At 41.7% G+C, this 445,211-nt stretch overlaps 1 protein-coding gene across 1 annotated transcript; it reads left to right on the top strand.

Annotated features, from left to right (window-relative positions):
* Positions 1-4,327: 4,327 nt before the first annotated feature.
* Positions 4,328-439,142, top strand: FMN2 (formin 2). Its single transcript, XM_030196386.1, has 19 exons — positions 4,328-4,407; positions 36,444-38,348; positions 70,827-70,993; positions 86,087-86,237; positions 116,956-117,017; positions 150,467-151,917; positions 160,255-160,399; positions 218,437-218,524; positions 242,697-242,758; positions 256,880-256,971; positions 265,508-265,637; positions 273,301-273,447; positions 276,871-276,930; positions 281,996-282,116; positions 299,248-299,340; positions 363,477-363,528; positions 399,496-399,645; positions 432,013-432,094; positions 436,807-439,142. The coding sequence occupies exons 2-19, from the start codon at positions 36,485-36,487 to the stop codon at positions 436,831-436,833; spliced, it is 4,944 nt and encodes a 1,647-aa protein (XP_030052246.1). The 5' UTR covers positions 4,328-4,407; positions 36,444-36,484; the 3' UTR covers positions 436,834-439,142.
* Positions 439,143-445,211: the final 6,069 nt, after the last annotated feature.

Raw genomic sequence — 445,211 nt, 5'->3', positions numbered from 1 at the left:
AGTGTGACAAGGCGGTGACCGTAGCTAGAAGGTTACTAAGCTGTAAAGAGAAAGGTGTGGCCAGCAGAAGAAAGGAGGTGTTGATGCCCCTGTATAAGTTGTTGGTGAGGCCCCACCTGAAGTATTGTGTCCAGTTTTTGGAGGCCGTATCTTGCTAAGGGTGTAAAAAGAATTGAAGCGGTGCAAAGAAAAGCTACAAAAATGGTATGGGATTTGCGTTACAAGACGTATGAGGAGAGACTTGCTGACCTCAACATGTATACCCTGGAGAAAAGGAGACACAGGGGTGATATGATACAGACGTTCAAATATTTGAAAGGTATTAATCCGCAAACGAACCTTTTCCGGAGATGGGAAGGCGGTAGAACTAGAGGACATGAAATGAGATTGAAGGGGGGCAGACTCAAGAAAAATGTCAGGAAGTATTTTTCATGGAGAGAGTGGTGGATACTTGGAATGCCCTCCCATGGGAGGTAGTGGAGATGAAAATGGTAACAGAATTCAAAAATGCATGGGATAAACATAAAGGAATCCTGTTCAGAAGGAATGGATCCTCAGAAGCTTAGCAGAGATTGGGTGGCAGAGCGGAAATTGGGTGGCAGAGCCGGTGGTGGGAGGCGGGGCTAGTGGTTGGGAGGCGGAGCTAGTGCTGCACAGACTTCTACAGTCTGTGCCCTGAAAATGGCAGATACAAGTCAAGGTCAGATATACACATAAAGTAGCACATATGAGTTTATCTGGATGGACCATACAGGTCTTTCTCTGCCATCATCTACTTTATTACTATCCTGCTTATTTTCGAATGAGAAGGCCGGCCATCTTACAACACAAATCGGGAGATGGCCGGCCATCTCCTAAACCCAGCCAAATCGGTATAATCGAAAGCCGATTTTGGCTGGCTACAACTGCTTTCCGTCACAGAGCCAGCAAAAGTTCAAGGGGCGTGTCGGCAGTGTACCGAAGGTGGGATGGGGGTGTGGTTAAGAGATGGCCGGCTTTGACCGATAATGGAAAAAAAAAAAGCCAGCCCTGACGAGCATTTGGCCAACTTTACTTGGTCCCTTTTTATTCACGACCAAGCCTCAAAAAGGTGCCCCAACTGACCAGATGACCACCGGAGGGAATGGGGGATGACCTCCCCTTACTCCCCCAGTGGTCACCAACCCCCTCCCACCCAAAAAAATAATAAAAAAACATTTTTTTGCCAGCCTCTATGTCAGCCCCAAATGTCATACCCAGCTCCATCACAGCAGTATGCAGGTCCCTGGAGCAGTTTTTAGTGGGTGCAGTGCACTTCAGGCAGGCAGACCCAGGCCCATCCCCCCCTACCTGTTACACTTGTGGTGGTAAATGGGAGCCCTCCAAAACCCACCCGAAACCCACTGTACCCACATGTAGGTGCACCCCCTTCATCCCTTAGGGCTATGGTAGTGGTGTACAGTTGTGGGGAGTGGGTTTTGGAGGGCTTTTGGGGGGGCTCAGCACCCAAGGTAAGGGAGCTATGCACCTGCGATCAATTTGTGAAGTCCAATGCAGTGCCCCCTAAGGTGCCCGGTTGGTGTCCTAGCATGTGAGGGGGACCAGTGCACTACAAATGCTGGTTCCTCCCACGACCAAGTGCCTTGGATTTGGCCGGGTTTGAGATGGCCGCCATGAGTTTCCATTATCGGGGAAAACCAATGGTGGCCATCTCTAACGCCAGCGATCTCTAAGGCTGGCCCAAATGTTGCAATTTGGCCGGCCCGGACCGTATTATCGAAACGAAAGATGGACAGCCATCTTTTCGATAATACGATCGGAGACGCCACTTTACGGGGCCATCCCCGGAGATGGCCATCCTTAGAGATGACCGGCCCCGTTCAATTATGACCCTCCATGTTACATACTACCGCCCACTTCACTATAGAAACAAGAAATTTTACACAAATTTATCATGGGGAAGCACTTGTGGGGGAAAATGTGTACCCTTTTTAAGGAAACCAGGAAATGGAGTACAATGCATGCTTGGTGTGGGGAAAGTTAGTTAAGGGTGTTAGAACACAGACTGTGATGGTGTTTTTATTTTTTTCCTGCATCCTTGTTACTCCTACGAAGATAAACAGTGCATTCTTTAAGCAATGTTGACTCAAGATCAATCTAATGAAAGAACTTCAGTATATAAGATGCTTAGAGATTTACATTGTATCTTCTAAGTTGAGACAGCAGCAGCATGTGCGACTCAGGGGGGGGGGGGGGCGAATGGAACTGCCAGTGGGCAGGTGGGGTAGTCTGCCACCTGCAAATCTGTGGAAGTTGATACACAGAGGCACAGAGGCATATTTTCAAAGCACTTTGGGAGGCTAAGTTCCATAGGTTTCTATGGAACTTTGGGAGGCTAAGTGCTTTGAAAATAAGCCTCTTACAGTGTCATAAGCATCACTGATCATTGGTTCAGTGATGGCAGGCAGAAGGGGAAGCCTGTAATGGTGGTGGTAGACTTAACTCTAACAGTCCTATTACATGTGGCTCTACAGTGTGGCTGCCTGTAGGGTTGTCCAGCTGCTTTGGGGCAACCAGGACCAATGCCATGAGATTGTGGTGAGGCTCCTGCATCATGATGGCAAATATGTAGGGCTGGCCTGCTCAGCAAGAGTCCTGGCTTCCTTAATGGGAGTACAAGAGATGTCCTGCCAAAATGGGAGGTGCCAGCTGAATGTGGGAGATTTTGCAAGTCTACATAAGTTGAAAACCAAGACTGACCAAAATGTCTCCCTTGTGGACCTAGGTAACGTGGAGGAGTAGCCTAGTGGTGGACTTTGGTCCTGGGGAACTGGGTTCAATTCCCACCACAGGCACAGGCAGCTCCTTGTAACTCTGGGCAAGTCACTTAACCCTCCATTGCCCCAGGTACAAAGAAGTATCTTTATCTTTCCAACATTTTTATTGATAGTAAATAAAAACACATTTCCAATTAACAGGCAAATATATAATACAAAATGCAGAGGTGTGATCTTCTTAAACAGAAAGAAACTGTCTACCATCAAACGTTTCTTCCATTTTCTCCCACCTCCCAATCTTCCCTCTTACATATCTCAACTTCTTGTATATATATAACTCGATTTATGAATTGCAGAAACCAAAACTGTAATTACAGTGCTACATCATGAAAACATATATAGTATAACCATTAACTAGCACTGCAATATCTAACCATTAAATACATTCCTCCTATGATTACCCCTCCCCCTCCCGATATATAATATGTAAGCTGCATTGAACCTGCTATGAGTGGGAAAGCGTGGGGTACAAATAACATATGTAAGAAAAAAAAACCTGAGATATAGACCTTTAACTGAACAAAGACTGGATGAGGATCTTTGGGATGACATGGCTGAGGTGACAACCCTGGCAGCAGATATAATGTACAAAACCTGCTGAACTGCATACTGTTGTTTCTGTCTGCTTTTCTCTGTCCTGCTGCAACAGTATAAATTTTTGCTTTGACAGAGACAGTTTAATCCTCCTGACTGTAATAGGTATACAAGGTTGCCAAATTACCCATTTCCAGGAGAGACATTTCAAGCCAGCCTTGGATTTCTGACAATTCTACCCTGATGAATGATGGTCTCTTCAGCTCTGATGTCAATGGACAGAATGAGGGACTAGAAATACCAGACTGCATTGGGATGAAAGTTCAAAACCAGGACTGGCTAACCTGTCTCCCTCCTGGAACTGGGTCACTTGGCAGCTCTGGATTTATATTGTCATCCCTTTGTTGACGCATTTGGGTACCTCACATACTTAGTTCATCTAGAAGGAAGGTGACTACAACTCCCACAATGCATTGGTATGCAAGTTCAAATCCTAGGGCACTGGTTCCCAAACCCGGTCCTGGAGGCACCCCAGCCAGTCAGGTTTTCAGGATACCCGCAATGAATATTCGTAAGAGAGATTTTAATGCACTGCCTCTACTGCATGCAAATCTCTCATGAACATTCATTGTGGATATCCTGAAAACCTGACTGGCTGGGGTGCCTCTAGGACCAGGTTTGGGAACCACTGTCCTAGGGGGGGAAACCTACCTCTATAAAGTAAGTCACAGTTCCGTTAGTTGAAATGGCCCCTTTTCTCAGCAAAATTAATGGGGGTAATTCATAAATATTTTTCCTACAGGACAGAACAAATAATTCATTCCAAAATTTAATATAAAAGTTGCATTTAGTTAGAGCTTCCTAATCCTGTGCTGGTGACTGCACAGCCAGTCAGGTTTTCATGATGCCCTCATTGAATAAGCAGAACAATTGTGACCATTAGAGATAAAAACCCACCGGGCTGTGGGATCACCAGGGCAAGTCTGAGGTGTCCTGCATCAAGTCTCACAGTGTTTGTCAAATTTCAAAGCCCCTACATCTCTTGACAACAGCCTTGGTAATACTTCTGATATTTAAAAGTACAAAAAGCAGAAGTCACAGGTGTTATTTCCAACTTGCAAGGAGTCCTTTAAATAATGGTTAATTTTGAAAAGCTGGGCTTTTCTTTTTTGGGGGGGGAGAGGGGAAGGGGTAAAATGAGCACAAAAGAACAATAGTGCTCTTGCTCAGGGTTTTTGCTTTTAAATTCTGTTTTATAATTAACAAAATTGAATACTTGGCTTGCTGCTTCAACCTTGTGAATAAAGCTTGTTGATGAGAGCACCACACCCTATAATAAGATTTGGTAGATGTTTTTATTCTTTCCTTTGGATGGTCTGTGTAAGTGATTTTCACATTTTAAATTATTTTTCTATATCTTTTATTCTTGGAAGTTATTTTTTAACAGTCAGCCAGTAACTGTAGTTTGTCAAGGCTCTGTGATCTAAATATGACAAAGCTCAAAACCTTTAGCTCATGTTTCTGGCATTTATAAGTGATAAAATTAAGTTGCCTTCACTGCAGGAACCGAGCGGAAGGGGAGAGACTACATGCATTTTGCACAGTTATAATTTTAGAATGCATATAGATGCCAGGAGACTTTTTTTTTTTGGGGGGGGGGGGGCGGCAAAGATAACAGTAAAGACGGTAAGAAATATATCTTTTTTTTTTTTTTTTTCAAAATGTGATTTAAAATATTTGAAATGTAGTATACAATTATTAGATTAGACTTGATTTTCTCAGCAGAGACATTACATACTTGGCTATAAATGTGCTATACTTTCATCTAAAGTGTTCTGATTTATTATTGATCACATAGAAATCTCTTTCCTTCTTTCTTGTTTTAGATTATCTCAGGATGTTTGTCTGTCTGCTGCAGATTTTCAGTACCGACCCTAAGTTAATCAAACAACTTCATATAAATTACTATCTTTTTCTGGTGATGGAGGGTACTGCAAATCTTTATTAAGATTTGCTTACTCATTTTTGGGGTATAGTTTTCCAAAGGCATGGTACAATACAACAAAAAAAAACTGTTATGACATCAACTGTCTCGGAAACCTCTGTATGGAGGTGTAGTCAGACTCTTGGTTGGTATTTTTCTTATACTGCTGTAATCAATGTTAGGTATTTATTAGGAAAGGAATGGAAAACAAAAATGAGGATGTTATAATGCCTTTGTATCGCTCCATGGTGCGACCGTACCTCAAATATTGTGTTCAATTCTGGTTGCTACATCTCAAAGATATAGTGGAATTAGAAAAGGTGTAGAGAAGGGCGAAGAAAATGATAAAGGGTATGGGATGACTTCCCCATGAGGAAAGGCTAAAGCGGCTGGGGCTCTTCAGCTTGGAACAAAGACAGCTGAGGAAAGATATGATAGAGGTCTATAAAATGAGTGGCGTGTAACCGGTGGACGTTGAAGCGTCTGTTTACGCTTTCCAAAAATACTAGGACTAGGGGCATACAATGAAGCTACAAAGTAGTAAATTTAAAACGAATTGGAGAAAATTTCTTCACTCAACGTGTAATTCAACTCTGGAATTAGTTGGCAGAAAATGTGGTAAAGGCGGTTAGCTTAGCAGAGTTTTAAAAAGGTTTGGACGGCTTCCTAAAGGAAAAGACCATAGACCATTATTAAATTGGACTTGGGGAAAATATTTCTGGGATAAGCAGCATAAAATGGTTTGTACTTTTTTTGGATCTTGCCAGGTATTTGTGACCTGGATTGGCCACTGTTGGAAACAGGATGCTGGGCTTGATGGACCTTTGGTCTGTCCCAGTATGGCAGTACTTATGATGTGGTTAGATCCGAGCAGAGACAGGATTAAAAATGGGGTTCAAAAGGGGTTCTTTCTTGACCATTCTGAGAATTTTGGTTCCCTCCAACACCCTGTCATGGTGACTGGGGGGAGGAACTTATCAACATGAGCTACTGTTAACCCCAGTTATTAGTAACTAGGTCTCATTATATAACATAGGAGCTGTGCTAAAATAGTATAAATAGTAAAATAACATGTCTTAACAAGTTAAACAACTTTTTTAAGGGGGGAAGGGCAGTTAGGAACTAGGATGTCCACTGGAAAACACGAAGGAGATAATTAAAACCCTGTAGTTGACTATGCTGCTGTATATAATATTCACCAAGAAAGACAGATATTATGGGGCCCTCCTACAAGGTTGTGCATCTTACATTTCTTCTATTAATGGTCGCACGCTAAATTCCCAATTAGCATGGGAGCCCTTATGAAGCCTATGTATTAGGCAGTAAGGGCTTCCACACTACCCACTCACTAATTGGCATGCAGTGATGCATGCCTACTCTTCACCCTTGGTGTCAAAACAGTCTCTCTTTTTTAGTAGGTGGGTAGTATGCTTCAAACGCAAAACTACTGTGGGCCGCCTAAGCGCACCCTGCGATAGTGGATCTTACTCTGTGGTAAGCACATGTTGGTGCTTTCTGCAGCTTAGTAAAAGAGCTCCTATATTCCCTCTTCTCTGTATGGGCCTGAAGTAGTTTTCTGTTAACTTTATACTTTCAGTCGGTTTGTGTTTCAAAATGTGTGTTGAAGCTTGGTGTATATTTCCTGTCGTTAAACAGTTATGAACTTTTTGGTAATGAAGCCATACTTAGAGCCAGCAGGGGCTCTATTAGTGAAATATACCACCATGCTATTACAATAAAGATTACTAATGAATACACTTGAAGGGTCCTTTCACCAAGCTGTGGTAAAAGAGGCCCTGCACTAGCTGTGGGGGCTGTTTTTGCTGTGTGCTGAGGCCCTTTTTACCACAATGGGTAAAAAGATCGAAAAAAGAAATGGCTATGCAGGAAGATTTCACTTACTGCGTGGCCATGCTAGGGAGGGGGGGGGGGGACTTGCCGCCACCCACGCTAACCTGATGGTAACCGGGTAGCGATTACATCCCAGTTAGTTAGTGCCTGTGGAAATAATTTTCAAATATTTTCGCTGGTGCCAGAAATGCTGTGCACTGGTGGAGGAACTAGCACTGGTGCCCGCGATGGGCCAGTGGTAGCTCCAGATTGGCACATGGGAAGGCCACAATGGGTTTACCGCTGCTTTATAAAAGGGCCCCTTAGGCCTGTATGACAGTCCTGCCCTTCTAGTCCTTGGGTTACACTTTTTCCCGCTTTTCTCTTTTAAGATTACAGCTTCCCCTTTTGACACTTTTGGGAGTGGCAGGCAGGGAGGGGGGGATAGCTAATCAGAGATCCAAGTTGAATGATTTTGGTATTATACCAGTTTTCCTTGCGTCAGCCAACAGAGAGTGCATGTTAATACTTGGAAGCACCCAAGAGCCAGAATGTCATTAGAATGCTTTATATTGCCTTTCATAGCTCAGGAGATGATGAAGAGAAATCTGGCTTGAGTTAGGCACTGGGTGGCACTGTGAAAGGAGTCTAGGACGAGTGAGCATGTGACCCAGTGACATTGCTGCTTATTTTTGACAGGTCCTTTCAGCCAGCTTAACATACTGTATAGATCAAAACCTTTTGATTGTTTGTTAGATCAAAACATATGTAGCTCATGATAAAGATTTTATCTACTGGGCTTTTGCTCTAGAAGTTCGGGGTTGTAAGTTAAATATGTGTTCTATTTAGGTTTGTAAAAAGATTTGTATTCTGTTGAACCAGAAATATAATATCCATAGTTGATTAGATCTTTAACTTAGTGTTTCCCACTGTCACATTAGAGAGAGTTGTCCAAGACAGTTGAATATGTTTTGCTATTGGTCCTACTTTCTGTAAAATTCATTTGTGATTTTTTTATTTTTATTCTGGGGTAAAGTGACATGCATGATGCCATTTTAGGGGAAGTTTGATGATACAAATCCGTTGGTGGTGTTCAAACCTTTTGTGCATGCAAAATCAATTTGATGCATGTAACCTATGAATTTACATCTGCTAAGCTGATTTAGCAATTTAAAAAAAAAACCCCACAAACACTAAATATTCATTTGAAGTTCAATATTCAAGTTTGGTGTCGGCTTGGTAACAGCAACACAACTTTAATTTCAGTGCCAACTGTCAGGTACATTGTGAAGTAATACAAAACCTTGTAAGAAAGACCATTTGTAGCTTATACCAAACCTGTCATACTGTAACAGTAATGACAGGTGCATATGGGTACCAACCTTGCCTACTAAAAGACAGCATTGCAAAACTACGTTGGAATATTGTACACAAAAAATATTTCCTACTAGGAAAATGGAAGAAGCTAGGCTGTTCAGAGTACTACACAGAAGCTATTCTAGCAGAACGTCTCATCTGTTGCAAATACAAAACACAGACCCCTTACCAAATACTAGAGAATGACACGGGGACAAAGTCTGTCCTCGTCCCCGCTCCATTCCTATGGGCTCTGTCCTCATCTGCAGAAGCCTCAAACAATTATGATTTTATATATAAATCTTTTTATTACCCCTTTATTGTCCAATGTTCCCATCAATCTGTTCCCATATGGCTTATTATGGGAACATTGGATACTAAAGTGTTAAAGTATAAAAGGAACAATATGCTATGCAACTATTGTGCATAAATTACAAATGGGAAAACAATAACAGTGAGTAGCTATAATAACCCTCCCCACCACCACAATCTACCCTTCCCCAACCCCAGCAATAACTCATTTCTGCTACCCCAAGGAGTCCTAATCCACCCTGTTAAAATGTCCAGGGCTACAAAATACAACCTATTTTGTATTTATTTGTACTCAGTACAAAACTACAATAGTAATGGGGAAAAGCCTCAAAGAGCTCCCAGATCAAATATCCATCTGTCGGAGCTAAAGCAGACCAACTAGTCTTCTCTTCATCATAGGCAAAAACCCCGTATATGCAGCCCCAGAAATTCTTAGTGGACCGCAATTGTCTGATAAATTCTGTTAATATAGATTTTTTGAAATAAAGCACCCCCCCCCCCATGCAAATTTTTGCTAGTTGTGGCCAGCATGATTGCTTGTTTTTCCAAAACATCAAAATATCGTTGTTTGCATCACTCAAACATAAACATAAACAGTCCAGTTCATTAACAGGCTTCAAAGTAGAAAATGACAGGGACAAGTTTGTCCCCGTCGCAGTGTAATTCTCTACCAAATACAGAACAAGGTAGCAAAAATTAGAAATAGTTCAATTGTTTTCATATTTCTATGGAGCCAGACTCTGCAGTACAACACTAGACAAATGCATCTCTCCTCATACTGACCAAAACTACTACTACTACTACTATTTAGCATTTCTATAGCGCTACAAGGCATACGCAGCGCTGTACAAACATAGAAGAAAGACAGTCCCTGCTCAAAGAGCTTACAATCTAATAGACAAAAAATAAATAAAGTAAGCAAATCAAATCAATTAATGTGAACGGGAAGGAAGAGAGGAGGGTAGGTGGAGGCGAGTGGTTACAAGTGGTTACGAGTCAAAAGCAATGTTAAAGAGGTGGGTTTTCAGTCTAGATTTAAAGGTGGCCAAGGATGGGGCAAGACGTAGGGGCTCAGGAAGTTTATTCCAGGCGTAGGGTGCAGCGAGACAGAAGGCGCGAAGTCTGGAGTTGGCAGTAGTGGAGAAGGGAACAGATAAGAAGGATTTATCCATGGAGCGGAGTGCACGGGAAGGGGTGTAGGGAAGGACGAGTGTGGAGATACTGGGGAGCAGCAGAGTGAGTACATTTATAGGTTAGTAGAAGAAGTTTGAACAGGATGCGAAAACGGATAGGGAGCCAGTGAAGGGTCTTGAGGAGAGGGGTAGTATGAGTAAAGCGACCCTGGCGGAAGATGAGACGGGCAGCAGAGTTTTGAACTGACTGGAGAGGGGAGAGGTGACTAAGTGGGAGGCCAGCAAGAAGCAGATTGCAGTAGTCTAAACGAGAGGTGACAAGGGTGTGGATGAGGGTTTGGTAGAGTGCTCGGAAAGAAAGGGGCGGATTTTACGGATGTTGTAAAGAAAGAAACGACAGGTCTTGGCGGTCTGCTGGATATGAGCAGAGAAGGAGAGAGAAGAGTCAAAGATGACCCCAAGGTTTCGAGCTGAGGAGACAGGGAGAATGAGAGAGCCATCAACAGAAATAGAAAACGGGGGGAGCGGGGAGGTGGGTTTGGGGGGGAAAATAAGAAGCTCGGTTTTGGTCATATTTAATTTCAGGTGGCGTTGAGACATCCAGGCAGCAATGTCAGACAAGCACGCTGAAACTTTGGTTTGGATGCAAGGTGAAATATCAGGGGTAGAAAGGTAGATTTGGGAGTCATCAGCATAGAGGTGGTAGGAAAAGCCATGGGATGAGATTAATGAACCAAGGGAAGAAGTGTAGATAGAAAAGAGGAGGGGACCAAGAACAGAACCCTGAGGTACGCCGACAGGCAGAGGGATAGAAGTAGAAGAGGATCCACCAGAGTGAACACTAAAGGTGCGGAGGGAGAGGTAGGAAGAGAACCAGGAAAGGACAGAGCCCTGGAATCCAAGTGAGGACAGGGTATCGAGAAGTATGCTGTGATCGACAGTGTCAAAAGCAGCGGAAAGATCAAGAAGAATGAGGATGGAATATTGACCTCTGGATTTAGCCAGTAATAGGTCATTGGAGACTTTAGTAAGCGCAGTTTCGGTTGAGTGGAGAGGGCGAAAACCAGATTGTAATGGGTCAAGAATAGCATGTGAGGAGAGAAAATCAAGGCAGCGGCGGTGAACAGCACGCTCAAGTAATTTGGAGAGAAAAGGAAGGAGGGAGATGGGTCGGTAATTAGAGGGACAAGTAGGGTCAAGTGAAGGCTTCTTAAGGAGAGGTGTGACCACAGCATGTTTAAAGGCAGCAGGGACAGTCACAGTGGAAAGTGAGAGGTTGAGAATGTGACAGATAAAAGGAATAAGAGTAGGAGAGATGGCATTAAGAAGGTGGGTGGGAATGGGATCAGAGGAACAGGTGGTACATTTTGAGGAAGAAAGGAGAAGTGTAGTTTCCTCAATAGTAACTTCAGGAAAGGAGGAAAGGGAATGGGGGGAAGGAGAGAGAGGGGAACGGACTAGTGGAGGGAGAGCTGGTGAGGTAGAGAAAGCAAGGTTTATCTTTTGAACCTTGTTGTGAAAGAATTCAGCAAGGGTCTGAGGAGATAATGAAGGGGGAGTTGGGGGAGGGGGCACCTTGAGGAGAGAGTTCAATGTGGTGAAGAGAAGTCGAGGATTAGAGCCAAGAGAGTTGGTCAGTTGGATATAATAATCCTGTTTGGCACGTAAAAGAGCAGATTGGAAGGAGGTCAGCATGAACTTAAAGTGTAAGAAATCAGCAAGGGCCCGAGATTTCCGCCAGAGGCGTTCGGCGGAGCGGGTACAGGAACGTAGGTAGCGGATATTAGAAGTCAGCCAAGGTTGGGGTTTTGTACGCCTTACAGGGCGGGTCATCAAAGGTGCAAGAGTGTCTAAGGCAGAGGATAGAGTATTGTTGTAATAAGAAACAAAGACAGCTGAGATGCACCTTTCCCAAAGCTGTTGTATTACAATAACATGATCAATATTCAGTCCATGGTGTTCAGTGTTTTTTAATGCTGATCACTGCGGGCAGAACTATCCCTGGATATTCTGTGCAAGGCTATATCCAGGTACTGGCACTAAATATCCAGGCCTAATTCAAAGCGTGTTAGCTGCCAGGGCTTATGTGGGCCCCAGCGGAACACCAGCCAGGACCTGTATAAGGAGAATCAAGTGGGGCCTCCTCCCCAGAACAAATTATCACGAGACTAGGGGTTGTGGCAGCCATCTTAAGTGGACATCACTGCTGCCCATAGGATCCCCAGACTACCCAGGGTGTTCTAGGTAGGCCTGGAGGGGGGCCATGGGGGTGGGGCTCTCCAGGCTTGCTTCCGGGCTGAGGGCTGGGGAAGAAGGTAGAACTGGGATTGGGGGGGGGGGGCAGATTCTCCTTATGCCTCAACCTAGAAGTTAACTAGACACCAGTCAATATGCAGACCTGTACCTGGTTGGCTCTGCAGCAAAAATTACGACAGTCTTTTTTTTTTTTTTTTTTTTTTTTTTTTTTGTCCAACCTTAGCTGTGTATTTAACGAGTTAATGGTCTGAATTTTGCTGCAAACTGATTCCAGCTTTGCCCGCAGACCGCCCAGCACTAACCAAACAGTAACAGTGTGGAGGCAGTTAGTATTAATGTTAAGCAGCACTGTCTAGTTAAGTGCCACTGAATATCAGCAATTAGATGGTGACAAGTGACTTTACCAGGTGGTTTACATTTTTGTTTTTAACCTTAATGGGCCTTTTTAAGTTTTTTTTTTTTTTTGTTTTCTAATTTGTGTTTGATTTTCAGACTGTCAGCCCAGCTACCACATCCCTGCTTTCAGTCCCTTTTTATACAGTCTTATATCCCCACTTGGTCTCTGGTTACCAGGTCTCTAGTTCTGCTTGTGTTCTCTCCTTCCCAACCTGCCCTCTTATAGCTTCTCCCACATGGTTCCAGCATGCTTCTCCCACATGGTTCCAGCACATCCCCCCTTCCCCCCCCCCCTTTCTTCCTGTTGTCCAGCATCACTTGTCTTCTTTGCCACTACATCAGACACTTAAGGGGGACATTCTCGATATGACGTCTAAGTTAGACTTTGGACATTTTGGAAAAAATGTCCAAAATCTAAAAAGGAAAGAAGGTCATTTTCAAAAAAGAAAAAAAAGATACTGTTTTGAACGAGGTTTTGTGATTTGGACGTTTTATTTTTTGATCTATTTTCGGGGGGGGGGGGGGGGGGGAAGTTCCAAGTGCAAAACGCATAAAATCAAGCCATTGAGATGTAGGAGGAGCCAGCATTTTTAGTACACTGGTCACCCTGACATCCCAAGAAAGCAATAGGGCACCCTAGGGGGCACAAGTGAACTTTATAAAATGTTCCCAGATACACATCTTACCATTGCTCCCTTACCTTGTCTGCCCCCCCAAACCCACTACCCTCAACTGTACACCACTACCATAGCCCTTATGGGTGAAGGGAGCACCAATAAGTGGGTATAGTGGGTTTCTGGTGAGTTTTGGAGGACTCAAGTTTCCTCCCCATCATGTAACAGGTAGGGGGAGGTAGGAGCCTGGTTCCCCCTGTCTGCAGTGCACTGCACCCACCACTAGACTACTCCAGCGACCTGCATGCTGTTCTAATGGACCTGAGTATAACATCTGAGGCTGGCAAGTAATGTTTTTCATCACATTTTTTGGGGGTGGGAGGGAGTTAGTGACCACTGGGGGAATAAGGGGAGGTCATCCCTGATTCCCTCAAGTGGTCATCTGGATATTAGGGCACCTTTTGTGCCTTATTCATTAGAAAAACAGGTCCAGCTCAAAATGTCTTAGTTTTAGTCCTGGACGGTTTTGTTTTGTTCCATTATGGTTGAAAAACATCTAAGTCTTAGGAACGCCCAAGTCCCGGCCTGAACACGACCCTGATACGCCCCCTTGAGATTTGGATGCACTTCTGATGGACTTCATAGAAAAACATCTAAAAATAGGTTTTGAAAATACTGATTTGGACGTTTTTGTGAGAAAAACGTCCAAATGCTGCTTTATGCCACTTTTGTTACATGTTTTGAAAATGAGCCCATAAATCTCCTGGCTTCTTACAGATTGCCATACCTGGCAACACTTGCTTTATATTGCTTTTCATAGTGCACTGGAGGGCTCTGAGCCACTTGCTTGCTCAAGATCCTGCCCCCTCTAACATAAGCTTCCTCTTTTCAAAGGATAAGGACATGGCAAGACCTTAAGCATGTGAATGGTTCGAATTCCCCTGCTTACCTTCTTTTTTTTCTTCAGTGATGTCAAGTATTCCTTGGGACCATGGTGTCCTGTTTCCAAAATCCCTCTCACTGAATCTGTGTATAGATGTTAACATTATAAAACACCTGGCTACCTCCCACTGGAGATCTATATTTTCTTTTTCTTCAGTAGACCCATGTTTACAGAGATGTAGGAATGGGGAAAGTGCAAAAGCTTGTAGAAAGGAAGGACAGCATTGTGGCAGAGCTGTAGAAGTCCATGGGCTAAGATGAAGCATGACTTAAGTGTGGAAACAAACTAGATGTGCAGGTGGCTGCTTCTTACTATTCCTTATAGTGGAAGGTGTGGCAGCAGGGGAGCCACGGGGCAGCAGCCCAAATTGGTGCATTGTTGCCTGTTTCTGATCAGTGTCTAGAGTATTTTTTAGAAATAGATTGACTTAAACATAGAAAATGACAGAAGTTATTTGATCTCTCTCTGTCCCGTCCCCCCCCCCTCCTCCCCTTGGATTGAGAAACTCATCCCATTTTTATGCACAAAGGAAGGGAAGCTTTGGTCCACTTATATTTTGGAGTGGAGGAATAACCTAATGGTTAATGCAGTCACCTGAGAACCAGGAGAATTGGGTTCAGTTCCCACTGTAGCTCCTTGTGACTCTGGGCAAGTCACCTTAACCCTCCATGGCTTCAGGTACAAAATAATTCTGTATATAATATGTAAACTGTTTTGACTGTAACCACAGGTGGTATATCAAATCCCCCCCTCTCCCCCCCCCCCCTTTCATGATTGAGGATTTGTCACATTTGTGAGAAATGCTCAGTATTGTACTATATCAGATTTTTTTTTTTTTGTGAACCAGGATAACCTGGCTGTGGGTATAAGCCTTCAGAAGACTGAGCTATTAGTGAAGGATGCATAACCTTAAGGAAAATCCTAAATTAACAGCAACGTAACCTGCATATATTCTGGAAATGTTGGGAAGCCAGACAGGACAACTAGAATGTATTTTATCTACTCCTTTTGAATGTATTTTTTTTCTTGTCTGGTCTATATTTTGTAGATATTCTGTCTAGAATAGATTTTCATGTTTTATGCAACTTGATTGTTTTGCAAACATTTTTTGGTTTTGGAAAGATCTGATTTCTCTATGGGGTGTGTGTGTCTGTGTGTGAGATCTCCTTGAGCCTTGCAGCTTTTGTCTCTTTACAGTGGAAGAAACTAGGTCCCAGAACAGTTGTCCATATTCAGCAGTGTCTGAAGGTGGCTCCTTTCCCTGAAACAGGGGGTGCCCTGGAGAAGGGAGCTGGCATGTATGAAATACCCAAGTTCAGCACAAAGTGGCAAAGTACTTTTAGCATGTGGCTTAGAAATTGGACTCCTGCTATTAGCTTTAATTTAGCCCTCTGCTTTCCCTCCCAGCCTCTGGGGAGCTATACTGAGAGTTTAACAGACCCTATCACTTTGTGAACTCAAAGACATCTAGGGTGGACTGAGCTATATTTGCCATTTATACTATAGAAACACCATATCTTTCACTTGCTGATAGCATGGAAGGTCTTGGCCAAGGGGGCAGTAAAGAGAAACGGTTAAGAGCTCCACAGCTTGTAACCTTGTATTTTAAAATGGATTTGCAGATTTTTTTTAATTTTTATTTTTAAGCAGCCACTGATAACTGTGACCCCCCCCCCCCCCCTCTCCCAGCTGTACCTTGCTGCTTTTGCTTCTTCTCTTGACTGTTCTGTAGCACCAGCTGATATGCTCTCCTGCCTTCCCTGGAGCCAGCACAGGCTGACATGTGGGGGAGGGGGGGTCTCCATCCAGCCTGATTGTGACCCCATTTGGGTTCACAACACAGTTACACAGTTTGGGAAGTGCTGTTGTAACTTTTTTTTCTTCAAGGGTTTTAACTCCTCCCCCTCCTTGCTGGTCTTGTGGAACAGGATTCCCCAAAGTTTAAACTTCAACAAAATTCATGGTACCATCAGGAATTGCTACTTCGTGATGTGGTCTATATTTCATACTTCTCAGTTAAAGCAAATGCAGATCCAAACTGCATACAGATATTTAGCATTTTTTTTAATCTGGGAAGAAGCACTGAATTTTTTATATTTAGTGGTGGTGGGCAAACCAAAAAAAAACAAAACAGTAACTTTCAACGTTTCATTTTTCTCTGACAGCAGGTATCTTATGTCCTTTGTCAGCTATTTTCATCAGCTCTTTTTTGCTTGGTCATGAAACTGTTAGATATGGATCTAATTTACACATGCAGATTTTGCCCCACAAGAAAAATGTGCACTTGAAGGTTGATTTGGGAAATTAACTGCCATACCTGTATCTTTCCCATTGTGGCAGAACTTGTACATGCAATTCTGAAAAAGGACAATGTGATATTATATTTAAGTACATTTATGAAATTATAAAGAACAATATTCAGTACAAATGTTTATAAATTACAAATAACAATGAGCAACTGAAATACCCCCCCCGCCCCCGCTACTCTCTACCCTTCCAACCCCAACATCATCTGACTTCTACTACGCCAAATAACATTAATCTACCCTGTTAAATGTCCAGGGGGACAAAATACAACTTGCTCTGTATGCCCTATAAGGGGAGAAATATGCCCTATGAAGCATTGTTATGACTTTTAATCTGTGGATGAAAATTTGTGTTAGCAGTATAGTCTTTCCCACAATAGAAAATGAATGCACAGGATCCCCCATGTAAGTTTTGCCAGTTTTGGCCAGCACTTTTGATTAAAAAAAAAAAAACATTGCATCACTCAAATATAAATAACTGTCCAATTCATTAACAATAACCATCAAAGGAGGCATGTTCCATAAATGTCAATTGGGAGTGGGGGGGGGGGGGAGGTGAGAGAACTGCTAATATCCATTTTCATTCTTTTGGAGGGGGGGGGGCTCTTCCATATACATGGTGTTTTTCTGGGAATTGGATTGCGGAGGATCCTGAGTTGTTGATGCTGATGGACTCGAGCCTTCCGAAGTTTGTCCCCATACCCATGGTCTCTGTCTGCACATTTCTCCCCCCCCCCCCCCCCCAATGTCATTCTGTAGTACAGACCTGAACTTCTGCATGTTCTGGTCAGAAACGGCTGTAGTAGTAATTCTTTTTTTTTTTGCACCTCTTTCCAGCCCCCCACCCCCCCCCCCCCCCACATCCCTGAACACACATCCTTGATTTAAATATTTTAAAAATAAAGTTCAACCTTTTCAGTAGACCACAAAATCAGCACTTAAAGATAAGAGCTGGGCTCACTAACTGCAGTAGTTCTTGTAAATATCTCTTTAGTTATCATGTAGAATGCTGAACAGTTCACTTTAGATACCTTGTGGTTTTGACTTATTTGCTGAAAATTTTCATCTCCTTGCTGGAGAGGCTGACTAGATTTGGCCTGAAGCTTTCCAAGCTATGAAGTAACCTCTCCTCCAGCATTATGCTTATTTACATTTAATAGACTGCTATTTGGTAAATACCATCCAAGCCATTTACATCAATTCAAATTTAGCAATTTCATAGAAGAACTGTGAGTGGTGTAGCCACAGAGGGCACAGATTGGGCTGGGAGCAAGATTTGTACCCCTCCCGTTCTCCTCTGATTAGCTCCATAGAATTTATCCACAGTCTCTCTCACCACCACACTAAAGTATAGCTCAATATAGTTCTATCTGTTATCCAACAAATATGGAAGAATTTTTGTGCACGATTACTTTTTTGTAAATATTCTTTTCACTCCAACCTGATGGAAAGAAATTATAGTTAATAGCTGAATGTCTGTCAAAGAGGGATGCAAAATAATGCATTGAAGCTTCTAGAATATGATTAAATTTGGTATAGGGGGGAGAAACGTGACAAGATGTTTAGTTGAATGGCCTAGACTAGGGAATCCCAGAGAGAAGCACCCCAAAATGGTCCAGTTCAGTTTGATAAATGTGTGTGGTGTTCGTTTATTTATAGCTAAAATGTTTGTATTGGAAACGTACACAATGAAATTTAGCAGGGAATTACTTTCTGCTTCTCCCTCTCCCCAAACAATTACCATCTAGGTAATATAATTGGCTAAATTCTCTTAAATGGTTCTAATACTGCCTCCACTCTATCCTTTTTAGCAGCACTATAGAGACTCCAAGAACCCTGCTAGAGACTTATTTCAAACAGCTGCTCATCTCGGTGAGCATCGTTTCTCCTGCTTTTCCAACCCATCCTCATTTCCTTCTGTTGATGCACTTGGCAATTACTTCTTAGACAAAATCACCCTGCTTTGGTCCACCTTTATTAGTCAGATTCCTTGGGTCTTTCTGCTTCTTTGTTACCACCAAATGCATCTACTCTGAGTGCTTCCTAGAACTCGTTCAAGCTATCTTCTCGTAGTTCCTTTTCAACTTTGTTAGGGCATACTTTACAACCTGCCTTTTAGACCCTATCTCCTTTACTACAACTGGTTTTGACTAGTTTGTCTACTGGTTTTGTTCTCTCCTCTTGGGGAAAAAAGCCACCACTCCAATGATCCTCTCATTCCTTCTCATTAAAGACCTATCTCCAATCTCAGTATGGTCTCCAAGATTACTGAGAAACTGGTATTCAAGCAGCTTTTTTTTTTTTTTTTTTGTCAATGACCTTTCAGTTCTTCATCCTAGGCAAACTGGATTCCGATCCAATCATAGAACCAAAACAGTGGTCACATGTCTTGTTAGCGAACTTCATTCTATTCTAGATGAAGGAAATCTGGCATATATGATCTTTTGACCTCTCAGCAGCTTTTGACTTGGTTTCACTCTCTTCTACTTATGCAACTTCAAGCCATTGGTATTGAAGGCACAGTACTTGAATGGTTTTCTTTACTGTCTGGATGGGCCTTCTCGGTATCTGTCCACTCATCTATTTCTAAGGATTTTCCACTTCAGTGTGGGGTCTTACAGGGCTCCATTCTTTCTCCTCTGCTTTTTAATATTTTCCTTAACTCATTAGCTACTCTCCTCCATAATTTTAACATCTGCTTCTTTTTTATGCAGATATACTAATAATCTTTACAACTTTTTCCTCTCCTGATCAAGGTCCTCTGCATTCAACCTTACAGGTACTATCTAATTGGCTGTCCTATCATAGACTAATACTTCTAAGACTACTGTTCGTTGGGTAACTGGGTTTCATCCTCAACCCAGTATTCCCCTTACACTCTTCAATCTCTGTCTTTGGTCCCATATTTTCATTATATGGGGTTATCATTGACTCTCAACTTGTCATAGCTGGATGCCTGTCCCTTATTTAATTGGAATTCCTTTGTTTTTCATATTGAAAACTGCTTTGAGCTTATTCAAGTAAAGGTGGTATTTCAAGCTGTGGAACAAACGTACATATGTTTTGTTCTGTGAAAATGTTTTTGACATTTTTAAGTCATTCTAGATTTATACCTCAGTTGCATAGCCTGCAAATGTCACTCATTGGGACAATCAACTACTACTACTACTATATAGCATTTCTATAGCGCTACAAGGCATACGCAGCGCTGCACAAACATAGAAGAAAGACAGTCCCTGCTCAAAGAGCTTACAATCTAATAGACAAAAAATAAATAAAGTAAGCAAATCAAATCAATTAATGTGAACGGGAAGGAAGAGAGGAGGGTAGGTGGAGGCGAGTGGTTACAAGTTGTTACGAGTCAAAAGCAATGTTAAAGAGGTGAGCTTTCAGTCTAGATTTAAAGGTGGCCAAGGATGGGGCAAGACGTAGGGGCTCAGGAAGTTTATTCCAGGCGTAGGGTGCAGCGAGGCAGAAGGCGCGAAGTCTGGAGTTGGCAGTAGTGGAGAAGGGAACAGATAACTACTACTACTACTACTATTTAGCATTTCTATAGCGCTACAAGAGATAAGAAGGATTTATCCATGGAGCGGAGTGCACGGGAAGGGGTGTAGGGAAGGACGAGTGTGGAGAGATACTGGGGAGCAGCAGAGTGAATACATTTATAGGTTAGTAGAAGAAGTTTGAACAGGATGCGAAAACGGATAGGGAGCCAGTGAAGGGTCTTGAGGAGAGGGGTAGTATGAGTAAAGCGACCCTGGCGGAAGATGAGACGGGCAGCAGAGTTTTGAACTGACTGGAGAGGGGAGAGGTGACTAAGTGGGAGGCCAGCAAGAAGCAGATTGCAGTAGTCTAAACGAGAGGTGACAAGGGTGTGGATGAGGGTTTTGGTAGAGTGCTCGGAAAGGAAGGGGCGGATTTTACGGATGTTGTAAAGAAAGAAACGACAGGTCTTGGTGGTCTGCTGGATATGAGCAGAGAAGGAGAGAGAAGAGTCAAAGATGAGCCCAAGGTTTCGAGCTGAGGAGACAGGGAGAATGAGAGAGCCATCAACAGAAATAGAAAACGGGGGGAGCGGGGAGGTGGGTTTGGGGGGGGAAAATGAGAAGCTCGGTTTTGGTCATATTTAATTTCAGGTGGCGTTGAGACATCCAGGCAGCAATGTCAGACAAGCACACTGAAACTTTGGTTTGGATGCAAGGTGAGATATCAGGGGTAGATTTGGGAGTCATCAGCATAAAGATGGTAGGAAAAGCCATGGGATGAGATTAATGAACCAAGGGAAGAAGTGTAGATAGAAAAGAGGAGGGGACCAAGAACAGAACTCTGAGGTACGCCGATAGGCAGAGGGATAGAAGTAGAAGAGGATCCACCAGAGTGAACACTAAAGGTGCGGAGGGAGAGGTAGGAAGAGAACCAGGAAACAACAGAGCCCTGGAATCCAAGTGAGGACAGGGTATCGAGAAGTATGCTGTGATCGACAGTGTCAAAAGCAGCGGAAAGATCAAGAAGAATGAGGATAGAATATTGACCTCTGGATTTAGCCAGTAATAGGTCATTGGAGACTTTAGTAAGCGCAGTTTCGGTTGAGTGGAGAGGGCGAAAACCAGATTGTAATGGGTCAAGAATGGTATGTGAGGAGAGGAAATCAAGGCAGCGGCGGTGAACAGCACGCTCAAGTAATTTGGAGAGAAAAGGAAGGAGGGAGATGGGTCGGTAATTAGAGGGACAAGTAGGGTCAAGTGAAGGCTTCTTAAGGAGAGGTGTGACCACAGCATGTTTAAAGGCAGCAGGGACAGTCGCAGTGGAAAGTGAGAGGTTGAGAATGTGACAGATAAAAGGAATAAGAGTAGGAGAGATGGCATTAAGAAGGTGGGTGGGAATGGGATCAGAGGAACAGGTGGTACATTTTGAGGAAGAAAGGAGAAGTGTAGTTTCCTCAATAGTAACTTGAGGAAAGGAGGAAAGGGAATGAGGGGAAGGAGAGAGAGGGGAACGGACTAGTGGAGGGAGAGGTGGTGAGGTAGAGAAAGCAAGGTTTATCTTGTGAACCTTGTTGTGAAAGAATTCAGCAAGGGTCTGAGGAGATAAGCCAATAGAAGATGAGTGACTTCTCCAGGCCGCTGTTCTAACCACTAGGCCACTACATGCAAAGTACATACTTGCACAGTTTATTTATTTATTGCATTGTATCCCACATTTTCCCACCTATTTGCAGGCTCAATGTGGCTTACTTAGTTTTAATAACATTGTCATTCTAGGGTATCGGATACAGTTAGTATTGTGCCGAGATAAAGTAGGGAAGAGAGTGATTAGGGTAGTTATAGAAGGTGGGTTTTCATAACTGAGTAGGTTGGCGAGGTGGATTAGTTGCTTTACTCACTCAAGATGCTTTTGCCATTTTAAGATATTTACTCCATTCTGCAACAAATATGACCACACCACCCTTTGCTCATCTCTAAGCATTGGCTCTCCTTTTTTTTTGAGGTGGATCCATTGAGGTGGTGAATAAGGGCTCCTGCGCTAACCTGGTGGTAACTGGGCAGTATGTGGCAATGCTCATTTACCACCAGGTTATCGTATTTACCCCCATTTTGGGGGTTTTCTTTTGCCCCAGGAAATGGTGCGTGCTTGAGGCAGGACTACTGCCAGGGCTGCCAAGAGGGGGGGACAAAAGTCCCCAGGCCCGGGCCTCCAGGGGGGCCCGGCGCCGAGTCTGTGGGTGCTCGCCCCTCCGTCCGACTCCTAGGTCCCTCCCTCCCTCCGTCCCTCCTTCTGAATTGCAAAAGCAATCTTGTTCTTACTACTTCGCCGGGGGTTACGGCGAGAGCAGCACGCAGACGCAGTGAAAAGCGTGCAGGCTCCTGCTTCAGCCTTCCCTTGTTGTCTGTCTCTCAGCTCTGGTCCCGCCTATTGGAGAAGCTGATTAGGATTGTATGATAAATTTTTAGGTAAAGACAAAACCTCTGGTGTCTTTCTCAAGTGAGAATTATTATTTGGGTAAATCTAATAGATCTACTATTAGAAATATAAAATTCTCATCATTCTGTGCTGTCTTGGAGGATGGAAGCCTCCTAAAAGTAGAGCATCACCCTGGTGAGGCTAGAAGTTCCTGTAGACAGGACCAGCATACCAGGGAATGCAATATCCTCTTGCACAGAGGATTTATCTCCAGGAGCTACTGCCCAGGTGGGAAGGGTTAAGACAGCTGCTGTAGAGGATGATTTGATTATTAGGCATGTAGATAGCTGGGTGGCTGGTGGATGTGAGGATCGCCTGGTGACTTATCTGCCTGGTGCGAAGGTGGCGGACCCCACGCGTCACCTAGATAGGATTTTAGTGCTGGGGAGGAGCCGGCTGTCTTGGTACATATGGGTACCAGTGACATAGGAAAATGTGGGAGAGAGGTTCTGGAAGCCAAATTTAGGCTCTTAAGTAGAAAGCTCAAATCCAGAGCCACTAGGGTAGCATTTTCAGAAGTGCTACAGAGCCCAAGAGACAGGCAGAGCTCCGCCGTCTCAATGCGTGGATGAGACGATGGTACAGGGAGGAGAGTTTTAGATTTGTTAGGAACTGGGCAACATTCTGGGGAAGGGGGGAGCCTATTCTGAAAGGATGGGCTCCACTTTAACCAGGGTGGGATCAGACTGCTGGCATCAGCATTTAAAAAATAGAGAGAGCAGTAGAGACTGGGGGAAGACTGACAGTCACTCAAAAGCGCATGGTTCAGAATAAGGTATCTTTTTAAAGGGCACCCAGTCATAATAGCCCTGACAATACAGCCTTGTAACAAAATAACCCTTGACATTTCACACCCTAACAAAACAACCCTTGACAAATAGCCTCTACACAAAACAGCCCCTTAACAAGCATCCCCTAAGAAAAATCAATAAACTACAACTGAAATATTCACTGATAAAGACTCATACCAGCATTCAATTGCATAAAGCATATATAAATAAAATTCTATAGCTACAAACTGGTATTCATGATCTGTTCTGCTATTTAAAGAAACTATTCTTCCATCAACATGCTAATAAAGCAAAAACAATATTGTCATTTTATAGTCTTACCAACCTTATCCTGTTTTGCAAGGTAAGATTATTAGGAAAAAAAATGCAGTCCCATATTCTGGGCAGCCTGATCGGGCCCTGTTGTCGGGGGGGGGGGGGGGGGGGGGCTAACTTGTCAAGGGTTATATTGTGGGCAGGCCATTTTCACAGTGGCTGTTATGTTGGGAGCTATTTTGTCGGGGCTATTTTGAATAGGTACCCTTTTAAAGATATCACCAAACAGGGCAGATAGGGTATCCTGATTGTGAGGTTGCAAAAGAGACTGCAGTAGATCAGATGTCCTTAAATAAAAAAATAAAAATCGGACAAATGATTGCAAATTAATTCTGTGAAGTACTGAGCATGGTGTAAATAGGAACAACAAACATAGTTTGAAATGTCTCTATGCGAATGCCAGAAGCCTAAGAAATAAGATGGGAGAGTTAGAATATATTGCACTAAATGAAAAATTAGCTATAATACGCATCACTAAGACTTGGTGGAAGGAGGATAACTAGTGGGACACTGTCATACTGGGGTACAAATTATATCATAGTGATAGGGTGGATCGAATTCATGGAGGGGTAACGTATGTTAAGGAGGGCCTTGAATCAAATAGATTGAAAATTCTGCAGGAAACAAAACACATCTTGGTATCCCTATGGATTGAAATTCCATGTGTAAAGGGGAAAAGGATAGTGATAGGAGTGTAGTACTGTCCGCCTGGCCAGGAAGAACAGATGTAGAAATGTTATCGGAAATTAGGGAGACTAGCAAACTGGGCAGCACAACAATGGATGATTTCAATTACCCTGATATTGACTGGGTAACATCAAGGCATGCTAGGGAGGTAAAATTCCTTGACGAAATCAAGGATTTCTTTATGGAGCAGCTGGTACAGGAGCTGAGAAGAGAAGGAGAAATTCTAGACCTAGTCCTTAGTAGCGTGCATGATCTGGTGTGGGAGGTAATGGTGATGGGGCCACTTGATAAGTGATCATAATATGATCAGATTTCATATTAGCTTTGGAGTAAGTATAATCAGGAAATCCAATACGCTAGCGTTTAACTTGCAAAAAGGAGACTATGATAAAATGAGAAGATTGGTGGAAAAACTTAAGAGGAGCAGCTGTGAGGGTCAAAAATTTACATCAGGCATGGATGCTGTTCAAAAATACCATCCTGGAAGCCCAGGCCAAATATATTCCATGTATTAAAAAAAGAGGTAGGAAGACCAAACGACAGCCGGCATGGTTAAAAAGTGAGGTGAAGGAAGCTATTAGAGCTAAAAGAAAATCCTTCAGAAAATGGAAGAAGGAACCCAACTGAAAATAATAAGAAACGGCATAAGGACTGTCAAGTCAAATGCAAAGCGCTGATAAGGAAGATAAAGAGGGACTTTGAAAAAAAGATTGTGTTGGAGGCAAAAACACATAGTATTTTTTTTTTAGGTCTATTAAAAGCAAGAAGCCGGCAATAGAATTGGTTGGACAGCTAGATGACCAAGGGGCAGTGGAGTAGCAAGGGGGGGCGGTCTGCCCCAGGTGTCAGCTCAGAGGGGGTGCTCCCTGCCAGCTGCCCCCCCCCAGGCGAATCGACACCCCCCAGCTCCCGCACCCTACCTTTAAAAAGAATATCGGGAGGCGAGGCGCAACGCCTCGCGCCTGCCCTGCACGTAAAAGAAATGTGGACCGTCTGGTCTTCCCTCGCTCTATCTGTCCTGCCCTCTGCTGACGCAACTTCCTATTCCGCAAGGGCGGGACAGACAGAGCGAGAGAAGGCCCGACGGTTCACATTTCTTTTATGTGCAGGCGCGAGGCGCTGTGCCTCGCCTCCCAATATTCTTTCTAAAGGTAGGGTGCAAGAGCTGGTTGGGGGGGAGGGGGTGTCATTGTGCTGCACCTGGGGGGGGGGTGCAACGGCGAACCGCCCCGCCCCGGGTGGCAGCCCCACTGCTACGCTACTGCCGAGGGGTAAAAGGGGCGATCAGGGAAGACAAAGCCATAGCAGAGAGGTTCAATGAATTCTTTGTTTGCCCTCACCAAGGAAGATTTAGGAGAGATAACTGGTGCCAGAAATGATATTCAAAGCTGATGAATCAGGGAAACTGAAATCTCTGTAAACTTAGAGGATGTAATGGGGCAATTTGACAAATTGAGTAGCAAATCTCCTGGACCAGATGGTATTCATCTCAGAGTCCTAATAGAATTGAAAAATGAACTGGCGGAACTATTGTTAGTAATATGTAATTTATCTTTAAAATAGAGAGTAGTACTGGAAGATTGGAGGGTAGCCCATGTAAAGCCAATATTTTAAAAAGGTTTCAGAGGGGATCCGGGAAATTATAGACCAGTGAGCTTAATGTTGGTGCCGGGCAAAATGGTACAGACTATTATAAAGTACAAGATTACAGAGCATATTCAAAAGCATGGATTAGTGAGAAAAAGCAACCATGGATTTAGTGAAGGAAAATCTTGCATCAATCTATTACATTTCTTTGAAGGGGTGAACAAACGTGGATAAAGGCGAGCCGATTGATATTGTGTACCTGGATTTTCAAAGGGCATTTGACAAAGTACCTCATGAAAGATTCCAGAAGAAATTGGAAGAGTCATGGGATAGGAGGTAGTGTCCTATTGTGGATTAAAAACTGGTTAAAAGATAGAAAACAGAGAGTAGGGTTAAATGGTCAGTATTCTCAATAGAGAAGGGTAGATAGTGGGGTTCCTCAGGGGTCTGTGCTGAGACCACTGTTTTTTTAACATATTTATAAATGATCTAGAGATGGGAGTAACTAGTGAGATAATTAAATCTGATAACACAAAATTATTCAAAGTTGTTAAATGGTGAGAAGATTGTGAAAAATTACAAGAGAACCTTATGAGACTGGGCGTCTAAATGGCAGATGATGTTTAATGTGAGCAAGTGCAAAGTGATGCATGTGGGAAAGAGGAACCCGAACTATAGCTACGTCATGCAAGGTTCCATGTTAGGGGTCACTGAACAAGAAAGGGATCTCAGTGTCATCGTTTGATATGTTTAAATCCTCTGCTCAGTGTGCTGCGGCAGCTAAGAAAGCAAATAGAATGTTGGGTATTAGAAAAGGAATGGAAAACAAAAGTGAGGAAGTTATAATTCCTTTGTATCAGTCCATGGTGCGACCACACCTCGAATATTGTATTCAATTCTGGTCGCCACATCTCAAAAAATAAGTTGGAATTAGAAAAGGTATAGAGAAGGGTGACAAAAATGTCTATATGTCAATGCTAGGAGTCTAAGAAATAAGATGGCAGAGTTGGAATATATTGCAGTAAATGAAAAATTGGATATAATAGGCATTACTGAGACCTGGTGGAAGGAGGATAGCCAGTGGGACACTGTCATACCGGGGTACAAAAATATATCGTAGTGATAGGGTGGACCGGACTGGTGGAGGGGTAGCATTGTATATTAACGAGAGCCTTGACTCAGATAATTACAAATTCAGCAGGACACAAATCACACCTTTGAATCATTGTGGGTTAAAATTCCATGTATAAAAGGGAAAAGAACGGTGATAGGAGTGTACTACCGTCCGCCTCGCCAGGATGAGCAGGTAGACACAGAAATGATAAAAGAAATCAGAGACGCAAATAAAATGGGCAATGTGATAATAATGGGTGACTTCAATTATCCAAATATAGACTGGGTAAATGTAACATCGGGACAAGCTAGAGAGGTACAATTCCTTGATGAAATCAAGGACAGCTTTATGGAGCAGCTGGTGCAGGAGCCAACGAGAGAAGGAAAAATTCTGGACTTGGTCATTAGTGGAGCGCATGATCTGGTGAGGGACGTTATGGTACTGGGGCCGCTTGATAACTGATCATAATATGATCAGTTTTAATATCGACCTTGAAGTAACTATACACAGGAAGTAAAATACATTGGCGTTTAACTTTAAAAAAAGGAGACTATGATAAAATGAGGAGAACGGTGGGAAAAAAAAACTTAGGGGGACAACTGAGAGGGTAAAAACTGTACAACAGGCATGGACGCTGTTCAAAAATACCATCCTGGAGGCCCAGGCCAAACATATTCCACTAATTAGAAAAGAAAGACAGAACTCCAAAAGACAGCCAGCCTGGTTGAAAAGTGAGGTGAAGGAAGCTATTAGGGCTAAAAGAAATGCCTTCAGAAAATGGAAGAAGGAACCGTCTGAAAATAACAAGAAGCAGCATAAGGAGTGTCAAAGCAAATGCAAGGCACAGATAAAGAAGGCCAAGAGGGATTACGAAAAAACGATAGCATTTAGAGGCAAAAAAAACATAGTAAAAAAATTTTTTTCGGTATATTAAAAGCAGGAAACCGTTAAAAAAATCGGTTGGGCCGCTGAATGACCGAGGGGTAAAAGGGGCGATCAAGGAAGACAAAGACATAGCGGAGAGATTGAATGAATTCTTTGCTTCGGTCTTCACCGAGGAAGATTTGGGTGGGATACCGGTGTCAGAAATGATATTTCAAGCGGACGAGTCGGAGAAACTTACTGACTTCACGGTAAACCTGGAGGACGTAATGGGGCAGTTCAGCAAACTGAAGAGTAGCAAATCTCCTGGACCGGATGGTGTTCATCCTAGAGTACTGATAGAACTGAAAAATGAGCTTGCGGAGCTACTGCTAGTGATATGCAATTTATCCTTAAAATCGAGCGTGGTACCGGAAGATTGGAGGGTGGCCAATGTAACGCCCATTTTTAAAAAAGGTTCCAGGGGAGATCCGGGAAATTATAGACCGGTGAGTCTGACGTAGTTGCCAGGGAAATTGGTAGAGGCTAGTATTAAAAACAAAATTACAGATTACATCCGAGGACATGGATTACTGAGACCGAGTCAGCACGGCTTTTGTGTGGGGAAATCTTGCCTGACCAATTTACTTCAATTCTTTGAAGGAGTAAACAAACGTGGACAAAGGGGAGCCGGTTGATATTGTGTATCTGAATTTTCAAAAGGCGTTTGACAAGGTACCTCATGAAAGGCTACAGAGGAAATTGGAGGGTCATGGGATAGGAGGAAATGTCCTATTGTGGATTAAAAACTGGTTGAAGGATAGGAAACAGAGAGTGGGGTTAAATGGGCAGTATTCACATTGGAGAAGGGTAGTTAGTGAGGTTCCTCAGGGGTCTGTGCTAGGACCGCTGCTTTTTAATATATTTATAAATGATTTAGAGATGGGAATAACTAGCGAGGTAATTAAATTTGCTGATGACACAAAGTTATTCAAAGTCATTAACTTGCGACAGGATTGTGAAAAATTACAGAAGGACCTTACGAGACTGGGCGGCTAGATGGCAGACGACGTTTAATGTGAGAGTGCAAGGTGATGCATGTGGGAAAAAAGAACCAGAATTATAGCTACGTCATGCAAGGTTCCACGTTAGGAGTTACAGACCAAGAAAGGGATTTGGGTGTAGTCGTCGATAAAACACTGAAACCTTCTGCTCAGTGTGCTGCTGCGGCTCGGAAAGCGAATAGAATGTTGGGTATTATTAGGAAAGGTATGGAAAACAGGTGTGAGGATGTTTATAATGCTGTTATATCGCTCCATGGTGCGACCGCACCTTGAGTATTTAATTCTGGTCGCCGCATCTCAAGAAAGATATAGTGGAATTGGAAAAGGTGCAGCGAAGGGCGACTAAAATGATAGCGGGGATGGGACGACTTCTCTATGAAGAAAGATTAAGGAGGCTAGGGCTTTTCAGCTTGGGAGAAGAGACGGCTGAGGAGAGACATGATAGAGGTATATAAAATAATGAGTGGAGTGGAACAGGTGGATGTGAAGCGTCTGTTCATGCTTTCCAAAAATACTAGTACTAGGGGGCATGTGATGAAACTACAGTGTAGTAAATTTAAAACAGATTGGAGAACATTTTTCTTCACCCAACGCGTAATTAAACTCTGGAATTTGTTGCCGGAGAACGTGGTGAAGGCGGTTAGCTTGGCAGAGTTTAAAAAGGGGTTAGATGGTTTCCTAAAGGACAAGTTCATAAACCGCTACTAAATAGACTTGGGGAAAAATCCATAATTCTAGGAATAACATGTATAGAATGTTTGTATGTTTGGGAAGCTTGCCAGGTGCCCTTGGCCTGGATTGGCCGCTGTCGTGGACAGGATGCTGGGCTCGATGGACCCTTGGTCTGTTCCCAGTGTGGCATTACTTATGTACTTATGTAAAAAAGATAAAGGGACGGGATGACTTCCCTATGAGGAAAGGCTAGTGTCTAGGGCTCTTCAGCTTGGAGAAGAGACGGCTGAGGGGAGATATGATAGAGGTCTATAAAATGAGTGAAGAGGAAAGGGCAGACGTGAATCGTTTGCCCCCTAGTCCTAATATTTTTAGAAAGTGTATTCGATGAAGCTACAAAGTAGTAAATTTAATACGAATTGGAGAAAATATTTCTTCACTCAATGTGTAATTAGACTCTGGAATTTGTTGCCGGAGAATGTGGTAAAGGCGGTTAGCTTAGCAGGGTTTTAAAAGGGTCTGGACGGTTTCTTAAAGGAAAAGTCCATAGGCCATTATTAAATTGACTTGGGGAAAATCCACAGCTTATTTCTGGGATAAGCAGCATAAAATGTATCGAGCTTTTTTGGGATCTTGCCAGGTATTTGTGACCTGGATTGGCCACTGTTGGAAACAGGATGCTGGGCTTGATGGACCTTTGGTCTGTCCCAGTGTGGCAATACTTATGTACTTATGCGCTCGCAAACTTGCAAAACGTATGCCAGGTTATTGGCTATGAGTTTGTTAAAGGCAACCACATACTGTAAGTAACATACATAATAAATGATGATGGAATTGGGGAAACGTTCAGCAGAGAATACCTGATATACTAAAATAAAACTCACCCTCAACGTTCTGAGGACACTGACGTCAGTGAAGCCAAGCCCTGACTTCCTTCAAAAAGGTTCAAAGGTTCATGGTGGTGAAGCCACCAAAATCGCTCCGGGCCCCGCCCTCGAGGGCGGAGCAATGGCAGAACAATGAAGGGGTTGGCAGGGAGGAGGCAATCGCTCCGGGCCCCGCCCTCGCATCAAACGTCATGACGGGGGCGGAGCAATGGCAGAACAACGAAGGGGTTGGCCAGGGAGGGAGAGAGGGGGTGTTGGCGACGAAAACCTTGCTAGCGCCCGTTTCATTTGCTCTGAAACGGGCCTCTTTTACTAGTTTTGTCATATTTGTGACTCCTTTTTCTGACAGACAAGGATATCCCTCTCTGGCTAAGTGTTTTGCTGTATGCTTTGGTGACAAAGATTGGGACAGAAGAGAATTTCTAGGTTTATTGATTATAAAGAGTTTGAATTTCTTTAAAAAAACTAACTTAACTCATTTAAACTGCATGAAACTTTTTTTTTTACCCATAGTTCAGATTACAGCTTACAGTATTTAGATAGCCAGTGGATAGCAGAGCAGTGCCTAGTTCAGTCTTTTCCCATCAACCCATGGCACTTATCTTCATAGTAAATTGTTTCAATTAAGAGAACAAGAGGGAGGTTTGTTATTGCAGGATATTTCCATGTACAAGTGATTGCCCTTAACCATTTTTTTGCATTTGCTGAGAAGCAAATACTAAATAAAAGTATATGATACATTATCCAGCTTATTTTCGAAAGAGAAAGACGCCCATATTTTGACCAAAATCGGCAGATGGGTGCCTTTTCTCTCATGGGCGCCCAAATCAGTATAATTGAAAACCGATTTTGGGCGCCTCCAACTGCAGTCTGTCGCAGGAACGGACAAAGTTGATGGGGGGTGTGTCGGAGGCATGGTGAAGGCGGGACTGGGGCGTGTTTATCAGCCGAGGAGAGATGGGCACGCTCGGCCGATAATGGAAAAAAGAAGGGCGCCAGAAGCGAGAATTTGGGTCACTTTTTTTGGATCCTTTTTTTACAAGTCCCCAAAAAGTGCCCCAACTGCCCAGATGACCACCGGAGGGAATCGGGGATGACCTCCCCTGACTCCCCCAGTGGTCACTAACCCCCTCCCACCAAAAAAAAAGAACTTTAAAAACTTTTTTCCAGCCTGTATGCCAGCCTCAAATGTCATACCCAGCTCCATCACAGCAGTATGCAGGTCCCTGGAGCAGTTGTTAGTGGGTGCAGGGGACTTCAGGCAGGTGGACCCAGACCCATCCCCCTCCTACCTGTTACACTTGTGCTGCTAAATGGGAGCCTTTGACGGTACTATGTAAGCCACATTGAACCTGCAAATAGGTGGGAACATGTGGGGTACAAATGCAATAAATAAAGATGATTTTAAACATAAACTTATTAGTCACCAACAAGGAATACAAGCGAAAAAAACAAAGCATTAACAATCACTCACAACAAGAACAAATTCTAGATCTCCCTTCCCTCCCAGACTCTTTGAAAATGAAGCCCTTGGAGTGGTAAGTGTGTGTAATGGTATCAGTTTATTATTGAAATATGTAGCATGATATTTTGCTGGATCGTATATAACAATATAAAAATGCAGCTTTTAAAAGAAGGTATTGAAATGCAGTTTCAATACATCTTTTAAAAGCTGCATTTTTTTCTTATAACAGTGCGTTGTGGCACAACACTCCATAAACAACAAAGATATCATTTGAATACGCCAGGAGGTAAACGTGGGGGCGGAAGATTCTCTCCAAAGCCAGTAAAATCATTGTTCCCCCATTAATGGCTTGTCAGAGAAAGCCCTGTATCCCGGGCAGAGAGTGGGCAAGGAAAGGCAAAATGATCAAACAATATCAAAGGTGAGAACAATATCTCTGGACCATAAAGTAGACTCATTGTACGGCACCTGTCTCTAAAAAGACCGAATCCGCTGTCAAAACAAGTTTTAATGAGTGCAATCTCTTGAGACTAGAATAGCAGACTTGGAGGATCTGAGGCAGACAGGTATATAGAGGAGAATTAGAGGGACATAGTAGAGAAGTCCCACCTCCAGTCAGGCAGCACCTGCTCTTCCTTGGAGGACAGGTCACCTAGGAAAGCATCATTCTGGTGCACCCCCTCGAGGGCAAACTTTATTCTCTCATACTGAAGATGTGTCTCCAGGAGCTTCTGCCCAGGAGGAAAGGTTTAAAAGAGCCATTTTAAATTGATTTGATCATTGGGCAGAACATGAGGATGGCTTGGTCACTTGCCTGCTTGGTGGAAAGGTGGCAGATCATATTCATCAAACAAGGGTTGCCAGCAGTTGAAGCCGGTTGGCTCAGGACTTTTGACTGATACAGTACCATATTGGTTGCTATGCCGAATATCTAAAAAGATAGTCATCAAGGACAGTCATTTGAGCCTGTTGGTTATAGAACTTGGTATAGGCAACAGAAAATGTTTATAAAAATTGTATCTGCTTGTCTTTTGTTGTGTATATTCCACATCTGTTGGGAGATGGTTTATGTATGAGTGTGAATGACCGGGATTGGTTGGGGGGGAAAATCTTTAGGAATACTGGAGGTACTGTGGGGTTATACGTTTTATATTGTCTATGTTGATATTTATATTTATATATTAAAGTAATTGAAATATTTTGGCAATGTAGGATTGATTGAATAACAGGGAGTACATGGGATATTTGCTTAAAAAGTGTACTTTGTTTTAAAAATAATTTTTCCCAATATTTGTTATTATAGATCTTATTCATCACCTAGATGAGAATTTACAGTACTGGGTAGAATCTGGCTGTCTTGGTTCATGTGGGTACCAACAAGAAAATGTAGGAAGGCAGTTCTGGAAGCCAAGCTTACTCTTGGGTAGAAAATTGAAATCCAGATCCTCTAGTGTAGCATTTTCAGAAATTCTTCCCATTCCACATGCAGGACCCAAGAGGTGGGCAGAGCTCCAGAGTCTTAATGCATTGTTGAGAAGGTGGTGCAAGGATACACAATTGGAAAGAGCTGAAAACGTACTTATTTAGAATGAACCAAAAATCTTTTTAAAGTGGACTGTTGGATATTGAGATTGCATTGTCACGTGGAGGAGTGGCCTAGTGGTTAAGGTGGTGGACTTTGGTCCTGGGGAACTGAGGAACTGAGTTCGATTCCTGGGGAACTGAGGAACTGAGTTCGATTCCTGGCACAGGTAGCTCCTTGTGACTCTGGGCAAGTCACTTAACCCTCCATTGCCCGCCGCATTGAGCCTGCCATGAGTGGGAAAGCGTGGGGTAAAAATGTAACAAAAAAAAAATGGTTAAGGTATGCCTTGTTCAAGGTGCTTAACTCACATTTATAATAATTTGCCAATGTGATTTGTTGTCTGTTCATTTTATTTTTAATTATAAATAGTACAGAATGCAGTTGCTGGCATCTCCAAACATATAATACCAGTGCTTGAAACAACTTCACTGCTTGCCTATGAAACAGAGTGCGGTATAAAGTTTTTGCTCTTATTTTACCAAGTGGTTTATGATAAAATTCCATGGTATTTTGGTAAGGTTTGCACTTTCATCTGGAAGGTCTTCAAGATCTGATTTCACTAAATGTTTGCATTTGCATTTGGTGCCTTCTGTGCATTATGCTATTACCCGAGCATCAGCCTTTTCAATTGCAGGAACGCTTACGTGGAATACCTTGCCTGGCCAGTTGCATATAAGTACTAGCATTCAGCGAGTCAAGAAAATGTTAAAACACGGCTTTTTTTTTCTGATGGGCAATGTAGGGTTGGAGAGTTTGTGATGGCAGCACTTTTCTTAAGATGTATTTTAATATGTATGTTTTTATGGAAACCATTTAGTGTATAGGTGGGTTAGAAGTGTTTTAAATAAACTGTAACACTTGCTTGCCTGTTGAGCAACAGGGTGGATTACTTTTAATTTCAGAGTTGGTTTGTTGGCTCAGGGCTGGGACCAGTAAGAACTGGGAGGCCAAAAGCACAATCCACTCTCTCATCCAGTAAGTCTGTCTAGGCCAGAAGATGCAGTCCTGGAACAAGTACTTTAAACTGGCATGATGTAAACAAAAAAATCTTATGACAATTTTAGCATAAAGCAAATAAGAAATAGTAGAACAAAATAACCCCCATTAATCATTTACAGTTAGTTGCTTTTCTTAAGAAAAACTGTCTTGGTAGAGTTTCTTGGTAAAAGTTCCTTATAACTTGTCTGTCTGGACCTCTCTTGCCTGCGGAGAGCTGTATGTTGTAGCACTTTTGAGAGCCTTCAAACACAAGTGTCCATATTGGCATGAGCTCTCAGATGGAATTCTGGTGCTGGTTCTTTTTATCCTTGTTTCATGAGGCTCTTCTCTAGTCTCGGCTTGTTCTTGTGTTACGCCTATGTAAGAATGTGCTTTGCTATAGTTCTTGCTAGTTGCATATTCAGCAGCTGTGGTACTTTTCCTCCTACTCTCTCCAGCTGAAGTTGCTTGGCTAGCCAGAAGCATACTTTCTTACTGGATGAATTTAATTAGTTATGATGTAGAAATCAATCTCCTAAAATCACAGAACTTGGCAAAAAGATTAAGTTTTTTCAGTTTTCTCTGAAACAGATAAAAGGAAGAATGAACATCCTGTGGAAGAAAGTTCCAAATTCTAATGGCTTTGTCAACTAAAGATTGACCCTATAGTGATCTGTATTTTACACCCTTCAAAGATGGTAGCTGCAAAATAAGACAATCCATACTTTGACCCTTTTAAAAGGAATACCTGATAAAGAAAATCATCCAGAGCATCGCCATATAGAACTAGATTCTATTTAAGGCACTTAAAAAATTGACACCATAAAACCTCACAAGTATTCTGTAAAGCTCACCTAAAGTTAGGCGTGATTTATGGAATACATATAGTGCTTGTTCCTGTGACTCTAAAACCTTGTGTAAAAGCACATGACTTGTTTAGGTGTGGATTGGGCATATTCTAGAACACATTTTGTAAATTTTAGGAATTCCCATGCCCCTCCCATGGCTACGCTGCCTTTTGAGATTTGTGCAGCCCAATTTAGGGGCATCACTTTATAGAATACACTTAGCAAGCTATGTGTGTAAATTCTAATTAGTGCAGATAGTTTATTAACAATCATCAATGCTGATGCAGAGAACTCAAGTTCCGTGCACAAAGTGGCTACACATGCTGATTTGCATGTGGAACTCTAGTTGCTTTTACAGAATCTGGGGGATAATGTGTTAAGTTTGAAATACTATCTGTGCTTCTATGCGGAGCCAGTGAAGACCAGCAAATAATGTGGAGGAGGGGGGGTCACATGATCAAATCTACTTTTCCTACAAATCAGCCTAGCAGCTGTGTTCGGAATCAACCTTAGCTTCTTTGGTAATTTTCTGTAAAATACCTAAATATAGTGAATTACAATAGTCCAGAAATGACAAAATTAACAGACTGAACCAGTACTCTAAAATGTTGAGGAAAAAAATAAACATCAAATTAAACATAATTGTTTTGATTTTAACATAGATTTTTAAAACTATAATATTAATCTGAGGTTCCATCATTAAAGATGAGTCTAAAAGCATCCCCCCGACCCTGGACTTCTTATTCACTAAAAGCCATGACCCATCCAACATTATAATCTGCACGAAGGGAGTAAATTGTACAGCGCTGTGTAACCCTGGTAGCGCTTTATAAATGTTTAGTAGTAGTAAAGTGGAATATATACTTTCAGTTCATCTATTATATACATAATCTACGCTATAAGGCTAGGTGTGGTTATATTGACACTTGCTGGTTGTGAACATGTCTGTGTGGGGTGATATATAGATATATTATGATATAGATATTATATTAAGATATAGGTATTATAGATATAGATATATGCTTTCCTTTAGCATTAGAACATTTTTTGTAACTTTTTTTCTTTTGGGGGGGGGGGGGGGCAGGAGAAGATTTGATTTTTATCTATCCATAATAAAGTACTAACTTTTATTTTTTTTTTCTCCCCAGCTGTATTAATGTGAGGGTGAATCCTGTGCCTTCCCTGCAAAATGCAGGCAATTCAGACAATAGAAAAACAAATACCTTTTGTGAGGGAAACGATTATTACAACACCTTTTAAAGAAAAACGTGACAAGAGGCAGCTGTGCCAAGATCGACCATGGGAAGGAGCTGTCTGCAGCTTGCAGTTCTGCACTGAGCATGTCCCTTCGGAGCAGAGTGCAAGCAGCAGGATATGCAAAAAGACAGCCCCAGCACCAGCAGATGGGAGGGAGGCCGAACGAGCATTTGTCCCTCTCGCATCAGTGTATGAAAACAAACCTGGATCATTGGCTGCAGAATCGCCTAACAGCCGACGAAAACGAATCCAGCAGCATGGCTTGATACAGAAAGAAACAGAATTGCTAACGGACATGGGGAACCAAGATGGGAAGCAAAAGAAACCCACAGGTGATGTGCAGGAAGGGAGAGAGGCGGCTTCGGGGCCCAGGGATCCGGACACCACCAAAAGGACAGGAGGCAAAAGGACACTGGGAAAACGTGCCGAGGGAGCTGGCAGAAAGAAAGGTAAATCGGACTCAAAAGCATCATCAGTCTTCTCTAATCTGAGGATAAGAAAATCCCTCTCCAAGGCTAAGGATGGGACCAACAGCTCAAAAGAGGATGTTTTGGAGAGCCAGGCCCTGCAGACCGAGGAGCTGGATAGCGTGAATTCAGTTACCACCAAAACTCCGGATATAAGCATATCTGCAGACGAAGGGGGTCTCTCGGATACTGATGCTGAGCCTTTTGAGATCACACACGAAACTCGCACAGATGCTGGGGAAAGGCAAGGACAAAGGACCAGCTCTGGCTCTGAAACGGATATATATAGTTTCCATTCAGCCACAGAGCAAGAGGATTTGCTCTCGGATATCCAGCATGCGATTAGGCTGCAGCACCAGCAAGAGGCAATTAACATGAGGGTCGAGCAGCAGCATGTCACAAAACCCGGCGACAAACACATGGCTAATTCCGTAGAGCCCCCCCTGCACACTGAGCAGCTCATTGTTTCCGAGCCCAGCAGTGACAAAGAAAGTAGTCCGGACACAGAGCAGGCGTATTCTCTCTGCGTCTCTGAAATCAGAGCAAATGCTTCAACAGAGGACATCAAAAGTGAGCTGGGAGACGTGGATCTCGCTTTACACCTTGCACAAGAGCCCAGGCTGTCAGCTGAGAAACTAAAAGATCTTGCCACAGAGTTAAATATTGAAGGGAACGAGAACTGCCCAGAACGAAGGAATGATGTGCTAACAGACTCCCCTTTGCACGTCTGTACCACAGATTCAGGGGCTAAATCTAGCCAAAGCCAATGTGCAGGTACTGATGGTGCTATTAAAAATGAAGGCAGTGATTCTGCCGCTGGAACACAAGGGGTGGATTATAACGAGCAGAACCACCAAGACGTATTTTCGTATGAATTTAAAAATGGCACACCGACCCCCGGATGGATAGAAAGCCCCAAATTGTTTAAATACCCCTGTTCATCCTCACCCATTGCTGTTAAGCCCTACCCACTGATTAACCCTTGCTACATCAAAACGACGACTAGGCAGCTGAGTTCGCCCAACCACTCGCCATCTGGCTCGCCGTCTCAAAGCCCTCGTTGCCCGAGGCGGCAGGGCACAGAGCAGAGGCTAGACAAAGTGGTGAAGAAACAAAATACCAGCAATTTGGTCGGCTCCCTCAGCCGATCCGCAGACTGGACAGCCGAGCTAGAAAGTTTGAAAAGCAAAAGCCTGAAAAAGGGAGGCTCTGCAGACTTGGAGGAATACAGTGGCCCCAAGGAGAAAGTGGAATCCGAAAGCTTGCCCAGTCTGTCGAGGAAGTCATCGGGAGTACAAGTGTCTGGCAGTTTTCCTAATGTGTTCACAGGTGAGTGTCACATTGCCTTGGCTTTCTGGATTGGGCTTTGCAAAAGTAAATGCAGTGAACTGAAGCGCAAAACCAGACTGCTTATGCAAATTCTACATTTTAGATTTACATGCAGTTTGTATTATTTTACTGAGATTATCCTTTTAAGTCATCTGAGAGATTTTCTAATATATTTATGTTGGTCTAGATATTGAAACATGATTTTTTTTTAATAGCAGGCTTTTGCTTTTCAAAAGGGATGGAGTGATTAGGAATGAATGATTAATTTTGGAAATTAATTCTCCTCAATTTGTCCATATAAGCTAGTGCTGGTCAGTTACTAGAGGCTGAATGGCAGCTGTCATCTTTCCTGTCACTCACAGGGGGATGATCAAAAGCAAACTCCAGTGCTAGAGGTTGTTAGCGCCATACTAGCGCTGGCGTTTGCTAAATGATCACAGTCCCCGAGCGCATGAAACAATGCACTCGAGGGCTCTGAACGCAACTAGCACGCAAAACAGGGCTAAACATATCCTCAATGATCAGCGACCAGTGCGCCAAAGATTGGGTCGCTGGCCACGGCAAACCCTACACCAGCTCCGAGCTGGCGTTAAGGTTTGCAGATCATTGGGGAGGAACGGCGAGCCCTGTCCAGCATGCATTTGCATGCTAGCAGGCCCCCATTCCCCCCAACAAAGCAAACTTGAAGACCCTCCACCCCCCAGCGATGGGGCTGGAGGTCTCTGGTCCCCCCCCCCCCCAGGTTCAGGGAGGGCTGGAGATCGGTTGGGTCTCCAGCCCGCCCTAACTCCCCTCAACATTTCCAAAACAGTCCCTGGTGGCCCAGTGGGCGACAACCTCCCCCCCCCCCCCCCGAGCGACAGGGGGCTGGAGGTCCGCTGGACCTCCGTTACCCCCCTGACGAACCCCCCTCCCCAGGTTCAGGGAGGGCTGGAGATCTGGTGGGTCTCCAGTCCCCCTAACCCTCCCCCCAGCAAAGGGTCCCTGGTGGTCCAGCGATCAACGCACCCCCCCTACCTTGTGGGTTGGAGGAGGGAGGTAGCCTGCCTGCCTCCCTCCTCTTCGATGCCGCAAAATGACAGCGCTCAGCCCTGCCCAGTGTATCCTGGGATGCGCTTGGCGGGGCTTCACACCATATAATATGGAGACCCATTGGATCTGTCACTTGGGGGGGGGGGGGGGTTGGTCGCCCACTGGGCCACCAGGAACTGTTTTGGAAATGGGGGGGGGGGCTGGAGACCCACCGGATATCCAGCCCTCCCTGAACCTTGGGGGGGGGGGGGTCATCAGGGGGGACCGGAGGTTCGCTGGACTTCCAGCCCCTGTTGCTCAGGCACGGGTAGTTGGGGCCTGGTGGTCCTATGGACCTCCAGCCCCCTGTGTTTTGACAGGTTTGGGCTTTTGACAGCCCAGACCTATCAAACAGGTGTGGGAGGATTGTGCTGAGTGTATGCTCAGGCACTATTCTCCCGCACTTCTACACCATGATCAGACATAATTGCGTGCTTAAATTTTGCATGCAAATATCTCTGATCATAGATCTAATAACGCCCCATGCTTTTCCAGCGCTATTTTTGGAGCGCTGTTTGGAACAGCGCAGAGTTTTGATCGTCTCACTAAGCTTGTAATCTCTGCATCTAGGTCCAGCCAGTTCTGTCTGGGAACACCCACCTTTCACCACCTGTATTAGTATTCTCAAGCCAGTCTAGTTCCCCCTAGCTCAGGTGTTCTTAAACTTGTTGGGGGGAGGAGGAGGTTCTCAAACCCCTTTAACTGATCAATGAACCATCGCACCCCCTTCCTAAACCTTGTGTCCACTACGGACAGCTACATAGCACTGTTAGTAGCTAACAGTGACTTTGGCACTAAAATTCAGTAGTATACAGTTATACTACCAATAACTGTCTAGAAAGTTTCAATAAATTGCTTTGCATTTCTAGACCTTCTCCACACCCGTTTGACCTCTCTCCTCATCTGTTAAGAACCCCTGCCCTAGCTAGAGATAGTTGCATGCAGATCTAACTCATGAATATTCATTGTGGATATCCTGAAGACCCAATGGGACTAGGTGTGGCTGAAGGACTGGGTTGGGAATAGCTGCGATAGAGGGATATCAACTGCATAATCCTGCAAAATTTCAGCCTTGTGTATAGAGTAATTTTTTTTATCAATAAAAAAAAAAAGTAATTAACCCCAGAAATCACATACCCCACTTTAGGTACCTGCAATATGTAGGCTGTAGAACATGAAAAACATCAAACTTAAAAAAAAAATTGCATAGTCCCATTCTACTAACTTTCTTATTATACACAAAACTTTCAAAAATGGAAGTTGCCCCTCCCAATTTTTATAATCATTATCTTTTATCTTTATTTGTAGCCCCACTTTTGGTATCTTTTTGCTCAGCAGGGCACAAATATACTGGTTCAAGTCCCTAGGGTAGTGTTCTTCATTGAAAGGACTGGGGCCCAGTGGCGGCCCCCATTGACCATGTGTGGTTCCCTAACCCCCTCCCCCCCCCCCCCCCCCCCCAGTTCTCAGTCTTGATACTTGGCACTACATCCATTTCAGGTCTGTCTTCTACCTACAGTATCATGCAGCTCAGATTTACAAATGCCTTTACTAATCTCATAAGGGTGAAAGCGGTTTTTCCTAGCCACATAGTTCTGGAATGACTTGCCCCCTGTGCTTCATGATAGGTCTTTTTCAAGGGATTTTTTTTTTTTTGTTGTTAAATCTCTCTTAAAAACTAATGTTTCTGTTCTATTGAAATTTTTGGCATTACTTTAATCTATCCTATGACTTTCAAAAATGTGGTAAACTTCCTCAGCCCACCAGTTGGATTAGGTGGTACCCTGTTTCCCCGAAAGTAAGACATCCCCCGAAAATAAGACCTGGTAGAGGTTTTCCTGAATTGGTAGATATAAGGCCTCCCCCGAAAGTAAGACCTAGCAAATTTTTGTTTGAAAGCAGGGCTGCCGAGAGCTGGACAAGGCTGCCCCCGGGCCCCCCCCCTCCAACCACCCTCCGTCGCTCCCGGAACTAACCTTAAACGCCTCCTTTCACCTTCGCAGCAAGCAGCAGCAGGGCAGACCTCTCCTTCCTTCCGTGCCCCGCCCTCGCGGACGTTACATCAGGCGAGGGCGGGACACGGAAGGAAGGAGTGGCGTTTAAGGTTAGTTCCGGGAGCGACGGAGGGTGGGCGGGCCAACCCCGATCCAACCCCGATGTTTCTCCGAAAAATAAGACAGCCCCTGAAAATAAGACCTAGCGCATTTTTGGGGGCAAAAATTAATATAAGACAGTGTCTTATTTTTGGGGAAACACGGTATATCAAGTTGACATAATGAAAATAAGCACATTGGACATTGAGCAGCTCAAACTTGCTGAGTCATGTACTGCCAGAACCCCCCCCCCCCTGCACGCACACACACCACACACAAAAAAAAGCCGGTGGTACTGCCAACAACCTTTGGAGCAAAAATAAGAAGATTTAATTTGTCCTCGATGTGTAAAGACTGTGGCAGCCATTCCTCTAGAAAGGTAGGCAGATCTTTATCCAACAGCGATTCTGGAAGTCCAACCAGACGCAGGTTATTTCGCCTGCTCCTGTTCTCCAAATCATCGATCTTTGTCTCCAAATTCTGAACCCGCCGCTCTAATTTCTTATTAATCTCCTTCTGCGCCTCCACAGTCTCCTCCATTTCTGAAATCCGCTGTAAACCTTCATCTAACTCCAGAGTCATACTATCAATACGCTCATGAGCCTCCTCCGTCCGATCAAACAATTGCTGAAGTTTCTTGTCCAGCGCCGCCTCGACCGCTGCTGTTACCTCGGCTGTGATCTCCGTCAGCCATGCGGATCCCAACGCTAGCTCCCCAGGATCGCGCTGGTCGACCATCTTGTTGTCGGCCGGTTTAGATTTGTCTCGCTCTCTCCTCACCGTTTTTGCTGCCATTCTGTTGCTCTCCGCCAGATCTTTTAATCACTAATCATTTCTCCCACCTTATGTGAGCAAGGCTGTAGCGTATCGCACCTTGGGCACGCCAAATTAGCAGATTTTCGGGTGAATGTGCACGGAGCCTAGCTTTCCAGCGTCAGCCCTGCACCATGGCGTCACGTGACCTCAAATAAGAGGATTTAAAAAAAAACACAAAAAAAAGAACCTGGAGGAGGGGAGAGCAAGTCTGAAAGGACTGGAGAAAGGATGATGAAGACTGGTATTGGGGATTGGGATGAGCTGGGATGGAATTGGAGTAGACTGTTAGAAGAGCTGAGGAACATAGGCTTAGGGCAGTGGTTCCCAAATTGTGTGTGGGGGGAGTGGAGACAGAGGAGGCAGATGCTGGATTAGGGGGAGAAACAGAGGGGGCTTAGGCTGGATGGAAGGGGAGTGTGAAGGAAGTGGAGTGGAGGAGTGGCCTAGTGGTTAGGGTGGTGGACTCTGGTCCTGAGGAACTGAGTTCGATTCCCACTTCAGGCACAGGCAGCTCCTTGTGACTCTGGGCAAGTCACTTAACCCTCCATTGCCCCATGTAAGCCGCATTGAGCCTGGCATGAGTGGGAAAGCGCGGGGTACAAATGTAACAAAAAAGGAAGGCAGAGGGTGGATGAAACTAGGGAGAGGGAGGGATGGAAGGGGGAGAGGAGGGCAGATGCTGGATGAAAAGGGGAGAGAGGATTTTGGGAGAAACATGAGGATTAGGCTGTAAGGAAGGGGAGCGCAAGGGAGGGCAGAGGCTGGACGAAAGTGGCAAGAGGAAGGGCATGCATAGGAATTCAGGTGTTGGTGGCTGTAGCATGCTACCGATTTGTTTGTGCAAGCAGCCTGGAGCTTGAACCTCAGGCAGTGGACCTCTTCAGCTAGTGGGGCTTGGGCATCCCCACCAGCAAAGGTAGTACTCAGTGCTGTTGGGGGTGGGGGGGGGGGGGAGAGAGATTTGAGAAGAAATGTGTAGCCTAGGGGTGCTGTGACCCACAAACGTTTGGGAACCACTGGCTTAGTGAAAAGAGAAAGTATGTGGAGATGTAAACTTTATTTTGATTACACAAATTACTCTGAAAGCAATTGAACAGCCAGGCTGTCTGGGAGAGGGGACACCTCAGAACAGCTGTATCGTTGGAGGACTTCCCTTGCATAGTGTGCCAAAGATCATGACTCTCACAGTGGAGCCGCTGCTCTATTGTAAAATTATTACTGCAAAACTATATAAAAGCTATAAGGAATGAGCGCACACATTCTGCCACATTAAAAAAAAAATGGCAGTAATACACCGGGGCAAAATGTCACCCTTCCTGTTGGTGCCTGAGCAGTGATTTGACTCAAGCACTGACAAGAAGGGTAGCTTTAGTTTTTGATTTAAAAAAAAAAAAAAAAAAGTTCCCAGCTGCCAGTATCTGCATCTGCCCTCCCTCCCCTCATTGTACTGTAAGAGGTAGGAGTGATGTCCCTTGTTACTGCTTTTGCTGCTGCTACCTTGAAAAATGGTTGCCAAGTATCTGGATATTTTCAGTGTTGGTATCCTCCAGCCTTCTCCACCTTCCAGCGCAGAGACTGTGGTTGGATCCAGCCAATGGGAAGGCTGGATTAGTCAGAGGAAGGAGCGGTTGAGCTGCAGGTGCTGTGAAAGAGACTGAACTCTGCACAGGACCTTGGAAAGAGCCAGTGGAAATGAGGAGTGGAAAACTGTAGAGGAGGTGTTTGGGAAGAGGTAAGAGGAATGGGGGGGGGGGGGGGGGGGGGAGGGGCTGCTGCACATAGAGAAAATCCTGCATGAAATGGAAAAATTTTACATGATTAGGCAGAGCTTTGGGGGGGAGGGGGTGGTAGTGGGGCATTGACTGAATAAGCATATGAACTGTCTGTCTGAATTAAAAAGAGAACGGGGGAAAAATTATGGGGAGGGAAGGATTGTAGTAGTTGGTATGAACAGGAAGACTAGAGCCATATCTTGTTTACCATCTTCTATATTTGTCAGTGACGTGACCAAGAATGCATAAATTTATATCAGAAGAGCAAGTGTGTGTACTGTATATGATTGAATGAAAAGTGAGAGTGAATGTTTCTCTGGTGGGGACAGTATCTCATAAGTAGCTTCTGCAGAAAAATCCACTGGTACCAAATGTGTTATGTACCAGTGTGTGTATGTGTATATACTAAGTGGAGGGAAACTTTTTGAAAGGAATTCACCCAAGTAAATTATATTATACTGTCTCTACTCTCGAGCTATATTCTCTTGCTATTTCTATGTGAAACTTTTTTTTTTTTTTCTTATGTTCTAAAACATTTTCTGAATTTATATCTCAGACACATCGTTGGTAAATATCACTTGTTGATGTACATAAGAACAGCCATACTGGGTCCGGCCAGTGGTCCAAATATCCCAGTATTACATTTCCAACAGTGGCCAATCCAGGTCACAAGTACCTGGCAGAAACCCAAATAGTAGCAGCATTCCATGTTATTAATCCCAGGGCAAGCAGTGACTTTCCTACGTGTGTCCTAATAGCAGACTATGGACTTTTCCTCCAGGAACTTGTCCAAACATTTTCTAAACCCAGATACGTTAATTGCTGTTACTATGTCCTCTGGCAAAGAGTTCCAGAGCTTAATTATTTGTTGAGTGAAAAATATTTCCTCCTATTTGTTTTAAAAGTATTTCCATGTCATTTCTTTGAGTGTCCCCAAGTCCTTGTACTTTTGGAACAAGTAAAAAAGTGATTCACTACTACTCGTTCTACACTACTCAGGATTTTGTAGACCTCAAACATATTCTCCCTCAGCTGTCTCTTTTCCAAGCTGAAAAGCCCTAACCTCTTTAGCCTTTCCTTATCCCACTTAATCATTGTGTTTGCTCTTCTTTGAACCTTTTCTAATTCTGCTTTATATTTTTTGAGATACAGAGACCAGAACTGAATGCAATACTCAAGGTGAGGTTGCACCATGGAGCAATACAGAGGCACTATAGTATAGTATTTTTAGTCTTATTTTTAATTCCTACCATCCTGTTTGTAAATAATACGCTGAAATCTTCTGTCTAGTGTGTGGAGGCAGTGGCCAGAAAAGCAATGACACCTAGATCTTTCTTGGGTGCTGACCCCTCAAGTTGAACCCTAGCATCAAGTAACTATGATTTGGATTATTCTTTCCAATGTGCATCACTTTGCATTTGTCCACATTAAATTTCATCTGCCATTTGGCTGTCCGGTCTTCCTGCAATTTTTCAGTCTGCATATGTTTTAACAACCTTGAATAGTTTTGTCATCTGCAAGTTTAATCTCCTCACACGTTCTGATTTCCTTACTGTGAGCCGTAATTTTATTCTTTATTATGGTTTCCACTATTTTACCAGGCACTGACGTCGGGCTTACTGGTCTGTAATTTCCTGGATCATCCCTAGAACCCTTTTAAAAAAATTGGCATTACATTGGCCACCCTCCAGTCTTCAGTACAGACCATTTTAATGACAGGTTACTTATTACTAACTAAAAAAGGAAGCCACACGAAGTGTGGAGGTGCACTTAATCCCCACGAAACAATATAGAGAGAAAAGGAGAAGAGTGGGGGAAAATAGGCTCTTTCCAATCAATAGGGGAGACGTATATTGAAAAAAGTATAATATTTATTGTAACAGGTTGACTCAACCTGTTACAATAAATATTATACTTTTTTCAAATATACATCTCCCCTATTGATTGGAAAGAGCCTATTTTTCCCCAACTCTTCTCCTTTTCTCTCTACATATTACTGACAGCAGATCAGCAATTTGATGCTTAGGTTCTTTTAGTACCTTGGCAATAGTGGGTGAAACTTTGTCCAGCTTTCTCGATTCACTGCTGTAACCACTGCCTACTCTGTTCAAAGCATGTGCCTTACAGCCTTCCTGTAAACTACATATCAGTTGCATGCTATTTTAAGCATTTATTTCCTTGGAGTTGTACATATAAGCACCGTATGAATTTATAGTGCATAGATGCCAAAATTCTGACTGAGCTTTTTTTGTAAATCTGTGCATCAGTGGTCAGGTAGGCATATGCAGGGACAGAGTCAGGGGAGAGCATGGTAGAGCATCACTTACATGAATAACATATAGAATACTATGTTACACATGCATCTCCAGCATGTAGATGCAAGCACTTGTATCAGCTCTGTGGCAGGCATAAGTATTCACACTGTATTTTAATAGTTACATTAGTATACTCTAAAGGAAAGGAGGTGCCCAGGTTGCTCTATAGAACAGATTCCTACCAGATGCCCAATTACAGAATTCCTTCTATGCTCCTTGACAACCTGCTTCTAAATGCCACACCCAGAACTGGGAACTGTAGTTTTCTATATGCAAGGTCTGGAAAGTTTGTGTGTTGTGTATGTGTTGGAGGAGGGGGGAGGGAGGCCATGAATGAAGATCCGGGGAGGGGTTAGGCCAAGCAGTCACACTCTGGGGGAGGTCCATAATAGAGGCACCACAGACATGTTTGTCTACAGACCTTATAGCATTAATCTGTTCCTGATTGAACTGCTCAATAAGTAGTCTGAAGTGCCATAGGTTTAATTAAGGACCACATGGCTCGAGTTGATTTAGCATTGAATCACGGAGTTGCAGGAAGAGCATTGGTTATAGCAGCAAGAGGATTCACTATGTTTTAAGTATTGGAACCACAGATAAAGGCGGTATGAGGCCATGTGAGTTCAAATCAGAAATGGAAAATGGAGGAGGACGAGGGGCCACACAGCTGCACACACAAGTATTTTTGGGAGGGGTCGGCTGCAGGTACAGGCAGCATAACCAAGACAGATGGATGCACCTTCCTCTTACCCCTATTGCCCAGGCTAAACCCACAAAGCATTTGGCATACAGAGGTGCAGCTTTATAGGAATAAATCTGTTTTGAGCCATCTTTGTTTTATTGTGGAGCTTGATACACAGCAATTCAAACAATAATCAGGGTGGTTTACAATGAGTAATCACAAAATAGAAGGTAACACAAAAGAAAGCAAGAGGTGCTGTGCCGATCACATCACCAACACCAAAAACCTACAGCTAATCGGCAAACACCAGCTCAAAAAAGTTTCTTCAAACCAGTCTTGAATCTAGTCAAGGAAGATTCCAGCATAAGGTAGTTGGGGAGAGAATTCCCTAATAAAGGAATCAAAATATAAAATGCAGGATCCCGAGTCACGGATGGATAAACCTGCAGGGGAGAGAAAAATCAAAAGCCTAGCAACTGTAGAGCACAAATACCTAGAGAAGTCTGGGGGAAATAAGGGACAAGGAGGACCTGTTTTCAAAACCTGAAATGTTTAATAGCATATTGAGTTCCTTGCCCTCAGCCCACTGTCCAAAGCCAGCCAAGCAAGGCTGGTCCAGCCCACACATAATCCAATCATCTCCACCGCCCCTGACCGCCTGGTGGTACCGTGCCTCTCGCTATATTGGGAACCTACCTTTCCTGAGCTGCAGCAGCCAAATGTTCCACACATTTTTCCCCAGCGAGTGGGTGGACTTGGAGGCCCCTGGCGTAGCCTACCTGCAGACCTGGCTGGTCTTATCCCATGGTTTTCCCTTCTGCTTAATGGCTCAGTAGCCACTGGCTACCATGCCACTCCCCTGGGGAGAAGACAAAGGGGGAACATTTCACCCTTTCTCCCCATTTCTCTTCATAGAGGGATAAGATTGCCTGGTTACTGTCACCTTCCTGATCGACGGAGCTCATAGTCTCCCTCTTGTGTAGTCTAGGGCTCCTCTGCTTGTGCAAAAATGACTGAAGGGGAGAAAAATACAACTAAAAATGTATAATAGTGGGACTTGATTTTAAAGAAAATATCACAAGCCACTCTAAGTCCAAAGTTGTAGACATTGGAGGTGGAAAAGGGGAGTGTAAAAGTGTGGTGGAGATTACATGCTAGCAGAGGGGTAGGTAAGTTGTTTTTATTGTATGAGCCTGGAGTTTGCAGGGAGCTTGAGAGAGCTGCTGTTCAGCAATGCAGGAGGTGGCAGTGAGGCTGTGGTGATATAATAAGGTAATGGTCTGCTTGGAATGGCGATAGGCAAAGATGCATATGCTGACAGGGAAATCTATAAGAATAGTGAAGCTAGGATTGCCAGCTGGCTAGAGTGCTTTTTCAGTGGGCAGATTTTTGTATTAATCTCTAGAAGTCAGAAGGAAGGCAAAAATGTCTGCCTGAAAAATAAGAATTTAGACCTGTATCTGCAGCTCTTCTGTCCTTTTCTCCTCACAGCGATTTGAGCCTGTCCTATCTGCTTCCAGTCTTAATAGGAGTACCCATAAATCAATCTGCTCCCTGATGGTCCCATATTGGAAGGACTCGGGATACGAAAGGGATCCTTTAGTTTAGGATCCAGTGAATGGACATGCACTGGGTATGGGGGCACTGGGAAGTAGTTCTAGTTCCTGGAAAAAAAAAAAGAGATGAGCTGAGTGGAAGTTTCTGTGCTGTGCAGGTGAGGTTGGTTTGTGAGGTGGGAAGATTGAGCCCAGTGCTGCTTCTGAAATTTACTTTGGTGAGAGTGGGTGGTATGAAGCGTGTCCTGTACTTGAAGTGAGTGTTGAGAGGGGTAGGAATTCTTAGAGGGATTGGGTGGTGGGATCTGTGAAGGTTCTGCTACAGGTTGAGGGAAAGCTGGTAGCAACTCCAAGATCGTTACTTGAAGGGCCAAGATGGGGGGGGAGGGGGTGGCGGCGGCGGCGGTGATTCACTGAGTTAGCAGCAGGCAGCACCAGCACAACACAAGGTGTAGATGTGCAGTGTTCTGTCTCCCTCTTTGTGGGAACAGTGTTGCATAAATAGTTTCACTTTTGATAGTAGTGTATTTCAAATTTGGGGTGGGTGTTTTTTCTTTGCCTCTTCTTCTCGCAGCTCCATAAAATTTAAATACATTAGCTGGAGGGGTTCCCCACTAGCTACACAAAATGTCACTAGGTGAACGTGGGCAAAAAGTGGATGGATCCTGGCCTTCTGCTTTGAAAAGTTGTGCTGGCATAGAGAAATCCACTGGTACAAACGTTCCCGATTACATATTATGCAGAGGGAAGATTTGAGCTCAAATAATTTACTCAGAAAGCTAGTTATCTGAGTAAATTTCCTTTTAAAATTGTCCTAATACTGTCTCTACTCTGTCTATATCCTTTCAGAGGCACCAGAGAGTTAAATATTTAAGGTTGCTGCTTTTTGAGAAGCATTATGTTTTTTTTTTTTTTTTAATACTTATGTTCCACAGATACATCTAGATATCACTCTTATCTATGCTTAGCACCTCTGCCTTGTACCAAAGACAATGGAGAGTAAAAATGACTTGCCCTTGTTCTCAGCCCATGCTGCTCCATTCAATGCTTGTTTGTTTAGTCACTATGCTCACTTACAAGCTGCTAGTGCTATCACACCCTATATTAGGCCCTAAAGTCTTTCCCCAAACTATTTCGGAGGAGCTGACGTGTTGGGAAGGCCATCAACAGAGATTCTGAGAGAGGGGTTAGGGAAAGATTTGGGATTCAGGAAAGAAGTAAATGAAGGTCTATGGTAAGGGCGCACAAACGTTTGCCAAAGTCAAAAGAGAGTATGACAGCTAGGATGAGTATTTCCAGTTTTTAAAACTTGATTAAGACTTGTTTAAAAAAAAATTGCCTAATTGACGTGAAAACAGCTATACGTATTTCTAGTACCCTTCTAAAGGACTAATTTTAGCTCAGAAATGTAAATATGTATACTTTTTTTTTTTTCTTTCATAAAATCAGAAGACCTAGTTGTGTAAAAGTGAAGTATATAAACTAATGTGTGATGAAATCTTAACAATCTAAAGGATATGGAATTCTCTGCCTAATCCATTAAGACATGTTACCAATTACCTCTTATTTTGTAAGCTGTTGAAAGCATTTTTATTTATCAAATCCCTTACTCACACTTTGTAATTTTTAGCTCTCGGGCATGCTTGGAACCCTGCTCTTGTTCAGTAGTAGTGAAGTTTGTGTATTGTTTTATTACTACCTATGCTAATACTAATTGTATTGAACTTTTTGCAAATGTTTGTTGGCCACATTGAACTCGATGGGATAATGCAGGATATCAATGTCATAAATAAAATTTTGTTCCTTCTAAAATAAACACCTTTGTACTTCTAAGTGGCAATTGTCTTTTGACCTAGTAGAGAACTCTAGTCATTTGAATGGCCAACATGTGGCATGAAATCTTTGGTGCTGATTTTCTTCTAATCAATTTCTGAAAAGGCTGTAAGCAAAAACAAAAAAACTAGTGTCTTTCCACAAATTATGGGCCCGATATTCAAAGGAGATGCTCCTGACGGCTTAAACTGTTTTCCACGTTTAGCCAGCCGTTTTGAAAGTGGGTAGGAGAAGGACAGAGTTATGTGGGTTCCAGCAGTATTCTGTGCCAGTGCCTGCATAGCTAACTGGGCAAGTAGGACAGCATAAATAGCTGTCTTAACTTTGCCTAGTTAGCTGTGTGGGTGCCGGCCCTGAAGAGTGGCCAGAGTCCACATAACTAGTAAGTAGATGACCTCCCCTTCCAAGTTGCAGTAGGCCCCCTTCTAACTGAAAAGGCCTGGTGGTCTAGTGTTCATTGGAGCAGGAACAAACCCCGCTCACTCCTTCCCCTTGTGGCTTCTGCTAGAAAATGTTCGTTCATTCAATTTACCATATCGCATAAGACATATGATGGATCTAGGCGGTGAAAAAGTCTTGTCTGTAATAAGGCGATGAGGACATAAAACCCACTTGATTGGGATGAATAATATTCCCAATACTTTTAATAAATCTATTGGATAATATTTTTGCATAAATTTTATAATCTACATTAAGCAAAGAAATTGGTCTATAATTGGAGATTAGAGTGGAATCTTTATTTGGTTATGGGAGTACTGTAATACTAGCTTCCACAAAATGGTTATTAATAGCGGGATTCAGTTCAAGCAAATGGAAATAGGAGAGTAAATGAGATGAGATCTTTTTGAAAGAAGTGATAAAATTCACTAGGGAGGCCGTCTGGCCCTGGTGCCTTTTTAGTATTTTAATTGAGAAACTGTTTTCTGAAATTCTTGTGGTGTAATAGGAGATTGCATATGTTTGATATCATAAGCATTCCATTCTGGGCAAGGAAGAGACTGCAAAAAAGATTCCAATTCCGTAGAGTCATAAAAGGATTCTGATTTATATCATTTGGGATAAAAGGAGTGAAATGCTCCAAGAATGTCCTTTGTGGAAGACAATATACTTTTATTATGATAACTGGAATTTGAGTTTTGAGTCTTTTACGTTTCAAGTAATTAGCAAGTAATGTTCCCTTTTGATTCATCTCTGAAGAAGTAGATCTTTTTTTGTATAAAGAGTTCCTCATCAGCTCTCTTGACTTCAAATCCTGTTGTATTCATATTTGTGTTTAATAAGAGACTTGGATACAGCTGGATTTTGATCCATTTGATATTTGTGTTCTAGGTCTTTAATAAGGGATTCCAATTCAGTTAAGCATTTATTTTTTTTCTTTGGTTTGATGTGCTGTTATGGAAATTCTCCTCGTAAGGAGGCTTTCTATGTGACTTGCATTAGTATCAGATGGATCATTTTCACAAAAAAATTAATAAATTCAGTGACTCCGTTATAAATAAGTATCTACTGTGAGGAGTTGACAATTGAGTCTCCATTGTGGAGATCTAAGGGGATTAATTAAATTCAGTTGGGGAGAAAAAGATGTTGCCGCATGGTCTGAGATGGATATCGGTTCTATATGAACCTTAAAAACACTCTGGATAAGATTATTTAAAATAAGAAAAAAATCAATATGGGAGAAACTTGATGCAGGGTGGAGAAAAAGTTATATACCATTGCAGTAGGTGAAAATTGTCTCCAAGGATCTGTAAGATGGTATGAGTCAATGACTTTAGAGTTATGAGTCTTGGGGACATAAAGGGCTCTAGATTGCCTGCCTATCTAACCAAAGAGTCTAGGGGCATAGTGAAGTCTCCAGCAATTATTAAAGGTAATGGTTCACATTCTGCAATCTTATCTGCCAATTCAGTAAAGAAAAGGACAGTCTTAGCAGCGTACCCATTAAGCAATAAAAAATCTTAATATAACAGACTTTCGTCAGAACCAATTTTTCCTCAGTATCGGAAAATTTGTGTTTAATTTGTCCATGTAAATTTTTATGGAAGAGAATTGCCACACCATTTTTCTTCCCCTATGCTAGGGAGGAGACTGTAATGTTGATCCAATTGGTGTTTTTAATGAGAGAATTTTCTTCAGAAAGATGGATTTCTTGTAGAAATACAACATGGGCATTCATTTTTTTTTTTTTTTTAAAGGCAAGTATGACCTTCTTCCTTTTAATAGAATGTTGAAGACCATGTATGTTCCAAGAGACGAATTTACATGGCATTATTACCATTTAATGGAACTATTTCTATCCAGAATACAAGCAGTAAATATATGGCATTTAGTATGTGTCAAAAGAAAAATGAAATAATTAGATTCCAGTGGAAAGAAAAAAATACTCGGTATATGCAGTAGGTATTCCACAAAAATCAAATATAGCCAGGCAATAAACAGAAAGGTGGAACTTGTGTTAGAAAACATAGCAGCCAAAAGAGCCATCGGCTCAAGCTACTTGAAGCTTAGATGAGTGTAGAGGTGCGTATGAGAGAGAAGCATGGCGGGAGGAAAGATGGAATACACTCCCGCTCAAAGATATTAATAGCCATGGTAGCAAAAGAAAATGACAGATTAATCATTAAATATAGTACAAATTATCTGACAAGAATAACAACTATCGGGTAGTATTTGTCCAACCGGAAGTAGATCCAGAAGTTGGAAGTAAAAGAAGGTTTAGAGTTTTTCTAGATGAGCAGTTTTGTTGGTCACATCACTGAATTGCTGGAAGTCATTAGCTGTTTGATCAAGTTTCTCTTCGGCTTTCAAGAGCCTGTTTTGACAATCAGTTACCGCTGTAGAGAGGGATGCTAGATCGGCTTTCAGTGTGCAAATTGTGTCATAGTGCCTCATGGTGAGATCTGTAAGTGCTCTGAGTTCTTCCATAATTGTTTCTGATGAAGCCATGTGAGAGGCTTTGGCCGGTGCCATTTTCTCTGGCGTAGGTGGATCAATTTTGGATCTCTTTGAGGCCAAACATGAAGTAGAAGGATTATCTTGTTTTTGTGGTTTGGAGTTGGACGTCTTCTGCTAGTAAGACGATTAGAAGGAGATGGCCAAAATATGAGCAGTTATAACGATTTTTCTGCAGTGAAGGGAGAGAGCTCCTTGCTCATGCGTCCATCTTTGTTGCGTGTCTCTAGCGCCCCCATTGATTTAGAAATTCTGTCGCAATGCTAACATTTGAATCGCTACAGTTATTTTCTAACTCTTAAGGCCCGATACACAAAGCTTACTGTGTTTGTAACGTTTGCTTTAGACTGGTTGGAACCAGTTTAAAGCAAATGTTGTTTAGCATCTAATGCACAAAGGGAATCTGCGTGGCTTTTAACTGTTTGCCATAGCTGCTAGCGATAATCCAATGCAAACGTCTCATAATGAGCTCATTAATATTAAAATGAGCATTCTGTGCAATGCACTATCTTTTAATGTGCAGTATTTTCTGGCAGGTCTGTCGTTGTGTGAGGAGCTCTCTGCTTGATTTATTCAATTGCAAAACTTGTCCGAGAGCAGAGAACAGCTTAGAAGAATGGAAAAACAAGCGGACGCCAACTGGCTGGAGAAAAGCCCCTATGATCTGGGGGGCTTTCAACAAGGAGGAGATTCATAAGGGAAATCATCAGGGCCAGCCTGAGGGAAGGCAAGCAAGCTGCAGGAGGAAGGTGGAGCTAGCAATCAGAGCAGTGCAGGAGAAGGGAGACCTGGGGGGGGGGGGGGGCAGCAGTGGAGCCAGCAATGGAAAGGAGACCTGGGGGGGGGGGGGGGGGGGGCAGCAGTGGAGCCAGCAATGGAAAGGAGAGCTTATAGCAGTGGGATTCCTGGGCTTGTGCAGACATAGACACCGAGAGACTGCGCATGTGCTAGTTGCTTTTCCTATTGAGCTGTTTGCTGAATTTACATGAATCTCATTTGCATATGATTTTTGTTTTTTAGTATCAGCCCCTTACTCTGCTGAGCTATTAAGAATTATATTCACTTGTATGACAAGCTGAAAACAGCTGAAGTAATTTAGAAAGCTGAGAATTTTTGAGCAACTGGAGACTAAAGCTGAAGATTGTTTCCTTAAGACTCTGAACTTTTAAAAAAACAAACTCAGTTGTACTGAGGTGCTACTGTCAGTGATGGTACTCTAATATTGATTACAGTGAAATTCTGACCCGATGCAATAGAGTAATTTTGTGAACAGCTTTCTAACAACTAAATCACAATACTGGAATATAAAATCAAGGCTGAGATTGCATAGTTTACTGTGAGTGTATTTGGAATTCTGTGAGCTGGTTTCATACCAGAAACCATTTACCTTTAAGTGGGAGGGCTAGCTTAGAGATCCATAATAATAAAAATATTTATTACTAATTATTGATAGGACAGTAGCAGGTATCTGGATCTTCAGAGAAGTTGATGGTTCTAGACAAAAGGCAGGCCAGCATCTCAGTGGTACCCAACACAAGAAAGCATCGATGCTGGTGAAGAACAGATTTTTGTGTGCACAAGAAACATCTAATATAATAAAACGCACCGTGAACGTTCTAATGAGGACAACGTTCTGAAGTCACTAAAACACTCTCTGAAGGGTTCGTGGCGTTCGTGGTGTGAAGCCACCCAGCCGTCTCTGCCCCGCCCTCGCGTCAAACGTCATGACGTCGAGGGCGGGGAAAACACACGGATCTCGAGGGCAGAAAAAAAAACAAACGGATCGCACCCACGCACGGTGCGTTTTACTATATTAGATTTACCTCTGTGGTGGCGGTTCCGGCAGCGCAGCGTCAGGGAAGGAGGTGGCGCTCCCGACGTCTAGCCTTCCCTTCGCTGTGTTCCGCCTTCTTCTGACGTCAATGATGACGTCAGAAGAAGGCAGAACACAGCGAAGGGAAGGCTAGACGTCGGAAACGCCGCCTCCTTCCCTGACGCTGCGCTGCCGGAACAGCCACCACGGAGGTAAATAAAAAAAAAGAAAAGGGATGTTGGGGGGATAGAAGAGGGTGGGCAGCAAAGTTGAACACTGGGAGCAGGAGGGCAGGGGAAAAACGACAGCATGGATGCGAAGGGGGGGGGGAAGAAGAGGGCGGGCCAGGCTGGGACATGGGACAGAGAGGAGCATGGATGCGAGGGGGGGTCATGGAAGGAAGAGAGGGGAATTACAGGAAAAGGAAGAATGGAGGGGGCAGGGGACAGAGGAGCATGGATGGACATGGATTGGAAGGGCAGGACTCAGGGAGAGGGGAATTGCTGGATAGGGATGAATGGAGGGGACAGATGGGCATGGATGGATATAGATTGCAGGGCAGGCCTCAGGCAGAGAGGGGAAATGCTGGATAGGGAAAAATGGAGGGGCCAGGTGACAGAGGAGCATGGATGGGCATGGATTGGAAGGGCAGGACTCAGGGAGAGGGGAATTGCTGGATAGGGATGAATGGAGGGGACAGATGGGCATGGATGGATATGGATTGCAGGGCAGGCCTCAGGCAGAGAGGGGAAATGCTGGATAGGGATGAATGGAGGGGGCAGGTGACAGAGAAACATGGATGGCCATGGATTGGGAGGGCAGGGCTCAGGGAGATAGGGGAATTGCTGGAAAAGGATGAATGGAGGGGGCAGGGGACAGATGGCCATGGATTGGGAGGGCACGGCTCACACTCTCTCTCTCATATACAATGTCTTTCTGACTCTCACTCTCACACACTCTGTCTCACACTGTATCACATTCACTCTCTATGTGCCACACAGTCACTCACACACTCGCTTGGTCTCATACACTCACTCTCACAGAGAATCTGTGTCTTACACACTCTCTCTCGCCCACACACACACACTCTCTCTCACACTGTGTCTCACATACACACTTGCACACACTCTCATTCTCACACACACACTCTCTCACAAACACACTCACACCCAGACTCACTCTCTCTCTCACACACTCACACTTTCACTCTGACTCTCAAACAGTCACTCTCACATACACTGTCCCAAACATACACACTCCAAGGAAAACCTTGCTAGCGCCCGTTTCATTTGTGTCAGAAACGGGCCTTTTTTTACTAGTTTTGATTAAAGTGACACATTCCACATTTAGGTTGGCTTAGTGGGCAGATTAAGGGTTAAGTCAGTGTAAGGGAGGGGGGAAGTATTGAGAGAGCTTAGAAAGGTGTGAGGTAATTTGGTAATTGGAATCACTCAAAGTATTCCACCAATCAGAGGAGCCAAGCAGAGGAAAATTTAGCAGGGTTTTTGGGTGGGATTCAATTTTTTTTGGTGAGAGAAGTCAGGAGGTGGCAAGGTTTTTTTTTTTTTTTTTTTAAGGGGGTCTCACGTGACACTTGTCTTACCAGGGCTGGAACTAGGTGTTTGGTGCTGACCAGGTGTAGCTTCAGAGGCAGTTCTGGTGCTTGGGGCTTCGTGGCTTCTTCTTGGATTCTCCTTCTTAGCATTCCCTCCCTCCTCTGCTGGCGCCTTCTCAAAATGGTGGTGCCCTGCCCATTGCATCCTGGTACTCGTGGAGGAGGGAGGGCCTGCTAGTTTCTCCCTTCTCCAACTTTGAGGTAGGCCGTGGGGGTGGGGGGGGGAGGGGAGGATAATTTGCATGCTATTGATGATAGCAGTCTTAATGCTCTGCACTGTTCTGTGCTGTGTGGAGCTTCTGATCATCTGTATCCTTGTGACTCTGAGCAAGTAACTGAATACTTTGTTGCCCCAGGTACAAAATAAGTATCTATAGTTAATATATAAACAGCTTTGATAAACAGGCGGTATATCAAATCCTATCCCCTTTACCTTACTCATCTAAAGACATCTTCAGAAGACAATTCTGTGGAGCGTTTATGTGTAGTGCTCTGGTCACTGATCACAGGGGCTGGAGAACAGGTTTAGTAATCACAGGAAAAAAAAAAAGGATCAGTACAGAAGTGATGCTGTAACCCCTAGTGAGCTACATCTACTCATTCAATCTACTTATCTCCTGCTGACCAGCCTTGCTGGAATACTTGCTGTGAGATCCCTGCAGAGAGACAGCAGGCCTGATTAAGCAGAGACACAGATTACACTTTTTTGCTTTTCTTTCTCTTGGTAGGCAGATGCTCAAAACTCTGGTGCTATTCTGAACAGCGCTAGAAAAATACCGCCAGATCAGCGCAGCGAAGGAGTTCTCAAATGCTCAACACTAATTATATGCAGATTTAGGCACACTGTTAGCATTGAGCATTAGGGAGTTGAGGGGGAGGATTGTGCGTGGTACATGAGCTCAAGAGTTGTGTGTCGAGTGCAGCTCTTGAGCACGTACAGTGGGGGAAATAAGTATTTGATCCCTTGCTGATTTTGTAAGTTTGCCCACTGACAAAGACATGAGCAGCCCATAATTGAAGGGTAGGTTATTGGTAACAGTGAGAGATAGCACATCACAAATTAAATCCGGAAAATCACATTGTGGAAAGTATATGAATTTATTTGCATTCTGCAGAGGGAAATAAGTATTTGATCCCCCACCAACCAGTAAGAGATCTGGCCCCTACAGACCAGGTAGATGCTCCAAATCAACTCGTTACCTGCATGACAGACAGCTGTCGGCAATGGTCACCTGTATGAAAGACACCTGTCCACAGACTCAGTGAATCAGTCAGACTCTAACCTCTACAAAATGGCCAAGAGCAAGGAGCTGTCTAAGGATGTCAGGGACAAGATCATACACCTGCACAAGGCTGGAATGGGCTACAAAACCATCAGTAAGACGCTGGGCGAGAAGGAGACAACTGTTGGTGCCATAGTAAGAAAATGGAAGAAGTACAAAATGACTGTCAATCGACAAAGATCTGGGGCTCCACGCAAAATCTCACCTCGTGGGGTATCCTTGATCATGAGGAAGGTTAGAAATCAGCCTACAACTACAAGGGGGGAACTTGTCAATGATCTCAAGGCAGCTGGGACCACTGTCACCACGAAAACCATTGGTAACACATTACGACATAACGGATTGCAATCCTGCAGTGCCCGCAAGGTCCCCCTGCTCCGGAAGGCACATGTGACGGCCCGTCTGAAGTTTGCCAGTGAACACCTGGATGATGCCGAGAGTGATTGGGAGAAGGTGCTGTGGTCAGATGAGGCAAAAATTGAGCTCTTTGGCATGAACTCAACTCGCCGTGTTTGGAGGAAGAGAAATGCTGCCTATGACCCAAAGAACACCGTCCCCACTGTCAAGCATGGAGGTGGAAATGTTATGTTTTGGGGGTGTTTCTCTGCTAAGGGCACAGGACTACTTCACCGCATCAATGGGAGAATGGATGGGGCCATGTACCGTACAATTCTGAGTGACAACCTCCTTCCCTCCGCCAGGGCCTTAAAAATGGGTCGTGGCTGGGTCTTCCAGCACGACAATGACCCAAAACATACAGCCAAGGCAACAAAGGAGTGGCTCAGGAAGAAGCACATTAGGGTCATGGAGTGGCCTAGCCAGTCACCAGACCTTAATCCCATTGAAAACTTATGGAGGGAGCTGAAGCTGCGAGTTGCCAAGCGACAGCCCAGAACTCTTAATGATTTAGAGATGATCTGCAAAGAGGAGTGGACCAAAATTCCTCCTGACATGTGTGCAAACCTCATCATCAACTACAGAAGACGTCTGACCGCTGTGCTTGCCAACAAGGGTTTTGCCACCAAGTATTAGGTCTTGTTTGCCAGAGGGATTAAATACTTATTTCCCTCTGCAGAATGCAAATAAATTCATATACTTTCCACAATGTGATTTTCCGGATTTAATTTGTGATGTGCTATCTCTCACTGTTACCAATAACCTACCCTTCAATTATGGGCTGCTCATGTCTTTGTCAGTGGGCAAACTTACAAAATCAGCAAGGGATCAAATACTTATTTCCCCCACTGTACCTAGAACGCTGGAGGGGGAGGAGGGAAGGAAGAGGAAGAGCTGCCGGCTGCTGGTTGAAGGGCAATAAATCCGGCCTTTAAGTTAGCTGGCTTCTCGGTTTCTTTTTGACAGTGCTTTCCTGTAAGATCTCAGCAGTGCTTATGTAAATGACCCTAATGCAGCAGTGAGGTGTGACAGAGAGAAATGGGATGACAAAAATACCTTTTTAAGATGTAGCTGCAGGATTTTTCTTTTAGAGAGAGGATTGCGTTTTCTATGATAGTGTCTTGGTCAGCTATTAAGAAGACTTTTATGCAGTATTCTGGAGTCTCTTCAGGCAAGCTTTGAGTTGGGGTTAGGTTCCCGGCATTAAGGGCACCCTTGTATAATGTGCTTTTTGTTGAGCATGAGAGGCAGTACCAAATCGCCTAATTTAAATGGTATTTGCATGCTATTTGCTGTATCCTTCAGCGCGCTTGTTGCCTTTTTCGCACCAGTCATCTGTACGTTCTGTTGTAGCTGGTCTGGCGCTAATGGCTTCTGAGCATCGGGGCCTCAGTCTCCAACAGAACTGAAAACCTGGCATATTTCAAATCTTTGTACTCCTCAGCTTCTGAGTTCCCTCCACTTTCTTAGTCATGTGGTCAAGGGTACAGAAAATGACAAGCTGAGGCCGTCATGTGGAGAAGGGCAGCAAGTGTCTAGAACCTGCAGTTTGTATCCTTCCTGGCTGCGTATGGGGTGACTGGAGAAAGCAAGGTATGAGGGCCCTACACTGTGTTCCAGAGAAAACAAAGGAATGTGATATAAAGGGAGGGAGAAGTATAAAGATAGGTGAGTTGCTAGACTAAATATGTACAAAGACTGTGAGAAGGCAAGGTAAAGAGACTGAAAGTGAACAGGGCCACCTAGAGATTGAGCCGGGGCAGGGCTGCCGCTGGTGGGCCCTCCCCCAGACCGTTGCGTAGCCAGGCCACAAAAATGGGGGGGGGGGGGGGGGGAGAGGGTACATTTTGCCGCACCTCCATGACCCCCACTGCAACTCCACATACCTTGACTGGCGGGGGTCCTCAAGCCTCACCAGCCGAAGTCTCTGTCTGGCACTGTTTGCCGCAGGACAGCAATGTGGCGGAGAATAGCACTGGAGGAAGGCTTCGGCTGGCGGAGCTTGAGGACCCCCACCAGCCAAACCAGAGGCCCCAAAGCCCTGTGTCTGCTCCTCCCCAGCTTCTTAAGGGGGGGGGCCCGGTGCTGGAGTTTTCTCTCATCCTCTCGGGACGTGATCACCCGGGTTCCATCAGGAGCAGGAGACAGACCCCAGTGCCGGGGCCCCCTTGGAAATCTTGTGCCGCCCACGTCTCTCCTCTCTACGGCCCTGAAAGTGAAATCTGGTTGGGAGAAGTGAGAAGGAGATGATTGAAGGTGTAGCTTTAAGAGGATCAGAAAGGTGCAACTCTAGTGGGGAGAGATGTTAGGCAAGTGAAGGAAGAACTGGAGAGCACATGAAGGGGAGAATGAGGGGCAAGATCTAACTATGAAGAGAAAAAGAAAATGAGGGGAATCAATGCTGGTATCATACATGGGAAGAAAATGAAGGCAGGATAAGACATAACAAAGTATGAGGAAAGAAAAACCTGAACAAATGAAATAAAAGTTCAGGCAAATGTAGAATCTAGGCTTGATTTTTGTGAAGTAGGCTGTGAAAACTTTGAGGCTGTTTATAGCTATTCTGTATGCTGTTTAAGATTCTTTACTTTGTAAATTTGTTTCTATTTGTATTTATCTTTTCATAACTTTTTATATTCTTTAATTTTTTAGGGTTGCATTTCAATGAAAATTTTAATTCCAGTTAAAGGTATGTTCCCCCCCCCCCCCCCCCAACTGCAGCTCCTTGTGACTCTGGGCAATGGATGGTTGTGACTTGCCTAGTCATAAGGAACTGCAGCTTTTTTGAGGGGGAGGGGAGCACAAATTTTAAAAGCGTTTAAAGGTTTCATCAACATACAGCCCTAGAAACACATTTTCTTATGAGCTTAGTGTTTGGCTTTGGGAGTATGCATCTCTCATACTTTTATACTTCAGAAACAGAACAGCACATGAGGAAATATATTGCAGACAGCCTGACTGCTTGGGTTTTCTAGTTTATGAAGACCCATGCAGACAAATACATGATTTGTAGTCACTTATTCAGGATAAAGGGTGGTGTATTATGAGCATTGTATTCTATGTGTAGAGATCTCTAGCAATGGGATTTGTTGTTCTCCCAATAATATTAATGTTCTATGGCTTGGTGTAATATTTTGCAGTGCTGCTTTATCATAGGTAACTTGGCTGCTGTTTAAATCCTGGAAACTTAATCTGAGACTAACCAATTTCCAAAGGTCTCCATTGAATACACCTGTGGATATGGTTAAAAAAATATTCGGTTGAGGTTCTGGGGATGTCGAGTGACTCGCTGCCTCCTATAGTCCATGTGTGATATCTACAGAATATTATAAAATCTGGTAATAGAACCTTTCAACCACACATGGGAGATGGTATGAACTTAACATCCTTTTTGGAATCATCATTGGAAGTTGTTACCCAAAGAACTACTGCCGTGGTGTGTGTTGCTCTGGAAATGGATCGAGATGCTGTTTTGAGACTTTTCTTCAGGCATTTGGACTCTCTGTTTTTAGGATCTAAAATAAGCAGTGCTTTTTTTGCTTAAAAAAAAAAGGAGCCGGTACTCGTGGGCGGAGTCACCACATATGACTCCACCCCTATTATAGCCACACCCACTTTTACCACACCCCTTATACCAGCCATAGCGCATATAAACGGACATCATTGAAAATATTATACTAGTATAGGAGAAAAAAATAACAGGATTTTTTTTCATTATAAATAATTTCTGTAAGCTGTTACAGCTCCAGTATACCCAGTGCAAAATAAGACAGCAGATGTAAATTGGACATATTCCAGACACTAAAATGAAAATAAAATGATTTTTTCCTACCTTTGTTTTTCTGATCATGCTGGCTCAGTATCTGATTCTGTTGCTATCTGTCCTCTTAACTCAGTTTCCAGGGCTTCCTTTCCATTTATTTCTTTACTTTCCTCCTTTCTTTTTCATTTCTTGCCCTACATCTGTAAGTAAAAGCTGGGTCCTCCGCAGACTTGACTGTCCAGTGGATCCAGCTTCTGCCTATTTTCTACTTCCATGTGCAGTTTTTCTCCTCTCTTCCTTTTCCCTCATCTCATCTCCTTCCTCACTCTTTCCTCGCCTCCATCCATGTCCAACATTTCTTCTCTCTCCCTTCCCGCAGCCCTCCTCTCCCCTGCCCTCCATCCACCCATGTCCAGCGTCCCCTCTGCCGTCCCCCCTGCCCTCCACCCATATCCAGCGACTATCCTCATTTCCCTGCCCCCCCTTCCCGACCAGTCTCTCCCGCATCCACAATCTTTCCCAGACCCCACTGCCCCTCCAGTTATCCCACCTCTTTCTGACCCTTTCATCCACCCACCTTGCAGCATAATATCCCTCCCGTTCCACTTTGCTTGCTGTGCGCTAATAAACAAGCATGGCAGAAGCGCAGGACCGTGGCTCTCTGCCTGCCGCTACTGCTTCTTGTGCAAGGTTAACTTCTGGGTCGGCACAGGAAGCAGTAGTGGCAGGCAGAGAGCCACGGTTCTGTGCTTCTGCCATGCTTGTTTAATAGCGCACAGCAAGCAAAGTGGAACAGGAGGGATATTATGCTGCAAGATGGGTGGATGAAAGGGGCAGAAAGAGATGGGATAACTGGAGGGGCAGTGGGGTCCGGGAAAGATTGTGGTTGCGGGACAGAGGAAGTGCAGGACTCGCCGGGAGGGAGGGGTCCCCAGGAGGGGGGGGGGGGGGGTAAAAAAAAAGGTGCCGATACGCCGTACCGTTGCATACCGGCACAAAAAAAGCACTGAAAATAAGAATCCATATTTATCTAGAGAAAAGCAGAAGAGGCGCAAGGCCTTTTTGGTTATGTGTTGGAGGACTTTGGCTTTAGGAGCCAATTTTGTACTTAAATTTCCTTGTATATGTCGAATATTATTTCAGTCAAATTTTCAATTCTTTGATCCTAAGCAGTTAGATTTTTTTTTTTTTTTTTTGGTTTCTAAGGAAGATGTGAATATTAACTAACAGAAGCACACTGTGTGATAGTTTGGGAAAAGAAAATAGGTCAGCAGTACCTCCTGTGTTGATTTATGTTAAAGTATGTATTAATAATATTTTATTTCCTTTTCTTGGATCTGTATTTCTAGTATTTCCTAATTGATAAGGTGAAGGAGTTAAGTTAATTTCAGCTTAATGTTAATAGAGATAATTAGTTGAAGACTGTATTACAAATTGCTATATCATCTCTGAGCTGTATAATATATATAATTAAAAAAATATAAATAAATTCTGAATGAATGCTGTTTTTATATGGCATATTGCTACACTGATTCTGAATTTTTATTTTTTATTTCTTTTTCTTTTTTTGGGCACCACAGCAGTGAATGTAAAAAGTGAGATTTATTTCACAAGGCTGTCTCGATGTGTGCTTTTTTTTTTTAATGTAAAATGTTAGTATAAGGATAGTCAAATAGGACTATGTTCTATATATGGTACCTGAAAAATCTACGCCAAAAATATTTCCGCCTAGGTGTATTCTGTAAACCACGCCTAGATTTAGTCCCTCTATTTCATCATAGCCATGGCCATGCTCCCTTTCTGGCAGCATGCATTAGAATTTACATGCACCACTTTATACAATACGCTTAGAATGTTGTGCGTGTAAATTCTAATGAATACCAATTAATATCAGTAATGGCCTAAGTGGCAATTGGTGCAGATTGGCTTAAGTAATTAAATTGCATGCTGAAATCCAGAATTATGACTGGATTTGCGTACACAATTTTGGTCATGCTATATAGAATCTGTGGGGTTTAATGCATCATTGGAATTATTCATACTAATTTATGGGCCGATCAGAATCAAACACAAGTGCTAGAGGCTGTTAGTGCCATACTAGCACCTGCGTTTGCTACCGCGCCATGATCAGAGCCCCAAACTGTGTGTGACAACGTGCTCGCGGGCTCTGAACACAACTAGCATGCAAAGCCGGGTTCTTAGCACAAGTAGCATGCAAATGCATGCTAAACCTATTCATCCCCAATGATCAGTGACCAGTGCACCAAAGATTGGTTCGCTGGCCGCGGGAAACCCTATGCCAGCGCAGAACTGGCGTTAGGGTTTGCAGACCATTGGGGAGGAATGGTGAGCCCTGTCCAGGACCCCCCCCCCCCCGGATACAGGTTCGGGGGGGGGGGGGGTTGGAGATCCAGTGGGTCTCCAGCCCCTCCTAACCCCCCCAGCATCCTTCAGATGGCCCTCCCTCCTCTTCCATCGGCACCACCTTGAAAATGGCGGTGCGTAGCCCTGACCAGTGCAACTTGGGTCAGGGACGTCGGAGGGATGGGAGGTTCACCGGATCTCCAGCCCCCGTTTCGCTTGGCTCGGGGCAGGGGTAGTTGGGGGTCTGGTGGTCCCATGCAAATCCTCCTTCACTTCTTCCCTATGATAGAGAGAATTGCGTGCTTAAATTTGCATGCAATTATCTCTGATCATAGGAGCGGTAAAGCCGCATGTTGTTCCAGTGCTATCTAGCGCTGTTTGGAACAGCGTGGGGCTTTTGATCATCTGCCCATGAATATCTCTTTCTTGTTGTATTACAATGATAGCATAGGAGGCAATATATTAAGGCTAGGGAAGAAGATGGAAGGTAAGATAGAAAATTATTTAGGGGCCCTTTTACAAATGCACATAGACGCCTACGTGCATCTAACACATGTCAGATTGGCATTACCGCCTGGCTACCATGTGCCCTGGGCTGTAATTTTATTTTTGGTGCGCTCTCAAAACACGTGGTAGAAATTATTTTCTATTTTCTACTGTGTGGTGCTTACCTGGTGGTAGTCAGAAGTTGACGCACATTGAACGCTTACCACCTGGCTAGTGCGTGAGACCTTACCGCTAAGTCAGTGGGTGGTGGTAATGTCTCAGGCCAAAATGGATGCACACTGGTTGAAAGTTGGCCACACATCCATTTTTATGACGCCAAAAAAAGGCTTTTTTCCAGGTGCACTGAGGAAATGGATCAGTATGCTTCCAAAACACGCGCCTACACCAGCGCAGGCCACTTTTAGTTGTGCCTTAATAAAAGGGCACTCTAGTCAGGTAACTAAAAATGAAATTGTCCATAATACATTCCTGTTGGCAAAAAATGGAATTGAAGAGGATAGTGAGAACTGCGGGTTGCTTAGTCTGACCTAGGTAGTAAGTAAACTTAAAGTAATAGAACGAATAATCTGGTTTTCAGAACCACTCTTGCACATTACTACACAGTGTATGGCCCTCAAAGTTGATGACTGGACCACCGGGTTCATATGCAGATGCACTAACTTGGTGTATGGTAAGCAACACGGCTGGTCTTTGCTAAGAGCATTTTCTTTTTTTTTTTTTTTTTTCCCTGTATTTATTGAAAAAAAAATTTGGAACATACACAACATGGCCTAGTGGTTAGGGTGGTGGACTTTGGTCCTGAGGAACTGAGTTTGATTCCCACCTCAGGCACAGGCAGCTCCTTGTGACTCTGGGCAAATCACTTGCCCTCCATTGCCCCATGTAAGCCGCATTGAGCCTGCCATGAGTGGGAAAGAGCGGGGTACAAATGTAATTAAAAAAACAAACAAACCAGAATCCTAACTTTTAAGCACAAGAGACTTTTCATTAAAAGAGAACTAATACAGAAAGCTAAATCTGACTCAACACAAACCACCATTAACTTGCAAGAGTAGAGAGGATTACTTGCACAGCATCACTGTCCTTGTTATTGGGCTGCAAGGAGGGAGAAGAGGGAAAACAGCCCGCACCAGGGAGAGCAGGCCCAAAAGGGAGAACCCCACTGGACTGAGATCACCCGCTCACCTATGACAGACCTGACTGGATTTTCAGAAGGCATTTGACAAAATTCCTCATGAAAGACTCCAGAGGAAATTGGAGAGTCATGGGATAGGAGGTAGTGTTCTATTGTGGATTAAAAACTGGTTAAAAGAGAGAAAACAGAGAGTAGGGTTAAATGGTCAGTATTCTCAATGGAGAAGGGTAGTTAGTGGGGTTCCCCAGGACTCTGTGCTGGGACCGCTGCTTTTTAACATATTTATAAATGACCTAGAGATGGGAGTAACTAGTGAGGTAATTGAATTTGCTGATGACACAAAGTTATTCAAAGTCGTTAAATCGCAGGAGGATTGTGAAACATTACAAGAGGACCTTACGAGACTGGGAGACTGGGCGTCTAAATGGCTGATGACGTTTATTGTGAACAAGTGCCAAGTGATGCAAGTGGGAAAGAATAACCCGAATTATAGATATGTCATGCAAGGTTCCACTTTAGGAGTCACGAACCAAGAAAGTGATCTAGGTGGTGGTGATAAAACCTTCTGCTCAGTGTGCTGCTGTGGCTAAGAAAGCAAATAGAATGTTAGGAATTATTAGGAAAGGAATGGAAAACAAAAATGAGGATGTTATAATGCCTTTGTATCGCTCCATGGTGCGACCGCAGCTCAAATATTGTGTTCAATTATGGTCGCCGCATCTCAAAAAAGATATAGTGGAATTAGAAAAGGTGCAGAGAAGGGCGACGAAAATGATAAAGGGGATGGGGCGACTTCCCTATGAGGAAAGGCTAAAGCGGCTAGGGCTCTTCAGCTTGGAGGAAAGGTGGCTGAGGGGGAGATATGATAGAGGTCTATAAAATGAGTGGAGTTGAACGAGTAGATGTGAAGCGTCTGTTCACGCTTTCCAAAAATACTAGGACTAGGGGTATGCGATGAAGCTACAATGTAGTAAATTTAAAATGAATCTGAGAGAGTTTTTTTCTTCACTCAATGTGTAATTAAACTCTGGAATTCGTTGCCAGAGAATGTGGTAAAGGCGGTTAGCTTAGCAGAGTTTAAAAAAAGGTTTGAATGGCTTCCTAAAGGAAAAGTCCATGGACCGTTATTAAATGGTCTTGGGGAAAATCCACTATTTCTGGGATAAGCAGTATAAAATGTTTTGTACGTTTATGGGATCTTGCCAGGTATTTGTGACCTGGATTGGCCACTGTTGGAAACAGGATGCTGGGCTCCATGGACCTTTGGTCTTTCCCAGTATGGCAATGCTTGCGTACTAATGTGGTGCACGTAAATTGTAAGTTGTGTAGTTGACAAGTAGGTGGGTCATGGGCTTTTCTAAAATCTGTGAGTTATAGAATACACCCAGACTGTGCATAATTTATGCATCAGGATTTACATCACGTTTTACTTGGTGTAGCTGCCTATGACTAAATTTAGTCTCCCACACTAGAAGGCTTCCTGGCAAGATTGGGCTATGTGTTAGTAGCCTGATACTCCCAGGGAGCAAAATAGCACAACTTGCATGTTGAATAGTGAGTTGCATTATTTACCTTGATTAGTTACTGCAGGTTAGTGACTCCCATGGTAAAATAGCTGTGGTAAAATGGTAACTTGTACCACCACAGCTTAGTAACTCTTCCCCCTCCCCCTCCTTAGTGACTTTAGAGAATGAACTCTCCTAGTGTCAGCTTACTTTCTATTGCACTATTTGTTATGTTCAATCCCTGTTGATAGAAACAGCAATATTTAAAGGGATTTAACCTGGAAGGAGAGGCTCCTTTTCAGTTAAATCACTTCGTGCCCTGCTATCTGCTGATATTTAGCAGCAGTGCCCAGTTGATTATCAACACTGACCTCTTCCTCATCTGGGTAGTGCTGGGGCAGTCTGGGTAGAGCGGACCCTTATCCAGACACTGGTGATATTCAGTGATAACTTCTTTTTTTTTTTTTTTTTTAATTTTATTTATAAGAATTTAATTTTACAAGCACTAACATAACTTGCCAGAAATTCAGACAAAATAATACAAGAATTATTTCAATCAGATAATTATAAACTCTTCCTTAGACCACAAAATAAGGAGAGTGAAACAAGACAAGGAGATCAATTAAACAACAGTAAACAAAGAAAACGTGGTATTAACCTGATTATTCCCAGTTATTTATTATCGGAATCATTATTCCACATTGATCATCTGGTTGGCTTCGTCAAACTCAAAACGGTGTATAGTCAATTTATTTCGCTGGAAACATACTTATTGTCCAATATTAGTGGAAATAATACAACTGATTTCATTTTTTCTCTTTTAAAACCAGAAATTATTTTACAATACAAACAGATGATTAATATCAAGATTGTTGTTTTCCCAGAGTTCCGGGTATGACTCCTAAAGTTTTTTTCCTCTGAAATGATTCTTCTTAGTATATTTATTCAAAAGGAGTGAAGCCTGTGAAACTGGGATTACCTTAATCAGTGGGAATTGGATTAGAGACTCAAGTGTTTGTATTGTAAAATAATTTCTGGTTTTAAAAGAGAAAAAATGAAATCAGTGATAACTTCTGGGTGGCAGCCTGAGGAGTTCTGTTAGCCCTTCCCATTTCAATCTCCCCCCCCCCCCCCTCCCTGCAAGAGCAAGGATTCCCTGTCTCCTAGAGCATTATTCTACCCAACATTGACCACCTGAGCCTACTTTTAAAGTCCATGGTGGTCTAGGGTACAAACGACAGGCGCGATCGCCATTCGCTCTTGCGTATCAGGGCTCCAGGTTCGAAATGGCTGCCACGATCTTTTAAAAACAAGAGTAAAAGAAGACGACAAGATTCTGAAATAAAATACTACATACTAAATAAAACTAGAAAGTACTAAAGTACACACATTAAAACTTTTTGTTGAAATGAAAACATAAATTATAAGCAAGACATTTGTTCTGTGGGGAGGGAAGGGAAAGGAAAATGGTGGAGAAGGGTAAAAAGGGTGGTGAGGAAGGGAGAGAAGAGAAGAATATATAGATTAGTTTCGACACAAATTATATCACCTTAATTGTATATATAGCACTCAAAATTATGCATGCAAATTTGGGCATGGACCCAATTTGCACACAATTTAATAATCTGGTTAATATTAATTGGACACTAATAATCAGTACTCATTGGCATTAATTAAAACTTGCAGACACATCTATAAGCACCTTATTGTGTGCATAAGTTTTATGGGAGGCTCCGAATAGGGGCCGTGGCCATGGGAGGGACATAGGTGAATTAGGGGTGTTCCTGGAATTTTTACACAATTTCATTGAATAGCAGAGATCTGCACCTAATTTAGGCATGAGAATTTAAACCAGGTTTTACTTGGTGTAAATCCTCGCACCCAAAATTGGACACAGATTCTGGCACCAAATGCTATTCTATAAATGGCACCCAACTCTGAGCACAGTATATAGACTAGCACTTAGTGTTAATTTTTATCAACACCCAAATTTGGTGCCATGTAAGAACATAAGAATAGCCAAACTGGGTCAGACCAATGGTCCATCTAGCCCAGTATTCTGCTTCCAGGGCAAGCAGTGGCTTTCCCCATGTCCATGTCTATAACAGATTATGGACGTTTCCTCCAGGAACTTGTCCAAACCTTTTTTTAAACCCATATACACTAACCACCGTTACCACATCCTCCGGTAAATAGTTCCAAAGCTTAAATATTCTTTCAGTGAAACATATTTCCTCCTATTTTTGTTTTTTAAAAGCATTTCCATGCAATAGCAGTAAGTCCACATAGTTGACAGCTAGCAGTCAGAAATCCATCTTGCACATAAAAAAAAAAAAAAGTTGAGGGTCAGGTTATGCCCCACAGGTGCCCACTCAATGAACTTAATCCAAAGCAGTTTAAAGTATCAATAAGCCTGATTTCTTCAGCTGAGCTTATGTAGCTACTAGAGGTTTCTACCTAAGTCCCATTCACTGGATCATACCTGAATTTTCAGAAGTACTTACCCAGATGGTGCCACTGAAAATCAGACTGCCTCTGCCCCAGCACTGTCCAGATAGAGTGGTCAAGAACCAGGAGTTACTTGGTTAGTGGCAATATTCAGCCACTATCTGGTTAAAGGTAGGGCAACAAAGATATTGGCCTGAAAATTCTTGGTACCTTGAGTGCTGGGGACCATGTAAGAACCTGTATATTTATTGTGGATATTTGGATACAACCTGGCACTGAATATTCAGGTATAAAAAGCCTGGGACAGCCAGCAGTTAAACACAGACTTGCCATGGATTGGACATTGATCCTGTTGCCAATTATAAGTACAAAATCTAAAATATTTATACTAAGTGTGAGCAAAATCTAAATAAAAGAAAAAAATGAGTATGTACTAAATTATTACATAACAATTTTGTTTGAAAAACGTATACATTTTTTCTGTTAAATAATAGCTGGTTCACATAGAAAAGCTGAAAACTTCTATACTTGAAGATCAATAAATTTTGTTTCTTGGTAGGTCGAACTTTGTTGGAGAAGCTCTTCAATCAGGAGGAGAGTGCACCGGCAGAGGAGGCCGAGAAGCTTTGTTCACGGATCATTGCAATGGGCCTCTTGCTTCCCTTCAGTGACTGCTTCAGAGAGCAGTGTAGCCAGAGTGCACCACAAATTACATCCACATTTAATGTAAGTTGTGGAAACCTTTTAAATATATTGAGCAGTTGGCCTGTTAAGAGACTCTTGTCCTCATATGTGTAGACTGCAACATTACAAGTCAGAGGTACCTATTTCATGCAATTTGGTTCGATTTCTTAACTAGGAGTAACACTACTTACTCAAAAGTGACATAAATGTATTTATTATTTATTTTTTTTATTTATACATTTGTACCCCACATTTTCCCACCTATTTGCAGGCTCAATGTGGTGCCAAGTCGGTTGATAACAAATACAAGATTATATTGTGGTCTGAGGTAGGTGTGTATCAGGCACCATGAAGGTCGAAGGGAATGAAGATTGTATATTGTCCAGTACGATCATTGGTTATGCTGGGTGTGGGGGTTTACAGTGGATCGGTGGGGTAAGCCTTTTTGAAGAGGTTGCTGGGTTTTCATAATTTGTTATAAGTCTTTATCATGTGCATTGTACTTATCAGAACTTGGTTTTATTTGAGGTATGTCCAATAAAATCAGCACTAAAACCTAATAATCCACAGATAGAATAACTCTGAAAAGGGAACCACTTGACCGTCCCCACTCAAGCCAACCAAGTTTTAAGGCAGCGAGCACAGCATACCATCACAGGTCAGAAAAAAACTCCACTTAATACAGTGCATAAAAATCTCTTCAATTCCCAAACAAAGTAAAAAAAAAAACAAAACTAACACATGTATGTCCACAGGTAAAATTAGTCAGTCACTGTAACCACAAACACATGAATAATTATAATCCACTTATCTCACACTGTCTTTATTTATTTATTGCATTTGTATCCCACATTTTTCCCACCTATTTGCGGGTTCAGTGTGGCTTACAATACATTGTATTGATGGAAGTACAATTTGTTACAACTCGATTATGGTTACATTGTGAAGAGTAAAGTGAAAACAAAGTCTACGTATCGCATGGGGAACAGAACAATGGAATGATGGAAGAACAATGGATACTGATAGGATTACAGAACAATAGCTAGAGAATGTTTGTTACATTTTTACCTGTAGATTAAGGTTTGAGTGTGTTAGAATTTCGGGGGATAAGAGTATAAATGAGTATGTATTGATGCAGTATTAACAGTATGCGTGGGCTTCATGTGTTTTAATCCTTTTGATAGATTTCTTCGAAGAGATAAGTCTTCAACAATTTGCGGAAGTCGGTCAGCTCGTAAGTCGTCTTCAGGTTGCTTGGTAGTTTATTCCAGAATTGCGTGCTCATATAAGAGAAGGTTGATGCGTGTAGCACTTTGTATTTTATGCCTTTGCAATTTGGGAAGTGGAGTTTAAGAAAAGTTCGGGATGATCTTTTAGCGTTTCTGGGTGGTAAGTCTATTAAGTCAGACATGTAGGCTGGGGCTTCACCGTGAATAATTTTATGAACTAGTGTGCATACTTTAAAAGTGATTCGTTCCTTGAGTGAGAGCCAGTGTAGCTTCTTTCGTAAGGGTTTTGCATATCTTCATATCTGCAACCAGTGGGTCCCCAATACCCGACAATCTGCTGGATCTTGGCAAGTAGTGGTCATGATATAGGACATTTACCCCTGGTGCAGCTTTAGCAAAACAGGGATTCCCTGTCGGGTATTGGGGACCCACTGGTTGCAGATATGAAGATATGCAGTGTGAAGACAGTGTGAGATAAATGGATTATAATCATAGGCGCCGACTCCGTTGGTGCTGTGGGTGCTTGAGCACCCCCAATATTCACCCACCGGAAGTTTGTTCCCTCCCTCCCTCCCTCTGAGTTCCAGGGTCGTCGTCCATCCCCCCTCCCAGTTCCAGGGTCGTCGTCCCTCCCTCCCCCTTCCAGTACCAGGCCCCCTCCCTCTGAATTTTAAGTCATCCTGACTTACCTCGTCGGGAGGTTACGGCGGCCGGCAGCAGCGGTAAAAAGCGTGCAGGCTCGGCACTTAAGTTTTCCCTTCTCTGTCTCTCAGCTCTAGTCCCGCCCTCATTTCCTGTTTACTGTTAAACTTCTCTAATATATTTAGGTTTAGCTCACAATGTTTCAGTAGTAACTCAAGGTGAATTAGGTTTAGGTACAGCAGTAATCTTCTTGACAATAGAAGGTTTACAATCTACCCCCCCCCCCCCCCCCCCGGTTTATAAAGCTGCACAGCAATGCTGACACAGCCCATTCAAAGTGAATGGGCTGTGTCTGCATTACTACACCAGCAGCTGCTAGCTTGGCTTTGTAAAGGGGGGGGGGGGGTAAGTTTGTACCAGAGCAACAGTGAGGTTAACTGGTCCAAGATCAGAGTAGCAGCAGGATGTGAACCTGGCTATGCTAGTTGGTATTTGTAAATATCAATTATGGTGGATATGTAGGAAATACAGGTATCTTAATTCAATTATCTAAAAATAAGGAGGAAAAGACCTCAAGACCTTATTGACAATATTGAGGCTCAACGCCACATATGAATGTGATTGCACAGCAGCAGTTGTCCATATGATTGGCAGGGTCTCTTGAAGAAACCTTTGCGAAACGGGTCCCCGTAGGGACCTTTGCCTAGAAAAAGCAATTATTTAAATTGAATTTCCAAGAACAGTAAAGTTTATTTTGCTGTGCAGCTTAAAGCTAAGTACCAATTCTACTGATCTTTATTTGCCGATTTAAGTTTTTCATTTGAATTAATGATTAAAGGTTTTCCTACCACACCACCATTAAGGAGGTTTTTTCAGACCTATGATGACTTTATTGACCAATCACATTGATATGTGGCGTTGAGCCTCAATATTGTTAAGGTATTGATGAGGTCTTTTCTTCCTTATTTTTAGATGATTGAATTGTTACCTGCATTTCCTACATATCTACCATACTTGATATTTACAAGTATCTTGTGCTTTTTTGGTACATGGTGTGTTGATCCTTCTTTTTTTGGTTATGCTAGTTGGTAGCCTGTTTTAATCACCAGGCTACTCCTTCACTGAAAAATCCAGCAGGTTGGCTGTGTCCAGTACTGGAAAATGACTCCCCCAGGGCCGCCAATGGGGGGGGGGGGGGGGCAGGGAAGACAAAATTCCTCAGGCCTGGGCCTCCAAGGGGGGCCCGGTGCCGCAGTCCCCGGTCTTACCCGCCCACCCTCGGCTCCGTCAACCGTCCGACACCGGGCGGGGCCCCCTGCATTCAAATCACAACGCCTCATCTTCGTGTGAAAGCGCAGCAGCGGCAGATCGCCTCCTTTCGGGCCTTCCCTCCCTTTGTCCCACCTTCATCTGATGTAACTTCTGTGAGGGTGGGACACAGGAGGGGAAGGCCCGAAGGGAGGCGATCCGCTGCTGCGCTTTCACACGGAGGCAAGGCTCTGTGATTTGAATGCAGGGGGCCCGGCCCAGTGGCAGATGGAGGGGGGCTGTCAGGGCCGGGGGTGGGCGGGTGGAGACTGGGGGATGTGGTGCTGCGGCCTTGGCCCGGGCCTGACCCAGTCTCTTGGCGGCCCTAGACTCCCCAAGTTTCATCGGGTAGTTTGAAGAAACAGATTTTTAAAAGCCCATTCCTTGATAACCACCAGTGCATCCTGCATCAAAGGCGGTTCTAACCATGAAGCCTGTGAAGAATATAAGCAAAGTGGGGAAAATGCCAGCTTAGCTTGTCAGAGAAATATACTGCATTCACTCTTCTCACAACCTTAAACATTTCACAGAGTCTTGAAATGAATCTTGTTGCAGATGAGCACATCGTGTAACAATGTCTAAACCTGAATTATCTTTGGATACTTACTGGCTGAGATAATAGGCAGTTTTCATTTTGTATTGCTTGCAAGCCATGCATGTTTTTGGAAGACTGGTCTATCTTGTAGCTGCCAAGGCATGTACTACTTTTGAGGTCTCATCTAGGAATACTCTGAAATGACATAACTTGAGAGCATGTATAGTAAGGTCTAACTTGCACAAATCTGAGGTATTTTATTTATTTGTTACATTTGTACCCCACGTTTTCCCACCTATTTGCATGCTCAATGTGGCTTTCATAGTACTGTAATGGTGTTCGCCAAGTCGGTTGATAACAAATACAAGGTTATATTGAGGGGCATAATTGAACGAAAACGTCTATCTCCATGGGCGTTTATCTCTGAGAACGGGTCTGTGAAGGGGCGGTCCGAACCGTATTTTCGAAAAAAATAGACGTCCATGTTTTATTCGACAATTTGTGAGCTGGGCGTTTTTTTCAGTGATAATGGAAAATGAAAGCGCCTAGCTCAAAAACGAATAAATCCAAGGCATTTGTTCGTGGGAGGGGCCAGGATTCGTAGTGCACTGGTCCCCTCACATGCCAGGACACCAACCGGGCACCCTAGGGGGCACTTTTACAAAAACAAAAAAAAAAAGGTAAAAGAGCGCCCAGGTGCATAGCACCCTTCCCTTGTGTGTTGAGCCCCCCAAATCCCCCTCAAAACCCACTGCCCACAAGTCTACACCATTACTATAGCCCTAAGGGGTGAAGGGGGGCACCTACATGTGGGTACAGTGGGTTTGGGGGGGTTGGACGACTAAGCATTAAGCAGCACAATTGAAACAGGTAGGGGGGGATGGGCCTGGATCCACCTGCCTGAAGTCCACTGCACCCCCTAACAACTGCTCCAGGGACCTGCATAATGCTGCCAGGGAGGTGGGTATGACATTTGAGGGTGAAAATAAAAAGTTGTGAAACATCATTTTTTGTGGTGGGAGGGGGTTAGTGACCACTGGGGGAGTCAGGGGAGGTCATCCCCGATTCCCTCTGGGGGTAATCTGGTCATTTAGGGCACTTTTTGGGGCCTTATTCGTGAAAAAACAGGGTCCAGGAAAAGTGCCCTAAATTCTAGCTACAAACGCATACTTTTCCATTATCGGCGAAAGGTGCCCATCTCTCCTCGGCCGATAACCACGCCCCAGTTCCACCTTCGCCACGCCTCCGACACGCCCCCCGTCAACTTTGTACGCTTCCGCGATGGAGTGCAGTTGAAAACGTCCAAAATTGGCTTTCCATTATACCGATTTATTCGTTTTTGTGAGATAAACGTCTATCTCCCGATTTGGGTCAAAATCTAGGCGTTTTTCTCTTTCAATTATAAGGTGGATAGTGGTCAAAAGAGGTAGGTGTGTATCAGGCACCATGAGGGTCGAAGGGAATGAAGATTGTATATTGTCCAGTACTATCATTGGTTATGCTGTGTTGCTGGGTGTGAGGATTTATGGTGGATTGGTGGGGTAGGCCTTTTTGAAGAGGTTGTTTTTTTAGTGATTTCCTGAAGTTTTAGATGGTCATGGATTGTTTTCACAGCTTTTGGGAGTCCATTCCATAGTTGTGCGCTTATGTAGGAGAAGCAGGATGCGTAAGTTGTTTTGTATTTTAAGTCCTTTGCAATTTGGGTAATGTAGGTTTAGGTATGATCGTAATGATACGATTTTGTTTCTGGTTGGTAGATCTATGAGGTCTATTATGTATCCTGGGACTATGCCGTTGATAATTTTGTGGACCAAACTGCAGATTTTGAAGATGAACCTTTCTTTTGGTTGGGAGCCAGTGCAGCTTTTTCTCGTAGGGGTTTAGCACTTTTGAAATGTTTTACCAAATATCAGGTATTAAGCTTAGATCTGAATTGTGTTCCTTTTTTATTTGCTGACTTGCTTTCGATATTCATGAGAAGTTTGCCTCTTTCCTTGGGTGTTATTTTAAGTCCAAATCTCTCTATTGTATTTGAACACAGTACAGCAGCCCCTTCTTCTAAAACACAAAAACACGATGTGCTGGCTTGAAGCTTCTTAAACATTTAGGGACCTTTATACTGTGCTAGTAAGTGGCCTTAGCGTGTCCTAATGCAAGACTTTCCTGTGTGCTAATCCCATTTCTAGCACGGCCACAAATTTAGCACATGGCCAGAATTGAAAAAGGCCAAAGTTACTATTAGCATGTAGCCACTGAAATTTTTTTAAAATGTGGGAGCCCTTACTACTACTACCTCCTGCATTAAGTTGTTGCTATTCAGTTAGCATGAGATAATGTCAGTACGATAGCTAAATAGCACTTCCATGCCCTTTCTTTGCACCTGGCATGTCCCCTCCTCAAAAATACTGCTCAGTTAAGCATTTTGCATTACTGCGCACAAATGGCAAAACAAACTGCTTTGCAACATTTTTACTATGTTAAGCTTTTAATACGATTTAGGAAAAGAACCCCTTGGGTATAGAATGATGTAGTAGACAATGGCAAAATAAACCTATATATAAAAAACCCCCAAAAAACCAAAAACCTCAAAATCACAAAAACTAGAACATTAAAAATAAACAAAACTTCAAAAATAAAGGGATTGCCCCACAATGTAATACACATTCCCCCCAGATTCTACATAATGCAACTTGTTCACGTAAATCCAGTCATCTGGATTTGCATGTGCAACTTAATTAAGCTAATCAGTGCTAAGTGCCTCTTCACAAGAAATTGACACTAATTTACATTAATTAGAATGTACATTCATAACTGTCTAAGCGTATTCTGTAACATGTGCGTGAATTCTAAATCGCATAGTTGAAAAGGGTGTGTGGCCATGGGCATGGAATGGGCTGGTTGTGGGAATTTCTAAAACCTACGTGCTTTGTAATACATATGGTCCGCATGTAATTTAGTCATGGGCATTTACACCATTTTACTTGGTTTAACTGCCTATGACTGTAGTCACAGAGATGGACGTTCGGCGTATTCTATTAACCACGCAGAAATTTAGGTGGACCTTATAGAATACGCCTAGGTGTGTTTCGTTTTGGTGCTGATTTTTTATTTTTTTTTTTTGCATGATATAAATCTGATGGTAATGGACTAGATTCTATATGCCAGGATAACTCTACTAACACATAAGAGCACAATTTCTGAAAGCCATAAGACAGGGGTGCTCAATACCGGTCCATGAGGTTTGTAACCCAGTTGGGTTTTCAGAACTTCCATAATGAATATACATGATATCTATTTGCATACAGTGGAGGCACTGCATGCAAATCTCATACATATTCAATGAATAAATTCTGAAAACCCAACTGGGTTCTGGACCTCAAGGACTAACATTGGGCACCCCTGCCATAAGATGTAGAAAATCCTTAGGTTATATATGGGCATAATTATCTTGACAAGTTCTAGGTTAAATTACTCTGGCTACATATTGTTCAGGCTAACTGGGGGTTATACAACATGTATATGTGCAAACAAACTCTATAAAATTGTCCATTAAAAAAAACCCCAAAAAACTCCCAAACTATTTTTAACGCACAATAAAACAAAGGGTCACCACTTAAACATGGAAGCATATTCTAAATAATACTCCCAGGCATCATTTTTGCTCTAAAGAACCCAAAGACATAAACTAAAAGTAAAATGTGCCTAATTCCTTGGTTCTTAAAAAAAAAAAAAAAAAATCAGTGCCCAAGTAGCCACTAAAATAGAAAGTACCTGCTTTGAAAATTGCACATGTGGGGATAAAAGGTCATGGATTTTATAGACTAACTTTCTAAGGTGCAACCCATACTATTTACCTGGATAAATGACTTTTTAAAAATTGTTCTCACAGAGCTCTCTTCAGTTTGTTTTCTATTTTTTGAAATACAGTTTGAAAAGAATAGGGGCATTTGAGTAGTAATATTTATAACAGCAAATTATGAAGTGTGTGATGCACAAGTCTGCCTAGAGACATAGGTAGGTATTTTTGAAGGATTCAGGGTGGGGCCATGGGGGGGTGGGGGGGTGAAGTAGAGGAGCTGGCCTCACAGGGACTGGTAAGGTTGGGATTTACAGCTGCCCCCACAGCATGTACTTAAACATGCCTTGAAGCAGGTATAAATTCCAGGGTCCAGGTTGCTCCATGCAGAAGTCCATCCCCTTTGTGAACGGCATGTCTCTATTGGTCCACCCAGACCACTCCCTCTCTTCGCCCTCTCCATATCCCCTTGACATTTTAGATGTAGTGAGCTTCCACAAATCCGAATGGCAAGGCTGCTACTTAGACATGTGGATGCTTCTAAAATAACCACCATAATGACTTAGAATGAGTAGCACAATATAAATAACAGTACAACTGGTATTTTCAGTTAGCAAATTTTGTATTAATGTATTACAGGTTTGCAGGGCAAAACGTTTTTCATCTTCTGTCATTGGATGTTTTTTTTCTTTCTCCATTTCAGGGTAACTTTGTAAATAGTTTGGGTGTTATATATTTTGGGTTAAAATGATAAAAACAACAAATGCACACCAATTCATGAAGTAGAAAATGGATCATGATACAAACTTCAGAACCTGAGATAAATAGAACCTGTAATTATTGGCAAATTTTACTTTACAGGGCATGAGAAATAAAATGGCTGTGTAATAGGTGCATATCAATATAAACTATTCAAATACAAGTGTATTGCATTAGGTTTTAATTAATTTATTAGTAATCCTCTACTTATTCACTCCATTCTCTGCAATATATCACGTTTAATGAAAACTGATGTTCTGCATATTGAAGCTTCTTAGAAAGTTACCTGGCAGGGATTGCACTTGCACAAACCTTTTTGGTTAGATTTTGGACATTTAGGTATTTTTTTTCCAACTTTTTAAACATCTTTTTTCCTGTTTAAATGTTTTTTTTTGAGCATTTTAATGTTTTTTTTGCATATTAATCTACAAATTAAAGTATATAAAATATTTTTTTTGTGTACTTTTGTATGTGCATAAAATTAATGAACGGAATATATACTAATAAATACACATCCCTTTTTACAAGTGATGGATTTCAAGGGGGATATGCAAGAGTTGTTGCTACTGAATTCTGTATTACATTTAATTTCAGTTATCTCAAAACTAATCAGTTTTCGTAAGTAATTGTAGCATGTAGAGAATTTGACAGACAGTTCTGTGACCCCTGTCCTGGTGTATCTCTCTCTCAAAACAAGCAGATCAGAGGGAAATAACACAAATATACATGGAACAGTAAAATGATCAGATAGTAAAGATATAAAAAAGTATCTCAACTTTGAAACTCCACTTTGTAATTGTTTTCTTTGGTACTGGAGGAAATACATTTGCTTCTGTGTTCCACTGCTCATCACCTTACCCTCATCACCTCACCTTCTCTCCTTTCCCCTTCCTTCTCCTTAGCCCTCAACCTTCAACATTTCCTTCCTGCTGTTGACCCATCTCCATTCCTCCTATGCACATCCCGCCTTCATCGCCCTACCTCCCCTACCCTTCCTCTCCAAAATACTTGAGCGTGCTGTTCACAGCTGCTGCCTTGATTTTTCTCTCCTCTCATGCCATCCTCGATCCGCTTCAATCCGGTTTTCGCCCTCTACACTCGACAGAAACAGCACTCTCTAAAGTCTGTAATGACCTGTTACTTGCCAAATCCAGAGGCCACTACTCCATCCTCATCCTTCTTGATATATCCGCCGCTTTTGACACTGCCAGTCATGATTTACTTCTTGCCACACTGTCCTCATTTGGGTTCCAGGGTTTTGTCCTCTCCTGGTTCTCCTCCTATCTCTCCCACCGCACCTTCAGAGTACACTCTCATGGATCTTCCTCCACCCCCATCCCGCTCTCTGTTGGAGTTCCTCAGGGATCTGTCCTTGGACCCCTTCTTTTTTCAATCTACACCTCTTCCCTAGGCTCGCTGATCTCATCTCATGGTTTCCAGTATCATCTTTATGCTGATGATACCCAGCTGTATCTCTCCACACCAGACATCACCGCGGAGACCCAGGCCAAGGTATTGGCCTGCTTATCCGACATTGCTGCATGGTTGTCCAACCGCCACCTGAAACTGAACATGTCCAAGACTGAGCTTATCGTCTTTCCACCAAAACCCACTTCTCCTCTTCCTCCACTCTCTATCTCAGTTGATGGCACCCTCATCCTCCCCATCTCATCTGCCCGCAACCTCGGAGTCATCTTCGACTCCTCCCTCTCCTTCTCTGCGCATATCCAGCAGATAGCCAAGACCTGTCGCTTCTTTCTCTTTAACATCAGCAAAATTCGCCCTTTCCTCTCTGAGCACACCACCCGTACTCTCGTCCATGCTCTCATTACCTCTCGCCTTTTCTACTGCAACCTACTCCTCACTGGCCTCCCACTTAGCCATCTATCCCCCCTTCAATCCGTTCAGAACTCTGCTGCACGTCTTATATTCCGCCTGAACCGATATACTCATATCACCCCTCTCCTCAGGTCACTTCACTGGCTTCCGATCAGATACCGCATACAGTTCAAGCTTCTCCTTCTTACCTACAAATGCACTCAGTCTGCAGCCATTACCTCTCTACCCTCATTTCCCCTTACGTTCCCGCCCGTAACCTCCGCTCACAGGACAAATCCCTCCTCTCAGTACCCTTCTCCACCACCGCCAACTCCAGGCTCCGCTCATACTGCCTCGCCTCACCCTATGCTTGGAATAAACTTCCTGAGCCCTTACGCCAAGCCCCCTCCCTACCCATCTTCAAATCTTTGCTCAAAGCCCACCTCTTCAATGTTGCTTTCGGCACCTAACCTTTATACATTTCAGGAAATCTAGACTGCCCCAATTTGACTGTCCCTATTTGACTGACTGTACATTTGTCCTTTAGATTGTAAGCTCCTTGAGCAGGGACTGTCCTTCTATGTTAAATTGTACAGCGCTGCGTAACCCTAGTAGCGCTTTAGAAATGTCAAGTAGTAGTAGTATGAAGTCTGTTTTTCCTTTTGGTTTTCCATTTCATTTCTTGCCAGCATAGTTGTCTCTTGTTCTTTATTAGGTGGTGATCTGTGTGTTTTGCTTGTGCAAGCTAGGTTAGGGTTTCTATCAACATGTAGGTTCTGTGTTAGAATCTATAGCGTTCCACTTTATTCTTTCTTCCCAACTAGCTTTGTACTAGTGTTCTGGATTATTAGTAGTGCTAAACCGTCATTAGTATAGGGCTGATGTAGTTCTCATTCTTGGACTTGGTGCTGGTATGGTATGACACCTAGATCTTTCTTGGGTGCTGACCCTCAAGATGGACCCTAGCATCAGGTAGCTATGATAAAGATGATTCTTCCCAATGTGCATCACTTTGCATTTATCTACATTAAATTTCATCTGCCATTTGGATGCCCAGTCTTCCAATTTCCTAATTTTTTCCTGAAGGTTTTCCTGAAACTTTTCACAGTCCGCATGTATTTTAACAACCTTGAATAGTTTTCTTATCTGTAAATTTAATCACCTCACTTGTTCTGAATTTCCACTCCACTATTCACCCTCCTCCATTGAGAAAAATGGCCATTTAACCCTACCCTCTGTTTTCTGTCCAGTAACCAGTTCCTAATCCACAACAGAACATTGCCTCCTATCCCATGACTCTTTACTTTTCTCAGGAGTCTCTCATAAAGAACTTTGTCAAAAGCTTTCTGAAAAGCTAGATATACTACATCAACTGGCTCAGTTTTATCCGCATTTTCAAAGACATGAAGTAAATTGGTGAGGCAAAACTTCTTTTGGCTGAATCCATGCTGACTTTGTCCCGTTAAACCATGTTTATCTATACATTCTGTAATGTTCTTTATAATAGTTTCCACTATTTTGCCCCACACCAATGGCAGGATTACCAGTCTATAATTTTCCTGATCACTCTGGAATCCTTTATAAAATTGGAGTTACATTGGCCACCCTCCAATCTTCAGGTACTATGGTTGATTTTAATGAGAGGTTACAGATTACAATCAAAGTTTGGTGATCTTACTACTCTTTAATTTGATATGGCTCTCTGAAATTTCCAGGTTCACCAAAATTTCTTTCTAGTCCTTCATATCATCACCCTTGAAAAACATTCCTGGTACATGTAGGTCTTCATTTTCTTCTGTAAAGATTGAAGCAAAGAACTAATTCAGTCTCTTTGCTATGGCCTTGTTCTCCCTGAGTGCCCCTTTTGCTCCTTCATGATTTAACTGTCCCACAGATTTCCTCGCAGGCTTTCTGCTTCTGATGTACCTGAAAAAGATGTTAGTGTGTGTGCTCCTGTGTGGCAAGTTTGTCTTCATATTCTGTTTTAGCCTTCATCATCAATATTTTACATCTAACTTGCCAGTGCTTATGTTACTTCTTAATTTCTTCATTTTGGTCCTTTTGTCATTCTTTGAAAGACGTTCTTTGGAGCTAATAGCCTGTTCTGCTTTACCTTTTAATCATGCTGGCTGTCGTTTCTCTTCTTTCATCTTTGTAAATAAATGGAATGCATCTGTTGCATGCGAATTCTGAAAAATTGTTCACTTCAAAGCCTGTGTCAGTGGAGAAGGTGTATGCTACAGTGTGGTACGTACCATTTTGTTCTGTTTCCAGCTATGCTAGCCACAAAAAGATTTGCCTTCACTATTGCTGACTGTAGTTCCGTTTGTTGCATGTACATTTCTATTGGACTGACGTATTTTCTGAAAGTGATTTCACTGTCCATGTTGTCCCCTTATTTCCGTAAGCAGGGTACTGCGTCTGGGCATGGGACTATCTGTAACACTGACCATGTTTTTCCTTTGCATGCCGTTTGGTTTGTTCTCTTACATTGAGGAGTTGCTCCTATATGTAGCTCTTACTGCTTTTAGATTTGCTGTTTTGTCCTGCTGCAAAAGCCATTATAGAGTTGTTGCTGAGTGATCAAGTTGCTTCATTTAAGCTTGTGCACCCTCAGCCTCTTGCATACCTGTATCAGGGCCGCTGAGAGAGGGGGTGAGATTTCCTGGGCCTAGTGTTGGCAAGATTTCCGGTGGTACTGGCAGGTAGAAGAAGGCTCAGGCAGGCTGCCGCTGCATTGGTCTCCTCCTGCTCTTGTGTGTGCCGGCCGGGATCTGGATTAGCGTGTTAACACATTGTCTTCTCTTACACCGCAGGTCCTTCTTCCTGCCTTGTCCCATCACCTCCTGATGTCACATACTGCCCGTTTCTGCCATGGGAGGGGATGTGTCAGGAAAGAAGGATCTGCAGTGATGGAAGAGTTAACGCGCTAACCCTTACCCATGTCCCGGACGGCTGGTGGTGCACAGGCAGAGAGAAGACAGACGAGACGATCGACCAAGGGAGCTGTGCAGACGCTGAGGATTAAGCAGAATTGCAAGTAGCCAGGATTGGATTTGAGGTGCCAATGGGGACCAGTTAGGAGACAATCCAACTCCAAATCTCCTCACAGCAAACAGTATAATGTTTCCTTTTTTTGTTGGGCAACAACAGAACACAGGCAGGCAGCTGCCAGTGCCGTCATTGAGTTTTCCCCCCAGTGCAAGACAAGACTACAAGTTACGGTCTTCATTCATTGCACGCAAGTTAGTAAGTAGCAGATCTATTTTCTGAATTTAAAGGCAACTGAAAGCAGCTACGTCTGACTACTGATGGGGAGGGAGGTGGGGGCCCCTTAAGATTGTTTGCCCCAGGCCCGGCTTTGTGTATCAGCAGCCATGACCTGTATTGCACACTAAGGTATGTTGTCTTACACAGCAATGTCTTTCACTCTGTCATTGTTTGTTCCCATTATAAGCTGTCTTGAACCAGTGAAATAGTCATGGTTGTAAAATCCTGACTGACTTGAGTTTGAGCTCAGAGGTGTTCTCTTTACCAGATTTCATGTTCTTTTCTGCATCTGGGAAGCAGAAACATGACTCTTGTTGTTTTCTTGCAATGCAAGAGCTCTCAGTATTCGGTACTGCATCCAAGTTTTCTCTGATTCTGTAAATTGCATTGTTTCATATACATGGCTTCATGGCCAGCCTTTACTAGAATTTGTGGATAATCTTTAGCATTTTATCTTTTTGAGGGGTGAGCAAGGGGTAAGCAAGGAGGTAGGAGAGCTCAATTTGGGAATGGGGTGAGGGGTTAGAAGTAGGTGAAGAGAGGGATGGCAGGAGATGGAGGGGGAGAGGACCCTGGACTAGGCGGAAGAAAGAATTCGGGTTGATAATATAGGATGGAAATGGAGGAGGATGGTGAAAGAGCACAGATGAAATAACAAAAGAAGTATTAAACTACCTATTGCCGAAGAAAAGAGAAACCAAGGAAATAGAAAAGAAAAGATGTCAGAAGATAGAACGGGAATAGATTTAAAAGACCAGGGAATATGAAGAAAAGAGAGCCAGAAAATCAAGCCACAGACTCCCCAACATTGGAAGCTATTTTATTATTTGATATTAATTTGAAAGTGATTTGCTGGTTGGGGAGGGAGAAGAAAGTCTTTGCAGAACAATGCTCCTTCTCCCTTCCCTTCCCTCCTTATGTTCCTCTAAGACCTCACCAAATGAGTGGTTCAGTTGTAAGAGTTTTCATACTTTCTGACTTTTGGGCATGTTGGAGTTGATATGCGAAGTGATAAGTTGGCAGGAGAGGTTGCTGCATACTTAAATAAACCTCAGTGGGTCTGCTACCAATATTCGGTGGTACTTAACTGGACACTGTGCTGCCAAAATATCAACATTAAACTGCATGTGTGGTATCCAGGAAGCAGAAGGGCAGTCTGGGGCAGGGTCAGGCAGGAGCCAGCAGTTATGTTGGTACTACTGATATTCAGTGCCAGTTCCCCATATACAATGCAGTCCTAACTTTTGCCTGCTTGGCTATGCAGGTGCTGGCACTGAGTATCTGCTGTCGCATTCGCATAACTTCTGGGTTGCTGCCACTCTAATTCCTGCCGTGATTCCCCAACAATCCCCTCTGATCAATCCTCCTGACTTCCTCCCACTGAGGTCCTCATAGGCCCACATCAAAACTTGTCTGTGGTCTATGGGCTAGTCTGGATAGGAGCAATGCCAGATTTAAAAATGGCAACTTCTAGCAGTAGTTTCCTGGTACTACCACTAGGGTTCTGACCCCTAGCAGTAGGTTTCTCATGATTTTTGTTTTCCCTGATTTCTTACTGATACTGCTCTGTGCTTCCAAACTAACTAGAACTAGGGTCAGATTACTACTATGAGCTTTTATTTAGAAGCTATTTGTGTGAATAAGTTAAGGTTGCTAATACCGTATCTGCCTTTTCATATGTGAAAAAAGGCAATTTTCTATAGAAGGATCCTACTGTATCCCCTCAAAAAAAATATCTCAGGAATAGGTGTTGTAGTAAATTCAATTTTCTTTTTCAGCAAGATCAGCTTTATACTTGGGCTGCTGTTAATCAACCAACACATTCACTGGATTACCTAGAAGGACGATTCCCAGGAAGAATACAGACCATATGGCCACCTTCAAAACCACTTGGACAAGAGCAACTGGATCCGGCATATACAGAAGCAGGTATGCAATTAATCCTGGGGTTTAGTTAAAATCCTTGTCTGCTCTGATAAGAATAGCCATACTGGGTCATACCAATGGTCCATCTAGCGCAGTATCCTGCTTCCAGCAGTGGCCAATCATAAATAGCAGCAACATTCCATGCTACCAAACCCAGGGCAAGCAGTGGCTTCCCCCAGGTCTCTCAATAGCAGACTCTGGACTTTTCCTCCAGGAACTTGTCAAAACTTTTTTTTAAACCCAGATACATTAACTGCCGTTACCACATCCTCTGGCAGCAAGTTCAGGAGCTTAACTATTCTTTGCTTGAAAAAAATATTTCCTCCTATTTGTTTTTAATAGTATTTCCATACATTTTCATCATGTCCCCTAGTCTTTTTACCTTTTTGAAAGAGTGAAAAATCAATTCACTTTTAACCATTATACACCACTCAGAATTATATAGACCTCAATCATATCCCTCCTCAGCCACGTCTTTTCCAAGCTAAAGAGCTTTACCCTCTTTAGCCTTTCCTCATACGGGAGGAATTCCGTCCCCTTTATCATTTTGGTCGCTTTTTAAAAAAAATCTTTTCTAATTCCACTATATCTTTTTTTGATATACGATGACCAGAATTGAATGCAGTACTCAAGGTGAGGTTGCACCATGGAGCAATACAGAAACATTATAGTATTCTTATTTTGCTTTATTATGCATCCCTTTCCTAATAATTCCTAGCATCCTGTTTGCTTTTTTTGACTGCCGCCGCACACTGCACAAAAGATTTCAGCGTATTATCTACAATGACACCTAGATCTTTTTCTTGAGTGCTGACTCCTAAAGTGGACCCTAGCATCAGGCAACTATGATTCGGATTATTCTTCCTAATGTGAATCACATTAAATTTCATCTGCCATTTGTATGCCCAGTCTTCCAGTTTCTTAAGGTCTTTCTGAACTTTCACAATCTGTGTGCGTGTTTTATTTATTTATTTTTTTTTTGTCATCTGCAAATTTAATCACCTTACTCATTCCATTTTCCAGATCATATATAAATATATTTAATAACACTGGTCCCAGTACAGATTCCTGTGGCACTCCACTATTTATCCCCCTTCATTGAGAAAAATGGCCGTTTAACCTTACCCTCTGTTTTCTGCCCAGTAACCAATTCCTAATCTAGAGAAGGACATTGCCTCCTATCCCATGACTTTTTAATTTTTTTTAGGAATCTCTCATGAGAAACTTTGTCAAAAGTTTTCTGAAAATCTAGATACACTACATCAATCGGCTCAACTTTATCCACATGTTCATTTACGCCTTTAAAGAAATTAAGCAAATTGGTGAGGCAAGACATCCCTTGGCTGAACCTATGCTGACTCTGTCCCATTAAACCATGTTTGTCCTTATGATCCGTAATTTTATTCCTTATAATAGTTTCCACTATTTTCCCTGGCACTGAAGTCAGGTTTACTGATCTGTAATTTCCAGGATCACTCCTGTTTTTAAAAATCGACGTTACATTGGTCACCCTCCAATCTTTAGGTACTACGGATGATTTTAATGACAGATCACCAACAACTAATAAGCAATTTTATGGAGTTCTTTCAGTACCCTGGTATGTATATCATCTGGTCCAGGTGATTTATCACTCTTTAATTTGTCTATTTGGCTCAGTGCATATTCCAAGTTCACAGAGACTTGTTTTAGAGCCTCCGCATTGTGACCCTTGAAAACCATTTCCTGTTCAGGTATATCTCTTGCTTCTTCTTCCGTAAAGACCAAAGCAAAGAATTAATTCAGTCTGTCCGCTATGGCGTTGTCCTCCCTGAGTGCCCCTTTTACTCCTTCATGATTTAACATTCCCACACATACTTCTGATGTGTCTGAAAACGGTATTACGAGTTTTTGACTCAGTGTCAAGTTTTTCTTCATATTCTGTTTTAGCTTTCATGATTAATGCTTTGCATCTAGCTTGACAGTGCTTGTGTTGCTTCTTATTTTCTTCATTTGGATCCTTTTTCTATTCTTTGAAGGATACTCTTTTGGCTATAAGATCCTCTTTTATTTCACCTTTTAACTATGCAGGCTGTCGTTTGCCCTTCTTTCAACCTTTGTTAATACGTGGAATACATCTGGTCTGGGCTTCCATGATGGTATTTTTAAACAACGTTCACGCCTGATTTAAAGTCCTAACCTTTGCAGATGACTCTTCTTTTTTTATTTATTTTTTAGCTTCTTTTTAACCATCTCCTCATTTTTGATAGTTGCCCTTTTGAAAATGAAATGCTGCTACAGTAGATTACTTTAGTGACTTCATGCCAGATATCAGCTCAAATTTGATCCCAGTTATGATCACGGTTTCCCAGCAGATCCAACACTGTTACCTCTTGTACCATTCCATGAGTTCCACTAGGGACTAGATCTAAAATAGTTTGCCCTCTTGTCAGTTTTTGGACCAGTTGCTCCAAAAACATGTCATTCATTACATCTAAGAATTTTACCTCCATAGCGCTCCCTGATATTGCATTTATCCAGTCAATATTGGGGTCATTGAAATCACCCATTATTATAATGTTTGCCCAAGTTTCTAGCTTTCCTAATTTCTGTAAACATTTGTTCATCTGTCTATTCTGTCCTAGCGGACAGTAGTACAGCCTGACTAGTTTACTCTTTCCCTTCACACACAGAATTTCTGTCCACAAGGATTCCATGCTGCTATCCATTTCATGTAGAATATTTATTTATTTTTTACTCTATTTCCTCTTTAACATATAGCGCAATCCCTCCTCCAATTTGGTCCTGTATCAATGCGATATAATTTGTACCCTGTTAAGTGTCCCATTGATTATTTTCCTTCCACATAGTCTCTGAGATGTCTATTATATCTAATTCTCCATTTAGTGCTATATAGTCAAACTCGTTCATCTTATTTCTTAGGCTTCTAGCATTTGTATATAAACATGTCAGATTGTGTCTTTTTCCTTGCATCTTCAAGCTGCTCTGAAGTTGATGTTGATCATTTGCATCCTTTATTCTGTTCTCCCATTAGAGATTCTGTTTCAATAGTATCCTTTTGAGGATACTCCACACTGAACCAAGTGATCCTGAGCAATTGTGGGTTCCTTCCCCCAGTTTTAGTTTAAAAGCTGCTGTCTCCTTTTTGAAAAGTTAGCACCAGCAGCCTGTTTCCATTCATATTAAGATGGAGCCCATCCTTTCGGAATAGGCTCCCGCTTTCCCAGAATGTTGCTTCGATCCTAACAAATCTAAATCCCTCATCACTGCTCCATTGTCTCAACCACGCATTGAGACTGCGGAGCTCTGCCTGTCTCTTAGGTCCTGTGCGTGGAACATGGAAATTTTCCAAAAATGCTACCTTGAAGGATCTGGATTTCAGCTTTCTACCTAAGAGACTAAATTTGGTTTCCAGACCCTCCCGCCCATATTTTCCTAGGTCATTGGTACCCACATGTACCGAGACAGCAGGCTCCTCCCCAGCACTAAAATCTTATCTAGGTGATGCGGGAGGACCACCACCTTCGCACCAGGCAGGCAAGTGACCAGGTGATCCTCATGCCCACCAGCTACCCAGCTATCTACATGCCTAATGATTGAATCACCAACTACAACAGCTGTCCAAACCCTTCCCTCCTAGGCAGAAGCTGTGTCCCTTCTACACGGCAGAACATTTGGAAGGAGAGGTAGAAAACTTTGGGGGTGCCAGAGCATTCATGCCCCCCCCCCCAATTCTGTTTGCTAGGCTTTTTAGTCTCTGTCCTGTGGAAGATGGTATTTATATTTTTACCACTGCGTAAATTAGTGAGCCCACACTTAACATGTTCTCCTTTGCTTATTTGAAAAAGGATGATCTTATATTTTTGCTTTCACTCTTGATCTTGTGATTAATCACACGATTAAAAAAGTTTCATTGTAATCGAACAGCTCTAATTATATATATCTATATCTGTGTGCGTGTATTCACTCCAACTGTATTCCAACTGACTTAGTAGTTTATTCATAACAAATTTTTATTTCTATTTCTTCAATGTACAATTTCATCGCTTCCATGTGCAAATTCACAATATTTCTTTAAAAGCTTTAAAACGCTTAAAATTCAATTATACTTTTACTTAGTCTTTCTCTCCAATTCGCACTACACGGATGCCTCCACCTGCGTGCGGCATGTTTCGCAAATTGCTGCCTCAGGGTGCGGTCCGGTCAACTGAAAATTTGAGACTCAGTCAGCATACTATGGAATACTAAATGCCAAATATACAGTAAAACATTACATACCTTAAGTATGAACCAAGTTCACCCACATAGCTTCGGTGTCTGCCATCTTAATTCTTGTCACACCCATGCGCAGTACTCTTTTAAACAATTCACATGACTCAGAGCGCCAATGGAATGCAGATATACCTAATGATGTCATTCATTTACATTGCTGCAGACCAATCTATTTCTAAACTCAAACCTCCTGGAGTAACTGTTGATGTGAATATCCACCATTGTTCCTTATAATTAAGAAGGGTGTCTGCATCTCCCCCCCTTTACTAATTTGAATATGAGCAATAACTCGCCATCTTATGTCTGTCCACTCATGCTGCTCCTGTAACAAATGGGTTACAATGGGTGTTGTTAAGGTAGCTGTATGAATCCTGGATTTATGCTTATTTAACCCTTGTTTTACTGGTCTCCTGGATTTCCCTATATAAATTAACCGACAGGGGCACTGGATCATGTAAACCACATATCTGCTGTTACAGTTAGTAGTATGTCTTGTAGCAATATTACGTGCATTTGTTTTAGCCTGCTAATAAACACCTTCAATGATCAAAGCACGCCATTGACAATTACCACATTGAACATAGCCAATCAAATCATCCTGATCGCGCAGTCTACATTTAAGAAGTGATCAGTGTGGCTGCGAGGGGGGAGGGAGTTAGACCGATCTTTTACCAGTAAAGTTGGGGTGCTTTCGTGGGTGGTACTTAAAAGAGGAAAAGATGGGATAGGGGAGGGGTCAGGGTGGAAAAGAAAATATGTAAAGGTGGATAAGTATTAGCCTGCACATATTTGAACAAAGTGGGCCTACACTTGGAACTGTGCAGAAATTGCTGAAATATTGTTTTATTCACTGTGTGTTTAATATATAACCAATGAAAACCGTTGAAACATAAAAAAGAAGTGATTATCAGCTGGGTTCACGTTTGCTTTGATTCTATAAAGGGGCGCATCTGTGAACGCTTGCTTTTTGGTGATTTGGATCCATCAGCATACTTTTCTGTGACATAAACTAGATGTGGAAGTAGTGCCTAATGTTCAGCACCATATTTAGAATTCTGTTAGTAGTGTCTGTTTAAATGAAATATGTGGAAGGAGGCTATAGCATCTAAAGATGGCAGCCATAGATCAGACATATCCACCACATGTAAGTCAATGATACTGTGTAATTTAGGCATCCAGAGTGCTTTTAAGTTGTCTAATGAATATCTCTCCTTAATCATTTGAGGCTGAGTCTAATCTCAGTCAATTCCAAACTAAAAAAAAATGATCTGTCCAGGGAATTGGGGTGCATCGGATCAAGGACTTCAACTTATTATGAAATACTTTATAAGGAAAACTAAATCCAACATGTGAAGAGACCTGAGTCACATCTAAAACAGTTCGATAGAACCTGAAGGGTTGGATTATGTGTAAAATTCCTTGCATCTATTCACCAGTTTTTACCTAACAGTCAAAATCCCCTTATACAGTCAAATATGTAAATGACAACCCTGTGTAGTAATGGCCTCAATTATGGGTGAGCAATCTCAATGTAAAAGTCCAGGAGGACCATAGATGCTGAACATTAGCAGTTACAATTATACTGTATTCAGTTTTATATTTTTGAATGAATTTGTATTTATTAAAACTTCTTCCACTTATTACATCTCCCCTTCCAATTGTTGCCCCTACTTAATTATTTTCCTGTATTAGAGTATTCTGATGCCCCCAAAATAAGCTCTGATCTAGAGACAAATAAGGTAACTTAATACCAGTGCTTTTTTTGTGCTGCTATGACGTACTGACACCTTTTTTTAAAATCTCCCATTTGCTGTCCCCATTTCTTCTTGCTGCCTGCTCGAGAGTCTGGGCCTGCAATCACTCAGTACAAGCGAGGCCTGGCACCAGCACACTCAGCCTTAGTTCAGCCTATCCGCTTGTGGCAGGCCCTGTTGGTACTGCCCCTATGATGCATATGTATCAGAGAGGGTGGAACTAACAGGGCCTTCCCGGGTGCATGGTGTTGGGCATAAAGGCTCCTCAGTGCTGGTGCTGAGCCTTCTGTTTGGCTGATTACTGCCAGCCTAGACTATCAACAGGCAGGCAGTGGGAAAAGGAGGAAGGGCAGGGAGGAGAGGAGAATTGCTGGACATGAATGGGAGGGGAGGATAGGGGTAGAGGAGAAAATCTGGACATGGAGGGGAGGGCAGGGGGAGAGGAGAATTGCTGGGCATGGATGGGAGGGGGAGGGCAAGGGAGAAATGAGAATCACTGGGCATAGATGGGAGGGGAGGATGGAGATGAGAATCACTGGGAATGGATGGGAAGGGAGGATAGGGGGAGGAGAATTGCTGGATATGGATGGGAAAGGAGGACAGGAGAGAGAGAGGAGAATCACTGGACATGGATGAAGGGGAGAGGTGGGCAGGGGAGAGGAAAATTTGTTGGATATGGATGAGACGGGAGGACGGGCAGAGGAGAATCGCTGAACATGGATGGTAAAGAACAGCAGGGGAGAGGCGAATTAATGGACATATATGGAGGGGAGAGCAGAATTGCTGGACATGGATGAAAGGAGAGGAGGGCAAGGTAGAGAGGAGAATTTCTGCACATGGATGGACAGGAGAGCAGGGGAGAAAGGAGAATTGCTGGATATGGATGGATGGAGGAGAGGGCTGGGGAGAGGAGAAATGCTGGGCATGGATGGATGGAGGGGAGGACAGGGGAGAGGAGAATTGCTGGACATGGATGGAGAGGAGGGAAGAGAAAAGAAGATGCACATGGATAGAGATGAGGGAAAGAGAAGAGAGGAGAAACACTGCACATGGATGGAGAAAATAGGCAAAAGCTGGATCAACTGTATACCTCATCCAATCCAGTCTGTGGAGGACCCAGCTTTTACTTATGGATGTAGGGCAAGAAATGAAGAAGAAAGGAGGAAAGTAAAGAAATAAATGGAAAGGAAGCCCTGGAAACTGAGTTAAGAGAACAGATAGAGAGCAGCAGAATCATAGACTGGGACCAATATGATAAAAAAAAAAGTCACCAGACAAAAAGGTAGAAAAAAAAATCATTTTATTTTCATTTTAGTGTTTGGAATATGTCCAGTTTGAGAATTTACATCTGTTTCATTTTACACTGTTTCATGTTTTTTTTTTCTTTTCCTGGTATTGTACTGCATGCAGAGTCTAGCTTCTTTGGATTTCAGGTTAATGTTTGAAGAATTTTGAGAGGTTATCTCTGTTCTGCATGTGTGACTGCAGGACAGTGTCTGAATAGGGATCTATTTGTGGTTCTGAGATTTTTATAACATATGTTTCAGATTTGACAAGACTGTTCTCCTAATTCCTGGTCTGTGTGCTAATTTGGTTTGTGTCATTTTGGGCATACTGGAGCTGTAATGGTTTACAGGAATTATAATAAAAAATCACAAGTTTTTTTCTTCTCCTATACTGGTGTAATATTTTCAATGATGCCTGTTTATATGTGTCATGGCTGGTAAAAGGGGTGTGATTATCATAGGGGTGGGGTCATAATGACCCCCCCCCCCCATGTTACCCATAATGAGTACTGGTACCTTTTTTTCCTAAAAAAAAAAAAAAAAAAAAAAGCACTGCTTAATACAAAAGACTCCAGAAAGCATTGACAAAATAGCGCAAAAAATATTTCTTGCTGTTAGGGAACGCCATTATCAGACATTAATTTAGGGATTCAGTCCATAGGGCCAGACAAAGTTTAAATGCTTTCAGGGTTATCAGCCAGCAGAAGTACCTACCAAATGCTGACAGTAATCAGAGAAGAGAGTAAAGATTCTCAGTGACATTGTGATCCACTTGGAAACAAATGACTTGGGCCAAAATAGCGAATTTTCCAGAAGCTGGGGGAAGGGCTGAAGTCTTTACTACCAACTTGGGAAAGGAAAGACAATGTAATACAGAAGTTCAATAAGTAAAATACTGGTGTCAACAAGTATGCTATGAATGCAGATGCTGTATATCTCAGTGGGGGAGGGGAAGACATCTTAAAGTGAAACTTAGTGAGTAAAGTGTTAGTAATTCTATTATATTGTTGCTTTAATCTTGAATTTATAATGAATGTAACTGTTGGGCAAACTAGATGGACTATGCAGGTCTTTATCTGTCATTTAATGTGTTACTGTGTTGCTATGAGGTGTATTTTCAAAGCACTTAGACTTACAAAGTTCCATAGGTTAGTATGGAACTTTGTAAGTCTAAGTGCTTTGAAAATGAGCCCCTATGTAACTATGTAAGTCTGCTTTGAAAATACACCTCTCATTTACAAAAAGAATGTTAAAGGGGTTATGTTTTGTAAGTCTCCAAAAATTGTGTGCGTGAATTTTGCATGCATTATGTAATTAAATAATGAGCCAATTACTGCCAATAATTGGTTTTAACAAGCAATTATTGGTGCTAATTGGAATCAAAGCTGTACGCTTGTAAATTTAGACATGTAATCTGTGCCTAAATTTACATGTGACCCCTGGTACTCAAAGTGCTATTCTATAAACCGTGCTTAACTTTAGGCATGGCTTATAGAATGAAGCTTAAGCGTTTTTTTTCTTTTTACAGCAACAATTTTTTTGTAGGTGTAATTTATAGAAGTCACCCTAAAGTATATAAAACAGACTTTCAGAACTTTAAACATAATAGAACAGCAAGGAAACACACACAAAAACATATTTAAAATTTCTTAAATTATAATGAGAATAGCCTGAGGGGGCCAATTCTATCACTTGGCGCCTTGATTTAGGCACCAAAATGGGCATGCTTAGTACCAATTCTATCGAAGTACTTAAGCACGTCTAAGCTATTATACTAATTTAAAACCACTTTAGTATGTCAAAATGTAGGCATTCCCAATTAAAACAGGTCAAAAGTTGGCGTAAGTTGAACACTTAAGTATGCTAATGCAATGCACACAACAGTATTCTAGAAGTTGTGTACATCACTTAGCAATATGCCCAGGCTCCACTTATTTGTATGCTTTAATGCAATTATGCACTGTAGCACTTAAGTGCTACCTTGTAGAGTTGCATCTTGTGTCAATTAAGGCCCCACTTATGCTCTCAAAACATGTGTAAGTGCATGTACCTGACTCCTGAGCACACCTGATAGGGGCGTTTAGCATTTGGACACATGTGCAAAGTTTTTATCAATGGCTTAATTTGTCTTTGCCCATAACATGTTGGGATAGTTTGTAGGTGGCTAGTTTTAGGGGTAAGATAACTTGTGGGATAGTGGGTCAGTTGCAGGAGGGTTGTTTGGGGGTTGGGGTAGTTTCCAGGATGATGGGACAGTTGAAGGGATCTAGGTTTTGGAGTTGAAGTAGTTTGGTGTGGCAGTTGCAGGAGATTAATTTGGGTGTGAGGGTATTAACATAAGATGGTGTGGCAGTTGGAGGGGACAGTTGGCGGGATGGTGAAGCAGTTGGTAGGGGTAATGTCTGGGCTGGTGGGGTAGTTGGAAGGGGGACAGTTTGGGGGGGATGGGGCAGCTTAAGTGAAGTGTGTGAAATTCTGCAGTTTAAACTGCCTTGCCCTGTTCTCTAGCCACTTCATTTCATGCAGTTTCTGTGCTTCTGAAGTGAGAATTAGTATTTATATAGAAATGCATAGGGCCACTTTTACTTTTTCTTTGGGTGGGAGGGAGGTAGGCTTATTTTTCTGGAACCTCTAGTGTGACTTGGCCCTCTTTCAAACCTTTTTTTTTTCTTCACTCTTTCATGCCAAGCTTTCAGTTTATTTTGATCCCACGCAGACTGACACAGACGGTCAGCAGTGTTTTACTACCCCTTTGTATAATTCTTTTCTGTTGGGTTGGAAAGAATAAAATACATTGATAATTGGGCTGTCATGTGGCACTCTGCATTCCAATGGTTCCAGTTGGAGACACCGTTTGCCATACTAACTTATTGTGATCACTGAGCTAAATACAAATGAAAACAATCCAAAACAGAATACTCAATGTCCAATTGAGCCAGAGTAGCTATCAGAGTAGAACATTAGTAGAGGAAAAGTGGCAAAAGATATCTAAAAATACCATCAAATACAATTTACAAATGCACTGAGTGTCCTTGATATGACCTTAAAAGTGGGTTAGTAACTGATTGAGTGGAAGGCAACAAAGGGTAAGTGGTAAATGAAACTCTGAGGAAAGTATAGTCTTATTTGTTTATTTTGACTTTTTATTTATTTATTTATTAATTTCAAATTAAATTGACACGTAAATTTTACATTGTCATGAAATACAGCATCATAATGTTATATAAAGTATATGGATACAGCTCAAATATAAAGGGAAGAAAATAAAAGTTAAAAAAAAAAAAAAAAAAACGAAAGAAACATTTTTTTCCCCCCCATCAGTATCCACTAAACTATTAATCTGTAACATTCAGTTATATTGCTTCCTTAGACCACATATTGAGGGGGACGGGCAAACATATTAGAGAAGTTACTTATTATATTCAATTTCAAGAAGAACTGATGCAATCCCAAACTCGTATCATAACAGGCTTTTTAGAATCTAAGAAGACTCTCAATTGGTCAGGCGAAAAAAAGACATACTTTGTTGAACCTAACCGAACTATACATTTACATGGATAGGCCAGTAGGAAAGATCCTCCCAAGTCCAAAGTTTTTTGTTTTAATTCCAGAAAAAGTTTTCTTCTCTGTTGAGTAGATTTAGTAACATCTTGAAACATCCAAACCTTGGCACCCGCAAATAGAGTGACTGAATTCTGAAAATAAAGACGTAAGATTGCATTAAGATCTTGCTCGAAAGTAAATGAAATTAATAAAGTCCTTCGCTCCGTATTAGCGTCCAAAGTTTGTTCTAATATTTCGGATATATTCGCCAAATCCAAGCTTTTCTCTACTTTTATACCCCACATTATCCTGAACATACTCAAGTTCAATGTAGTTAAAAAAAAAAAATATATATATATAAAGTAAGAACAGAGTAATACAAATAAGAACTAAATAATAAACTATCAATAGCCAGTTACAATCTAATACACTTCACCAATGGGTAGAAACCTCTCAAAGTGGAAAGTTTTCAGTCTCTTTTGTGAAATACCAAGTAATCAGGCTGATCCTTGATTACTATTGATAGTGAGTTTTTCCATTTAGCACCTTGGTCTCTAAAGTCTGCGGAGTGAACTGACTTATAGCAAACTCTCTTGCAATCTGGAAAATGAAGTCTAAAGTAGTCCCTAGAACCAGAGATTATATTGTGTAGGGGAATAGTTCATAATAACATAAGAATAGCCATACTGGGTCAGACCAGTGGTCCATCTAGCCCAGAATCCTTCTTCCAGCAGTAGCCAATCCAGGTCACAAGTACCTGGTAGAATCCCAATTAGTAGCAACATTCCATGTTACAAATCCCAGGGCAAGCAGGGGCTTCTCCCATGTCCATCTTGGACCTCCTCCAGGAACTTGTCCAAACTTTTTTTTTTTTTTAAACAAACTCTTTCTCAAAATAATAGCTTAGCAAAGTTTAATACGCTAATTACTTCACTGAAGTACAGAGAGTATATATTTCTTAAAACCAGTGAAAAATCAGCTTTCATGGATCCTATCAAGTGACGTGAAAAATCACAAATTTCAAAACTTCTCGAACAATCGGAAGCTTTCTCTTGCACCCACTTTGGCCAAAGTTTTGTCAAACAGGGCTGTATTAAGTTTCGAACAGTGTTTAAGCTTGATATTGCATTTCTTGCTTAGAATGTCAATCATATCCTCCCCTCAGCCATCAATTTTCCAAGCTGAAGAGCCCTAACCTCTTTAGCCTTTCCTCATATGGGAGCAGTTCCATCCCTTCTATCATTTTGATTGCTCTTCTTTGAACCTTTTCTAATTCTGCTATATCTTTTTTTGAGATAGGTGACCAGAATAGAAAATAATACTCAAGGTAAGGTCATACCATGGAGCTATAAGTACATAAGTGTTGCCATACTGGGAAAGACCAAAGGTCCATCAAGCCCAGCATCCTGTTTCCAACAGTGGCCAATCCAGGTCACAAATACCTGGCAAGATCCCCAAAAAGTACAAAACATTTTATACTGCTTATCCCAGAAATAAGCCGTGGATTTTCCCCAAGTCCATTTTAATAATGGTCTATGGACTTTTCCTTTAGGAAGCCGTCCAAACCTTTTTTTAAACCCCACTAAACTAACCGCCTTTACTACATTTTCTGGCAACGAATTCCAGGGTATAATTACACGTTGAGTGAAGAAACATTTTCTCAGATTCGTTTTAAATTTACTACTTTGTAGCTTCATCAAATGCCCCCTAGACCTAGTATTTTTGGAAAGAGTAAACAGACGCTTCACGCCTACCCTTAACACTCCACTCATTATTTTATAGACCTCTTTCATATCTCCCCTCAGCTGTCTTTTCTCCAAGCTGAAGAGCCATAGCTGCTTTAGCCTTTCCTCATAGAGAAGTCGTTCATCCCCTTTATCATTTTTGTCGCCCTTCTGTGTGCCTTTTCTAATTCCACTATATCTTTTTTGAGATGCGGTGACCAGAAATGAACACAGTATTCGAGGTGCAGCCGCACCATGGAGCGATACAAACACATTATATCGTCATTTTTGTTTTCCATTCCTTTCCTAATACCTAATGTTCTATTTGCTTTCTTAGCAGCCACAGCACACTGAGCAGGAGGTTTCAACGTATCCACGACGACACCTAGATCCCTTTCTTAGTCTGACTCCTAACGTGGAACCTTGCATTATGTAGCTATAATTCGGGTTCCTCTTTCCCACATGCATCATTTTGCACTTGGTCACATTAAACGTCATCTGCCATTTAGACACCCAGTCTCGTAAGATCCTCTTGTAATTTTTCACAATCCTCTTGCGATTTAACAACTTTGAATAACTTTGTGTCGTCAGCAAATTCAATTACCTCACTAGTTACTCCCATCTCTAGGTCATTTATAAATATATATTAAAAAGCAACGGTCCCAGCACAGACCTCTGTGGAACTCCACTTACTACTCTTCTCCATTGAGAATACTGACCATTTAACCTTACTCTCTGTTTTCTGTCTTTTAACCAGTTTTAAATCCACAATAGGACACTACCTCCTATCCCATGACTTTCCAATTTCCTCTGGAGTCTTTCATTATAATATTTTTGGTCTTATTTTACATCCCTCTCCTAATAATTCCTATCATCCCGTATGCTTTGTTGGCCACTGCCACGTAAGCTGGTGTCATGCCATGTAATATTTGAAAGACAAACTCACATAATTTAAAAATAATCCTGGCTTTAATGGGCGGTCAATAATGGAGTGGCTCTATCAAAACAAGATACCTTTAGGACAAGCTAGTTGCTGTATATTGGGCCATTTGCATCTGTTTTAGGACACCCTCCTTACATCCAGCATAGATAGAATTGCAGTAATCGAACGAAAACGAAGGGTTGAACTAGCAATCTAGTCAGGTGAGAAATATGATCTGATTCTCCTTGGCTTCTAAAGAGACTTGAAGGATTTTTACTTGAGGAACGCGAGGTGACTGCCAATACACCCAGTACCTTAAGCGTAATTTTGCATTGTCAATGGTAAAATTATTATATATGGTATGGTCAAAGGGGTTGGTTACCACAAGAAATTTAGTCTTATCTCTGTGTAACTAAGTCAGAAGCCCAGGATTCCAACAAATCAAGACAAAGCCTAATCTTAGGGACAATTTCTGGAAGATCAGTCTTGAAAGGGATATAGATGGTGACATGATCTTACCCGCTGAAGGTAGCCTTCTCTCCACTCTATGTATCTTGCAAGCTATTACTTTTGCAGGAGACAAGTAGAACAACATTTCTATTCCTTCGCACATTCTTTATGGAGCAAAAAAAGTCTTCTCGGGCCCACGTTTTTGTAAGTGATATTGCGGAAGAGCTATCTGGTAAGGTTTGTCTTTGTGGATGATACCAATAGAGTAGACACCCCTCGTGCTATGGATAACACAAGGAGAGACCTAGTGAAGCTTGAAGAATGGTTCACACTTTGGCAGCTAAAATTTAATGTTCACAAATTGGTCATGCATCAGGGCTACAACACCCAGAGTTAGTGGTACAGTTGAGGGGGGGGGGGGTGGTGAAGTACTTGTGCACAACAGAATGGGACTTGGGTGCGTTTATAAGTGATAATCTTAAGGTAGCCAAACATGTAGAAAAGGCTATGGCAAAAGCCAGAAGGGTGCTTGGGAGAGAAATGACCAGCAGGTATAAGGTGATATTGCCTCTGTATAATTCTATTATGAGAACTCTTTTTAGTTCGGGAGACTGTACCTTCAAAAAGATATAAACAGGGTGGAGTCAGTTCAGAAGGCGGCTACTAAAATGGTCAATGGTCTTTGTCATAAAGCGTATGGCGATGGACTTAAAAATCTCTATGTATACTGTGGAAGAAAGGCGGGAGGGGGAGATATGATAGAGATGTTTAAATATCTCCGTGGTATAAATACAGTTTAACTGGTGATTTATAGTAATGCTGGTCTGATACATCTTTTAGGGAGTGTTCATTTGGTTTATTAGCATATCTTAAATTAACACAAACACATTTTTAACATGAATTTGATAAGCTGTAATTAATGTTTTTAGTTCTTTGATTGTATTTCTTTAACCTGTTGTAGGCATTGTTGAAAGGACAGATTAATATATAAATATATGGCATGAAATCAACCAGAAAAAAACATCAAAAATAGGGGGTGGGGACGGGGCATCAAAATCTCAAATGAACTTTAAAAGGAACCAAAATCTTTGCCCTGTATATATCTTTGCAGAAATATCTGTTCTAACTTGCTTAGGGGCGCTTTTACTAAGCCGCGTAATCATGACCAACGCGTGCCAAAATGGAGTTACCGCACGGCTACCGTGTGGCTCTTGTGGTAGTTTCATTTTTGCCGTGCGTCCGAAAAATAATTTTTATTTTATGCAGCGCGTATCTGAGGTGCACCAAGTGGTATTTGGCGTGCGTAGGTCATTACCACCTGGTTACCCCATGAGACTTTACCGCTAGGTCAGTGGCTGGCGGTAAGGTCTCTGACCCAAAATGAACATGCAGCAATTTTCATTTTGACGCATGTCCATTTTCGGCAAAAATGTTTTAAAAGGCCATTTTTCAACGTATCTTAGTAAAAGGACCCTTTAGTTTCTGGATACTGGTGCTTAATATAATCTGGCACCAGATATTCAGTCAGTGCCTGGTATTAAATATCTGGGTCAAATTCCACCTGCTGTAGTTGGTTCCTTAAAAATCATTGACTGCCATGAGCTAGATATTGGCCCCATAAATTTAAGACAGATTAATGTAATGCAACAACTTTTATCATTAAATATAATTACATTTTTTAATGCCTGCTTGTAGTGGAAAGTAAAGGTGAGTAAGCATGTGTAGCATGTATTATAAAACATCTTGAATTTCTTTATCATGGACATTGTGTTTTATCCCCCCATTTCAAATCAAGAATACCTTTTACAGTGTATTATGAATTTATTGTAAAGAAAGTTAAAAAAAATAGTCAAAACAATAATGGGCCGATGCTCAAAATCAAACATGGGCGCTAGAGGTGATTAGCGCCGGACTAGCACCCACATTAGTGAGCACAGAATGCTCAGAGGCTCTAGTGCAGGTGGCGATGTGTGCGCCAAAGATTAGTGCAGGTAGCATGCTAATGTAATCAAACCGATGTTAATGAGGTCATTTCCTATTCTCTCTCAATGATCCTCGAACAGTGCACAAAACAAACCTGCCTTACTGCTGAAAAATTAACGCTAGCTCAGAGAAGGCATTAGAGTGTTTGAAGAGAGGATTTCTTTTTTTTTTTTTTTTTTTTAAATCTGCTGTTTTTTTTATATAATTTGGAAGCAGACGGAAGCCTGCGCAAGCCCCTAAGTGCTGGTAGTTAGAGACCAATGTGTACGAGTCAGAGCAAACCGAAAAGTGAAAGCACACATTGGCACCTGTTTCCTGTGTTTAAATATAAGCCTTCCACGTTAAAAAATAAATAAATAAAAATTGAAATGCTTATGTTTGAAGGTGCAGAAAAGACGCCAGTTTGTGCTTCACTTTCGGGTTTGCCAGGCGCATACGCATAGGAGCTGAGCTTACTTCGAAACTGTAATGTGCATACGCCAAGCACGTGCCCCCCATGCTTTCACTTTTACAGCATGCATATATTTGAATATCATTTCCTTTGAGCATTGGCGAGCTATGTTTCTGCGCAGTTCCAGTGGTACTGTTTCTGCGCTGTTGGCTTATCACATGAGTTCTAAGCATCGGCCCATAAGAGTTTAACTGGTGTAAAGATTAACACCAATTTAAAAAAATCATCATGCACAATAACCCATGTTGTCTTTTTGTGTACTATTTGAGTATACAGGATATAATCATTGACCTCAAATATTTTGGTAGATTGTATCACTGTAGTTCTTATGTAAGCACTATACCCTGTGCAGCAGTGGCCAAAGAAAGCAAGTAGTTTTAAGAATGATTAGGACAGGAATGGAGAATGAAGCAAGGAATATTATCTCTGTATTCTATGGTGAGATTGCACCTTGAGTATTGTGTGTAATTCTGGTTACTGCATTTCAAAAATGTTGTAGTTGAATTAGAAAACATACAAAGAAGGACAGCTAAAATGATTTCAGGGGATGAAACAACTCTGATATAAGGAAAGGCTGAAGAGTTTGGGGCTCTTCAGCTTGGAGAAGAGATGGCTGAGGGGAGACATGATAGAATGGAATGAACAAATGTTAGTCAATTTACTCTTTCAAAAAAATAGTACATTAAAACAAGAGAGTATTTTTTTTCCACTCTGCGTATAGTTAAGCTCTGGATCTCATTGCTAGGGTAAGTGGTAAAACTAGTTAATGTGCAGTAGCTGGGTTAATAAAGTTTTTTGGACATATTCCTGGAGGTAAAATCCATAAACCATTATTAAGGTAGACATGGGGAAAGCCACTGCTTATCCCCTAAGTAGCATGGAATCTTGCCAGTTTGGACCAATGTGACAAGCCTTGCCTTCTTAATGTATGGAGAGACAACATAGTTGTTGCAGAGGATAGAGGCAGCTCCTGAAGGTTACTTAGATTTGGGGGATCAGTGTAAGTTTTTAGCCTGTGACTTAATGGGGAAATCATACTGTCATAGGGACCCACTGGAGCTCAGTTGTACTTGGGTCAGGCTAAGCTTTGTTTTGTTTTTAGGCTAGCCTATTCTGGAATTGCTGTTACAGATGGTCAGTTTATTCAGTCAGGGCTATAGGTAAATTGGGTTCAACAGGTAGATAATAGGACTGAGTATCCATGAACTGAATCAGCTCAGCTAGAGGCTTGATCTAGATATTAAATAAAGTAGGCAACAGTATTGATCCTTGTCATGTCCTGCAGGTCAGTGTCTACAGTAGTGATGAGATGCTGGAAAATTGTATCAACTGCTGCCTATCTGATGTGAACCAGGCTAGTATTGTCACTGATAACTGTTTCTGCTAGTCGTGCTAGCATGATATTGTGGGCCATACTGTAAAATGCTACTGATAAATCTAGCAGTACTAGTGCGGCAAATCCTCTTTCTGTGAAAATTGGCTAGTACGGACACAAGAAATATAGAAAATGATGGTAGGTAGACAACCTAAGCACAGACTTACGAAGTTCCGTAGGTTACTATCCAGCTTATTTTCGAAAGAGAAAAACGTCTATAGTGCGACCTAAATCGGGAGATAGATGTTTGTCTCGCAAAGGCGCCCAAATCGGTATAATCGAAAGCCGATTTTGGGCGTTTCCAACTGCACTCTGTTGCGGAAATGAATAAAGTTGACGGGGGCGTGTCGGAGGCGGAACTGGGGCGTGGTTATCAGCCGAGGAGAGATGGGCGTCTTTAGCTGATGATCGAAAAAAAAAAAGGCGTTTTTACCACGATTTTGGATCACTTTTTTTGGACCCTTTTTTTCACAAACAAGTCCCAAAAAAGTGCTCCACCTGCCCAGATGACCACTGGAGGGAATCGGGGATGACCTCCCCGGACTCCCCCAGTAGTCACTAACCCCCCTCCCACCAAAAAATACCCCACTTTACAAACTTTTTTCCAGCCTCTATGCCAGCCTCAAATGCCGTACCCACCTCCATGACAACAGAATGTGTTTGATCCTGTCACAGCCTTTCCCTGGGTCAGATGTGGCTCTCGGGTGCAGTACAGGTGTTACATCCCTCACCTGTTCGCTCCTCCCGGCTAAGTCATTCTGCAGCTCTATCCAAAAGGGACAAGGTTCAGTCTTAAGGGTCTGTTTCAGTTTCCTAAGTCTGGCAGCCGTCATCCGGCTTGGAGCAAGAGCAGCAGCCATCTTGGCTAGCTCAGGAGGGGGCAGCCATCTTGTCTAAACGAGAACAGGAAGGAACTCCATATCTGGTCTTGGGAGGCTGCCATGTTGGATTCACATGAGTTTGGTTTGCTCTGATTGCTTCACTATTTAAAGCACTGCCTCCAGGCCTTCTTTGCTTTGGCCTCAGTTGTTCTGAGGAGTTGCTGCCGGAATGCTGTTTGCCAGCTATCTTCTGTTCCTGATTTCCTGTGTACCGGACTTTGGCTAGTTTCTTGGATTTCGCTTGTTTGCTGCCTGCCTTGACCCTGGACTGATTTTTGACTATTCTTGCCTATTCGGCGTTCTGGTGCTGGACTGTGTCTGTTTCCTGCCATCCTGGTCAGCGGCTGTGCAACCCCGCCGGTTCCAGAAGTCCTGGTGGCCACCTGCAGCTGAGAGCTCAACTCTCGGTGAACGGTGGTCGTTTCCCTGGTGAAGCTAGGGATTGTCTGGCTGCCTGACCGAGTACGGCTTCACTCTATCTCAGCCATGCTCAGTCGGGACACAGGGGCTCACTACTACCGGGTCATAACAACAGGGTCACATCAGCATTGCATTGTGGTGGGTGTAGGGTTTTGGGCTCTGTGATTTCATTAGCTTGTGTTACAGTCTCACGATGTTGGTAGTTGGTAGGCTCTTCTCACATGGTGCTTTTCCCCCTGCCTACTGGGTCAGAGTGTGCCCTGTTGTGTTTCCTGTTGTAGTCCATGCGGTAGTGGCCATTTTTTAAAGCCAGTTTTAGTTCCCTTTCCTGTGTTAGCCACGTTAGACAACTTAGTTCTTCCCTTGAATGTGGCTGAAAGAGGGCATTGTACAGCATTCTGCCAGCTCTGACCTACTGCTAATCTCAGTACCAGGGAGACTCGTTGCCAGTGGGGCACAACCTCTGATCTGCAGTTAACTGTGAGTAAAGGCGGTTATTCCAATAAAGGACGTTTTCGGAGAGATTAGTCTTCAGGTGTCAACTGGTGTGCCAATGTTATATAGCAGCAACCAGTCCTAGAGGGCCTGCGTGTATGCAGGTCCCTGGAGCACTTTTAGTGGGTACAGCATTGCACTTCAGCCAGGTGGAACCAGGCCCATCCCCCCCCCCCCCAACCTGTAACACTTGTGCTGGTAAATGGGAGGCCTCCAAAACCCACTGTACCCACATGTAGGTGCCCCCTTCACCCCTAAGAGCTATGGTAGTGTTGTACATTTGTGGGTAGTGGGTTTTGGGGGAGGGGGGTTGGGAGCTCAGCACCCGTGGTATGGGAGCTATGCATGTGGGAGCTTTTTCTGAAGTCCACCGCACTGACCTAGGGTGCCCAGTTGGTGTCCTGGCATATCAGGGGCGCCAGTGTACTATGAATCCTGGCCCCTCCCAAGACCAAATGGCTCAGATTAGGATGTTTTTGAGCTGGGTGTTTTTAGTTTCCATTATCGCTAAAAAAAACCAAACGCCCAGCTCAAAAACGTCCATTTTTTCGAAAACTCGGTTCGGCCCGCCCCTTCACGGACCCGTTCTCGGAGATAAACGCCCATGGAGATAGGCGTTTCCGTTCGATTATGCCCCTCCACGTAACTTTGTAAGTCTAAGTGCTTTGAAAATATGACTCCAAATGGCCTATCCAGTCGGTTCATCACACCATCTACTATCCCTTCTTTTTCCCTTTGAAATCCTATGTGTTAGTCCTATACCATACCACACATCCACCAGCCTTTCTATAAAGAAGTACAGTGCACTCCCATTTAAGTGCACGTCGGATAAGTGCATGCTGTTTAACTGCATGGCGTACTTCGGTCCCATTTTTGGCGCCACCAATTTGTATGGGGACAAACGTTTTGGTTTAGCGCACCACTGATAAGTGCAAGATTTGCTTATATGCATGGTTTAAGACCGCTCCTCTGCAGGAAAGACTCTGCATAAGTGCACGCACGAAATATGGAAGCTGATTGGCATGTGACAAAGGGGCGGTAAATTTGAAATCTCGTTGGTTAACTGCCACAGGCAGAAGAAGCAAAAGAATGTTGTTAGAGTGTACACTGGAGTCGTCGTCGCGCAACTGTAAGACTTTAACACTGGCTGAACGAATAAAAGTTCTTTAAAAAATTAGAAAACAAACATAGTCAAGCATCTATTGCTAAAGAATATGGTGTCAATCCCAGTCAAATTTCACGTATCTTGAAGCAGAAAGATCAGCTTCTGGAAGACTGGCAAAACAATACATATCCACACAGGAAACGAAAACGGGTGGGAAAAGCTGAGGATGGTGGTTTTCTCAAGTCAGGAGCAGACAGTTTCCTGTCAGTGGTCCACTGCTTATGGAGAAAGCTAATCAGCTAGCTGAAAGTCTTGGGACTAACTGAATTCAAAGCCACTGTTGGATGGTTGGAATGATAGAGAGAGAGAGGAACAAAAATTCAAGAAAGAGAGGAACAACATAAAATTCAAGAAACAGCATGGTGAAAAACAAGACGCTGATGACTTTGGTGCTGAAAATTGGGTTGTTTCAGTTCTTCCTACCATCTTGAACAAGTTTGCAGTTTGCACCTCATGATGTTTTCAGTGTTGACAAACGGTCTCTACTGGCGAGCGATTGCTGATGGAACACTTGCATTCAAACAAGCCGAAACTACAGGAAGTAAAACATCGAAGGACAGACTGATGATCCTCCTTTGCTGCAATATGGATGGGAGTGAGAAATTGGAACCACTCGTCATTGGAAAGAGCAAGCAGCCCCGTTGCTTCAAGAATGTTAAGCGACTTCCTGTGTCATACGAGGCTAATGCAAATTCATGGATGACTGGGGAAATTTGGAAGCAGTGGCTAAAGAAGTTAGACACTAGAATGTGGGCACAAAAGCGTCAGATTTTGTTGCTTTGTGCTAATTGTGCTGTACACAGTGATGATGTCAGGCTGTCTAACGTCAAGGTGGTTTTCCTGCCACCAAACACTACCTCTCTGATCCAACCTATGAATCATGGCATAATAGCCAATTTCAAACATTATCGGGCTTTTGTGCTACGTCATCTGATGAGCGTTATGGATGATCAGACTGGGAAGGATAAACGTGCTGTTGAACTGGCTCGTAATCTATCACTGTTGAATTCCCTACATATGCAGAAAGAAGCCTGGAATCATGTTACACAGGCAGCCATTGTGAACTGCTACAAGCGGGCAAGCTTTAAGGATGTGGAGAGGGATGAAACAGATGCAGCTTTTGCAAATGCATCAGATGAACAGGCTATTGACATCCCAGCCGGTGTTACTGAAGAGGAGTTTCATCACTACGTAGCTGTTGATTACTATCTGCAAACAGCTGACGATAGCACTGATGTCGAGATATGCGCCTACATGCAGGCAACAATGGCTGATGATGAAACAGATGATGAAATGAGCAGCGAGGCACATGCTGACGAAATTCAACAACCTCATGTCACTTTTGCAAGAGCGCTGGGGAGTCTCAACACCATGCAGGCCTATCTGAAGGCCACTTGATGTCAGTGCTATGACATTTTTTACCGCCTGGCAGACATAGTCTATGGAACTCACAGATACTAGTGTACAGAGGACTAGGACTGATTACTTCAAGTAAGCCTAATGTCAGTTAACAGAGACTGTGTAACATCAGTTAATGGAGACTGTATACTGTACGTATAATAAACAGTACTGTACATATGTTTATCAGATATCAAGCTTCTTTGGGTCACAACGGCTAAGTGCACGCTTCGGTTAACTGCATGTATTTCTTTGGTCCCAGATCTCTATCTCCATATGCTTTATGACAAACGCTGAGCATTTTAGTAGGTATCCTTTGAACAGGTGCCATTGTGTCTATATCTTGCAAAGGTTTTATTTGGTCTAGAATTTGGTAGTTAAGATTTAATACTTAAAGTGTAAGGTCAATGCATTTGTGCTAAAAAAAATTGTGAGCGAACAGTATGGTTTGGGGGTGAAGTACTTTTGTGCACAAGAGATGAGTGGGGCTCAAGGGTGATCATATGTGATAATCTTAAGGTGGCCAAACTGGTAGAAAAAAGGGTGTCAAAAGCCAGAAGGATGCCTTGGTGCATAGGGAGATGAATGGCCAGCAGGGAAAAAAAAGGAAGTGATAAGGTCCCACAAGACCCTTTTATATAGAGGCATTATTTTAGAGTTCTGTGTACAGTGTTGGAGACTACAACTTCAAAAAATATACAAACAGGATGGAATCAGTCCAGAGGGCAGCCACTAAAATGGTCAGTGGTCTTTGTCATAAAGTATATGGAGTCAGGTATTCTCATATCTTACTGGAAGCATTAAAATAGGTGTTGTCTGATTTGACATTGTACTTTCAAAAATTCATAATTATAAAAAAAAGGGTAAAATGGCTTCCAAATTCTATAAAATTAGTTACTCCAGGGCAGTGGCGTAGCTATATGGGGGCCTGGGCCCCTCAAATTAGCTCAGGGTCCCTGGTTTGGCTGAGAGGGGGTCCTCAACTCCCTCCAGCTGAAGCGTTTGTCTGTCCCGTGCTGTCTTATTTTGCCTTTCCTGTTTTCAGTGTCACCGTGCATGCTCAGTTTCATTAAAATGATCATGCAGGGCGTGCTGAAAACCGGAAAGGCAGTACGAAACCAGCGCAGGACAGACCAATGCTTCAGCTGTGGGGACACCTGCCAGCAAGGCACTTTTGTGGCAGTCGGTGGGGGGGGGGGGGGGGGGGGTCGGAAGCAGGGGAGGCAGACTAAAATGTGCCGCCTCTCATCGAAGTCTGACTGCGTTCCTGCTCCAGGGCTGTCAAGAGATACAGCTGGGCCCGAGTCAGGGCCACTGCAGCACTGGCCTCCCTTTCTCAGGCCGCCTCCACTGCTGCCCCACCCCCTTACTTTCCTGCATCTGCTCCTCCCTCGGACAGTCACTCTCCTGCTCCTGTGAGCCAGGTCCAAGGTTATTGCATTAACGCAATCATCCGGGTCCCAACACAGAGAGATGGACCGAGGGAGCAGAGCCTTCTGGCACTGGGCCCCCCTTGGAGGCTGGGCCTGGGGGGTTCTTGGCAGCCATGAGTTACTCCACACCGCATCTCAAGAAAGATATAGTGGAATTGGAAAAGGTGCAGCGAAGTGCGACGAAAATGATAGCGGGGTCTTTTCCCAGTGTGGCATTACTTATGTACTTAATATGAGCACAGGAAACTATTATGCCTGTAACGGATAAGCAATATTCTTTTGTCTAAAAATAGGCTTTTACCACTTGATTTTATATTACAATCCTTGCTGTTTATTTATCTATTTATTTTATTTATTTATTTAGATTTTGCTCGCACCTTTTTCAGTAGTAGCTCAAGGCGAGTTACATTCAGGTACTCTGGATATTTCTCTGTCCCAGGAGGGCTCACAATCTAAATTTGTACCTGAGGCAATGGAGGGTTAAGTGACTTGCCCAAGGTCACAAAGGGCAGCAGTGGGATTTGAACCGGCCACCTCTGGATTGCACGACTGGTGCTCTAACTACTAGGCCACTCCTCCACATGATGTATATGATTATATGTATCAAGGATAAACTGAATATTTTATAGATATTTGTAAGGATTTGAGCACCGCATAAACATTTCTGTGAAATGGCAAGAGGATAGGTGGCTTTCTGATTCATATATTTTTAATCTTTATTCAATATATTATTCAGAATACCGGGATTAGACTCTTAGAGGGAGCTCATGGGAGAGATCATGCCATTCCACTCTTTGTTCGATGTCACTGGTTGCCTATGAGTACAGGGTTATGTTTAAAATATTGTCTCTGACCCACAAAGCTCTCTATGGTAGGACCCCCCCCCCCCTTCTTATCTGACAGATATGATTCACTTGTACATTCCTGGTAGGGCCATGCACTCTGTCGACACCAATAAGTTATCTGATTCCTACTTATCTCTAGAGCTTGCCTGGCGGCAGCCTGGAAAGCTACCTTTTTTGTACTTCCCAACTTTGTGAAATCAGATACCCACTGATGTGTGGACTGAAGTCATTTAAATTCAAAAATTATTTTTTTTTTCAGAAGGCGTTTGTGACTTCAGCCCTTGCTCCTGCTTGTTGAGCGATTTTTCCTGATAAGATATTTTGTTTGTTCCTTGTGTGGTTTACTGCTTACACGTTCGCCAACTACAAAGGAAATTTATTATCAAGAAGTTGTTACAAATTTATTCTATGACCCAATATATTTAAAACATTTTGAAATTTAACCAAACACTTGACTGGAAATCACAGAAAAAATTTGCTACCATTTTGTTGAACTCGCAGGAGATCAAAAGAGACTTGCGTCTTCTGGGTTTTTCTGCCCACTTCAGGAAATCATCACAGTTTCTGGCCCATATACAAAGTGATTCTATTCTTGAAAAACAGTTGCAAAATTACACTTTTATTGGACTCTTAACACAAAGGACACTAGTAGTAGTGTTGCATGGGTCTCTACTAAATCCCGAGAGGTCTCTAAAAATTCAGACTATCATGGGAAATGGCTTCCAATCCAGCATTTAAATGCACTCTAAATGTTCCCAATAATTGTCTTTTCTTATATAGGACATAATAGACCTTATTTATAGGAGGAAGTGACTCCACGGGCAGTTTCAAAATCTCCAACATATACTACTTAAACAATTCTCTGGCTGATATCTGAATTTTAGGAAAATTCAGAAACCAAAGATTATGGTTCTCATGATTTCCAATTGTGAACATTTAACCAACTTTGCCCCTTGGATCTTTAACACCTTCCTCCAAACCCTTCATTTTCCCATGATAATCTTAATATGATGTTTCAACTTTAACAGTTCTTGATGTTACACTTTCCATCGCATGCTCCACTTGGCCCAACCTGCTACTCAGTTTTAATTGGTGAAGTTATTGCCCTCCATATAGAAGTAAGGGTAATCTCAGTTGGCTCTTTCACCACCTCAGATAATCTAAGCTCCCTTGTGCTTCCTGCAATGGACCTAAGTTAACCAGGTGCTTCCAGCAGGAGCAAATCCTCTGGGAGTGGGGAGTCATAGCCAAGCCTTGTCAGGGGTCTGGATGCTTCAAGGACGCCCCCCAACATCCACAGATGCTGCCGCACCTTGTTCTCCAATCGCCCCCAGTGGAGTCAGCAAACTGCTTGCTAGGGGATGAGGTGGAACTTGGGGGTGGGCTGAGTGTTATGCCTTCAAGTAACGCTGGCTCTCCCTGTGCCGGCGAAACAGCAAGGATGCCTCCAATATCTGACAGAGGAATAACACAAAATTGAAGTCTGCACAAGAGCGGGAGCATCAGGTAAGGTTTTGCTTACTCTACCCCTCCTTTTAATATTCTCTAATGAAAAGTTCAAGGAAATAGTAGAAGAAGATGAGGAGCAGTCCGCACCACTTTAAATCGTGTCAGCCGTCTGGAGCTGATCTTTTCAAGACATATCTCGGAAGTTATCAAAACTGGTTTCCCTTTGCACATTGCATTCCATTTGTTCTGTTTAGACTTTCCATCTTTCCATACAGCCATACATGCTTTCATTGCATCTAGGTTGGACTATTGTAACATGATGTATTCTGGGCTTCCAGTTGCTCAACTTAAATGACTCCAGACTCTAAAACTGTATGGTTCACTTCCTTTGTAAAGCTAAGAGGTTTGTCCATACCTCTCCACTTATCTCTCTCATTTACACTAGTTACCCATCAAGTTCCATATTTCCTTCACGATTCTTTTGTTGGTTCACAAGATATTATGTTCTTGAGCCTGCTTATCTTTCTTTCAGTACTGATCAACCCCTACACACTGACATTCAATCTCTGGTGTCTAGATGCCAATCAGCACTTACTTCCTAATACAAAATTGATACATTTTGAATCTACACGCCAATCTGCTTTTTCCTATCTAGCCTAAGAACATAAGCATTGCTATACTGGGACAGACCGAAGGCCCATCAATTCTAGTATCCTGTTTCCAACAGTAGCCAATCCAGGTCACAAGTACCTGGCAAGATCCCAAAACAGTACAATATACTTGTTACTGCTTATCCTAGAAATAAGCAGTGGGTTTTCCCAAGCCCATCTTAATAATGGCTTATGGACTTTTCTTTTTGGAAGATATCCAGACCTTTTTTAAAACCCTGCTAAGCTGTGCTTTTACCACATTCTCTGGCAGTGAATTCCAGAGTTTAATTACGCATTGAGTGAAGAAATATTTTCCTGATTTGTTTTAAATTTACTACTTTGTAGCATCATTGTGTGCCTACTAGTCCTAGTATTTTTGGAAAGAGTAAACAAGCGATTCATGTCTACCTGTTCCACTCCACTTATCATTTTATATATCTCTATCATATCTCCCCTCAGTCATCTTTTCTGCAAGTTGAAGAGCCCTAGCTGCTTCAGCCTTTCCTCAAAGAGAGGAAGTCCCATCCCCTTTATCATTTTCATCACACTTCTCTGTACCTTTTCTAATTCCACTATATCTTTTTTGAGATGTGGTGAACAGAATTGCACACTGTATTCAAGGTGCAGTATTACCATGGAGCGATACAAAGGCATTACAACATCTTCAATTTTGTTTTCCTTTCCTAATAATACCTAACATTCGATTTGCTTTCTTTGCCATTGCTGCACACTGAGTAGAGGATTTCAATGTATCATCAACGATAACACCTAGATCCTTTTCCTGATCGGTGACTCCTAATGTGGAATCTTGCATCACATAGCTATAGTTTGGGTTCCTCTTTCCCACATGCATTACTTTGCAGTTGCTCACATTAAACGTCATCTGCCATTTGGATGCCCCCCATCTCCCAATCTCAAAAGGTCCAAAGCTTTGGAATGATCTCCCAAGCAATATTTGTAGTGAAGAATCTTTTTCCAAATTTAAAACTCTTCTGAAAACACAATTCTTTGTCAGCATTTCATTAAGTCCATTACAGTTGTGAGTCGGGATCTGGTATGCAGGGTTTGTTTTTACTATTGATCTTCTGAATTACTGATTTGTCCTTTCTTTTGTTTAACCCATTAGTGCCCGATGTTCCCGTATGGGAATACATCAATTTGTTCCCATATGGCTTATTATGGGAACATTGGGCGCTAATGGGTTAATGACATTCTTTTCTATTTTTATTTATGTTTAATATTTTTTATGTACACCAATGAGATCCTGCTGTGCTTGGAATTTGTGGTATATCAAGCCACATAAACATTTACCACTACCCTTTGTCACTTTCCACTCAATCAGTTTCTAACCCAGTCACTTACTTTAGGGTCTATTCCAAGTACATTGCTATCCCTTGATCAAACTGTCTGGTCACCCAGTCAATGAAATTAATCATATTCATCTGAAAATACCTGTCTTTAGTAAAATCATGCTGCTTCAGGTCCTGCAAATTACTGAATTTCAGGACGTTTGCTATTGTCACATGTTTCCAATAATTTACTCACCACAGAGGTCAGACTAACTGGCCCACAGTTCCCAGCCTCCTTATGATTATGTGGCGCGAGACCACATCTGCCTTTCTCATGTCCTCTGTAGCTTCTTAGTTGAATTGGTAGTCTGTTTTCTTCAAATACATTGAAGAAAACAGTTTTCTTAGCTGCATTAAGGTTTAGCAGTACTTTTGTGTTTCCTACAGTTTACTTTCCTCATCCAGGAGAAATTTATACTATATCATAGTGGTTCCTGATCCTGGAGGCACCCCAGCTAGTCAGGTTTTCAGGATATCCACAACGAATATTCATGAGAGATTTTCATGCAGTGGAAGCAGTACATGTAAATATCTCACATGAATATTCATTGTGGATATCCTGAAAACCTGACTGACTGGGGTGCCTCTAGGATCAGGTTTGGGAACCATCGCTATATCCTTTTCTGTTTCCATCCTTCACACTTAAGAGTCCAAATTTCTGGAGAGAACCAAGGTGAATGTGTTTTGAGTGGACGTAAAACTTTAGTGGTGCAGTTTTCTGTAGGGCCTTATCTAAATGTGTTTTCCAAATATCAACCTACTCTTGACACTAGTCTCACCATTCACATGGGGGATAATCCAAAGCCCCTAAGCTTGTTCAGCAGTAGAGAATGACACGGGGATTCACAGTAACCAGAGGACGGGGACAAACTTTGTCCCTATGTTACTTTCTACTTTGAAACCTGTTAATGAACTGGACTGTTTAGGTTTGATGCAGACAACAGTGTTTTTATTTTTGGAAACACACAAGCAAACATGCTGGCCACAGCTAGCAAAATTTGCATGGGGGGGGGGGGGGGGCGGTTCTGTACATCCTGCTACCAGCACAAATTCTAAGAAGACCTCTTCTATTGCAGAGGGACTCTGGAAGACAGGAGAGCTAGACTGAATCCTGAGATTGTTGATGACCTATTCATCCACAGATTAAAAAATCATAACCGTTCTTCATAGGGCATATTTCTCCCCTCTAGGGCATACAGAACAGGTTGTATTTTGTATCCCTGAACATTTTAACAGGGTGGATTAGGATTCCTTGGGGTAGTAGAAGTCAGCTATTGGGTTTGGAAGGGTAGAGGGTGGTGGCGGTGGGAGGGTTTATTATAACTGCTCATTGTTATTTTCTATTTGTAGTTTATACAAAAGTTGCACAGCATATTCCTTTTATACTTTAATAAAAATATTTAAATATAAAATCATAAGTGTTCAAGGCTTCTGCAGATGAGAACAGAGTCCACGGGGCAGGGATGGAAATGGGGGCTTGCAGGGATGGTATGAAGATGGGGCCTGCAGGAATGGGGTGGGGATGGAGACAGAACCAATGGGGACAAATTTTATCCCCGTGTCATTCTCTATTCAGCGGTCAGATTTTTCTGGTCTCTGATATTCTGAGCTCTGGAAGGCACCATCTGCTTCATGTGGTCACTTAAGCAAAATTTGATTAGAAAATGGTTTGTCCATGAGAGATTTTATTTCAGTACCACTATCCTGATATTCTGGGGTGCTAACCCCCTTGTACTACAGAGTCTAGTAAATGACCCTTTTTGTGAATTGGAGAATTGATTGTGTGAATCCTAGTGCTGTTCCCACTTCAGCTGTCTTCCTGGCAAGTTATCTTGGGTTTTGATATGTAGGTTTAAAGTCTTCCGTGATCACCAACCTAGAGAAACTCTGGACCATCTCTGTAATCAGACTGAGGAGTTTTGCACAGATGTGTTACAAGGTGGTTGATTTCTCTTCTAGCTGGATTAAAAGGGATTCTGACTCAGTTGGGCGATGATGGTTCTGCGCACTTAGTGTCCTGAGTCAGGACTGCTACTGCTCCACCCCATCTTCCTCATTGTGGTTGTTGGGCATTATTCAGATGGTGGTAAAACCTTGCTTTTATCTATCCAAGTTTGTTATTCCCAAGATGTGTAAATACTGTTCTCAGATGACACCATGAATTAATAAGATTGCTTAGTAGTTGATCCATCATTCACCAGGCCTGTGATTCTAAAGGGTGACATTTGGCTACAGTAGATTGCATAGGTATGACAGTACTATGATTGGGTAGTATTAGACCAGTGTTTTGACCTCTTGTACTTCACAAGAGAAGTTTTCTGTTTCTGATCACTGTTGAGATCCTTGAAGTCTCTTGGTCTGTTGGGCCAAGGTATATTTGTTGTTCCTTGATACTACTTATATTAATTATGCTCTTAGAAGCTTCCTCCAGGTTCTTGTACAAACTCTGCACACACATTAATTTTTCTGTAGCTAATACTGATGCAATCAACTTTACACATAGTTGTATGGCTATCAATGTACTTCTGTGTTTGTACTTTTTTTTTGCATACACATTGTATGTATTTTATTTACTGTATCTGATTGTAACTTTTAAATGCATGCGTTGGGGAACTCCATTGAAGCTCAGTATAAGGTTCCAACACTTGGCTTTTACATTGGCCTCCGAGTCTTATTTGTTTAGATTGTAGAGCAAATGAGGGAGGGAGTATGTGTGTGTGCAAAATTTCTTAGCGGTACTGTTCTTTAAAATACCCAAATATATATATGCAAAATTCTAATTTGAAAATAAAGTAAAATAGCTTTTGGAACTTTTTCATTGATGGATTTGTAATATGCTGTTCTTATGAAGGATTTTCTGAATTTCTTTTTCAATCTAGAACATCAAGTAGTAATCCAGGAACTAGAGAAGCAACATAAGGAGGACATCCCACAAATGCAGGTAAGATGTTAATAGGAGGTAAAATTTACATGTTTTATTGGTGATGAGGATTGTTTCCTGGATGTGTTAAGTATAGATATCTATATTTTCTTGGAAACAAAATGGGAAATTTTAGTGAGTGACCTGTTTTTATAAAATAACATCTTGTTTTTCATTGTGTTTAAAATGTCTTGTCAAGGCCCATGCTTTTAACCCCTGGATACTCTTAGGGCTTCTTTTACAAAGTTGCGCTAGCAATTCCTGTGCAGAATCACTAGTGTGGCTTAGTAAAAGAAGCCCTTAATGAGGATTGAAGTCTTCACGGTTCAGAAATTACTTTTCACTTCTGCCCTGTTGGTGCCATTATTGTAGATGGTATTGGCAGGCTGAAATCAGCACTGTTATGTATTAAAAAAAACTTGCTATAGTGCTGGCCTCTCTGCCCTTCCGGTTTTTTATTTTTCCTATTGCCATTTACAGTTGTGGTACAAGGGGACAGAGGCCAAGAAGACTTCCAAAAACTGGTGGAATATTGATCAGAAGTTTGTGTATATCCCTACTGAGGAGGTACAGCCTCCATGAAAAAATGGGAGCATGGATTATTTTGTTTTCCATACTACAGTGCGTTATCTAAGCATGGGTTATCAATAAACTAAAAAAGACACGGGGATCATTGATATCCTGATCTCTCCTTTGAACCACCTGCAATGATGAAAATGAAGGATGTGGATTTGATAGAGCTTTGGTGTCTATTTGGCCAAAATTGACTACTACCAGGGCTACCGAGAGACTGAGCCGGGCCCAGGGCAGGACCACTGCTGCCCACCACCAGGACACCACATAGCCAGACTTCAAAAATTGGGGGAACCGGAGACCAAAGTGGTGAGGTGGGCACATTTTGACCCACTTCCCTGCCCCCCCACCGCAACTCCACATACCTTGGCTAGCAGGGTTCCCCAAGCCCTGTCAGCAGAAGTCTCCAGTGCTGTTCTCTGTCACATTGCCTGTCCTGCGGTTGCTTCCCTTCACATTGCGCATTCTCAATTTCATCAAAGCCGAGCACGCATGAGCGTTAATGTGATCACTCAGGTCCCGTGAGGAGCAGGAGAGAGACAGACACTGGCGCTGAGCCCAGGGGAATCTTGCCCCCCCCCCCCCCCCTGCCGTGGCCCTGACTACTACCACCACTGTTTATCTATATTAGTTTTTCCCAAGTTGGTCCTGGAGTACCCCCTTGACACTCAGGTTTTCGGGATATCCACAGTGAATATGCATGAAAGTGATTTGCTTATAATAGAGGCAGTATATTCAAATCAATTTCATGCATATTAATTGTGGATATCCTGGAAAACTGACTAGCAAGGGGGTACTCCAGGACTGACTTGTGAAACACTGATCTGTAGTGCTACTTCATGAACACAACACGGTACAAAAACACACAAACTGAAGAATACAACCTGTTCAGACACCAAGAAGGCCAATTAACAGCAACCAGCATGGCACAAGGTGAATTGTTTTATTGAAAAAAAATCAGTCCTGACATGACCATGTTTCAGCATATACCTGCATTGGGTGCAATATCTTAAAAAATAAAATATATACCCCCTAATTCTATAAAAGTTGCCAAAAATTGCACACACAAATTTGGATGTATGCCCAATTTGCACATGTAATATAATGAGCCAATTAGTTCCAATAATTAGCTTAAGCAATTAAGGTGCAGAAATGGGAGAGTCATGGGCGAAATGGGGTCATACCTAGCATTTACATGCATCATTATAGAATAGCAGGGATATTCATCTAATTTAGGCACATAGATTTGCACAAAGTTCATGTGGTGCAAATAGCTGCACCTAAAGTTAGGCAAGAGTCCTGGCGCAAGTGCTATTTTATAAACTGTGCTTAACTTTAAGTGCATCTTATAGAATAGCACTTTTTTTGTCACCGTCTATTTATTTATTACATTTGTATCCCACATTTTCCCGCATAGCAGTAGGCTCAATGTGGCTTACAGGTTCCAGAGAGGAGAGTACCAACTCCGGGAATATATACAGAGTAGAAAATAGAGTAACAGTAGGTGCAAGGAAGCTGATAAGGTTCCAGAAGAGAGAATACAACTCTGGGACGAATGTAGCCCATAATGCAGACATTAGGTCTGATTTTTGTCAAATTAATAAATTGTTGAATGTTGTAATACATTTAGAAGTGGTCTGTAAACTTGTAGATGCATATTTATTGTGGATATCTGGAAAACCCGATAGTACTTGGTATGCCTCAAGGACTGGGTTGAGAAGGTCTGCTGTAGGGATAGGTCTTGTCAAATGAATCTGATCAATTTCTTTGACTGTTGAATTAGAGAGCAGAGATGTGGTATACTTAGATTTTAGCAAAGCCTTTGACACAGTTACATAGAGTATTTTCAAAGCATTTAGACTTACAAAGTTCCGTACATTACTATGGAACTTTGAAAATGAGTCCCATAGTAACATAGATGACAGATAGAGAGACCTGTATGGTCCATCCAGTCTTCCCAATAAGATAAACTCATTACATATGGTTTGAAGTGGTACATCGTATGAATACCTGATCTTGATTTAACCTTGCCATTTTTAGGACATAGACCGTAGAAGTCAGCCCTGCACCGGCTTTCCTACCTAATCTCCGCTAAGCTTCTTTGGATCCTATCCTTCTAAACAGGACTCCTTTTCATGCATTAATGACTTATAAATAACGGAAAATCTTTGATACAGGCTATAAAGTGGCTAACTGGGTTAGAGACTGGTTAAATAGGAGGCAACAGAGGGTTGACTCGGGGCCATTAGTGTGGTATGGTACAGGGTCTGTGCTTGATCTTGTTTCATTTAACATTTTTGTAAGCAATATTTTAGCATGGCTGTTGGATAAAGTTTGCTTCTTTGTGGGTGATACCAAAATGTGCAGCAGAATAGACAACCAGGATGGCGTAGATAACAGTGAGGCTTGAAGAAGGATTTATAATTTGACAGGATTTAATGCTAAAAGAATTCAGATTCATGCATTTAGTTTGCAAAAACCTAAGGGATCAGTACAGTGTACAGAGCGAAGTACCAGTGATCTTAAGGTGGCCAAACAGGTAGAAAAGGTGATAGCAAAAGCCAAAAAGATACTTGAGTGCATAGAGAGAGGAAAGGCTGACAAGAAAAAAGTGACGGTGGCTCTCTACACGTCTCTTCTGAGACCTTATTTGATATACTGTGGAAAATTCTGGATACTACACCTTCAAACTGATATAAATATGATGGAGTTGGTCACGAGGGTGGCTACAAAAATGGTTAGTGGTCTTAATCTAAAGCATATGAGGGACAGATTACATAGTAACATTGTAGGTGACAGCATAGTACAGTCCATCCAGTCTGCCCCCCCCCCCCCAAAAAAAAACAAAAAACAAAAACAAAACAACTCATAGCATGAGATATGATGTGATACTAGATATGTATACTTTATCTTGATTTGTCTTTGCCATTTTCAGTGCCCAGCACTGTTTATTCTCCTACTTCTGAAGTTATTGAAGCCCCACTCCAGCCGATCCAAATCTGACTAGCCATCAGAGCACAGACTGTAGAAGTCTGCCTGGCACTGGCTTTGCTTCCCAATTACTGGTGTTGCCATCTAATCACCACTAAGCTTTAGTTCTATTCCTTCTATGCAGGGTTCTTTTGTGCTTAATCCAATGAATTTTTGAATTCCGTTACCATTTTCATCTGCACGACCTCATGCGGGAGGGCATTCCAGGTATCTACCACCCTTTCCCTGAAAAAGCATTTCCTGTTGTTATTCCTGAGTCAGGCCCCCTGCAACCTCAGTTCATGTCCTGTAATTCTACCACCTTCTCATCTCTGGAAAAGGTTTGTTTTTAGACTAGTACCTTTCAAATATTTGAATGTCTGTATTATATCACCACTGTCTCCTTTTCTCCAGAGTGTACATGTTCAGGTCCTCAAGTCCCTCCTCATACGTCTTGTGATGCAAACTTGATACCATTTCTGCACTTTTCTCTGAACCGCTTCGGGGTTTTTTTTTATTTTTTTTTTTTACATCCTTACCAAGATATATCCTCAAATGGAACACAATTCTCCAAGTGGGGCCTCACCAACAACTTGCACAGGGGCATCAACGCCTCCTTTATTCTGCTGGTTATACTTGTTTATTTGCAGGCTTCAGCCTAGCATCCCTCTGGCTGTGACCACCACCTTGTCACACTTTTGTCACCTTGAGATCCTCAAACACCATCACCCCAAGGTCTCTCTCCTGCTTATCAACTCTCTCCTCCTGTCTGTTAGAGGATTTTTGCACCCCAAGTGCATCATTCTGCACTTCTTGGCATTAAATATCATTCATTTATTAGAAACTAGTACAAAAGACCCGTTTCTGACACAAATGAAATGGGCACTAGCAAGGTTTTCCTCAGCTCCCCTGCAGCTACCCGTGTCCAGCCACCCATGTACAGCGACCCTCCTCTGGACATGGATCAGCTGTGAGGCATGTTTTTTTTTCTTTTTCCCCCGGGTTCTGAAGTTGACATCATAATGGCTACGGTGATGTCAGCCTGATCTACGGAGCCGTCCTGACCAACTCGGAATGAGCCACGGTCCCAGGCAGCAAGTCAGAACGTTGGAGGTGAGAATTATTATATAGGACTAGTAAAAAAGGCCTGTTTCCGAAACCAATGAAACGGGTGCTAGCATGTGTTTTTTTGTTTTTTTTTTTGTGTGTATGTGTCAGTTATTTTGTGTGTGTGTGTGAGTGAGGGTGGGGGGGTGTGTGCAGGTTGTTAATGTGTGTCTTTTTTTTTTTTTTTGTTTTATTTTTTTGCTTGGGGGGTTGGGGGATGTGCTGTGCTATGCTGGCAAAGTGGGATGGATTGGTGTGTGGCTTTGAGGGTGTGTGTCTTTGAGGGTGTGTGTGTGTGGTTTTGTCTGTCAAGGAGGTTTGTGGAGGGGGGGTCTTTCTGTTGGTGAAATGTAAATGTAGTTGTAGGGGGGTCAGTCTTTGCTGAGTGGTGGATTGTTTTTTCCGGGTTTTTTTTTTTTTTTGTGTTGTGCTGAGGCAGCAGTGTTGTTTTAGATGGACGGAAGGTAGAGGAGCATGTTCTTGGTCTGTCGGTATTTTTTGTCCGTTTCAGGGCTGCTGTAGGAGAACACTGGAAGAGAAATGTGCTGTGGGAAGCAGCGCCATCTTTTTCCGTTGGGCTGGGGTTCTGGGCATCCTGGAGGTGGGAGACGGCTTGCCTGAGGACGGGGATGGTTGTTTTAAGATGGCGGAAGGCAGAGGAGCACGGATTCGGGCCATCGGGTGTTGATCCGGTATGTTCGGTCCATTTCAGGCCGGCTGCAGGGGAATGTTGGAACATGCGCTGCGGAAAGCTGCGCCGTCTTTTTCCGGGTGCTCGGGGAATCCCCGAGGTGGGAGATGGCTTGCCTGAGGCTGGGGATGGTCGGGCAAGGCTGCTTTGGCAAAAGGGGAAGAGGAAGGGGGTGGGGAGTTACCTGTAGCTGCATGAGAAAATGGGTATTCTTTGTTTTGTATTATTAGTTTGCATTTCTGTTGAAGAAAGAGTGGATGCCTTTTGAATGATGGAGGTGGTGAGTCGGTGTGCGGTTGTTTCGTTAGTTTGGCAGCCAGTTTCCAGCGATTCCTAGGCAGGGAAGGAGTAGGGAAACACGCTCCGCGTGTTTCCCTACTCCTCCCCCTTCCTTGGTCGCTGTTTGCTGCTGGCTGGGTCGCGGGTAATCCTTCCAGCTGGGCCGCAGCTTGTCCTGTTCGCCCACGTCCCAGATGGTGACGGGCACTTTGTTTTCCGGCTCCTCTGACTCCATGTCAAGCGATCCCAAATATAGTCTTTGCTATGGGCCCTCTGGCACTCTTCAGTACTGGCATTAGGCATTTAAAAATTTCTCCCCCCCCCCCCCGCCCCCCCCCGGTCTATTTTTGCACATACCCACAGCAGGAATATTCTTCTCTCGTTCCAGCGGTGGCTCTGTGCTCTCCGTGCTACACAGATAATGAGCCGTTCTGCTGGGGAATGCTCCTCCCTTATTGTCAGTTTCCTCTGTTTGGTCCGTCTTACGTTGCCTAGTGTTGCCTGGGAACGGTGTTGTGATGGTCCTTTGTGTTTCAGAATGTTGAGGGTGTTTTTTCTGATTGGTCTGTCATGCGAGGGTGGGGCAGAGAGACATGGTCTGTGTTGTGGCTTCACCACCATGAATCCATGAACCCTTCAGGGAGTGACTGAGTGACTTCAGAACGTTGTCTTCAGAACGTTGAGGGTGAGTTTTATTATAGTAGATATTTGATGGTGATTTGCTAGATTTGTTTTTTAGTCACTTTGCACATAGAAAACCTCTATACCACAATTGAAAGCTTTGCCCATCATTGAGAAGACTTTGAGAGATCGGAACAAGTGGCACGGTCCTATCTTTTCATTATGTCTTTGGCTACCTTAGCATTGATGCAGAATTATTTTTGTTTTCAGAAAAGATTTTACCAACAGATTAAAGGAACAGCAATGGAGTCATCTATGGCCCTTGACATTGCCAATCCTTGTCGCTGACTTTGAGCATAAATTTCTTAGTGATCATCCGTTTAAAACACAAGTGGTTTTCTACAAATGATACATTTTGATGATGATTTTCTATTGTGGAGGGGCAGTGAAGATGATTTGCTATGGTTCTATAGATGGTTGAATACTTGACTGAATACATGTGACAAAAACTTAGTTTAAACTCCATTGTGATTTTGGTGAGATTTCCTTTTTGGATGTTTTGATCAAGAAGACTACTTATAGGTTTGTCACCACAGTGTATCGAAAACCAACTGAGATTGACCAACTGATAAGAATACATTTTTTACATTTTGAAAGCTTCCATAATAGAAGTTTAAAAGAAAATCTGCCCTTTTCTCAGTTTTCGAGGTTCAGGCTTTGCGCAGATTTTGAAGAGTTCAATACACAGGCTGATATTATGATGGAATGTCTTAGACAAAGAGGTTGTCCTCAACAGTACATTCAGAAGAACAGTAGAGTAAGAGTACAATGTAGAGATGATCTTTTAAAATCTAAATAAATAAATAGACCTAAACCACACCTAGTTTGTACCCTCAGATTTTCACTATCAGATAGAAAACTTTGAAGAATAATTGGTATATTTTGAATACCTGTGAATCTTTCTGTGGAAAGGAGTTCATAGTAGCTCACTCAAAGAATAAAAATCTCAGAGAAAAGTTAGTTCCATCAGCACTTCCTGAGAATGAACAAGGACACCAGTCTAACACAGGACACTCACCATGTGGAAAGCGCTCAGTTTGCAAACACTGTAAAACACTTAGGGATTCTTTTACTAAGCCACATAGGCACATACATGCGTCTCATGCCCGGCGATAATTTCATTTTCTGTGTGTGTCCGTTATGCGCCTCGGAAAATAATTTTTATTTTCTGACACACGGCACTAACCGGCGGTAATCAGCATTGTATGCACATTGACCATTACGCCTGGTTAGTGCGTGAGACCTTACCGCTAAGTGAATAGGTGGAAGTAAGGTCTCGGACCCAAAATTGGATGTGTGTCAACTTTTATTTTGCCAGATGTCCATTTTTGGACAGAAAAATGGATCTGTGCGCTCCAAAACACGCACCTACACTAGCGCAGGCCACATTTTCCAGCACACCTTTGTAAAAGGACCCCTTATTAGTTGTGCATATCCAGTTACAAAACATCCTTTTTTTCTTAAAACATTTCACTAATTGCTGATCTATGAATGTAATATATGTCCATATGGTTTGTTCTATATTGGAAAAATAAAAAGAATGATTAGAACAAGGATTATTGAGCACAGGGGTTGCATAAGTAGGAATGTACAGTTGGTTCCATTGGTCATGCATTGGTATCAGATGAATTATAAATAGTGATTAAGGAGATTTGTCGAATGTGGAGAAGAGAGGGTAGTTCTCTTTGTCACCGCAGTGACTAGGGTAGCTTATGTTTTTGGCCATGTCATTTTTGACGAGGTAAGATTTAAAGAGGTTGGAATTCGATAGCTTATGTAGTTAGCTATAGAATGTTTTGAAGAGGTAGGTTTTCAGTTCTTTTCTGAATTGGCGATGCTTCTTGTTGCTTTTGGTATTGAGTTCCACCATTTGGAGCCCAGGTAGCTGATTTTGTAGATGGTTTTGTAGGTTGAATTTCTGCACTTGGGTAGGTGAAGGAGTAGAGGTATCCTCAGGTTTTTGGGCTTGCATTTCTTGGGAACAGATCAATCATGTCTGTCATATATTCAGGTGCCATGCCAAATAGTATCTTGAAAATGAGGGTGCTGACTTGAAAAATAGGCTTGCCTTGATTGGCAGCCAGTGTAGTGTTTTCAGTAGTGGAATTACCCTTTCATAATTCGACTTCTTGAGTATCAGTCTTGCTGCCATATTGTGAAGAGCTTTGCAATTATTTTAATGTGTTTTCCTTAAACTCTATATATTCTGCATTACAGTAGTTTAGTTGTGATAGTACTGTTGATTGCACCATTATCTGCAATGCTTGTCTAGAAAAGTAGTCTCTTATTCTTTTCAGCTTCTATAGTTTTCTGAAGCATTTTGCAGTTACGGCTGATATTTGGTTGTCCAGTGTTAGATGTTTATCAAGAATAATATTTTTTTGTTGTGTTTTGATATGTTTGCCAATTTATTGTGAAATTTTGGTGGGGTGTGGGCTGGATAGAACCAGGAATTTGGTTTTGTCTCTGTTTAGTTTGAATTTGAAGGTTGTTGCCCAGTTTTTCATGAGGTCTATGTGAACTTTGTCCTGTATTTCTGTGATAGTTTTGTTGACCGGTATGTAGATGACATCGTCTGTGTATATGAATGGGTTGAAGCCCATTAGTTCCAGCTTTTGTCCGAGTGGTGCCATCATTACAATGAACAGTATTGGTGATATTAGTGATCCCTGTGGTACTCCACACTCAGAGATCCAAGAGGCTGACATTTGGTAGTTCATCTTTACAATGTAGGATCTGGTTGTCAGGAAACCTTTGAACCATGCTGCCATTGCCATTGCTCCGCTGATTCCCATATTGTCTAGCAGGGCCATCGGTGTTGTGTGATCTAGGTCGAATGCACTTGCCATATTGAATTGTAGTAGTAATATGCTTTGTTCTTGGCAGATTAAGGGCCTCTTTTACTAAGCTGTGTAGGTGCCTACGCGCACCAAAATGGACTTACCGCCCGACTATTGCATGGCTCTTGGGGTAATTTCATTTTTGGCACACGTCCGCTACACACATCTGAAAAATAATTTTTATTTTCGGACACGCTCCAAGTGGTATCTGACGTGTGCAGGTCCTTACTGCCCAAATTCCTTACTTATAGTTTTATGGCTGGCGGTAAGGTCAGAGACCCAAAATGTACGTGCAGCAATTTTGATTTTGCCGCATGTCCATTTTCGGGGAAAATAGAAAAGGGGGCCTCTTTTACAGGTGCACTGAAAAATAATTCTGCAAATTCCCAAAACCTGCGTCTATACTACCACAGGCCACTTTTTACTGCGGCTTTGTAAAAGGACCCCTAATCTTCTAAACTTTATCAGGGTGATTATGATCACTCTTCTGCCAGTATCGATGTTGATACCAGCATTGCATGATTGGTAAGTATCAGATTCAACTTGTTTTCAACCATGGTTTTATCTTATAGCTTTTTCTTCTGAACGAGTTTTTTTTTGTAAAGTCTGTGCACTTCTTTTAGACTTTGGGTGCTGTTTTTCTCTTTAGAAGGTTTTATAAAGGTTTTTTTTTTGTTTGTTTACTGGCAACTATTTTCAAATCTTGTTTGGTTGTTTTTCACACTTGATGTTATGTGGAACAAATCTTTTGTTCCTTGTCATCAAGCAGATGAAGCCATTACGTATGGGTTATGTCCATCAACCAGCAGGGGAGATAGAGAGCACTCAAACTTTCACAGTGCCCTCTTGGCCAGCTAGCTCCACTGCCTCTTCAGTATTCTCTATCTCCCTTAGCAGGTTGGCTGCAGCTTGTTTGAGCTCCAGAAAAATCTGCCGGGAGGTGGTTCCTGGCTTGCCAGTTGTTAACCGGGGTGTTGGAGGCTATAGCAGCTTCACTTTAAAGGCACATAGGTTAGCCCTTTCCCTGCCTTACCCATACCTCTGTGGATGTGGACATATTGCCTTGCTTTCCCTGTCCTTACCCACCAACAGTGGATGCAGGCATATAGGTTCGCCCTTTCCCTGCCTTTCCCACTCATCTGAGCCTCCGCAGTCTTCAATACCTCTGCTTTCCTCACAGCTTAAAAAAAAAAAAAAAAAAAAGTTGCGTCGCGTTTTTAAACGCAGAGACGCTGGAACAGAGGTTTTTGACCTGATTTTCAGCAGGATCGTAGTTGTACACTAGATCCTTTGAGGTAAGAGTGTTTTCCAACTCCTCCGGGGTGGGCCCGCGATCGGGGCGATTTTGGTGCGAACCGCCATTTTGGATTTTACCGCCGTTTTTCGGCGATGGCTGCGGACAATGTAAAGCGCTGTTCCACTTGTGGCAAGCGCAAATCAGCAGCAGGGCTCTGTAAATCGTGCTGTATTGGCGTAGAAGCCAGCCCGAGCATGGCAAGCGATGTTTCTTCCCGCTCTGAGCTGGCAGCGGGCACCATTTTGCTTACACCGCATGGTGCGGCCTCCGTGGACATGGAGAGACCTGAGCCGGGTGGGGCACCTCGAGATGAGGTTATTTCAGGAGTGGCTAGCACCGGACAGGATTTGGGTGCCCAGGGTGAGATTTTCTCCCCGGATTTTGTGCTTTTGCTGCATAAAGCATACATGATGAAAAGAGCCCTTCCTCAAGGGTCGCTTGAGGCTCCTCTGATTGCCCCCCCGATGGATTCTGGCCTGGGACTGCCCAGTAAGGGTTTTTTTCCCGGATGCTTGGCCTAAAGATAAGCGCAGAAGGGTAAATTCCCCTTCAGATTCTGGTGCACCTTTTTCCCCCCCGTGGTCAGGGTGTGAGGATTCGGAGAACTCTGACAGACGTTCTTGGTCTGAGGAACCAGAGTCAGGTGCGGATTTACCACAGGATCTGGATGATCCCTCCGTGGTGAGGATTTTCCACCGTGATGAGCTGCCAGCGCTTATTTCAGATACCCTGCAGGCCCTCTCGATTGAAGATCCTGACAGTGGCATGGCCTCCTCGGGTAATCCCAGGATGGCTAGTACCAAGAAAGCTGCTCGGGCCTTCCCTTTGCATGACTCCATCCTAGAGCTTGTTTCAGCTCAGTGGGCTGACCCCGAGGGACCTTTGAGAGTTTCCAGGGCTATGGGGCAGTTATACCCTCTGTGTGAGGGACATATGGCTCGTTTTCAAATGCCTACAGTGGATGCCCTAGTCACTGCGGTGACAAAGAGAACTACCCTCCCTGTTGAAGGAGGTGTTGCCCTGAAGGACGTTCAAGACAGTAGGCTGGAAACAGCGTTGAAACGGTCCTTTGAAATTGCAGGTCTCACTGTTCGGGCGTCTGCATGCAGCTGTTATGCTGTGAGAGCCTGCCTAGCTTGGCTGCAACAGGCAGTGGCTCAGCCTGGAGATGGAGCAGAGCCCTTCTTGGATGTGGCTCCGCGGATGGAGGTGGCCTTGTCCTTTCTGGCTGATGCCCTTTATGACCTTGTCAGAGCTTCGGCTAAACAAATGGCAGTAGCAGTGGCGGCTCGCCGTCGTCTGTGGCTACGACACTGGGCAGCGGACATGGCCTCTAAGCAAAGGTTGGTGAAGTTGCCTTTTCAAGGACTTCTCCTATTTGGTGAGGAGTTAGAGAAAATTGTGAAAGGCCTGGGTGATCCAAAACCCCAGCGCTTGCCCGAAGATAGGCAGAGGCCTTCCTCTAAGGGCCAGGCGGTCCATTCCTCGTACAGACCTCGCTTCCGTGAAGCTAGAAGGTACCGCCCGGGGCGTTCTGCTGGGTTCACTTCACGTGCCCGTGGTCAGCAGAGGAACTCCTTTCGCTCGGACAAGCGTTCCGCAGCCGGTGGCTCAAGACCAGGAGTTCAGGGGCGACCCTCTCAATGATGGTGCGCCGGCCCTCTCCTCGATGCCTGTCATCGGAGGACGGCTTTCCCTCTTTGTCGAGGAGTGGGCCAAGATTTCCTCAGATCAGTGGGTTCTGGACCTGATCAGAGATGGATACAGAATAGAATTCAACGCCCCAGTAAGAGACGTGTTTGTGGAGTCCCGATGCGGTTCTGCCGTCAAACGGGCGGCAGTGGAGGAGATTTTACAAGGTCTGATTCAGTTAGGGGCAGTGACCCCGGTGCCTCCCGCCGAGCAAGGCTGCGGCCGATACTCCATCTACTTTGTGGTGCTGCGAAAAGGTGGGTCCTTTCGCCCTATTCTGGACTTAAAAGAAGTGAACAAGTCCCTGAGAGTGCGGCATTTTCACATGGAATCCCTGCGCTCCGTCATTGCGGCGGTTCAGCCAGGAGAGTTTTTCACGTCTCTAGACCTGAAAGAAGCTTACTTGCACATACCAATTTGGCCCCCGCACCAGAAGTTTCTGAGGTTTGCGGTGTTGGGAAAACATTTCCAGTTCCGGGCCTTGCCTTTTGGCCTCGCCACAGCTCCCCGAACCTTTTCGAAGGTAATGGTGGTAGTAGCTGCTTTTCTCAGGCGACAAGGTATCAGGGTTCACCCGTACCTAGACGACGGGCTCATCAGAGCAGACTCTGCAACAGAGAGCTTACAAGCTACAGCCAGAGTGGTCTCGGTACTGCAATCTCTAGCTGGGTCGTCAATATGGCCAAAAGTCACCTGTCCCCTTCACAATCTCTAGAGTTTTTGGGGGCCAGGTTCGACACAGTCTCGGGCTATGTGTTCCTACCCGAGCTAAGGCGGTGCAAGCTTCAGAATCAGGTCCGTCTGCTCCTGAGGATGCTTCACCCGCGAGCTTGGGACATTGTCCAGCTGCTGGGATCGATGACAGCCACGATGGAAGTGGTACCCTGGGCGAGAGCGCACCTGAGACCTCTACAGTATTCCCTTCTCCGGAGATGGTCTCCTATTTCTCAGGATTACCAATGCAGACTTACTTGGCTCCCTGCGGCCCGTCTCAGCATGGAGTGGTGGCTCTCGGACAGCATGCTGCGGTGAGGAATGCCGCTGACGCTCCCCGTTTGGTGCCTAGTGGTAACAGATGCCAGCCTGAAGGGCTGGGGTGCACACTGCAAGGGGAAGCATGCCCAGGGTCTATGGACACCCGAGGAGTCGGAATGGTCCATCAACCGCCTAGAGTTGAAAGCGGTGTTTCAGGCGCTTCTGGCCTTTCAAGTGACCCTGGAAGGATTGGTTGTCAAAGTGATGTCGGACAACACGACAACGGTGGCCTATATAAATCAACAAGGCAGAACAAGGTGCAGAGCACTAGCCGCGCAGGCCGAGCTGATTTGCCACTGGGCCGAGCTGCATCTTCAGTGTCTGTCGGCAGCTCATATTGCAGGTCAGAGCAATGTGCAGGCCGATTATCTGAGCAGGCATCAGATCGATCCAGCAGAATGGAATCTGGCAGACGAAGTATTCCTGCAGATCTGTGCCAAATGGGGCAAGCCCGTGATGGATCTAATGGCGACAAGTGCCAATACCAAAGTCCCGTGCTTCTTCAGCAGACGGAGAGATCCTCGCTCGGCGGGGTTGGATGCCTTGGCTCAACCCTGGCCTCCGGGTTTACTTTATGTGTTTCCCCCATGGCCCTTGATAGGGCGCCTGCTCTTGCGGATTCGGCTGCACCCAGGAGAAGTGGTCCTCATCGCCCCGGGTTGGCCAAGGAGACCTTAGTATGCAGACCTCCGACAGATGCTCCTGGAGGCTCCTCTGCCGTTACCTCTGGTACCGAACCTGTTGACTCAGGGACCGGTAGCCATGGAGGACGCCGGCCGCTTTGGTCTTACAGCATGGCTATTGAGAGGGCGCAATTGAGGGATAAAGGTTATTCCAATAAAGTTATTTCCACTCTCCTGCAAGCCCGCAAGCGGTCCACTTCCGTGGCTTATGCCAGGATTTGGTGCCTGTTTGAGTCTTGGTGTGCTTCCAGAGCCATTGTTCCAATGCGGGCTCCTGTCTCGCCGATTCTGGACTTTTTGCAGGAAGGTGTACAAAAAGGCTTGGCCTATAATTCCCTGCGGGTGCAGGTGGCAGCGTTGGCCTCCCTTCGTGGTAAGGTGGAAGGCGTGTCTTTGGCTGCTCACCCAGATGTGGCACGGTTTCTTAGAGGGGTGCTTCGGCTCCGACCTCCAGTGCGAGCATCCTGTCCAGCTTGGAACCTGGGGCTAGTTTTGAAAACCCTGCAGACATCTCCTTTTGAGCCGCTTCGGCGAGCATCGGAGAAAGACTTGACACTGAAGGCCGTTTTTCTGGTGGCCATTACCTCGGCGAGACGGGTGTCAGAGCTCCAGGCGCTGTCCTGTAGAGACCCATTTCTGCAATTTTCAGAGTCCGAAGTCACGGTTCGGACCGTGCCTTCCTTTATGCCTAAGGTGGTTTCAGCCTTTCACTTAAACCAGCCTATTTTCTTGCCCTCTTTTTCAGAGGAAGAGTTTCCAGAATCTTTTGGGCAGCTGCACCTTTTGGATGTGCGCAGGACTCTGCTGCAGTATCTGCGAGTTACTAACTCTTTCAGGACTTCTGATCATCTGTTTGTTTTGCTATCCGGTTCTCGCAGAGGGTCTCCAGCGTCTAAAGCCACTATTGCCCGCTGGCTCAAAGAAACTATCTTTTCAGCTTATCTGCTGGCCGGCAGGGTTCCGCCTGTAGCCTTTAAGGCACATTCTACTAGAGCGATTTCTTCCTCTTGGGCTGGAACTGGAGCATTCTCTCTTCAAGAGATATGCAGTGCAGCAACATGGGCTTCTAAGCTCTCCTTTGCCCGACATTACAGGCTGGATGTGGCTGCCAGGAGGGATGCGCATTTTGGTGCACAAGTGCTAGCGCTTGGTGTGGCTTGTTCCCACCCTATCTAGGGATTGCTTTGTTACATCCCATACGTAATGGCTTCATCTGCTTGATGACAAGGAAGGGAAAATTAGGTTCTTACCTTGGTAATTTTCTTTCCTTTAGTCATAGCAGATGAAGCCATGAGCCCTCCCTGTATGATTGTCTGTATGCTGTGAATCTGTTTTTCAGGTTCTTTTCTAATTTCCTGAAGTTCCTTCCTTGGGAGAAAGTTGGAAAACAATCTTCAGGATTCATGTTCAGTTTAAATTTAGGAGGATGTGTTCATTCCCTCCAGCATGTTTTTTTTGGAGGATGTGTTGATTCTCTCCAGGAGGCGCGTGTGTTCCCCTCCAGTTCTATGAATAGGAGGATGAGTTTATTCCCTCCAGGAGGATGTGCATTCCCTCCTTTATGAGTTCATGCCCTTGTGATGGGCCATCGTTCGCTGTGAGGAAAGCTCTTGTGATTCCCATTGCGGTTTGCCATACTGCTTTGGAAGCTTCAAATACTGAAGAGGCAGTGGAGCTAGCTGGCCAAGAGGGCACTGTGAAAGTTTGAGTGCTCTCTATCTCCCCTGCTGGTTGATGGACATAACCCATACGTAATGGCTTCATCTGGTATGACTAAAGGAAAGAAAATTACCAAGGTAAGAACCTAATTTTCCCTTCTTCCACACACATTTTTTATGTAGTTGATATTCAGGGTATTTTTTAATGCTATTCTGATATTTTCTGGTATTTCCTTATTCACTAGTTACAATTTCCTTTACACCATTAGCCTTGTCATACACATTACTTCCTCGTGTGATTTTTTTTTTTTTTTGTTCGTATTTTCAAGTGCTTTTATGCTTTTCTTCATAATGTACAGTTTCTTCATGAAGGTGTATGCGTATTTTACAATAGTGTACTCCACTATATGATGAAGTTGTGAGATCAGGTATGCATTTCAATGTTTTTGCTCCTATTCTTGGATGTTCACTTACATTTATATTTTGGATATGGTTTTTATTATATTATTGATAATATATTTTTATTTATGCTATGCATTTTTATATTTTTATATGTATTTTTACCGTTTCAATTTTTAAAATTTTTTATTTCTATTTATGTATATTTATCTTTGGTATTAGACTTCTGATGAAGGCGTTTGGGCCAAATCATGAATTTGTGTAGTCTTTCAACATAAAGCATTATTCATGGCGACAGTCAATTTTTGGGACTCCTTTTTGACACGTTTGCTTTTGTGTTGTTTTGATTAAATTTTAACTGCCAGATCTTAAACCATTCTTTTAATTTTTAGAGATGTCTTCTCATGGTTTCTATTCCCTCCAGGATGTCCACTCTATTGGCTAGCTTTGTGTCATCTGCAAAAAGGCAAACTTTTCCTTCTAATCCTTCAGCAATGTCTTTCACAAATATATTAAACATAATTCCAGTACTGACCCTTGAGGCACTCCACTACTCACTTCCTTTCCTCTGAGCGGATTCCATTTACCACCACCCTCTGTTGCCTATCCTGCTTATAATCGAACGAGAAAAACGCCCAAGTTCCGACCTAAATCAGAAGATGGACGTTTATCTCACAAAAACGAATAACGCGGTATAATCGAAAGCCGAACTTGGACGTTTTCAACTGCACTCCATCGCGGAAGCGTACAAAGTTGACCGGGGCATGTCGGAGGCATGGTGAAGGCGGGACTGGGGCATGGTTATCACCCGAACAGAGATGTGCGCCTTTCGCCGATAATGGAAAAAAAGTATGCGTTTGTAGCTAGACTTTTTAGGGCACTTTTTCTGGACCCTGTTTTTTCACGAATAAGGCCCCAAAAAGTGCCCTAAATGACCAGATTACCCCCAGAGGGAATCGGGGATGACCTCCCCTGACTCCCTCAGTGGTCACTAACCACCTCCCACCACAAAAAAATGTTTCACAACTTTTTATTTTCACCCTCAAATGTCATACCCACCTCCCTGGCAGCAGTATGCAGGTTCCTGGAGCAGTTGTTAGGGGGTGCAGTGGACTGCAGGCAGGTGGGCCCAGGCCCATCCCCCCCCCAACCTGTTACAATTGTGCTGCTTAATGCTTAGTCGTCCAACCCCCCCCCCCCAAACCCACTGTACCCACATGTAGGTGCCCCCCTTCACCCCTTAGAGCTATAGTAATGGTGTAGACTTGTGGGCAGTGGGTTTTGAGGGGGATTTGGGGGTGCTCAACACACAAGGGAAGGGTGCTATGCACCTGGGAGCTCTTTTACCTTTTTTTTTTGTTTTTGTAAAAGTGCCCCCTAGGGTGCCCGGTTGGTGTCCTGGCATGTGAGGGGGACCAGTGGACTACGAATCCTGGCCCCTCCCACGAACAAATGCCTTGGATTTATTCGTTTTTGAGCTGGGCGCTTTCATTTTCCATTATCGCAGAAAAACAAAAACGCCCAGCTCACACACTGTCGAATAAAACATGGACGTCTTTTTTTTTTTTGAAAATACGGTTCGGTCCGCCCCTTCACGGACCTGTTCTCGGAGATAAACGCCCATGGAGATAGAAGTTTTCGTTCGATTATGCCCCTCCACTTTTCCTACCATCAACATGAGGCTTATTGGCCTGTAGTCTCCCACTTATTCCCTGTCCCTATTTTTGTGAAGAGGGACCACATCAGCTCGTCTCAATCCCTTAGAACCTCTCCTGTTTCTAAAGACCTATTAAATAAATTCTTTAGATTTAAAGATCTCAGTATGTATACTTTGGGGGTCTGCAAGTTAGGTTGAGTGGTATAATAAATTCTAATAAACTAAAAGGAGATGGGAGACATTTACATATTTCCATGGCATAGGAGACAGGCCTCTTTCAACTGAAAGGAAGCTCTGGAATGAAGGGTCATAGATTGCTCCCAAATCTGTCCCCTTTCGCCTTCAGTCTAAGAAAATTTCTTTACAGAAGAGTTGTATTTGTGTGTGAAAGTAGCTTAGATATGAGAACTGTTTCTGAATTCCAGAAATCATGGGGCAAGCAGAGGATCTCTGAGGGAGAGGAACAGCTTGTAGAGCTTGATATGGATGGGTACACAGAGGCCATGTGGTCTTGATCTGCTATAGTTTTCAATGTTTCTGTTTTGTTACATTCCTGTTCTCTGGCTTCACAGAAAAACTTGAAATTTGTCCCTTGAGTTGGATATGGCACTACGTTTTGTTCTTGTCTGTTTTATAACAATATTGAGATGTAAAATCTGTAGCTAAAGCTTGATGTGATATGGCATGGACCCCATTGTAATGTTATCCCATATGACTCCTGTGGGAAATAGTCTGATGTCACAGAGCTAATCAAGCAGCATATGATTATCCCTGCATATGGCATTATGAAGCAGCTATTTATGAATTGGGCCAATTTTCAGCCACTTGCAGCAAATAAGTGCCAGGATCCTACAGTGGCAGGTACAAAATATCTGGAAAGAGTGGTGACCAATGTCACTATCGAGAGAGTAGCAGTATTGAACACTGCCCTGTTCTAACTTTATCTGGTTAGCAGACTATATAGTGGGCTCAGAACTAGGAAAGCCTAGGTAAAAATCCCACTGGGACTCCTTATGACCTTGGGCAAACCAATTAATCCTCCATTGCCTCAGCAGCAAACTTAAATTGTAAGCCCTCTGGGGACACAAGTACATAAGTGTTGCCATACTGGGAAAGACCAAAGGTCCATCAAGCCCAGCATCCTGTTCCAATAGTGGCCAATCCAGGTCACAAATACCCGGCAAGATCCCAAAAAAGTACAAAACATTCTATAATGCTTATCCCTGAAATAGTGGATTTTCCCCAAGTCCATTTAATAATAGTCTATGGACTTTTTCTTTAGGAAGTCGTCCAAACCTTTTTAAAACTCTAAGCTAACCGCCTTTACCACATTCTCTGGCAATGAATTCCAGAGCTGAATTACACATTGAGTGAAGAAAATGTTTCTCCGATTCGTTTTAAATTTACTACGTTTTAGCTTCATTGCATGCCCCCTAGGCCTAGTATTTTTGGAAAGCGTAAATAGACGCTTCACGTCTACCCGTTCCACTCCACTCATTATTTTATAGACCTCTATCATAACTCCCCTCAGCTGCCTTTTCTCCAAGCTGAACAGCCCTAGCCACTTTAGCCTTTCCTCATACGGAAGTCGTCCCATCCCCTTTATCATTTTTGTTGCCCTTCTCTTCACCTTTTCTAATTCCACTATATCTTTTTTGAGATTTGGCTACCAGAATTGAACACAATATTCGAGGTGCGGTCGCACCATGGTGCGATACAAAGGCATTATAACATCCTCATTTTTGTTTTCCTTTCCTAAAAATACCTACCATTCTATTTACTTTCTTAGCCATAGCAGCACACTGAACAGAAGGTTTCAACATATCATCAATGATGACACCCAGATTCCTTTCTTGGTCTGTGACTAACGTGGAACCTTGCATGATGTAGCTATAATTCAGGTTCCTCTATCCCACATGCATCACTTTGCACTTGCTCACATTAAACGTCATCTGCCATTTAGATGCCCAGTCTCCCAGTCTCGTAAGGTCCGCTTGTAATTTTTCACAATCCTCCAGCGATTTAATGACTTTGAATAACTTTGTGTCATCAGCAAATTTAATTACTTCAGAGATCCCAGCACAGAACCCTGGGGAACCCCACTAACTACCCTTCTCCATTGAGAATACTGACCATTTAACCCTACTCTCTGGTTTGTTTTCTATCTTTTAACCAGTTTTTAATCCACAATAGAACACTACCTCCTATCGCACGACTCGCCAATTTCCTATGGAGTCTTTCATGAGGCACTTTGCCCAACGCCTTCTGAAAATCCAGATATACAATATCAACCGGCTCACCTTTATCCACATGTTTGTTCACCCCTTCAAAGAAATGTAGTAGATTGGTGAGGCAAGATTTCCCTTCACTAAATCCATGTTGGCTTTGTCTTCCCTGATTGCCCCTTTTACTCCTCGGTCATCTAGCGGTCCAACCGATTCTTTTGCCACTGTCCTGCTTTTAATATACCTAAAAAAAATTTTTACTATGTGTTTTTGCCTCCAACGTAATCTATTTTTTTTTTCGAAGTCCCTCTTAGCCTTCCTTATCAGCGCTTTGCATTTGACATGACATTCCGTTTGCTGTTTCTTATTATTTTGTCGGTTCCTTCTTCCATTTTCTGAAGGATTTTCTTTTAGCTCTAATAGCTTCCTTCACCTCACTTTTTAACCATGCTGGCTGTCGTTTGGTCTTCCATCCTCTTTTTTTTTTTTTTTTTAATACACGGAATATATTTGGCCTGGGCTTCCAGGATGGTGGTTTTGAACAGCATCCACGTCTGATGTAAATTTTTGACCCTCACAACTGCTCCTCTAGTTTTTTTTTTTTTTTTTTTTTTCACCATTCTCATTTTATCATAGTCTCCTTTTTTAAAGTTAAATGCTAACGTATTTGATTTCCTATGTATACTTCAAAGCTAATATCAAATCCGATCAGATTATGAACACTGTTATCAAGCGACCCCAGCACCATTACCTCCCGCACCAGATCATGCACTCCACTAAGGACTAGGTCTAGAATTTTCCTTCTCTCATCGGCTCCTGTACCAGCTTCTCCATAAAGCAGTCCTTGACTTCTTCAAGGAATTTTACCTCCCTAGCGTGCCCCCGCTGTTACATTTACCCAGTCAATATCGGGGTAATTGAAATCACCCATTAGTATTGTGTTGCCCAGCTTGTTTGCATCCCTAATTTCCTTTTAACATCTCTGCATCAGTCTGTTCATCCTGGCCTGGCGGACAGTAGTACACTCCTATCACTATCCTTTTCCCCTTTACACATGGAATTTCAATCCACAGTGATTCCAAGAAGTGTTTTGTTTCCTGCAGAATTTTCAATCTATTTGATTCAAGGCTCTCGTTAATATACAATGCTACCCCTCCACCAATTCGATCCACCCTATCACTACGATATAATTTGTACCCCGGTATGACAGTGTCCCACTGGTTATCCTCCTCCCACCAGGTCTCAGGTGGGATCACCAGGTCTGTACCTGAATGTAACTCCACATGAACTAACACTATAACTTCTGACTCCTCCTTTTGCTCTGCTTCTGTATCACCCCGGTTCTATCTGGATAGCACTGGAGTACTCTGTTTTTAAGCAGAGCTATATGGAAAAGCAATTGATTGATAGCCCCTAATGTGCAGCACTTGTCTGGCTAGCAGGTTCTGTTAGCTGGGTAAGTGTAATGAGCCCTATGATTTTTAGCCACATATGGTTTCCTTGTTTCTTTAAAATGTGAATGGTGCTTTTTGGTGAGAATAAAGCTTCAAATAGATTTAGATTAGACGGTTTAAATCTGGTTTTAATCAAATTGTTTTGGGTATTGCACCAGTTCATATACAGTGGAGCATAATTAGATAATCAACAGCCCAGGCATGCACTTGAAGAGCTTAAGAACAGAGGGGAAGGTCCATAATAGAGTATAATGATTTTACTCAAAAGGTATGGTGTAATATATATAATACCCCATGGAATAGTTAGTACTAAAGTGATATTTTCCAGAGCCCTGGGGGGAGGGAAGTCCCTCCCAGAGGGTGGAGTGGTGGGATCCCTGGATGGGAGGAGGCCTAGCCTTTGGGGAGTAGTTTCAAATAGAATGCAGGGAGAGAACAATGATGAGGGGAGTAGTTTGGGAGGAGATGAAGATCGTTATGCCCTTTAGGGTCATATTTGATTGGCTGCAGGTCTGGAGTTGCCTAACACCCTCTGCCATTGTGGCTGAAAGAGGCAGGGGTGTTAGGCAGGTGTTCAACCGGGAGATGTGTGCTATGGGTGGGTAGAAGAGGGCCCAGCCTGGGAACGGAACTGGAGCCAGGGAGAGCTGCTCGTCTCAGAACCAGGGTGGATCAAAGGTAGGATCACTGCTGGTGGAGGGTCAGATTGAGGGAGGTCTGAGCCTGCTATCAGTGTTAATAAGAATGAAAATTCTCTGTAGATACACCTGAGGAAGATGTTGGCAAAGGTATTTCCTCTTGAATAACAGAAGCTGGAAGTTGTTTGCTTTGGAGTTCAGCAAATGACTGTACTGGAGAAGAGGTTAAAGTTAAAGCCTGCTTATTGCAGCAGTTTGTCAAATAAAAATTGAGTTCCATTATTAAATGTTCTATGTGCCATGTGGTTCCTGGACTGAACAGCTGAGTGGAACCCAGAATTGGTGAGAGAATCTGACCTCTCAAACCTCTGGATCACTATTCCGAACCATTGACCCAATCTCAAGCTCAACTGCAGGTGACCTGGGATGGATGAGTGAGGTGAGATTGGCCCTGAATGTGAAACTGAACTGAGATCTGTTTTGTGGCTTGGGGCCGGAGCTAGCACACAGGTAAGACCCAGGTTACATATATGTCAGAATCTGAAATAAGACTAAGCATGGAAGCCATACTTTGAAGATAGGGGAAACTGAAATATTAAAACCAGTCACACTAGTTACATTCCTTATAGTGTGTTTACAAATATAGCTGTGTGGCCACTAGATGGCAGTGTGAGCATGCATCTTCAAATCTATCCTATACAAGGATATGAATTTCATCTGCTGTTTGCTCAGTTGTCAATAGCAAGACAAAGTTTCCCAAATCTAAAGGAACTCAAGAGTTTAATATTAAACTTATTCCACATGTTTAAATCATACTGCAATCAAAGCATATTTAAATAGAGGAATTTCAGAATGCCAGTGGCATCAAAGGAAATTGCCCAGTGACCACAGTCCCCCCCCCCCCCCCCCCCATTTTCTTAAGATATTTACAGAATTCCCAAGCATGGAAAGCTGTGTTAGAACTGAGCCCTAAAGTGCTTGTCCCTCATGCACTGAGGACTGTAAACTTTATTTTACAGTTCATAGTATTTTCTCTCAATACCTTCCCTTTTTGGAAGAGTATAATCAGGTTGTCTCTTTATTTTTTTATGTAACTTTCACATGAAAGGTATAAATTTTAGTTGAACTGAGTTTCTGCCGCTGCTCCTTGTCGCTTTGGGCAAGTCACTTAACCCTCCTTTGCCCCAGGAAAACCTTAGATTGTATGCTTTTTGGGATCAGAGACATGCATACTGTACCTTAATATAATTTGCAATGCCCTACTACTTACTGTAAAGAGTTGAATCCAAAAGAGATTTTGAATCCAAAAGAAAGAGAGGAATATGAGCAATTAGTGTAGGGATAACACCTGTTGGTACGCTGTAGTAGAGTTCAGTTTTGAGGAAGTTGCCTTCCAACGCTCAGTGAGTGTGGCAATAGAAGTTCGACTTGTTTGTTGAATATGGGATGCAATAAGGGAAGCTGGTTAAATCAGGAAAGCAAAGATGCACTGGAATAAAAATAGCCAATGTATTTAACATGGGTGGATAAGAAATGTTTGAGATACTTTAGTGATAGGAAGTAGTGCAAAAGTTGCATTCTCAGACTCAGTGGTGAAGGGGATGGATGCATATAGAGAAGCTGAAGCTTAAGTGGAATTGCTCATCAAATATTGCTGTTCTGTATTCACAGATAAAGGGCTGGGAGTAGGATCACAAAATACAAATAGGAATTGAAGTAAGGTAGACCTTGAGTGATTTTCAGAAGACTGTTAGTAAGGAGCTAGCTTAACTGAAATTAGACAAGTAGGACCGGATGAGATACATCCAAGGGTAATAAAGAAACTTAGAGAAGTTCTGGAGGTTTCACAGTGACCTTCTCAACCTTTTGTGGTCTGAGGACTGGAGAAGGGTGAATTTGGTTCCTCTCCAGAAAAGCAGAATGGAGGAGGAGATTGGGAACTACACGCTGGTTAGTCTTGACCTCTTTGTAAGTAAATGGAAACTTCCAAAACAAATGATAGTGTTGTTTCTGGAATCCAATGGATTGCAAGATCTGAGGCAGTGTGGATTTTAGTTGTCTTGTCAGATGAATCTGATAAATTTCTTGGGTGACCAGAGACTTGATGACCTGAAGATGTATACCCTGGAGGAAAGAAGGGATAGGAGTGACCTGATACAGGCATTTAAATATATGAAATGCATTTAATGTACAAACAGATATTTTCTAGAGATGAGGAAATAATAGAACTAGAGGACATGAATTCAAGTTGCAGAGTGTCAACTTAGGAGTAATGTTATAAAGTACTTTTTCACAGAAAGAGTGGTAGATACCTAGAATTCAGGTGGTGGAGATGAAAATGGGCAGACTTCTGGAGTTTGAGCCCTGATAGTAGATGGACAGATCTGGATGGGCTGGAGTGAGGCTTCAACATTTGATCTGCCCAGCACTCTCTATTTCCCACCTACCAGAGCTAAAGTATACAAAATAAACTCATAGCATATGGTATGAGACAATATCTTGGGCAGACAGGATGGACTGTACAGGTCATTGCCATCATTTACTATATTACTGTGTTATCAGGCTTATTTTTGAAAAAGAAGGGTGCCCATCTTGCGACACAAATCAGGAGATGGGCGTCCTTCTCTCAGGGTCGCCCAAATCGGCATAATCAAAAGCCAATTTTGGGCATCCCCAACTGCTTTCCGTCGCAGGGATGACCAACGTTCCTGGGGGCATGTCAGAAACATAGCAAAGGAGGGACTGGGGCGTGCTTAACAGATGGGCATCCTCGAGCGATAATGGAAAAAAGGGCGTCCCTGATGAGCACTTGGGCAACTTGGTCCATTTTTTCTTACGACCAAGCCTCAAAAAGGTACCTGAACTGACCAGATGACCACCTGAGGGAATTGGGGATGACATCCCCTGACCCCCCCAGTGGTCACTAACCACCTCCCTCTCCGAAAAAAAACTTTAAAAACTTTTTTTGCCAGCCTGAAATGTCATACTCGGGTCCATCGCAGCAGTATGCAGGTCCCTGGGAGGGGGAGGTATGTGTGTGTCAGCGGAAGCATAGCGAAGGCGTGGACATCCTTCTTTCAAACATTTTGGACGTCCTGAACTGCTCCCCCCCCCCACAGGGATGGCCAAATTTTAAGGGAGTGGAGGAGTGGCCTAGTGGTTAGAGCACTGGTCTTGCAGTCCAGAGCTGCTCGGTTCAAATCCCACTGCTGCTACTTGTGATCCAAAAGCCAAATAAATAAAGGAGAAGTCGGAGGCATAGCAAAGGCATGGATGTACTTCTCACAAACATCCAGCCATGGACGTCCTTCTCACAAAAACATCCACATTTTGGACATCTTCAACTGCCGTTGCAGGGACGGAGGCATAGCCAAGGACATTCTTCACCCATACTGTTAAAAAAAAAAAAAAAGACGTCCCTGACGAGCACTTGGACGTTTTCACCTAGACTTGTATTTTTCTAAGGTTGTAGACGGCAATTTATTTAAGGTTGTAGATGGCTATTATACACGTAGCTTGTCTGCATCTATGAAGCCGTCTTTGGCATGCGCAGAGCAACTACGCATAATGCTTGGCTGCTCTGCACTGGCTTCCCTTCCTTAGGAAGGAAATAGTGTGCAAATGAGCTAACAGCGAGCAGCTTATTTGCATGCGATTTCCTTCATGCATGCCTGTTCCTTTCCGAATCGGTACATAAGTACATAAGTACATAAGTAGTGCCATACTGGGAAAGACCAAAGGTCCATCTAGCCCAGCATCCTGTCACCGACCGTGGCCAATCCAGGTCAAGGGCACCTGGCACGCTCCCCAAACGTAAAAACATTCCAGACAAGTTATACCTAAAAATGCGGAATTTTTCCAAGTCCATTTAATAGCGGTCTATGGACTTGTCCTTTAGGAATCTATCTAACCCCTTTTTAAACTCCGTCAAGCTAACCGCCCGTACCACGTTCTCCGGCAACGAATTCCAGAGTCTAATTACACGTTGGGTGAAGAAAAATTTTCTCCGATTCGTTTTAAATTTACCACACTGTAGCTTCAACTCATGCCCTCTAGTCCTAGTATTTTTGGATAGCGTGAACAGTCGCTTCACATCCACCCGATCCATTCCACTCATTATTTTATACACTTCTATCATATCTCCCCTCAGCCGTCTCTTCTCCAAGCTGAAAAGCCCTAGCCTTCTCAGCCTCTCTTCATAGGAAAGTCGTCCCATCCCCACTATCATTTTCGTCGCCCTTCGCTGTACCTTTTCCAATTCTACTATATCTTTTTTGAGATACGGAGACCAGTACTGAACACAATACTCCAGGTGCGGTCGCACCATGGAGCGATACAACGGCATTATAACATCCGCACACCTGGACTCCATACCCTTCCTAATAACACCCAACATTCTATTCGCTTTCCTAGCCGCAGCAGCACACTGAGCAGAAGGTTTCAGCGTATCATCGACGACGACACCCAGATCCCTTTCTTGATCCGTAACTCCTAACGTGGAACCTTGCAAGACGTAGCTATAATTCGGGTTCCTCTTACCCACATGCATCACTTTGCACTTGTCAACATTGAACTTCATCTGCCACTTGCACGCCCATTCTCCCAGTCTCGCAAGGTCCTCCTGTAATCGTTCACATTCCTCCTGCGACTTGACGACCCTGAATAATTTTGTGTCATCGGCGAATTTAATTACCTCGCTAGTTACTCCCATCTCTAGGTCATTTATAAATACATTAAAAAGCAACGGACCCAGCACAGACCCCTGCGGGACCCCACTAACTACCCTCCTCCACTGAGAATACTGGCCACGCAATCCTACTCTCTGCTTCCTATCTTTCAACCAGTTCTTAATCCATAATAATACCCTACCTCCGATTCCATGACTCTGCAATTTCTTCAGGAGTCTTTCGTGCGGCACTTTGTCAAACGCCTTCTGAAAATCCAGATATACAATATCAACCGGCTCCCCATTGTCCACATGTTTGCTTACCCCCTCAAAAAAATGCATTAGATTGGTGAGGCAAGACTTCCCTTCACTAAATCCGTGCTGACTTTGTCTCATCAGTCCATGTTTTTGTATATGCTCTGCAATTTTATTCTTAATAATAGCCTCCACCATCTTGCCCGGCACCGACGTCAGACTCACCGGTCTATAATTTCCCGGATCTCCTCTGGAACCCTTCTTAAAAATCGGAGTAACATTGGCTACCCTCCAGTCTTCCGGTATTACACTCGATTTTAGGGACAGATTGCATATTTCTAACAGTAGCTCCGCAAGTTCATTTTTTAGTTCTATTAATACTCTGGGATGAATACCATCAGGTCCCGGTGATTTACTACTCTTCAGCTTGCTGAACTGACCCATTACATCCTCCAAGGTTACAGAGAATTTGTTTAGTTTCTCCAACTCCCCCGCTTCAAATATTCTTTCCGGCACCGGTGTCCCCCCCAAATCCTCCTCGGTGAAGACCGAAGCAAAGAATTCATTTAATTTCTCCGCTACGGCTTTGTCCTCCTTGATCACCCCTTTAACACCATTTTCGTCCAGCGGCCCAACCGACTCTTTGGCCGGTTTCCTGCTTTTAATGTATCTAAAAAAATTTTTACTATGTATTTTTGCTTCCAACGCTAATTTCTTCTCAAAGTCCTTTTTTGCCCTCCTTATCTCCGCTTTGCATTTGGCTTGGCATTCCTTATGATCTATCCTGTTACTTTCAGTTGGTTCTCTTCTCCACTTTCTGAAGGATTGTTTTTTGGCTCTAATGATTTCCTTTATCTTACTGTTTAGCCACGCCGGCTGACGTTTAGTCTTTTTTCCCTTTTTTCTAATACGTGGAATATATTTGTCCTGAACCTCCAGGATGGTGTTTTTAAACAGCATCCACGCCTGATGCAAGTTTTTTACTCTGCGAGCTGCTCCTTTCAGTCTTTTTTTCACCATTTTTCTCATTTTGTCGTAATCACCTTTTCTAAAGTTAAACGCTAGCGTACTTGATTTCCTAGTTTCACTTCCTTCAATGCCAATATCAAAACCGATCATATTATGATCACTGTTATCAAGCGGCCCTCGTATCGTTACCCCCTGCACTAGATCATGAGCACCACTAAGGACTAAGTCTAGTATTTTTCCTTCTCTTGTCGGCTCCTGAACTAGCTGTTCCATGAAGCTGTCCTTGATTTCATCAAGAAATCTTATGTCCCTTGCGTGTACAGATGTTACATTAACCCAGTCTATATGCGGGTAATTGAAATCCCCCATTATTATTGTGTTGCCCAGTTTGTTTGCGTCCCTGATTTCCTTTAACATTTCCGCATCCGTCTGTTCGTCCTGGCCAGGCGGACGGTAGTACACTCCTATCACTATCCTTTTCCGTTCAGTTAGTGCATCAGTTAATCCACTGCAGTGCCCCCTAGGGTTGCCCGGTTGTTGTCCTGGCATGTCAGGGGGACCAGTGCACTACAAATGCTGGCTCCTCCCATGACCAAATGACTTGGATTTGGTTGTTTTTGAGATGGGTGTCCTTGGTTTCCATTATGGCCGAAAACCGGGGACGACCATCTCTAAGGTCGACCATCTCAACATTTATGTCGACCATCTCTAAGGTCGACCATATCTAAGGTCAACCTAAATGTTGAGATTTGGGCGTCCCCGACCGTATTATTGAAACGAAAGATGGCTGCCCATCTTGTCCCGCGAGGACGCCCTCAGGAAAACTTGGGCGCCCCGTTCGATTATGCCCCTCCCATGTAGACTTGGTTGAAGGGTGAACACTAGACATGGTGTACTTAGATTTCAACAAAGCTTTAGACAATGTGCCGCATGGGTGACATTTGTACATTTGTAAATAAACTGAGTGCCATGATTATGGACTGACAGGGTTAGAAACTGGTTGAATAGAGAGTGACAAAGGGTAGTAGTAAATAGAGTTAACTTTGAGGAAAAGGCCATTGCCAGCGTTGTACCGCAAGTGTCGGCTCTTGATCCAACTCTTAACATTCTTGTAAATGATGTTGCGGGAAGGGCAGTATGGTAAAGTTTGCTTACAAATTATAAGTAGCATACTATACTATAACGTGCTGTTTGAATATTTTACTGTTATAAACATTGCCTATTTCTGGGTTATACTTGATGTATACTTTCTTTTAAAAGACTATAAATAAATCATAATGATTCTAAATGATAACCATTTTATTAACCATCTTTACAATGAGCTCAGCCTAGTAATAATTTAAAACAACCTACAGCATGTTCAAAAACAATCTACAGCATATTTCTTCAAAAAGGCTGTATATAAATCATAATAAATATTTGGATGGTGTTCATAACAGGAAGCCGGATCTAGTGGAGCTTGAAGACTGATATAAAATTTGGCTGCAAAGATTTAATGATGAAAAATAAATGCAGGATCATGCATTTGAGCTGTAAAAACCAAAAGTAGCAGTACAACATATAAGGGGTGAAATACTTCTGGGTATGAAAGAAAAGTGGACCTGGGGCTGATCATACCTGCTGCTGTTCTGATGGCTTTGATAGCAAAAGCCAGAAGGATGCTCGGGTACTTAGAAAATGGAATGAACAGCAGGAAAAAGGCGATAGTGCCTCTGGGTAAATCTATGATGAGACTTTGAAATATTTTGTACAGGTCTGGAGACCTCACATTCAAAAAATATATATACTGTGGGGGTGGCAACTAGAATAGTAGATCCTCATCCTAAACCATATAGGAACAGACTTAAAGATCTCTCTTGGCAGAAATTTAAAAAAAGGGCTTTTTACAGGCATGCTGAAAAATGGATCAACGCATGCCCAAAACCTGCACCTACATCTACCGCAAGCCATTTTTCAGCTCACCTTTGTAAAAGGACCCACAAATGTGTTGCTTGATTTATATTTTCAAACTGCGTTAAGAACATAACTACAAAAAAAAGAGGCCCATCTTACACCCGCCCATTTGTATATGTATGTATCAGTGTTGCCATATCTACCCCTTGCCTAACTGTTGATATGGGATTTACAAGCTGTTCATTCCTATTCTCAAGTAGCTAAAAATATAATGGATTACCTTTAGGAAACAACTATAGAACCTGCCTGTTAAAGGAGTATTTTAATAATTAAGATTTGATCTGAGGGTGTATTAGAGAGGTTTGGGATGTTTTCAGCCTCTTGTAGTTAAAAGGGTGGTTTATGAATATTTTAATATCGGATAATAGGTGTAGATAATTTGGGGGAGGTGGAGTAGATTTGAGGATGTGGAATTTGATTGTATTCTGCTGTACAACAGTGATTGAAAGAAGTAGTGGAATATAACTGGGAATATTGGATTAAATTAATATAGATAGCTCTACAGTATACAAAAAGAAAACATAGGAATTGATATTCAAAGCGATCTTTAACAAGGCATACCACAAAGATCAACAAATGTGAACTCCTACACATATATCCAGTACTGCCTTAAGATATTTGCTTGTTATACTATTATCATGCTTTATCATAATCTTGTTTACCCAAGATTTTTTGCAATTCTAAATGTCTATTTTCTTATATATTTCCACTTTTCATAATGCATTGTAAGCCACATTGAGCCTGCAAAGAGGTGGGAAAATGTGGGATACAAATGCAATAAATAAATTTAACTGGGCAGGAGAGCCTGAAGATGAGCTACTTCACTTGTTCTAACTTTATCCGCTTATTTAGACAGTTAGCAAACTGAATATCACTGTTGACAGGTTAAGAGCCTTATATAGCTAGAATATGAGAATACAATCTGGATCAGTAGGACTATACTATAAATATGGGGTGAAATTCTGACCTGGCAAGGTGATTAGGTTAAGTTCAGTTTTGGGTGGCGCTTAACCCTCCATTGCCTCAGGTACAAACTTTTCTCTAGTATGGCAGTGCTCAATATCCTGTTTCCAACAGTAGCTAATACAGGTCACAAGTACCTGGCAAGATCCTAAAAGAGTAAAAAAAAGGTTTTCTGCTTCTTATCCCAGAAATAGGCAGTGGATTTTTCCAGGTTCACCTTAGTAATGGTTTATGGATGTTTCTTTTAGTAACATGCCCAAATCTTTTTTTTTTTTTTTTTTTAACCCTGGTAAACTACCTGCTTACATTCCTTGCCAACGAATTCCAGAGTTTAATTATACATTGGGTGTAGAAATATTTTCTCCAGTTTGTGTTAAAGTTGCCACTTAATAGGTCCATTGTATGCCCCCAAGTCCTTTTTGGAAAAAGTAAACAAGCGATTCACATGTACCCAGTCACTCCATTCAGTATTTTATAGACCTCTATCATATCCCCCCCCCCCCCCCTCATGTGTTTCTCTTCTCCAAGCTGAAGAGCCCTAGCTTATTTAGCCTTTCTTCATAGGGAAGTCGTCCCTTCCCCTTTATCATTTGTCACCCTTCTCTGTATATTTTCTAAGTCCGTTTTATCTTTTCAGAGATGCAGTGACCATAATTGCACACAATGTTCGAGGAGTGGTCTCACCATGGATCAATGCAAAGGCATTATAATCAGTTTTGTTCTCCATTACTTTCTTAATTCCTAACATTCTATTTGCTTTCTTAGCTGTCACTGCATGCTGAGCAGATGGTTTTCAATATATTATCGATAACACCTAGATCCTTTTCCTGGGTAGTGATTCCTAATGGCATCATGTAGCTATAGTTTGGGTTCCCTCTTTCCCACATGCATCACTTTGCACTTGTTCACATTAAGCATAAGTACATAAGTATTGCCATACTGGGACAGACCAAAGGTCCATTAAGCCCAGCATCCTTGTTCCAACAGTGACCAATCCAGGTCACAAGTACCTGGCAAGATCCCAAAAAAGTACAAAACATTTTATTCTGCTTATCCCAGAAATAATCAGTGGATTTTCCCCAAGTCCAGATATTAATTACACGTTGAGTGAAGAAATATTTTCTCTGATTCATTTTGAATTTACTACTTTGTAGCTTCATTGAATGCCCCTTAGTCCTAGTATTTTTGGAAAGAGTAAACAGACGCTTCAGGTCTATCCTTTCCACTCATTATTTTATAAACCTCTATCATATCTCCCCGCAACCGTCTTTTCTCCAAGCTGAAGAGCCCTAGCTGCTTTAGCATTTCCTCATAGGAAGTCCCATCCCCTTTATCATTTTTGTTGCCCTTCTCTGCACCTTTTCTAATTCCACTATATCCTTTTTGAGATGCGGTGACCAGAATTGAACACACTATTTGAGGTGTGGTCGCACCATTTAGCGATACAAAGGCATTATAATGTCCTCATTTTTGTTTTCCATTCCTTTCCTAATAATACCTAGCATTCTATTTACTCTCTTAGCCGCCGCAGCACACTGAGCAGTAGGTTTCAATGTACCATCAACGAAGACACCTTGATCTTGGTCTGTGACTTCTAACGTGGAACCTTTGCATTATGTAGCTATAATTCGGGTTCCTCATTCCTACATGCATCACTTTGCACTTGCTCACATTTAAACGTCATCTGCCATTTAGATGCCCAGTCTCCCAGTCCCTGCCAATGGGATGCTCAGTTTCTCAGTCTCCTAAGGTCCTTTTGCAATTTTTTTTCACAATCCAACTTGCATACTTTTGTGTCAGCAAATTTAATCCTCACTTGTTATTGCCTTTGTAGCAGAATATCGGCATAACCTGCCTTATTGACAATTTATCTTAACACTTAACCATGTTTGCTGATGAACAGCATCGAGCTCTAGTGCCTTTTAGTGTGGTAACAGTAAATTGATGTTTCTTTAAACCTTACCCTGCCTTTTAAGACCCTCTTGCCTTCCATTCACTTTCTTGCTAATTCCCTAGTTGTATGCTACCCAACAACTTCAATGGATTCATTAAGTATGTGTATTATGTTTTCTAGTTCAGCCTGGAATGATAAAGAAACAGCTGAAATATGATAGGGCTTTTTGTTCTATCTTTATTTGTAGGTAGTATTGTTGAAATCTTAAATATCTTTATGCTCAGGTGTTTTCACCTTTTGACCTCTGTATAAATCTTGTAACCCTAGAAGCAAGTAGCTTTTTTGCAGACTCTGCTCATTGTTAGAGCTATGTTTCTGCTACTAAATCAAGTTGCTATAAATCAGGCATAATCATAATACTAAATATCTATTTTGCTAAGCATTTCTGCTGGCTTGATAAATCTTGTTAGGGTGAACATGCTTTGTTCACATTTTATATCCCACTCTGTAGAAACACAGCATGGGTTATATAACATAACATAGAAATACAGCTCCATTTTAAGGAGGACATAGTTGTAGTTCCCATTTTCCTGCTGTATTCCAGTTTCTCTTTGAGAAATCATCATCTCCATGTTTTCTCTGCAGAAAACCAAGGTAGGTGGAACATATATTTGGTTGGAGTGGCCAAACAAACAGTCTCTAGCCCATCCCTAAGCACTCTAGTAGCTGTGTTGGGGAACATGTTCTTGGGGCCATGGCCTTTTGTGGCCTACTCTGGTCCACTTCATATGGAAATTAAAAAAACTACAACTGCTCAACCCTGTCCCCCTTGGCATGGAGCTAATGGTCACCATACTTACTGTGCTTCTCCCTTTCCCTTTTCTTTTGAAGGATGAATATGAGGAACATACTAATTTGATTCAGCAGCTTGAACAAACAATTGAGGATTTGAGGATGAAAATATCTGAATTGGAAAAACAGTATGTACCATTTGATAAAGATTTCACAAAGGACACAGTTGTCCAGCCTGGACAAGAACTGAAAGATTTGAAAGATGTGGACTTTCACTGTGTCAGTCAGGATATACCTCTCTCAAGTCACCTACAAGCAAAATGTGTACAGACATCAACTGAAGAATGTGTCTCTTTCACAGTGCCTTCAAATAATATGCTACAGTTGTCACAGCCACAAACTATTTCTACAGAGGGTATGGAGACCGGTTTAAATCTCCATCTTCTAAGGCCTGAATTTCAACCTCATTTGACTTACTGTTCTGAAATATCTGTATATTTGTCACCAAAATCACACACTGCAAATTTGGATCCAAGCCATCTAACAGAAACACACCCTTTACTTCCAGTTCTGCCACAGCTTTCAGCGACTGAAGCTGATATGACATCAATTTTAGATCAGGGACAGACAAACTTAACACTCTGTTCATCTTCAAGTACTGAATATGCAGAAACCGTATTAACTGTTAAGGCAGGAGACTCTGCTTTTAGTGTTCCACCTGCTCCTCCTCTTCCTGATGTGTGTGTCCCTCAGTCTCTAAATAAAATAGACATTCCAGCGTCCCTGCTTTCTTCTGGTATGGGAAGCCAACCTGTAGTACATTCCCCTGCTGTTGGGGTTCTTTGTTCGCCACCTCCACCTATTCCCTGTATGGATGCCCTTTCTCTGCCACCTCCACCACCACCTCCTCCCCTTCTTCCAGAAAGGGGGTCTCTTCCTTTGCAGCCATCTCCTTTATCTTTTCCTCTTCTAGGTATAGAAGTGCTTCCTCTACCACCTCCCCCTCCTCCACCCCTATTGCCTGGCATGGGGGTTCCTCTTCCCCCTCCTCCACCCCCATTGCCTGGCATGGGGGTTCCTCTTCCCCCTCCTCCACCCCCATTGCCTGGCATGGGGGTTCCTCTTCCCCCTCCTCCACCCCCATTGCCTGGCATGGGGGTTCCTCTTCCCCCTCCTCCACCCCCATTGCCTGGCATGGGGGTTCCTCTTCCCCCTCCTCCACCCCCATTGCCTGGCATGGGGGTTCCTCCTCCACCCCCATTGCCTGGCATGGGGGTTCCTCCTCCCCCTCCTCCACCCCCATTGCCTGGCATGGGGGTTCCTCCTCCCCCTCCTCCACCCCCTTTGCCTGGCACAAGCCCGCAGCCAGCACCAAGTTTATGCATGCCAATGAGTATGCCACCAACCTGTGGATATCTTCCTCCTCCACTTCCAGCTGGTTTATTTGCACTAGGGATAATTCAGGACAAAGGGAGCAGGAAAGATCCAATAGAACCATCTCGACCAATGAAGCCTCTCTATTGGACAAGAATTCAGCTTCACAGTAAAAGGTAACAGACAGTATAAAGACTGCTTTTCTTACAAAAGATGCAAGTTCTATATGTTCATGCTGTCTATGCGATAAACATTCTAACTTATTACAGGTTTAATTTTCACTTTAACATTATGAAAGGGTATTTCAGATTTTTATAATGAATACATTTGTGCTATTGAACAGACCAAACCTTAAAATATGGAAAAAAACAACTCGTATCTTACATTCTACATACTCAGAGCTCCCCGATAGGACCATCTTATATGGAATTGTATGATAATATAGCTTGACACCAAATAATATTACAAACTAGTAAAAAAAGGCCCGTTTCTGACACTAATGAAACAGGCGCTAGCAAGGTTTTCCTTGGAGTGTGTATGTTTGGGTGAGTATGTGTGAGATGACTGTGTGTGTGAGAGAGAGAGTGAATGTGTGTATGTGTGTGTGTTTCTTTTTTTGTGTGTGTTGCTTGTGTGTAAGGTTGGTTTTTCCTTTTTGTGTGTGTGTGGTGGGGGGGGGGGGGGTGTAGCTGCTATAAGCACTTGGGAACCTGCCTGCCAAGTCGTTAATATGCCTGTGTTCTGGTGAGCTGTGTTTGCAAATTTGAACTGCATGTGTATTTGTCAGCATTCCTTGTTCTGTGGAAGGCTGCGTTTTGATTTTTTTTTTTGGGGGGTGGGGAGGACGATCCTTTAAGCACTTGGGTACCTGCCTGTGAAGTCGTTAGTATGTGTTCTGGATAGCTGTGTTTGCTTGTGGTTGGGGGGAGTGTGTCTTTGGAAGTGCCTGTAAGCACTTGGGAACCTGCCTGCTTGCTGTTTTTATCTCCATTTGTATTTGTCTGGTTTTCTGGTTGTGTGGAAGTGTGCGTTTAGATTTTGGGTGGGTTGGGGGGGGTGAGGGGGTGCAGACGTCGAGTCAGTGGTTAGTTTTGTGTGGGTGGTCATTTCTTAGGGTGGCTGCACATACAGGGAGCAGGAGCATGGGTATCCAAATAGTTTTGTCCTTCCAGCGACGTTCCTCTTTTCTCTGTGCTGCACAGAAAGTGACTCGTGCTGCTGAGTCTCCTTGGAAGGAAAAAAGTCAGTGTGTTTGGTTTTTAGTGTATGGGAATGATGGCTGTGTTGGGGACTGGAAACCGAGATTAACCAATGGGCTTCCTTGCTTGTGTGTAGTAATCGTCGTGCACCATGGCCGGAGTTGGAGAGGAGAGGGAGGGCAGTGGAACGGTGAGCGAGCGGCTGTGGGAGGGTGGGTGAGGGGGACTGTGGGCAGGGGGACGGGGTCCAGCGCCGATTTTGGTTGGTTTTGAGTGTATGGGAATGACAGCTGCATTGGAAACAGAGATTACCCAATGACAATCCGATTTGTTGAGTGTCATTGCTCCGCCCTCAACGTCACCACGTTGTGACGTGGGGGTGGGGCAGACACTCATGCGATCTTGCAACTATAAATTTAGAACGTTGGAGGTACCTTTTATATATAGAGATGACAACCATAGGTCATTGCCTACCATTTCTTTTGTTGTTCTTTAAGGTTTTTTTTTTTTTTAATACTTAAAACTGGACCATATTGCTGTTTTCAGTTCTAAGTTTGTATTCACCAGCATTTAAGTATTTTTATATCGAGTATACATTTTAACAGTAGTTCTGCAAGATCTCCTTCCAAAAGATAGATTGAGGGGCAGTTCAAGTATAATGATCCTTACTCCTGCCACTGCATAACAAGTGAGGATACCTAAGCGGAATATGGGAGATTACTACAGAGATGACATGCTGTTTGAGAACATAGAACATATATACAAGAAAGGACAGTTTGACACAGCCAGTGATAATTGTAAACTGCCAAGAGCCGCCAGTAAGTATGGCAGTATAGCAAATTCTAATAAACCATAACCACTTAGACCTGTCTTCTGCATAGGTTTGAGCAGATATGTAGTGTCTTCTCTCTCTTTGTTAACTAAGGACTTTTGTTTCGGTTAAATGCCTGCTTGAATTTTGCCATTGATTTGTTTCCTATAGTGTCCACTAGAATTTTGCTTTAGGTGTCTACCACAATGTGTGTGGGGGTAGATATATATCCCATTCCTGTAAAGTTTCATTCTTTTATCTTCATATGGGGTTAGAATCTATATATGGTGACAAAAAAAAAAATCGGTGGCGAAAACAATAACAGCATTATTCTATAAATTGCATTTAAAGTTAGGTTTATAGACTAGTGCTTACGCTTTGGAATTGCGCCTAACTTTAGGCATGGTCTTTTGTACCAATTGAAACAGTGCAAATCCTTGCACCTAAGTTTAGGTGTAGATCTTATTCTGTAGCTATGCTCATAAATTCTAGGAACGCCCCCGATCCACCCATGAACCTCCCATTTCCGTGCCCCCTTTTCAGACTTGCGTATAAAATTTAGGCATGTGTAGCTGCTAATTAAATCCAATTAATGCTAATTGCTTAGGTTGCCAATTATTCGCACCAATTGGCTTGCTCAATTAAGACTGCACAACTCAAAACTCATACAATCTGGAGGATGATTAGAGCTGTACTGAATATTAGTATTTGAACTAAATCAGCCCCCAAATAGTATATGGAATATATTGATATTTGGCTGAATAGTAGTCTGAAACGGACTGTGAAATGCACTATAAAAATTTTACACAAGATTCTCCAATATCTGTGCTAGGTTGCCATGAACTTTCCTTTATACTTCCAGTTTGACATTTGTCTTACGAAATGAACATTCATGTGTTAACAATGTTCATAACTTTGGCTTTAAGTGACATTATTTAGGCTTTTATATATTATAGAAGAGTTATCTAATGAAAGAAAGTGTTTGTTCATTTATGGCTCATCTTAATCAAGGTTTTGTTTTCTGCTAATTGCAATTGCCCATTATTATACTGATGCCAAGTTGTCTAGCTTCCCTAGGGCCCCTTTACTAAGCTTGTCTAAAAAGTGGCCTGCGCTTTCACTAGTGCATGGGATTCCCCGCAAGCCGAGGCCACTTTTAGTGGGAACTTTAAAACAATACAGGAACGTAAGACCTTTGAAGTCAGAATGATTAAATATTTTGACACCCACCAGACAGGACTTAACAACAAAGATCTGGGTTTTCTAGCCCATTATAAACCATAAAATTGTACTGCTTTGTCACCCTCCTATCTCCATGCATATCCCCCTGTCCCTCTTCCTGTCTCTCACCTATCCACCCCCATCCTGTTAGACTGTCACTGAAATTCTTTGATGTTCCACTTACATATACTGTCACCTGCCAACATTTGCTTATTTCCGATCTGACGAAGAAGGGCAATCTTCGAAAGCTAATCAAGAAATGTATTATGTCCAATAAAAAAGGTATATTTTCTTTTCCATGTTTTATTTCTATTGATATTCTTAAAAGTGGACACTGCTGGACTTAGTATCGCTTTTAAATTGCTGTGCCTAGAAAGAGCTATTCAAATGTCATTTTAATAGAGGTTGTAATTTCAAATGTTCAAATTTTTTCTTAATATTAATAGACTCTTGCCCATCTGATGTAAATTTAGTCAGAAATCCTCAGATTCTATAGAATGTGCCTAGAGATCTACGCTGAAGTCTAAGCATATTCCAGAACCTGTGTAACTTAATTGGCTTAATAAACCAATCAGTGCACTTAAGCAATAACTAGCACTTATTGTCAATAATTAGAATTTACGTGCATAACTTGCTAAGCGTATTCTTTAATGAACGCCTAAATTGTAAAGCATGCAGTTCAAAAGGAGCATGACTATGGGTGGGGAAATGGGCATTTCATGGATGTTCTCAAATTTAAGCATTCAGTTATAGAATATGACCCAGTCTGCCTAGCTCTATGTGCAGGGATTTACGCCATGTTTTCATTGGTATAAATGGATGCATGTAGGTTTAGGCACTGGGATATCAACTAATCATGTTCTATATACCACTCCTAAATATTATAGAATACACTTAGGTGAGAATGATTTCCATGTAAATTTTCCAGGCGTCATATATAGAATCTCCCCAAAAACTCAAACAATGTTTTCATTTTGCAGGAATTTATCAGTAAGGCAAAATTAGTGATGATAGAATTAAGCATGTGTGTAAGATTTATTTTAAACACCACACGAGTATCCTCCGTCGTTCCAACTTTTTAGCCTGATATTTACAAGTCTTCAAATCAGAACAATTCTGTCTAATAGGCAGAAATTGTGAAAAAGGTTGACTATCCTTTAATTTTGGGGAGTGACAGCTTTCATATTATAAAAAGGTGTTCTGACTGATCTGTGGTTTTAATAAATACTTTGGTCATTTTTCTGTATACTCAAATGCTGGTCACAAGAGTTTGATCATGACATGAGCTGCTTGAGGTCGGATTCAGAACCCTTCCACAGTACCATCTGTGAATCGGGCACCATTGGTTTATGATTATTTAAGATATGTTCACAACATTACATTTTATGGACTTTGTTATATTGCACTGAAAGATTTTTCCACTAAAATTAATATAGTAAGAAAAATATAAAAATTGTATCGAGGTTTTTCTGAACCAATGAAAGAGGATCCACTATATGAATGCAGACTATGTTAATTATCTGCTTCTTGTGACTGCTGAAGTCATTTTTCCCATTTACATTCATATTGGAGCCTCTCTTTTGATGTGGCTCACTGTTAGTTTATCTGACCCCATTTTTCGTAGTTTACACTGGTCTAAGACCTCTCCTCACATATTTTGAATATACTCTTGCTCCTATCTTATTTTTAAGACTTCTAGCATATGTGTACAGACCTTTTAAAAGTTTTTTTTTTTTTTTTGTTAGTATCTACAAGCTGCTTAGCAGTTGATTAGCAATAATATGCCGTCTTTAATCTGCTCTCCTCTTAAAGGCTCCCTGGCTTGCTTTTGCCTTTGTTGCAACCTTGTTATCATGCCCTAACTTCCATGTTTTCATTGTATCCTTCAAAGTTACCTTACTCTGAATTCTGCACCCCTGAGCTATTGTTGGCTTTCCTCCAGCTTCTTCACAAACAAGTGAACACATGATCTAAAATTCTCCATGGATATATTGCTAGCCACAACTTAATATTTATTCACTGCAGTTTGAAGGAACCAGTACTTGTATAGGGTGCCAAGAGAAATTAGTACAGTATATAAAAACAATTGTCTTTGCAGGATACTGGTGAAACCTAGAACTGGATACAGTTTAAAAGAGAAGTCCACAACTCCACAGAGATGCAGACTAGAGTTTTTCAAAGAGAAGATAACTCCCTGTGGTGGTTTTTTTTTTTTTGTGCAGACCCTGCACTATTTTAGTTATTTCAGATGATGAATGCTATTAGATGGGATTTACTAATAAGGAAACCTTAAGCCCTGATGGACTTATGGATGGTTTTGCAGCAAAAATTGGAGCAGCAGTGCTGTGGACTGGACTGTTTCCTCTGACAAGTGTGAGGTACCCCAACAAAGTTGTCAATTTGAGCCAGTGGCAGAAGGGAGAGTTGCAGGGACTTGTACTGCTACCTCCCCTGATGATTCATGTCCATTCAGTTGGATTAAGACTGGTAAAACAGATTGTGTGGGAGTCATATTATGAACTGTAGTATTATTGCTGTCTACAGAGGTGATGCCTGTTAACTTTAAGAAAGCTAGTATGTGACCAGTTTTATAGAAATTAATTAAATGCCATGCAGCCTAGCCCCTCCTGCTCTATATCTAGCCTTTCCTTTCTAGCAAAAGGTTTCCTGGTGCAGTTATATAACTATATTGACTTGTACTGCCCCTTAAACCTTAAGCAGCATGAGTTCAGGAAGAATTATGGCATCAGCTCTCTTGAGATCCATGTTTGACAGACTGATTTGAGGCTGGAGACGAGGTTCTGGTTTTATGTTCACCTTAGAATTTCTGTCATGGATTTCTGTTACACCTATAGTCAGTTGGAATTGGGTCAGTTATACTAGAATGGTTTCAATCCTACCTTAGAGGGCATAAACAGCAGATAAAGTTTGGTGTAACATTTTTTTCAAGATGGTGGTGCTGGCAAAAATTATAATCAGATTTTTTTAAAAAGCATGGGATAAGCACAGAGAATCTCTGGGAAGAAAGTGAGAGAACCAGAGTTCAGCTAGGCATGAAATGGACAAACTTGATGGTCCTTATGCCTCATATTTGCCATCATTTTGTGTCCACCTGTACATTTTAATTGTTAATATCACTGACAGATTTCTTGCAGTTAAAGAATAGAATAGCCATTACTTGTGAGGAGGAATAGCAAGACAAAGTTGGGACCTGGAGCAGGTTAAACACATGGTGTCAAGCAAAATTTAAATACCCATCTCATGTTAAACAGGGCATAAAGGTTTAACCTGCACGGAGAAGCAGGTATACTCTGCCTGCCTTGTTGGGCAGACTAGATGGACTATAAAAGTCTTTATCTTCTGTTATTTACTCTACTATTTTGTTTACGATGTTACAAGTGTCTTAGAGGGCTTCTATTACAACAGAAGCCCATGGTATATGCTATTGCTAATTTGGTTACTTTAATACTTGATTTTGCTATGGACTTTTATGCAAACCATTGGCTATCAGCTTATAGTTCTTTGTGTATCTCCTTTCATAGGTGCAAATCACTCACAGTAGGAAAAAAATCAGAAAAACTACTTGGCTTTTTTTTTAATCATACTGAAATAAGTAGACAAGTACAAATCAACAGAAAACTCCCAACCCCTCTCTTCATAGCTTCAGAAAGTTGGGTGGAGTGTACTTGAAGGGGAACAAAAACATCAGTAAAGTGTATAAGAAAAAGTGCACCAAGTAAAAGAAAAGGCAATAAAATTCTTCTCTGCTTATGAGTGCACAGTAGCAACAGCCCATGGGAATTTTGTCCCCCCTGCCCCCCCCCCCCCCTTCTCGGCGGCCCTGAAATGTGCTATCAAATACACAGGGACTCCAGGACCAGATTTGGGAAACACTGGTCTAACCAGCCCTTTGAGAATTCCTTCTCCCAGTCTCTGCCTTTTTCACTGTGTGAAATTGTGAGTGGTTTGATGATCCTGGCCCCCACCTGATATACAAATTTACATCGTATTACAGGTCTAACAATGTGTGTTCTTCTGTCTACCTGAATTTCTTCCACACCTAATTAAAATAAAAATCCTGCTCATCTTCTGAATTGGTGAAGTCACCCTTCTAACTACTTGGGTCCTAGCGAGGTGCTCTTGTACAATAGCTCTCGTGTGCCCAGCACTGACTTGTTATATAATTTTTTTCCTTTCTTGCACCTCTTACATGTATTTATAACCCAGCAGGCCAGTGTTGTGCATTTCTCTTCTAAATCCTGTGCTCATTTTGAAAATCTTTCCACTAGCTTTTTAGAAAGCATGTTTACTTCAGACGCTAAAATTTTAGCTTTAATCTCTGATTTCACTCTGTTTTGCTGCTTCACATCTTAATCCATTTGTGAGGCAAAAGTCAGTTAAAAGGCAGTCTATTTCTCCAACTGCTTTTTGATCTGCCCTTTCTTGCTGATTAAGCCTAGAATAGTTATGGCCTGTTGAACTAGTAACTGTGGCCACAAACTCTGGCCAGGCCATGGGACTCAGCCATCTTCCCATGAGTTTGACTACCGGTACCCAGTGTCTGAATCTAAGCCATTCCAGTATATGGACCCCTTCCTGTTCTGCTATTTTGTGCCCATCTTAAATCCAAGCATCACTGAAAGTGGCAAGTAGTCTGTATAAACTGTAAGCATGCAAATCCAGAACTATTTAATACGTTCCAAATGTAGCATGCACATCTGTGACATTTGCAAGTATCAGTAAGCAAATATCCAATCTTACATTAGACTTGAGCTGTTAAGATATTTTGCCTTCTGTTAAGTTCAGCTACTGAGAGAAGAAAGGCAGTGATCAGGTTGACAAATGTTCTGGCCAGGTGGTAGTAACATAAACAGATGTCTTTGGGTCTTCCTGATGGACTACACATTGATGTCATCTTCCCACCCCTCTCTAAAGACCTGAGGAGAGTGAGGGGGGAAACAGGACTATATCTAGCACTGCACAGTGATGAGCATTTTGTGGTTATTGGCCGAGGGTGGGGGGGGGGGGGGTGCCACGTGGTTCATTGTGTCAGTTATTTTGTGGCAGCCTGGTTGGAAAAATGCTAGGTCCTGGCTGCTTTATACATTATACGAATTTGATAAGTACACATTTTAAAGCTCTTGTATATCATTGATAGCAGCAGGTGAAACATCCATGTAGTTGACTTCAAAATGTACAGGAATAACACAACTTGTCTTTCTGCTTTATTCTGTTGTATTTCTTTGATATGGCCCTTCAGCAGGTCTCTTCTTCAATTCTAGAGATTCCAGTGTTGCACTTGTGTGGGAAAAGATTGATGAACCTGAAGTAGACTTCCACGAATTTGAAGATCTGTTTTCTAAAACTGCTGTTAAAGAGAGGAAGAAACCCATTTCTGATACTATCACCAAGACAAAGGCTAAACAAGTGAGTATTCCATTTCAGTTCTTGGTCCCCAGTATTCACGGTATAGCAGATGGCAGAAAACACACTACTAAGATTAATATGCTATAAAACCAACACATTCTATGTGATTTTGAGAACTTATAACAATCGATAAACAAATATTGCCATGTTAGACTGAAAAAAAAATGTGTATATATATATATATATATATATATATATATATATATATATATATATATATATATATATATATATATGTGTTGGACTTTCCTTTTGGTTGGCTGCCATGTTTTAAAGTCTTCCTGCTCAGCTGTTTATTGACCCAAAAAGGAATTAGTTTGCTAATGAATGCAAAACCTTTAAATGAAATTTAAGGAAAATGAATGTCTGCCTCCAGAGTATTTGGCATCTGATATTGTACATGGCCTTGTTTAAGCTGGGCATTAACTGGAAGTTGCATGTAGTTAAGAAATAAAGTAAAGTAATATGATTATAGTGGCTTATGAGCCTAGCAAAAAACTTTAAAGGGTCTTGTGACTGTTTTTTTTAAAATTTGTATGTCAATTTCAGTGGTAAGGTACAAAGCAAACAGTTAAATACTTCAAAAAGTTAACTTAAATATTTGGTGTTTACCATACAAAAACATAACACAGATATTGTGGGAATTGATGAAAATTGTAAGTATTCCAGATTTTTCTGTTTCCAAACATAATACTGCGATCACTTTTTTCCCCAAAAGCGCCAGTGTCCTACCGGCCATTGTCAGCAGGGTTGCCCTAATTTCCCAATAAACCATTTCTAGCATTAAGAAAAAGGTTTGCCATATAGAATCTTTGTTTTTGTTCAGCTTTTGTTCTGAGGATCCATATTCATTATGCCTGCTTACTGTTTCATTAGTAGAGCTGGAGAGTGTTTTATGGATCAGTACTGGGTAGAACTGGAACACAGATGGCATGGACACTGTACAAGCATTTTGATTTGTTTATCTCAATATGATATTTTAGTAAATGAATCTTTGTAAGTCTAAGTGCTTTGAAAATATGCCTCTTGTCACATATGGAAATGACTCTTTACCAAGCAGTCCAGTGATGACCTTTTCATGGTTTGTTTTAGTGCTGATTGATGCTTTGGTGGCAAGACATTCTCTTAAGAAAAGAGTAATGTTTAACATGAGTCTTTTCTGGATCCGGAAGGTCTAGAAAATTTTAGAACTGTCATATATCCCTTTCCTGTCAAAATTAATTGAAAATGTGTTCACTTTTACATCTGTGGCGCTTTTTTTTCCTCCTCCAGGACACAGACCTTTTGTTAGTAACCTGGATTTTTTAACATGAGCATAGGAATCCACCAAGAAGTCCTTCTTGGTGGTTGGATATGATATCCTGATTTACTGCATGACTATGCAGGGACTATTTGAACAGTTCTATGCTGGTTTAGGTTTCTTGAAGGATGCACACTGTTGGACTGAGCTCAGCCCTGGTAGCAAGTAACACCCCCCTGGGGTTTGTATTATCCCCTATCCAACATAGTATCAGCAAGGCATCCTGAGGACATTAAACTAGAAGCCAGAGGCTAACTGTGAAATCTACACAATGTCCAGCTGTGTCATGCTTTGAATGGATAATGGATTCTGAAAGGTGCTTACTCAATTTTTGGGCTGTTTTATTGATTGTAGCAAACCACTCGAAAATCAGTAAATGAAAACACTCCAGATTTTTCATCTTCTGGCAAACATTTACATATTAATGATTCAGGCATACCCCTTTCAGCACTTTTTCCCAGGCTTTGCTTTATCACTTCATATTGCTTTTGCTGTTTTATTACAAGGGGTTTTAATTCTTCATATTCCATCACTAGCCTCATCACGTTGATTGAGGCTTCACCTCTCTACACCAGCTCTTCAGCCCTCACCAAGATGTCATCAGGCTGCCAGGAGGGCTTAGAAGAGCCACAAAGGATGGTAGTTATCAAAATGCGTTACAGCAATAATGGGCATTTATTTATGTCTTAACACATGTTAAAAGGCACTAACGTATATTATCATAACACATATTAAAAGCAACCATGGGTTACACAGTAATGAAATGCCAAGTATGCAAATGATGCAAAACCGTTCATTACTATGTAAATTCAATAATACAGCTTGTAGTGAACCCACAAACCACATTATTCCTGGAAAAATACTGCCAGTAAAAAGCTGACATTTTTTTCTGTTCTGTGAGCATCTCCCAGGCCACTTAAAAGCTCTTATATGGCATCTTGACCTTAGTGACAGTACTGTGAGACTGCCACATGGGTTACTGGTATCATTTTGAAACTAGTGCTTGAAGGGGCAGTGTCAAATAGGGATCACTCCCTCAGATACGAATGTTGGCTAAACGCTGAAGAATTTTTTTACAAAATTGAAAGCAGCAGATAGATCTAATGTAATTAGGGTATTTCAGTTCTGGAGCCACATCTTGCCAAGGATGTAAAAAGACTTGAAGACCAGAGGAAGCCAACAAGAATGATGTGGGGCTTGTGTCAAAAGACATATGAGAAGAAACTGGAATTTGTATACTGAATTTGTATACTCTAGTGGAAAGAAGGGACAGGGGAAATACGATACAGATATTTAAGTATTTGAAGGGTATTAATATAGAAACAACTCATTTCCAGAGAAGGGGGAAATGGTAAAACTAGAGAACATGAATTGAGGTTGTGGGGTGATAGACTTAGGACTAATATCAGGAAATTCTTTTTCATGGAGAAGGGTGGTCAATGTCTGGAATACCCTCCCAAGGGAGGTGGTAGAGACAAAGATGGTAACCAGAATTCAAAAAGGTGTGGGATGAACATAGAAGATCTCTATTTAGAAAATTAATGGTTAAAAATAAATGGTTGCATGGGGTGGATGTTGAGTGATGCTTAGATGGCAACTCGAGCTCTGAAGAACTAAGGCTTGTGCCAGGCAAACGTGTACAGTCAGTGTCCCTTATATGGAGATCTGGTGTAGGATGGGCTGGTAATAGCTTCAATGGCATCTTCATTCAGCTACTAGCTGGAACGTGAGCACAGTCCTAGCAAACTTTTACAGTCTGTGTCCTGCAAATGACCAGACAGATTTGGATAGGGTGGAGTGGACTTAGACATCAACTCCAGTAATTGGGATGTAAGAACATTGCCAGGCAAAGTTCTACAGTCTGTCTCAGAAATGCCAAAGAAAGACCATGGATCAAGTATTTGATATCGCATTCTTTGGTTTAATTATGAATTGATAATGTGTGACTGTTAGGCAGACTGGATGGACCATTCAGGTCATTATTTGCCATCATTTACTGTGTTATCTATCAGTGCTGAGTTCTAGTTAAATCTGTAATCATAACTTCACATCCCTTCCTCTCTTGTAGGTGTGCTTCAAATGGCCCCCAGATTCTATATAGTGCACCTAGAGATCCGTGCTAAAATCCAAGCGTACTCTGTAACCATGCACATAACTTAATTGGCTTAAGCCAATCAGTGTTAACAGCACTTAAGCAATGAGTACCAATTGGCAATAATTAGAATTTACACACAATTTCCTAAGCATATTCTGTCATGCACTGCGCCTAAAGTTTAAGGTGTTCTGGCAAAAAGGGGCATGGTTATCCGCGGCGAAATGGGCGTTTCAGAATTTATGCATGTTTTTATAGAATATGGCCCTCTGTGCCTAAATCTATGTGCCAGGATTTATGCCATGTTTTTGTTGGTGTAAATGGAGGTGCATATTGTTAGGCACTGGGATATCAACTAAGCATGTTCTGTATACAGTGCCTAAATTTAGGCACTACTTATAGAATACACTTAGGTAGAAATGTTTTCTGGGTGGATTTTCTAGGCTCAATATATAGAATCTGTCCCTTTATGCCCATACTCGTATTAAAAGCAGTTTCAAGCTTGTCCCATTTAATAAGAGGCATCTATCAAAAGATAGCATTCCTTGGAATTTGGATGATGAAAAATATTGTTACTCTTTTTTTTTTTTTTTTTTTTTTTTTCCTTGCAATGGTCCATATAATTGAAACCCTTCAATATATTATTAATAGTTCCTTTGTTCTCCAAACTAATATCTATTTCTGTGATATTAGTGTGCTCTGTCCATAAAACTATGGCACTAAAATGTCCATCACTATTAATATTCACACATTCTTTCATGTGGGTCCAGATTTTCACCTATGTCCCTTAATACATCTTCTCAACAAACTGTCACATAATTAAGGATTTTCAATTATATTCCATGATACATCTTCTCGACAGCTATTCAACAGCTATTCACAGTTCATGATGTGTCTTCCAACAGCTACAAACAGCTCTACACAAAGCTTGTGTTTCGCCCAAGGCGTCTTCAGGAGCCGTTCATTGTATCACCATACCACAATGGATTTACTATTAATATCTACAGAAGCAATTTATAATGAGCAATACAAGGATTAGCATACTCCACATTTCACAAATCTTACATTGTTTATTAATTCATCTAGTGATTCGTCGGGTGATAAGCGTTCATCTAAAAAGGTGCAATGAACAGTGTAGGGTCCAAGGTATACAAAACGCGCAAACAGGGCAAGACCCAATAACTGACATTTATAATTTTTCGTTTAAACAATTGACGGATTCTCAGTTACAAGTGTTAAAATATGGGTTGTCCTTTGTACCCTCTACTACATATGATCCCTTTAACACCAGAGTGGATTTAATAAGATTCTTTAGGAAACTGAGTTTGAAATTATTCTTTAACGATGTAGACAACAATAGGGATAAACCTCAGGAGTTTTGTGAGACCTATAGGCACAAATCTAGATGGATTCCTCCGGGTCAATGTGACCCTGTAATAGCTACATTCCAACAGTTAATAAGAGAATTGGAGGAGGTGGAGAATCAGGGTAAGAAGATGTTTAGGAATTTAAACACTTACAAGAGGCTTTACAACAGTTAATGAATGATGACGCATTGGTAATTAGCCGGGTAGATAAGGGAGGGGGGTGATGATGGACAGATCAATATGCGAAGCAGAAACAGAGAGACAATTATCTAATGAACAACATTATACAAAGTTAATGGAAGATCCTGCTAAGGAATATAAAGAGTGAGTAGAAACATTAATTAAGCCAACAACAATGGTATTATGTCTTTGAAGGAATTAAAGTATTTGTACAATGTACAGGCTAATGTTCCTATTATATACTTTATTCCCAAGATTCATAAGTCCACATCAGCCCCCCTCCCCCCCCCCCCCCCCCCCCCCCGGGGAGACCCATAGTCTCGGGAAAAGGCTCCTTGTTTGAGCCTTTGTCTTAATATGTTTTTTTCTTTTGCAGCATTTTGTACCCCAAATTACGTCGTATCTAAGGGACTCCACGCATCTGGTATATTGAATGACATACCAATTCTAGTGGATTCCACCATTATGTTAGTATCCTTGGATGTCAATGCTTTGTATATGAATATACCCCAGGAAGGGGTTAAACAAATAGTGGTGTTGTATATGGGGAGGACTGAGTTATCAAGTTTACATAAAGAACTAATAAAGGATATGGCGACTATATAGTAATAGAGCACAATTATTTTAAATATGAACAATCATATCTGCAAGTAAAAGGAGTGGCGATGGTAGCTACTGTAGCTCCCACTATTGCGTGCCTTTACGTTGCACAATTTGAGGAGAAATATGTATATCCATCTCAGTATTATCAACATGTTTTAATTTGGAAGCGTTTTATAGATGACATATTGTTTATGTGGATAGGAGATAGAATCCAACTGGATAATTTTATAGATTTGAATTTATGTGATCCAAATATCGCTTTCAGTATGGAATTTGATAGAGAATCAATACACTTAGATATTTTTTCAGTGGAGATCGCATAGGTACATCCCTGTTTAGGAAAGACACCGATAGAAACTCTCTACTTCATTTCTCAAGCTACCACCCAAGAGATGTTAGGGAGAGCATTCCTATTGGTCAATTTTTGAGGGCAAAAAGATTGTGTTCTAATACTCAGATGTTTTATAAAAATGCCAAACTGATGTCAAGATATTTGAACAATGCAATTACTGTAAAAAAAGTAATTAAAAAAGCATACAGGAGAGCTAAGTATGCCCAACGGGAGTGGCTTCTCCATACAACCCATAAGTAACGGTATGTGTTTTACCTTATTCCCCTCAAGCCATGGAGATTCGTAAGGCAATATACAAATACTGGGATATATTAAAGGTCCACATGGTTTTCAAAGACAAACCTAAAATAGCATTCAGGAGGGGTCGGAATCTAGCTGAGCTGACATCGGTGAACAGGAAATTACACAAGAAGCCCTGGGGCATGGGGGGTGGTTATACACCATGTTTATCTTGTAGCTACTGCAAATATGCAATTAGAGGAAACTCCATATATAATTATTATATGCAAAAGAAGTTTAATATACGTAGCTCCACTAGTTGTCTATCGGAAGGAGTAATTTATTTTTGTTTGTTACATTTGTATCCCACATTTTCCCACCTGTTTGCAGGCTCAATGTGGCTTACATGGTACCGTAAAGGTGATCGCCAATATCGGTATTAACAAATACAGAGTAATGTTATGGCAGAGTAGAGTTCATGTGTGACACACATTGGGGAATCGTAAGGAAGAAGAGCAGTTATGTCCTGCATGAGCTTTGGTTACGTTGTGTTGCAGAGTTTAAGTTGGATCATTAGGATATGCCTTTTTGAACAGGTTAGTTTTTAGTAGTTGCCGGAAGTTTAGGTGGTCATATGTTGTTTTCATGGCGTTTCGTAGTGCGTTCCATAGTTGTGTGTTTATATAGGAGAAGCTGGATGCATAGGTTGATTTGTATTTGAGGCCTTTCCCGCTTGGGTGTTGGAGATTTAGATATGTTCGTGTTGATCTTGAAGCATTTCTGGTTGGTAGGTCTATGAGGTCTGTCATGTATCCCGGGGCTTCGCCATGGATGATTTTATGAACTAGGGTGCAGATTTTGAACGCAATACATTCTTTTGATTGGGAGCCAATGCAGTTTTTCTCGTAGGGGTTTGGTGCTTTTGAATCTCGCTTTTCCAAATATAAGCCTAGCTGCTGTGTTTTGAGCGGTTTGGAGGTTTTTTTAATGATTTATTCTTTACATCCTGCATAGATTCCATTGCAGTAGTCTAGTTGGCTTAGTGCCATGGATTGTACCAAGTTGCAAAATATTTCTCTCAGTGGGGTGGGGGGGGGGGAAGGTTTCACTTGTTTGAGCTTCCACATTGAGTGGAACATTTTCTTTGTTGTAGCTTTCACTTGGCTCTCTAGCATAAGGTTTCGGTCGATTATGACTCCGAGAATTTTCAGGTTGTCTGAGATAGGGAGGGTGTAGTCTGGGGTGGTTATGTTGGTGGGTTTATTCGTGTTGTATTGGGATGAGAGGATGAGACGGTGTGTGTTTTTTTTTCTCTGTTAAGTTTTCCTTGAAATGCATTCGCCCATGAGTTCATGATGTTCAAGCTGAGTTTGATGTCATTGATGATTTCTATTGGATCATGTTTGTAAGGGATGTATATTGTGACATTGTCTGCGTAAATGAAATGGTTAAGGCCTTGATTGGATAAGGACTTGGCTAGTGGGGTCGTCATTAGGTTGAAAAGGAGCGGTGATAGTGGTGATCCTTGAGTTACTCCACAATCTGCTTTCCATGGTGATGATATGTTCGAATTTGATTTCACTTGATATGTTCTAGTAGTTAGGAAACCCTTGATCGTTAAGTACATTTCCACCAATACCAAAGTATTCTAAGATGCTTAGTAGGATCTTATGGTTTACCATGTCGAATGCACTAGACATGTCGAATTGGAGGAGAAGTACACTTTTGCCTGTTGCAATTTCTTGTTTGAATTTAGCTAAGAGAGTAATTAGTACTGTTTGAGTGCTGTGGCTGGAGCGAAATCCTGATTGTGATTCATGTAATATTGAGAATTTGTTAATGTAGTCAGTGAGTTGTTTGGTTACCATGCTTTCCATCAGTTTGACTACCAGTGGGATAGATGCTACTGGGCGGTAGTTGGTGATATCGTTTGGGTTTTTTTTCTTTGTATCTTTTGGTATTGGGGTGAGTAGGATGTTGCCGTTTTCATTAGGGAAGAGACCATGTTGAAGCATGTAGTTTAAGTGGGATGTGACGTCTGCTATGAAGCGGTAGGAAGCGGATTTTAGTAGGTAACTGGGGCAAGTATCCAATTTACAGTGAGTCTTGGAGAACCTGTTGATCACTTGGTTGACTGTTTCAGCTGTGAGGAGAGCGAAGCTTATCCAGAACCTGTTGGGTTGGGTCCATACACTCGATGAAGTTTTTGATATCTATGATGTTCTGAGGTAGTGTGTTGTGTAGGTTTATAATTTTTTCATTGAAGTATATTGCAAGTTTGTCTGCAGATGGGATGTCTTTGTTGGTTGTGGTGACCAAGGTGGTATCTAGTAGTTTGTTCACAAGCTGGTATAATTTTTTTGTGTCTTTGTAGTCAGGCCTGATTTTGGTTTTGTAGTATAATCAAGTAATAACATGCCCATGTGGGAAATGGTATGTGGGACAAACCACTAAGAGAATCAAATTAAGGATAGGAGAGCATTTGTGTAATATCTGTATAGCATGGACAGAAAATCCGTTGGTCACACATTGGATAGAAATGAAGCATACTGAGCAAGATTTAAGATTCACGGTATTAATGCAGGTCGATAGAGGCAGAAGGGGTGACTTACACAGAAACTATTAAAGATAGGTCTGCCACATGAATATTATTCGCTGTTCAATCACCCCTATGGCATTAATAAGGAGGTCGAGTGGAGTGAACTTATCTGATGTAATGATTATAAGGAACACCTGAATTTTGTAATGACGTCAGGACAGGAGGGGGCTGGTAACTTAATTTAAGGGCAGTCCTAACTGAAGTAACATAACTTGGTTGAAATGGTTGGAACCGGTTGGTCCGACCCGAGTTTGTTGTGCTAGAAATGTTCATGAGATTGAATTTGCAGCGACAAAGTAAATGTTTATAAAATTGTAAAAAAACATAATGTAAGATTTGTGATATGTGGAGTATGTTAATCCCTGTACTGCCAATATCATTATTATAAATTGCTTCTGTAGATATAGTAAATCCATTGTGGTATGGTGATACAATGAACGACTCCTGAAGATGCCCTGGGTGAAACACAAGTTTTGTGTAGAGCTGTTTGTAGCTGTTGGAAGACACATCATGAACTTTGAATAGCTGTTTGAATAGGTGTCGAGAAGATGTATCATGGAATATAATTGAAAATCCTTAATTATGTGAGTTCATTGAGAAGATGTATTATGGGACATAAGTGAAAATCTGGACTCATGTGAGAGTATGTGTGAATATTATTAGCGATGGACATTTTAGTGCCATAGTTCTATAGACAGAGCACACTAATATCACAGAAATAGATATTAGTTTGAAGAACAAAGGAACTATTAATAATATATTGAAGGGTTTCAATTATAAGGATCATTGCAAGGAAAAAGAAACCTTTTGAGACAGGGATATTTATTTATTTTATTTGTTGCATTTGTATCCCACATTTTCTCACCTCTTTGCAGGCTCAAAGTGGCTATGGTTTGTTAAAGTGGATATGGTTTGTTAAAGAGATTTATTGTATAAGGTTGAGATAAGTATTTATACATTTATAATAAAAACTGGAAATATCTATTCTTTTGTAAAATATTTGGTGATTAACATAAGGAAGAATAGTGACAAGTACAAACCCAAGATTGATAATTATTGTACTCAAGAAAAATATTGATAACCAGAACAGGTCCCACAGAGCTCTTACCTTATACCTCCATTTACTCAGGTTCATGAGTGCCCCCTAGTGGCTTAGCATTTTGACTGGAATGAAATTCAATCAGTCTTCCAAAGATTTAGAGAGAATAATCTGTGGTTAAAAAACAAACGAAAATAAAGGATGTGGATTGGATCCATTCTCAGCTTTTTCAATAGTGGTAGCAAAAGACAGACTTCTACCAGTATTGGTATTGCTCTTTAAAGTATGGAATTTTGTCTGTTAGTGTTGAAACAGGCTATGGAGCATCTATTTCCGAAAGATACTCATTTGGATGCTGCAGATGTGATGAGTTACTGTCTGATTTTTAGTTTGCCAATATTGGCTGGTTCCAGAAAAAATGTATTTTGCAGTGAAAAGATTTTTTTTTTTAATTTTGTATGGAATTTTTAGATGTTCTTTAGAGTAGTTTCAGCAGAAACCAGAGTACTGAGACCTTAATGGTTTCATTATTGGATTTTTTAATGATGTATGTTGGATAAAGAATGTAAGGCGATTCTTGTAACATTTGAATGTTTCTGCTGTTTTTGATATGGTAGGTTATGATTTTTTTGTTACTGTGGTTAAGCATAAGGCATCAAACACAGTATGCTATTGTGTTTTGGCACTCTCCTGTTTGGGTGAACATTCAAGGTAGATATTGATGGAATTCATTCTACTTGGAAATCATTATTTTGTGGAGTACCATAGGGATCTGTCTTGTGTGCGTTATTTAAACCATTTATAGTCTACACAATGACTAACATTCTAAGTGGATTTCAATAATTAACATAATTTCTAAAATAGACACGTTACAAAATTTAATCTGTCACGTCGTCTTCACAGTTGGAAAGATCTTGCACTATAATTTACTGAAATGTACCTCAAACTCCTAAGTATGCCTGCTGAAACAACCAAGTTTTAAGTTCCTTTTTAAATACCCCCAGGTTTTGCATCTCTCATTTCCTGTGGCAAGTTATTCAAGAGTTGTGGTCAAATCACATAACATATTGATGAATGATAGTCTTCCAGCTTATATGATGGAATTTCCAACAAAGCTCAGTTTATGGCTGATAAATCCATAGCTTAGTAACAATAATCAGAGTTATGCTTCAGAAACACTTTAAAAACCATACATAAAGTCTTGACTCTAATATACTCTATAAAGGAGCCAGTGATGTTATTTTAAATGTCTATCTTCAGCCCCTGACTGTATTACTGTAAAGACGTTGCTGGAATTTTCACATTTATGCAGATGATCAAATATTGATTCCTATTGATGATTGCTTAGGTGGGGGACAGGATGAGGGGAAATTGCTTTGAATAATGACTAAACTCTTATAGATTTTAAATAATCCTGCATTTGCTATAGGTACTCAGATGATTTATGTGATATGTAGATTAAAAAATAAATTCTGCATTTACTATAGCTACTCAGATGGTTTACGTTGTATGTAGTTTGGTGGTAGTTTGTTGATTTTTTTTTTTCTATAAGCATTCAACTTAGTTTGGCCTTTTTAAAAACTCTGCCCTCTGTGTAGATTGCACTATATTTTACATCTCAGTGATTTTTATCCAGTTCCGCAAGCCTCGATTCCTAATGGTCTACTGTGGTAATTCATTGTATTTAGGGCTTCCTAATCCTTATTAGGAACTATACAAATGGTTTAAAATTCAACCACCAGGCTTTTGTTTGGTTGCAGTTAAGTAAACATGTCACTCCATTTTTTTGTAATTTTTATGTTGGCTTCTTGTTGCTAAAAAATTAGGTTTAAGTCCTGTTAATTTATAAAAGCCTCCAGGAAGTTAAACGTTTTAGTGTGTTGATTCCATTGGTACTTGTCAAAACAAAATTTGAGTTCCCCGTCAATAAGAGGTGCCTTCTTTAAAGGTTACTGTGATATTGGCAGTGGCATTGTGCATAGCTGGCCTTAGAATATGGAATTCTTTGCTGGATAAGGTTCAATCAAATGTATTCACTTTCATTTTGAAAAATGTTAGAAGCGTATCTTTTCAGGGAAGCAACTAAGTGACTTGGGCAATATGATTACTGTTATGAGTAGTGTTTTAAATATTTGTTTTGTGGCGTTTCTTTCATCCATAACAGTCCACCAAAGGAGTGGGTATTCAAGGCATAATTCTAGGGAAAACGTTTTTAAAAAGATGTGTGCAGTAACAAAGAGCAAACTTCTTTATCTCAAGGAGTAGATGTCACAGTAGGCATTCCCATTACCCCCGAAGAGCTACTACTTTTTAATAACAGAAAAGCATTTAGATGAACTGATTCATTAAAACAAATATATATATTTCTAACTGACTCAAGTTTAATTACCCATTTACATGGGAAGCTCAGCCAAAATAATCCATCCAGCTGCAAAACCCTAGATCTCATCTCAAGAAATAATTTGTGTCTCTTCTGAGTGGCACAAGCGACATCCAGAAACACTAACAAGGCAGTCCAGAAATCTTTCCTCACTCCTCTTTTAAGAATAAATGCAACACCTAGTCTATCAGGTTCTAATACGAAATTTACTATCAAAGTCACAGAACTTCTTCTTGATGTTCTCCTGTAATAATCTGGGTGACATTAAAGTCATCAAAAGAGACATCTGTTCTAGGCGCAATATCTTGATCAGAAGGTTTCTTATGATGGTAAATATGCTTTCAATACAGGAGGACATGATTGCTCTGGGATTTTCAAAAAAGTTACATTTGAGTTAAACCACAGAGGCAACTTTAGTAAAATTCTCAAATTGCAGAGTTTTACTCCGTAATTAATTTTCCAGGTATTTCAACCCACGATGAATTATCACATTATCTTTGACCAATGCAACATGTGTTTTAACCTTTGTTTTAGTAGAACTCAAAGACCTTTTTCCAAGAAACTTTCTGCTGAACCTCGGCTAATGCCCCTTGATCCACTAAGGATTAGGAGGCCATTAGTTCCAGTTTATTTGAGATATTCAACTTTGTTAAAGTCTCCCAAATAACATCCAAAGTAATCAATTTTGATTTGCCCAGCAAAGTCAGTTTATGATGCTTTTCTAACAGCTGCTATGTATTCACAAGAACCCTTGAAGACTCTTCAGCAGGCTTAGGGACTTCCCTGTTGATGGGAACAAATAAACCCATTGTTGGCACAATTGCCACATTTCCCTCCACGGCCAGCACCGTTGGACGAGTAGACCTCGCATGGGAAGTGCCGGACAATTTTCCAGCTGTATTTCACCTCCTTGCTCTACCATGAGCATTGCTGTGTTTTTCCAGTGGGTCTCTTTCTTCCGGGCTTAAGGTGTTATCTGTGTCAAGCACGGTGTGAGGCTCTCCTTCCCTTCTTTACCCTGCACGATGTCCTTGCACCGGATGAGCTGCTCACAGCAAATTGTTCCATCGGTCCTACAGCCACAGAGACAGGCTTGTCCATGGGATAGGCTTAAGTCTGACCTGTTCTTTTACACATACAGGGTGAAAAATCATACAAACCATTCCGAGAAGAAAAGAGAGCTCATTCATTTAAATCAGGGGTGGGCAAGAACAACTCACAAAAGAACTCCAAACCGCCCAAAACACAGCAGCCAGATTGATATATGGTAAAACATGATTTGAAAGCGCTAAACCCCTCCGTGAAAAGCTGCACTGGCTCCCAATCAAAGAATGGATGATCTTCAAAATCTGCACTTTGGTCCATAAAATCATCTAAGGCGTAGTACCAGGATACATGATAGACCTCATAGATCTACCAACGAGAAACAGATCCAGATCAGCACGATCATACCTAAACCTACACTACCCCAACTGCAAAGGGCTAAAATACAAAACAACATTTGCATCTAGCTTCTCCTACATGAGTGCACAACTATGGCATGGACTCCCGCTTGCTGTAAGAACAATACATGACCATCTAAACTTCAGGAAATCATTAAAAACTCACCTCTTCAAAAAAGCCTATCCCTCCGATCCAACATAACTCCCCACACCCAGCAACACAACATAATCAAGGATCGTACTGGACAACCTACTATCATCATTTCCCTCTACCCAATGACGCCTGAATCACATCTACCTCATCTGACCACAACACAATCTTGTATTTGTTACCAACTCTAACGGCAAATGCCTTTACAGTTACTTGTAAGCCACATTGAGCCTGCAAATAGGTGGGAAAATGTGGGGTATAAATGTAACAGATAAACAAGCACTATTTTTGAGGGCCACAACCCAAACAAGTTTTTTAATATTTCCATAATATATGTGACTTATTTATGGCATTTCTATCCCACTTTAGCCCAAGTGAAACTCAGGTTCAATCTGGCTTACAATATAAACATAAAAGAAAAATAAAATAGAGTTACATTTAAAGAATATATCTGAAAAATATTATATAGGAAGTGATAGAGGCAAATTCAGTGGGGCATCAGGAATAAGTGAAATATAAGGAACTAAATATTCAGCACTGAGTTCTAACATTGTTGAAGATTGAGCTAAAAAAGCAAGTTTTCAATAAATTACAAAATAACCCATAATCAATAGTATATCTAATTTGTTTAGAAAGAGAATTCCAGATTTTGGTGCATTGATAAGAAAAGTTAGCATTGTGAATTGTTTTGTAAGATTTATTTCTGCAACTGGGGAAATGTAAAATGAGATATTCTCTTGGTGACACGGAAGCATTGCGTGGAGGTAAATGAGTGAGTTAATTCATATAGGATGGTGACGTACTAAATAAAATTTGATGGACCAATGTACATACGAAATTCTGCTCTTTATAGGTAACCAGTGTAGATTATGAAGGAGTGAGTTAGCTTTATCAAAGCGTGGTGATTTACAGATTAGATGGGCAGCCGTGTTTTGAACAGTTTGTAGTTTTTTAAGGCCACATTTAATGCCAGCATAGGTGGAATTACAATTGTTGATTTTTTTGTTAGAACAAGAGATTGAGTTAAGGTACAGAAGATTGGTCTTGTGAAAAATGATTGCAATCTCTTTAATTTCTAAAGCATTTGGAAGGAACTAGAGACAACATTTGAGACTTGATTTTCTAAGGATAAAAACTGATCAATTGTAACCCCTAAGATTTTCATTGAGGATACAAGTGAATATGTTATATTATCAATTGTAAAATCTTTGAGAATAGTCAGATAAGGATTTGTTAATAAAAATTTAGTCTTCTCAGTATTAAGTTGTAATTTAAAATTAGAAGCCCAGGATTCAATTAATGTGATACCTAATCTACTACTACTTAACATTTCTAGAGCGCTACTAGCGTTACGCAGCGCTGTACAGTTTAACAAAGAAGGACAGTCTCTGCTCGAAGGAGCTTACATTCTAAAGGACGAAATGTCAAGTTGGGGCAGTCAAGATTTCCTGAATAGAGGTAAAGTGGTTAGGTGCCGAAGGCGACATTGAAGAGGTGGGCTTTGAGCAAGGATTTGAAGATGGGCAGGGAGGGGGGGCTGGTGTATGGGCTCAAGGAGTTTATTCCAAGCATGGGGTGAGGCGAGGCAGAAAGGTCGGAGCCTGGAGTTGGCGGTGGTGGAGAAGGGTACTGAGAGGAGGGATTTGTCTTGAGAGCGGAGGTTACGGGTAGGAACGTAAGGGGAGATGAGGGTAGAGAGGTAAGGAGGAGCTGCAGACCGAGTGCATTTGTAGGTTAGTATGAGAAGCTTGAACTGTATGCAGTACCAGATCGGAAGCCAGTGAAGTGACTTGAGGAGAGAGGTGATATGAGTATATCGGTCCAGGCGGAAGATAAGACGTGCAGCCAAGTTCTGAATGGACTGAAGGGGGGATAAATGGCTAAGAGGGAGGCCAGTGAGGAGTAGGTTGCAGTAGTCAAGGCGAGAGGTAATGAAAGAGTGGATGAGAGTTCGGGTGGTGTGCTCAGAGAGGAAAGGGCGAATTTTGCTAATGTTATAGAGGAAGATATCATAATGATATCATGAAGAGTTTTAGAAAATGGGATGTAAATAGGGATGTCATCAGCATAAATAAAAGTAGAAAGACCATTGCTCTCAAGTAGATTACCAAGAGGAATCATCATGATGTTAAATAAGATGGGACACAAGGGAGAACCCTGCGATACTCTACAACTAGAAAGCCAGGATGAAGAGAGAGTGCCTAATTGTTTAAGTTGGTATGATCTAGATGTCAAAAATCCTGAGAACCAATCATGGACAGCACCACAAATACTTTAATGGTTAAAAACATTTAAGAGAGTATCAGGGAGTTGTTTGGGAGTTAGGGCAGGATGGTGCCTAGAGCAGGCACTCAGAAGTTGTGTGTTAAGCACAACGTTTGAGTACATACCTAGGACACTGGCTGTCACTAGCCATGGTGCCCAGTAGACCTGCAACCCCCCCCCTAAGACATAACGGCCCGGGGAGCCCAGACCCCCCCCCCTCTAGTCCCTCTTCCCTCCAGGCACTTCATCACAACAGTGGTGCCCTGTAATATCTGGTGGTCCACCGGATCTCTAGCCCTCCCTGAACCTGGGAGGGGGGGGATCGTCAGGGGGACCGGAGGTCCACCAGACCTCTAGCCCCCGTGTTGCCTTGCTCGGGGCAGGGGTAGTTGGGGTCTGGTGGTCCCATTCACTTCCAGCCCCTGTGTTTGATGGGTTTGGGCTTTTTGACAGCCCAGACCTGTCAAACAAGTGTGGGAGGATTGTGCTGAGTGCATGCTCAGGCACAATTCTCCTGCACTTCTACTCCATGATCAGAGAGAGAATTGCGTGCTTAAATTTGCATGCAATTATCTCTGATCATAGGTCTAATAATGCCCCATGCTGTTCCAGCGCTATTTTTAGAGTGCTGTTTGGAACAGCGCGGGGCTTTTGAGCATCTGTGACAGAGGCAGAAATTGGATATGGTTAGATACCACTAGATGTGGCAGTTAACAAGTGGCTTCATTTCCTTATTAGGACACAGTTTTTGATGGAGCGGTGGATCATGCTTTAGTAATCAGTGGGTGATCCACTTTGGGGGCCTTCCACAGAGAACATGTTGTCTGCAACATGAAGTTAAACACAGAAGTTAAGTCTGAGCAAGGAGAGCCTGTGTTTTTACTTAAGTTCTTCAACTGATATTTGTGTAGCAGTTTAAATCAATGCAAATGAGTTTCCTTATGGGTTTCTTCTGTTGTGTTTATTGGATTAACATGTTGCCGCTCTCCAGATCAAAAATGTCTGACGGCGGAGCATGACTGGATTTGGCTGTTGGAAATGTGATAAAGAATAGATAGCCGAGTCTGCTACTTATTATTGAGGCGGCAACAAAAGTTTCATTGGAATTCGTGCTTTGTTCAGATGTAAATTGATCTTATTTGTGGGATAACATCCCACTCTCTTCATGGAAATGTTATCTGACAACTTTTGAAACACAAACATTAAAAACAGCCCATCCTGTGTGTTTCACCTTTCAAATATCAAGTTTAAAGGAGTCATTTAATCTGTAATCAGCACATAGTGTAAACCATAGCAACATAACAATAAAACTTTCCATATTTTATTTTCTATCGTATTCAAGCCAAAAAAGAGGAAGTTATTGCTTCCTGTCGGCTTTAAACTTACAACAAACCAGTAATGTGATAGGGGAGCATGAGAAAATGACTTGTGGGTTTATATTAACATTGGCATGATGATAAAGGTTGCCAAAGTGGCTTTGCTTGATGCTTTGGATACTAAAATATAAAATACTGAACATTGGATAATGTCACCTTTATTGCACAGTAAAATTACTTGGTATTTAGTGCTCTATAGATATTAGAAGCCAAGAACTTGGCTGTTTTGGCCTGAAGGCTCCTGGCTGACAATATCTTGCTTTTGCATTAATAGCTGTTACTGAAACAGAAAATATTTATGCAAGAATCAGACAGAGCTCCCTTTCCATAAATAGTCACAGGACATGCCCACAAGGCGCTTGGCACCAGTTACTGATCTCATCAACTTAAATATGTAGATGGGCTGACCGGGTGCATGTTGTAAAGTTTCCAAGATTGGTATTACTGTGTGAATTTTATGATCTTTGGTTATGCTAAACACGTGCCAAGCATGTGCCAAAATGCAGTTACTGCCCAGCTACTGCGTGGCTCTTGTGGTAATTTCCATTTGTGGCACGTGTCCGATAAATAACTTTTATTTTTGCACGAGCGTATCAGACGCGCGCCAAGTGGCATTTGGTGCATGCAGGTCATTACTGCCCAGTTACTGCGTGAGACTTTAATGCTAGATCTGGCGGTAAGGTCGCAGACCCAAAATGGACGTGTGGCAATTTTGATTTTGCCGCATGTCCATTTTTGGCAAAATTTTTTAAAAAGGCCTTTTTTTTACAAGCATGCTGAAAAATGGATCGGCACGCGCCCAAAACCTGCGCCTACACTACTGTAAGCCATTTTTCAGTGCACCTTTGTAAAAGGACCCCTTAGTGTGTTCTTAGTCTTATGATGCTCTGAATGGCATAATAGGAGCAAATCCTATATAATAAAAAGCACCTCCAACGTTCTGAAGCTGACTCCGTGGCAGTGAACGTTTTAAGGGTTCGTGCTGCCTCTAACTGTTGCGTTCTCGAGGGCCTTGGCATTCTGTCAGGTCCTCGAGGCAGGACTGGTGTTCGTGAGCCCTTGGGCCACTGCCGAGGAGCGGCAGCGGCAGGCAAGACCACCTCGGGACTGGAAACACAGAAGAGCAGTACTGGAACTCTGGACTGGAGTAGTACAAGGCAGGCAACTAGAACAGATGAGACAGGAACAGCTTCACCTGCACCTAGCCACCGTTCCTCAGGAGTTGAGCTCCGAAGTGCAGGCAGCCGGCAGGACTTGCAGGATAAGGCAGGAACTGAAGGTCCAGAGGACCCATCCCGGGGTCTGGGATACACGAGGGCACCAGGGCATGGAACTAGACTCAGTGTGCTGCTGCACAACCACTAACAAGATCCAGAAGACAGACCAAGGAACACAAGGCGTACAGAAGCTAGCAGGAGCAAGGACTAGGGCAGCAACACACTAGGCAGAACGGGGATCCGGGAATACCCACAGGGTAAACCCTCTAGCTAGGTGGAGACAGGATACAGGAATAATCACCCAGGAAAACACACTAGCCAGACAGATACAGGATTCAGGATATACCCTCAGGATATACAAGCAGGGTAGGCACACAGGCTAGGCAAGGCAGGGTTCAGGATAAAGAGAGCAAACCAGGAATAACAGGCCAAGGGTCTTGGGCAGGCAGCACAGCAAACAGAGTAACCAGGAAGAACAGGCCAAGGGTCTGAAGCCACAGCCATTCCACACACTGACTGGGGAACCCACAAAGGCTGAGGCTTCGCATACAGACAGAGAACTAACCCGGACAAAGGCTTCACCCCAACACAGGGTAAGCCTGGAGCAGAGGCTTCACCCCAACACAGGGTAAGCCTGGAGCAGAGGCTTCACCCCAAACACAGGGTAAGCCAGGAACAGAGGCTTCACCCCAAACACAGGGTAAGCCAGGAAGGACCCGCAGTCCACAGACAGACAGTGGCAGGGAAGACCCCCCACGGAAGGACAACAGAGACACACACAGAAAGAAACTGGGCTGGAACCCAGAGAGAGGCTAAGCAGTAGTGCAGCAGACACTTACTAACCTGACCTGGCCTAAGAGCGTAACACTTATGCAAAGGCCTTGACTGCAAGCACAGCACTTCCTTATGAAGGCTCTCACTGATGAGTCACCAGCAGTAGGGCAGAAGCAGGAAGTACACAGACCCCAAAGAGAGGCTTGACACACATAGGAAGTGAGCCCACAGGAAAGACACGCAGGAGCCATCTTGGAAGCTGGCACAGAGCCGGTGGCAGCCATCTTAGATGCTGGCTCCCTAGAGAGACATAGCCCACACAGGTGAGGTCTAGTGAAGCAATCAGGTTCCTGCTGGAAGCAGCCAGCACACCAGGACAGAGACAAGACTAACACAAACACAGAGAGAAGCCAGCAGAGCTGCTGACCCCCAGAAAGAAGGTAAGGCTGAGGGTGGTCACGGCCACAGACGTGACACTAACGCTGTATCCATCTCTTGAATTGACGTCACGTACTTCCGGGTTTGTCACAAACAGCACTGACCAACCACAGGATAGCAGCATGAGGCACAACCTCAATGTCAGGAAGTATTTTTTCACGGAGAGGGTGGTGGATGCTTGGAATGCCCTCCCGCGGGAGGTGGTGGAGATGAAAACGGTAACAGAATTCAAACATGCGTGGGATAGGCATAAAGGAATCCTGTGCAGCAGGAATGGATCCTTAGAAGCTTAGCTGAAATTGGGTGGCGGAGCAGGTGGGGGGAAGAGGGGTTGGTGGCTGGGAGGCTAGGATAGGGGAGGGCAGACTTATATGGTCTGTACCAGAGCCGGTGATGGGAGGCGGGAAATACTGCTGGGCAGACTTATACGGTCTGTGCCCTGAAAAAGACAGGTACAAATTCAAGATATGAGTTTATCTTGGGCAGACTAGATGGACCATGCAGGTCTTTTTCTGCCGTCATCTACTATGTTACTATGTTACTATGTAATGTCTATAGCCTTCCCTTCGAGTTCGTTCCCTCAGAGTCCTGCCCTCGCGGAAAAAGGAAATGACGTCAGCAGGTGGGACTCAGAGGGAACTTAGTCGAAGGGAAGGCTACAGACGGGCAGGGCTTTCAAAGACGTGGTTGCTTCGACGGAGGTAAACAGGAGAATGAGGAGAATCGATGGGTGGCTGGAGGAGGGCAGGGGAGCAAGGAGAATCTCTGGGTGGCTGGAGGGGGGCAGGGGAGAGAGAAGAATCGCTGGGTGGCTACAGGGGGGGGGCAGAGGACAGAGGAGAATGGCTCGGTGGCTGGAGGGGGGGGGGGCAGGGGACAGAGGAGACACACTCGCATCCAGCGGTCTCACTCTCTCTGTCACACACAGTCTGTCTCACACATTCACTCTCTCAAACATACACACTCCGAGAAAAACCTTGCTAGCGCCTGTTTCATTTGTGTCAGAAACAGACCTGTTTTACTAGTGTGATATTAAATGTTTCATACTGATGGCTATTATTTAACAAAGTGGAAATATTGTCCTGTTCTAAGTGAGTCTAACTAAAGAAAAAGCCCAAGAGGTTTATATGGTACAGTTAAAAGGTGCCACAGACCAAACTGTTCGTGTGTGTTGTGACTCTGGAGGAACAGTAGTTGTAGGAAAATGACAGAATGCAATTTTGGTTTTAAAAGCTTACTAGCAAAATTGATTTCCTTTTTTGTCCTTAGTGACTCTAGACATTTGGTGAATACAAATGGAGAAAGTTAGTCCATCCTCATAGACAGCATTTGTGAGGAAATAAGGTCAGTGCTATAGCTTGGTGGTTTGTTCCCATGTTCTTATTAGTACAATTGTATAAGCCATGGCAGAGTTTAACATACCTGACATTCTCCAAGCTCTGAATTAAGGTGCCATCTGTTCTTCATTTATTATACTTCTGTTGCAAGTTAAAAAAAAAAGATTTACATAGAAACCCACATCAAAACTACAAATCTATAATTAGACCAACACAGATTGGGTGAATCTGGATTTGTTTTAGATTGGTTTTCTTTAGTAATGACCCTTCATTACTTTCTGGTGACCTCGTATCAACAAAAATATCATTTATCAAATTAATATTATGAATCATTTGATTATTTTTTGCCTGTGTGAAATCCACTTAAGATCTTGGTTGGACATTCTCATGATTATATATAGTAAGGTTCTTAAAACCCATCTTGGACTCCATAGCCAGTTGTTCATCAGAATATCCACAAGCAATATACATTAAGTACATTTGTACATTGTACCCAAGGAATCTAGCATATGGAAACTCCTCATCTTTATTGTGAATATTCTGAAAACTTGACAGCATGTGGGCATATGACTAGGAGAGTAGAGCTTGGTACCCTATTCTTTGTACAAGGGATTCATTTTTTTGAAAACTAAGCAGGGTAGAACCTTAGTCTCTACAAGTAGATGGCAGAGACCTCTGCTGGCTCTTTTAAAGCATTTTGTGGGGTTTTTTTAAATCCCCTGGTAATTTCCAGAACAGGGGAGAGATCTCTTGAGCACTGAGTAATGGTAGGGGATGACCTACCTTGGAGGGAAATACCAAGCTCAAAGGGGGGCACCTATGTTTGACCAGCTAAGCAGTCTTACCAAGGTGCATGTTTGGGGTTGTCTAACATAAACCAAAAAAGGTGAAAGTCACCAAACCACAAGTTCAAAGATATTCAATTATAATGTTACAAATTGTTTATTCATCAATCATACATACAGGGAGAAAACCCAACCCTGGCCATGTTTCAGCATGATAGCCTTCATCAGGAGTCTTCATAAACAAACATAAATAAGAACCTGTATAAATATGACAAAATACTGAAAAAATTATATAGGGATAAAACCCTACAACTATAAAAATAAATGCACTTAAGGTAACATAGTAAATGGTGGCAGATAAAGACTTGAATGATCCATCCAGTCTGCCCAACAGTCACATTCTTTCTCAATTTAAGATTAAATCAACAATGAACGTGACAGTATATACTTGATCGTGGTCTTTCTTTATTGTTTCTGGGACATAGACAGTAGAAGTCTGCCCTTGCTCTGACCTTATGTTCCATCTATTGGAGTTGCCGTCAAAGCCCACTCCAGCCTGTCCGAATCTGTCTTGTCATTTGCGGGACACAGATTATAAAGGTCTGCCCGACACTGTCCTCAGGTTCCAAATTACTGACGTTTCTGTTGAAGCTCTCTACAGCCCATCCTCAATCGGATTGCTATATGTGGGACTCAGACTGTTCAAGCCAGCCCAGCACCTTAGTTGATACAGCCAGAGTCACCATCTAAGCAACCACGTGACATGCAAACACAGACATCACCTATCACATATAAATGATGAATAAAAAAAATGAGTAGACGGAGTGGATCAAGATGGCGACCGTGTGAGGGTGTGTGTCACGAAGCTCCCGAACGACAGTGTCTTCTGTAGTAGCGCTTACCCTTTTTTCACCTGTGATAATGGTGAAAAGGAAGGGGAAAGTCGGGGCAAAAGCCGCTGTGAGTCCCGGCGGCAATCTAGCGCTCCGATAGCCGACTCTAAAGTCATTGGGGCTCCGGGCGCCCAAGTTCCTGCCCTGGTTGGATCCCGAGGACAACAGGGGGGATCTTAGCGTTGAGGCGACTTCTTTGAGTCCGCCCCTGCAAGCTGCGCCGCTGAGACCAAGCGGGAAGCCAGGAACAATGGGAGAACTTCAGACGACCTTTGCTGAGGTTAGCGGCGGCCCCATCGGTTTTTCGAACCCGGGAGGAGTGTCAACAGAAGAGGGGGTGGGAGGTTTTGATTCCTCACCCTCTCTCACCCAGGAGACCCCGCTCAAGGAGCTCGGCGTGAGGAGTAAACCCGCAGTGGTTACTTTGGAGGCCCTCTGGGAGGTGATTCAGACCATTAATTTGTCTCTGCTACAATTAACAAATTCCTTTAACACTGAAGTTAAGGATTTAAAGGACTTTCGTTGAACGATGGAATCAAAGGCTCAGGAACAAGAAGTAAAAAGTGAGTCAAATCTGCAAGAAATAAAGAACTTACAGACAGTTGTTGCTAATATGGTTGTTGAAAAAGATTTGACTCGAAGGAAAATTGAATTTTTTGATAATCAGCTCAGGCGTAACAACCTGAGATTTTTGAATTTTCCTAAGACCCCCTTAATATCACCTATAGAAATGCTGAAAAAATATTTTCTTGAAGTACTTGGTATTCCAAAAGAAGTTATGCCTCCTATTGTGAAGGCTTTCTATGTTACAGGAGCTAATGTAGCTCAAATAGAGACTTCGGAAATGAATGTGACACAATTCTTAGAAACATCGTCATTAGAAGTTGTAACTGAGCGTACGACCCTTCTTGCTACCTTTGCCTTTGAGACTGATAGAAATCATGTTTTCAGACTTTACTTCAGACATATTACTGCCCAGTTTTTTGGATGAAAAATACAAATTTTTCCAGATCTCAGTAAAAACACTCAGAGAAGGAGAAGAGAATTTTTGGGACTTAGGCCCCGGGTTCTCGCTCTAGGTGGCACATTTAAACTGAAATTTTGCCTGTAGATGTATAATTTCCTTAAATACAGTATACTATGTATTTTTTGAACCAGATAAGCTGCGACAGTTTATAACTGCTAAAGAGAGTAGTGGCGGAATAGATCTGGTCACCCCAGTAGGGAGCTGAAACCACAGGCAGGAATTGGGCTCTACCCTTATAATTAGTTTTTTTATGAGTGAGAATGTTTTTCTTTAGTTTCCTTATATCTTGATCTCATATTGTGGACTATGCAACAGTGTAATTGCTTTATTACTCCTTGAATTGAAGGGGTGGGGGAAAATATGCCTTTGTACATTTACTTGATTTTCCTATATTTACTTAAATGATAAATAAAAATGAGTACTGAATTTGATGTGAAACATATAATTAACAGATGATGAAAAGTGATCACTATATATACAAAATTAGTGAAAAAAGGTGTCTAAGACCACAGTGAAAATGTGTTTTAAAGAAACCATAGAGAATATTAGAAAAAAAAAAAAAAACAGTTAAATACAGAGAGAATCACATGAAATCAAATACCTGTATGGAAACGACAAACTGCTCTGAGCAGAACAAATACAATGTGCTAAATTTAAAAATATATATTTAAAACAAAATATAAATATATCTATATAAAATGTGTATATGTACTAAAACAGGAAGACCATAGCAATGTCAAGCAACACATCAAATACTAAAAAGTACATAAATATCAATAACATCAAATATATGAAGAGGTAAGTCAAACCTCCACCGAATTTTAATGGTGCTGTATCAAATGAATCATAATATAAAAATGAAACATAGTCATGTAAAAATGAGAGTGGAAATGTTAAACTTATAGGAAGTATTTTATTGTGCACTCTTATATATGCCATAATTATGAAGCATTTCAGCGGTCAAAATAATCCAAAAAAGTATGGCACAAAAAAAAGATAGAAGTGCAAGAATGGTAATAAAAGCAGGAATCTGGCGATGTAAATATCTGTGCATGCAATAAGTGACTGATCATAAGCCATTCCATAAACCAGCACTTCAGAAGGAGTCTGGTTTGTGAACAGCCTCTGAAGACTTTCAGTAAATCCTTGGTTCAGAACGATATCTGTCTTGGAAGGGAATGGTATGGAGAAATGATTTTGGTAACAATGGCTTCCCAGATTTACTGGCCCCAACCTGAAACCCAGATCAAATTCTAGAGTTCAACCTTCTAGCCAAATTTGCCTCCTGATCAATTCTCAGCTATTTATTTTCTTACTGTGTTCCACATGCTTCTGCTGTTTACTTCAGTATAAGGCTGACATTACTGTCTTTTACAGTGGGCTATTGTAATTCTCTCTATAATGGTTTAAGATCTTCGGCTGAGAGAAGACTACAATTTAGAATACTGCAGTCAGAAACTCAAAGCATTATGGTCATGTGACTCATTTAGTAATGTTATAAGTAACTTAGAGATTAAAAAGTAAAATGAACAGTTAAATAAGTAAATGAAGAAACAGTTTAATAAAATATTATCGTCAGTGAGGATTTGGGTGCTGTTGAATGTCCAATAAAAGAGTGAAGTTGGTCATGTGCACTGCTGAGGCGATAAAAAACATAAAAAACATATGAATGATTTCTATATGATATATGGTTAAGGTGGAGGTTAAAACCATATATGAGCCTTGTTAGGGGAGTAGTATCATTTATTAATGAGCCAGCCTTGACTTCCAGTAAATTATTGGTTTGTGTTTTAAAAGTTTTTTGTTAACATTGGGCATTTTGGACAGGAATTCCTACTAATCTGGCAGACTTACTGATTCCTACAGACCGTCTATTAGATTGTAAGCTCTTTGAGCAGGGACTGTCTCTCTTTTTGTTAAATTGTACAGCGCTGCGTAACCCTAGTAGCGTTCTAGAAATGTTAAGTAGTAGTAGTAGTAAGTCAGTCACTTAGAGCCCCCTTTACTAAGCATTTCTAGTGATTCCCGGAGCAGCAAATATGACGCAGCCCATACAATTGGAATGGGCTTTGTCATATTTGCCGCATGGGAATCGTTAATGCAGCTTAGTAAAAATGGCCCTTAAGTAGCTACTAAGCTTACCAGTCTTTCTGCCTCTATCTAAGTTTTGGTTAAAGGGTAGAAGACATTTACCCCCAGCTTCTATATATGGTACCCAAAATTAGGCGTTGATATATGGATGCTAATCCAAGATGTACACCCAACTAAATTGGTTTAATGTCAATTAGGTGCCAATAATTGGGTGCTATTGGCACTAATTTGCACCAATTTGAATTTATGTGCACATCTTGCTATATGCTATTCTATAACAATGTATGCCCAACTCTTACAGTGTGCAACCCAAAAGGAGGCATGACCATGGGAGGTACATACTGGGGCTGTGCACTTAAATTGAATGCTAGGAATTAACCTGGTGCCCAAATTTGGGTGCTGAAATTGGCACTCAATGCTATTCTATAATGGGTGCTCATTCATCATAAAGGATCCTACTCATGTTTCTCAATCTTGTTGTGTGCATATTATTCAGTGCAGAAGATGTAGAGAGAGATTCTATAGCAGGGAGATAATACAGATGCTAAAGACAATCAATTCACACAGGCACCACATCAAAAATCACAAAACAAATAAAGGAGACATCCTGTGAATGAGATTTTTTCAAAACCTGGATGCTATATATCAATGGACCTTATGGTCAGAATATTGAGAAGTAACGTTTAAAACAATACAGGAACATAAGACCTTTTGAAGTTAAAATTATGAAATATTTGACACCCTTGGCACCCACCAGGCAGGACTTAAGAGATCTTGGTTTCCTATTACATTACGAACCATAACATTGCACTGCTTTGTCACCACCTGATTACCCATCCACCTCACCTTGTCACCCCCCCCCCCACCTCTTCTTCAAGATTGTCATTGAAATACTTTACATGCTTCACTATATGTTGTTTTTTTAATAGTCTTTTGAAAAAATACATCAAAACAAGCTTGAAATAAGATAGAGCTAATTTCAAATATCTAATAAGAAAACATAGTATCTCCAAAAAGAAAATACTTAGAAAGAAAACATTAACTCTATATAGTCCACAAGTGGGGTGGGGAAAGCAAGAGTCTTACAAACTTGAGGAAGGGGTAATAATAAAAAAATGTGATCTTGATGATAACTGTCAAGTGAAAGTCCTATCAACATAAATGGCTCAGAGTCAAGAAATGCCTCAAGTTCCATCTGTAACAGTACCTTTCCCTTCTAGAAAGAATTGTAGCTGAGAAGCCTCATAAAAAATGTAGGTGTGATTATCCAAATGAAGAATAAATCTGCAGGGATATCTTAGCTGAAATTTAGCACTTGCATCCAAAACTTTGTCAAAGGCGCAGGAACTGTTTCCGTCTGGATTGTGTAGATTTAGATACATCAGGAAATATAGAAACTTGTGCCTCAAAAAATTCAATCTTTTGTTTTATATTAAATTTTCATTAAAGCTTCCTTATCCTGATTAAAGACAAATGTTACCAGCAAGGTAGATCTTAGTTTAACCTTCTTGTGATCTCTCTCTAATGTTCAGACTGTCTGAGGAAGCTTCCACTATTGAAGATTCTTTTTCAGGAGTAGATTGCTTCTTAGATACTGGTAGAAAATAGTCTGTGTAATGGAAGGAGTACCTCAATAGAATATTTAAATACTTGAAGGTACTTAAAGCATTTCTTTAAGTGACAGTGACATTAACTGAAGAAAGTTTAACAGGCGCAAGTTCAGAAATCGAGTAAAATTCTCAGTTTTCAATTTTTCTTTGGAATAAAAGATGGCCTTGTAATATAGTAGTCTGAGAGTTTTTAATCTGATTAAATTGTTCTTCAGTCTTCCCTCCTTGTATTTTTAAAGTCTCTTCAACTTTCTGAACCTTAAGCGAATTCTCAGCCACTTTTGGAAATACTAAGGAACATACCTTGCAGATAGATTCCAATCCAGTCCAGACAGAATCTAAAGTGACCTCTGACTGTTTTACTAGGGGGGAAAGCACAAACCCCTGTCCTGGAATCTCCTTGGTCTCTCCAGAAGTGGCTTGTGCCTCAGCACTACCTGGCAATGGAACTGGACCAGAAGTAGATAATGAATCCTCCCCTCCAACAGAAGCCAATGGCAGCGGTAAAATTATCTCGGGCATCATCTCTGCACATTGGAAGGACCACTGGGCCAGCCAAGATGAGTGATGCCTTGCTCTGTGGCGCAGGACTCTTCATCTCACCCTGTGCAGCAGAAACCCCCGAAGAAATACCCTGGTGGGTAAAGTGCATTATCTCCGTCTGTTGAAGAGAGCCAGATGAGCTTGGGGGGAACCCAAGGCTTTCCTTTCCATTTAGACATTAGTGAAGGTAAGAAGAAACAAACAAAACGAAGTAATGTGGAAAAACAGTTGGAGCTCATCTCTACATGTCCTTGTCAGCCATCATCTGCCATCTTTTGCTTATAGCTAACCTGAAGGAGGCTGTGCTTGTCAGAGCTTAATCACAACACAGGAACTGCTGTTTAACAGATGCTTCAGTATTTGTGCAGTAGGACCTGACACAGTCCGTGTTTTGGCATGATGAAATGCCTACTTCAGGGGTCACAAAGGTTTTCGAACAGAAGTCAGTGTGTAGAACTATCAAAATACCTCTGTTCTCAAGGTATATGAGCAAACAGTGCAGCCTGAAAGCGTCAGCACAATATCAGAAAAAGCATGTCAGAAAAGTTGTCTAATAAAGGTATCACCTTATTTTCCTTTTGTTTTATTTATTATAGTTTCAGAAGAAATTCACAAAATGTGAGTGGAAATTAACAGTCTGAAATAGCCATGTAACTTGCACAGATATGTATTTATCATCATATGGTCTATTCATAGAAAAAGGTGGATGCCCTTGGGTTACAACATTTGAGTATCGACTACCATTGGGAGGGTAATACATGTGTGCAACAAGTTTTTTTTCCCATGATGTATCATTGTCCTTCAAAGAATTTGCAATGTTAATTTGAAGATATGCAGGATAACGGACCTTCTCAAGATTGCATACAAAATAGACGAATCGATCTGGATTCTCTAGGTTCGTAACTGCCTGTAGTACTCGTGATTTTATAGTGGTATCCTAAAGTACATTTTGTAAGTCATGCTGTAGAGCAGGGGTCCTAAATTAGAGGTTTTGGTGCTCTAGTTTTGGATCCCCTTGGGTGGGGTTGAACAGGTTATGATTCTGCCAAACAGTTGGATATGTAGGATAGGGTCAGAGCCCTATGATGTATGTTTAGCAAAGGTGAGCTCTGTCATAGTGAGCATCATCATTGAGAACATCACACACCTGCCATATCCGAAAAACTTTGTCCCAGGAGGGAAATCCAAATTACCCCCTAGAGGAAGGAAATGAGACCTCTCTACTAAGTCCCAGTTGACTACAAAAATGCGGCCACTTCTGTTTCATGTAGGACCAGATGATATGATTACGTTGACAGGGGTCCAACCTGGTGGACTTGGCATGTAACAGATATAGACGAGAGAACAGATAAAGCCGCTTCCTCCAAAGATACAGGAGAGGCAAAACGTGGCCCTCGGACACTAATCTCTAAACTGCCATATTCCAGAGCTTAGATTATACAAAGATCTAATAATCCAAACCCACCTTTATCTTTTAGTGCCAGAACCCTCAGAAACAGGTGATGTCTTCCCCCCACTTCCAAAGAAAACTACGAAGTGCTTTCTTTAGTTTATCAAGGTCTCTCCTTCATAGCCACAAAGGCAGCATCTGGAGAAGATACAACCACCAAGGGATGATTAGCATGTTATAAAGAAAAATAAAAGCAAACAAATCTATACACATCCACATTAAAAGGAGCAATATTCACAGCATAGAACTAGGAAAGATCAGAAGGGATATAAGCCCTTAGTTACTTGACCATACCTGAGGCCTCCTTTAAGGGGAAGGGATCCAAGATCTGGATATTGAGTGGAAGAGCTTCAGAAATATTAAGCCTCAGCCCAGACAGAGCTCCAATGATCCATGATCCAGATATTGAGTGGAAGAGCCCTCAACCCAGACAGAGCTCCAAATGATCCAATAACATGCAAGACCTTAGTTAAAGTTTTCTCAGGGTGAGTAAGAATAAGCGTAATATTTCAATGCCATGAATTTAACCTGTTCCCGACCAATAGTTAACCTCAGAATACCCTCATGATTCTTGAGCTGAGACAAAACAGAGTCCAAAAATAAAATATAGAGGAGCGGGGAAAGGGGGCAACCTTGCCTCATGCCCCTATGCAGAGCAAAGGCTTCAGAAGCATGCTTATTAACTATAATAGCAGCCATAGGATCAGTATATAAAGCCTGAATAGCCTGCAAGAAAAATACCATCAAAGCCCAAGGTCTGAAGCAAAGAGAACAGGAATGATCATTCCACCTTATCAAAAGCCTTTTCTGAGTCAAAGCTAACAATCAGGACTTGGGTCAAGATGGCGTCAGGAACAGAAGTGAGGTACCTTAGCTCCTGAGACTCGAAAACGCTCTGGCGCGAGGACTGATCTTCCTGATTTTACTATGGGGAAGAGAGAGGGGAAAACGACGGTTCCTTCCTCCGCGGTTCCGCCGTCAACCCCCGCCACTCGCCAGATGACCTTGGAGAGCTTTCGAGTGGTGCCTCTTGGAGAACAAATGCCCACTTCGATTGGCTCGGTCTCTCATGGTACCGAGCACAGCATAGAAGGAGTGACGCTAAGTCCTCCTTCCGTCACTGCACCTCCGCGACCCGGAGGCGATTCTCTGCTCATGGGGTCACGACAACCTGAGGTTCTGGATTTACCCAGACCGGTGGTACTCGTAGAGGGAGGACCTATGAGCACTTCAACCCTGGGAAAGGAAACAACATTACAGGACTCAGTGCAGGCCGCTGTTCCTGTTTCTCAGGAGATTGCAGCCGCGTCTATCGGAGTTCTAAAGAGACCAGCAGTGGTAACTATGAATACACTTTGGGATGCCATTCAGGCAATGAACAATACTTTACTCTTGATGAATAACTCAGTTAAAAGTGATATAACAGACCTGAAACAGGCTAATCAAACATTGTTAGCTCAAACTCAGGAGCAGCAAGTTAAAATTATGAAAATAGAAGGAGAGGTTGAAAAACTACAGAATATTTCCTCAGTCTTGATTAAAGAAAGAGAAATCCAAGATAGAAAAATGGAATACCTTGATAACAATGCGCGCAGGAACAATTTGAGACTTTTGAATTTTCCGAAATCACCATTGATAAATTTTACAGATATGCTTAAGAAATATTGTACTGAGGTATTGGGGATTCCAGTGGAGGGGTTTCCCCCCATAACGAGAACCCAATACATAACTGGTAGATCTGCTCAATTAAATGAACAACCTCAAACAGCTCCTGGCACTACATTAAATTTAACAGAATTCTTGGAGAACTCTCTCGAACTGATATCTGAAAGAACAACATTGTTGGTAACTTTTGCCCTAGAGTTTGACCGAAACAATATTCTTCTGTTATATTTTCGACATATTAACGATTCTTTCATGGGACAAAAGATTCAAGTGTTCCCAGATTTAGCAAGGGTCACACAGAAGAGGAGAAAAGAATTTCTTTTGTATAAATCTAGGGTGTTAAAATTAGGAGGCACATTGGTGCTGAGATTTCCTTGTAAATGTTGTATTTCAATTGATCTGGTGAACTATGTTTTCTTTACTCCCAAGAAGTTATTGGAGTTTATTGAATCAAGGGAAAAGGCTGTTCCTACCGTGGAGGCACTCCCTTAGTTTAAATATGCTGAATATCGGCTGTGTACATTTGTTCTTCCCATCTGTTAGTAAATTGTTAATTTACTATACTTTTCCATTTGAACTATTTCTTAGTATCTTGACCAAATAATTGTGGACAAATTATATAACAATTTTTTTTCCTTATTTTTGAATGATATAAAGTATTATGTCATACATTTTATTATATTTCTGATATTTCAATGCATTTATGTTTGATGATATAAATGTCAAAACTTATAAATAAAGAATTAAAAAAAATAATAATCAGGACTTGAATGACAGTGCTGTAGCCAAAAGGAGTTAATGCACATTGGGAACAACATGCCTCCCCCTTACAAAGCTCACCTGCTCGTCTGTAACCAAGGGTGGAATGTAACCTGCCAACTGGTCTGCCAAGATTTTCACCATGATCTTAAGGTCAACATTTATTAAAGAAATAGGCCTATATGACTCAGGATACAAAGGATCCTTGCCTGGCTTAGGCAGCACCACGATCAGTGCTTGGTTCATAAAAGGTGGAAACCCCTGCTCACAGATTTCTTAATCATAAGAGGATGCCAGAGGTCCCACTAGTTGGAGGAATAAAATTTTGTAAAATTCCCCACTAAACCCATCCAACCTAGGAGATTTATGCAGCTTAAGTACCTTAATAGCATCCTGGATCTCCCTGTCATAGAATGGCACATTCAAACTATCCTGCTTATCCACCGAAAATTGAGGCAATGAAAGAGTAGCTAAAACATGCCTCTGGAATCTGAATGGTCCCTATGCCTCAGAAGAATATAAAGAACTTTAGAAATTCACAAAAAGAGACTTCAACTGCTTCTGCTCCGTCAGCGAGGTTGGACCACTTCAATTCTTGGTAAGGTTCATTGATAACCGCCCTGGTTTAGTGCCAATCCGGTGAAGTTTATACTTGCAGTAAAAAAGATGCAGCTGTTTTTTTCTTGAATAAGATGATTTAACACAGTTTGGGCCGCAAAGAAAGCATGCTGATTGGGGGCCGGTGCAATATACTGATAGATCCAATTAAGCCTGGTCACCCGCGTCTCAAAATTGAGCGACATAGCTGCCACCTGCCACTTATGTTGACAAACTTAAGCGATAACATCTCCATGTAAAGCAACCTTAGCAGTCGCCCAAAACAAAAACGCATTTGAAGTATGCTCTGCGTTAAATGAAGCGTAATTCTGCTGGTTCTGAGCTAGATATTTATGAAAATCCATATTGGAGTACAAGGAAGTGGGATTTCTCCACCTTTCAGTCTCCCCTGCCTGCACCCCCCCCCCCCCTACTTCCAAATCTACCCAAATGGTGCAGTGATCAAATACTACTAACACCCCCAGCTCCACTGCTAGGACCATAGAAAAGAGGAATTGAGACACAAATATATTCAATCCTAGAAGAGGTGTTGTGGACTTTGGATAGAAGAGTAAATCCCAGTCCTGCAGGTGCAACACCTTCCAGGTATCAACCAAGTCCAGGCATCCAAGCCGTGATCAGAGTGAGGGTGTACCCTACTCCCACCCACTGGCGAGTCCATCTGCGAATCAAGGACCTCATTAAAGTACCCCAATAAGATCTTACACAATGGGCAGGAAAGTGTCCCAGCATCAAGTCAATAAAGATTTGAAAAACACTCGAGGAGATAACATTAGGGGTATAGATAGAGGCCACCACAACTAGCATAGTATGAAGGCTTCCCTCTAGGATGATATACCTCCTCTCTGGGCCCTTAAACTCTTGTATCAATTGAAAAGGGACCCTTTTATGCACTTTTTTCTTTAGCTTTGCCCACTTTCTTCCTTGTAGCGGAAGCATAATAACATTGCCCCACCCAAGACATTTTCAATTTCTGATGCTCGATATTAGTAAGTTGTCTCCTATAGCCCCACAATCCCTTTGGACCACAGTCTGTAAAATCTTAGATTGCTTTATAAGGGAAGTTATACCAGAAACATTCTTGGCTATTGCTTTAAACTTAGAACCCTCTACCCCACCTCCCTAGAAGAACCCAGTCAAAAACCAGCACACACAGTATCAGCCTACCAGGGTGCCCAGCCTCCACCCTGACAAGTTCACTCATACAAGCAAAAACAGTTGTGAATGGACTCCCCTACAAAACTTCTAAAAACAGCAATCCACACTCCCACCCAGACCCCCCTACCATACTGCTGTCACCTAGAGCCCCTTCACCGCAGTCATACTACACACTCACACCAAGAGCAGTCATTGCAGTTATCGCTTCATGCATCCAGCAACAGTGCCCCCCCCCCCCGAGATCCACTCACATGCACACCAGTCTAAACAGGGCCCCTTTCAGTCATGTGACCCACTCTCCAACATCCATAAAGGAACAGTGTTGTTTCCTGAAGTCCACAGAGTCCAGAGCAGCACAGCATTCCACACTCCATGCATGAGGTCCAAAGCATCAACAAGGCCAGGCAGTTGTAATACTTGTAATCCCCGAGGAGACAGCAAAGTCCAGTAGCAATCAGGCAGAAGGGTCCCTGTATTAAGGAGAGGCAGCAGGCCAGTCATCGAACTACTACACCACCTGCATTCTAGTCTCCTCCGCAATGTGGAAAAGATGCACCCTGCCTTCGTAGAACACCCTCAGAATGACAGGGTACTGCAAGGTAAAACCTGATTCAGTGTTGCAGTCTCTTATAAACCTCTGCTGATTTGCCACATGCACAGAATAATCTTGAACCAGCAGACTATGCTGATTTTGGTTTGTAGCTCCTTTTTGAGATGGTAGGTGCACAAAATATGCTCATTATTGATGAAATTCAGATTACGGGTAATTGCAGCACAAGGCCTTGTGGTGTCCTTCACTCTCTTTCCCACACGATGTGCCCACTTGATGTGCAGCAGGCCGAGCTTGTCATGTTGCAGGAGTTCCCGTGCCAGCCAGCCCTCCAGAAAGTCCAGCAATTCACCATCCTGAAGTGATTTGAGTAATCCCACAATCCTGATATTATTCCACCTAGACTTGTTCTCCAGGTCATCTAGTTTGCCTGTGCAGATTACCACAGCCTTCTGCAGCTTTTGCAACTCAGCCGTTTCTGATCTAATTAATTTACAATTTAGTATAAACTTTGTTTAAAAAAAGTGTGAGTTTGAATGCTCATCATAAATGGAAGTCAAGGGAGAGTACGATAGTTTGCAAAAAGACAAAAACAACATTCATCTACAAAGGACATGCATACTGCAAACATTACATCAATCAACTTGGGCACACAGTGTAGCATTGCAGCAAAACAAGAACTTTGAGATGCCATGTTTCATTAATTAGCGATGGATTACATATCCTCCATGATGATGATGCTGAACATAACCATGAAGGAAACATTGCTAAGTGCATGCCAACAAAGCCGTAGGAGACGTCAAGATCATTAAGGAAGCAAGTGCTGAACCAAAAGAAGCTCAAGGTAGAGTTTCTGAGACCATCACCACACGTGCATTATGGAAGGAAATGTAGATGTTTTTACCCAGCATTCCAAGTGCCCTTAATTTTGAAGTTCCCATTAATTTCAGGGAGTTCATATTATTTGACTTTGTACTTGGGAGCTGAATGTATGCTTATCTTTGGATCAAATGAACTATTAGACGGGTTGACTTGGTAACACTATGGACTGCAAATAGAGGATTCCAACTGTATTCCATTTTTCCAACTGTATTCTATTCATCTTCAACTTGCTCACTGATGTGAGCCAGCTGGTTTATACTGTCTGCTACCTGATAAACAGCATTCATCCTATAATTGCCTATTGTAAGAGGTAAAACAGCTGATTCTTTTTGCTTGTCCCACACCTACAATGACACTTTGAAATTGGAGCAATGTCAGCATTTGAAGAAGCCTACCCATCAGCATGGATAACATTTAGCTTGGAGTATTCTACATAAGGTTTGTGAAATAGGCATGAAGACTGTATTCGAGAGCAACAACATTGTCCATGGATCTGATAGGTGCCTTGTTACCCTTGCACTTGTACCTGTAAGTGACATTTAACAAGTGTATGATCTCCTCGTAGAAACTATGCCCCAGATAGAACATGTGGATGATCTATTAACCTATTTTGAACACACTTACATGAGAGGCCACTGCTGATGGGATTATGGTAATGTATATGCACCCCCACTTTCTAGCATTGAAACATGGAATCAATATGAATTAGCAGAAGATGGACTGGCTCGCACAACTAACATTGTGGAGGGCTGGCTTTTCAGGTTATAAGCTGTCTCTGTGCAATCATCCAACACTTTAGACGTTTGACTGGATTGCAGAAGGATCACATTCAAAAGAAGCTATAATATTTGGTGTTAAGTTGGGAGCAGTGAAGCGCTATCATGTACTGAAAAAGCGTGTGTGGTATTTATATCTCAAAATTGATACTGCATGAAAATGATTAAACTCTCATTATGATATGGTTTGAAATAAAATATTGAATTTCTATTTTACCTAGTCATATTTCATATCTTTTATACCTAATTGAATTTCTATTTTACGCAGTCTTATTTCATATCTTTTATACCTAATTGAATTTCTATATTCTGTATTTGTCTTATATGTCATGTTATGTTATGTTATCAACTGTCCTATGATTAACAATACTAGTGACCAATAAACCTATGACCATAAACCATGATGACCAGTTTGCCTATGACCAGATGTCCTATGACTGAAATCCCTAAAACCAGCCAGAAGCAGTAGAGAGTATTATCACCTCTTTGAGAGACTTTTTTTTTTCAAATTGGCATAATGGGGGTAGAACACTGATTATCGGCCTATTTATCAGATGTTGATGTGATTATTCATATAAGGGTAGGGAAGGTGGAATAGAAGTCTGGAAAGGTATGCTCCAGAAATAATCAAATTAAGCAAATATTGATGTGAATTCTCTGTGGGCTTGTGAACTTGTGTGTTGCACCTGGTTTAATACACAGTAATATGTTTGATATATTGATTTGAATTCTGGTTATTTCCTAGAAGGTGTTACAAGGGAATGGTGCTACTATCTAGTAAATGGGCTCTTCATGAACTAGTCTCTTAACTTTCAGTTGCAGTTCATTCATATAATACAGTGAGGAACCTATTTTACTCCCACCAGGTATGCCTCAGGATTCCAGATATAGTTGTATCAGTAACAATAAAGCAAAGATCATTTGCATGTGCAGGGACTTTTCTCTGGAACTCCTTGCTTTCTGATCTTACGTGGATTGTAAATTCTGCAAAGCCTGGTTGGTTGTTAGGTTTGGCTGGTTATTAATTTCAGTTCTGGGTTTTATTTCAGCTTTTGAGAGATGGCCTCTTTTGAGAGATGGGTTTAATAAATTTGGAATAAAACCGGGCAATTTTGGCAGTGCTAACAGACATCACATTTTGTTTGGATTCTGAAATTGTTGTAGTTGTTTTTGTCTGCTTTTGTGCTTATCAGTGTTACATAAAATATATAACCTTAAAAAATGCTGATGGTGGTCTTAGACTGATTTTTTTTTTAATTATAGTGAACCTGTAAAGATGCACTGGGTGGACTGTATCTTTGCTTTCTTTTCTGTAACATTGTAGTTCCTGCTGGGCAAGGTAACCCTTTTTTAAATATTGTTGTACTCTGCTTTGAAAGATTTTCTCTAAGCGGTTAATCAAGTAAAATAAACCTGAACCTGAATTTGAACCAATATGCTCACTTGAAACTGGTCCACATTTAACATGATGATGTCATGCTGCTATAATTTGTAGACCACTGCTTCTACACAAGACTGGAACATTAAACCAGATGTCAAAAGCAGAAATATAAACTAGTAAGTTCTTTGTGTTTATTCAGAACATTACTATTAGTCATCAAATCACTTTTGCAAACTCTTCAACTTCTTGGTAACGCAACTAAGAGAGACTTTTCTTTTATATAATTCTGTACACTGGTTTGTTTTGCCCACAAGAAAGGCAATATATTGAGTTCAATACACATAAACTAATGAAAATAAGGTTTGTAGATCTTTCCGACCCCAGTAGTAATATAGCATTGTAAGCTGTCATTTGGTAATCCAAGATTCTTCAACCTTTGGAGGTTATGTAAAAATTCTCAAAAAGCTACAAAATCAAACGTAGAACTAAACTGTTGCAAAACAACTTTGATACCAGTCTGTTTTTGTACATTTTTTTATACCAGCTTTAATTTCATCCATTTAGAGTAATGCATAAAGTTAAAAATACAAAACAAAAATAGAGACTGAAAAATGAAGTTGTGATATTGGGCGTTGATCCATTAGAACAATGGTAAGTTTGCTATGTAGGATGCAGAGATTTGATTGCTAGATCCAGCTTATATGTACCTTGGAATGCCAACAGTGCTGAGATGCTGTGAAAACAGTATTCCTAGTCCCTGTGAAATGAAATTGGAATTGTCGATAAACTAGAAGCGAGAGTGGCAATTAGAAGTAGGTCAATTCTGGTAGTCACCCCCAGCAAAATACAAGCTGTGTTAGTAGTAAAGAAAGCAATGAAAACAGCAATCTTAGCAATTCACTTTTTGGCAATACCATAGTAGGTGAGACTAAACAAAAGGCTATACAGAACATAAGATAGCCACTGAAATGCAGCTGGAAAGCAGTGACCATAGATGCTCGCAGTCTAAGGAATAAAGTTCATGATCTGCAAGCCCAGATGGTAGGGGCAGATTTAGATGTTGTCGCTATCACAGAGACATGGTTCAATGACTCCCATGAATGAGACGCAAACATATCTGGCTATAATCTATTTCGGAAAAATAGAGATGGTTGAAAAAGTGGCGGAGTAGCTCTATATGTGAGAAATAATTTCAGGCAATTGAAATGCAGTGGGTCTGGGGAAAAGAAGATGCAATATGGATAGCCTTGAAAAGAGAAGATAGAGCCTCTATCCACATGGAAGTGGTCTACAGACCTCTGTCGCAATTGAAGCAGCTTGATAAAGATCTAGTTGCAGATGTCCAAAAGTTGGGAAAGAAAGGAGAAGTGCTGTTACTGGGAGACTTCACCTTGCCAGATGTGAACTGGAAAGTTCCATCTGCAGAATTAAAAAGAAGTAGGGTGATAGTGGATGCCTTTTAAAGTGCTCTGCTCAAATGGTGATGGATCCTATGAGGAAAAGAGTGATGCTGGATCTGGTACTTACAAATGGGGGAAAGTCTGTCTAATGTCAGAGTAGGTGCCCATCTGGGCAGTAGTGATTACCAAGTGATTTGGTTTGATATAACAGAGTGAAGTGCATCCACTCAAAACTCAAAGTCCTGGACAAGCAAGCAGACTTTAATAAAATGGGGGCGCACCTGAAGAAAGAGCTGATGGGATGGGAACACACATGAGAAGTGGAAAGACAGTTGTCCAGGCTGAAAGGAGCAATTAAAATGGCTACTGACCTTTATGCAAGGAGAGTAAATAAAAGCAAGTAAAAAAAGGAAACCATTAGGTGGCTATTCCAAAAGATCGAAAATCAGTTAATATTTAAAAGTATGGGTCCCAAGGAGATGTTAAACTTTGCAGTGTGTGTGTATGCCTCTCTAGGTGATTGTCTAGTCTTGCTTAATGGTAAACTAGCCTGATTGGAACTCTCAACTTGAGGGAACCCAGACCACGGTCACAAATGCCTTAGGGCCATTTATAAATTCCCACAGTTACTTTCCACAGATTTCCTAAATGAGTATTTAGTTTTCAAAATGACACATGGATATTATCTGTGGGTAAATTGTTTCCCGTTTGTTGCTTAATAGGGGGAAAGTAGCTAAGTTACTCATGTACAGTAGACATTGCTATCAAGTGTTTAAGAACAAAGTTGCCCTTTCGTCTCAATGAATCTTCTGTCGAATATGCTTGTCCCACAGTGTTACCCTTATGAGCTTCACTGTGTTTCTGGTTGAGCAATGGGTTCATTACCTCTTTCGTTTCCATCAGTACTTCATAATCTACTAAACTTAAATTAGTTTTGCTTGCTTAGTTGGTTTCTGAGCTGTCTGAATGTAAATTATTCAGACTAGAAATGCTGTGACCCTGAACCATATTTGTTTTCTAGCAGTTTGGTAATAGCAGAATAGGTAATAGTTTATGGTACATTAGTTATTGCTCAGTTACAAAGAAATTCCAGAGCAAGTTCAGAAGATCCACATTGATACTTAATAAATGCATTTACCTGTACCATTTCACTAATGATTAAATGATGAATAGCTGGAAGCTTCTTTAGATTTTGTCTGCTTGTTTCAGCTTTTCAGTCTGCCTTTGTTCATGGTTAGTTACTGTCTGTCCAATCTGATAGGTAGAATTCCTCTGCTAAACGAGTTCCCCCCCCCCCCCCCCCAAAAAAAAAAAACAACCCTCCACCAGTTTTTTTTTTTTTTTAATTCTCCGCTATTCTTGGAAAGAAAACAAAGAAATTCCCTTTAATTTTTTGTGGATGTTTAGATATTGCTTGTCTGTCATGTGCAAATTGCTTCCATCTAAAATATACAAACATATCTAGTTCCTTCGGGGAGAAACATACTTAAGTTACATATGTATCAACAGAAATCATTAGATAATGAACTAGTTTTTCCTTACATGAAACCTAATTGCTCATGCCCCCAGATCAGTAGTTCATCCCTTTTCAGACGGCAGGGTAATAGCATTTCTGCCTCTGAACTATAGTATAGTATAGTGGTTACATATTAATAATTGCATGGGAGTGAGGATATAATTCTGAAGCTTAAAAATATCTTCTGCTTTTTAAATACATTACTGAGTTTGAGTCTGGTGAGCTGAGAGAAGTTTCATATTACCTAGCATTGTTTGTTCAGGGTTTTTGTTCATGAATGGATTTGATTGATTAGCGTATCACAGGTTTTCTAGTTTGAAAATAGGTCTCTTCCAGATTAATAGCATGAATTTGAGCACTGCAGCCTTAAATGTTTTTTTTTTTTAATTTGTACATTTTGCTTATTTGCATGTTCTGTGAAAATTCACTACAGTTTGGAAGTCAAATAACTATCACATTCACCCACTCAAATGTTGGTTCATGTTACCCTTGTATTCTTCACGAGGTACTCCTCGGAGAGAGTCTAAATCTCCACCGTGAAATGGTTTTCATTCTTATTTTCCTAGTCTTCTGAATTACTGTAACTTTCTTTAAATTGATAAGTGCTTTGAGGAACACACAATACATGGCAAAGCAGTTAATTGGACAGTGTGCTATCTGATTTCTGATTTGAACTCTTTTTCTATCTTTGCCTGCTTCCATTCCAATCTTGGTTTGTATGTAAGTATATGGTAATCCGCATATAGCTTGAATATTTATTAATTAGGATTTGTTTACTGCCTTTTTTGAAGGAATTCACTCAAGGCGATATACGGCAAGAATAAGTCAAACATAAGCAATAGATAATTAAAGCATTAGAAATTCAAATAACAATATCCGTTCACTAATATGGTTTTGGTTCATCGGTGAAGTTATGTGGACATTATAGTAACACATTTGCTATATTTGAAGGAAAAGTTTTCTTTTGTTTGAAAGTCATTTGTTCAATTCACCCAGTGTTGGCTTTTACCACAGCTTACTTTATGCAGGTTAGCGACTCCCATGGTATAGGAATAATGCAATTTGCGATTAAACCTTGCAAGTTACGTTATTTTGCCCCCTAGGATCATATGTTAATGAAGCCAGTGCTGGCAAATAACAGTGGTTTTTTCCCATCCTTCCCCATCACCAGGAGATACCCCTGCATCCCTCAGGTCCTGAAGACACATTCTTCAAGTCCTGCCTCGCACCCCTCTTTCCCAAAGGATCTCTACACCCCCGCAGGCCTCCTTGGGGCTATTGTAAATAGATCTCTGGTGGTCTAGAGTAGCGTGGGCAGGAGCAAACCCCAATTGCTCCTTCCCATGCTAGGTCCAGGTTCAAAATGGCGGTTGTGACCCCTAGCAGCAGTCTCACTCAGGAAGTCAAGAAAGCCCTTACAGCAACCTGACTGCATTTTGAGCTGGTGTTATTTTTCCAGGTGTTCAATGCAAGCTGCATTAATTAGTTTACATAATAATGAGGTGTTTTGCATGCATGTGCATACTTTGCATCTCATTACGTATCTCGTGGTAAATTACACTGTATTACTTTATTGCATATTAGTTTATTGCCATTTAATGTGCTTTAAGCAAATAACACGTGCTATTGCCATAATGTAACTTAAAAACTACCCCCTTTATTCCTGAATTAATGGTCAGTTCTATTTGTGTTTGTGTGATTTCTAAAACTGTAAAACTTACAGCTTTGGGGGGAAATGAAATGATTTCCTATCACTTAACTGTCTTCAAGAATCTTGTTATTTCTTCACATCAGGTTGAAAATCTCTTCCCAGTTTTTCTGGCTCCTTAAAAGCTCTTCTGGGAAGAGATGGGCTAGCATTGCTTTTCAGCATGTGGGGGTTGAACTTTGCCTTTATAAGAAGCGCTTTTGAAGTTGCTTATGCTTGAAATATGCTTTTGATATTCACAATCTTTTAATTTGAGACTCTCCTCTGCTTTCACAGCTTCATTCCATCTGCAAACCCACTGTTAGTTTATACAGTTACAAGTGCCTGAATGAGTACCCACTATCACTTCATTTAGTTGGGCGGCATCCCTCGAGGCATATATAGCACCCAAACTATATGGATTTCAAACCATACTTGTACTGTAAAACTGTTAACTGTCACAACCTATGTATATACTAGTAGTAGCTCTGCCACATCTTATTCTACTTTACCTATTTCTGAACAACTTCATTTAGAAATGTAAACCAAGCATGATAACATAGAAAACAACTTGCAGTAAAATTATTCTCAGACAAATACAACATCCCTGTACCTTCTTTCTTTATGATGTGAGGGTTTTGTAGCTGTCTAGGCATTGCTGGGATAGTTGAAGGCCTCTCTGGATAAGGCCTCTGCTACTCTAATTTTACATTTCTGAACTGAAAAAGAAAAGAACCACCCTCAAACAACAATACAAAATATGGCATTGTATGCTGCATTTCAGTGTCAACACAACACACAATAAAACATTTTAATAGACAGCTTAGGGTGTAACCAAAGGTGGAACACATAGGTAGATAAGATAGAGTAACAGGAGTAAGAAAATAAGGTACTAATTTAAAGAAAGCTGCAAATGAGGTCAGAAAGATACTTGAATATTTGTTAGGCAGGTTATGACATCTAATTTGTATAATTATGGTGCTGGCAGAGAACCATCTAGAACAACAAAAATGGAGGACTAGGAGGCAAGAGATTTAAGTAATGGCTAAATCTAGTGTTGAAGGCAGTTAGATTATTATGAGATCTTATGGCCGAAAATGGAGTGCTGGGTCTAAGCTTAAAATATAGTAAAATAAAGAATCTTGCATGTTCAGCTATTCAGGATGATGGAATACAATGGGTGAAAATGATGAGCTGGATAATGAGTGCTATCCTATGGGCGGGCTTGCTCTATAACTTGTAGCTAAGATAAATTCTTGTCAACCTAGACAGGAATAATTAAGAGTGGGCTAATTGTTCTTTTTTTTCTGTTATGTGCTTTGTCATAAGCTGTGCCTATGGGGTGGGATAGAAATGAAACACATAATTGGAGTGACTTAGAAATAAGATTGAATGAGCATGATCAAATGTAGAACACTTGTAGATGAAAACCTTTTGGTTTAGAAGAGAGGAAAAACCTTTCATAAAGATAACGTAAATGTATACAAGACTAGAATGGAATTATAACTCTCCTTGCCCCCTACAAGAATACATGTCAAACAAATAGTTTTCTATCTGACCAGCATATGGAAGTAGGTAGCTATTAAAGTTTTGTTTTTTCCCAGTGACTTTTACCTTCAACTGGATGGGGTAAAGGTGGATGGGAGAGGAAGGTTGATTTGGGGCGGGGGGGGGGGGGGGGTAAATATAAAAAAAAATATGACTACCTGTGATTCAGTTTGGATAATTTTTTGTATATTGTAGTCTGTTTTGTTTATCTTGGAAGGCGTTATGAAACATGGTAAAAAAAAATAGTTTTCCAGTGACAGCACCAATATAAGGGACTGGTATAGGCTGGATTTCTCCAGTATTTTCTACCTTCAGCAGATGGTACAATGGGCTGATGTAGTGGGGCTAGGAATTCGGGCTAGATACCCTGGTCAGCAGGTCACAGTCTGCACCTAGTGTTAGGTTTCTAGTAGTTAGTGAAGCAGGCTTTGATCCTGGTGAATTGGGTTAGACTCCCACTTCAGTTCCTTCCTCATGCTCAACGTTAATAGTATGCAAATGATATGCTTCAAGCATGAGGAATAAAATGAGTGAATGGTGCCTGGCACATGAGTTGAAGAGTTGCATGCACCAGAGGGGAGGAGGAAGAAGTGCCAAAAGCATCTACAAAGTTGTTTTTTTTTTTTCTTCTCTGAAGACATTCCAAACTTTGGGTTCTGGCCTTGGAATAAAGATTTGGAACATTGTCACCCACTTTAATTATTTTGGGCTCAGACCATAATCATGCTCACACCCCACAATCACAAAGCAAATAAGAGACTCCTGCTTGCCCAGAAGGGGGAAAAGAGAATGAACAATCCCCATCACGATGGCTAGGATGAAGGTGAACCTTTTCTCCCTGGCCTGGACTGGCTTGCTGGGCTGCTTCATTCTTGTCGGGTTACCTAACGCTTGCTCCAAGCTGGTGTAAGGTTCCTGGCAGTAAGAGCACCCTTGTTCAGGGTGCTCTTCTTCAAACATTGGAGTGAATCTTTAATGGCAGCATTTTAATGTGATTTCGATGCTACTTGTGGTATTCTCTGGTGGGATTATTGTTCCTTGCACTGGAGTCCTCCGAGCATTCCGCAGTGGCAAATGAGGGTGCTAGTACAGTGCTAACGGCCTTTGGAACCTGCATTTGCTTTTGAGCATCGAGGCCTGGGTGCCTCTGCAATGGGTGTGTTAGTAGGTGCCCGAAATGACCAGATGACCACCGGAGAGATTCGGGGATGACCTCCCATTACTCCCCCAGTGGTCTCTAACCCCCTCCCATCCTCAAACATATTTACAAATATGTCGTGCCAGCCTCAGATGTCATACTGAGGTCCATGATAGCGCATGCAGGTCCCTGGAGCAGTTTTAGTGCGTACTGCAGTGTACTTCAGACAGGCAGACCCAGGCCCATACCCCCCTACCTGTTACATTTGTGGAGGCAATTGCGAGCTCTCCAAAACCCACCACAAACCCACTGTAGCCCTCCACCCGTAAGGGCTATGGTAGTGTACAGTTGTGGGTAGTGGGTTTTGGGGGGCTCAGCACACAAGGTAAGGGAGCTATGTTCCTGGGAGCAATTTATGAAGTCCACTGCAGTGCCCCCTAGGGGGCCCGGTTTGTGTCCTGGCATGTTAGGGGAACCAGTGCACTACAAATACTGACTGCTCCCATGACCAAATGGCTTGCATTTGGTCGTTTCTGACATGGATGTCTTTGGTTCCGAAAATCAGAAACGACCATGTCTAGGGACATCCAAATCTAGGGACGGCGAAATTTAAGGATTTGGACGTCCCTGATGGTATTTTCAAAACGAAAGATAAATGTCCATCTTGTTTTGAAAATACGGGTTTCCCCAGCCCTAGATTTTGCCATTTTGCAAGGACGTCCAAATCGCAACTTGGACGTCCCTTTCGAAAATGCCCCTCTTCGTACCTAATTTTCACTTGTCCATTACTATAACTTACTATTATGTATTATAAATTATACTTTATTTCAATCACTAATCACAATTTTGTACTCGGTCATATAACTCTTAAAGTATTTCGGTTCACCTCATTTGAAACAAAAAAAATGTTTTATCAGTTTGTCACATTTTGATTCAGTTTGTATGTTATTTTCACTTGTCCATTCCTATAATTTACTATTATGTTTATATAAACATATGTATGCATATCATTTTGTCTATTAATTTCTTGTACTGCATTTGTCCAGCTATTTTTATCATTATAATTATTTGTATTTTGATTTATGTACTTGTCTTTTTTTATTAGACCCTTCATGCAGGCGCTTGCCGCCCAAACACATATCTGGTCAAACCAGTAAAAGACTCTTAATCCCAAGCCTGGTGCTTTTTTGTCTTTTAGAACAGTTGACCTGACATTCAAGGGTTTACAATTCAAATCCCACCAGTGGTAGCTATAACCCTTAGCTGTTCACTGCTTATTACTACAGGTATGTGATGAACATGCAAACAGTGTTTTGTTGTGCTGCAATCAGCTTTACTATACCCTGATTGCATTTTGCATTTACCTCCCTATGGAGGGAGGCATGCTCATTGTAGCATGCATTCAGCCTCTGCCATGCCCTCCAGTAAGAGTTATAGCTCCTCTTCCTGTGCCCTGGAATTATCATTGGCCAGAAACAGCTTGATCAGGAGGAGATTTGTCACCACGGCTAAATTTGGTTGCTTCCTGCCAGTTGCCATATTTCTCAGTCCCTGTGTAGATGATGTCGTCATGCATTATGTGCCGACATCATCGCACCAACATTGGTGGGATGTCATTTGTGTTTAACGATCAGTGCAGATTTTTGTGCAACAGTGGGTCGGCATGGAATATTATAAGTTTACATGCCTGCTCAAGGTGGGTGTGGATATTTATACCTTCGTTCAGTAAGGGGCGCAAAATAAACGACGCCTTTTACTGATTAGTGCTGTTAATATCTTCACCTATAATTTTGTGCACATCTATTTATTTAGGCAACCATTTATTGTATTTAGTTCAAAATGTTCTTCCTGTTGATACGGTACCCAATACATGTTAAGACTTAACATGTATTGGGTACCGTATCAACAGGAAGAACATTCTGGACTTCTACTGTAAAAATGTATGTATGGGGAGTCTTCTTCCAATAGAAGCAGGAGATGCAAAAAGCTCGATTTCTTGTTCTATGCCTGTTATTTATACTAAACAGCCGAGAAATGGCCCATTAATGTTTTTTTATATGTTTCAAATAATTGTATTAGCATGCCTCCCCCATGAATTAACTGTAAACATAGGTTCATATTGATGCTAAAAATGATGGATTGAGCAAGAATTCTTTTGCATCTACTTTGCTTCTATACTGATTAGTGTGTAGAAATAGAATGCTAGTGGAGACTCTCTTCTAGCATCTGTGTCACATTACCTTTCAATTAAATTACTTGTTAACTATTTTTTCCCTCTTACATTATCTAATTTTTTCCCTCTTACATTATCTAATCGGATACAAATTTGGCATGTAGTTTGTTTACAGATAAATGCTGTTGTCCACTCAGCAAGCAGACACTCTGTCATAGGCATTAGTCTGCTGATACCAACTTGGACTTCCTTTTTTTGTTTTCTTCCTTTATTTTTTTTTCTCTCAAGTTCTTGATCCCAAAGTAAAGGACTTGTATTTTGCCTGTAATTGTTAGATCTTTTCCAGATTTGATTAGTAGTCATTTTGTTTCTCATTCTTTTTCATTCTGATGGCGTCTCCTGTCTGTTCCCTGTAGACTTTAAAATCTATGGTAACTTTTAAAATCAGATTTGCTTTAGGCACTTATGCTAATAACCAGGCTAAGATAATTAATACAGTATTAGAATTGTGGAACATTTGAATTTATGCTAGGGTCCTTTACATTCGTACAGCTTCTATTGGAAACCATGAGATCCTGGAAAGTATCCTGAAAGACAACTACATCATGGAACTTTTGTTTTTTTTTGGCTATAAATAAAGGCTTTAGTAGTTTCCAGAGAAGGTAAAACCTGTCTCCCAAAGCGAGCATACAGAAACAAGAGATTGGCCAGATAAAAAGCAAATTGAGATATAAACAGCTTGGCAGTAGTAAACTGAAGCTGCCTTTTAATGAAAGCCATAGCTGGCTAAGACTGGCTTGATGGTGGAATAGCTTGGTATAATTTCACCTTGGATTATTTGTTTCAAGCCTGGCTTTCACTCTAATTGAAATACATATAGGTCTTTTTCCGGTATTAGGATCCCAAGCTGTCCAATTTACATTTCTCAACTTTTCTGTTTCTTTGTAGTTAATCCAGACTTGAGTTTTAACCATGGTGAAAGACTGAAATGAAACATCAAAGGAAATGCAGCCAACATTTTGTGTACAATTTGTCAAATTTGTATCAAAGAACCAATTTTTGCATGTTTAAGAAAATATAATTTCTGGAGCAGGCAACACTTTATTCACATGATTCCCAAAAACTAACTTGAGGCTATTTTTTTTAATCTAAACCACTGTTTCTTGGTAATTCCTGTTTTAACAGAATCCTTAAATAAAATTCCCAGAGTCTTTTTGTCCAGTATCTGTTCCTTAACTGAACTGTAAGCTCAGAGCAGGGAATCTTTGTATTTGTATAGGGGTGATGCTATAAAAATTATTAGTTGCAAAATTTACACTTGTCCAGTATTTGTTTGCTTTGAGGAATGTAGGTATTTGCTAAAAGTGAAATCTTTATGAAACATTTTACTATTTTTTTTTTTTTTTGCAAATTTTCATAAACAGATTGAACAGCATTTACAGTGGAACTAAATGTTCACAAGAAACACTTAACATGCATTTGATGTTTTCTGATTTTAAGAGATCAACATTTGTGCGCTACCCACAGTTTCTTTCTATATGCTTACTATGGGGGACCTTTTACAAAGCCATGCTAGTGTTTTTAGCGCACAGTAAAAAATCAACTGATGAGAAATGCTGAAATGCCTGTAGAAATATAATGGGCATCTCAGCATTTGCTGCCAGCTGATTTTTATCTAGAAATGCTAGCATGGCTTTGTAAAAGACCCCCTTTATAGATGAATATATGAGCCTTGTAGATGTGTTAAGATAGAGCTGTCATATTTTAAAAGAACAGTATTTGTGCCAGGTGTGAAAAAATATTCACTCTGAGTGCATTGGTTCAGCCTCAACAAATTCATATATTAATGCTGTTAATGTACATTTTTGTTAAATAGGCCTTTGATTGAGTGCATAAGAAGTTGCCAGTTCCATATAACAATGCTCCTTCACGGGGTCACTTTTAATGGCTGGGCTCTGGAATGTTTAGTAGGGCAGGCATGATGCACTCCATATAGTTGAAATCACTATTACTAAAATTATCTATTCCCCAGCTCCTTCCCAAATGGTCTTAAGGGTAAACATTTCGAACATGGTGCATCCAATACACCTCAGCTATACATTCATCAAGACATATCCTGCTTCTTTCTTTCTTTCAATTACTTGGTCTTCCTTAGCTCATGTTCACAACACCAATGAAGCCTCCCTACCCATATCATTCAAAAACCAAGGAGTAGCCTAATGGTTAGAGTAGCGGACTGAGAACCAGTGGAACCCATTTAAAATCTCACTACGGCTTCCTGTGATCTTGGGCAAATTGCTTAACCCTCCATTGCTTTAGGAATAAACTTATAGCCCTGTTTCTAAGCCATGCTGTAAACGCGCAAACATTTTAGTACGCACTAATGCTAGAGACACCCATAGAAATATAATGGGTGTTTCCTTGTCATCAAGCAGATGAAGCCATTACGTATGGGTTGTGTCCATCAACCAGCAGGGGGAGATAGAGAGCACTCAACTTTTCACAGTGCCTCATGGCCAGCCAGCTCCACTGCCTCTTCAGTATTCTCTTTCTCCCCTAGCAGGGTGGCTGCAGCTTCTTCGAGCACCATCAAAAATCTGCCTGGGGGTGGCTCCTGGCTTGCCAGTTGTTAGCCGGGGTGTTAGAGGCTATAGCAGCTTCACTTTGAAGGCACATAGGTTAGCCTTTTCCCTGCCTTACCCTTGCCCTCGTGGATGTGGACATAGTAGCTTGCTTTTCCCTGTCCTTTCCCACTCAGTGGATGCAGGCACATTGGTTCGCCTTTCACTGCCTTTCCCACTCATCTGAGCCTCCGGAGTTCTTATTACCTCTGCTTTCCTCACAGCGTTAAAAAAAAAAAAAAAATGGAACAGAGGTTTTCCTTTGATTCTTCTATGGGACCGCAGCTGTGATACTCGGTCTGGTGAGGTAAGAGTGTTTTCTAGCTCCTCCGGGGTGGGCCTGCGATTGGGGTGTTTTTGGCGCGAAACCACCATTTTGAACTTTCCTGCCATTTTCGGCGATGGCTGCAGAGAATGTAAAGCGCTGTTCCCGGTGTGGCAAGCGCAAATCAGCAGCGGGGCTCTGTAAATCATGCTGTACAGGTGTAAGAGCCGGCCCGAGCATGGCGAGCGATGATACTTCCCGCTCAGAGCTGGCAGCGGATGCCATTTTGAATTCTCCGCATGGCGTGGCCTCCGTAGAGATGGAGAGCCCTGAGCCCGGGGGGGGGGGGGAGGGGGGACCTCGAATTGAGGCTATTCAGGGAGCGGCTAGCCCCGGACGGGATCTGGGTGCCCAGGGCGAGTTTGTCTCCCCTGATGTTGTGGTGTTATTGCATAAAGCATACATGCTGAAAAGAGTTCTCCCTCAAGGGTCGTCTGAGGCCCCTTCTATTGTCTCCCCCCCCCCCCCCCCCCGGTGGATTCTGGCCCGGACTGCCCGCTGAGGCTATTTTCACTAATAATTGGCATAAAGAAAAGCGTAGAAGGGCTAATTCCCCTTCAGATTGTGGTGCACCTCCTTTTTCCCCTCGTGGTCAGGCTGTGAGGATTCGGAGAGTTCTGGAAGGCCTTCGTGGTCTGAGGAGACAGAGTCAGGTGCAGAATTACCACAGGATCTGGATGATCCGTCCGCGGTGAGGATTTTCCACTGTGATGAGCTGCCAGCGCTTATTTCAGATGCCCTACAGGTCCTTTCTATTGAAGATCCTGACAGTGGCACGGCCTCCTCTGTGAATCCTAGGATGGCTAATACCAAAAAGCCTGCTCGAGCCTTTCCTTTGCATGACTCCATCCAAGAGCTTATTTCCGCTCAGTGGGCTGACCCCGAGGGACCTTTGAAAGTTTCCAGGGCTATGGGGCAATTATACCCTCTGCGTGAGGAGCATTTGGCAATGCCTAAAGTAGATGCCCCAGTCACTGCGGTGACAAAGAGAACTACCCTCCCTGTGGAAGGAGGAGTTGCCCTGAAGGATATACAAGACCGTAGGCTGGAAGCAGCACTTAAACGGTCCTTTGAAATTGCAGGTCTTACTGTTCAGGCGTCTGCATGCAGTTGTTATGCTGCTAGAGCCTGCCTGGCGTGGTTGCAACAGGCAGTGGAACAGCCCGGAGATGGAGCGGAGCCCTTTTCGGATGTGGCTTCGCGGCTGGAGTTGGCCTTGTCCTTTTCGGCTGATGCCCTTTATGATATTGTCAGAGCTTCGGCTAAACAAATGGCAGTAGCAGTGGCGGCTCACCATCTTATTTGGCTACGACATTGGGCAGCGGACATGGCCTCTAAGCAATGGTTGAAGTTGCCTTTTTAAGGCCTTCTCCTATTTGGTGAGGAGTTGGAAAAAAAATTGTTAAAGGCCTGGGAGATCGTAAACCCCAGCGCTTGCCCAAAGATAGGCCGAGGCCTTCTCCCAAGGGCCAGGCGGTCCACTCCTCTTATAGACCCCGATTCCGTGAAGCTAGAAGGTACCGCCCGGGGCGTTCTGCTGGGTTCACTTCTCGTGCCCGTTTTTCAGCAGAGGAACTCCTTTCGCTCGGACAAGCGTTCCGCAGCCACCGGCTCTAGGACTGGAGTTCAGGGGCGACCCTCTCAATGATGGTGCGCTGGCCCCCTCCTCGCTTCCTGTCATCTGAGGACGTCTTTCCCTCTTTGCCGAGGAGTGGGCCAATATTTCCTCAGATCAGTGGGTTCTGGACCTGATCAGAGATGGCTACAGAATAGAATTCAATGCCCCAGTAAGAGACGTGTTTGTGGAGTCCCGATGCGGTTCTGCCGCCAAACGGGCGGCGGTAGAGGAGCCTTTGCAAGGTCTGATTCAGATAGGGGCCGTGTCCCCGGTACCTCCCGCCGAACACGGCTACAGCCGATACTCCATCTACTTTGTGGTGCCGCGAAAAGGAGGGTCTTTTCGCCCTATTCTGGACTTAAAAGAATTAAACAAGTCCCTGAGAGTGTGGCATTTCCACATGGAAACCCTGCGCTCCGTCATTGCTGCAGTACAGCCAGGAGAGTTTCTCATGTCTCTAGACCTGAAAGAAGCTTACTTGCACATACCAATTTGGCCCCCGCACCAGAAGTTTCTGAGGTTTGCGGTGTTGGGAAAACATTTCCAGTTCCGGGCCTTGCCTTTTGGCCTCGCCACAGCTCCCCGAACCTTTTCGAAGGTAATGGTGGTAGTAGCTGCTTTGCTCAGGCGAGAAGGTATCAGGGTTCACCCGTACCTAGACGACTGGCTCATCAGAGCAGACTCTGTAACAAAGAGCTATCAAGTTACAGCCAGAGTGGTCTCAGTACTTCAGTCTCTAGGCTGGGTCCTCAATATGGCCAAAAGTCACCTGATCCCCTCGCAATCTCTAGAATATTTGGGGGCCAGGTTTGAAACAGACCCGGGCTATGTGTACCTACCCAAGCAAAGGCGGTGCAAGCTTCAGAATCAGGTCCGTCTGTTCCTGAGGATGCCCCGCCCGCGAGCTTGGGACATTGACCAGCTGCTTGGATCGATGACGGCCACCATGGAGCTGGTGCCCTGGGCGAGAGCGCACCTGAGACATCTACAGTATGCTGTACTCCAAAGATGGTCTCCAGTATCTCAGGATTACCAATGCAGACTCTCTTGGCTCCCTGCGGCCCGACTCAGCATGGAGTGGTGGCTCTCAGACAGCATGCTGTGGCGAGGAATGCCGCTGGCGCTCCCCGATTGGTGTCTAGTAGTGACAGATGCCAGCCTGAAGGGCTGGGACGCACATTTCAAGGGGAAGCATGCCCAGGGTCTATGGACACCCGAGTGGGAGTGGTCTATCAACCGCCTGGAGTTGAAAGCGGTGTTTCAGGCGCTTCTGGCCTTTCAAGTGACCCTGGAAGGATTGGCTGTCAGAGTGATGTCGGACAACACGACAGCAGTGGCCTACATAAATCGACAAGGCGGCACTCAGTGTAGAGCACTGGCCGCGCAGGCCGAACAGATTTGCCACTGGGCCGAGCTGCATCTTCAGTTTCTGTCGGCAGCTCACATTGCAGGTCAGAGCAACGTGCAAGCCGATTATCTAAGCAGGCATCAGATCGATCCAGCAGAATGGGAACTAGCAGACGAAGTATTCCTGCAGATATGTGCTAAATGGGGCAAGCCCGTGATGGATCTTATGGCGACAAGTTCAAATGCCAAAGTCCCATGCTTCAGCAGACGGAGAGATCCTCGCTCGGCAGGGTGGGATGCCTTGACTCAGCCCTGGCCTCCAGGCCTACTATATGTGTTTCTTCCGTGGCCCTTGATAGGGCGCGTGCTCCTGCGGATTCGGCTGCACCCAGGAGAAGTGGTCCTCATCGCCCCGGATTGGCCCAGCAGGCCTTGGTATATGGATCTCCAACACAAGCTAGTGGAGACTCCCCTTCCTTTACCTCTGGTACCGAACCTGTTGTCACAGGGCCCGGTAGCCATGGAGGACACCTGCTGCTTTGGTCTTATGGCATGGCGATTGAGAGGGCGCAATTGAGGGACAAAGGCTATTCAAACACAGTCATTTCCACTCTCCTGCAAGCCCCCAAGCGTTCCACTTCCGTGGCTTATGCCAGGATTTGGTGCCAGTTTGAGTCTTGGTGTGCTTCAAAAGGGATCACACCCATGCGGGCTCCTGTCTCGCCGATTCTGGACTTTTTGCAGGATGGTGTACAAATAGGCTTGGCCTATAATTCCCTGCGGGTGCAAGTGGCAGCGTTGGCCTCCCTTCGTGGTAAGGTTGAAGGCATGTCTTTAGCTGCTCATCCAGATGTGGCACGGTTTCTTAGTGGGGTGCTTCGGCTCCGGCCTTCCGTGCGAGCACCCTGTCCGGCTTGGAACCTGGGGCTAGTTTTGAAGGCCCTGCAGGCTTCTCCTTTTGAGCCGCTTCGGCGAGCATTGGAGAAAGATTTGACACTAAAGGCCGTTTTTCTTGTGGCCATTACTTCGGCGAGACGGGTGTCAGAGCTCCAGGCGCTGTCTTGTAGAGACCCATTTCTGCAATTCTCAGAGTCCGGGGTCACGGTTCGGACCGTGCCTTCCTTCATGCGTTTCACCTAAACCAGCCTATTTTCTTGCCCTCCTTTGATAAGGAGGAGTTTCCAGAATCTTTTGGGCAGTTGCACCTGTTGGATGTGCGCAGGACTCTGCTGCAGTATCTGCGAGTTACTATCTCTTTCAGGATCTATGATCATCTGTTTGTTTTGCTATCAGGTCCTCGCAGAGGGTCTCCAGCGTCTAAAGCCACTATTGCCCGCTGGCTCAAAGAAACTATCTTTTCAGCGTATCTGCTTGCTGGCCGGTCTCCGCCTGTAGCCTTTAAGGTGCATTCTACCAGAGCGATTTCTTCCTCTTGGGCTAGAGGAGTGTGGTAGCCGTGTTAGTCCACTCTTAAGGTTATCAATAGAAATCAAACAAAATAAAACATGGAAAAGAAAATAAGATGATACCTTTTTTATTGGACATAACTTAATACATTTCTTGATTAGCTTTCGAAGGTTACCCTTCTTCCTCAGATCGGAAATAAGCAATCCACCTATCCACCTATCCACCCATCCTGTTAGAATATCAATGATATGCTTTGATGTCCCCATGCATACTTCCTACACACCCCCCTCCTCCCACCCTGTCAGACTGTCATAGTAATGCTTGAATGTTTTCACTTATATACACTGTCAGCTAGCACATTTGCTTATTTCCGATCTGAGGAAGAAGGGCAACCTTCGAAAGCTAATCAAGAAATGTATTAAGTTATGTCCAATAAAAAAGGTATCATCTTATTTTCTTTTCCATGTTTTATTTTGTTTGATTCCTCTTGGGCTGAAACTGGAGCACTCTCTCGTCAAGAGATATGCAGTGCAGCAACATGGGCTTCTAAGCTCTCTTTTGCCCGACATTACAGGCTGGATGTGGCTGCTAGGAGGGATGCGCATTTTGGAGCACAAGTGCTAGCGCGTGGTGTGACCAGTTCCCACCCTATATAGGGATTGCTTTGTTACATCCCATACATAATGGCTTCATCTGCTTGATGACAAGGAAGGGAAAATTAGGTTCTTACCTTGGTAATTTTCTTTCCTTTAGTCATAGCAGATGAAGCCACGAGCCCTCCCTGTATGATTGTCTGTATGCTGTGAATCTGTTTCAGGTTCTGTTCTTGTTTCCTGAAGTTCCTTCCTTGGGAGAAAGTTGGAAAACATTCTTCAGGATTCATGTTCACTTATAGGAGGATGAGTCCATTCCCTCCAGTTTGTTTTGGAGGATGAGTTTATTCCCTCCAGGAGGTTGCGTGTATCCCCTCCAGTTATACAATAAGGAGGGCAAGTTTATTCCCTCCAGGAGGATGTGTTCATTCTCTCCTTTTGAGTTCATGCCCTTGTTAAGGGGCCATCGTTCGCTGTGAGGAAAGTTCATGTTATTCCCATTGCGGTTTGCCATACTGCTTTGGAAGCTTCAAATACTGAAGAGGCAGTGGAGCTGGCTGGCCATGAGGCACTGTGAAAAGTTGAGTGCTCTCTATCTCCCCCTGCTGGTTGATGGACACAACCCATACATAATGGCTTCATCTGCTATGACTAAAGGAAAGAAAATTACCAAGGTAAGAACCTAATTTTCCCTTCTATTGTTAGTGTGTGCTAATTTGTAGCGCGTGCTAAAAAAATTAGCAGGCCTACAATGTGGCTTAGTAAATAGGGCCCTTAGATTGTAAGCCCTCCAGGTACTGGAAATAACTACTTTACCTGAATGTACACTACTGTGGTTTCTTTAGGTGTGCACGCATTACATAAGAACTAAAATAAAAATATAATTTTGTGCATGCCCTATAGATCATTTACAATAAGTTAATGATTCAGTAATTTCACAGGGTGAATGCCTGGTAAAATACATCAACAAGTCATAAAAGCAAAACATACCAAAACACATACAGTGATACTATCATCAAAATACTACTTATAGTTTCAAGGCAGTCCATAACAGATCAGATGCCCAGCATGTTTTGGCTTTCACCTGCCTCAATCTGTTATACAGTGAAGATGCAAACATCAGAAACAGCCAATCTCTCTTGGGTTCAATGCCTATAAGGGAATTGCAAAATTTGAGACATTGCACAGTTTTCTTATATGACATTTCAAAACAACTTGTAGTGTAAACTGAGTTCCTACATTATTTTCGGTATTCACAGCAGTCCACTGGACATACTTTTTATTTTAATAGTGTGCCCATTCCCACACCACCTAACATTTTAGGCGTTTTTTTATTAGACCGGATATGGGAAAGGGACTCAGAAGCAAAACAATTAGGCATGAGGAGAACCTTTTGAGGAAGATGGCGCAACCAGTTCTGAGGTTGAATCTGAGACAGAGCATCACATTATTCATTTCTTGTACTACACATTCAGAAATTGAACTGACTGTGAAGGCTTTTTTCTCCCCACTACTCAATATAATGCTTTATAAATGAGGGTAGAACTTACTTTTGTAAGCAAATTAGCATCACCATTTTTTTCTTTGACAAACTACAGATAAACATACAGATTTTTCAAAGTAATTAGAAATAAAAGTCATGATGGGTACCTGCAGGTCTACTTAATCCTCTCATATCTCATTTCACCAATGTATGTTGAGAGATGTGGATATATTGGAAAAGACAGTCTTTTACAACCTACCAAGGGAAGAAAGTGAGCCTGTAAAAATACTCCAGTGGGCAGTATTTGATATTCAAAGTACTTACTGCTTATTTATTTGAAAGAGTCTCTTGTTTATTACTTTCTTCAAGAGAAACATTTACTTGGTAAGCAATCCCATGGGTCTTTACACACATAACATGAAGGTAGAAAAGACCATGTTAGCCTATTCGCTCCACCCATTGAAAACTTTTGCTTTGGTTGCATATGAGTGTTATATATTTAGTAGTTCCACTACCCCCTCAAGCGTCTCCTGCCTTGCCCTTCATTCCTTTTCTTGCCACTGGCCTGCTTTGGAACTTGAATTTTTATTATTTATTTTACCAAATTTGAGCTCAAGGTAAGTTATGTATCAGGTACAATAGGTACAGTATGTTCCTTCCTAGAGGGTTTATAATATGTTTGTACCTGAGGTAATGAATAGTGAAATGAGGTACCCAAGATTGCAAGAATCATCATAAAGAGAAGGGGGATTTGAATCCTGTTTCCCAGCTGCTAGTTTACTTCTCCATGTCTAAAATCTGCTAATCTACTGACCTCCAACCTCTCTCGATAGGCCATTTTAAGGCACATCTTCCTCTTTTGAGTTGTAGAAGGCTGCCCCCTAATCCCATGTCGAAGTGCCTCTCCATTTAGTTATTTAGATTTTGCTCACATCTTTTTCAGTAGTAGCTCAAGGTGAGTTACATTCAGGTACTCTGGATATTTCTCTGTCCCAGGAGGGCTCACAATCTAAGTTTGTACCTGAGGCAATGGAGGGTTAAGTGACTTGCCCAAGATCACAAGGAGCAGCAGTGGGATTTGAACCGGCCACCTCTGGATTGCAAGACCGGTGCTCTAACCACTAGGCCACTTCTCCACTCCATGTGTTAAGCACCAGTTTTCTAGCAATGCAAGCAGCCATCAAAACAGCAGGCCGATATTTGGTCTCCCCATGTTCATTGAAAGATGAATTTTAACCATGGTAACTCCACACAAGTGTTATCAGGCTCCGTACAATGCCAGTGCAGCAGCAGGGCTGCTCTAAGGATCATATCTGCTTTTCCAGGCAGCTTATCCCAATTTGTTCTTGAAAATCAGGTGCAGTCTTACTCAAATATTGACCCTAACAGCTCTTGTATTCTTTGATTCTTTAATCTTTAATTTTGGAAATATCTGGGTAACGTAGCATTTGCTTAACATCTGTTATGATCCACTGGCCATACAGCATCAATGTGAACGCAATCCTTTGTATAACAGTTGATGTGTGGTAGTATAAATATTGTAATAGGACCAGGAATTCATGACTAAGTTTGGGAATAAACAAAACTGAAGTTTTTGCCTTATAAAAATGGTGCCTGTGCAGTGTACGATTTTAAGATTATGATTTCTGGCTATTTTAGCATTCATAGCAATTGTTTGGCTTTAACTAGAAATAATTAATCATACTAAGGCATGCTTTGCTTGATGCAATTATATTGGCTTAATGTATGCACTATACCTGGCTACATTTCATTTCCCTTCCCTCTATCTGTTAATCTGAGCATGCAGAAATAATTCACTTTGAGGTGTTCAGTTGAGCTTTGCATTATTTTTACTTGGACAGGTTGTCAAGTTACTGAGCAACAAAAGATCACAAGCTGTTGGCATACTAATGTCCAGTCTCCACTTAGATATGAAAGACATACAGCATGGTAAGTCTATGAACTTATAACCTATGTTTTGTATTGTTATGAAAGGGGGATGTGAAATATGTGCAAAATTTAAACTTTGATTTTGTTCCATGGTAGTTTCATTGGTTTCTTTTTAATAAACAAGTAAATACACATTTTAAATGTTAACACTTCAGTGTTAGGTTGACTGTTCTTTTGGTTGCATTATAAAGCTGAAGATTCTTAGCTGATTTTGATTGTTGTATAAGGTGTGTTTTGCTACAGTCTATATTGCTTATTGTGGATGGTCAGTCTGTATGTCCTTCTCTATACACAAAGAAGTGGCCTAAACAAGCACATTATATCAGAGATAAAGCCAAGGTAAAGCAGCAGTGCAGACAGCTGATGAGTCACCCCTCCCCCCTTCCGGACAGAGGAGACAAAGCAGCTATACCAAAGGGAAGGGGTGGAATGAGAGGCTAGAACAAATGGAAGAGAGGGGGATAGGAAAAGAGCTTGGAAGGGAGGGAAGCTATTTCACTGCAGCACCATTTACTCCTCACTCCTTGCATTCCACCCCTCTGCTGTCAGGTGTACTCCCTGTATACCCCCAACATTTGCATGTCTGTGTAGTCCCATTTATACCTTGCACTCATGTAGATTCCACACACCACTCATTGTTGCAAAAGGCACATTTCTCATTACCGCTGCCCTTCCCAGTCATTTGCAGCTCCCCAACACACCATCACATTCCTTCACACATGCTACTCTTCACCCATACTCAGCATACTAAAGCCTCCAAAATCTAAAAAATATATACCCCCTTGAACTTCCAGGGTATACATTAAAAGCATCCCACCACCTTGCTTTAGACATCCCCACACTGTTATTCATTCATTGAACCCAGCCACCCATTCATTTAATCAGCTTTCACCACCAGTCATAGCTTTCCTATCCAGTTACTCAGACCCTCTACTGCTCTTAATCCCCCCACCTACTCACTAACTCAGCCCAATAATGCACGCCTTCAGAAAATCGAGCCTTAGTACAATCTTGAATTTGTTATTTTAAGGTGTATTTGGAAAATCAAAATGTCCAGACTCCTGGAACTTAAAAGTAATTCACCTAATGTACTATATTGCCATCATTTTTATCCAGATCCACAACAAATCGAGAATTAAAAAAAAAACAACAAATTTTGATTGTAAATGTTAATGTCATTACAGGCATCTAAGATGACCTTTATCTGAATTATTGCCCTATAATTGATTTGGTTTGTAAAACTGAGTATTTTGTTGTTTTTCTTTTAAGCATTTTAATAAAGCATAACTGTGAAGAAAGGTGAAAAGTGGGAGTACATTTATATTCAGAAAGTCCTTTTGTGTTGCCTAGAGGCTGACTTTAGATTAAAAGCAGATTGTACTGTCTTGTGAAGTGCCAGTCTACCTATTAAATACGGTTTTTAGTACAGTTTGCAAACTTTATAAATCATGAAAACCTTTTTTTTTTTTTTTTCAGGCTATGGGCGTAGTTTGACTGCTTTATTTGAAGGGAGGGAGCAAAAGGGTGGTGCTTGGTGCATTAATATATTCATTTGCATGCAGACATCTCATACAGATTCATGATTATTCCAAAGGAAAAAACAAACAGTCTAAGACTAAATATGAAGCAGCATTCCAATATAGTGAAGATATTTTTTTAACTGAAATGAGCCATAACCATGGAACATTTGTCTCGTAAATCCCCCTCTTGCAGTCACATGAATTGGCACAGAAAGAGCATCCTAGGCCTGACACCAACACCCTTCTCTCTTCTCTTTTTCCAATGCCCAGCTGTTTCTCCTTTCCTCTACCCTATCTCTCTCTCGCTCTCTCTCTCTCTCTTTCTTTACCAGCACTTCTCCATTTTATTTATATACAAAACTTAATATACCATGATATCTACCATTCTATGTGATGTACAAACTAACATATACATTTTCATAAAAATGCATAAACAAATCATTGCCTCCTGTTTAGTTCTTCTAATTTAAATATAGTCAGATACTGTTAATACCATACTATACCACATGGATAGAAAAAAAAATAGCCCCCCCCCAACTGTCATCCCTATTAGGCAGCACTCTTTTCTGGGGCCATCCACAGGCAGCACTTTAAACCTATACCCTACCCCTACAGGTAGTACTTGAGAGCACTTACCCCCAGGTGTGGCTCAAGGCAGTCTGCTGCCTGATGTGATGGATGAGGTGGCACACCCCTCCCAAGACTTCCAAAAGAGAAGGCCCTCTGAAAGGTTAGGAAGGAGAGTGAGGAGGTCCTCTTACTCTGAACACTAGTCAGGCAGTTGTCCCAAGGAAAAATAATTAATGCAATTTATATGCGCAAGCTTTACTTAAAAAAAAAAGTAAACTTCATTAGCAAAAATTGTTTGTGTTAAATTACCTGGAACTCTAATAAAAAAAAAATACAGACCCCTGGCTCTGCATTGACACAGTGTTAAAAGCAAGCATACATTCTGCATCCACAGAAGTCTTTCTCAAATGCAATGTGTGCAGAGCAGAACCAGGGTATGTTTTTATAGAATTCACCATACAATTAAAAAAAAAAAAAATCTGATTCTAGTTTTCATCTCAGTAGCAGCAACATAACACCACTCCAGCAGCAGACCTGTTTATGAATGAATGCAAAACCCTACAAAAGTCAAATGTACTATTCCATATCAGCACCGACAAGGACCTTCCTAGGAAAAGGAAGCATTATACATATCACAGTGATTCCTATTGAGATAAGTGAACAAGCTGTATTGAATCAGAATAACTGCCCCAGTCACACATGCAGAGCACAAATAGACCCTCTCCTAATACAGAATGAGACCACAAACTAAAAGTATATAGACAAAATTAATGTGAAACTTCAAAAAGTCAGATTATGCGTGCAGCACAACACCAGAGAAATAGAAAGAGATGCATTAGATCCTGTAATATGCAAAATATAAAGATAGCAGTTACCAAAACTGACACATTCCAATCATTAAATGGAAAATAAAATGATCTACCTTTTTTGGATCTGGTGGTTTTTTCCGAATGATATTGGTTTTAGTTTGTTTCTTCTTTATCCTACTACTACTACTACTACTTAACATTTCGAAAGCGCTACTAGGGTTACGCAGCGCTGTACAATTTAACATAGAGGGACAGTCCCTGCTCAAAGAGCTTACAATCTAGAAGACAAGTGAACGGTCAGTCCGATAGGGGCAGTCAAATTGGGACAGTCTGGATTTACTGAACGGTAAGAGTTAGGTGCCGAACGCAGCATTGAAGAGGTGGGTTTTAAGCAAAGACTTGAAGATGGGCAGGGAGGGGGCTTGGCATATGGGCTCAGGAAGGTTGTTCCAAGCATAGGGTGAGGCGAGGCAGAATGAGCGGAGCCTGGAGTTGGCGGTGGTGGAGAAGGGTACTGAGAGGAGGGATTTGTCCTGTGAACTGAGGTTTCGGGTGGGAACGTAAGGGGAGATGAGGGTAGAAAGGTAGTGAGGGGCAGCAGACTGAGTGCATTTGTTAGGTAAGAAGGAGAAGCTTGAATTGAATGCGATATCTGATTGGAAGCCAGTGAAGTGACCTGAGGAGAGGGGTGATATGAGTATATCGGTTCTGGCGGAATATAAGACGTGCAGCAGAGTTCTGAACAGATTGAAGGGGGGCTAGATGGCTAAGTGGGAGGCCGGTGAGGAGTAAGTTGCAGTAGTCAAGGCGAGAGGTAATCCTCTTAGTGTGCTGTCCAGGACCTCCTATTCATTTGCCATTTCTTTTCTGTATTCCTATCTTCATTTCCTCATTGATTTTTCGCATTCAGCTTTCTATAATTTATTTTCTTCATCTCAAATTTCATGTCGTCTTCTCATCCTCTGGTCTTCAAGTTTCTGTCTAGCTCTCCATCTCTCCCCCATCCTTGTCAAACATCTCTCCTTCTCAAACCATATCAGGCATCTCTCCTGTTTTCCTTTTCCTCATGTCCAATTATCTCTCCCTCATCTTCCCTGTCACCTAACTCCATGTTTAGTATTTCTTCCCATCTCCCTTTCCGCTTTGTCCAGCATGCTCCCACTGATTATCATGTTTCTCAATTTCCGCCATCTCACCCTGATCTTCCCTTTCACCTTCTGTGTCTAGTACATCCTCCCATCTACTTTTTCACCTTGTCCAGTGTTCTCTCCCTGATCTCCTCTCCAGCATCTGATATCTCTTTTCACATGACCCTCCTCTCCAGCATCTTCTGCCAATGTCTCCTTCCATCCACCTCTCTCTAGCGTCTTCCCAATCCTCCTTCTACCTGCCTCCTCTCCAGCGTTTTCCCCTAGTCTCTTCTTCCACCTACCTCCACTCAGTACTGCCCTTTGTCTCCCTATCTCCTTCTTCCTGGTGTCCAGCATATCCCCGCTCCCAACCCAAAACTGTGTGCTATCTTTCTTCTCCCTCCCTTGCCCACATATTCCAGCATCCCTCCGCTCTCTCTCCTTCCGTGTCCAGCTTTGTTCCCCACCCCCCAGTCCATTCCCTTCCCTGAAGCCTGTTCTCATTCTGTGGCTGGACTGAGTTTCTTACTGTCCCTCCCCTGCCCGACGTGTTCCAGTATCAGTCTTTCTCTCTCTTTCTTCTTCTTCCCTGTTCTGCCACTTCTTGCCCTCCTCTTCCCCCCCCCCCCCCAGCATTCGCTTCCTCCTCTCAAATCTGCCATAGTCTCGTGGCTCCTTCCCAGTGCCACCACTATGAGAAGAATTATAAACAGCAGGCGCACAGCCTCGTGCTGTAGTGCTTCCTGCCGGGTTTGCCAGAACCGCCCCTTGGCAGCAGGAACTGCATCAGAAGGAGCAGTCTGGCAGAGCTTTATTCGAAGCACTGTAGCACAGGACTCTGTATGAGCTGTTTTTAGTTCCTGCTCATTGCGCTTGTATTGGAAAGGAGCTGTAGGATCAGGACATGTTTGAGGGGAGGGAGTGGGGCAAGAAGGGACAAAGAAGAAGAAAGAGAGAGATACTGGAATGCATTGGGCAGGGAAGGGAGAGTAAGAAACTTGGTCCAGAAGCATTTGGGGGGGGGGGCAATGCCACCTTTACCCCCTCCAACTGCCCATGTTTCAGACTTTTCAGCACACCTGTGTGTGGGCGAGGTACTAATTTGAACACAGCAAATTGAATGTATCTCATAGAAAAATTCACAACTAGCAGTATTCTCCTCTGTTGTGTCAATTGATGAGTAGTTTTTAATCACAGTTTTATAAAATGGTCTTGATAGTTATGTGACTTCCTCACTCTGAAGCATATAAGATGGTAGTTGTAGAGTGAGGCCCCAGTACTGGCGCCAAGAAGTACGTGGTATTTCTAAAGCTGGCAGATGTAGTTCAGTTAAGTCATTGAGTAAAATCTGAAAATAATGATATGATCCTTTCCTTTTGTCAAATATTCAGCTTAGTTTGAGTTAATAATGAGAACCTTATGAACAAAGGAGTCCGCCTAACATCTGTGTCTGTGGTATAGCCAACATGAGTTCACTGAAAATTTGCTTGCTTAACATGAAATACAAACAATAACATACCATGACTGTCAGTAGTTGAAGAGGTCACATAATATTGGGTTTTATCTTTATCCTATTAGAATTTGAAGGCCAAATAGTTGAAAAAAACCTTAATGTTGAGCATACCATTTCATTTTCCCCGTACCATTAGCTGAAAGTTTTTAAAATGTGTTATATATATTAGAGAATTATAGCTGTGGGATACTTTTTATGGTGAATATAACTTCGAGTAATCATTTCCAAAGGCATTGAAACCATTAATATATTTCCTGTGTCTTGGCCATAGTTTCTGCTACATGGAACCAACTATGTGTACAGTTTGTGTTTTGTTATACTTAGGAAGGACTTGTGAAAATTAAACTCTTTCCCTATGAGGAAATTACTCATTCTAGTTCCCGTCCACTTACTGGATACCTAAGTATATGTATCTCTGCAAACTGTTCCAAAACAGTTTTGGTGTTATAGCCAAATGCTTACTTAAAAGAGGGTCAGATTGCAACAGGGGTAATTCTGTTTTGTGAGATGCACATAATTAACCTTCTTTGAATTAAATAGAGCCAGGTGAGCTCCTGTTGTTTCTGTGCCACAAAATTGATGTCTCAGTACCCAAGGTGGGAAGAAATGTGTATTGCATTTGTGCCTTGTGGTGGAGAATTAGGGATGTGCAAGCCACAAATTCTCATTTTATTAATTTCCCATTTCTGGGATTTTTAATATTTGTAGCTTGTTAATAATTTTTATTTTGTTTTGAGGCATTTATTTATTTATTTAGATTTTGCTCACACCTTTTTCAGTAGTAGCTCAAGGTGAGTTACATTCAGGTACTCTGGATATTTCTCTGTCCCAGGAGGGCTCACAATCTAAGTTTGTAGCTGAGGCAATGGAGGGTTAAGTGATTTGCCCAAGATCACAAGGAACAGCAGTGGGATTTGAACTGGCCACCTCTGGATTGCAAGGCCACAAGGCCACTCCTCCACTCATTGCTATCAGTATTATGCTCTATTGCTCAATAATGTACATGACTCTTCAGTAGAGCAGCTATTGATAAATAAGGGGTTTACTGAGCAGTAGGGTGCACTATTACACAGGAAAATTGTTTTCTTTCATTTTGGGTAAAACATGTGAAATGACAAGGTCTGGCCAATATAGTGCCAATATGGTATCTGAGTAAGGTACACCTACAGGAGCAGATTTCTGCTGCCCTACGGAGTGTTCCTTTAGCTCAAGAATGGGCAAGAGGAAGGGGAAAACCAGGGCATATCCCTCTGCTGCCAGCATTGCCGCCCCCCCCCCCCCCCACTCTGTCAGACGATGCTGGAGCAGTTCAGAGCCCTATCAGCAGCTGATCCGGCATTACTCTCAGCTCTGTCAGCGGAAACACCTACTATAAACAGTATGAATGGGGTTTCTTTGAGACCTGTCAAGAGAGCAGCTCTTCAGCAACCAGGAAGATTCATTGCAGGAGAGTAACAAGAGTGCAGGTGGTTTTGCAATGCCTCATCTGTTGAAGGGTGCCCCTGCAGGGTTGTCATCCCCTGTGCTTAAGAAGTCTGTTAAGAACATAAGAATACCCATACTGAGTCAGACCAATGATCCTTCTAGCCCAGAATCCTGCTTCCAACAGTGGCCAATCCAGGTCACAAATATCTGGCAGAAACTCAATTAGTAGTAACATTCCATGCTACCAATCCCGGGGCAAGCAGTGGCTTCCCCCATGTCTATCTCAATAACAGACTATGGACTTTTCCTCCAGGACCTTGTCCAAAACTTATTGAAACCTTTTTTTTTTAAAGGATAGATTCTTCAATTACAACAAACTTTGAGTAAAAGAACTTTTACTGGGGAGAGGGGAAACATTCTTGATGCAAGGGTAGTCTCAAGACCAGTGGTAGTGACGTTTGAGTCACTCTGGGATGTAATACAAATTCTCAGCTCTTCATTAAATAACTTTTCTAAGAAGTATGGTGAAGAATTAAGGCTTGTTTCTGGGTCTGTTGTGGAATAGTCCCAGATGATAGATGAACATACCACCAGGATTTGTGCATTGAAGGAGAAAGTTGTAACCTTGCAAGAACTAGGACATAGGGGGTCTTTTACTAAGCCGTGGTAGCATTTTTAGTGCACAGTAGAAATCAGCTGGTGGTAAACACTAAGACACCCATAGGAATTTAATGGGCGTCTCTGCGTTTACCCAGCTGATTTCTACCATGAGCAAACAATGCTACAGTGGCTTAGTAAAAGAGCCCCATAGCTTGGTTAAAGATAAGAATCAGCAAAGAAAAAAATAATTTAAGCATTTTGAACTGCCAAAGTTACCTCTTATCCCCCCCCCCCCCCAACCCCAAGAAAATGTTGCAAAAGTACTTTAAGGAAGTGCTTTATGTGTCACCTAGACCTTCCATTGACCTTTAACATCTTTTCTGGAGTCTACCCTAGAAGTGGTGACTCAGAGGTCCACACTGGTGGTTACTTTTGCTCTGGCTTCAGACCGCAATGCTGTTCTGTGATTAATCTTAAGATTTATGAATGAGCGGGGTTTTTTAAAAATCAAAATTACGTATTTTTCCAGAGACTTAAGGTAACACAAAAAAATAATTCTTGGCCCTACAACCAAGAGTAAAAGCTTTGGGCAGAAATTTTATTTTAAAATTTCCTTGTGTGTGTAGTATAAATTTTGAGGATAGAAGTTGTTTGTTTTTTGATATCAATCAGCTATTGGACTTTCTGTGTGCTAAGCTGCGGCACAAGGTTACTTGCATTGGTGTTGGTATGTGGATTTGCTGCACGCCAAGGACCTCTTTTACCGCAGTGGGAAAAGGTGGTTTTTGCCCCCCCCCCCCCAAAAAAAAGGAAGTGGGCCTGCCCTCATCACAGGGATTGGTATGATTGGTATGAGGCCATTTCCGGGGAGAACCCTTACCGTTACCTATTTAGGTGATAGTACGTGCTCCCTCACTAAGTTGGTGGTAACTGGGCAGTACACAGCACTGCCCAGTTGCTGCCGGGTAAGCCCCGGCCGTACAAAAAAAAAAGTATATTGTCACGCTGGAAATGGCGCATGCTGAGGGTGAGAGCTACTACTGGGCTGGTGGTAGTCCCGATTTGGCACATAACACAGCGGTAGCTCTATCGTGACATTGTAAAAGGTTCCCTAAGTCTTTGGTAGCGCATACTTTGCAGGTGAGCATTCATATGGGTAGAATTTGGGCAGAATTCACACAGACATAGAATATTTGTTGTTCCTATATTTCCAGAACCAGGTGTGGGCTGTGTGGCTGGTCTAAGTGTTCTGCAGAAGCACTTGTGTACATATATACCTGGTTATGCTAGTAATTTCTTTAAAAAAAAAAAGAAAAAGGTAGCCAGCTACTTTCCTATTATATAAGAGGCTCCAAATAGGCACCATTTATAGGATTGTGCTCCATGCGGGAAGATGCAGCAGCAGCGGCTTGAGAAACAGCAGGAAGGAGAGATGGAGAGAGGGAAGCAGCTACAGAGACTTTGGTGACAGTAAGCGGGAGGGAGGGAAGCAGCAGCGGCTTGGTAACAGAGGGAGGTGGGGGAAGTCCCGAATCAGGACTCCCGATTGTTTTTTTTTTTCTGATTCAAATTGATTCTCCCAATATGAATTGATTCAAATCATGAATTGGACAGCATTAACGCGCATAAATGTATCCCCCAACCTGGCTCAATCTAGACTCTGCTCAAAATACAAGCTATTGATAATATATATATGCATTATTGAATAGTATCTAAGTGAGAAAATGGTAATTTATATGCAAATGTGAACACATCATATATATGATACAAATAAACTCATGTATGTATATAATTGCCACCTAATGAGAAAGCTCCTTATAGAATTACCTCCTAAATGTTCAAGGCCATACAAAACTATGTTCTGAAATATTTGCTTTTAGTTGAACTGAATCCAGAAGAAGAAGAAAATTGTACAGAATGAATTACTATAAATTGACAAAACACAATAATAATTCTTGAAAAGGTTAGAAATGGAGAGCTAAGCAAATTAGATGGCAGTGTGTTGAGAGATGTAGACAGCTTTGGGGCCATAAATACAGAAGAGAAGAAAAAAAATGTTCTCTTAAGTAAAGTCAGTACAACTGATGGGAAACAGTGACTCATAGTAGGGGGTATAGCCAGGCTAGTTAAAATGAATGTCTTAAATATTGGACAGAATTTTAAGACGTGCTGGGCTCTGACAGAAAGAATAGTAGCTCAGGAAATATGAAAATTCAGACAGAACAATTAACTAAGTGTATAGGAAGAAGAGTCAAAAAGAGAAGATGAAATCTATACTATAGGGAGTTGGGCCAAGATATCTGTTCTGATGTATAGGGGGAAAAAAAGCAGTTTTGGAAGAGTCAACATTTTTCTTTATTTGGTGAAATTAGTTAAGACAAAATTAGAAATGGGGGGGGGGGGGGGAGGAATCAAGAAGGAAGTAGGATGAAACCTACAAGTTTCAGAGAATATCTTACTGAGAAGACATAGCAAGAATCGTAAAAAGAAGTTGAAAAGTGCAAACTTGATATGACAAAATGGTGCATTTCCCCTTCCTCCATTTACAAACTCAGGCTTTACTGTTCAGGTGTGAAAAGACATGGTAAAGTGTGGTAGTAGGGCAATATCTCCAGATGCATTAGTTTTGTGCATACTGTGACAGTAGTGAACCTCACTCCTAATCCAAGGTATGTGGAATGTGATCTTGGGCTCTCAAATTGTAGTGTTAATGATTGCAGTAGTACTTGCATCTTGCAAAAGAGAGCTGCCTTCTGGAGTTCATAAAGGATTCAATTCTTTAAATGGTGCCCATATTTAGGCACTGATTAAAAAAAAAAATTGACACTAAGCACTGTTCAATAAACAGCGCTCGGTTGTACTCCATTTCTAGAATAGCACTTGGCACTGGGATCTACGCTCAGTTTTGAGTATGAGGGTTTACACCAAGTAAAACACGGCAGTGGCGTATCTACGTGGGGCCATGGGGGCCTGGGCCCCCATAGATTTGGCCCTGACCCCCCCCCCCCCACCGTCAACCCGCCGTTGCCTACCTTTGCTGGCGAGGGACCCCAACCCCTGCCAGCCAAGGTCCTCTTCCGGCGCAAGGCTTCGTTCAGTTTCTGAATCTGACGTCCTGCACGTTGTGCGTGCAGGACGTCAGACTCAGAAACAGAATGAAGCCTTGCGCCAAAAGAAGAGGACCTCGGCTTGCGGGGGGTTGGGGTCCCCCACCAGCAAAGGTAGTCTGCAGTGGGAGGGGGTCGAGAGGGTTGTCGGCAGGGGGAAGTCAAAGTTGGTGATGGTGGGGGGGGGGTGCTAAAATGTGCCCCCTCACCTCGTGCTCTGGACCCCCCTCCTGCCCGAAGTCTGGCTACACCCCTTAAACATGGTATAAATTCTTGCGCCTACATTAGGTGTGGATCTCCCTTCTATAAAACTGTGAGTAAATTCCAGGAAAGCCCCGATCCATTCGCACCCCTCCCATGACCGTGCCTCCTTTTCCAGATCCATGTGTAAAATTTACGCACAGATCCTGGCGTCTAATGATATGTATTCAAATTTTAATGACAATTAGCAATGATTGACTATTAGTGTCTAATTATTGGCGCTAATTATCTTAGTCAAATTGCATGTGCGCCCATATTTGCACATTTAATTTTGAGTACCATATATAGCATTAAGGTGAAAATGTAATTTGTATAAGCAACCTATCCTTGAAAATGCCTTTTAATCAAGCCTGTGGCACTCAAAACAGTGGGAAATATTTCGAAATATTTCTGTATCTTTCTGCCACATTTTCTCAGTCTTACTGTATTATTTGGTATTTGAGGATCTTCTCTCTTGTCGCGTTTCACAAAGTAATCTGTTAATGAAGCCATTATCAATGTATCATTTTATAAGTGTAAAATACAGGTCTCTTAATAAGACCATACATAGTAAATCATTTTGTAAAAAAGTGATTACCTTTTAGAAGTGTTGTTTACATACATCATATGAAGGAAACAGTGCTTGTTAAAAATGTTGGTAACAAAATAATTTAGGACCTAATCTGTTTAAGAGCATTAGTAGTTCAGTATCATATTTAAGTGACACAAAAGAAGCAGATACATAGTAACAATATAGTGGTTAGACAATCGTTATGCAACATTTTGCACATTGAATATAAAATGTTGTTATAAACAAAAAACCTAAGTTGAACCTAAAAAATATGGCTGGAAATTGGCATGCATAAAAAGACAGTAATAGCAAGATATTAAATCTGAATGTTTTGGTTAGGAGGATAAATGTAACTGACCTTGTAAACCTGAGTGGTGTGTGAAGACTTCAATGTACTCTGTCGGTATGAAAATCTGGTCTGTGTAAGTGCAAATAAGTGAACGAACAATCCTGCTTAGGTTTAAAACTGATATAAGGTGACTAATTATTAAGCTCAAAATATGTAATATGCAAAGCATACATGGGTATGTGATGAGGATCTATGCTGAAAATGATGAAACAAGTTTAACTTGGTGCATCTGAAACTGAACAGACTTAGTGAAACAGAAAAAGGCTAGAAGTGATATATCGTGTATAGTATAGTGTAAAAGTAACCGAGCAGACTCTATGGCTCAAGGCAAATAGCCTTTCTAATGAGTTTGTGGGGAAAGGAAAACATAGTTGTGATTCGGCATGAGTAATTATTAAGTATGGTAAGTGATACAAGGTGGTATAGTTGTTAAAAAGAGAGCATGTGATATTGAGAAGCTTAGCCGGTCTATGTGTGCACTTGGTTATGTGGAAAGATAGTGTAAAATAGTGCACCTGTGAAAAAAAAATGCCTTCCTTCCTCCTTTTATAATACATGGAATATATCTTGTTTGGGCTTCCAGGATCATATTTTTGAATAGCATCCATGCCTGATGTAAATTATTGACCTTTCCAGCTTCTCATCTAACTTTTTTTTAAACTATTCTCCTCATTTTATCATAGTCCCATTTTTGTAAGTTAAATGCTAATATATTGGATTTCCTAGGTATACTTTATCTAGAGATGATATTAAATCTGATCATGTTATGATCATTATCAAGTGGCCCTGGCAACATTACAACCTGCACTAGATCATGCACACCACTGAGGACTAGATCTAGAATTGTTCCCCCTGTTTTTGGTTTCTGAACCAGCTGCTCCATAAAGCAGTCCTTCATTTTATCAAGGAATTTTACCTCCCTAGCATGCCCTGATAAATTTACCTGGTCAATATTGTAGTAATTGAAGTCGCCCATTATTATTATGTTAACCTGTTTGTTAGCCTCCCTAATTTCTGATATTTCTAAATCTGTCTGTTCGTCTTTGTCTAACCTTCACTGATCTGGCCATCCAGCATATTCGACAGATGCCCCCCCCCCCTCGGTGATGTCACACAGCGTTTTTTCATTTTTCCAAACCCAGACCCTACATTTACTCACTGTTGTGAGTCGGGTCCCTGCTTTTACTTCCTGTATTTCTGCATTTTTTGAGGGGTTACCATTGTTCTCCATACTATCCGACTTTTCATTATCTGACAATGGGCTGCTCCCATTTAAGTCGGATAATTGAAACCTTATATTACATCTATCTTTTGATTTAGTGAAACATATTCTAAGTCTCCCATCTTAATTTTTAGACTTTGTGGCATTTGCATACAGACATTTTAAACAATGTTTGTTCCTATTTACAACTTGCTCAGCAGTTGACAGTAATAATTTGCAATCTTAAAAATCTGTCTACTCTATATTTAAAGACACCTGGTCTACTATAGTCTCTATTACAACCTTGCTATCAAGATGTCCTATTTTCCTTGTTTTGGTGATATCTTTTAAAGATACCTTGTTCCGAACCACGCGCTTTTGAGCAACTCTCGGCTTTCCCCCAGTTTCTAGTTTAAAAGCTGCTCTATACCTTTTTAAATATTGATGCCAAGAGCCTGGTTCCACCCTGGTTAAGTTGGAGCTCATCTTTTCAGAATAGTTTCCTCTTTCCCCAGAAAATGTTTCCCAGTCCTAATGTAAAAACCATCTCCCTGCACTATCCCCTCATCCACACATTGAAACTCCAGAGCTCTTCCTGACTTTTGATTCCTGCACCTGGAATGGGAAGCACTTCTGAAAATGCTACACTGGAGGTTCTGAATTTCAGCATTGTACCTACCAACAGCCTAAATTTGGTTTCTAGAATCTCCTGTCTAAACATTGGTATAAGATATTAGAAGAGAACAGCGAAGGGGAGAACTGTTGATAAAATCATGTGTGTTGGGGGAGGGGGTAATGATAGATTTGGGAATAAATACTACATAAGGAAGCAGAGTAGATAGGAAAAAAAGTGACATTCTGAGGTTTTATTAAGGCATGCTTTTTTCTGTTCAGCACCGTGATCTGGACAGCTCCTGGTGTCATTGACATTCACCTAATTTTTATGTGGGCATCAGTCTAATTTTGAAATAGGGTAAAATGTAGAAACTTGCAGAAGTCTGCTTTTTTAAAAAACTGAATATCATAGTAACCATCTAGAGGAATATATCAGTCCACACTGGACTTACAGATGGTTTAAGCAATAAAGAACTATCTGTTCGTTTTACTTTAGATTGATATTTTGCTTTTCAAACTGCTCAAGATTGCAACAGTTCAGTTGAAATGAGCAGCAAAAAGAGAGCAGTGGCATGTGAATTTTATGCTGGCCTTTTTTGGACCAGAGAGGACCAGCCGATAGTTATTTATTGAGGGCAGATTATGAGCAGAAGAGTAGGGAATGGTATGTGTTGAGAGAGAGCCAGGAAGACCTAACCAAAAAGCCCTGAAGGTAAGCATAAGACATTTAAACTGGATTATGTGTTCAGGTGGTGACTTTTAAGCAGAGGCAAGGAATGATCAAAATGTTGGGCATGGAACAGAAGACGTATAGTTGTATTTTGCAATAATTGGAGCTTTTGTAACTGAAAGTGGGGACAGCCAAAGTAGATGACATTACAGTAGTTGAGCCTTGTAATTAGTAGAGACAGCATGAGAGAATAAAAAGACTGAAAGTTGACATATTGATGAATAGATCATAGTTGACGCAAAATAAAGAAATTGGTTTTACAAACCGAAGAGATGATGTTCAAAGGAAAGTCAGAAGTGTAGAATGTGTATATAAATTCATCCTTACTGTAGCTTCTTATGCTAAAATAAAAATCTGCTGGGTACTGCACAAGTGACATGTTAGGAGTAGAATAGTAAGATCAATCAATCAATTAAATTGCCAGTTATCCCCTTTTTTCTTTCATGTGCCCAAAGTGGGAAAACAATGTGGTAGATTTTGATCTACAAGAAATTATTCTTACTGAAGTGAATGATGTAGTTTATATTAAATTAATTTTCCTGAAAATTATAAACCAAAAACCAAATAAGAAATGATTTAAAAGGAACTCCTTATTTTGAAGGATATTTTTTCTTATTGGGCATATATTTTAGTGTGTGTTTTGGAAATGTATAGTACTTTGTAGGTAATAATTCTGTTAGTAACAGTAATAGTGATTTTAGATCCTGAGTTTTCTATGTTTGGGATTTTAAAATATATACACGTAGGCAGATAAATCATGCATTCATATTTTCACTTGGTTTCAAGCAGGTGTAATATCTAAACCTTGAATGTAGTCATTGTGTTGCATTTATGCTAATATTTTAGTCTTTTAGGGTCCTTTGTGTTTTTGAGGAGTTCCAATTTTGCCTATTTAACCTAGATAATCTGTTAAAAGTGCCCTTTAAAAGCTTCATTAGCAAGTTAGTTTCTTTGTAGAGAATACAATTAGGAAAATAGGAGTTTGAATAGATTAAAGAAAGAAGACGGAATCTTGGAAAACAACCATTCAATCAAAACTAGTATAATGTAGGATTATTCATTTTAATGAGGCTTTTTAAATATCAATATGATTATGGAATTTTTTGCTGGAGGGATATAGTCAAGGTGATTTACAGAGATGGGATTGTTACTTTTTAAAAGTACTTAAGTAAAGAGTAAAAGTACTGGCTTCAAAAATAGTGAAGTAAATGTAGAAAGTCTTATCTAAAAAAATACGTAAAAGTAATTAAGTGCAGCTCTTAAAAAACACTTTTTTACTACAAAGTAAAAAGTATTCATAAAAAGTTGGACTACAGAATCTATATGTTTACATTCTGACTTCCAGGGGGTCTCACAAGGTCCTTCCTAGAAAAAAAAAACACACACACACACAGCACCCTAAACATTGCAGTGGACAGAAGAACATTAATACACCTACACCTACTGGAAAATAAAACAAGCTGGATTAGTACAGATCAGTCCTACACAGACACTTGAAGCTAACAGAATATCCAGCCTTTCTCACACATGAGCATAGGTAGCCCTTAAAGAAGTATAGAATAAGCAACCACAAACTAAAAATATGTAGATAAAATTTCAACTGAACCCCCAAGAAGCCATACTCCCCACCCATCCAGTCTTACCTAATTTCTTTTTTCTCTCTCTCTCCCCCATCCATCACAGCCCTCCCTCCCTCTGTCCTGTGCACCTCCGCTGGGCCCATGCTAATAAACTACTATGAGAGACACACAGGACCTGACTCTCTCTGCAGTGGCACTAGTGATTTCTGTGCCAGGCATGGAAACAGAAGTTTATCTTGGAAGAGGCAGGCCTGGCATAGGAAGCACTAGTGGCAATACAGAGAGCCGGGTCCCGCAAGTCTCCCTTGGTAGTTTATTAACGCAGTCCCGGCAGAGGTGCAATGGGAGGGAGGGAGCAAGACTGTTCTTGAAGGTCCATGGTGGATAAGAGGGGAGAAGTATCAGGCCCCGCATGCAGTGAAGGTGTGGTCCAGACTGGGGAGGCAGCTGAGCTTGATGACAAAATAATTTTATTTATTTATTTAGAACATTTATATCCCACAGATTCCCACCATGGTGGGCACTATGTGGCTAACATTTATGAAAAGAACCGTTATACATATTCAAGGTCGGGGCAGAGAATAAGTAACATCGTGGGAGGGGAGCAAACAACAGAAGACACAAACGAGGGCTGGTAGGAAGTTAAATAACAGAAGAGTATGCTCGACCACATAGATAAGTCTTGAGGGACTTTCTTGAACAGATTGTGGTCGGTAGTCTCCTTTAAAGTAGTTGGTAGAGCATTCCAGTAACGAGGACTTGCAAAGCAAAAGGAGGAGCTGAAGAGTAATTTGTATCTCAGATTCCTGCAGTTAGAGTAGTGGAGAGTAAGATAGGTTCGAGAAGGCTTTATTGAATTCTTGGAAGGAAGGTCAATCAGGCTGAACGTATAAGCTGGAGCTTCCCCGTATACAATCTTGTGGGTTAGAGCACAGATTTTGAATTCGATACGCTCTTTTATCGGGAGCCAGTGAAGTTTCTCTCTAAGGGGTTTAGCTGCTTCAAACCTTGATTGTCCGAATATTAATCTCGCAGCCGTATTTTGCGCCGTCTGAAGTTTCTTTAGGTTGAGTTCTTTGCACCCGGTATAAATCCCATTACAGTAATCGAAATGGCTCAATACTAGAGAGTGGATTGGAGTCCGGAAAAGGTCACATGGTAGAAATTGCTTGATGCGCTTAAGTGACCGCATGGAGAGGAACATTCTTTTCATAATAGTTACTTGGAGGTCAAGAGACAAGTGGGAATCCAGAATGACACCAAGCAACCTCAAGCTATCTGCGATAGTGAGGGTGTAATCCAGCACAGCAATCGAGCTTGGGATAGATTTATTGTACTGGGAGCACAGAATGAGGCATTGGGTTTTTTCTTTGTTAAGCATGAACTTAAATGTGTTTGCCCAATTGGACATTATGACAAAACTGTTTTGAATTGCATCTGAGATTTCGGCTAAGGAAGATCTGAAGGGAATGTAGCTAGTTACATCATCTGCATAGATGTAAGGGTTCAGGCCATGGTTGGATAACGCCGTTGCAAGTGGAGTCATCATAATGTTAAATAGGGTTGGTGATAGGGGGAAAGCCCTGAGGAACTCCACATTGAGATCTCCAAGGTGGCGAAATAGAGGAATGGACTTTAACCTGATAGCCAATCAACTGCTGTTCGGGGCAGGAGTAGAGGGTGAGGACTAGGATTTCCAGGTGATGTTAGACCCTGGCTTGCATCTGATTGGGTCCGATCTTCCAGTCCCAGCTCAGCTGTTTTGGGGACTGGAAGTTTGGGCACAATCAGCTGCAAGCCTTATTTGACACCGCTTGGAAAGCCTATAGAGGGGGAGAAGCAGAGGAATGGAAAATACTTTTTTTTTAAACTACTTTCCAAACTTTGTTACTTAGTACAAAAAGTACAGCTTAAATGTTACTTTTTTTTTTTGCAAAACCTTTTTTTCTTGTAGTTCATTACAAGTAAAAGTACTGCCAATTGTACTTAAGTACTGTAAACAAAGTATATGTACTTTACCACCCACCTCTGATGATTTAGTATGGTGGATTTCGCAATATTTGTCAAGTCGCTAGTGGTAAAACTCATTTAAAAAAAAAATCATTAGCCCAGTACACTTGGGATAGCCATGCTTGGATTTGAGCTACAGACTTGGTTGATTGAGCATGGAGTCCCATTGGTCTGAATCCCTGACACACTGCTGTAACAAATAACTGTTGAGCGAAGAGTGAGAGAACGAACGAACGGCGATTATAGCAACTCCTGACTGTGGACAGGTTTTTATTAGTTGCTTAAAAAAACACCATGAAGCTTTTATTGGACCTGGCCACCTAAATGATCTGATATTGAACGAGTTGAAGGAGCATCTTCTCCACAACTTTGGGACTTGTCAGCTCAGCAAATGTGCAGAGTAGAAGTGATTATTATATAGGATGTAATTATTTACATTGTGGTACAGTGCAATAAGGCAATGGTTTTAAATTTGTATATGTATGTTTTTAGATAGTGATGATTGATTTAATAAAGAAGTTTATTATGTTTGTTATAGTGGATGATGGTAGATAGACGTGTACAGTCCATTTAGTCTGCCTAACAAGATAAAATCATTGTATGTGATACTTTATATGTATACGCCATTTTCATGGCACAGACCGTAAAAGTCTGCCCAGCACTGGCTTTGCTTTCCAGTTACCAGCATTGCCACTCAATCTCCGCTAAGCTTCTGTGGATCCATTCCTTCTAAACAGGATCCTTTGTGTTTATCCTACACGTTTTTTAATTCCATTACCGTTTTCATCTCCACCACTTCCTGTAGGAGGGCATTCCAAGTATCTACCACCCTCTCTGAGTCTGCATGCCTTCAACCTCAATTCATGTCCTGTAGTTCTACTGCCTTCCTGTCTCCTGAAAACGTTTGTTTACGGATTAATACCTTTCAAATATTTGAACATCTGTATTGTATCACCCCTGTTTCTCCTTTCCTCCAGGGTATACATGTTCAGGTCAGTAAGTCTCTCCTCATAAGTCTTGCAACGCAAATCCCATACCATTTTTGTAGTTTTTCTTTGCACCACTTCAAGTCGTTTTACATTCTTAGCAAGATACAGCCTTCAAAACTGACCACAATAAATTGTATTTATTGAAAAAAAATAATGAGAAATTAATCTTTCTCTGATCTTAAGAGTATTTGTAACCCCGACTGGCTGCTGTAGAGACAGGATGCTAGGTTTTAATGGACTTTGGTACGACTTAAAAACATAAAACCAGGCATGCTATGTTCTAGTATAACTAATTATTTAGTCAATTAGCCAGGAAAATAAAGCAGGAAAAAAAGGTATTTTACGGAATTATTAAAGTAACTACTTATAACAAGGAAAAACAGAAATGCATACATTCAGATAAAAAAGGGAACAAGGTTTATATCAATGCATGAATGACATCGCAACTGAAAAGGAGCTTTTCTCAAAATTTTCATAGGACTGCTAGGGAGATCTCTGTATCACCCAGTATAAATAGATGATTGATTTTCCCTCTCTGTAGATTTTCCTGGTGCCTCTTTTCTAACTTTTAGGCCCTGAGGTTATATTGCTTTAATATTTCTATATAATGCCACTTTATCTTCCTTTTCCTACCTTGTCATCTTTGAATACATTATAACACTGTATAACTACATGCTAGTCATATTTCATTGTGGGCTCATGTGTTATCCGTGTGGTAACCGTCCAGCATGTGCCAACTGCCGATTTACTGCCATGAACGCCCCTGCAGTAGAAAATAGAAAATTGTTTTCTACTACAGGTTTTTGGCACGCACCAAACTCTGAATTACTGCCAGGTGCACACGCTAGCGGGGCAGTAATGCCGATTTGACGCACACTGCATACGCGTAGGTACTTATGCACCTATTGTAAAAGGTTATTCAGAAAGCGTCCGTTAAGATATTGAAAGTATTTTTTTAATCACCATTATTATATGCAGGTTTTATATTAGGAAACAATGAGGGACTGGATTGCTTTGGAGCAGTAGATCCAATCTTTCCTTCCATGTGCAGCAGAATTAAAAAAAAAAAAAACACCTTTTTATTGCATTGTTCAGTAGCTGTTACTTTTGTCAGCAGACAGCTATGATCATTTTATATGATTTTAGACTTTCTGTATTGGTCAATGCCACCAGAATAATAGATATCTAATTGTTTTACTTCCTGAGTCCGACTTGTGCTTTGGTATTATTTCTTGCAGCATATTCTTGGAATTTAGATTTACTGGAACTTTGTTCCCATGTCATTTGTCATTGTAATCGCTATTTGTTAAAGCATCTGAAAAATGTAGTATGTAAGAAATATGATTCAAGGGTAAAGATCTCTCTGTGCTTTGCTTTGTAGTTTGAGACCATGTGATTTCCCTACCCCTTTCACCGCTTAAAGGTTTCCTGAGCTTTAGAATTACATTCAGGAAGTGCCCTTGCACTCAGGTGACCTCCTGTCATTCTGCTATTCTAAGAGCAGCTTTTGTTAGATTTCATAAGGAGCCAGGTAGTGTTATGCCCAGGAAATGGTATACTAGTTGACTTTAGACATTTATAGGAAAATAATCTCAAACATATTAATATTCCTGGCGCATTAACCTAGCCAGCTCTATACAAACATTAGCTGGTGGCATGCCAAATTGAGCCCTCTTCTCCAATTGTACTCCACACCCAAGGTTTTGTCACCTGCCAAGCTCAAGTAGTGCTTATCTAAACAATAGAGAGAACAATGCTCCAGTGTTGCCAAATCAAGAACTCTCTCTGAAAAGACATGCAGCTCAATGTCTCTAGATTAAACAGTCTACAGTAGCAATCCTGATTGCATTTAAACATTTGTGCTGAAAGGATAACAGTTTGGGTCTCCCTTTTTATACCCAGACAAGCAGGCGACATCCTGACTCACACAAAAGGTCTTTGTGCTTCAAGAGTTCTGTATGTGCTGTATAAACTTAGCCCACACTTTAGGTGTGTAGAATGGTGTTGGAAAACAAAAAAAGGGGGCAATTTAAGGCTGTTATGTTTGTGTTCATATATGCCTCCCATAAGTGAGGTACTGGGGTAAGGATCTAGAGCAGGCCTTCTCTGTGCAGTTCTTGGATATCCACAATGAATATTCATGAGAGAGATTGGCAATTTGTGTCATCCTTGGTATGCAAATCTATCTCATGCATATTAATGGCAGATATCTTGAAAACCCAATGGGGCTTGGTGTGCCCTGAGGACTGGGCTGAGAAACCCAGATTTAAAGTGACCACTAGTCCCATGCAGCCGTGATTCATTCAACAGAGGTTGGGAAGTTATTACAGAGCTTGGTTAACCACAGAAGTCTGTAAACTGGGGAACACAGTGATTGCGACAGTTGCTTTTTAAAAATTTCTCTTCTCCCCTCCCCCCCCCCCCCCCCCCTCCAAAAAAGGACTTGTGTCTAGAGTGGCAAAAATATAAGGGCACCATGGAAGGTTCCTTTTCTCCAGTGGATTGAAAAACTGATACCCTCAGCATTTTTTGATGTATGCACTGGAATTTGTCTTCAGTGCTTTTTATAAACTGGAAAGGACAATGATGACCATTTTCTCTCTCAGCCCAGTCTCGTGATTTGGCTTCTAAGCTTAAGACAGCTGTTGCCATCTCTGATTTCTGATACAGGGCTGAAAACATGCTAATGCCATGCCTGATATAGGTTCCAAAGGTTAATTTATTCCCAAAATCTTATTTCCATCCTCTTGCCGTAAAGGAATACTTTTTCTCCTGAGCCTTTTTGAATTCTACCACCATTTTTGTCTTCACTGCCTCCTCCAAGAAGACATTCCATATGCTTACTATTTCTTTCATGAAAAACTGTTTATGCTGCCCCATATCTGTTTCCTTGTAGTTTCATAGAATGTCCCCCAGTTGTATATCTTCCTTTGCTTTGGAAAGGTTGTATTACTTATGCATTAATACTATTCAAGTATTTTAATATTTGCATCATTTCCCCTGTTTCTAAGGGTGTATATATTCAGGTCCTCAAATTCTATTTCATATGTTTTTGGGCGCACATCTGGTACTGCTCCAGTTGCTTTTCTCTGGACCTTCCTTAGAATATTTATGCTGTCCAAACTTAGTATGTTTTAAGTGAGTCCTCACCAGTGGCCTGTATAGAAGCATTATTGCCTCCCTTTTTTTAATACTAATTGAAGTCTAGCACCCATGTAGCTTTATCCATTTTCTTATCACTCTTTTAAGCTACCTGGATTACCAGACATCAAGCTGCCTCAGTTTACAGTCAAGCTGTAGAATTGGTTGCTGGGGCATTTGGTAGGCAGTAAACATTAAATGGACTTAAAAAAAGGTATATACAGTATCCAGAAAGGAAGTCCATAAATCATCATTAGTCATTTAGGCTTGGGAAAGCTGTTATTCATCTGTAGATATGAACCATGGGGAATGGATCTGCCCCTTTGGATCCTGCTTGGGTACTTATGACCTGGATGGGACATGATTGCAGATGGTGCAGGGCTTGATGGACCTGCGATTTGACAGAGTATGACCCATTGTTCTTGTGTTCTTATTCTTGAATCTCTCTCTTTCTCTTTTGTAGTTTTCATTCCTGGGCTAGTGCTTACACTGGTGCTAGAGGCTATTAGCGCTGGACTATCGCTGGTGTTAATGAACTCAGAATTCTCAAAGGGCTCTAGCATAGGAGACAATGTGCACACCAAAGATTAGTGCAACTAGCTTGCAAATATAGACAAGTGGATATTGATGAAGTCATTTCCTGTTCCCTCCCAATGCTTAGAAAACAGCGCACAAAACAAAGCCACCCTTACCGCTGAAAAACTAATGCCAGCTCGGAGCACGCATTGGGGTGTTTGAAGAGAGGTTTTACCATAATTTTTTCTTTAAAAGCTCTTGATTTTTATTTAATTGGAAAGCCTGTAAGCGCTGGTAGTGAAAGACGAATGTATGCGAGTCAGAGCAACCCCGAAAGTGAAAGCACACATTGCTTCCTGTTTTCTGCACTTAAATATAAGCTTTTAAGGTGACATTTTCTTTTGAAAAGCTTATATTTAAAGGCTGATGTGCGCTTTGCTTCCAGGTTTGCCTGGTGCATGTGTACAAGAGCTATGTTTATTGCACAACTCTTGTGCGCATGCACCAGTCATGTTCCCCCCCTTGCTTTCAGTCGAATAGCGTTTGTATCATTTGCATTTTTTAAGGTTGAGCATTGGAGAGCACTGCTCCCAGGTGTTGATTGGGCTCTGTTCCAGGTAGCACCAAGTTCTGAGCATTGGCCCATCAGAATATTGTATTGTTTGTCATTATGGAGTACAAATAATGGCCAGCACTCTACAGTATGGTGAAAGAGAAATAAATTTAATTCTCTATGAATCTTGACTCTTCTCTTCAAGTTTAAAGTGTATTTAACATTTGATATACCATCCATTATTGCATCTGAGAGGTTTACACACAAAATTATAACTAGAACATAGATGAAATTAAAATAAATAGAGAATTTGCTTTTTTTTTTTTTTAGATAGAACAGATAACAATTCACAGTATTGATATGTGGTCAAATATTGAGTTGGTTAGAAGCCTCAGTTTAATATAAAAATGAAGTATATTGGGAACAAAAACACCATAGAACTTTAGTAGTATGTGGAGTTATTGCTATACTTAAGGCAGGATTTCCTATATTTATATCACATTTGTATACTGCAATACTAATTAAAACCAACAGTGTTGGCTTAATACATAGAAGGTTTGAGCCTTGTTGAGGGTTTTAACACTACATGACTGGTGGATTAATCAGCTGAAGACCAAAACAAACAAGGGATGGAAAGGAATGAACCTTTTTATTTAAGCCATTTTGTTGTTGCAGATTGGTATAATCCTGAAAGCCTGGTATCTGAAGATTGCTTCTGATCTTCTAGCTTTAATTGTGCTCACGCGGGATTTTTATTTTATATTTTTTAGAGGGTATGAGGACTGGGAGTCAATGAGACTTATGAAGAACTTGATATGTGACTCTACTAGGTGCCTTTTCCACAGTTATTGAAAAAACAGTTTGAGGCATTAATAAAGTTAAAACCCTTAAGCAGAAAGACCAGCAGGTATTTAAAACTGTCACTGTGTATTATGTTCAACCATTCTTTCATTGACAACTTTTCTTTTGTGACAGCTGTTTTCTATTCTTTTTTTTCCCCTAGCTATTCTGAACTTAGACAACACTGTGGTTGACTTGGAGACTATTCAAGCCCTCTATGAAAATGTGAGTAATTGATGAAAGGTTATTTGCATATCCACAACCCTGACATTTGTGCATTTTTGTTCACTACCATATGCTTACTTACAGAAATATCCTATATAATAATTTGCACCTCCAGTGTTCCATGTCTGGCTGCCTGGGTTCGTAACATCTGACGTTAGCCAGCCTCCAGTGTTCCATTCCCCCTCACTGTCCCGCCCTCGCGTCAAAACATAATGATGTCAGAGGGCAGAACAGTGAGAGGGAAGGGAACGCTGGAGGCGAGCTGATGTCAGGAGGGATGTTACAAACGGAACGGAAGCCAGTGCCAGCCAGCCAGCCGGAGAACGTTCAGGTACAAATCGAAGGGAGGAGAGAATCGCGGGACATCGAGGGGAGGGAGGGAGGAAGGGCAGGGCAGAGGAGAATTGATGGACATGTCTTGGCATGCCCCCCTGACATGCCAAGACACCAACCAGGCACCCTAGGGGGCACTGCAGTGGACTTCAGAAATTGCTCCTAGGTGCATAGTTCCCTTACCTTGTGTGCTGAGCCCCCCCCCCAAAAAAAAAAACCCACTCCCCACAACTGTACACCACTACCATACCCTTATGGGTGAAGGGGGCACCTAAATGTGGGTACAGTGGGTTTGTGGTGGGTTTTGAAGGGCTCACATTTACCACCACAATTGTAATAGGTAGGCGGGAATGGACATGGGTCCGGCTGCACCCACTAAAACTGCTCCAGGGACCTGCATACTGCTGTCATGGAGCTGGGTATGATATTTGAGGCTGGCATAGAGGCTGGAAAAAATATAAAAAAAAAAATTTTGAGGGTGAGAGGAGGTTAGTGACCACTGGGGGAGTAAGGCGAGGTCATTCCCAATTCATCTGGTCATTTAGGGCACATTTTTGTGGCTTGGTCGTAAGAAAAAGGACCAGGTAAAGTCATCCAAGTGTTCGTCAGGGACACCCTTCTTTTTTTCCATTATCGGTCGAGGACGCCCATGTGTTAGGCACGGCCCAGTCCCACCCTCGCTATGCCTCCGACTCGCCCCCGTGAACTTTGGTCATCCCCACGATGGGAAGCAGTTGAGGATGCACAAAAGCGGCTTTTGATTATGCCGATTTGGGCAACCCTGTGAGAAGGACACCCATCTTGCAATTTGTGTTGAAAGATGGGCGCCCTTCTCTTTCGAAAATAAGCCTGCTGGTAAACTCCCCACAGAGAATCCAGACTGCCATTGTCCAAGGCTTACCTCAAAACTTCTAGGCCTCACTGATCATACAGGAGTCATTTCCGCTAACTACAAGTCCATATTTCAAAAACCCCAAGACTCAGTCTTACCTTTCACTAAAGTGCTCATTGTAGTTCAGCTAGGTCCAACCACCATAAGTTTTATAAGCTCTCAAAATTAAATCCGCATTGCACAACAGACCTCAAGATAAATGAGATTTTGCCACACTTATCATACTAGCATAAATATGGAAAGCTATTGTACAATTAAATATTGTTTTAGTTACTTTACTCTTTTGGTTTTTACTGTCTTCTTTTCTGTCATCTGCTTTTTTACGATCACTTGCATGTGCATCATGTTCCAAAAGGAAAAACAAATCCACATATTTGCCTTGCAAAAGTTTTTGTCACCTTTTGTGACACTTGACAATCCAAAGGAGCTATAGCACAAAGCGTAATACCCTGATAAGATACTGTACCTCCTTCCAAATTATTAACTGCAGCAGGCACTGACATCCCAACATTATTCACTCCTCCAACTCGTCCATTTCAGACGCGGTGGACGAGGAGGACTGAGATGAATGCTCACTCAGATTCCCAGACCTGCAATGTATCCATCCCTTTACTTCTATGCATCTGCTTCTCTCTATCAAATCTCAACCGTGTGCAAATTTCTCAAAAATGTCTTATCCTTTAATTTTTTAATTAACTTCCCATTCTCACTCCTACCCCCCTTCAAGCCCTTCCAGCACTTAAATTACCAGGCACCCACACCCTCTCTGATTCAATCACATCATCATCATACTTACCATCTTCAAATCTTCCAGTGCTTTGAGTGCTTGTGCACGGCTCTTCCGTAGGCTGTAACCCATCATGAAACTGCGCTCCGCTCCTTCGAATACAAGCACTTGTGAAGAGTCATCTGCCACTGGGACAGATTTTTTTCACCCTCTGCCAAGATTCCTATCCCTCTTATTTCCCAAAACCCTATTACTAGCAGAAAGTTCTCTTTCTGCCAGATAACAGGCTGGTTTTCTAGTTACTCACATACTTGTGCTCTTCGCCCAGTCCCTACTGATGTCCCTGATTTATTTTGCCTCTTTGAAGCCATGTAAATAAAATAAAGGTAGCACCAGATAAATTTCCATGATGAAAAAAACAATATCGGTATAAAAGAATCTCCCATATCCTTCCCCAATCAGAAATCATAAAACTAAATAATTCTGCCTTCTCACCTAAGAAACCAATATCAAATAACTCACCAAAAATAGCCCTCTATAAATTCACAGCCTTCTACTCACAAAGAGCAAAATACCACAGATTCTGTTCAGCAAATGACACCACGGGCTGCTGTACCTTGGATTACCTTACTCTGCATCTTGATTTGTTTACCTGTTTGCCTTCCCTCTGCTGGTACAGCCATCTGATTCAACTTCCTGTTTCCACCGGGGTGGGGCGGGACCAGCAGAGGGAAATAGGAAGTAGAATCTGACCAGATGTGTCCTGTTCACTGGCAGCACTAGCTGCTCTGACATCTATGGTAAGTTTAAAGGACAATCGGGGGGGGGGGGGGGGCAGAGTGAGTGAGAGATGCCGGGGAAGGGTGATAGCAAGGAACCAAAGGACCAGTGTAGGAGGGGAAAAGTAGTTCAACACGTAGGCTAGAGAAGGGTCCAAATGCATGTGATTTGGCATGTTTGTGTCTCTAAACTTAAAAAGACTGAGGTAATGTTTATATCCCAAGATCCTCTTTATATCCCACTAACTATACTAGAAGTGAGGATGTGAATATGATAAATGCCAGATAACCTTCAGGCTTAGTTATTTTGGATTGGAGGTTGACATAGCCCTCACATACTTAGTAGGGTGCATTCCATAGGATGAAGATTGCTCAATATTTGTAGCATCTCCTAGAAGTTGAATTCCATACTGTTGCAGGTCCTAGTACAACTGTACCTGGGCTATTGTGATATCTAGCAGGGTTTGCTTGCAGCTGCTTTAAAGGCTTTACAGATGGTGTAGAACATGGCAAGATTGTTATTAAAGCAATTGAGGTTTGCTCGTGTGACCCCAATGATGATACAGCTCCACTGGTTCCTAATGAAATGCAGGATGAAATATAAGGATTTGTATATATTATTTAACTTTTTATATAATCTGTTCTGGCTGTCTTTCTCCTTTTCACAACTGCACACATCTGTCCAATTTGTGGATGCTTGTGAAACACATACTTCATTCCGCCATGAAGTATAGGCAGAAATCAGTTTGTTTATGTTACATCTGTCTCAATTTTTGCACCAAGATATTGGAATAATCTACCAAATGAGTTGTACAAAGTGACAAGTGTTTACACTGTTTGGGAGGGCTTAAAGACTTATTTGTTTAGACAGGTGTTTAAGTCACCATCTGGATGCGTTACACGTGAGATTGGATTCTGTTGTGCACTGTATTGCATTATGTGCTCTTCTGCCTCTGTTGTAACTTTGTCAACCTTGTTCATCATATATTTAATTCTGCATGTCTAAATGTACTTTGCCTTGAGCCATGGCAACCAGGCAGGTTATAAATTCAATAAGTAAATAGAGGGAAGACTAAGTAGTTGAAAAAGGGAGGAGATAATAGGGACCGTTAATGATATCTTTTGCAGGATATGTGAGCCTTTTAAATAGAATTGGGACTAAATGTACTTATCCAGGCAAGCAGATGACATGCCCATAAATGAATAGTATGCCTTTAAAATCTGCAAAGAAAAAAATATATAAATATTGTATGCGTAACATTTTTCATAACAAATATAAGAAGAATTTAAAGGTAAGCCTATCTGAGGTGAGCAATTACCATCCTATGCCTCCATCCGCCTGTTTATAAAGGTGATGGAGGGATTTTTCACAGAGGAATTGGAGACATATCTAGCTCAACATGATCTCTACCCCACACAATCAGGATTGAGAAAGAATCATAGTATGGAAACTGTAGTAGGCTCTTTGGTGGCATATGGGATACAATTATTGTGTAAAGGTCAGTCTGCAATAGTTATACAGTTTGATCTCTCCAGCACATTTGATCTGGTTGATTTGGATTTAATGACGGAAACCTTTCATCAGTTTGGAATTCATGGTCAGTATTTGGTTGGTTCTAGGGCTTTTTTGCTAACCATGTTTATGTGGTTAAAGATGGAATCTTCTCTGAGAGGTGGATGGCGATCTGTGGAGTTCCACAGGGCTCCCCCTCTCGCTTTTATTTTTTAATCTGTGCTGATACTGCTGTCATCGTACCTTTGATCCAGCCTTGGACAGAAGCCTTGGAACACATTTGAGAGTGTATCAGAACAAGTACTGGATTCTGGATCATCGCCTTACAATTAATGGAGAGAAAACTAAGTTCCTATGAATACGACCTAATAATGACTCAAGGCATGTCCAGGAACTTGATGATTACACCTTCTCATTGGATCTACATTCACAAATCTTAGGAGTATTCTATGCAACACTATGGTATTTGATAATAAAGTAACGTTTCCACATCCTTAGAAAGTTGAGGATTATTTTAAAAAAGTGTTTTTTTAGCTGAAACGTTTGGGGTTTTTGTTCAATCACTCCTTTTGTCAAAACTTGATTATTGTAAACTCACTTTGGCAGTTTACTCTAAGGTTCTGATCAACCAGTTACAAATCATCCATAATACAGCTATTAGATTGATTTTTGGACTATACAAGTACAATTCAGTTGTTTTTATACTAAGCTGCATTGGTTACCCGTTACATCAGGGTTCAATTTAAATTATGTACTCCAGTTTTCCCTCATATGACATACCTAATAATACTGCTACATGGCTCTACTGTAAGATGAAATACTCAAAATCAATTTCTATTACATTTTTCCAGCAATAATTTATCTTTCTTTATACAATAATGGATGGTAGAAATCTGGAGTACATTACCTCTTTCATTAAGATCTTGCAGACATTATCTGTGTTTCAGAAAAAAATTGAAAACATTTTTGTAAATGTGGTTTTTTGTATTGTGATTCAAACTAATTGCTGTTTTTATCATTTTATCATTGTCTCTATTGCAGTTTTTCAGGTACAGTAGTCTGGTCATGCTTGTTATCATTGACTTCTGTTGTAATTTCCTGGACATATTAGTGTGGCCTCTTATTCAATGGAATCTGCCTTGAATTTTCAAGGTAGTGGTGGAATAGAAGATCTGGTATAACATAAAATATCTGGTTATGTTCGTACAGGTCTGCCTCAGTTTTGCTTTTATTGTAATTCATCTTGAGGGATAATACAATTGTTAGTTATGAGGAGCCAAATGTTCAAACCAAGAATTGAGATCAAGGAACAGGCAGACCTGTGCGAGCGTAACCAACTAAAAGTAATAGTTGTTACACATTCAGTAATATAACTTTTGAAAGATAAGTCCACATAGCTCTAGATTTTACGCATTTTGTTTCATTGGATAGGACACTAAGGGCCCTGTTTAATAAGGCATTAGCATTTTTAATGTGCCTACAATTAGCATGCACACTAACCATGTAGGCACTTATAGGGATATTGTAGGTACGTACATGGTTAACGCGTGTTAAATAACGTGCCTATAATGTGACTTAGTAAACAGGCAGCATGCTGTGAAATGGAGGCTCTCTGTTGAGCAAACCAAAAAGAATTATCTTTAAATTAATATAAGTGCCCTAAATATCTTTAAAAGAGAGAAGAACTATCCGGGTTCGAAGAAATGAAAGAAAGGAATCAATAAAGAAATTATGAAAAAGTACTTATAAAAAATAAAAAAACATAAATTGATTGAAAGGAGGTTTTTCAGACCAGTGAGGAAGTTCGCACGTCAGTTTTGTTCAACCAGTTACAACGATAAACCGAGCATCTGAGGTCTCTTCCTCCATTCATAAAATGAAGTAAAATCAAATAAGCTTGCTGTTATTTGTGTTTAGAGAATTCTCTTAAGCAAGATATTTGCCATGTTGTGTATTCAATAACATAACATAACATATATATATATATATATATATATATAAATAAAGCAAATCAGGGTTGCTTGTCCATGAAACGCAGCTTTAAAAAAAACACCCAATATTAGCTGTTACTTATGTGGTGTTACTCTCTAACTGCTGTTTGACCTCTGCAATGCATATGGCAACATTTTTTTTTTTTTTTTGCTTTTGCTTTCAAATCCTACTTCCCTCAAATTCTGACAGGATATCTATTCTGAGTAAATACTTTAAAGAAGATATATATTGATGGATAGTTGATGTTTAAATTTATAAAAAAATGGTATTGAAAATTCTGGATTGTAATCTTGGGTTCAGAGAGTGAATTGTGGACAGATCTTGGAAACAATGCACTCAACTGTCCACCCTATCACATTTCTGTGTTTCTCTGCAAGAAACTAAAGCAAATTGTAATTAAACATGTTCTCCTTCCCTTCACGCTGGCCCATGACATTAATTCCCAGTTGTGAAGTTCTCTTGTGCCAGACCCTTAAATATCATTGTGTTAGTCTTCAGCTATGCTGTTTGATCTTGGGAACACATATGGCAGCATTTGTTTTATAATCCTCCAAATGCAATCATTTTTCTGATTGCATGCACTTGGCATTGTGCTATTACTTCTAGAAGTGAATGAAATGTGGCCCCTCGCCAGACCTAAACTCGCTTCAATTTCAAAAACTATGGCCCTGAAGGCCAACTCATGTGTACTGAGCAATTAAGTCCTCATTAAATTGCATAGTTTACTAAATAATTTATTTGTGATTTAATGATAAATCTTTGCAGTTTATTGAGTAGCTCTAAAATTAGACACTGAATTGAGTTCTTCATCTGCAATGCTGTGGTGCTTGTGATGTTATAGTTTCTGACCTTTCTCCTTCATTTCATTTAATTGTTTGTGAAAGTAGATACACAAACCATTTGTAGTTCTAAGCAGAGAACAATTTTTGAGAATTTGTAATCACTACACTCCCTATTATTATTATTTAAAGTTAGTACAGACTAAATTTTGCCACCATTGTCATAGACACATTTATGATGAATAACTATAGGGTTCCACCAATAAAACTATTTCACATATCTTTTCTTCAATACAAGACCATATGTGATCTTCAGTTTTACCTTGCCTTCACCAGCAAAATTCTGTGTTTTTCTTTAACTGTCAGTAATGCTGTCACTGTCTGCCACCTGCTCTGAAAACTCTTTTAGTGAAGATGTACTTGAAGATCTGTTAGGCTACCCAGTCTACCCTCATCTTACCTCCCCTTTGTTAAAAACTATGTTTTCACAGAAAAATGCATGTTCTTGTTTATAATTTGTACTTTTCTTGTATCTAAGTAGTGCTATAATCCTCTACTCCTATACAGTATACATATATTAGTTTGCTATAATATTACTTCATAAGCCTTAAGGTGAAGACTCGTACACTTTTGATAGATGTCCTCTGTCTTGTGTAGTTGCAATATTTAGAACTTGACACATTTTAGCTGCTTCAGCCCTATCTATGCACACTAGAATTCTACTGACATATTCACTTCCTTGCCTACTGTAAGTGCTTGGCAACTTGGAGGGGCATAATCGAACAGGGCACCCATCTCTAAGGACAGCCCCATAAAATGGCGTCTCCAACCGTATTATCGAAACAAGATGGGTGGCCATCTTTCGGTTATGATTATCATGTTTATGTTTACTCATAGACCCCTGACGCAGGCCTTTACGGCCGAAACATGATTTGTGTTGGGTCGTTTTATTGGTTTAAATAAAGACCTTGTTTGGGAAACACCATTTGTGAGAGGTCTCCACAATAAAATAGCAAAGGGACAGCGGTGACTACCAAATGAAAAGATGACAAACAGCCAGAGTCCAATCCAGTGTGGTTACAATTTTATTGATTAATCAAGCAGCACTGACCCAACATGGCAGTGTTTCAGCATCTAGTGCTTGCTTCAGAGGTCACATACAGATGTCTTATAAAAATATGGTTTTCCAACCTGTAGTGAAAAAAATCATATTCATATGCCAGTCGCCATCAAAACACAGCAGAGTTGGGCTAGTGCTGTTTGATGCATTGCTGTTCTTGTGACCACGTTTTTTGAAATCTGCAGTTTAATTGCAGCACACAATATTTTACTCTTAATATTTGCATTACCAGGGGCACTTTTTTTTTCACACACCTTGTAAAATGGGTACATGAGTTTGTATACACTGATATCCAGACTGATTTGTTGACTCCTGAGGCAGTGCCCCTGTTCTGAAATGCGGATCTACATCTACTCGAATAATAAAATTGCTTTTTAACCCTTGAGTTGTAATTGTATTAGTCCTCCCCTACTTTAATTTTTGCCTGTGCCTTGATTCATAGGAGCTTTCCCTTCTTTTTCCCTCTATATGAACACTTGAAAAATTAACTTGCAGCAACCTTAATGAAGACATGGAAGTCAAAAGCATATTCACAACAGGGTAGGTTATGTCAACAAAACAAAGATTGAAATCACAGAAAAACAGTAGGAATATCACACAGTGTTGGGTTGTCACTGCCAGTAGATCTTGGAAAATTGCATACCAGGGATTCATGTGGCAATAGATAATATAACTAACTTGATAACTTTGACCTCTGTGGCCAGTTCTATAGACAGAAGAAATACATTGAAGGCCAGAAATATATGCTGAACTACCTTTTGAAACCAGCAAATTAACTGTATAAATCACAGCCAACCCCCCCACCCCTCCCCCCCACCACCACACACACACCTCTTCAACTACCTGCACTTGTATTGATGGACCCTCAGTCAAGGGACTTCGGAAAAAAATGCCCTCATTGCATGTGTGGTATCTAGTCTAGCCAGACAGAGAAAATTATTCCCCTTCTTGACTGTGAGATGAAAGAAGCCAATCATTTGACATAGGAGAGACTCCTGAAAAAAATTAAGAAGTCATGGGATAGGAGGCATTGTCCTTCTGTGGATTAAGAATTGGTTATTGGACAGAAAACAGAGGATAAGGTTAAATGGCCATTTTCCTCAATGGAGGAGGATTAATAGTGGCATGCCGCAGGGATTTGTACTAGAACTAGTGCTATTTAACGTATTTATAAATGATCTAGAAATCAGAATGACAAGTGAGGTGATTACATTTGCAGATGAAATGAAACTATTCAAAGATGTCAGAACGCATGCGGATTGTGAAAAATTGAAGGAAGACCTTGTGAATCTGGACGACTGGGCATCCAAATGGCAGATGAAATTTAAGCTGGGGTTTACTAAGCCACTAGTGCGGCTGGCTGTACCCTAGTTCCGATACAGCCCATTCACTTTGAATGAGCTGTGTCAGCAATGCCATGTGGCATCCGCTAGCGTGGCTTAATTAACAGACCCCTAAATGTAGACAAATGCAAAATGATGCACATTGTGAAGAATAATCAGAATACCATAGTTATCTGATGCTAAGGTCCTCTTTAGGAGTCACACTTAAGAAAAAAACCTAGGTGTCATTTAGACAATATGCTGAAATCTTCTACCCAGTATATTTCCGCAGCCATAAAAAACAAACAGGATGCTAGGAATTATTAGGAGAGGGATGCAAAATAAGACCAAAAATACTATAATGCCTCTATCGCTCCATGGTGAGACCTTACCTTGAATATTGTGTTCAGTTCAGGTCACTGTATCTCAAAAATGATGTAGCGGAAATTAGTCCAGGTGATTTAGTACTCTTTAATTTTTCAATTTGGTTCAGTATATCTTCCAAGTTCACTCAGATTTCTTTCAGTTCCTCCACATCATCACCCTTGAAAACCATTTCCGGTACAGGCAGATCTCTTACATCTTCTTCCGTAAAGACTGAAGCAAAGAATTTGTTCAGTTTCTCCACTATGGCCTTTTCCTCCCTGAGTGCCCCTTTTGCTCTTTCATGATCTAATGGTCCCTCGTAGTCTTTCTGCTTCTGGTGTACCTGAAAAAGTTGTTACTGTGAGTTTTATCCTCTGTGGCAAGTTTCTCTTCATATTCTTTTCTAGCCTTCTTTATTAATTCTTGGCATCTGACTTGCAGTACTTATGTTGCTTCTTATTTTCTTTGTGTCCTTTTCCCATTCTTTGAAGGATAATCTTTTGGCTGTAATAGCCTCTTTTTCTTCACCTTTTAACCATGCTGGCTATTCTCTTCTTTCCACCTTTGCAAATACATGAATGCATCTGGTCCGGTATTCCAAGATGGTATTTTTGAACAATGTCCATGCTTGATTTAGTGTCCAAGCTTTAGCAGCCGATCTATTCTATAAGGTAGCATGCAAGTGTTTCTGTGGTGGGGGGGGTGGGGGGGGGAGGGCAGGGTGTACAAGTGGACACATAAGGTCAGACCATGGACATGGAACCAAATTTATACACACAGTTATAGAATACTATGCTATCCACACTGCAGGATGCATCTACCGTGTTTCCCCGAATATAAAGACACTGTCTTATATTAATTTTTGCGCCCAAAAAGGCGCTAGGTCTTATTTTCAGGGGATGTCTTAGTATTTCGGGGAAACACGGTTGGCCCGCCCACCTTCCCTCCGTCGCTCCTGCAACTACCGGTAACCCCCCACCCGAGGTCGCCCCCCCCCCCACCCGAGATGGCGCTCCCACCCAAAGTCGCCGGACCCCACCCCACCCCCCTCCGTTGCTCCAAAACTAACCTGAACTTAAGCCTCCTTTCACTTTCCTTCCAGTTCGCAGGAGCAGCAGGGCAGGCCTCTCCTTCCTTCCATGCCCCACCCTCGCCTGACGTTACGTTACGTCAGGCGAGGGCGGGACACATAAGGAAGGAGTGGCCTGCCCTTCTGCTGCTGCTGCTTGCTGCGAACTGGAAGGAAAGTGAAAGGAGGCTTAAGTTCAGGTTAGTTTCGGAGCGACGGAGGGGGGTGGGGTCCGGCGACTTCGGGTGGGGGCGCCATCTCAGATGGGGGCGACCTCGGGTGGGGGGTTAGTTTCGGAGCGACGGAGGGGGGCCCGGCGATCTCGGGTGGAGGGGGCGACCCTACTTACTGGTAAAAGAAAAACTTTGCTAGGCCTTACTTTCGGGGGAGGCCTTATATTTTCCAAGGGCACCAAAAACCTCGGTAGGTCTTATTTTATGGGGATGCCCTATTTTCGGGGAAACACGGTAGGTGCACAAGCTTATGCCAGCCATAGATCTGGTGTAAGTGGTTATGCTTAAATGTAGACTTGCACTAGTATTCTGTAGTAATCTTGGCACCAAGATGCCACTATGGAACTGGCTCTTACCACATGGGCATCAAGGTGCCTTACTTGAGGTGCCAAGTTACATAATTGGTCCATTAGTCCCTAACCTCTGCCAAATATTGTTTACAGAATGGGCTGCTATTGCATGTTATGGCCCTTATGCACATTAATAGATACCCCTAAATGATTTTTGTGCATATTAAAACCATGTAAACATACAATAAAATGTGAAAAAAAAAAAAAGACCCCACTGAAATGCATTGCCTACATAAATCTAGATACATTTCTTTGCAAAAAAAAAAAAAAAAAAATCATGTACTGTAGTCTCTTCATAACGTGTGTTTTGAAAAATACTCCCTACCTGTATGTTCGGCCATATTTGAAGAAAAATAAAAGGGAATTAAAAAAACTTTGGAAAACTGAAAGCTTTTGTTTTGGTTTATTCAAAAGATTCATAATCCTGCTTTTGAAACATTTAACTTTATCTAAAAATAAATTAGCCATAAACTGCATTAGACATAGTTTGATTTTCACTCTGGTCATGACCCCTGTATAAAGAAGAGGTTGGTTTTTTTTTGTTTTTGTTTTTTTCTTTTGTAATTAAAGATTAATTGCTGATATGTTATGTCAAGGCTCATAACTTAGTGCTTATAAATTTTGAGGTGTGAAATTTTAGTATCTTTTGCAAACCAGCAGAATTTCTCTTTAGAAATCCCTGTGCACAATACTTACATTTCAAACACTCTCATCTTGAAATAGATAAGCTTTTGATTATACAATGGGGGTTCAGCAACTGGAAGTAACTAGGTTCTTCCTGCTCCAGTGTTTCTTGACAGACCTTAACAAAAAAAAAGTGTACACATAATTAGGGAAAACAAGTCGGCTCTTTCAAGTCCTAAATACTTTGTAGATGGGTAGGTTCTTACTGAGTTAACTGAATGAAAGTTGAGGAAGGGAAGAATGTGATTGATACCATGCAAAAATGTACTGTTTACTTCTAGAAGGCTTTGAGTTTGATGTTTGCATATGTTTCAATGCACTTGCATCTTGTAACAAACTCATGCATTCTTATTCCAAAAGCAGAGGTGTCAATCTGTCATAAGAGGATTAACTTTTCACCTTGAAGACTGCTAGTAACTCAGTCAACAGTTCATTTGTCCCATACTAGAAGCAAAAGGTGATTGGGGTAGAAAATCTTTAGCTATTAAACTGCTCTAGTGAAGGAATCTGTGTAATTATACTATATGAATGAGAAAAGATGCCAGATTCAGTTTGCTCCCTTCTATTTAAACAATGTCATGTTCCAGTTGCTTTAAAGGTTGAATTACAGGTAGTTGATGATCAGTAATTACCAGTCCCATTGAAAAATCTGATTAAATTCATTGTTTAATTTGAACTGATATTAAAGTCTCAATGATAAGAGTAGCTTCTGGGAATAAACTTGGGGAACCTGTAATTTCGTGCATTATCATTGGTAGGCAACATAAATAGGACCAGAGGAAATAACCATCTGGTATTTATTATACCAACCAATCAGTGAACATATCCAAAAGGTGAATTTTCCCTATCATAGACTGATAGCTCCACACTTTCCTCTGAGAAAATATCTTAAGGAAGCTTGAGGAGGCAGGCACAATTATATTTCAGAACTGTTATTGTGTTTACTGTCAGAGATATGAGGACCAGGGTTTAGGAGAGGTAGATACTATAAATTTAACTGAATTTGTATTGTACAGCCAGTCGGTTCAGGGGATACTTTGAGCAGGAAAGGTTTTATCAGGGCAGCTTTCTTAGGAGCATGAGCTTGTTTTTCTTTACTTGGTGTGTTTTGTTTTTTGTGTTTAGTGTTTTCACTTCCCTGGACTCAGTCCTGGTGAGCTGAGTATTGTTTTGGGTCTGAGGCAGGGTGCTCGTGGATGGTAGTGGTGTGGCCTATGCTCTAGGTAAAGTTCATGGCATGGGATGATGATAGCAGCTTTGGGAATCTGGTGCTATTTGGGGGCCAACCATTTTGTGGAAATAAAGCACAATGGGCCTTTAGGAGTGGGTTGGCATTAGGATGATACTTTATTAGAAGAACTGACGGGTTATGTTTTCAGCGAAATGCCTGCATCAGGGGGTCTTTATTGTGATATGCTGACTCTTTTTGTATATAAAAAAAAACCAATGAAAAAATCTGGTAAAAGGCAAAATGCTAAATCTCCATTCAATATCATCCAGCTGCCACACCACATTGCAATCAACCATTGGGTAAACATGGTGCATGCATGTCAATAAGTAGGCCTCAGGCTTGAATACCAATGAATTTGCCTACCTTGGTTCTTCAGCAAGATTTTGTAATTGCAGAGAAGAAATGGTAGAGATTTTAAAGCAAAATTGCAGCAGGGTTTTCTTTTCAGTCATGTACCTTTATAAATCCTTTGGACTCCTCTTTCAAAGGATACACCTATTTAAAAAAAAAAAAAAAATCATCAGTCAAATTAACTTTTTAATGCTCATACTAGAAATATTATATTATCATATTCTTTCTTCTCCCTGGATTCATTCTGTCTTTTGTTGACTATTAGGTTTTCTATACTTTTATAGAAAATATGCATTGGTTAAAATCAAAATTACTGCAAAAGTAGCATTTGTAGCATACAGCTGAGTAAATGGTATTTTGCTTTCAATTTTCTATTGTAGAGAGCACAGTCAGATGAATTGGATAAGATTGAAAAGCATGTGAAGACTTCCATGGAGAAAAAAACTGCCAAGCCTTTGGATAAACCTGAACAGTAAGCATGTTTTGCAAAAATTGTAGGGCCCAATATTCAAAGGATTTATGTTCTTAAAATTAGGTTTTGTTTTGTTTTTTTACTAAGGTGTGCTAATGAATGTAGCATATTCTAAATGTTGCACAGCCCATTGTTTAGCCATGGGCTGCATGGCACTTAGGGGTCCTTTTATAAAGGATGCTAGCATTTTTAGCAAGTGCATTAAATATGCATGCGCTAAATATTAGAGATGCCCATTCTATGGGTGTGTCTAACATTTAGCACATGCTCAAAAGCGCACCTTTGTGAAAAGACCTCTTAATACACATTATTAATTCATTAGTGCGTGCTAAATCTATTAGTGCATTTTAGTAAAAAAAAAACTGTTTTGAGAGTTATGCTCATAAATTGTCCTCTGCATATTTACTAGGGCTGAGGGTATAAATTTTTACTGAACATTTCTCTAAACTCTTAAATTTAGGGGCATATAAGTGAGTCACAGGAGTAGATTTAGGACAGGGGAAAGAAGTTAAGAGTTTAGCATTGACTTCCAGCACTGAGCTCATAAATTAGGCTCATACATTTAGGCAAACGAATGGCAGGCCTAAATTTATGAGCATAACTTTTAAGCTCCTAAATTAAGAAGAATTTTCAGCCAAAAAGTTATGCTTTTAGATTTGGCTGAAAATAGTGCCCAAATTTAGGAGCTTAATTTAGTAGCATAAATGTAGGAGCTTGGCATCTTCTGTATATTAGGCCCTCATAGTTTAAAGCCGCTGCATTAACAATTCTTTTCTCCTGGTTAAAGCCAAGCCAACATATCCAAAAGCTGCTATAGTGATATTGGTGTTCATGAAGCATTAGATTTCTTCTTAACTCCTAGAAACGGATCCATTTTGAGTTAATTATTAATCTTTGTCTTCTACCATCAGCTTCAATGTTATGAAAAAAATTAGTCTAAAAGTTCAGTTTCTGTTTGCAAATTAGAAAGCAAAGCATTGACTATTTTGGACAAGGATGACGAGAAAGGAACTAGATATAGGAGTAAAGAAATGGGATGATATGTTCTCTGAAAACAAAGAAAATCAATAGGCACGTGTGTGTATCACTCTCAATACTCACTGGGATGGTTTCCAAAGCTGAAGAATGCACTTGAACTGCTGTGCCTTACAATTTACATTTTTTCACGGTCATTCACAAAGAAAAAATACTTAACATTAAGGAATCTTTTATGTGTTCATCTTCCAATATGGTATATATCATTCAGTGTAAAAAATGCAACGAAGGCTTCTACATTGGAGAAACAAGTCAGATGCTAAAGAAGAGATTTAATTTACATAGACACCATATGAAAAATGCTAGTACCAATAAGGATGTCACCCCTGTGGGGCAGCACTTTACAAAACCAGAACACTGTACCTGTGATTTCATGGTAAGAATCCTGAAAGGGAACTTTAAAACAATACAGGAACGTAAGACGTTTGAAGTCAGAATGATTAAATATTTTGACACCCACCAGACAGGACTTAACAAAGATCTGGGTTTTCTAGCCCATTATAAACCATAAAATTGTACTGCTTTGTCACCCTCCTATCTCCATGCATATCTCCCTGTTCCTCATCCACCCAACTCTTCCGATCTCTCACCTATCCATCCCCATCCTGTTAGACTGTCACTGAAATGCTTTGATGTTTCATCTACCAACATTTGCTTATTTCCGATCTGACGAAGAAGGGCAACCTTCAAAAGCTAATCAAGAAATGTATTAAGTTATGTCCAATAAAAAGGCATCATCTTATTTTCTTTTCCATGTTTTATTTCTATTGATTACCTTTAAAAGTGAACTAACACGGCTACCACACTTCTCTAGTCACATAGGACTAATTTTTATGTGGTCCCATTTACATGGTTAGAGTGGCCAGTTAACTACCTCTGCATTTCCTATATGTATAGTCCACACCCCATTCTGCATTAGCTGTTAAATGCAGCAGATCACTTATGTCCCCTAAGGCACCTGAATTAAATGTTATCTTGTGGTCACAGGTAATGGTCACAGATATTGCAGCTTAGTAAAAAAGCTCCACATCTCCTACAAATAGCTGCTCTGGTTTCACTGTGCCTACTTTTACGTAAATATACCTTGGGCAACATTATAACAGCTACTTGAAGGTATAAAACATAATTTTATAAGAGATTTGAGAGTGTAGAGCTATCACCTTTAAGCATAATTGTCTGCTTATACTTGGCTTTAAGGGAATTTGCTTGTTGGTTTAACATGCTATTTGATAGCACTAAATTTCATTTAAAAGGCTGCTATATTTGACTCCTAAATCATTTTTGTATTTCAAAGAATGTATGTATTTTGTTTACACCTTGTCAGTAGTAGCTCCAAGGCTTTCCAAGGGTCGGGGTGGCAGCAGTTTCTACATGTTGCCCTGCCGCCAGTCCCGGCCCCTTCTCTCTACGGCCTGCCCCACTTTGTGGAAACTGGAGGTACATCATAGAGAGGTGGGCCTTAAGGGAGGCAGGGTCCGTGGCAGGGCAGCATATGGGAACCGCTGCCTCCCTGACGTTTGGAAAGCCAGAAAACAAGGTACATTCGGGGAAGGAAGAGCGTCGGGCAATGCCAGAGCAGGGCGGGCATGGGGGTGGATTCAGCTCCAAAAGAGTGCTGCCTGAAGTCCCCACCTTAGGTGGCCTAATGGTAGGGCTGCCACTGGTTACATGTCTTGCTGTAAGCCACAAGGAGTGCTTGTGGAGTTTGAGCCTTGGTTACCCTGGTTCTTAACCCACTGCTTCAACTGCTAGGCAACTCCTTAACTCCATATGTGAGTTCTGACTAGCAATATTTGTTAAACATTCATATTCTGGTAAGTAAAGCAAGATAGATGGAGAAAAGAATAATGAATATATTAATTTTTGCTTCCTTGTCATCAAGCAGATGAAGCCATTACGTATGGGTTGTGTCCATCAACCAGCAAGGGGAGATAGCACTCAACTTTTCACAGTGCCTCATGGCCAGCCAGCTCCACTGCCTCTTCAGTATTCTCTATCTCCCCAAGCAGGGTGGCTGCAGCTTCTTCGAGCTCCATCAAAAATCTGCTTGGGGGTGGCTCCTGGCTTGCCAGTTGTTAGCCGGGGTGTTAGAGACTATAGCAGCTTCACTTTGAAGGCACATAGGTTAGCCCTTTCCCTGCCTTACCCATGCCCCAGTGGATGTGGACATATTAGCTTGCTTTTCCCTGTCCTTTCCCACTTAGTGGATGCAGGCACATTGGTTCGCCTTTCCCTGCCTTTCCCACTCATCTGAGCCTCCGGAGTTCTTATTACTTCTGCTTTCCTCACAGCATTAAAAAAAAAAAAAAAAAAGGAACAGAGGTTTTCCTTTGATTCTTCTATGGGACTAGAGCTGTGATACTCGGTCTGGTGAGGTAAGAGTGTTTTCTAACTCCGGGGTGGGCCCGCGGGGCGTTGTTGGCGCGAAACCGCCATTTTGAATTTTCCCGCAGTTTTCGGCGATGGCTGCAGAGAATGTAAAGCGCTGTTCCCAGTGTGGCAAGCGCAAATCAGCAGCGGGGCTCTGTAAATCATGCTGTACAGGTGTAAGAACCGGCCAGAGCATGGCGAGCGATGATTCTTCCCGCTCAGAGCTGGCAGCGGACGCCATTTTGAATTCTCCGCATGGCGCGGCCTCCGTAGAGACGGAGAGCCCTGAGCCCGGGGGGGGGGGGGGGGGACCACGAATTGAGGCTACTCAGGGAGCGGCTAGCCCCGGACTGCATCTGGGTGCCCAGGGCAAGTTTTTCTCCCCTGATTTTGTGTTGTTATTGCATAAAGCATACATGCTGAAAGCTCTCCCTCAAGGGTTGTCTGAGGCCCCTTCTATTGTTGTCCCCCCCCCCCCCCCCGGTGGATTCTGGCCTGGGACTGCCCGCTGAGGCTATTTTCCCTGATAATTGGCATAAAGAAAAGCGTAGAAGAGCTAATTCCCCTTCAGATTGTGGTGCACCTCCTTTTTCCCCTCGTGGTCGGGCTGTGAGGATTTGGAGAGTTCTGGCAGGCCTTCGTGGTCTGAGGAGCCAGAGTCAGGTGCAGAATTACCACAGGATCTGGATGATCCCTCTGCGGTGAGGATTTTCCACCGTGATGAGCTGCCAGCGCTTATTTCAGATGCCCTACAGGTCCTTTCTATTGAAGAGCCTGACAGTGGCACGGCCTCCTCTGTGAATCCTAGGATGGCTAGTACCAAAAAGCCTGCTCGAGCCTTTCCTTTGCATGACTCCATCCAAGAGCTTATTTCCGTTCAGTGGGCTGACCCCGAGGGACCTTTGAAAGTTTCCAGGGCTATGGGGCAATTATACCCTCTGCGTGAGGAGCATTTGGCTCGCTTTGCAATGCCTAAAGTAGATGCCCTTGTCACTGCGGTGACAAAGAGAACTACCCTCCCTGTGGAAGGAGGAGTTGCCCTGAAGGATATACAAGACCGTAGGCTGGAAGCAGCACTTAAACGGTCCTTTGAAATTGCAAGTCTTACTGTTCGGGCGTCTGCATGCAGTTGTTATGCTGCTAGAGCCTGCCTGGCGTGGTTGCAACAGGCAGTGGAACAGCCCGGAGATGGAGCAGAGCCCTTCTCGGATGTGGCTCTGTGGCTGGAGTCGGCCTTGTCCTTTTCGGCTGATGCCCTTTATGATATTGTCAGAGCTTCATCTAAACAAATGGCAGTAGCAGTGGCGGCTCGCCGTCTTATTTGGCTATGACATTGGGCAGCGGACATGGCCTCTAAGCAAAGGTTGGTGAAGTTGCCCTTTCAAGGCCTTCTCCTATTTGGTGAGGAGTTGGAAAAAAAAATTGTTAAAGGCCTGGGAGATCCTAAACCCCAGCGCTTGCCCAAAAATAGGCCTAGGCCTTCCTCCAAGGGCCAGGCGGTCCACTCCTCTTATAGACCTCGCTTCCGTGAAGGTAGAAGGTACCGCCCAGGGCGTTCTGCTGGGTTCACTTCTCGTGCCGGTGTTTCAGCAGAGGAACTCCTTTCGCTCGGACAAGCATTCCGCAGCCACCGGCTCTAGGCTTGGAGTTCAGGGGCGACCCTCTCAATGATGGTGCGCTGGCCCCTTCCTCGCTTCCTGTCATCGGAGGATGTCTTTCCCTCTTTGCCGAGGAGTGGGCCAATATTTCCTCAGATCAGTGGGTTCTGGACCTGATCAGAGATGGCTACAGAATAGAATTCAACGCCCCAGTAAGAGACGTGTTTGTGGAGTCCCGATGCGGTTCTGCCGCCAAATGGGGCGGCAGTGGAGGAGACTTTTCAAGGTCTGATTCAGTTAGGCGCCATGTCCCCGGTATCTCCCGCCGAACACGGCTACGGCCGATACGCCATCTACTTTGTGGTGCCACAAAAAGGTGGGTCTTTTCGCCGTATTCTGGACTTAAAAGAACTAAACAAGTCCCTGAGAGTGCAGCATTTCCACATGGACACCCTGCGCTCCGTCATTGCTGCAGTACAGCCAGGAGAATTTCTCACGTCTCTAGACCTGAAAGAAGCTTACTTGCACATACCAATTTGGCCCCCGCACCAGAATTTTCTGAGGTTTGCGGTGTTGGGAAAACATTTCCAGTTCCGGGCCTTGCCTTTTGGCCTCGCCACAGCTCCCCGAACCTTTTCGAAGGTAATGGTGGAGGTAGCTGCTTTGCTCAGGCGAGAAGGTATCAGGGTTCACCCGTACCTAGACGACTGTAACAGAGAGCTATCAAGCTACAGCCAGAGTGGTCTCAGTACTTCAATCTCTAGGCTGGGTCGTCAATATGGCCAAAAGTCACCTGACCCCCTTGCAATCTCTAGAATATTTGGGGGCCAGGTTCGACACAGACTCGGGCTATGTATACCTAACCAAGCTAAGGCGGTGCAAGCTTCAGAATCAGGTCCGTCTGCTCCTGAGGATGCCCCGCCCGCGAGCTTGGGACATTGTCCAGCTGCTGGGATCGATGACAGCCACATTGGAAGTGGTGCCCTGGGTGAGAGCGCACCTGAGACCTCTACAGCATTCCCTACTTCAAAGATGTTCTCCAGTTTCTCAGGATTATCAATGCAGACTTTCTTGGCTCCCTGCGGCCCGACTCAGCATGGAGTGGTGGCTCTCAGACAGCATGCTGTGGCGAGGAATGCCGCTGGCGCTCCCCGATTGGTGTCTAGTAGTGACAGATGCCAGCCTGAAGGGCTGGGGCGCACATTGCAAGGGGAAGCATGCCCAGGGTCTATGGACACCCGAGGAGTGGGAGTGGTCCATCAACCGCCTGGAGTTGAAAGCGGTGTTTCAGGCGCTTCTGGCCTTTCAAGTGACCCTGGAAGGATTGGCTGTCAGAGTGATGTCAGACAACACGACAGCCGTGGCCTACATAAATCGACAAGGCAGCACTCAGTACAGAGCACTGGCCGCGCAGGCCGAACAAATTTGCCACTGGGCCGAGCTGCATCTTCAGTTTCTGTCGGCAGCTCACATTGCAGGTCAGAGCAACATGCAAGCCGATTATCTAAGCAGGCATCAGATCGATCCAGCAGAATGGGAACTAGTAGACGAAGTATTCCTGCAGATATGTGCCAAATGGGGCAAGCCCGTGATCGATCTTATGGTGACAAGTCCAAATGCCAAAGTCCCATGCTTCTTCAGCAAACGGAGAGATCCTCGCTCGGCAGGGTTGGATGCCTTGACTCAGCCCTGGCCTCCGGGCCTACTATATGTGTTCCCTCCCTGGCCCTTGATAGGGCGCGTGCTCCTGCGGATTCGGCTGCACCCAGGAGAAGTGGTCCTCATCGTCCCGGATTGGCCCAGGAGGCCTTGGTATGCGGACCTCCGACAGATGCTAGTGGAGGCTCCCCTTCCTTTACCTCTGGTACCGAACCTGTTGTCACAGGGCCCGGTAGCCATGGAGGACACCTGCCGCTTTGGTCTTATGGCACGGTGATTGAGAGGGCGCAATTGAGGGACAAAGGCTTCAAAAGCGATCACACCCATGCGGGCTCCTGTCTCGCCGATTCTGGACGTTTTGCAGGATGGTGTACAAATAGGCTTGGCCTATAATTCCCTGCGGGTGCAAGTGGCAGTGTTGGCCTCCCTTCGTGGTAAGGTTGAAGGCGTGTCTTTAGCTGCTCATCCAGATATGGCATGGTTTCTTAGTGGGGTGCTCCAGCCTTCCATGCGAGCACCCTGTCCAGCTTGGAACCTGGGGCTAGTTTTGAAAGCCCTGCAGGCTTCTCCTTTTGAGCCGCTTCGGCGAGCATCGGAGAAAGATTTGACCTAAAGGCCGTTTTTCTTGTGGCCATTACTTCGGCGAGATGGGTGTCAGAGCTCCAGGCGCTGTTCTGTAGAGACCCATTTCTTCAATTCTCAGAGTCCGGGGTCACGGTTCGGACTGTGCCTTCCTTCATGCCTAAGGTGGTTTCAGCGTTTCACCTAAACCAGCCTATTTTCTTGCTCTCCTTTGATGATGAGGAGTTTCCAGAATCTTTTGGGCAGTTGCACCTGTTGGATGTGCGCAGGACTCTGCTGCAGTATCTGCGAGTTACTACACTTTCAGGATCTATGATCATCTGTTTGCTTTGCTATCAGATCCTCGCAGAGGGTCTCCAGCGTCTAAAGTCACTATTGCCCGCTGGCTCAAAGAAACTATCTTTTCAGCTTATCTGCTTGCCGGCCGGTCTCCGCCTGTAGCCTTTAAGGTGCATTCTACCAGAGCGATTTCTTCCTCTTGGGCTGAAACTGGAGCACTCTCTCGTCAAGGGATATGCAGTGCAGCAACATGGGCTTCTAAGCTCTCTTTTGCATGACATTACAGGCTGGATGTGGCTGCTAGGAGGGATGCGCGTTTTGGAGCACAAGTGCTAGCGCGTGGTGTGACCTGTTCCCACCCTACATAGGGATTTCTTTGTTACATCCCATATGTAATGGCTTCATCTGCTTGATGACAAGGAAGGGAAAATTAGGTTCTTACCTTGGTAATTTTCTTTCCTTTAGTCTTAGCAGATGAAGCCATGAGCCCTCCCTGTATGATTGTCTGTATGCTGTGAATCTGTTTCAGGTTCTGTTCTTGTTTCCTGAAGTTCCTTCCTTGGGAGAAAGTTGGAAAACAGTCTTCAGGATTCACGTTCACTTATAGGAGGATGAGTCCATTCCCTCCAGTTTATGTTTTGGAGGATGAGTTTATTCCCTCCAGGAGGTTGCGTGTATCTCCTCCAGTTATACAATATGGAGGGCGAGTTTATTCCCTCCAGGAGGATGTGTTCATTCCCTCCTTTTGATATCATGCCCTTGTTTAAGGGGCCATCGTTCGCTGTGAGGAAAGTTCATGTTATTCCCATTGCGGTTTGCCATACTGCTTTGGAAGCTTCAAATACTGAAGAGGCAGTGGAGCTGGCTGGCCATGAGGCACTGTGAAAAGTTGAGTGCTCTCTATCTCCCCCTGCTGTTTGATGGACACAACCCATACGTAATGGCTTCATCTGCTATGACTGAAGGAAAGAAAATTACCAAGGTAAGAACCTAATTTTCCCTTCTCTTCACAGGTTCCTCTATGAACTCTCCCTGATACCAAACTTTGCTGAACGTGTCTTTTGCATCCTGTTTCAGTCAACATTTTCAGAATGTATTAGCTCTATCCACCGTAAACTGGAATTGCTAAGGAAAGTATGTGAGGTAGGCTTTGACAGGAGCATAGATGTATTTGATGGGCATTTTTGTATTATTTAATTTTGTATTAGTGTCTGCTGTTTCATATAGGGCAGTAAGTATTAAAGGGGGTAGTTTACTAACAGCACATGGAAATGCTGCTTGGGTGCATTATTTCACCTCAGGGCTCATTTTGTGTAATACACCATACTGTAAATAATATACATTAAACGGTGTTATTACATGCTATTAGTACATGAGTTCCTGAGTGTTCCAATGTGTTGAGCTGTGTTTTGTTGTATATCGTGGTTTTAATTTTTAAAAACATTTTTGTCTTTGGGGTTTGTTTTTGTGTTGATGTTGACCAGTTCAATCTGTTTGAAGGATAGCAGTATTATGGAATGCAAAATGTGAAGGTTTTTTTTTTTTTTTTTTTTTTTTAAAGTAAGAACAAGTATCTCTTGTCTTCAGTTATGAAGCAGAGCATGTGAAAATAGTTTTGATCCTATGCCTTTTTATAGAATGCACCCCTTTTTGTTTTTCCCGGTCAAAATCTTGGAATATAACTTAGCCCAGCCTTTTCCATTAAAATTAGATGGATGCCAATTTGAGCTGTATAATTTAATAACTTCTTGGATAAATGCAGTTAGATCTGAAGAGTTAACTTTAATGGAAAAGCAAGTTTAGTAAAAATACAGGTGTACCAGATTTTCAGTATGCATCTACTTAGCTTAAATAAATTTAAATGTATTGAGTGGATAACATTTTAGCATAGCAAAATATGCAGTGTACTGAATTATTGTTTGACACTATTTCTTTCTCTCTCTCTACATTCAGATAAGTGCCGCAAAGCTTTTCATTTATATGACAGGTTTATTGCTGTTCGGTGTGCTTCCTTAAAGACAGACTTATAAAAGGACCAAACACTGTCATCACACAGAATATGCAAATAATTTATTTGAATCCAGACACATGTCAATGTTCACAAATTCACTGAAACTCACTACTAACTGTGCTACAAAGTGGCCAGCCGCTATTTCCAGTGTGGGTCTTTCCCATGCACTTTTAGCTCGGCGGTAAAATGGTCTCATTTTCCATTATTCCCATTAAAGCCCACATGCTAATTTCCCCATTGCCGTGTGCCATTAGCATGTGAGTACTTAGGGGCCCTTTTACTAAGGTGCGTAGGTGCCTACATGCGTACAACGCCCTTCAAATTGGAACTACCGCCCGGCTACCGCATGCCTCAGGCAGTAATTCCATTTTTGACCCGCGTCCAAAACACGTGGTAGAGGTGCTTACCCAACAGTAATCATCGGCAGTGTGCGTGTGCTGACGATTACTGCCCGGTTAATGCATGAGAGCTTACCGCTAAGTCAATGGGTGGCAGTAAGGTCTCATTCCGCAAATGGACATGCGCTGGTTTTAATTTTGCCCCATATCCATTTTTGGCCACAAAAAAAGGCCTTTTTAGCAGGCGTGCTGACAAATGGACCTGTATGCGTCCAAAACACCTGTATGCGTGCCTACACCAGCGCGGGCCATTTTCAGCGCGCCTTAGTTAAAGAGCCCCTTAATCACCACCTATTTTCTAGGTGATAAGGGCTCATGCGCTCACCACATGCTATCGGTTAACGAGCAGCAGTGTAGTTGTACTCGCCAATTAGCGCAGTACACACCTACTCTCCACCCCCAGACATGCCCTCAGCGCTAACAAATAAATTCCCAAAACTACTGCAGAGTACTTGAGTGTGCCCTGCATTAGGTGCTAAAAATCATCCCGCACATTCCTTAATCTTCACTTCCCCAACTGTAGAGGTCTAAAATACAAACTAACACATGCGTCAACCTTTTCATACCTGAGCACACAATTCTGGAACGCTCTGCCGCGCAACTTAAAAACAATTTATGAATTAACTAACTTCCGCAAACTACTGAAGACCCATCTCTTTAACAAGGTATACCACAAAGATCAACAAATGTGAACTCCTCCACATACATCAAGAATTGTCTTATAATATCTTATTTATAATATCTGCTTGTTAAACTACTATCAGGTTTTATCATTATAATGTTACCCAAGATCCTTCTGTAATACTAAATGTCTATTTTTCTTATATATTTCCACCATTCATGATGTATTGTAAGCCACATTGAGCCTGCAAAGAGGTGGGAAAATGTGGGATACAAATGCAATAAATAAATATATAAATTAGTGCTTATCACAGCTTAGTAAAAGGGCCCCAGTGTGCTGACCATATGATGTATGGTCAGCACTAATGATTTGTCTAAATTAAGGCAGTATTAATTTACTGTTTGCCCCGGTTACTGCTTGAGATACAGTGGTGGAAATAAGTATTTGATCCCTTGCTGATTTTGTAAGTTTGCCCACTGACAAAGACATGAGCAGCCCATAATTGAAGGGTAGGTTATTGGTAACAGTGAGAGATAGCACATCACAAATTAAATCCGGAAAATCACATTGTGGAAAGTATATGAATTTATTTGCATTCTGCAGAGGGAAATAAGTATTTAATCCCTCTGGCAAACAAGACCTAATACTTGGTGGCAAAACCCTTGTTGGCAAGCACAGCGGTCAGACGTCTTCTGTAGTTGATGATGAGGTTTGCACACATGTCAGGAGGAATTTTGGTCCACTCCTCTTTGCAGATCATCTCTAAATCATTAAGAGTTCTGGTCTGTCGCTTGGCAACTCGCATCTTCAGCTCCCTCCATAAGTTTTCAATGGGATTAAGGTCTGGTGACTGGCTAGGCCACTCCATGACCCTAATGTGCTTCTTCCTGAGCCACTCCTTTGTTGCCTTGGCTGTATGTTTTGGGTCATTGTCGTGCTGGAAGACCCAGCCACGACCCATTTTTAAGGCCCTGGCGGAGGGAAGGAGGTTGTCACTCAGAATTGTACGGTACATGGCCCCATCCATTTTCCCATTGATGCGGTGAAGTAGTCCTGTGCCCTTAGCAGAGAAACACCCCCAAAACATAACATTTCCACCTCCATGCTTGACAGTGGGGACGGTGTTCTTTGGGTCATAGGCAGCATTTCTCTTCCTCCAAACACGGCGAGTTGAGTTCATGCCAAAGAGCTCAATTTTTGTCTCATCTGACCACAGCACCTTCTCCCAATCACTCTCGGCATCATCCAGGTGTTCACTGGCAAACTTCAGACGGGCCGTCACATGTGCCTTCCGGAGCAGGGGGACCTTGCGGGCACTGCAGGATTGCAATCCGTTATGTCGTAATGTGTTACCAATGGTTTTCGTGGTGACAGTGGTCCCAGCTGCCTTGAGATCATTGACAAGTTCCCCCCTTGTAGTTGTAGGCTGATTTCTAACCTTCCTCATGATCAAGGATACCCCACGAGGTGAGATTTTGCGTGGAGCCCCAGATCTTTGTCGATTGACAGTCATTTTGTACTTCTTCCATTTTCTTACTATGGCACCAACAGTTGTCTCCTTCTCGCCCAGCGTCTTACTGATGGTTTTGTAGCCCATTCCAGCCTTGTGCAGGTGTATGATCTTGTCCCTGACATCCTTAGACAGCTCCTTGCTCTTGGCCATTTTGTAGAGGTTAGAGTCTGACTGATTCACTGAGTCTGTGGACAGGTGTCTTTCATACAGGTGACCATTGCCGACAGCTGTCTGTCATGCAGGTAACGAGTTGATTTGGAGCATCTACCTGGTCTGTAGGGGCCAGATCTCTTACTGGTTGGTGGGGGATCAAATACTTATTTCCCTCTGCAGAATGCAAATAAATTCATATACTTTCCACAATGTGATTTTCCGGATTTAATTTGTGATGTGCTATCTCTCACTGTTACCAATAACCTACCCTTCAATTATGGGCTGCTCATGTCTTTGTCAGTGGGCAAACTTACAAAATCAGCAAGGGATCAAATACTTATTTCCACCACTGTATCACAGTTTATGAACGACAGCACCAACACTAATCACCTATTATAACTGACACATTTGCAAGTGTTTCTTTTTATAGTGACAGTTTAATTAAACAGGTGAGCTATCTTTCTAGTTTACTATTTTGGTTCCCTGTTAGGTTTATTTTTTTTTTCTTGATGATGTTCCTTATATAGTGCTGTACATATAAAATTTAAAATGTCTAATCTGTATTTAAAGTTCAACCAAGAAAAAGGGAACATTTTTGTCACTCCCTTTAGTACACTATAAAAATGAAGGTGCTAGAAAACCAAGAGGTGACATATAAGATGGCCTTTATTAAAAGTGTACACATTAAAATAACCCGATATTTATTTTTAGAAACTGCCTGTATTGTCTCTGATCTCTATATAGAATTCTGTCAGAGAAAACATATTTATGGTATATGGTCTTCAGTGACTAAGCATTATATGAAACCTATCCAATATTGCCTTTGCCAGTGGGGCACATTTATGTACCTGCTTGCATGCTCCTGTTATCTGATGAAAGCCATTAGCAGAAATTTAATTTACGAAGGAATTTCTGTAGCTCTTTAACAAGTTTCCTGTCATGTAGCTGTTTACAAACTAACAAGAACTCAAAAGGAGAACAATATCAACATACACAACCTAAAGTTTCTCAAAAAAATCCAAGAGAAAGGGCAAAAAATGTTTGTAATAATGGAAGCCCTCAGTGCTTGTATTCATGCCAATGGAAGAGTGATAATACTATGCAGAATGGCATTACTACAGCTTTTCGACAAGAAACCTTGGTATACATGGTTTTCATGCCTAATTATGCACCATCATTGGGACATCCATGAGTGCAATAAGGGCCCCTTTTACAAAGCGACAGTAAGCTTTTTTTTTTCCTAAAAAGGAAGTACCGCCAGGCTACCGCAGCAGCTCATCTGTACTTCCCACCCACAGTGCGCCATCATATCCAGCGCTACAAAAAAACCCCCAAAACTCTAATTTCATCTGGCCAGTGCTGGGCTGTGTTTATATGAGCAACTATTGTTTTTATATTTAACTAAGCTCTGTAGTTCTTGGTAGGATTTGAGCAATCACATTGTACTCTGTGGACTCCTGAGGAAGGCAGTTGTGCCAAAACACAGCCTGTGTTGAGACCCATGTATGAACCAATCCTATACATGAACCTTCATTAAAGAGCTTTTTATTTTTTGGACTATTTGCTCTACCTGGTGGTTCCCACTGTATTTTGCTTCTGTTTGCAGTTGTGGGATCCTTTTGTTTTCTCTTTTTTTTTGTGTTGTGGACAAGGCTGTTTACAACAGCAAGAACACAAATCAATTAAAATATAAAATACAACCCCCCCCCCCCCCCAAGAACAAATGAAAATATATCACAATCTCTCATCAATTTGCAACAATGTACATGGTACAATAAACATGAATGACTGAAAATATACCTAGATATTTATTTTTTAATTGAAATTTTAAATTTACATTTATCAAAACATAACCAGAAATATGCATCCAAGTTATTTCTCATCATTTTTACAAGCAGACGAGGATGTATTCATTGGAGGAAAAAAAGCATGATCTATTGATTCATTCATTAAAAGTCAGAAGTTTATTTTCATTATCTCCCCTTATTATAAAAACATCATCAATAAACCTCTTCCATACTATAAATTGTCAATTAGAAACATTGCTTTGAAGTTTGCCATATATAAATTGGGTATTGATGGTGCCATTGTATAGTTGATGGCTGTTCCTTTTATATGTTGATAAAATTTGTTGTCAAATCAGAAATAGTTCTCTAAGGGCAATCTCTGCTAGTGACATCATAAAGTCTACTGGTATTTTCCTCCTACTGTTGTTCTTAAGCAATACCTCTCTTATAATTTTTAATGCTTCTAGCTGTAGGATATTAGTATACAGTTATTCTGTATCCAGACTAGCTAGAATGATTTCATCATCAAAATTTGGTCTTGATAGAAAGTTGATTATGTCTGCAGAATCGAGTGCATATGATCATATTACTGGAACAGTAGGTCTTAGAAAAGTGTTTATAAGTACTGAAAGTGGTTCCATGGAGGTCCTTGTCTAGGACCCCTGAACAAAGGGTATCCTGATACCAGAGATCTCTTAATCACACTCGCATACCAACCCCTCACCCACTCCCCAACTGACCCTGCAGGCTTCCCCCATCCCCACCAAGAAGCACCCCCTCCATTCATACCTTATCCAGGGATGTGGAAAGTAACATCCTTCAGCTTTCACCGCCTGATGATAAAAGGTTTTAAAATGGGAGGAATCCAGCCAAGCTCATTCATTCTAGCTGAACTAGCACTATTTTTACAAATGCTGGCAGCCAGATCCATTGCTAGAGGAAGAGGAGGCGGATGCAGAGGATGCTTGCTTGGGATAAGGAGTATATAGTGATACCATGGGGATGGGGGGTAGCTGTAGGATGTGTGGGTGGATTTGGGGTCTTTTTGGTCCTAGGACACACTCAGGGCTCCTGGGACCTGGGGATGATGGGTTGGAATATTCTGTCTGTGCCCCCCCCCCCCCCCCCGTATTGGGAATGCCATCTCCAGTGACAACCACAAATATATAGGAAGAGTGGAAAGAAAGCAGATATGGTAATATACATGTTTCTTTTATCCTATATGATAATTTGCACCTCCAACGTTCTACGTCTGGATGCCTGGGTTCGTAACACAATTCCCATTGGTCCGCCCTCGCATCGGAATGTGATGACGTCAGAGGGCGGATGATTGAGAGGGAAGGGAAACCAGCACCAGCCAGCCACAGAACGTTAGAGATGAGGATTCAATCGTGGGAGAATCGCCCCTCTCTCCCCCCTGTTCTCAGAGTTCCAGGCCTGCCCCCTCCCTCCCCTCCGAGTTCCATGCCCCTCTCTCCTCTGAGTTCCAGACCTCCGCACCTCCCTCCCTCTCTCTCTCCCTTCCAAGTGGCAGCCTGACCTGCGTTGCCCGCCCTCTTCTCCCAGTTCTCCACCTGCCCCTCGCTTTCCCGCGTGCCAGCCTGAATTTAAAAGTTCTTGCCTCGGGGTCCGCCGGCAGCAGTAAAAGGCGAGCAGGCACGGCGCTTCAGCCTGCCTTCCCTTCTGTCTCAGCTCTGCCTCTGGTCCCGCCCTTCCAGAAACAGGAAATGAGGGCGGGACCAGAGGCAGAGCTGAGACAGAAGGGAAGGCATGCTGAAGCGCCGTTCCTGCTCGCCTTTTACTGCTGCCGGCGGACCCAGAGGTAAGAACGTTTTAATTTAGACCGGCACGCAGGAAGGCAAGGGGCAGGCGGAGGACTGGGAGAAGAAGGTGGGCAACGCAGGGCGGGCTGCCACTCGGAAGAGAGAGGGAGGGAGGCACCGGGGGTATGGAACTCGGAGAAGAGAGGGGGGCATGGAACTCGGAGGAGAGGGAGGGAAGGGGGCCTGGAACTCGGAGGGGAGGAGAGAGAGGGAGGGAGGCATGGAACTCAGAGGGAGGGAGGGGGCCAAGCTGGAACTCGGAGGATAAACTTGCTAGCACCCGTTTCATTTGTGTCAGAAACGGGCAAGTTTTACTAGTATTTATATATTTATAATTTTTTTTTTGTAAAGTGCTATTGGATTCTGTTTTGACCTACAGTTTTTCTATATGATTTCTGTTTGTCTTCTACTGAAATGATTGTGTGTAACTTCACAAAATCTGGCAGAGCTGGTCAACTATTTATAATACTTATAAGTGTTCATTATTTCTCCCCAACAGACATTAAAAAGTGGACCTGCTGTTATGAAAGTTTTAGGTTTGATTCTTGCCTTTGGTAATTATATGAATGGTGGAAACAGGACACGGGGCCAGGCAGATGGCTTTGCACTGGATATCCTTCCAAAGCTGAAAGATGTCAAAAGCAGTGTGAGTACAAGACTGCAATTTGTCAGAGTGTTTGACTAGCTTTTTTTTTTTTTCTCAGTTTAAAATGCCTCACCTGTACCTTGTAAAAATAGCTGTCTAGACTCTGGTATCAATGTACAAACAAATCTTTTCCAGAGATAGGGAAGCAGAACTAGAGGACATGAATTGAGATTACAGGTTTGTCCACTTAGGACATAAGTCATGAAGGACTTTTTCACGGAGAGGTGGTGGAGGCCCAGAATGCCTTGCTTAGTAGTTTTGTAAAGTCAAGCAGTGATGTAATCCAAAAATGCATTGGATAAACACAAAGGATCCCTATACTGGCAGTGATTTCCAAACCTGTCCCGAAGGAACCCTAGCCAGTCAGATTTTCAGGATGTCTACAATGGATAGGCATGAGATAGATGTGCATAACAAGGAGGCAGTGTACATAAATCAGTCTTATGCCTATTCATTGTGGATATCCTGAAAACCTGATTGTCTGGGGTTCCTCCAGTACAGGTTTGGGGATCACAGCTATATGGAATGAGGATGAAATCAAAACAAAACTTAAGTGGCGCTTAAGTGGCAACTCCAGTAGTTGGGAAGTAAGGCTAGTTCCAGATAGACTGTTTATAGTCTGTGTCCTGATTTATGAAATGACAGAGAACTGAAGCAGCTGAGAAGTAAGCTGGAGCTGGGCAGACTTCTGTGGTTTGTGTCCCAAAAATAAGGAAAGATCAAGAACAGGTATATTTTAGATGACATTCATTTTATATATGCTATGAGTGTATCTCAGAGGGGGAGGGGAAGACACCCAAGGTTTATAGTGAGTAAAATGTCAGTTTGCAGCATTGTAGAATTGTTGGTTTAATCAATGAGTGTGACTATGCTGTAACCAAAAATAATCCATCACAAATAGGGCAGTTACAAAAAAAAAAATAATCCAAGAATATGTCAAATGTAATTGCTGACTGCCCTATTTGTGATGCCAGTATTTGATCATGGAGAAATGCAGTGCTTTTTTTGTGCCGGTACGCGCCGGTACAGTGTACCGGCACCTTTTTACAGGGCCCATTATAATTCTGTGGGCTCTGTAGCAGGTAATGTGCAACAGCAGCATTAGCATGCGGTAACACTGTTAGTAAATGGAACTCGAGAGAGAGTAACAAGACATGCGATTGTAAAAAGATCTATGTGCCTTGGCCCTGCCCTGTGGGACAGCATTGCAAAGGCTGAATATAATCAGTAAGACCCATCTACATCTTCAAGATATTACAGATTTTATGGTCATTTGTAGAATCTCCTCTAAATACATTTATAATTAAAGTAGCTGGTTTTGACATTACCCAAACTAGGTTATTAATGCCAAATGAGAATTTTTATAAACCAGTAGAAATGTGCAGTGTTTTGGGGAAAACACATGTATTGTTTCAATAAACACAGAGAAGCTGAGTCTGTTAAGATTTTATCAAAGAATGTGATTCAAATGTTGCACCAAAATAAAATTTTATCAAAATAACTGTGTCGAGATGAAGCATGGTTTTATACATCTCTTCATGTTGCTATGCATAATCTTACAGCATTCCTTGGTTTTAACTTATGAATCTTTTAAATTCTGTCAGATCAGTATAATTGTGTTATTTGCTGTGCTAATACCCACAGATGAAGGGCCCTACATATAGAAGGGGAGGGTAAGGGAGAGGAGTTGGGGTAACGGGAGGGCAGAATGTTAAAAGAACTTGAGGAGCTAATGGGAAAGGAGGAGAGAGAGAGAGGGGGGAGATGAAGGAACACATGGAGAAGGGAGAGGGAGAAGAAAAATGGCAGACCTTCTTGAGTTGGGAAAGGAGATATGCTGGAGACTGGGGGAAAAAAGAATAGGGAAACTAGTGCCAGCAAGACATGGGCTCAGAGCGCTCAAGTGTGGTAACAGCGGTTAGCGTATCTGGGTTTAATAAAGGTTAGGACAAGTTCCTGGAGGAAAACTCCATAGTCTGCTATTGAGACAGACATAGGGAAGCAACTGTTTGCCCTGGGATTTGTAGCATGGAATGTTGCCACAATATGGGTTTCTGCCAGGTACTTGTGATCTGAATTGGCCACCGTTGGAAACAGGATATTGAGGTAGATGGACCATTGGTCTGACCCACTATGGCTACTCTTATGTTCTAATGATATTAGGCCCCACACTTCGGAAGAGCTCATACCTCTGTAGTAGCTTCCACCCTTGCGCCTAACCCTAGAGCAAAGTCAAGGTGCAGTTCTCCATCTCCTTCCTCCATTTAGCTGGAGTTGTTACAGAGCAGGGTTGTTGCATACTGGAGCTGCCTCTGCTGTAGGAAGAGGTGTGTGTGGTGGGGGGAGGGGTGAAAGGAAAAAAGCATCAGTGGAAGGGAAGGGATAAAAACACCTAGGTGAGAGGGGAGAAAGCACTAATGGATGAAGTGTAGTGGAAGTGATGAAGGAGGGAGAAAGACACATGCAGTGCCTCCCTCAACTCTCGTCAGTACTCTTCTGTGTTTCCTGCACATACCTATACACTCCTCATGTCGTCCTCTTTCTCTTCACCAATTCCCATGTTCTTTTTTTTTTTCCCTCTATACCTCTATATATTCCCTCACTCAAGAACCTTTCCTCACTTCTGCTGACCTACTCCACCCCCCCCCCCCCCCCACACACACACACACTAGAAACTAAACCCAGTGTCCCAGGAGCTTAGAAAGTGGTGGATTTGCTTCTCTCTCTCTCAAGGTAAACTGCAACATTGGACGGACAATGGCAAGAGGAGGGGCTTGAGTGGGAAGCCAAGAGCTCTTCTCAGCCAAATGAAATTTGGGATATGATCCCTGTGTTCCCATGCTATGTCATAGAAATACTGGGCTTGTACCTAACTGTATTGGCCAGTGCCTCAAATCTCGTTTGGCTCCTTAATCCAGCCTCTCTCCTCTTAGAAAGTGTGCAGAAGAGAGAAAGAATGATTGACTAGTAGACAGAGCCTGAGTAGCATACATCTTTTTCTAATCCAGCCCCCTACCTTTTTCAGTTTTCCTCCTCTCCCATCCTGTCCTTGGAAAAGGAATAACAGGAACAGAATGAGATGGTAGTAGACCAGAACAGAGAGAGTCTACTCTGCGCCCTTAGCCATCCCCTCCCCAGCTGTCATTTTCAAGGAACTTGTTGAAGAAGCTCTAATTGACAGCTTTTGGGGTTTTTTTTGTTTTTTTATGGGATTTATATATGCTTTTAATAAATGGACATCTATTTAGCACTTCTGTTCAGTTTAAAAAGAAAATCAGTATTCAAGATACCTGGTTTTATATCTGCTAGAAGGCAAGTATAATAAGTTTAAAAGGAATTGTTTATAGCAGTGTAAAATGAATTAGGGATCGTATTTGGACCCTGTTTCTAACAGCCAAAATTCTGTGTTTTGTTTTTGTTCAGGATAATAGCAGGAGCCTCCTATCCTATATTGTCTCATATTATTTGCGTCATTTCGATGAGGTAAGCTTCATAGTTACTAGTGCTACAGGAATGGCAGCTATCTGGTCAATATTCAAATATTTTTTATTTATTTTGAATGTCTCTAGCTGCTTTAATTGCACAAGTCAAAGCAGTTTACAATCTACAACAGTAGAATAAGAAAGGGATGGCAAAAATTATAATAGCATAGACACAAAAGTCTAATTAACAAAAAAAAATAAAACCAAAAATCTTTCCCCCAGAGTTTAGTGATCCTGGCCTAGGTTAATGTAGACTACACAAAGACTCCAGTATTTTGTCTTTATCACAAAAACATTTTATTGTATTGCAATGCCTGCTAACCTCACTAGCACTGCTGCCTACTATTAAAACCTCACACATTCACTCCTCCGCTCACCTTGCACACATGTATTTAATTTAAATACAAAACAGTTGATTTTACATTTTAAACTGCATACTTATACTGTTTCGTATTGTGATTTCCTGGGCGGCGTCTGTGGTTCAGCCCTAAGGGAGTTTCAATCCGGCATGCAGCCACTGGAGGTGTAGAACAAATTTGATGGTGGTTCCTCCTGAGGAAGATTTGTGAAATGCGGTCCTGCATTGAGGAGCCGGCATAACATGAAACAGATATGGTGGACTGTTGAGTTAGTCACTGAGCACACAGCACCTGTATTGTGATGCATACTAATGATTGGAGGTGGTGTATTTGAACAGCCAACGGAGGTTTAACGGACATACAGAGTTTGTCCATGAAGAACAGTCATCCAGCGTTTGTGGAAACATTTTCACTGCGTCCATGCGGAAGGCGTGGCGTTTGTAGGAAAAGGACCATTTTGCTGGTAGAACTGAGTTTTGATTATTTGAGTATGATATAATGTATAAGCATGGCAAAACACATGCACAATATGAAACAGTATAAGTATGCAGTTTAAAATGTAAAATCAACTGTTTTGTATTTAAATTAAATACAGGTGTGCAAGGTGAGCGGAGGAGTGAATGTGTGAGGTTTTAATAGTAGGCAGCAGTGCTAGTGAGGTTAGCGGGCATTGCAATACAATAAAATGTTTTTGTGATAAAGAAAAAATACTGGAGTCTTTGTGTAGTCGATATTAAAAGTGACTCTGGAATTAAGAGTTATCCCCTGATTAGTAATCTAGGTTAATGTAGCCTAAGGGGTCCTTTTACCAAGATATATATCTAGTGAAGTGGGCTATTCAGCATTTAACCAGATAAGTTAAATCAGATAAAGATAGGACTGCATTTTATGTAGTTCCGTTTAACCAGTTAACCAATCTAAGTGCTGAATATTGGCACTTAACCAGATAATTGCCGACTCTGCCCTTCGACCACCCATAAAATATCTGGTTTTGGCTTAAGTGCTAACTGCCGGATTCTATATAGTGTGCCTAGAGTTATGAGCATTTCCGCATGTAAATCTAGGGGTATTCGATACGTGTGTAGATTGTTTTAACAAGCTGTTTTAACATTTCTTAAGCAACAGCAAGCACTAATTGGCAAAAATTAGAATTCACGCATTTACATTGCTAAGCATGTTCAGTAATGTACTACACCTAAATTCTCATGCACACAGGCAAAAAGGGGAATGCTTAGGGGCGTGAAAATGGGCATTTTGTGGGCGTTCCAAAATCTACTTGCATTGTTATAAAATATGGGCCAGTGCGCGTGAATCTACGAGCAGGGATTTACACCAGCTTTTCATTGGTGTAAACGAACGTGCATTGATTGTCACATGAACTACGCCTAAACATATTCTAAATACCGTATATAGATTTCCACATGGTATTTAGATTGCGCTTAGGCGTAATTGTCTAACGCACATTAATTTTAGGTGCCATATATAGAAATGGGTCCTAAGTAGGTATATTCAACAGCACAATTTGGTTAAGTGCCACTGAATATACCTGGTTAAACCCCAGGCAAGCAATTAAATGGCCTAGATCTGTTTGGCTGCTTTAATGGTTGGCATGGTGGAGACTTGACGACCATTGTTTAAGCATGGGTACACACAGCTCTGGCCATCTTGGGCACACTGGATGGACAGTATGGATCTGCTGTCATTTACTATGTTACTGTGTTAAATCCCTTTGAATATCAACCCCACTCTGTTTAGATTCAAAATGTGCCATACACGGACCCAGAAGGACTAGATGATGGTCATGAATAGAACAAAGTAAATGAAGGAGAGCATATGGTATAGTAAGATTAGATAAGATGGATGACCCCCATAAAGCACTTTGAGCAAGAATTTTAAACTGAATCCTAAAAGCGACTGGGAGCCAATGTAACCATAATTGTAAACAGAGTAATGTGGTCATATTTCTTAACCCAGCAAAGCCAACTGACAGAGTGAATTACAGATGAAGACCAAAACAGCAATACTTTATTAAAGAATGACCCAACGTGGCCACCTTTTACCTGAAGGCTGCACCAGGTGCAACGCTATAAAAAACATAATTCCAAACAATTAAAATCCATACATAATAAAATGATGTCTGTAAAATTATTCCACGGTGCACTGAACTAATCCTTGAATGCATGTTTTCACATTGACACAATATATCAAGTATGAGATTTTTTTTATGTCTTTGTATTTATGTATGTTTCTTATCATTGTAATTTTATTATGTTTTTTTATAGCGTTGCCCCTGATGCAGCCTTTGGACAGAATGTGGCCACATCGGGTCATTCTTTAATAAATTATTGCTGTTTTGGTCTTTGTCTGTGATCCATTCTGTCTGTTGGCTTGCTCCATCTACGGATCTGTTGCCTCTCTTTTCTGGATTAGCCAAGCAAAGAATATATGCAACTGTAATTTTTTTTGAGTGTAGCTGTCTAAGCTAGAATTTGGAAGACTTGCATAAGTCACATTATAGTAAAAGTAATCAAGACAAGAGCGAAGATTCACATTAAACAAAGTCAGTAGTTAGGAATTATCAAAGAAAGATCAAACAGAACACAGTTTGCACAAGTGAATAAAACCTGCCTTCACTAGTACTGCAATCTGTTGGGTAAAGGTTAATTGAAAATCAATTATGACCCCAAGGTATTTAAATTAATCCATAAGCAAAAGGGGAGAACCCGAAAGATTTGGCAGAAGGATAGTCTGATTGCCTAGTGATTCAACAAGCAACAGTTCTCAGGATTTGTGGAGAATTGATGAGAAATGATCCAAGAAAAGACAGATCAGACATGTTTGCATTGTTTGTATAGATGGTTCATCACCATCTGTGAAATGAACAAGAAGGACATCCTGTATTATGGTTGCTAGAGAATTAAGGAAAAGATTAATAATGGGGATAAAAAGAAGGGGGTAAATTGATGAACTGTATATAGTAGATATTGAAAATGAATGATTCTGAAGAAACAAAAGCATTTATTTATTTGGATTTTTCAGTAGTAGCTCAAGCTGAGTTACGTTCAGGTTTACTGGGAATTTTGAGATTTGAGAACTATACCTGCGATGCCAATGTCTGATAATCGATAGAGAAAAGTATGGTTAACCAGGGCAAGTGCCACTGAGAGGTCAGTGGAAACTATAAAAGCCTCCTGAACATTATCACATTTAGTTAAAAAGAAATACTGTTCATGGCACTTAAATCTGTTCTATGTATTCAGTACCACTTCCTGGATCATGAACAGTGCTAATATACCTGAACAACTGACCTCTGCTGGATCTACAAATAGTAACAATATTTAATTACTAGTAAAACAGACCCGTTTCTGACACAAATGAAACGGGCACAAGGGTTTCCTCGGAGTGTGTATGTTTGAGAGAGTATGTGTGAGATTGACTGTGTGTGTGAGAGAGAGAGTGAATGTGCGAGTGTGTGTGTGTGACAGAGAGAGAGTGAGACTGCTGGTGCGAGTGTGTCTACTCTGTCCCCTGCTCCCCCTCCAGCCACTCAGCAGATCTCCTCTGTTCCCTGCCCCCCCTCCAGCCACCCAGCGATTGTCCTATCTCCCCTGCCCCCCTAGCCACCCAGTGATTCTCCTTTTTCCCTTGCCCCCCTCCAGCCACCCAGCGATTCTATCTCCCCTGCCCCCCCCCTCCAGCCACCCAGCGATTCTTCTGAGTCCCCTGCCCCCCTCCAGCCACTCCTCCACTTTAATCAGCATATATTAAATTCCCCCATGTGCTAAAGAAAAGCACCAAGCACATCCTATCCTATATAATAAAATGCACCTCCAACGTTCTGAAGCCGAGAAAGTGAAGCCTTCAAGCCTTGAAGCATTCGTGCGCTCTGTAAGGCTCCATCTCCTCAATTGACGAGACGTAGTTCTGGAACGTTGTAGGAATGCTTCAAGGCTTGAAGGCTTCACTTTCCCGGCTTCAGAACGTTGGAGGTGCGTTTTATTATATAGGATGTTTGTATAGCTGCATTGCCTATGGGGCCTTTTTACTAAGGCGTGTAGGCACCTACGCACATCCAATGCGTGTCAGTTTGGAATTACTGCTCGGCTACTGTGAGCCCTGGGCGGTAATTCAATTTTTTACGCACATCCGATATGTGCGGCCGAAAATATTTTCTACCGCGTGGCGCTAACCGAGTGGCAATTGGCAGTGTACGTTTTGGGATCTTGCCAGGTATTTGTGACCTGGATTGGCCACTGTTGGAAACAGGATGCTGGACTTGATGGACCTTTGGTCTTTCCCAGTATGGCAATATTTATGTACTTTATTTTGCCGCACATCCATTTTTGGCCAAAAAAAAGGCCTTTTTTGCAGGCGCCCTGAAAAATGGGCATGCGCATGTCCAATACACGCATCTACAACAGTGCATAAAAGGACCCCTAAATTAATCGTCAATAATTACATGGATGGTGGCTGAATATTGATGTTTAAAGAGAGGCAGAATACCTGCACCTGGCATTATCTGGTAGTGTTGCTGAAAATTGGCAAATAAAGCATTTATCCCTATAGGGACAACCACTATACAGTTAAATGCTTTTGAATATCCAACCCCCGTGATAAAGAATGTATCATACTTAATGTCAGTATTGAAAGTCCTTGTATGTGTATAAAAAGAAAACATAAATACTTTTTTTTTCTCTCCCATGCCAGGATGCTGGAAAAGAGCAATGTGTTTTTCCTCTACCAGAGCCCCAGGAACTCTTCCAGGTTTCTCAAATGAAACTTGAAGATTTTCGCAAGGATCTTCACAAGCTAAAGAGAGATTTGCAAGGTAAAAAAAACACAGTATGAGAATGAGTGTGCATATTCACATCTTTTGCAAATGCGCTTTTGTTTTTATATAGCAGAAGCAGGTTTTTAAATATATACAGAAATACAGTATGTAATGTAGTTACCTTGATGGCTCACTTAAACACCTAGACATAAAAGCAAAAACTTTGCAGGTGACACAGATTATATTTGTGACTAGATTTTTAAGTGCCATTGAGGCATATTTTCAAAGCACTTAGCCTTCCAATGTTCTTTGAACCTGAACAATTGCGGTCCTTCCTTGATATGAAGAGGAACCAGGTTCCAATTCAAACATTGAGTCCCTAAAAAATATATGAACCACTGCTTGTTTTCTTTATTCCACTTTAATTTGTTATGCCAACTTCCTTTGGTCTACAATCCATCTTGAATCCACTACAGTTATTTGTGGACTATAAATCCATTTTCAGTATATAATTTCTGTATAGATTTTCTTTCTGAATGTGTCGTTTGAAATGGATGTATCTATTCAAAGAGGTTTATCTTTGTTTAATATGAAATCAATAAAGAAATTTAAATAAATCAGAGAAAATATTTCTTCACTCCACGTGCAATTAAACTTCGAAATTTGTTACCAGAGAATGTAGAAAAAGCAGTTAGTTTAGCGGGGTTTAAAAAAGGTTTAGATAGCTTCCTAAAAGTCCATAAGCCATTATTAAAATGGACTTGGGGAAAATCTATTGCTTATTTCTAGGATAAGCAGCATAAAATGTATCGTACTGTTTTGAGATCTTGCCAGGTACTTGTAACCTGGATTGGCCACTGTTGGAAACAGGATGCTGGGCTTGTTGGACCTTCAGTCTGTCCCAGTATGGCAATACTTATGTTCTTATGAATAGTTTTACTTTTCTTTTCCATTATATTTCTGCAGGCACTTTGCATATATATCATTTTATGATCAGATCATCTCACAGTTTGTAAATGCAACACAGATTAAAGTAACTTCCAACATTTCAATTAAAAACTCCGGGGGACGCTTTTCTTTTGAGAGTAAAGATTCATTTACTTCTAGAGCATATCCCTCGTTTTATATGTATAAAAACAGGAGCTCATAATGGAATATAGATGAGAATGTTAAATGTTTACTCAGAAGTATATTGTGCTTTCTGGTTCTGCTTAAAATTAAAGCTCCCACATTCTCAAGAGTTTTACAATTTGGATGTTATGCACCAGACACTTTAATGACAGACTTAAGCTAAGTCATGGATTGTATATAGGTATACCCACTGGGTTTGACTCGGCCAATTGCCCCCAGATTTGACTGTTCTCCAGAACTTCTAGCCTAACCTTTCTGATTTCACTGACATACATAGTTTGTTGAGCAACCTGATCTGCTTTTGATCTCGCCTAGCTGTCAGCAGCCCTCCATGATGCAGTCATTCCTACTGTAGTGATGACTTCTATTGTGATGTTATTCTGCTGCACAAAGTCTACTACTTGCCACATGATTTAAATCAACTCAACATGTAACACTTCAAGAAAACCAGTGCCATAAAGATCTTTGCACGTAAGCTTGCTTCTCTCCAACTTTTAAAATGTAACGAGAAATATTTGTTTACTTCAGTTTTTCCAGAAAGCTGATGTTTTCTTAGCTTTCTCTTTAAGTATTCAGTTTACAAAATGAAAATCAGGTAAACAAAGCTTTATATACCAAATAACAGTAAAGTTTTATGAATCAAGTTTAAACCCATGAGGGGCAACAGCATTAAGAAAATGGCATTGTAACTCTAAAGCCTCACATAGCTTGTACTGTCAAATAATACCATCAATGAGAGAATTCACAAACAAAAAACACAAAAGAAATCCTACTGGTTTATGGTTCATATGGACTTGCAGACCTGATCTTATTAATGGCCTAATGTAATAATGAGGGAGAAAACAGAGAAGGGGTGGAGAAAATAGGCTGTATTCAAACAATGGGGGAGACGTATGGATTAGTTAAAACAATGATATTTATTGTGAATAGGTGACTTAACACAGCCGTGTTTCGGCGACGTAGCGCCTTCCTCAGGAGTCTTCCGGAAGTGTTTCAGTCTTTAAGGTGATTGGAACACTGGGAAAAAAACCCACTAAGGAATACACAATCCTTTCTTCCAAAGGAGTATTCAATGGTTAGCTCAGGAAGATAATAGCATAAAGGAATGCACAGTTCCTCCTTAAGAGCGAGCGAGTGGCGATGCAAAAATCTCGAGAATATTTGCACATGCAAAAATGTATTAATGTGCACTTTAATGAGACTCAGTATGCGATATGATCACAGCTCACATTGCTTAACTTTTAAGTCATGTGACAAGTACTAGACTTTGTGCAGTGGAATAACACCACAATAAAAGGTCACTACTGTAGGCATTAGAATATCCAGGAGGGCTGTTGACAGCTAGGTGAGATCAAAAGCAGATCAAGATGCTCAACAAAACTATAGCATAAAAATAGAACCGGAGATATAACACACTAAGGGGTATAGTATCAATGTGGACCACTGTTAAGATGGGTTATTTTACCTCTTAAACAAAAAAGCAACACTGGGCCTTCAGGATTGAGATGATCAAAGTCTCTTGTTTATTAATTGACGTCAGTGTTGCTTTTTTGTTTCTATATTATTTTGTATGCTGTTTTACCCTCTCTTTTGTGACCCTTATTTTACTACTTAGCATAGGTCCCATTTTATCAATTGAGACTTAAGTTACTAAAAACTTGGGTTAATTGAAGACCACTTTTTGGCATGAATTTGGCTGCAGTTTTATTTAATAGTTGAATACAATTTGATATACTACCATATTTGCGAACAAGTCAGAGTGGTTTACAATACATAAAACCAAGGCAGAAAACAATGCTAATAATAAAAGAAAACAGTTCATTCCAAGGAACATACAATCATCCCACAATCACACAGATCTTGTTCTCTGGGAAACATTTAGCTAGGTGACAATACAATAAATGTAAACTCAACCTTCCTCCCCCCCCCCCCCCCCCCCCGAAAAAAAGATTTTTTTTTTAATGCAGCAACATTTGACAACTTCTATCCAAATTCAAATCCCTGAAATTCCTATATTACTGAAGAAACTTCATATCCCAACCTATAATTCTCTCCCAATATGGCTAGTCAGTGATGACCTAGTCCCATCATAATCCAAACAGGTGGTATCAATAAGAATGCCAAGCTTTCGCCTCTATCTGTGGTGTTGCACACAAGCAATTATTTTCCATATACCCAGTTCATTTTATGTTATTTTATCCTGCAACACCGCCCAACTAGCTCCCCAAAACCATAGACCCAAGAAGGAAACTCCAATCAAACTCAATCACACTCGCCTAGAAGAGAACACCAAGGGTGAGAATTCAACGTTCTGACAAAACCATTCCCCACCACTCCTACCACCAAACAACCCCCTGAACCACCAAAACCTCTTTCCATGTAATATTTTTCCCACTCACATACCTTCCAATTGAAAATCCAAACCCTTTCTTTCCCTAGCAACACATCATCCATTTGACAGCCAGCACCATGTCATATTCACATGTCCCCCTACCTTAAAATCAGCAGCTACATTATGACAGTAATCCAGCCCACATTATTAGAAGTTTGTGTGGAGTCTCTTAACTTGCACAGTACTATGAAAAATATCCTTCCTTATGTCAGGCAAGTGAATATCATCTGGGTGATAAAGGCCTGGACAGTCCTATGTTAATTCATGCATGAGGACTATTCCACCCTGAGACCCCACAATTTTGGACTCTTCAACAGCAACTCTTTTCAAAGGTGCTCCACCACCTTCAGCTTCCTAGCATCCTGCCAGACCAACCAAGGAATTATTTATGACCAAACTAAACAAGTGCAAAGTTGGTATTAGATGGTCCCACAACATCTTACTAAGTCCCAGCCACTGGATGCTGACCGCCAATGCCACCAGCCAAGAATCAGTGTCCAGCATGACTCGGAAGTATGCTTCTTGACCCAAAAGATGGGTGTCTGTAGAGCCATGCACAGACATCCATAGGTAGAGGTCAATGAAACACTACAAAAAAAAAAAAAAGAAGGAAGTCGTAAGTTAACAATCCACTGCTCGAATGTAACCAAACACCCTAGCAAATGAATCAACATTGGAGAACCCTCTGTTCTGCAATGAAAAAAGCCGCCCCAATCCTAAGAGTGTGTCCCATAAGAGGAGGGGTCATGTCTGAGAGAAAAGGCAGAATGTACTTGAGAATACCAGCAAATTGAAAACGAGTCAAAGGATTCCCATCACTGTGTACAAGCCAATATAAGCCAACCCCATCTTCAGAATGCGTATAAGACCGAGCCAAGTGCACAGGACAGGAAGATACACTGGCAGACGGATACAACTACACAGAAAAGGAGGATACATTGGCAGACTGATTAAACTGGAGTCAGATATCCTGATCCTGCTGATCAATTTTGAAGCACCTAACATGCAAACAGAGTTCCAGGTTACCAACGGTACATCACTCAACAGAATACCTGTATTGCCATACACAGACTTAGAAAGGACGACCAGTTCACTGACATGCATTGCACCTAAAAATTGACCAGAAAGGCCACCCAAAATGTACAGGGCTTAAAATAGAGAACAAATGTGACCAAAAGCTCCCCAGCAGTGCAACCAACCCTTCATGTTAAAAAGTCAAGCGTACGAACCTCACTTCAAGGTCACTCTACTATGAGCATACCCACACATCAATTTGCAAATAAAAAATGAGGAAATGAAGGTCAAGGACTGCACCGTAAGACCAACCCAAACTTTGACTATAAAAGGAATTCAGCCACCCAGTGCACCTCCACTGGAAGAGAAACAAAAAGGTTGTGATGCTGCAAGAAAGCATGGAAATGACACCACCCAACAAAAGACTTCCCAGTATTTGAGGCCAAAAAGTTCTTCAATAGCCCCATAAAAGTTCCATGAACCGCTTCCACAAATCCACAGACATCCCCCAAAATAACATAACACTACCAGACACAGCAACTCAACTAACAGTGGGCAATGTGCTGACTGATGAGTAATAGCCTGAGCAACCATGAGATTATGAGAATATAAAGTAACCCTCCACATATATGACCTTGGAACCCCAAATAAATAGAGCCATCCAAACAAGCAATGCAACATTCTGACACAGCCCCTTATTTCTTCACTAGTGTAAGAAGCCTGAGCACAACATGCCCCCCCCTGAAAAAATAGATACCAAAATTGTGCCCCCCTCAATTAGATACCTAAACTGCCCCCCCATCAGCATCTATAAACAACTTGAGATCAACGTTAGACATGGAAAGCAGTAGGCAGATCTGTACCCCATTAAACTGAACCAAAAATGTTTTCCACAACCCCAGATCATCTGACACCTCAAGGAATATGAACACTAATACTTCTGCAAACGTTTCATTAACAGAGCTAAGCAGTGGCAAAATACTCTACCCATGGGGAATACCCTGAAAACAAAGTTGAAGTGCCCAGCCAAGGACTGTAGCTCATGCAAGTCAACTTCTCCTCCCTTTTTTTTTTCCTATGGATCCTTCTTGGCTAGATCAGGCTGGTGGTCTAGATGGAGACAGAAATGATGAATGACAGCTTTGGTGACATGATGTAGGAGCTTTGATAACTTTTGAAAAAAAGCTAAGGCACATTATGATCTCTTTTACACTGACATATCACAGAACGAACTCAAAATTCTTCACCTCTTGTCTTCTGTGATCTGCTCACTCTGACACACATCACACAGATATCTCTCTGAGCCAAGGAAACGCCCATTAATATGTCCCTCCTCAGACAACTCCCCCTCCCTTCACATCCTTAGCTGCCATGCAGAAGACAAATCAATACATTTGCTGACAGCCTGCTCTCTCTCACAACATGATATCATAAAGTACTGATAGGAAAATCGCACAGATCAAAATGCCAGCTTCCCTAACACAAACTATCTTTTATCAAACCCTATATATACAGAGAAAATGAATGAGAATTAGTATAAATTGGTGAAAAGATGGAGAAAGACATGAAAGCTGCAGGTAGAGGCTGTATAAAGATAGAGCTTGAAGACTGGATGGTGAAGATCAGTGAAAGTTTAGTGGATGGAGAGGCAGAAACATAACTGGAAGAGAGCTGAAAGTGAAAGATCGATGTCAGAGATGAATGTAAGGTGAGGAAGTGGAAAAGACAGTACAGGAGGAGGGAGATGGCAAATGGACAAGAGATCTTGGAAACAAAGTTAAGAGAAGATAGAGGAAAGCAAAAACCAGAGAATGGGAGCAACAATATTAGAAAAGCAAAATCACCAGACAACAATTTCAGTTTAATGACTAGAACATGTCAGTTTTTAAGTAGATCTACTGTCTTTGTTTTGCACAGTGCAAGAGGAAATAAAACACTATTTCTATTTCTTTGGTGTTGCACTGCATGCACAGTGTATTTTTGTGGGTTCATTAACATCTTTGTCTCTTTATTTCTACTTTTCATTTGTGTTCATGTATTCTGCACTAGTGCACTTAGTGAAGGTCTTTCTGTGTGACCAAGGCTATGAATTTTGTTAACAATGAGTTTCTGAGCAAGTCTGCCCTTAGGAGATGCAACTAGGGCAATTGCCCTGGGCCCCCCTTCCCAAAGGTGCTCCAGCCCTGTCCAAAACTGAAGAACACAACCTGCTAATTGGTTTTGGTTTTGATGCCCTCTTTAAAATTTCTGCTCTTGGCTGCTTCATCTCTAACACCAGCACTGTTTCTATACAAGGATCTGTAGTAGTCTACTTTGTTCAGTTTTCCCAATAGATGTATTGATGATTTAGGATCCACTGCAGTACTTAGTGCTGCTTTTTCCTGTGAGATATCTTGAAGTTGATGCCGTGATATTGTGGTAAATTTGCTCTGTAGATGTTGTGACATTTGTAGAGTGTTTTATATTACTTCACAATATGCCCGTTACTAGTGAGGTTGTATGTTGAAATAATTAAAAAAAAACAATGTTCCATAGAGAACAGAAACAGCAAAAAGTAGAGACAGCCAGAGGGTATCTCCAGTGACTTCATTATCCCCCTGGACGTCTCTGCTTTTTACTGTTGATATTGAAATCACAGCAGAATCAGAATTTTCTTTGTATAGGATTTCTGTGTGGAAGTGTCCTAGTTCTTCACCCATTCTTATGTGAGAGGAGAGGGGACTTCTGTGGACGCTAGTTGAGTTTGCATGAAATACCTGCAATTGTATTCTCCTATTGGTGTTTTTCTTCTCCCCTCTTTCTCTGTCCTATCGGCTATTGTAGTTCCTTGCCCCTTCTGTATCCATGTCTTTTGACTGTATTATATGTATATTTGGTGGCTTGTTTTCCCTTCCCTATTAGATTGTAAGCTGCCTAGGCATATATTTGATAAGCGGGATAGAAAGTTTCTAAGAAACTTGATGTGTGTTTACATCTAACTCTATGATGGTCCTATGTGAAGGTTCAGGGGTCAGTATTAATATTTTTTTTATTAGGTTCCTCAGATACAAAATTTGTGCTACAATATTGTCCGACTAAAATCAAGATTTGCTGATTATTTTTTCTTCTATTATACTACTATTACTTCTAATCATTTCTATAGTACTACTAGACGTGCAGCGCTGTACACATTATATAGCCCACAAATATAAAGTGTGTCTGTATTTTTCTTGCCTGACAACTGTTTTCAGTAGAAGAAAACCCCAGCTAGTCTCCTGACAAGAGCTATGAGGAGGACATCTCTTCTGGGTGCTTTACCAGCTTATAATCGAAAGTGATCGCCGGCCATCTTCCGACACAAATCGGGAGATGGCCGGCGATTTCTTAATAGCGGCGAAATCGGTATAATCGAAAGCAGCATTTTTGATAGCTTCGCCGCTTTCCCTTCACTTCGCTGGTGAAAGTTCAAGGGGGCGTGTCGGTAGATTAGCGAAGGCGGGACATGGGCGTGGCTACCAGATGGCCGGCTTTCGCTGATAATGGGAAAAAAAAGTGGCGTTAAGCAGTATTTCGCCAGCTTTACTTGGTCCTTTTATTTTCACGACCAAGCCTCAAAAAGGTGCCCCAACTGACCAGATGACCACTGGAGGACATGGGGTATGACCTCCCCATACTCCCCCAGTGGTCACCAATTCCCTTCCAAACTAAAAAAATAAAACTAAAAACCTTTTTTGCCAGCCTGTATGCCAGCCTCAAATGCCGTACCCACCTCCATGACAACAGAATGAGTTGTATCCTCCGACAGCCTTTCCTTGGTTGCGATGTGGCTCTCGGGTGAGTGTGACACCTTTTCTGTTAGGTGCCCTGCAGAGTCACATTAGCAATGCATTGTAGTGGGTGTAGGGTACTGGGCTCTACTCCCATGGAGCTTTTCCCCCCTTCTAACTGGGTCAGAGTGTGCCCTGTTTTGTTTCTTGTTGTAGTCCATGCGGTAGTGGCCATTTTTGTAAGCCAGTTTTAGTTCCCTTTCCTGTGTTACCCACGTTAGAGAACATAGTTCTTACCTTGAATGGTGCTGAAAGAGGGCATTGCACACCATTGTGCCAGCTCTGACCTACTGCTAATCTTAGTACCAGGGGACTTTTTGCCAGTGGGGCACAACCTCTGATCTGCAGTTAGCTGTGAGTAAACGTGGTTATTTCAAGAAAGGACTTTTTCAGAGAGATAAGTCTTCAGGTGTGAACTGGTGTGCCAAAGTTATACAGCAGCAATAAGTCCTAGAGGCTGTATGCAGGTCCCTGGAGCAATTTTAGTTTGTGCAGTACATTTGTGGATAGTGGCTTTGGGGGGCTCAGCTCCCAAAGTAAGGGAGCTATGCACATGGGAGCTTTTCTGAAGTCTACCGCAGTGACCCCTAGGGTGGCTGGTTGGTGTCCTGGCATGTCAGGGGGGCCAGTGCACTAAAAATGCTGGCTCTTCCCACGGCCAAATGCCTTGAATTTGACCGGGGTTTGAGATGGCTGACATAACTTTCCATTATCGGTGAAAAACAAACCCGGCCATCTCAAAACCGGTGAACTCCACGGCATTTGGCCAGGCTAAACCGTATTATTGAAAAAAAAAGATGACTGGCCATCTTTTTTGATAATACGGTTCCGGCCAGCTGTAGCGTCGCCGCCAACATAGATCGCCGGCGATCTATCTGGCTGGCGACGTTCGATTATGCCCCTCTTTGTATGTGTGGTGGGGAGGGGGGGGAACGTCTCATACCTCATTCAAGTATGTGCGGTGGGGGGGGGAACGTCTCATACCTCATTCAGGCAACAGATTTCCTTGAGCCACCTCGGGTGTAGAACAGTAATCATTTCTATAAAGTCTATTAATTGGGTGGAGACTACCTATTTTGACCAGCTTAGCAACACGTTGAAGATTAGAAATTGGTCAAAAGTGCACAAGTTAGTTGGATCCACATTGGGTTTAAGTTGAGATGTCATATATACCATCCTCCAGCTTTAAGGGACTATGGCTTGATCTGGACAAGCATTTATTAATGAGTGCAGTAATGGTAATAAGGTCAGTTTTTTTTTTTCTCTTTTTTAGCATATATGCAGGCATGTGATTCAGTGGTGATGCTGAAGCATCCGCACTTTTCTATATCCAAGCATCCAAGTATGATTTGGTATTAAATGTCAGGGAACAGCTCATTGTAGCAGATGGTAAATTATTCAACAACAATGGAATCAATAGAATCATAGTTTCTCTCTCTAGAACCTAGCCTTGGCAATCTAGATTAGATATTAAAGGGCCCTTCTACCAAGCCACAGTAAAAAGTGGTTTGCAGTAGTGTTGGTTCATGGGATTGCTACACGCCAGGCTACTTTTAACTGCAGCGGGAAAAGGCATTTTTTAATAGCTGTTAATGGCCTTGCACCAATATCAAAATAAGCGCACGGCAATTTACTGCCTGAGCCTTACTAACACCAATTTAGTAGGTGGTAAGGGCTCACGAGCTAATCTGATGGTAATTGGGCACTGCACGACAATGTGCCCCGCTGCACAGTTACCACCAGAAACACACCTACTCCCCACCCCACGCTAGAAAATAAAAATGATAAATAAATAACTTGTTATTCAAAAGCTGAGAGAGGCTGGTTTCAGGGAATGGTAGGGTTAGGTTGAACCCCTGGGTAGAGAGGGGGAGTGAGAGTAAGCTGGCAGGCGATAGACAGCGGGCCTCGGCACCACACCAGAGTGGGACGCATTCAAGGCAAGCAATCTCTGCATGAATAGACATCGGGACCAGGACATTGGCGCAAACAGCATCCCTAGGGATTGACAGCATTTAAATAAAGCTGCAGCTCTTTATCACTTGCATTAATACAATATGGATAATGCCAATGGTACGTGTAGTAGGGTGAGTGTACAGAGGAGACTGGATAGTCTGGCTGTGCATGTTATTTTGCAGAGTATGCTAAACCACTTCTTTATTCCTGTTTCCATTACATAAAGGTTTAATGGGCTATCTGCACAGCCAGCAGACTCCTAATCCTAAACCAGATGTAAACTAAAGCCAGGTCTTGTCAATTTGAGAGTTATATTTTTCTGTCCTCCATTCCAAACAAGGAATTGTCTTCGGACTCCCTTGAACCCTCAGGAGTTCTTTACTGTAAGTTGAACAATGCCTTTAAGAAGTTTCTATGTCTAATTACTTAACTTTTTTTTCCTTTCATTTTAACGTAAATCATGCCTTCCTTGCCTGTTTTAAATTATGGCTTTTTCAAATTCTAGATTGCAATTTTAAAAGTTAAATAAGGGCATAGACAGCCATCTATTTTATGAAGATATTCATGAGCTGTCTGTCTTTAAAATAAATCAGGAAAATTAATTGCTGGCTCTAATTGTTTCTCTTGTATGTGATGTCCAGGACCTTTCTGGCACCATGTCCTGGGTTATTTGTAAGGGGGAAAAAAGCCCAAACAATTTTGAAGACACAAAAGTTAATGAAGAGTAGCGTCGTCTTGCATTGTAATTTTTGCAGTGTCAGTGTGAAGGTTAGCACAGATTAATCTTCCTTCTGGAGCATGCTTGCCTGATGTAGAACAGGGATAGGATTAATGTTTAGTATCTGAGTTGTGTAAAACTGTCATCTTTGCTGCAGGCTATAATTTAACTAGTGCTGTTAAGTTTCGATGTTACTATTTTAATGAGGGATTTTTTTTAAGTAATCTTGTTAATTTTTTTACCATTCTACATTTCCTGATTGCAAATTACACCAATATACATTTGACCAAATATCTGAATATCTTCTGGACTGTCCAGTAACTTGCCAAGTGCAAGACAGCTAATGGAAAAGGTCATATAGATATCTGTGGGGCCGACAAGTAGGCAAATGCCTTTTGGTAGCCAACCCAGCAAAGGTACATCAGCACTGCAGCTAATGTAAAGTTGACTTCCAAAAGGCATTTGCTGGTAGCCAACTTTACATCAGCTGCAATGTCATACCAGCATGGGAACAGGGGCAACAAATTGTTATCCAAGAGTGGCCAGGGTTATAAATCCACAGCTGGATATGTTGCCTCTCCTCTCTTCCCCCCTTCCAGTAAGTGTGTGTGATACTTCTGGGGAGTGGTGTTTTGGTAATGTGTAATGTATGTAATTCGATTTTAATTTTTTATAATATAAATCATTTGAAACTTAGAGCCTACCAAATAAGAAAAATACTGGCTTATATGTTAAGTTTATTGTAAGCATCTAAAAGTTATATTGATTTGGTTGTGGTAGAGCATCCCTACTTAACCTACCATACCAGTTGGGCTCGCTGACAAATTTTGTAATGTTTGTTTTTCCTGTCTGCATCTAATTGTGCAAAGGGGCTAAAACTTGGTGGAAATTGTCATAACCAATGTTCCTTTTTGTGGAGAGGTGCTCGGCGTTATCTATATCCCATGTGGAAATTTAAGCCTATTATATGAAATTTAGGCATACTTTACAGAATATTTTTCCATGTGGAATTTTCAGGCGCCTTATATAGAATCTAGCCGTATATGCTTAGAGGTGATTCTGTGCCTCCACATAGGTTTCTTAGGTATCAAGAAGCCCTTAAGAGTGAAGGGACAGGGTTGCCACAGGGCCTGTGAGTACATCCTGGTTTATAGGCCCTGCACTGATTTTCTTTTTATCTTTTGCTCTTAAAATTATGGGGACAATGTTGGTGCCTCTGGTTGATCTTTCCCCATAGCATGGTTTCTGCTTTTCAATGGCCTATAAAACATTTTACAAGAAAACTCTTAATGGCCTTTATATAATAATCAATAGCGTTATTCAATCAGTTCTATATGGAAGTGAATTATGAAATCCATACAGGACAGGAGAGAACTCCAATAGAAATCCTGCATCTTGCATTGGATTCATGGAAACTCTCCCAGCAGTAAGTGCAGAATAGAAATAGGATTTTTCTCCTTGCAAGCTACCACATAAATATAATTGGATTCTGGTATTATTTCAGCAGCAGCAATAGAAATTCCTTTCCATACTAGACACATTGTCAAAAAAGCACAAAGCTTTTACTGGGAAAACAGAACAAATTAAACAGTACAGATCTATACACACATCATATGAAGAACATGGACAGACTCTCACCAAATGCTGAAAAAGGAACCAAACATTTTTGAAAACAAACCATGAAAGCAAAGCTGAACTGGAAATGCCAAGAAGCCATAATCTGCTAAGCAACAGTGTGGAGAAAAAGTCCAATACTAAGTAAAATACAAAGAAAAGAGAGGGACATTTCCAAAGCTTATATACTGCAATGATTGAAAATATGCTAAATATTGTGCTGTGTATGGTGACCAAAAAAACCAAACAGTATGCTAGGAATTATTAGAAAAGGAATAGTGAATAAGACCAAAAAATACTATGTTTCTATATTGCTCCATGGTGCGAACACACCTTGAGTATTATGTTTAGTTCTTATCGCCGTATCTCAAAAAAGATATAGCAGAATTACAAAAAGGATCAAAGAAGAGCAACCATAATGATAAATGGGATGTAACTCCTCTCATATGAGGAAAAGCTAAAGAAGTTAGGGCTCTTCAGCTTGGAAAGGAGACTGATGAGGGAAGGTATGATTGAGGTCTACAAAATCCTGAGTGGTGTAGAACAAGTAGAAGTAAATCAGTTTTTTACTTGTTCCAAAATTACGAAGACTAGGGGACACTCGAGGAAGTTACATGGAAATACGTTTAAAACAAACGAAAGGAAATATGGAATCTTCGCTGGAGGATGTGGTAACAGCGGTTTGTACATCTGGGTTTAAAAAAAGGTTTGGACAGGTTCCTGGAGGAAAAGTCCATAGTCTGCTATAGAGACAGATACGGGGAATCAACTGCTTGCCCTGGGATTTGTTTCATGGAATGTTGCCATGATTTGCGTTTTCTGCTAGGTACTTCTTAGAAACAGGATACTGGGCTAGATGGACTATTGGTCAGACCCATTATGGCTACTCTTGTGTTCTTAAACATAAACATAGTAGATGACGGCAGAAAAAGACCTGTACGGTCCATCCAGTCTGCCCAAGAAGATAAATTCATATGTGCTACTTTTTTATTTGTACTGTCCTCTTCAGTGCACAGACCATATAAGTCTGGCCAGCCCTATCCCCACCTCCCAACCACCAGCTCTGGCACAGACCCTATAAGTCTGCCCAGCACTATCCCCGCCTCCCAACTATAGCGGAAAGATTGAATTAATGTTTTGCTTCAGTTTTAACGGAAGAAGATTTGTGATCCACCTGTATGAGAAACGGTTTTCAAGGGTGATGATGCGAAGGAACTAAAAGAAATCTTGGTGAACCTGGAAGATGTATTGACCCAAATCGACAAGTTAAAAGGGATAAATCACCTGGACCAGATGGTATACACACCAGGGTACTGAAAGAATTAAAACATGAAAGTGCTGTTCTGCTGTTACTGATCTGTAACCTGTCGTTAAAATCATCCATAGTACCTGAGTATTGAAGGGTGGGCAATGTAACACTGATTTTTTTTTAAAGGGTTCCAGGGGTGATCCAGCAAATTACAGACCAGTAAGCCTGACTTCAGTGCCGGGCAAAATAGTGGAACTATAATAAAGAATAAATTGTAGAACATGTAGACAAACATGGATTGATAAGACAGTCAACATGTGTTCAACCAAGAGAAGTCTTGTCTCACTAATTTGCTTCATTTCTTTGAAGGCATGAAAAAAACTATGGATACTGGTGAGCTGATTGATCTAGTATATTTAGATTTTCAGAAAGCCTTTGACAAAACTCCTCATGAAACTCCTGAGAAAATTATCATGGGATAAGAGGCAAAGTCTTTCTGTGGATTAGGAATTGGTTATTGGACAGAAAATAGAGGATAGTGTTAAACGGCCATGTTTCTCAGTGGACGGTGAATAGTGGAGTACCATAGAGATCTGTACTGGGACTGGTGCTATTTAACATATTTATAAATGATCTGGAAATTGGAACAATTAGTGAGGTGATTCAATTTGCAGATGACCCAAAACTATTCAAAGTTGTCAAAATACATTCGGATAGTGAAAACTTACAGGAAGACCTTAGGAAACTGGAAGACTGGACATCCAAATGATAGATTAAATTTAATGTGGACAAATGCAAAGAGATGCACCTTTGGAAGAATAATCCGAATCATAGTTATCTGATGCTAGGGTCCACCTTAGGAATTAGCACCCAAGAAAAAGGTGTCATTGTAGACAATACGCTGATATGTTCTGCCCAGTGTGTGGTGGCAGCCAAAAAAGCAAACAGGATGCTAGGAATTATTAGGAATGCGGTGCAAAATAAGACCAAGACTATTATAATGCCTCTGTATTGCTGCATGGTGTGACCTCACCTTGAGTATTACGTTAAATTCTGGTCACCATATCTCAAAAAAGATATAGCGGAATTAGAAAAGGTTCAAAAGAGAACAGCTAAAATAATAAAGGGGATGGAACTCTTCTCATATGAGGAAAGTGTAAAGATGTTAGGGCTTTTCAGCTTGGATAAAAGACAGCCGAGGGAGAGATATGATTGATGTCTATAAAATCCTGAGTGGTATAGAACAAAAAGTACAAAGACCAGAGGGCCCTCGATGAAATTACATGGAAATACTTTTAAAACAAATAGGAGGAAATATTTTTCACTCAAAGAATAATTAAGCTCTGGAACTCACTGCAGGAGGGTTTGGTAACAGCATATCTGGGTTTAGAAAAGGTTTGGAAAAGTTCTATAGTCCGTTATTGAGATGGATATGGAGGAAGCCACTGCTTGCCCCAGGGTTTGTAGCATGGAATGTTGCTACTAATTGGGTTTCTGCCAGGTACTTGTGACCTAGATTGGTCACTATTGGAAGCAGGATACTGTACTAGATGGACCATTGGTCTGATCCAGTATGGCTATTCTTATGTTATCATGACACCAGTTATTAAGGAAGATGACCATGTGGCAATTAAAAAAGGTTCTAGGGTTATTTTGAAAATCATTGGGGATAGAGAACACCCTGATGAGTTCAGGATCAGAAAGATAATTATTTGCTAAAATACGAGCTGAGTGTATGGACCTTAATTTTGTTAAAGGACTCAGAAGTCCCAAACCAATGTACAACATGGGAGAGGTATCACCATTTCAGCCTATCAAATTCTTTCTGAGTGTCTTTTGAGAGGGCAACAATGGGTTCTGAATAGGATTTAGCTGAAGTTGAAATACGGTGAAACAAGTGGGCATTGCCCATGATTAACCTGTTGGGCATGAACCCATCTTGATTGTAGTTAATGATTTTAGAAATGATTTTAACTACTCTATTTGCCAGAAGTTTAAATTAATTTTGTAGCCTAAGAAATAGGTTGAAAATTACAGACTTGTGTGTGGTCTTTGTTGGGCTTAGGGAGTATAGTTTTTGTTGCTTTTCTGAATCTGTTAGTAGTAATTTTATTTTTCAAATCTGAAAATAGGATTGAAAATGTGGGATTAAGTCTTAGCTAAAAAAAAAATTTTAATTCACTGAAGAGTCCATCAGGACCTGGTGTCTTCCCTGTTTTAAGTTGTTTAATCGCTTTTAGAATGTTTTGGGGATTTATGGGGGAATTGAGAAGTGTTTTGTCTGAGTCAGAGAAACTACTGTAGGTATATCTGTAGAATCTAGAAATTGATTTAAACCTGGATTAAAAAGTCATTCCAGAATATATAATTTGGAATAAAAGGCATGAAAAGCCTGGAGTATATCCAATGATTTGGTTAATGCTCTTTTTTTATCACAATAAATTAATGGAATTTGTATTTTCCTTTTTCCTTTTTAAGTAATTGGCATGCATCCAGCTGCTTCTATTCATTTTAGCATATTGTGTTCATTTTTGGATAGAAATTTTTTTCCAGCTCTTAAGGCCTAAATCTTATTATATTCATATTTTTGCTGAAGAAGCTTACTAAGCAGAACAGGGTTAAGTATTGTCGTTCTATTGATTTAATGTCAGCTTCCAGATCAGTTAAGCAGTTATTATTTACTTTGTTTAAATGAGCAGTTAGATGAATTCTCCTCTTACGGAGGCTTTGAAAGTTTCCCATTTGGTAATATGTAATTTGTTGATATTTTCCTCCATTAATAAATTAGAATAGAGCCTCCAGAGTGGATTTTTTTGTTGTTGCATATTGTGTGTAAAATTGAATTTGAATTGAAATAAATGCATGGTCGAAGATGGTAATGGAGTCTATATGGTGTTCTTTAAATTGGAAAGGTACCATGATGTGATATTTGATTTCTTTTTTGAAGTGTATTTTTGTGATTGTATTTCTTGATTTCCTGCTCATGTTGTGAGTTATAAGTGAACTAAATTCAAATAAAAAAAAAATTCAACATATTTTGGGAAAAGCAAAGCAAAATTTATAAATTCTTTACTACCAAATATGTCTGTTTCTCATCTGTTGTTAGCACAGACTGTGTTCCTGTCTCATTGTGCAGTTTAACTATTACCTGCTATACTAGTTTCTTTATATAGAGATTAAGAAACATGCAAGAGATCAGTCAGACTACTTGTTTCTTACAGAGAAGCGTCCTTAATATTCAGCCTACATTAGACCAGTTCCAACTCATCTGTATATTTCTGAAGCATGCGTCTTTGTTTTGCTTTCAGCATGCGAGACAGAAGCACAGAAAGTTTATCGGATATCCTTGGAAGAGCACGTTCAACCTTTCAAAGAAAAAATGGAGCAGTTCATTGTTGAAGGTAAACAACCATTATTTAGCCTTTCCAGGCTTTTTCAAAGACAAAGGTGGAGACACTGTTTATAAGAGCAGAGTGGGAGTATTTGCTTTGGCATCAGTCTGTGGTTTAGTTCAGTCATTTATCACAACTTTAAAAAGAATAATAGCAATAGTGCATGAAGGCAGTGTATGTGATATTCCCTGTCTTCTGACAGGCGACTCAAATTCCATTGGGTTTAAAGTATTCATAGCACAATCCTACATGAAAAATGTTGCTCTAAGAATTAAAAGGCCTAAAATGAAGGAGATATTGTTTAGTTCAAGCTGATGTGCAAGTAAAGGGTTTTTGGCCAAGCCATTGTACAAACAACAAGTATAATTCATTAGGATTATCCAGAATTTCTAAGATGGAGGTAACCTTTTCTATGCAATGAACTGAGAGTTCTTTGCATTAATTATTTTAGGTGCATAGTGTTTGCAGTTGGGCATCCACATTAAATAAATTACAGTAGCAGGAGGCATAAGACAAAATTCATTTTGTAGCAGAGGAATCTGGCGTTGGCATTACTGACAGTCCTCAATTCTTGTTGATATCTAGTATATTCTCAAAATTTGAATGTGAGCTACATAGTCCTCATGTTGCTCTTAAATTATGAGGGCTGCAATGCCAAGTGACTACTAACTTTGCATGTACTGAATATTAAATAATAGATATGTAGGATGTTGCTACAGTTGAAGGTCTCTTAGGCCCCTGTTATTAAATTGCAGTAAGGTTTTGCAGTTAACACATGGTAACTGTAAAAATTAGCATGCAGTGACTGCAAAACCTCAGTGTTAATTGTTCGATGTGTTGCTGGCCGTAGAATTAATGCAGTGAAAAATTTGCTACCATGCGTTAACTGCATGACAGCTGCTATTAATATACCTCTTCAGGTGGCATTTACAGTTCGGTTTTCTGCCATGTTTACAGTTAAAGGGTGGTCAAGAATGTTTAACTGTAATGTATATTCCAGGTCCTAAATGGCTTTTTCCATGTTAGTTGTTTTTAATATAGCAATTGACGTGCTGATAATTACCATGTATTAATTAATGTGGTAAACAATTTGCATATTCTCCTGTTTACTAAAGCGTGGTGAGAATTTACTAGGATCGCTAATGAGCAGGATTTACATATATCTAACTTCCTTAAAAGGAGAAAAAGACATCAGAAGCTTGACTTTCTAACAGTATTATTAGTAACTGAAATAGCTGTGTGAACGTCCTCATGGGTCTAAAATCCTCTTCCGATTTTTATAGCAATTAATTGTATAGTACATAATTTGAATTTTCTATACATTGTGTTAGTGGTTTCTAACTCAAAAGTGAAAATGTGAACATATCTGTAGCATAGGAATCGGTATTTTGCTTGACCGGGTTGCTCAACAGTGCGCCTGTTTCAAGGTACACTTCTTCAGGAGCAAAAACCATCAATTTTGCTTTTTTGATCCTAGTCACAGAACTTATTGCTTTAGCTTTAACATTATTAACATCTTCATTAAAATAAATATGGAATTTTACCTGATGTGGTATCTTCATGAGTTTTGCCTCAATGCTGCCAAAATTACTAGGCAAACAGGTCACAGCACAGCTGTGGTAGGTTATCACATGGCCATGACACACCATACACTAATTTGCATGGTAGCTTTTTGCCATGTTAGGGGGCAGAAAAGGGGGTAGAAAGTTAGCTGGCTATTGGCATGGACAGTGCTTGCAGGTAATGCATGGTAAGCTACACTTACCAGAGGTGTCCTTAGTTAAGTGGCACCTCAGGAATAAGACTGCTGCTAAGGGTTAGATCTGCCATTTTGAACTTGGGCTGGTAACTGAGCAGGAGTTTCAAGAGGTCGCTCTAGCCTCATTACTAACTTGCTAGAAGGGCTCATGATGGTGCATGGGGGGAAGTGGTGAGATGATGGGAATGCTGCAAGGAAGATAATTTTTTTGTAAAGCAGTAGGCTGAATAATTGCTTCCAGGTAGTATAAATACAAGAGGGAACTGTTTCTTAAGCTGCGTTATAGGTGCGTTAAAATTTTTAACGCGCAGTGGCTGTGTACGCACCTACAATATCCCTGTAGGTGCCAACACGGTTAGCACGCACACTAACTGTAGACACGTTAAAAACGTTAACGCACCTTAGTAAACAGAGCCGTTAATATTCTATCTGTAGAAGCATTTATTGTGTGGCAAGTGTATTACAGTAACTACAGATTAATTTTTCATTAAAATATTTTAAAAGCGGTGTTTAAATAGTGAACATTATCATATTTTTATATATTTCTAACATTGGGTTGGTCTGCCTTCTTTGGGGAGGGGAGCACAAAAGGTAAGGAAGTCATATTGGCAGTTGGAGGGAGGATGGCTAATTCATCCATTAGCACCCGCCCCACCACATTTAGGGGAGCACTGCCCCCCCCCCCCCCCATTCATACCCAAACTACACTTATGATATTTATCTTTCAAATAAATTAGAAAACACACAAACATTTTTGGATATTAAAGTTGAAAGGAAATTTCTATCATAATCCATACAGTGCTATGTTAGTGTATCTGAATATCTGTCACCATTGTACAGCACTGTGCATGTTCAGTAGCACTGTAACAAATAAGTTTTATTAGATTATTCATCTAAGTGGCTGGCTGTTTATATTAGTTTCATATAATTTTTCTGTGGCATATTCATCAGCACTCTTGCTTTATGAAGAATTCCCACCTCATAGTATGTTTGGTTTCATTTATAATGGCCATCTTCTTCTAATTAAATTGTTGCCTTGTGTTGGGTCATGTGCAGTTGGGCTACAGCTGTGATCCTCAAGGCCTCAAACACATTTCTGATTTGTTTAGTAACCAAACTATGTAGCGTAACAGTTGTTAGACCAAATATATATCTTACATATTTATTGAGAGTAGCCTGGAAATCCTGGCATTTTTGAGACCACAAACATTTGAAGATGGCATGATTAGAATTAGGATGCTACTAAAGAGAGACAGGATGGAGGAGACGGGATTGGCTTGAGCCGAGGCTTAAAACCTTAAGAGTCCTGTAAGGTTTAGGATTTGAGTAAGAGAAGTATGTTGGAATGACTACATAATAATCTCACCTCAGAGCAAATGGAGGTATATGGATTGCAGCTTCCCTAATTCTAGTGCATCAAGAGGGCTGCTTTAACTTTGAGATTTCTCGGCGATTAGCCACTCTAATACACATTACAAACAAGAATGTCAAGATTAAAATAAATGTACCATTAACAAGAATGTCAAGATTAAAATAAATATACAATTAACACAATCTTAATGACCATTCATCAGGCAACATTGCAGTGTAATATCTCCCATTTAAGGAGTCAAAAAGCAACAAGGCAGGTGATCCACCAAATCCAATACGGAAGATAAAACAGAGCAGACCTTGTAAAAAAAAAAAAAAAAAAAAAAAAAACCAGTTTTAACTAGATTAAAAGCTCCCAGAAATTTAACATAAAATGTTCGACGTGACCATGTTTCGCCAGTATAAAATGGCTGTATCAGGGGCAGTGGGACATCAGCTTATATAAAATTCCAAAAAGAGCAGAGCTTGGCTGATGTAACTGTTAAAACATATTCAATCACAGCGTTTTAATGAGACTGATCCCAGAATCTAGCTTGCAAATGTTTTAAAAGTTACACCAGCCAAGCTCCGCTCTTTTTGAAATTTTATATCAGCTGGTGACCCACTGCCCCTGACGCAGCCATTTTATACTGGCGAAACATGGCCACATCGAGCATTTTATGTTAAATTTCTGGGAGCTTTTAATCTATTAATAAAACTTTTTTTTACAAGGTCTGCCTTGTTTTATCTTCCGTATCTCCCATTTATACATTTTCCAGTATCAGGTTAACACGATACAGTGCCCTCTTTTATATGATTATCAATATCACATTTACATATATGAAAACATTTTACAACATACAAGATTTCACTCTGTCTCCTATACAAATGAGATAGTTCAACACTTTCAATTTAAATTACAAGTATGCAGTTCTATCTAATAATAGAAATGAAAAAATGTAGTCCCATGTCTTACATACACTATTATTAGTTTGTGCATGGAAAAATATATCAGAACGGTATTATTAGAAGAGGGTTAACATATCTGTTTTCTTGTAATGGAGCACTTCCAATGTGCTCCCTGTGTACTGCTTTGTTTTTCTTGCTGGGATTGAATTTAGGCTTGAAAGAGTACATGTTGAAAGCAGGATATCTTATACTGCTCTTTGTTTGACAGGCTTTTGATCTGGCTGAGTTTTTCTAAGGGATTTTGTTTATCTAAATACAATTGGCATGTGTTCTCAGCTAAATGGTACCCTTGAGTCATGTAACAAAACAAAGGAACAGTTTCATTTTAACACCTTGAGGTGTGTCTCCTTTGGGAATGTGCTGATTTCTTGAAAGTACATTAATGTATGATCAGCTATATTTTACAACAGAGTATTTCCAAAATGCGGAAAAACTAATTTGCTTTAAACCACAGAGACCACGTATGTCTAATGACCAAGAAATAACATTTATTCTAGTTGTTTTTGCCTGGATACATTGATTGAGCAAATAGTACGGAGGTACTGATCCATTAAACCAGTACACTAACCTTGGTTTAACACAAATGTTAACTAAATGCCTATTCATTCCATTCTGAACATGTATTTTAAAGTGTCTACTAACAGAGAAAAAAAATGACAGCAGATGAAACCATATGCTCAGGGCAGACTGAAAGGGGTTGTGCCACCCTGAGCCAAGTTTTGCTCTTGTTACTCCATTTTGGGCCCAGTCTGTAGTATGAACTTCACAGATGTCTGTGCTTAGACTGCAGGAATGCACCCACACTGAATGGTGCCTGTGTTTTTCTATTTGGGTTGGTCCTTTTCTCTTTACCAGTTCCTCTTGTTGGCTTTTCCTGAAGCCATTTTCCAGTATTTCATTTCCATATACTTTTTCTTCCTGCTCCTTGCCTTCTTTCATTCAACCCCTATATCTCTGATGTTGAAACAGGAATTACCACTTCTTGTATTTGAAACTGGCTGTGTGGTCCACAGCAGATGAACAGAACAGCAATGGGAGCAATAGAATTGTTTCTGCCCTTGTGAAGGGGGTGAGCCTGTGAGGCAGGCTTTCAGTGTCCTTCAGCTTGGGCATCCTGAGCCAGCACCTCGCTGCTTTTGCCCCTTAAGCTGACCCTGCATGCAGTCTGTCTAGTCTTCACTACACTAGTCACATATGCTGATACAAATTTAAGCTGCTGGTCTTGCCCTACTGTAAAACGAAGTAAAGTTATACTTACTCCATAGCTCCTTAATATTTATCTAATTAATCCCACTGATCGTTTTTTTGTGTGTGTGTGATAGAGCTATTCACAGCAGACCTGATACTTGAGGAACATGCTATATTGGGATCATATTTGAAAATATTTTTATAGTATTTTCTGTAGGGATTTTCTTAACCTACTGGATGTCTAAAGAATGTGAGTGTGTATAGATGTATAGCTACAGTGTATCTAAGTATATTTATTATAGCGATATTTTTAGACAATTTACGTTTGAGATGTGCATAAACCAGCACTTAAACTTTTCTTACATATTCATAAACTTCTAAGGCCCCATTTTACAAAGCTGGAATATGTCTGTTAAAAACCCAAGTTTATGCAAATGGCAAGGAAACATGGTCTGGACACGTTTTAGGGCATGCCTAAAAGATATACATTTATTCCTCATTTCAGAAGGAGAATGAACGTTGATGTCCTAAGAGGTCGACTTTAGGATTTATACCTTCTATGGAGCACATTTAGGTTTTGACAAGCTACTCCTATTGAGCAGAACTTCACTGGAGGAACTATTGATGGTTGTCCCCTTTAATCTTAATCCCACAGTGGTTGTCCCCCCCCCCCCCCCCCCCCCCAAAAAAAAAAAAAGTCAAACTGGTAAGGGATACCAGTCTCTGTGACAGTGGCAGGAAAATTCATATTTACACTTCTAAACTGGCAAAGGTAAATGTAAGTGTGCTGGCACATACATGGTTATGTGCTGGTTTTCAACATGTTGAAACTTTCTAAGTTCATTTTTCTAAAATGGATGCTTATGCTGTATGTCCCAGTGCATATAAACATCCATTTCTCCTGTGTTTTACAAGGTGCTATATGTTGGCAGATTCAGTTCTGAAATATTGATAAAACCTGAGAGATTCTGACCTGGAAGTCTCAATTCCGACTTCTGTGCAATTTCTAAAAATCAGGCTGTATATGTATATAATTTTGTTTAGATATGTAACTTAACTTTTAAAACAAAAAAGTGATCTTCTGCTAGAGAAGTTTTCATGAATGTTATATAATGTAGTTAAGAATTTTTGATTTCTAATGTAGTCAAGGCATCAAAACATGGCAGTGTGGGGAGTTTAACAAACTGTCCAGTTGATATTCAGCCCACAGCAGTCAGCATTTTTTAAAACGCTGACTACCATGGACAAAGTTAGCCCCAGATGTTCAATACAAATGCAATAAATAATAATAATAATATTGGGCCATGTCTGGCCACCATCATTGAATATCCAGGGCTAATTTATCATGCCTGAATATCAGCTGGAACCCGCATAATATCATCTGCCCCCATCCGATGCCTACTCCCCCACCCTACCCCTCAGAGCCAAGGCAAGACACATCCCACCCCCTGGAACAGCAAGCCCCCTCCCTCCCCATTGTTGAAGCCCACCTGCCCATTCCCAGGTGGTCCAGTAGGAAAATGGATAGGAGTAATGCTCACTCAATCACTGCCTGTTGCACCAGTTGCCCTAAAATAACTGCTGCAACCTCTTGCAGCAACTTCATGGTAGTTCAGAGTACTGTGAGACTCCACTAGTGGTCATGGCAACCATTTTAGGGAGACTGGCACAACAGGTAGGAATACCTGGGGCCTTGCTCCTGCCCATTTCCCAGTGTAATACCAGGGGATGGGTAGGTAAGTCCCCAGCAATCGATGGGGGGGGGGGGGGGCTTGCTGTTCCAGAGGGAGGGGGATCCAGCAGGTTGAGTACTTTGCCTTGGTTCCAGGGGGTGAGGGGAGTAGGCTTTGGATGGGAGGGCATTCTCCTATCATTCGGGGACAGATGTGTGGGAGGGATGCCATGCCCTGCTTCTAGGGGTGGTGGGAGGTTGGATGTATATGTTTTGGTGGGGCTGTGTGGTAGGGATGGGGATAGCAACTAATGGCATGACCTGAATGCTAACTGGGCAATCTGGCCAATATTCAGACCGGTACACAGTTAACTTTGCCACATAAAGTTTGGACAACCCTTTTTCTGTCCCCTTTTTGTGGTTGCTCAGTCAGTTAGCAGACTGAAAAATCTCTACTAACCAGCTAGCTTTCTGCACTGCCCTAACTGCACCCTAACTCTGCCTCCACACTGCCTACAAACTAGCCAGTTTTGGCATGGGTGGTTAGAGGAGATGTTCATTGTCGCTGTCCAGTTAAGTGAAGCTGAATATCTCTGGTTAGCCCTGGACGTGCAACTTAAATTGCCAGGAGCCTCTCCTAGCCACTTAAATCACTTTGAATATTGACCTCTGTGTTTATATTTGTTAAATGTTTGAGAGAGAGATTTTGCACCTCTGTTTTTACATTCCTGGTGATCTTTGAAGTGTTTTCCTCTCTTGTTGTTGATGAACCGGCATGGGTTGAAATGAAAAGGATTGACAGGCAAATATTTATATTCACTATATAGAATCTGAACAACTGATGATGTACACATCATAGTAGCAATTGACCCAATTTTCCCAGATGTAATGGACAGACTGGAAACCCACAAGTTGATCTTGAACCTTAACTTTGGTTTTTGAGCCATGCCTCACCACCATCTCAAACTGTCCATTCATGGAAGACCAATTGCCTTTTGTGCCGGTTTTCATCTCAATTAATGGCAGTAGAGAAGTCAACCTTCTGTGCTCTCCATAAAATCTGATCAGTCAAGCCTTGGCTGAATAGATGGATTAGAAGTAGTCATTCAAGCATTAGTACTGTTCTGCAATACTGACTTTAATACCCTTGTGTATGGCTTATCAATGGGTCATTTGAAAAATCTCCAGCTGATCCAGAATTCAGCTGTGAAACCGCTGGTAGGGAGCAGCAGATTTGGCCATGCAGTGCTTTTGATTGCTCAGTACTGGCTATTAGTCATCATAGTAGATTTAAAATGCCAATTCTCAAAAATTGGGTACTACACGCAGACCAACCAAATTACTTTAATAGATGGTCTGATCCTCTGTGCTTCCTCTCATAGGCTGCACCTGCATCACTCCTGTCAGTTCCTCCTCCTCTAGGATTTGTCTGGAGTGTTCATGTTGGTCCACCTTAGCATTTCTGGTAACTTCCATATGCAGTCCTCTGCCTCTTTCCCTAAATCAGGAAATAAGGAATTCAAAGTGGTCCTGAAAGCTTTCCTCCCCTCCCCCCCCCCCCACCCAAGACTAGCCTTTGATCCAAGAGCCTGGTATGCAGTACATTATTGGATTGTCTCTTCTATTTATGTTAATTTATTAATTGTGTTGATTTTGCTTGAATAGCAGTTAAGAAAGATAGAACTGTCAGTAGAAGGCATTCTGATTGGTTCTCTTTGACCAAATCAAGATTAGAGCATGGAGCAAAGTTTGAGTTCTTTCCTCTCTGCTAAATATCTAATATAACAGACCTTTTGTAAGTTAAGGAATTAGGATCTAACTACAGCAAGTGTTAGGAGTCTAGATGGAATCACAGAAAGATAAGTGTCTTCTAGCAAAATGCAATTTCTGTAGGTGAAGATTTCTTCCTCTTGAACCTGGTCATCTCTGAGGATTTAGTTTGTTTAGAGTAAGCCAGCAGGCAGTAGCATTTGAGCAGTACTTCAGTGTGTCCAAATTGTGTCCCCTGGTCTTTATATGCCACCAGCTTCATATAATCAACGTAAAAGAATGTGCTTATTTCAGTGTTGACAGAAAAGATTGGAAAAATCTATACTAAACTGAAACTGGAGAAATACCATATGTAACATAGTAACATAGTAGATGACGGCAGAAAAAGACCTGCACGGTCCATCCAGTCTGCCCAAGATAAACTCATGTGTATACCTTACCTTGATTTGTACCTGTCTTTCTCAGGGCACAGACCGTATAAGTCTGCCCAGCAGTTTTTCCTGCCTCCCAACCACCTGTCCCGCCTTCCATCACCGGCTCTGGCACAGACCGTATAAGTCTGCCCTCCCCTATCCTCGCCTCCCAACCACCAACCCCTCTTCCCCCCATCTGCTCTGCCACCCAATTGTAGCTAAGCTTCTGAGGATCCATTCCTTCTGCACAGGATTCCTTTATGCACATCCCACGCATGTTTGAATTCCGTTACCGTTTTCATCGCCACCACCTCCCGCGGGAGGGCATTCCAAGCATCCACCACCCTTTCCGTGAAAAAATACTTCCTGACATCTTTCCTGAGTCTGCCCCCCTTCAATCTCATTTCATGTCCTCTCGTTCTACCGCCTTCCCATCTCCGGAAAAGATTCGTTTGCGGATTAATACCTTTCAAATATTTGAATGTCTGTATCATATCACCCTGTTCCTCCTTTCCTCCAGGGTATACATGTTCAGGTCAGCAAGTCTCTCTTCATACATTTTGGTACGCAAATCCCATACCATCGTCGTAGCTTTTCTTTGCACCGCTTCCATTTTTTTGACATCCTTCGCAAGGTACGGCCTCCAAAACTGAACACAGTACTCCAGGTGGGGCCTCACCAACGTCTTATACAGGGGCATTAAAACCTCCCTTCTTCTGCTGGTCACACCTCTCCCTATACAGCCTAGCAATCTTCTAGCTACGGCCACCACCTTGTCACACTGTTTCGTCGCCTTCAGGTCCTCGGATACTATCACCCCAAGATCCCTCTCCCCGTCCGTGCCAATCAGACTCTCCCCGCCTAACACATACGTCTCCCTTGGATTTCTACTCCCTAAGTGCATCACTTTGCATTTCTTTGCATTGAATTTTAATTGCCAAACGTTAGACCATTCTTCTAGCTTCTTCAGATCTTTTTTTCATGTTTTCCACTCCCTCCGGGATGTCCACTCTGTTGCAAATCTTGGTGTTATCCGCAAAAAGGCAAACTTTACCTCGTAACCCTTCGGCAATGTCACTCACAAATATATTGAACAGAATCGGCCCCAGCACCGATCCCTGAGGCACTCCACTACTCACCTTTCCCTCCTCCGAGCAAACTCCATTCACCACCACCCTCTGGCATCTGCCCGTCAACCAGTTTCTAATCCAGTTCACCACTTCGGGTCCTATCTTCAGCCCATCTAGTTTATTTAAGAGCCTCCTGTGGGGAACCGTGTCGAAAGCTTTGCTGAAATCTAAATAGATTACGTCCATAGCACGTCCTTGATTTAATTCTCCCGTCACCCAGTCAAAGAATTCAATGAGATTCGTTTGGCACGATTTCCCTTTGGTGAAACCATGTTGTCTCGGATCTTGCAACTTATTTGCTTCCAGGAAATTCACTATCCTTTCCTTCAGCATCGCTTCCATTACTTTACCAATAACCGAAGTGAGGCTTACCGGCCTGTAGTTTCCAGCCTCTTCCCTATCACCACTTTGGTGAAGAGGGACCACCTCCGCCGTTCTCCAGTCCCTCGGAACCTCTCCCGTCTCCAAGGATTTATTAAACAAATCTTTAAGAGGACCCGCCAGAACCTCTCTGAGCTCCCTCAATATCCTGGGGTGGATCCCGTCCGATCCCATGGCTTTGTCCACCTTTAGCTTTCCAAGTTGTTGATAAACACTCTCTTCTGTGAACGGTGCTCTATCCACTCCATTCTCAGGTGTACTTTTGACAGTCCCTTGCGGTCCTTCTCCAGGATTTTCTTCTGTGAAAACAGAGCAAAAGTATCTATTTAGCAAATTGGCTTTTTCTTCATCATTTTCTACATAGCGTTTTGTTGTATCTTTTAGTCTCACAATTCCGTTTTTAGTCTTTCTCCTTTCACTAATATACCTGAAGAAGTTTTTGTCTCCCCTTCTTACATTTCTAACCATTTGTTCTTCCGCTTGCGTCTTCGCAAGGTATAGAAGGCTAATATTGGGCAAGAGTTAGTCAACCTGAAAAGTCTTATTCAGCAAAAATGACATCTTTACGAGAGTTAAGGGTAATCCAAATTTTATTAAGTAGATAAACTAGTGGTGATTTGATGCTGTGATTGCCTAGGATAGGAAGACATGACTGTTATCCAAATAGTCTAACTGCTCCAGCATGAATTTTCTGATGACTTTGGAAATAAATGGAAAGTTAGAAACCCTTCAGAAAGGAGAGAGAGAGAATCCAAATTAGCTCCCTTAAGGGACAGATGACCCCTAGTTTCTTGCCAGGAGTTGGAAGGAAATTCATACATAAAAATTCTAAACACCATAGATAAGATAAATGGCTAAAGTATCGACTGAGTTCTTACCAAAGTATCAACTGAGTTCTTTCAGGGATTTGCTTAGCTGACTGGTTACTAGTGACATCTTCAGTTCCAAGCTATCTAACCAATCCATCATTACAATAGAGATAGTATACTATCTCATGTATATTTATTAGGAACATTCTGAAAACTTGGCCTGTTTGACTCGTGAAGACAGAATTTGTGTACCCTTAAACTAGCGCAATAATCATCCCAGGTCAGTGGCTCCCAAACATGGTCCTGGAGGCACCCCAGCCAGTCAGGTTTTCAGGATACCCACAAAGAGAGAGATTTGCATGCACTGCCTCCACTGCATGCACATCTCTCTCTCATGAATATTCATTGTGGGTAACCTGAAAACCTGACTGGCTGGGGTGTCTCTGGGACCAGGTTTGGGAACCACTGTCCTAGGCTAATCACCTTGTTAAGAGATGGGTGTAGCGCCAGACAGTAACACAATTTTGTGATAGTCAGCTACTGACCTGTTTTGCCATTCAGTTCTGCTGGAGAATCCAGGCCCTTGGTGACTCAGATGGCTTTTACTTCATGATGATAAAGAGCTTTTCCTTCAGTCTGGTCAAACAATATGGAAAATTCCCATCACTTTTCTTCTTCTCTGGTGTTGATATATTTTCTATGCATTATTCAAGATGGTGTGGTTGCAAACATGTTATTGGCATTTGAGTTGCCTGGTAGTCCTGAACACCATTCTGAAGTGCTCTCCCTTTGGAATATATTCCTCTTCATTCAGGGACTTACGTTGATTCTTGAATGTTATCATTCTGTCTGCTTTTCTTGTCTTTACTGCAGTAGCACTCCAGTCTACCTCTTCTGGCTACATCATCTTCTCTTGTATTGCTAATTGGTGCTCTCAGTCCTGTTTCTTTGTTCTGTTTCCCTGCCCTTCTGTTATCTCCTTTTCTTTACCAGGTTTCTTCCTCCTTGTGTCTACCATCCTTAAAAATGAGCTGTCCGTTCCTCCATTATTTGAATGATCTGGCTTATACTTCTCCTTCACCTACCCTCCCACTACTTCCTCCCTCTGCAGTATAAGCTTCCTTCCTTCCATAGTCATGACTAGATTAGGTAGGTGGTTTTATCGAAATAGGAAAATTGCATGATTGAAGTCAGATGGAGTTGGTTCAGAGGGGAGTTACTAAAACGGTTAATGGCTGGAATGGGGGAGGTAGGATACCAACATTTAAATTCCTCCAAGGTATAAATTCACAGGAAATGGGCCTTTTGAACAGAAAGGAAGCCCTACAACGAGGGGTCATAAGATGAGGGTGAAAAGAGTAAACCCAGGAGTAACACACACAAAGGGTAGTGGATGCATGGAACAATTTCTCAATGGAAAAGGTGGAGACAAGGACACCGTCTAGAATTCAAGGTTGCTATGAGGAGGGAAGTCATTCCATATCTAGTTATAATTGGATTTAATACCACATGCAAGCAGTATTTTGCCAATGTATTTTTCTGCAATGATTCTTTCTCTGCTATCCTACTCTTCCCCCTATTACCATAAGATACACGGCAGTAAAAGTTGGCATCTGAGTTTTTGCTATACAGTCATTTTCTCTGAATTCTTGCCATTTTGAGGTTATTTCATAAAAGTGCTTCCAATTCCCAAAGGCCTCCCTACTCTTTAGGATCTCTCTTGAATCTACTCAAACTTACCATGCAAGACTAATTATATAACAGTATTGTTTATCTTTGGTCATAGAAATGGATACCATCCCCCTCTCCCACCCCATGCTCAGTTTAATGGTTTGCTGTATAAGAGTTTTCAGTTAGAAATCTTGAATTCTTTATTGAAGCATGGTAGTTTTGTACTTAGTGTATTAAATGTAATGCATGGTAAGTACAAAACCTGTGTCCTAAAAGTTGGGTGTGGGTGGGATTTCTGGCATGTTCCCTTACAGGAAAATTCTTCACTTTGCATTAGCTGCTTCCTATACAATTTTTGTTTAGAAGCAAAAAGGTATGTCTGTCCAGAAACTTGGAGAGACTGTATAAGGCAATTCTACAAGGGAGTGCCTACAGTAAGGCACTTGGAGGGTACGTTGTAGGAGCCTACTCCTATAAAGGAAATTAAGTGCCTACTTGCATTTATAGAATATTAGCATAGCCATACATATATGTTCCTAACATTTAGTTGCAAGCACCTACACCAGCCATAGAGCTGATGTTAATGTGAACACCTAAATATGGCAGATAACCTGCATGACTTAGTGTTCTATACGTTGAGCCCGTAGAAGCCCTGCCCATGTCCCTCCCCTGCATGTGCCCTCCTTTGCTGTATGCACAAAATTGCTTACATTGGCATGTGTATGCTAGTATTCTAAGCATTCATGTATGTAACAGGGTGTAGCTGCCATTGAGTGAGCCTGGCAAAAATGTCCAAGGCTGCCCAATGGGCAGCCTGCAGTTGGAACATACCTGCAGTTCCAGGAGCCTCTTCTCTTCCTCTGCCCCCCCCCCCCCCAACAATGGGTCACTGGTGGAGGCAGCAATGACATCAGGCTTCATCTAGCCAGCCCCGCCTAGACTTGTCCTGTGCGATGTCTCACTTCTCTGATGCAACTTCCTCTGGGTGGAACACTTCAGAGGAAAGGACCTGGTGAGACCTGTTTTCATCACTACCTCTGTTGACGAGTTGCCACACATTTGGAGGACCATCCATGGGGGTGAGGGGGGAGATGGAGAGGTGCTGGACATGGGGGGGGAGAGATGGGGGAAATGCTGAACCTGGGTTGGGAAGCAGAGGGAAAAGAGAAACCTGCAGAGGGGGAGAAGTGCTGGTCTTGGGATGGGGTGGAGCAGAAGGAGACAACAGGGTCAGAAACCTGGAGCAAAGGGGAGAGGGAAGAGAGGGAAAGAGATGCTGGACTGGGGAGGAGCAGAGAGGATGTACATAGAGAGGGACACAGAGAAGAAAAGAGATATTGGGCATGGAGGGGAGAATAGGGACAAGGACATAGAGGGGCTATGCTGAGTACAAGGGGAGAGATAGGGACACATACAGAGAGGGGAAATGCTGGGACTGGATGGATTAGATGTATTAGGATAGGGACATGGTCATAGAGGGGCTATGCTGACTACAAGGGGAGAGATAGGGACACGTACACAGAGGGGAAATGCTGGAACAGGATGGATTAGGATGCCTAACAAAGGTAGATGCTGTACATAGAGTAGAAATGTCAAAGGACAGAAGACACCTGCATGAGATTTAAGAAAAAGAAATAGAAAGAAGCAGGAAAGGTGCTGGGCGCAAAGCAATGCTCAGACAACAAAAGTAGAAAAAAGTATTTTATTCCCCTGAATTTATTAATTGTAATATGTCATCTTTGGGAAATGTGAATCTCTGATATCTTGCATTACAGTTTCTGTATTTTAAAACTGACAGGTTTTCTGTATAGGTCTGGAATGTGTTAACTTTTTGTAGGGCTTGTTTACTGGAGCTCTGAGGGGTTCCTCCTCCCCCCCCCCCCCCCCCCATTCCCACTATCTTGGGAGAAATTGTGTTATAGAGGGACTATCTTAATTTTTCTGCCTAGTGCCCATTCAGTCCTAGCATAGTAATTGGTCTGCTTTTACCAAGCTATCATCTACATCTGTTCTCAAAATAATCACTTCACTTACCTCCTCCTCCTCTATAAATGATCCTTGACCAGCTTTTCCTATTCAGCATCTGGCCCCTACGCTTTTACACCTATACTACTCTCCATTTTCCAATTGACTTTAGAGCGAGGCAAATTCACTACTGCTTGGAAACGCTCCTTAATTACACCCAGAAACAGATTGACAGACACTAAGGGTCATGGTCATGGATCCCTCACCACCTATCAAAAATCATTAAACTAGATGGAAGCTAGGGGAGAGTGAGCCCCCTACTCTTGTGGGCCCTTGAGCACTGCCTTATTGTCTCAATGGTCAGCCCATTCCTGATAACACATTTTCTCAGGAATCCTCATCTGGACTTAAATGACCCATACAACTTTTGCCCTCTCTCTAATCATCCCTTTTTTGCCCTGATCTCTCCCTACACACCTCCCCGGGAACTCTGTTCATGAGCTAAGTTTCTTCTATCTGTACTCATCTCCTCCACTACCAATTCCAGACATGCTCCTTTTATCTTGCTCCACCTTATGCCTGGAATAGACTTCCCGAGTCAGTACATCGAGTTCCATCTCTGGCTGTCTTCAAATCTAGGCTAAAAGCCCACCTTTTTGAGGCTGCTTTTAACTCGTGACCCTTATTCACCTGATCAATACATATGTCTCTCTTAATCATTCCCATGATAACTGTCCAATCCCTTATTTGTCCTGTTTGTCTTGAATAGATTGTAAGCTCTGTCAAGTGAGGACTGTCTTGTAAGTGTTTTTTGTACAGTGCTGTGTATGTCGAGTAGCTCTGTAGAAATTAATAGTAGTAGTAAAGTAGTAAAAATATCAGAAATGTATTTTAATGCACATCCCTACTCGTGATTGAACTACCATGAACTGATTCAATTCATAAAATTTTGAAATGTGTCCATCACTTGCTGCTGCTGTCTCCTATGCAATTTGCCATGTGAACCATTCTTAAATAATGACCATTTTTATGTAGTATTTTGTGACAATGTTTACTTTGATCTCAGTTCATTGAAAATAAAATATGGTCTTACCATTTTTCAATATAAAGAAGCTTAGTTTTTAATTAAGTGACAGCTTTAAATGACTCATAGGAAAGGCATAGCCTCTTTCAAAAACCTGGATGTACTTGAAAGGAAATGTAGGCGAACATTCATAGCTAATAATAAACAAATACTAGTTAACACTTTAAATAAAAAAAAGAGAAATAAGGCAAGAAGATTTAGAGCACAGACAAACAGATGAAAGGGTTCTAGCTGCTTTCCATCTGAGACTACTCAAAAGTAATTCTGTCTTCAATTACCTGCAAAGATGTGATATTCCTCAAAGAGAGCAGCAAGGCAGAAAGACCAGTTTCATGCTTTCTATTACTCACAGTCCATTGGAACCAGTTCAGGACAAATAACTTTAATTGCATAAGATGTTTGGACCAGACAGTGGCTTCAGACAGTATTTCCTAGGTCAGTGATGGGCAACCTTTTGAGCTTGGTGTGTCAAAATTCGCCAAAAAACCGAGCATAACTCGAGTGGTGTGTCACTTCGAGAAAAATCACTGCTACTAGGATCGCCCCCGGGCCCCTCCCCCACCCGAGATCGCTGCCCACCCGAGGTTGCTGGGCCACCCGCTACCGGGCCCAGAACTAACCTTAAGCCTCCTTTCACGTCGCAGCAAGCAGCAGCAGGGCAGAACTCTCCTCCTTCCTTCTGTGCTCCGCCCTCGCGGACGTTACGTCAGGCGAGGGTGGGACACGGAAGGAAGGAGTGGCCTGCCCTGCTGCTGCTTGCTGCGACGTGAAAGGAGGCTTTAAGGTTAGTTTCCGGGAGCGAGGAGGGAGGGCGTGTCATCGAAAATGGCTACGCGTGTCAGTGCTGACACGCGTGTCATAGGTTCGCCATCAGGGTCCTAGGTCAAGACCATAGTACAATGGGTACCACCTAATATCTGAGAGGAGGGGGAGTTCAAACGATACATTTTCCATTTATTTAGCTAATATGTGCATGAAATGAAGCAGTAGGAGATAAGTACCTGATAAGTCTGAGGTTCATTCTTCTGTTATTTCAACAGGTAAAATCTATCAATAATCTAAGTTAAAGGATGAATTTTCTTTTTAATATTTTGTAAATTTGAATATACTTTGTGAACTGATATTCATATGGTAAGCATTACTAGTTGCCATCTAATTGTCTTTACAGCTAGATAACTTTCTCGAAGCAAAGTTCTCCTTTGTGCAAGTGTTCTCAGAAGGTTAGGAGACAAACATGCTCATACAAGTCTATGGAGAGGGATTTTTTCTCTAATATTGCTTAATCTATGAGTCATGACCTCCGGTCAGGTGCCCACCTGCCCCTCCTCCCACAGATTGCTTAATAATTTCAACTTTTACACTTTCACTTCCTCTTTTCCAATCTTATGACAGAGATCTGTGTTTTTATATCTTGTGATACCAGGAGCCATATTTCAAAAACATCCTTCATCTTAAGAACCACACTTTTTACCATTTTTATCTCTAATTTCTACACCTTAAGTGTTACACTCAATTTGAAAGTTGTACCAGGTTTCTTTAAGACTCACCAAGCAGCCCTGCTTTTGCAGGCTCTCTGCTATAAGGCCATCAACAGGTTATTAGGCCTAGTCAGTGCTTTTCAGCTGTTCCAGGCTGTGCAGCTTGGCCCACCACTATTCCAGTGGATATGTCTCAAGCTTGAACACATATTAACATTTTGTACTCGTGTACTCTTTAGATTAGCACCAATACATACTTGATATTTTTTTTTTGTATTTTGACCATTTGCTTACATAAAGGGAGTGATTCTATAAATGTCACCAAAAGTTAGGCAGTAAGGGGTGAATTCTGTTATGGAACGAATAAATTTCAAAGTCCACACGATGATTCATAAGATTATCTACGAAGAATCCCCAGCCTACATGTTCAATCTGATTGACCTTCCCGCCAGGAACCGCTCTAGAGATCTTCTCAAACGTATTTAAACTTACATCTTCCCAACTGTAAAGGAATCAAGTACAAAGCATATTATGCATCCAATTTCTCCGTTATAGGTAGCAAGCTCTGGAACGCCTTACCAAGATCAATTCGAACAGTCAGTAACCATTTACCCTTCCGGAAGCTGCTAAAAACTTACCTCTTCAAGCAAGCCTACACAAAGGACTTGACTTAAATTAAGATCCTTCTGTGCCTCCCGGATCTGACCTTATGACAGAACCTGAAATACGCTTCCTCTTTTACCCCTTTTTGATTTCATCCCTCTTCCAGCCATCATTATACATTCTTCCTTAATTACAACACACTATCCCAAGTTACACCCTCTTCCCACTCCCTACCTCTACCACCTTCCTCCCTTACCCATCTTACTTATGCACTTTTTATTGTCCACCTCTTTATATACTATATTCAGCTGTTTTATTCATTTTGTGTTATCTTGTAAACCTGTTATATTTGTAAGCCGCATTGAACCTGCTATTAGTGGAAAAGCGCGGGGTATAAATGTTACAATACAATACAATTCTATATATGGTGCCAAAAGAATTGGCACTGAAAAAAGCGCTATTTAATAAACCACACTTAATGTTAGGCATGGTTTATGGAGTAACGCTTATGCCTGGGAATCGTGGCTAAGTGACCATTTTCACCAACTGAAATGTGGTACAAATGTTCATGCCTACATTAGGCACGTATCCCCTTCATTCCATAACAATGTGCATAAATGTTAGGAACACCCTGTTCTGCCCATGACCCTCCAATTCCATGCCCTCTTTTTGAACTTGTGCATAAAATTTAGGTGCATATATTTCTATTAAATCTAATGCCAATAATTGGTTAAGCCAATTAGCGTTAATTAGCTTGTTCAATTAAATTGCATGCACAAATTGGGCGCACACACAATTTTTAGCAATTTTTATAGAATTCAGGGATAAGGGCTAATTCTGTAATATGATATGTGCTCTAAGATTCTGTTATAGAATGCTAGCATACGTCAGCCTTTATCATCAACATTTAGGAGTGCCCACTTAAGCCACTTCAATAGCAAGAATAAATGTGATGGCCTCTGGGAAAAGGTCACTAAAACAGCGGATCCAAACTGTTGAAAATGGCTGATTTTTTTTTTTTTTTTTAATGTCAGTGTTCCATAAGTAGGTCTGCAAAAGTTACATGTTTGAACTTATGTAACTTCTTACAATTTGGGGGGCTATAACATAATTCATTAAATCCTCATTTTTTTCAGGTAACTTTATAGTCACCTTTTCCCAGAAATGGTCACAAATATGCAGTACTTTAGAACATAACTTACAGTATCCAGTAAGACATGCATGAAAGTGTCAGCTCTGTTGTCAGTCTTTGTATCATCTGTGGAAAAGCTATATTTCTTCTAATCCTTTTGCAATATAATTGACAAGGATGTTGAACAGAGTAGGCCCCAGGACCATCCAGTGAGGAATTCTACTAATCACGGTTCTCTCCTCAGTGTGAATTTATTACCACTCTCTGTCCTCAGTGACTCAGTTTTTCTAATCTAGTCTACTACCTTGAGAGTAGCCCAACCTGCTCAGTTTATTCATGGGTTCCTTTAGAACAAATCTGAGACCGATATGCTGGCTAATTTGTCGAGGGCTGTTGACTGCCCTGCAGAACTTCTGGTTCAGTCTCTGAATCAGATTTTGTGCTGAGAAGGTTTTCTGAGGATTCTGTGAAGACAGCATTATATCTTCCTCCCTGGGAAGGGGATAGGAGAACAGCAGAAAAATACCAGTCTGTAATGCACAAGCACTGGCACTCTTCCATGCCTTTTTTTTCTCTGTATTCCAACTGCATACACACATGGGTACATCTTTTTCACTCCTTTCTTTTTTGCTACTTCCATAAGCATTCACAGCTGTTTTCACCTCATCTCCCCATTTCAGCCTTAATTATCTCATCATGGTCTCCACCTAACTGCTGACTAGTGAGCTGCATGGAAGCGAGGATAGCGGGAATCCCATGGGGATCCCCTCCAGGTCGCAGGGATCCTGAAGGGATGAACCCAGGCCCTGAGAGATACCCGTGGAGTGCCTTCCCTCTCCTGAGTGCAGGGTGTCCTCTTGGCACATATCTCAAGGCACCCTGGTGGTCTAGTGGCTTCTTTGGGGCAGGAAAGATCCCCACTCTTTTTCTGCCTGCTGACACAGTGCTGATCCTCTCATCTCTTCTTTTTTTAAAATGGCTGCGAGATTTCCAGCGGTGTCCTCACGATACTTCCACGGAAGTCTTTTGAGGCTGTCACTGCAAGTCTAGCCAGCCATTTTTTAAAAAGCGGAGCAGCGAGAGGATCTGCAGCAGAGGGCAGGAAAATTGGGAGTCTTTCCTGCCCCAAAGAAGCCACTAGACCACTAGGGTGCTTTGAGGTATATGCCAGAAGAGTACCCAGGGCGGGATGGGTGGAATTGGGATGATAAAAACGTTGAAGCCATTTCTGTGAGTCTCTGTTTCCCCTTCCTTGCACAGCTGTCATCGCCATACACTCAAAACAAAGCAAGCAAACCTATGAGCTGCTGCTTCCACATTGTCATTCTTTATTGTTGTTGGCATTTTTATTTAATCTAACTTATATTTTCAAACATGCCGGCTTGTGCATCGTACATATGTACACAGAGGAAGTTGTATAATGGAATAACCTTTCATAGGTAAAGTAGTAATTTGATGTAATCCATGTGTCATTTGGAGGGACTGGTTTCTCTTGGTAAAGAGCCACTAAAACAGACATCATGTTATGAGAAGCAGGTGCTCAACATTCAGAGTTTCTATCTATTTACTTATCCATGACATTTATATCCCACATTAAACATGAATTAGGTTGAAACCTTGGGAGCATTTAAAATCTTTTTTTTTTTCCTGTGCCTACATCAAAAGAAAGATGGCATATGGGAACTTGCTCCTTTTGTTTTGTGGAATGCAGTGGTATACTATAAAAATGCACTTGCCTTTTTTATTACTACTTTTTCACAGAGAGGTATTGAATAATTAGAGAAGGACTTATTTCATGCAGAAGTTTTATCCAGCATCAGTCTAAATGTGCCAACATTGTCCAGTTCAGCACACTATTAGCTGCCAAGTTCATACAAAGTTAAATATGTTCAGTAGAAAAAAAATCTTTTGCCTCAGGCTGCTTGCTATGTGAATATTCCAACACTGTTTCATTATTGCTGCCAAATATTACAAATAAGGGCATTTGCTTTATACTTTGTTTTAATTCACATATCCAGTCCTTATATGCATATGGTTTTGCTTTTTAAACCCAAAGGTGAATCTTAAGGGTGGTTGAACAATTAGGTATAAACTGTGCTGTTTCTGACGTTACTTGTTTTGGAATTTGGGTCCTGTGCTGATCTGTACATCTGCTGTTTTAGCAGAGTACGGAAGAAAATGATTTGTTAATTTTACTAGTATTTTTACTGCTTATAGAATCTGTATTTCTGAGGGGGGGGGGGTCAAGGTGAGTGCAGCAGGGATGGCTTAGAATTCTGCGGGAACGGGTTAGATTTCCCATGGAGATGGACAAGGATGGGTTAGATGCCGACAGGGACAGGCTAGACTTCTGTACCTGTGCAATTCTGTACTGCTGGCAGCTGAATTGTGAATCTTGAGAGCTGAGAGTGATGTAGGGATACTGTTTCTGCTCCAGTGGAACTGGTTCTTATCTGGACTATACTGACCAGTGGTCCAAATAAAATTCATCTGAAAACGATCTGCTCCCCTTCTTTCCTTTCATTTCCAAGGGGCTGATGCAGGGGAAAACTTTCATTTGGCATACAATCAGTAGATACTTGATAATTGAAAACATCTCAAAAGAAAATACAGTATATGAATGTGTGGGACTCCACAAACCATTCACTGAGGTGGCATTTTAGGATTTGTACCTATAGCAAAAATTCTCCCTCTGCCTTAAGATTTTGTTCATTTGAACTATTTTTGTGGCTTCCTATACTTAAAAGCATCTACATAATCAAATACAAAGGGGTGGGGGTGGGGTATGAGACACTTCAGACAACCAAGGTGGAATATAACACGCTGAAGCTTCATTTATTGGTGAGGGACAATCAAATAAGACTTACCAGGAACCCAAAGGACTACCTGCCAGCTGCAGCAAGGAGTCTGAGTATCAAGGTCAAAGCAGCCTAGCAGGCAAGATTTACTCTGCCACAAATAGCAAAAGGACTGAGTTGTAAACTTAGTCCTATGTGTCACCACCTAATGATGGTTAAGGCATTGTTCAAAGGACCTCCTTTGAATGTGAGCTCGAAAAGCCCCCCCCCCCCCAAGCTGTGACAAGAAAAGCAACACAATAAGAACCCCCCCTAAATTTCAACAACTGACAGTGTAATGTGAGGGAAAGTTTGACACCACTGAGGAGCAGGAAGGAATCCTGAACCTTGGAGGCTTCTGCTTTTAACACATTCCCTGCCCCGGACTCACCTGATTCCCAGGGAAGCCTTTGATTGGAGGAGCCTTCCCGACGCGTTTAAAATTTTAATTGCCCAATTGGGCAGGCAGGGTGGCTTCTGGGAGGCAGGAACCTTCCCATGCAAACCATGCTGCACCCCCAACCCCTCTTTTTCCTGCCCGGCCAAACCTTTGTGAGCAAGGCCCACCATGGCCCAACTTTAGGGTGGTACTCATACCCCTGTTAATTTGGACTCTGGACAGGAAGGTTGCCCTCAGGTTCTTAGTGTGTGAGATCATTTATGGCTTTATTGTCAATATACAAAGTCCAGTAACAGTATGGAAATTATAATTATCAAAGATTAAAAACTAAATGAGCTTTCAGAAAATAGAGGAGGGCACATTTTCAAATGCAGTAATTAGTTTGAATCTGCTGTGTGACTTATAATTTGTTGAAATGTGTAAAGGTGACCTGCCTCTCTCTTGTTCTTAACCTTTATGTCAAGACCATCAGGCCATACACATGACATATTTTGTTGAAAAGATATATCCTGGACTGAATAATTTATCCAGCAACTCAGAGAAGATGATTCTTCCAAGTTGGGGAAAAATGCATTCTTGTAGAGCAGTTCAACAGAGCTGTCCATAAAAGCTATTTGAGAAAGACAACTAGAAAAATGTAAGGGGGAAGGGCCCCTGTTAACAAGCCATTCATTAGCTAATACCCTTGTTTACTGACAACAAAGGGTATTAGCCATTTCCTTTGAAGAATTTAAAGAATTCAATGATCAATCCTACAGAAGGGATTAAGGTGTTGTCACTAACTTTTTGATGTCCAGAAAAAGTGTGAAATATGTGTATTGAGGAGGAGTGAGTTAATCTATGAAGCTGTTGAAGAATGGAATCCTTTATAGTCTCTTTCTCACATTGGCTTCTCTGCATTTTATAGTAGAACAGTTATAAAATATAGTGTTTTTCTTTAGAATATAAGAATATCCATCCATGGTCAGAACAATGGTCTATCTAGCCCAGTATCCTGTTTCCAGTACTGGCCAATCCAGGTGATAGGTACTGGTAGAAACCCAAATAGTAGCAACATTCCATGCTACCAACACCAGGGAAAAAATCTGTGGCTTCCCCAGGTCTATCTCAATAGCATACTATGGACTTTACGAAACCTTTTTTAAACCCAGGTGTGCTAACCACTGTTACATCATCAGGCAAAGAGTTAAAAGCTTAAGTATTCATTGAGTGAAAAAATATGTCCTCCTATTTGTTTTAAAAAAATTTCCATGTAACTTCCAGGGCCCAATATACAAAGGTGCCCCATGGTAATTTTGGGATTGGCGCACAGTACCCATGCATGAAAATTTTTTTTTTTTTTTTTTTTTTAGCACTGGGAGCAAAGAATGGGCATGCTCTAAGTTAATCAGTGCCGCTACATTGCTGCACACCAGGGGCATAGCTGGCATGGGCCCCCACAGATTTAGTCCGGACCACCTCCACTTTTGACCCGTGACCCTCCCCCCTTGCCACTTTCGACCCCCCCCCCTTCCCCCTCCGCCGTAAGGTACCTTTGCTGGCGGAGGTCCCCAACCCCTGCCAGCCTTAGTCGTCTTCAGCGCCGGTCTCTGGCGTGTTTGCTCACTTTGCTGATCTATGCTGTGAGTCCTGAAGTCAGAGGCACCTTGTGGCAGGGGAGGGTCAGCGGCGGGGGGGGGGGGGGTTGGTGGCTGGGGGAGGCGGGCTAAAATGTGCCCCCCCCCACCTTGTGCTCTGGACCCCCTCCCACCGAGTTCTGGCTGTGCCCCTGCTGCACACTAACCAGTTAGCATGTGAGCCTTTACCACATCATAAAATAAGTGGAAATAGGGACTGACACACTAATGTCCATGCACTAATGGAAACATTAGGGGCCTGTTTACAAAGGCACTTTAACGTTTTTAGCATGCACTAACTGTGTAGACTGCCTGTAGGAATATTATTATTATTTTTTTATTTGTTACATTTGTACCCCGCGCTTTTCCCACTCATGGCAGGCTCAATGCGGCTTACATATACAGGTACTTATTTGTACCTGGGGCAATGGAGGGTTAAGTGACTTGCCCAGAGTCACAAGGAGCTGTGCCTGAAGTGGGAATCAAACTCAGTTCCTCAGGACTAGAGTTCGCCACTCCTCCACCCACTAGGCCACTCCTCCACAATCTACATGGTTAGTGCACTCTAAAAGTGCTAACACACCTTTGTAAACAGGGCTCTTAGCATATAGCCATTAATATAGAAAGTAGAAAAATCATCCGTTTTACCCCTGAGGTAAAAATTGCTTAGCACGCAGGAATAACCCATGTAAGGATGTGCTGAGGCCACTTTTTACCACAGCTTGGTAAAAAGGTTCCTTTGAGAGTTATGCTCCTAAATTGGCTTCTTTGATAATTTATTAGGGCTGAATGCATACATTTTATTTAAACTTTCGCTAAGCTGTTAAATATAGGAGAATAAAAGTGGATGGTAATGGTTGGTGGGAAATTAGCTTAGCACTTTTTTCAACATTAGACTCGTACATTAGGTTAACAATTCTAGGCAAACGAATAGCAGACCTAAATTTATAAGCTTAACTTATGCTCCTTAAGATGAATTTTCAGCTGAAAACTTAAGCGCGGCTCATAAATGTGTACCCTATATCTTAGGAGCATAAATTTAGGAATTCAACTGTTTTTAGGGGGAGGGGGCCCTAATATTCATTTCACAAGCCTTTTATTTTAATTACTTCAATTACTCTGACTACATGTGACTATACTAAAGGATCTAATTGTTTTTTTTCAGTAGTACTGGATAAATAAAAGTTACTACTACTACTACTGCTTATCATTTCTATAGCGCTCCTAGACGTACGCAACGCTGTACACTTGAACAAGTTATAATATTGCCAGCTTTCCATCTCTCTTGCTGGGTCTTGTGATGCATGCATCATCTAAATTTGAAGCTTAAGGGGCCCTTTTAGTAAGCTGCGGTGAAAGGGATCCTGTGCTAGCGATGGTGGCCGTTTTTGTGGCATGCCAGGGTCCCTTTTACTGCAGCGGGTAAAATGGCCGATAAAAGAAATGGCTGTGCACTAAGTTTGCACTTGCCACATGGCCATTTCGAGGGGGAGCACTTACCACCACCCATTGAGGTAGCAGTAAGGGCTTCCACGCTAACCTGGCAGTAACTGGGCAGCACTGGAAATGGTGCGTGCTGGGGGGTAGAACTACCACTGGCGCCTGTGTTGGGCCGGCGGTAGTTTTGGGTTGCTGCGCAGCAGCCTTTTAGTAAAAGGGCCCCTAAATACCTTTCTGCTAAACAAACAAAAAAAAAAAAGTTGATCCTGATGCATTTTCATCTTTTTGTAAAGCCATGCACCTTGTGGGCATTGCTTATATTGAGAGAGGCATGTAAACCCCGGATGAATTGTAGCCTGGACCCTGTACTCACAGCAATTCTTTATTTTAATTTAAAATAATGCAGATGAACATGATATGGATATGCAGTGTTGCTCTACTGACACAACTGATGATTGAAGTCGGGTGAAGAAAATGTTCTGAGCATAGCTCAGTTGTGAAAAGGTGAAACAATAAAATATTGAAATCCAGTAACTGGTCATGAACTTCTTATCAGCTTATCACCTCTCCAGACTTGCTCAGTTTTAATTTTAGGTTTCTGACTCGAAACCAATATCCCTTTTGTCTTTGCCATAGAAAATATGGAGCAAAATTAGATGTCTTGAAGGGGCACTTCTCCAAGCACTCATTCTGAACAATGTTATTCTCCTCTTAATACTCTTAGGGGCTCTTTTACTAAGCCACGTAGGTGCGTATGCGCGTCAGTTTTGACCTACTGCCTGGCTACCGTGTGGCCTGGGCGGTAATTTCATTTTTTACGCGCTCCGGAAAATTATCTGGCAGGCGGCGCTAACCGGGCGGTAATCTGCATTCTACGTGTACTGACGATTACTGCCTGGTTAACGCGTGAGACCTTACTGCTAAGTCAGTGGGTGGCGGTAAGGTCTCGGGCCCAAAATGGACGCATGCCAATTTTCATTTTGCCGAATGTCCATTTTTGCCCCCCCCCCCCCCCCAAAAAAAAGGCCTTTTTTGCCGGTGCACTGAAAAGTGGACCTGCGCACGTCTAGTACACACATCTACACCAGCGCAAGTCATTTTTCGACACATCTTAGTAAAAGGACCCCTTTCTAACTGCAAATGAGCTCTAGGTCTATTACCATATTCAGTACTTCTTGCCCCATTTATGCTTTAGCCATCGTGATACTTCAGTACTAGAAAGGACCTCACTGGAGAGAGAGAAATATAGAAATTGAAACAAAGAAAAAAACAATCCCGAAACTATAACTGTAGAGTTCCCAGTACTCATCAAATGATGGTATAGTACTTTTCAATATATACTGGTGGTAAAAAGCTGTAGCTCTAAGCATTTTCTACCTATGCTATGTGTTTTATAAATATTCAACAAATGGCAAACTAGTTCACAAGTGGACAAAATTGATTCACTTGAATAAACTTAATTTTATGGCAGGAGGAAAAAAATCCTCAGAAGTTGCAAAGAAATTTTTACCCTCCCTGTATATCACAGGTTGGGGTAATGAACTTTGAGATAATTTAATCACTGGTTAAAAAAAAAAAAAAGAACTCCTTCCTACCAATTTTGCATAATCAATGTCCTATTAAGGTGAATTTTTTTACATTAAATTATTTTCAGATAATTCAAAACATGCAGGCTTCCCAAAATCTCATCCAAAAATATATTTCCCACACACTTGTTTTGTAACAATAAACAAAGGGCCCTGTTTACTAAGGTGCGCTAGCGTTTTCAGCGCATGTAAATCGTGCAGACGCCTATAGGAATATTATAGGTATCTACATGCTTAGTGTACACTAAAAAAGCTAGCATTGCTATTGCGCAATTCAGTAGACAGAGCCCTTTGGGGCTCTTTTACTAAGCCATGTAAGCTTCTACACGCGCCCAACGTGCGCCAAAATGCACGGCTACTGTGTAGATCTTGCGGTAATTTCATTTTTGCCATGCATCAGATATGCACGGCCGAAAAATATTTTTTTTTCTGCTGCACGTATCAGACACGCACCAAGTAGCATTTGGTGCGTGTAGGTCATTACCGGCCAGTTACTGTGCGAGACTTTATTGCTAGGTCAATGGCTGGCGGTAAGGTCTCAGACTCAAAATGGACGCGCAGCCATTTTCATTTTGCCGCATGTCCATTTTCAGCAAAAATTTTAAAAAGACCTTTTTTACAGTTGCGCTGAAAAATGATTCTGCGCGCCCCCAAAACCCGCACTTACACTACCACAGGCCAAATTTTCCGTGCACCTTAGTAAAAGGACCCCTTAGTCTTTTGTGGGAGTTCAAGCAGTTGTAGAAAATATAACACAGTGACAATTATCTGAAACAGCCAGACAAATTCTACCCCTTTGTCATAGGATCTGCAGGATGTTTGATAAACCACAGGGCAGTGGTTCCCAAACCTGGTCCTGGATGCATCCCATCCAGACAGGTTTTCAGGATACCTACAATGAATATTCATGAGATGGTTTTCCATGCAGTGGAGGCAGTGGATGCAAATCTCTCTCATGAATATTCATTGTGGGTATACTGAAAACTTGACTAGCAGAGGTGCTTTTAGGACCGGGTTTGGGAACCACTGGCATAGGGATTTTTTAAAAGGCTTTGTCATGACTCTGTGATGCAACCACTTCCCAACAGTATCCAGTTTTCTACCAAATCGAGGCTGGAAGACCCTTCTTAGAGATGGATTCAAAAATTCCAAGAAGTGCTCAGCGGTTAGTCACGTACGGCAGTGTTTTCCAAGTCCAGTCCTAGAGTACCCCTTGCCAGTCAGGTTTTCAGGATATCCACAATGAATATGCATGAAAGAAATTTGCGTGTAATGGAGGCAGTGTATGCAAATCAAGTTCATGCATATTCACTGTGGATATCCTGAAAACCTGACTGGCAAGGGGTACTCCAGGACTGGACTTGGGAAACACTGACTTAGGACACCCTGACCCTGCACTTGAAAACAGTCAAAAAATGATTATTCAATGCAACCTCCTGAATCAGTAGTTACTCAGCTAACCAGTGAGTTATGAAATGCTCATGCCTAAGGCCCAAATCCAGAAAATGCCCTTTAATATGTGGGACTTCATCAACCAGCTGTATAAACACTTGAGGTCATAGCTGGTATGGTCTGGCATCGTATTACCATTTATATCCTCATGGATGTTAATCTTCTCAGACGGTTAAAGCCTGCTTTTCAATCTCAATATCTGGAATTCATTTAATTTGTTCATCTATTTCTGGGGAATACTACACTAATAAAACATTTAACTTTGCCTCTTACCAATCTCAAACAGCTAAAACTCTGCACTGGATACATTTCAAAGCTTAATGTACCCTGGTGACAAAATCTTGCAAACAAAAATTGATGCTTCCCCTCTCACCTTGGGGCTGAGAGAGCACTGAGTGTCCAATGAGCTTTACTATGCCAAAGTCCATTTTTTGTTCAATAATGGGATCATTTACTAACAGCATATGGTAACACCTGCAGTGCATGTTAATGGCATTGGAACACCTTTTTAACTGTTAGTAAATGACCACCTAAGTAAATCATAAATAAAAGTCAGGCTATTTTTAATGGACCACCAGTGTAGCCAAAGCTGGATCTTTTTTTCTGGGCTGTTATGGTTGCTCAGTCACTAATAGAACATTGATTATTTCAGTCAAGGTAATAACATTTTACAGTTTCTCTTTAAATGATAAAACGGATTGCCCCTTTTCTTGAATTAGGAGAGGTGCACCTAAAAGTTATTAAAACATTAAAATCAACCAACTTTAATTTCAGATCTCTATCAGTGCTCTTCTGCCTTATACATCAGTTAGCAAAGGCTGGAATTCCAAAACAGAAAGGGCATGAAATGGATGAAATCAATGGAAGGCATTTTTTTTTTTCTAAATCTCTCCCTTTCATGAGCATTTAACTGTTTTGACTGGATTTATCAGTACGACGATGGATTTGGATCTGTTTTGTTTTTTGTATTATCAGCATCAATAGAACATCTTACTTTTCTAACATGGATAGTATCATTAGTTCATTGCCATTCTTTGTGTGGCTCTTTTAGCTTAATCCCCACTACCACCACCACCACCAAATAAACTATACATGTGTTCCTTCTCTATGGACAACTCTTGAGATATTATATAGCAACCTATCCTTTTGTCCTTTACCATCCACTCCCTTCCTCTGACTCAGATCCATTTAATACCCTAACTGGTATTTAGTCAGTCATTTCTTAGTATCTTGCTTTCCTCGTGCATTTTGAAAGGAAAAAATGCATCATACATGGATTTCTATGTATCCTAGAATTATATACATTTTGGATGACTGATCTGATTTTCATTATAATTGGTAATTACCTTTTACACCTGTTCCTTATACAAAATGATACTGCATAATGCCTGATCAAAAATGTCAGTACAGAAGATATAAACCAAAAGAGTATACTTCTCTTCCTGAAGAGCTGTGAATAGGCCTGATTTTTAGGACACTAGCAATAATTATATTTTGGGCATATATTTATACACATGTTTAAGAACATTTTATAAAGCTTTGAACAGCTGTGGAGCATGTGCAGTTATCCATTCGCAGCCAAATAACACAAATAATTGTGATGAAATAAGGGCTACAGCTTTATATTAGCAGCCAGAGCAGGGGTTCTCAACTCAGTCCTGGGGACTCACCTAGCCAGTTAGGTTTTCAGGATACCCACAATGAATATGCATGAAATAATTTTGCATACCATAGAAGTAGGGCATGCAAATCCATCTCATTCATTGTGGGTATCCTGAAAACCTGACTGGCTAGGTGTGTCCTCAGGACTGGGTTGAGAGCCCCTGAACCAGAGCAATTTAAACCTTAAGTTCAATAAATGAAACAACAAAATTATTTCACCTTTTTCCAGTCTAATATTATATATGCAATCAAGCACATGAGGTATCATCCTAGTATCTTAAAATTTCATATCAGTATTCTAAGCTATCCCGTCTCCTGTGGTGATGCCAAGTAGTTCAGGTCAAAGACCATACATTTACTAAATGACTTTTACATTTTTCCCATGGTAACGCCCGAGAACCTGGGCAATCTATGTTTAGTATTCCAAATCCAATTCTTGTTTGACTGGAACTCTAAAGGGTTCACAATCCCCCAATTACCAAAAACTGCAATAAACCCCTTCCCTCAAACCATTATAAATTACAAGAATGCGGTGGGGAGGGTGTGAAAATCTTTCTTCCTTACTGAACCGAAATTGAAATAAACACCTGCCAATACATCCAAACAGCTGTTGGACACAACTCCATCTATCAAGCACCTGCACCCCTCTGATTCTTCCTTACAGGGTTGGCTGCACATTCCTGACGTGCAGCTCCATGTCAGGCAACCCCAGTTCAATCTGGGGGTTTATTCTTACTCTGAACACTGGGCTCATGTTCAACCTATAATAATGAGGGTTGCACACCTCTGCTATACTATGGAAGAGGGACAGGAATCCCCCCACTACCACCACCACTTGAGGTCAAGATGCCCTTTAGTTCTGGTGATCAAACTATACCACTGCTCATAGTCCACAATCATGCAGGTAAGGAGGTTGAGATATATCCTAGAACATCTGATGAGGAACTCAAGCCTCTAGAGGGATCAACAACCATGGGTCACACAGGAACTACTCAGATGGATTTATGCAGGGTATAGAGTAGCAGATAGGCCAGTTGATTGAAGCAGCAAGCACGTAGAGATCATTGTTGAAGGAAACAATACAGACTTGCTCAACTATTCTGATCTGACCAGAAGATGGAGGGGTTTCTGGTGTTTCCAGACTAGCAGGAGATGCATATTATGCTTGATCCCATCTGTGGAAATTTGTGTCCTCTTCTTTGGTATTGGTCTCCAGTGGTATCAAAGAGAAAGTTCAGTCACAGGCTGAAGGTTTGGAGGATCACAATAAAAAGGTTAGTTTAATTGGGTGCCTGCATTTCTGAATGATATTCATATCACTTTTGAGGCAGGGTTTGTTGTTTTTCTTATCTTGAAGGCCACCAATCGATTGTTCATACTCTAGCCTCTGAGTCTAAACCATACTCCCTTGTTTGTGGTGTACCCTAGGGTTCAATACTGTCTCTTTTTCTCTTTAATATTTTTTTTGCTCTTGTTGCATCCCTGCTTCAGAGTATGAACATTTGTTTTTACATACACGCAGATGATGTGCTTTGGGTCTCAACACGGAATCTTTATGTTCCTGATTTCTCCTGTTTACAAGCTGGTTTGGATGCTATTGATCTTTGACATAATGCTTGCTAACCATCTCTGAGTCTTTTGAAATTGACAGCCCTATGGGTGACTGGTCACACATCTCATCCTTCCTCTGGTCTGTCAATTTGCAGGGTCCCTTCTCTCTTTAGTAGACTCCTTAAAATATCCAAGGATTCTGAGGGAAGTGACGTCACGGAGGTGAATGGCTGCCTAGTCTGTTAGCTCCTGCACTCCCCCACCGTTAAGCAGCACCAAAAGCGCCATTGGCAAAAAAATTTAGACCAGCACCACATTTGGCGACGAGCTATAAACCGGGTTCCACAAAATGAGTAAAACCGCGGCGGCGGCACAGCGGGGAAGCGATAAAGCGCCGAAGAAACAATCCGGGAAGAACTTCTCGCGCCCAGCTTCACCCGGCATGGCGGACTCGGAAGCGCCGGCTAAACACGTGGCGCCGAGTCCCGCTGCTACAAGGGAGCACTCCCCAGCGGATTTGGCGAAATGCCTGGACGCGATTAGAGAGGAAATAAAGGCCTCCCGGGTCGAAATACTGGAGCACGTCGACGCTATAAGCTTGGATCTCAGAGAGCTGGGTGGCAGAGTAGAAACCCTAGAGGAAAGGCTCGATGAGCAGGAAGAGCAGCAAAGCTTGATGAGCTCACGCATTTCAAAGCAGCAAGAACAATATGAGGAACTTAAGTATAAAATGGATGACCTTGAGAATAGAGGAAGAAGACACAATTTGAGGTTCCGTGGAGTCCCTGAAAGCGGAGATATGGAAGATATCCAAACGCTGGTGAGGAACCTATGTGAAAAAATTATGGGAGAGGCCTGGGACCCTAGTGCAGCGGCCATGGACAGAGCACATAGAGTGCAGGGCCAGAGACTTGAAAATAGACCCAGAGACATACTTGTGAGATTCTCCTCTTATACATTTAAAGAGATGGTGTGGCAAAAAGCCCGGCAGCTTCCAACCCTGGAATATAATGAAGCCAGGATCTCAGTATTTCGAGACCTTTCGGTGTTTACACTGATGCAGAGACGGGCTATGCGACCAGTGATTGAAGTATTGAACAAAGAAAAGATCGCTTACAGATGGGCCTTTCCATTTGCTATTTGTTTTGTGATCAAGGGGCAACAGTGCAGGACAAGGAAGGTGACGGATGCCTGGAAAAGCCTACACGAGGCTGGGTTGATTACGTCGGAGACGGTGCCCACGGAGATGGCGGTGACAACAAAAGCACGCATGCAAAAGTGGAAGAGAGTCCCAGCGAATGCGAAGACATCGAGACTTCAGACTTGAAAGCCCAAAGAGGACTCTGTTTAAGAATGGACTGTTCATAAGGTTTAACTTGAGGTGGAAATGGAGAGTGAGTGCATGAGAATGAATGTTGCCTAATGTGAGGTGAGCTGGTAGGGTGGAGGAGGGGGTGTTCAAATGCTGTATAATTGAATAGGGGGGTACGTGTGAAATAGGGAGACAGAACTGGGTGGGGTGTTGGCCTTCGGGGCCGCTTTCCTCTGGTTACCCATGCAATGCCGGAGGGTATTGTCTGGTGAGTGGATGTTAAAGGGGGGGGGGGGAGGGAGGGAGGACGAAAGTCAGAGGGGAGCGTGGGGAGGGGGGGATGGGTATACATCTTTCTTAGAACATGCTGATAGAACAGACTTGGTAAATGGTGGGCTATAAGTTTTTCACTTTTAATATAAAGGGCCTAAATTCTCCTTATAAACGGCATGCCCTTTGGCGTGAATTGCGTCTCGCACAACCACAAGTGGTGTTTTTACAAGAAACACATCTCTTAAAAAAGCATGAGAAACTATTGTATTCCAAATGTTATCCACAGGTGGTGTGCGCTTCAGATGTCCTAGGAGTTAAAAAAAAAAAAAGAGGGGTGGCCATAATGTTTCATAAAAATGTCACAGTCCAGATCTTGCATACTAGAAGAGATAGGGAGGGAAGATTCTTCTTTTTGCATATCAGGTTGGAGCAGGAGGAGTATACACTGGTTAGTGTATACGCGCCCAATGAAAGACAGGAGCGTTTTTTCCGGCACCTTCAGAAGGAGCTGCAGGCCTTTGCCAGAGGGAAGCTGATAGTGGCCGGGGATTTCAACGCGACCATGAAGCCCGGCCTGGATAGGTCGACTCCTCCTGCCCAGGCAGACTGTAGAATTGCTAGAGCATTAAATAACCTTGTTGAGGGGATGGGGCTGTATGATGGGTGGCGCTTGAGGAATCCTAGAGGGAGAGACTTTACCTTTTTTTCCCAAGTGCATCACACTTACTCCAGATTGGATTACATTTTTCTTGATAAAACGTTATCGGAAGGGGGGGAAGAATCCGATATAGGTCATATCACAATATCAGATCATGCCCCGGTCTGGCTTGCTGTTCCTTCCCTGAAGGAGGAGGAGCGAGATAAAAGATGGACATTTAATAACAGTTTGCTGCAGGATCCTGAAACAGTAGCCAGTTTTATTCCCATACTTAGAGAGTACTTTGATATTAATCTGGACTCGGGGCCTACATTGGGTACCGTGTGGGATGCATTCAAGGCAGTCTCAAGAGGACATTTTATTAAGTGTGCCAGTCAGAAGGCCAGAGTACATCGGCAGAGGCTGGTACATTGCATGGATAGACTGGCTATATTGGAGGATAAATACAAAATTTCAGGTTCAGTAGCTGATTATCGAAAATTGCAAGAGGTGAGGTTGGAAATAGCGGGGCTACACGAGGAAAGCTTGAAGTTTGTGAGTGCAAGGATGAAACAGGTTCACTATGCTTGCACTGACAAACCTGGACGCTTGCTAGCTAGCAAATTGAGACAATTGAGAGCAGATCGACACATTTTAAGAATTAGAGATGCTGGGGGTGTCATAACGCACAAATCAGCACAGATTAGGGGTTGCTTCGCCCAATACTATGAGAACCTCTATAGAGAGGATGCCACGGTACAGACTGGGGAAATAGAGGGGTACTTACAGGCAAGGGGGCTACCGGCTCTCTCTGATACTCAAAAGAGAGAGTTGGAGGACCCAGTGGCGGTAAAGGAGGTGATAGAAGTGGTGAAAGCATTACCAAGGGGGAAGGTGCCAGGATTAGATGGCTTCACGAATGAGTTCTTTAAGGCATATGTGATGGAGCTAGCGCCTTACCTGACGATGATAATCAATGCTGTCAGGGAGGGGGCACCGTTCCCTAGGACTATGATGGAAGCATGGGTGGCGGTAATACCAAAACCAGGCAAGGATCATACTGAATGTGCCTCATATAGACCCATTTTGATCTTGAATACAGATGTCAAAATTCTGGCCAAGGTGTTAGCTAACCGTCTGGGGAGGGTACTCCCCTGCTTGATCCATCCGGACCAAGTGGGATTCATAGCCAAGAGACAGGCCATGGATAACATACGCCGCACAATAGATCTTATATACACAACACAGAAAAAAACAAGGCCCGCAGTGCTACTCGGTCTGGATGCAGAGAAGGCGTTTGACCGGGTGCACTGGGGGTATTTAGATAAGGTCTTGCATAGAGTGGGAATTGGACAGCATTTTAGAGCCTGGATCCAGGCCTTATACTTTTTGCCGAGGGCTTGTGTGAGAGTAAACGGGGGGAATTCAGTGACATTCGCTTTGGGGCGCGGAACCAGACAGGGGTGTCCACTGTCTCCACTACTGTTCGCTCTGGCGATGGAACCTCTGGCAGCAGCTATACGTGAGAATAATGATATTTCTGGAGTGCAGGTTAGAGGGCAGGAGTATAAAATTGCGCTATTCGCAGACGATGTGCTGCTGTCATTAACGAATCCACTGGTTTCCTTGCCTAACTTAATGAAAGAAATAGGGGACTACACACGGGTCTCAGGCTACAAATTGAATGCTAGCAAATCTATGGGCTTAGCTGTGGGAGTCCCACGGGGATTGATGGAGACATTGAAGACATCTTTTGCATTTAAATGGGAGAGGCGTGCAATATGCTACTTAGGAGTCAAGATCACGAGTGACCTATCAGAGCTTTTTGAAGCTAATTACCCAGCTCTGAAGAGGGAGGTGCAAACAGACTTAGACAGATGGGCTAATATGGGATTGTCGTGGTTCGGGAGGATCGCGGCGATTAAGATGAACATCTTGCCCCGTCTTTTATATTTATTCCAGGTTCTTCCATTACAAGTACCCCGAACCTTTTTCTCGGGTCTCCAAGATAAGTTGATCCGCTTTATCTGGAATCAGAAAAGACCAAGGTTATCATGGGCTCTTCTCTATAAAAGTAGAAGGTTAGGAGGGCTGGGTGTGCCAAACTTGTTCTGGTACTATTGTGCGGCACAGACCAGAGCGGCGGTGGACTGGTTTAGGAAAGATAGTTATAAATTGTGGATTGACATTGAACAGGATTTAGTGGGAACGCGGAAATTAGCCCATTTAATGTGGCTTCCTAACAAATATAGGGGAAGAGTTGACATGTTCCCGCCCACAGTACAAGCCACGTTCTACTATTGGGATCTTATGTTTTCAGAACGTCAACCGCCGGTATCGGGCTTAGCTCCCATAGCAGAAAATCCAATGTTTGAGCCAGGTATAGGAAATAACACCTTCAGGAGATGGGCAGACTCTGGGCTGGATTTGTTGGGACAGATGCATCAGGAGGAGAAAATAGTCCCTTTTGTACAGCTGGTGGATGATTTTGGGCTCAGGGATAAGGATCACTATGCTTACACACAGGTACAACACTTTTTGACAGGCCAGGCTTACAAAGGAAGTCTGAAGCGGGATACGCATCCATTGGAGGAAATATGTGTAGACTCTAAGATTGAGCGAGGATTGATATCCTTCCTATACACACACTTGATGGCTACTGCCAGACCATACGTACAACATAGGAGGAGGTGGGAGCAAGAATTACATTTCACATTACCGGAGGCGGACTGGGTTACACTGGAGAAAAGGATTTTGAAATCAGCTCGAGCAGTGAGTATGCAAGAGAATGCTATTAAAGTATTTTATAGATGGTATCTGACCCCGGTTAGACTGCACCACATGTTTGCTAGAGTGCCAAAGGAATGTTGGAGAAATTGCGGGGGAGAGGGGACAATGGGGCACATTTGGTGGTCTTGTCCTAAAGCAAAGGCTTACTGGAAGGGGATACAAGCTCGTATTCAGAAGTGGGTTGGCAAATCTGTGAGGTGGCATCCTCTAACTTTCTTATTTGGGCAGCGACCAATAGGCCTCACCTCAGACCAGTGGCTTCTGTTGAGAGGATCCCTACATGCAGCTCGTTTGAACTTAGCACAACACTGGAAGTCACCTTTGGTACCCTCAATGGTAAGGTGGAACACCAAGGTGCGCTACATATGTGAAATGGAGAGACTGACTGCCCAGAGAGCTAAAACTTTGCCTGCATGGGAAAGGGTGTGGGAATCCTTTCTAAAAAATTGTTCCGACTAATGAGTATGATGACAGAGCATTCGGAAAGGTGGGGGGGAGGGGGTAGGGGGAGTAGAATAAGGGAAGTTAAAAGTATAAAAACTTAAAAAACTTGAAGTAGAATTGGTGTTTATTCTAACATTGTCATTGAATGGATGGTATTATTGTTACACACTCATGTAAAGCTTGCTGGACGCTGTACCAGAGTATATTGTTGAGCATAGAGTGATTATTGTATTGATTTTGCAATGTTCAATAAAGACTTCTATAAAATTAAAAAAAATATATCCAAGGATTCTATTTGACCACTTAGTTTTATTCCCCAATTGACTGCTGTTGTTTGTTCCTGTTCCTTCTGTGTTCTAGTCATTGTATCAGTTCCTATCTGGATGTTGATATTTGTGAGAGACTGCTTCATACCTTTGTTATATCTAAATTGGACTACTGCAATTTTTCATATGCTGGTTTCCCTCTTGCTTTTATCAAAACATTTCAAACTGTTCCGAATACAGCTGTTCCCATTCTTTTTGGTTTTTGACGTTATGATCATGTTACCTCTAGTTTTCAACAGTACCACTGGCTCCCTCTTTTATTTCAGATCTGTTACAAAATTTTGTCACTTACTCATAAAGTGTTCCATACTGAAATCCCATCCTGTCTTTCTTCCTTGGTAGTCCCCTATACTGGCACGAGTCTTGTGCTCTGCCTCTGGTAGTCAGCTTTCTGTCCCTCCTCTCTCCTTTTCCTCCCAGGCCTCTACTGAATGTGCTTTGTTTTCCTATATGGGACCTTCTCTATGGAACTCTATTACTACTACTACTACTTGACATTTCTAAAGCGCTACTAGGGTTACGCAGCGCTGTACAATTTAATATAGAAGGACAGTCCCTGCTCAAAGGAGCTTACAATCTATGGAACTCTATTCTACAGAATGACGTGGGGACGGTGACCTGCAGTAACCGCGGATATGGGGACAGAGCCCATGGGGATGGGGTGGGGACAGGGACAGATCCCACGACGGCAGGGATGAGGACAGAGCCCATGAGTGTCCCCATGTCACTTTGAACTTTGAAGCCTGTTAATGAACTGCACTGTCATTTATGTTTGTTATGCAGATGACAATATTTTTATTTTTTGGGGAAAACGAGCAAACATGCTGGTCACAGTTATCAAAATTTGTATGGGGGATCCTGTTCATCCTGCTACCAGCACATCTTCTAAGAAGACATCTTCTATTGCAGGAGGGACTGTGGAAAACAGGAGAGCTAGACTGAATCCTGAGATTGTTGATGATTTCTTATTCATCCACAGATTAAAAAATCATAAACAGTGCTTCATAGGGCATATTTCTCCCCTCTAGGGCATACTGAACAGGTTGTATTTTGTACCCCTGGACAATTTAACAGGGTGGATTAGGATTCCTTGGTGGTAATAGAAGTCAGCTATTGTTGGGGTTGGAAGGGTAGAGATTGGTGGTGGTGGTGGAATGGGTTATTATAGCTACTAGTTATTCTTATTGTTTTCTATTTGTAATTTGTACACAGCAGTTGCACAGCATATTTTTCCTTTTTATATTTTAATAAAAAGATTTAAGTACAAAATCATAAGTGTTCAAGGCTTCTGCAGATGAGAACAGAGCTCACGCGGACAGGGACAGGGCCTGTGGGGACGGGACAGGGATGGAGATGGGGCCTGCGGAGACTGGATGGGGATGGAGACAGAACCCACAGAGATGGGCCGGGAACAAATTTTGCCCCTGTGTCATTCTGTACTTTCTTCCCCCCCAACCTCAAGGCTGAAGTTTTCTCCTCCCATTCCAAGGTAGCCCTTAGGACTTATTTGTTTTCTGAGACCTTTACAGATGATTGATTTGGGGCTCAGGGTCAACATGATGTGCTTTACTGCTCTCTCTGTTCTATTTTTTTCTCTCCTTTGCTTTCCTTTGAATTATTTGAGTTATTTTCTTGTTTTTGTTTTATGTGTTAGTTGTAAACCACTTTGGTTCGTATTGTGAAAAGTGGTACACCAAATATCAATAAACTAAACTTTCACTGGTAAGAATACACTTAGGCACAAAAATGGCAGCAGTGCGACAAGCACTATTCTGTAAGGGCATATAGGTGGCCTAGTGCGTAAGATGCAAGAGAGGAATTCATGCAGGCAAAGCATTGATGTGGGTAGTGCCACCACTTAACATACATAATGCAAAGAGTAGAACACGTTATATGTGCCCTTGCGTCATTTAGATGCCACTTATGCCAGGTCTGTTGGTGTAAATTGGGGCGCATAAATTTAAGGTACCCTGTACCAGCTTATGCTAGTATTCTATACCCGGATGTTGTAAAATAGTCTCTCATTGCATGACATCAGAGCTCCTGAAAGGAACAGCTCACTTATAGAATTTCCCCTTAATTTTCTGGTGCTCTACAGCAAAAGGTGTTAAACATTATCTCTGTGCAAGTTGCAACTAATGTTCATAAGAGACTTGAAATCAAGAACCTTTAACTCATAAATAACTGAATTTCACAAAATTATCCCCAAGTCCACTCTCACTTTTTAAAGAAATATTTCCATAAAGTACTGGGTTTAAAGAAGGAAGCATATCCTCCCGTATGTAAAATCTTAACCTGTTTACTAAACCACGCTAGCAGCTGCCGATTCACTAATGCCGACACAGCCCATTCACGTTGAATGGTCTGTGTCGGCATTATCGCGCAGCATCCGCTAGCATGGCTTTGTAAACAGGGGGGTTAGTGCCCAATGGAAAAAAATATTCTGGACAAAGGAGTTATGGGAGGGAACATGTACATGAACTTGCTGATATTAGGTATGTGTATTTTTGAGCCCTCACAATTGTGCACTTGATGTAAAAGTGTAGTTAAAATGTGAGGCTGAGACTAGGTTAAGGGAAGATATTTATTTTATTTATTTATTGCATTTGTATCCCACATTTTCCCACCTCTTTGCAGGCTCAATGTGGCTTACAGTACATCATGAATGATGGAAATGTATAGGAGAATATACATTTAGTATAACATAAGGATCTTGGGTACTATGATAGTGATGAAACATGATAGTAGAGTAACAAGCAAATGTTGTAAGACAATTGTGGATGTATGTGTAGGGATTCACATTTGTTGATCTTTGTGGTATGCCTTGTTAAAGAGATGAGTCTTCAGTAGTTTGCGGAAGTTAGTTAATTCATAGATCATTTTCAAGCTGCGTGGCAGCTCGTTCCAGAATTGTGTGCTCAAGTAGGAAAAGGTTGACGCATGCGTTAGTTTGTATTTTAGACCTTTACAGTTGGGGAAGTGAAGATTGAGGAATGTGTGAGATGATTTTTTTAGCATTCCTGGGTTTATAGATTAGGTTTATGGTTAGTTAATTTATGGGGTTGCTCTCTAGATTTAATTTTAATTTTAAAATGTTTGTGCCACTTTGGATTTCACATTGTTCTTTCTGTTGAATGATAAAACAGTATTTTGGATTTATTTTAGTATCCACATGAATCTCAACAATTTTTATTGTTTCTGGATTTCTTGTTCAGCTATGATGCTGGATAGATGACAACTGTGCATATTTTCTATTTGCAAGTAAATGATTTATCCCATTTATGATCTATAAATATAGTCAGAAAAGTGTAATATTGTTTTTCATGGAAACATCTGTTTCTATTCCATTCTCCTCAAATCTTATTCACAGGAGCAGTGCTTCCCATCACATCCGTGATGCATATGTTGCATAGTTCATAAATGCAAGGGCTCCCCCAACCAGTTGGATTTTCATGATATCCATGATGAAAATGCATGAGAGCGATTTGCTTGCACTACCTCCATTATATGTAAATCTTTGCTTTGTGGATATCCTGAAACCTATCTGGCGGAGTGTGCTCAGAAAGCTGGGTTGAGAATCACTGCTCTGGAGGAAAAGGAGTGGAGGAGGAAGTGCTGAGTTAGGGAGCTGTCACTTTTTTTCTGTATTGTGATCTGTGCTCTCCAGCTTCATCCTCTCACCCCTTATTTTCTGCATGCTGCCTGGGCTAGAGCACTAAGCAAGTCAATTTATCTCCACTGTTCAATGTATTTAAAACAAATTGTGTGCCAGTCCAAAAGATAAGAACATAAGAATAGACACACTGGCTCAGACCAATGGTTCATCTAGCCCAGTATCCTTCCAACAGTGGTCAATCTAAATAGTAGCAACATTCCATGTTAACTGTCTTGGAGTAAGCAGTGGTTTTCCCATCAATAGCAGACTATGGACTTTTCCTCAAGGAGCTTGTCCAAATCTTTTTTTTAACCCAGATACGCTAACTGACGTTACCACATCCTCTGGTATCAAGTTCCAGAGCTTAACTATTCATTGAGTGTCCCCTAGTCTTTTACTCTTTCAAGAGTAAAAAAAAAAAATATTCACTTTTACTCAGTCTACACCACTCAGGATTTTGTAGACCTCAATTGCATCTCCCCTCAGCAATCTCTTTTTCCAAGCTGAAGAGCCCTAAACTCTTTAGCCTTTCTTTTTATGAGAGAAGTTCCATTCCCTTTATCATTTTGGTTGCTCTTCTTTCAACCTTTTCTAATTCCACTATATCTTTTTTGAGATATGGTGACCGGAATTGAATGCAGTACTCAAGGTGAGGTCTCACCATGGAGCAATACAGAGGCATTATAGTATTTTTGGTCTTATTTACCATCCTCTTCCTAATAATTCCTAGCATCATGTTTGCTTTTTTGGCCACTGCCACCACACACTAGGCAGAATATTTCAGCATATTGTCAGCAACGTGGACCCTATCATCAGGTAACTTTGATTTGGATTATTCTTCCCAATGTGTATCACTTTTGCCATTTAGATGCTCAGTCTTCCAGTTCCCTACTTCAATTTTTTACAGACTGCAAACTCTGCATGTGTTTCAACAACTTTGAATGGTTTTGTGTCATCTGCAAATTTAATCACCTCACTTATTCTGTTTTCCATATAATTTATAGATGTTAAATAGCACAGGTCCCAGTAAAGATCCCTGCAGTACTCCACTATCCATCCTCCTCCACTGAGAAGAATGGTCATTTAACCTTACCCTCTGTTTTCTGTCCAATAACTGATTCCTAATACACAACAGAACATTGCCTCCTATCCCATAATGTTTTAGTTTTCTCAGGAGTCTCTCATGAGGAACTTTGTCAAAAGCTTTCTGAAAATCTAGACACACTACATAGACTGTTAATGCCTTCAAAGAAATGAATCAGATTGTTGAGGTAAGACTTCTCTTGGCTGAATCCATGCTGACTCTCTCCCATTAAACCATGTTTGTTTATGTGTTCTTTAATTTTATTCTTTATAATAGTTTCCAGTATTTTGCCCAGCACTGACATTCAGATTACTGGTCTGTAATTTCCCAGATCACCCTGGAATCCTTTAAAAAAATTGGTATTACATTGCCCAGCCTCCAATCTTCTCTTTCAACAAAACCCAGTCTTCAATCAGGTCCATAGGAAATAATGGCAGATCACCAAAAGCCAGCGTGATACTCATGTGTAGCAATGCTCATATCCTCCAAATTTGATTGAACCAAATAGGGGATTTGACCCAAATACAGCAGGAAGGTGTATAGATCTTTCCCTTCCTTTTCCCTAACATAGCAGCACATAGAAGGTCCACAGCACTGCTCAGTTGGCCAGTAGGCAGAGCATGTTCACAACATGTCTTCTCCCAATGCCATCTTGAATCCCTGAGCCCAAATACTGAATCTGGAAGAATCCCAGCAATGAGTAGGCTACTTAAGAACACACATCAGTTTTCAAATAAAATTCCATGTTACTAGTTGACATACCTATGCTTTACATTTGGTGTGTGGATATGTATATAAGGAGTCCCAATCAAAAATCTAGTGAACGATATTGTATTGGGATAAAGAACACTGCACAAAATATGTCTGTATATACAAAGCTGAAAATATAGCCAGAGCTACATATGTGTTAGGTGGTGAGAGTCTGATATGCACAGACAGGGAGAGAGGGATCTTGATGTGATAGTATCTGAGGATCTGAAGGCAACAAAACAGTGTTACAGGCAACAAAACAGAAGGATTTTAGGCTGTATAGAGAGAGGTGTAACCAGCAGAAGAAAGGAGGTGTTGAGGCCCACCTGGAATATTGTGTTCAGTTTTGGAGGCTGTATTTATTTTATTTATTTTGTTACATTTGTACCCCGCGCTTTCCCACTCATGGCAGGCTCAATGCGGCTTACATGGGGCAATGGAGGGTTAAGTGACTTGCCCAGAGTCACAAGGAGCTGCCTGTGCCTGAAGTGGGAATCGAATTCAGTTCCTCAGGACCAAAGTCCACCACCCTAACCACTAGGGCACTCCTCCACTCTTGCTAAGGATGAAAAAAGACTTGAAGTTGTTCAAAGAAAAGCTACAAAATGGTATGGGATTTGTGTTACAAGACATACAAGGAGATTCTTACTGACCTGAACATGTGTACCCTGGAGGAAAGGAGAAACAGGGGTGATATGATGTAGATGTTCAAATATTTGGAAGGTATTACTCAGCTTCTGGAGATGGGAAGGTGTAGAACTAGAGGACACGAATTGAGGTTGAATGGGGGCATGCTCAAGAAAACGTTTTTCATGGTGGTGGATACTTGGGAGGTGGTGGAAATGAAAATGGTGACAGAATTCAAAAATGCGTGGGATAAACAAAGGAATCCTGTTCAGAAGGAATTGATCCACAGAAGCTTAGCAGAGATTGGGTGGCAAAACCAGTAATTGAGAAATAAAGCTAGTGCTGGACAGACTTCTACAGTCTGTGCCTTGAAAATGGCAAGGACAAATCAAGGTCAGGTATACACATTGCGTTTTTTTCTAGCAAAAAAGGTGCCAAATGCCAGGCCACCCTTCAAGGATGCAGTGATCACTGAGGGATTCACCCCACAATATCTAGGCCCCCTGCAACCAGTCACAGAATCTGACAAGGCTCTTTCATTAAAACTTGGGGACCATGGGACAATTTTAGCAGACAACGGAAAAGGTGCCCCCAAGTACCCCTTCAAAAAAAGCCCTGGGTATACATGTAAAGTAGCACATACAATGAGTTTATCTTGTTGGGCAGACTGGGTGAACTGTTCAGGTCTTTATCTGCTGCCATTTACTATGTTACTATGATGCATCACTATTGTGTCTGTGCTTACTCAAGTGCCTCACGTTTTGACACAATGGCCTTTTTTAAGACCAACTTTATGTTGCCATTTCAAGCCTTCTATTTTTCAACCTAAATGCAAGATTAGACCATTAGTCTTTCCTTAAGACATAAGACTCCTGATGAAGGCCATCAGGCCGAAACACAGCATTGTGTCGAGTCATTCCTAAGGAAATATTAATAAAGTGTGTTGATTTTATCATTAATTATTTGTTTGGTTCCAGTTATTTGGACAAGCCTGGTTCACTTTTCCCAGTGCAAACAGGGGAACAGAGTTAAGAACATAAGAATAGCCATACTGGGTCAGACCAATGGTCCATCTAGCCCAGTATCCTGTTTCCAGCAGTGGTCAATCCAAATCACAAGTACCTGACAGAAACCCAAATAGTTGCAACATTTCATGCTACCAATCCCAGAGCAAGCAGTGGCTTCCTTATGTTTATCTCAATAGCAGACTCTGGACTTTTCCTCCAAGAATTTGTCCAAACATTATTTTAAACCCAGATATCCTAACCACTGTTACCACATCCTCTGGCAATGAGTTTCAGAGCTTAATTATTAATTGAGTGAAAAAATATTTCCTCCTATTTGTTTTAAAAGTATTTCAATGTAACTTCATTGATTGTCCCCTGGTCTTTGTGTTTTTTGAAAGCGTAAAAAATTGATTCACTTTTACCTGTTATACACCACTCAGGAGTTTGTGGGAAAGGAGGAGAGATGGGGAGGGAGCAAATGCAGAAACATGTGGGGAAGGGGAGGGAGAAGAAAATGGCAGAAAGTTTGGGGTTGGGAGAGGGGATATGCTGGACACTGGAGAGAAATGAATATGGAAACTGGGGCCAGCATGACATGGGCTCAGAGTGCCCAAGTGTAGGGGCACTGAACATTTGCCCTTTCATAGCTGCCACCATGTTCCTCCCCACCCCCACCCCAGTATCTGGGACAGAAGCAGCATCACCTTCCCATATCCATCTCACCCTTTACCCAAATGGGATTGCAGTGGCGTAAAGCAAATGGCAGCAAATGGACTCTTATGCCTCCTGCATGGTCTGCTGATGCCACCCCCTCTGACTTCAGAAGTTGCATTAGAGGGAGCGGGACCAAAAGAAGCTGAGAGTGCGCTGGAGCTCCCAGTCCTCGTGCTACAATTTTTGATTTCTACCACAGACTGTGGTGAGGAGGGCATGTGAAAGGAGAGTTTGGAGAAAGACACTGGAGAGGAGGTGGTGGAAGGAGAGATCAGTGAAGATGCTAAAGAGGAGGTGGGTGGAAGGAGAAATTAGCGGAAGATGCTAGAGAGGAGGCCATGTCAAAGGAGAGATCATGAGAAGATGCTGAAGAGAAGGCTAGATGGAAGGGGAGATTGGGGAAGACACTGGATGTGGTGTCAAAATAGATATACTGGACATAGAGGCAGGTGCAAAAATAGATGGAAGAATGTACTGGACATAGAGTCAGAGGAAAGGGAAGATTGAGGGGCCATGCTAGAAATGGAGGAAGATGGGGGGCTTGCTTGACAGGAAGGAAGGTAAAAAGGAAGATTGGGGGAGGGGGCATGCCGGACATAGTGGAAAGAGAGATGGAAGGAGGTACTAAACATGGAGGAAGGGAAGATCAGGCAGAGAGAACTGGTCATGAGGGAAGAGAAGACAGGAGAGATGCCTAATATGGATGGAGAAGAATGGAAGAGAGGAGAGATGTTTGACTTAGTATTTGGTTCAGTCTGTCAGCATTGTTAAGGGTTGGGGAGAGATGGAGAGCTAGACAGAATCAGTAAAAGGAGGGAGCTAGAAGACCAGAGGATGAGGAGACATGAAATTTGAGAGGCAGAAAATAAATTGGAGAATGCTGAGTGTGAATAATCAATGAGGAAATGAAGAAGATAGGAAAACGGAAAAGAAATGGCAAACAGACAGGAGGCCCAGGACAGCACGCTAAGAGGGTAGAAGAAAGAAGAAACAAACTAGGAGCAATATGATTAGAAAAATAAAATCACTAGACAAAAAACAGGTAGAAAAAAATCATTTATTTTCCATTTATTAATTGGAATGTGTCAGTTTTGGGAACTGTCATCTGCTGTTTATATTTTGCACATTACAAGTGCAAATGCATATCTTTCTATTTCTTAGTTGTTGTGCTGCATGCAGAATCTGACTTTTTGAAGTTTCACATTAACTTCGGCTACATATTCTTACTTTTAGTTTGTGATCACATTCTGTATTTGGAGAGAGTCTCCTTGTGTTCTGCATTTGTAATTGAGGTCAGTCAGTCTGATATAGTATTCCATCTTGTTCAGTTTTCTCAGTAGGGTTCACTGTGATATTTATGATGCTGCGCTTTCCTAGGAAAGGTCCTTGTCAGTGCTGATTTGGAATAGTAGATTTGACTTTTGTAGGGTTTTGTATTCATTGCTGCTGGAGTGGGGTTATGTTGCCGCTACTGCGATGAAACTAGAATCAGATTTACTTTATTAAGTATTTATTTGTATAGTTAATTATATAGGAACATGCCCTAGTTCTGCACTGCACACACTGCATGTGAGAAAGACTTCTGTGGATAGGAGGAAATGTCCTATTGTGGATTAAAAACTGGTTGAAGGATAGGAAACAGAGAGTGGGGTTAAATGGGCAGTATTCACAATGGAGAAGGGTAGTTAGTGGGGTTCCTCAGGGGTCAGGGCTAGGACCGCTGCTTTTTAATATATTTATAAATGATTTAGAGATGGGAGTAACCAGTGAGGTAATTAAATTTGCTGATGACACAAAGTTATTCAAAGTCGTTAACTCGTGAGAAGATTGTGAAAAGTTACAGAAGGACCTTACGAGACTGGGAGACTGGGCGGCTAAATGACAGATGATGTTTAATGTGAACAAGTGCAAGGTGATGCATGTGGGAAAAAAAGAACCCAAATTATAGCTACGTCATGCAAGGTTCCGTGTTAGGAGTTACGGACCAAGAAAGGGATCTGGGTGTCGTCATTGATAATACACTGAAACCTTCTGCTCAGTGTGCTGCTGCGGCTAGGAAAGCGAATAGAATGTTGGGTATTATTAGGAAAGGTATGGAGAACAGGTGTGAGGATGTTATAATGCCGTGGTATCGCTCCATGGTGCGACTGCACCTTGAGTATTATGTTCAATTCTGGTCGCCGCATCTCAAGAAAGATATAGTAGAATTGGAAAAGGTGCAGCGAAGGGCGACAAAAATGATAGCGGGGATGGGACGACTTCCCTATGAAAGACTAAGGAGGCTAGGGCTTTTCAGCTTGGAGAAGAGACGACTGAGGGAAGACATGATAGAGGTATATAAAGTAATGAGTGGATGTGAAGCGTCTGTTCACGCTTTCCAAAAATACTAGGACTAGGGGGCATGCGATGAAACTAAAGTGTAGTAAATTTAAAACAAATAGGAGAAAAGTTTTCTTCACCCAACGCATAATTAAACTCTGGAATTTGTTGCCGGAGAACGTAGTGAAGGCGGTTAGCTTGGCAAAGTTTAAAAAGGGGTTGGACAGTTTCCTAAAGGACAAGTCCATAGACCGCTACTAAATGTACTTCGGAAAAATCCACAATTTGGGGAATAACATGTATAAAATGTTTGTACGTTTGGGAAGCTTGCTAGGGGCCCTTGACCTAGATTGGCTGCTGTCGTGGACAGGATGCTGGGCTCGATGGACCTTTGGTCTTTTCCCAGTATGGCATTACTTATGTACTTATATAACACTCTGCAAATTCAGAGCCAGGGCACTGTATGTTTTTACATTAGAGTTCCAGGTAACATAATTTAACTCAAGCAATTTTTCTTCTCAGTTTGTTTATTTTTATAGTAACGCTTGGGAATAAAAATTGTTATATTTTTTTCCTTGGGACAACTACCTAACTAGTGTTCAGAGTAAGTGGACCTCTTCACCCTCCTTCCTAACCAGAGATTTCAGGGGGCCTCCTCTTTTGGGTGCCTTGGGAAGTGGGGGTTGCCACCTCATCCCTCACATCAGAAGCAGACTGCTCTGATCCACCCCTTGGGGTAAGTGCTTTCAGTTGTCAGTAGAAAGGACTAAGAGGAAAAGTAATGCTGGGGGAGGGCTGGAACATGAAAGTACTACCTGTAGTGGTGGGGGATGGCCCTAGAAAAAATGTGCTGCCTTATGGTGGTGACAAGGGGAAGTGCTGGTAAGGATGCAGAGAGAGTTGGGAAGAGGAAGGGAGAAAGAGTTAGGCTTTTGAAAAGGAAAAATGAGAGATGGTGTTGATGTCAGGCCTAGGGAAAGTGTGCTCTGTCCTTCCTAATTCATGTGAATGCAAGAGGGGGCTTTGAGAGAAATTTCCCATGGTATTGGTGCATTTCAGTTAAAAAAAAACAAACAAACAAAAGAATCACTATTTTGATATGTTGCCTTCATATTCATATACTGGTTTCATATTCAGTCTTAGCCTGTTGTTGTTGGGGTTTTTTTTTCTCCCCCCCCCCCCCCCCCCCCCCCCCCCACCACCAAACAAAAAGTCAAACTAGGGCCGTGGAGTTCCTGAATACTGACACTGTAGCTTTTATGCAACTTAAGAGTCTATCAAAGAGCAAATTTGGTTTTTCCTTGGATAATGCATAATCAGCCCATGACAGTGTAGTGGTTAGATTCCAAAGTAACAGTCTGGATACAGTCAGGTCAATTGTTCTATCTAGGAGCTAGAAACACAAAATCTCCCCATGTTGAAACAGAATATAAGTTTTCTGGAATAAGGACAACATAATGTCTTACAGCACATAATATACTAATGGAGTTATAGAAATATCCTTCAGGTTAAATCGCACAACTATTTTATAGGTCTTGTGATCTATTCTGATACTAAAACCAGCAAGTTGTGGGTGATCCAGGTTCATGTCCAAGGAGGAGTTTTAAAAAAATGGAATATTTCTCCAGTGTCTAAACACAGCAGACAATTGACCCTTTAAGCTTGTGTAAATTTAATAGAGAAAAAAATTCTCTGCCGCCAGTTCTACTGATCCTGTCAAATACCAGTAATCCTTGCAAATGGGAGGGATGACATTCAGTTATGACTTTACAGATACAGGCTTTTGGAAACCGCTGTCCTGAGCTTGTAAAACATTAACAAGTCTATAAACTGACTTAAAGAGTGATATGGGCAGCTTAAAGCAGTCTTAGTGTAAATGTTTTGTTATAATTAAAAAAAAAACAATTTGGCAGATGTGCAGACAGCAGTTTGCTTTGGCATTAAGCTTGGTGTGTATGTATCCTTTTAATTAAAATGGAAAAAGCTTTGAAAAATGCACCATAATGTAAAACAATTGTCGCATCTATATTCTTTTACCTCTGGTTGGACTGAGTCAAAGCGGTAGAAATTAAATTCTCAATAAAATAACACATTTGGTATAAAGGAAAACTGCTAGCTATTAGGGATGTGTATGCCCCCCCCCCCCCCCCCCCCCCCGCCAAGCTTGATTAGTTGTCATTTTAAACAAAGGTTTAGCAATATTTGTGGGTTCATGACTTTTTAATCACACATTCTTATGCATACTGACCCCAAGATTCAACATGATGCTCAGAATTGTGCACATTATCAAAATTTGCACGCAATTTAATTTTATAATGAACCAATTAACTTCAATAATTTTGGAGCTAATAATTATTGGTGCTAATTGGAAACAATTAGAATTTACACATGCATCTTGCTAGATATATTCTATAAAGATGCATGTTTAAATTCTAATGCACATATCTGAAAAGGGGGTGTGGTCATGGGAGGGGCATGGGCATGTCAGGGCATACTAACTTGGAGCACCATTTATAGGTTAGCACTTAGCGCTCATTTATTTTCAGCACTATATATAGAATTTTGTTCTGTACATTTGAAAGAACTTTTTTGCATATATTTATAAATCGAAAGAATGTTAATTTATAGGTATGTGCACACATGGCTTGTGTGCACTTAGGGGCCCTTTTACTAAGCTGTGGCAAAAGGGGGCTCTGTGCTAGCAGCAGTGGCTGTTTTTGCTTCACGCCAGGGCCCCTGTTGCCACAGCAGGTAAAAAGGACAAAAAAGAAATGGCTGTACGGTAAGTTCACACTTGATGTGCGGCCATTTCAGGGAAGCACTTAATGTCACCCATTGAGGTGGCGGTAAAGGCTCCTGCGCTAACCGGGTGGTAACCGGGCATCGTGCTGCACTGCCCGATTACCACCAGGTATTCCCTGTGCTAGAAAACCAGACTTGATTTTCTGTAGCACCGGAAATGGCACACGTTGGGGTGGAACTACCATTGGCACCCGCGTTTGGCCGGCAGTAGGTCTGGGTTGCCATGTAGCAAGCTTGTAGAAGGGCCTTTTTAAATCTTTTAGTTTGATAGAATAAATTGTGAGTACATTCAGCAGAAATGTATTTGGTTTCTCTTGTTTAGATTTGCTTTTATATGTAAGATATTTAATCATGTGAAATTAGTTGATGGTATAAGACCTAAAGAATTGCTATTTGCAGACCAAAGGTCCATTTAGCCCAGCATTCTGTTTCCAGCAGTGATCAATACAGGTCACAAGTTCCTGCCAGGAAATAAGTTCAGGTCAATACAATTTTGGACAACAATGTAATATTAAATAGAATTATAGTTCTAGATTTTTTTTTTTTAGAGAAGTAAACATCCATAGAACAAGAATCTTATTTGAGCTCTGCTAGGGGTGTGTATGGAAAATAGTTGATTCATATTCAGACTTTTTGCCACTTTTGTACATATTTTCAGTTCATTTAACATACGTAAAACATTTTTAATACACACATATCAACTTCACATGTATTCCTTCAAGGATTTTGCACACACACATGGGCTCATTTTTGAAAGAGAAGGACATTCATCTTTCGACATAAATCGGAAGATGGACGTCCTTCTCCCAGAGACGTCCAAATCGGTATAATCAAAACCTGATTTTGGACATCTGTTTCTGCAATCCGTGGCAAGGACGTCCAGAGTTCAAAGGGGCGTGTTGGAGGCGTAGCAAAGGCGGGACTTCGGCGTGCCTGGCAATTGGACATCTTTGGCACATAATAGAAAAAAACAAGTACGTCCCTGACGAACACTTGGTCGTTTTCACCCAAACGTGTTTTTCTTACAAATAAGGTACAAAAAGGTGCCCGAAATGACCAGATGACCACCAAAGAGAATCGGGGATGACCTCCCGTTACTCCCCCAGTGGTCATAACCCCCTCCCACCCTCAGAAAACATCTTTAAAAATATCTCGTGCCAGCCTCAGATGTCATACTCAGGTCCATGACAGTGCATGCAGGTCCCAGGAGCAGTTTTAGTGGGTACTGCAGTGCACTTCAGATAGTGGACCCAGGCCCATACCCACCTTACCTGTTACATTTGTGGAGGAAACAGCAAGCTCTCCAGAACCCACCACAAACCCACTGTACCCACATCTAGGTGCCCCCTTCACCCGTAAGGGCTATAGTAGTGCTGTGCAGTTGTGGGTAGTGGGTTTTGGGGGGCTCAGCGCACAAGGAAAGGGAGCTATGTTCCGGGGAACATTTTATGAAGTCCACTGCAGTGCCCCCTAGGGTGCCAGGTTGGTGTCCTGGCATGTCAGGGGGACCAGTGCACTACAAATTCTGGCTCCTCCCATGGCCAAATGGCTTGCATTAGGACGTTTTTGTCATGGACGTCATTGGTTTTAAAAATTGCCGAAAATCAGAAATGCCCATGACTAGGGACATCCAAATTTAAGGATTTGGGCGTCTCTGATGGTATTTTTGAAACGAAAGATGGACATCCATCTTGTTTCGAAAATACGCGTTTCCCCGCCCCTGGATTTCACCGTTTTGCAAGGACGTCCAAATCGCAACTTGGACGTTTCTTTCGAAAATGCCCCCTGAAAGTGGACTTAAGATGTGTTCTTCATGTGAATGGCATTCTACAAAACAGAAACCAAATACACATTCCTATCCAGTGCAGAATAACTTAGGCAATTGTGTAAGTTTCTACAAAGATTTATAAGTTTATATATTTGTTCTGAGAGCTTGAGAAACGTTTCCCTAGATCCTTCAAGGGGGGAAAAACAGTTCATTTTTTTTTCACATACATTTTTTTAAATGTATAATTAGGTAATAATTTTATAAGGAAAAAATAGTTGCTTAGAATGAAAGCTAGTGATCCAAAAGACCTCCAAAGAATAACGCAATTATCCCCACAACATTGTTTCCATGAAATATTTTCCACTACTTATGTTTAGTACTGCTATAGAAATATGTAGTGCTGTGCAAATAATGGTCCCCCATTAATAAAGCTTATAATCAGAACACACACATAGGTCAGAAATTTTAGGAATTGTGTTTCATAACCAAACACTAAATGTATTGGTGCCCTATCATGAATTTTCTTTAGCATTATCATGATATTGATTTTGAAAATTCTTCAGACTTCCTCAGCAGTAATACCAGTAGAGTAAGAGTAATATTCAGCCACTATCCATATAGTGCAAAAAGGCCACATAATTATGCAGACACCCCCAGATTCTGTGTAGTACAACTTTAAGTTCCATGGCGTCCTACAGATCAATCCAGAGACTTGTGGGTTGCGTCCCTCTACCAGCAGGTGGAGATAGAGAGAACCTCCGAGGTTTGCTATATGTGGACCTGTGCAGCCAACTGAACCTCAGTATTTTCTCTATCTAGCAGGTGGAGGGACAACTCTGTGCAGCTCTGGTTTGATCTGGCTACTGTTGTCCTTTGGGCCTAGTTTAGCACAGACAGGGGTTGAGTGGCTGTTTGCAGCTTCTGGTGTACTCCTGGTGGTGCCAGGTCCCTCCCGGTCTCCCCCTACTTTCCTCCATCGCCCGGGGCTGTTGGCCTGATCGGGTGTTTCCGTTCTCTCCTGAGTAAAAAAAAAAAAAAAAGGTAAGATCTTTGATTTTGTGTAATCATACGGAGGAACTAGGCGTTCTGCCGAGTCAGTTTTGGGGCAGGCGTTTGTGGAACATGTCAGTGCCTTCTGAGGTGGCTAAGCGCTGCTCCCGGTGTGGGGGCTGGAGAGCAGCATCGGGAGAGTGTGAGTCCTGCCGCTGTCAGCCCGCAGCGGGTGTTCAGCGTAACAGGGGTTCCCCTCGGGCGTCCGGTGAGTCGGTAGCGCAGGGGATAGTTTTGACAGTTTTGGCGGTTTCCTCGGGGCAGTTAGTACAGCGCGCATTGTCGGGCGCCATTTTTTCCTCTCAGACACAACCCCTCCACATGTGGCGGTTGATAGACAAGAGGTGCAGCGCACTTCTATGGCACAGGCTCTGATGGAGGGAAGCGATGTATAGGGAGCAGGGGAGTCCCTTACAGTTCCTTTTTCCCCGGATTTTGTTTTATTAATGCACAATGCCTTTCTTTTGATGAAGTCAGCAGCTTCTCTTCAGGCAGCCCCGTCTCTTCCTCAGCAAACTTTGGTTCCTTTAGCCTCAGTCTTTCCTGCTAAAACGTCCCCAGGTGGAGATTTTGGATCCCGAGGAGCTATCTGACACAGATGGCACAGTTTTGTCTCTGGGCTTTCCCTCAGAATCTTTGGATTTGGCAGATGAGGTCACCCTGCCCTCTGAGGAGGGGGATGATCCGATGGCTGCCCGCCTTTTTTTTTCACAGGGAAGAGCTTCCCTCCCTGATTGTTAGGGCTTTTGATGTTTTGGCCATTTCCCCCCTGAATTGTCAGGAGGAATAGGTCCGGTGCACTCTATTATGTCTGGCACCAAATGCCCACCTTGTTCCCTTCATGTGCATGAGGCCATGAAGATCCTTATTTCAGCGCAGTGGGATACGCCGGACAGTGGTCTTAAGGTTGCTTCGAACTATGTCTTGTCTTTATGCGCTACCTTTTCCTGACTTAGACTTGCTGAAGGTCCCTATGGTGGATTCCTTAATCACAGCGGTCACTAAGAAAACCACTCTCTCTGCGGACGGGGGCACGGCACTGAAGGACCCTCAGGATCATAAGTTGGAGACTTGCTTGAAGCTGTCCTTTGAAGTAGTGGCCCTTTCCCTGCAGGCCTCAGGTTGTGGCTCCTGTGCGGCGCGGACATGCTTATCGTGGGTACAGAAAGCCTCCTCTCTGGAAGATCTCATGGCTGTTTTGCCGACCTTGGAGTCCAGTTTAGCCGTCCTTGTGGATCTTCTTTATGATCTTTTGAGGGCTTCGGTCACCGCGCATCACTGGCTATGGTTGCGGCATTGGGCTGCAGACATGGCCTCTAAATCACGTTTAGCAAGTCTTCCTTTTAAGGGAAAGCTTTTGTTTTGGACAGACTTAGAACAGATTGTGAAGGACCTCGGTGACTCTAAGGGCCAGCGCCTCCTGGAGGACAGGTCCAAGTTTGTACGACTGGCGGGACCTAGGCCTAAGTTTAGGGATACATGGCGTTACCGTCCAGGTCGCGGGGCCTCTTTTAAGAGAGCAAGTTCTTCTCAGAGGCCTCAGCCCTTTTAAGGTGACAGGCAGGCCTTCCTTTCCGGTAACAGAAACCAGCCCGCAGCCCTGGTCCATATCCAGCCGGTTATTGGGGGCAGACTGTCCCTATTCCTGGTGGAGTGGACCGGGGTAACATCCGACGAATTGGTCTTGGAGGTTATCAGAGACGGCTACAAGTTAGAATTGTCTCGTCCAATAGTAGACTCTTTTCTGGAATCTCCTTGTAAACATCCCACCAAGATGCAGGCCGTTTGGCACACCCTCCTCAACTTGCAATGGCTGGGTGCCGTCCAGCCTGCATCCCAAGCAGAAAGAGGGTGCGGTCGATACTCCATTTATTTTGTGGTGCCAAAAAAGGGCGGTTTTTGGCGACCCGGCTTAGATCTCAAGTGCGTCAACAGGTCCTTACGGGTTCGACTTTTCCACATGGAAACCCTCCAATCGGTGATCGCAGCGGTACAGCCAGGGGAGTTTTTGACCTCGCTCTATCTCAAAGAGGCCTATTTACACATTCCAATCTGGCCTCCCCACAGGCGCTCTCTTCGGTTTGCAGTGATCGGCCATCATTTTCAATTCAAAGCAATGCCCTTCAGCCTAGCCACAGCGCCTCAGACCTTTTCCAAGGTCCTGGTAGTAGTGGTGGCCTATCTCAGGAAAGAAGGGATTCAGGTCCATCCCTATCTAGACGACTGGCTTGTGCAGGTGTCTTTTTTCGAGGAGAGTCGGCGGGCAACTGACAAAGTGGTCGGGTTGCTTAAGTCGCTTGGTTGGGTGATCAACTTCCCGAAGTGCAGCCTAATGCCTTCCCAAATGCTGAAATACTTGGGGGTGTGCTTCAAAACCCAAACAGGGATAGTTTCTCTTCCTTCAGCTTGAGCACAGCGGTTGCAGGCTCAGTTATGAGCACTGTTTCAAATTCCGAACCCGTGGGCTTGGGGCTATATACAAGTTCTAGTTCCATGACCTCCACCTTGGACGTGGTAAAGTGGGCCAGAGCTCACATGCGCCGCCTCCAGTGGCACTTTCTGAGCCATTGGTCTCCGCTCTTGGAGGATTACAAGGTTCGGTTGCCATGTTCGGCCCGTCTTCACACAATCATGCACTGGGTGGTTCATTCAAAAGAATCTGGTGTCGGGCAATCCTCTGACAACCCCGGACTGGAAGATAGTGACCACGGACGTGTCACTGAGAGGCTGGGGGGCTCATTGCCTGCAACAGACAGCCCAGGGCGTTTGGACTTCAATGGAGGCGTCATGGTCCATCAACCGCTTGGAGTTACAGGTGATTCGTCTGGCCCTTCGAGAGTCTGTCTCTTCGCAGTTGCCCAGTTTGAGTTCTTTCGGACAATGCAACGGCGGTCGCCTACGTAAACTGTCAGGGGGGCACCAGGAGTGCCCCCCTAGCATGCATGGCAGCTTTGATCTGCCGTTGGACAGACTTCTCTTGTTCTTGACAAAGGCTCATATAGCGGTGTCACAGAATGTGCAAGCGGACTTTCTCAGTCGCCACCAGTTGGAGCCGGGGGGAGTGGACGCTCTCCCCTATGGCCTTTGATCAGATAACTGCCCGTTGGGGGATGCCAGAGATGGACTTAATGGCCACCACATTCAATGTGAAGGTTCCCCGTTTCTTCAGCAGGGGACGAGAGCTGGGCTTAGAAGGCATCGATGCCCTTCTTCAACCTTGGCCCAGGGGCCTGCTCTATGCCTTTCCCCTGTGGCCAATGGTGGGCAGGTTACTGACTCCCATTGCCAGTCATCCCGGTCGAGTGATCCTAGTGGTCCCGGATTGGCCCAGATGACCCTGGTACGCAGATGTGATCAGGCTTCAGTTCAATCATCCTTTTTTGCTACCGGAGCAGGACGGTCTCCTGCTGCAAGGACCAGTCACGATGGAGGATCCCTCCCCCTTTGGTCTTACGACCTGGCCCTTGAAAGGGCAAGGTTGAGAAGAAAAGGGTATCCGGAGTGGACACTATTATCACTACGATGCTGTAGGCTTGGAAAATATCCACCTCGATAGCTTATTATAGGGTGTGGCATACCTTCAATTCGTGGTGTGCGAGTTCGGGATTGTCAGCGGCTTCGGCTTCAGTATTGGTTATCCTCACGTTTCTTCAGGAGGCTGTACAAAAATCACTCTCGTTGAGTTCTCTTAAGGTGCAGGTGGCAGCTCTGGCATGTTTTAGAGGCCGGCTTCACGCGGCATCCATCACCTCCCTCCTGATGTGGTTCATTTCTTGAGGGGCATAAATCATTTGTGCCCTCCTCACATGCCAGTTCTGCCATCCTGGAACTGTAATCTAGTTCGCAAAGCGCTTCAGCGTCCTCCTTTCGAACCCTGCCCATCTTCAAATCCTTACTCAAAGCCCACCTCTTCAATGTCGCCTTCGGCACCTAACCATTATACCCCCATTCAGGAAATCTTGACTGCCCCAATTTGTTTGACTGCACATTTTGTCCTTTAGACTGTAAGCTCCTTTGAGCAGGGACTGTCCTTCTTTGTTAAATTGTACAGCGCTGCGTAACCCTAGTAGTGCTTTAGAAATGTTAAGTAGTAGTAGGATTACGATTAAGGATCTCACCTTGAAGGCGATTTTCCTAGTAGCCATTACTTCCACTCAGAGAATTTCAGAGTTGCAGGCCCTTTCTTGCAGAGACCCCTTCCTGTATTTTATGGAGGTGGGGGTATCGATTAGGACAGTTTTTTCATTTTTGCCCAAGGTGGTTTCTTGTTTCCACTTGGGGCAGTCCCTGCATTTGCCGGCCTTCTGCCGAGAAGATTACCCTGAGCAATTCCGGACTCTTCGCTGCCTCAACGTGAGATGGACTTTTCTCATATATTTGGAGGTGACGAATCATCTCTTCATCCTTTTTGGAGGCAATAAGAAGGGTCATATGATGTCCAAGGACTCCATAGCCCGTTGGTTGCAGGAGGCCTTCTCTTCGGCATACGTGGCATTGAGCAAGCAAGCCCCTTTGTGCTCATTCTACACGAGCTTAAGCTTCCTCCTATGCAGAGTTCCATTTGGTTTCTCTGGAAGATATCTGCAGGGCAGCTACATGGGCTTCGGTCCATACATTCACTCGTCATTATCAGGTGGATGTGGTAGCTCGTCAAGATGCGGTGTTTGGCTCATTGGTGATTTCTGCCAGGTTGGGGGTGTCCCGCCCTACTTGAAGACTGCTTGGGTACATTTCACAAGTCTCTGAATTGATCTGTGGGATGCCATGGAAGGAAAAATTAATTCTTACCTGATAATTTTCTTTCCATTACTCCTAACAGATCAATCCAGAGCCCCCCCCCCCCCCCCCCCGGGTTTACTGTCTGCGGTTTTGTTGTGGTTGGTTAGGTTTTTTTCGGGTTCCGTTGTTTGAATGTTCATTTGATTAAAAATAAATAAATAAATATAGAAGTGGTGGAAGTATATTGGGCAATTGGTCTGACAATGTCAGGAGAGTTTTCTATTGTTTCCATTCCACTGCTTTGGTATCGTTCATACTGCGGTTCAGTTGGCTGTACAGGTCCACATATAGCAAACCTCAGAGGTTCTCTCTATCTCCACCTGCTGGTAGAGGGACACAACCCACAAGTCTCTGGATTGATCTGTTGGGACTAATGGAAAGAAAATTATCAGGTAAGAATTAATTTTTCCTTGTGTGCGCAAATCCAGTCGTATTCTTGTACGTTTATTATACATTCAGGTAAGTTGGTATTTTCTATTCTTGGAAGACTCACAATGTATTAAAAAAAATCAGAGCTTCTGTGGGTCCCCTGGTTCTTAGCCTGCTGCTGTAACCATTAGGCTATTCCTCCATTCCTCACAGAGGTGTAATAAGTTAATTGGAAAAAAAAATTACCATGAAGGTCCATAATTCCTGAAGTTGTCACAGTGCCTGGTATCCTTTACCAGTTTCACATTCGGGGGAGGAAAGGAATTAAGGAAGCGACTTGCCTTAATTCCTCCAGTGGAGAGCTGCACAGTCATAGCACCTTTCTATAACCTGGACATACAGAGTACCAGGTCTAAACAACGTCCATCTTTTTGGGCATAAACATCCCTTCCCCTTCTGAAATCCATAGTTGGATGTCTATATTTTGGCCCCTCCCTAGTCTTGCCCAAACTTGCCTAGACCATGCCCCCTTGCCATAACAATGTACTGCTGTTTGACATTTGATATCCGAGGTCCATATCCATCTTTTTAAAATCAGGATTTGGTTATCTATGCAAGATTGATGTCTAAACAGTGGGTTTCAGAAATCCAAAGCATGAATGGCGCTTCTAAAATAAGGGCATATGTTATAACAGTACTGAATATAAGTACAAATTTTAAATGGTATAGTTGTGAAAGTTTGCAGATAGGGTGAGAGGTTTCTCAAATGTGTAAGATAATTGAGTGATCTAGCAATTTATCTCCAAGGGTGGAGTGTATTATAGGTAACGCCATGAATCACAGGGTCATGCTAAAGGAGAAGTATGTGATCATATGAGCTGTCAAGGCAGCAAGGGTCTGCAGTCCCCCAAACTTCAAAGAACAAAGGAGGCATCTACAGACCATGCCCCAAGGCTTATAACGTCTGAAGGAAAAGGTTGGAAGAGTCATCCCACAAATGGCATTTGGTAGTGCAGTGTGTTTGAGAGGTACTTGTCTCACATCTCTGAGACAGAGACAAGTTCTGATTCAAGCAGGACTGCAGCAAGATATCAAGATTTCTTTTGGAGAAGGAGAATCAGAAATTTCAAAGAGGTCTTTAGGGAGACAGAAGACCAAGCGAAGTACGTGCTGGTGATCTTAGCATTCCTGCAGTTCATGTAAAGAAGTTTAACAAATGTTGCTGTGTGGTTCTGATATGGCCAGTTCAAGAGCAAATAAAATTCTGTGAACACTGTACTGTGAAAGCTACAGCAGGTTTCTGTGATTTTCTTATCTCTTTCCTGGTTGTGTTGATTTTGGAAAACGCTTTGGTGTGGATCAAAACTGGTTGGAGTATTTTGCAGAGAGATTGCATGAGTGAGCCCCATAAGGCCATATAGCATGGCTGCCTTCATCCCAGAATCTGTGTTCAAGACACAGCAGTAAGTTTCCAGGACTCGGTGGTCTTTGAAAGTGTCTCCTTGCATATTTTAGAAAATGGCCTATAAAAAGAGGTGTTAATTTCAAGTAGAGAAATATACTCCTGTAATGAGGTAATCTTTGCTTCTAAAGCAGAGACATAAGAAATATTAGTTGCTTAAAACAATATCATTAAAAATTTTCCTGCAAAGTAAGCATGAATCTGGGACATTAACCTCCACGTTTTAATATGACTACGGTTCTCAGGTTTTGGGTGTTCAGCTGGCATACCTTCAGATCTCCCTTCTCCCGCCACAGCAGTCAACAGAGACAATACAAATAAATGCTGTAGTTTGGCATAGTGATGTTAAGACATTGCTTGCACAACCGTATTCAAAATCCACCCTGCTGCAGCTTTTGATTATCACCATCATGATTTTTGGGGTTTGGGGGTGCTGTTGTCTCAATTCCCTCACTGACTGACCTGTTCAATTCATTGAGAGAAATATAGTTTTTTAGGTGCTGTTAAGGCTTGGCACTACTTTGCCATATGTTTCCTAAAGTTTAGACTGTCCTCATCGAGATGAAATTTATGCTATCTCTCATCTAGTTTCTGTCCTTTATGCTTAAGGGTCCAAAGTTCTGCAGAGAATTGAGGTGAGTATTTGTGGGTGGGGCATAAGTCCTTTTTAGTAGTGGTTTTCTAGTCGGCTGTATGCATTCTAAGTTTCAACTTGCTCTGAAACTATAGTTTCTTTTCATCCAAAATAGATGTGTGCACGGGGACATAATCTGGTCCCCATCCCAAGTCAGCCCTTTCCTATCCCCACCCCATCCCTATCATATTACTACCAAATTTATTGGATTTTAGCTGTAGTTTTGCCTTGTAAATGACATTTGATCTTTCACCAATTATTTTTGCAATATGAACAGATGAGGCCTGGGTTTTTTTGTTTTTCTTTTTTTTAAGGTGGGTTTAATGTTTCATTTTTGTTTTAATAATTTTTTTTAGGGTTTGCCCATGCTGAATTGAAAGCATACAGTACTTTATTATTTATTTATCATAAAGGCTTGCAATATAGCGAGGTTTTGACCATTTTCCTTAATGTGTTTTGGTTTTTTGTTCACAGCTGAACAAGTATATCCCAGCTTCGCTTTCAGATCCCATAGTTGATGTCATCATGATTCTTAGACTAGCACCATTTCCTTGTTTTCTGTCTCTTTGGATTTCAGAGGGAGAGAAGCTTGGGTTAGGAATGTATAGTCTTTAGAGGGAAAAGGGCCAAAATTATTATGCTTAACAGACAAAGTAATGAGCAGGGCTCAGGTAGAGGTACTGATTGAGTTTGAGAGTCAGAAAGGGCAGGCTGTAAGGTAAAGAGCAGTCAGTCACCCTAGTACTATTATGTTTATACAGAGATTTTTTTTTCTACTGGTAAAAGGCCACTAAACTGACATCATGTTATGGGAATCAGGCGCTCTGAATGTTGAGCACCTGTTTCTGTCAATTCATTTACTTATTTATGGCATTTTATCCCACATGAATTAGATTGAAAGCTGGGAGAATTTAAAATCTTTTTTTTCCTGTGCCTACATCAAAAGAAAAAAGATGGCATGTGGGAACTTGCTCCTTTTGCGGAATGCAGTGGTATATTATAAAAATGCACTTTCCTTTTTTATTATTAGTAGTATTTCACAGAGAAGGTATTGATTAATGAGGGAAGGGTTTCCTTCATGCAGAACTGTCCAGAGTCAGTCTAAATGTGCCAACATTGTCCAGTTCAGCACACTATTAGCAGCCAAGTTCATACAAAGTTAATTATGTTCACTGGAAAATAAACCTGTTGACTCAGGCTGCTTTCTATGTGAATATTCAGTCAATATTGCTACCAAGTATTACATATTAAGGGGGGTTGTTTTAATTAATTTATCCAGTCGTTAAATGCACATGGTTTTGCTCTTTAAACCCAACGGTTTCCTATGATAGCATTGTGCATATTTGATTTAGTTTTTCTGTTAGTTTTGCTTGAATAGTCTTTATTTGAAATACAGAAAATGTTTAACACAACTTGTCAACAAGGGTCGGGGCTTGGTGGAGGAGAGCTAAGTGGGACGGGGTGCTTCACCAAACTGGTCTGCGCAAGGCCCCACAATTGCTAAGACCGGCCCTGGCCTGGAGGGCATGTGGGTACTCCAAGGCTCTCCATGTCCATTTTGGAGAACAGAGGTAGGGTGGTGGCCACAGGAGAAAGGGAAGGGAGGAGATGTTCAAAACAGTGGGGTTGGTGACAGGCTCAGGAGGCATGAAAGAAATGTTGGACATTTCAGAGGCAAGGGGAAGGTACGAGAAACGTTAGACACTGTGAAAGGAGGGAGGGAGGCAGGAGAGGAAGGAAAGTGAAAGGGGATTGGATTTGATTTGCTGCCTTTCTGTGGTTACAATCAAAGCAGTTTACATATTATATACAGGTACATGGGGCAATGGAGAGTTGTGACTTCCCCAGAATCACAAGGAGCTATTGTAGGAACTGAACCCAGCTTCCCTGGTTCTCAGGCCACTGCACTAACTATTAGGCTATGCCACTCCATTGATGGGGAGGAAAGTAAAGATGCGGGGAGGGGGGATGTGAAATGCTGAAATATAGGGGAAGGGCACTGGCTGAAGGCCTGAAGTGTACGTGCAAAGGTAGCGTGAAGGGAGACCATGCTGAAACTCTACTTGATAGAGGTGGGGGGGAGGAGAAATGCAAGACACTGTGGAGGGGAGAGAGATAGATGCTAGAAACCATGAAACTGGAAGACAGATTCTGGCCATCTGGGGGGGGGGGGGGGGGGGGGGGGGTCAGCATATGGCTGAAGATTTGCCTGAGTCATTAACTGCATTGTGCAAGCCTTGCTCTTCTTAATACAAACCTGTGAAACAAAATAGTCTGAAAACAGTGGCAAAATGGCTAAATAAACTGAAAAGATACAATTAGCAAGCTGAAATTTACTACTACTACTATTTGACATTTATAGAGCGCTACTAGGGTTACGCAGCGCTGTACAATAAACAAAGAATGACGGTCAAATAATGATAACTTGTCACCATGGGCTGTTACCATATGATATACTGTGAAGGAAAAGACCTTAATAGTCTGTGCTTGGCAGCAGATCAAAAATTTCTGAGTGCCAGCTTTTTTTAGACTCCGTTATTATCATTGGTCTTTATTCATTTCATAAATTTTTTGATATTTTCTAATGATTATGACATTCTGAGGCACATCATAAGATAAATATTTTTATAACACTTAGCTTGAATCTCTGCCCAATGGGGCTCTCTGTTTCACTCTACTCTTGAGCTTCCTCAGGGGGTAAGCGAATTGCAGCCTTTCGTTGTGCCTAAATTCTTTCAAAATGGCGTCCACTGAGTGTCAAGTTATCATTATTTGAAATTTCAGTTTGCTAATTGTATCTTTAAATTTAATTTCGCTGAAAATTTGTCTGGTCAATACTAAATAAACTGAAAGCCATAATTATTTGTGAATTATTTGCTATTCACATACCTGTGGAATACTGATGTGCACTTCTTAAATATTGTGGTTTGTTGAAATAATCTGAAGCTCATCTTAGATCAGGTGCATTTCAGTCTGATTGAGGCTTTTCAGTCTGCAGATCTTGATACTAACAATATTTTTTTTAATTTACAAAGTATGCTGCAGATTTTGTGAATTGGCCTGTCCATGGCTCTATCATGTATTTTCAATGTGAAAGGAAATTTTCTTGAATTGTTTCATTAACATTTCTATAAGAAATTTCATAACCACATAATGGATCAAATTAATCTTGACTGAGGTATCCCTTCCCATAGTGAATATAACCTATATTTTAAGCATTTTCCAAATGTATATACTAGGCTGTTAACTGAGCTAATATTTTCATGTCAATTTTTTTAATGTATTATGGTTTATTGTAAGTCACTTGCAGCATGTTTGGGAAACATTGGATTACATTTACAAATCGTATTTGCATTTTAAAAGAAAATGAACAGTTTTCTACCATATTCGTTGTACTTACTTGATCAATTTCTTTTGTTACCCAGCAAAAATTGAGGAAGAGAAAGAGGTGAAATTACTGGCCGAAGCACATTCCAGGTATCATGCATTTACACTGTGGCATGCAGTATTTCCTTTGAACCTGAATTTTATTAGAAGACAACAGAAGTTAGCAATAAAGTATGAGAAGGATAGCAAATACCATTCACAGATCACACGGGATTTTGTTTCACTGTTGGAGCAGATTAAATTCCTAAAGAATTTGCAAATCACCTAGGAAAGGAATTTCAAACTCTGGTGCATCTGGGACCACAAATGAGTCTGCTCTCAGGATAATCCAAACAAGTTCCGTGAATATTCATGGTGGATACCAAGTCATTATAGCAGCTCAACCATCAAAGTTAGCCTTTTTTTTTTAATACACTCACTATAAAATATATCATACAAACAGCATTACAAATAACACTGATATATATATATATATATATATATATATATATATATATATATATATATATATATATATATATATATATAATTATTTATTTATTTATTATTATATGCCAATTAATCATCTTTTTTTTACCTGCATTACCCTACAATAGCTGTAGAATTATATGGTATTGGAACTGAAAGGCCCTCCTGTTTAGTCACTGGGAAGATTACTGGTTCTTATTTAAGTTATCAAAATAAGATAGTGATATTTTTTTTGGATGATCATAATATATATGTGATTGGCTTTCAGAAGCTATCATTTCCATCAGGTGAACAAAGTAGCAGATAAGTTCTATAAGGCAAATGATTCAATTTTTGCAAGCAGGATTACTAGCAAAAAGCCTTATTTAATGCAATTTGACAAGAATGTAATAAAACATTTAAAAAAATATATGCACATATGTATATGATTTCCAAACACAACTTGCCTGGTTCTTAAAGCTGCACCTGCGCAGCTGTAACCAGTCAAATGTTGAGCTTGGAGGGGCTTTCAAATGTGGCTGTAATTTTTTATTTATTTCTTTTTACCAGTGTATTATTTCTGCGGTTTAGGAATTAAATGTGATAAGATGCCTCATGAAAGCATCCCATAGTCCCTGAGTTAGCAGTTGAAGAACGATACAGAGCTAGCAACTTTGGTGCAAGTACTGGGGACAGAGATTTTAATAAACTCAGGTGGAAGACCATTTGGTCCAGGGGCTTTCCCAGGGGCAAGAGCAGAAATAGGCTTCTGAACCTTTTCCAATGCAAAAGATTTGTTTTAACATATTTGTAGTGAGTTGAGCCTAGGAAGCTCATGGGAAGAGAAATCCAAAAGAATAGATTCTGAGCCCTGGGACTCAAAGGAGTACAATTTGGAATAAGAGAGCCATAATTGTTTCAATATAGATTTGGTCGTTTTGCACATCTGATCCTGGAAATCCTGAATGGAATGAGTAGTATAAGTTACATATCTTTCATAAAACCTAATTTGTATATTTTTGACAGGTAGCCATGCCCACTTGTGGTCACATCAGAATCGAGGATCTGCCTCAGCACTTTTCACGCTCTATCCAAGCCATACCCATTCCTCACACCACCCCTTTTAATGACATCACTGGATATGCCATCATAGCCCCACCCAAACCATTCGCTTTTGTTTAAACCCACCCAAACCCCATTTTTTTGCATAGCCATGCCCAAAAACCTACCCATTTTTGGTGCTCTCACAAAGTGACATCATAACTGTGCCCAGGCCTCACTTCATTTTCAAGATGGAAGTGACATCAATTGTAACATCAATTGGCCAAAAGCCTTGGAGGAGCATGTGCCTTTTCTTTTTCCCAGCCCTTAAACCATTGTAAAGGTATTTTTTCAATTACAAGGTGCTGATTTTGTTTGTCTTTGTGTGAAAGGATTTTGGCTTTCTCTCAGGAACACAGAGAGAAAAAAAAGAATGTTTATGCTTTTTTTATTTTCTCTGTCCTTTTCAGCTCGAAGATAGAAAAGCAGTGCCTCATGCAAAGACAAGCTTATGAGACAAATGCAGAGATTTCAAATGATATCCCCCCACATACCTCTCACCTTTCTCTCCTGTGAAATAGCGAGGCACAAATCCCCTTCTCCCCATATCCTGTGCCTGCCCAAGTGTGTGCATAGCCTGCTTTTCCCTTGTTTACTGAAGTTCCCTCCTCTCTCCTCCTCCCCGTGATTTGCTATGTACTGTAAAGAGTTCAGAAAAAAATCAGATAGCTGTTTCTTTGTGAGCAGTGTTGCAGAGCTGTGTAAAAACAGACTGAGCTGAAAAAAGTCACTCTCCCCAGCATTTTCCAAAATGATTTAAAACGGACATCAGAATTTATTAGACTAGCCTGATGAAGCCCTGCCCCTCTCTCTCCCCTCTTCCCAGCACTCTCTCCCCTTTGAGTCTGTATTTGGTCTATGAAATACATCTGATTCGGGAACTGCAGCTGGTATGGAGAGCAGAAATAACAAGGATGTAAAGCAGAGTTTTGCCCATTCCCCCTCCCCGGGGGTAAGGGTTCAAAGAGGAGATTCCAGAATGAGGGTGGGTGGAGGTGAAGTGGAAGAAATAATTGACTTGGAAAAAGGGGGCAGGTGGGAGAATTGGGAAGGAGAACAGAGAAAGATATTGGAATTGGGTGGCGCCAACTGATAGTTTGCAGGGGGCACCAGAGTCCCTAGCACCGGCCCTGATTCCCCTCTCCTTTTTCTGAAAAAAAAAAAATATATACATTGCACTTTGTCTGAAAGCTCATCATTTGTTCATTACAGCACAAAGGTAATGAACTGCTTTCTCTGGTTTTGGATTGTAAAAGGGTTTAAAGAATGTGAGAAGCACTGAAATGTTGGTTTACTTACCTGTAACTCTTTCTCCAATCAATTAAAAAAAATCTGTGCTTTACATTCTTTTGATTTGTGCTCTCCATATCAGCTGCACTTCACAGACTATACACACACTCAGAGGAGAAGATGCTAAGGAGAAGGAGAGCTTCAGCAGGTTGATCTCATGAACTCTATGATGTCTGTTTTAAATTGCTTCTGAAAATGCTGGGGGGAGTGATTCTGCATTTTCTTTGAGCTCTGTCTGTTTTTACACAACATTGTTCAAAAAGAAACAACTATTACTTTTTTTATAAATGCTTCAGGGTACATAGCAAAACACGGGGGAAGAGGAGGGAGGGGGCTTTTATAAACAAGGGAAAAGCAGACTATGCACACACTCGGTCTAGCACAGGATGTAGGGAAGGGGATTTGTGCCTCACTAGTTCACAGGAGATATAGGGGGAAGGATGTGGGGAAATATCATTGAAATCTCTGCTTTTGTCTCCCATGTTTGTCTACGTTTTGCATGAGGCACTGCCTTTTCAGTTTAGAGCTGAAATGGTTTAAGCACGGGGAAAAAACAAACTGCAGAGAGAGGACTAAGTTTATTTTTCTCTCTGTGTGATACCTGAAACAACCTTTTATTCCTGAGAAAAAGCAGACAGCCAATCACTGACATTAAAAAAAACACACAAAATCAGTACCCTGTGATTAAAAAGATGCATTTAAAAAATGGTTTTAAGTGTTGTGAAAAATAAACTATGCACACACGTCTAAGGCTGCAGGGGGTGGTGTCAGATGGATTGATGTCACTTCTCATCACGTGACTCATTCAAGATGGGTGGCAAGTACTGTAAAACAGGAAGTGCCCATAAGGGTGTTTTCTACAGGCATGGCCTGGACACAGTTATGAAGTCACTTCCTGTACCAAAAATGGGCACAGTTTGGAGTTATGCAAAAGGAGAGGGTTTGGGGCAGGTTTATGCAAAAGGGGTGGGGTTAGGCCGGATCCTCTGTTCTGGCTGATGTGGCCCAAAGTAGGCATGGCCACCTGTCAAATATATGCAAATTAACTTTGACGAAAGGTGTATAACTTATACTGACATGGATTTTATTCACCTGACACTATTGAGAGATGAAGCCAGCAGGTGGCCACTTTATTTGATCATTATAATTAGTAGTGCTGGAATGAAAGGAATCATTAGCAACACAATCACTTAAGCAAAACATTACACTGAAATTATAAACGTTGTAACTGAGACAAAACATTATAGTTCATCTTATTAAAAATCTCACTCTAAATCTCAGACCATGTCATGTTGCTTCTCCATTTCTCCTCTAAGAAAAGCTGTGTAGGCTTTCCAAATAGTAATGGAGGATAACTCTTCAGATTCGTTCCTGCAAAAGAAGTCGTCTGACTTCACCTTCAGATAGGCACAGAACATGTCATCTTTCAATATTGCAGGGTTAAATCTCCAGGAAGTGGGTCTATCCTGAATGGTGAGCAGCCAGCTAAAAATACATAAGATTGTGACATGGTCAGATGTTAAAATGTTGTGAATAATTGTGGTTTGGAGTATGGAGACAAGATCCTTAAACGTTAGAAAATAATCTACGTGAGAGTATGTCTGATGTATTGGTGTGAGAAAGTGAAGTCTTTCCCAGTAGGGTTCAAGAGCCTCCACATATCAGTCCATCAATGAAGACAATTAGTGCTAGATTTAAGCTTAAAAGATAGCACTGCAAAGTTTTATTAAGAAAAGGATCCAAAGGAAACAGTCTCCACCCAGCACTGTGTGGGAGTTAAGACAAATATCACAAAAGAACTTAGGGCCCTGTTTACTAAGCAGCGCTAAGGGCACACTAGCATTTTTAGCATTCACTAAACACTAAAGACACCTATAGGAATATGTGTGTGTGTCTAGCATTTAGTGCACACTAATTCTAGGTGCGTGCTAAAAACGCTAGTGCGTATTAGTAAACAGAGCCCTTAGTCATCAGAATTTAAAGCATAGACGTTCAGTTTATTTTGAATCTCCCGCTGGAGACATGGAGGGGCATAATCGAACGGAAACGCCTATCTCTGAGAACGGGTCCGTGAAGGGGCGGACCGAACCGTATTTTCGAAAAAATGGACGTTTTTGAGCTGGGCATTTGTTTTTTTAGCGATAATGGAAACTAAAAACGCCCAGCTCAAAAATGTCCTAATCCGAGCCATTTGTTCGTGGGAGGGGCCAGGATTGGTAGTACACTCGCCCCCCTGATATGCCAGGACATCAACTGGGCACCCTAGGTCAGTGCGGTGGACTTCAGAAAAAGCTCCCACATGCATAGCTCCCTTACCACGGTTGCTGAGCTCCCAATCTCCTCCCCCAAAACCCACTACCCACAAATGTACAACACTACCATAGCTCTTAGGGGTGAAGGGGGCACCTACATGTGGGTTTTGGAGGCCTCCCATTTACCAGCACAAGTGTTACAGGTAGGGGGGATGGGCCTGGGGCCACCTGGCTGAAGTGCACTGCGGTACCCACTAAAAGTGCTCCAGGGACCTGCATACACGCAGGCCTCTAGGACTTGTTACTGCTGCATAACATTGGCACACCAGTTTACACCTGAAGACTAATCTCTCCGAAAACGTCCTTTATTGGAATAAGCACGCTTACTCACAGTCAACTGCAGATCAGAGGTTGTGCCCCACCACTGGCAACGAGTCTCCCTGGTAGTGAGATTAGCAGTAGGTCAGAGCTGGCAGAATGCTGTACAATGCCCTCTTTCAGCCACATTCAAGTAAGAACTAAGTTCTCTAACGTGGCTAACACATGGAAGGGATCTAAAACTGGCTTACAAAAATGGCCACTACCTCATGGACTACCGGAAACACAACAGAGCACACTCTGACCCAGTAGGCAGGGGGAAAAGCACCATGGGAGAAGAGCCTACCAACTACCAACATCGTGAGACTGTAACACAAGCTAATGAAATCACGGAGGCCAATACCCTACACCCACCACAATGCAATGCTGATGTGACCCTGTAGTGCACCCGAGAGCCACATCTGACCCAGGGAAAGGCTGTGACAGGATTGAACATATTCTGCTGTCATGGAGGTGGGTACGGCATTTGAGGCTGGCATAGAGGCTGGAAGAAAAGTTTTTAAAGTGGGGGTTTTTTGGTGGGAGGGGGTTAGTGACCACTGGGGGAGTCCGGGGAGGTCATCCTTGATTCCCTCCAGTGGTCATCTGGGCAGTTGGGGCACCTTTTTGGGACTTGTTCGTGAAAAAAAAGGGTCTAAAAAAAGTGACCCAAAATCGCGATGAAAACGCCTTTTTTTTTTCCGATTATCAACTAAAGACGCCCATCTCTCCTCGGCTGATAATCACGCCCCAGTCCCGCCTCCGACACGCCCCTGTCAACTTTATTCGTTTCCACAACGGAGTGCAGTTGGAAACGCCCAAAATTGGCTTTCGATTATACCGATTTGGGCGCCTTTGCGAGAAAAACGCCCATCTCCCGATTTGGGTCGAAATATAGGAGTTTTCTCTTTCGATTATAAGCTGGATAGCCACCCTCCTTGTTCATCACAGGATTGAGAGAGGACTTTTTAAACCCACTCCTTTCTTTACTAGAGTGATCACCGCATTTTTCTTACTAAATGCTGGACAACAAATACAGGAGTCTATCCATCCCACTCTCAACTTCTGCACCTCTACTGTAGACAAATAGGTTTGTTGAAAAAAGCAAATATCCACATTCAATCATTTACAATACTGCAAAACGTCTTCCTATTAATAGGGTTTATAAATCCTTTAACCTTCAGAAAAATGTGAAGAGTAACCATTAGTATTCAGGCAATATCTCCACAAGTGCATGTCTAAGAAGAACTTGCGGCAGTGAGCCATGGGCGTTGATGAGTCTTGCATAAAGATGATCTTCCTACCATTATGTACCAGATCTCATTTACCTCTAGCAACCTGCAGAATCTATAAAGCTTGTAGACTTGTAGATATGTCAGGAATTTCATCACAATAGGTCTTGGATTCACCTCAGATGGTGAAACTTTGGAAGGTACCCAATGTACTCTTTCAAGCTCCCAGTACTACTACTACTACTACTTTTCACTTCTATAGCGCTACAAGGCATACGCAGCGCTGTACATCATACACGAAAAGTCAGTCCCTGCTCAAAAAGCTCACAATCTAAATAGGAAGACAGTAAAGGGTTGAAGGATAGGCTGAGTATTTGTGGTGTAGAGAAAAAATCACCCTCAGAAAATTCAGGTAATCCCAGTAGGCTCAGAGGCTTATCTATTAAAGTGCATTAAGGTCTTGTACTTAATGCATGTTAACTGCCAAAGTTAAGGCATGGCAAGTGCAGAATCTCCATGGGAAATGGTGAGGGTGTTCCTTGCAGTTAAAGGAAGGTGATGCTAATTGTTCCACAGTATTGACTATGTTAAGTCAATGTGTGTTACTGACACCTGCATTAATTGTAAGGAGTAATTCCCACCTTTCCTCATCTCCTACGAATTTGCATGTTAAGTACTTAACATGTCACACTAACTCTTTTTGTTACTGTAGGTTAAAACCTGTGTTAAACCAGTAATCTTCCCAGTGACTAAACAGAAGGGCCTTTCAGTTCCAATACCATATCATTCTACAGCTATTGTAGGGTAATGCAGGTAAAAAAAAAAAAATGATTAACGGGACTATATATCAGTGTTTTATATAATGCTGTTTGTATGGTATATTTTATAGTGAGTGTATCTAAATACAGTTTTATTTGGTAGGCACCTATGCAATAGAGATAACTAGTGGTTAGAGCAGGGAGTTCAAATCCCACTGCTGCTCCACGTGATCTTGGCCAGTTCACTTAACTCTCCATTGCTTCAGGTATAAACTTAGATTGTAAGCCGACAGGGAAATACCTAGTATACCTGAATTGTAACACATATTGAGCTATTACTGAAAAAGGTGTGAGCAAAATCCAGATAAAGAAAAATAATGGTTGTCATATGAAACATCCACAGATGTCCAGATTGTGCGTTAATGTGAACTGCTATTCTGGCATCGGAAATCTTACATGCTAAAAAGCAAATAATGCATATAATACATAAAGAATAATAAAAGTGCATTCATATGGGTGATATGGTGAAGAATAGTTTTGTTGGGCCAATCATTAAACTCACTTGCTATAAGAGCAACTAGTTTTGTAGTCATATTTTTTCTTTACTATATTTACTATATATTTCCATTTTAGGACCACATTTATACTAACATTTTCATTATCACACATTGTAGTGTGGGGCATACTCAGTTGCATGCTTTTGCGAGTTTAATTGACAATGTGACACTTGGTATAGATTACAGAAAAATATGACCACCACCACGTTTTGGTATTAGACAGTGTAGTGTCTAGAAAGAAATTTTGTTCCCTTTATGTATAGACCCAAATTCATGATGGGCTAAATAATAACAGAACTAACTCCACACCCAAACGTATTATAAATAGAGAGAGCTTTATTTACAATAGCTGCAAAAACAGTGAAAGTTGCAAGAATAACAACACAGATGGTCTTATCATAGGAACAGCTCAGAATAAATGCACATAAATCCTTAAGCTAGGCTTCTAATACAGCCAGCTAATCCCATAGCACTATACAGCAATCACATGGCATCTATACAACTTGAATGTTGATGAAGCCAGGCATCCAGCACTTGGTGGAGTGTGCCTCATACAGGCCAGTCAGACAGCAGAGTATCTATCCCACTGGTAATCAAAATAATGGAAAGCATGGTAACCAAGCAACTCACCGACTATCTAAGCAAATTCTCAATATTACATGAATCACAATCAGGATTTCGCCCCCTCCATAGCACTGAAACAGTACTAATCACACTCTTAGCGCAATTCAAGCAAGAAATAGCAACAGGTAAAAGCATACTCCTCCAATTCGACATGTCCAGTGCATTCGACATGGTAAACCATAATATACTACTAAGACTCCTAGATTACTTTGGGATCGTAGGAAATATACTTAGTTGCATCAAGGGTTTCTTAAAGAACATATCAAGTGAAATCAAATTCAAACATATCATCACTGTGGAAAGCAGACTGCGGAGTACCTCAAGGATCACCACTATCACCAATCCTTTTCAACCTAATGATGACCCCTCTAGCCAAGTCCTTATCAGACCAAGGTCTTAACCCTTTCATCTATGCGGATGATGTCACAATATATATTCGTTACAAACACGATCCGATAGAAATAACCAACAAAATTATGCTTGGCTTGAACTTCATGGACTCATGGGCAAATGCATTTCAACTAAAACTCAATACAGATAAAACACACTGCCTCATCCTCTCATCCCAACACAATGTGAAAAACCCCATAAATATAAACACCCCAGACTACACCTTCCCCATCTCAGACAGCCTGAAACTCCTCAGCCTTACAATCGACCGCAACCTAACACTAGAGAGCCACATGAAATCCACAACTAGGAAAATGTTCCACTCAATGTGGAAACTCAAATGCGTGAAACCGTTCTTCCCGAGGGAAACATTTCGGAACCTGATACAATCAATGGTACTAAGCCACCTAGATTACTGCAATGGAATTTATGCGGGATGTAAAGAACAACTCATAAAGAAACTTCAGACCGCTCAAAACACGGCAGCCAGGCTTATATTTGGCAAAACGCGATTCGAAAGCGCCAAGCCCCTCCGTGAAAAATTGGCACTGGCTCCCAATCAAAGAACGTACTGCTTTCAAAATCTGCACCCTGGTTCATAAGATTATCTACGGCGAGGCCCCGGGATACATGACAGACCTCATCGACCTACCAATCAGAAATACAACCGGATCAACACGAACATACCTAAACCTCCACTACCCAAGCTGCAAAGGACTCAAATACAAATCAACTTATGCATCCAGCTTTTCCTACATAAGCACACAACTATGGGACGCACTACCAAAAGCCGTGAAAACAACTTACAACCACCTAAACTACCGGAAATCACTAAAAACCTACTTGTTCAAAAAGGCATACCCTACTGACCCTACTTAAATACCTGAACCCTGCAACACTACGAAACCAAGGAACGTATTGGATATAACTTAACTCTTCCTCTATACGATTCCTTAATATGTTTGTTCCACATGAACCTTATTCTACCATAACATCACTGTGTAACTGTTTATACTGGAATTGGCGAACGCCTTTATGGTACTATGTAAGCCACATTGAGCCTGCAAATAGGTGGGAAAATGTGGGATACAAATGCAACAAATAGAACGGGCTGCACTTCAGATGGAATGCAAACAACATTTTGTCTTAGTTTTCAGTCCTGTATTATTAAGAATTGACTCACTGGTAGACTCGTTTTTAAACAATAAGGATGAAAGCTATGAAATTTCAAAAAGTTGTTCCTATCCACTACTTTCCTATATAAAGTAATGACTAACTTCCATGCTTGTTTATAAATTCTTAAATCCAAATAATTAACCGTTGTATCATGATGTTCAGATTTTAAATTAGGATCCAACTGACTTATCCATAACAAAAATTCCTTCAGAGTATCCTCAGTATCATCCCACAAAAAAATATACGTTGTGTAAAAATCTTTTCCACATCAATATCTTCTTGAAACACGGTGACACATACAACTTGTCTTCCTCAAATTTGGCCATGTTTAACGTGAACACTGACAGTGCTATTGTGGCACCTGTTGCTACTCCATGGGTCCGTACATAATATTGCCCTTCAAATCAAAAATAATTGTGTTGAATGACCAGTTCTGCCAACTCCATCAACACTGCTGTTGATACAAGGTAGTGGGCTTCTTTGATTCAGCGCTTCGTATATTAAATCCAAAGTAGCTTGCTACGGAATGTTTGTGTAGTGGTCCGTTACATCAAGAAACAACCATCAAACAGTCCATAGAAACATCTTGCAGTTATATTGAGCACATAATATTCCTGTGGGCATCTACACGGTTAGCGTGCGCAAAAAACGCTAGTGTATCTTTCTAAACATGGCCTTGAATATTGATGAAGCCAGGCGTCCAGCAGGTGGCAGAGTGTTCCTCATACAAGTCAGTCGGATGGCAGAGCAGGGCTGCACTTCAGATGGAGTGTAAACGGCTCTTTGTCTTAGTTTTCAGTCCTTTTTATGGAGAAAGCATAAGCTTTGTTGAGGAATAGGTTCTGGACACTTATCCCCTCATTCTCATCTGTCCCAGATATTTGGACTTGGGGAATTCCATTATTGTCCCACTTGAAGGCACGCTGGAGGGCAGCTTAGCCATGAGGTCATTGCTTCAGTAAACAACATGCTTTTCTTGGGTGAAAAGAAGCCTTAAAGTCTATAACCACATGTGAATTCCCCTCGTGGTGAGGTAATGTGGTTGTTATTCTCCTTGTTCACCAACAACCGTAATGTTCTTGCAAGTCTGAATCCGGACAACCAACAGGCTTTAGAGGGAAAGATGAGGTTAGCCAGAGTCTGTATTTTTAAAGTCAAATTGTTATATTGTGGCATGAGAAGTCTTTTTCTCCCACAGTTGGATTTTTGTAATTTGTTGAAATAATAGCAGTTTTTTAAAATATATTCCTACATCTTTTAGAAATTACAGAAAGATTTTTTTTCAAATGGAAAGTTGCTATTATAAATAATAGACTTGCAGTGGAATTAGTTTTGTCTAAAATATATTTTTTGAGTTGCGTTTTTTTTATTTACTTGCCCCCTGTTCAAATGGTTTGCAAAAATCAAAATAACATACTAGAAAATACTAAGTCATCCCCCTCCCCTTCAAACCTCCACCTGCCTCACTCCACTTGAATCAACACAGATACAAGGTATATGTTGTATAAACTGGCTGCAGCTTTATTTTAAAGAATACACAAATTCCAGCAAAAACTTACAACTGCCATCTCCTTATTGACCTATGCAAACACACAACATATTTCCCATAAAACATCCAGCTAGTCAATTACAACTTAGCAAGAGTAAAGGAGCAAAATTCTGAACCTGTAAAGGTAGAACTAGCATGACTTGTGGTAATGCCAAACCAAGTATCTATCCACTCAATGCCCATTATTATTATTATTATTAGCATTTGTATAGCGCTACCAGACGCACGCAGTGCAGAACACCTGATACAGAGAGACAGTCCCTGCTCAATAGAGCTTACAATCTAAAATAATACAGACAGGCAAGACAATTAAGGGCGTGGGAAGTACTGGGTGAGAAGGCAAATGAGTAGTGGCTAGGAGCCAAAAGCAGCAGTGAAAAGGTGGGTTTTCAGCATAGATTTGAAAACAGGCAGAGATGGAGCTTAGACGTACAGGCTCAGGAAGTTTATTCCAGGCATGAGGTGCCGCGCGAGAGAGAAAAGGAACGAAGCCTGGAGTTAGCAGTGGAGGAGAAGGGGAACGATGAGAGATTTGTCCAGTGAGCGGAGGTCACGGGGAGTAATGTAGGGAGAGATGAGAGTGGAGAGGTAATGGGGGGCTGCAGAATGGATGCATTTAAAGGTCAGTAAGAGAAGTTTGAACTGTATACGGAAGCGGACAGGGAGCCAGTGAAGTGACTTGAGGAGTGGGCTACTGTGGGTATAACAATTTTGACGGAAAATAAGTCGTGCTGCAGAATTTTGGACAGACTGGAGAGGAGAGAGATGACTGAGCGATGTACATGGGCCCAAACGTCCCCCAAAACAAGTTAAATCACCCATTTATCACCTTTTCCTGGCCATAATACAGAGATGATTATTCCCAACTCTTCCACTATATCACCATCCCTATCCTATCCGCAAAGCCCAACCTCCCAATGCCACATAACAGATATATTAAGGGAAAGCTGGCAGGTCAACACTACCTCACAAACCCCGGGCTTCAGACTGAACTGGTCAAGCCCCAATTTCCTTCTCAGCCCTGGATCTTTCCTTATGATCTGATTGGCTGCACAAACAGTCTGTGCTCAAATCAGACCAGGCTTACCAAGACCTCACAAGTGTTCTGTTGCTGCGCCACCCTCACTGCCTCAACCAACTTCCTTTCAAAACTTCAGGAAGGAAGAAAGGGGGTGGAGGAGACAGGCTTAGCTATGTTAAAGTACCCCTGGGTTAATCTGGGTACAAAAAAATACAAAACATAAATGTAAAAACCAAACCAATAATATAAATAAAAGAGAGAGAGAAGAATTTATATAATAAATGATAGCGATAATATTGAAACACACTTTAGGAAATCAAAATCCCTTCATAAAATGGCTAAAATGTGAATCTCCCAGGATCCCAACCTAAGAATCCATTGGAGGCCAACAGAGAAAAAATACCCTCTCACATTTTCAGACTGTTTATTTCTTCTTAATTCCTTGGATAATAGATTCCAAAATACAGGGGACGGTATAGTTATCTGTATTAGCTGGCCGTTGTTCTCAGAGAGCCATGGACGACTATGGCCAAAGTTTTGAACCTTCTTCAGGGTCCGTGGCAAGTCTATCACTGTTCTGGCGTCCTAAGCCCCGTTCCTGCAGCTCTCTAGTATACTAGACTTGCCACGGACTCTGAAGAAGGATAGACACTTTGGCCATAGTTGGCCATGACTCTGAGAACAATGAGCAGCTAATACAGATAAGTTAACTATACTAAAGAAAAAAAGAAAAACTAAAAGAGAAACCTTGTATCATTGAAAATACTAAAACAATAAGGAAGAGGAGATGTTGAGCCGATGATGAGAGTGAATGCTCCCAGTTAAAGTAGGTTGTGCCACAAGAAGAGGGTGCACTTTTGAGGCGTCTTCATCCTCTCTCCCTTTTTCCGCCTGGTGATTCCCTAGATGCGGAAGGTATTAATTGATGTCAACTATTATAAACCATTAAGTTGGGAAGAGGATTATTGAATTTGCATGTTACAGCATAAAAGACCCATAAAAACAGCATATGGGGAATTGCAGTAATCGCAATGCATTAGCTAAAGAACAAAAATTTAAAGAATTGCTTCAAATCAACAAAATAAGAGACCCTTTTACTAAGTGGCTTACCGCTTGATAAACAGGAAGTACTGCTGGGCTACAGCAGCAGCCCAGCGGTACTTCTGACCCCTAGCACACCATCATATCCGGCGCTACAAAAATATATTTATTTTTGTAGCGCCAGGGTATACCCGGCGGTCATCAGGAAGTGCCAGAGTAAGGGCTCCCCCCCAAAATGACCGCATGGCAAATGCTTTACTTGCTGCTCGGCCATTTCCTGCAGGAAAGAAAGACTTCCCTTTTACCCGCTGTGGTAAAAAGGGGCCTCGGCGTACATGAAAAACAAGCGCCGAAGCCAGAGCAGTCCCCCTTTTGCCACAGATTGGTAAAAGGGGCCCTAACACTTTCAGGACTTATCAAATAAAGTTTTCAATTTCTTTCAAAACTGAAGATAATTAGATTCAGTTCTGATACATTGTGGCAAGTCATTCCATATAGAGATAGAATTGTAAGAAAATATTAGATTTAATTGATGTTTATATCACAAACCTTTAACAATAGGACACCTTAGTAAAAATGTGTTAAATACCCAAGATGAATAAAAAAAATGAATAAAACAAGTGTTGGATTAAGAGATCTGGTAAAGTAGTATGTAATATATTAAAAACGGTACATGCAATATCATGGTTCCAAGTAATTTATAATATAATGTTGTACCAGTTCAGGCAATGCTACCCAACATGAAAATGAATGACCCTTTCTAATAGATATTTATAGATATATATATCGATAGATATAGACCACCAGGAAAGTATGATAGTTATCACACAGATGTCATTGCTCTATATAATTTTGATCGGGGGTCGAGGAGGGCTTTTTTTTTTTTATTGTGGTATAGTTTATAAACAAACTCTGGCTTCTAGGTTAATCTTATGGTTAGTCACAACCAAGGTGAAGAAGGTCCTACGTGAGAAGAGCCACTCTGACCATTTCAATCATCTGAGGGTGGGACTAGAAGGGTGCAAAAGACAATGCAAAAGTTTCCAAGTTTCTGTCAGCCAATCACAGCTCGTTTAGCTGACACCGATGTCAGGTAAATGAGCTGTGATTGGCTGACAGAAACTTGGAGGGACTTAATGGAAAGGGAAGGAATGTCTAAGCAACTGAATAAGTGGTGCAGTGGTTAGAGCACAAGTCTTGTAATCAGAAGGTGGCTGGTTCGAATCCCCCTATTACTATTGTTTTAATTTGGACGTCCCTGACTGCACTTGCATGTTTGTTTGTTTTTTGGACGTCCCTGACTGCACTTGCATGTTTTTTTTTCTTCCGATTTTTGCTCTCTGCATGGGTCCCGCGCAGCACCAACTAAACTAAAATTGCTTGGGGGACCTGCATACTGCTGTCATGGAGCTAGGTATGGTATTTGAGGCTGACATAGAGGCTGGAAAAAATATTTAAACAGTTTGTTTTTTAGGGTGGGAGGGGGTTAGTGACCACTGGGGGAGACAGGGGAGATCATCCCCGATTCCCTCCGGTGGTCATCTGGTCAGTTTGGGTACTTTTTGGAAGCTTGGTCGTGAAAAAAACAGGACCAACTTTGTGTGGACTAAATGCTCGTCGGGGACGTCTTGCTTCTTTCCATTATCAGGCGCAGAGGTCCATCTGTTAACCACGCCCCGGAACGCCCCTGTCCCGCCTACCCTACCATTAGGCCACGCCCCTGAGAATTTTGCCCGTCCCCGTGACAGAAAGCAGTTGGGGCCATCCAAATTCAGCTTTTGATTATACCTGTTTTTGAGACAGACGTCCATCTCCCGATTTGTGTCGGAAGATGGGCGTCTGTCTCTTTCGAAAATAAGCTGGATAGTCTGCCGGTTTTTGTTTTTAGGTAGAATCTCCCCCATAGGGGGCAATTCTGTATATGTAAACAACATTTAGAAGCCAAAATGTGTACAAAATGATGGGCCATATTAGCTCATAGGACAGAGAATTCTTTCCTTTTAGAATAAGATGTCATCCCTGCTAGAAACAAGGGAATGGGAGACATAAAGGACAGATCAGGTCATATTCTGATTTGCGTGCGCAACTTAAATATCATCAAGCCAGTCGACCCTCCCCCGCCTCTTTCGATCCCCCCTCCCGCCGCTGCCGACCCTCCCCCGGCACCTCCAGTTACCTTTGCTGGTGGGGGTCCCCAACCCCCGCCAGCCGAAGTTGTCTCCGGCGCCTTCGCTGATCTGTTTCTGTCAGTCCTGACTCCTGACGTCTTGCGTGCACGTCCTGTATGTAGCCTAATGCAGAACGTGCATGCAGGTCGTCAGGAGTCAGAAACAGATCAGCGAAGGCGCTGGAGACTGGCGCTGAAGAAGACTTCAGCTGGCAGGGTTGGGGACAACCCTCCAGCAAAGGTACCTGGTGGCAGCGGCGGCAGGGGGGTCGGCAGCTAGGGAAGGTGGGCTAAATTGTGTCCCACCACCTCGGGCTCTGGACCCCCCTCCCGCCGAGGTCTGGCTACACCCCTGGCATGCACATGAATGATTTGTAGTGAATGAGGCTTGTATAGTCCTGGTCTATCTACACATACCGTGTGCTGATTAGTTCAAAATATGTCACAAATTCAATAGTGTGGCATGTTTCTAGGTTTTACTTCAGTAAAATTTGGTAGGTTAATTAGTAATTCAAGTTTCAGAAGCCCTACCTTTTTATACAGTTTGACCCATACATGAGGACCTGTGCAGATAACTTGTGGGGGTCCACGCTATTCCAAGATCCAGAACGGTTTAGCCTGGGATTGAGGTCCTTGTTGTCACTGAGAAGCACAACAGAAGTGTGGTGTAAAGGAAACCATGTTCTGGCAAGGAATACGGATATGCTTTACTTTAACTTGACAGCTAGCCAGCAGCAGCTGTGCTATAGCAAGAGTCCTGTATCAGTAATCAACACATTAGCACTTCATTGGTAGGGTATATATTAGAAGGGACTTAATGATAAGGCATTTATTCAGAAAAGCACTGTTGTATTTGATTGCCATTGATTGCCAGCTACTGAAAATTTTAATTTCTTAACTGCCTTAACAACATACCACTGTGAGCATGAGAAGGAAACAGCAATAAGCTATGTGAATTTAGTGCAGAATTCGGATTTTGGCTGGTAAAGCTGCGTGCATATCTACCTGGGGGAAGGAGGTAAATGAGTTGATGTGGGACTTCCCTTAATATTTTTATATGTGCCCACCTCCCTTTCCCTCCTTGAAGATCTCATATGTTGGAACAGGCAGTGCAGTGGAATTTACCTTGGCCTCCAAGAGCGCATAGCTTGCAAAGTGCAGTAGTTGCTATTTTATAGCCTACATCAGTGAGGGAGCCAGTGTTTTGGCTTTTTTTAGTTGCTTGTATGTTTGTTTTGGACTTATAACCACATTAAAAGGGGGGTGGTAGTATAGTAAATTTTGTAGGCGCTCTTCTTGCCTGCCTCCTTCCCGCACTGTATATCAGACCATAGCCAATCAGACTAGAAAGATCATATTCCCTTTTTTGTACAATGTTGAAAACTTTTTTTATCATTAAATAGCTTTTACCAACTAAGGGCCCTGTTTACTAAGGTGCGTTAGCATTTTTAACATGCCTACAATTAGTGCGCACGCTAACTGTGTAGGCACCTATAAGGATATTGTAGGCACATACACTGTTAACATGCGTACATGGTTAACATGCGTTAAAAATGCTAATGCGTCTATAACGCGGCTTAGTAAACTGGTCCCTAAAGTTGCTATACCTTAGTGGGTTGACCACACAGGTTCCTAAATTACTCTTGTTTATTGCAAGGGGGTTTCTTTTATATTTTGTGTTTTGTGTGATTGCTTTATAAGTTGATTGTGGTTTGTTGTTATCTTTGGTATGAAAGATTTGTCCTTTCCTATCTTTTAATGGTGGTCTTAAATTAATTTGTGGTTTTATTGTAGTACTTGCTCTGTGAACCGTTCTGACTTGCCTAGCAATAAATGACAGTATAGCAAAATAAATAAATGATAAACGATAAGTTATCTGGTGAGGTGCAGCTTCCGTGATGGTACAGGAGCCAGGGTGGTTACTCTTGTTTCCCGCCGCTCCCAAAAGGATTGCTCTGACAGTATTATTTTCATCCATGTTCTTTTATGTGTGATACAGATAACAGAAGCGAAGTATCACAGTTAAATTATATTTTTATGTGCCATCTAAAGGACAGACTTTAAGTAGAATAAAACAATTCAAACTAAACAAGAAAATGAGATAAAAAATGGACAACATAAAACAGTGGTATAGACAGCAGTGGTTTGCCAATTGCTTACAATGCATTTGTACTTTGTAATTGAGAAAATTATTAATCTGTTAAAATATGGCTTTAAAAAATTGCTACTTGACATGTAGAGTGTTGATCTAAAAAAAATGGATTTCTGGCAGGCACATAGGTTGTATGACAAGTGAAATGCTTCACTCACAATATTCAGGGCAACTATGTAGTGATGAGGAGAGAGCACACAGGTCTGTGTTTATCTAGCTTATGCTGGCAGACAGTGAAGGCTCCAGTCTGGTATTAACACTGACTTGACATGGAATGTCTTCACCAAAGTCCAAACAATTACATCACTCCCTTTAACAATATTGATAAAGTGCAGTAAGGAAAGGAACCTGGCACCTTCCGAATGGGTGTCTAATGCTAAAGAAACAGCCAGGTATTTGACAGGCTGAATTGAAAAGCAGCTGGAAGAATGAAATGTATAACTTGTATAGAAACTGTAGAACTATACAGCACCCTTTAGTTACTAAGCATTAATTTAAAGATAAATACAAGAATCGTGGGGGATTGGCCAACATTTAACAAATATTGAGGTTTTTTTTCAGTTCTCTGACATCTATAGAAAATGTACAGTTTTCCAAATGTGATGTTGATATAAAATGTCCTACTAAAATGAATGGATTTGCGTTTTGAAAATTAAGTACCTATGATACAGTAATTCATTGGAGTGCCATAGACCCAAAGCCAACCTTTATAATGCCTTGTCTGAGAAAAGTTTCTTAGTTATCTGTTGGGTCTGAGAGATGGTTTTAAGTGATGCTTTATTCTCTATATGAAATCAGCACTGTAGTATCAAAACTCAGGAGAACTGCTGAAAGAAAAAAAAATCAGGAAGGGACTAGTCTGCATTTAAAAAACTGTTACCTTTGCAAACTTTGGGTTTTGATGAGAAACAGGTGCAGTTATCTGGAACTTATAATGGTAGGAGAGGAAAAGGAAGAGGAGTTTCCAAGATTTTCCGTGCTAGTATCTCAAGAATAAAACAGAACAAAAGAGGGATCAAATGGGATTTTAGTTTGTTTTTGTTGTTGGGTTTATTGTTAATTAAATTGGCAAAGTCCCACATTTTCCCTTGCACTCCTGCTTTTATATTTGAACATTATAAAGTGGAAAGAGTTAGCTCAAGTATTCCACCGAGTATCTCAGCAATGCAGAATGTAAATCATTTGTCTCCATGTCTAGAGCTAAAATGTTACAAAGAAAACTCCCACTGAGACTGGGCATACAGTAACAGGAGACTGCAGGCTCTAATTTGCCAGGCCAGTGCAAACAGAGTGTTTCAAACAACTGCTGAAATTCAGTGAGCCATGTATCTTTTGGAACAACATTCTTTAAAAGGTTATGTAAAGATAGTGACCTTGGACTAAGAACTGATAGTTAGGTTTTTTTTTTCATAATCTGTTGGCCTGTCTGTTAAGCAAGAGGAAGATGGCATTCACTTCTGTAGCTCCTTTTTAAGAAATTTACAAGGAATTGTTCTGCCCACATTTCTATAGAAGCAGATCTATTGTCTGTGTGTAACAGATCACACAATACAGAAGATGGAAAACCCTGCTCATCAATAAATATAACAATCACAACAAACTGAGCAGAAATCAACATACAATCTACAAACCTCAAATACAAAGCAGGAAAAAGTGTCAGTTGATCGCTCAACATGAATTATTGGTCAAAAAATTCTCCATGTAAACATGCACTTATATGAAACTTTTATTTTCTTATATAATAACTTTATGTCCATACTGTAGTAAGTATAACAAAAATAGGGAATTTATCTGGCTAAAGGCTCAGCGGATCCGCCCGTTTCACTTTCTCAAAGTTCCCGACATTAAACTTATGGGGTGCAAACCACATTTATCTATAACATAAAGAAGAATGTTACTGTTAGGCACTCAAAGCTACACACACAAATCTACTGGAGATATTCACTGTGCTACCTTAGAAGCTAGCTCACACCCTGCATCCTACCAAAGCCGCTCCTAAAACGATGCTGAAACTAAAAAGACACCACCAACATGGAAAACCAATCACTATCTCACAAATTATTAAAGGGTTCCACACTAAAAAAAAAAAAAAAAAAAAAATATATATATATATATATATATATATATCTTCCAATCAATATTAACATTCAGCCCCTTAGGTTCTATGCTAATTAATCTGTAAATCTGTAATCTGTTCAAATTGTAACAGCTGCCATGTCCTGTCACTACCCCAACTATCAGCCTCGACATGATCAATATTAAAACAGTTTAAATTATCAAACCCATGAGAATAATGAGCACAGTGTGCAACTAAAGGAGCTTCCATTTTATTCCTCTGCAGACATGATCCAACTCATCACAATTGTAAGTGTTTTTCTTTGCCTTGTCATCAACTGTATTAAAGGTAGGTATGAGTAGCTGTTACTCATACCCGTTGAACCTGACTTACCTACAGCCCTGAATAAACTGATTACCTGTCCAACGTCAATTGAAGAATGGGCTAAATACAACAAACTTTGTCTGAACCCAAATAAAACCGAGCTTCTATGGGTCCCTAAGACAAGTGGATACATACCTGACATCAAAATCTCTTTTGTGAAGTACGAACTCCCACTCAAATCACAAGTCAGGAAATTTGGAAACTTTGGAATACAGTTAGATTCAACACTTACTCTGATTCCCCGAATCCAAGCAACCTTCAAGAGCAGCTTCTTCTATTTGTGACAGTTACACTTCCTCTCTCTGTACATCAAGAAGGTAAATCCCAGTTTCGCATGCTATGGTAACATCAAGACTGGATTACTGTAATGCATTCTACAACAATCTGACTACAAAAGGGTCTGCACCAGCTCCAATTGATTCAGAATGCTGAAGCAAGACTAATAGAAAGTTGCAAGCGACCTGACCATATCACACCATTTTTGCAAAGCCTTCACTGTCTACCAGTACTATACAGGGCTAAATTTAAAACTCTGTGCTTGATTTTCAAGGCCCTTAAAGGAAATGGCCCCGAGTACCTGAAGAATAGGATGATCATCTACACATCTCTAAGGACACTAAGGTCCTCTCAAGGACTATTACTAACCACACCCTCTCCAAGAGGGATTACACGATGTGAAAACCCCCAAACGAACCTTCTCCGGAGTAGCCCTCACACTCTGGAATGCACTCCCAGAAAGGCTCTGCTTAACATAGGACTAGCTCTACTTCAGGAAGCAGGTAAAAGCTTGGCTCTTCAACCAGGCCTTTAATGGAAAAACTAACTAACTTGTTAGTCTCACTCACACACACAAGGAGTGACACGGGCTGCACAAACTACAGCAGGACGTGTTTATCCACTCCTACCCTAGCTGTGATAATATTTAACCATCTCTCTGACCTCATGTGCAACTTTCTCTAAATTAGTCACCTTACTTTCTAACTCTTCTTACACTCTTACCTATCTATATGTTCTCTCTTTGCTTATACCCTACACTGTCAATTAAAATGTTCTATTACATATTGTATTGTCATTGCAAGTAGTATACCATGTCATACTTTGTATTGTTATTGGAATATGTTTACTGCTATAATTGTCTATTGCTCATGTTTAGTTTGTTCTTATTGTACACTGACTTGAGCGAATTCCTTAAAAAAGGTGGTAAATAAATCCTAATAAATAAATAACCAGCTAAGTAACCACTTAAAGTTAGGACAGCAAAACAGTTGTCCAAACTTTATGCAACGAGAACTGGCTATAGGTCTGAATATTAGCTGGTGTCCAGTTAATTTTCAGGTCGGCAGCCATATTCAATGCTGGGAGCCACACATTCCCTGGCTTTGAATACCCGGGGTTAGTTCAGCCTGCGCTGAAAGCAGCTTGCTAGCCACATACGCCATGGGCTGAATATCACCCCTCTATGGGGCTAGTTCTGGGTGCTTAATTTATCAAGGAACATAAGTACTTATGTTGGCTTTATAAATATCAGAATAGGGGCAGTGTTCCCGAGACATTAAATACAACATATTCACAAGTGCCAAATTGAATACATTTTGATGACTGAATTGGTGCTGGTTCATCACAATTTGTCCTATATTTTAAAACAAAGCCTGTGTGATCCAACATCTATCGCACTGTAGTTATGGGAAACTGGATGCTTTATTGCTGCTACTTCAGTTTATCATGGGCAGAACATAATTGTAAAATGCTTTTCCCTAATTAAAATTCTTTAGACAGTTTCAGTGTTTTACACAATGGAAATACTGTGAACATAACTGCTTGCTTCCGGCAGTGCAGTGAAACTGATCTGCCTCAAGGTAACTTTACATTTTAATTTTAAATCCTCATACATATGATTTTTCTACAGCTGATGGAAGCCACACTGGTATAAGCATTCTTTTAGTATAGAAATATCTATTGCAGTGGGAAGCTGCAGATGGCTGTTGAGATTTCTAAAAGTGGCTGTAGCTGTAGGGGCTGAAGAGTGAGGCATTGTTAGTCCTGAGGTGCTGCAACTGAGGTGGTTTTCAGGGTGCCCTGCATAGAGAGAGGGATGACTGTATATAATATACAGTTTTTATTCATGAAGTATTCAGGGGAACTCTATATAAGTACATAAGTATTGTCATACTGGGACAGACCAAAGGTCCATCAAGCCCAGCATCCTGTTTCCAACAGTGGCCAAACCAAGTTACAAGTACCCAGTGCAATATTTCCAGCAAAAAAGGTGCCGGTACTCAAATGTCAGGCCACCCTTCAGGGATGGGGTTGATCACTGAGGGACTCACCCCACAATAGCCAGGCCCCCTGCAACCAGTCACAGAATCTATGACAAGGCAGCATTGGTGTGTTGAGCCTGAGCTCTTTCATTAAAACTTGTGGTCCACGGGTCAGTTTTAGCAGACACTGGAAAAGGTGCCGGTACTCAGTACCCCCGAGTACCCCCTCAAAAAAAGCCCTGCAAGTACCTGACAAGATCCCAAAACAGTACACTACATTTTATGCTGCTTATCCTTGAAATAAGCAGTGGTTATTCCCCAAGTCCATTTTAATAATGGACTATGGACTTTTCCTTTAGAATGCCATCCAAATCTTTAACCCCGCAAAGCTAAATGCTCTTACTACATTCTCTGGCAACGTATTCCAGAGTTTAATTACACATTGCGTGAAGCAAAACTTTCTCCGATTCGTTTTAAATTTGCTACTTTGTAGCTTCAGTGCATGCCCCTTAGTCCTATAGAATTTTTGGAAAGAGTAAACAAGTGATTCATGTCTACCCATTCCACTCCATTCATTATTTTATAGACCTCTATCATATCTTCTCTCAGCTGTCTTTTCTCCAAGCTGAAGAGCCCTAACCGTGTTAGCCTTTCCTCTTAGGGAAGTCGTCCCATCCCTTTTTTCATTTTTGTCACCCTTCTCTGTACATATGGCATCAAACATTAGGCGCTACTTCTGTGCCAAATTGCAGGCATGGAAAAGCATGCTAATAGATGCAAGATGCTGAAATAGGACAACTCGAACGCCCCACATGAGAATACAAGTATAGGAGAAAGTGGGATGTTTGACCACGGAAAACCAAAGACTGGAGGGATTGATTCTTAAAACAGTTGTTTATTGGTGGAAAAAAAGACTCGACATAAACGTTGTGTTTCGGCCATTAGGCCTGCATCAGGAGTCTTGAACTTGTGCTGCAAGAATCTGTTGGCTCCAAGGGACCAGAGGCTGCCTGCTTCAACAAAAGAGAGAGAGAATGGGGGGCAGTGAGGGAGCACATCACACACAGCAATGAACTTCTCAGTCGATGGAGATGGACAATTAAAATGTCAACAAATTTCTTCGGAAAAGGTCTTTTTAAAGACCAACCTCATTGATCACTACACCATGTGTCTTTAAACTTTTGCATCAGCTGTTTCTCCGTCGATTGAGACCAATCTTATTGATCACCAAACCATGTGCTCCTAAACGTTTGTAACAGCTGCTCTCCGTCGACTGAGGAGTTCATTGTTGTGTGTGATGTGCTCCCTCACTGCCCCCCATTCTCTCTCTCCTTTGTTGAAGCAGGCAGCCTCTGGTCCCTTGGAGCCAACAGATTCTTGCAGCACAAGTTCAAGACTCCTGATGCAGGCCTAACGGCTGAAACACAATATTTATGTCGAGTCTTTTTTTTTATCAATAAACAACTGTTTTAAGAATCAATCCCTCTAGTCTTTGGTTTTCCGTGGTCAAACATCCCACTTTCTCCTATACCAGATACATGCAAAAACACTTACTCGTCCATTTATAGAATAGCACCTGTGTTTCTGCACAGATCTGCAAAGAGGCCATGGGCAGGTCAGGGGCGTTCCATTAAACTGTGCACAGTGTTATAAAAGAGTGCCGATCCAAGGCCAACTTGTGTGCTAGGATTTACACTTGGGTTCAGTTAGTATAACTGCTCAGGCCCAAAGATGGGCGTGGATTCCAGCGCTACACACTATTCTATAATGGGCTGACCTGTTTTTATTAATTGCATTTATTTACATCTCATTATTATATTTGGTATACTTTCTTTGTATACTAACTAGATAGCAAAGCAGTTTATGGAAGGATACATTAAGAACCGTGAAACATACCATTCATTCATGTAGCTGCAGCAGGTAATAAGCACAACCAAATATAAACACAGATGATGAGTAGATGTTAAAAACCTTTAAACAGAGCAGGTAGGCACAAAATGAAAAAGGCAAGATAGATCACAATTTCCATCCACTTGGCCCTGAAGCTTCACCACAGTCCAGAGTAAATAGCCAGGTTTTAGTACCTGCTTTGGATGAATTTGTATATGTATCTGTTTTGGGTATTCTCTCCAATAAGAAATGATTTTGGGGAGTAATTTTTGTAAAGCATTTTCCATGTGCCAAGACAGCATTGATACTTTTATGGAGACTGCTCCTGGACGTTCCTGGGATAGCATTTGAGTGGAAATGGGGTAGAGTTCTGAGCTGTGTGTACGTGTACAGAGTACAACCTCGTGTATGTGCTTTTTCTTTGAAAAAATGTGCGTGTGTGACGGTAAATCAGCAAACACATAGCAGTTGTGGAAAAGGTGCAATTTATATGCCAGTAGCATTCAGAGATTTGAAGGTGTTGGTTTGGGTATGGTTTAGGTTGACCTTCAAATTATATGTGTGCCTTGTATTACACATATATCCAGAGAAAAGTTCTCCATCAGCATTTCCACCCGCTTTGAGTCACACATACTGTTGGCTAACTTTCTGTTTGAACCTGGATTATAGAGAAAACAGACGTCAATGTGTACTTCACATTCGGATTTTACTAGGCGCATGTGCACAGGAGCTGAGCTTACCACTGAATTCGTCTGCGCATGTGCCAAACACAGTCTTACCACCGAACTCCCTAATGCTCAAAGCTATGAGCGTGCCTATATTTGCATCTCATTAGCTTTAAACATTAGGGCGTTGTTCTGCGCTGTTCTGACGGTATTTTTATGGTGCCATTCAGAATAGCATGGGAGTTTTGATCATCAGCCCTCTGAAGCACTGTGAAATATGTTAATTCAATGGCTCCAAGTGCAGATTTTTTTGCCATAAGTCAGGTTCTGTCGGAAGAGTGGTGGTGGCGGGATTGGAGCCATCACTGTTGGTACAGGTCTGTCTATTCACCCCTACCCTCAAACAGGGCCTCAAATGTATGAGTTTTAAATTGAACTTAAATTACAGTGGAGGCCACAATGTGTTTGACTACAGCCCACCAGAGGCTTGATGTTGCCATGTAATTCTTCTGAAATTATCTCCTTTGGGTTTGTTTCTAACAGGATGCCTGAGTATGCAGACCCCCCCCCCCCCCCCCCCCCACACACACACACACACACACTTTTTTAAGCCTACTTTATAAAGGCAACACTGGTGCCTGTGTGCCTTTTATATAATATGTGCTATTGGGGCAGGTTCTACGAGCTTAAGTTCCCACCCAAGCACAAATTTATACTTGCTCTGAAGTAGTTTAAATGTGTGCATGTATTGTATGTGTGTGCATGAATATGTTATAGAAGAACCCCGGGATTCCATATATCGCGGCTTGATTTCCAAGTGGAAATCACACATATTCTATAAACAATGCACATAACTTAATTGTTTAACATAGTGCTGTTAATTGGATGTTAAGCAATTAACAATATTAATTGGCAGTAATTGAGACTTACATACACAACTCGCTAAGTGGATTCTGTAACATGGTGCAGCTAAATTCTTATTCGCATTGCTGAAAAGGGGACATGGGTGAGGCATGGGCATTTATACAATCTATACGCATTATTATAGAATGCACCCGATTTGTGCCTAAATGGGCGTGACCAAATTTGGTTGAATGGAGAGGCACTCGGCGTATTCTGTATATTGTGTGGAAAGTTAAGCCAATTCTATAAAACTTGGGCGTACTTCAGAAAATACACCCTAGGCGGGGGGGGGGGGGGGGGGGTTCTCATGCAGATTTTTCTGGCATCATATATAGAATCTAGTCCTATATGTGTATATTGCAACCTGCCTCTGATGTGCCCAAACTCCAGCATTAGGAATACCTACGTGCTCATTGCATGAAAGTAAGCATTTATATTTGAGCATGTACATTTGCCCCCAAATTCTATAATTGACATCCAAAGTTAGGTGTGGAATTGGGCACACAGTTATAGAGCAGGGTCAGTTATGTAAGTAAGTCAATTCGTTAATTAGCACTTAACTTTGATTATTATAATTCTGTCTGTGCTGGTTCCAAAGAATGTGTTTTAAAGAAGCCCAGAATACTACAGCCAGTTTTGTCCTGCATGTGCCACGTTTTGGAAGGACTACTCCACTGCTGATTCAATTGCATTGACTTCCTATTACGGCCAAGGTTGTTTTTAAGCTCTGTGCTCTCATATTTCAGACTTTATACAGCGCTGCCTCTGATTGTATGTTGCCCCTTGTGACTTTGCCTTCTCGTATTGCAGTCTTTGATGTGAAAGATTACCTATGTCTTCATTTTCCTACTTGTATGAAAGTAGTCTATAAGTCAATTTATTCTGCTACTTTTTTTTTACCAAGGTACTAAGTGGAGGAATTCCTTGCTGAACTACCTTAGATCCCAGCATGATTACTTAGTTTTTTGCAGGTTTTTGACATCTTTCCTTTTTAAAAAAATTTCTGCTACTTGATTCTGATGCCTACTTTTTCCCCTCCCCTCATCCATTATAGCTGTGTTTATGATTTTCTTTTATTAATATGTGTTGGGTTATGGATTTATTTAAAATTTAATATTTTGTAATGTTTCCTTGTAGCTTGTTAGCCACATTGAACTCAATACTGTTTGGGGAAAAAGTGGGATATAGATGTCATTCATAAATAAATAAACTGACACTTTATTGGCTATAAGTACTAATAATTGGCCTTAATGAGCACTAATTAGCAAACAATTATATTTACATGCGTAACTGATTTATGCCTCTATTCGGTAAACTGAGAGGCCAATATCCAGCCTCTGGGAGGCAGGCCAGCTAAGTGCTGCGATTGGCACTGAGCCCGGATATTCAATGTCGAGCTGTTTCCAGTGACCAGCATTGAATATCTGGTTTGGGGGAGGAGGCTTAAACTTAACCGGCCAAGTTAATATTCAGCGCTGGTTGGTTAAATTTATGGCAGCCAAAGATAGCCCTGCTATTCAGGTGGACTGATTTGGCCGCTAAACTTAGCTGGTAAGGCACTGAAAATTTGTGGCTAGCCAGTTATTCACTAAGGGCTAGATTCTATAAATGACGCCTAAAAAGTCAGTGCCGAAATGAAAAAAAGCCCAAGCATATTCTATAAAGGATGCCTTTATTTAGGCGTACTTTATAGAATAAGTCTAAATTTCTGTGTTTATAGAATACACTTAGCGCCTATTGATGCGACTAAATTTATTCACGGCCATTTATGCCATGTTTTACTTGGTGTAAATGTCAACGCCTAAGCTACGCACGGACTGGGTGTATTGTATAACAACATACATAGAAGAAATGCCCATGACCCACCCATGGTGGAAAACGAACAGAGCAGATCGTTTAACAGGCAAAAAATAATTTATTAATGGAAAACAAATTACACAATATGTATACACACAAACAGCCCGACACAGGCCGTGTTTCGCCCAACAGGGCTGCTTCAGGGGCTACACAACACACTTTTACTGTAAAGTGTGATGAATATATATTGAATGTGCTGGTGTTAAATATAAAGAAGTTCACTTTGATTTGGAAAAAAACAGCTGGATCAGGGATGCCGAAAACCAGAATGCTGACTCCGAGTCAATCCAACAGTCACAGCATTTAGCACGTCCTAGTCATTAGCGTGCACTGAACATGCTAACACGCCCTTAGCGCTGCTTAGTAAACAGGGCCCTTAGTTGTGTGCGTAAATTCTAATTATTTCCAATAATTGCTTGTGGCAGTTAGCACTGATTGGCTTGTTAACTAATTGAGTTAGTCATATTCTGTAATTGAGTGCATATTTGCACACATAAGTCACACTATGTAGAATCTGGGAGGAAACGCTGATTTTCAGTGGACATAACCGGCTCTCTTGTGTTGAATATTAGTGTTTAGCTGGCCAAGTGCTTTTTAACCAACCAGGCAGGTAAATAGCTTTGAATATTAGGGGGTGAGTGCCTAGTTGCAACTTCAAAGGGGGGCATGGCCGGTCAAGGGAGTGCCAAGCATTTGGGTGTGATGATATAGGATACTGTCATTTACATACCTAATCGTCAATACTTAAGCGCTAGCGTTTACACCAGCCTTTGAGCAGGCGTAGATGCTCATGCCTAAAATTAGGCCCAAAACTGTGGTCTTATGCTGGTATTCTATAACGAGAGTTCCGCATGGAATTGCTATTCGAGAATTGCTGTTTGGCGCGTAACAGTAGCTGACCTTTATTAATTTTACTTTATGCACTTATGCAATTGCTCAATTTTAAAAATCCTATTTCTAAGTTTAAAAGAAGAAAAGCTTTTTCATGTTGGAATAAGAGGTATAAAATTACATCCCACATGCCTGGAGACACTATTATTTGTGTGCCTGTTCTGTGGCTTCGTACACCTTTACTGATAAACCCCATTTTCCTTTGTTATTTTTCTGTTCTATTTTCCCTAACCTTTGATGGCAACCCAAGCAGCTTCTATTCCTTTGTCAGCTGCAAGAGGTGAAGGGCTTTATCTGAGGAGATTGTTCAGCATTCTTCCTAGCCAGCAGGGCCTACCACTGTAGTGGTAGTGAGGGTTGTTGAGGAGGGGTGGGGGCAGGAGGAGAAAATTCCCCAGGGCCCAGCCTCCACAGGGGGGCCTGACACCCGCCTGGCACTGGCACTAGCATGGCTCTCTTGCTCCTGTGCACCGCAGAGCAGAGTTATCGCTTCCACCTCCTGTGTGAAGTACTTTCTCTTTGAACATGGCAGAAAGAAGGACCTGTGTAGCACAGCAGAGTGGAGCAGATGAGGATACAAGTAAGCAGGCCCGGAAGGGTGGAGTGTGGGCCTGGAGGGGGGAGGCTTGTGCCCCGGGCCCAGGGGCATTTGCCCCAGTCCCGGCCTTGTCTCTCGTCAGCTCTGGTGGCAGTCATTATCTTTTCTCTCCTTCTGTTTGAATACACTTTTGCCTGAGTCTTGCTAGTTCCTTTGAACAGTAGACTCAAAAACCTTTTGCATTATTGCTGTACCTAGAATCATGATGTTGGATTCTTTTGTGTTACCTTATGTGGAAATAAAAGAATGTATGTACTTTATAGAAGAAATTGAATTTGTCCATAAGTTAGAAGCTCTTCTGTCATCAGAAGAATACTGCTAAGATTAAGCAAGCTTATTTTATCAGAGGGAAGATAGATAATGTGATGTTTTGGTCTGGTTATGATTTATTAGAACCTTGTGATAATTTATTGGATTTTGAATCCTGTTGACAGAAGAAGAGTATTGGAATATTACATCAAATTGTCCCTGTTTGTAGTAGAGTTAAACGATTTCGTACTTCAAGTTCAGATAAATGGTATGATAGTTATTAGAATTCAAACCTCATTGTCGATGTTTGGAAAGACGATGACGCAAGGATGGATTAATTGTGACACGTAATAAATAGAGTTCAGTAGTACATTCTTACAAATTGGCATTCAAGAAGAGAAAGATATATTATTCTAGGTTAATTGGGGATGATATTACCAATGTGAAAGATATGTTTAGACTGGTACATGATCTGACAGATATGAGTAATTGTTTAGTCTATTTACGGAAGGATATGCCTTCTGCTGATCGGTTGGCTCTTTTTTTTATTTTTTTTTGTTCAGCGTTGTTGCATTTTAGACAATCTTTGGCAGTATCTCCAAATTTTCTTTTAGAAGATTTTTTGCCATTGAACTCAGATACAATACTAATGGATAGAGTTTGGTCAACATTTTCCTCTTTAGATGGGAAATTACTTGATAGACTTTATAAGAAATATGCTAGATCATACTGTAGGTTAGACAACTGTCCACCATCCGTGGTGTTACCTGTTCCTGTAAAATTTAAACAACTTTTTAGTTGGATAGAAGATAGTCTTTCTTTAGGTAGATTTCCATCAATTAGGAGATATAATTATCACACCAATTGTGAAAAATGTTAGGGCTAGTTACAAATTACAGGCCAATTGCATCGATACCGCTTTTTGTGAAATTAATGGAAGGGGCAGTTGCTGTACAATTGTCAAGTTTCTTGGAACAGCATAATATCCTTCATTTTTCACAGTTGGGGTTTCAGTACAGAGACTGTAATAGGTGCTTTACTTGATTCAGTTAGATTATGGCTTAGTGAGGGGAAAAAAGTATTACTCCTCCAATTTGACCTATCAAATGCTTTTGACTTAATCAATTTTAATATTCTTCTACAGATTTTGGATTCTGTTGGGATCTCTGGTTCAGTTAGGTCTTGGTTTCATGGTTTTTTATTCTGTAGGAGTTAGAATGTCAGCAGATTTGTCAGATAGTTGGAGCAATGTGTGTGGGGTCCCACAGGGATCTCCTTTGTCTCCCCTGTTTAATTTATATATTCATTCACAGAGGTTTGTATCGTTAGGGTTTATATCTTTGTTATGCAGATGACATAACTACTGTTCTTCCAGTTCAAGGTAATGTTACTACAGAATAGACTACCTTGCAGTTGCTATTTCATACTGTAGAGAATTGGATGACAGCTCATAGATTAAAATTGAATACTGAAAAAACAAAGTTGTTAATTATTACTGGTTCCAGGGGACAGATAGAACCCAATATAGTCATCAATCACTAGATTTATTTCTTTGTCTCCTCTGTGAGAATCTTAGGGTGTTATTAGATTTTATGGGTTACCTGGAGCTAAAAGTTAATAAGGTAATTCAGAAAACATTTATTCTTATGCATAAACTATGTTGTATTCGTTAACATTTTAAGTAATATCAATTTCCATTATTGGTCCAGTTACTGCTGCTGAGCTCTTTAGATTGTTGCAGTTTAATATATTTGGGTTGTTCTCAGGTGACTGATTTTTTTTTCCTTGAAACGTTCTGATCATTTGTTCGATTATTCTAAAGTTCATTGGTTGCCAGTGACTGCGAGGGTTTTATTTAAATTTTCATGTTTAATGTACAAAGTCTGCTATGGTTTAGCTCTTTTTTTTATTTAAGATGTTTTACCTTATCTAAAATAATTTGTGTTTCTCGGTTATATAACCTTTTACCCTTTCCATCTATGAAGGGTAAAATACGAAAGAGGTGTATAAATTCTTTGCTTTCTTACCAGGCTGCTCAAATAGGCAAGGAAATTTCTGCTTTGATAGTTCAGGCATCAAGCTATGTGCCTTTTAGACATTTGCCTAAAACATATTTGTTTCAGAATTATGGAAGGAAATGAATGTATTAGTTTTAATTGATAACGCTATGCTGTAGTTCCTAGTTTATCCATTCTTTCCGTATGTAATCCGCATAGAACTGTGAGGTATTGCGAGCTATAAAAACAAAGTGTTATATCATAAGTAATATAGCTATCTCTAGTTGATGAGACCTCATCCTGTGTCTAAATCTTAACTCTGAAAGGACATAGACAGATTGGAGCTGGTCCAGAAAGGAGCAACTTAAAAAATAGTATGAGTTGTCCAGCTAAAGCTATATGAGATGATGCTTAAGAGCCTGAATGTGTACTGCAGGACAGGCTGGGGGGGGGAGGTATAAGACAGAGGCATTCAGTATTAATAATGTATGGGTGTTAAACCTTTTCAATGGATAGCCTGGTAAATATCAGGGTATTTTTTGTTTCTCAGATAAGATGCTATCCTGGAGCAGATGACAGAGGCTAAAGTAGTTACAGACTTCAAGGAATGCACAGGATAAACACAGATGATTCTCAGTTGCAAAAAGTGAAGAAATAATAGAAATATAACCTAGTGACAGTGCAAACAGTGAGAATTGTTCAGGGACCTTATTTTTCTTGATTGCTTTATTTTTTGATTAAATTTCTATTGTTTTAGGTGTTTGATGTATTTAAATGATGCAACTGCATTAAATTTATTTATTTTGTTCATCTTTTTATTGCAATGTACATCATACAGAGATGCGTTCAGGCAATTAACCTTACTAAATACATACTGAAATTGGTATAGCAGACCACTACTCCCTGAAAGATGGGATGGGATCAGTACAACTGTTTGGTGATCATGAGGGGAGGGTTCAGAATACAACAAAAGTTAATTTGGGTCTCTGATCCATCCTGTATCTTCAAGCAAGCCAGTAAGTGAGCTGTGGAGAGAAAATGAAATTGTATATAATTTATCATCAGCAGGGGGTATGCATGAGATAGGTTCAGTTGATACTAATCTTAATGTAGAAAGGGGGATCCTAACCCTGGCAGGTATCATTCTGATTGACCAAGGAGGCAGCAACATTGCAGCCTCCAAGGTAATCGGACTCTTAGTAAAACTTAGGAAGGGTTTAGATAACAGCTTTATTCATCGAGTTAAGATGAGCTGGTTAGGTCTTCTCTCAAGGACTATATGGTGGAAACAAAATGATGTGCAAAATCAAAAAGAAATTGGATATATTGGAAGATATCAGAATTTTGAATCTGCCTGGCCAGCAGCAGAGATACTGAGTTTAAACAAAAAAGGGCAGGAGTGACCAATCTGTGGCTCACCAGTTACAATTGGTTCTTTGACATATAATCTGTGGCTCTAGATCTCTTGACTTCATGGCAACTGGTCAGGACTTTGAAAGACAAGAGGAGAGGATGGATCCAAGGAGCCCACATAGGGAACAGTGGGAGCAGAGGACAAAAAAAAAAACCCCTTTTCTCTTAGTGCAGCCTGGTTGCAACAGGGGCTATAGAAGGCAGCAGGCCTCTTCCTTCCCACTACAAACCTAGCAGCACTAGAGGACATGCAGGAGGGGAGAGGCTGAAGCTAACAATACAGTAGAGAAAAACCACTTTAGACCCCTGTTTGAGCTACTTCCATCTTGACCATTACTCATTTCTTTTGCTACTTTGTGTGGAGGTCTCTTAACTGCTTTATTATATGTGTAGATGTTTCAGGGATGTGTTTTGTAGAACTACCTGTAAATAACTCTGTGTATTGGTACCATATTTAATATAAAACACGTGGAGAAAGGGTAAAACAACCAGAGTGCGTATCTGTTCTATTTAAAGCATTTCTAAACTGCCTCTCCAGACTTGGAGACTGTCTAAAGTCCATACAGTTAAACATAAAAATGCATTACACCCAACATTCACTAGATAAAACTACACACATGACAAAACAGCATAAAAGCACAAAGACCCATCATATCAGGAATACATCTACATTCCTTTACACACACATTATGGAAATAGGATGTGACAGAGCTCTCTTGGTTTCCAAAAGAAGTTAAAGGAATGACTAAGTTCAACAAGTAAACCATTCCTCCAGACAGGAAAATTCACAGAAAATAGCCTTGATCCTTGGTCTTCATTCCCAGTCTTCAAGAGGCACCAACAATTAATCAGGTTTTCAAGATAGCCTTAATGAATATGCATGAAAGAGATCAGCATGCGAGTGAGTAAAGATGACGGCCATAGCTCTTATCCAGGCACGTTTCACAATTCTACGTGACGGAATAGATCGTAATACAGCTTGTATAGACCACAGCTGATGTCCAGGTACTAATCCAATTTCTGTTATAAATACATTGGCCCCATGACATCTTAACATGAAAAATGTCTTCCTTTCTCTGTACATAGAATGTGGATGAGTTCTTCCTTGAGGATTACAATAGCTTTTCTAGTATCTTTTTCTTGCAGTTCTGAGAAACATTACATTAAAATAATGGTTAGGTCAAATCTGAATGTGGAATACCTCGCCTTTTTCTTAACCCTGATGCTTAAAGAGTCCAGTCTAAGCAAGCATATGCTGCTTCTGCTTAAAGTACTGGTATAACAGCTAGAGTTTGCTCTTAATGACCCTACAAATAAATACATTACATTGCATTTTTAGTGAAAGTCAATTGAGAAACAGTTTTTGGTTTTTGATGGAAACATTACAGAATTTAGCCAATAATGTTTTTGTTCCCTGGCTAATGTTGGCATGGGTGTGTTAAAACAGCAAACAATCTTGACTGAAAATAGGTTCTTAAGCTACCGAAGCAGTAATTATTTATATTTGTATATACACTTCTTCCAAAATCAACCAGTGGCAGTACGCCACTTCCTGATAACCAGTCTCTAGAGAATGAGTCGCTTTGAAATGTGTGAGGAAGTGGTATATATATGCTGTATGCTTAGAGCAGATTATAAGAAAGTTCACTTCAGCAGAAAATAAAACAGGATCATGAACAAGCCATTTTATGGTAATCTGCAAAAGGTTCATAGAGGCTGGGATGCATCTTATGTCAGTAGGAGAATGGAAGCAATATTGCTGTTCACTTTCAATCACCATTTGGAAAGCTAGCATAGTAATAGACATTGACTTTACCAAGTTATAAAAGAATCTGTACTAAAATGGATTGGAACTTGTGTCTTAGAACCTTACTTGACTTGTACTTCAGTGTTGTAACCATCAGACCACGTGGTCTTCCTGTATAGACATGTACTCTATGCATGAACGGTTACATATTTATAAAATGTCCATTGTTAGTGGCTCTCCATGATAGTTTGAGAGAACCTCTCAGCAGTGTGCTTATTAGTTATGTCTATAGTGCAGGTCTAGGACTAGAATCAGTGAATGGTGCTCAAAAAATGGGTGTCAAATCCACGTAGAGCGCTATTCTATAAATGGCACCCTGAGTTGCGTGCATTTATAGAATAGCACTTAGACTATTTCCCTGCCAAACTTTGGGTGCAAGGGTTTACACCAGCTAAAACCTGGTGTAAATTCTGCCTCAGAGTTAGGCATGGATCCCTAGTATTCAGTAATACTGCTCAAATCTTTAGTGAAGGCCCCTGCCACTCCCATGGCCATGCTATAAGGTTTGTATGCGGATCTTCATAGAATAGCATGCAGCAAGACACGCAAGCAAATCCAAATTGTCAATTAATGCCAATAATTGATAGCACCCAAGTATTGGCGTTAATTGACTCAGCCAATTTAGTTATGTACAGCATCTCAGGATAGCACACAATTTTGTGTGTAAATTTGGGCGCCATTTATAGAATCTGAGGGCTATTGTATGAATTCAGGGCTATGGTATAGTATATACTTAGAATCAAATAATGTTATGAAATAATGAATGCAACCATTATTATTTAATGTCAATTTTATATTGTCATTTGTATATGTAAAGTGTTTGATTCTATCATAGAAGTATCCTTAGGATGATGGTGATTTTTTTTTCTTCAATGCTTTCCTCAGTAAAATTTTAATCATGAACAGAATGTATTTTTCTCCCTTGGATGCAAGTGGTGGATTTTGTTCAATAAACTCCTTTTCTGTCTTTGACAGCTTTTTGGAAATATCAACGTACTTCTCTATGAAGCCAAAAATTGGAGAGAAAGAAGTATCACCAAATGCATTTTTTTCAGTCTGGCATGAGTTCAGCTCTGACTTTAAGGAGTTCTGGAAGAAGGAAAATAAGTTAATATTGCAAGAAAGGTAAGTGTCTTCTTTTGTAGAATAGTTTGGAACCATTAAGAATGCATGCTTGGGTACTGTTTGATGAATGGCTCCATAGATTTTTCAAATACTGTTTTCCTGAGACATGAATAAAGCTCTTAATGTATCTTGATTTTTTTGTTGTCATTAGCATTCCAAGCACTTTTCCTATAGCTGACCCTGTGTACAAGAAATGTGTAGACACAATAAAACTTAAAGCAGCATGAATTTTTCCATTCACGTATAATGTTGAATCAAGTAATGGTGAAACCTGATTTATGCTAAGAGATTTTAGGGTAGCGTTCAGTAACTGAGTGAAATTTGTCTTTGGATCCTATTATAAATAGTTTTGGGAGGTGATGAGAATATTAATGAAATCTAGGCACAGGGTTTATTTGTGGTGGTACTTAGTTATGTCTTGTTTTGTGATGTACCTTTCCAAAGGTAACAGATTTTTCTCAATGGGCCATTTAAGCAAGTAAGACTGACATTGATCTAATTTAGATATCCTCCATAGGATACTTCACAAACTATTAGCTACTAGAAATCTCAATGTATGAGACACATGAAGAATCTGATGTCAGATAAGGTCCCATAAGACCAATTTAATCAGTCCAGTATCATTCTTTCTGCATTGCCATAGTCACTGATTGTTTTTTGGCTACCACTCACTTCTTACAACCAGGGCTGCTTTTCACCAGTGGGCAAAGAGAGCAGCTTCCTGGGGACCCAGCCACCCAGTTACACATTGGCAAATAAAGCACTGACTCTGGTATTTCTCTCTCCATCGCCCCCTATTCCTTCCTCCCCCTCCCTGTGGTCCTCCATATTTCTTTTCCATCACTGGCAACAATTCAGACAGTCTGCCTTCTGCCAGCATTGGGGCCTTTCCTCTATTGTGTCTGCTTACTCAAAAACAAGAAGTTGTGTCATAGGAAGTGGAATACACCGGAGGAAAGGTCCTGACGCTGGCAGAAGGCAGCCTGTCTGAATTGCTGCTGCTGCTTTCAGCAATGGGAAAGAAATATGGAGGATCACAGGGATGGGAGAGATGCTGGAACCATGAGGGGGAGCAGAGAGAGAGAGAGAGAAACTGGATTGGAGAAGGGAAAGAGAAGGGGAGAGATTCCAGACCCGGAAGGGGGGGGGCATGGGAAGAATGTAAGAGAGGAGATTCTGAGCATGGAGAGACCATAGGGACAAGGATGCAGAGTGAGTGGTAGGCTGGGAGGGGATAGGGACAGTGAAATACAGAGGGCAATACTGGAGATGGGGTCACAGAGGGGTAATGCTATAAAGTGGGGGAGATGGGGATACTGAAATGGCAGATGCTGAACATGGGGGGGGGGGGGGGGATAGGGACAGAGACATAGAAGAAAGATGCTGGGCAGGATAAATGGGTATGCAGAGGAAAGATGGATGGTGGGCACTGAGATAGCAGAAATTTCAAAGGCGCAGGAAAATAAATGGAGAAAAGCAGAAGAAACACTCTGGGACCAAAGTGAATGGAAAAATAAAATACTTAAACAACAAAGGTAGAAAAATGTACTTTATTTTGAAGTTATTAATTGGAATGTCAGCTTTCAGAAATGCACATCTGATATCTTGCATTTCCCTTTTTATTCCTCTGTTTTCTGTATATGAAGTCTGATTCTTGAGTTTCCAGTTTAATTTTTTGCCTTCATATCTCTGTTAATGATCTGCTCTGTCTCTCTTCATATTTGAAGAAGGTCTCTGTGTTTTGTGCATGTGAACAAGGTACAGTATTCTGCTAAAACGTATTTTCTATGTAGAGATCTGTAGCAGTCCAGTCTCTTTTTAACTAGCTGGTGTATTGGAGTTTTAGGGTCTGGTGTAATGTTTACAGTGTATTTACAGTGCTGCTTTTTCACTAATAAGGTTGTTGCTATTTGAGTCCAGGAGTTAGTACTATTACGATACAAGGTTCTGAGTGCTTTTGCATAAGTTTGTGTATAGTGTTTTGCAGTGGAAGGATTATGTGTTGACCTTACTTTAGGGGTTTTCAACCCAGTCCTCAGGACACACCTAGTCAGTCAAGTTTTCAGGATACCCACAATAAGTATGCATGAGATAAATTTGCCCGTGCTACCTCCATTCCATGCAAATTTATCTCATGCATATTTGAGATAAGTGATTTGGACATATATGGTGTATTATACTTCTGTTATTTTCAGTTATTGTGAAGACTTTTGGCATGCTTAGAAAGATTGGTCTGTCTGGTCATTTTTTACTACCTTTCTTAAGGGTGTAGTGCCTAGGACGCTATGATCCTGTGCAGGTTGTACATGCTGTTCTGTTTGGAACTTATTTATCAGCCAGATTTTAAACTTAGCCATCAGCGGGAAAGTTTATTTTAAACGGTTTCAATCGGATGACCCCTGAGGCAGGCATTTTGGCACCGAAACGTGGCCCGTGTTGAGTCAGTAGTGCAAGTTTTATACACAGGATATATGACGTATCAATAAAAATATTTTGTCCTGCTTGTGAAGGCCTCTGGTACTTCTTTTTTCGTTGTAGTGGACATGTGCCATTTATACATTTTTTTTCTTCTATAATTCTTTTGACACACATACACGACTTTGTAGAAAGTGAGGTATCCGATGATGGTGAACTTCCATTGATGAAGGTTCTGTGTTAATCATTCGAAACTATATTTATCATACTGCTACCAGGGCATTGAAGGCCTATGAGCCACAGCTCTTTATGAAAATTTCACACTGAGTACCTCATATTTACACAAAAATATTTCTTTTTCAGCCCTTTTATTGTATTTTACCTAACAAAGGTTTATGTTTATTTTATATCAGGGTTCTTTGTTATTGGGTTTTTGTGAATAAAACATATGGGGACAGACATAAAGATCTTTATACATTGGAGGCAAGGTGGGAGGAGGGAGACTCAGTAGAGATTTTTAATGCGCCCATGGCTGAAATGCACTAGAAGTGGGCCTCTTTCAGTTGAAAGGAAGACTCTGCAATGAAGGATCATGAAAATGGAAGAGGATAGAATCAAGAGAAATCTAAGGAAATAGTATGATGGATGCATGGAACATTCTTCTATGCGAAGATACAAAAGTTCATGGTATTTTTCAATTGGTTGAACTCTCATAATCTCTAGCTATTAAATTTGAAAATAAATATGATTGCCTGCAGATTACGTTTGTGGATGTTAAAATGACTAAAACATTGAATAATTTTAGTATTAAATTTTTAAAGGCAACAGATAGTAGTAGTACTACTAATAATAATTGTGCTGCCCCCATATTCATGGGGGCAGAGGGCATTATTGTGTATAATTAATAGGAATATTATTTGTATAGACAGCACTGTTTGTTGGGGTTTCCACTCCCCCCTTTCTACAGTTGCAGTGTCCTGTGATTGGCTTCTTGTATGCGTCTTTCTATTGGTTGTTAGCTCTGAGCTAAGGCCAGCCCTCTATCTTTGCCCCCACAGGCTGGGTGTGAGAGGCTCAGTCTATGTCTTGTATGCCGTGTGCTAGCAGCTTTTGTGAGAGCTAACCTTTCTTGGTTCCACTGTGGTTCCATCAAGGTTTTTTTTCTCTCTCCTCGAGATACTCACTCTCACAGAGCTCTCTCTCTCCTATAGGCTCTTTCCTTAGAGTCCCTTCCTAAAGACACTGTTTACTTAAGCCGTGTTGTAGGCACGCTAACTTTTTAGCGTGTGCTAAAAATTAGCGTAGGCTAATGATAGACACCCTGTGGGTGTCTCTAGCATTAGCACGTGCCAATTCCCTGCCCCTTGCGCTAGAAAATAATTTCTATTTTCTGGCAAGGGATTGACAGGCTAATCACAGCAATACCACATCCAGCTTAAGTCCACAAACTGGGGAATCTAATAGCACACAGTAGAAATTTAATAACTCTTTGAAGAATTTGTCCTCAGAAAAAGAATCTCCTCAATCAGATATTCCTTCATGGTCAAATCTGATCTAGTTATTCTCAGAGCAGAGAACAACCTGTCAACACAAACTTGGGTCAATGGCAAAACAGTTAACCCCAGAGCAACATGCCTAATAATTTCAGGATATAAAGGAATGTCTTTTTGCACTGTTTTAATGAATGATCAAAGTTTTCATCTTTTTAGTGCAAGTGAGAAACTAAGTTGAAATTTTTTCAATGTGTTCATTGTTTTGAGAAATCCTTTTCTATTGCAGGTACACTTTGTACGCTCTTTCAGATCCAGATATTTATGAAAATCAAATTCATTCTCAATTGATTTTAGTACTGCAATGTCTGCCTCAACTTCTTCTGCCTGACATTCTTATAATTCCATTCATCCTATGACCTCTCACAGAGCACCTTTCCCTTTAGTCAGCTGTTCATCATCCAGAAGAATCGTGTGCATTAGGACTACATAAATAGCTGCCAAAAGAATCTTATTTTCTAACCCTCTCAATATTCAACCGGGAGCAGGCGGCACTTTTGCTGCTGCCACCAGCGTTAAACCCAATTACACAGGATGGCTGCTACTGTAATGCATTAAAGATAGCACCCCCCCCCCCCCCCCCCAATATTTTCAATTCTTACACTATGGGAAGATTATTTTTCTGTCACTGATCTCAAATTAAGAGATCAAGAATTATATCAGAAGTTGTGCAAGCGGGACTATCCTGTTAGTAAAAAAGAGAAAAGTTAAGGGATTTGATATACAGGTTTTCAGTGATTACAATCAAAGTGGTTTAAATATTATTTTTGTACCTGGGGCAATGGAGGGTTAAGTGACTTGCCCAGAGTCACAAGGAGCTGTAGTGCTAATTCAACCTGGTTCCCCTGGTTCTTAGCCTGCTGCATGAACCATTAGGCTGCTCCTCCATCTCATTTATTTTATAATTTGTAATTTATGTAATCCATTATATACTTTCATTAAGGAAAAAGGATGGCATATAAATGTTTTAAGTTCAGGCACTGTAGGTATTTTTCTGTCCCCTGAGGGGCGTGCCTTAATTTAACTCTCCTTGAACTGCAATGATGCTTTATTCAATGATTGTGATTTATTGTTACAGCAGATTCAACGAGAGGATCAATTCATTTGTGATGTGATAATCTCCTTATACTTACAAAATGAAATCTATTTAAAAAAAAAGTATAGGCCAATATTTTCTGGCCATTCTTGTTTTTCCAAAACACAACTGACAGTGACATACAGTCCCAACAAAAATCTGAAAGAACTGCATTTTCCAGCTGAATTAATGTCATCTAATATTTTGACAAAAGCTGCTGACCACTTCTTCAAGACGGACCTAAAGACTATTTGTGGCTGCCTTCCTGGAGCCTGTTAGTCTTCTTTCTTTGTAAACTCTGAATGTAAGTTTTGACCATACAGCCTTTTATTTCTAGCTTTGTGTGTCTGGCCCCCCATCCTATTAAAATTTGTATTTTCTCTCTCCTTTCCTTCTTCCTAATCTTAGTCTGACCGATTACACTACCTTACTTTTAAATCTGTAAGCTTCCCAGATGACTTGTTCGATGGGTGGAATAGAAAATTCTGAATAAATTTGAAACTTGATGTCATGAAGGCCACAAACAATTGTTCAAGCTGGTTTTCCATCTTACAGATTATGTTCTACCAAAAATTGAGACCCTTCATGCTTCTTTTCCACCTTCACCCACATTCTTTTCCAATAATAGTTCCCCACCATCTCCCCCAGGCTCAGTTCCTCCTAGTCTCCTACCCTCCACAAACGCTGGACAGATGCCCCCTATTGGAACAAGATGGTCAGACTTTAATTTACCCACCTTAACATCCTTCACTAAAGTTTGATTCCGCCAGGAAAACCACATGCCCCCTTGTCCTTATTCTAGCTGCCTGGTTTGAAGTCTCCAACCATGGTCGTCTTCTGCTTGCTCTCAACATGGTTAAGAGCCTTTCATTAGGTCTGGTGCCTACACCTTAGAAAATTGCGATAATTCGCCCTGTTCTTAAGAAGACCTCCTTTGATGCTTATGCCGCATGTAACTACAGACCTGTTTCCAAAATCTCTTTTCTTGCTAAGCTTACTGAATGGGTAATATTTCCACAACTTCTTCAATATACCAAAACCATCAAATCTCCTGCACCCCACCCAATTAGGTTTCTATCTAGGCTACTCTACCGAAACAATATTTGCCTCATTGCTTAATGATATTCACTCCACATTTTATCACAAGGATGCAGTTCTATTGGTATCTTTTGACCTTTCTCCAGCCTTATGATCTTGCCAGTTATTCTTGTCTCTGGGTGTCTCTGGTTTACTCTGAGCGCACTTGTACTGTTGTTATCTAATCCTTAGAATCACCCCATCCCCCCCCCCCACACACACACACATACACAGTCCTTTCCCTTTGGGGTTCCCCAAGGCTCAGATCTCTTGCCTTTACTTTTTAACATCTTTCTCAGCCCGCTGGCCACCCTCATTCAGGAATCTAATATCTGCTGCTATATCTGTTCAGATGACATTCTTCTGATGTCAACTCTTAATCCCAATGCACCAGTTCTCTATATTCTATAGTCCTGTTTGGATTCAGTCAGTTGATTACTTTGAATCACTTGAAGCTTAACCCCTCCAAATCCCTAGCCCTTTGGACCACACGCCACTCTTTGTATCCCTCTATTTATCCTACCCTCCAGGGTTCCCCGTTACAATTGGTGGCGTCCCATAAATATTTAGATGTCATTTTGGATACAAAGCTTTCATTCAGTTCTCAGGTTTCCTCTGTTGCCAGATCCTGCTTCCTTTCATTATGCATCATTCATTCATTGGGTCCATACCTTGGTGATAAATCTTATACCACACTTCTTTATGCTCTTGTATTGTCCAAACTGGATTATTGCAACATCATTTGTTCCAATTTTCCATCCACTCTTTTGAAAAAATTCCAATCTGTTCAAAACATCTCTAGTCATCTTCTGACTCATGCAAACTGCTTTGAGCAAGTTACTCCTCTCCTGAAGCAACACCACTGGCTTTCAATTCCTTTTAGGATCAAGCAGAAGATACTGACCTTGACACATAAGATCTTACATTCTGAAGTCCCATCATATCTTTCCTCTCTCATCTCACAAAGAATGAAAAGGAGACTGGTGAGTGTAGAACGTAAACTGTGCATTTTTGTGTAATATTCAGGCCTTGATATCTGACTGAACTATCTAGGCCCATACATACTGTAGGAGTGAAGCCTCTCTAAAACAGGCACAGCCTCAGAAGCTGAATCCAGTTAAATCCACTCCTTGAAATGTTCAGGTGTGAGCTAATGGTACAGGAGTACTGTAGAAACACAGTTGACCCACTCCAGTGCCATTACAGGACTAGGTCCAATGGGGAAACCTACCAAGGCTGAGCAGTGCTTTTGGAGGTAGTTCCATAAAATGGGAGTGCCCCTTTCACTGTGGTGTATCCTGGGAGAATGGTACCTACCTTTTCTATTGAGCAGCATTTTGCTTTATACACCTCTGTTTTGGATTCTTGCTCTTTTTTTTGTTACTTCATCTTTTTAAAGATTGCATGATTCAATTAGATCTAAAAGAGCAAGTTCTGATTCAGACTTTTGAAAAGACCCTGAAGCAGGCAGTTAACCGAAACACAGTGCTATGTCAGGTCCTTTTAAGAATAAAGTCTTTTTTTCATCTACGTCGTTATTGTGTTTTTCCTTGGAAGAGCTGTTTTGGCTACACTACTTTTCCTTTTGATCCTTACACTCATAGTGTTTCCTGGTCCTCTACTTTCGTAGTTTTCTTAGAATGTCACCTACAACATATATCTGACTCTAATCATATTCAGATTTAAGTTAAGCACCCACATACAACTGTGATCAGAAAAACATTAAAATTCTTATCACATGAAAAGCAATAATGGTACTCTAGATATAGCAGGGCTGCTGCAGGTAGGACAGAAAGTAAGGTAGACTGACCATAGGGGAATGTCTCATTTAGATTGAAAGATGCAGCCGGCTATCGGGCTGTGCATTCTGTCAATTCCAGAAATTTAATTCATGTGAAAGAGAGTACCATACACACACTTCTCATTCGCCCATACTCTTGTACTGCAAGTAGCCCATCCCCATGCACACACATAAATGCATCCCACCTAGTCACACATCCAAGTTACTACCAATGCCTGGGGTGCACAATGTCTGTGCTTGAGGTCCCCAGCCCAGTTTGGTTTTCAGGATTTTCCCAATGACAATGGACGCAGTGCATGCAAATAGATCTCCTGAAAATGTGACTGGGTTGTGGACCTTGAGGATAGACATCGAGCACTCCTGACCTATGCAATACCACACCCATAGATATATATACACTTTATCTACCCACCCACTCAGTGATATGCACCTATTAGCAGTGTATCAGGGATTTATTGTTCAGCTTATTTAGCCGTGACTCTTGTTATAAAGGGTAGATCAATGGTTGCAAACTTATCCTTGTGATCATGAAACCAGTTGGGTTTTCATGACACCCATACTGAATATTGATGTTAAAGTTTACTAGATCTGCATGCAGTTTTTGGAAATTTCTTATGCTTGTTTCCTTGTGGATATCTGAAAAACCTGGACTGATTGTGGAAACTTGAAGACACAAGTTGGGAATCACTGTATTACAGCTCAGAGCTGTGAATCTCAGACACTCAGAGCTCACATACTGCATCTATGTCCTCTGATCAGTATGACCTTCAATAAGCCGTGCTCAGCTTAGATCAATTACATTTTGTAGATGACCTTAAATATTTATTTAGTCTGAACTTCTTGTGTTGATAACGTCAATTCTTTAAGGGATTTTCAGAAATTAAGAAAAATATCTTAGTTATTATAAGACATTTTAAAGACAAGGTCAATTACAGAATCTCAGCTCATTCTTCCATGCTAAAACTATTGACAGGTATGATTCAAATTGACTTTTTCTTTGCTTATTTGAATATATTCCACCATTCACAATGTATTGTAAGCCACACTGAACCCGCAAATAGGTGGGAAAATGTGGGATACAAATGCAATAAATAAATAAATAAATATTCCTTACAAAATATTAACATTGCCATATTGTGGCTGTCATACGAAGATTAACAACTCTGCATGATCAGTTCAATGCCTCTGCTCGTTGTGATTATTCTTTGTTTTCCTCTGTTCGCTATTAGGTCCATGAATCTATCCTTTCTAATATTATAAAGGTTAAGCTGACATCTGATGTGTCGCACTGGACTTTCTGTCTTGATGAAAGAGGGGCGTTCTAGGCAACATGTCTACACAGCTCATTGATCTTTCACTAAACCATGTCTCCCAAAAGAGTCCTCTAGTGCATGATTTAAAGCTTGCTTTTGAGCACTTTATTTGAGATGCTGGGTCCCTGTGCTCTGCCCACAGGAACAACACCTTCAATAACAGTCATTGCTCCTTATGAGAGAACGCTGTGCTAGGAGATTTAAGGTTTTATTCTGTTGTGTGTGAAATATATTGTTCCCCTTAATATGAGCCAGCAAGTCAGACCTGAGACTGGGAGGTTGGAGAAAGAGGGAGCATTACTTTTACTATAATTGGAAATGCAACAAAGTACCATAGTGCTGTAGCTTAGATGTAATACAGTGAAGAAAGTCAATTTCTAGTGCATGGATAGGTACATATGGTGGACACTACACCTATACATGTGTACTAGAAATATAATTTTCTTAACTGCTTTGGCTTAGTCAATATCCATTATGGAAGCTCTCCTTTTTTACTTGATTCACATTTTAGTAAGCAGCTTCATGGATGTGTTAATAAATTAGTGGTCATTTACCAACAGTGTAGCAAAGCAGTCATTTGCATTATTATTATTAGGCCACTGCAAACACCTGCCTATCTGATGCTGAATTGCACTCCGATAGCAGCTAAAAAGAGAGCAGCAGCTAAGGTTGTACATTATTTACAAGGTCTACAGTGGGTTAAAGTATTTTTATGCATATAGAGCCAAATTCTGTATATGGCATCAAAAATGTAGGTGCACTGCATTGGCATTCCTCGGCCGGGTACCACTTGGGACGGATCGCCGCTGTGCAGCATCCCCCCGGATGTAGCGTTTACCGTCCCCCTGTTGCATCACCTCCAAACATTCCCCTCCTCTGGGTGTACTGCTCTTACCTCCTAGGATGCTGGGAGCATCCACAAGGCTGTCTGCTCCGCCAGCTCCCTCTACCCCGGAACAGGAAGTAACATCAGAGGGAGCAGGGAACCGGTGGAGCACAGCCATGCGGCTGCTCCCTGCACACCCCCCCCCCCCCCCCCCCCCGCAACATGCACCCGGGTCAGACCGCTCCCACTGCCCCGCCCTCGGTACGCTGCTGGCGAACTGGAATAACATACCTAGCGCTATTCTATAAATAGCATCTGTAGTTCATAAAATAGTGCATAGGCTGAAAACCTGGTGTAAATGCCTATGCTTAAACGTACACACATTCCCCGAATTCTGTAACAAAGTATATAAAATGTGATTGACATTCTCGACACACCCACACTCCTCCAAAGGCTGCACCCCCTTCTCAGCTATGCACAATGGAATTTACATGCGCCTCTTTTTCAAATATGCCTAAAAAGAAGCGCATGTAAATTAAAATTATTGCCAATTAAGGATGACAATTTATCTGCTAACTGGCTCATTACTCAATCGAATAGTGTGTGTAATTTATACTTTCTGAATTGTAGCCTACCCTACGGTTATGTATAAGCCACATTGAGCCTACAACTAGTGGGAAAATGTGGGGTATAAATATATTAAATAATAAATAAATTTAACGTGCACTATTCACCATGTCATATATAGAATCCAGGGCATAATCCACCCATGGATATGACCAGCACAAATTGTAAATCTTTGTGAAAATAAACAAGTACAATGCATCCAGGCATGTGTCGCACACTATACCAGTTTATATTTCTAAGAAATGCTAATTGCCAGTGCTCCCAAATTCATATGGAAAAATCTCCTAAATAATAAATCATTTAAACTTCAAAGTCTATCCGCTCATATACTCAAACCTTATGTAAACCAATGTTCTCAATACTCAAGGGGATATAACATTCAGAACATTGGTATACATAAGGTTTATTGAGTATATGACAATAACCACTCACAAAAATGTTTTTCTAGGATCCATATCTTGGATACTTGATTTATAATTCTTCAAAGTCAGTCTGTCATATTTCTCTTTACGTTAGGGCTCTGGTTTGTATTTTATTATTGTAACCCCTACCAGAGGGATAATTGGGAATTATATTGAGCTGTTTGAATTGCCAAACTAACACATTTGTTTTTAAGGGATTATCTTTTTAAGCTCTTGCAGGAATTACTCCACAAAGCCTGAAAAGAAAAAAAATAACATGAAAACGTCTTAACATGCACTAATTTCAAAATTAGCATATTTCTTTTTAATAAAAATACACCAGCATAGCACACCCATGCACATAGAACACAGCAGGTATGCATGGTTTGTAAAAATGCATATCAGATGTGCATTATATGTGTGAAAATGCAGTACCTTTCATTGATAAACATTTGTCATTTTTTAAAGATGTAATTATTCCATACCTGAGGATGAAATTTTGCAGCTGATATCCCTCTATCTTGTTATAAGTCACAGACACCACTTCTGGCACCTTTTGGCTCACTGGATCACAAATCTGAATCACTATACTTATCAGTAAACAGGAGATATGACTGTTCAAACTCTGCAACTGTGTTACCCCGTAAGTACAGAATATAATAAGTTGCTGTTCTTAACTGCATTGAACTAAATATGGAAGAAGTATCCCCCCCCCCCCCCCCCCCCACACACACCTTTCACTTCATGCAAAACCATGAGTGAAAGTGAAGGTCGCGCGGAACATCTCAAGCTCCACCCAGAGATGATGTCATGGTATGGTGTCGCAGCAAACAAGGAGTAGGATGATCTGGCACTTTCACACACCAAGGGAGACTTATACTCAATCAAAAATCTTTATTAAAGAACATAAAAACAACTCGACACAGCTGCCATGTTTCGGCGCCAATGCGCCTGCTTCAGGAGTCAACAAGCCATATGAAGTCATGCACAAATTTGTAACAATTGTATGCAAATAAATAAAGTATAGAAAAATTATAAGTATATAAAAATAAGCATACTTTTACAACAAACTAATAAAAAACATTAAAATAATATTAAAAGATATAAGATGTCCAGAAAAATTATAAAACATAAGTGTAAACATTACATAGTTTCTTTAAGGCTATTTATTGAAATCCAGCGTGTGCTCTGGATTACTGACCTGTTGCTTCAAAGGTCTATTAAGAAAGCAAAATGTTCTTTCAAGGGTAATGTTAAAATGTTTCAATCCTATAAAAGAAAACAATGTGAAAATGTTCATTCAATTAAAAGGAAGCAATTAGAAAATGTTCATTCTATTACAAAAAGCGGAAGGATAAAGGAGGGAGTGGAAGCACCGTGTTTGAAATGTTGACATATATTTTTTGCATATTTAATTTATATTATCTAACAAAAAAGGTAAAAGATTTAAAAAGTGTTTTAAACACTTCTCATACAGAAGGCGATAAAATACAGATATACATTAAAAATATGACATTACAAAATCGGAGATATCGTAGAATCAATGATTAGAACACATGGCTTTAAAGAAAGGGAGACTATAACAGAACTCATGCCGAATCAAATATACACTGTACTAGAGAAAGGGAGTAACTTTAGAGGACAAATCTCACATATTGTCACGAAAGAGGCATACAATCTGTGGCCCAATCTTTCAACAATAAGATTGCATGTGCAGGGGAAGGCGTCTGCTGGACATTCTCAGTCCGTTTCTACTTTCAGCGAGGCAACTTTGAGTTAGTACACAGTGTTTCATGATAATGTGTACGTGTAGCGCACATTTTTTATATCTAGGGATACATGTAGTCCACCAACAGAATACGAAATCAACAATATCCTTGTCTCTGGTATCATAAAATGTAACTACAACAAAAAAACCAGGACTGTAGCCACCAGAAATACTAATTGTCTCTCAGTGTCACAACTTGCAAAAAATGACATATATATAAGTACTACTATCGTGTGGGGGGGGGGGGGGGGGGGAATGTTTTTGAAAGCCTGGCCAATAATAATTAGTAGTCATGTGCTGGAAGGAATAGTACTGTTGGACTTATTCCTGTGCCAGCAGATCACCAACCTCTTGGGGATCCTGTGCACAAGCAATTCTCTTTTATGGTTTCCCACAGAATTAGAATTAAAAAGCAACCAAAACTATTAGGAGTAAGATCTACAAATTGTAGCAGTGCAGTCCTTATAACAACCCTACACCTTTGGGTCATGTTGTATTTCTGCTTAGCTGACATTTGATATGATGCTTAGGGGCTGATTTCAAATCATAAAGCTACACTGCTACATAGGACATAAAGCGTTCATGTGCCCATGACTAACTCAAAATAATACTTCACATTGGTGTTATGTATTGGTCTGATGCTAATGTGTGAAGTTTTGTTGAGAGTAAATGCTGGCTTTGTCTTTTCTAAATATTATTGAACAGAACCAGCATCCTGCTTCTTCCTTGTCTTTAAACTGTTCAGCAATCCATGCCGCACTGCTGGAAAGAACCCAGCCACCTCCTAAAGGGAGGCTGGGCACAACCGGGCCGATGGCCAGCGACTGTAGGGAAGGGGAGGGGGCGGGGGGAGGAGGACCCAGGGAAAAGGAAGAAGAACTAGGTAGGCAAAGGGTTAAGGCAGGGAAAGGGGGGAGGGAGGGGAAGGAAGGCAATAAAAGGAAAGGAAAAAAGAGAAACCGCCCTTGGAAACCCCAGACGGCCAGGTGTAAGCAGCGCTGTCCCATCCCGCCCGCCCATTAATAGGGGCCAACTTGTCGCAGCAGGCGTTAAGAGGGGAGGTAGACGCAATAACGACGGGGGGTACACAGCAACTTTGCAGTAACAGTACAAAATGAGATGCTGAGAACGGGGGCAGAAAGACCTCCTACAAAGTGATAAGCACAAGCAACAGTAAGGCTGCAGAGGGCAGCAGGAAAATGTGAACAGCGTGTCTCCTGGCTTAGGCGGCCAGGGGGCCAGAACGCTGATTTGATATTAGGGCGGGGCATCCTTAAGCGGGATGCTCCAGGAGTATACGGGTGCGGGTAATTGGCACAGGGAACCCACAGGCTGCTTGTGCGGCAACCTGGGGGGCATACTAAGCATTTGTCAGGTTCAAAACTGTGTACCCCAAGTTATTAACAGTTGATAATATGTGGTTAAGTGTGTGTAACGGTAATTATGTTATGACGTATGTTGTGTTTGGAATTATAAGCTAAACGTTCCTGGCTGCGGCCAAAATAAAAATCCAACTTTCTTCAAGATGCTTGCAGTGTGTTGTTTTCTGGGTAAAGGAGCAAGTGCCAAGTGCACGAGTTGAGCAGAATGGATGATGTTTTCTAAACAGTGTGGAAATATTCTGCACCTGTTTCTCAGTTTGTAACATAAGTGGGGGGAAATATCCAGAGTTAATCTTCAGAGACTGATTGGCTTTAATCAAGCCTCAAAAATCATTCATATACATTTCTTTTTGGTTCCCCCTAATTCAAAATATGATTAATTTCTCTTACAGCTTGCTATTGTTTTACCATAATATGCTTAGAATGGGTTCTGTGATGTCAAGATGGTCCAAATTGCAGGCCACATTGTTTGCTGGAAAGCAAAGGTTAACATATCTATAAGGACTAGGTCTCTGTAATGTGCTTTTTATTTGCATGAAAATGTGGTGTGTCAGCAGTTACTGAATCATATTCATGTCCTTGCTTGGTGTAGTGTATTTTTATTTTTAAGACAAGGGAGTAGGGCAGAGCATCAGCTTTGGTTATACTGTTTTTAAAATATATGCTCATTCCTTAAAAGTTTATGCATTGTAATTCAACCTATAAAAGAACAAATACAGAAACCTCTTCTAATATAATAATTCACACCTCCAACGTTCTGAAGCTGACTCCGTGGCAGTGAAGCCGTGTGGGGTTTGTAATCGCCCCGCCTTCGAGGGAACTCTGCATAGTTGCCAGGGAAACACGCAATGTCAGAAGGAGAAGGGACCAACCACAGGCAATCGCACTCGCTCTCACTGCCCCGCCCTTGGAGGGAGGAGAAGGCTGCATATAATATTCACCCACCGGAAGTTCGTTCCCTCCGAGTTCCAGGGTCGTCGTCCGTCTCCCCTCCCTCCCAGTTCCAGGGTCGTCATCCCTCCCTCCCTCCCTTCCAGTTCCAGGCCCCCTCTCTCCGAATTTTAAAAGTCATCCTGACTTACCTCGTGCAGTAAAAAGCATGCAGGCTTGACACTTCAGTTTTCCCTTCTCTGTCTCTCAACCCTGGTCCCACCCTCATTTCCTGTTTCCGCAAGGGCGGGACCAGAGCTGAGAGACAGAGACGGGAAAACTGAAGTAAGTGCCGAGCCTGCACTCTTTTTACCACTGCTGCCGGCCGCTGTAACCCCGACGAGGTAAGTCAGGATGACTTTTAAAATTCGGAGGGAGGGGGCCTGGAACTGGGAGGGAGAGAGGAACGACGACCATGGAACTGGGAGGAAGGGGGACACTGGAACTGGGAAGGAGGGAGGGGGGACGCTGGAACTTCCCTTAAAAACATTAATGGCAGAAGGTGATTACCTTGGTAGTGCCCGTTTCATTTCAGTGAGAAACAGGCTTTTTCTACTAGTCATTATATAATAGAGAAGAGAATTTATAATTTAACATAATTTATAATTTGCGTAAGAAAAGATATAAAATGCATTTTTTATTGTGACTTCTTCTGAAAGGGTTCTCATGATTTATTTTGATCTCCTTTTCCTGCTGCAACAATCTGAACAAGAAGTCTTTTGACTGGACACTCTTAGCTCACTTTTCAGCTAAACAGGTTTTATTTGGCTGTGTTAATGTGCAACTCGGTCATAAGCAAGACTCCTAGGATCATTTTGGTTCTCCTCAAATGCATCCACCTGCTAGCCTTGCTAGCCTGGAAATATTATTGAAATAAATAAACTTAACGTTTTTGTTTCATCATATTGAATTCATAGGCATGCAAAATGGTGTTTGGTTTCCAAAAAGTGTGTTGTAAACTTTAATAATAATAGTGACTGTTTGTTGAAGAATGTGTTGTGGCCTAAGGCATTCCAGACTTGTCAGTTCACCTAATGTGTCACACATCCAGAAACACTAGTCAAGTGAAAAGGTATCGCCATCAAATCCAGTTGGAGCCAGCCGAAAAGATTCTTTTTGCCGCAGATACTTAATCGGATAACTATATCAAAATGTAGTGGTAAGAAAATGACGACGACTCTATTGAATGATGGAGAGAATTTCTGTTACCTTTGATAAGACTGTGGCGAGGCTGGCGTTAGGTCTGGAAGGTAAATAAAATGATTGTCTTCAGGCTGTGAGGACATCTGGTTTCTTGTACGGGTGCCAAAATGTATCTCTTATTCAACTTAAAAACTCTTTTAAACGTAATCATGCTGAACGTTTTGTATACGTTTGCCTGACAGTAAATAGGGGAGGAAAGTGCTGAAAGAAACAAAGAATGTTTTGTTATGACAGGAAAAAGAAACTGCTCCTATGTTTGACTTAATTCTGTGCGTGGTATTTAGTGTTCACCTTTTTCCGGTACGAGAGAGAATATCATGTTCTTGGTTGCTGTTTGCAAGTTTTTACCTCTAAGTCTTGCTATTGATTTAAAGGGAACATTGGATTGTTTAATATCAGTGTTAAAGCTGTTTCCTTCACAATACATGGATTGTAGAAAAAGGAAACTGGGTTGTGTTTCTTTATGCTAAAATATAACTGGTGTACTAAGAGGGAAATCCTCCTGTAGGAGCCTGCTGTATAAAGGAAAGTAGACCCTTATCTTTTTGTATAGAATGCCAGCATAACTTGGTATATAGGTGCTTAACATTTAGGTGTGAGCTCTCAAGCCAGTCACAGAACTAATTTAGTGTTGTTAGCACTTAAATGCCGTAGATATGCAGATTACAGTATTCTTTTTTGTTCATGAAATTTTACCATGCCTTTATAAAAAATAAAAATAAAAAACCCTAAACGTGCAGTCCTACTTTTTAAGAGCTATTTGAGCTGTGCACTCATTTTTGGATGCATAAAGGGTAATTGGTTCAGATAAACTGCCTTTCAGTCATACAGTCAAAGTGGTTTACATTTATTATATGCAGGTACTTTCTCTGTCCCTATTGGGCTCACAGCCTAATTTGTTTTCCCCTGGGGCAATAGAGGGTTAAGAGACTTTGGCGAGAGTCACAAGGAGCTGCAGTAGGAGTCAAACCCAGTTCTCCAGTTCTCACCCAATACATGTTCCTTATTCATTCGAATCTGTGCTTTAGTGATCAACAAGCTGAATAAGTGTAATAGTATGTATAATGGTCTCTTTGTTTACAAACAGTACAGACTACTGTGATTCACCTATGACAGGCCATATTACTCCATTGCTAAGAGCTCATTGGCTTCTTGTTTACTTTTCACATAAAATTAAAGGTGTTAACCCTTGACTCATAGAGTATATTTCAGCAGCATTCCTCATGATCTCTGTTTTCTTGGGGCCCATTTACTAAGCCACGCCAGATTGACCCTACTGCCCACGCCCACTCCCCATGGCCACGCCCACTTTTCAACTGTGCAACTTAGAATTTAAGCATATACCTAATGAGTTCTGCATGTAAAGAATTAATGCCAATTAGTGCTGATAATTGCTTAACATCCATTTGTCAGTGCTGATTAGCTAGTTAACCAATTAAGTTACATGCAGTTATAGAATATGCTTTGATTTCCACGTGGAAATTAAGGCATGATATATTGAATCCCGGGATAAGTTTATAGACTAGTGCCTGAGTGCAGGTACCACGCATAACTACAAATTAGTGCCAATACCACCTAAGAGATATTGTTGGTACTTAATTGACTCTTAATAATTAAGTTAGGTACATAACTGGCACTATCCTATAAATTTGTGCGCATAAATTTGCATGATAGTCAGAAATTTGGATACACAACTTTGTAGAATTTGAAGGATATTATATGTTATGTGGTCTGAAAAGTTTTCCAGAGGTTTCCTAAGAAGTGTAATGGGAATGTGAAGTAATTCCAGTCAGTGTGGAAAGCTAGAAGAAATGTGCTGATTATTTAGCTACAAATTCAACAAATGAGTATGGCCAATAATGTGTGGCTTTGTGCTTAGAAACATAATGGGTGTCAACTATGGATAGGCCTTTACCTATTACCGTGAGGTGGTTATATCTTAACTCAAGGTAGCAGATCAACATAAGGGGGTTGCCAGAGCTGAAAGGATATTAAGGCATATAGGATGAGACTTAAGCCTCAGGGTAGGTCATCTATTGCTCTTTACCTGGAGTTCTGTGTGCAGTCGTGGAGATTATATCTCTCAAATTAATTAATTTATTCATTCTTATATCCCACAATTATCCAGAAACACGTTTCAGTTCAATGTGGCTTACAATTAACAGAAAAAAATTACAATTTAGTTATAAAATTACATATCAGTGTCAAAACATCAGTAACAGATTCAATTAACTATAAGATTTCTTAAAAAGGTAGATTTTTAATTCTCTTTTGAACTGAAGGTAATTTGCAATGCTTCTTATGTCTTTTGGTATTGAATTCCAACATTTAGAACCCAAATAGCCTGAAGAAATTAGAAAGTCATGGGATAGGAGGTAATGTCTTATTGTAGATTAAAAACTGGTTTAAAGATAGAAGACAGAAAGTAGGGTTAAATGGTCAGTATTCTCAATGGAGGAGGGTAGATAATGGGGTGTAGATAAGGGGTTCCCCAGGGGTCTGTGCGGACAACACCTCAAAATGGCGGTGCCCTGCCTGTGCATCCTGGGACCCCTGTCGCAGGTCACACTGGACCTGTGGCAGTGGCCGGGGGGGGGGGGAGTGAGGACAGGGGTCCCACTGGACCACCAGGATGGTTGTTTTTATTTGCATGTGGGGGTCTTACCAATGGGAGGGTGGTTGGGGGGGAGGCTCTCCCTTTAACACTATTGCCAGCTCTGAGCTGGTGTAAAGTTAAGCCAGTAGGAGCGCGGGAAGATCAGAGCACAGTTCTCTGATCATGAGGGAGGAATACAAATGAGCTCATATTTAAATGAGCTCTGCGGTATTCCCTGGCGCGCTCGTTCTTTGTCACGCTAGAGCCCTCTGATCATTCTGTGCAGGTAAATGCGGGTGTTAGTGTGGCACTAGTGATCTCTAGCACCCACATTTATGTTTGATCCTCCACTAACCGGTTATTCCTACTGTAGCCAGGGTACAACTTGTCACTTCTCGTGAGACAGCCTTCTGTTGTTGTTCCCTCCCCCCCCCCCCCCCTCACACTGGAATAATCTTCCTCTAGATCTGAGGTCTATCCTGCTCTGCCTAAATTTAAAACTGCAGTCAAGATTTGACTTTTTAAGAAGGCATTTGAATCATTTATCACATAAAGTACATTTTTATTGGTTTTAATTTTATTCCTTTTTCCTTGTCCTTATATGTTCAGTTATTTGTGTCTCACTTATAATTGTCATAGGTCTGGACTCTGTTGTGCTATGCTTACCCTTCCCATTTTGTGTATCTTTAATGTCTTTTTATATATTTGAGTTTTTATGTTCCATTAATTATAGCTTCTGTTCTGTAAACCAGAGCTCAGGATCATTTTGTAGTATAACAGATGCTCAAATAAATAAATCTGGTCTGCTTGTGTAGGTGTGATATAAAATTGGCACGTTACCCCCCCCCCCCCCCCCCCCCCCCACTGCCACCCCTGGAATAGATTTACTAAAAAACAAAAACCTTTGTGTGGAAGATACACCCAGCTACAGTCCCAGGAACACAGAGACAATCACACTCACAAATACACAGATATAGGAACTATAAGGAAGCAGAATTCACCCAGGCAGACCCAGCAAGGGGCACGGAGTTCACACAGATGGAAGTTGAGAGAGGCACTGGTGGAAGGGGAGCAGTTTGGGAGGATTCTATCGACAGGAGGTTTGCAGGGAGGTAGTGGAGAGAGGTACATGCTAGGGATAAAACAGAGGAGAAGAGTCCATGTATGGCAAAGCCACACATGAATGGACAGAAATAACAATCTAGCAAAAGGCTTGCTCTCAGCTCTCCTACAGTCACCATGATCACAAGCATTCCCAAAAAACAAGTGAGGTTGGCATTTTTTCATCCTTTATAGCAGCTGTAAATGGACATTTAGTGTCCCACCCTGCACATCAGTGTCCTATGCAGAATTGGTTACGTATGTCTAGGTTTCAGCACTGCCCATACTACACCCATGGACATGTCTTTTATCTACATATCAGTATCTGAACGTAGCCAGGCCATCAACGTATATATCTCCATGTTTTGGATGTGGATGCTGGTTCATGGTCACAATACTGTCATTTCCACGTGTTCAACATGAATAGGGCTGCTAAAATAAACTTCAAGTAAAAAACAAACCAGATCAGATTCACTCAAAACATACAGGATAACCTCAGCAAAACAGTGAATCACAATATAACCACTTCTTCTGTATGTGCAAAAATAAGGAAGGAAAAAGACCTCATCAAACTGCGGCACAACTCACAATAATGAAGATCGCTAAATTAGCGATGCCACATGCCCACAGTTAAAAAATCTTAAATCATCGGTCAAAAAACCTCACTGTGTCCTGGATTAGTGGGTAACCTCTCCATTTGTTTCTTTGCAGTGGAGAGGTTACCCACTAATCCAGGACACAGTGAGGTCTCCAGAAGAAGCTTGGAGCAAAACGGGTCTTTTGGGACCACACTGTTTTCCTTTGTCCTGTTTATATTGAGTGACCATCTTTTGAACACTCCAATATTCTGATGTGTTCTTCTTTTTGAGATTTTGCCTTTGTGGCATTTTGTGTTGAGGAAATGGTGAAACATTATTTTTCGCATTTGGTTTGCTGTTCCTAATTTTGAATGCACCTTTAAATTAGCATTAAGTGGAGGCGTATTGACCGATGATTCACTGTTTTGCTGAGGTTATGCTAAAGTAAACAACAAAATGTATAAAATGGGTATAAGCTATTTTCTTTTTCAGTAGAAATGTTTTAACCATGCAAATATATAGCTCAGCAATCCAGGGAGTTAGAATTTGGAGCAACATTGGGAAAGGATAACAAATTCTTGGAATGGCCGACAGTACAGTTATTAGCGACAAAAATCAGATCAGAACTCTGTGTGTGTTAGCTAAGTGCAAAGGATCTACAATTGGCAAAAAACTGAGGGAAAGGCTAGAGGTTAGTCACATGGTCTGTTGCATTGTACTGTGAGTGTGTTTGGGAAAATTAAATGACTGTTCTACTCTGTATTTATTTTCATATTCTGATAGTGTAGCAGAATTTGGAAGGTTAAAATATTACGAGCAAACCACCACTGGATCCCTTAAAAGGAGAGGGGATAAGGACAAAGCAAAGAGCAGTGAAAGGCAGCATGAATACTTCAGGGTAAATAATCCAACTGTCAAAAATAGTAGTGCTCAAAGTACCAGCTACTAGCTTCTTTTTTAAAAAAGTGTCTTATTTTGCTTATTATTGGACTCATTTTCGAAAGAGAAGAACGTCCATCTTTTGACATAAAATGGAAGATGGACATCCTTCTCCCGGGGACGTCCAACACGTTATAATCGAAACCCAATTTTGGACGCCTCTAGCAGAAGTCCGTCGCAAGGACATCCAAAGTTCAAGGGGGCGTGTTGGAGGCGTAGCGAAGGCAGGACTTGGGCATGCCTAACACTTGGACGTCTTTGACCCATAATTGAAAAAAGCAAGGATGTCCCTGACGAACAGTTGGACTTTTTTTTTTTTAAGTCCTCACTCCACCCAGACACTATCCAAGTAAGGCTATTCCAAAAAGCAAGTAGGCAACCAATCTGCAAGATCCAAAACCAGCAGAAAAAGAACAGACCAGAAAAGAAAATAGTCCAAAGAACTTTTATTGTCACATGATTAAAATATGTGCCTGGCGTTGGCCATGTTTCACTCTATCCAGGGCTGCATCAGGAGCAGCGGTACCAAACCAGTGTAAAATGAAGGCATCACCAATCCAAATAGAGCAAACTCTCTCTAGAAGAAAGAGTTTGCTGTAATCAGACTGGTGGTGCCTTGATTTTACACTGGTCTGGTACCATCGCCCCTGATGCAGCGCTTGATAAGGCGAAACATGGCCACACTGGGCACATATTTTAACCATCAAGTGTTGTGACAGTAAAAGTTTTGGACTATTTTCTGTTCTGGTCTTCTCCTTTTCTGCTACTATCCAAATACATCCAGAGGCCAGAGTGTATAGAGGGAATTTTCAGCAGCACCATCCTATAGTGCAGTGACAATTTTTTTCTGTTTTGTTTTTTGTTTGTTGTTTTGTTTTTGTTTTGAGGAGAGGGAGGCATGATATTCCACCTGGATGATTTTACCTCTGAATTATTGATTGCATAGTGTCTGTTTTATTGTTTACATTTTATCTCTTTTACATAGCCAGTTGATATTACACGCGCCCTCCTTTAAGAAATGTGCGATTCACTAGAATTGATAGTATCATATTTTCAATCTCCTGTGTGGCTCTCTGGAATGCTCTTCCCTTGTGTGTTAGATTAGAGCAAAATTATTTGTTATTTCAGAGGAAGGTGAAAAAGTTCTTGTTGCCTCAATAATTTTCCTATAGATACGTATGGCTGATGTAGGGTGTTTGCTGTGATTATAGCAATGATTTTCATGAATGTCTTAATATTTTACTTTGCTATAATTTGTATGTTATTTGTAATTGTTTGGTGGAGTTTTGTAATTTTGTACACTGCACTGAACCCTTTAAGGGGAATTAGCAGTTAATAAGAATTATATTGCTATTGATAAAGTAAATTGCCAGCATCAGTGCGAACATTTTTACATATACTGAGTGACTCTATCCATTTAGTTCATGCTGCTGAATATATGTATAAGTGGTGACTGAGTGGCCACTATCCGTTTAGCTGTTGATTATTGCTCTTCTCCTAAACCAATCCATTATTATACAGTTAATATTTGACCATCTAGCGAGTTAAACAACTGTATGATTTTTACAATACATTGATAAGAGAGTTATGTGTGTGCAACCTGCTGGTAAAGGCATAACTCTCTTTAAAAATCAGGCCAAAAAGACTAGTTTGGGACCAGTGGCGGTAGACTGTACCATCCCCTCTTACTAGAATGGGAAAAAATGTTCGATTAGACTCATGACATGGCAGAAAATCTCCATTGGTTTCTGTTTATATTCTTTTATATATTAAATTTTGCATTTAGTATTTTTATGACCATTGGAATGCGGGTGTATTTTCAATAAAGATTTTCTTAAAAATATAGACACCCATGAGAAGATCTATGATTGAGAAATTTGTCCACCCTTAGAGGCGTCACGTTTAAAAGTGAGCCTCGTTTTGGGTGAATTTGCAACTCTGAGAACTTCTCTATCTAAACGAAGTATTATCATTAGGTGTATCACCCAGAACTGTATTTGATTAATCCTCTTACTTACTAGTCTCCTTACTGGTACTCTCTGGTATTAAATGTGCATTAGAATAATGTAGCATAAGTGTTGTAATGGCAGTTTGTTGTACGGCTTCAAAACTAACATTTACAGAACTGCCTATATTTGCATCATACAGTGGTTTCTGATGATAGAGTCATTTGATCTTTATTTCTTGATTGCCGTCTTGGTTTAGTTTTCCCTAGGTTCACATTTCCTGACCTAGTCTGTTTCATAACTTAAAGTTTTACCTTTTTTAGGAATTAGGCTTTTGTTGTGAAACATGCTTAAGAAGTGGAAACTAAGTAATAGGTACCATACAAATAGCTTCAAAGGTGTGTTTAGATCTTGGGTTCCTTCGGGCCTCCTAAGATGAAATGTGGAGACTAACCATGCATTAAAAAGGGTTTACATCCTTAGTCTTGGGCTTTTTAACTATGAAAGGAAGGGATTTCAGAAACTGAAACTTAATCTCAGCAGTGGACTGTGATCCTGGGGAACTAAGTTTGATTCCCACTACAGCTCCTTGTGACTCTGGGCAAGTCACTTAACCCTCCATTGCCCCTGGTACAAAATAAGTACCAGAATATATGTAAACCGCTTTGAATGTAGTTGCAAAAACCTCAGAAAAGCGGTATATCAAGTCCCATTTCCCTTCCCCCCCCCCCCCCCCATGTGTCCTAAAGAATGAGTGGTTCCACGGTAATGTATACCATTTTTTATTATGGTAGTATCTGTAACACAACTTGCAAATATTTTAGGAAAATAGACCACACCATAGCCTAATTTTCGATAAGAGTGGTAGGCTGCATGGTAAATAAACCACAGTATTTACTCATCTTGGCTTGGGTAGAAAGGAGGTGGATATGGAATGTGTACCCTCTCCCTCTCTCCCTCCCTTCAAATGTGATACAGTTCAGTTCTGTTTGATGGGTGGATGGGGTAAGAAACACTGCCTCCCTGGTACATGTTGGAAGAAACTTTTAATAAGTATCAAAGAACATTCTATAGGAGTTTCTGACAGAAGAACCTCTTGGCTCGCCCTCTGTGCCTGGGACCCCTGCTTACTATGCCATGAGGATAACTAGAGGTTGCCTGTCTTTTCTTCATGTTCAATTGTGAAGCGATACGTACAACTGGTAGCACTGTAGAAATGATTTGTAGTAGTAGTTGTCAGCCATACTGACTTGACTTTTTATGCTGCTTCTATCTTTGGTCATCACCCCTATTTTTCTTTACCACTACTCACATGAAGCATATCTCCCACTTCTAGCATTGTCATAAACAGGACCCTTAAGTCTTCCCTTAAACAAAATACTATTTGTGTCCTTTATGACTTAATATATTTGAATCTGATTCCCCCCTCTCACATTAATTCAGTTATCCATACATGTGGAAATATGCCAATGTCTAAAACTACTCTGAGCATTAGTGACCTGCACAGTTGAGGGGTGAGGGTGGGGTTTCTTTATGATCTTCTCAGCAGGAAGTTTTCTTAATAAGTGTAGTGGCAATGGTTAATTAACACTGTGATCTTCTGGAGTTCCAGAAAACAATCTTTGCATGGAGTCCTGTGCAATCCTGAATTCCTGAATCCCAGGTCGAAATGATCTGACTGTTGAGAACTACTTTTTCTCTTAATTTATTTCTGAAATAATCATTTCTTCAGTGTTTTAAGAGTTTTTATACTTACCAGGTTTTTGAAGATAACTTTGTACACAGTTAAAATCATAACTTGCAGCCTGCTAGAGAGACACAGCTGCGTGGTTTCCTCTAAGCCACCTATAGTCCTGCCAGTAGGGGGTGCTGTTTCACTATCACATTTTCAATAGTGAAGGACAGGCAAGCTCTACAGGAATCCAGGGATTCTAGTTATTTGAAAACACAATATTGAAGCCCCCCCCCCCCTCCCAACAGCAGTGCAGTTGGAGGACTTAGAGGGAACTGTGGCTGCTAGTCAAATCTGTCATCTCAGACTCCACTGAGGACTTCCCATGAGTTTTCTAGGGCTTCTGGCGTGTCATGCTATCCCCATTGCCATTCATTCTGGCAACCCCAAGAAACGCATGCTGTTAGCTTATTCTTCTGCTGCTGTTTCACTTTTTTTGTGCCTAGTTCTTGGCTTCTTGAAACCTGAACTGTTTTATTCACCGTCTGTAGCTCTGGTCCTTGAGAAAAGAGAAATTCCACCATCCCTTCCATGATTGCACTTATTCAGGATTTACTCCTTGGTCAGCCATCTTGGAGCCTCCTAAATCATCTCATAACATACTAAATTTAAATACAGCTGAACAATCAAAAAATATGGATATGGGGAGAGAAATTCTCAAAAGAATTTGTACGGGCAAAAAGTGTTTTGCCTGTGTAATTTGGATTGTAGCTCTATTGAGAGAATTCATTCCTGGGAAGGAGGATTGTTTAGGTCACTGGAGAGAAAGCATGCACATACTGTATATACGCATATATAAGTTGAGGACAGTTTTGGGACTAAAAATGGCCAAAACTGTTGTGACCTGCGATTAAGTTGAGGCTCCCCTCCATTCTTCTCTCCCTCATGTGGTCCAGCATTACCTCCCTTCCTGTCTTCTGCCTCCAAATTTGGCATATCCTCTATCAAACCCATCCCCCCTACCCTCTCAGACTACCTTAAAAGGTCGTTATCTCTCTTTTTAGAGGCTGCCTGATAGAGCACGACTGAAACTGTTTGGGGGGGGGGGGTGTTCAGTTTTGGCCGAAATCAAAACTTCAACCGAAATTTTGTCTATTTTTGGCCAAAACTGAAAATGTGGCTGAAACTAGTTTGCTTGATTTCAGACACAACCAAAACTGAAACAATAGAAAAAGGCCTGAATCTGGTTCTGTGGATGTGAATAAATTTATTACTACTACTGTATTGCCCATAGCAGCAGCAGTTAGAGCACAATTGACTGCTTGAAGCTGGAACGCATAGGAGAGACTATGCTAAGGTAAATGCAAGTAAATGTGCATGCACGAACCATGATCATTTTCAGTCCTTATGGACTTTGAATCAATACAGGCAGTTTGAATATTTCCCACCTTACTCAAAGTAATGATAAATGATTTGCTTTTATGTTTAATATATGATCACAAAGGTGCAGGAGCAGACCAGGCACCTTCCACAATATTGAAAACCCAGAGGGTCTAAGATTGAAGCTAAAAAATATGTTTGTTAGAAATCTACACAAAATGAACCCGTGTAAACATCCATCCATAGGTAATGAATCACAGGAGCAAACAAATGGACTCAACACAGATCTGTGTGTTGGCAAAAAAAATGCCTACTTCGTAGTCACGGAATCTAGATGGAATCTAGTTTTAAATTCTATTCAGATACAGGACTCATCTGTAAAACTGTATGCATGATTGATGGAGCATAGAGAGAAATGCCATGCAACAAAGGCATCCTCTGGTGCCATAGATTCATGGTAGAAAAACAGAAGCACAGTAACCCCTGTAGGCACACAGACGAATCAGTCGCAACAAGGGTGACAAAAGAAAGGGCAGCAGATGATGTCAAAACTATCACCTTTATTAAGCATCCAAGACTCGACACGAGTCATGTATCGGCCCACAAGGGCCTTCTTCAGGAGTCTTTAGTTGGATGTATGTTGATATCAAGCTAAACGCAATGTGATATAGGTAATGTTCAATATCTTGCTGTTTCTCTCCTAAAACAACCTTGTAGAACACTTGAATGGGCCAAAACACGACAACATCCGTAAAATCCGCCCCTTTCTTTCCGAGCACTCTACCAAAACCCTCATCCACACCCTTGTCACCTCTCGTTTAGACTACTGCAATCTGCTTCTTGCTGGCCTCCCACTTAGTCACCTCTCCCCTCTCCAGTCAGTTCAAAACTCTTCTGCCCGTCTCGTCTTCCGCCAGGGTCGCTTTACTCATACTACCCCTCTCCTCAAGTCGCTTCACTGGCTCCCTATCCGTTTTCGCATCCTGTTCAAACTTCTTCTACTAACCTATAAATGTACTCACTCTGCTGCTCCCCAGTATCTCTCCACACTCGTCCTTCCATACACCCCTTCCCGTGCACTCCGCTCCATGGATAAATCCTTTTTATCTGTTCCCTTCTCCACTACTGCCAACTCCAGACTTCGCGCCTTCTGTCTCGCTGCACCCTATGCCTGGAATAAATTTCCTGGGCCCCTACATCTTGCCCCATCCTTGGCCACCTTTAAATCTAGACTGAAAGCCCACCTCTTTAACATTGCTTTTGACTCGTAACCACTCGCCTCTTACCTACCCTCCTCTCTTCCTTCCCGTACACATTAATTGATTTGATTTGCTTACTTTATTTTTTGTCTATTAGATTGTAAGCTCATTGAGCAGGGACTGTCTTTCTTCTATGTTTGTGCAGCGCTGCGTACGCCTTGTAGCGCTATAGAAATGCTAAATAGTAGTAGTAGTAGTTGTGTCAAGTCTTGAATGCTTAATAAAGGTGATAGTTTGGACATCGTCTGATGCCCTTTCTTTTGTCACCCTTGTTGCGACTGATTGGCCATAGATTCATAGGTGGTTTTTTTTTTTTTTTTTTGGGGGGGGGGGGGTTAAGCCCAGAAACCCCAGTGCTGAATTAGATTTTACCAGAGTTACAATTTTGGGATATTCCTTGCACTTCGAATTTGATGACACAGATAAGCCTAATATTGATTTTATATTTTTCTGAGATTTGGTTATTAAGTTTTAAACCTTCAAGTGTTGGCTATTGTAGAGATAAAGAACATACGTATTGCCATACTGGGACAGACCAAAGGTCCATCAAGCCCAGCATCCTGTTTCCAACAGTGGCCAATCCAGGTTACAAGTACCTGACAAGATCCCAAAACAGTGCAATGCATTTTATGCCGCTTATCCTAGAAATAAGCAGTGGATTTTCCCCAAGTCCATTTTAATAATGGTTTATGGCTTTTTCTTTTAGAAGATATCCAAACCTTTTTTAAACCCCACTAAGCTAACTGCTTTTACTACATTCTCTGGCAACAAATTCCAGAGTTTAATTACCATGAATTAAGAAAGATTTTCTCTGATTTGTTTTAAATGTACTACTTTGTAGCTTCATTGCGTGCCCCCTAGTCCTAGTATTTTTGGAAAGAGTAAACAAGCGATTCGCATCTACCCATTCCACTCTACTCATTATTTTATAGATCTCTATCATATCTCCCCTCAGCTTTCTTTTCTCCAAGCTGAAGAGCCCTAACCGCTTTAGCCTTTCCTCATAGGGAAGTCATTCCATCCCCTTTATCATTTTTGTTGCTCTTCTCTGTACCTTTTCTAATTCCATTATATCTTTTTTGAGAATAGGTTCCAAAATTGCACACAATATTCAAGGTGCAGTCGCACCACAGAGCAATACAAAGACATTATAGCATCTTAATTTTTGTTTTCCATTCCTTTCCTAATAATACCTAATGTTCTATTTGCTTTCTTAGCCGCCGCCACACACTGAGCAGAGGGTGTCAACGTATCACCAACGATGACACCTAGATCCCTTTCCTAGTCAGTAGCTCCTAATGTAGAACCTTGCATTACGTAGCTATAGTTCTGGTTCCTCTTTCCCACATCCATCACTTTGCACTTGCTTACATTAAATATCTGCCATTTGGATGCCCAGCCTTACAGTCTCGTAAGGTCCTCTTGTAATGTTGTGTCATCAGCAGATTTAATTACTTCACTAGTTGCTCCCTGTAACAGTACAGTAGGGTCTTTTTGACATGCTGCATAAAAAAGGACCCTGCGCTGGCACATATAGCCAATACGGTAAGAGAACTCTTACCAAATGGCCATGTGACGGGGAGCTCTTATTGCCACCCATTGAGGTGGTGATAAGGGCTCCCACGCTAACCCAGCGGTAACTGGGCAGCACGCAGTGATGCCCAATTACCACTGGGTTATTGCTGCGCAAGCCATTTCCGGGGGGGGGGGGTCTTTTTCCCCTGAAAATGGCATGCACTCGGGGTGGGACTACCACCATTGGTCGTGGGTGTAATCATGCTACATAGAAGGAGCATTTTTAGGAACAATCCCAGAAGTGTGAGTTTGCAGTGGTGAAGATCTTGTTGACATGGCATCTTTCAACCATCATTGCACTTCCCCTTTCCTAGTGAATTAATGTAGTCACTTTAGGAGATGGTTATATAGAGCACAAGCCTTCTGGTTTTCTACTAGAAGGAGTGCAGTACTAGTAGCGGCTGAAGCCCAGATAGGTCATAGTATCTCCTGAGCTGCTGAGAGAATTGTGAGCTGTTAGATCCCAGTAGCACAGGTGACTGTCAGCAATTTTCACATTTTCTGTCCAAATGTTTCCATTATGTTACACAAAATCAAATAAATTACACCAATTGACACTCTTGCAACAAATTTTCTGTAAAAGCATAAAATCAAGCGTCCTTCATTATTGGATTATCCTGGGAATTTTTTTCACACATCTGTTCCTTCCATGTTGCAAAGAGGATATTGCCTTTCAGACGTAGAAAGCTGCATTTAAGGAGGTTGGTGATGCAGAGCTAACGCCTCTGGATGAATTTGTTTGAAGTTTTTACTTTTAGTAGTGCAAACATAAGATTATTTAAAGAAAGATTTATTATGGAAACAAATTGGTCACAAAAGCCTCTTCTGTAAACTAATGTCAAGAATGCTGTCTGCATAGCATATAATATTATCTACCATCTGCACAGGCATTTGCTTTTCCTTAGCAAACACTAAAAAAAGCACTGGTTTGCTTGGTGAGCTTGTGTTCTAAACGCATTGTTGATTGATTCTAAACATGTAATAGTGAGTTGTAAATACAAATAGAAGATTAGAAATAAGAAGGGTAGTTTTTTAATAATACTAGTAAAAAAAGGCCCGTTTCTGACACAAATGAAACGGGCGCTAGCAAGGTTTTCCTCGGAGTGTGTATGTGTGTGAGAGTGACTGTGTGAGAGAGAGAGAGTGAATGTGCGAGTGTGTGTGACAGAGAGAGAGTGAGACTGGGTGCGAGTGTGTCTGTGAGAGAGAGAGTGTGTGTGTGAGCATGAGAGTGTGTGCCAGGGCCCCCTCCTTCCTCCCAGTCCCAGGATCCCTCCTCCCTCCCGCCCTCTGAGTTGCAGGGTTGTCCCGCCCTCCCTCCCTCCAAGTTCCAGGGTTGTCCCGCCCTCCCTCCCTCCAAGTTCCAGGGTTGTTCCTCCCTCCCTCCCTCCGAGTTCCAGGGTTGTTGTCCCCCTCCCTCCGAGTTCCAGGGTCGTCCCCTCCCTGCCTCCGAGTTCCAGAGTCGTCCCCTCTCTCCCTGCCTCCGGGTTCCAGGGTCATCCCCTCCCTGCCTCCCTCTGAGTTTCAGGGTCCCCTCCCTCCCCTGCATTATGCTTTCTCCCTTGCATTCATCCATATTCAGGCAACGTCCTCTGTGCCCTGCCCCCTCCATCCATCCATGTGCAGCATCTCTCCCCTGCCCCCTCCACCTCCCTCCGAGTTCCAGGCCCCCCTCCCTCCCTCCCTCTCCGAGTTTGTGTCCCCCTCTCTCCCTCCCATTTACAGGGTCCCCCCTCCCTCCGTCCCTCCCAGTTCCAGGGTCCCATGGAACTGGGAGGGAGGGGGGATGGAGAACATTGGAGGAGTGATGTCAGCAAGTGCTTACAATCCCAGTGAGACACATTGGAATATTGGAGGAGCAAATTATTATATTAGATTCCTAAACAGTAGACACCTATTTTGTGAAGGCAACACATGCTTCTGGGTGCCTTTTATAAACTGTTCCCCATAAAAGCTCTCATAAGAAGTCACTTTTGCCCCAGACAGGCATAGCTTTTCTGCCTAAGCCTGTGCAGCTGCACTCCTACATTGCAACTCTGCCCTCCCCCATCCACCCTGTAGTAGTTACACTTATAAAGGGCAACTCTGTAACTGTGTCCACATTTGCACACCATTTGCACACGTAAAAGTACAGATCAGCACTTACGCACACAAGTGACAGCAAAACAAGTAAGTGCTATTAAACCAGGCTTAAGTGGCATAGGGCAGCGTTTCCACCAAGTCCGGTCCTGGAGTACCCCTTGCAAGTCAGATATTTAGGATATCCACAGTGAATTGCATGAAAGAGATTTGCATATAGTGGAGGCAGTGCATGCAAATCAAGTTCATGCATATTCATTGTGGATATCCTGAAAACCAGACTGGCAAATGGTACTCCAGGACTGAACTTGGGAAACACTGGCATAGGGAACCTTTTACAAAGCTGCAGTAAGCACTAATGCGTGTCATTAATGGGAACATAGGAAAAATGACCTTAGCATGTAAAGGCACACTATGGCCACTTGTTTTTTAACTTCAGTTTGGTAAAAGGGCCATAGTATATAAATACAAGAGGGGCAGTAACATGGGAGGACCTACTCACTCCTTCATATCTTCTAGTTGTGTCCTTTTTTCGCCATATTTGTTTTGATACTATTTATTCATCAATTTCAATCATGATAGGACCCAAGCCTAGGGAATGGTCTGCTGTCTTAATTTGAATGGAAACAACCAGAGCAGGCCATGTTTCACCTCAACAGGCTGCATCAATGATGAGAGCTAGAGGGTATTTTTAACCAAAGCTTTCCCCTAAAGACTCTGCTGACTTGCTGACAATGTTGTGTGTGATGAGTGCTGCATCTGTTAAGGATTGAATTTGACTGTTGAGGCAAAACGTGGCCACGTCGGGTGCTTTGTTTTAAATAAATTGCACTTTTCTATGATTGCTGGTTTACAAAGACAATTTTTCTTGCAGACTTAAAGAAGCAGAAGAAGCCTGCAGACAAAAGAAGGAGAAAGCTCCATACATTGTAAAGCCTAAGCATGACACTGGAATAGTAAGTACTTTTGTAACTAAAATGTTCTTAATTTCTACACTGTTCGTTACATGAGTCTTCACTTAGGCCCCCTTTTATTAAGGCACGCTCACGTTTTTAGTATGTGCTAAAATTGTGGACGTGCTAAACTTTAGAGACACCCATAGGAATGCATTGGCGTCTCTAACATTTAGTGTGCCCACAATTTTAGTGCGCACTAAAAACGTGAGCGCTCCTTAGTAAAATGGGGCCTTGGTAAGGATGAACATTCATTTGAAATAGGAAAACAGAGGGGGGTAGGGGGTCTTGTGTTATCAATAGTGCACTGTACTGAGCAGGGGCGTATCTGGACTCCGGCGGTAGGGGGGGCCAGAGCCAGAGGGAGGGGGCACATTTTAGCCCCCCCCGCCGCCGCCGAGCCCCCACTGCCGAGCCCCCACCGCCACCAATGACTCTCTCCACCCCCCTCCCGCCGCCAACCCTCCCCCGCTGCCGTTCTTACTTTTGCTGGCGGGGGACCCTAACCCCCGCCAGCCGAGGTCTGCTTCCACCTGCCGCTGCCGTAAAAACTTCTTCTTCAGCCGGCGGGGGACCCCAAACCCCCGCCAGCCGCCCCGCGGTGTTTAAAATTCATCTTCGGCCTCCGTGGCCGTGCTGCTGTGATAGGCGCTGTTGAAATCCACTTCGGAGTCTGACGTCGTTGTACGTTGTACGTGCTGCGACGTCAGACTCTGAAGTGGATTTCAACAGCGCCTATCACAGCAGCACGGCCACGGAGGCCGAAGATGAATTTTAAACACCGCGGGGCGGCTGGCGGGGGTTTGGGGTCCCCCGCCGGCTGAAGAAGAAGTTTTTACGGCAGCGGCAGGTGGAAGCAGACCTCGGCTGGCGGGGGTTGGGGTCCCCCGCCAGCAAAAGTAAGAACGGCAGCGGGGGAGGGTTGATGGCGGTAGGGGGGTCCAGGGCAAAATCTGCGGGGGCCCAGGCCCCTGAGGCCCCACGCAGATACGCCCCTGGTACTGAGTGATAGCATTCATTATAGCTCAATATTGAAGAAAAGTGCACCTGTTAATAAATAAATAAATACTGCAGGCTGTCACTCTGTAGTGCAATATTCCAAGCAATTGTGCACGCTATTGACAACTTTGCTGGTTGAAACAAATATGGAAGAAATCCCATAAAAGACAGTGGAAACTAAATAAAATGAAAATGTTTGGCCTACGTATTGCTAGCACTTATGTGCCCCTGGTGATATGTAATATAGATTTCAGTGGCCTAGGTTATCTCCTCCCTGTCCTTCAAGTTGAACAGCCTGAGAAATGAAAGATCCAGGCCTGGACTTATGATTTCCCCCACTGACAGTGTTTCAGCATGATGCTAAACTTGAAGGGGTTGAATTAACACAAGTTTAAAACTAGTAAGCAGTAGGACTGTTTATCTGGGTTTCAACCCTGGCTGCTGTCAATTCACCCATCTTTCATATTCATTCATAAATCGGTCATCTTATGAGAATCTTTTTAGTGTGTATCACATTTGCAATGAAAATCCAGGAGGAGAAATAGACAGACATAATAAAGTTGGGTGGGGGTGTGAACAACCATCAACATGTTAGAAAGAGGTTGATAAAAGAGCAGCCTACAGTAAAAGAAAGCGGTATAAATATGATTGGAGACAGCATGGGGTAGGGTAAGGCAGGAGATGCTGAGGAAGGGGTCAGAGAATGAAGGTGATTGGAGGCAACACACAGGGGGGAGGGTAAGGCAGTGAGGAGATGCTGAAGAATGTAGAAGGGCAGAGGAAAAATGGAAATGCAAGAAAGATAGAGGGTGCAGAGATCAGGATGACAAGCAGCATGTCACATGAAACAGCACATGAAAAATCGCTATTTGCATATATACAGACAAGACACTGAAATCCAGGAGGCAAGGTGACCTGACATAACCCCTCTGTTGAAGTAGTCACTTTACAAGGTCCAAATCATACTTAAAACCATAAATAACCTCTGTTTTTCTTCCAGAAAACTCACAAGTAGACTAAATCCAAGAAAGCAAAACTCTAGAGAACTACAGAGCAACACATACTAAGTCTATCAATAAAGTAACCAGGCTTATCTTTCTCAGGGAGCTAAGCTAGACATGCTAGGCTCACCACAGGCATACTTTGTCCAAGAGGACCACTGATGAGACAAGGTGATTGGAACTGGTGGAGGAGCTGAAATCAGCTACTGTCCTATCTCTATCAGACAGTGAGCACAATATACTCTAGGCTCAGTTTTTGGTGATCCACTCAGAAAAGGTGCAAGAAAAGTGAATAGTCAAGTTTTGAACATCAGATTTCCATTTGTATGTGCACAGCATAAGAGCTAATATGCGTCCCTGTTGAGAGGAGTGACACGATCATTTCTTAAGCATTCTAGCTAAGAAGGCATTATTCCATTTAACACGTATGATGGCTTTGTAGTAGATGTGAAAGAATGTTTTTAGGAGTTGGGTTTATGGTGGTAGAATTCATCTTTTGTGTGACTACTGATGGATGCATCATAGGTGATAGTCCTTATGTGTAATAGAGGCACTAGTAGCTTGTACCAGTTGCCTTATTGGCCAGTGGTTTGCAAGAGAGAGGTCTCATGGCAGCAGTGAAGAGGCTGAGGAGTGTGTGATATTTAACATAGTAAATGACAGCAGAAAAGACTTGATTGGCCAAGTTAGTCTACATGTTGAGATTTTCTCTGTAGCTAAGTATGCATCCCAATACCAGTTCCTTCCTGCCTTGCCCTTCCACCCCAATCTATTTTGCCTGTCCCTTTAATCCATTTCCTATGAACATTTAAAGGGGAAAAAAAGGAGCATTTTTATGTCTGAAACACAATCTCAGGCACAAATCCCTGTCCGGGTCTAATGCAGGAGTTACTACCAATGTTGAAGGTATAACAATTTCTTATCAGTAATAAACATCTTGGCCATCTTCAGTTCTCTTCTTGAACGGTGAAAGATTAAAAAAAAAATCCTGGCTACAGGTGGTATAGATTGAGAGGGAACTTAAAGATGTTCCAACATATGTCGCTTAAGCATATCCAATGGTGCAATCTCTGGCTTTTATTAAAATTTATCAGGCGCAAATTCCTGTGCCGGATTGTATTTTCCAAGTTCTCACATTTATTCAGCAAATTTGAATTATCTCTAGCAACTCCGGAGCACAAAGAGTCTATCCTAGAAAAACCTTCTTCCAGCTTCTCAAGTCTATTGTTTACAGTCACCGGTCGAGTTTCAGGGTCTTCCAAGGTAGATGCCAATTTATTAACATAAGTAGCATTCTGCATTAGCTGCTGTAACAGATTCTGGCCCAAGGACACTATTAATGACCACAAGTCATTCAGTTAAGTTACCTGGTCTTAACAGGTTAAACTCCTTGACGTAGAGAGAGACCCCTGCAGCAAATCCTGGCCTGCAGCTCCAGCTAGAGTTTTTTTTTTCAAGATGGAAGAACTTTCATGGACTTTGTCCTGAATATGCAGTCCCGATGCAGGTTCTGGGGCAGGAAGTAGAGTCACTCTCCTGTGCCTGGTTCATCCCTCATCCTTGCAGGATTGGTCGGTGGAACCTATTCTAGGGAGTTCAGAACCAGCATCTCGCCTCCAGCGAGTCATCTCCGGTAGATGGAATTTTGACTACAAAGCATCCATTGTTGAAGAAAACATGGAAGAGGTAGGTAAAGGCACTGCCAAAGCAGTACTCAGTCTCCCTTTCCTCTTAATTTTCTTAACCGGAATCACAGGAAAAGGAGCTTGTGCAGTCACATCCTCCCTCTAAGGCACCATCTTGGATCCTCCTGTCTAGGCATATTCTATAACTTGCTGCGTGTAAATTCTAAGTCGCATAATTGGAAAGGAAGTATGTCCTTGGACGTGGAATGGGTGGGTCGGGGGTGTTCCTAAAAACTATGCTCATTGTTATAGAAAAAAACTGGTCTGCGCCTAATTTAGATGTTGGCATTTACACCAGGTTTTACTTGGGGTAACTTCCCGTGACTAAATTTAGTCACGCGGACGGGTGCTCGGTGTATTCTATAAACGTAGAAATGTAGGCTTATTCTGTAAAGTACAACTAAATTAAGGTGTACTTTATAGAATAAGTTTAGGCAAATTTTCATTTCTATCAAATTTGTAGGCATGATATATAGAATCTAGTCCCATATGTGTCTCAAAAATGGCCAGAATTTAATAAAGTATTAATCTCCACTGTACTACTGGTAGATTTGCCAAGACTTTTTTGTCTCTTTGGAAAAGTGTGTTTTGTGTCCTATTAATTCTGTCTCTTCATGAAAAGAAGAACTGTTATTGAAAGATTCAAAATTAATGTGACTCACTGGGTTACGAGGAGAAATGTAACTGCTCTGAGCTAATCAAATGGGTGGATATAAATGTGAGTTATTTAACTTTGTGTCAGACAGCAGTAATTATTAGGATGTTTACTTCTGACTTTTAGACATTCCATACCAGCTCAGTTATCTCTTCTTAATGCAGAAAAATCAGGTGTGGTTAGAATGTTAATCCTTATTTGCTGCATCCCTAATATGTACCATAAGCACCTTCTGATCAAATTAATCAGGCATAAGGAGGACATGCCATGGAAAAGAATATTGAAGAACATTAACCATAACTGTTAATTATTTTCTCATAGATGAAAATTTGAGTAACAGATCTTACAATGTGTATTTGTTTTTTCTTTTTTCAGAAAGCAAAGCTCAGCATGAGGATTTAAGAGGAAGAAATCAGATTCGTGAAAGGAATCATCACCTTTGGATCCTAAAGGATTCACCCAAGAAAGAATGACTATAACCTGAGCACATCTGCTTAAAGTTTACCTTGCATTTGCTTTCCTAGTCTTTACTGATTGCTTCTACATGCCCACCCGTAGATGGCTGTGGCTAGATGTTGTCCACTATAACATTCTTGTTTACTACACCTTATCTAAACAACATCGCTCATGACCTTGCCTTGACACCTTTATTGAAAGGCACAAGGTGGAGGGTCTCGGAATCCGGTAGCAGAAATCTGTTGTGATCACTGTTGTCTTTCATGCTGATTGTTCATGAGCATGCATGTTTACTGTTCCTTCGATGTGTGCTCTTCATTCCTTCCTCTTTCAAAATTTTAGGAATAGTATTACGGAGGACTGTTTACTGTCTTAATATCACATGTGCAAAAGGAGATGATATTGGTATAATTTGTCATCGATGAGAAAATTGCAGCTTCTCTTCCAAGACCTTCCATAATTCTGATGCTCACAAAAGGAAGCTGTGTCACTCTTGCATCACTTTGCTTCGTAGTAGGGCATCCCATCATGGTGATAAAAAGATATTTCAGATTTTAAAGAGAGAATCTGGCTTGATTTTTGTGACCATGCCAGAAGGCTATTTAATGCTATGTATGATTTCCTAAAACAAACCAGGTATTTTCTGTGTGAATACTGATATGACTTGAATTGAGTGTAGGCTTCACTCGTGTGTTAATTCAGAGACTTTAAGGCATTTTTTTTTCAAAAAAGAATAACCAGGCTGGTAGTACCATTATTTATTTTCCCCCTACGCAAGTACAATACAAATATGATGTATGCATCTGTGTAAAACATATGTGCCCTTTTCTTGAAATCCAGCATGCTTAATTCCATCATCAAGAGAGTAGAAATGATTGGAGTCCTTATTACAAGTCTTGTAAAAATGATGACATGCAAGAACAGTTTCCCTTCTCTGCTGAATTTATTACTGATAAGCTTCCTAATTGTGCTTTGACATATATCACAAGTGTGGCAACTGGTTAAATTATTTTACAAATTTGTAAACTTGTATATGTCTGTATTTCAGTCGAGAGACTGGTATGCAAATGTGGACAGCATAAGGTGAACAGCAGGAGGTTTGCATTTCAATTCTTTCTCAGTAGATGAAAAGAGTGGATCCTGCCGTATGACATGTGCTGTCTTTTAAGTCTCAATAAAAGTATCCATTATGAATTACAAATGCTTAGTATTGGGAACAACCAAAAATGGTGTACTTTTCCAAATAATCAGGGGGAGAGGGAAGGGGGAGTGTATAGGAAAAGCAGATGAAGATACTGTGAAACAAATATGACTAATTTTGCTACAGGAAAAGAGGGTTTGTCCAAGGCCAAGGTACATTTTGTGGAGTTTGCTGGCAGGTGTTTCAAATGTAGGGTGGTGAAAGAGACAAATACTGCGGATAAAGTAGTGCTGCAGTGCTATAAAAATAAACTCTTTTTTCAGAGTCCTAAATATATTTGGAGAGAAAGTGAGGAGTGCATATTACATCTGTTGTCTTTCCAGAATAAATCTATCAGGAGACAGTGAGTTTACGGGTATGTTTACTAAGGTTTGTTAGCGTTTTCAACACGCCTGTAAAATGAAGGCGTGTTAAACATTAACAAGCCTATACATTTCTATGGGCGCATTAGCGTTTAACGCGCGTTAACCATTAACGCACGTTAAAAACACTAGCATGCCCATAGCACACCTTCGTAAACATAGGCATTAGGAGTATTAGAAAGTAGAATATTTTGAACGAGGCAAACAGGATCTGGAAACCAGTATATTCTCTATTCAAGCTACAAAACATTGGACAATATTCGTTGGGGTTAGAATTTTTTTTAATGTTGTTATCTCTGGATTAGACTGTAAAAGTTGTTAAGATGTTTTTATGTCATTATCTTTTATACCAAGGAATGCTTTTGTGCAAAGAAGTTTTTGGAGCAAGAAAAAAAATCTGTGAGATGTGGGAGATGCTGTGATATCAAAAGAAGTTGAAGATATATTGTCGTATAATCTTTGGAAAGCAATGTAAAGCAAAAGCTATATTGGCATAATTCAAAATTGTAATTGCATTCACGTGGTTGTTGCTCCAACAGTAACACATTTGACTTTTTTAAATTGAAAAACTGTAGCATGTTGATTTTGTTTTGTATCCTTCCTATTCTCTCCTTGTGTATATTACCATTCTGCGAGTTCTGGAAAGGTTAAAAAGAAAACTACTATGTGCAAATACTGTATTTAGTGTTTCTAATCCAAATTTTTTTAGAATGTTAATTTATGATAATAAAAGTGATAACAAAACATAGGGTGTATTTCTTTCTCCCCTCTACTGCATTAGACTAGCCTCTATAACTGAAGCATAGAAAACTCTATTCTGGATCATGTCCTACATAATTACATAGCAATTCATAATCCCCCAATTTCTATGTATGGCGCCTTAAGTTGTGTGTGCTAGGCCAAATTACACGCACAACTTAATTGATTAACAAGCAAATTGGCACCAGTAATTGGTACTTAACCAATTAGCGGCACTAATTGGCTTTAATTAGAATTTACACACTCAACTTTCTATAATGCGGTTCGCTTAAATTATAATATTTGCAGTCAAAAAGGGGGCATGGCCATGCGCATTTTGTGGGTGCTTCAAAATCTTTGTGCAGTATTATGGAATTCACCCGATCTGCACCTAACTTAGGCGCAGGTATTTGAGTGGTTTTAGGTGGCTTAAATGGGTGTGCCTATATTTTAGTCACAAGAACGGCATGTAGGTATATTCTATAAACTATGCATAACTTTAGGTATAGTTTATAGAATCACGCTGATTTCTAAGCTGCCATTTATAGAATGCGGCCCGATTGCTATGCTTTTCCAGGAGGCCACAAATAAGCAGCTGGATATTCTCAGGGTATTAAGAAAATCTGTGAATAATCAAATTCATGGATGCTGAGGATAATATGGTACCAGGCCTGGTCACACTCCATGTCATGACTCAGTGGCAGAGGAGACTGGAAGAAACACTTGTGACATGGGGTCTTGGAACCCATGAAAGGACCCTTTGAGTAATGAGGTGAGAGAATACTTGCTGTTGATTGTGGATTTGATGGAGCATGGAGCCCCAGGAAGGAATTGGATATTTTCAACAGAATGAAGAAGGGTGTCTCATGGCTTTTGAGGGCAATCATACTTTTCTTTATTCAACACATTTTGGAACAATTTCATCAGGAAATGTTTGGGGAAGTTTTATTATGGTGCAATGAAGTATTTTATACTAAGGCTATTTTAATAATTTTTGTGAACTGTGTATTACAATGGTAACATCCTAGCAATATCTGGATAATCTTTTTTGCATTCTGCATCAAACCAAATAGGCATTAATGGAATATACATTTTGTATTAGTATTTTTATATTTGTATTCTTGCTAGAATTTAGGGTCCCGTGGAAGTTGCTAGCTAAATGAGAAAACCTTTGTTTAATTTCTTCTATGTTACTGTATTTTATATTCTTCTTTTTCCCCCCATTAATGTTGGATAGTGGTGATATTGTGGAGTTTTGGTTCCTTTTGTTTGCATTTATATTCTGTTTTTTGTTTGTTTTTTAATATTGCCTTTTCTTTTCCTGTTGAGGATGCTCCTCAGCCCTAAACTGAGGGCATATAACAGTGGCTGAACCTGATCAGGAGCAAAGAGGGAGCACTAGGATGTGGGGAAGGGGAGAAAGTATGATCTTTTTTTTTTCTTTTTGTAATAGGTAGTGATAGAGTGGAACAGAAAGGTTGCAGAGAATTTGTAGATTGGAGAAAATTAGTGCATATAGAGTGAATTGGCGGGGGAGATGGAGTGTGTTTTATTGCAGATATTCTATATTGGGCAGGGTGGTAGGGAGGGAGTGGGTGGCAAGGGCGACAAATGTGTATATGAAATTTTGAGAGGAGTCAGCTTTTGTGTGTGTGTTACTTGGCTGTTGGTTTAAGAACTGAGAGGTTCTTGCTGCATCTTCTGGGAGAGCTATTGTGGTGAATTTCCCTGTGTCTCTTCTGCTCCTGATGCTGAAGTATGGCTCTGTCAGCACACAGCACCTGAGATTCAACAGTTGACACAGAAGGCCTCAAGCAGCCACATTGTTGGTTAAGTGCACTTGGGGTGGGGTATTGTTGCCGGTGTGCTTCTGTGGGAGCCAGGGTGCAACTGCTGTTGGTTGCTCTGTGGGGCAGCAGGGAACTACTTCAGCAACTGTGGAATTATTGTGGTCTTGTGGGCTGTCCAGCACACACCTCCTATGTGTTGTTGGTTGATTTGTTTTTTGGTGGGGGTTGCTCTTGTTAGGTAGGTGTTGGCAGTTGCTGACAATATCAAGATTGGTTTGCTAGTGTGGGAAACAGAGCAGGCAGTGTGCGGGTGAAGAGTCTGGGTGAGGAAAAAAAAAACATTTGAACATTTCAGACTTACAGTATGTGGTTTTGTTCCTGGGTTGTTTTCTGGAGACTGGTAACAACTGTTCCCTCTAAGCTGAGTGGGAGTACTCCAACTGCATATATGCCAGCAGGGGGTAGTGCTTCAATATTATGTTTTCAATTGCTAGAGACAGGCAGGTTCACTGGAGTCATGCAGAGCTTGCCAGTCCCTCACTACAGTGGCGTACCAAGGGCAGGGCGGTAGTGGCGGCCCGCCCCGAGTATAAGTACAAGAGGGGGTGCTCCACTCCCACTGCTCCCAACCCATCCTTTTCTTATTCAGGCCGCTGGTGCCGCAGTCCCCAGTCCCCACCGGCCTACTCTCAGCTCCCTTGACAGCCCCTTTCTCTCTGCCACCTGGCCCCCTGCAATTTAAAAATCTCTGAATCGGTAACTCCAAATTGGTGTGCGTTGGGTGCGCATAGATGCTTACGCGGCTTAGTAAAAGGGCCCCTTATTCTGCTGCTTGTCTGCTGATGAGGAAGTGTACTGATGTCTGCTCTGGGGACAGAAAAGTGGTGCTGTTGAGAGGTGTGCAGGCCCATGAAATATGATCTGATGGTGGCAAACAAATGCATACTTACATTTTGGATAGACACTATGGGGTAGATACTATATATAGCGCTTAAATCAGTGCCGACTAAGCATATTCTATAATCCAATGCTTGAATGTTTCACTTATATATATACTCTCAGCTACCATATTTGCTTATTTCCGATCTGACGAAGAAGGGCAACCTTCGAAAGCTAATCAAGAAATGTATTATGTCCAATAAAAAAGGTATCATATTTTCTTTCCCATGTTTTATTTTGTTTGATTTCTATTGATAACCTTTAAGAGTGGACTAACATGGCTACCACACCTCTCTACTTAACAAAATTGTAGAAACCTGGAAAAGAAATGGAGAAAAAGCAAAAACCACCGACGATAGATCCAAATGGAAACTCTCCCTTTGTCACTACAAAAGAAAGTAACCAACTCAAAACAAAAATACTACAGCAGCCTAGTGGGCCAGGATACCCTTGACAATAAGCTATTCACCCTAATTAGGAGCCTAACTTCCATCCAATCTCCTGATAAAGAGGAACAAACATGCCCCTCTGCTCAAAATCTAGCTGACTACTTCAAAAATAAGGTCAATCAAATTAGATAACCGATTATAATCCAAAGTCAACTGAACCCTAGATGAAAGTTAGGGAATTAAAGCAAACCAACTATGGGAATCATTCCAACCACTATCAACTGAAGACATAAAATCATTACTACTAAAATGCTCATGCTCGCATTGATTCCTAGACTATTGTCCAGAATTCTTGTTCCAAACTACCCAAACAGAGGTGATTCAATGGCTAACAGACTGCCTTAATGAACTATTAGATTCTGGCTCTCTTCCTCCAGATATGAGCAAAATTATACACACACCACTATTAAAGGGACGAGGGCTAGACACAGCCTCGGCAGCAAATTATTGCCCAATGACAAGTATAATACTCTTTACAAAAATGCTTGAATTATATGTTAGTAAACAATTCTCCATATATCTGGACACATTCTTCACATTACATCAGTCCCGATTCAGATCCGCACACAGCACTGAAACCCTTAGTACTGACAACGTATGTCAAACAATACCTATGTAAGGGGGATCAGGTGCTGCTATTCCAGTTCGACATCTCAGCAGCATTCAACGCAGTGGATCATGTAATGCTACTGAATTGTCTGAAATTAGTGAAACAAAACAAAAACCTTTCCAAATACTGGATTCCAAAATGTGGGGTTCTCCAAGGGTCCCCCTCTCTCCCATCTTGCTCAACTTCTTCATGTCTTCCTTTAGCTCTATTCACCTGGGACCAGGAGCATAGGAGCCAACTTTTCAAAATGATTGGGGGTGCTGAATTTTTTTTTTTTTTAACAAGGGGTGCATTCCCCCTCCCTCTCCCCCTTCCTCATCCCCCCCTCCCTTCCGAGTTCCTGGCCCCCTCCCTCCAAATTTTAAGTCATCTATCTTACCTCGTCGGGATTAGGGCGGCAGCAGCGGTAAAAAGCATGCAGGCTTGGCTCAGTGCTTAGTTCAGTTTTCCCTTCTGTCTCTCTCAGCTCTGGTTCCTGCCCTTGTGGAAACAGGAAATGAGGGTGGGACCAAAGCTGAGAGAGTCAGAAGGGAAAACTGAACTAAGCACCGAGCCGAGCCTGCATGCTTTTTACCGCTGCTGCCGCCCTAACCCCGACGAGGTAAAATAGATGACTTTTAAAATTTGGATGGAGGGGACCTGGAACTCGAAGGGAGGAGGGAGGGAAGGAACGAACTTCCAGTGGGTGCAATATTGGGGCTGCTCGAGCACCCGCAGCACCCACGGAGTCGGCGCCTATGACCAGGAGAATTATTACTATCATATGCGGATGACATCTTGCTCCTTCTACCTCTGACGTTCTCACACCAAGATCCACCCAATTAGCAGCAATCAGATTGAACACTGTTCAGACCAGCAAACAAACTGAAATTGAACACCCAAAATTTTCTGTTTCTGCAATCAAAGAGCCAAGGTCCCAACTTCAATAACATTACCCAACAGCATCACCTTCCCAGTCGAATCAGAAGCTAGAGTGCTTGGAGTCATCCTTGACTCTTTCCTATCATTCAAATCCCATATCAACCAACTATGGGAGAAAACAATGTTTAAAGTGATACAACTTCATCTAATCAGATCATTCTTTGATCAAAAAGCCTTTGCGATACATGTACAAATGTGATTCCTACCACACCTGGACTGCTGCAGTGCCCTATTTCTTGATATTAGGCGCAAATACCAAAAACACCTACAGATCATACAGAATACAGTGGCAAGACTAATCTTCAAAATAAACAGATACACCAGTGTATCACCTTACTGTACAAAACTACACTGGCTACCAATAGCTAATAGAACTAAGTTCAAGGTTGCCTGCTTAGTCGTTCAGATTCTTCAAGGCGCTACTTCTGTACTCCTGATTAACATATCATCCATTTGCATTGTTCACTTCAGCAGACTAAAAGAACAATTGATCCTAGCCCCACCGTTTCAAAAGGGAATCTGATCTCAGAAGATCTTTAACTCGCTCTTCTCAGAGGCAGGGATCACATTATGGCAGTGGTTCCCAAACTTGGTCCTGAAGGCACCCCAACCAGTCAAGTTATCAGGATATCCACAATGAATATTCATGACAGAGATTTGCATTCAGTGGATGCAGTGCATGCAAATCTTTCTCACGAATATTCATTGTGGATATCCTGAAAACCTGACTAGCTGGAGTACTTCCAGGACCTTGTGTGACTCATAGAAATTACTGTTTATGGTATGGTAGAGTTGCTGTATAGGTCCTGAGTGTTTTGTATTGTCGGTGTGCCTAGTATTAGATTTTGGAGGGGGGTGTTAAAAAACGACCAGCCCCGGGTAGCAAACACCCTAGGTACATAACTGGCTCACTGTTGAAAAAGTGATAGTCAAGCAGCACTCCCCCCCCCCCCCCCCCCCCCCCCATATACACACACACACACACTCTGGCACCACTGTAGTGGAGCTTAGAGGGAACAGTGTTGGTAAGGCATTCTTTCTGTGTAAGGGGGAAAAAAGGGCAAGACAGTAACTGTGCAGCCCACTCTACTAAGAAGTGTCTGGGAAAGCAAAAAAGATAGATGGGGGGAAACTGTAAGCAGGGAGGGAGGTGCATAGTCTGCTGTACCAACATGGCTGAGTGCAGCAGAACAATGTGGTTGTGACATCCTCATCTCAATCTCCTGCTGTTGAAGCTACTGAAGCAGTGTGTGGCATACCCATTTAGTGACTTCTTGCTGGTGAGGGGTTGTCAGAGGAGAGAGAGAAGATACT

The sequence above is a fragment of the Microcaecilia unicolor genome, chromosome 3 (assembly GCF_901765095.1).
Source record: "Microcaecilia unicolor chromosome 3, aMicUni1.1, whole genome shotgun sequence".
NCBI lineage: Eukaryota > Metazoa > Chordata > Amphibia > Gymnophiona > Siphonopidae > Microcaecilia > Microcaecilia unicolor.
The sequence above is the reverse complement of the archived record's forward strand: the minus strand, read 5'-3'. Positions and strand labels throughout refer to the sequence as shown.

What these genes read in the sequence shown, in the direction of transcription:
- FMN2 (XM_030196386.1), top strand. Translation starts at nt 36,485, where the DNA reads ATGCAGGCAATTCAGACAATAGAAAAACAAATACCTTTTGTGAGGGAA. An exon ending in TCCGGCATATACAGAAGCAG is followed by an intron (nt 86,238 to 116,955) that starts GTATGCAATTAA and finishes TTTTCAATCTAG; the next exon opens with AACATCAAGTAGTAATCCAG. An exon ending in TGCTAAGGAAAGTATGTGAG is followed by an intron (nt 265,638 to 273,300) that starts GTAGGCTTTGAC and finishes TCTCCCCAACAG; the next exon opens with ACATTAAAAAGTGGACCTGC.